General features: G+C 44.1%; 2 protein-coding genes across 2 annotated transcripts in view; both read right to left on the bottom strand.

Annotated features, from left to right (window-relative positions):
• Positions 1–44,060: 44,060 nt before the first annotated feature.
• On the bottom strand, positions 44,061–277,194 carry LOC143818269 (uncharacterized). The gene is made up of 8 exons (XM_077299626.1): positions 277,032–277,194; positions 274,238–274,399; positions 270,803–270,966; positions 258,276–258,451; positions 184,406–184,463; positions 72,404–72,556; positions 65,449–65,649; positions 44,061–44,675 (listed from the first exon to the last, which is right to left on the bottom strand). The coding sequence occupies exons 1-8, from the start codon at positions 277,183–277,185 to the stop codon at positions 44,637–44,639; spliced, it is 1,107 nt and encodes a 368-aa protein (XP_077155741.1). The 5' UTR covers positions 277,186–277,194; the 3' UTR covers positions 44,061–44,636.
• Positions 277,195–337,251: 60,057 nt separating this feature from the next.
• The window catches only part of LOC143817701 (uncharacterized), a 385,700-nt gene continuing 213,684 nt past the window's right edge, over positions 337,252–509,267 (bottom strand). The window contains exons 13-24 of the mRNA XM_077299189.1: positions 501,677–501,820; positions 472,204–472,365; positions 450,881–450,996; positions 441,356–441,387; positions 425,085–425,182; positions 424,807–424,978; positions 389,043–389,150; positions 362,562–362,723; positions 343,395–343,482; positions 342,897–343,038; positions 342,172–342,373; positions 337,252–337,508 (exon numbers count right to left, since the gene is read on the bottom strand). Coding sequence (XP_077155304.1) covers positions 337,252–337,508; positions 342,172–342,373; positions 342,897–343,038; positions 343,395–343,482; positions 362,562–362,723; positions 389,043–389,150; positions 424,807–424,978; positions 425,085–425,182; positions 441,356–441,387; positions 450,881–450,996; positions 472,204–472,365; positions 501,677–501,820 — 1,683 coding nt within the window. The remainder of the gene's footprint in view (positions 337,509–342,171; positions 342,374–342,896; positions 343,039–343,394; positions 343,483–362,561; positions 362,724–389,042; positions 389,151–424,806; positions 424,979–425,084; positions 425,183–441,355; positions 441,388–450,880; positions 450,997–472,203; positions 472,366–501,676; positions 501,821–509,267) is intronic.

Below are 509,267 nucleotides of genomic sequence, written 5' to 3'. Positions count from 1 at the left end.
GTGCCTCCTTTTCCACAAGCAAATTGAATACCTCAGACATGTTGTATCTGCTGAGGGAGTAAGACCTGCGCATGATGAGATAGCTGCAGTACAGGATTGGCCCACCCCGAAAACAGGAAGGACGTGTGGGCCTTTCTGGGCTTACGGGGTACTATCGATGGTTTCTGAGAGACTTCACTAGCACCGTCAATCCACTGATGGAGTTATTGAAAGGAGTGCCATCTGGGGTGAAGAATTGGATCATCCCGTGGAGGTATAGCCAGGAAGAAGCCATTCAAGCTCTGAAGATGGCCCTACCTGAAGCACCCATACTGGCCTATGCAGACTTCTCTCAACCTTTCATCCTTTACACCGATGGAAGTCTCCAGGGATTAGGGGCTGTATTGTCCCAGGTACAGGACGGAAAGGAATGAGTGACTTCCTACGCAAGATGATCTCTCCATGGCTCAGAGCGAAACCCAGATAACTATAGTTCCTTTAAGCTGGAGTTACTGGCATTAGTGTGGGCAATGACGGAGACGTTTGCCGAGTACCTGTTGGGATCCGAAGTCTAGGTACGCACTGACAACAATCCTCTTGCCCACCTAGAAAATGCAAAACTGGGGGCCTTGGAGCAAAGATGAGTGGCCTGCATGGCAAAATATCGATACAAAATTGCATACAGAAAAGAAAAGGAGCTGAGAATGTGCACGCCGACACCCTGTCCAGAGTGACTCACGATCGACCTGGCCGGACCGAGATGAAGAGTTGGAGGAGGAAGAGATTCCTGGGTTCCAGAATCTTGCCAGGACGTTGGCTACGACACTGGAACAGGTCGAAGAGGAGTCGGGAAAACACTGGTTGGAACGACCTTGAGCTGACTGGGTGCAGCTTCAGCAGGAAGACAGGGAACTCGCTCAGTTGAGACAATGGGTGGTCCTAAAATAACTCCCTGGCCAGAGTGAGTGAGATGCCCTGTCCTCGGGGATGCTGCAGATTCTCCGAGAATGGGAGAGGTTTCAACTGGAAGATGGTTAGCTGTATCGGAAGGTGCAGTTGGTCCGAGAATTGGGTGTCACCTGGCAAGTGGTGCTCCCTAAAAAAAGTGATCGATGAGGTGGCCATGGAAGCTCATGTAGGAGGGGCTCACTTCAGTCTGGAGAAGATGTTTCAGTGGTCGCAGAAGCTGGTCTATCATCTCCGGTTGAAGACTGCAGTGGAAGAGGCCTGTCGACAATGTCGAAGCTGTGAATTGGCTAAACCTCCAAAACAGAGAGCTCCTACACAGACCATTGTGACCTCCACTCCCTTGGAACTGCTAATGATCGACTACTTGACCATGGATCCTGCTCATCTCAGATATGAACATTGTCTTGTGATGACCGATCATTTTACTAAGTTCACTGTCGTGACTCCAACCCTGGATCACACGGCTGAGTCAGCTGCACAGGCCATCTGTCGAGATTTCATCTGGGTGTATGGATGTCTGAAAAGGATCCATTCTGATCAAAGCGCCTGCTTTCAGGGTAGAGTGATGAAGGAGCTTCACCGCCTGTATCGGATGGAAAAGTCCAGGACGACACCTTACCATTCACAGGGGAATGGAGCCTGTGAACATTTCAACTGGATATTAATTCAGATGTTGAGAACGTTGGAGGAAGACAGAGAAGTCCGTTGGCCCGAGAATGTAGCTGAGTTGGTCTGGGTGTACACCAACCGAGTGCACAGTTCAACCAGATACATGCCATACACCCTGCTGTTTGGCCAAAAAGGACGAGAGATTACCAAGCTGGAGTTGGACCCAGAGGAGGACTACCCACAGATGGGGGTGTACACCTGGGTCTGTGAACATCGACATCGCTTGCAGACTCTGCATCGACTAGTACAGGCCAGGTTTCGGGAACTTGAGCACCATGAGACGACGCCTCTGCAAGGGACAGCTCTCAAGGCTGGGGACCGAGTATTGGTCTGAGACAAATGACCTCGAGGCAAGTTAGAGCATCGATGAAAACATACTTACGGGGTGAAACGCCGAATTGGAACTGATGGACCCATCTATGAAGTTCAGCCTGAGGGAGAAGAAGGGGGCCCTACCCGAGTAGTGCACCGAAGCATGCTACGTTCGTGCCTGTCACAAGATCCCAAAACAGAAGGAAGAGTGCCAAGTGTTCCCGAAGTGTCCCTGTCCTCAACTGCCCAACCTGACTTGACTACCCAATCTGACTTACGCCACACAGAACGAACGACAGCTGGAATACCTCCCAACCGTTATGAACAAGACCAATTTATTTGGCAGCAGACCATTTGAGAGATGTGAGAGAGTGTCAACACTTGCTGCAAGAACTCTTGCCCGTGGAATGACGAGCTAAAGGAGAGGGGGAGCATAAGGAGGAAGACTGGGTCGCGGGTACTTGTACCGGGCCGGATCTGGAACAGTTGAGGCTGTCTCCCTTGTTGCCTGGGGGAAGGAATGAGGAGCCAGAATGACCTCATGACCCGGGTAGGAGGGGCAGCTTAAAACGAAAAGTGTGCGCAGCTGCGGTCAGTTTGGCGCGAATCAGCAGCATCGTGCAGCCAGGTGAGCAGCGTGCTCCGTCTTCTGAGCACCAGCGCTGCGACGGGCTGCGTTGTTTGGTACCCACTGCCTCCAGCAGAGGCAGAGAAGTGCCGTGCGCTCAGTAGCTGCCAGAGACAGAAGTGCCATGTGCTCAGTGACTGTGAGTACCGCGCACGTGCAGAGGAGAGAAGGCTGAGTACCAGACAGACATTTGCGACCTAACCTGATACTTGCTTCCCGCCTGTTTACGTTTGACTCAGAGTGCCGCGGCCTTGATTGTTTTGGCCGCATGTGCTTATGGACTAGGGGCTCAGCGGAAGGTACCGGAGACCGACCGCTGCCGCCAGAAGACGGACCATCGCTTAAAGGACTCCATCTGAGGACATCGCCCGGCTGCTGATGGTTCTACAACTTCCCTGCGGGATCATCTGCTGCAGAGGACCATACAGGATACGTTAAGCTAGATTCATTGGACTGCTATTGTTTTACAGCTACTACCCCTATTATCCCTCCTTTAGCCATTAACCTCCCTGCGAGGAGTGAATACCTTGTTCTATTAAATTATTACATCTCGTTGACCCTTGCTCTGCCTCCTGTTTGTCACTGCATCCTGCAACCTGCTTACACATTCTTCAGGGGTAAAGTGCTAGTGCTTGTGCAAAGTGGTATAAATAAGAGATATCCCATGTACAAGTAATCTCCCAAAAAGGTGGCATTAAATTAAGGCCCACATCAAGGAATTCTCCTCTATAGAATAGCACATCAGCGGTGTGCGTGTCATGGTGGAACGCACCACCGGCACAATGGAAAGCGCAGAATGGTTTGAGGGTGCCATGTCACATTGACAGGGCCCCTGAGGTACCAGAATAGCAGGAACCCCATAAGTGACCTCATTACAACTACACCTCTCAATGAATTTATCTAAGGACACAGAGATCATATTGAAACCACGAGTGTGTCACAGAATTTTTTACCATTGAAGCAGTGAAGAAAAAATTATTTAATTTTTACCTCAAAAATTTAGTTTTAGCCTCAGATTTTACATTTTCACACAGGGAAATGGGTAAAACTGTCAACAAAATTTGTCACACGATTTCTGCTGAATGTAGTAATACTCCATATGTGGCTGTACTGTACAGCTTAGCCACACAGCGAGAATCGGGAGGCAAGGAGCACTATTTGACTCTTGGAAAACAAATTATTGTAGAATAGTTTGTGGAGTCCATATATACAGAGCCCCTAAGTACCAGAAGAGCAGAATCCATGCCTCAAACGACCCCATTATGGAAATTACACCCCTCTGGGAATTTATCTACATATAGGTGCTTCTCACAAAATTAGAATATCATCAGTTAATTTATTTCAGTTCTTCAATACAAAAAGTGAAACTCATATATTATATAGAGTCATTACAAATCATTACATTCCAAGCTGCTTGAGGTCTAGTGTGAAGTTTCCACAATGAGTGATGGTTTGGGGAGCCATGTCATCTGCTGGTGTAGGTCCATTGTGTTTTATCAAGACCAAAGTCAGTGCAGCCGTCTACCAGGAAATATTAGAGCACTTCAAGCTTTCCTCTGTCCTCTTTTTGGAGATGGAAATTTCATTCTGCAGCAGAACTCGACACCTGTCCACACTGACAAAAGTACCAATACCTGGTTTAAAAACAACAGTATCACTGTGCTTGATTGGCCAGCAAACTTGTCTGACCTTAACCCCATAGAGAATCTATGGGGGTATTGCCAAGAGGTAGATGAGAGACACCAGACCCCACAATGCAGACGAGCTGAAGGCTGCTGTCAAAGCAACCTGGGCTTCCATAACACCTCAGCAGTGCCACAGGCTGATCGCCTCCATGCTACGCTGCATTGATGCAGTAATTGATGCAAAAAGAGCCCCGACCAAGTATTGAGTGAATTTACTGAACATACATTTCAGTAGGCCAACATTTCAGATTTTTAAAAAAATGTCAAGCTGTGTTATAAAGCATTCTAATTTAGTGAGATAATGACTTTTGGGTTTTCATTGGCTGTAAGCCAAAATCAGCAACATAAACAGAAATAAACACTTGAAATAGATCACCCTGTTTGTAATGACTCTATATAATACACGAGTTTCACTTTTTGTATTGAAGAACTGAAATAAATTAACTTTTTGATGATATTCTAATTTAGTGAGAAGCACCTGTATGTAGTGATGATTTTAACTCCATGGGTGTTTTCCAGAAACAAGCAGTAGTGGATTTTGCTGAGTTAAAATTGAAAATCTCTCATTGTAGTGGCCATACATTGATGTGCCCATGCATTGCATTGATGTATCTGAAGTCATGGACGTGTAAATTAGGTAGGCTCTCATCCTTACAGAAATAACAAACATGTGGGCGCTAAATGTGGTTTAGGCGCACTGTGAGGCTCAGTAAGGAGGGATGAATTAGCATTTGGGAGCTCAGAATTAGCTGGATTACTTTTGAGGAGTGAGGAGTAGTGATGAGCGAGTATACTCATTGCTCGGGTTTTCCCGAGCACGCTCAGGTGATCTCCGAGTATTTGTTAGTGTTTGGAGATAAAGTTTTCATCACCTCAGCTGAATGATTTACAACTATTAGCCAGGCTGAGTACATGTGGTGGTTGCCTGGTTGCTAGGGAATCCTCACATGTAATCAAGCTGTCTAGTAGCTGTAAATCATTCAGCTGCAGTGATGAAAACTTAATCTTTGAGCACTTACAAATACTCGGAGACCACCCGAGCGTGCTCGGGGAAAACCCAAGCAACGAGTACACTCGCTCATCACTAGTGAGGAGCCATAGGGCTTTTCCAGAACTTTTGTACTACAAGTAACATGGAAGCCCCTTATATTTCCATTGACAGGTGACAGACCTGAGTGGGGACTTGCTTTTTTGAAGACTGAACCACGCTTTATTGGGAACATTTTACATAACGTTTGGGATCACATTTATCTGGCGCTCTACGCTGAGCACTTACATCAGGGCTTCCATCTAAATCTCAGAACGACATGATTCAGTTGAAACTCCGGAGGGATCCATTCACTATAATGAGGCAGCAGTGTTACTCTGGACTCTATCTGGCCTCTGTTCAGCAGTTTCCTTCTTTTCAGAAGTGCACAAAACTATGGCCAAGTGCACTTTTATGCACGCTTAAAAATACGGATACCTCTGAATCATAGGACAGACAGAGTTCAAAGTGTCTCCATCTGCCTCATTATAGGGATTCTTCTGCCGGGGATGCCATCAAAATCATATATTTCAGAGATTTACACAGAAACCCTGGTGTAAGCGCTCAGCGTAGAGCACAGGATAATTGTGAGTCGAGCCTTACTGCGATCTTTGGGAGGCAGAATGAACAGCAGATCAGGAATTCTAGTTATTTTTTTTGCCGTTCCTCATGTAGTATAAGTTATTAGACAAATTTATTATTTGGGTTGGTGCGATTACAGTGATATCAGACTTGTATAGTTTTTTTTTATCTTTGGCTGATATCACACACTAAAAAACTCTTTTTATTGCAAAAAAAAGTGTTTGCATTGTCATATTTTGAGAGCTATAATTTTTTTACATTTCTGCCAACAGAGTTATGTGAGGACTTGTTTTTTGAGAGACCAGTTGCTGTTTTTATCGGTACTATTTTCGTGAACGTAACTTTTTTTTATCAATTTGTATTTTGATTTTTGGGAGGCAGAATGAACAAAACCCAGCAATTCAGGAAATGTTCTTTTGTTTTTTTTCTTATGCCATTCCCCGTGTGGTAAAATTGATAAGGCAGCTTTATTCTTCGGGTCAGTACAATTATAGCAATACCATACTTATATGTCATTTTTTTAAGTTTTGCTGGTTTCACACATTAAAAATTTTTATAGAAAAAAATAATTGTTTTTGCATTGCTATTTTCTGAGCGCTATAACTTTTCTATTTCTCCGCTCATGGAGCTGTATGGTGGCTTATTTTTTGTTAGACAAGATGGCATTTTCAGCTACACCATTTTTATTTCCATTCGACTTTTTGATTTGTTGTTACATTTTTTACAGTGTTCAATGGAGGGGGTAAGGGCTTGTTTCCATTTGCGAGAAACACGTCCATGTCTCGCATGTGGAAACCAAGCTCTGGTGCCGGCACTTGGGAGCGGAGCATGCGGCTCCATGTGTTCCTATGCGGCCGCACGCTCCGCTCCCAAGTGCCGGCACCAGAGCTTGGTTTCCACATGCGAGACATGGACGTGTTTCTCGCAAATGGAAACAAGCCCTAAGGCTATGTGCACACGTTGCGGATTTTGCTGCAGATCAGCAGCGGATTGGCCGCTGCGGATTCGCAGCAGTTTCCATGCGTTGTACAGTACCATGTAAATGTATGGAAAACGAAATCCGCAGTGCCCATGGTGCGGAAAATACCGCACGGAAACGCTGCACTGTATTTTCCGCAGCATGTCAATTCTTTGTGCGGATTCCGCAGCGGTTTACAACTGCTCCTCAATAGGAATCCGCAGGTGGAATCCGCACAAAAACTGCAGAAAATCCAGGAAAAATCTGCACACGAATCCGCAACGTGTGCACGTAGCCTAAATCTGTGTGACAGTTTTGGGGCGTTCTGTATGCAGCGATACCAAATATGTGATTTTTTTGTGTTTTTTTTTTTTACATAAATATACATATTTATTGGTATATTTTTTTTTTTCATTTTTGTGCTCATTTTTGTGATTTCAAAAAATATATTTTTGCTATTTCTTTTTTATTTACTTTGTTACTTAAACCCTCTATAGGCATTTAACTTTTATTAGTTTGCTCGCTGGTATAATGCATTGCAATGCACCAGGATTACAATGAATTATATCTGTCAGTGCTGCACTGACAGAAGCCTGTTAGACCATGCTCAGGGCATGGTCTAACAGGCTTGCCATAGCTGGCTGACCTAGAGGGAGCCTCTCCTAGCGTTCTAAATGCTGTGAACAATATTGATTGAGGCATTTAGGGCGTTAAATGGTGCGAGCACCTGGCCACGAGAGCTGGAGCTCAACTATAACTTAAACCGAGCTCCCAGCAGCAATCGCGCCGGCATAGCTCCTGTGCCCCGCACAATTGCCATGACGTACCTATACATCAAAGGTCGGGAACCCCTTCCCGACCATGACTTATAGGTAAGTCAAAGGTCCTGAAGGGGTTAAACACGTACAGCACACGGATGTCATCTGAGTCCTGTATGTGTTTTTCTTAGACTCATAGACTTGTATTGGCCCTTGTCATCAGTGCTGGTGGAAAAATAGACACATCTCTCTGTGTTTTGCACAGATACATTTCCCATGTAAAAACACTGACGTGCATAGAATCATAGGATATAATGGGTACACGTGAGATTTGTGAGAAAACTGGATATCACACATACTGGAGACACGGACGGATGTGTGTAGGAGGCCTAAAAGGGAGATAACATGCCTGCTTGGAAGGGTAATGAGGGGGTCAATGACTTTTACTACACAAAGGCCATTTATACTCACAGTCCACCCTTGATTTTAATGATACATTTGAGCAGTACAAATAAACTTAGTTTAAAAGTTCCCCAGACAGCAAGACATGCACTACTACCTTAACCAAGGAGAACAGCCCGGGGTGAACTTTTGAAAGAGAGTGTCACTTCTCAGTGCCGCATATGCAAATGCAAGTGAGGGGGGAGTGTTGGCAGTCGCACAGAAGAAATCTGAAGTTTATACAAACAGTAGGAATTGTAATCAAGGCCTGTTACATTTTTACACTAGGAGTCCCTAATTGCATCTTAAGAGGTACCTGAACTAATCAGAGTGCTTATGTCGTTATTACTATGTAAATTGGGTCTCAACATGTAAAATGTTTCTAGGTTTGGTATAATTTGACCTCAGAACTAAATCAACCATTTTAAGGCTTGGGAGGGGCAAAGGGGAAGGAAAGACAGAACAAGTGTCTGATTAGATACTCATCTGCCTTTACCCAGATATCTTCAAAAAGAGAAAGGTTGCAAAAACATGTGTTTGTTGTGTAGTTCTCACAAAGGAAGGAGGATGGGAGGTGTGATAATGCAGACAGACCTCTCATACAAGGTGCCATTATTGTCATTGCTTTGTAGGAAGGGCCAGGGGGTGCTAGAGTGATAGTCATGGCCGACAGTAATCCTTGTATGGCTCCCTGGCCCCTTCCCCATAAAAGTTCACATTTCTCTACTGCGTTGCCTCTGTGCTGGCTTTCTGCACCATCTGGACTTGCCCGGTACGGGGATGGTTTCCTCACAGACGGCTCCGGAATAAAAGACACATACTCTCAGGGTTAACTTCAAAGACAACTTATTTACTCAACACAGCTTGATCAATTACAGGCACTTCTGGTAACGCACACAACACATTCTTCTCTGTCTCTGCTCTGTCCTTTCCTTCTCTATATTCAGCCCCGGGTTGGACCGCTTCTTTCGGTCCCGCATAATCTATTCCATCCGGAATTCTTGCCTCACATGGGGAAGTCCTATACTGTTTCGCCCCGGTTCTAAGTACTGCCGCCCAGGCAAAGATCTGTCTCATGTGTAGTGACCGTGCTGACCTGTCTTCTTGCTCTATAGGGACAGACTTCCTTCAGCTGCATCCTCACTACTTCCGTTCTTTTTTCCTCCTAGATGAATTCTTTCCTTGCAGCTCTTCTATGCTCCCCCCTTGTTAAACATTGCAGGGCACAGCAACTTCTGGCCAGGCAGCCCTGTGAGCTGCACGGGCACTCAGGCCCTGACTCCAACTAACTAAAAGCAGGAAGTTACACTACACTTATGCACTGTGCCCCTCCTACTCTAATTAAATGTTACAGTGCCCCCCCTCTAATGGCTAACTATGGACACTACACCCCTATCATTATACTAGGCCCGGGGACAAACTTTCCCTAACACTAAATGTGCAAAACATAAGCATATAAACAATCACATATTCAGAGAAATACACATGCAGTGTGTAGCAGTACTCTTGTACACGGTGACAATACACTTTATGTGTAGCATTGCCACCGTGTACATACACATCAATAACAGGAGACAATATACACATTTGCATCTGTGATGCCCCAGGGTCCTCGTTGTCACAGTGGCATTGCTTTCCTGACAGGGAGAGTGATGTCACGCTTGGAAGCGATGGAAGATTCCTTTTAACAGGTAATTAGCACATACAACACCATTCTGACTTCAGGCGAGAAGGGGGAGCTCTACACCCAAAATCAGGGGACCTGCTCTCTTTTTGGTCGGGAGGAGTTAGTTGCTAGGCAGTTGCTAGGCAGTTGGGAAGATTTAGACAGTTGGTGCCAGACAGCAGACTGGAGCAGTCTGAGGCAGAATGACGGGTGAGTGGCTGTACAGCCTGAGATGCTGTAGCTCCTAGATAGCGAGATGCAGAAGGAAGAACAGCCTTTAGCTAACGTGCCGGAGAGCGAAGCACAGGAGTGTGACAACAGGGGAGAATAGCTGGGACTGGGCTACATCCCTGATTGAGCGCAGACACCGGTAGCCGGAAGACTGAGGCTTTAGTGGGACTCTAAGGCACATAGCAGAAACCGGCAGGACAGCTGGATTATACATCACCTGTTCACCCTAACACCCAGGAGACACAGTGACACATAGAGCCCGGGTCATGATAGAGACCCTATAAAAAGGCTCGAGTCACCTGTCATACGGTTTTGTGTTCCACTTACACAAAGGACAGAGATAACTGAGAGGACCTTGCTACAAAGCCATAGGCAGCAAGGGACTATAACAACACAGCGCTAGAAGGAAGGCTTTTAACTCCACCTGATAAAGCTGGACTCTGAACTCACTTCCAAGTCGGCTGGACCCTGCCTGTACCTGTGATCTGGTGCCCTGGACTGTGGCTACCTGCTACCATCAGTAAACCAGGTAAAAAGACTGCACAACTGTGCCTTCGTTCTTTACTGCACTACTCACCATCCTCCATCTATTCACCGGGAGCCCTGGGGACCTACTTCACATGTGGGAAGTTATACCATCTTGCTGCCATGACATCACTCCAGAGGACCCCTTTAAGCAGCGTTGGGCATCCCTGACCAAATACCACAGGTGGCGTCACAAACTTTCTTTATTTCAAAAACCCCTTTAAAGACCTTCCCTTTAACATGGGTGCCCAGGGCCACGGACCGGGCTGCTGCCGCCGTTACACGTACCTTTAAGTAACGGACTCGGTACTGAGTACCCCACTGCCCTGTCAGGCGTTTCACATCCTCTACAGCTTTACAGACTTGTATTGGAGTTTATGTTGTATTGATGGCCTATCCTTAGATGAGGCCATCAATTTCTGATCAGTGGAGGTGTGACACCCAGCATCCCCGCTGTTCAGCTGTTACTGGTGCCGGAAGTTCTCGATTGCTGCTTTGATACAGTACTTCCGTCGTTTCAATAGTGGTCGCGGCTAGGTACTACAGATTCAACCCCCATGCCCATGGGCATGGAGAGGAGTGAATATTCATTCTCTTCAGAAGCGGCACAGGCTTTAGCCGCAGCAGCCGGATGGCTCCTGCCTCCTGTCACCCCCTGCTTCACCACTGCTGCTCCGCTTGCGCCGGGCGTGCCCCCCTGCCCTCAAGCAGCTTGGATTGTGTGCTTCTCCACTCTTCCTACAGACTCTGGAACCTTGATTTCCAAGGTCTAGTGTGAAGTTTCCACAATTAGTGATGGTGTAGGTCCACTGTGTTTTATCAAGACCAAAGTCAGTGTAGCCGTTTACCAGGAAATTTTAGAGCACTTCATGCTTCCCTCTGCCAACAAGCTTTTTGGAGATGGAAATTTCATTCTCCAGCAGGACTTGGCACCTGTCCACACTGACAAAAGTACCAATACCTGGTTTACAAACATCAGTATCACTGTGCTTGATTGGCCAGCAAACTCACCTGACCTTTTAACCTCATATAGAATCTATGGGGTATTGTCAAGAGGAAGATGAGACACCAGACCCAACAATGCAGATGAACTGATAGCTGCTATCAAAGCAACCCGGGCTTCCATAACACTTCAGCAGTACAACAGGCTGATAACCTCCATGCCACGCTGCATTGATGCAAATTTTTTTATTTTGACAAGGGTAACAGGAAGAAATGAACCCCAAAATGTGTTGTGTAATTTCTCCTGAGCATGCTGATAATCAATATGAGGGAGAAAACCACTGTTCACGGTAGAGGTCGGAAGGGAAGGAGGGCAATTTGACTTTTTGAAACAATTTTCTGGAACAATTGGTGGATGCCATGTTGCATTTGGAAAGCCTCTGATGTGCCTAAACAGTGAAAATCCCGCACAAGTGACACCATCTTGGAAACTAGACCTCTCAGGGAACTGATCTAGATGTGTGGTGAGCACATTGAACCCCCAAGTGCTTCACAGAAGTTTATAATGTTGTGCCTTAAAAAAAAATCTAATTTTCCCCACAAATACGTTTTTAGCCCAAAAATATTGCATTTTCATAATGGTAACAGGAGAAATTGCACCATACAATTTATTGTGCAATTCCTCCTGAGTACGCTGGTATCCAATATGCGGCAGAAAAGTACTGATTGGGCGCATGGCAGGGCTTAAAAGGGAAGGAGCATCATTTGACTTTTTGAATGTAAAATTTCCTGGAATCATTAGCGGACATCATATCCCATTTGGAGAGCCCCTGATGTGCCTAAACAGAGGAAACCCCCCAAAAGTGACTCCATTTTGGAAACTAGACCCCGCAAGGAATGTATTTAGATGCATGGTAAGCACTTTGAACCCCCAGGTGCTTCACAGAAGTTTATAACATTTAGCTGTGAAAATAATAAAATCACATTTTCCTCACAAAAATGTTGTTTTAGCCCCAAGTTTTTAATTTTTCTAAGGGCTAATAGAACATTTTTTAAAAAACAAACAAACTGAGGTCCATTTTTCCTGAGTGCATCAATGCCCTACATGTAATCAGGAAATATTTTTCAGGCACAGTGCAAAGCTCAGAAGGCGAGGAGTGAACGATTTTACGGTTATGGTTTGGAGGTGCCAGGACCCACTGGGAGAGCCCATGAGGTGCCAGAACAGCAGAACCCCATATAAGTGACCCCATTTTACAAACTACACCTCTCAATTAATTCATCTTTGGGAGCAGTGATCATATTGACACCATGGGTGTGTTACAGAATTTTATACCATTGAGCAGTGAAGAAAAAATAACTACATTTTTTCATAGTTTCAAATTTAGTTTTACCCCAGATTTTTTACATTTTCACACAAGATGTGGGTAAAAATGGCACCTAAATTTGTCCCACAATTTCTACTGAACGTGGCAATACCCCATATGTGGCTGTACAGTACTACTTAGCCATGCAGACTCGAGAGGGAAGGAACGCTATTTGCCTACTGGAGTTCAGGTTTTCCTAGAAGAGTTTGTGAACTCCTTATACAGAGCCCCGAATTGCTGGAAGAGCAGAATCCCCCTTCAAGTGACCCCATTTTGGAAATGATACCCCTTTGGGAATTTATGTACAGGTGTAGTGCTGATTTTGACTCCATGGGTATTTTCCAGAAACAAGCAGCAATGAATGTTGCCAAGTGAAAATTGCAAACTGCCGTAGCGCCCAGTACGCTGCAGTCATCAGTACGTTATGCCCAGCCCGTGCTTCTGGAGATGTGCACCCATAAGCTAGGTGGGCTGTCATAGCTTCAGAAATGCCAAACATTTGGATGCTATATGTGGTTTAGGTATACTGGCATTTGGATTTGGGAGTACAGAATTTGCTGAATTTCTTTTGGAGGGTTATGGAGCCATTTCATTTTTCCAGGGCCTTTGTACTACCAGCAACATGAAAGCCCCCTATATTTCCATTAACAGATGACAGACCTGTGTTAGGGCTTGCTTTTTATATGGATTGAGTTGGAAGCTTTTATTAGGAACATTTTACATAACGTTTGGTTTCATATTTATCTAGGGCTCTAGGCTGAGCACTTACTTTGGGGTTTCCATCTAAATCTCTGAGTGATGTGATTCAGATGATACCCCTGAGGGATCCATTCACTACAACGAAGCAGTGCAGCGCCCCAGAGTCCTGGTCGTTGCAGTAGCATGGTTCAGCCACTAAGGGGGGCCATGCTGCGTTCGATGGCACGGAAGGAGTTCTCTGAGCAGGTATCACAGTCACCAATACATTTCACAGCTGGGCCTCCGGGGGGAGCTAAGGGTGCTATTCATTAGGCCACTCCCCACCATAGTGGGTAAACTGGGGGTCAGGCAGGAAGTTAGAGAGAACGCTGACGGGATTGAACGGAGCAACACCTGGTGGCAGAGGGTGTTGTGAAGGGAGAGACTGTAGGGTCTCTGCCAGGGGTGGGATCCTGGCAGAGGCTTGGCATGGAAAGAACGTAAAGGGACCGTGCCTGCTCAGCATAGCGGCGGTGCCCAAGGAAGGACTAAGAAGCGAGATAGATTGTGCTGAGTGAGAAACGAAATCAAGCGAAAGGAGATACCAGTGAGGGTTGTGCTGAAAGAGGCAGCACCTTACTGAGGCGCACTACCGGTGGCCGGAACGCCGAGGAGGTAAAGAGTTTCAAGCCATACCTCAGACCTACGGCAGGGCAGTTAGCTTGAGGCGGACTGTCTCACGCATCACCCAGGAAGGCAAAGGGGGGTACCAACAGGAGAGGGGCGCGGATAGAGTCCCGGAAGATCTCCGAGCCTCCCCGTCATACGGGTGCGTTCCTACCATAGTATCTGGAGGGACGAGGAAGATCATTGCGAATTAAGTTGTTGTGAGGGAACACGAGAAACAGACACAACAGTTGTGGGGTACTTTCCGTAAGCACAGCAGGGAAGGACTGCAACACATAGCGCTAGAAGGAAGGCACCGATTTCCACCTGCAAGGAGAGCTCTGGAAGTGCCATTGGACCGGCCGGACTTGCGCAGCCTGGTGAGCCGTATTCCGGACTGAGGACCCAGAGAGCTTCAGTAAAGAGGTAAAGAGACTGCAACCTGGTGTCCTCGTTATTTACCGCGACCTGCACCCCACAACTGCACCGCTACAACATCACTTATTGCATCGGACGTCCCCCACTGACAGACAGGGCCACGGACCGGGTCTAGCCACCGTGACAACCCCAGGACTGAGACCTAGAGGCCCGGCTCCGGGTACCCCTCGGCCCTGCGGCGGTGTGGGGGCGCTCCAACTTGGCGTCACGAACAGGATCTACTTAAGCCTGAAGAATCAGGTCATGTGTGCCTAGAGACTGTGATTTATTGTGTGTGGACTGAACTTTATCGCAAGACTGTGTGCTGTGCCAGTTGCCGCCAAAATCCGCCGCCATTGCAGCGCTGAGGAGAGCGCAGGAAGAGAAGAAGGGCGTGGAGTGGGCGTAGACGAGCTGGAGCGCGCGAAGAATAATGGCCGCCCAGTCTAAGTATTTTTGTGTCTTGAGGACGTGCCCGTCAACCGCCGAGGTCCGCCTCTTGATTCTGGCCGGAGGGTGGAGACCATGGGGACGGGGCCGCCCGCGAAAGAGACCGCGGGAAAACGACCTAGAAGAAGGAAAAAAAATGGCGGCATCCAGAGCACCAGGCGGAACTGATCCGGCGCGGCCTGAAGATATACAGCCTGAGGTAACCTCAGGGGCGCCCACACTGCGGGGTTCGACTTCAACGAGGCCACCGATGGGACGACCCCCCCCGCCGATGTCCGCGGAGTGTGCGGCTGCAGCCGAGACCCGGCAGCTGGCACGCCGCCTGAAGCATGACGCCCGTGTGCTGGCGCGGATGGGGCAACCCACAGAAATCCACCTGTCCCCAGTGTCCCCTGCTTCTGCTCACCTGGCCGCGTCCGAGGATGCACCACCGACGCCGGGCTTAAAAATAATTCCGGATGCGGAACATTACCGGCGTCTGACGGCAGCCTGGCGGAGCCGGTCCCAGCCCGCCGAGCCGATGGACCTGATAAGCCCCCCCGAGATCCCACCGTCACACTGGGGTGTGGTGGTGGCCTTTAACTCCCAGCATGGACAGGGGATAATCCAAGAGATCGGGGAGCCACTACAAGTTCGCGTGGAAAGGACAGAGGTGGAGCCGAGCAGCGGGAGATTCGACTGTAACTTGGAGCCAGGTGATGCTGTCACCTACACACGGTGGAGGAGGGCCGCGGGTGAAACAGGGTGGATAGCCCGCGGCGTGCAGCGGTGTGTTGCTTTCCAGGCTGCTGCAGGGGTACCGGAAGACGATACCCCGGCGAAGAAAACTGCAGAGCCCGGTCCCGCGGAACCACCAGAGGATCGACATCATCGTGCCCCGGGGGAACGCATACAGTTGCCGACAGCCAGGATCTCCCAGCGAGGGATTCTGGCCCTGCTAGGACCGGAGCGACGCCCTGGCTCATCAGAACGATCTGTGGGATTGGTGAGGCCAGAAAGAAGACCCCCTGCTGCATCCCGACGGTAAAAGTGATGTTACTAATGAAAAATGTAAATAGTTAACTGTTCATTCCTTTAACTGTTCCTGTTTGCTGCTAAACCCGTCTAGGGTTAAAGGTGACCCCTTTGTTGACCCGGGGTCACTGTTGTTTTCCTGAAGTTTATACAGTTTTAAAAAAGAGAACTGCAGAAATCATGAACTGCGCATGATTCAAACTTTCCCTTGTAAATAGTTTGCACTTTCTTAAAGGTGCTCCCTACTGGTTTTAGTCAAAAGACACTTTGCGAAGAAACCGTTCCTACTGGTCCTAGTTAAAGACACTTTGTGAAGATACCGGACCGGAACTTTGCATGAGACTGGTAGGCTGAGAAGACGAGCTACCTCAGAGAGACCTGGTCCCCTCTTAAAGGGGATGTGAAGAATTGTACTTGAAAGCGATACTGTTACAGAACAGTAATGTGGTAATGATGCCTTAAAAAGAAAATGTAACTGTTTTACATGCCGAGTTATATGTGTTGAATTTGTTAAAATGTGAAATTTGAATAATGTTTTGAAGACAGGAAAGATGCAGAGAGCCCGTAGGGGTAGAAGTAGAGGTCTGCATAGTTGAAAGTAAGAGAAGTAATAATGAGGGTGAGGATAGAAGGTAAACCCTGCGTCCCCATTGAAAAGTTACTTTATTGCTAAGGACAGAGAGTGAACCCGTAGGGGTTAGAGAGTGAGTCCTTAAAGGGGCCGAGTAGAGCTGGCTCAGAGTTCTTCAACCGAAAGGAATGTTATGTCTATACTGTGTATAGTAGCGAAAGGCAGTAGGCCCTGGCTGAACAGGGCGGTCCTGTAGAAGAAAGGAGAGGCAGTAGGTCTGGTGCCGTAGGGACAGGCGGTCCTGCAGGTTCACAAGAAGGAGAATGTAAAGTTGAAATGCCTTATAATGTGATTATAGGAAGGCCTTTGATAGACTAAGAGTGTGAGTTTCTTAAAGGCAATGTTAAGTTATTATTTAAAAAATTGCACTAAATAGAATACCCGGTTGGGTAACAGAAGTTATTTATACTCTGTAAATTATAAGGTTAATTATGTTTGTAACGTTACAAGTGTCCTCACCTCCCATAAAGGGAAGCCTACTTAAGTATACTTATTGTTATTTGCACTCAACAAAATTGTATGTCTTTTTGCTAACCTGTATTGTTGTTTTTCTTCCCAGTCCCGGAGTACTGTGTTTAACCAGGGGGGAGTGCAGCGCCCCAGAGTCCTGGTCGTTGCAGTAGCATGGTTCAGCCACTAAGGGGGGCCATGCTGCGTTCGATGGCACGGAAGGAGTTCTCTGAGCAGGTATCACAGTCACCAATACATTTCACAGCTGGGCCTCCGGGGGGAGCTAAGGGTGCTATTCATTAGGCCACTCCCCACCATAGTGGGTAAACTGGGGGTCAGGCAGGAAGTTAGAGAGAACGCTGACGGGATTGAACGGAGCAACACCTGGTGGCAGAGGGTGTTGTGAAGGGAGAGACTGTAGGGTCTCTGCCAGGGGTGGGATCCTGGCAGAGGCTTGGCATGGAAAGAACGTAAAGGGACCGTGCCTGCTCAGCATAGCGGCGGTGCCCAAGGAAGGACTAAGAAGCGAGATAGATTGTGCTGAGTGAGAAACGAAATCAAGCGAAAGGAGATACCAGTGAGGGTTGTGCTGAAAGAGGCAGCACCTTACTGAGGCGCACTACCGGTGGCCGGAACGCCGAGGAGGTAAAGAGTTTCAAGCCATACCTCAGACCTACGGCAGGGCAGTTAGCTTGAGGCGGACTGTCTCACGCATCACCCAGGAAGGCAAAGGGGGGTACCAACAGGAGAGGGGCGCGGATAGAGTCCCGGAAGATCTCCGAGCCTCCCCGTCATACGGGTGCGTTCCTACCATAGTATCTGGAGGGACGAGGAAGATCATTGCGAATTAAGTTGTTGTGAGGGAACACGAGAAACAGACACAACAGTTGTGGGGTACTTTCCGTAAGCACAGCAGGGAAGGACTGCAACACATAGCGCTAGAAGGAAGGCACCGATTTCCACCTGCAAGGAGAGCTCTGGAAGTGCCATTGGACCGGCCGGACTTGCGCAGCCTGGTGAGCCGTATTCCGGACTGAGGACCCAGAGAGCTTCAGTAAAGAGGTAAAGAGACTGCAACCTGGTGTCCTCGTTATTTACCGCGACCTGCACCCCACAACTGCACCGCTACAACATCACTTATTGCACCGGACGTCCCCCACTGACAGACAGGGCCACGGACCGGGTCTAGCCACCGTGACAACCCCAGGACTGAGACCTAGAGGCCCGGCTCCGGGTACCCCTCGGCCCTGCGGCGGTGTGGGGGCGCTCCAGCAGCATAGTTACTCTGGACTCCGTTTGGCCTCTGTTCAGCGGTGTCCTTCTTTTCAGAAGTGCACAAAACTGTGGCCGACAGCACTTTTATGCAATCCTAAAAAGACGGACACCACTGGATCACAGATCAGACGACCATCACAGTGCCTCCATCTGCCTCATTATAGGGAATCTTCCACCAGAGGTTGAATCATGTATTTCAGAGATTGACATGGAAACTCCGGTGTAAGTGCTCAACATAGAGCGCAGGTTAAATGTGCGCCGAGCCTTACTGCAATCTTTGGGAGGCAGATGAATAAAGGTACCGTCACATTAAGCGACGCTGCAGCGATCTAGACAACGATGCCGATCGCTGCAGCGTCGCTGTTTCGTCGTTGTGTGGTCGCTGGAGAGCTGTCACACAGTCACACAGACAGCTCTCCAGCGACCAATGATGCCGGTCCCCTGGTAACCAGGGTAAACATCGGGTTACTAAGCGCAGGGCCGCGCTTAGTAACCCGATGTTTACCCTGGTTACCAGTGCTAATGTAAAAAAAAAACAAACACTACATACTTACATTCCGGTGTCTGTCCCCCGGCGCTGTGCTTTCCTGCACTGACTGTGAGCGCCGTCCGGAAAGCAGAGCGGTGACGTCACCGCTGTAATCTGCTTTACGGCTGGCCGGCGCTGACAGTGCAGGGAAGCGGACGCCGGGGGACAGACACCGGAATGTAAGTATGTAGTGTTTTTTTTTTTTTACATTTACACTGGTAACCAGGGTAAACATCGGGTTACTGAGCGCGGCCCTGCGCTTAGTAACCCGATGTTTACCCTGGTTACCAGTGAAGACATCGCTGAATCGGCATCACACACGCCGATTCAGCGATGTCTACAGGAGATCCAGTGACGAAATAAAGTTCTGGACTTTCTGCTCAGACCAACGATGGCACAGCAGGATCCTGATCGCTGCTGCGTGTCAAACTCAACGATATCGCTAGCCAGGACGCTGCAACGTCACAGATCGCTAGCGATATCGTTCAGTGTGAAGGTACCTTAACAGTAGGTGAAGAATTGGTTTTATTTATTTTTTACGCCGTTCATCGTGCGGTATAAGTCGGATTAGGCGACTTTATTCTTCGGGTCGGTGAGATTACAGCGATACCAGATTTATATTGAGTTTTTATGTTTAGCTGCTGTCACACACTAAAAGACACTTTTTATTGCAAAAAATAGTTTTTGCATCACCATATTTTGAGAGCTATAAATTTTCCAGATTTTGTGCCACATAGTCATGCGAGGGCTTGTTTTTTTGCGGGACAAGTTTTGACTTTTTTATTGGTACCATTTTTTGGCACATGACATTTTACAATCGCTTTCTATTTTGATTTTTGGGAGGCAGAATGAACAAAAACCAGCAATTCAGGATTTTTTTTTTGGGGGGGGGTTTAAACCATTCTGTGTGTGGTAAAATTGATAAGGCAGTTTTATTCTTTGGGTCAGTACGATTACAGCGATACCTCATTTATACCTTTCTTATGTTTTGGCGCTTTTACACAATAAAAAAATTTATAGAAAAAATAATTATTTTTGCATTGCTTTATTCTGAGAGCTATATTTTTTTTTATTGTTCCACTGATTTTTTTTGCGGAATAAGATGACGTTTTCAGTGTTACCATGTTTATTTATATCTCTTATATATGTCTTTTTATCACGTTTTATTCCACTGTTTGTTTCGGTTGTCTGATGATAAAGTATGGTTTTTGTCTTGTTTTTTATTTAATTTTTTTGGTGTTCATTAAAAGGGTTAATTAGCGAGACAGTTTTATAGGACGGGTAGTTGCAGACGCAGAGATACCAAATATGTTTACTTTTATTGTTTTTTTCTTTTTTCATACAAATATTTATTTATGGATACAATATCTTTTGATTTTCCTTATTAATATATATTTTTAAAATATTTTTACAATTATTTAAAAAAAAATAAACTTTTTTTTTAACTTTCTTACTTTGTCCCACTATTGGACTATCATTTTTTGTAGGCTGATCGCTTTTAGAGCATGGGAATGCAGCAGCATCCCCATGCTATAGAAACTGTCAGCTCTGCACTGACAGGGAAAGTTGCTGATAATGCACTGCACATGGTCAGCAAGTTTCCTAGCTCTGGTGACCCTGGTGTCCTCATGATGACATCACCATGGCAATGATTGGGACCCCTCGTCACGTCTTGGGGTCTCCGATCCAAAGACAGAAGGGCTGTCAGCCCTCTTCTGGCTCTCTGAATGCTGCATTCGTGTTCGATCGCAGCATTCTGGCGGCTAACGTGCTGGGTGCAGTGTGTACTGAGTATCAGCTGTCAGAATCAGCTGACACCCGGAGGCTATTGCCCGCACACCACCTGTATATGCGGGTGATTGTACTAATGTAATAATCCATCTCTGGTCAAAATAGGCCCGTGTCATATGGACGGATTATTTTGTCCGATGTCAGAAAGGAGTTAAACTTCAGTACTTGACAGTGTGTGGGGGGAATAGGAAGCCCACAGCAAGAACATCATGCAAGGCTTTACCACAGAAGAAGGAGATGGAAGGAGGAAACACAAGGGCATCACTCCAGCTCACTGCCTGGTGAGTTATGGAGGGAGTTACAGGACCTCGACACAGAGCTAATTGTGCCTTCCCAGCAGATGTAGAGCAGGATCACTGGATTACTACTGACTCACCAGCAGGATAGTTACCAATGTATATAGCAGCCCAGCGATCCTGCTCTACATCCTATCCCTAGCTGAGCAGATTTAGTATTCGTTATGGAGCTCAGATCGGCAGACTACTGCTCAAGGCAGAATAGAGAAGCTTGGGAATTCCCTTGGAGGCATCTTCAGCTGAAGTTGGCTCATATGAATGAGAAGCTCCTGCCAAGAAAGGGAGTTTTTCTTCCACTCGGTATATGCCTTGTTTATCTTTTTTTGGGGTCAAATTTTTGATGTTTTTACTTATGCTTTTAAATGAAATACTACAAAATTTAGTGATAGGTTCTCTTTAAACTTGGCACAACAGTAACCTTACTTATAAAAGAAAATTTGTCTGGGAGGCTGCCAATAGGGCTACAGCAATATTAAAGGAGAATTTCTGGTAAGTATTGTTTGTGTGCTACATGTGACAGCAATCTCCCATATTCTTCATACGTCTGGCCTGTGGGTTTGGGTGGCAAGATGGAAGCCTTTTCTTATAAAGAAAAACATTGAAGCACAGCTATGTTTTGCCAAAACCTACATCAAGACCAAGTCTGGCAAAAGCATGTGGGAAAACATATTATGGTCTGATGAGATCAAGTTTCAACTTTTAGGCCATAATTCCAAATGATATGTTTGGCGCAAAGCTAACACTGCACATCCCATAAAAGAACACCATAACCACAGTGAAGCATAGTAGAGGCAGTATTAAAATTTGCACTGTTTATTGGCAGCTATCACTGGTGCTTTAGTCAAGATGGAAAGAATAATGAACAGTTCGAAATATCAGTCAATTTTGCAACAAAACCACAGAGGCTCTATTAAAAAGCTGAAGATGAAGAGAAATGTCACGTTTCCGCACAACAACAACCCTTGGAATACCTTCAAATCAACAAAAGAATAACTTTGCTAGAAGATCAAAGTTTTGGAATGGCCCAGCCAAAGCTCACTCATGAATCCAGTTGAAAATCTGTGGGTTTAATCTGAAGAGGGCTGTACACAAAAGAAGCCCTCACGATATGACAGATTTGGAGCACTACTGCAAGGATTAGTGGGCAAGGATTGCCTTATCTGGATGTGCCATACTTCTACCCAAAAAAACTGAATGCTATCATAAACACAATAGTTGCTTCAACAAATTATTAGGGTGTGCATATTTACGTAACCAGGTTATTTTACTTTTTTCTTTTTCTTTTTCCATCCAAAATTATATCAGTTTATATTACATTGATTTGTATAGATTAAAGGTGACATTAAATGTGGAGAAAGTTCTACAATTATTCTTTTTGGTATGATAAAAAAGTCATAGTTACTCACCGATAACGGTGTTTCTCGGAGCCCATGACAGCACTACGGAGAGAGGGGATCCGCCCTTCGGGGACAGGAAACCTACAGATACATAAGGGCGGTACCTCTCCCTCGCATCAGTTGGTTTACAGAGCATCGGAGGACCTCCAGGTTAGTTTACAACAGAGAAAATACCATATTATAACATTTCTTAACAAAAAAAGGAACCCCGTGCCTAAATTGTAATATATACATTATATAAATCATATGTAATTAAAGGTGCTCACCGCACTCGTGATGGGAGGGAAATAAGCGAGTGCTGTCATGGGCTCCGAGAAACACCGTTATCGGTGAGTAACTATGACTTTCTCGGTCTCCCATGACAGCACTACGGAGAGAATTGCAGAGACTAAGCTTAGGGAGGGACCACCGCCTCAAGAACCCTTCGACCGAAGGTTAGGTCAGACGTAGAGGCTAGATTTAGTCTATAGTGTCTAAAAAAGGTTGACGGTGATGACCAGGTGGCCGCCTTACAGATCTGTTCTATTGAAACCTCTGACCTCTCAGCCCATGAGGTAGCAAATGCTCTTGTGGAGTGCGCTCTTATACTGTCCGGGATCGCATTTCCCGTAGATGAATATGCCAATGCTATTGCCTCTTTTATCCACCTTGCCAACGTGCCTTTAGATGCCCGGAATCCTTTTCTGGGACCCTGGAAACAAACAAACAGAGAGCCTTCCTTCCTATACTCCCTGGTGGAATCTAGGTATTGGACTAGGCATCTTCTGACATCTAAATTATGGAAGTTCTGTTCTTTCCTATTTCTAGGGTTCGGGCAGAAGGACGGAAGGGATATCTCCTGTGACCTATGGAATTTAGACGCCACTTTTGGCAGATAGGCCGGGTCAGGTCTAAGAGTAACTCTATCATCCAATATTTTTGTAAAAGGTGGGTTAGAGGATAGGGCTTGAATATCGCTTATTCTGCGCGCCGATGTTAAGGCTACTAGAAGAATGGTTTTTAGTGACAGTGTTTTTATGGAAATCGTGTCTATAGGTTCGAATGGTGGACCAGATAATGCAGAAAGGACTAAATTTAGGTCCCATGAGGGCATCTTTTGGGTAACTACAGGTTTTGATCTTGTTACCGCTTTAACGAATCTTATTATCCATGGGTTGGCTGCTATATTCTGGTTATAGAGAGCACCCAGGGCTGCTATCTGCACCTTAAGAGTACTAACCGCTAATCCTTGTTCCAGTCCTTTTTGTAGGAACTCAAGTATCTTATTAATTGAAGGACCGTCCTGGATTTTGACTTTGGATACAGACAAGAATTTTTTCCATGTTTTGCCATATATTTTGGTAGTAATAGGTTTTCTACATTTTAATAATGTTGCAACCAAGTTGTCTGAAAAGCCTCTTTTTATTAACAGTTCCCGTTCAAAAGCCAGGCTGTCAAATGCAAGTTCGTCTCCTGTGGGTGGAGGATCGGTCCTTGCTGTAATAGGTCTGGCAGATTCGGTAGAACCCATGGGTCTGAGACCGATAGCATCCTTAGCCAGGAAAACCATGTCCTTTTTGGCCAGAATGGGGCAATAAGGATCATCTTTGTTTTGTCCTCTCTGACCTTGCGGATGACCGCCGGAATTAGAATGGTTGGTGGAAAAGCGTAAGTTAGTTTGTGTGTCCATGGAATGAGAAAAGCATCCAGAGCCTGGGGATTCCCTTCTGGGCTTAGAGAACAAAATTTGTTTACTTTTTTGTTTTTGTGATTGGCGAACAGGTCTATTGTTGGGGTTCCCCACATTTCCGTGATCTGGTTGTAGACAGACTGATTCAGGGACCATTCGCCTTGTCTCAACTGAGTTCGACTCAGGTAATCCGCTTTCTCGTTTTTTGAACCTAGAATATGTAGTGCGGAAAGGGAAAGTAAATTCGTTTCTGCAAGGCGGAGAATTTTGGCGGAGGAATTCATCAGTGACCAAGACCTTGTTCCCCCCTGGTGATTTATGTAAGCTACTGTCACTATATTGTCCGAGAAAATTCGGACATGATGTCCTCGTATGTAGGGAAGAAACGACAGGAGAGCCTGATACACCGCCCAGAGTTCTTTTTGATTTGAGGATGCTGATAGTTCCTGAATTGACCAGTTGCCCTGAGTCACTCTGTTTCCCATGTGGGCCCCCCACCCCCTGGGACTCGCATCGGTTGTTATTACCCAAGATATTTTGGGTACCCAAGGAATCCCTTTTGAAATATTCTGGCTCTTTCCCCACCAGAGGAGGGAATGAATAACGGAGGAATTTAGAGTGACCCTGCTTTCCAAATTGTTTTTTAAAATTTCCTGCCATTCTAGTATGTGCCACTGAAGCTCCCTTGTGTGGAATTGTGCAAAGGGTATCGCCGGCAGGCATGAGGATAGAGACCCCAGTAGAGACATTGCCCTCCTTAGAGTCATGGAGGGGTTTTGCAGTGTTTGTGCTATCATGGCCAAAATTTTGTCTTTTTTGGGGCCCGGGAGCCGGCATTCTTGAACCCGGGAGTCTAACGTCAACCCTAGGAACTCCTGTACCTGAGAGGGTTCCAACTTTGATTTTTTTATATTTATGAGCCAACCTAATTCCGTCAGAGTAGTCATTACCCGGTCTCTCTGATGTCTGCAATTTTGAGCCGAGTCGCTGGCAATAAGAAAGTCGTCCAAGTAAGGGACTATGATAATGTTCTGTTCCCTTATGTGGGCCATCATCTCCGCTACTATTTTTGTAAATATCCGCGGAGCTATAGAAATCCCGAACGGGAGGGCCCTGTACTGGAAGTTTCTTATTTTCCCTTTTATGGATACCGCCATCCTGAGAAACTTTTGAGAATTCTCGTGGATGGGCACATGGTAATATGCGTCGGTTAGATCTATCACAACCATGTAGCAATTTGGAAAGAGAATTTTTATTGTAGATTTTATTGTCTCCATTTTGAATTTGTGATTCCTTACATAATTGTTTAGGTTTCTTAAGTTTATAATTGTCCGAAAGGACCCGTCGGGTTTTGGTACTAGAAACAGAGGGGAGAAAAACCCCTCCCCCATTTCTTGAGGAAGAATCTCCTGAATTACAGCTTTCTTCAGTAGGGAGATAATTTCTTTCTCTAGTGCCGCTTGCTCTACCGACGAAGACCTCATTTTTGTTATTACATAATTTCGAGGGGGGAGGGAAAGGAAATCTATTTTTAGGCCAAATTGTATGAGTCTTAGAATCCAGGTGTTGTTGGATATTTTCTTCCAAGCAGGAAGAAATGCGGTGAGTCTTCCCCCCACCGCAGGGACAATGTCACTTGGTGGGTTTTTTGTCGCGGGAGGTGTTGCCAAAGAGGTAGCCTCTATCTCGCCTTCTACCTTCTTCCCATTTATTTTGGTCTCTAGGAGGTCTTCGACGAAAAAATTTTCTATTCCGAAAGGACTGTTTAAATGGGGCTGGTCCCAGATTTGGAAACCCCTTCTTTTTGTCTCCCGCTTTCTGGAGGATGTCATCCAAGGTTTCCCCGAATAAGAAGTTTCCCTCGCATGGAATAGAACACAGCTTTAATTTGGTTTGGAGATCCCCTGGCCAGCTTTTAAGCCATAGAGTCCTTCTGGCCGCATTGGAGAGAGCAGCGGCCTTGGATGTTAGACGTACTGAGTCCGCTGAGGAGTCTGCTAGAAAAGCTGCTGCTGCTCTAATTGCAGGAATTGAGTCTAACAATTTACTTCTGGGTGATCCGTCCTTGATCTGGCTTTCCAGCTGGTCAACCCACACCATCAAAGACCTGGAGGTGCAGGTCGCTGCGACTGCAGGTCTCAGGCTACCTCCAGCCGATTCCCAAGCCCCTTTGAGAAAGGTATCTGCTTTTTTGTCTAAGGGGTCTTTGAGGGTACCCATATCCTCAAATGGGAGCGCAAATTTTTTTGAAGCTTTAGCTACTGCTACGTCCAATTTGGGTGCCTTGTCCCAAGAAGTGGACGCCTCATCATCGAAGGGATACTTTCTTTTCAGCGAGGGTACTGAAGAATTTCTCCTGTCCGGTTTCTCCCATTCTTTTTTGATTAGTGTCTGGACATTGGAGTTTAATGGAAAAGCTCTCCGCTTTTTTTGTGTCAGACCTCCGAACATAATGTCTTGAGCTGTTTTATCGGGTCTGGGATCCTCGACCCCCATGGTGGCCCTGACGGCTTTAACCAAAGCGTCCACTTCCTCTAATGGGAAGCAGTGACGGCCCGAATCTTCGTCAGAGGAAGATAGGGAGGATTTGGAATCATCAGAGTCCGCATCCTCAGATGAGGATCGGACAGAGTGAGCATATACCGTCTCCTTCACCTTTTCCTTCCCTTTTTTGGAGGATAATAGGGCATTCTGAACTTCCGATCTAATTATGGTTTTAAGTTCGGAAGTGAAGTCAGGGGTTTCTTCACATAACAAACGCTGGATACAAGATTTACAAAGCTTTTTTCCCCAGGTTGCCGGCAAAGCTTTGTTACATGTGGGGCAAACTCTATTTTTCTTTTTCTCCAGGCTCTTCTTACCCTAGTAAGGGAGAAGAGGGAGCCCTATTATAGGAAATGTGTACTTTCACGGAGATCACTCACCATTCAGATGTGGAGGCAGGTACCGGTTCTGGAGGAGGGCCGGGATCTGGAAGTGAAGCCTCTTGAGGAGGAGAGTTAGTCCTTGCAGCAGATCTGCTGCGCTGTGTGGATCGACTGCTTGATCCACTTCTGGAGCTCTTTGGGTCATTTTTCTTATGATGCTGCTGCCTTGGCTGCAGCTGCTGTGAATCGCTGTCCTCCATAGTGAAAGGGAGATAGTGCGACAATCATGTGTGCACCATCTCCCTTTTTAAATCCGGCGCCAGCTCCGGCGTTTTCCGTCACTTCCGGTTCTGCACACATCCCTGGGAGAGGAGAACTTGCCGCGCATGCGCGCGGGGATGACCCGGAAGTTGATGCCGCATTTCCGGAGCGGCGGCCATCTTACTACACCCGGCCCGTGCGGCAGCCGGCACAGGAGCTCCGGGTGACCAGCGCCCCTTCGTCCGTCGGAGTCTGGCGGCGGCCTCTCCCCCGCTCACCCTGAAAACCCCATCGGTCTCAGCGGTGGCGGCTTCGGGTGCCGGACCAGCCGCGGCAGGAGCCTCCTCGCTGCCAGAACTCGACTGTCCGGTCCCGGTCCGTGGATACGACGTCTTCCTTGCAGGTACCGCCGAAAGGAGGTTCCCCGTTCAGGGACAGGAAACCAACTGATGCGAGGGAGAGGTACCGCCCTTATGTATCTGTAGGTTTCCTGTCCCCGAAGGGCGGATCCCCTCTCTCCGTAGTGCTGTCATGGGAGACCGAGAAAAAATAATTTTAATAGGGGTGTGTAGATTTCTTGCATTCACTTGCATCTTGGCACCGTCCTGGTTGAAAACTGTATATACCCCAGATATGGATTACGGCATGGGACACAAATATGGACAGGTATGGGTATATTGTTGGTTTATAATTTTACTTTAATTACAGGAGATCGAGGGCGTCGCATGGATTAGCAGTAACAATAAAATGGTCAAACTGTGTTGTGTTTTATTACAACTATTGGATTAGTAATGGATAGGTGTCTTATTGATACCTCTTCATTACTAAGCCGGGCTTGATGCCGCCTTTCAATACATAGGTGACATTAACCCCACAACTATTACCCCACTTGCCACCGCTACAGGGCAAATGGGAAGAGGGAGGCTAAGTGCCGGAATTGGCGCATGTTAGAGATGCGCCTTTTCTGGGGCAGATGAGTGCTGATGTTTTTAGCTGGGTGGGACAACATTCATAGCCCCTTCCTAGGCTATTAATATCAGCCCGCAGCTGTCTGCATAGCCTTTGCTGGTTATTAATTATGGGGGAACACCACATCATTTTTTTGGGAGGTCCCCTATTTTAATAGCCAGTAAAGGCTAAGTATACAGCTGCGAGCTGATATTAATAGCCTGGGAAGCTCCATGGGTATTACCCCCTTCCCTGGCTATAAACACTGGCTTTCCCTCTGCTGGTTTTGAAAATTGCTCGGGAGCCCACACCATTGTTTTCCAATAACTAATCGTTACATGTCCGTTAATTTGCCCACACACTGTACTAATTGTAGAATGTAAGTCCGCAAGGACAGGGTTCTCTCGCCTCTGTACCAGTCTGTCACTGTAAACCTGTTTACTGTAAACGATATCTATAACCTTGTATGTAACCCCTTTCTCATGTACAGCACCATGGAATTAATGGTGCTATATAAATAAAAATAATAATAGTAATAATAATAATAATTTGTCACTGACATCTATCTATATAGCTACCTAATCTATATGTATTTACTGTATGCAATCCATCTCTTCTATACTGTCGGCTCCTGCAGTGATTTTACAGAAGGCGGCAGATGAATTACCGGCTTTTCTTCTATCTACCTTTCTGTGCAATATAAATACATGTGTGTCACTGACATGTGTATATATATATATATATATATATATATATATACACACACACACACACTGTATATATATATATTCTATGTGTAGTATAAAACTATTCTAACTATTCTATTCTAACCTGTCACTCTGTGATTATACTGTACGCGGTAGATCATTTGCCGGCTTTTAATCTATCCTTCTATCTAATATATATATGTGTTTTGAACAATATTTCATTTTAAAACGATGTGTAAATGACAGAGAGCTGTATGTAAAAGCCCATGTTAAAATCGCATTGCACACGGATTGCATATGGATGTCATACGGATGTTGCTGTGATGTATTGTACATAGTCTGTTTAGAGTCTTGTGCTTGGGTGCGAGGAAGACACAGTAGACACAGGTTTAGTTATGACTTGCTTGTATTACTGCATACAAGTATGCCACAGGAAAAAAGGCTTTACACAATTGCAGGTACACAGGCAGGAGACATGGCAGATGACACGGCAGGTCAGAATAAACGTTAAGTTCAACATGAAGCAGAAACTGGTTCAGAGTCTCTCTCTGTGTTACTTCCCTTGCAAATGTAGATTAGCATGCAGCAGAGTTCCAGTGTCCACAAATACCAAGTCCAGGACTTCCAGGAGCAGGTCACAGGCTGACTGCAGACATGATTCAGAAGCACTGATTGAACAGCTGAGGCTGCTTAAAAAGGCAAGAGACAGAGAACAGGGCGGAAACATAGAAGCTAGAAACTCCATACTGACTCAGGGCAAAGTAGCTACAACAGGACAAAGCAAAATGGCGACGGAAAAGTTAGGTTTCAATAACAGAAAACAACAGCAAATATAGCAAAAATACTGAGAACCTTACAGTTGCGTTTAAAAATCGCATTGTACTCGCCTGACACTCATATAGCACTCGTCCGTTTTTTCGAACCGGAAATCGAACCGTTTTTTTTCTCGCATATGGGTATGAGCCCTAGCAGCCCAAGTCTATTCTCACAATCAGAGGCACTAGTGAAGACCAGGTAATCTATTCTCACAATCAGAGGTGCTAGTGAGGATCAGGTAATCACTTATACCCCTCCAGGGTAAGCCCAGGCGTCACTTTTTGTCACAAGTTGTTCCTTTGCAGCCATCTTTTCGATGTAAGTGCTATGCATATAGGTCCCAAAACTTGCAAAAGGAAGGTTGTGACTTCAGTAATTAATACAATGACACAAATATTATTACTATTATATTATTTATTAATAAGTGGCATACTATTCATTTGTACAAAACATTTGTTAAGATTAGCTATAAAGTTGGAAGCTTCATCTTAATAAATAAAAAGAACATGCTACAAGTACAAGCATTTTACCACAGTGTATAAGTACATCAACTCATACTCTATTCTCGATACTTAAGTTATGTCATGAATATGTGAATAAGGCTACTTTCACACTAGCGTCGGGAACAACCCGTCGCTGTGCGTCGGGCCGAGGTTCCCGACGCTAGCGTGGTCTCCGCCGCACAACGGGGGCAGCGGATGCATTTTTCCCACGCATCCGCTGCCCCATTGTGAGGTGCGGGGAAGTGCGGGGAGGTGGGGGCGGAGTTCCGGCAGCGCATGCGCGGTCGGAAAAAGCGGACCGTCGGGAGCAAAAAACGTTACATGTAACGTTTTTTTTTCCGACGGTCCGCTACCACACGCCCAAGCGTCGCAAAACGGACGCGACGTTTTGCAATGCGTCGCAAATGCGTCGCTAATGTTAGTCTATGACGAAAAAACGTATCCAGCAAGAACTTTTGCTGGATGCGTATTTTCGGCAAAACGACGCATTTGCGACGTATTGCAGTTAACGCTAGTGTGAAAGTAGCCTAAGTAAAAAAAAAAATATAGACATTTTCACAGACAATTTTTTGTTACATAAATACAGGTATTTTTGGAAAAAAAGTAATTGGGCTTTTGTTAAAACTGTTGCACTGTTTGCCTTTTATAGCCTCTATGTTAGGCTGGAGTCACACTAGCGTATGGCATCCAATACGAGAGCATCGGATGCGATATGCTAAAGACGTCGCCGAGTGTCATGCTACTGTGCTCAGACTCTCTCGCACAGAGAGGATTGTAGCACAGCTCCGAAGAAGGTGGAGAAATTAATTTCTCTATCTCCTCCGCTTCTGGCGTCAGCGTGTATTGCTGATATCCGAGTGCTATGCGTTGTGTCACTCGCACTCATAGACTTATAGGTGCGAGTGAGCCGAGTCGAGCCGAGTCTTGGTGCCAATCGCAGCATGCTGCGATTGTTCTCGCATGCCGATTCGGCATGAGAAAATAATCGCAGATCTGAGCTGCCCCATAGTGTAACACTGGGCCGAGTGCTATGCCATGTTTTATCGCATAGCACTCGGCCATATTGCACGCTAGCATGACTCCGGCCTTATATTACCTATTGCTGGCTGCAGAATGCATTAACCGAGAGTCCATCAATGAAGTTCAATCCTACAGGAGATTTTAGGGCTCTTAGGTCCTAATACATCAATCAATTTTACTAGAGTTTTACACAAGTCGTAACTGCACAGAAAAATTTGCAACTTTTGCTGGTTTTTTTTATACAAGTTTAAGCCAGCACTGGCAACTTTTTGAAAAGTTGACAGATTTTAGCCAGAAAGGCTTTGGCAGACAATTTCACCTACATTTCAACCAAAAAGTGGTGTAAATTATGAGAGAAATGTACTCCAGTCAGGTAGTACATTCCTTCTGGTGGTGCATAGTAGCTGGCAGATGCGCCAAATTAATTATTAGGTGCACGTGTGTAAATGAATTTAGCGCATCTTACTGCAGAGCTCTTTTCATGACACCAGTCTTGGTGAATGGGGCCCTTCCTTCTTCTGAACTCCTCTCATCTGATTTACAACTACAAAGTACAATTCAACTTTCATGTGGTCATAAATTCACAGAGTGTAGCTCAGTAGGAAGATAAGATGGATGTGATGGATTCCCAGATAGCTTAGTGCAACACAGAGGATAAAAAATGCAAATGTGGCAAAATCATGAATGAAGCCCTAATGCAAAACTTATTTTTGGTCAAAAACACAAATTTTAGTAAACATTGCAATTGTCCCCAGAAATGTCCATATCTTTTAAACAAGACAAGATCTAGAGAGAGTAGAGTTTGTGCACAGTTGCACTAGCTGTTGTGGTGGGTGACTGATAGAGTAGTTTCAAGTACAGAAGAAAAAACAGCTCTGGAGCATAAACTGCTGCTCTAAATGTAAAAGTACTATGCATTAATATATTTCGTCTCATGTAAACCAATTACTTATAGATTTATTGGTATATTTAGGATCAACTACCCCATAAATCCGGGATCTATGTCTCACTTCTTGTCTTCTATCTTTGCATGCAGCTTGCATATGTCATTGTGTATTGTGTATGCTGATTACTCTGCCAAATAGATCGCTAACCTTCTATAATTGCTGTGTTCAATAGTCTGAAACTGCTAGTTCTCCTTGTACTAAAGCTGTCTGTAGACGTCATGGGATAAGTTGTGAGAATATAAACTTCAATGGGAAGAGAAGGCTTTAAAAGTGAACTTCACAATTGGCCTGGACACTATGTAAGCAACTGGGACAAGTTTTATATTATTTTACTGCTGTGCATGTAGTAGTCCTTTATCCTTCTGTTAACTCGCCTCAACCTTTGGCTTGTAATTGGTACAGTCCAGCTTTACAGGACATCTCTAGCAGAGCAGCCATCAGTCTGATCACTTTTGTGTAGAAATGCTTGTAGTTCTCCAAATTGTCTCTTCAGAGAGGAAGAGAACTGTTGTGGATTCTGTTTGTGGGCTCCCTCTGGTGGTTACTGCTGGTACTGGGTGACTTTGGTGGGTTGCGGCCTTTGGTTTCCACCTGTCCATCAGTGGCTGGGTGTTTCCTATTTTACCTGGCCTTTCTGTCATTCCCTTGCCGGCTATCAATGTATTCAGATGTGCTCTGTTTGGTTCCTGCCTACCTGCTCCCAGATCTTTCAGGATAAGCTAAGTGCTGATTTTCAGTTGTTTGGTTTTTTTGTCCAGCTTGCTTATTATGTCTCTATGCTAGCTGGTAGCTCTAGTGGACTGAGGTTCTCCCCATGTGCCATGAGTTGGCACATGGGTTCTTGTAATCTCAGGATGGTTTTTTGATTAGGGTTTTTTGCTGACCGCTCAGTCCCCTTTTGTATCGTTCTGCTTTCTAGTTTACAGCGGGCCTCAATTTGCTAAAACTATATATATCATCTCTATGTGTGTGCCTTCCTCTCATTTCACCGTCAATACATGTGGGGGGCAACTATATCTTTTGGGGTTCATTCCTCTGGAGGCAAGTGAGGTCTTTATTTTCTCTGCAGTGCTAGTTAGCTCTTAGGCTGGTGCGTGGCGTCTAGAACCAACGTAGGCACGCTCCCTGGCTATCTCTAGTTGCGTTTGTCAGGCGTAGGGCAGCGGTCAGCCCAGGTTCCATCACCCTAGAGCTCGTCCGTAATATATTTGTACTTTGCTTGTCCTGTGCTATCCCTAGCCATTGGGATTCATGACAGTAAAGCCGGCCCACAAAGTGTTAATTGTTTGGGCTGAAGCAGGAGAAAGAGAAGTGTTTAACCCCTTCCCGACATTTGACGTACTATCCCGTCGAGGTGGGGTGGGCCCGTATGACCGCCGACGGGATAGTACGTCATCACGGATCAGCGGCGCTCACGGGGGGAGCGCGGCCGATCGCGGCCGGGTGTCAGCTGCATATCGCAGCTGACATCCGGCACTATGTGCCAGGAGCGGTCACGGACCGCCCCCGGCACATTAACCCCCGGCACACCGCGATCAAACATGATCGCAGTGTACCGGCGGTATAGGGAAGCATCGCGCAGGGAGGGGGCTCCCTGCGGGCTTCCCTGAGACCCCCGGAGCAACGCGATGTGATCGCGTTGCTCTGAGGGTCTCCTACCTCCCTCCTCGCCGCAGGTCCCGGATCCAAGATGGCCGCGGCATCCGGGTCCTGCAGGGAAGGAGGTGGCTTACCGAGTGTCTGCTCAGAGCAGACACTGGTAAGCCTGCACCGATGTAAGTGAGATCGGTGATCTGATAAAGTGCAGTGCACACTATCAGATCATCGATCTGTGATGTCCCCCCCTGGGACAAAGTAAAAAAGTAAAAAAAAATTTTTTCCACATGTGTAAAAAAAAAAAAAAAAAATTCCTAAATAAATAATAAAAAAAAAATATATATTATTCCCATAAATACATTTCTTTATCTAAATAAAAAAAACAAAACAATAAAAGTACACATATTTAGTATTGCCGCGTCCGTAACGACCCAACCTATAAAACTGCCCCACTAGTTAACCCCTTCAGTAAACACCGTAAGAAAAAAAAAAAAAAAACGAGGCAAAAAACAACGCTTTATTACCATACCGCCGAACAAAAAGTGGAATAACACGCGATCAAAAAGACTGATATAAATATCCATGGTACCGCTGAAAACGTCATCTTGTCCCGCAAAAAACAAGCCGCCATACAGCATCATCAGCAAAAAAATAAAAAAGTTATAGTCCTGAGAATAAAGCGATACCAAAATAATTATTTTTTCTATATTTTAGTTTTTATCGTATAAAAGCGCCAAAACATAAAAAAATGATATAAATGAGATATCGCTGTAATCGTACTGACCCGAAGAATAAAACTGCTTTATCAATTTTACCAAACGCGGAACGATATAAACGCCTCCCCCAAAAGAAATTCATGAATAGCTGGTTTTTGGTCATTCTGCCTCACAAAAATCGGAATAAAAAGCGATCAAAAACGGTCACGTGTCCGAAAATGTTACCAATAAAAACATCAACTCGTCCCGCAAAAAACAAGACCTCACATGACTCTGTGGAGCAAAATGTGGAAAAATTATAGGTCTCAAAATGTGGAGACGCAAAAACTTTTTTGCTATAAAAAGCGTCGCTGGTTTCACACTTGCGTTTTTGTCTGCAGCGTTTTTTGCACAAAAAAACGCATGCGTTTTTTCCCTATATTTAACATTGAAAACGCATGCGGTTTTTTTGTACGCGTTTGGTCGCGTTTTCAAACGCATGCATTTTTTTTCTGCATGCGTTCATTTTCAGAAATACAACCTGCAGTATTTTCTTGCGTTTTTAAGCACATGCGTTTGTTTGCGTTAAAAACGCATGCATTTTTTCGAAAAAAAAACAGAAAACACACTGAAAAGCCACCCACCACCATCAAGGTGATAAAGAGATCCAAACCCTAACCCTAACTCTACCCCTAACCTCACCCCTAACCGTTTAATGAACATTTTCTGACAGTCATAGTGCCACGTATTTCAGTGCCACGTATTTCAGTGCCACGTATTTCAGTGCCACGTATTTCAGTGCCACGTGTTTCAGTGCCACGTATTTCAGTGCCACGTATCACATATTTCAGTGCCACGTATCACGTATTTCAGTGCCACGTATCACGTATTTCAGTGCCACATATTTTAGTACCACGTATTTCAGTTGCACGTATTTCAGTGCCACGTATTTCAGTGCCACGTATTTCAGTGCCACGTATTTCAGTGCCACGTATTTCAGTGCCACGTATTTCAGTGCCACGTATCACGTATTTCAGTGCCACGTATTTCAGTGCCACGTATTTCAGTGCCACGTATTTCAGTGCCACGTATTTCAGTGCCACGTATCACATATTTCAGTGCCACGTATTTCAGTGCCACGTATTTCAGTGCCACGTATCACGTATTTCAGTGCCACGTATTTCAGTGCCACGTATTTCAGTGCCACGTATTTCAGTGCCACGTATCACATATTTCAGTGCCACGTATTTCAGTGCCACGTATTTCAGTGCCACGTATTTCAGTGCCACGTATCACGTATTTCAGTGCCACGTGTTTCAGTGCCACGTATTTAAGTGCCACGTATCACGTATTTCAGTGCCACGTATTTCAGTGCCACGTATTTCAGTGCCACGTATTTCAGTGCCACGTATTTCAGTGCCACGTATTTCAGTCACGTTTAGGGTTAGGGTTAGGGGTAGGGTTAGGGTTAGGGCTAGGGTTGGAGGTAAAGTTAGGGTTGGGGCTAAAGTTAGGGTTGGGGCTAAAGTTAGGGTTAGGGTTTGGATTACATTTACGTTTGGATTAGGGTTGGGATTAGAATTATGGGTGTGTTAGGGCTAGGGGTGTGGTTAGGGTTACCGTTGGGATTAGGGTTAGGGGTGTGTTTGGGTTAGGGTTTCAGGTAGAATTGGGGAGTTTCCACTGTCCAGGCACATCAGGGGCTCTCCAAGCGCGACATGGCGTCCAATCTCAATTCCAGCCAATTCTGCGTTGAAAAAGTAAAACAGTGCTCCTTCCCTTCCGAGCTCTCCCGTGCGCCCAAAAAGGGGTTTACCCCAACATATGTGTTATCAGCGTACTCGGGACAAATTGAACAACAACTTCTGGGGTCCAAGTTCTCTTGTTATCCTTAGGAAAATAAAAATTTGGGGGGCTAAAAATCATTTTTGTGGGAAAAAAAAGATGTTTTATTTTCACGGCTCTGCGTTATAAACTGTAGTGAAACACTTGGGGGTTCAAAGTTCTCACAACACATCTAGATAAGTTCCTTGGGAGGTCTAGTTTCCAATATGGGGTCACTTGTGGGGGGTTTGTACTGTTTGGGTACATCAGGGGCTCTGCAAATGCAACGTGACGCCTGCAGACCAATCCATTTAAGGCTGCATTCCAAATGGCGCTCCTTCCCTTCCGAGCTCTGTCATGCACCCAAACAGAGGTTCCCCCCCACATATGGGGTATCAGCGTACTCAGGACAAATTGGACAACAACTTTTGGGGTCTAATTTATCCTGTTACCCTTGTGAAAATACAAAACTGGGGGCTAAAAAATCATTTTTGTGAAAAAAAAAAAGAATTTTTATTTTCACGGCTTTGCGCTATAAACTTTAGTGAAACACTTGGGGGTTCAAAGTTCTCAAAACACATCTAGATAACTTCCTTGGGAGGTCTAGTTTCCAATATGGGGTCACTTGTGGGGGGTTTGTACTGTTTGGGTACATTAGGGGCTCTGCAAATGCAACGTGGCGGCTGCTGACCAATCCATTTAAGTCTGCATTCCAAATGGCGCTCCTTCCCTTCCGAGCTCTGTCATGCGCCCAAACAGTGGTTCCCCCCCACATATGGGGTATCAGCGTACTCAGGACAAATTGGAAAACAAATTTTGGGGTCCAATTTATTCTGTTACCCTTGTAAAAATACAAAGCTGGGTGCTAAAAAATCATTTTTGAGAAAAAAAATAAAAATTATTTTCACGGCTCTGCGTTATAATCTGTAGTGAAACACTTGGGGGTTCAAAGCTCTCAAAACACATCTAGATAAGTTCCTTAGGGGGTCTACTTTCCAAAATAGTGTCACTTGTAGGGAGTTTCAATGTTTAGGCACATCAGGGGCTCTCCAAACGCAACATGGCGTCCCATCTCAATTCCAGTCAATTTTGCATTGAAAAGTCAAATGGCGCTCCTTCCCTTCCAAGCTCTGCCATGCGCCCAAACAATGGTTTACACCCACATATGGGGTATCATCGTACTCAGGACAAATTGCACAACATTTTTTGGGGTCCAATTTCTTCTCTTACCCTTGGGAAAATAAAAAATTGGGGGCAAAAAGATCATTTTTGTGAAAAAATATGATTTTTTATTTTTACGGCTCTGCATTATAAACTTCTGTGAAGCACTTGGTGGGTCAAAGTGCTCACCACACATCTAGATAAGTTCCTTAGGGGGTCTACTTTCCAAAATGGTGTCACTTGTAGGGAGTTTCAATGTTTAGGCACATCAGGGGCTCTCCAAACGCAACATGGCGTCCCATCTCAATTCCAGTCAATTTTGCATTGAAAAGTCAAATGGCGCTCCTTCCCTTCCAAGCTCTGCCATGCGCCCAAACAATGGTTTACACCCACATATGGGGTATCATCGTACTCAGGACAAATTGCACAACATTTTTTGGGGTCCAATTTCTTCTCTTACCCTTGGGAAAATAAAAAATTGGGGGCAAAAAGATCATTTTTGTGAAAAAATATGATTTTTTATTTTTACGGCTCTGCATTATAAACTTCTGTGAAGCACTTGGTGGGTCAAAGTGCTCACCACACATCTAGATAAGTTCCTTAGGGGGTCTACTTTCCAAAATGGTGTCACTTGTAAGGAGTTTCAATGTTTAGGCACATCAGGGGCTCTCCAAACGCAACATGGCGTCCCATCTCAATTCCAGTCAATTTTGCATTGAAACGTCAAATGGCGCTCCTTCCCTTCCAAGCTCTGCCATGCGCCCAAACAATGGTTTACACCCACATATGGGGTATCAGCGTACTCAGGACAAATTGCACAACATTTTTTGGGGTCCAATTTCTTCTCTTACCCTTGGGAAAATAAAAAATTGGGGGCGAAAAGATCATTTTTGTGAAAAAATATGATTTTTTATTTTTACGGCTCTGCATTATAAACTTCTGTGAAGCACTTGGTGGGTCAAAGTGCTCACCACACATCAAGATAAGTTCCTTAGGGGGTCTACTTTCCAAAATGGTGTCACTTGTAGGGGGTTTCAGTGTTTAGGCACATCAGGGGCTCTCCAAACGCAACATGGCGTCCCATCTCAATTCCAGTCAATTTTGCATTGAAAAGTCAAATGGCGCTCCTTTCCTTCCGAGCTCTGCCATACGCCCAAACAGTGGTTTACCCTCACATATGGGGTATCAGCGTACTCAGGACAAATTGTACAACAACTTTGGGGGTCCATTTTCTCCTGTTACCCTTGGTAAAATAAAACAAATTGGAGCTGAAATAAATTGTGTGTGAAAAAAAGTTAAATGCTCATTTTTATTTAAACATTCAAAAAATTCCTGTGAAACACCTGAAGGGTTAATAAACTTCTTGAATGTGGTTTTGAGCACCTTGAGGGGTGCAGTTTTTAGAATGGTGTCACACTTGAGTATTTTCTATCATATAGACCCCTCAAAATGACTTCAAATGAGATGTGGTCCCTAAAAAAAAATGGTGTTGTAAAAATGAGAAATTGCTGGTCAACTTTTAACCCTTATAACTCCGTCACAAAAAAAAATTTTGGTTCCAAAATTGTACTGATGTAAAGTAGACATGTGGGAAATGTTACTTATTAAGTATTTTGCGTGACATATGTCTGTGATTTAAGGGCATAAAAATTCAAAGTTGGAAAATTGCGAAATTTTCAAAATTTTCGCCAAATATTCGTTTTTTTCACAAATAAATGCAAGTTATATCGAATAAATTTTACCACTAACATGAAGTACAATATGTCACGAGAAAACAATGTCAGAATCGCCAAGATCCGTCAAAGCGTTCCAGAGTTATAGCCTCATAAAGGGACAGTGGTCAGAATTGTAAAAATTGGCCCGGTCATTAACGTGCAAACCACCCTTGGGGGTGAAGGGGTTAAGGGAAATTTTTTTTTTTTTTTTCCCTTCAGAGTTTTGCTGCCTAGCCCTTAATTGCTGTCTAGCTGCTTCTTACCTCCTCTTAACCCTTGAATGGCTCTGATCTTAGCTGTTTAACATGGATGTCCAGAGTTTGGCTTCCAGCCTGAGTAATCTCGCGGCAAAAGTTCAAAACATACAGGATTTTGTTGTTCACACTCCCATGTCTGAACCTAGAATTCCTATTCCAGAGTTCTTTTCTGGAGATAGATCTACCTTCCTGAATTTCAGGAACAATTGTAAATTGTTTCTTTCTTTAAAATCTCGCTCCTCTGGAGACCCTGCTCAACAGGTCAAGATTGTAGTGTCTTTCCTGCGGGGCGACCCTCAGAATTGGGCATTTGCATTGGCACCAGGGGATCCTGCATTGCTCAGTGTGGATGCGTTTTTTCTGGCATTGGGATTGCTCTATGAGGAACCTAACCTGGAGATTCAGGCTGAAAAGGCTTTATTAGCCCTCTCTCAGGGGCATGATGAAGCGGAAATATATTGTCAGAAGTTTCGGAAATGGTCGGTGCTTACTCAGTGGAATGAGTGCGCCCTGGCTGCAAACTTCAGAAATAGTCTTTCTGAGGCCATTAAGGATATTATGGTGGGGTTCCCTACGCCTACAGGTCTGAATGAGTCTATGGCTTTGGCCATTCAGATTGATCGGCGTTTACGGGAGCGCAAACCCGTGCACCAGTTGGCGGTGTCTTCTGAACAGGCACCTGAGGGTTGATAAATCTTTTGCCATTGGTACTCTGCAGCCTAAGTTCATTTTGTCTGTGACTCTGATTTTTTCACTGTCTTCCATTTCCGTCGATGCCTATGTGCATTCGGGCTCTGCCCTGAGTCTTATGGATTGGTCATTTGCTAAACGCTGCGGTTTTAGTCTGGAACCTCTGGAAGTTCCTATTCCTCTGAAGGGAATTGACTCTACACCATTGGCTATGAATAAACCGCAGTATTGGACACAAGTGACCATGCGCATGACTCCCGTTCATCAGGAGGTGATTCGCTTCCTTGTACTTTATAATTTACATGATGTACTAGTGCTTGGTCTGCCATGGTTACAAACTCATAATCCTCTCCTGGACTGGAAAACAATATCTGTGTTAAGCTGGGGATGTCAGGGGGTTCATGATGATGCACCTCCGATTTCAATCGCTTCATCTACTCCTTCTGAGATCCCTGCGTTTTTGTCTGACTATAGGGATGTTTTTGAGGAGCCTAAGCTCAATTCGCTCCCTCCGCATAGAGATTGTGACTGTGCTATAGAATTGATTCCTGGCAGTAAGTTCCCTAAGGGTCGTTTATTTAATCTGTCACTGCCAGAGCATACTGCTATGCGGAATTATATTAAGGAGTCCTTGGAAAAGGGACATATTCGTCCATCTTCGTCCCCTCTGGGAGCAGGTTTTTTTTTTGTGGCAAAAAAAGATGGTTCCCTGAGGCCTTGTATAGATTATCGCCTTCTGAATAAGATTACAGTCAAGTATCAGTATCCATTGCCATTATTGACTGATTTGTTTGCTCGCATTAAGGGGGCTAGGTGGTTCACTAAGATAGATCTTCGCGGTGCGTATAATCTGGTGCGGATAAAACAGGGTGATGAGTGGAAAACCGCATTTAATACGCCTGAGGGCCATTTTGAGTATTTGGTAATGCCTTTTGGACTCTCCAATGCTCCGTCAGTCTTTCAGTCCTTTATGCACAATATTTTCCGTGAATATCTGGATAAGTTTATGATTGTGTATTTGGATGATATTTTGGTGTTTTCTGATGACTGGGAGTCTCATGTTCTACAGGTCAGGAAGGTGTTTCAGGTTCTGCGGGCCAATTCTCTGTTTGTGAAGGGCTCAAAGTGTCTCTTCGGAGTCCAGAAGATTTCTTTTTTGGGGTACATTTTTTCTCCTTCTACTATTGAGATGGATCCCGTCAAGGTTCAGGCGATTTGTGACTGGACACAACCTACATCTGTTAAGAGCCTTCAGAAGTTCTTGGGGTTTGCTAATTTTTATCGTCGGTTCATTGCTAATTTTTCCAGTATTGTTAAACCTTTGACTGATTTGACTAAAAAGGGTGCTGATGTTGCTGATTGGTCTCCTGCGGCCGTGGAGGCCTTTCAGGAACTTAAGCGCCGGTTTTCTTCTGCTCCTGTGTTGTGTCAACCAGATGTTTCACTTCCTTTTCAGGTTGAGGTTGATGCTTCCGAGATTGGAGCGGGGGCGGTTTTGTCACAGAGAAGTTCTAATGGCTCGGTGATGAAGCCATGTGCATTCTTCTCTAGAAAATTCTCGCCCGCCGAGCGCAATTATGATGTGGGTAATCGGGAGCTTTTGGCCATGAAGTGGGCATTTGAGGAGTGGCGTCATTGGCTTGAGGGTGCTAAACATCGTGTGGTGGTCTTGACTGATCACAAGAATCTCATTTACCTTGAGTCTGCCAGGCGTTTGAATCCTAGACAGGCTCGTTGGTCGTTGTTTTTTTCTCGTTTCAATTTCGTGGTTTCATACCTGCCAGGTTCAAAGAATGTGAAGGCAGATGCTCTTTCCAGGAGTTTTGTGCCTGACTCTCCTGGAGACTCTGGGCCTACTGGTATCCTTAGGGATGGGGTAATATTGTCCGCCGTATCCCCAGACTTGCGACGTGCATTGCAGGAGTTTCAGGTGGATAAACCGGATCGTTGTCCACCAGAAAGACTGTTTGTTCCGGATGATTGGACCAGTAGAGTCATCTCCGAGGTCCATTCTTCTGTGTTGGCTGGTCATCCTGGAATATTTGGTACTAGAGATTTGGTGGCCAGGTCTTTTTGGTGGCCTTCCTTGTCTAGGGATGTGCGTACCTTTGTGCAGTCTTGTGAAGTGTGTGCTCGAGCTAAGCCTTGCTGTTCTCGGGCCAGTGGGTTGTTGTTATCCTTGCCCATCCCGAAGAGGCCTTGGACGCACATTTCCATGGATTTTATTTCTGATCTCCCGGTTTCACAGAAAATGTCCGTTATCTGGGTTGTGTGTGACCGCTTTTCTAAGATGGTTCATTTGGTGCCCTTGCCTAAGTTGCCTTCCTCCTCTGAGTTGGTCCCTTTATTTTTTCAGAACGTGGTTCGTTTGCATGGGATTCCGGAGAATATCGTTTCTGACAGGGGATCCCAGTTTGTGTCTAGATTTTGGCGGACGTTTTGTGCCAAGATGGGCATTGATTTGTCTTTCTCGTCTGCATTCCATCCTCAGACGAATGGCCAGACAGAGCGAACTAATCAGACCTTGGAAACTTATTTGAGGTGTTTTGTTTCTGCTGATCAAGATGACTGGGTTGCTTTTTTGCCACTGGCCGAATTTGCTCTTAATAATCGGGCTAGTTCTGCCACGTTGGTCTCTCCTTTTTTTTGTAATTCGGGGTTTCATCCTCGTTTTTCCTCTGGTCAGGTGGAGCCTTCAGATTGTCCTGGAGTGGACGTGGTGGTGGACAGGCTACATCAGATTTGGAATCAGGTGGTGGACAATTTGAAGTTATCTCAGGAGAAGACTCAGCAGTTTGCTAATCGCCGTCGCCGCGTGGGTCCCCGACTTCTTGTTGGGGATTTGGTGTGGTTGTCTTCTCGTTTTGTCCCTATGAAGGTCTCTTCTCCTAAGTTCAAGCCTCGGTTCATCGGTCCTTATAGGATCTCGGAGATTCTTAACCCTGTATCTTTTCGTTTGGATCTCCCAGCATCGTTTGCTATTCATAATGTGTTCCATCGGTCGTTGTTGCGGAGGTATGAGGTGCCCGTTGTTCCTTCGGTTGAGCCTCCTGCTCCGGTGCTGGTGGAGGGAGAATTGGAGTATGTTGTTGAGAAGATCTTGGATTCTCGTGTTTCCAGACGCAAACTCCAGTATTTGGTTAAGTGGAAGGGTTATGGTCAGGAGGATAATTCCTGGGTGGTCGCCTCCGATGTTCATGCGACTGATTTGGTCCGCGCCTTCCATAGAGCTCACCCTGATCGCCCTGGGGGTTCTCGTGAGGGTTCGGTGACCCCTCCTCAAGGGGGGGGGTACTGTTGTGGATTCTGTTTGTGGGCTCCCTCTGGTGGTTACTGCTGGTACTGGGTGACTTTGGTGGGTTGCGGCCTTTGGTTTCCACCTGTCCATCAGTGGCTGGGTGTTTCCTATTTTACCTGGCCTTTCTGTCATTCCCTTGCCGGCTATCAATGTATTCAGATGTGCTCTGTTTGGTTCCTGCCTACCTGCTCCCAGATCTTTCAGGATAAGCTAAGTGCTGATTTTCAGTTGTTTGGTTTTTTTGTCCAGCTTGCTTATTATGTCTCTATGCTAGCTGGTAGCTCTAGTGGACTGAGGTTCTCCCCATGTGCCATGAGTTGGCACATGGGTTCTTGTAATCTCAGGATGGTTTTTTGATTAGGGTTTTTTGCTGACCGCTCAGTCCCCTTTTGTATCGTTCTGCTTTCTAGTTTACAGCGGGCCTCAATTTGCTAAAACTATATATATCATCTCTATGTGTGTGCCTTCCTCTCATTTCACCGTCAATACATGTGGGGGGCAACTATATCTTTTGGGGTTCATTCCTCTGGAGGCAAGTGAGGTCTTTATTTTCTCTGCAGTGCTAGTTAGCTCTTAGGCTGGTGCGTGGCGTCTAGAACCAACGTAGGCACGCTCCCTGGCTATCTCTAGTTGCGTTTGTCAGGCGTAGGGCAGCGGTCAGCCCAGGTTCCATCACCCTAGAGCTCGTCCGTAATATATTTGTACTTTGCTTGTCCTGTGCTATCCCTAGCCATTGGGATTCATGACAGAGAACTAGAACTCGAGTGCCACCTATAGGACGTAGCAATCCTGAAAGTCAATGTCAACTCTCCAACAAGCCTTGTCATGTGACTTAGGATAAAAGACAAAATCAAAATCTCAAGTAGTTCTCCACTAATGAATACAACCAACCCTCAATTAAATTTCAACAATCATCTGGCACAAGTGCAGAGATAACGTTCCCTACAGGTTCCATCATGGAGAAGATTATTATTATTAGTATAGCGCTTTACATGTGAAATGGGGTATACATAATAAAAACGAGTACAGTAATCTCAAATAATACCAGTCACAACAGGTACAGGAGGAGAGAGGACCCTGCCCGCGAGGGCTCACAATCTACAAGGGATGGGTGAAGATGGATACCACTACTTCAGGATGGACACAACCATTACTATTACTTCTAACATCAGCAACGTGATTATCACCAGTTCTACCGTGATCACTCTAATCATACAAAGTAATAAAGATGAGGAAGACTGCTTTCTTTTATATATTAGGATGCGCTATGTACAGTACAGGCTTTACTCTTTACATTCTGTTCCAGGTACGGTTGTAGAAACAGATGGCTTATAAAGGACCATATCCAGCATTCAGCAGGGCCAGCTCCTGAAAAGAAAAAATGTGTAAAAATAAAAATAAATGAAAATAAATGACAAAACATAAAGTTTAGTAACAGAAATGAGATACAATTTAAAATGAAAATGCAAATGAAAGAAAAACAAATACTCCAAAAATGTGAAAAATTATTTTATGTATATCATCCAAAGAAAGAAAGGGATAGCACTTATTGGTAAAATGAAGGCATTATTTCAGACTGGGGAAGTGCAGAAAGCCCAAAGACTACTGACATTAACTTCAAACTAGTCTGCATTTCTTCCGGCCTAAATGGTGCTGTTTGGGCTAGAAGAAGAACACACCAGCGCAAAATAACTGTAGCCTTTGTGCACTATCGTTTGAAGAAAATAAAGCTTTAATTTTACCGGTGAGAGCTATCCTTTGCTTTCTACTTTGAACTAGGTATGTACAGGTGCTTCTCACAAAATTAGAATAACATGAAAAAGTTCATTTATTTCAGTTCTTCAATACAAAAAGTGAAATACATATAGAGTCATTACAAACAGAGTGATCTATTTCAAGTGTTTATCTCTGTTTATTTTGTTTGTTTTGGGTTTTAATTGGCTGTAAGCCATAATCATCAACATTAACAGTTGAAATACTGTATATACTCGAGTATAAGCCGAGATTTTCAGCCCAAATTTTTGGGCTGAAAGTGCCCCTCTTGGCTTATACTCGAATCACGGTCTGTGGCAGGGTCGGCGGGTGAGGGGGAGAGGGCGCTAAGGCATACTTACCTAGTCCCGGCGATCCTGTCGCTCCCCCTGCCCGTCACACTGTCTCCGGGTGCCGCAGCTCTTCCCCTGTACAGCGGTCACGTGGGACCGCTCATTAAACTTATGAATATGTACTCCACTCCCACAGGGGTGGAGCCCCATATTCATTTCTCTAATCAGCGGTGCCGTTGACCGCTGATAGAGGAAGAGGCTGCGGCACCCGGAGACCAGCTGTGTGGGGGAAGGAGCGGGACGCCGGGAGCAGGTAAGTATCGCATATTTACCTGTCCTCGTTCCACACGCCGGGCGCCGCTCTGTCTTCCCGGCGTCTCTCCGCTCTGACTGTTCAGGTCAGAGGGCGCGATGACGCATATAGTGTGCGCGGCGCCCTCTGCCTGATCAGTCAGTGCGGAGAGACGCCGGGACGGGACGCTGAGGAGCTGCAAGCAAGAGAGGTGAGTATGTTTTTGTTTTTTTTATTGCAGCAGCAGCACCAGCGTTATATATGGCACAGATTTATGTGGAGCATCTATGGGACCAAACTGAACGCTGCAGAGCATTCCATATGGGGCAGCTTTATAATGAGCATCTATGGGGCCAAACTGAACGGTGCAGAGCATATAGGGAACAGATTTATAATGAGCATCTATGGGGCCAAACTGAACGGTGCAGAGCATATAGGGCACAGCTTTATAATGAGCATCTATGGGGCCAAACTGAACGGTGCAGAGCATATAGGGCACAGATTTATAATGAGCATCTATGGGGCCAAACTGAACGGTGCAGAGCATATAGGGCACAGCTTTATAATGAGCATCCATGGGGCCAAACTGAACGGTGCACAGCATATAGGGCACAGCTATATAAGGAGCATCTATGGGGCCAAACTGAACGCTGCAGAGCATTCCATATGGGGCAGCTTTATAATGAGCATCTATGGGGCTATACTGAACGGTGCAGAGCATATAGGGCACAGCTATATAAGGAGCATCTATGGGGCCAAACTGAACGGTGCATAGCACATAGGGCACAGCTATATAAGGAGCATCTATGGGGCCAAACTGAACGGTGCAGAGCATATAGGGCACAGCTATATAAGGAGCATCTATGGGGCCAAACTGAATGGTGCAGAGCATATAGGGCACAGCTTTATAATGAGCATCTATGGGGCCAAACTGAACGGTGCAGAGCATATATGGCACAGCTTTATAAGGAGCATCTATGGGGCCATAATGAACGGTGCAGAGCATATATGGCACAGCTTTATAAGGAGCATCTATGGGGCCATAATGAACGGTGCAGAGCATATATGGCACAGCTTTATGTGGAGCATCTATAGGGCCATAATGAACGGTGCAGAGCATATATGGCACGGCTTTATATGGAGCATCTATGGGGCCATAATGAACGGTGCAGAGCATTATATATGGCACAGCTTTATATGGAGCATCTATAGGGCCATAATCAACGGTGCAGAGCATATATGGCACAGCTTTATATGGAGCATCTATAGGGCCATAATGAACGGTGCAGAGCATATATGGCACAGCTTTATATGGAGCATCTATGGGGCCATAATGAACAGTGCAGAGCATATAAGGCACTGCTTTATAAGGAGCATCTATGGGGCCATAATGAACGGTGCAGAGCATATATGGCACAGCTTTATGTGGAGCATCTATGGGGCCATAATGAACGGTGCAGAGCATATATGGCACAGCTTTATATGGAGCATCTATAGGGCCATAATGAACGGTGCAGAGCATTGTATATGTGGCACTGCTTTATATGGAGCATCTATGGGGCCATAATAAACGGTGCAGAGCATTCTATATGGCACAGCTATATATGGATAATATATGGGGCAATAATCAATGGTATGGAGCATTATATATGGCACAGCTTTATATGGAGCATCTATGGGGCAATAATGAATGGTATGGAGCATCTATTTTTATTTTTGAAATTCACCGGTAGCTGCTGCATTTTCCACCCTAGGCTTATACTCGAGTCAATAAGTTTTCCCAATTTTTTGTGGCAAAATTAGGGGGGTCGGCTTATACTCGGGTCGGCTTATACTCGAGTATATACGGTAGATCACTCTGTTTGTAGTGACTATATAATATATGAGTTTCACTTTTTGTATTGAAGAACTGAAATAAATTATATTTTTGATGATATTCTAATTTTGTGAGAAGCACCTGTACATTTCTATTCCAGGGATTTTAGCACTTCCAATTTAAAACGATTGTTTGGCTCCCATTTGAGACTAGCTGGCCTTTGCACATCCAGTTTTTAAATGTACTTGTTGTGCTCTGTTTCTATGATATGCATTATTTTTTATATGTGAAACATCTGTCTTTTTTTTCTTGTTCCAGATTGAAGATATGTTAGGATATTGTAGTGCAGCAGTAGCACCCTATGCAGTGATGAGGCAGTCACTCAGCAAAGATCAAAACAAACGTCTCTTTAACCAACTCACGGCATTAATGTCCTACTCACGGCATTAATGTCCAACTCACAGCACTAATGTCCAACTCACAGCACCACTACACAGTACACGATATCCTCCGGATCGCAGCCGATAAACACTCCAGTGCACCTCTGAGACCAGTTGCCGTGGGGACTGCACCACTGTGTATGTTGTGGGTGCCAGGCCTCTCAGCTGCCTTGGCTGTTTGGCTCCGCTTGCATGTGTTGCTTCACACAGGTGGAGCTCTGCAGAGCCTTTTGCTCTGTATTCCTCCACCAGACTGAAACTGACTCTGAACCTGACACACCCAAACCCTTTACTGCAGGATATTTAACTAGAATCTGTGGCCTTGGGCCACATGGAAATCCGGGCCGGAATTAAACGGACTGCACCACTACCACCCTGTAGTTCGTTTCAAAACACAAAAGCCCAGAGCAGGTTTCCTTAAATCTGCCCTGCATGTCCAAGACCAATACTCTTATTTTGCATTGCAATCACAGCTACGCCTGTGACTGCAATGCACTCTCATGGCCTCAATACACCTAGGTGCGCATCCTGGGGGGAACACACAGGGACCCCTACATGTAACACCGGTCACTGCCTCACAATATGTTCACATGTAGCTTTTTGTATGCGTTTTTTTTCCTGCACAAAAATTTCAGACAATGGTCAAAAAACCTCGACAGAAATTCCATGTATTTTAAATTAATTTTTGGTACATTTTTACTGCTAACTCATTTTGATCCCCTTGCAGAAACACCAGTAAAAAAGTTGAAAGAATTGACATGCTGCATTTTCTAACAACACACTATACGACACAAGGTAAAAAAATGTGAAATGAAAAGTCTCTTCAGATTTACAAAATAAACTAGTGCATGTTGATATTTTTTTCACACAGAGATAAGGTCAGTTAAAAAAAAATCGCTCACCTACACTACCCCATTGACCTCAATGTAAAAAACAAACAAAATATGATGGAAAGAACTAATCATTGTGTCAGTTTTTTCATCCTTCCATGTCACATTTATATTGAGATTAATGGGACATATAGAAAAAAAATAATGTCAATTGATGTCTTGCATTTCTTCCACTAGTTCCAACCATTATATCAATTTACATTGACTTCAATGTTAAAAATATCAATTGAAGAAAGGATTGCACCAGACAGGAAAATGTTACATTCTTACATGTCACAATCGATTCATTAGGACACATTTTGGAATAAAACAGAATTTCATTAAACTCAATAAGATTTCTTTGATACCCACTGCCGCTAATTCTCTAAATGACAAAATATCTGCAATTTGTATCACATGATGTTAATTATTATTACTAATGGCCTTCAGCTTGATCTCGAGCCATGGCAACTTGATGAATGAACACTCTGTAGGAAGATAGATCTTGTGCAAGTCTACATAGGTCCACCAGGGTCTTCACAGTTATTATGTTAAACCGTCATCTAAGGATAAATTTTGCTAGGACTGAAAAGCTGTATTTGGACATGACAACCTCTTCACTATAGGATTATGCTTGTGGCTAAAAGCTGCCAGTGCTATCCCAGTAGCAAAGTGAAAGGCATGAAGACGTGTGCCTGGTCTTGACTACCAACACTTATTCTGCACAGTCACAATATGGGTAGGTTCACACAAGTGTATAAAACAATTACGGTATTCAGAGTTTCATCCAGAATAGTGGGGCGATTTTTTCTCACTTGTCATCTGTTGTTTAACATCATCAGCTATAAATCATTCATTTGCAATGTATCCGTAAAAATTGGATCCTGTACTGTGGCTACTTATGGCATCTGATTTTTTGGGGCACACCCATAGACTTGAATGTGCAAGTCGCTTCCGATTTACAGAATAAACTAGTTCATGCTGCGATTTTTTTCACACACAGATTTGGTCAGTTAGGCCGGAGTCACACTAGAGCGTAATACGGACGAGTGCTATGCGATAAAAAATCGCATAGCACTCGGACCAGTATTCTTGTATGGGGCAGCTCACATCACCATTTTTTTCCTTGGCCGTTTTCAGTGTGTGAGTGAAATCGCAGCATACTGCGATTGTCACCAACACTCGGCCGAGTCTCTGCTCACTCGCCTAAGCCTATGGGTGCGAGTGAGACAACGCACATCACTCAGATATCATCAGAGTGATGTGCGTTATATGCTGACCCTGGCAATGGAGGAGATGGAGAAATTCATTTCTCCGCCTCCTCCGCAGCTGTGCTCCGATCTGCTCTCTGCGAGAGGCTCGGAGCACAGACGCATGACACTTGGCTCCTGCTGACAGCAGAGCAGAAGCCGAGTGTCATTAGCATATCGCATCAGATGCTCTCGCATCGGATGCAATACGCTAGTGTGACCCCGGCCTTAAAAAAAAATTAGTTCATCTGCACTGCCGCATTGAATATCATTGGTCCGAGTGCTGTCTGTGTACCCTATGGGTACATTAAAAGTAGTACACTGTGTTGCTGCATGTAATGAGACATCAGCACACTCTAAGAACACGTGCACACTAGAGTTGAGCGACTTTTACTTTTTTAGGATCGAGTCGGGTTTCGCGAAACCCGACTTTCTCAAAAGTCGGGTCGGGTGAAATCGGCCGATTATTGCGAAAATCCGGGGAGCCGACTGAAACACGAAACCCAATGCAAGTCAATCGGGAAGCAAAGTCGGCAGTGAGTGGAGGACAGGAAAACACCTATAGTGCCCATTTTAATGCCAAAAACATCAATTATTGTTACTTAAGCTTGTCAATCTTAATTTACCTTATAATAATAGTTATTCATTGAAAACAGGGGGTCATTTGGCTAAAGTTGTGGGGGGGGGGTAGGGCTGGCTCAAGATTTTCGTGGGCCCAGGAAACGCGGAATACGTCACGGCGGGGGAGCAGGGAGAGGTAAGTATTTCAACTTTGCAAGTGCTGTGATCCTGAGCAAGCAGGGGGGGCCCACTCGTTTGCATTGGCACTGGCACAGGGCCCCTCAAAGTACGGCGGTGTGTTTGATGGCGGGGGCGCCTGCCACCGGCAGAGACACTTTTGCGTACTATGAGGGGCCCTGTGCCAGTGACGTCGCCAACGAGTATGCCCCCCACCTGATGAAGGAACCTGCACTTTCATCTGCACCTTCCTCTTTGTCCCCGTGTAAGGTGGTATAGTGTGCGGGAAGGGGAACCTGACTTTCAGCAGGGTCAGATTTTGGCTGTGTAGAGTGCAAGGTGAATGTAGTGGTCTGGGTCAATGTACCAGCAGACTCATCTAGCAGTGGCTGGGCAATGGGCAGGATGAGGAGGAAACACAGATATAGGCCCAAACAATAAAGTAGGCTACATGCAGTTCAAAATTGGTAACAGGACTAAACAGGCGGCATTGCTTTGTTCAGTGGAGGAAAACTGTAATGAGTGGCAGACACAGTTAGTAGGCCCAAGTAATAAAGTGGGCCAAATGCAGTTCAAAATTGGTAACAGGAGTAAACAGATGGCACTGCTTTGTTCAGTGGAGTAGAACATCAAGGAGCGGCAGACACCGTTAGTAGGCCCAACCAAACAAGTAGGCCAAATGCATTTTCATATTTTACATAGGCCGAAAGCCTGAAAATTGAAGCTCAGCTTTGTTCAGTGGAGGAGAACACCAAGGAGCAGCAGACACCGTTAGTAGGCCCAACCAAACAAGTAGGCCAAATGCAGTTTAATATCTGATATAGGCCGAAAGCCTGAAAATTGAAGCTCAGCTTTGTTCAGTGGAGGAGAACACCAAGGAGCGGCAGACATCGTTAGTAGAGCCCAACCAAACAAGTAGGCCAAATGCAGTTTCATATTTTCTGCAGGCCGAAAGCCTGAAAATTGAAGCTCAGCTTTGTTCAGTGGAGGAGAAAAGCAAGGAGCGGCAGACACCGTTAGTAGGGCCCAACCAAACAAGTATGCCAAATGCAGTTTCATATTTTCTGCAGGCCGAAAGCCTGAAAATTGAAGCTCAGCTTTGTTCAGTGGAGGAGAAAAGCAAGGAGCGGCAGACACCGTTAGTAGGCCCAACCAATCAAGTAGGCCAAATGCAGTTTCATAGTTCATATAGGGTGAAAGCCTGAAAATTGAAGCTCAGCTTTGTTCAGTGGAGGAGAAAAGCAAGGAGCGGCAGACACCGTTAGTAGGCCCAAACAAACATGTAGGCCAAATGCAGTTTCATATTTTCTGCAGGCCAAAAGCCTGAAAATTGAAGCTCATCTTTGTTCAGTGGAGGAGAACAACAAGCAGCGGCAGACACCGTTAGTAGGCCCAAACAAACAAGTAGGCCAAATGCAGTTTAATATCTGATATAGGCCGAAAGCCTGAAAATTGAAGCTCAGCTTTGTTCAGTGAAGGACAGCTGTATTGAGTGGCGCAGACAGACACAGGTAGTAGGCCTAAAATAAAAAAGTAGGCTCTATGCAGTTTAAAATAGTTTACAGGAGTACACAGGCAGCATTGGTTTCTTCAGCGGAGGACGATTGTAAGGAGTGGCGCAGACAGACTTTGTAGGCCTCAAATAAAAAAGTAGGCTCTATGCAGTTTAAAATAGGTTACAGGGGTACAAAGGCAGCATTGGTTTGTTCAGCGGAGGACGATTGTAAGGAGTGGCGCAGACAGACTTAGTAGGCCTAAAATAAAAAAGTAGGCTCTATGCAGTTTAAAATAGGTTACAGGGGTACACAGGCAGCATTGGTTTGTTCAGCAAAGGACGATTGTAAGGAGTGGCGCAGACAGACTTAGTAGGCCTAAAATAAAACAGTAGGCTCAATGCAGTTTAAAATACGTTACAGGGGTACACAGGCAGCATTGGTTTGTTCAGCGGAGGACGATTGTAAGGAGTGGCGCAGACAGACTTAGTAGGCCTAAAATAAAAAAGTAGGCTCTATGCAGTTCAAAACTGGTAACAGGAGTAAACTGGCGGCATAGGTTTGTTCAGTGGAGGACAACTGTAAGGAGTGGATGACACAGTTAGTAGGCCAAAACAATAAAGTGAGGTAAATTTCTGCCAAACAAATTTTCATAAATAAACAGGTGGCATAGCTACGTACAGAGGTGGGCTCCTCTGCTGAGTAGCAGACAGTGGTAGTAGTTGCAAAGTATTAACTGGTCTAAATGGAGGCCAGGGCCCCTGTATATTTTAACTATCATTTCAACAAATTTGTATTGGCAGTGCCATTGAAGGATTTAACAGCACAGACTACACAGTGGTGGAGCCGGGAGAGGTAAGTTTTGCAAGTGGTAGAGCGCTGTTCGAGCTGGGGGGGACACTCTCTCGTGGGCGGCGGTACTGGCCCAGGGCCCCTCATATTACGACGGTGTGTCTGACGTTGGTTGTGCACCACCACCGTCAGAGACACTTCATTGTACTATGAGGGACCCTGTGCCAGTGCCGTCGTCCAAGAGTGGGCACACCCACCTGTCCAGGCAAACGGCACTCGCACGGGTGCTTGCACTAAGTGGTGACCACGGCCCTGTGGGGGGAGTCAGCCCATTTATGGAGGTAAAAAAATGGCCTATGGTGGACATTCAGCAGCTGCAAATGGAGGAAGTGGAGCAGTCAGTAAGAGGAGTCCAAAAGCAAGACATATTTCAGGCAAACTACGTGTCAGCAGGGGAAGGTGGGGCAAAATAATTTGAAATCCATGATTGGTTCATTTTAATGAAGGTCAGATCATCAACATTTTGGCTAGCCAGACGAGTCCTTTTTTCGGTCAGTATTGAACCAGCAGCACTGAAGACTCTTTCTGATAGCACACTAGCAGCTGGGCAAGCGAGCTCCTGTAATGCATATTCTGCCAATTCAGGCCAGGTGTCTATTTTAGATGCCCAGTAATCAAAGGGGAATGACGTGTGAGGGAGAACATCGATAAGGGAGGAAAAATAGTTCGTAACCATATTGGACAAATGTTGTCTCCTGTCACTTTGAATTGATGCAGCAGTACCTGTCGTGTCTGCGGTCATTGCGAAATCACTCCACAACCTGGTCATAAAACCCCTCTGTCCAACGCCACTTCTGATTTGTGCACCTCTAACACCTCTGCCATGTTGCCCCCTGCAGCTCGTGTGAGAACCATCACTGCTGCTGTGTGCTGGGAATGCCTGAACCAAACGGTCTACAAGAGTTGCTTGTTTGGTAGCCAATATTTGCTCAAGGTTCTCATGTGGCATGATATTTTGCAATTTCCCTTTATAGCGTGGATCCAGGAGGCAGGCCAACCAGTAATCGTCATCGGTCATCATTTTGATAATGCGGGGGTCCCTTTTTAGGATACGCAAGGCATAATCAGCCATGTGGGCCAATGTTCCAGGTGTCAATTCACTGCTTGTGCTGGGTTCAGGAGCACTTTCTGGCAAATCAACATCACTTGTCTCCTGCAAAAACCCTGTACCTGACCTTGCAACGCCACCAGTTTCTATTGCCCCCTGAGAAGCTTCCTCCTCCCATAAATATTCATCCCCATCATCCTCCTCTTCCTCCTCTTCGTCCGCCACCTCGTCCAGGAGAGTTCCCTGAGCAGAAAATGACTGACTGTCATCAAGGCTTCCCTCATCCTCGGCTGCAGACGCCTGCTCCTTAATGTGCGTCAAACTTTGCATCAGCAGACGCATTAGTGGGATGCTCATGCTTATGATGGCGTCGTCTGCACTTACCAGCCGTGTGCATTCCTCAAAACACTGAAGGACTTGACAGAGGTCTTGTAGCTTCGACCACTGCACACCTGACAACTCCATGTCTGCCATCCAACTTCCTGCCCGTGTATGTGTATCCTCCCACAATTACATTACAGCACGCCTCTGTTTGCACAGCCTCTGAAGCATGTGCAGTGTGGAGTTCCACCTTGTTGCAATGTGGATTATTAGGCGGTGCTGGAGAAGCTTCAACGATCGCTGATGGTTCTGCATACTGCTGGAGTGTACGGGCAACCGGCGGATGTGCGAGAAAAGTCTTCGCACCTTCAGGAGCAGGGCTGGTAACCCCGGATAACTTTTCAGGAAGCACTGCACCACCAGGTTCAAGGTGTGAGCCAGGCAAGGTATGTGTTTCAGTTCTGAAAGGGCTATGGCAGCCATAAAATTCCTTCCGTTATCACTGACTACCTTGCCTGCCTCAAGATGTACACTGCCCAGCCAGGACTGAGTTTCTTGCTGCAAGAACTCGGCCAGAACTTCCGCGGTGTGTCTGTTGTCGCCCAAACACTTCATTTCCAACACAGCCTGCTGACGTTTACCACTAGCTGTTCGATAATGGGACACCTCGTGTGCAACACTGGCAGCTGCGGATGGAGTGGTCGTGCGACTGCACTCTGTGGACGAGCTTTCGCTTCTGCTGGAGGAGGAGGGGTGGCGAACGCCTACAGCCAACTGTTTCCTAGACCATGGGCTAAGCAGAACTGTCCCACTATGGCTGTCCCCTGTGGACCCTGCATCCACCAGATTAACCCAGTGTGCCGTGATGGACACGTAACGTCCCTGGCCATGCCTACTGGTCCATGCATCTGTTGTGAGGTGCACCTTTCTACTGACTGATTGCCTGGGTGCATGGACAATGCAGTCTTTGACATGCTGGTGGAGGGCTGGGATGGCTTTTCTCACAAAGAAGTGTCGACTGGGTAGGTCATAGCGTGGTACTGCGTATGCCATCAGGGCTTTGAAAGCTTCGCTTTCAACCAACCGGTAGGGCATCATCTCTAACGGGATTAGTCTAGCAATGTGGGCGTTCAAACCCTGTGTACGCGGATGTGAGGATGAGTACTTCCTTTTCCTAACAAGAGTCTCTTGTAGGGTGAGCTAAACTGGAGAGCTGCATATAGTGGAACTAGCGGGGGTGGTTGTGGACATGGCAGATTGAGAGAGGGTTGGTGATGGTATTCTTGATGTTGGCCCACATACAGTGTTTCCTACCAAGAACCTGGTGATTCCCTGACTGCTTTGGCCTTGCGACGATACCTCCGCATTTGCTGCAGGTGGTGTCCTAAACGGTGGGTTTACAGTGAGGGAAGCAATGTAGCGTTGCTGACTACCTTCATTCTGAGCAGGTGCACCAACGTTACGGGACGTTTGGTAGTTAGTCCAGGCTTGCAAGTGCATGCTGGTTAAATGTCTACGCATGCACGTTGTATTTAAATTTTTGACATTCTGCCGTCTGCTGAAGGTCATTGAGCATTTCTTACAGATAACTTTGCACTGATCATTCGGATCTTGGTTAAAAAATTGCCACACTGCACTCTTCCTACTATTGAATACCTTTTCAGGCATTGCACGCTGTGCTACTTTCACCGGATGGCCACGCTGTCCTAAAAATGTTTTTGTTTTTGACACACGTTTTTGGCCTGATATGGGCCTGCCAGATGAAAGCTGTTGCGATGTTGATGCCTGCTGCGGCTCATCCTCCTCCGCTTCTGAGCTACTGCCAGCGGCACCCTGTTCCTCCAATGGCTGCCAATCTGGGTCAACAACTGGGTCATCTATCACCTCCTCTTCAATGTCCTGTGCACCTTCTTCTGTGTCACCGTGTAAGGTGCTATAGCGTTCGGGACGGGGCACCATAGTCTCATCAGGGTCAGGTTCTGGCTCAGTACACTGCAAGGGCAATGTTGTGATCTGAGTCAATGGAACAGCATAATAATCTAGCTGTGGCTGTGCATCTGTGGACTCCATGTCTGATTCATCTTGTAAAGGGCTGTGAACTATTTCCCTTTCTAACCCTGGCACGGTATGTGTAAAGAGCTCCATGGAGTAAACTGTAGTGTCGCCTGCAGCATCCTTCACTTTTGCTTTGGGTGAAGGACACAAGGAATCGACTTGTTCCTGACCGTGAGCATCCACTGATGACTCGCTGCTTTTAATTTTGGAACTTTCGGAAGAGGAGGCGAAAGAGCTAGAGGCTGAGTCAGCAAGGAAAGCCAAAACTTTTTCCTGCTGCTCCGGCTTTAAAAGCTGTTTTCCTACTCCCAGAAAAGGGAGCCTTCGAGGCCTTGTGTAGCCAGATGATGAAGCTGGCTCAACAACTCGAGCCTTAGGTGCTATTTTGCTTTTCCCACTACCACCAGATGCTCCACCACCACCACCACCACCACCATCATTAACAGCTGGCAATGACCGCCCACGGCCTCTTCCACCAGACTTCCTCATTCTTGGGAAAATGTAACCAAACTAACAACCGTTATATGGTACTGTAAACAAGGTAGAAGGTGTATGTAAACTTGTTGAGAATTTAAATTTCCCTTTTTATGTGTGGGAGACTACTGCAAAAATCAGGCCCACTGTATTACACTACACAGTGTACGTGGCAGAAAGGGGCTGGCAGATATAAGACAAACAGAACTGACGCAGATGCACTTAGCGGCAATTTAAATCTCCTTTTTTATGTGTGGGAGACTACTGCAAAAATCAGGCCCACTGTATTACACTACACAGTGTACGTGCCAGAAAGGGGCTGGAAGATATATATATATAAAAAAAGGGACTGTACTACAATAACAATCTCCCTACAATGATCTCAAGAAAAATATGGCAGCCAGCAATAAAAAGGACTGCTGCACATAAGTGTGGACAAATAAACAATAGAACTGTGCAGAAAGGAGCAACAGGATTTTTGCTTTTAAAAAAGCAGTTGGTTTGCACAGCGGCGTACAAACAGCAATGCAGCTATCAGGGAGCCTTATAAGCTACAGAGCTGATGCACAAAAATCTAGCCTCCACTGTCCCTGCAAAGAAAAGGTGGTGTTGGACAGTGGAAATCGCTACAGCACAAGCGGTTTGGGGGTTAATCTTCCCTCCCTAAGTATATCCCTGCTTCTGATGAAGCTGCAGCAACCTCTCCCTATGCTCAGATCGGCAGAAGTAAGATGGCGGTCGGCGTGCACGCCCCTTTATAGCCCCTGTGACGCCGCAGAAAGCAAGCCAATCACTGTCATGCCCTTCTCTAAGATGGTGGGGACCGAGACCTATGTCATCACGCTGCCCACACTCTGCGTCCTCCTTCATTGGCTGAGAAATGGCGCTGAAAGCATCATACGAAACGCGACTTTGGCGCGAAGATCGCCGACAGCATGGCGGATCCCACACTGGGATCGGGTCGGGTTTCACGAAACTCAACTTTGCCAAAAGTCGGCGATTTTTGAAATTGTCCGATCCGTTTCGCTCAACCCTAGTGCACACATTGAGCAGTAGGTGAGTTTTTTACATCAGTATTTTTAAGTCAAAACCAGAAGTGGGTGATAAATACAGAAGTGGTGACGTGTTTCTATTAGGCCAGCGTCACACTAGAGAGGAATACGGACGAATGAGAGGCGCAAAATCAACAGATTGCACACGGGCCAATGTTTCTCTATGAGGCAGCTTCCATCAGCCATATATTTCTCGGCCGTATTTTACGGGCTGAGAAAATCGCAGCATGCTGCGTTTGTCAGCGTATTCCTCCAAAAATACCCCAATGAAAGTCTATGGGGGCAAGAAAAATACGGACCATGCGTGTGACTTGCGAGAAATACACACCGGTGTTCTATAGGAAAGCCGGTAATTCAGTGCGGTGTACAGTATAATCACACTGACAGGTTAGAATAGAATAGATAAAATTAATGTCTACGCATAGTATAGGTAGATATACACTCACTGGCCACTTTATTAGGTACACCTGTCCAACTTCTTGTTAACACTTAATTTCTAATCAGCCAATCACATGGCGGCAACTCAGTGCATTTAGGCATGTAGACATGGTCAAGACAATCTCCTGCAGTTCAAACCGAGCATCAGTATGGGGAAGAAAGGTGATTTGAGTGCCTTTGAACGTGGCATGGTTGTTGGTGCCAGAAGGGCTGGTCTGAGTATTTCAGAAACTGCTGATCTACTGGGATTTTCACGCACAACCATCTCTAGGGTTTACAGAGAATGGTCCGAAAAAGAAAAAAAATCCAGTGAGCGGCAGTTCTGTGGGCGGAAATGCCTTGCTGATGCCAGAGGTCAGAGGAGAATGGGCCGACTGGTTCGAGCTGATAGAAAGGCAACAGTGACTCAAATCGCCACCCGTTACAACCAAGGTAGGCCTAAGAGCATCTCTGAACGCACAGTGCGTCGAACTTTGAGGCAGATGGGCTACAGCAGCAGAAGACCACACCGGGTACCACTCCTTTCAGCTAAGAACAGGAAACTGAGGCTACAATTTGTACAAGCTCATCGAAATTGGACAGTAGAAGATTGGAAAAACGTTGCTTGGTCTGATGAGTCTCGATTTCTGCTGCGACATTCGGATGGTAGGGTCAGAATTTGGCGTAAACAACATGAAAGCATGGATCCATCCTGCCTTGTATGGAGCATCTTTGGGATGTGCAGCCGACAAATCTGCGGCAACTGTGTGATGCCATCATGTCAATATGGACCAAAATCTCTGAGGAATGCTTCCAGCACCTTGTTGAATCTATGCCACGAAGAATTGAGGCAGTTCTGAAGGCAAAAGGGGGTCCAACCCGTTACTAGCATGGTGTACCTAATAAAGTGGCCGGTGAGTGTATATATGTCATTGACACACACATATATATATATTTATATTTAATACAGAACTAGATAGCATAAAAGCCGGTAATTCAATTGCCTGCTTTTGCCATCTCTATATCAAACCCGACAGTATACCATTTCACATCCATTCGATTTTTATATATCCCTCACTAATATTGTTAGTAGTGCGTGTGTGCAAAATTTGGGAGCTCTAGGTGTTAAAATAAAGGGTTAAATCTCGGGAAAAACTGGCGTGTGCTCCCGTGCAATTTTCTCCCTCCAAGTGGGAAAGCCAGTGACTGAGGGCAGATATTAATAGCCTAGAGAGGGACCATGGTTATTGCCACCCCCTGGCTAAAAACATCTGCCCCAGCCACCCCAGAAAAGGCACATCTGTAAAATGCGCCTATTCTGGCACTTAGCCACTCTCTTCCCACTCCCGAGTAGCGGTGGGATATGGGGTAATAATGGGTTAATGTCACCTTGCTAATGTAAGGTGACATTAAGCCTGGGTAATAATGGAGAGATATAAATAAGACACCTATCCACCTATCCAGTAATAAAGGGCTAAAAATACACACACACATTATAAATAAAGTATTTTAATGAAATAAATAAACACCTGGGGTTTTAATATCTTTATTGTATGCTCAATCCAACTGACGAGACTCGTTCTTCTGAAAAAAAAAGGAAAATAAAAAGCCAACAATATCCCATACCTGTCCGCCGTACAGTCATGTCCCACAATGTAAATCCATCTGAAGGGGTTAAATACATTTACAACCAGAAGCCTGCTAATGCAGCCATCCCTGGCTGTAAAAACTGGGGAATGAATGGAATGCAGCTTTGTTGACTTGCTGTGCCGTCATAGATGCTGCGCCCCCTGGTGGCATAAACTCATATGAACTGTAGCGTGAGAAAATATTCAGAAAAATTTCCACGCTACAGTTCATATGCCCTCAGTCACTGGCTTTCTCACTCGGGCGGAGAAAATTGCGCGGGAGCCCAAGCCAGTTTTTTCCGTGATTTAACTCTTTATTTTAACACCTAGAGCTCCCAAATTTTGCACACACACACTATTAACATTATTAGTGGGGGATATAAAAAAATCTAACCGATATGAAATGCTTTACTGTATGTAAACCATGTCTCATATCCTGTCGGGTTTGGTAAGGAGTTAGCAAAAGCCAGCAATTTAATTACCGGCTTTTATGCTATCTAGCTCTGTATTATATATATATATATAGATAGATAGATAGATAGATAGATAGATAGATAGATAGATAGATAGATATGTGTCTCACTGACATATATATATATATATATATATATATATATATATATATATATATATATATACATACATACAGTACAGACCAAAAGTTTGGCCACACCTCATTTAAAGATTTTTCTGTATTTTTATGACTATGAAAATTGTACATTCACACTGAAGGCATCAAAACTATGAATTAACACATGTGGAATTATATACTTAACAAAAAAGTGTGAAACAACTGAAATTATGTCTTATATTCTAGGTTCTTCAAAGTAGCCACCTTTTGCTTTGATGACTGCTTTGCACACTCTTGGCATTCTCTTGATGAGCTTCAAGAGGTAGTCACCGGGAATGGTTTTCAATTCACAGGCGTGCTCTGTCAGGTTTAATAAGTGGGATTTATTGCCTTATAAATGAGGTTGGGACCATCAGTTGTGTTGTGTAGAAGTCTGGTGGATACACAGCTGATAGTCCTACTGCATAGACTGTTAGAATTTGTATTATGGCAAGAAAAAAGCAGCTAAGTAAAGAAAAACGAGTGGCCATCATTACATTAAGAAATGAAGGTCAATCAGTCCGAAACATTGGGAAAACTTTGAAAGTGTCCTCAAGTGCAGTTGCAAAAACCATCAAGTGCTACAAAGAAACTGATGACACACGTATAATTTTTGGAGAAAAAAATTGCATCCTCGCATTGAATACCGATCACTGTTCAGGAACTTTTCTGCGTATCTCAGCCGTAAAAAATGGACTGTATTTTTATACGTTAGGTCTGACCCCAGCCTCATACCTTTCCTCTTAGGCTGGTGTCACACTTGCAACTGCAATGCGAGAAACTCGCGCAAGTCTCTCGCCTCAATACCCGGCACTGCCGCCAGCAGTTTGGACCGGGGCATTCAGCTGCATAGAAATATATGCAGCTGCACACTCCGGTCCCGAGTGCCGGTGGCAGTGCCGGGTATTGAGGCAAGAGACTCACGCAAGTTTCTCGCATTGTAGTTGCAAGTGTGACACCAGCCTTACTGTTCCTCTCCTGGTTTTAGCTTACAAGTACTCAGGTAAAAGTGTGTTTGCCCGTTGCCTAAGGGTTTATTCACACGTCATTATTTTTCATCAGTGTTTATATCCCAAAGTCAGGAGTGGAATTTAGAAAGGAAAACTATTATTGAAAGATTGATACCTGTCACATCTGTTTTCATTATTTCCATTGTTCTGCTCTGTCATAGGAACAGAACAGCTAAAAAGATGGCATTATTGGATCTGTCTCATGACGGAAACCAACTGTGACTGATGCACCTCAAACTATAAAGGGTTCCTAGGCGTTTCTGATAAGATTTCCATTTTTTTTTACTTTTTACATTTTTAGTGAAATCTGTGATGAAGGTCCCCAAGGTACCCTCCAATACAGAGATGAACATAGTCATACACATACTGCTTCAACTCCTAAAGGAAGATATGTTGGGACATATTAGACATTTATTGGTCAAGGAATTGCTAAAAGTGTGGTTCAAAATAGATTTAAAATGAAGCGTTACACCAGAGCACATACAGTCATGGCCGAATGTGATGGCACCCTTGAAATTGTTCCAGAAAATGAAGTATTTCTCACAGAAAATTACACGTTTTGTTATACACGTTTATTTCCTTTCTATGTATTAGAACAACACACACATAAAAACAAAGAAAAAAGGCAAATTGGACATACTTTCACACAAAAATGGTCCAGACAAAATTGTTGGCACCCTCAACTTAATATTTGGGTGTACATCCTTAGGAAGCAATTTATCGCCGTTATTTATTCCAATTACCATTAACTAGCTTCTTACACCTCTCAACTGGAATTTTGGACCATCTTCTTTTGTAAACTGCACTAGGTCTCTCATATTTGAAGGGTTCCTTCTTTCAACAGCAATTTTAAGATCTCTCCACAGGTGTTCAATGGGATTTCGATCCGGACTCATTGGTGGCCATTTCTGAACTCTCCAGTGCTTTGTTTCCATCCATTTCTGGGTGCTTCTTGTATGTTTAGGGTCATTGTCCTTGTGGAAGACCAATGACCTAGGACGCAAATCCAGCTTTCTGACACTGGGCACTACATTGCACCCCAAAATCCTTTGGTAATCTTCAGATTTCATGATGCCTTGCACACAGTCAAGGCACCCAGTGCCAGAGGCAGCAAAACAACCCCCAAAACATCTTTTAATCTCCACCATATTTGTGTTCTTTTCTTTGTAGGCCTCATTCTGTTTTTGGTAAACAGTAGAATTATGTGCTTCACCAAAAAGCTCTATCTTGGTCTCATCTGTCCATCAGACACTTTCCAAGAATGATTTTAACTTACTCAGGGTATGTGCACACGTCCGGATTTCTTGCAGAAATTTCCTGAAGAAAACCGGAAATTTTCTGCAAGAAATCCGCCTTTTTTTTTTTTGCGTTTTTTTTCCGTTTTTTTCGCGTTTTTTTTAGCATTTTGCAAGCGTAATTAGCTTGCAGAATGCTAAAGTTTTCCAAGCGATCTGTAGCATCGCTTGGAAAACTGACTGACAGGTTGGTTACACTTGTCAAACATACTGTTTGACATGTGTGACCAACTTTTTACTATAGATGCTGCTTATGCAGCATCTATAGTAAAAGATAGAATGTTTAAAAATAATTAAAAAAATAAAAAAATGGTTATACTCACCCTCTGCAGCCTCCGTTCCTATAGATGCCGGTGTGGTTCAGGGCCTTCGGTGACGTCACGGCTTGTGATTGGTCGCGAGCGGTCACATGAGCGGTCACGCGACCAATCACAAGACAGTGACGTCACCGCAGGTCCTGAACCACACCATCTATAGGAACAGAAGCGGCAGCATGCAGCGGTGAGAGGCGGGAACACTCCGGGGACATCGAAGGTGAGTATATGACTATTTTTTATTTGAATTCTTTTTTTTTTACCAATTATATGGTGCCCAGTCCGTGGAGGAGAGTCTCCTCTCCTCCACCCTGGGTACCAACCGCACATAATCTGCTTACTTCCCGCATGGTGTGCACAGCCCCGTGCGGGAAGTAAGCAGATCAATGCACTCCTAGGTGTGCGGAATCCCCGCAATTCCGAATTTTTAATGAACATGTTGCTTTTTTTCCGCGATGCGATTTTTTTGCGGAAAAAATCGCAACATTTGCACAAAAAATGCGGAATACACTGTAAATAATAGGAGGCATAGGTTAGCGTTTTTTTCGCGTTTTTATCACGTTTTTATAGCAAAAAAACGTGAAAAAAACGTGAAAAATCCTGAACGTGTGCACATGGCCTCAGGTACATTTTGGCAAACTGCTATCTATCTTTTTATTTCTTTATGTCAGTAGTGGGGACCTCCTAGGTCTCCTGCCTTAGCGTTTCATTTAATTAAAATGTTGACGGAGAGTTCATGCTGGCACTGATGCACCCTGAGCCTGCAGGACAGCTTGCAATTCTTTGGAACTTAATTGGGTGTCTGCTTCTCAACCATCCAGACTGTCCTGCGTTGCAATCTTTCATCAATTTTTCTCTGCCGTCCACATCGACTAGCTACAGTGCAATGGGTTGTAAAGTTCTTAAATATGTTGCACACAGTGGACAACGGAATATCAAGATCTCTGGAGATGGACTTGTAATCTTGAGATTGTTGTTGTTTTTCAACAATTTTGATTCTCAAGTTCTCAGACAGTTCTCTTGCCCTCTTGTTCTTCATGCTTAGTGTGGCACACACACAATGCAACGATGGATTCAACATCTCCCTTTTTATCTGGTTTTAGGTGTAATTTTCATATTGTCCATACCTGTTACTTGCCATAGTTGAGTTTCAACAAGCATCACATGCTTGAAACAAAGGTGTTACCCCAAATTTTGGAAAGATGCCAACAATTTTGTCGGGGCCATTTTTGGAGTTTGTGTGCAATTATGTCCAATTTTTTTGTGTTGTTACAAAGGAAATATACGTGTATAACAAAACATGTGTAATTGGAATAATTTTCTGGGAGAATTACTTCATTTTCTGGAAAAATTTCAAGGGTGCCAACACTTTCAGAAATAAATGTACATTGTATCACTTGGATTGGTGTTCGATTACAGGTAGTTTTCGACTTACGACGTTGATCCGTTCTTACGCGGTGTAGTAAACCGAATTTCGACGTAAGTCGGACCATATGTTCATACAGTACTGTACCATAATAACAGTACAGTACTAAGTCCTAATGACCTGCCAATTTCTGTTGGCGTTTCCCCCTTATCAGATCGCCTTATGATATCCACTTTCACCTCCATGGTGATGGCCTTCCTTTTCTTTGATGCATTGGTATCAGATGAGTCTAGCTTACGTTTGGGAGCCATAATGAAGGGTGTTCTGGCGTGCAGGAGACTCGTTTTCCTCGTGTAACCGGGTACAGTGTACAGTACTGGACTCTATTCTTCCGCCGCTGCACGTAGTTGCACGTAGTTCGACTTACGACGCAAAACCGCGTAAGTCGGAATGAGGCGTCGTATAAAGCGTCGTAACCACGAAACGATGTAACTCGAGACCGTCATAACCCGAGGACTAACTGTACATGCTTTTTGTCTAGGCTTTGCAAGTACAATGATATTTAGTGGTGTCAGAACTTGTAAATCAGTTTTGTTGGTTCATTGGTGTCTTCTAACAATCATAGTATTCCTGTAAAAGTGGCTTATTTATTCCAAAATGTTATTCCTCTATCTATAGGAATTACACCTCTTCCTGCACACGAAGCATGATGAAAACACATTGAGAATATTTTATACCTATAATATCCATACTTACAATAAGGTCATAAAACTTTTCTCCCATTGCCTCTTCATAAAAGCGTTGGTGCTGCTGATATTCGTGGCTATTTCTTTGTAATTTTCTTTCATTCTTAGACAAGCTTTCTATGATTAGCATAGACATCTCTTTGCCTTTCTTACTCATCTGAGTGGCCAAGAATTTCTTGACATTGCTCACCGTGAGCAAATCATTGATAATCTGTCAAAAAAAGCAATAACCATAAGAAAATATCTTTATAAATCCCAATACATTAACACAGATAACAGTTGTTCTCACTGGAAGAGCTCACAGATTTGCATGTATGTGTATTCATGGCAACTCCATCGAGACTTCTTTCTGTAATGAAATGCATCTTGTATCTGTGCCTATAGGATATACATATATCACATATGCACACACGCATATATATATATATATATTGTAGTGCAGCGGGGTTGGTGCAGTGTGACAGATAGGCAGGGACCACAAGAAAGTTCACAGCAAAACTGTCACGATGTGATCGAAGCGGTGTGGCACGACCTCACAATTGGTCGGTCACCAGATGGCACAACACACCAAGGACACCAGGGAAACTTTAACAACGGTAGGTCCTGTTGGTAGGGAACGGGGAATGAACACCTCCTGCACTCACCTCAGGATGTGCCCTGCTCTTACTAACATCCCTATATGGGTTCTTTCAACCCGTCGCCGACCAGGATACCTAAACCCTCACGTGCCCTGCTCCTATCCCTAGGTAGGGAATTGGCAAGTGAGTACACTGGTCCCACCACTGCACTAAGACAACCCAATGTAAGGTAAGACAGACACTGAAAGGGACAGGGTATTAAAAATACCACACTTAGCTTTCTGCTGTAAAGCACCGCACAGCAGGATAACGAAACCAGATAAACCGAACACAGCTGTAGAACCACTGCTCCCAGAAAGCTCCTTCTCCCAGCAAGGTCGCTGCAGAATGAACTAACACCAACAGTCAGCTGATGCATTAGGTGACCTCTTGAAGGATGGTGGGAGTAGTCACCACGCACATCAGCTGTCCCAGCAGCAATGCAATTACACCAGCTGGCCACCGAGGAAAAACTGCATTAACCCCCGATAGCCTGAAAGGAAAAAAGTTTTAATCCAACAGGCCAGATCTGCCACAGATCCAAAAATGGATCGTGATAAAAACGTGTTTAAGTCCAAACAACTCACACAATGTACAGCCCACAGTAACATCCAGATCACAGCCGGGCACCTCAACAGTCCGTATACGAGTCCTGTTGCCGAGGGCAACTGCACCGCCATATCACGGTGCGGGGTGCCAGGCATTCGCTCTGCTTGGCTCTGTGTTACCTCACACAGGCTGAGTTTTGCAGAGCCACTTGCTCTGCAACTTGCAAACTGCAAACTGACACACCTAACCTTTGCTGCAGGGATTTAAAATGGAATCTGTGGCCATGGTTCAATTGTAAGACCCGGCCTGGAGGAAGCGGATCACCCCACTACTATCCTGCAGTCCGCTACAAAAATAAAAGCCCATAACAGGTTTTACTGAACATTGCCTTAACCAAATAGCTTGACCAGGTCCACACAACTCACACAATGTACAGCCCACAGTAACATCCAGGTCACAGCCAGGCACCTCAACAGTCCGTATACAAGTCCCATTGCCGAGGGCAACTGCACCACCATATCACGGTGCAGGGTGCCAGGCATTCGCTCTGCTTGGCTCTGTGTTACCTCACACAGGCTGAGTTTTGCAGAGCCACTTGCTCTGCAACTTGCAAACTGCAAACTGACACACCTAACCTTTGCTGCAGGGTTTTTAAAATGGAATCTGTGGCCATGGGTCAATTGTAAGACCTGGCCTGGAGGAAGAGGATCACCCCACTACCATCCTGCAGTCCGCTACAAAAATAAAAGCCCATAACAGGTTTTACTGAACATTGCCTTAACCAAATAGCTTGACCAGGTCCACACTTAGTTTTATTTTGCCTTGAGACTCACAGGCATCCTGCAGAAAACAAGGCACTCCAATGGGTCTAATAGGACTCCGTCCGCATCCTGGGGGACACATATCGACCCTCGCATATGATCCCTCTCACTGCCTCACTATATATATATATATATATATACTGCTCAAAAAAATAAAGGGAACACTAAATTCCGACATCCTAGATATCACTGAATGAAATACTCCAGTTGTAAATCTTTACATAGTGGAATGTGTTGAGAACAATAAAACCTAAAAATGATCAATGTAAATCACAACTAATATCCCACGGAGGTCTGGATGATGCTCAAAATCAAAGTGGAAAATAAAGTTACAGGCTGATCCAACTTCAGTGGAAATGCCTCAAGACAAGGAAATGATGCTCAGTAGTGTGTGTGGCCTCCACGTGCCTGTATGATCTCCCTACAACGCCTGTGCATGCTCCTGATGAGGTGGCGGATGGTCTCCTGAGGAATCTCCTCCCAGACCTGGACTAAAGCATCGGCCAACTCCTGGACAGTCTGTGGTGCAACGTGACATTGGTGGATGGTGCGAGACATGATGTCTCAGATGTGTTCAATGAGATTCAGGTCTGGGGAACGGGCGGGACAGTCCATAGCTACAATACATCACTGCTGACACACTCCAGCCACATGAGGTCTGGCATTGTCCTGCATTAGGAGGAACCTAGGGCCAACCGCACCAGCATATGGTCTTACAAGGTTGTCTGAGGATCTCATCTCGGTACCTAATGGCAGTCAGGCTACCTCTGCAAGCACATGGAGGCCTGTGCGGCCCTCCAAAGAAATGCCACCTCACACCATTACTTGGTGAGAGAGGTAAAGAAGAACCCCAAGATCACTGTGGCTGAGCTCCAGAGATGCAGTAGGGAGATGGGAGAAAGTTCCACAAAGTCAACTATCACTGCAGCCCTCCACCAGTCAGGCTTTTATGGTAGAGTGGCAGGACGGAAGCCTCTCCTCAGTACAAGACATATGAAAGCCCGCATAGAGTTTGCTAAAAAAAACACACAAAAGGACTCCCAGACTATGAGAAATAAAATTCTCTGGTCTGATGAGACGAAGATATACCTTTTTGGTGAAAATTCTAAGTGGTATGTGTTGAGAAAACCAGGCACTGCTCATAACCTGCCCAATACAATCCCAACAGTGAAACATGGTGGTGGCAGCATCATGCTATGGGGGTGTTTTTCAGCTGCAGGGACAGGATGACTGGTTGTCATTGAAGGAAATATGAATGCGGCCAAGTACAGAGATATCCTGGATGAAAACTTCTTCCACAGTGCTCTGGACCTCAGACTTGGCCGAAGGTTCACCTTCCAACAAGACAATGACCCTAAGCACACAGCTAAAATAACAAAGGAGTGGCTTCAGAACAACTCTGTGACCATTCTTGACTGGCCCAGCCAGAGCCCTGACCTAAACCCAATTGAGCATATCTGGAGAGACCTGAAAATGGCTGTCCACCAACGTTCACCATCCAACTTGACGGAACTAGAGAGGATCCTCAAGGAAGAATGGCAGAGGATCCCCAAATCCAGGTGCGAAAAACTTGTTGCATCATTCCCAAGAAGACTCAATACTGAGCAAAGGTTCTGAATACTTATGACCATGTGATATTTCAGTTTTTCTTTTTTAATAAATTAGCAAAAATTTCTACATTTCTGTTTTTTTTCAGTCAAGATGGGGTGGAGAGTGAACATTAATGAGAAAAAAATGAACTTTTTTGAATTTACAAATGGCTGCAATGAAACAAAGAGTGAAAATTTTAAAAGGATCTGAATACTTTCCGAACCCACTATATATATAGCATGTTATCTCTACTGCATAAAACAGCTGCTATAGCCTTGTAGCCTGAAACAAATACACATGTAGCTTTCTATTCATAAGAATGATTGGTTGTCTTAGGCCGAAGTCACATGAGTGATGATTCTCTCTTCTGAGACTATAGGTCAATTATGGTAATGACACTGCTCAAACTAATATTAGAGAATTGTATCACAGGTGTGGAGTACATATCTCAACATCTTCTCCATAGTCTCTGTCTGTGGATGTACTCGGATGACATCCAATTGGAGTTAGATGTTTTACATGCAATCATGCATACACTGACGGATTCGATCTGTAGACAAAAATGCAGCTCTGCACTGCCCCATAGTATAACACTGACCCGAGCGTTATCCGATAAAACATCAGCTAGCACTCGTCCGAATAATACAATCGTGTGAGCGAGCCCTATAGGAAAAGCACTTAAGCTGCCAAGCAAGAGGAAATGTGAACAATGAAAGTAAAAAGGTTTAAAAAATGACAAGAATTTCCCATTTGCCATATATCTGCAAATGGAATCCTTGTGTACACAGAGATAAACCTGACAACTCATTCATTGAAGCAGCTGAATGAATGTGCTCGAGAACGATGAAACTCAAGTTGACCATATTATGCCAGTCCGTGACAGTTCAGTGACTGGCATTATAAAAGACCAGGGACATTGCAATTTTCAATGTTCTGGTTGGTCCTTATTTAATAAGGGAGATTCACAAGTGGAGAACTCCCTTCACGATATTGATATACCGCACTAAGGGCAGGTGCAGAAGGCTGTATATTCTCTCATCTGTGAGAATCGGGCCGGTAATGCAAATGACACTCTGATCAAAGTTTTACCAGAGTGTCAGTGTAGTGTGATATGATTCTCTCGGATGATGGGAAGATGGATATTTTTTTTCTCCATCATCATTCTCTGAGTGCGCAGAAATTGGACTGCACTCAGATGTCATCTGCCTATGAACGTACAAAAAAGAAAAAAGACAAGGCGCCCCCAATGTGTCACACTGTTTAAAAAACACACATACAATCCTTTGTAGGGAATGTGCTCACCTATTGAAGTTGTGAACCTGGGTCACAACTCCCAAGAAGGCATAATCGTAGCAGCAGGTCTCCACAAGAATCCAAAAGGATGCTGGAGGTAATAGTCTTAGGCGAACTGAAGACCGCGCACACGAGGTAGATTTAGGGTGGTTTATTGAAGCCTACGCGTTTCAAGAGCTATCTTGCTCTCTTATATGCCCTGAAGAAGAGAGCAAGATAGCTCTTGAAACGCGTAGGCTTCAATAAACCACCCTAAATCTACCTCGTGTGCGCGGTCTTCAGTTCGCCTAAGACTATGAACGTACAGGCAGGTAGTTGATCTCTGCTGGCTTTGCGTGGTCACGGACTGCTCCTCCTAGCGATTCTACAGCTTCATGTGACATCACATCAACATAGGAACTGCAGAGAGCTGGCTGTCAATCAGCATGACATCGGCAGTCATGCTCCGAAGATTTAGAGCAGCTCTATTGATGTGAAGCAGCAGAATATCCGGCAAAAGCTGTCCATTATCATTTTTAGCGGGCGCTGGGCAGAACAGGCAGGTAGTTAGCAACTACCTGCCTGTAAGTTCATAGCCCAATAAAAAAAAATTAGTCTCGGATAACCCCCTTTAAAATACGCAATTGTCATAGCAATCAAGTGACTGCTGAAAGCACTCATGACTGCCATCTATGTCCTCCTGTGAAGCCCAGCCTATGGTTAGGCTTTAAATAAAAACATCCTTTAGACTGGTAAAGTGCTGGAGGGGAGATATGTTTCACTGCACTTAATGGTGTCAGTGATATAAAATTCAGAGATTTTCCTCCAGCACACTAAGTGAGATGAGGGGTTAACAGCCAATTTGTATAATGGGCTGAGTGTTATGTGGACACCCATAGAGCAGGTGGGAGGATGTCCACCTTATCTCCACCCCAGGCTGTAGTCTGGGGCTTAAGTAGCTGGCCTTTAGAGGCAGTAGTTGTTCAGTGTCTGGAGAGCAACACTCTAGAAAAGTATATGTATATGTTTTGCTTATACCTGAATCGTGGGTCTTGCTAACCCTGAGTGGGCTCATTCCCGCTATACAAGGACTGTGCTTAGTGCTATGATTTTGTTTTGTTTTGCTGTTTTGCCCAGAGGGCTGTGTTTACTTTGTGCTTCACCTTGGTTTATGCCGCATCGAATAAACCTAGGACATTCCTAAAGCAACAGAATTCCCGTGTCTAGCTCCAAGTACAGCCGAGTGAGTCAATCTATCACACTATGTACTGCAATACATTTGTATTTTGACATATAGAATAAGCATTCAAAAGATTGCAGGTTCAAGTCCTCTAGTGGTACAGAAAAATAAAGGAAAAAAAAGTTGTTTTTTTTAATTACCATATTTGGTATTGTCATGACAATAAATGTCCGATTTATCAAAATATAAAATTAATTACCCCAAATAGAAGACTCCATAAAGAAGAAAAAAATAATTGGAATGTCAAAATTTAGTTTTTTGTTCACCATACTGCCCAAAAAAAATGCAATAAGAAGTGATAAAAACACTGTTGGTAAACTAGAATATTGTCAAGTATGATAGCACTATAATTGTACTGACCTCAAGAATTACATTGTAATGTCATTTTACTCATTGTCATAAAAACAAAGCAAAAAAAAACAATTACAGAATTGCGGGCTTTTCTTTCACTATTTTACTGCACTTATATGATAAAATGAATGGTGCCATTCACAAACTATGTACAGAAAAAAACAAGCCCTGATATGGCCATGTTGTTGGAAAAATAAAAAAGCTATGACTCTTGGAAGAAATGGGGCAAAAATTAAAGCTCAAAACTGAAAACTGTCTTCCGCGGAAAGGGGGAAGGGAGAAAAAGGGGAATTTTCTGTTCACCATGTATTAAATTATTCATATAAAACAACATTGCTCATTTGTGCATTTCATATAAGTGTAAGCTGATTATGGGGGAAATGATAATTAGTGACTACATAGCAGTGCTTGTCTATGTATAATCGTCAAGATCTATCATTAGAATGTGATGGTTAGGAAAATGTTATTTACAGAGACATTAACTGTAAAATATATATCATATGACTCATTATTCAGAGCACTTACCGGTAGAGATGGGTGCTCATCACCAACATAGTGGCCATCCCAAATTTCCACTGTTATACTACCATAACTTTTGCTGATTGATATTATATTTTTCTTTAAGCCTTCTTCAATAGCTGATTTCACAGAAGTCACAGACACAGCCTGAAGAAATGCCTGCAAGTAAGAAAACAAAGTTATTTGTGGAAAACTATGAGATTGTGTAGATGATAAAAATCTGGCTATAATTTGCTGTTAGAACTATTTCAATGTCTTTAAGTTACATCTTTTCTAGCAGAATCAGAAATAATTACATTTTCTGGTACGGCAAACATCTCACGACATCTCCAGTTTATTAATTTGACTTACACTTTTGAGTGAGGAGAAGGTGACTTAAAAAAATTAACATTCTTCAAATGAATATGCATTAACAACCCTTAACTCCTGGCCTAATTAGTTTATATAACCCACAAACTCATAACCAACATGAGTGTGCTTGGGAGTGGGCTCTATCATGGTGTAGAGACCCTATGATGAGGGAGACAACATGGCTAACCATATTTAAATGTTCAATTCACATTATCTCTGTAGATGGCCTACAGCATACCTGGTTACCTATCTTTTTGTTTTTGAGGCTTCCCAGAATGGGTTACATATTTAATACATAGTGAATATGCCCTAAATGAACCATATTTTAGCCGAGAATCAATGGTATTATACAATTCTTTTTGTTATAGAATGCCATGATCCTTGGGTGGCCCTTCTCCATTAAAAGGTTTCGAGATTATACAAGGTGAGTCAGGGGCTGAATAAGGTGATATTTTTAGCTGCTACGTCATAAAACTAGTGACAGGTTCCCTTTAAATTACCTATTGTTTTGTTAGAAGGGTCCACTAGAAGGGTTAAGAGTTTAACAGAAAATGTACATTTTTTCAACAAACTTTACAATTTTTATTTTCTTTGGACCCTTTCAGAATTGAAGTGACTGAGGGGCCTATATGTCAGAAAATTCACAAAAGTGATACCATTTTAAAATGTATTCAGAACTTCTGTCAGAAAATTTAAAACATCAGGTGCTTTACAGGAGTGGACGCAAAGTGGCCTCTGTTAGAGGCTTGCGAGCCCGCAATCAACAGTTTGGTACAGTCTACAAAAAAAGAGCACTGGTGAGCTTGGAAAATCAAAAAGGCCTGGACGTCCACAAAAGGCAACAGTGGTGGATGATCGCCGAATGATTTCCAAAGTTATGAAAAACACCTTCACAAGATTCACCCAAGTGAAGAACATTCTCCTGGAAGTAGGCTTTTCAGTATCTAAGTCTACCATAAAGAGAAGACTTCATGAGAGCAAATACAAAGAGTTTACTACAAGTTGCAAACGAATAATCAGCCATAAAAATAGAAAGGCCAGACTAGACTTTGCCAAAAACATCTAAAGAAGCCAGCACAGTTCTAGAAAAGTATTCTTTGGGCAGATGAAATTAAGATCAATCTGTACCAGAATGATGGGAAAAAGAAATTATGGAGAAGGTTTGGAAAGGCTCAATGACACAAAGCACACCACATCCTCTGTAACACATGGTGGAGACAGTGTGATGGTATGGGTATGCATGGCTTCTAATGTCTTTGGGTCACTATTGTTTATTGATTATCTGACTGAAGCCAGAGGCCGGATGAATTCTGAAGTGTACAGAGCTATACTATCTGCTCAGATTCAACCAAATGCACCAAGGTTGATTAGATGACGCTTCACAGTCAGGTGGACAATGACCCAAAACATACTGCAAAAGCAACCCAGGAGTTTTTTTTAAGGCAAAGAAGTTGAATATTCTGCAATGGCCAAATCAATCATCAGATCTCAACCCATCGAGCATGTCAGATAAGACAAAATGTAAAGAGTAACCGTCGTTTTAATTTTTATTTCATAAATCAATAGTACACATGAAAATAAGCAAATCTCTAATATAGCTTATCAGAGAAATCTAATTCTTTCTCAGCCAAAATTGATCAGTCATTACCAAAATTCACAATTCTGAGGTAAAATCTGTATTCAGTAAAGACAAACTTTTCTATAACAGAGGTAGGATCTTATCAATAGCAACTGCCATCTCCTATCTAGATAGGAGGAGGAGGAGGAAGAGGGAGGAGTTCTGCCTCTGGCTCCTCTCTCTTTCCATCTACATGGAAGTGTAGCCATAGCAACCCGTCATCTCTCTCAGTTATGGGAAAGTCTGTCTGAATACAGATTTTACCTCAGTATTGAGATTTTTGATTATGACTGATCAACTTTGACAGGTAAAAGCAAATTTTCCTGATGAGATATATTACAAAAAATAAAATGACAGTTATGTTTGTAACCCCTTAACCCCCGAGACATTTTCCGTTTTTCGTTTTTTGCTCCCCTTCTTCCCCGAGCCATAACTTTTTTATTTTTGCCGATTTCTGAGACCTGTAGCGTCTCCATTTCTCGTCATCTGGGGCTGGGTGAAGGCTTATTTTTTTGTGTGCCGAGCTGACGTTTTTATTGATATAATTTTGGTGTAGGTACAATGTTTTGATCCCCCTTTATTACATGTTATTGCAATGTAGCGGCGACCAAAAAAATTAATTCTGTAATTCTGGTGTTTCGAATTTTATTCACACTACGCCGTTTAGCAATCAGGTTAGTTTTTTTATACTGATAGATCGGGCGATTCGGAACACGAAGATACCAAATATGTGTATATTTGATTTTTTTATTGTTTTATTTTGAATGGGGTGAAAGGGGGGTTATTTGAACTTTAATTTTTTTTATATTTTTAAAAACTTTTTTTTACTTTTTGCATGCTTCAATAGTCTCCATGGGAGACTAGAAGCTGCAGTACTTTTATCATTGCTCATAGTAATCTAGCAATGACAACCACAGAGGTCTTCTGCAGACCTGTGGTTTTCATGCCAACCCATCAGTTACCCGCGATCATGTGACAGGGTCGGAGACAGTGACACGCTTCCTGCAAGCATGAGTTAAATGCCGCTGTCAGAGGTTAACAGCCACGGGTGGATCGCGATTTCACCCGCGGCTGTTAAAGGCACAATCAGTTGTATAGATCAGCTGTCATGTGCCCAGAAAGGTGCGGGCTCAGCGGCGGAGCCCGCACAAAACAGGGGTAATCCAATATGTGCGTATTATTACGGCACATGTTAGAATGGGGTTGACTCCTTCATGACATTTGGAGAACCCAAGAGTTGGGAAGGGGTTTCTAACCTTTGACGTATGGGTACATCATGGCGATCGTGTGGGCACAGGAGCTGTGCCCTTGCTTCACCCGTTTTTCACTGCCAGGAGCAGTAGCCGCACTGGCCCAGGCATTTTAACCCCTAAATGCTGCAATCAATATTGGTTGCAGCATTTAGAAGGCTGGGAGAGAGAGGGAGCTCCCTCTCCCGTCTGATCGGCACCCCACGCGACGTCATCATGAGGCACTGATCGTTACCATGGCAACCCGAGGTCATCATGATGACATCTGGGTCACCCAGTTAAGGCAAGCATGTTCGACCATACCAGCAGCATAGTCTAAGAAGCTTCTGTCAGTGCAATATTGACAAGTATAATGCATAGCAGTGCTGGCGCATTGCAATGCATTATATCAGCGATCAGAATAAAAAAAAATGTTAAAATCCCATAGAGAGACTAAGTAAAAAATTTAAAGAAACGATAAAAAAAATTAAAAATGTTTTTGAAAAATTATAAAATAAAGAACAAAAAAAATGAAAGAAAAAAAACAATAAACACACATATTTATGTAAACAAAATAAACAAAAAAAGTACACATATTTGGTATCTCTGCGTCCACAATGACCCATCCTATAAAACATTAACATTAGTTAAGCCCTTCAGTGAACACTGCAAAAAAATTAAATATAAAATGTGGCAAAAACTTATGCTTTCTCATCATACAAACAAAATTGGAGTAAAATGCAATCAAATAGTCGAATGGAAATAGAAATGGTATAGCTGAAAACGTTATCTTATCCCACAAAAGCAACAAAAAGTCACCATACACCTCCATCAGTGGAGAAATAAAAAAAGTTATAGCTCTAAGAATAAAGTGATGAAAAAACAATTCTTTTTTTTATATAATACGAGTTGTTATTGTGGAAAAGTGGCAAAACATAACAAAACAAAAATTATATAAATTTAGGTATTTCTGCAATCGTACTGACCGGAAGAATAAAGCTTCCTTATCACTTTTACCACACGGTGAACAGAATAAAAAAAAAACATAAACCAATTCCAGAATTGCTGGATTTTGCTCATTCTGCCTCCCAAAAATTGTAATAGAAAGCAATCTAAAAATGTTATCTACCCAAAAATAGTACCAATAAACGTAAATTCGTCCCGCAAAAAATAAGCCCTCACATGACTATCGGCATATACATAGAAAAATTATAGCTCTCAAAAAATGGCGACAAAAAACTTGTTTTTACAGTAAAAAGTGTTTTCAAGTGAGTGACAGCAGCCAAAAATAAAAAAGTCTATATAAATCTGGTATCGCAGTAATTGCACCGACCCGAAGAACAAAGTTGCCTAATCACTTATGCAGCACCAGAAATGGCATAAAAAAATAAATTTTGGACCTGCTGTTGGTTTGTTAATTTTGTCTCCCCAAGATCGCAGTAAAGCTCGGCTAACATTTATCCTGCGCTGAGTGCTTACACTGGGGATGTTGTTGCAGCAAGGATAGTGACGCTTCCCACAGGTGAAGCGGGGTCCCCAAGGCTCCCAAGGTGTATGGCAATGATGGTGTTTGCCAGTCAATGAGTAAAGGATACAGTGTTGCAGTCTTTACCTGGTTTACTGAAGTTGTCACAGGCCTCAGTCCAGGGTACCGGCAACAGGTACATAAGGAGTCCAGGCAGCCCGGAAACAAGTGAAATCCCCTTGGCAAGTCAGGTTGGGAGCCTTCCACTTTGCGCTCGCTATAAGTTCCTTGCTGCCTGAAGTGTCCTAACAAGGTCCTGGTTCTTTCCCCTGTCCTGGGACAGGTACCTGTATGGTAGGCAGCTTGAGCCATTCCCTCTGGGGTCTCTGCACGGTGACTCCAGGCTCCAGAATGCTGCTGCACCACAGGCTTAATTTGGGCAATGTACGTGTAGTTCTGTGCCCTCCGATTCTGCTATGGGGCTTGCAGCTCCCCACAATCTTGGGCTCCTGGTACCCGGTCTCTGCGCTCTGGCTCACAGGAGGCCCACTCGCAGCCTCCCTTAGCCCTGAATCTCTCCAATGCTCCTTTCCCTTCACTGTCTGCTCCAGACTAAACTAGCTCCTCCTCCAGACCAGGATCTTTATTCAGGGAAGCTGCTCCCCTTCCTGGCCTGGATTCAGAAGGTGTTGTGTGTGTGAATTACCTGCCAAAGTGTTCCCTCTTGTTTCCAGGCATATCTCTACCCTCCCCGAGAGGAAAGCAGCACTATTGTGGTACCCGAACTCCTGGGGTGCCACATATATATCTCTGAAATACATGATTTAGACAGAACCGCCGGTGGAAGATTCCCTATAATGAGGCAGATGTAGACATTGTAGACATTGTGCTTACTGTCTGGCTTATGATCCAGCGGTATCTGTCTTTTAAAGCATGCATAAAAGCGCAGATGAAAAAGTCTGAAAAGAAGGACATCGCTGAACAGAGGCCAGACGGAGTCCAGAATAACTCTGCTGCCTCATTATAGGGAATGGATCCCTCGTGTTTCATCTGAATCACATAATTTGGAGATTTAGAAGGAAACCAATATAAGTGCTCAGTGTAGAGCGCCGGATAAATGTGATCCAAAATGTAAAATGTACCAAATAAAACCTGCAACTCAATCCACAAAAAAAGCAAGTCGCCAATCCGTCATCTGTTAATGGAAATATAGGGGGCTTCCAAGTTACTGGTAGCATAAAGGCTCTGGAAAAGCGCTATGGCTCCTTTCCCCCCAAAAGACATCCAGCGAATTCTGCACCCCCTCCCTTCTGAGCACTAGTATGCCTAAACCACATTTTGCATTCACTTGTTTGGCATTTCAGTAGCGATGAGAGCCCGTCTAATTTATGGGTTCCATATCTCCAGCAGGACGATGTCACAAATGTGTCACATCCCGCTGAGATCTTTGGGGTATCTGGGATCAGATGGTTACAGCGATTGGCAGATCAAAGGTCCTCTTTGGAATCCGCTCAGCATTTAACTTGAGTGGTGCAGATTAATTTTCACTTGTGTGGAAAGGATTAAGAGTTCCTTTGTGATCGTGTTGGAATTGATATGGCTCTAATCTCAGCTGCTGCATCTTGTTGCCACTCCCTTCCATTATTTAAACTCACTATAGCTCTCTCCTATGCTGACCTCCCTGGAGAATTTTTTCCAGTTTAACTGTGGAGTTTCAGTTGCTGTTTAAATTTTCCTTGTTTGTCTCCCTCTCTGTGTTTCCTTACTGTAAGGCTATGTGCCCACGATGCGTTTTTTAAGCGTTTTTGCCGTGATTTTCCGCTGCGGAAACGCTTAAAAAATGCTTACAAACAGCATCCCATTAATTTCTAATGCATTCCGCAATTGATGTGCCCATGCTGTGTTTTTTTCCACAGCGGAAACGCATCACGGTAAAAAACGCGGCATGTTCATTATTTTTGCAGAATCAAGGCAATTCCGCACCCATAGACATGTATTAAAAAAAGCTTGTAAAACGCATGTAAAACATGGTAAAAAAGTTTTAAAAACACGTCTAAAATGCGTCTAAATCCGAATGCGTTTTTCCTGCCAAGGTTATGCAGAATTGAAGCAGGAAATTCTGCTTCTATTCTGTAACGTGGGCACATAGCCTAATAGTGAGACTAGTCTCTTGCTGTTCTACTCATTAGTTAGGGCTAGCTCAGGGCCAGCCAGCACTTTGGCATGTGTCTGCGCATGGGGAAGGACCCATTTAGTGAGGATAGGGAGCACAGGGTACAGTCTAAGGTGAGTGTTTAGGGGTGTCCCTTCTCTCCTTTCCCTATTGCCAGGGCACCCTTTACCTTCTTTCCCTCGTTTGCGCTGTATGCAGGGCATTTCCTTGCTCCGGCGTGACATTATAACCACCTCCATTTTCTTTTTTCAGGATTCTAACATGGATACTGTCTCAGCTCTTGCAGTATCTGTCTCTGGCAGTGACAGATCTGCAGTCATTGGCTTTTCAGCAGCAACAGCAGACCTCAAGTCTGGTGATCTCAGCAGCCAGCCAGACTCAACTTGAGCCCATGGTGGCCCTCCAGGACAGGTTTTCCTGGGGGCGGGATAAATATGTGATGTTTAGAGAAGTTTGCAAACTCTACTCCAGGCTTCGTCCACGTTCCTCTGGTAGTGAGAAACAGCAGGTGGGGATTGATGTCTCTCTCGATCAAAGGGATCCTCAATCTTGGGATTTTTCCCTTCCAACCGACTCTCAGTCACTCCGGTCAGGTTTCCCTTACCGAGTCCTCACTACGTAAGCTTCAGCGAGGGGGTCGGCCAGCGGAGGAGTTTTGCTCAGAATTCCGCAGATGGGCCACTTTGATTTTTCCCTGTTTGTCCCAGTGTTTCCTTACTGTAGTAGTAAGAATAGTGTCCTGCTGCCCTACTCACTAGTTAAGGGTAGCTCAGGGCCAGCCAGGGCTTACGCATGTGATCACGCACGGAGAGGGGTGGTGGGTAGAGAAGGACCCATCTAGGGATAATAGTGAGACCTTCTTTCCCTCGTTTACGCAGCACACAAGGTATTTCCTTGCTTCAGAATGACACACGAGCTAGGCATAATGTAGGGGCACTACAATATATGGGCACTACAACATATTGAGCACTACAATGTATGGGTATTACAATGGCAGATTTGAAATTTTCACTTTTCAATATCCACTACTGCTTGTTTTTGGAAAACTCACATGGAGTCAAAATAGTCACTATACCTGTAGATAAATTCCCAGAGTGGTGTAATTTTCAAGATGGGGTCATTTCAGGAGGGGTTCTGCTCTTCTGGCATTTAGTGGCTCTGTATATGTTATCCGCAAATAATTCTAATAATTTGTTCTGCAAGAGTCAAATAACACTCTTTCCCTCCCAAGTCTCACTGTATGGCTAAACAGTACTGTACAGCCACATATGGGGTATTGCCACATTCAGCAGAAATTTTGTGACAAATTTTGTTGACAGTTTTACTCATTTCCACAAGTGAAAATGTAAAATCTGGGGCTAAAACAAAATTTTGGTGCTAAAAATGTAGTCATTTTTTCTTCAGTGCCCAATGGTATAATATTCTGTGACACACCTGTGGTGTCAATATAATCACTGCACCCCTAGATGACTTCTTTGAGAAGTGTAGTTTGCACCCACAAACAACAACAGCACTACAATATGGTGCTCCTTCCACTTCCTTTCTACTGTGCCTAAAAAGTAGTTACCTATTACATATAGGGTATTGGCATACAACAAACTGTGAAGTCAATTTTTACCAATATGCCTTTTTATAAAAATTAAAAACTTGTTGCCAAAACAACATTTTGGTGGAAAAATGTATCTATTCTTTCTTCACCACCTGTGAGGCTCATGTGGTGTTAACATGCTCACTGCACTCCTATATGAATTCATTGGGGGTATAGTTTATAAAATGGGAGTCACTTATGGGGGTTCTGCTGTTCTGGCACCTCAGGGTTTCTGCCAATGTGACATGGCATCCTCAAATCATTCCAGCAAAATTTGAACCCCGATATGGTGCTTCTTCCCTTATGAGCTTTGTCTGCAAAAAAAATCAGATGTCTATTTTTACAAGTGTCCTGGATGAAAATCTCCCATACAAGACTATGGGTCCATGAAAATCAAGGACAGCACATGGATGCCATCAGTGTGCAGTCCATGTGCTGTCCGTAATTAAAATTAAGGACAGGAGAAGCTTTGTAATTTATTTATAAATATGTGATAAACCTTGATGATACTCTGATTTTAAAAACTGACATACTGATTAAACGCTGATGAAATTTGGTTGTGAAACAATGATGACACATTTACCATTTTTTTCACATGTTAAAAAAATCACTGACGTCTGAATAAGGCCTAAGAGGGTTGAAGATCCTTCACACAGCAATCCTACATTCAAATGTCAGTTTTTCACATACAAGTTCTATCCGTGTTTCTCAAGGTAGACCTCTTACCTATGATAGTTTATGGGATTGTTTCTGATTTTTTTTCCCCGCAGACTGAATAGTCTGCAAGGAGACGTATCTGATATCAATCCAAGTATCGGATCAAACTCGCCAGTGCTAGTCATTGGGTCTGTGAAAAAAATTGGAGAGCACTTGGATGCCATCCAAGTGCTGTACATTTTTCATAGATGGTTTGATAGTCGAAAGTATAGAAACTTTTTTCTCTTTCCGATCTCAGAAAAACGTAAACAAAGATCTGATGAAACTGATCAAAACACCGATTTTGAAAACGAGAAAATCACTGACATCTGAATGAGTCCTAACAGTGTATAAGTTTTATTATATTGGTCATATGTAGCTCATTTTGGCTATCACTTGAATCATATCCATTTTTTCATAGAAAATGATAAGTATTAAAATAACCCATTTCACTATTGTCAGAAATGCTGGAAGGGATTGTCTAATATAGGGCAGATTTTTCATTGACCATGTTAAGTGTCATTAATGTGCACAGTTAACAAAAATCCATTTTTATCTTTAGAATTTCTTTAGAGCAGCGGTTTCTACGCTGTGCAGTGATGAGGCAGTGACCCAGGAAAGTTCCAACACAAAAGTCTCTTTAATGCTCAACTCACAAAAATACACAGCACATGACATTCTCCAGATCGCAGCCAGGAAACATCCTCCAGATTGCAGCAAATAAACACGCCAGTCCACCTCCGAGACTTGTTACCGTGGGTGAATGCACCACCGTGTATGCTGTGGGTGCCAGGCCTTTCAGCTCCCTTGGCTGTTTGGCTCCGCTTGCCTGTGTTGCCTCACACAAGTGGAGCTCTGCAGAGCCTTCTGCTCTGCACTCTTGCAAAAACAAAACAGACACACTGAAACCCTTTACTGCATGGTTTTTAACTGGAATCTGTGGCCATGGGCCACATGGAAAACCCGGCTCGGGGGAGGAAATGGACTGCCCCACTACCATCCTGTATTCCGTTACAAAAATAAAAGCCCAGCAGGTTTTCTTAAATCTTCCCTGGACAAATAGCTTGCCCAAGACCTATACTCTCTTTTATTCACTCGCATGGCCTCAATACGCCTCCGTGCGCATCCTGGGGGGAACACACAGCGACCCTTACATGTGACACCGGTCACTGCCTCACACTGGCCTAAGGAATTACTCTCGTCTTAACCCCTTAGTGACGGAGCCAGTTTTTTTAAATCTGACCAGTGTCTCTTTATGTGGTAATAACTCTGGAACGCTTCAACAAATCCCAGTGATTCTGTTTTTTTTCGTGGCACATTATAATTTATGATAATGGTAAATTTAGGTCGTTATGTTTTGTGTTTATTTACAAAAAAATCTGAATTTTGATAAAAATTCATAAAAAAATGTGAAATTTTTAAAATTTTAATGATTATCCAATTAATACAAATAGTCATACCACACAAAAACATTAATAAATAACATTTCCCTCATGTCTGCTTTACATCACCACCATTTGTAAAATTTCTTTTATTTTGTTAGCATTTTAGGAGGCTTAAAAATGTAGCAGCAATTTTTCATTTTTTCAACGAAATTAACAAAATTTATTTTTTAGGGACCTATCCATGTTTGAAGTGACTTTGGGGGTCCTATATATTGAGAAACCCCCAAAAGTTATGCCATTATAAAAACAGCAACCCCTCACAAATTGAAAACTGCAGTCAGGTAGTTTATTTACCTTTCGGGTAATTTTCAGGAATAAATGGAAAGTGACATCACAAGAATGAAAAAGTGTATTTTTACCACCTAAATGTCAGTAACTTCTGAACAGGCCACTATAGCCCGCAGACTCTTAGGGTACTGTCACACAGTGGCACTTTGGTCGCTACGACGGTACGATCTGTGACGTTCCAGCGATATCCATACGATATCGCAGTGTCTGACACGCAGCAGCTTTCAGGGACCCTGCTGAGAATCGTACGTCGTAGCAGATCGTTTGGAACTTTCTTTTGTCGCTGGATCTCCCGCTGTCATTGCTGGATCGTTGTGTGTGACAGCGATCCAGCGATGCGTTCGCTTGTAACCAGGGTAAATATCGGGTTACTAAGCGCAGGGCCGCGCTTAGTAACCCGATGTTTACCGTGGTTACCAGCGTAAAAGTAAAAAAAAACAAACAGTACATACTCACATTCCGGTGTCTGTCCCCCGGCGTTCTGCTTCTCTGCACTGTGAGCGCCGGCCAGCCGGAAAGCGAGCACAGCGGTGACATCACCGCTGTGCTTTCCGGCTGGCGCAGACACAGTGGAGAGAAGCAGAACGCCGGGGGACAGACACCGGAATGTAAGTATGTACTGTTTGGTTTTTTTTACTTTTACGCTGGTAACCACGGTAAACATCGGGTTACTAAGCGCGGCCCTGCGCTTAGTAACCCGATGTTTACCCTGGTTACCCGGGGCCTTCGGCATCGTTGGTTACTGGAGAGCTGACTGTGTGACAGCTCCCCAGCGACCACACAACCACTTACCAACGATCACGGCCAGGTCGTATCGCTGGTCGTGATCGTTGGTAAATCGTATAGTGTGACAGTACCCTTAGGCCATTATTTGGCCATGAACTGCCATGGCAAACATCAGGACCACACAATCATGATCTGAGGGCACTAATTGGGATAAAGAGGAAGCCCCCACACTCTGTTAACCATTTATGTGATGTAGTCACTATTGACAGCAGCATCTAAGGGGTTAAATGGATATGGATGGTGCAAACACTGATCGTGGCTGATGCAGCAAATTGTCAGCTATAGTGTACAGCCAACAGCTGCTGGATTGTCACCGGTATGGGGATGCCAGACTCTTACATCTCAGTTCAGTAAAAAAGAAGTATTGGCGGTCATTAAGGGATTTTAAGAGAGTTCCAATTTTTGAAGCTCAGCATCCCTTCTGATTGGCATAGTTGTGAAGTCAGTTCTGTTGTGTGTAATTTGACATTTAGAAACAGTTCACAAGTTCAGAGGATCATTCAAAATTTCTAAACTTAGACCAGATATTTTGTTAACCATCTCCGTCTATTTTACTAAAATCGTATGTGAAAATGTTCAGTATTTAAAAAAAAAAAAAAAAATGTATATCTGAAGACCTAATTAGCTGTTGTGTTCACACTCTACTCAGTTTCCAGAACTTTGAAATGAGAGTATCAAAATAAGGTGAAAGCAATACCTGAATTTATTAGATGTGCGTGTCCAGACGTAGACTATTTATGCAGTGTCATCCACAAATACAATTAACTGAGCAAAAAAGGCTAAAAATGAGAAGAAATGGATAATGACAGTTGCATGTTTAGGCTGGAGCTACGTGGTGATTTTGACAGCAACACAGTGAATGTGGCCAAAGATCGCTGTATGCCATTGTTGCATCTCAGTATCATGCAAGTAAATGAGGTCACATTGTGACCCACAAGGTACTGCGACAACTTACAACTTAAGTGATTTCATTGTTGCAGTCAATTCAACCCCAATCAACTGCATTGCACTGCAACGCAGCAGTGATCCAGATACAGTAATCTTTGGCTGTGTGACTTGGGTCGCAGCCAAAGTCCCCATGTTGTTCAGGCCTACAAATAGCAAACTTGCCCATTTCGGTCAACTAATGTCAGGGTTTCAAACACCCAATCCCTTTGTTCTCTTGGGACATAAGTTGAATTGTCTGGCACCTGCTAACGCTCCTCTTCAAACACCAAACACATGCTTGGTCAACTGAATGGACCATGAGGAAAAATGGGTGGAAAAAAAAGCATATGGGCAAAATTAGTGTATCCCTACCGCCATTCTGAGAATACTGTTTCTGGCCAGGAAATAGTTAACATTTCACTGGTTAGACCGTAATCCCCAAACATTGGAGGAATTGAAAGCTAAAATAATAATACTGTATGTCTGGAGAGAGGTACTTACATTAAAAGGAACTCAATAACAAAGTTTATAAATATATGGGAGTGGTGGCTGGTCACCCCTGGGATGGCATCTGTGGATCTACTCAGAATAACTATACTAGACCAGTTGTCTATTTCGGGTTTTTAAATATTGTATGTTGAAGACATAAAGATATCAATTATTTTCTGTTCGTAAACATGTTGTTAGTGAACATACAACCAATACTAGTTTTGGTATAATCTCTGTATTTAATAACGTGTCACCAGTCTTTAAGAAAATCTTCATTTGGACAAAATTAATAACTTTTTGTGGCATGGAATACCTTGGAAGGTATTGGACTATATAAAACTTTAAGGCTAGGGCCCCACTATACGTATGGAAAATTGGACCGAGGCTCCATCCCGAGAGTCGCACAAGTGTTCTCCATATGGTCATCCATGTGTAATGCGTTTGCAATGCGATGATGCAATTTTCTCACACCTATGCAATCCTTATGACATGCATATGGCTTTATGCAGCGCCCCAGAGTCCTGGTTGTTGCAGTACTGATGCTCCGCCGCTAAGGGGAGTGATGGTGCGTCTGATGGCACTGAAGGAGTTCACCTGACCAGGTATCACAGACACCAATACACTTCATAGTCTGGCCTCCAGGGGGAGCTAAGGGTGCTATGTATTAGGCCACTCCTCACAATCTGGTAAAACTGGGGGTTAGATAGAAAGTTAGAGAGAAGCTGACTGGGTTGGAACCAGGCAACATCCTGTGGCAGAGGGTGTTGCAGGGGAAGATTCAGGGGGGTCCCTGTCAGGGGTGGGATCCTGACAGAGGCCTAGCGAACAGGAAAGAACGTTAAGGAACCGCGCCTGCACTACATCGCGGCGGTATCTCAAGAAAGGACAAGAAGCAAGGTTTATTGTGGAGAGTGAAAAACGAGATCAAAGCAAAAAGGAGATAACACCAGTAGGAGTCGTGCTGTAAGATCGAGGCAACATCCTACTGAGGCACGTAGCCGCTGGCCGAAACGCCGAGGAAGTATTGGGCTCCAAGCATTACTTCAAACCAACGGCAGGACAGTTAATTATAGGTTGGCTGTCTCACCTAAATCACCTAAGCAGACATAGGGGGCAACTGTGGGAGAGGGGCGTCACTAGGGTCCCGGAAGAACTCCAGGCCTACCCATCATACGGGTGCGTCCTTTCCATATCATCTGGGGGACAGAGAAGAACATCAGAACAGACATAAGTTGTGGGAAAGAACATCAGAAAGAGACACAACAGTTGTGAGGACTATCCCGTGGTGCTCAGCAGGGAAGTACTACAACACACAGGCGCTAGAAGGTAGGCACAGATTTCCACCTGCAAAGGGAACTCTGGAGGTGCCATCGGACCGGCCGGTCTCAGACAGCCCTGTTAACCGTACTCTGGATTGAGGACCTTGAAGCCTTCAGTAAAGAGGTAAAGAGACTGCAACCCTGTGTCCTCGTTATTCATCACGACCTGCATCACGCACCATCACTTACACCTTTCATTGGACGCCCCTTAGCAGGGTCACGGACCGGGTCAAGCCACCGTGACAACCCCAGAACTGAGCCAGAGAGGCCCGGTACCGAGTACCCCGTGGCCCTGCGTCTGGGGGCGCTCCAAACTTGGCGTCACGAACAGGATCTACTTAAGCCTGAGGAATCAGGTCATGTGTGCCTTGGAATTGTGATTTATTGTGCTTGGACTGTGGCTTATTGCAAAGACTGTGGATTGCCACTTGCCGCCAAGAGTTCATGCCAAAACCGCCACCATTGCAGCGCCACAGGGAGCGCAGAAGAAGAAGAAGGGCGTGCCATGGGAGGAGACTATCCAAGCGGCGTCAAAAGTAGCGACCGCCCCCTCCGACTACTGCTGCAAGGTTACGACCTACCAAGAAGCAGAGGAGAACCGCCCCTGATTTGCAACGGCGGGAACAAGAGGAAGAAGAAGCTACGCCCTCAGAAAATGGAGGAGCAACGTGCATGTGCCCCCAAAGATCCCGGAGCAGGGATGGAGACCAGCGAGTCCCAGAGCGACGGCAAAGTGATCCCGGCCTGTCCTCGACTACCGGAGACCCACCGCAGCTGGAGGACCCGGACCTCTTGGAGCCACCGGCGGCGGAGCCGAGCCAGCCTGTTATGATCTGGTGACCTTGGAGCCGCATTAAACTTTCTCTGGAGTCGGTGGAACCTGTACTGACCGCAAATCCTGAACTAACACCGCAACTAGAAGTAGCCGTGGGGTGTGCCTAACATACCCTAGACACCTCGACACAGCTGGAGGACTAAATACCCCTATAGATGGAAATAGGAATGCTACCTTGCCTCAGAGCAGACCCCCAAAGGATAGGCAGCACCCCACGAATAATGACTGTGAGTAGGAGAAGAATAGACACACGCAGGTAGAAAACAGGATTTAGCAAAAGAGGCCACTCTAGCTAAATAGGAAAGGATAGGACAGATTACTAGGCGGTCAGTATTAAAACCCTTCCAAAAATATCCACAGCAGATAATACAAAAAGTTCCACAATCTAACTAAAGACATGGAATGTATATCTGCCACTCCAGAGAATTCAACAAGACTGAGAAAATACTGACACAATCTAAGCTGGACAAGAAAACACAAAGAATAGCACTGAATTGTGAAGCACATAGCATGTGTGCCACAGGAAAAAAACAAAACACACTTATCTTTGCTGATTTGGCAGAAAGGCAGGAGGAACCAAGCAGAGGTCCAACACCTCCCAACAACAATTGACAACTGGCAAGGACTAATGAATCCTGCACGCCTAAATACCCCAGTCAGAACTGCAATCAGCAGATACACCTGACCAGGACTGCAACACAGGGGCAACTGCATTACCACCTACTACCACCGGAGGGAGCCCAAAAGCAGAATTCACAACAGTACCCCCCCTTGAGGAGGGGTCACCGAACCCTCACCAGAGCCCCCAGGCCAATCAGGACGAGCCAGATGAAAAGCATGAACCAAATCAGCAGCATGGACATCAGAAGCAAAAACCCAAGAATTATCCTCCTGGCCATAACCCTTCCATTTGACAAGGTACTGAAGCCTCCGCCTCGAAAAACGAGAATCCAAAATCTTCTCAACCACATACTCCAACTCCCCATCAACCAAAACAGGGGCCGGAGGATCAACAGAGGGAACAACGGGCACCACATATTTCCGCAATAAAGATCTATGGAAGACATTATGGATAGCAAAAGAGGCCGGAAGCGCCAATCGAAAAGACACCGAATTAATAATCTCAGAAATCCTATAAGGACCAATAAACCGAGGCTTAAACTTAGGGGAAGAGACCTTCATAGGAACATGACGGGAAGACAACCAAACCAAATCCCCAACCCGAAGCCGGGAACCAACACACCGACGACGGTTAGCAAAACGTCGAGCCTCCTCCTGAGACAGCACCAAATTGTCCACCACATGAGCCCAAATCTGCTGCAACCTGTCAACCACAGAATCCACACCAGGACAGTCAGAAGGCTCAACCTGCCCAGAAGAAAAAGGAGGATGAAAACCAAAATTACAAAAAAAAGGCGAAACCAATGTAGCCGAACTAGTCTGATTATTAAGGGCAAACTCGGCCAATGGCAAAAAGGCCACCCAATCATCCTGATTGGCAGACACAAAGCATCTCAAATAAGTCTCCAAAGTCTGATTAGTTTGCTCGGTCTGGCCATTTGTCTGAGGATGAAATGCAGAAGAAAAAGACAAATCAATGCCCAGCCTAGCACAAAAGGCCCGCCAAAACCTAGAAACAAACTGGGAACCTCTGTCGGACACAATATTCTCCGGAATACCATGCAAACGAACCACATGCTGAAAAAACAAGGGAACCAACTCTGAAGAGGAAGGCAATTTAGGCAAAGGCACCAAATGAACCATCTTAGAAAACTGGTCACAAACAACCCAGATAACCGACATCCTCTGGGAAACCGGAAGATCAGAAATAAAATCCATAGAAATATGCGTCCAGGGCCTCTCAGGGACCGGCAATGGCAAAAGTAACCCACTAGCACGGGAACAACAAGGCTTGGCCAGCGCACAAGTCCCACAGGACTGCACAAAAGAACGCACATCACGTGACAACGAAGGCCACCAGAAGGACCTACCAACCAAATCTCTGGTACCAAAAATACCAAGATGACCAGCCAACACAGAACAGTGAACCTCAGAAATCACTCTACTAGTCCATCTGTCAGGAACAAACAATTACCCCACAGGACAGCGGTCAGGTCTATCTGCCTGAAATTCCTGAAGAACCCGCCGTAAATCAGGGGAAATGGCAAAAAGGACCACCCCTTCTTTCAGAATGCTGACCGGTTCAAGGACCTCAGGAGAATCAGGCAAAAAACTCCTAGAAAGGGCATCAGCCTTAATATTCTTAGAACCCGGAAGATACGAAACCACGAAATCAAAACGGGAAAAAAACAAGGACCATCGAGCCTGTCTAGGACTCAGCCGTTTGGCAGACTCGAGGTAAATCAAATTCTTATGATCGGTCAGGACCACAATACGGTGCTTAGCTCCCTCAAGCCAATGTCACCACTCCTCAAACGCCCACTTCATAGCCAGCAACTCCCGATTGCCGACATCATAATTGCGTTCAGCAGGCGAAAACTTGCGGGAGAAGAAGGCACACGGTTTCATCAAAGAACCAACAGAATCCCTCTGAGACAAAACGGCCCCTGCCCCAATCTCAGAAGCATCAATCTCAACCTGAAACGGAAGAGAAACATCTGGATGGTGCAACACCGGAGCAGAAGTAAATCGGCGTTTAAGCTCCTGAAAGGCAGAGACAGCCGCAGAGGACCAATTCGCCACATCAGCGCCTTTTTTCATCAAATCAGTGAAGGGTTTAACCATGCTGGAGAAGTTAGCAATGAAACGGCGATAAAAATTTGCAAAACCCAAAAATTTCTGAAGGCTCTTCACGGATGTGGGTTGAATCCAATCATGAATGGCCTGAACTTTACCGGATCCATCTCCATAGATGAGGGAGAAAAAATAAAGCCCAAAAAAGAAACCTTCTGCACCCCAAAGCGACACTTAGACCCCTTCACAAACAAGGCATTGTCACGAAGGATCTGAAATACCATCCTGACCTGTTCCACATGAGACTTCCAATCATCGGAAAAAATCAAAATATCGTCCAAATATACAATCAAGAATTTACCAATATAAGTCTGGAAGATATCATGCATGAAGGATTGAAAAACAGATGGAGCGTTAGTGAGCCCGAATGGCATCACAAGGTATTCAAAATGGCCTTCGGGCGTATTAAATGCAGTTTTCCATTCATCACCCTGCTTAATACGAACAAGATTATATGCCCCCCGAAGGTCAATCTTCGTAAACCAACTAGCCCCCTTAATCCTAGCAAACAAATCGGAAAGCAAAGGTAAAGGGTATTGAAACTTGACCGTGATCTTATTCAAGAGGCGATAATCAATACAAGGTCTCAAGGAGCCATCCTTCTTAGCAACAAAAAAAAACCCTGCTCCCAACAGTGAAGAAGATGGCCGAATATGCCCTTTCTCCAAAGACTCCTTAACATAACTCCGCATGGCGGTATGTTCAGGCACAGACAGGTTGAAAAGTCGGCCCTTAGGAAACTTACTGCCTGGAATCAAGTCAATCGCACAATCACAGTCCCTATGCGGTGGAAGGGAACTGGACTTGGGCTCATCGAATACATCCTGAAAATCAGACAAAAACTCTGGAATTTCAGAAGAGGAAGAAGAGGAGATTGACATCAAAGGAACATCATTATGAACCCCCTGACAACTCCAACTAGTCACAGACATAGATTTCCAATCCAACACAGGATTATGTACCTGCAACCACGGAAAACCCAGCACGATAACATCATGCAAATTATGCAACACCAGAAATCGACAATCTTCCTGATGGGCTGGCGCCATGTGCATGGTCACCTGTGTGCAAAACTGGGGCTTATTTTTAGCCAAAGGTGTAGCATCAATCCCCCTTAAAGGAATAGGGGTCTGCAAAGGCTGCAAGGGAAAACCACAACGCCTGGCAAACTCAAAATCCATTAAGTTCAAGGCGGCGCCTGAATCCACAAACGCCATGACAGAAAATGATGACAATGAGCAGATCAAGGACACCGATAACAGAAATTTAGGTTGTACAGTACTGATAGTAAATGAACTAGCGATCCTTTTTGTCCGCTTAGGGCAGACTGAAATGACATGAGAAGCGTCGCCACAATAGTAACACAACCTATTCTGACGTCTGAATCCTTGTCGTTCCTTTCTAGACAAAATCCTATCACACTGCATTGGCTCAGGACTTTGCTCTAAGGACGACGCCACAGCACGCACAGTTTGACGCTCCCGCAAACGCCGATCAATCTGAATGGCCAGAGACATAGAATCACTCAGACCGGAAGGCGTGGGAAACCCCACCATAACATCTTTAACGGATTCAGAAAGACCCTTTCTGAAAATTGCCGCCAAAGCATCATCATTCCATTTAGTCAACACAGACCATTTTCTAAATTTCTGACAATACAATTCTGCCGCCTCTTGACCCTGAGACAGGGCCAACAAGGTTTTCTCCGCTTGATCCACAGAATTCGGTTCATCATATAATAATCCTAAAGCCTGAAAAAAGGAATCTACATTAAGCAAGGCCGGATTCCCAGATTCCAGGGAAAATGCCCAATCCTGTGGATCGCCACGCAGCAGGGAGATGACAATTTTAACCTGCTGAATGGAATCACCGGAGGATCGCGGTCTCAGAGCAAAAAACAGTTTACAATTGTTTTTAAAACCCAAAAATTTGGACCTATCACCAAAAAAGAAATCAGGAGTAGGAATCTTCAGCTCTAAAGCAGGAGTCTGAACAATATAATCAGAAATATCCTGTACCCTAGCAGCAAGCTGGTCTACATGAGAAGCTAAATCCTGAACATCCATGCTGGCACAAGACTCTTCAGCCACCCATAAATAAAGAGGGAAGAGAAGACAAAACAGACTGCAGAAAAAAAAATGGCTCAACACCTTTCTTCCCTTCTTCTGAGATGCATTTAACTCATTATTGGCCAGTTGTACTGTTATGATCTGGTGACCTTGGAGCCGCATGAAACTTTCTCTGGAGTCGGTGGAACCTGTACTGACCGCAAATCCTGAGCTAACACCGCAACTAGAAGTAGCCGTGGGGTGTGCCTAACATATCCTAGACACCTCGACACAGCCGGAGGACTAAATACCCCTATAGATGGAAATAGGAATGCTACTTTGCCTCAGAGCAGACCCCCAAAGGATAGGCAGCCCCCCACGAATAATGACTGTGAGTAGGAGAAGAATAGACACACGCAGGTAGAAAACAGGATTTAGCAAAAGAGGCCACTCTAGCTAAATAGGAAAGGATAGGACAGATTACTAGGCGGTCAGTATTAAAACCCTTCCAAAAATATCCACAGCAGATAATACAAAAAGTTCCACAATCTAACTAAAGACATGGAATGTATATCTGCCACTCCAGAGAATCCAACAAGACTGAGAAAATACTGACACAATCTAAGCTGGACAAGAAAACACAAAGAATAGCACTGAATTGTGAAGCACATAGCATGTGTGCCACAGGAAAAAAAAAACAGACACTTATCTTTGCTGATTTGGCAGAAAGGCAGGAGGAACCAAGCAGAGGTCCAACACCTCCCAACAACAATTGACAACTGGCAAGGACTAATGAATCCTGCACGCCTAAATACCCCAGTCAGAACTGCAATCAGCAGATACACCTGACCAGGACTGCAACTCAGGGGCAACTGCATTACCACCTACAACCACCGGAGGGAGCCCAAAAGCAGAATTCACAACACCAGCCTATCCTGAATGTGGAACCAGCCGATGCGAAGCAATGGAGGTTGGAGCTGTGTCAGGAGACCGCCCTGGAAGAACCGCGGTCCGGGCTGCAGCCGATTCCAGTGTCCTTGTCAACGGAACGGATCGACATCGGTGGAATCACATCAGACGCAGGTATGGAAAGCGTCCCTGCTCCCCCGACCGATCCTGCTCCCGCGACCGCTCCCCAGCCCGACAATAACTGAGTTTTCACTGCCGAGCTAGTAATACTGACCCCAGGCACCATGGGGAAGCTGGTGCCCCCGTTACCAACAACGATGGGGAAACCGCTAGATGTGAGCTCAGAGGGGGTGACCTTCCAGTGGGATACCCCATGGATCGAGCCGGATGGGGCCAGGCAGGAAGGCCTCAGCATTGCTGTGCTCACCTGGGAAAAGTATAAGCAATGCTTAATTCGACAATGGCAAAACCAAACAGAGACAGAACCAAGTGACCCACCGAGAGTACAGAGACCAAAGACTGAACACAACCAGAGAAACTCGGTCAAGCAGGGGACTGTACTAGCCTTCCACCCGAAGCGGGGTTGGGGCTCTATACAAGAACCGGGACTGCCGACTGAAATCTTCTTTACCAGCTACAATGTGAAAACCCCGTCCCGCAACCGATATGACAATCAGCTACCATGTAAAGGGGACCAGGTGACCTACACTCGCCACCGGAGTGCGCAGGGGTGGTGCGCCCGAGACGTCCAACGATGCGTGCCGGCCGTAGCGCCACCTGCTGTCCCGACTACGACTAACCCAGATTTGACCAATGCCACTACTGTCGCCACGGTGTGCATCATCGCTGCTACTGAACTTGCAACCACAGCTGACATCCGAATCCAGACGCCGGGTGATTTGACCACGTCTGGGAGATCAACCAATCATACTGATTCTGCATCCGCTGAGGACAGAGGGCCGCAGCCTTCCCGGCCGGCGAGTGTCCGTCACCAATTGATGCAGTGTAACCTTCTGTGAGGATAAACCTCAGAACCACGAGAATATAAATAGTTAATTGTTCGTCTTTTTGTGTTTTCCTGCTGCTATAACCCGACCAGGGTTATCTCTTAAAGGGATCCCTTAGTTTACCCGGGATCCCTATTTTGCCTTTTTGTTTTGGTTATCACTGTTTTAAAGACTACCGAATCATGGACGGTGAATGGTTCACAAACTGCTCTGTAAATAGTTTGCACCCTCTTAAGGGTGCCCTCTACTGGTTTTACAAGAAAGAGAACTCTTTGCGAAGAAACTGTTCCTGGAAATAGCATCGGAGTTCCTGCCTTGCTCGGACTTGCCACAGTCATTAAACACTCGCCAGCCCAGCATGAGATGGAAATAAAGTTCATTTTTTTGTTATACTACTTCAATGAACACCAACGTGTGTCGTTTTTACATGACTTATCGGCCATTGTCAGCATATGTTCACAATACATTTTTTGTACTGATTTTGCACACATAATGCAAAACCTGCACTAAAGATACTTAAAATGTCAGGTTATTGATTTTTATAAATGGAAAACCAGGTTTCTGTTCACACAGCCATGTTTTATTCTGATGAGGTTCCCAGTCGGATTCTGCCCATAAGCCTTGTTAGTAGTATGTGGGTTTAAAGGGACTAATCCTCCTGCAAATCTGCAGCTGAAAGCCAAGGTTCAGTCTCAAATTTCTGTTATGAATTTTGGAGCAAGTACACATCCGCTTTTTTTCCAACACGTGAACATCTTTAATGGTTTAGTTCTGTGAAATTTGCTGACAACCCAATTTCACAGGAATCTGTAATGTTGTAAATGACTTGCCTCCAAATATTCCATCCAATTGAAACTTATAGCAAGTACAAAACAACTCATATTTTCTCTGATGGATCAATTACATATCTGAACTTTCCATGTTGTGCATGCCAATCATATTTCAGTGGATACACCTAGAGAACACAACAGATCGTGAATGCCAAAAATGCCAGAGCATAATTCACCCATGTAACATGACATATATCCAGTCAACTTGTTGGAATCGACAGGTAAATAAATGATAAGAGTCCAGTTTGATACTCTCAATACAAGCATCAAATAACAAGATTAACATCCAAAATCAGATGCAATACTGCAAAGTGCATAGCAAGAGGAATGTCTTTTAGGCCTCCTTCACATGTCAGTGTCTGTGTTACATGTGGTGACAGTTTTCACACGTACCAGAGACATTTACACACATAGACCCATGCACACATGTCAGTGTGTTTACACGGACCATGAGTCTGTGGGCAAAATGTGCTGACATGTCCGTTTTTTATCAGCAGAACGGGCCACACATTGTCGCTGGGACTCCCTGAGCTCTGCGCAACCAGGCGACAATGATGGAAGTTGTTTTCAGCACCTATTGTGTACATCATTTGTAAAATAAATAATTTTTTAAAAAATGGCCTGGGCACCCGCATAATTTTCAAAACCAGCAGAGGGATAGCTCATGGATGGGGGCTGATGTTACTAATCTGGGAAAAGGGACTATATCCCCAAAGTTTCCCAGTCTATTAATACCAGCTCACAGCTATTTGCTTAGCCTTTACTGGTCAGTTTACTGGGGACCACAAAAAAAAAAATGACATGCGGTTCCCCTATAAATTCTAACTAGCAAAGACTAAACAGAAAGCTGTAGGCTGATATTAATAGCATAGCATATTGCCCCCCTTTCTCAGCTGTCCCAGAAATGGCGCATCCATAAGATGTGCAAAACCTGGCTCATAGCCTCGTTCTTCCCACTTTCCCTGGTGCGGTGGCAAGTGGAGTAATAGGGTTGGGGTTGAAGTCAGCATTGTATTGTTAGCTGACATCAAGCCCAGGGGTTCGTAATGGAGAGTCGTCTATAGGACGCCCCCATTACTAATCTTATAGTCATATTGTAAAAAATACACAGCAAGCATAAGGTTATGTGCACACATTGCAGATTTGCCTGTGGAATTTTCTGCGCGGATTCTTCCTCTCTTGGCAAAAAATGCAGGTGAAAATGCGTGCGTTTTTTTATGCATTTTTTCTGTGGATTTGATAAGGATTTTTATGCGGATTTGTATGTGTTTTTGTAAGCTAAATAAAGATATATTATTAAACAACAAAAAAAGAATTGTGATGTCATTTCTGTGTCCAACCTCTTCTTTTACATACTCCATTGAAGAATAATGTTCATACACAGATAGATAGATAGATAGATAGATAGATAGATAGATAGATAGATAGATAGATAGATAGATCGATCTATAGATGGATAGATAGATAGATAGATAGATAGATAGATAGATGGATAGATAGATAAATATATCTATAGATAGATAATAGATAACATATAGGTAGACAGATAGATAGATAGATAGATAGATAGATAGATAGATAGATAGATACAGTACAGACCAAAAGTTTGGACACACCTTCTCATTTAAAGATTTTCTGTATTTTCATGACTATGAAAATTGTAAATTCACACTGAAGGCATCAAAACTAAGAATTAACACATGTGGAATTATATACTAAACAAAAAAGAGTGAAACAACTGAAATTATGTCTTATATTCTAGGTTCTTCAAAGTAGCCACCTTTTGCTTTGATGACTGCTTTGCACACTCTTGGCATTCTCTTGATGAGCTTCAAGAGGTAGTCACCGGAAATGGTTTTCACTTCACAGGTGTGCCCTGTCAGGTTTAATAAGTGGGATTTCTTGCCTAATAAATGGGGTTAGGACCATCAGTTGTGTTGAGCAGAAGTCTGGTGGATACACAGCTGATAGTCCTACTGAATAGACTGTTAGAATTTGTATTATGGCAAGAAAAAAGCAGATAAGTAAAGAAAAACGAGTGACCATCATTACTTTAAGAAATGAAGGTCACTCAGTCCGAAAAATTGGGAAAACTTTGAAAGTGTCCCCAAGTGCAGTTGAAAAAACCATCAAGCGCTACAAAGAAACTGGCTCACATGAGGACTGCCCCAGGAAAGGAAGACAAAGAATCACCTCTGCTTCTGAGGATACATTTATCCAAGTCACCAGCCTCAGAAATCGCAGGTTAACAGCAGCTCAGATTAGAGACCAGGTCAATGCCACACAGAGTTCTAGCAGCAGACACAACTCTACAACAACTGCTAAGAGGAGACTTTGCGCAGCAGGCCTTCATGGTAAAATAGCTGCTAGGAAACCACTGCTAAGGACAGGCAACAAGCAGAAGAGACTTGTTTGGGCTAAAGAACACAAGGAATGAACATTAGACCAGTGAAAATCTGTGCTTTGGTCTGATGAGTCCAAATTTGAGATCTTTGGTTCCAACCACCGTGTCTTTGTGTGACGCAGAAAAGGTGAACGGATGGACTCTACATGCCTGGTTCCCTCCATGAGGCACGGAGGAGGAGGTGTGATGGTGTGGGGGTGCTTTGCTGTTGACACTGTTGGGGATTTATTCAAAATTGAAGGCATACTGAACCAGCATGGCTAACCACAGCATCTTGCAGCGGCATGCTATTCCATCCGGTTTGCGTTTAGTTGGACCATCATTTATTTTTCAACAGGATAATGAACCCAAACACACCTCCAGGTTGTGTAAGGGCTATTTGACCAAGAAGGAGAGTGATGGGGGTGCTACGCCAGATGACTGGGCCTCCACAGTCACCAGACCTGAACCCAATCGAGATGGTTTGGGGTGAGCTGGACCACAGAGATAAGGCAAAAGGGCCAACAAGTGCTAAGCATCTCTGAGAACTCCTTCAAGATTGTTGGAAGACCATTTCCAGTGACTACCTCTTGAAGCTGATCAAGAGAATGCCAAGAGTGTGCAAAGCAGTCATCAAAGCAAAAGGTGGCTACTTTGAAGAACCTAGAATATAAGACAGAATTTCAGTTGTTTCAAACTTTTTTGTTTAGTATATAATTCTACATGTGTTAATTCATCGTTTTGATGCCTTCAGTGTGAATTTATAATTTTCATAGTCATGAAAATACAGAAAGATCTTCAAATGAGAAGGTGTGTCCAAACTTTTGGTCTGTACTGTATATAATACCAAACCCAATGTTTAGTAATAAACATAATAAAATGGTACATAAAGAGTTAAATAAAGACACACCCACACACACACACACAAAATCTGCATTAGGCCCAGGGTCACACTTGCGAGAAACTCACATGAGTCTCGCACTTCAATACCTGGCACTGCCGCCGGCACTCGGACCGGAGCGTTCAGCTGCATAGAAATACATGCAGCCGCACAATCCGGTCCTGAATGCTGGCGGCAGTGTCGAGTATTGAGGTGCGAGACTCGTGCGTGATTCTCGCAAGTGTGACCCCGGCCTTAAACACAATATCTGTTTAAATTTATTTTTTTTTTAAATGGTGTGGGCTCCCGTGCAATTTTACAAACCAGAGAGGAAAAGCCAGCAACTGGGGCCCGATGTTTATAGCCTGGGAAGGGGGTAATACCCATGGAGCTTCCCAGGCTATTAATATCAGCTCACAGCTGTATACTTAGCTTTTACTGGCTATTAAAATAGGGGAGCCCCCCAAAAATGATAAGGGGTACCCCTATAATTAATAGCCAGAAAAGGCTATGCAGACAGCTGCGGGCTGATATTAATAGCCTAGGAAGGGGCCATGGATATTGTTCCCCGGCTACAAATACCAGCTCTCAGCCGCCCCAGAAATGGCGCATCTCTAAGATGCGCCAATTCCAGCAATGAGCCTCTCTCTTCCCACTTGACCGGTGGCAAGTGGGGTAATAGTTGTGGGGTTGATGTCACCTTTGTATTGTAAGGTGACATCAAGCCCGTCTTAGTAATGAAGAGGTGTCAATTAGACACCTATCCATTAGTAATCCTATAGTTGTTACATGGTAAATAAAGACACAACCAGAATAAAGTATTTTAATTAAATAAAACACCACACAGTTTCCCATATTTATTATCCTGTGTATCATCAGAGTTTGTGCTCTCACTTTACGGCACTACAGTTGGGTGAGAATTTTCTCACACAGTGGTGCCGCAAGTGACAATATGAACTCCGATGACCTCTAGACAGATTGCTCCTGTCACTGTATCACCGGAGCCCCTATAGAACGGTCACATCTCCTGATGTGATAGCTCTACACGGGAGATCATCATGGGACACTCGTTATTAAATGGATTTCATCGGAACAGGGAGTATAGTGTTGGTTTATTTTTTATTTTTTTGCAGGCGATCGAGAGCGTCGGGGATTAGCTGTGTGGTGAGCATGTGTACTGTATGGGTTTTTTTTAACAATTGAACACCATCATCTGATGGGACTACTACTGTCCCATCATCGGCTAATGCTGTCACTGTTCTATGTGACAGCAGACATAGACGGATGGGACTAGTAGTCCCGTTGGACAATACCTGCCTACACACAGACACCTGCACACACACACAGCCACGCACACACCCACAGACCCCACACACACACACACAGACACCCGCACAGACATCCACACACACACACAGCCGCAAACACACCCGCAGACACACACAGATACACAGACACCTGCACACAGACACGCACATCTTCTCCGCTCACACAGTCTCCCCCACACACATAGTCTCCGCCCACACACTCTTCTTCCTTCCTTTCTGCAGCGTTTTTCGCACACACATCCGCAGCAAATCCGTAAACCTTTTTACACCTGCGGTTTTGCCGCGGATTTGACTGACTCAATGGAAGGGGTGTAGAAATGCTGCAGATCCGCAAAAAGGATTGACATGCCGCAGAAAATAAAACGCTGCAAATCCGCGCAGATTTTTCCACAGCATGTGCACACTAATTGTAGATTTCCCATTGATTAACATTGGTTGTGCACTGCACTGCAGATTTGATGCAATTCCGTGCGTCTAAAAATGCTGCAGATCCACATCAAAATCCGCAACTTGTGCACATAGCCTAAAGTCCTTTCATTGAAAGAAAGACACAGTCCTTTTATTTGAAATAAATACCTCCCACTCGATTTTTCTCATTCATTACTGTAATAATTAAAATAATTAAAAAAAAATCCTCACCTGTCCGATGACAATTCCTTTGTCCCACAAAGAAGTCCAGCTCTGCTACATCTTGATTACATGGCTGAGCAGTGGCATGATGCGACTGCTCAGCCATGAATCCAGGACACACTGAGCTGAGCGTGGTGAGCAGCATCAGTGACAAGTAGTAACATCACAGAGGTCACCGCTGGTCACTGCCAGCTGTTCTCATGCTCATTTCAGTGTGAGTTGGCCAATGTACTGGGGTAACTTTCATTACGATACTACTAGCACCATGAGAATTTTCCCTGGCCCCTTCCCAGGCTATTAATATCAGCCCACAGCTGTCTGTTTGGCAGAAAAAATGGCAGCGGAGCTGCAGCGATAGCGATCCATCCTGCTTCCTGCCCGCGCTTCCTGTCTCACACAGCAGTCAGCGCCGTGGCCTCTGTGCCAGTGAGAGGAAGCTGCCAGCGACGGTGTGGGAGAGCATGCGGAGAGGTGAGAGGTGCTGTCTGTTGTGTGTGTATTTGTGTGTATGTGTGTGTGTGTGTGTGTAGAGATGAGTGGTGGGGTGTGTGTGTGTGTGCGTAGCGCTGCAGGGGAATGTGCAGAGAGGTGAATGGTGCTGTGTATGTGTAGGTGGAGGTGAGGGCACTGATGGGGGTGATGGTGGAGAAAGCAATGATGAGGGTGATGGGGAGAAGGCAATGATCTGGGTGACAGAGAGGGCAATGATGAGGTGGTGGGGGAGAAAGCAATAATGGTGGTCGAAAGGGCAATAATGGGGTGGTGGGGAGGAGGAAATGATGGAGGTGGTGGAATGGGCAATGATGGGGTGGTGGGGGAAAAGGTAATGATGGTGGTGGTGGAAAGGGCAATGATGGGGATGGTGGGGGGAGGAGGAACTGATGGAGGTGGTGGAATGGGCAATGATGGGGTGGAGGGGGACAAGGTAGTGATGGTGGCAGTGGAAAGGACAATGATGGGGGTGGTGGGGAAGGAGACAATGATGGAGGTGGTGGGGAAGAAGGCCATGATGGGGGTGGTGGAGGAGATGCCGATGATTGAGGTGGTGGAAAAGGCAATGATGGGGGTGGTGGGGGAGAAAGCAATGATGGAGGTGGTGGAAAAGGCAATGATGGGGTGGTGGGAAAAAAGGCAATGATGGTGGTAGTGGAAAGGACAATGATGGTGGAAAGGGCAATTATGGGGGCGATAGGGGAGGAGGATATGATGGAGGTAGTGGAATGGGCAATGATGAGGGTGGTGGGGAAGAAGGTAATGATGGAGGTGGTGGAATGGGCAATGATCGAATGGTGGGGAGAAAGCAATGATAGAGGTGGTGGAAAGGGCAATGATGGGGGTGCTGCAGAAGAAGGCAATGATGGGGATGGGGAGAAGACAATAATGGGATGCGGGGGGAGGAGGACAATGAGGGATGTGGGGGATTGGGAAGTGAGGAAGGGGGATTTATAATGGATTTAGGAACAAGGAAAGGTGGAGGAAAATGTTATTATTGCTTATTATGTTTAACAGTCCCTTAGTATATAGTGTACTCACTTATTATACATAGCACAGCCCCTTAGTATATAGTGTATTCACTTATTATGTATAGCACAGTCCCTTAGTATATAGTGAACTCGCTTATTATGTATAGCACAGTCCCTTAGTATATAGTGAACTCGCTTATTATGTATAGCGCCATCCCTCAGTATATAGTGTAGTCATTTTATATGTATAGCACAGTCCCTTAGTATATAGTGTACTCACTTATGTATAGTACAGTCCCTTAGTATATAGTGTACTCAGTTATTATGTCTAACACAGTCCCTTAGTATATAGTGTATTCACGTATTATGTATAGCAGTCCCTTAGTATATAGTGTACTCGCTTATTATGTATAACGCCATCCCTCAGTATATAGTGTAGTCACTTTTTATGTATCGCATAGCCCCTTAGTATATAGTGTTCTCACTTATGTATAGCACAGTCCTTTAGTATATAGTGTACTCACTTATGTATAACACCATTCTTAGTTACATAGTTTCCTCTTTTATCACGTATAACACCGCCGCCCCTTATTACATACCATCCTCTCTAGTTATATATGGTGCTGTCCCTTATTATATAGCTTCCTCTGCTGTTATGTACAGTGCTGTCTCTTATATAGTGTATTCTTATTATTTTTGTTATTCACATCACCCTCTTTTATTACATAGTCCGCTCTCTTGTTAAATATAAAATGACTGCTGATGGAGGAGCCGGTGACCAGACTACCAGTCCATCATCTCCTCCATTAGAAAAGAAGCTTTCCCATGCTCCATCAGTCATCATTGCATTAAATATCTAACAAGAGAGGATGGTATGTAATAAAAAACAGGGCTCTATATAATCCAATATGTAAGGGACGGTGCTGTATAACGGACAGCAATATACATAATAATGGAGACTATGTAATATACAGTATATACATGTATGTATGTGTGGATATACATATATATATATATACTGTATATATTATATATATATATATAATCTATATATATAATTGTCTAAGGGTTTTTCTGTCTGTCTGTCTCTCTGTCTGTCTGTCCTGGAAATCCCGCGTCTCTGATTCTGAATCAGCGACGGGCACAGCATGGCGACGATGATGTCATGAAGGTTGCCTCGACCAATCAGCGACGGGCACAGTCTGCCGCGAATTCGCCTCGACCAATCAGCGACGGGCACAGTATCGACGTAGATGTTTGTCTAAGGGTTTTTCTGTCTGTCTGTCTGTCCTGGAAATCCCACGTCTCTGATTGTTCAAGGCCACCAGGCCTCGACCAATCAGCGACGGGCACAGCATTGCGACGATGATGTCATAAAGGTTGCCTCGACCAATCAGCAACGGGCACAGTCTGCCGCGAATTCGCCTCGACCAATCAGCGACGGGCACAGTATCGATGTAGATGTCATAATGGTTGCCATGGCGACGATGATGTCATAAAGGTTGCCTCGACCAATCAGCGACGGGCACAGTCTGCCGCGAATTCGCCTCGACCAATCAGCGACGGGCACAGTATCGACGTAGATGTTTGTCTAAGGGTTTTTCTGTCTGTCTGTCTGTCCTGGAAATCCCACGTCTCTGATTGGTCAAGGCCACCAGGCCTCGACCAATCAGCGACGGGCACGGCATGGCGACGATGATGTCATAAAGGTTGCCTCGACCAATCAGCAACGGGCACAGTCTGCCGCGAATTCGCCTCGACCAATCAGCGACGGGCACAGTATCGACGTAGATGTCATAATGGTTGCCATGGCGACGATGATGTCATAAAGGTTGCCTCGACCAATCAGCGACGGGCACAGTCTGCCGCGAATTCTGGAATCATCATTGTCCATATACTACGGGGACATGCATATTCTAGACTACCCGATGCGTTAGAATTGGGCCACAGTCTAGTATATATATATATATATATATATATATATATATATATATATATATATATACCAAATAGAAAAAAAGAAGGCAGCACTCCAAATCCTTTTCAAGTGAAAAAGTGCGACGTTTCTTGAGAAAGGCTCAGTGAGCCTTCTTTTTTTCTATTTGGTATGTATTTTGGGTAGATGAAGTGGACCATTCTACCTAGGAGGCCAGGCACCCGCCGGTGAGCATTGTGCTGTTCCGTTTTTTTCTTTTATATATATATATATATATATATATATATATATATATATATATATATATACTGTATATATACATAAGTAGCTTTGTCGCCATAAAAGGAGGGGGTTCAGATACATTTCTTGCATAGGGGCTCCAAGCTGTCAGTGTCTGCCTCTGGTTGTGGATGGCTTTGTATATCATGGTTAGGGTTTTGAACTGGAGTCTCTGGATAATGGGAAGCCAGTGCAGGGATTGACAGAGGGGAGAGGCCGGGGAATAGCAGGGGGACAGGTGGAATAGTTGGGCACCAGAGTTTAGAATAGATTGGAGGGTTGCAAGAGTGTTAGAGGGGAGGCCACAGAGCAGGTTTTTGCAGATTCTTGGTTGTGGAATGTACGGATCCAGGAAAGATTTTTGAGTTGAAGTCATCAGGAAGTGGAAAAGGCTTGGATATGTGGTTTGAAGGAGAAATCAGGGTCAATTATTACCCCGAGGCAGTGAGCTTGTGGGACTGGGGAGAGTGATCAGCCATTTATTTTAGTGTATAACAGCTATCCTCATTCATTGGATATGAGTAAACTTCACTTTAGGCCCTATACAGCCGTCCATATTGCATGTATCTGCTGTGTTTTTCATGGACAGAACAAATACCCATTATAGTCTATGGAGCTGTACACATGTCTGTGCTTTTCAAGGACTCTCTGTCTGTGCAAAAATCAGAGATGTCCTTTTTATTACTAGTAGAACGAATGAAAAGTACCAATACAAGTCTATGAGCCTGTGAAAATCACAGACAGAACATGAATGGCATGGATATGACCAATGTTTCCTCTATGTTGTAAGCTCTAGTTAACACAGACTACTAATAAGGATCAACCAACCCAATAAAGGTATGGTCATATGATATATACCAGTGATGGCGAACCTATGGCACGCGTGCCACAGGGGGTACGCAGAGCCCTCTGTGGGAATGCATGCCAGGCCTGCCACCACACACACTCCACTCCCTTTCGATGTTCAAATGTATTTGCGTCTTTTAGATGCTAATACATTTAAACCAGGGGTGGGGAACCTCCGGCCTGTATGTGGCCCACAGTGAGGTTTCATGCGGCCCGCTGGCAGGTCTCCAGAGTCCACAATGCTTGGGCGGCAACCGTATCATGCCAGCTGCCAGCCCTTTAAACCCAAATGCACAGTACGCAGCGCTCATTGCAGAACGCTGCCTGCACATGAATGATGACATAATCGGGGTGGGCGGGGTTAGTGCCCAATGCGCTTCTGTCCTCCAGTCCCGGAAGAGGAGCTGATTCCAGAGAGTCCAGAGTGATCTCTGTGCCGGCAGACCTGTGCCTGTGTGCTGGTGGTTTCTGTGCCCGCAGCTCTGTGTCTTTCTGATCGTGATCTGTGCCCCTCAGCTATGTGCCCCCAGTGATCTCTCTGCCCCACCAGCTATGTGCCCCAATATGATATCTGTGCCCCCCAACTATATGCCCCCCGTGATCTCTGTGCCCCCTAGTTATGTGCCCCCTGTGATCTCTGTGCTCCCCTGTGATCTCTGTGCCCCCTGTGATCTCTGTGCCCCCCCAGCTATATGCCCCCTGTGATCTCTGTGCCCCCCAGCTATGTGCATCCATGTGAGCCCTGTGCCCCCCCTGTGATCTCTGGTACCTGGAGCCTGATGACTGCTGCTCGATGTCCTGCCAGAGTCCCTGTTGTCCTGCTAGTGTCCCTGTTGTCCTGCCGGTGTCTCTGATGCCCTGCCTGGGTCCTGATGTTTTCTTCCTGGAGCTGTGTCTGTTGTCCGGTGTCCAGATGTCCTGTCTTCATTCTAGATGTCTAGCCTGTGTCTAGATATCCAGTCTGTGGTCCAGCCTGAGTTTCTGAGTTGGTTTCACTTGTGTTCCTGGACGAGCTCCTCCTCCGTGTTCCTGGGGAGTTTCCAGCTTTGTTTCCCGGTGACGGCTCTACCTGTGTGTCCTGGATCTGACCAGCCGATGTCCTGAGTTGCTATATTGATGTTCCTGAACTTGTGCTGTCTGTGTTTTGCCTGTGTTCTGATGTTCGGCCTGTTCCCTGGGGTCCATCCTGTGACGATGTCTGTCCGAGGTCAGTGTCTGATGTTCTCCTGCTGTGCCTGAGGCCTGAGAGGTTCTCGTGATATGCCCATGCCAGATTACCACTGGACTGCATCAACCCGTGATGACCTCTTGCCATCGTCTGACGTCTACTGTCCTGAGATGTTCACCCTCGCTTGAGGTGCGGTATTGGGAGCCTGGCATTATAATGCCTTGCTTCTGTATGTGACATTGTTTAGTAAACTTTATGTTTCTACATGCCTGAAGTTGTGCGGTGTCAACTAATCCTGCATGTTACCACCTTACCTACATGCTCAGATGCCATAGACACCTGTCGCTGCCCTTCCCTAGTCCGGATAGGCCCGGGTCCCCCCGTGGTCCAGTGGGTCCACATTCTATTACCACCTGGAACGTATGCCACACGTCGTCGTGGCTTGGCGACACGGGAGCGTAAGCTAAGCCGCGTCCATCGTGACATGATGTTAAATTGCCGTATTGGCACTTTCTGATAAATAAGTGGGTTTTTAGTTGCCGTTTTGGCACTCGGTCTCTAAAAGGTTCGCCATCACTGCTATATACTCTACCTTCCTGCTAGAGGCAAATTAGACATCGTGGTGGGCAGAGTTTCATCAACATGTGCAGTCTCGATGTGTACTCTCACGCTACGACAGTCAGATGTGCATTGTAACTCAGGCCCGTCATGTCCACAAATTGCGAACATAACTGGCTCTATGTGCAGCTACGTGTGCCCATCTCCAAAATGGACAAGTGCATAAGCTGACTATAATATGCTTGAACTAGTCTGGTCAATAACACAGACCAGGCTAACCCATATTGCAATTTTTCACAAAACCTTATGAAAAATAGCCCATATGAATGTTTGTACAGAACACGGACTGAAAATACGCTTGTCTGAACATAAAGTAAAGGCCTCATTCTGATGTCATACGTGTTCTAGCCATGTTTTCATGCATTGTATATAGACCCATTATAATCTATGGGACTGTTTACATTTTCCTGTCTTTTTGCAGACCAAGTGTCACAAATCAAATTCACCAATGCAAGTCTATAGGTCTGTGATAAAATCGGACAGCATGCTAGCTGATGGCATCCTAATGCTGTCCATTTTTCACTAACTATTTTTAGTACAAGATTGAGATATCTGCATTGGTTATTTTCTATATTTTATGAGGCACTGTAAAAGGGGAATCCTTGAGATACACGGTAACTGAGAAAGATTTAGTCGCCAAAATTTTTAAATTAATTCTGAGATAAAAAAAAAAAAACAGAAAGCAAATATGATATAAAATCATTTGATTATTATTGTGTTTTAATCAAGCTTTCATGTAGAAAAATATTTTCTTTATATTATATACACAGACAAACTAATTCAGCTACTTGACTCAGACAGGTGCAAGAAGTTTTCAATATTCACTTTAGCAACAAAAAGTAGCCAAGGATTAAAAAAGAATGAGGAAAGACAAGGCCGGCAACTGGCTAGATTTCATATAACAGCATATGGGCCCTCCTGATGCCAGAGGCTGGATGAGTATCAAACTGAAGGATATGAAAGAACATGGTCTCTCTTGCCAGCAATAGCAGTGCTCAAAGCCAAGATTGAATCATGCAAATATGTTAACTGTATTGCTTTGTAATTGTCTTTGAGATAAGGGGAAATCTTAAGTGGGTTACAACAGCAACGATAAATTGAAAAAGATAAACATATGATGGACACAAGTCCTAAATTATATCACTCACTTATTTCTATTGATCTTAGCATAATCATTAAGCAATATTCAGACAACCGTTGTTCACGTATGTTTTATACCCATGTTTTTCACACATAGAATTGATGCCCATTATAATCTATGGAGCTGTTAACAAGTCTGTGACACTAACCACAGCTTCTGTCACCGCTGTCCCCTGATGACGTCCTGTTCCGTGAGAGGGGGTGATGGAGAAGAGACTGCAGCTCCTGGTACTACGACAGTCCATTCTTCCAACACCACCTTTTTCCCTGAAACGAACTGTTATCGTAGTCGGCGCTGATGTCAGGAGCAGAACTTACAATGCTTCTGGCACTTACAATGCTTCTGGCACTTCCCCTGCTTCTTCCACCGCTCGCCGATGACAATTCGCTTCACTAGGTGACAGAATCTGTGGAGCAGCACTGAGGTCACTCAAATGGCTTCTGTCACTCCCACTGCTTCTATTAACGCTCACCGATGACAATTCGCTTCACTAGGTGACAGAATCTGTGGGGCAGCACTGCTGTCACTCACACTGCTTCTATCACTTCCCCTGCTTCTATTAATGCTCACCGATGACAATTTGCTTCTCTAGATGATAGAATCTGTGGGGCAGCACTGCTGTCACTCAAATGGCTTCTGTCACTTCCACTGCTTCTATTACCACTCACCGATGACAATTCGCTTCACTAGGTGACAGAATCTGCGGGGCAGCACTGCTGTCACGCCCACTACTTCTGTCACTTCCCCTGATGACACTTCACTTCAGTTAGCTCAGGGCAGGTCAACGCAGTTGGCTCAAGTCAAAGGCCCACATTTGCATTTAAGTAAAGCAAAAACATAGCTTCCATTAGGTGTAGATATGCTTTAAATGGACTGTCACCACAGAATAAATGATCAAACCAAGTACAAGCTCTCGGTGCGCCCTTCCAGTAGCACCTTCCCTCCTACTTATTTTTCATCTATCTCTGCTCTTCTCTGGCTCCATAAAGCTAGAACTGTAAATCTAAGAAGAAGGGAGGTGGAGATATAGGCAAAACAAGTAGGTAGGAAATGTCTAGCCATACCAAGGGTGCAACGAGAACATGTACTTGGTTTAAACTTCATGACATATGATGCACAGTTATGTCATATCTTGTGTCACTGACTTTGATGAGGACTCGTACGCCAAGCCCACATTTTTTTCAGTCGATGCACTGCTATGTATAGTACAAGCAGTCGGATGGTTGCAGCCCTAAGGGGACTATTAAATACCATTAAATATTATTATTATTCATTTTTATAGCCCCATTTATTCCATGGCGCTTTAAATGTTAAAAGGGGCAAATATAGACAAGCACAATAAACATGAGCAATACAATGCACACACAAGTACAGAAGGAGAGAGGACCCTGCCCACGAGGGTGAAGCGATGGCCGGGGGACCACCACGGTGCAGGAAGACTACTGTACACAAGATGAGGTGCAAACAACAAAGGGTAGATTTATTGGAAGGCAAGGAATGAAGTGGATGAGGAAGATGCAAACAGGGGTATAGAATGGCAAAAGACAATTTACAAGAGTAATAAACTTTATCTTTGCCGTAAAATAGCACGGTGCTCCAGCTATTACAGACTTAAAATATGTCTAACAAGCAAATTTAAACAATAAACGAGTGATGATGCTACTCTACGTATAACCTCCCTGGCCTTTACTAAGCAGACCACACGGCTCCCATGTACTGACTATTGAAGCCTACACTAGGCCCTAACAGGTGCACCAAACAGGAACAAACTCACAGTGATGTTGGAGAATCAGGTCCAGTCCCAGGGGGGCCCCCAGCAGTCTAATACGGTGGTGCGCACGGCTTTCTGTCAGCTCTGTGAAACGTGGTCTTCTCCTTGCTTCTGGATCCTAGGGATGCTCCTGGAAACTGTAAATCCCTTTCTCTGTATCTTCGTGGCTCTCTTGCAGCTATATCAGGACACAGTTCTTCTCTCTTTCAGCTATTGGCACAAAAAGTCCTCTCTGCAGCAACCTCAGCTCACACACGCTGCTCCAGCTCCACACCTGCACTCTGCACAGACTAGCTCATTACAACGATTATTGCAGGGGAGAAGCAGAACTGTTGCGAATTCTGCTCTTGGGCTCCCTCCGGTGGTTGTTGGTGGTAGTGCAGTTGTCTCTGGGTTGTAATCCAGGGCAGGTGTTTCTGCTGATTGCAGCTCTACTAGGTATTTAGGTGTGCAGGATCCATTAGTCCTTGCCAGTTGTCCATTGTTCTTGGAGGGATTGCATCTCTGTCTGGCTCCTGATGCTCTGCTGTCAATTCAGCTAAGATAAGTGTCTGGTTTTGTCTCTGCAGCACACATGCAGTGTGCTTTACATTTCAGTGCAATTCATTGTGTTTTTGTCCAGCTTAGACTTTGTTTGGATTTTTCAGTCATGCTGGATTCTCTGGAGATGCAGATATACATTCTATGTCTTTAGTTAGATGTAGAATATTTTTATTATCTGCTGTGGATATTTTTAGGGTTTTAATACTGACCGCTTAGAATTCTGTCCTATCCTTTTCTATATAGCTAGAAGTGCCTCTTTTGCTAAATCCTGTTTTCTGCCTGCGTGTGTCTTTCCTCTTATACTCACAGTCAATATTTGTGGGGGGCTGCCTATGCTTTGGGGTTCTGCTCTGAAGCAAGATACAAATTCCCATTTCCATCTATAGGGGTATTTAGCCCTCCGGCTGTGTCGAGGTGTCTAGGACGTGTTAGGTACACCCCACGGCTACTTCTAGTTGTGGTGTCAGTTTAGGGTTTGCGGTCAGTACAGGTACCACCTACTCCAGAGAAAGTCTCATGCGGCTCCAAGGTCACCGGATCATAACAGTACAACTGGCCAACAATGAGTTAAATGCATCTCAGAACGAAGGGAAGAAAGGTGTTGAGCCTTTTTTTTCTGTAGCCTGTTTTGTCTTTCCTTCCCTCTTTTCCTCTGAGTGACTGAGGAGTCTTGTGCTAGCATGGATGTTCAGGGATTAGCTTCTCGTGTAGACCAGCTTGCTGCTAGGTTACAGGGTATTTCTGATTATATTGTTCAGACTCCGGTTTTAGACCTAGGATTCCTACTCCTGATTTGTTTTTTGTGGACAGGTCCAAATTTTTGAGTTTTAAAAACAACTGTAAACTGTTTTTTGCTTTGAAACCTCGTTCCTCTGGTGATCCTGTCAAGGTGAAAAAATATATATCTTTATACCCTTTTTGTACTGTTATATTCTTATACTGTGAAACAATAAGTTTTCCCTTTTTGCCAACTAATGCTAATGAAACTGTATTTAAAATGGCTGCCAGTATTCACCTTTGCTCTACTTTCGTTTCTGAGGAGTCAAGTATCATTTCTTCTGAAATCGAAACTTGAGGAATGTGAAGAAAGGAGGATTCACCAGGAGACATCAGGACAAATCAGAAAGACTGAATACTAGACATATACTGCTTAAACCCCGCCTATTGCATTCCTTTTCCTAAAATGATATAGTACTGTGTATCCGGAAATAAAGTTAGTTGCTGTGATCGTTGCCGACAATTGTGGACGCACGAGCATCAACTAAGATTGAACCAGCTTTTGTCTGACTCATTCTTACCCGGTACCAGATGCTCTGCGCATACTTTAATTTGGAATGACTGGTAGATGAGGGTTATTGTCGTGACGACCCCGACAATTTGTCGCTTCCAACGCGGGGCGTGGCCAGCGATCCGAGACCCCCTGGACCCATGCCTGGACGTCCGTGGATGACACCCGTAGTGGCTGACCTCGAGGACTGATCACCCTCCAAACACGGTAAGTGGAGATCATATACTTTGTATATGTCACACTTGCTAGTGTCTCAGCCGTTATTGGTTTGTCTGTGGTCTCCTTGGGTCCGAGAGGTGACCGGTCGAGTGGTGAGACCGAGCGCGATCCCGTGCCACGCTCTGAACCAGCAACTGAGAGACGTTGCATCCTGCACGTCCTCGTGTACACCATACCTCCTCCACCGGTCATTGTACTCCATTCAACCACCCTACCCGTGACTATTGTCTAGTAGTGAAGTGGAGTGAAAGATTGAGCAAGTTGTAGATTGCGGGGCGGCTTAGAGAAAGGATTAGGAGACGCAGCCTCTGTGATATTGTACCAACTAGGTAATTTAAGACGTCCCGAGAGGGGACCACCTGTATTTTTGTGGAGGGCTCTCACTAGGAGACCGCCTCCCAACGGTTTGGAATATCGTGACAGGATAGTCTGTTAATCACTGTTGTTCAGGTTAGGGACAGGAAATATTGAGCGCGAGGCTCTTTTCCTAGTACGTTGAACGCGAAGTTCCGTGGTATAGGACACAGTGTTGATATCGCTGTCAGTGGTCTGCTGCAGCAGGACACAGTACTCTGTATAGTCATGCTGCGTCTCTTAAAGCAAAAGAAGTCTGTGCCCCACAAGTTAAATGAGGATGCTGTGGAAGTCAAGACAATAGTAGAGTCACGGGAGGGAAAGAAGGCAGTCAAGAATGTTGAAAGGTTGTATAAGTATGTAGGACTGCCCTAGTCAGGGAGATTGCAGCCGTCTACATGGCACAATCTCATAGGGAACAAAGGGGCATGTTGAAGGATAAAGGATTGTTAGAACAAGCACAAGCTCATCTGCGAGTTGTGCGAGGCTTAAAGAACGAAGCATGGAAAGAGGTTGATGGAGAGGGAGGATCAGAGGAAGGTTTTGTAGAAATTAAGTCTAAGAACTGCTGTATTTCGTTTCTGTGTTAAAGTTTTCTAAAATATCCGATGGGAGGGGTCACACAGCTGCGCTATTGCTTTCCTCCTTTCTCTGTGTAGAGGAATGCTGTGATTTTTTCTTATCTCTGTGTCCCTGAAAAGGAGGGGGCAGCATGTGCCTGCTCTCTCTCTCTGTATTTTCTTGGTGTAGTACGCGCTGGTAGATCTGTGTTTTGTTTAAAGCGACAATATTGTTTTGAAGTACAAAGAAATATTGTAAATTGAAAGTGAAATCTAGTGCCTAGTTTTAGAAGGAAATTTGTAAGTGATTGTTTGGTTATCAGTGTGATTGAAAGATTGGTAAAAGATTCACCTGCTTCAAGTTGAGTGGTTGATATATAGCAAATTGAGGATCAACAGAGGACGTGAATTCTGATTGATTTGTCACGTTGGAAAGGGAAAGTTGTCTATTACTATGACAAAAAAACTGGATGTTTTGTGGTACCAGAAGGAATTGAGAAGGTGATTGAGGGTAATGTGTTAGAAAGATAAATAATTAAAAATAATAATCTGAAACAGGGGGGCTCCCTGTTGGATAATATGGTCCCTCCCCAGGTAATTAAGCCTCTACTCCCGACTGTAAGCCCTATGTCCCTTAAAGCCAAGGCACCAATATATCCTGGACTGCCGAGAAGTTCTATGGGTGTCTTATGATAGTATTTAGAGATCTGAGATTCTTATTGTAACAAAAAGCCCATTCTGTATCAGCAGGGAAATTGAAGGTTAAATCAGCAGCTCGCTCTCTAGCCCCCACCGCAGTACAAGGACGAAGCTTCATTCCTTATCAGTGGCCCATGTAACAGACTCCAGTTTCTGCCCTCCTCCCACCGTACACAAATTCAGTTCTCCAATACGCTTTTTAACCCTATGTATGGGAATCTCACTCCCTCCCAAGCCCCGTCATGTCAATTCTCAGACCAAGAGTTTGTTTTAATCGGTGTAGATGGCAGACTCCCCAGCTCGAAAAGGCCCCTAAACCTCCTCTTCCCGTGAAACCCTCACACCTACAAGGCCAGACTCTCCAAGAACCTGAAGTTTGGTTCCCCAGTCATTCATGCTACAACATCACACCTCAGGGTTCCCAAGTTCTTTTCTCAGTGGGGTATGGGGACATAATTACCCACCAGGTGGGAGCCATAGTGAACCCAGCCAACTCTACCCTGTCACATAGAGGTGGTTTGGCCCAACAGATAGCTAAAAAGGGAGGCCCAGTCATAGCCCAAGAGTGTCAGGCCTACCTTGCCGCTTATGGCCCCTTGCAACCAGGAGAAGCTATGGCCTCCCCACATGATGTACATAGTATCCTTAACCAAGTACAACCTAGCCACCTGTCCATGGCCAGACAGCTGCGACTTCAGTGTGCTATTCTCATGCCTACTGTGACTTTGAAAAGGTGCACTGTCCTAAACCCCGCTACATTTCTCCTAGTTCCTATGGATCCAAAGGGGGGAGGAGTAGGTGACATGAAAAAGGACACTCTTTTTCTTTCTAGAATGGATCCAGAGGAACAAGATCAGATTTCCAAACCACATGATTGTCTAGAATTGATGTCTCAGGAAACGGCTGGTCTCCCTATTGTCTCTAGTGTGCCGATATCTAATGCTGATTTTGAGCTTTTTGTAGATGGATCCCGTCACCAAGATGACCAAGGATGCTTCTGTACCAGATATGCTGTGGTCTCAGAACATGAGGAAATCAAGGCAGAGTCAATGCCAGCTCATATGTGTGCACAAGAAGCAGAGCTCAAGGCGCTCATAGAAGCATGCAAACTAGCAGAAGGTAAGACTGTAAATATCTACACTGATTCCAGGTATGCTTTTGGCATTGCACACGATTATGGGCCTATCTGGAGAGCCAGGGCTTTCCTGACAGCAAATGGCCACCCGATTAAACATGCTGAGGCAGTCCAGCAACTTATGAATGCACTACAGCTTTCCACCCAAGCAGGCATCATAAAGGTAAAGGCACATACCAAAGGCACTGATGGACAGGCAAAGGGTAACGCACTGGCAGACCAGGCTGCCAAGAAAGCAGCAAGCACTCCTGTAGCCTCTAAAGTACATCACCTAGACACCCCACCATCTCCACTTGTGTCGAAAGACATCTTAGCCCGGTTACAAGAACAGGCAAGTAAGGAGGAGAAAAAATAGGTGGCAAGAGATAGGGGCTTGCTCTGATACCGTCACTGGACTATGGGGGAGGGGTGAAAAGGTCTGCCTACCACAGGTACTGTACCCAATGATGGCACAGGTTCCGCACGGGAATGTGCACCACTCGAAGACGGCCATGTGTGACACCCTACAGAAACAATGGATTGCCCCCGGGGTTTTCCACCTGCGCAGAAAGGCATGTACAGAGCTGCATGATATGTGCCACACATAATCATGGTAGGACAGTGAAAACTCCATCCAAACACACTCCCCGTCCCCTTTACCCATTCCAGAGACTGCAGATTGATCATATTCAGTTGCCTAGGGTAGGGACGTATGAGTATGTTTTGGTCTGCATTGATTTATTTTCAGGTTGGCCAGAAGCCTACCCAGTTGCCAAAAGCTACGGCTAAGATAACGGCGAATAAACTGATGGCTGAGATCATATGCAGGTATGGAATTCCTGAAGTCATTGAAAGCGATCGGGGTTCCCATTTTACTGGAGAGATCATGTCAGAGATAATGGCAGCACTGGGGGTAAGTCAAGCATTGCATACTCCATACCATCCACAGAGCAGTGGAAAAGTGGAGAGACTAAATGGAACTCTTAAGCCTAAAATCCAGAAGGAAATGGCAGAGACTGGTAAACCATGGACAGAATGCCTTCCTCTAGCTTTGCTTTCAGTAAGATATACCCCAAACAGGAAGACAGGACTGTCACCGTATGAGATTCTGTTTGGCAGGAGCCCCAATCTTGGATGTTTCTTTCCACAACAGTTGCAACTCAAGTACCAGGACTTGACTAGCTATGTGCAGGCCTTACATGGACACCTTGCCAAAGTGCAATTAACTGTCTTCAGTTCTCTTCCAGACCCAGACAAGGATCCTGGACACCATCCCTTTGAGCCACGAGACTGGGTAGTGATAAAGCGGCACGTCCGGAACAGCACCTGGATCCACGCCTCACACTGTAAAAGAGACCGAACCAGCGTTTAGTCACAGTAGTGACTGAAGGGAAATATTGCTGTTGTTTTTGGTCCTGGGACTGAGGGCCATCCTCTTCCCTACCCATTCGGCCCTTATTGTAAATAAGAATCCTGGTCCCACTATTCTCTGGGTAAACTTAACAGCCCCGGTAAATATCTGGCGATTTGATTTCTGTGATGTAGTCAAGTGCCTTGAGACTCAACGGGTGGTAGAGGGAATCATCCAGTTTTATATATGTGTTACCAGAAATGACAACAATAATTGTTACTATTGGTCAGATGCTGCCTGGAATACGGGGGATGATTGGGGATATAAACCTAGCGAAGCCATGTTCCCTAAGGATGGGACAGGTAGGAGTCTTCGTGGGAGAATGCATCTAACAGCCCTTCTGCAACCACTTAGAGGCTGTAGATGGGGTAGAAACTGTCACCCCCTCCTCCTAAATCTTGAGAACCCCCAATCTGCTGACCTGCAGACGTTTGTACTGGGAAGACATTATCATTATGTATTTAATGGTGGATACAATGGGAATTTAGGCCACATACAGCTCCAGGATATTAGCTTCAGACCAACCAAGGCCCCTGTTACCAGTACAGCTAAAATAGGCCCAGGTGAGCGTTTGCAAAATGTAGTTAATGAAGTAATCCCCATTCCAGGTCTCAGTTGGCAAGAGGTTTTCTCCATAGAAACACAAACAGCCCCAAGGAAAAACCTATGGTTAGAATGGGTGAGATACAATGTAAGAATCCAGAATATCTCTGTAGGATGTATTGCTTGTGCTGCTGCGAATACGCATCTGTACACACATGCATTGCTTTTTCCTGATGACAACACCACTGCCTGTGTCATGAATCTGTTGAAAGGTCTGAAGCCCACTGATTGCCCAGATTACGTCCCACTAATTCATGAGAAACCCAAACTAAAGGTCCCAGGAGAAGTAACCGTATTAGCTGACAATTACACCTGCTATAATTCCCACGACACCACAGGTACACCAGTAGGGATTTTCGAGACAGGTTTCTGCAAGGAGAACAGTTCTTTAGATACTGACTTGCTAATTAAATATACACAATGTATGTACGACATTTATTGGTTATGTGGAGATGGTAAGCTCCGTCCTAGGTTGCCTAATGCCTGGACAGGCCAATGTACCCTTGTTAAACTAGCCATGCAGTTCAAGATTTTATCTTGGGATCCAAAGACACCTGATGAACCTACCAGAAAGAGGAGAAGTCTCGATCAGCTCCATATGAGTTATGAAGAAGATCCACTAATATATATTGATGCCATTGGAGAGCCAAGGGGGGGTGCCTGACCAGTTTAAAGCCCTGAACCAGATTAATGCCGGCTTTGCTTCTCTAATCCCACAGGTGCAGATTAATAAAAATGTTGATTGGATCAATTACATATATTACAGTGAACAAAGATTTGTCAATTTTAGCCAGGATGCCTTTCAGGGTATAGTTGAGGAATTGGGCCCTAACACTAGAATGACTCTCCAAAACCGACTAGCCCTTGATATGATTTTAGCTGAGAAAGGAGGAGTTTGTGGGATGGTAGGAGAAGAATGTTGTACCTATATCCCTCAGAACTCTGGAGTAAATGGAAAAACCATGGTAGCCCTTAAAAAGATAACTGGGTTAGCAGCAGAATTGAAAACTAATGCTGGAGTAGACACATCTTTCTTTTCCGGCTGGTTGGGTGGGCTCAAGGGATGCCTTCAACAGGCCTGTCTGGTACTGATTGCCCTCCTTATAATTGGATCGATAATTCTCTGTTGTGTTATTCCCTTGTATAAAAAGGTTATTGCCAAAGCAATTCCGACTGGCACCTTCCTCAATCAAGAAGTAGACCCACTAGAGTACGATGGTACTGATCCAGGGGAGATCCCTAAGTACGTCCCCCTCAAGAAATTAGACAAAACCCCCTATTCTCAGATGACGCTAAGAGACTTAGTTTAGGGACAGTGGGAGAACTCCATGTGAGGTTAGTGAAGGGTTCAGCTGCCTGGAGGCCTCTCGCAAGGGGAGAGCTTCTGAGGTGTCTGAATGAAGAAATCCACCTCCCCTTTCCCCATCACATGGACAGTCTCGAAGGATCTTTCTTTAAGGGAAAAACTTAGTGTTTAGGGGGGATTGTCAAGGTGAATATATATATATATATATCTTTATACCCTTTTTGTACTGTTATATTCTTATACTGTGAAACAATAAGTTTTCCCTTTTTGCCAACTAATGCTAATGAAACTGTATTTAAAATGGCTGCCATTATTCACCTTTGCTCTACTTTCGTTTCTGAGGAGTCAAGTATCATTTCTTCTGAAATCGAAACTTGAGGAATGTGAAGAAAGGAGGATTCACCAGGAGACATCAGGACAAATCAGAAAGACTGAATACTAGACATATACTGCTTAAACCCCGCCTATTGCATTCCTTTTCCTAAAATGATATAGTACTGTGTATCCGGAAAAAAAGTTAGTTGCTGTGATCGTTGCCGACACTTGTGGACGCACGAGCATCAACTAAGATTGAACCAGCTTTTGTCTGACTCATTCTTACCCGGTACCAGATGCTCTGCACATACTTTAATTTGGAATGACTGGTGAATGAGGGTTATTGTCGTGACGACCCCGACAATCCCATTCAGCAGGTTAAAATTGTCATCTCCCTGCTGCATGGCGATCCTCAGGATTGGGCATTTTCCCTGGAATCGGGGAATCTGGCCTTGCTTAATGTTGATGCCTTTTTTCAGGCTCTAGGATTATTATATGATGAACCAAATTCTGTGGATCAAGCAGAGAAGACCTTGTTGGCCCTGTCTCAGGGTCAAGAAGCGGCAGAATTGTATTGTCAGAAATTTAGAAAATGGTCTGTGCTGACTAAATGGAATGAGGATGCTTTGGCGGCAATTTTCAGAAAGGGTCTTTCTGAATCTGTTAAAGATGTTATGGTGGGGTTTCCCACGCCTGTTGGTCTGAGTGATTCTATGTCTCTGGCCATTCAGATTGATCGGCGCTTGCGGGAGCGCAGAACTGTGCGCGCTGTGGCGTTGTCCTCAGAGCAGATGCCTGAGCCTATGCAGTGTGATAGGATTCTGTCTAGAACGGAACAACAAGGATTCAGACGTCAGAATAGGTTGTGTTTTTATTGTGGCGATGCTTCTCATGTCATTTCAGTCTGCCCTAAGCGTACAAAGAGAATCGCTAGTTCAGTTACCATCAGTACTGTACAACCTAAATTTCTGTTATCTGTGACCTTGATCTGCTCATTGTCGTCATTTTCTGTCATGGCGTTTGTGGATTCAGGCGCCGCTTTGAACTTAATGGACTTTGAATTTGCCAGGCGTTGTGGTTTCCCCTTGCAGTCTTTGCAGAACCCTATTCCTTTAAGGGGCATTGATGCTACACCTTTGGCTAAAAATAAACCCCAGTTTTGGACACAGGTGACCATGTGCATGGCGCCAGCCCATGAGGAAGATTGTCGTTTTCTGGTGTTACATAATTTGCATGATGCTATTGTGCTGGGTTTTCCATGGTTGCAGGTACATAATCCGGTGTTGGATTGGAAGTCTATGTCTGTGACTAGTTGGGGTTGTCAGGGGGTTCATAATGACGTTCCTTTGATGTCAATCTCCTCTTCCTCCTCTTCTGAAATTCCAGAGTTTCTGTCTGATTTTCAGGATGTATTCGATGAGCCCAAGTCCAGTTCCCTTCCACCGCATAGGGACTGTGATTGTGCTATTGACTTGATTCCAGGCTGTAAGTTTCCTAAGGGCCGATTTTTCAACCTGTCTGTGCCTGAACATACCGCTATGCGGAGCTATGTTAAGGAGTCTTTGGAGAAAGGGCATATTCAGCCATCTTCTTCGCCGTTGGGAGCGGGATTTTTTTTTGTTGCTAAGAAGGATGGCTCCTTGAGACCCTGTATTGATTATCGCCTCTTGAATAAGATCACGGTCAAGTTTCAATACCCTTTGCCTTTGCTTTCCGATTTGTTTGCTAGGATTAAGGGGGCTAGTTGGTTTACTAAGATTGACCTTCGGGGGGCATATAATCTTGTTCGTATTAAGCAGGGTGATGAATGGAAAACTGTGTTTAATACGCCCGAAGGCCATTTTGAATACCTTGTGATGCCATTCGGGATCTCTAACGCTCCATCTGTTTTTCAGTCCTTCATGCATGATATCTTCCGGAATTATCTTGATAAATTCATGATTGTATATTTGGATGACATTTTAATTTTTTCCGATGATTGGGAGTCTCATGTGAAACAGGTCAGGATGGTATTTCAGATCCTTCGTGATAATGCTTTGTTTGTGAAGAGGTCTAAGTGTCTCTTTGGAGTGCAGAAGGTTTCTTTTTTGGGCTTCATTTTTTCTCCCTCATCTATAGAGATGGATCCGGTTAAGGTTCAGGCCATTCATGATTGGATTCAGCCCACGTCCATGAAGAGTCTTCAGAAATTTTTGGGCTTTGCTAATTTTTATCGCCGTTTCATTGCTAACTTCTCCAGTGTGGTTAAACCCCTGACCGATTTGACGAAAAAGGGCGCTGATGTGACGAATTGGTCCTCTGCGGCTGTCTCTGCCTTTCAGGAGCTTAAACGCCGATTTACTTCTGCCCCGGTGTTGCGTCAGCCGGATGTTTCTCTTCCGTTTCAGGTTGAGGTTGACACTTCTGAGATTGGGGCAGGGGCCGTTTTGTCTCAGAGGAATTCTGATGGTTCCTTGATGAAACCATGTGCCTTCTTTTCCCGTAAGTTTTCGAATGCTGAACGCAATTATGATGTCGGCAATCGGGAGTTGTTGGCTATGAAGTGGGCGTTTGAGGAATGGCGACATTGGCTTGAGGGAGCCAAGCACCACATTGTGGTCTTGACCGATCATAAAAATCTGATTTACCTCGAGTCTGCCAAACGGCTGAATCCTAGACAGGCTCGATGGTCCCTGTTTTTCTCCCGTTTTGATTTCATGGTCTCGTATCTTCCGGGTTCTAAGAATATTAAGGCTGATGCCCTCTCTAGGAGTTTTTTGCCGGATTCTCCTGAGGTCCTTGAACCGGTCGGCATTCTGAAGGAAGGGGTGGTCCTTTCTGCCATTTCCCCTGATTTGACGGGTTCTTCAGGAATTTCAGGCTGATAAACCTGACCGCTGTCCAGTGGGGAAACTGTTTGTACCTGATAGATGGACTAGTAGAGTGATTTCTGAGGTTCATTGTTCTGTGTTGGCTGGCCATCCTGGTATTTTTAGTACCAGAGATTTGGTTGGTAGGTCCTTTTGGTGGCCTTCTTTGTCGCGTTATGTGCGTTCTTTTGTGCAGTCCTCTGGGACTTGTGCGCGGGCCAAGCCTTGTTGTTCCCGTGCTAGTGGGTTGCTTTTGCCTTTGCCGGTCCCTGAGAGGCCCTGGACGCATATTTCTATGGATTTTATTTCAGATCTTCCGGTTTCCCAGAGGATGTCGGTTATCTGGGTTGTTTGTGACCGGTTCTCTAAGATGGTTCATTTGGTGCCTTTGCCTAAATTGCCTTCCTCTTCTGATTTGGTTCCGTTGTTTTTTCAGCATGTGGTTCGTTTGCATGGTATTCCGGAGAATATTGTGTCCGACAGAGGTTCCCAGTTTGTTTCTAGGTTTTGGCGGGCCTTTTGTGCTAGGCTGGGCATTGATTTGTCTTTTTCGTCCGCATTTCATCCTCAGACAAATGGCCAGACCGAGCGAACTAATCAGACTTTGGAAACTTATTTGAGATGCTTTGTGTCTGCTGATCAGGATGATTGGGTGGCTTTCTTGCCATTGGCCGAGCTTGCCCTTAATAAGCGGGCTAGTTCGGCTACCTTGGTTTCGCCCTTCTTTTGTAATTTTGGTTTTCATCCTCGTTTTTCTTCGGGGCAGGTTGAGCCTTCTAATTGTCCTGGTGTGGATTCTGTGGTTGACAGGTTGCAGCATTTGGGCTCATGTGGTGGACAATTTGGTGTTGTCTCAGGAGGAGGCTCAGCGTTTTGCTAACCGTCGTCGGTGTGTTGGTTCCCGGCTTGGGGTTGGGGATTTGGTCTGGTTGTCTTTCCGTCTTGTTCCTATGAAGGTTTCTTCCCCTAAGTTTAAGCCTCGGTTTATTGGTCCTTATAGGATTTCTGAGAGTATCAATCCGGTGTCTTTTCGTTTGGCCCTTCCGGCCTCTTTTGCCATCCATAATGTTTTCCATAGATCTTTATTGCGGAAATATGTGGTGCCCGTTGTTCCCTCTGTTGATCCTCCTGCCCCTGTGTTGGTTGATGGGGAGTTGGAGTATGTGGTTGAGAAAATTTTGGATTCTCGTTTTTCGAGGCGGAAGCTTCAGTACCTTGTCAAATGGAAGGGTTATGGCCAGGAGGATAATTCTTGGGTTTTTGCCTCTGATGTCCATGCTGCTGATTTGGTCCGTGCCTTTCATCTGGCTCGTCCTGATCGGCCTGGGGGCTCTGGTGAGGGTTCGGTGACCCCTCTTCAAGGGGGGGGGGTACTGTTGTGAATTGTGCTCTTGGGCTCCCTCCGGTGGTTGGTGGTAGTGCAGTTGTCTCTGGGTTGTAATCCAGGGCAGGTGTTTCTGCTGATTGCAGCTCTACTAGGTATTTAGGTGTGCATGATCCATTAGTCCTTGCCAGTTGTCCATTGTTCTTGGAGGGATTGCATCTCTGTCTGGCTCCTCATGCCCTGCTGTCAATTCAGCTAAGATAAGTGTCTGTTTTTTGTCTCTGCAGCACACATGCAGTGTGCTTTACATTTCAGTGCAATTCATTGTGTTTTTGTCCAGCTTAGACTTTGTTTGGATTTTTCAGTCATGCTGGATTCTCTGGAGATGCAGATATACATTCTATATCTTTAGTTAGATGTAGAATATTTTTATTATCTGCTGTGGATATTTTTAGGGTTTTAGTACTGACCGCTTAGAATTCTGTCCTATCCTTTTCTATTTAGCTAGAAGTGCCTCTTTTGCTAAATCCTGTTTTCTGCCTGTGTGTGTCTTTCCTCTTATACTCACAGTCAATATTTGTGGGGGGCTGCCTATCCTTTGGGGTTCTGCTCTGAGGCAAGATAGAAATTCCCATTTCCATCTATAGGGGTATTTAGCCCTCCGGCTGTGTCGAGGTGTCTAGGACGTGTTAGGTACACCCCACGGCTACTTCTAGTTGTGGTGTCAGTTTAGGGTTTGCGGTCAGTACAGGTACCACCTACTCCAGAGAAAGTCTCATGCGGCTCCAAGGTCACCGGATCATAACACAGAACATTCCATCACGCCAGACAAGGGGGTGCAGCCTCTTAAAGTGACAGCGTGTTCCTTACTGTCCATAACAGCACCACCCTCTTACATGCCTCCCTTCTTAATGATGGTCGTCCTCGGCCATCACAGCATCAGGGTCAAAGTGTAATGGAGGAACGTGCAATGCGGAAACAGCACCTATAGAGGAGGCAACAAAGGTGTAAAAACAGACAGTGCACACTGTTCTAGATATCAGATTGGTGGAACCCCTGCATTAGACCTCTGGGATCTCCGAAGCTCTTGGCTGTCAGGCAAGGCATGACTATCTTCCAGAGGAACACTTGTTGCAGGAGACATTGTGAGCTCTTGTCTGGTCTCGTCATCGCATGGCGGTACTGGTACATCCATGGGATTACCGTCTCCGTGCGGCTGAGAACCCCCTACTGTGTCAGGGACGGTCCACCACTCATCACCAATTTCACCATCAGGCATGACAGATTCAGGAAGTGGAGTAGCGCCTTCAGGCGACAATGGTGTAGAACAGACCTCAGTCTGGCAAAGCCGCGGCATATTTCTGCGAAGTACTCTAGGGGCGGATGCCCCAGTCTCAATCTGTACCTTGTAGACAGGGCCATTAGCATACACTCGCTCGATAACATTGTATGGCTGTACTTCCCATCTCTCACTTAGTTTTCCCTTGGATCGTTTCTCTCTGACTAATACTCGGTCTCCAGGTTGGAGCGGTAACTCTTGAGTCAGTTTGCGGCCCGTATGTTCTTTTTCTTGCAGCTGCTGACCTGCCAACTGCCGTATCGTTTGCAATCGTTGCTGATGCTCTTTCACCCATGAGGTGACAGTTCGCTCCATCAGCTCCTCTGGCTGTTCCAAATTCAGCTCAATGATCTCTCATCCAGCTCTTCCAAACAACAGTAGATAGGGGGTATAACCCGTGGTGGAGTGGACCCGATTGTTGTAGGTCCAGACCAATTCCGGCAGATAGTCTGGCCAACATGCCTTCTTATCCTCCTCCAACGTTCTCAGCATTTGAAGTAAGGTTCGGTTGAAGTGTTCACAAGCTCCGTTACCTTGAGGGTAGTAAGGGGTGGTCCGGGACCGCTCGATGCCATACATACGATACAATTCTTCCATCACCTTGCCTTGGAAACATGCGCCTTGGTCGGAGTGGATGCGCTTTGGGCACCCATACACCCGGATGAAGTCTTGACAGATGGCTCACGCCACCGATTCCGCAGTCTGATCTCTAGTCAGAGTGACTACTGCGAACTTAGAGAAATGATCGGTCATCACCAAACAGTATTGCAGCCCCCGGGCCGAGTGTCCCACGAGGAGATAGTCGATCATCAAGACTTCTAGCGGTTCCTTAGTTTGTATGGTCTGGATGGGTGCCATCTGTTTGGTACTCTTAATGAGGTCACATACTCGACATTGCCGGCAAACTTCTTACACCACAAACTCCAACCGGGGGCAATACACATACCGCTGTAGCCATTGGTAGGTCCAAATTCGTGGGCTTCTTTAGCTACTTCCTGAGCCATTCTTCCTGGGATGACAACTTGCCATCTTACTTCCATATCTTTTGGCTGTTGCCTCTTACGATATAGCACTGACTCTCGCGCCTCCAGTCTATCCCACTGATGTAACACACTCCTCATTTCAGAGTCCAGATCATCTCTCTCTTGTTTGCCAGGCTTCCGCTTTTGAGTTACCCACTATTTCATCTGTGTCAGCCCTTCGTCTTCATCCTGAATGTGTCCCCATTTCTCATTGGTTCTCCCCAGGGACCGGGGTAATGCGCAGGCCTCCCTTCTTGACTGGGCTGCAACCATTGGGGGCTTAAACTTGCAAAAGTCTGGGGTTTCCTCCTCTTCGAGTTGCTCATCAAGATCCCCCACTGGAGTCTCCACAGTCACTCTTGACAGCCCATCAGCATTTGCGTTTTCGATAGCAGAGCGATAACGGATGGTAAAGTTGAACTTGGCTAGGCGAGCCACCCACCGTTGTTCTAAGGCCCCCAATTTAGCATTCTCAAGGTGGGCCAGGGGATTATTGTCTGTTTGAACTTGAATCTTGGAACCTGTCAGGAAGCCTGCAAACTTTTCTGTCATGGCCCACACTAGGGCCAGGAGCTCTAACCGGAAGGAGCTGTAATTGTGAGGGTTTCTTTCGCTGTCTCGCAGGGACCTGCTGGCATACCTGATGGCATACCTGATGACTCTCTCATGTCCATCCTGCATCTGAGAAAGTACTGCACCGAGTCCATGAAGGCTACCATCTGTGTACAACAGGAACGGTTGATCGAAGTCTGCATAGGCCAAAATCGGGGCTGAAGTAAGGGCATTCTTTATAGCCTGGAAGGCCTTGTCTTGTCCCTGTACCCAGGGGATGCTCTGGGTCTTCGGCACTCCAGCAGTCCCCCTCAGAAACTCATTGAGAGGACCCGCCACCTTCGCAAAGTCTTTAACAAACCGGTGGTAGTACCCAGCGAGTCCCAGGAAGGCAGGGAGTTCTCTCACTGTTCGAGGGACTGGCCACTTCTGGATAGCAGCCACTTTTCTGGCGAGGGTAGAACTCTATCTTGTGACACTATGTGGCCCAAGTACTCGATCTCTCTCTTGAAGAGGTGGCACTTCTTTGGCTTCACCTTCAGGTTATGAGCACGCAGTCTTCCGAGTACCTGTCCAAGCCGGGCAAGGTGTTCTTCGAATGAGGCTGAAAACACAATGATGTCATCCAGATAGATCAGGGTAGCCTCAAAATTTAAGTCTCCCAAACACTTTTCCATCAGCCGTTGAAATGTGCCTGGAGCATTGGAGAGCCCGAAGGGCATCCGGTTAAACTCGAACAGCCCCATAGGGAGGATGAAGGCGGTACTTGGCTTTCCCCAACGCTGTCAAGGATTCCTCGATGCGGGGCAACGGATACGAGTCTCGAACAGTGCAGGCATTGAGTTTCCTGTAATCTACACAGAACCAGATGGTCCCATCCTTTTTCTTGACGAGCACCACCGAGGCTGCCCAAGGGCTCTGACTACTCTGCACCACTCCTGAATCCAGCATCTGCCTCAGTAATGTTTTCACCTCTTGATACATCTTGGGCGGGATCTGCCGGTATCGTTCTCGAATTGGACGAGCTTCCCCAGTCGGTATCTCATGTGTGATGGCTTCAGTACAGCCGAAATCTTCGGCCTGATTTTCCCATAGCATAGTTTCTATTGCTTGCACACGCTCAGGGCCCAGAGCCTTTACATCCACTTCCATTTGATCAAGGATGACCCGTCCACTCCACTCCGGGGATGGCATCTCTTCGTCCCCCGCAGCAACTGCTAGGGTCCACCCCACGCCTTCTTTCGGTGATAAAGACATCTCCCTCTGACTCACCACTTCACCCTTATGTAGGTACACCAGGGCCAGATCTGTCCCTCGTGGCAAGGTGACCTCCCCGAGGCCCACATTCAAAGCTCTTATGGGGACATGTCCTCGCTGGACCACAGCTATCGTACGAGCTATCATGACTTCTTGGTCCACTCCTCCGCCTACCACAGGCTGAACAACCACTTTTAACCCGTCAAGGTTGCGGTGAGTCCCCACTGGAAGGTATACTATAGTTTCTCGCTCGGGAGGTAGGATTACAGGTTCTTTACTAGGAGCCCTGATGACCCCTACCATCTGATAAGATGGCACACTCTTCTGCGTCCCACAGACGCGGATCAGTCGTTGAAGGGCTTCTTGGGTAGGCTTATGTGTAGTAGCCTTCTTCCAATATCCAGGTCCCCGTTTGGTAAACATAATCTGATTGAGTTCACGTAGGATGTTCATTCCCAGTACTACAGGCACATCTTCCTTGATAGGCTCAGGGACTAGCAGGATCCCTTTTCTCCCAACTTCTTGCCCACAGATTCGAATATTCATCCACACGACCCCTGTGACTGGGATCGGTTGTTGGTTGGCAGCAAACAACCGGATCAATGTCTCTTTTTCTGGCTTGGCCAGGTCCTGGAAATGCTGCTTGAAATACGCTTCTGGCATCGTTGTCACTTGTGACCCGGTATCTATCAGGCAATTCACTAGAACTCCTTCAAATTCAGCATGTAGGATGGGGCTCCCAGCAATCAAGTGTTCGTTATGATATGGAGCGGCCTCTCTCCTTGCCTCCCCCGCAGAGTGCCGCACTACTGCGGGGGTTGGTAGTTTAACGGCGGCTTCCGCTGGCCTTGAGTATAGTTCCGACAGTCTCTGGCAAGGTGCCCCCGTCCTCCACATTCCCAGCATTGGATGCCTCCTCCTCGCCGGGGGGTACCTCGAGCCTGTCCTCGTGCCTCCGATGCCTGATGGGAGGGGGCTTGCTCCCACTGATCCCTTATCGGTCGGGCTGAAGTATGGTTGCATGATTACGGTGGGTCAGACTGTTGTAGTTCCCCCACTCTTCGCTCCATCTGGGTCAGTTTCTCTAGCACGTTGACAAGGGACCGCTGCAAGTCTTGCACCACCTGGACCAGCACCTCCTGATGGTTTGGGTCCACTCTGGTATTGGCGCCATGGACACGCATCATCCCAGACGCATAGCTCTCTTCTTTACTTCGGGCCACTGTTTCCGCCAGGATTTGACGAAACGTAAGAGCCGGATCTGCCCGGACCCGTTCTGACAGTGCTCGCCTCAAGGATGTGCTGTGCAGTCCCAGAATGAATTGCTGCCGGAGTATCCAGTCTTTAGAGCCCATGCCGCCAAATCCATCCGCCTCCTTTCTCTGCACCTCTGCGAACACTTCTTGCAGTGCTGTTGCATACTGAGAAATTCCTTCTTCTTCCCGCTGCAGCCTAGAGAAAAATTTGGCGCGAAGGTGTCCGGCGCTAGCAGTCTCGCCGTAGATCTCTTCCAGGAACTTCACTAGCTCCTTCAGGGTACTGCGGGTGAGTTCTGGTTGTAGGAAGATGTTTCTATGGGCTCTTCCCTCTAGGGCAGTTAACGCAATGTCCACTTCAAGGTCTGGGCTGATGTTATAAATCTTCAGGGTGCTTTGCAGCCGGGACACCCAGTTGGACAGTGGCATATTCTTGCCGTCAAACTTTGGTAGCACACTAAATATGGTGCCCATAGGGAGTGTCCTTGCAGGGGTTCCACCAATGCCCACAGCATTTCCATTAACATTAGCATTCCGGCCATTGTTATCTGCTGCCTCCATCTTGGTGACAGTACCCTGCTCGCAGCGCCACTTGAAGCGATGGCCGGGGGACCACCATGGTGCAGGAAGACTACTGTACAGAAGATGAGGTGCAAACAACAAAGGGTAGATTTATTGGAAGGCAAGGAATGAAGTGGATGAGGAAGATGCAAACAGGGGTATAGAATGGCAAAAGACAATTTACAAGAGTAATAAACTTTATATTTTCCGTAAAATAGCAGGGTGCTCCAGCTACTACAGACTTAAAATATGTCTAACAAGCAAATTTAAACAATAAACGAGTGATGATGCTACTCTACGTATAACCTCCCTGGCCTTTACTAAGCAGGCCACACGGCTCCCGTGTACTGACTATTGAAGCCTACACTAGGCCCTAACAGGTGCACCAAACAGGAACAAACTCACGGTGATGTTGGAGAATCAGGTCCAGTCCCAGGGGGGCCCCCAGCAGTCTAATACGGTGGTGCCACGGCTTTCTGTCAGCTCTGTGAAACGTGGTCTTCTCCTTGCTTCTGGATCCTAGGGATGCTCCTGGAAACTGTAAATCCCTTTCTCTGTATCTTCGTGGCTCTCTTGCAGCTATATTAGGACACAGTTCTTCTCTCTTTCAGCTATCAGCACAAAAAGTCCTCTCTGCAGCAGCCTCCGCTCACACACGCTGCTCCAGCTCAATACCTGCACTCTGCACAGACTAGTTAATTACAACGATTATTGCAGGGGAGAAGCAGAACATTCCATCACGCCAGACAAGGGGGTGCAGCCTCTTAAAGTGACAGCATGTTCCTTACTGTCCATAACAGCACCACCTTCTTACAAGGGTTCACAGTATACAGGAGATGAGTGAGGTTACACTAGGAGAGGAAAGAGCTGTTTGTGCGGCGGCTCAGCAGACTAAGGATCACTGCAGATTGTAGGCTTGTCGGATGAGGTAGGTCTTCAGGTTCTTTCTGAAGGTTTCCGTGGTAGGCGAGAGTCTGATGTGTTGGGGTAGAGAGTTCCAGAGAATGGGGGAAGCACGGGAAAAGTCTTGTATGCGGTTATGGGAAGGAGAGATAAGAGGAGAGTAGAGAAGGACATCTTGTGAGGATCAGAGGTTGCATGCTGGTAATTCCTGGGAGACCATGACGCAGATGTATGGAGGAGACAGGTTGTGGATTGCTTTGTATGTCATAGTAAGGATTTTGAACTGGAGCCTCTGGACAATAGGAAGCCAGTTAAGGGCTTAGCAGAGAGGAGAGGCTGGGGAATAATGGGGAGACAGGTGGATTAGTCGGGCAGCAGAGTGTAGGATGGATTGGAGTGGTGCCAGAGTGCTGGAGGGGAGGCCAGACAGTAGGAGGTTGCAATAGTCAAGGCGGGAGATGAGGGCGTGCACAAGCGTTTTTGTGGTTTCAAGGAATGCACGGATCCGGGAAATATTTTTGAGTTTGAGTCGGCAGGAGGAGGCAAGGGCTTGGATATGAGGCTTGAAAGAGTGGGCAGAGTCACCCCGAGGCACCGAGCATGCGGGACTGGGGAAAGTGAGCAGCCATTGACGAATAGGTTTGGTGGAGGGGTAGAGTGAGAAGGGGGAAAGATGATGAATTCTGTTTTGTCCATGTTCAGTTTTAGAAAGTGAGCAGAAAAGAAAGCTGAAATAGCAGACATACATTGTGGGATTTTGGTGAGTAAGGAGGGGAGGTCGGGTCCAGATAGGTAGATTCTATGAGCTGTCCCAGGCCAAAGGTATAGATGGAGAAGAGCAGGGGCCCTAGGACTGAGCCTTGAGGAACACCGACAGACAGGGGGCGAGGTGAGGAGGTGGTGTGGGAGAGCGAGACACTGAATGTTAAATTTAGTAGAGCAGTAAGAACAATCCAAACCTAACACCTACTATCAAGATACTACAAATGACAAAAAAGCATTCCCATCCTAATATTAGCCCTAACAAGAAGAAACCTCTTTTTGGGATAATAAATAATAATAATCTTTATTTATATAGCGCCAACATATTCTGCATCGCTTTACAGTTTAACAGTTTCGAACACAACAGTCATAAGTAAGATGAACTTCAGATGACTGATGTAAACTGCGGCTTTACAGATAAGAATATGCAGATGTTAGTAGCACAGACCGAGGGTGCGAGTACAAGTCCAGCAATGCAGAATCCAGAGTTCAGAGCCCGGGCTGGCTCCTAGTAGAGGTCAGACCGTAGCGGAGGTGGGTGCAGAGCAGGTGTAGAGAAACAGAGTCTTTCCGGTGGTACATAGATCCAGAAGAAAGCGGGGAATAGAAGAAACAAGCAGGTTGCGAGTCCTTGAGCTTGGCAGCAAGTGAGGTACAAGATAAAAAAGCAAGGTATAGTGTGCAGAGTTCCTTTATATATGCAGCAGACAGGAAACAAGGAGTATCAGACAGGAAACAAGATGGCCCCCATGAAGCCAGCCACTCCATTTTGGGCAAGAACAGACAAAAACAGGTACGCAGTCCCAGTCCTTACACCTTAATGCCTAGTGACTGGAGCCTAGAGGGTAGGAGATGGTGGTCAACAGTGTTTAAAACTGCAGAAAGCTCAAGAAGAATGAGCAGAGAGTGGTCACCGTTACATTTTGCTATCAGGAGGTCACTGGTCAATAAATAGCTCCACTTGGATACTGCTCCTGTTAGGGCAGGAGCAACTGCAGAGGGCACGACAGGACAGAGTGAGGGATGCTTCTACCCGTATGGACATGACCTGGAGAACAGTCTGCACTTCAATTGGGTGAGATTGATGATGTTTCTTCCTTTTTCATTCACTTTATTCCACTGTGACACTTCACTCATTTAGTCCTAGTATCACTAGTTAGATACGTTAGTTAGCATTCTTACTAAAGGATGGGAATGCTTTTTTGTGGCTTGTAGTATCTTGATAATAGGTGTTAGGTTTGGATTTGGGCTTTTGCTGCTCTGCTGAATTTTGCATTTTGTTGTGGTCGGCGCAGCGTCAAAACGGCGCATGCTGAGGATCCGCATACATTCGCATGGCCTGCGTACCCAATGTTAAAGATAGGTACGCAGGGCAACGCAGGACGCAAGGAGCGTAGGCGGGGTTTCAGGTAGGAAGAAGGAAGTACGCTGCCATCCGCAGCTCTCCTGTACGCTAGTGTGAAACCAGCCTAAGAAGTACTGTACATCCACATATGGGGTATATCTACATTCAGCAGAAATTGTGGGTCCAATTTTGGTGCCATTTTTACAGTTTTCCCAGTATGCAAATGTAAAATTTGGGGCTATCATACAATTTTGGTGGATTTTTTCTTCACTGCCCAATGGTATAAAATTCTGTGTCACACCTGTGGTGTTAATATAATCACTGCACCCCTATATGAATCAATTGAGAGGTTTAGTTTGTAAAATAGCATTACTTATGAGGGGTTCTACTGTTCTGCCACCTCAGGGGCTTTGCCAATGTGTCATGGCACCCTCAAACCAGTGCAGCAAAATCTGCACTGTAATATGCGCTACTTCCCTTCTGAGCTTTGCACTGTGCCTCAAAGGTAGTTTTCAACCATATATGGGGTATTGGTGAACTCAGGAGACATTGCAAAACACATTTTGGGGTCTATTTTCTCCTGTTATCCTTGTGAAAATACAAAATTTGAAGCTAAAATAGATTTTTGCATGAAAAATGTGATTATTTTTATTTTCTCGGCTTAACGTTATAAACTTCTGTGAAGCATCTGTGGGTTCAAGGTGCTCAATTCCCATCTAGATAAGTTCCCTAAGGGGTCTATTTTCCAAAATGGTGTCACTTTTTTGGGGTTTCCACTGTTTAGGCACATCAGGGGCTTTCCAAACATGACACTGCATCCGTTAATTATGCCAGCAAATTTTACATCCAAAAAGTGAAATGGTGCTCCTTCCCTTCCGAGCCCTGCCATGTGCCCAAACAGTAGATTTCCCCCACATATGAGGTATCAGCATGCTCAGGAGAAATTGCACAACAAATTGTATGGTCCATTTTCTCCTGTTATCCTTGCGAAAGTAAAAAAAATTAGGTTTAAAGGAAAATTTTTGTGAAAGAAAAGTAAATGTTTATTTTTTCCTTCCACATTCCAAAAATTCCTGTGAAGGGTTAATAAACTTCTTGAATGTGGTTTTGAATACCTTGAGAGGTGCAGTTTTTAGAATGATGCCACTTTTGGGTGTTTTCTGTCATATAGGCCCCACAAAGTCACTTCAAATGTGAGGTGGTTCCTAAAAAAATGGTTTTGCAAACTTTGCTGAAAAAATGAAAAATCGCCAGTCAACTTTTAATCCTCAAAATAAAAAAAATTATTCTTCAAAAATTGTGCTGCTGATGTAAAGAAGACATGTGAGAAATGTTATTTATTAACTATTTTGTGCGATATGACTCTGGGATAGTGATGAGTGAGTATACTCGTTCGGAGATTTAGTTTTCATCGCCGCAGCTAAATGATTTACATGTGGGGATTCCCTTGCAACCAGGCAACCCCCACATGTACTTATGCTGGCTAACAGCTGTAAATCATGCAGCTGCGTCAACAAAAACTAAATCTCCGAGCACTTATAAATACTCGGAGACCCCCGAGCGTGCTCGGGAAATCTTGAGCAACGAGTATACTCGCTCATCACTACTCTGGGAGTTTAATTTCTCTCAGCTCTGTAGGCATCATAGTGGGGTGAAAGTACAAGTCAACAGAGCTGAAAGTAATGAAATGCCCAGTTGAAAGATAAAAAAATGTAACACATTAGGTGCCAGTTATTTCGGCGCCCTATATCTTCACAACGGGTGGAGAAAATAAAAATGGACTAACTGTTTTTCTCTAAATTTTTGCTACTATGTGCAGTAATGTGCACCTAATAAGGTCAAACATTGTGAAAGGTCTTGTTTAAATGGGGTTTACAGAAAAACGTGCTGGATAAAAAAAAAACATTTCCGTTCAGATTCATAGAATGGATTTTGAGTTGCAAAAATTACTGCATCAAATCTTCCAAGTATGAACTTACCCAAACATGTATCTTTACCAATCTGAAGTTTCTATTGCAAGCTCTCATTTTGGGTGCTTTCACATTGCGTTTTGGCACATGTTCAGTGGCCCCGTTGGGGCTTATGTCTGTACCTCCCGCAAAACGGGATTCGCACATATGCTCCAAAGCGGTCATAGACTATAATGGTGCTGACAGAGCGAATGTGTGCTCTGACGTGTATCATTTTCGGGCGTATACGCCTACTGGAGGCGAACACTCAGATGCAGTCTAGTACATTTTTTATACACCGGTGTGAGCGAACCCTAATGAGCTCTTCATCCAAACCAAAAGGTGCCTATTTCTCCCAACCCTCCCATACACATGCATGCTACGCTTGACTAAGTGTGTGTGTGCTCACAATGGGGAGAGAGGAATCTGTCACTGACATCTCTGACTTTGGCTCATCTTCTGTATGAACAAAAGGATCAAGTGTGTTGAAATCTAATCTGCCTGACTTGGGTTTCCCTGTGACATTTGCCGTCAAGAAAAAGTTGGGACCATCCAGCACATTAGATAGTTTGCTGGTCCCATCAAAATCAGAATGTTTGGACACTATTCACGAAATATGTAAAAAATTATGCTTGCAAGTGCTGTAGTCCCTATCGTGTTATGCAACATAAAGTAGAAAGCTTGGTGGCATATACTGATATCTGCAACCAGTACATGGGTTGGAAAAATACCAAAGGGTAGAACCCATGGCTCTTAGGACACAAGTATGCAAAATAAAGCAATGATTTTTTCATTAATTGTGGCAGATTTTGAAAGTGACAAGGGGATCAGCAGGACAGATATGTCTCCCAGCTGGAGGTATTCATAACAATCTCTCTCTCCAGAGTAAAGAGTAAAATAAACCTTATAATTATAATGCGGATAACAATTAATCAGTGAGGAATCTACACTTCATATTCTTTGGTTGATAACGCCTACTCGATCAGCAGCAGACTGTTTAGTATTTCATGTCTGTGGATGGTGTTTGTGTAATTCTTGTTTTGACTGCATCTCCTTATGCCATTAAGGCTGGAAAGATAAGGATTAAAGACATGTAATTCTTATAAATTGTGTGCATCCCCATTATTGTTTTGCTTGGATGTAAAATTGTCAGGCAAGGGCATACCATCCAAAGCGGCAGACCATACGGCCACTGTGGTGCCAGCAACGGCCCTTCACTGGGTCATCACTATTTCAATAGAATCCTTATCCTGACACTCAGCGCACTGCGGGCGCGATGTCACTACATTGCTCTTTCTGTGTGGAGCCTCAGTCCTCACACCACACAAACCCAAGCAGCGCCGCCATGGGATGGAAGATAGGTAACTAGTGTTTTTTTTTAATGTCAGTACTTATTAGGGCATCATTCTAAGTGAGGGGTTGTTGGGGCCATCGCACGGAGTAATAATCTGTAGCTGGTAGCATAATGTGGGCAGAGGTGTACACAAAAAAAGTATTTAGCGGAGTAGGCAGGTTTACAGAAGGGCGTACCTACCAACTTTTAAAGACAAGAAGAAGGGTGTGTATTGCAGCATTAGCACAGTAATTAGGTCCCTTCTGAAGCCCTTAGTGTTTTTACCCAGTGATACCGCTTTTATTGCTCCCATAAAGTATGATGCCTCCCAAAATGCATTATCACAAAGAATGATATTCCTATACTGAATTCCCCCACAGACAATTTGCTCCAACACTAACCAAGCTAACGGTTTCTCTTGCGTGTCTAGACTGGAAACGTCAGGGCTGTCACCATTGTTTCAAGGGGAAGAGATTTCTGACCGGCGGTCTAAGCGGGAAGATGGGACACTAGGTGGGGAACAAGCTTGTGAGCAGTGAGACGGTTGACTCCCTCTCGACGGACCCACGCCAGCTAGCTGTGCCTATATTCCCGGCTAGCAAGACTGCCGACACATTCTACCTTCAGCCCAGATAGACATCCGCACTGGGTAGTGACCAGGATAGAATGCATACCTTGGCTCCGCTCACCACTGCAGAGGCATCACTTAGTCCCATCCTTGCGGTGCCTGCTAAGGACCTGCCCGTGCCAGTGGCTGTGTCAGCTGGACTGTGTGCTTCTACTGCGGCCTTGTCTACTTGAACTTTCTGCTTCTTCCACTGTGCCACCTACCATCACCTCTACCCCACCATGTCCACGGATCAGGAGATCACGTGCCAAAGAACCTGGAGGATTCGTCATCGCAAGGAGACAGTGCATCGCCCATCTGCGGGACCGGATCAGAGACATCTTGTGCCGCCTGCGGCGCCGCCAAGGGATCTTCCAGCCACCTTCCTCCACCACACAGAGACTGAGAAGTTAACCTGTCATTATCTTCTGTATTTGTCTTTCCCCCATTCATAAATTCAGAACCGTTACCCCCCTGCTTATACCATCACTGTTATATATAAAGAACCTGTTAACTCTTGCTCTGCCTCCTGTGTGTTACTGCATCAACGCACTTGCTAGCATCCTACAGCAGTATGAATACCCCCTCCACAGCTCTCAAACATTATGACAACCAACCAAAGCATCGCACAAAGTGATGGCCCGTCCACAGTATCAGACACCCCCAATCCCCCACTCAGAGCTTACTACACAGTATGAGGCTCCCACAGTTTCCCCACACACAGTATCGTATACCCACAAGCCTTTCTACAAATTAGAAGGTCCCCACAGTCCCCCTCACATAGAATGAGACCCCTAAAGTCATCTTACCATAGAGTATGAGGCTGCCACAATGACCCATGCACACAGTATGAGGCCACACAGTCCACCAACCACACTGTATGAGAGCCTTACAGCATTCCAAACATTATGAAATCCCCACAAGTATTGATTGACAAAATAATTAAAAAAAATACTCAATAGCTCCATGTCCTGATGCCCTGTTCCAGTCCGTATACTGTGTTGACTAAGGTTCCACGCAAATGGATCTAGTGACCTTATTGCGCCTGCTGGGCTAAGACTCAGATGGAACAGCTGAATGGTAGAGCAGAAAGCTTGGATTTCTGTTCCACCATTGAATTGAACTTTATCTGCATTCAGAAGATTCAGATACCACTTAAATTGAGACGTAAGGAGAGCTTTCCCCCTTCCCTAACTTACAGGCTATGCATCTTGAGAATGAAGATTGTTGTGAATTCCGTTCTCGGGCTCCCTCCTGTGGTCATGAGTGGTATTGTGTGAGTTCTGTTCTTGGGCTCCCTCTGGTGGCCTTTAGTGCTTACTGCGGGTCTGTAGCTGGAATCCAGCTGCCTCGTTTTCTGCTAGTCTGGCCTCTATTTAACTCCACCTGGACCTTCACTTTTTGCCTGCTGTCGTTGTATTCAGTACTGGTTCTGATCTCTCTGGATTTTCCTTGTGACCTGTCTCCTCCTGAGAAGCTAAGTCTTGCTAGTTCATGTTTGCTCATTATTTCCTTGAAAATGTTTCTCTGTATATGATGAGTTCTGTCCAGCTTGCTTATATGTAATATTCTCGCTTGCTGGAAGTTCTGGGGTGCAGAGTTGCGCCCCTCACATCGTGAGTCGGTGTGGGGGTTCTTGTAATCTCTGCGTGGATTATTTTTGATAGCATTTTATACTGACCGCACAGATCCCTTGCTGTCTTCTGACTATTTAGTGTTAGCGGGCCTCATTTGCTAAAAACCTGTTTTCATTTCTACGTTTGTGTTTTCCCCTTAACTCACCGTTATTATTTGTGGGGGGGCTGTCTAAAACTTTGGGGTATTCCTCTGAGGCAAGTGAGGCTTTGCTTTCTCTCTAGGGATAGCTAGTTTCTCAGGCTGTGACGAGGCGTCTAGGATTTTAGGTAACGCTCCACGGCTGCCTATAGTATGTATTGATAGAATCAGGGTTGCGGTCAGTATAGCTCCCACATCCCCAGAGCTTGTCCTAAGGATTTCTGTTACTTAGCAGGTCAGTTTGCGATCCTTGCCACCAGGATCATAACAGAAGATACAGGTGAAACTGACATGTTGAGACGTAGAAAGAGGGGCCCTACCCAACTCACAGACCCTATTGACACCGTGCGGTTTGCACTGTTAGCGGTTACTTAGCAGGTCAGTTTGCGATCCTTGCCACCAGGATCATAACAGTACAGCAGGCCATAAAGAGTTAATGCATCGCAAAAGAGGGATAAGAGAGATCCTGAGTTCATTTTTTTTTTCTCTGCAGTGTGTCTAGCCTCTCTCCTCCCCTTCATCTCTGGGTGGTTCAGAATTCAGCTGCAGACATGGACATTCAGAGTCTGTCCTCTAGTCTGGATCATCTCACTGCAAGGGTACAAGGTATCCAGGATTATGTAGTTCACAGTCCTATGTCAGAGCCTAAAATACCAATTCCTGAATTATTCTCTGGAGATAGATCTAGGTTTTTGAATTTCAAAAATAATTGCAAATTATTCCTTTCTCTGAGACCTCGTTCCTCTGGTGACCCTGTTCAGCAAGTTAAAATTATTATTTCTTTGTTACGTGGTGACCCTCAAGATTGGGCATTCTCTCTGCTGCCAGGAGATCCTGCATTACTAAATGTGGATGCGTTTTTTCTGGCGCTTGGATTGCTTTATGAGGAACCTAATCTAATAGAGCAGGCAGAAAAGGTCTTGCTGGCTCTCTCTCAGGGTCTGGATGAAGCAGAGGTTTACTGTCAGAAGTTTAGGAAATGGTCTGTGCTCACTCAGTGGAATGAGTGTGCCCTGGCAGCAATTTTCAGAAAAGGTCTTTCTGAAGCCGTTAAGGATGTTATGGTGGGGTTCCCCACGCCTGCGGGTCTGAATGAGTCTATGTCGTTGGCCATTCAGATTGATCGGCATTTGCGGGAGCGCAAACCTGTGCACCATCTGGCGGTATTTTCTGAGCGGAAGCCTGAGTCTATGCAATGTGACAGGATTCTGACCAGAATTGAACGGCAGAATCACAGACGTCAGAATGGGTTGTGCTTTTACTGTGGTGATTCTACTCATGTTATCTCTGATTGTTCTAAGCGCACAAATAGGTTCACTAAATCTGTCACCATTGGTACTGTACAGCCCAAATTAATTTTGTCTGTTACTTTGATTTGCTCCCTGTCATCCTACTCAGTTATGGCTTTTGTGGATTCAGGTGCTGCCCTGAACTTGATGGATTTGTCATTTGCCAGGCGCTGTGGTTTTATCTTGGAGCCTTTGCAATTTCCTATTCCACTAAAGGGAATTGATGCTACGCCATTGGCCAAGAATAAGCCTCAGTACTGGACTCAAGTGACTATGTGCATGACTCCTGCACATCAGGAGGTGATTCGTTTTCTTGTGTTACATAATTTGCATGACGTTGTCGTGTTGGGTCTGCCATGGATGCAGGCTCATAATCCAGTCCTGGATTGGAAAGCAATGTCTGTGTCAAGTTGGGGTTGCCAGGGGATCCATGGCGATGCTCCTTTGGTGTCAATTGCTGCTTCTACTCCTTTTGAAGTCCCTGAATTTCTGTCGGACTACCAGGATGTATTTAATGAGCCCAAATCCAGTGTCCTACCCCCTCATAGGGATTGTGATTGTGCTATAAATTTCATTCCTGGTAGTAAGTTCCCTAAGGGACGAATTTTCAATTTATCTGTACCAGAACATACCGCTATGCGGAGTTATATAAAGGAGTCTCTGGAGAAGGGGCATATTCGCCCATCCTCGTCCCCTTTGGGTGCGGGGTTCTTTTTTGTGGCCAAGAAGGATGGTTCTCTGAGACCTTGTATAGATTATCGCCTTCTAAATAACATCACGGTCAAATTTCAGTATCCTTTGCCATTGCTGTCTGATCTGTTTGCTCGGATTAAGGGGGCTAGTTGGTTCACCAAGATAGATCTTCGAGGAGCGTATAATCTTGTGCGTATAAAACAGGGCGATGAATGGAAAACGGCATTTAATACGCCCGAAGGCCATTTTGAGTACTTGGTGATGCCTTTTGGGCTCTCTAATGCACCTTCCGTGTTTCAGTCCTTCATGCACGACATCTTCCGAGAGTATCTGGATAGATTTATGATTGTGTACCTGGATGATATTTTGGTATTTTCTGACGATTGGGAATCCCATGTGAAGCAGGTCAGGATGGTATTTCAGGTCCTGCGTGCCAATGCCTTATTTGTGAAGGGCTCTAAATGTCTCTTCGGAGTCCAGAAGGTTTCCTTTTTGGGCTTTATTTTTTCTCCTTCCACTATTCAAATGGATCCAGTTAAGGTCCAGGCTATTTATGACTGGACTCAACCTACATCAGTGAAGAGTCTTCAGAAGTTCGTGGGCTTTGCTAATTTTTACCGTCGCTTCATCACTAATTTCTCTAGTGTGGTTAAGCCTTTGACGGATTTGACCAAGAAGGGTTCTGATGTGACCAATTGGTCTCCTGCGGCCGTGGAGGCCTTTCAGGAGCTGAAACGTCGGTTTTCTTCGTCTCCTGTCTTGCGTCAGCCGGATGTCTCTCTCCCTTTCCAGGTCGAGGTTGATGCCTCTGAGATAGGAGCAGGGGCTGTCTTGTCGCAGAAAAACTCTGATGGCTCTGTGATGAGGCCATGTGCTTTCTTTTCAAGAAAGTTTTCGCCTGCTGAGCGGAATTATGATGTTGGTAATCGGGAGTTGTTGGCAATGAAATGGGCATTTGAGGAGTGGCGACATTGGCTTGATGGAGCCAAACATCGTGTGGTGGTCTTGACGGATCACAAGAATTTGACTTATCTCGAGTCTGCCAAATGGTTAAATCCTAGACAGGCTCGATGGTCGCTGTTTTTCTCCCGTTTCAATTTCGTGGTTTCATACCTTCCGGGTTCAAAGAACGTAAAGGCTGATGCCCTTTCTAGGAGTTTTGTGCCTGACTCTCCGGGAGTTTCTGAACCGGCTGGTATCCTCAGAGAGGGGGTGATTCTGTCTGCCATCTCCCCTGATTTGCGGCAGGTGCTGCAGGAATTTCAGGCCAATAAACCTGACCATTGTCCACCGGAGAGACTGTTTGTCCCGGATAGATGGACCAGTAGAGTTATTTCCGAGGTTCATTCTTCGGTGTTGGCAGGTCACCCTGGAATTTTTGGTACCAGGGATTTGGTGGCTAGGTCCTTTTGGTGGCCGTCCTTGTCGCGGGATGTGCGTTCCTTTGTGCAGTCCTGTGGGATTTGTGCTCGGGCCAAGCCTTGCTGTTCTCGTGCCAGTGGTTTGCTTTTGCCTTTGCCTGTCCCAAAGAGGCCTTGGACGCATATTTCCATGGATTTTATTTCAGATCTTCCAGTCTCTCAGAGGATGTCTGTCATCTGGGTGGTTTGTGATCGTTTTTCTAAAATGGTCCATTTGGTGCCCTTGCCTAAGCTGCCTTCCTCCTCCGATTTGGTGCCGCTGTTTTTTCAGAATGTGGTTCGTTTGCATGGGATTCCGGAGAACATTGTGTCTGACAGAGGATTCCAGTTTGTGTCCAGATTTTGGCAGTCCTTTTGTGCTAAGATGTGCATTGATTTGTCGTTTTCGTCGGCCTTCCATCCTCAGACGAATGGCCAAACTGAACGAACTAATCAGACCTTGGAGACTTATCTGAGATGTTTTGTTTCGGCTGATCAGGATGATTGGGTGTCCTTTTTGCCATTGGCTGAGTTCGCCCTCAATAATCGGGCTAGTTCTGCTAATTTGGTTTCACCTTTTTTTTGCAATTCTGGTTTTCATCCTCATTTTTCCTCAGGTCAGGTTGAGCCTTCGGACTGTCCTGGGGTGGATTCTGTGGTGGATAGGTTGCAACAGATTTGGAACCACGTAGTGGACAATTTGACGTTGTCACAAGAGAAGGCTCAGCACTTTGCTAACCGCCGTCGCTGTGTGGGTCCCCGACTTCGTGTGGGGGATTTGGTATGGCTGTCTTCTCGTTTCGTTCCTATGAAGGTTTCCTCTCCTAAGTTCAAGCCTCGTTTCATCGGTCCTTATAAGATTTTAGAAATCCTTAACCCTGTGTCATTTCGTTTGGACCTCTCAGCATCGTTTGCCATTCATAATGTGTTCCATAGGTCATTATTGCCGAGGTATGTGGTGCCTGTGGTTCCTTCTGTTGATCCTCCTGCTCCGGTGTTGGTTGAGGGAGAATTGGAGTATGTGGTGGAGAAGATCTTGGATTCTCGTATTTCGAGATGGAGGCTTCAGTACTTGGTTAAGTGGAAGGGCTATGGTCAGGAGGATAATTCCTGGGTTGTCGCCTCTGATGTCCATGCGGCTGATTTGGTTCGTGCCTTTCATCTGGCTCGTCCGGATCGGCCTGGGGGCTCTGGTGAGGGTTCGGTGACCCCTCCTCAAGGGGGGGGTACTGTTGTGAATTCCGTTCTCGGGCTCCCTCCTGTGGTCATGAGTGGTATTGTGTGAGTTCTGTTCTTGGGCTCCCTCTGGTGGCCTTTAGTGCTTACTGCGGGTCTGTAGCTGGAATCCAGCTGCCTCGTTTTCTGCTAGTCTGGCCTCTATTTAACTCCACCTGGACCTTCACTTTTTGCCTGCTGTCGTTGTATTCAGTACTGGTTCTGATCTCTCTGGATTTTCCTTGTGACCTGTCTCCTCCTGAGAAGTTAAGTCTTGCTAGTTCATGTTTGCTCATTATTTCCTTGAAAATGTTTCTCTGTATATGATGAGTTCTGTCCAGCTTGCTTATATGTAATATTCTCGCTTGCTGGAAGTTCTGGGGTGCAGAGTTGCGCCCCTCACATCGTGAGTCGGTGTGGGGGTTCTTGTAATCTCTGCGTGGATTATTTTTGATAGCATTTTATACTGACCGCACAGATCCCTTGCTGTCTTCTGACTATTTAGTGTTAGCGGGCCTCATTTGCTAAAAACCTGTTTTCATTTCTACGTTTGTGTTTTCCCTTTAACTCACCGTTATTATTTGTGGGGGGCTGTCTAAAACTTTGGGGTATTTCTCTGAGGCAAGTGAGGCTTTGCTTTCTCTCTAGGGATAGCTAGTTTCTCAGGCTGTGACGAGGCGTCTAGGATTTTAGGTAACGCTCCACGGCTGCCTATAGTATGTATTGATAGAATCAGGGTTGCGGTCAGTATAGCTCCCACATCCCCAGAGCTTGTCCTAAGGATTTCTGTTACTTAGCAGGTCAGTTTGCGATCCTTGCCACCAGGATCATAACAGAAGATACAGGTGAAACTGACATGTTGAGACGTAGAAAGAGGGGCCCTACCCAACTCACAGACCCTATTGACACCGTGCGGTTTGCACTGTTAGCGGTACGCTATATGTGAACTTGTCTGCTTTTGCCTTTGTCTCTATTGCTCTTCCATCCTCTTCCTCTCCTCTCCACAACAGCAATTGCCATATCCCATATCACTAATGTGAAAGTCTATTATCATTGAAGACATATTTTACCAGTGACCCGGGAGTGAATTATTAGCCCAAAAGGAGAAAGATGCCAATTTTTTAAATAAGTTATAATGAAAAAGTAATATCTTCACGTGTACTATTGATTTATGAAAAAAATAATACAGTTTATGATACGAAAACTCTGTCTAATTTCCTGAGGTTAAAAAAGGGACACCCCCCCTTTAAAGGGGTTCTTCAGGAATAGAAAAAACTAAACCACAAAAGTAAATTGCTAAATGTCTTTAAATAGCACATCACATTCATATTGTCTACGAAAGTGATCCCTATAGAATTAAAATAGCTGCCGTTGTTTTACACTGCCAGAATCCTATTCTGAAATGTGAATTGACAGGTGAGCGTGTGCAGTAGGAAGCTTCGCTGCTGTGACCTGAAGGTAATCTATACCACATACTGTAAAATGGTCTCCAGGTCACAGCAGAGCAGAGAAGATTCCAACTGTACATGCTCCCTGGCACCTGCCCTATTTCCATTCTTGGCAGTTTTTTATTTCACTGTTTCAAAATGTTAGCGATTTTAATGATTATATTGATTATAGTCTTGAGAAATCAAGTGTGATTTTCTAATTGAAGGTATTTAGGAATTTCAACCATATTTTCTTAGTTTATTTTTACTATTCCCAGAGAACCCCTTACATTATAATGTCCTGATAATGTATTTAAGAATGTTTTATTCTAAATTAGGCAGCCCCTTAGACCTCTAGTTTGTCCTATGATAGGTGTGGGTATATGGATCAGGTGCAGAAACTTTGGGTGCTATCTGCAATATATAGCTGGCACCTGTCTCTAACAGCAGTGATCAGAGCTAGCTAGCTCTGATCACTCCTGTTTAACCATTTAGATGCCAATATCAATTACTTGCAACAATATATAAAAACAATATATAAAAAGCAAATCTGGGGAGATGATAGGTTACAATGGCTGCCATCTTAGTCCTCATATGACAACCTCGGGTTGGACTTGGACTGTAGTAGGTCACTGTTCAATTTCCATGTATAAACTAAAAACTAAAGTAAGAATAAAAGTTTAATAATATTGAAATTAATTAAACATATTTGATATTGTCATGTCCGTAAAAGTTTGAAATATCAAAAATATAAAACTATTTAAACAACGCCAGAATAGACGTTTTTCAGAAGCGGCATTCCTCCCAAAATGCAATAAAAATCAATCAATATGTCGTATGCAGCCCACAATGGTATCATTAAATACTACAGCTCAGTGTGCAGAAAACTAGCCCTCATACAGCTGAATCTGCAGAAAAATAAAAAAAATCAAAGTTACCGGTCTCAGAAGATGGCATCTCAATTAAAAAATTATTTTCCAAAGTTAAAAAAATTTTAACCACTAAAATAAAAAAAGACCTTATAAGCTTAGTAATCATGCTGACATGGAAAACCATTTGTCACGTCTTTTTTTACATCACACTAAAAGTTGTACAAGCAAAACCAACAAAAAATAGCATAATTACATTTTTCTTTCACCAAATCAACCCTATCAGTTTTCAAAAATTTAAAAAAAAGTGATCATCATGTAAATATTGGTGAAAGGTCCTCTTTCTGACAGACTAACCAAAAGGTTTGTAACTTTTTATTTGTCTTTTTCACAGCTCCTTTTAGCTGATGTATGGCCATAGATAACATTAAAGTTGAATTTGCAGGGAAACACAGCACCTGTGAAAGCCAAATGGTGCAAAATTGCAAAAAAACAATTGCAAAAGTTATAGTTAGCCCAAAATACATGTATTTCAGTAAAAAAAAAAAAACATGTCTCCAAAGGTAACCAGCCTATTTAAGTTTTTATGTTGGTGGAGTTTTTACACATTTCCATATTGTTATCTATATTTTAAGAAATATCAAATAGGCTGCAGCTTAGGCTCCTTTCACACTAGCGTCGTGCACTGCACGTCGCTATGCGTCGTTTTGTAGAAAAAACCCATCCTGCAAAAGTGCTTGCAGGATGCGTTTTTTCTCCATAGACTTGCATTAGCGACGCATTGCCACACATCGCAACCGTCGTGCGACGGTTGCGTCGTGTTGCGTTGGTCCATCGCCACTAAAAAACGTTGCATGTAACGTTTTTTGGTGCATCGAGACCATCTTTTCCAACCGCGCATGCGCAGCCGGAACGCCGCCCCCGCTTACCCGGCACCTCACAATGGGGCAGCGGATGCGTTGAAAAACAGCATCCGCTGCCCCCGTTGTGCGGCGCATTCACTGCTAGCGTCGGCACGTCGCAACGACGCAATTCGTCTTGCGTCGTACGACGCTAGTGTGAAAGTAGCCTTACTGTTCTGTATAGCTCACTTCTCAGGATCATCCCTGGCAGAATTAGAATAACCTGTAACACCCCTACAAAAAATGTAGAGGCAGGAAGAACTATTGGCAATAGGTGATAGGCACAGCTTATCTCCTCCCCCTTCAGGGTGTAGAGCATTACTAGAAAACTCCCCTATTGTCAAAGTCATCTCCTAACAACAATTTAAGAGTACATGATTTTGCTGTTAAGTTATTCTCTACTTGCTATTAGTATTAACAGTAGCTTAAAAACTAATTAAAAAACAGAATAAAATTAGAATAGAAGACTATGAATCAATATCTGGTTCAAATCAGTAAAAATATAGGTTTCACATTTATTTTAATAATGGCATATGCATTGTTGTTGAAAGCAAACCTTCATCCTGTATATTCTTTTCTGTTTTGCTCAACAAATTCTTAAAGTCCTGCAGCTCTGGCAACCAGGAGAATCAGGCTTTTTTTCTAGCTCAATCTAGTGATGTGATTGTCTCCTAAAAACAACCCTGACACTCACTTGTTGCTATGTATCTGGTTATATATATATATATATATATATATATATATATATATATATATATATATATATATATATATATATATATATATATATATTTTCCTTTATCCCAGAATTAGACATATACCACTGTGTTCTTACATCCCAGTATTGCTGTATGTTCACTTTGAAATGGCATTTTTTATATGCTATATTTATAGAAAATGGATTTTTTTTGTATGTCACTAGAAAAGAAAAGACTGTTCTGTAAGTAAAAGTGACAGTAAATGCAAATAATTAGCTTAATAAATTCGGCAAAGTAGGACACTTCTATTTACATTATATCCAGACAGACGTATGAATTTTCTCCTGCTGACTATGCATCCCGGTTTCACTCAGCAAGAATGATATTTATGTTTGCCCTCCTAGAGGGCAATAATAAAGACAAGTGATGCCCGTGCAAAAGTTGTCACATACAGTTAATAGCAGTGTTAGAATAGCATTATAATGACACATATTAACTTCCCGTTATAATAAAAGGATTTGAAAATAAATATAACCGCATTGCTTCCACTAGTGGTAATTACCAAGTCAAAATCATTAAATGAGATTCCCATCTTCCATGTTTATGTGGCATTTTGAGCGTCTATTGCTCTCCGTGGTTGAGAAATAGACAAGATAATTAATTTCTGCATCAGTTTCATTGCAAATTATACTAAAACACAAACTGTAAAGCAACCTGTTGTAATGTATATATATTTCACACTGTGCTGGTCTAACAGCCTTATAGTAAGAACTCATCCTAAGGATAAGTGAGAGGAAAAAAAGAGAATATGTTGCTTCATAAACAATTTATATCTATCTGACATGACACAGTAATCCTATTAAATGTGAATGGGAGCTTCTAGATATGAAAAGGGTAATGAGATTACAGGATTACTTTTTTATCAGTTAAACTGCTGAACTGTTTGGGATATTACGTTTCTTACATTAAGAATACTGTAAACACTTGTTTGTCAAAATTATTCTAATGACACCCTAATAAATGTAATTTTTTATAACTTTTCTTAATTACATTGCCCAAATACAAGTACAATCCCAAAAAAATCCAAAGAGAGCATGGAGTACAGAAACATTACAAGAGCAGAAACACTCTAGAGGGGGTACACATGGGAAAAAAAGTGTATTCAATGATATCTCTATGAGCAGACATCATTAGCTCTTTAAATCATTTCAAGGTAAAGACAGCCCCAAGGAGTCAGTGTTCAGCAGTCGATAGTCAGACTGTTTTTATGGAGGCGATGTCAAGTTACATCAATAACAGCATCTCTCGAGTGAAGATAAAGCATAGAAATGTAGTCAATGCTGAAAACAACCCAGCTAACCATTGTTTCCATGACTTGACACATTAAGGGTATGTGTCCACGTTCAGGATTGCATCAGGATTTGGTCAGGATTTTCCATCAGTATTTGTAAGCCAAAACCAGGAGTGGAACAATTAGAGGAAAAGTATAATAGAAACACATGCACCAGTTCTGCATTTATCACCCACTCCTGGTTTTGGCTTACAAATACTGACGTAAAATCCTGACCAAATCCTGATGCAATCCTGAACGTGGACACATACCTAAGGGTATTGCAGAGCAAAGTACTGCAGTGCGCAGGCGCCGGAAAGGTCAGAGAGGCCCGGCGCCTGCGCACTGCAGTACTTTGCTCTGCCCTCAACAGGGCAGACAAAGTACGCCTGCGCCGGAGCCGCAGCGTAAAGACCCGAAGAGGACGTCATGGAATGAAGATGGGAGGCGCCGGAGCGGACCGGAGACACCCATTTGACCAGACCGCACCGGGACCGCCCCTGGGTGAGCATAATCTAACGTCTTTTTCTCCTCTTTCAGGTAACATCGGGGGCTTATCTACAGCATTACAGAATGCTGTAGATAAGCCCCTTATGCCGGCGAGCTTACCTCACCAGCCATTTTGGGGGGTGACAGGTTCCCTTTAATACAATTTTGGGGTAGATAGAATGTTTTGATCATTACTGCATTTTATTGCAGTGTTGGGGAGGCCAATAAAATGTAATTCTGCCATTTTGAGTTTTTTCTTGTAAGGCCGGGATCACACATACGCGAGATACGGCCAAGTCTCGCAGGTGAAAACCCAGCTCTGGCGCCGGCACTCCGGAGCGGAACGTGCAGCTCCATGTATTGTTGTGCGGCTGCTCCGCTCCGGAGTGCCAGTGCCAGAGCTGGGTTTTCACCTGCGAAACTCGGCCGTATCTCGCGTATGTGTGATCCCTGCCTTACACTGTTTACCAATCTGATTATTTTAGATTTTGATACATCTGATATTTCTGAACACAGCTATACCAAATATGTGCATTTTTTTCAGTGGGGCAAAAGACGGGTGATTTGAACTTGCTTTTTTTTTTGTTTTTTTTTTATATTTGTAAAAACTTTTTTGTAAAAAAAAAACAGATGGGCAGCCAGAATGACGTGATGCAAGCCGGCGCATATTATATCCCGCTGTTAGAGGCTGACAGCGGGATTTAACTGGTTAACAGTCATGGTGGAGCACCATGGCTGCTAAAGGCACACGACAGCTTATTAAATCAGCTGTAATATATGGGGAAAAATGTGGGAAAATCTTAGGAGCCCGCAGACAAGGCTGAAGCACGACATATGACGTAAATATATGTCATATGTCGTAACGGGTTAACATATAGTCATGGCCAAAAGTATTCACACCCCTGCAATTCTGTCAGATAATACTCAGTTTCTTCCTGAAAATGATTGCAAACACAAATTCTTTGTTGTTATTATCTTCATTTAATTTGTCTTAAATGAAAAAGACACAAAAGAGAATGAAGCAAAAAGCAAAACATTGATCATTTCACACAAAACTCCAAAAATGGGCCAGACAAAAGTATTGGCACCCTCAGCCTAATACTTGGTTGCACAACCTTTAGCCAAAATAACTGCGACCAACCGCTTCCGGTAACCATCAATGAGTTTCTTACAATGCTCTCCTGGAATTTTAGACCATTCTTCTTTGGCAAACTGCTCCAGGTCCCTGATATTTGAAGGGTGCCTTCTCCAAACTGCCATTTTTAGATCTCTCCACAGGTGTTCTATGGGATTCAGGCCTGGATTCATTGCTGGCCACCTTAGAAGTCTCCAGTGCTTTCTCTCAAACTATTTTCTAGTGCTTTTTGAAGTGTGTTTTGGGTCATTGTCCTGCTGGAAGACCCATGACCTCTGAGAGAGACCCAGCTTTCTCACACTGGGCCCTATATTATGCTGCAAAATTTGTTGGTAGTCTTCAGACTTCATAATGCCATGCACACGGTCAAGCAGTCCAGTGCCAGAGGCAGCAAAGCAACCCCAAAACATCAGGGAACCGCCGCCATGTTTGACTGTAGGGACCGTGTTCTTTTCTTTGAATGCTTCTTTTTTCTCCTGTAAACTCTATGTTGATGCCTTTTCCCAAAAAGCTCTACTATTGTCTCATCTGACCAGAAAACATTCTTCCAAAACGTTTTAGGCTTTTTCAGGTAAGTTTTGGCAAACTCCAGCCGGGCTTTTTTATGTCTCGGTGTAAGAAGTGGGGTCTTCCTGGGTCTCCTACCATACAGTCCCTTTTCATTCAGACGCCGACGGATAGTAAGGGTTGACACTGTTGTACCCTCGGACTGCAGGGCAGCTTGAACTTGTTTGGATGTTAGTCGCGGTTCCTTATCCAACATCCGCACAATCTTGCGTTGAAATCTCTTGTCAATTTTTCTTTTCCGTCCACATCTAGGGAGGCTAGCCACAGTGCTATGGGCTTTAAACTTCTTGATGACACTGCGCACGGTAGACACAGGAACATTCAGGTCTTTGGAGATGGACTTGTAGCCTTGAGATTGCTCATGCTTCCTCACAATTTGGTTTCTCAAGTCCTCAGACAGTTCTTTGGTCTTCTTTCTTTTCTCCATGCTCAATGTGGTACACACAAGGACACAGGACAGAGGTTGAGTCAACTTTAATCCATGTTAACTGGCTGCAAGTGTGATTTAGGTATTGCCAACACCTGTTGGGTGCCACAGGTAAGTTACAGGTGCTGTTAATTACACAAATTAGAGAAGCATCACATGATTTTTCGAACAGTGCCAATACTTTTGTCCACCCCCTTTTTTATGTTTGGTGTGGAATTATATCCAATTTGGCTTTAGAACAATTCTTTTTGTGTTTTTTTCATTTAAGACAAATTAAATGAAGATAATAATACCAAAGAATTTGTGTTTGCAATCATTTTCAGGAAGAAACTGAGTATTATCTGACAGAATTGCAGGGGTGTGAATACTTTTGGCCATGACTGTATGTGAAAATTTGAAATTACTAAACATATCCGTTAAAAACAAGCCATATGTACAAAGCAATTTCTAAAAGCTGTGAGTTCCATCTTTGATACCTACACATGTGGAGAACTGGGGCAACAGGGGCTCTGGAGTCAGGGAACATGATTTGGGGTCTTAGAGGTAGGACATGTATATCTGGTAAATTTTTAATATAAAAATATTGTGGACAACCCTTTTAACCTTTGTGTAAATGGGAATAAAACTCTGGGAGTTCCTGACATATTTGCACAGATGACATAAGGGTGGTCACATTGGTAACATCCTTTAAAAGTAAGTCACATATTATGGAAAGAATCATGGGTGAACAAGGTTGGTGAAAGACAATTACCCATCATGGGAGATTTCCTGACAACAGGAGATATTTATACTGAGGACACGATACAAAGTATCATCTTGGTATATCAGTAATTATGTCCCATGTTGAACACTGAACGGCAGGGGTGGGGATCCTTTTTTCTGCCAAGGGCCATTTGGAGATTTTTACCATCATCATTCTGTGGCCATACAAAATCATCAACTTAAAAACAGTCCTGCTATATTTGGTCAATCATTTAATTAACTAGGCCCTAATGTGACAGCCAGAGCTGCTTCTTTTTGGTGAGATGTGTTATGTTAGGAAGCATTGATGATGTTACTACTCGTAACTACTTTTCCTGATTTGTGACGGTCTGGAGCGCAGTCGACTCTGCGATGATAAGTTTTGTAAAGAATTCGCAGCAGTAAGTTGTTCCGAACACATATACAGTATATATATTACATTGCAGGTCTTCTGGCAGTGTGAAATTCAACACTGCTCACATTACATTTATGGAACTCAAGCAGTGGGAGGTCTGTTGCATACACATCACAGAGGAGACACGCAGACTGCTGTATACTGATGTATACATCACATAGGAGACACAGAGACTGCTGTACATACATCACATAGCAGATACTAGAACTGGTGTATACATCACATAAGATTCACTGGGACTGATGTACATACATCAAACAAGATAAACTGACATTTTTGTGTACACATCACATAGGAAACATGTGTGTCACTGCTGCCTTCATCATAAGAAATGGGACAGGAGCACAGAGCGCACTAACTCCACTCACAAAGAACGTCCTGACGCTGGCACTGTGCGACAGCCTTCAGTTGTGAACACTGTGTGCAAGTCCTTTTTTTGCAGTCTGAGGAAGAATTAAAGGGTCAATTACTGACAAAACGGGATCTGCTGACCAAGCTCCATGGTCACCAGGAAATTGCAAGTGCGCTGGAAGAAATTATATTGTGGGTCTTTTATTGCCCATTGGCTAGGGGTTCCCCATTCCTTCTGTAAGATATGGAAAACATCATTCTCTTGGTCTGTTTAGCACAAGAGGTAGAAAGGATGATTATCTGCATGTCACATTATATAGATGTTCCACACATCAGTGCAGATTTCACAACTGTCCACAAGAAAAACTGTCATCACGGAGTCTTTGCTGTTTGAAGAAAGTAACTTAGCTCTGAATAGTTGCTATAGTCAACAGAAATAGTATTTCTTTATGTTGGGTTACGTGATGCTTGTGCTGGGAGATGTCATGTCATAGAATGTTGGGGGTGAAGAAGTCACAGATGGCAATGTGATGTCACCCTTGAGGTATATAAGAAGGTTCCACCAACTTGGAGTTAGTATCTCATTGGCCATTCCTTGCTGCTGAGATACCCTCTGGAGACAATGAGGATTACCTTACTTTTTATGTACCTCGTTCTACACTGTGAATTACCATTGTGCTACCTTTTGGGGTACCACTTCTGGCCTCATCAAGACCATACGGTAAAATAGCTGATAAAAATGTGTGGCGTAATGTGAGCTTTCCAACTTTTAACTTGTCATAGTAATGTCCCCAGGTAGTGGAAAGCGATGGCAATGAAAATCGTCCAGATAGTGTGTATCCGATGTGATGCGTGTCTCATTCCTGACCATCCACAACAAAACGCTGATTCTATACTGGATTTCGTTAATAACAACCCCACAGGCTCTTTCCTAACCAGATAAATCATCCTATCAAAAGATGAATATACTCCTGGAGATACAATCATTCACTGAGGCCCTGAGGGTAAGAAACATGATGAATCTTCCTTCTATGGGACAAATCCCAATGGTATTACTATAAAATGTAGAAAAGAGGGCACTTGTCATGTGAACTTAAGGACACTTATTTCATAACTTTATAAATAAAAACAAAGGAAAAACGAAGATTGAATACAAATGCAGTAAATAAATAAATAGCATAGAGCATGAAAATAATGTACGATATTTTGTTAACATGTTTTTTGATTAAAAAGATGTTTAAGCCATCCCGCCTCGTCACGGCAACCGTAATTGAGAAGATCCTAACTCTAATATTAAAAACATTACTGTTTGTTAAGTAATGTGCATGTAGATAAGGGCTGAGAAGGACTGCGACCAACTAGTGGATGCACGGTCGAGGGAGACCACATGAATAATGCCGAGCTCAATACAAAGGCAAGCCACACCTTTATTTGTACGTGATGAAATCAGACTTTACAAACTTTAAAAACAGCTAAAGTAACATTGTCAGAAGCTGATTTAAGGTTAGAAAATAACTGCAGAGATAATGAAGGTTTCAACAGAATGACAAAGTTGTCCTTCACGGTGGAGCAGCCTTGTGGCGTTATGATGAACAATTCAGTCCATGAGTGGTCAGGCTTCAAAAGCCACTGATGTCTGGATACAACTTATTTTGGTTCAGAAACCACTCAGATGATGTGGGACCCGAAAACTTGTTTTTACAATAAAAAGCATCTTTTAGTGTGTGACAGCAGCCAAACAGAAAAAAAAACTATATAAATCTGGCATCACTGTAATCACACCGACCCAAAGAATAAAGTCGTCTAATCACTTATACTGCACAAGGAATGGCGTTAAAAATAAATAAAACCAATTCTTCACCTGCTGTTGATTTGTTCACTATGCCTTGGCTCACATTTATCCTGCACTTTACACTGAGCGCTTGCACCGTGGTTTCTGTGTAAATCTCTGCAATATGTGTTTCAGACGGAACACTTGGTGGAAGATTCCCTATAATGTGTGGTGCTGGCATCTCTGCGTGTGGTCACAATTTCCCTGCAGTGATGCCAGCGTACTCACCACTACAGCCCTCGTTCTGCTCCGTCTCCTCCTTCCGGGTCTGCAGCTGCCTTGATTGACCAGGAGGAGGAGCTTAAATACATCATCGAGCCCTCCAAAATAATCCCAGTGCCTCCGCTGGACTTGTCTCGTCTTCCCTCCAGTAAGACTTACGTGGCTGAACCTGATAGGAAGCGGGTTCTTCTCTGGGGCCATTCACCTAAGGTAGCGGGCCATAACGGACAGAAGAAGATAGCTCTCATTATCTCTCAACACTATTAGTGTCTGGCCCTGTGCAAAGATATTGTGAATTTTGTCTCTGCCTGTCCTTCGTGTACCCAAAATAAGACTCCCAAACAGATTCCGACCAGTCAGTTGATTTCCTTGCCTGTGCCCTCTGCCCCCTGCCAGCATTTTTCCATGGATTTTATCACGGATCTGCTAGGAGTACTGTCATCTGGGTGGCTGTGGATCGTTTCTCCAAGATGGCCCACTTCACCCCACTATCCGGTCTTCCATCTGCATTAGTACTGGCAAAATAATTTATTCTTCATATTTTTCACCTCCATGGCCTACCACTTCATAGTCTTCAATAGAGTTGTTCAGTTTACCTTTCATTTCTGGAGGGTCACCTGTAAGCAACTGGACGTTAGTTTGGATTTCTCATCATTCTACCATCCTCAATCCACTGGTCAAGTGGAAGGAGTCAATCTGATCCTAACTAAATTCCTCTGGCACTTTGTCAATGCTCACCACAGTGACTGGGCTGAGCTCTTGCCTTGGGCCGAATTCTCTTACAATAACCATGTGAGCGAGTCTTCTGCCAAATCTCCATTTTTTGTGGTCTACGATCAACACCCCAAAGTCCCATTTCCTGTGGCTATCGCCTCTGATATTCCTCCTGCCGATTCCCTAGTCAGGAACTTTTCAGAGATCTGGGAGGACAACAAGGTGTCTTTATTAATAACCTCCGAGTGGATGAAAAGACACACAGATTCACCTCTGTTTCATCCGGAAGATAAGGTCTGCCTTTCATCTAAGTATGTCCGTCTCAAGATACCATCCTATAAACTGGGTCCTTGCTTCATTGGTCCCTTCGAGGTGTTGAAACAAATTAATCCAGTAGCCTACAAACTCAAACTCCCAGCCTCTTTGAGAATCCCCAATTCCTTCCATGTGTCTCTTCTCAAACCTGTTGTCCCAAGTTCTTTCTTCAAGGTTCTGGTTCCACTCTTGCTCCTGTCAGCACTGAGGACTCTAGAATACAGGGACAAAGAGATATACTGCTTTACACAATGTATATTTATTAGTGATGCGCGAACGGATATCACTCGAGTATTTGGGTGCTCGGATCATTGGCTGGTGCTCGGTTTGAATGCTTGAATCCCCGCCCCATATGTTTGGCGATTGTTACACAGCCAATAAACATGCAGGGATTACATGCCATTCACTGCAATGCAGTAGCCATCTTGGTAATAGCATTAACTGTAATTGATCAGAGGTTATAAAAGGACTGGCGCACTGACACCATTGCACAGCTCAGGCAGAAAGGGGAAATACATACAAATACATATCGCTTCCTATCCCACTTTGCAGGGAGGCAAGAGACCCTACTTCTGTAGCCACACTAGTGCGAAGAGGTGGTCAGTTGGATAGCAGATAATGCTTCCAGTATGCTTGCCAGCACCACCTAGTCTTCCACACGGTCCAGTCTCAACACCCAAAAGTCTGGATCACTTAATCATCACCCTGATCCTCCTTCTTCCCACCATGTTGAATTCCAGGAGACCAGTGATCCCACACTAAGACACTCTGGGGAGCTTTTTACATTATCATTTCTTGAATGAGGCCTCTCACCCTGCATGTCCCAAGAGGGACAGGAGGACATGCTGTTTAGTGATGCACAAAACTTAGAGCACCCATGGTAACAAGAAGATGATGGTGGGGAATGGCAAAAGTTGTCTAAGTAGGTAGATGATGATGATGAGACACAATTGCCAATAAGTCAGGTTGTTGCTAAGTCACTAAGTCAGGAGGACCAGTGTGCGGCGGTGAAAGACGAAGTGATGGATGACGAAGTCACTGACCCAACCTGGGAAGCTGACATTCAGAGCACAGAGCAAGTCCTGCAACATTGAGGGGGAGGGATCAGCAGCACCGAAACAGGCAGGAAAAGGCAGTGGGGTAACCAGATGGAAAAGGAGGGCAACTGTTCAGCAGAGCATTGATACTCGTAAATTTCTCCGTCAAAGAGTTAGGTGTTCTCCCAATCTGTAACTTTTTTAAATAAAGTTCTGGAGATGAAAAAATGGTCATTTGCAATCTGTGCCATGCCAACATCAGCAGGGGCCTGACCACTAAGAGTCTAGTCACAACCGGCATGAAAGTTCCCAGCCACTCACCCAAAGGCCCTAAAGCTAAACAGGCACATTTCCAGGCTGCTTGCTGTGGAAATGTTGCCATTTAGACTTGTAGACAAGGAGGATTTCCACTGACTCATGGAGACAGCCGTCCCTTGGTAATCAGTCCCCAGAAGGTACTATTTCTACCAGTGTGGCGACCCCGCATTGTACCAGGACGTGTCCAGGAACATCACCCATGCCATTACCAATGCACTTACTGGGACTGTCCACTTAACAACCGACATGTGGACAAGCTGACAAGTGCTTGTGGCAGGGAACACTACATTGATCTGACAGCACTCCGAGTGAACATTGTGAAGACTGGGGCCAAGTTCCACCCTGATACAGAACATGTGCTGCCGATGCCAAGGATTACAGGTCCTACTTCTACCAGGGTTTCCTACACCAGTTCCTGCATCATCTCCTGCTACTCCTCCTCCTTATCCTCCATCTCCAATGTGTTATCTCAGCGTGCATCGTCCACATCAGCAGGAAGCTGGAAGCTTTTCAGCACTGCCTCAGCGATGTGGCAACAGTCTCTGCTGAATCTAATTTGTCTAGGAGACAAATCACACACTGCATCACAGTTATTGAAAGGAATAACAGACCAGACAGAACTGTGGCTCTCGCAGCGCAACCTACAACCAAGCATGGTTTTTTATGATAATGGCCGTAACTTAATGGGGGCTGTGAAGCTTGGCAATCTCACACACATTCCATGCGTGACCCACATGCTCAACTTGGTAGTTCATCAGATTTGCCAGAGCTTTTGGTCAAGGTCCACCTAGTCAGCGCCCATTTCCACAAGTTGGCTACAGATGCCGACTGGTGTGTAAAGTCATCACATGCTTGAAGTCCACACTCACATGCTAGCAAGGCTTTGTGAGCAACAGAGTCCAGTTGTGGAATACCAGCTCCAACCCACCCATCAGTGTTTTTAACACATAACAACTGAATGGATTCTGACATTTGTGCGGTGCTCCAAGACTTTGAGGACTCCACAAAGATGGTGAGCGGTGCTGACACCATAATCAGCACAACAATCCTGCTTTTTTGCCTACACAAACCATTGCTGCTGGCAAATAAACATGAAGCTTTGCATGCGGAGAAGGTGGACATGGAGGAAGGCATGAGACAGGGAGATACTACTCCAGCCCAGCCTCATCTCATCTGCTCAGTGCAGATTGGATAACAATGAGGAGGTGGAGGCTGAGGAAGAAGAGAAGGAACAGGAGCTGGTTGCTAGCACAACAGTGGCTAGTACCCACACATTTTTTGTCCGGTCTTGCCAACTTGGATGGGCTGAGGAGGTGAATGATGAGGAAAAGAGGGAGGAGGAGGAGGTAGAGATGGAGAGTTGTCATCGTAGTGGAGACAGGGACCTTGACACATTTGGCCAACCTTCTTTACTGCTGCCTTTCCCGTGTCTCTCGTGTTACATTCATCTTGGCAAAAAAAAGAAAAGTACTGGTTGGTAATCCTGCTAGACCCACGCTACAAGGAGAACCTTGCATCTCTACTTCCCGAGGCGGAGAGTCCTACTAAAATGGTGCTATTCCGAAAGGCCATTGTGGAAAATATGTTGAAAAAATTCCCATCAGACAACTCTAGTGGCAGGAGACAAGCTCCGTTGTCCAACCAAGGAAGAGAGGCACACTGTAAAATTCCTGGGCCAATTTTGTCCCAGCCTCCCAGCGTCTAGGCCATGATGACCAATTGTTTTTGACAAGGAGGTAAAAGTTTTTAAAGATAGTTCAACAATACCTGGCCGAATAAAAAAGCGTATTCCCTAATTCCTCTGCAACCTTCAACTATTGGGTCTCAAAGCTAGACACCTGGAATGAGCTGTCCCTCTATGCCTTGGAGGTGTTGTGCTGCCCTGCCATCTTAACAGAGTGGGTTTTTAGTGCTGCAATAACAGATAGACAATTTCCATTTACACAGTAATTCATACTTCAGCCTAAGAGAGGTATTCACACTAGACACGTAGGGTCCAAGCAGCGTGAGACCACCTTGTCATTGGTTGATGGGCATGCATGAACTGGCCAAATTATGTGCTAAGCATCTCAATTTTTTCTTACTATCCAGAGCAGTATTGATATTCATATTTCATATATTCCATGTCTACATGCTGTAGCATGACAGAGTGCAACAGTCTTGTATATTGTATATGGAGATTGCTGCTCCTAGTTTGCAACTGTTCACATTAGCTTGGAAGTGCCAGTCAGTCTTTTGTTATTTGATTCTTGGTGGAGAGCAGAAAAGTGTTTGTTTAATTTATGTACCTGTGAGTGGAAATATGCCGCCCCAGCCCCCACAGAGCTAGGAAAGAGATGTATTGCAGTACCCCACCAATGAGGAGCAACAGCCCCGGCAAAGAAAGTGAAAGGAAATTGGGACAAAAGCCCTGTCGTAGCGGGACTTCTGAACGGTTCTGAACGGGTGGCCATGAAGGAGTATATTGCGGAGAGCCTCCGTAAGGGGCATAGCCATCCGTCTGTTTCTCCTGTGGCAGCTGGGTTTTTTCTGTTAAAAATAAAGATGGTGGCTTGCACCCTTGCCTCGACTTTCAGGAACTCAATATAAATCGCGGTGAGAAACACATACCCACTCCCTCTTATTCTCGATCTATGTAACCAATAGTCTGGGGCAAAATGGTTTTCAAAATTGGATTTAAGGGGGGCCAATAATTTGATCAGGGTTCAAGAGGGAGACGAGTGGAAGATGGCATTTCTCACATCCGAGGGTCTCTATGAGAATTTAGTTATGCCTTTTGGCTTGACGAATGCTCCAGCCGTCTTTCAAAATTTTATACACTTCGTGTTTTCAGACCTCATCGGTCGCTTTGTAGTTATAGATCTAGATGATATCTTGATTTATTCCTCAGACAAACAAGCCCATCTGGGGTATTTGTGTACTCTTCTCCAGAGACTTAGGGAGAATCAACTTTTTGCTAAGTTGGAAAAATGTTCATTTTTGTACAGGAATTGTCATTTTTGGGGTTTATTGTATCTAAGGAGGGTTTTCGCATGGACCCCAAAAGGGTCCAGGCGATCATCGATTGGGTTCAGCATCGAGACTTGAAGGGGTTGCAGCGTTTCCTGGGGTTCGCAAATTATTACTGGAAATTTATCAAGGGATTTTATCAGGTGGTTAAACCTCTTACTGATCTTACACTTAAGGATGCAGATGTTAAAAATTGGTCTACGTCTGCTGTGGAATCTTTTTTGACCTTAAAAAATGCTTTATGTCCGCACTGGTGCTAGTACAACCAGATCTGTCCAGACCTTTTATCGTGGACGTTTCTGAAATGGGGGAGGGGGCAGTTTTGTCACAGGGACCCGCCACTCTTACCAATCTTAAACCATGCGCCTTCTTTTCCAAGAAATTGTCTCCAGCTGAGAGAAATTATGATGTGGGCAATCGAGAGCTTCTTGCGGTTAAGTTGGCTTTTGAGGAATGGAGGCATTTTTTGGAGGGTGCGGCTCATCCCATCTCTGTGATTACTGATCATAAAAATTTAGCCTACATCGAGTCTGCCAAAAGATTGACTCCTAGGCAGGCTTGGTGGTCACTTTTTTTTCCCGGGTTTCAGTTTTCCATTACATTTCGCGCTGGTTCAAAAAACATTAAAGCCGATGCTTTCTCCTGTAGTTTTGACCCTGTGTCCTGTTGTGAATTTGGATTCTGGGCTCCCCCGGTGGCCGCTTGTGGAATTGGACTTGTCATCCTCTTTCCTGTTTCACCTGGTTCCATCAGTAGTGGGTGTCGCTATTTAAGCTCATTTCTCTGGTGGTTTCTTGCCGGTCATCAATGTTATCTGATGCCTCTCAGTGCTTGTTCCTGCTTCTAGACAACTACTAGATAAGTTGGACTTTTGTCCATGTTTCCTTTTGCCTATTTGTTCCAGTTCACAGCTGAAGTTTTGTTACTGTGTCTGGAAAGCTCTCGTTGATCAGGGATTGCTACTCTGGCGTTATGAGTTAATGCCAGAGTTTAAGGTAATCTCTGGATGGTGTTTTGTTAGTGTTTTTCTGCTGACCATGAAAGAATACTATCTGTCTTCTGCTATCTAGTAAGCGGACCTCAAATTTGCTACGACTATTTTCCTGCTGCGTTTGTTGTTTCATCTGAACTCACCGTCATTATATGTGGGGGGCTACTGTCTTCTTTGGAATATTTCTCTAGAGGTGAGCCAGGTCTTATATTTCCCTCTGCTAGCTATTTAGGTCTTAGGCCAGAGCTGGGCATCTAGCGATAAATAGGAAATGCTACCTGGCTATTTCTAGTTGCGCGGCAGGCTTAGTTCATGGTCAGTATAGTTCCATCTTCCGAGAGCTTGTCCCTCTATAGGCTTGCTATGATCTCTGCCTGCAGAGATCATGACAGTTTGACCGGCCAGTAAAGTGTTAAAGACCCAGGTTGAGAAAGGAGAGTTATAAGAAGTCTGCTGGAATTTTTTTTTTTTTTTTTTTTTTTTTTTTTCCTCCAGTTTGCCTTGCTGCAGTCTTTTTTCTCTCTCTCCTCCTAATCTCTGTATGACTCTGTGTGCACCTGACAATAATGGATCTTCAGAGTGTAACTGCGGGTTTGAATAATCTCATCACGAAAGTACAAAATTTACAAGATTTTGTGGTACATGCTCCGGTATCTGAGCCGAGAATTCCTTTGCCGGAGTTCTTCACAGGGAATAGAGCTAGCTTCCAGAATTTCCGAAATAATTGTAAGCTTTATTTGTCCCTGAAGTCTCGTTCAGCTGGAGACCCTGCTCAGCAGGTTAGGATTGTGATTTCCTTGCTCAGGGGTGACCCTCAAGATTGGGCCTTCTCATTGCCAGCAGGGGATCCTGCGTTGCGCGATGTGGATGCGTTTTTTCTGGCCTTGGGCTTGCTTTATGAGGAACCTCATTTGGAACTTCAGGCAGAAAAAACTTTGATGGCACTATCTCAGGGGCAAGACGAAGCTGAAGTTTACTGCCAAAAATTCCGTAAATGGTCTGTGCTTACTCAGTGGAATGAGTGCGCCTTGGCGGCAACTTTCAGAGAAGGTCTCTCTGATGCCGTTAAGGATGTTATGGTGGGGTTCCCTGTGCCTGCAGGTCTGAATGAGTCCATGACAATGGCTATTCAGATTGATAGGCGTCTGCGGGAGCGCAAACCGGTGCACCATCTGGCGGTGTCTATGGAAAAGACGCCAGAAAGTATGCAGTGTGATAGAATTCTGTCCAGGAGCGAGCGACAGAATTTTAGACGGAAGAATGGATTGTGCTTCTATTGTGGGGATTCTACTCATGTTATATCAGCATGCTCTAGGCGTACAAAGAAGCTTGATAAGTCTGTTTCCATTGGCACCATTCAGTCTAAGTTTATTTTGTCTGTAACCCTGATTTGCTCTTTGTCATCCATTGCCACGGACGCCTATGTTGACTCTGGCGCCGCTCTGAGTCTTATGGATTGGTCCTTTGCCAATCGTTGTGGTTTTGATTTAGAGCCTTTGGAGACTCTTATTCCTCTGAAGGGGATTGACTCCACCCCATTGGCTAATAATAAACCACAATACTGGACACAAGTAACCATGCGTATCAATCCGGATCACCAGGAGATTATTCGTTTCCTGGTGCTGTATAATTTACATGACGATTTGGTACTGGGATTGCCATGGTTGCAGTCTCACAATCCAGTCTTGGACTGGAGAGCAATGTCTGTGTTGAGCTGGGGATGTAAGGGTATTCATGGGGACTTACCTTTGGTTTCTATTTCGTCGTCCATTCCCTCTGAAGTCCCTGAGTTCCTCTCTGATTATCAAGACGTCTTTGACGAACCCAAGCTTGGGTCGTTACCTCCGCACCGTGAGTGCGATTGTGCCATAGATTTGATACCGGGTTGCAAATATCCAAAGGGTCGTTTGTTTAATCTGTCTGTGCCGGAACATGCTGCTATGCGGGAATATATAAAGGAGTCTTTGGAAAAGGGACATATTCGTCCATCTTCTTCTCCCTTGGGAGCTGGGTTTTTCTTTGTCTCAAAAAAGGACGGCTCTTTGAGACCATGTATTGATTATCGGCTTCTGAATAAGATCACTGTTAAGTATCAATACCCATTGCCATTGCTTACTGATTTGTTTGCTCGTATAGAGGGTGCTAAGTGGTTCTCTAAAATTGATCTTCGTGGGGCGTATAATTTGGTGCGGATCAGGCAGGGGGATGAGTGGAAGACCGCATTTAATACGCCCGAGGGCCACTTTGAGTATTTGGTCATGCCTTTTGGTCTTTCTAATGCCCCTTCAGTTTTCCAGTCTTTTATGCATGATATTTTCCGCGATTTTCTGGATAAATTTATGATAATATATCTGGATGATATTCTGATTTTTTCTGATGACTGGGACTCTCATGTCCAGCAGGTCAGGAGAGTTTTTCAGGTTCTGCGGTCTAATTCTTTATGTGTGAAGGGGTCTAAGTGCGTTTTTGGGGTCCAGAAAATTTCCTTTTTGGGGTATATTTTTTCTCCCTCTTCCATTGAGATGGATCCCGTCAAGGTGCAAGCTATTTGTGACTGGACTCAGCCCTCCTCTCTTAAGGGTCTTCAGAGATTTTTGGGCTTTGCCAACTTTTACCGTCGATTTATTGCTGGTTTTTCGGATGTCGTTAAACCACTGACTGATTTGACCAGACAAGGCGCTGATGTTGCTAATTGGTCCCCTCATGCTGTAGAGGCCTTTCAGGAGCTTAAGCACCGTTTTGCCTCTGCCCCTGTGTTGCGTCAGCCTGATGTGAATCTGCCTTTTCAGGTTGAGGTTGACGCTTCGGAGATCGGAGCTGGGGCAGTGTTGTCGCAGAAAGGTTCCGACTGCTCCGTCATTAGGCCTTGTGCCTTCTTTTCTCGCAAATTTTCGCCCGCAGAGCGGAATTATGATGTTGGGAATCGGGAGCTTTTGGCCATGAAGTGGGCGTTTGAGGAGTGGCGCCATTGGCTAGAGGGGGCTAAGCATCAGGTGGTGGTATTGACTGACCACAAAAATTTGATTTATCTTGAGACTGCCAGGCGCCTGAATCCTAGACAGGCGCGCTGGTCTTTATTTTTTTCTCGCTTTAATTTTGTGGTGTCATACCTACCGGGTTCTAAGAATGTTAAGGCAGATGCCCTTTCTAGGAGTTTTGACCCGGACTCTCCTGGTAATTCTGAACCCACAGGTATCCTTAGGGAGGGAGTAATTTTGTCGGCCGTTTCTCCTGATCTGCGGCGGTCCTTGCAAGAGTTTCAGGCGGATAGACCGGATCGTTGTCCGCCTGATAGACTGTTTGTTCCGGATGATTGGACCAGTAGAGTCATCTCTGAGGTACATTCTTCTGCATTGGCAGGTCATCCCGGAATTTTTGGTACCAGGGATTTGGTGGCAAGATCCTTCTGGTGGCCTTCCCTGTCACGAGATGTGCGAGTCTTTGTGCAGTCATGTGACATTTGTGCTCGGGCCAAGTCTTGTAGTTCTCGGGCTAGCGGACTGCTGTTGCCCTTGCCTATTCCTAAGAGGCCTTGGACACACATCTCGATGGATTTTATTTCAGATCTGCCTGTTTCCCAGAAGATGTCTGTCATCTGGGTGGTCTGTGACCGTTTCTCTAAAATGGTCCATTTGGTTCCTCTGCCCAAGTTGCCTTCTTCTTCTGAGTTGGTTCCTCTGTTTTTTCAGAATGTTGTCCGATTGCACGGTATTCCTGAGAATATTGTTTCTGACAGAGGTACCCAATTTGTGTCTAGATTTTGGCGGGCATTCTGTGCTAGGATGGGCATAGATTTGTCTTTTTCATCTGCTTTTCACCCTCAGACTAATGGCCAGACCGAGCGGACTAATCAGACCCTGGAGACATATCTGAGGTGTTTTGTCTCTGCTGACCAGGACGATTGGGTTGCTTTTTTGCCATTGGCAGAGTTCGCCCTCAATAATCGGGCCAGCTCTTCCACCTTGGTGTCCCCGTTTTTCTGTAATTCGGGGTTTCACCCTCGATTTTCCTCCGGTCAGGTGGAATCCTCGGATTGTCCTGGAGTGGATGCGGTGGTGGAGAGATTGCATCACATCTGGGGGCAGGTTATGGACAATTTGAAGTTGTCCCAGGAGAAGACTCAGCGTTTTGCCAACCGTCATCGTCGTGTTGGTTCTCGGCTTTGTGTTGGAGATTTGGTGTGGTTGTCTTCTCGTTTTGTCCCTATGAGGGTCTCTTCTCCTAAGTTTAAACCTCGGTTCATCGGCCCTTATAGAATATTGGAGATTCTTAATCCTGTTTCTTTCCGTTTGGACCTCCCTGCGTCCTTTTCCATTCATAACGTTTTTCATCGGTCGTTATTGCGCAGGTATGAGGTACCTGTTGTACCTTCAGTTGAGCCTCCTGCTCCGGTGTTGGTTGAGGGTGAGTTGGAGTACGTTGTGGAGAAAATTTTGGACTCTCGTGTTTCCAGACGGAGACTCCAGTATCTGGTCAACTGGAAGGGTTACGGCCAGGAGGATAATTCTTGGGTCAATGCATCTGATGTTCATGCTTCTGATCTTGTTCGTGCCTTCCATAGGGCTCATCCTGGTCGCCCTGGTGGATCTGGTGAGGGTTCGGTGCCCCCTCCTTGAGGGGGGGGTACTGTTGTGAATTTGGATTCTGGGCTCCCCCGGTGGCCGCTTGTGGAATTGGACTTGTCATCCTCTTTCCTGTTTCACCTGGTTCCATCAGTAGTGGGTGTCGCTATTTAAGCTCATTTCTCTGGTGGTTTCTTGCCGGTCATCAATGTTATCTGATGCCTCTCAGTGCTTGTTCCTGCTTCTAGACAACTACTAGATAAGTTGGACTTTTGTCCATGTTTCCTTTTGCCTATTTGTTCCAGTTCACAGCTGAAGTTTTGTTACTGTGTCTGGAAAGCTCTCGTTGATCAGGGATTGCTACTCTGGCGTTATGAGTTAATGCCAGAGTTTAAGGTAATCTCTGGATGGTGTTTTGTTAGTGTTTTTCTGCTGACCATGAAAGAATACTATCTGTCTTCTGCTATCTAGTAAGCGGACCTCAAATTTGCTACGACTATTTTCCTGCTGCGTTTGTTGTTTCATCTGAACTCACCGTCATTATATGTGGGGGGCTACTGTCTTCTTTGGAATATTTCTCTAGAGGTGAGCCAGGTCTTATATTTCCCTCTGCTAGCTATTTAGGTCTTAGGCCAGAGCTGGGCATCTAGCGATAAATAGGAAATGCTACCTGGCTATTTCTAGTTGCGCGGCAGGCTTAGTTCATGGTCAGTATAGTTCCATCTTCCGAGAGCTTGTCCCTCTATAGGCTTGCTATGATCTCTGCCTGCAGAGATCATGACAGTGTCCCCTCCCAAGCCTCCATCTTCCATTCTTCAACCTGGGGTTGTAGTGGCTCATATCTCATCTGAATTGGAGAGAGATCATGGAGGCCCAGTATCTTGCTCCTAGGTCTAAACAGGTTGGTAAGTTGTTTGTCCCTGTACAATTTCGTCTAAGGCTCCTTCAGGAGTTCCATGAGTCTGTTTTGAGTGGGCATCCTGGGATCTCAGCCACTTGTGGGGCCGTGGCTAGGGTTTTTTGGTGGCCCTCACTGATTGCTGATGTCAGAAAGTTTGTGTCTGCGTGTGGAGTTCTCATAGCTGGCCGGCCTGGGAATTGGTGCCTTTGCCAGTTCCTGATAGACCATGGACTCACCTGTTCATGGATTTTATCACCAATCTCCCTCCTTCCAGGGGCAATACCGTGGTATGGGTGGTAGTGGACAGGTTCTCTAAGCAAGCCCATTTTGTACCTTTGTCTGCATTACCTTCTGCAGAGACATTGTCCAGGTTGTTTGTGCAACATGTGGTGCATTTTCAGAGTTCGCTTTTAATAATCTCGTAAGCTAGGCCACTGGCATGTTGCCCTTTCTTGCCAATTATGGGTTTAATCCACATTTTGGGGAGATCTCTCATTTGGACTCTGGTTGTTCTAGGGCTGAGGGGACTGTGCAGTGTCTAAAGGAGTTGTGGACTGAGGTTCGACAAAACATTACCAAGGCTCAGAAAAAGTAAAAAAATTTTGCAGATAAGAAGCAAGTATTTGGTCCTACTTTCCAGGTAGGGCAGAAGGTGTGGTTGTCCACTCGAAACATTAAACTTAAGGTTCCCTCTACTAAGTTGGGTCCTAAGTTTATTGGCCCATATGAAATTGTTGAGATGGTTAATCCAGTTGCTTTTAGGTTGTCTCTTCCAGACTCCTTCAAGATTTCCAATGTGTTCCACAAATCTCTTTTGAAGCCTTTGGGAACTGTTGAGGAGGGGGTCTTTGTCTGCTGCTCCCCCGGTACTGGTTGATGGCCAGATGGAGTACGAGGTGAGACGCATTGTGGATTCTCGGAGAAAACGTGGTACTTTACAGTATCTTGTACACTGGAAGGGATATGGTTTGGAGGATCAATTTTGGGTGCCGGCTTGTTCTGTACATACTGATCGGTTGGTTCAAGCCTTTTCTTGTCAGACATCCTGGGAAGCCTGGGGGTCCGGTGCCCCCCACCCCCCGGTTGAGAGGGGGGTACTGTCATGGCTCTGGGCGGGAATTCTTTATCCCGTCCTGGGCTCTATGGAGTTAACCTTGCTGGCCTCCCTCTGGCTTGGGGAGGGCTGTTGGGTTTTTGTCAGTGATAGTTCTGTCCTCAGCTGAGCAGCTGACCTTGCTACAATTATATATACCATTCATTCACGTGTCCTTGCGCTGTATATGATCCGGCTTGTCCTTCATTTTGTGCCTGAGCTCTGATTCTGTACCTCTGCTATTCTCTGGTTCTGATCTCTGGCTTGCCCTCTAACCACCCTGCTTGTTGGTGCCCTTGGTTACTGCGTGCCTGCCTGGTTTACTGACTTTGGCTTGCATTTGACCATCCTTCAGTCTGTGCCCTTGGATACTGCGTTACCCTCTTGCTATTGTACCCGGCTTGTCTGACCTCTCTTTAGCCCTCTCTCCCGGCTCCATCGGCTCTCGCTCGCATTTTTACCTTCCCTTGCATGGAGGTTAGCTCCTCTTCCAGCCGCTCCCCCGGTGGTCACGTGTGTCAGGTTTTGTTTAGTGCAGCGTGTTCTCAGCAGCAGTCGCACGCTTCTGTTTGTTACTGCCATCTCCCCACTCATTTTCATTAGTATCCATTCCCTGGGCACTATCTATGTGTCAGTCACAACAGCGCTTATGTGTGCCATCACAGTCCTGCTGAATCTGGGACACTTGAGAGCTATGATGTAACTGTAATTTCAAGTGAACTTGCAGCAGAATGTCTGTTTCTGCTTCAAACTACTCCCCATCTAAAAACACCAAATGTCATCTACTATCTCAGTAATGGAAAAATCTGTATTCACTGAAGACAAATTTTACCTGTGAATTGAGAGTAACTGAGAAAGATCAATCCTGGAGGTGAAATATCTTTTTATCAGAGAAATTTGGTTCTATTAAAAAGTTGCTTATTTTCATGTATACTATTGAATTATGGAATAAAAATTAAAAAACGGTGTCAAGGATAACAGTGGGGGAAGGCAGGCTAATCCCCCCACTGCCCCACCAATATGTCAAGGTACGCAACTTCTCTGCCTCCAATCGTCAGAACAATTAAAGGGAACCTGTCATCAGGTTTGGCCAATATGAAGTATGGCCACTCCCTTTCAGGGCTGATATACAGCATTCTATAATGCTGTATATAAGACCCCGATCCGACCTTCAAGAGAATAAAAATAACTTTCATTATACTCACCTGTGGGGCGGTCCGGTCCGATGGGTGTCGCTCTTCTTGGTCTGCTCCTGTGCAGGCGTACTTATCTGCCCTGTTGAGGGCAGAGCAAATTACTGCAGTGCGCAGGTGCCGGAAAAGGTCAGAGAGGCCCAATGCCTGTGCGCTGTAGGACTTTGATCTGCCCTCAACAGGGCAGATAACTTCGCCTGCACAGGAGTGCGATTCCGGGGAGCCTGTGTGGATGATGCAGAGATGTGTCATCCACATGAAGCAAAACAATGGGGAGACAAAGAGCGCAATAGGGTCTTATCCACGTTACATAGAGGAGAATATATACAAAATTTGCTCACCTGGTTAGGATGAGATTAGAGCATATAGATAGCGGCTGCTGCAGATCCACAGGTCTTCACCGACCAGAGAAAATAATGTCTTCAAAGGGAGATTTGTAGTTACAATTCTGCGCTGCCGCAAAGATGAATTTCAGGAGAGTATAGTTGATTCACAGTGGTTTTATTCAACGCGTTTCAGGGGTCTCATGCCCCCTTCATCAGGAAATACCACACAGAATATACAGGCATCACAGGTATAAACAGTTTTGCTAGGTTACAAAAAAAAAAGGGCGCCAACAGGTCAGATGACTCAGTGTCAAAGTTCAATGATAACACACAATTAACAATTCAAACGATTAGAGAGGTATGTATAATGAAAAAAATGCAATGACTTCTTTTATATTTCTAGACAATAGATTCAAATTTGCAGCATTTAGGATTTGCAGTATTTAGGAGGAGGAGGGAAAAAAAAAAAAAAGATCTCTACTTAAATGGACAAGAACCTGTAAGAAAATGAATTTCTCCAGTTCAGAAGCGAATGCCTTACAGATGAACTACCGTGTGGAATCAACAAGCTGCATTTTCTTATTGAAAATCCATTGGAATCTTTACATTGAATGTGGAATAAAATCATGTTTTATTATTTTACATTAAAAAATATAAATATATATATGAAGATTAATTTCTGGTGGTTTGGGGTGATCTAAAATTACGAAAATTATAATTAGTGAGTTTAAAATTGCGTCACGTACATAAGAGTAACAATTTAAGCAGCGAACCAGCGCTCAAGGTGAGCGCAGAAACAAAGTGAAAGGAACACTTCACCTGTCCAAGGACCAATGATAGATATCATATGTATGAATGAATACACAGCACTCAGTGATCACAAAAGAACAGCCGAGTGAGGCCATGTGCACACGTTCAGGTTTTTTCGCATTTTTTCGCGATAAAAACGCTATAAAAACTCATTAAAAATGCATGCATTATGCATTCTATCATTTAGAATGCATTCTGCATGTTTTGTGCACATGGATGCGTTTTTTTCCGCGAAAAAATGCATCGCGGTAAAAAAATGAGCATGTTCATTAATTTTGCGTTTTTTCTGCATTTCTATGCATCTGGGAAAAAACGCACAAAAAACGCATCAAAAACGTGTCAAAAAACGCGAAAAAAACGCATGCGGATTTCTGGCAGAAATTTCTGTTTTTTTGTCAGGAAAATTTCTGCAAGAAATCCTGACGTGTGCACATACCTTAAAGGAAGAGTGAGTTAAGGTACCGTTACACTAAACGACTTACCAACGATCACGACCAGCGATACGACCTGGCCGTGATCGTTGGTAAGTCGTTGTGTGGTCGCTGGGGAGCTGTCACACAGACAGCTCTCTCCAGCGACCAACGATCAGGGGAACGACTTCGGCATCGTTGAAACTGTCTTCAACAATGCCGAAGTCCCCCTGTAGCACCCGGGTAACCAGGGTAAACATCAGGTTACTAAGTGCAGGGCCGCGCTTAGTAACCCGATATTTACCCTGGTTACCATTGTAAAAGTAAAAAAAAAACAAAACACTACATACTCACATTCTGATGTCTGTCACGTCCCCCGCCGGCGTCCACAGGGTTAAAACTGCTTTCGGCAAGAGCGCTGCTAATGCACGCGCTGCTGCCGAGAGCTTCCCTGCACTGAATGTGTCAGCGCCGGCAGTAACAGCTGTGCTCTGCTTTACGGCCAGCGCTGACACAGTCAGTGCAGGGAAGCTCTCGCCGGAGCGCGTGCATAAGCAGCGCTCCTGCCGAAAGCAGTTTTAACCCTATGGACGCCGGGGGATGTGACAGACATCAGAATGTGAGTATGTACTGTTTTTTTTTTAACTTTTACAATGGTAACCAGGGTAAATATCGGGTTACTAAGCCCTGCTCTTAGTAACCCGATATTTACCCTGGTTACAAGTGAACACATCGCTGGATCGGCGTCACACACGCCGATCCAGAGATGACAGCGGGTGATCAGCGACCAAAAAATGGTCCTGATCATTCCCCAACGACCAACGATCTCCCAGCAGGGGCCTGATCATTGGTCGCTGTCACACATAACCAGATCGTTAGCGGGATCGTTGCTACGTCACCAAAAGCGTGACGTTGCAACGATATCGTTAACGATATCGTTATGTGTGACTCAGCCTTTACTCCTGTTGGGAGGGGTCATTACACCCTGTGAAGTTGCCACAATCAGCACTATCTCCCAGGATTTGATCCCAAGAGTAAATAAACCATTGTTCAGGACACAGTTGTAATGGAGGCAATTTGTGTGGATTAAAGGTACCGTTACACTAAGCGACGCTCCAGCGATATAGACAACGATCCGACCTAAACTAGATCGCTGGAGCATCGCTGTTAGGTCACTGTAGAGACGTCAAACACAGCAGCTCCAGAACGATGCAGGAGCGATCCAGTGACGTAACGGCGACTCATTTATCGTTCACGCTCCATGTAAAAACATTGCTGAAATCGTTGCTTTTGCTGTCAAACATGACGATACACGCCGATCTAGCGACCAAATAAAGTTCTGGACTTCTAGCTCCGACCAGCGATATAACAGCGGGATCCAGATCGCTGCTGCGTGTCAACTCAACGAGATCGCTATCCAGGACGCTGCAACGTCACGGATCGTTGTCGTTCTCGTTGGAAAGTTGTTTAGTGTGAAGGTACCTTAAAAGAGTGAAAGCGCTCCTCTCCCAGGCAGGCGCAGACTATGCAGACATGATGAATTTGATCAATACAGGGCAGTGGAAGAAGAATTTTCTTGTAAAAAATATAAACATATACCGTATTTTTCGGACTATAAGACGCACTTTTTTTCCTCCAAATTTGGGAGGAAAGTGTGGGTGCGTCTTATAGTACGGATGTAGCATGTGGGGAGGGGGGCAGCAGCGAGTGGGATCGCACTGTTATCCCACTTCAGGATGTCCCCGCTGCCCGGAATCAGCTGCTGGGGAAACCACATGGCCCCGCTGATTAAGTGCAGTGAATATTTATTAGCGGCTCCCCGCCCACCGATCAGCTGAACGGTGAGCCGGGAGCAGCAAATGAATGCTGCACTTAAGCAGCGACACACAGTTTCCCCAGCACTGATTCCGGGGAGAATCTGTGTGTCCGGGGGAGGAGGCAGCAGCAGGGGCCAGGAGATCGCTGCATACCTGCCTGTGCTGGACGCTGAGCTGTCTGGTGCACAGGGAGGACCTGTGTGATGTCACAAGTGGGCGGGCTGGAGCATCACATGGCAGCTCAGAGCCCTCCTTCTTCTGACATCATCACAGGTCCTTCAGACTCCCACCTAGAATCTGCAGCTTCCTCTTATGTCCTGCGCTGTGGAAAGGCAACAACAACAGGGAGGGCTCTGTGTGTGCAGCCATGGGATGCTCCAGCTTTTACCTCACAACAGTGTGGCTGGCTGCCACAACTAAGAGGTCAGTCTTTACAAAACACAATAAAGCACTCTGCCACTCCTTTGGTGAACTATAACTCCCAGCATGTCATAGGATCTGCAGGACATGCTGGGAGTTATAGTTCTCCCATGGGATTTTAAAGCAGCATTCCAGTGTTATTTTGCAGTGCTGGAGTGGTGCTTTCACTATAAGCCCTGTGCCCCCATTCTTAGGGCTCATTTCCACACGCGAGGCACATGTCCGTATCTCGCATGTGGAAACCAAGCTGTGGAGCCGGCACTCCAGAGCGGAGCGTGCGGCCGCATAGGAACACATGGAGCTGCACAGCTCCGCTCCAAAGTGCCGGCGCCAGAGCTTGGTTTCCACATGCGAGATACGGACGTGTGCCTCGCATGTGGAAATGAGCCCTTATACTCACCCTCCAGCGTCTTCATATCGTACTTCACAGACACCACACTGGTCCCGCAGCTTCCAACATAATAACATACTATTATATATAATAACACCACATATAATAGTATGTTATTTATGTTATTAAATATTTTACCACATTTTTTTTGCTTCAAATATTTTTTTCCCTATTTTCCACCTCTAAAACCTGGGTGCGCCTTATAGTCCGGTGCGTCTTACAGTCCGAAAAATACGGTAAAAAAGGAATTACATGGATTAAAGGCAGAAATTAAAACTAAACATATCAATGAATGACTCCAAGCTAATCCTAAATGTAAATGTATATTTAAATCTTAAATGGCTCAAAGCACAAAGGATTAAAAAATCAATCATAACTATACAAATAAAAATATAAATATAGAGATTGTCATGAATCCCAATGGCTAGGGATAGCAAGGGACAAGCAAAGTAATACAAAATATCGGACGAGCTCTAGGGTGATGGAACCTGGGCTGACCGCTGCCCTACGCCTGACAAACGCAACTAGAGATAGCCAGGGAGCGTGCCTACGTTGGTTCTAGACGCCACGCACCAGCCTAAGAGCTAACTAGTACTGCAGAGAAAATAAAGACCTCACTTGCCTCCAGAGGAATGAACCCCAAAAGGTATAGTTGCCCCCCACATGTATTGACAGTGAAATGAGAGGAAGGCACACACATAGAGATGATATATATAGGTTCAGCAAATTGAGGCCCGCTGTAAACTAGAAAGCAGAACGATACAAAAGGGGTCTGAGCGGTCAGCAAAAAACCCTAATCAAAAAACCATCCTGAGATTACAAGAACCCATGTGCCAACTCATGGCACATGGGGAGAACCTCAGTCCACTAGAGCTACCAGCTAGCATAGAGACATAATAAGCAAGCTGGACAAAAAAAACAACAACTGAAAATCAGCACTTAGCTTATCCTGAAAGATCTGGGAGCAGGTAGGCAGGAACCAAACAGAGCACATCTGAATACATTGATAGCCGGCAAGGGAATGACAGAAAGGCCAGGTAAAATAGGAAACACCCAGCCTCTGATGGACAGGTGGAAACCAAAGGCCGCAACCCACCAAAGTCACCCAGTACCAGCAATAACCACCAGAGGGAGCCCACAAACAGAATCCACAACAGTACCCCCCCCTTGAGGAGGGGTCACCGAACCCTCACGAGAACCCCCAGGGCGATCAGGGTGAGCTCTATGGAAGGCGCGGACCAAATCAGTCGCATGAACATCGGAGGCGACCACCCAGGAATTATCCTCCTGACCATAACCCTTCCACTTAACCAAATACTGGAGTTTGCGTCTGGAAACACGAGAATCCAAGATCTTCTCAACAACATACTCCAATTCTCCCTCCACCAGCACCGGAGCAGGAGGCTCAACCGAAGGAACAACGGGCACCTCATACCTCCGCAACAACGACCGATGGAACACATTATGAATAGCAAACGATGCTGGGAGATCCAAACGAAAAGATACAGGGTTAAGAATCTCCGAGATCCTATAAGGACCGATGAACCGAGGCTTGAACTTAGGAGAAGAGACCTTCATAGGGACAAAACGAGAAGACAACCACACCAAATCCCCAACAAGAAGTCGGGGACCCACGCGGCGACGGCGATTAGCAAACTGCTGAGTCTTCTCCTGAGATAACTTCAAATTGTCCACCACCTGGTTCCAAATCTGATGCAGCCTGTCCACCACCACGTCCACTCCAGGACAATCCGAAGACTCCACCTGACCAGAGGAAAAACGAGGATGAAACCCCGAATTACAAAAAAAAGGAGAGACCAACGTGGCAGAACTAGCCCGATTATTAAGAGCAAATTCGGCCAGTGGCAAAAAAGCAACCCAGTCATCTTGATCAGCAGAAACAAAACACCTAAAATAAGTTTCCAAGGTCTGATTAGTTCGCTCCGTCTGGCCATTCGTCTGAGGATGGAATGCAGACGAGAAAGACAAATCAATGCCCATCTTGGCACAAAACGTCCGCCAAAATCTAGACACAAACTGGGATCCCCTGTCAGAAACGATATTCTCCGGAATCCCATGCAAACGAACCACGTTCTGAAAAAATAAAGGGACCAACTCAGAGGAGGAAGGCAACTTAGGCAAGGGCACCAAATGAACCATCTTAGAAAAGCGGTCACACACAACCCAGATAACGGACATTTTCTGTGAAACCGGGAGATCAGAAATAAAATCCATGGAAATGTGCATCCAAGGCCTCTTCGGGATGGGCAAGGATAACAACAACCCACTGGCCCGAGAACAGCAAGGCTTAGCTCGAGCACACACTTCACAAGACTGCACAAAGGTACGCACATCCCTAGACAAGGAAGGCCACCAAAAAGACCTGGCCACCAAGTCTCTAGTACCAAATATTCCAGGATGACCAGCCAACACAGAAGAATGGACCTCGGAGATGACTCTACTGGTCCAATCATCCGGAACAAACAGTCTTTCTGGTGGACAACGATCCGGTTTATCCACCTGAAACTCCTGCAATGCACGTCGCAAATCTGGGGATACGGCGGACAATATTACCCCATCCCTAAGGATACCAGTAGGCCCAGAGTCTCCAGGAGAGTCAGGCACAAAACTCCTGGAAAGAGCATCTGCCTTCACATTCTTTGAACCTGGCAGGTATGAAACCACGAAATTGAAACGAGAAAAAAACAACGACCAACGAGCCTGTCTAGGATTCAAACGCCTGGCAGACTCAAGGTAAATGAGATTCTTGTGATCAGTCAAGACCACCACACGATGTTTAGCACCCTCAAGCCAATGACGCCACTCCTCAAATGCCCACTTCATGGCCAAAAGCTCCCGATTACCCACATCATAATTGCGCTCGGCGGGCGAGAATTTTCTAGAGAAGAATGCACATGGCTTCATCACCGAGCCATTAGAACTTCTCTGTGACAAAACCGCCCCCGCTCCAATCTCGGAAGCAACCTCAACCTGAAAAGGAAGTGAAACATCTGGTTGACACAACACAGGAGCAGAAGAAAACCGGCGCTTAAGTTCCTGAAAGGCCTCCACGGCCGCAGGAGACCAATCAGCAACATCAGCACCCTTTTTAGTCAAATCAGTCAAAGGTTTAACAATACTGGAAAAATTAGCAATGAACCGACGATAAAAATTAGCAAACCCCAAGAACTTCTGAAGGCTCTTAACAGATGTAGGTTGTGTCCAGTCACAAATCGCCTGAACCTTGACAGGATCCATCTCAATAGTAGAAGGAGAAAAAATGTACCCCAAAAAAGAAATCTTCTGGACTCCGAAGAGACACTTTGAGCCCTTCACAAACAGAGAATTGGCCCGCAGAACCTGAAACACCTTCCTGACCTGTAGAACATGAGACTCCCAGTCATCAGAAAACACCAAAATATCATCTAAATACACAATCATAAACTTATCCAGATATTCACGGAAAATATTGTGCATAAAGGACTGAAAGACTGACGGAGCATTGGAGAGTCCAAAAGGCATTACCAAATACTCAAAATGGCCCTCAGGCGTATTAAATGCGGTTTTCCACTCATCACCCTGTTTTATCCGCACCAGATTATACGCACCGCGAAGATCTATCTTAGTGAACCACCTAGCCCCCTTAATGCGAGCAAACAAATCAGTCAATAATGGCAATGGATACTGATACTTGACTGTAATCTTATTCAGAAGGCGATAATCTATACAAGGCCTCAGGGAACCATCTTTTTTTGCCACGAAAAAAAAACCTGCTCCCAGAGGGGACGAAGATGGACGAATATGTCCCTTTTCCAAAGACTCCTTAATATAATTCCGCATAGCAGTATGCTCTGGCAGTGACAGATTAAATAAACGACCCTTAGGGAACTTACTGCCAGGAATCAATTCTATAGCACAGTCACAATCTCTATGCGGAGGGAGCGAATTGAGCTCAGGCTCCTCAAAAACATCCCTATAGTCAGACAAAAACGCAGGGATCTCAGAAGGAGTAGATGAAGCGATTGAAATCGGAGGTGCATAATCATGAACCCCCTGACATCCCCAGCTTAACACAGACATTGTTTTCCAGTCCAGGACAGGATTATGAGTTTGTAACCATGGCAGACCAAGCACTAGTACATCATGTAAATTATACAGTACAAGGAAGCGAATCACCTCCTGATGAACGGGAGTCATGCGCAGGGTCACTTGTGTCCAATACTGCGGTTTATTCATAGCCAATGGTGTAGAGTCAATTCCCTTCAGAGGAATAGGAACTTCCAGAGGTTCCAGACTAAAACCGCAGCGTTTAGCAAATGACCAATCCATAAGACTCAGGGCAGCGCCCGAATCCACATAGGCATCGACGGAAATGGAAGACAGTGAAAAAATCAGAGTCACAGACAAAATGAACTTAGGCTGCAGAGTACCAATGGCAAAAGATTTATCAACCCTTTTTGTGCGTTTAGAGCATGCTGATATAACATGAGCTGAATCACCACAATAAAAACACAATCCATTTTTCCGCCTATAATTTTGCCGTTCACTTCTGGACTGAATTCTATCACATTGCATAGTCTCAGGTGCCTGTTCAAAAGACACCGCCAACTGGTGCACGGGTTTGAGCTCCCGTAAACGCCGATCAATCTGAATGGCCATAGCCATAGACTCATTCAGACCTGTAGGCGTAGGGAACCCCACCATAATATCCTTAATGGCCTCGGAAAGACCATTTCTGAAGTTTGCAGCCAGGGCGCACTCATTCCACTGAGTAAGCACCGACCATTTCCGAAATTTTTGACAATATATTTCCGCTTCATCATACCCCTGAGAGAGGGCTAATAAAGCCTTTTCAGCCTGAATCTCCAGGTTGGGTTCCTCATAGAGCAATCCCAATGCCAGAAAAAACGCATCCACATTGAGCAATGCAGGATCCCCTGGTGCCAATGCAAATGCCCAATTCTGAGGGTCGCCTCGCAGGAAAGATATTACAATCTTGACCTGTTGAGCAGGGTCTCCAGAGGAGCGAGATTTTAAAGAAAGAAACAATTTACAATTGTTCCTGAAATTCAGGAAGGTAGATCTATCTCCAGAAAAGAACTCTGGAATAGGAATTCTAGGTTCAGACATGGGAGTGTGAACAACAAAATCCTGTATGTTTTGAACTTTTGCCGCGAGATTACTCAGGCTGGAAGCCAAACTCTGGACATCCATGTTAAACAGCTAATATCAGAGCCATTCAAGGGTTAAGAGGAGGTAAGAAGCAGCTAGACAGCAATTAAGGGCTAGGCAGCAAAACTCTGAAGGAAAAAAAAAAAAAAAAAATTTCCCTTAAACACTTCTTTTTCTCCTGCTTCAGCCCAAACAATTAACACTTTGTGGGCCGGCTATACTGTCATGAATCCCAATGGCTAGGGATAGCAAGGGACAAGCAAAGTAATACAAAATATCGGACGAGCTCTAGGGTGATGGAACCTGGGCTGACCGCTGCCCTACGCCTGACAAACGCAACTAGAGATAGCCAGGGAGCGTGCCTACGTTGGTTCTAGACGCCACGCACCAGCCTAAGAGCTAACTAGTACTGCAGAGAAAATAAAGACCTCACTTGCCTCCAGAGGAATGAACCCCAAAAGGTATAGTTGCCCCCCACATGTATTGACGGTGAAATGAGAGGAAGGCACACACATAGAGATGATATATATAGGTTCAGCAAATTGAGGCCCGCTGTAAACTAGAAAGCAGAATGATACAAAAGGGGTCTGAGCGGTCAGCAAAAAACCCTAATCAAAAAACCATCCTGAGATTACAAGAACCCATGTGCCAACTCATGGCACATGGGGAGAACCTCAGTCCACTAGAGCTACCAGCTAGCATAGAGACATAATAAGCAAGCTGGACAAAAAAACCAACAACTTAAAATCAGCACTTAGCTTATCCTGAAAGATCTGGGAGCAGGTAGGCAGGAACCAAACAGAGCACATCTGAATACATTGATAGCCGGCAAGGGAATGACAGAAAGGCCAGGTAAAATAGGAAACACCCAGCCTCTGATGGACAGGTGGAAACCAAAGGCCGCAACCCACCAAAGTCACCCAGTACCAGCAATAACCACCAGAGGGAGCCCACAAACAGAATCCACAACAAGAGATATCAAATTCATTAAAAAAAGGGGGGAGAGCTGCACATTCAGATAAAGCCTTGGTAGTTCCACTAAACATATATATATACATATACATATATATATACCACATACACATATATATATATACAAATAATACTATACAAAAAAAAATAAATAAAAAAATAAAAAATAAAAAAATTGCACTATTCAGATGAAAACCTCAGTTATTTCATTTAAGCCTTGTGGTTTTAGGCTACCTAATTTGTAGATCCAATATACTTCTTTCCTATTTAATTTCATAGATCTATTAGGTACATGCTTAGGTATATGATCGATAGGACTGATTTTTAATAGTTTAAGGTCCTTATTATGCACCAGGGCATAATGTCTGGACAGACCATTAGTGAGTAAGCCTTTTTTTATATTGTGAGGATGGGAATTCAGTCTGAAGTCAGACTATGCAGACATGATGAATTTAATCAATACAGGGCAGTGGAAGAAGAATTTTCTTGTAAAAAATATAAACATATAAAAAAGGAATTACATGGATTAAAGGCAGAAATTAAAACTAAACATATCAATGAATGACTCCAAGCTAATCCTAAATGTAAATGTATATTTAAATCTTAAATGGCTCAAAGCACAAAGGATTAAAAAATCAATCATAACTATACAAATAAAAATATAAATATAGAGATATCAAATTCACTAAAAAAGGGGGGAGAGCTGCACATTCAGATAAAGCCTTGGTAGTTCCATTAAACATATATATATATATATATATATATATATATATATATATATACATATACATACATATGTACGCACATACACATATATATATATATATATATACACATACATATACATATATATATACAAATAATACTATACAAAAAAAATAAATAAATAAAAAAATAAAAAATAAAAAAATTGCACTATTCAGATGAAAACCTCAGTGATTTCATTTAAGCCTTGTGGTTTTAGGCTACCTAATTTGTAGATCCAATATACTTCTTTCCTATTTAATTTCATAGATCTATTAGGTACATGCTTAGGTACATGATCGATAGGACTGATTTTTAATAGTTTAAGGTCCTTATTATGCACCAGGGCATAATGTCTGGACAGACCATGAGTGAGTAAGCCTTTTTTTATATTGTGAGGATGGGAATTCAGTCTGAGATGTAGGGGCTGTGTAGTTCTCCCCACATACTGTTTACCGCAGGGACATTCAATAACATATATTACAAAGTCAGAATTGCAATTCAGAAAAAAAGGAATCATAAATTTTTCTTTAGTGGAGCAGGAGATTATACAATCAGATTTATGATTTATGCTGGAACAGCATAAGCAATTTTTTGTGCCACATTTAAAAATTCCTTTGGTGGAATTACTGGTGAGAAACCCATTGGCCCCTGTATGGGATCTCAGGCGGCTAGGGGCTATTAAGTCCTTAATTGTGGGGGCTCTTCGAAATGTGATCCCCGGGTTTCTTGAAAGAATTCTATTTAAAATAGGATAATTTAGCAGTATGTGCCAATTCTTGTGGAAAATTTTACGTATTTCCTTGTGTTCGGTGGAGAATTGTGTTATGAAGTTCACTGCATAATTATTATTAGCTACTCTTTTTTCTTTCTGCTCTAATAATGTTCCCTGATTTAATTTAATAGAGTTTTTTAAGGCGTTTTTAATTAAATGTGAAGGATAATTCTGGGCACAAAATCTTTTCTTTAAAACATTAGACTGTTCTTTGAAGTCTGTGTCTAATGAACAGTTCTTTCTGATACGGTTAAATTGGTTGCTGGGGATATTATTTAACCATTTGTTGTAGTGTCCACTGCTGTAATGGATGTAACCATTGGTATCTACTTTTTAAAAAAATGTTTTGCTACAAATCTTTTCTTCTTTAACAAAAAGGGTGACATCTAAAAAATTGATTGAAAAATTATTATGGACTACTGTAAAAGAAAGATTCCAACTATTAAAATTTTCTGTCTGGATAAAAGTTTCAATATTATTAGTGGAGTTATCCCAAATAAAAAATAAATCATCAATAAATCTCTTATATAAAATAATATTTTTACACCAATTCTCATTAAGAATAAAAATGTATTAAAAAATCCCCATAAAAAGGTTAGCAAACGTAGGCGCTACCTTCGAGCCCATTGCGGTCCCCTTGATTTGCTGATAAAATAATTTGTCAAAAGTAAAATAATTATTTTTCAGTATAAAATCAATTCCTTTTATAATAAAATCCTTTTGTGCCGAAGAAAGCCTATTATCAGATTTTAAAAATTGATAAAAACAATTTGTGCCAACATCATGTGCAATATTAGAGAAAAGTGCAGTTACGTCCATAGTAATAAATACATAATGCGGTTTCCAAGTGACCTCTTGCAGTAAATACAATAGATGGGTTGAGTCTTTTTTTTTTTTTGTAACCTAGCAAAACTATTTATACCTGTGATGCCTGTATATTCTGTGTGGTATTTCCTGATGAAGGGGGCATGAGACCCCTGAAACGTTAATGTTGAATAAATCCACATGAAGCAAGCAGGAGAACGGGGATCGTAAGAAGATGGGAGGTGCTGGGCCAAGGTGATAATAATAAAAGTTATTTTTCTTCTCTTTTAGGTCGGATTGGAGGATTATATACAGCATTATAGAATGCTGTATATAAGCCCTGAAATTGGGTGGCTGTAACTCATATCGGTCAAACCTGGTGACAGGTTCACTTTAAGCAATTGACTGATGAATGACGAAAGAGACCGTGACTGCTTCCACTACTAGGCTAGATACTAAGGAACTTCCTATATATACCCCAGAACGGTCATTACTAGGGTTGAGCGAAACGGGTCGTTCATTTTCATAAGTCGCCGACTTTTGGCAAAGTCGGCGTCTCATGAAACCCGACCCGATCCCTGTGCGGGGTCGGCCATGCGGTACGCGATCTTGGCGCCAAAGTCGCGTTTCGTATGACGCATTTAGCGCCATTTTTAAAGCCAATGAATGAGCGTAGGCAGAGTGATGACATAGGTCTTAGGGGAGTGAACGCCTATCGTCATGTTATCGCTTGTGCGCAGTAGGGATTTGGAATGTGCAAAACGAAGTTTTCTGTGCTGGGACAGAGGGGGAGAGAGAGAGAGAGAGAGAGAAAAAAAAAAAATCCTTCATTGGGTTTCGTGTTTCGGCCGAAACCCGACTTTTCACGGTGGTCGGCCGATTTCACTCGACTCGACTTTTAAGACAGTCGGGTTTCACAAAACCCGACTCGACCCTAAAAAACTAAAGGTCGCTCAACCCTAGTCATTACCAATTATAAAATAAAAGGAACCACTAGATGTCAGCACCAAATATTTTTACAAGCCAATTGGACACACGTTTCAGGTAGTGTATGGATTCAGGGGTGCGATTTATAGAGCAAGAGGAACAGAGCTATCACATTTTATATATTGAATCCAGAAAAGTAGTCAGTGTTTATAAAAAAAAATGCAAATAAGATACAAAATGGGAACAATATATATATATAGCATTACATTAAAATACAAAATATGTCTTCCAGAATGAACAATGACAAACACCCAAACTCTCATTTGTATTAAATTAAGTATACGCCCACATACCTCCTGTTGTTAAGCTCATATGGGGGCTGGTTGTGGGATGTGCTCGGTCTGTTAGAATTTTATGAGATCTCTAACTTTCAGGATATCTTCGTCCCTGGGGTCCTCAGGTGGAAGATATTGTCTTCATGTTTCTGATCATGATTTTACCTATCTAAACTGATGAAACAAGGCATGGATGGCACCATCCATTGGAACAATATTCAGTTGGAGGGGGTTTTCCAGCCTTATGGTGATGTGAGTAAATGCGTTATGTTCGTCCCTTCACTACGACACTGAAAATATATCTCCCATAAATATCGCATCAATGGAAACCACAATATTTATTACTGACCACTGGCTCCAAAGCATCTCAGAACTGTGTGCTTTGATCAGAAAAAGCTCTATCCCTAGGAAGTGTACTTTCCCGCCTCGTAAATGAATCTCAGTCTTAGTTTCTTTTTCCCAGAGCAAATCTCCTGTGGTCATTACCTGTTCGCTGCAAGAGGCCCCTACTTCAATGGAAGTTGAAGTGTCAATCTCATTTCTTCAGTTATAATTAGTTTCTCTTTTCCCCAGCTACAATTAATCTCAAATGTGCAATATGGAGTCCTACTTCAATGGAGGTTGAATTGTTAGTTATTTCTTACTTCCAATCCCATTTGTTCAGTGTGAGAGAGAAATGTCCCCTTTCCATTGATGTCTTATGGATTTTAATTTTTCTCTATAACAGAGTTACCCTTTAAAATATAGGAGCCAATAATTCCACTGTCCACTTATTGGACGTTTTTTTCCCAAGTGTATTAATATGCCTCTAGTGCACTTCCAGTCTGATCTGCATATGTCTACTACATTACAATTTTTATGACCTGAACAGACGATGCTGAATGATTTTAGGTGCCCTGATGTGAATACACTTAAAAGCAGCTACAAAAATATAAAACTGGCACAAAAATGGGCACCAAAGGGCGTTAGTGAAAGGGTTAGATAACTTTGAGCCACTGATCTCACAATACAAACATACAGATAGTGATGCCTCACATCTAATTCAGGTCACTCCAGCCTGGCTTAAATGGGTTCTGGGCAATAGAACTGGCATCATAGTGGCCAAAAAGTTGATTTTAACAATTTGAGTAATTGGTGGTTTTAAGGGGTTCAATGACTTTGGGCCACTGATGTCACACCACCATTACATAGATAGTGATGTCCCACAGCAGAGTGAAGTCACTTCAGCCACATTGGTACTGGGCATCAGAACTGACATTAAACTGGGCAGTTGATTTTTACGATTTGAATAAGTAACTGTTATTTGTAAGGGCTTAAATTACTTTGGGCCACCAATCTCACACCACCATTACACAGATAGTGATGCCCAAGCATCAAACTCATTTTACTCTAGCCTTGCCCAAATACGTTTTGGGTATCAGGACTGGCATGAAAGTGAGCAAATAGCAATTGTTCCTGAAAAACACCAGTTACTTTTTCAAATCTGGGAAAAATTGATGCTCAGAAACAATTTAGTCTAGTTGGAGTGACATACATTGGATGCAGGGTATCACTGATTGTGTGATGGTCATGTGAGAAAAGTGACCCAAAGTCTTTAACACCTTAAATAGACCAGTTACCGTATAAGCCGAGATTTTTAGCACTTTTTTTGTGCTGAAAATTCCCCCCTCGGCTTATACATGAGTCATTATCCATAAAGCCGGCGAGGATGGGGGGGAGCGGCGGAGCAGCAGCAGGAGCTGGCTAACAGAAGACATTATACTCACCCGCCTTGCGCCACTGCTGCATCTCCGTCCTGGCGCCAGCAGCTCTTCCTGTGCTGAGCGGTCACGTGGTACCGCTCATTAAGGTAATGAATATGAACGCATCTTCACTCCCATAGGCGTGGAGCACATATTCATTACCTTAATGAGCAGTACCACTTGACCACTCAGAACAGGAGAGCTGCTGGGATAACAGAGATGCAGTGACGGCACGAGGAGAGTGAGTAGGACTGAGGGGTTAGCCATGCATACAACGATGGGACGGGGGAGTGAGCCATGCGGGACCGGGGGAGCCATGCATACAACAGGGGGAGCCACGCATACCAGGACAGGATGGGGGGAGCCACACATAGCAGGACAGGATGGGGGACCCACACATACCAGGACAGAATGGGGAAGCCACACATACCAGGACAGGACGGGGAGCCACACATAGCAGAACAGAATGAGGGAGCCACACATGCCAGGACAGGACAGGAAAGCCAGACATACCAGGACAAAACGGGGGAGCCACATACCAGGACAGGATGGGGGCCACATAACAGGACAGTGACGGGGGGGAGCCACGCACAGCAGGACAGGGATGAGGGGACAATACATACCTGGCTTATACTCGAGTCAATAAGCTTACCCAGTTTTCTGTGGCAAAATTAGATGCCTTGGCTTATACTTGGGTCGGCTTATACTCGAGTATAGATGGTACTTATTCAAATCTGGGAAAACTTGCTCTTTGCTCGCTTTAATTCCAGTTCTCAAACCTAGAACCTATTTGGGCCAAACTGGAGTGACCTGAATTTGATACGGTGCATAACAATCTATGTATTGGTTGTGTGATATCAGTGGCCCTGTAATGACGCTGCCTGGTGACGTAGAGATGCCGCCTAAGGGAGCGCAAGCGGGAGCGCAGGGAGAGGGAGGAATGAGGCACGCAATGCACACAGGACCTGAACTAGGCAGGTCATGTGATCACTGCAGGGACGATGGGGGTGGAGCTACTGCACGAGAATGGAGGGTCTACAAAAAACGCAGGACACAGAGTACTAAGACAGAGACGTAGTCAAAGGACAAGCTGAGGGTCAGGAGCAAGACGGGAGCGAGGTACCAAAGAGCAAAACAGCGGTTTAGTCAGAGACAAGCCAAGGGGTCAGAAAGCCAGGACAGACAGAGAAGTACCAAGGAGAAAACAGGGGCAGTAGTCAGGAGGCAAACTGGGTCATACACAGCAAGACACACATGCACAGAGGCACAACGATTACAGATAAATAACCTGGGTCAGCTATCTCAGACCGAGTAGACGGAAGTATAACCGACTCGGAACCCAGGAACTACCAGCATTAAATAGCGGCCCCAGAACCAAAGAGAGACGGACTAATTTAACTCAGACCTGTCCAGGAAGAAGCCATAACCAGCCCCTCCAGAGTCATGACAGGCCGAAAGTTAACCCTTTAAAAAAACAGTTATTCAAATCGTTAGAATTGACTTTCTGTCCACCTTGATGCCAGTTCTTATGCCCAGAACCTATTAGGGCCAGGCTGGAATGACCTGAATTAGAAGTGGGACATCACTATCCGTGTGTCTGCATTGTGAGGTCAGTGGCCCAAAGTAATTTAACCCTTTCAATAACACCCTTTGATGGTGGAAGGAGGGGAACGATGTGGAGGCGCCATCAGACGCTACATAGGCTAATGTAGACATTAAAATAACAACATTTTAATAAGTAACAATCAAATAATAATTTAACTGGAAACATGAAAGACTTACAGCATTGGGAAAACCTTGAAACAGGGGAGCACTGTGGATGCCACTGCTTACATAGTGCCTAGAAGAGAATGACTTAATCAATATAATTCATCAAATATCTAATATTATAGAAAATGTATGGGTAGAGGTCAACATGCAACACTGACAAAGCAAATAGGAGTTTTTCATTGTTAAGCTGGACATACAGATACGGTAATTGCACACATGATTTTTATAGCTAAAGCAATTAATACTGCCAATCTTCCTATTAAAAAGCATATTAATCGTTATGGATCTAGGAGGCATGAGCACCTGCCAGACAAATCTGACACTACTTATCTCTTGGGAAAATAATAGGGAACAGGCAAGAAAATCAGACCTGTCTTGTTCAGTCTCCTTTAAAGAGCAGATGCTCATTAATTATAAGGAGATCAGACAATATAGTATGGCTCTCACTTTCATCTACTTTGCATAAAATATTTGCAAACTGCTTAAATCGTAATCTTTAAATATATTGCCATAACTGGAATCACTTCCATCAGCTGGGTGAGCAATCTGAATTGGCTCCAGTCTTGCACGGAAAATCCAAATTCCCAGTGGTGAGCCGAGACTTTATACAGTAGATTAATGGCTTTCTGAAGACTAAATACCAACACAAATTGCTATAAACTGTGGGAATTTTAATATGACACTTTTCCTTGTACTTATCTGTTTTATTTTCTGTTATTTAGATACCAGCAGCACATTCCAAAGGGTTATACGTAGATGTTAGCTACATCTGCAAATTTAAGTTGCTCTTAAACTAGCAACCCATGTGATCATTCTGTAAAATAACCCGCTCACTAGACTAGTCAATAATTTAGTATTTTACTACTCTATGTTCAGTTTTTATGGTACAGTTATGTGATGTTCATGTTTCATCTGGTGAACTGTACAAAACAGCTGTCTGACTCTCTAGTACAGGTGTTTATTACCTGGCTGACTGTATGGAGACAGATTTTAGGCAGGCTCTATTTCTTTTACAGCTCAGTGGGAGTGGGGTGTGTTTGTGATAATAACACCAGTTTTCTGTTGTAAATGTATATTAACAGCCAATTTGCTCTAACACATGCGTGGATGTTTTGTTGCATTGCATTTTGAGTCATTGGACTCTAGGCCAAGCTAATAGTTGCAAACATAAGAAAGAAATTAAGTGTGCCTATATTACACTTAATTGAAGACCGTGGAGTCGGTAAAAACTGGGATTAGTCAGAAAGTTATACACTGTGTGCTTCATTTATAAAAGTTTCCCACTTTTCTCTTACACAAAATGTTGATTAACTTCATCAGATACAATTTTGCATAGATCAAAAGGTTTGTAATTTTTCTTTATTATCATGTTTCACCACATTGATGAATATACCCCTCAATTACATAAAATCCCAGGTTGGAATGTAATAGTAAATGTAATAGTAAATATATCTTATTCACCTATAATGGCTTCAGTCCCTTCCCAAGCTCCCTTCTACTATGGCCGTCTCTCTTTACAGTAGCCTAGTAACCCAGCAAACTACTTTGACATCACCCTAGGCCTTTTATAGGGACTCTGACAGTACAGAATGACTGTTCAGCCAAGGATATGTGCATGATGGTGCATCATGGAGGGGCCAATGATTTAAATACAACATCCAACCTACTTGGATTACATCTATCTCTGCTCTTCTTTAGCTCTATGTAGCCAGAGCTGTCAATCAAGGAAGATGGGGGGGTGGAGATAGAGGGAAAACAAGCAGGTGGGAAGGTGCATTAATATATGTGGCCACGCCATGATGCACCGAGCACCTGTACTTGGTTTCAACAGTCATTCCGTGCTGACTGAGTCCCTTCATGGCCAGCTCAGGCACATGCCATGTGCTTGGTTATTAATTAGCATTGTCCACAGTTTGCTACTCCTGATTTCCACGAGCTTATTTTCAAGCTCAGTCCAGCTTACTGTTTGTTGTCTACACCATCCTCCCAGCAAGCAAGTGACCAACCTCTTGCAACTCTTCTCAGTGCTGTTTTCACCTGGCAAATAAGGTAATATATCTCTTCAAGCAAAGTTCCAGTTTGCCTATACCAGTTTACCAGTCTTCCTGGTTTGGTGGTGAAGGAGAAAGTTCAGTGTTTGGAGTTGGTGGTTGGAGAGTTTTTCTGGAGATTGCGGCATGGAGTTGGTTTGCGTGTTTTTCTTTATCCTCTCACATTTGGTTTCCCCTTCCTATACCTCCTCTGTTTCCCACTCTGTTTTGTGAGTGTATTTGTATGATTGTAGTTTTATTTCTTGTCTGTCTACCTTTGTCTGCCTGCTTAGTTTAATCCTATACACTTCAGCCTCACACCTTCCTTGGTGGGAGAGGGAACAGATAAGGTTTAAGATAGGAGCATAGCAAGGTACATTACCCCAGCATCTCCACCTTCTGGGATAATCTGGAGGACAGGATAAGACTACTGCAACCCCTTGTTTGAGGCATCGGGTAGATGCCCATCGTTCTTAAGGTACCTTCACACTAAAGGTACCTTCACACGAAGCGACGCTGCAGCGATAGCGACAACGATGTCGATCGCTGCAGCGTCGCTGTTTGGTCGCTGGAGAGCTGTCACACAGACCGCTCTCCAGCGATCAACGATGCCGAGGTCCCCTGGTAACCAGGGTAAACATCGGGTAACTAAGCGCAGGGCCGCGCTTAGTAACCCGATGTTTACCCTGGTTACCAGCGTAAAATCTAAAAAAAACAAACAGCACATACTTACATTCACGTCCCCCTGCGTCCACTTCCTGACTGACTGAGCGCCGTACAGTGAGAGCAGAGCGGTGACGTCACCGCTGTGCTGCTTTCACTTTCACTTTGCGGTGCTGAGTCAGAGGAGGAAGCAGACTGCAGGGGACGCAATGTGAGTATGTGCTGTTTGTTTTTTTTACATTTTACGCTAGTAACCAGGGTAAACATCGGGTTACTAAGCGCGGCCCCGCGCTTAGTTACCCGATGTTTACCCTGGTTACCAGTGTAAAACATCGCTGGTATCGTTGCTTTTGGTGTCAAACACAACGATACACAGCGATCGGACGACCAAATAAAGTTCTGGACTTTATTCAGCGACCAGCGACATCACAGCAGGATCCTGATCGCTGCTGCGTGTCAAACTAAACGATATCGCTAGCGAGGACGCTGCAACGTCACGGATCGCTAGCGATATCGTTATAATGTCGTTTCGTGTGAAGGTACCTTAAGCGACTTAACAACGATAACGATAGCGATCCGTGACGTTGCAGCGTCCTGGATAGCGATATCGTTGTGTTTGACACATAGCAGCGATCTGGATCCTGCTGTGATATCGCTGGTCATTGCTGAAAGTCCAGAACTTTATTTGGTCATCAGATCGGCATGTATCGTTGTGTTTGACAGCAAAAGCAACGATGCCAGCAATGTTTTACAATGGTAACCAGGGTAAATATCGGGTTACTAAGCGCAGGGCCGCGCTTAGTAACCCAATATTTACCCTGGTTACCATTGTAAAAGTAAAAAAAAACAAAACAAGTACATACTCACATTCCGGTGTCACGTCCCTCACCGTCTGCTTCCCGCACTGACTGTGAGTGCCGGCCGTAAAGTAAAAGCAGAGCACAGCGGTGATGTCACCGCTGTGCTCTGCTTTTACTTTACGGCCGGCACTCACAGTCAGTGCGGGAAGCAGACGGTGAGGGACGTGACACCGGAATGTGAGTATGTACTGGTTTTTTTTTCTTTACATTTACGATGGTAACCAGGGTAAACATCGGGTTACTAAGCGCGGCCCTGCGCTTAGTAACCCGATGTTTACCCTGGTTACCCGGGGACTTCGGCAGCGTTGGTCGCTGGAGAGCTGTCTGTGTGACAGCTCTCCAGCAACCACACAGCGACGCTGCAGCGATCGGCATCATTGTCGATATCGCTGCAGCGTCGCTTAATGTGAAGGTACCTTTAGGCACTATGTGACATTATCATTGGCTGTATCTTTTTTGATCCATTATGGATCCGGTGGCTGCTCTGGCAAGGCAACCACAACAACTCAGCCTGGAGGTGGCAGAATTGCCCTCAGTGGCTTTGCAGCGCCCATAAACTTCGGGCTTATGGCCCGTGGCTCCCAGGCAACCCCTGGTGGAGCCCAAGATCGCTCTGCCAGATAGGTTCTCTGGGGGTTGGGATAAATTCATGGCTTTCAGAGAGGCCTGTAAACTTTATTTTAGGCTGCATCATCACTCCTCGGGTACTGAGGAGCAATGGGTGGGGATCGTAATCTCTTTTTTCCGGGGTGACCCTTAAGCCTGTGCATTTTCTCTTCTGTCTGACTCCTAGTCACTTCAGACGGTCAAGGAATATTTTCAGGCTCCAGGTCTTATCTATGACGACCTTGACCATGTCTCTCTGACTGAGTGTAAACTAAGTCAGCTACAGTAGGGAGACTGGCCAGTGGAGGAGTATTGCTCCGGGTTCTGTAGGTGAACTACAGATAATAGGTGTAATGACCTCGCACTCCATAGTCAGTTCTATCAAAGGCTTGCTGAGAGGGTAAAGGATGCCTTTGCTCTGTATGAGACCCCGATATTCCTGGAGGTGGCCATGTCTCTGGCTATCCATGTGGACCGCTGTCTACATCAAACATAAAGAGACACTTAAATTTTTTGGAGGGTCAAGGGTCAATGGAACCATGCAGTCAATGGAACCCATGCAGTTGGTGGGGACGACTCGTTTTATTGATCCTTTTGCAGTTTGGTGCAAAGAGGGAGTGTGTTTTTTCTGTTGTAAGAAGGGTCATTTTGTACTTGTCCATCCATACTTAACTGCAAACAGACGCCGAAAATCAAAGGAGCCCGGGTTGCAGGGAGGTTAGCAAGCCAAGTGCACATATTTCTTCTGTTGGTAGTTTACAATTCTTTTTACCGGCCAAGATCCATTTTGATGAAAGTAAGGTGGTTATTTCAGCCTTTTTGGACAGTGGGGCGAGGTTTAATCTGATTGATGCCTGGTTTGTCTGGGACCAGGGTATCAATTCACATAAATTGTATAGTCCTATACGCAAAATCGTTATAGATTTTGCACCCTTGAACAAGGGGTATTTTACTCAGGTCATTGGAGAGATACATTTGCAGATAGGGGCCATGCACTCAAAATCAATCGATTGTAATGTGCTAGAAGGCTTGAACTCCTCTGTGGTTCCGTGACGACTTTGGCTTACATTGCACAATCTCATTGTGTTCTGGGAGACATGGAAGGTAGTAAAGTGGAGCGGGTATTGTCAAAGACATTGCTTGGGCACCCATTTAGACAGGGATGTTACATGGTCACTGCCGGAATACTGGTGTGATTTTGAGGATGTGTTCTCGGAACAGGGGTGTTAAAAACGTTCTACGGGCAGAACGGTGGCGCAGTGGTTAGCACAGCACCCTTGCAGCGCTGGAGTCCTGGGTTCAAACCCCACCAAGGACAACATCTGCAAAGAGTTTGTATGTTCTCTCTGTGTTTGCGTGGGTTTCCTCCGGTTACTCCAGTTTCCTCCCACATTCCAAAGACATACTGATAGGGAATTTAGATTATGAGCCCCAACGGGGACAGTGATGATAATGTGTGCACACTGTAAAGCGCTGTGGAATATGTTAGCGCTATATAAAAATAAAGATTATTATTATTATTATTACTCATTGTCCTTTATGATTGTGCCATTAATTTAATTGCTGGGGTCAAATTGCATAAGAGCAGGTTGTATAATGTTTCAGGTCCAGAGAGGCAGGTCATGAAGGGCTATATCTCAGTAAGTCTGGCTAAGGGTCATATCAGAGCTTCCTCATCTCCCATTGAAGTGGGGTTTTTGTTTGTAAATTAAAAAGACGGGGGTTATGCCCTGCCTAGATTTCAGTCAACTAAATCTGATCCTTTCCCTTTCATTCGGAAACTCTTTAGTGAAATCATCAGGGCAAAGTGGTTTTCTAAACTGGATTTCACGGGGCATATAATCTCATCCGTATAAGGGAGGGTGATGAGTGTAAGACTGCTTTTATTACACCAGAGGGACACTAGAAAACCTTGTTATTCCATTTGGGTTGACTAATATCTTGCAGTCTTTCAGCACTTTGCAAATTAAATGTTTTCATCTTGCGGGTAGAATTGTGGTAATCTATCTGGATCACATATTGATTTATTCACCAGATCTCGAGTCACATCAAGTATATATAAGGCAGGTCTTACAAATACTCAGGGACAATAAATTATATGTCAAACCAGAGAAATTTATGTTTTCGATTCAGGAGATCCCTTTTCTGGGTTATTACTTATTGTGCACCGGTTTCAGGTGCTTCACCAGAACTAATGGAATGTTAAAGAAAAAAATGAACATTTAACTTTTTTTTTTTTAAATTTTACTTTAGATCCAATTGTTTTATTTACACAAGGGTAACAGGAAAAAATAGACCACAAAATTTGTTGTGCAATGTCTCCTAAGTACGTTATCACGCACAGAGTAGGAAGACTAAGTGCAACATGAGAGGAAGGATGCCCAAACGCTAGGGAAAGGGGGAGTGGAGACCCCTATGCAGATCTAATAGTACCCTGCCTCCCCTACCATCTCTATATTGGTTCCACACCAATCGCCGAGCAGGAGCCTAAGCCCTGAATATTCGTAGAGCTAGGCCCTGAATAGGGAAGGGGGGATGAGCAATGGTCAGTCCCCACTGTACACTAAAGAGAAGAAGGAAGACAAACAAGGGGGAAGCAACTTAGCTTGAGAAGACTCAAGAGATGTAAAACCAAACTGTTGTGAATTCCATTCTTGGGCTCCATTCTGTGGTTGTGAATGGTATTTTTGGGAGTTCTGCTCTCGGGCTCCCTCTGGTGGTTTCTAGTGGAACCTAGCAGCTGCTTTCACTAATCGGTTCCCTGGCCTTGTTATTTAACTGGGCTCTAGTCTGTAGTGGATGCCAGCTGTCAATGTTTTCCTGTTGGATTCAGTTTTCTCCTGGAAGTTCTCTGTTGGCCAGTCCATTTCAGCTTAAGATAAGTTCCGCTAAAGTTATGTCTCTTTTGTCCAGCTGGTCATTATGAAATATTCAGGCTAGTTGGAAACTCTGGGGTGCAGATTTGCTCCTCCACACCGTGAGTCGGTGTGGAGGCTATTTTTGTAAACTCTGCGTGGTTTTTTGTAGTTTTTTATACTAACCGCACAGTATCCTTTTCTATCTCTGTCTTTTTAGATAGTATTGGCCTCCTTTGCTAAAATCTATTTTCATTTCTGAGTTTGTCATTTCCCTCTCCACTCACCGTCAATATTTGTGGGGGGCTATCTTTCCTTTTGGGGGTTTCTCTGAGGCGAGATAGTTTTCCGTTTCCATCTTCAGGGGTAGTTAGTTCTTAGGCTGTGACGAGACGTCTAGGCAGTCAGGAACGCTCCACGGCTATTTCTAGTGTTGGTGCCAGGAGTAGGGATTGCGGTCAGTAAAGCTTCCACCTCCTCAGAGCTTGTCCATGTTTTGTTTTACCCACCAGGTCATCTCAGTGCCGCTCCGTAACCACCAGGTCATAACAGTACAGCTGGCCCACAATGTGTTAAATGTATCTCAAAAGAGGGAAAAGAATGTTCTGAGTCATTGTTTTTTTTTCTTTTTCGCTTGTTTGGTCTTTTTTTTCCCCTTGATCTTTGGATGGTTCAGGAGTTAGGTGCTGAGATGGAGGTTCAGAGTCTGTCTTCGCGTGTTAATCATCTCGCTGCAAGGGTACAAAGTATCCAAGATTATGTTATTCAAACTCCTGTTTCTGAGCCTAGAATTCCAATTCCTGATTTGTTTTCTGGGGATAGATCTAAATTTTTGAACTGTAAAAATAATTGCAGATTGTTTTTTGCTCTGAGACCCCGTTCCTCTGGTGACCCCATTCAGCAGGTGAAGATCGTTATTTCTCTGCTACGGGGAGACCCGCAGGACTGGGCATTTGCTCTTGAGCCAGGGAATCCTGCATTGCTTAATGTAGATGCATTTTTTCAAGCACTTGGACTGCTTTATGACGAACCTAATTCTGTGGAGCAGGCAGAAAAAATCTTGCTGGCTCTATGTCAGGGTCAGGAAGCAGTAGAAATATATTGTCAGAAATTCAGAAAGTGGTCTGTGCTTACAAAATGGAATGAGGATTGTTGTGAATTTGGTTTCTGGGCTCCCCCGGTGGTTTCTGGTGGTACTGCACTTATGTGCTTCATCTCCTCTGTTCACCTGTTTCCATCAGGATGTGGGAGTTGTCTATTTAGCCTTGCTCCTCAGTCATTTCTATGCCGGCCAACAATGTTACCAGAAGCCTTTCTGTTGCATGTTCCTGCTCCTAGACTACTATCAGCTAAGTTGGACTTTGAGTCCTAAGTTTGTTTTGCATTTTTGTTCCAGTTCTCTGTGTTTGAATTTTTCTGAGGCTGGAAGCTCTTGTGAGCTGAAATTGCCACTCTGGTGTCATGAGTTGATATTAGAGTCTTAAAGTAATTTCAGGATGGTGTTTTGAAAGGGTTTTTCAGCTGACTGTGTAGTTCCCTTTTCTGTCTTCCTACTATCTAGTAAGCGGACCTCAATTTGCTAAACCTATCTTCATACTTCGTATGTCAATTTCCTCACATTCAGCTCGAGTTCCCATCTTCCAAGAGCTAGTCCTTTGTATGCTTTACTACGGTCTCTTGCCATTGAGAACCATGACAGTTTGGCCGGCCAAGGGTTAAAATAATTGGCAGACGAAAGGAGAGAAAAGAAGTCTGCAGAGAATTTTTTTTTTTTTTTTTTTTTTTTCCTGAGTTTGCTCATTAGTTGATTTCTAGCATCTCTGCTTTCTGCAGCCTTCGTCTCTCTCTCCTTCTAATCCTTGAATGGTTCTGATTTCACCTGATTAATATGGATCCTCAAAGTTTAGCTACAGGTTTGGATAATCTCGCTGGGAAGGTTCAAAGTTTACAGGATTTTGTTATTCATGCTCCTATATCTGAACCTAGAATTCCTTTACCTGAATTTTTCTCCGGGGATAGATCTCGCTTCCAGAATTTCAAACATAATTGTAAATTATTTTTGTCTCTGAGATCTCGCTCCGCTGGAGATCCTGCACAGCAGGTCAGGATTGTAATTTCCTTGCTCCGGGGCGACCCTCAGGACTGGGCATTTGCTTTGACACCAGGGGATCCTGCGTTGCTCAATGTGGATGCGTTTTTCCTGGCTTTGGGGCTGCTTTATGAGGAACCTCATTTAGAGATTCAGGCTGAAAAAGCCTTAATGGCCCTGTCTCAAGGGCAAGATGAGGCTGAAATATACTGCCAAAAATTTCGTAAGTGGTCTGTGCTTACTCAGTGGAATGAGTGCGCCCTGGCGGCGAATTTCAGAGAGGGTCTCTCTGATGCCATTAAGGATGTTATGGTGGGGTTCCCTGTGCCTACAGGTCTGAATGAGTCCATGACAATGGCTATTCAGATTGATCGGCGTTTGCGGGAGCGCAAACCTGTGCACCATTTGGCGGTGTCTACTGAGAAGGCGCCAGAGATTATGCAATGTGATAGAATTCTGTCCAGAAGCGAACGACAGAATTTTAGGCGAAAAAATGGGTTATGCTTCTATTGTGGTGATTCAACTCATGTTATATCAGCATGCTCTAAACGTACTAAGAAGGTTGATAAGTCTGTTTCAATTGGCACTTTACAGTCTAAGTTTATTCTATCTGTGACCCTGATTTGCTCTTTATCGTCTATTACCGCGGACGCCTATGTCGACTCTGGCGCCGCTTTGAGTCTTATGGATTGGTCCTTTGCCAAACGCTGTGGGTTTGATTTAGAGCCTCTGGAAGTTTCTATACCTCTGAAGGGTATTGACTCCACGCCATTGGCTAGTAATAAACCACAATACTGGACACAAGTAACTATGCGTATTAATCCGGATCACCAGGAGATTATTCGCTTCCTTGTGTTGTATAATCTACATGATGTGTTGGTGCTTGGATTGCCATGGCTGCAATCTCATAACCCAGTCCTCGACTGGAAAGCAATGTCTGTGTTAAGCTGGGGATGTCAGGGGACTCATGGGGACGTACCTTTGGTTTCCATTTCGTCATCTATTCCCTCTGAGATTCCGGAATTTTTATCTGATCATCGTGACGTTTTTGAGGAGCCTAAAATTGGTTCACTACCTCCGCACAGAGAGTGCGATTGTACTATAGATCTGATTCCGGGCAGTAAGTTTCCAAAGGGTCGTTTATTTAATCTATCTGTGCCTGAACATGCTGCTATGCGGGAATATATTAAGGAGTCCTTGGAAAAGGGACATATTCGTCCTTCGTCATCTCCCTTAGGAGCCGGTTTTTTCTTTGTATCTAAAAAAGATGGCTCTTTGAGGCCGTGTATTGATTATCGGCTTTTGAATAAAATCACGGTTAAATATCAGTATCCTTTGCCACTGCTTACTGATTTGTTTGCTCGAATAAAGGGGGCCAAGTGGTTCTCTAAGATTGATCTTCGTGGGGCGTATAATTTAGTGCGAATTAAGCAGGGGGATGAGTGGAAAACCGCATTTAATACGCCTGAGGGCCATTTTGAGTATTTAGTAATGCCTTTTGGTCTTTCAAATGCCCCTTCAGTCTTTCAGTCCTTTATGCATGACATTTTCCGTGAATATTTGGATAAATTTTTGATTGTGTATCTGGATGATATTTTGATTTTTTCGGATGACTGGGACTCTCATGTCCAACAGGTCAGGAGGGTTTTTCAGGTTTTGCGCTCTAATTCCTTGTGTGTAAAGGGTTCTAAGTGCGTTTTTGGGGTTCAAAAGATTTCGTTTTTGGGGTACATTTTTTCCCCCTCTTCCATTGAGATGGACCCTGTCAAGGTTCAGGCTATTTGTGATTGGACGCAACCCTCTTCTCTTAAGAGCCTTCAGAAGTTTTTGGGCTTTGCTAATTTTTATCGTCGATTTATAACTGGTTTTTCTGATGTCGCTAAACCGTTGACTGATTTGACTAAGAAGGGTGCTGATGTTGCTGAATGGTCCCCTGCGGCTGTGGAGGCCTTTCGGGAGCTTAAGCGCCGCTTTTCTTCCGCCCCTGTATTGCGTCAGCCTGATGTTACTCTTCCTTTTCAGGTTGAGGTCGACGCTTCAGAAATCGGAGCTGGGGCGGTTTTGTGGCAGAAAAGTTCCGACTGCTCCGTGATGAGGCCTTGTGCGTTCTTTTCTCGTAAGTTTTCGCCCGCTGAGCGAAATTATGATATTGGTAATCGGGAGCTCTTGGCTATGAAGTGGGCTTTTGAGGAGTGGCGTCATTGGCTTGAGGGGGCTAGACATCAGGTGGTGGTATTGACCGACCACAAGAATTTGATTTATCTTGAGTCCGCCAGGCGCCTGAATCCTAGACAGGCGCGCTGGTCGTTATTTTTCTCTCGGTTTAATTTTGTGGTTTCTTACCTACCGGGTTCTAAAAATGTGAAGGCGGATGCCCTTTCTAGGAGTTTTGAGCCTGATTCCCCTGGTAATTCTGAACCTACAGGTATCCTTAAGGATGGAGTGATATTATCTGCTGTTTCCCCAGATTTGCGACGGGTCTTGCAGGAGTTTCAGGCGGATAGACCTGATCGTTGCCCGCCTGGTAGATTGTTTGTTCCTGATGATTGGACCAGTAGAGTCATCTCGGAGGTCCATTCTTCTGCGTTAGCAGGTCATCCTGGAATCTTTGGTACCAGGGATTTGGTGGCTAGGTCCTTCTGGTGGCCTTCCCTGTCGCGAGATGTGCGAGGTTTTGTGCAGTCTTGTGATGTTTGTGCTCGGGCCAAGCCTTGTTGTTCTCGGGCTAGTGGATTGTTGTTATCCTTGCCTATTCCGAAGAGGCCTTGGACTCACATCTCCATGGATTTTATTTCTGATCTCCCTGTTTCTCAGAAGATGTCTGTCATCTGGGTGGTGTGTGACCGTTTTTCTAAGATGGTCCATTTGGTTCCCTTGCCTAAATTGCCGTCCTCATCCGAGCTGGTTCCTCTGTTTTTTCAAAATGTGGTGCGCTTGCATGGTATTCCGGAGAATATTGTTTCTGACAGGGGAACCCAATTCGTGTCTAGATTTTGGCGAGCGTTCTGTGCTAGGATGGGCATTGATTTGTCTTTTTCATCTGCTTTCCACCCTCAGACTAATGGCCAGACCGAGCGAACTAATCAGACCTTGGAGACTTATTTGAGGTGTTTTGTGTCTGCGGATCAGGATGATTGGGTTGCCTTTTTGCCCTTGGCGGAGTTTGCCCTCAATAATCGGGCTAGTTCTGCCACCTTGGTTTCTCCTTTCTTCTGTAATTCGGGGTTTCATCCTCGTTTCTCTTCCGGTCAGGTGGAGTCTTCGGATTGTCCTGGAGTGGATGCTGTGGTGGAGAGGTTGCATCAGATTTGGGGGCATGTGGTGGACAATTTGAAGTTGTCCCAGGAGAAGACTCAGCATTTTGCCAACCGCCGTCGTCGTGTTGGTCCTCGTCTTTGTGTTGGGGACTTGGTGTGGTTATCTTCTCGTTTTGTCCCTATGAAGGTTTCTTCTCCTAAGTTTAAGCCTCGGTTCATCGGCCCGTACAAGATATTGGAGATTCTTAACCCTGTGTCTTTTCGTTTGGACCTCCCTGCATCTTTTTCTATTCATAATGTCTTCCATCGGTCATTGTTGCGCAGGTATGAGATACCGGTTGTGCCTTCCGTTGAGCCTCCTGCTCCGGTGTTGGTTGAGGGTGAGTTGGAGTACGTTGTCGAGAAGATCTTGGACTCCCGTGTTTCCAGACGGAGACTTCAGTATCTGGTCAAGTGGAAGGGCTACGGTCAGGAGGATAACTCTTGGGTGACAGCCTCTGATGTTCATGCCTCCGATTTGGTCCGTGCCTTTCATAGGGCTCATCCTGATCGCCCTGGTGGTTCTGGTGAGGGTTCGGTGCCCCCTCCTTGAGGGGGGGGGTACTGTTGTGAATTTGGTTTCTGGGCTCCCCCGGTGGTTTCTGGTGGTACTGCACTTATGTGCTTCATCTCCTCTGTTCACCTGTTTCCATCAGGATGTGGGAGTTGTCTATTTAGCCTTGCTCCTCAGTCATTTCTATGCCGGCCAACAATGTTACCAGAAGCCTTTCTGTTGCATGTTCCTGCTCCTAGACTACTATCAGCTAAGTTGGACTTTGAGTCCTAAGTTTGTTTTGCATTTTTGTTCCAGTTCTCTGTGTTTGAATTTTTCTGAGGCTGGAAGCTCTTGTGAGCTGAAATTGCCACTCTGGTGTCATGAGTTGATATTAGAGTCTTAAAGTAATTTCAGGATGGTGTTTTGAAAGGGTTTTTCAGCTGACTGTGTAGTTCCCTTTTCTGTCTTCCTACTATCTAGTAAGCGGACCTCAATTTGCTAAACCTATCTTCATACTTCGTATGTCAATTTCCTCACAGTCAGCTCGAGTTCCCATCTTCCAAGAGCTAGTCCTTTGTATGCTTTACTACGGTCTCTTGCCATTGAGAACCATGACAGAGGATGCCCTGGCAGCTATTTTCAGAAAGGGTCTTTCTGAAGCCCTTAAAGATGTTATGGTGGGGTTCCCCACGCCTGCTGGTTTGAACGAATCAATGACTCTGGCCATTCAGATTGATCGGCACCTGCGTGAACGTAAGGTGGTGCACCATATGGCGGTGTCCTCTGGGCAGAGTTCTGAGCCTATGCAATGTGATAGGATTTTGACGAGAGCAGAACGGCAGGAGTTCAGACGTCAGAATGGGCTGTGTTTTTACTGTGGTGACGCTACTCATGCTATCTCTGATTGCCTGAAGCGTACTAAGAGGGTTGCTAGGTCGGTTACCATCAGTACTGTACAACCTAAATTTCTCTTGTCTATTACCCTGATTTGCTCATTGTTGTCCTTTTCTGTAATGGCATTTGTGGATTCTGGCGCTGCCCTGAATTTAATGGACCTAGAGTTTGCCAAGCGCTGTGGTTTTTCCTTGGAGCCTTTGCAGAGCCCTATTCCCTTGAGGGGGATTGATGCTACGCCATTGGCCAAGAATAAACCTCAGTACTGGACACAGTTAACCATGAATATGGCTCCAGCACATCAGGAAAATATTCGCTTTTTGGTGTTGCATAATTTGCATGATGTGGTTGTGCTGGGTTTTCCATGGTTACAGGTACATAACCCAGTGCTGGATTGGAAATCTATGTCCGTGACTAGTTGGGGTTGTCAGGGGATACATAGTGACATTCCTCTGATGTCAATTTCCTCGTCCCCTTCTTCTGAAGTTCCTGAGTTTTTGTCGGATTTCCAGGATATATTTGAGGAGCCCAAATCCAGTTCCCTGCCTCCTCATAGGGACTGTGATTGTGCTATTAATTTGATTCCTGGCTGTAAGTTCCCTAAGGGCCGACTTTTCAATCTGTCTGTGCCAGAGCATGCCGCTATGCGGAGTTATGTGAAGGAGTCCTTGGAGAAGGGGCATATTCGCCCGTCTTCATCACCGTTGGGAGCGGGGTTCTTTTTTGTTGCCAAGAAGGATGGCTCCTTGAGGCCCTGTATAGATTATGGCCTTCTCAATAAGATCACGGTCAAATTCCAGTACCCTTTGCCTTTGCTCTCTGATTTGTTTGCTCGGATTAAAGGGGCTAGCTGGTTTACCAAGATTGACCTTCGAGGGGCGTATAATCTTGTCCACATTAAACAGGGTGATGAATGGAAAACAGCATTTAATACGCCCGAAGGCCATTTTGAATATCTTGTGATGCCTTTCAGGCTCTCTAATGCTCCATCTGTGTTTCAGTCCTTTATGCATGATATTTTCCGGGAGTATCTGGATAAATTCATGATTGTATATTTGGATGATATTTTGGTTTTTTCCAATGATTGGGAGTCCCATGTGAAGCAGGTCAGGATGGTATTTCAGATTCTTCGTGCTAGTGCACTGTTTGTGAAGGGGTCTAAGTGCCTTTTTGGAGTTCAGAAGGTTTCTTTTCTGGGTTTCATTTTTTCTCCCTCGGCTATTGAGATGGACCCTGTTAAGGTCCAGGCTATTTATGACTGGACTCAACCCACATCTGTGAAGAGCCTTCAGAAATTTTTGGGCTAATTTTTATCGCCGCTTCATTGCTAATTTTTCTTCTGTGGTTAAACCTCTGACCGATTTGACCAAGAAAGGTGCTGATGTTGTGAATTGGTCCTCTGCGGCTGTAGAGGCCTTTCAGGAGCTTAAGCGTCATTTTGCTTCTGCCCCTGTGTTGCGTCAGCCAGATGTTTCTCTCCCTTTTCAGGTTGAGGTTGACGCTTCTGAGATTGGGGCAGGAGCTGTTTTGTCTCAGAGAAGTTCTGATGGCTCTGTAATGAAACCGTGTGCTTTCTTCTCTAGAAAGTTTTCGCCTGCTGAGCGTAATTATGATGTCGGCAATCGGGAGTTGTTGGCTATGAAGTGGGCATTTGAGGAGTGGCGACATTGGCTTGAGGGAGCTAAGCATCGTGTTCTGGTCTTGACCGATCATAAGAATCTGGTTTACCTTGAGTCTGCCAAGCGGTTGAATCCTAGACAGGCTCGATGGTCTTTGTTTTTCTCCCGCTTTAATTTTGTGGTCTCGTATCTTCCGGGATCTAAGAATGTGAAGGCTGATGCCCTGTCTAGGAGTTTTTTGCCTGATTCTCCTGGAGTCCTTGAGCCGGCTGGTGTTCTCAAGGAGGGGGTGATTCTTTCTGCTATCTCCCCTGATTTGTGGCGGGTGCTTCAGGAGTTTCAGGCTGATAGACCGCTGTCCTGTGGGGAAATTGTTTGTTCCTGATAGATGGACTAGTAAGGTGATTTCTGAGATTCATTGTTCTGTATTGGCTGGTCATCCTGGGATTTTTGGTACCAGGGATTTGGTTGCCAGGTCCTTTTGGTTGCCTTCTTTGTCACGGGATGTGCGTTCCTTCGTGCAGTCCTGTGGGATCTGTGCCCGGGCTAAGCCCTGCTGTTCTCGTGCTAGTGGGTTGCTTTTGCCTTTGCCTATCCCTGAGAGGCCCTGGACGCATGTTTCCATGGATTTTATTTCTGATCTTCCTGTTTCTCAGAAGATGTCTGTCATCTGGGTGGTTTGTGACCGGTTTTCTAAAATGGTCCACTTGGTACCTTTGCCTAAGTTGCCTTCCTCCTCTGATTTGATTCCTTTATTTTTTCAGCATGTGGTTCGTTTGCATGGCATTCCGGAGAATATTGTGTCTGACAGAGGTACCCAGTTGGTTTCTAGGTTTTGGCGGTCCTTTTATGCAAGGATGGGCATTAATTTGTCGTTTTCTTCGGCATTTCATCCTCAGACAAATGGACAAACGGAGCGAACCAATCAGACCTTGGAAACCTATTTGAGATGCTTTGTGTCTGCTGATCAGGATGATTGGGTTACCTTCTTGCCATTGGCCGAGTTTGCCCTTAATAATCGGGCTAGTTCGGCTACTTTGGTTTCGCCTTTTTTTTGTAACTTTGGTTTTCATCCTCGTTTTTCTTCAGGACAAGTTGAGCCTTCGGACTGTCCTGGGGTGGATTCTGTGGTGGACAGGTTGCAGCGGATTTGGACTCATGTGGTGTACAATTTAACGTTGTCTCAGGAAAAGGCTCAACGTTTTGCTAACCGCCGTCGGTGCGTTGGTCCCCGGCTTGGTGTTGGGGATTTGGTTTGGTTGTCTTCTCGTCATGTTCCTATGAAGGTCTCTTCCCCTAAGTTCAAGCCTCATTTTATTGGTCCTTATAGGATTTCGGAAATTATCAATCCGGTGTCTTTTCGTTTGGCCCTTCCAGCTTCTTTTTCCATTCATAATGTGTTCCATAGATCTTTGTTGCGGAGATATGTGGTGCCCGTGGTCCCCTCCGTGGACCCTCCTGCTCCGGTGTTGGTTGGAGTTGGAATATGTGGTGGAAAAGATTTTGGATTCTCGTCTTTCGAGGCGGAAACTTCAGTATCTAGTCAAGTGGAAGGGTTATGGCCAGGAGGATAATTCTTGGGTTTTTGCCTCAGATGTTCATGCTGCCGATTTGGTACGTGCTTTTCATTTGGCTCGTCCCGATCGCCCTGGGGGCTCTGGTGAGGGTTCGGTGACCCCTCCTCAAGGGGGGGGTACTGTTGTGAATTCCATTCTTGGGCTCCATTCTGTGGTTGTGAATGGTATTTTTGGGAGTTTCTGCTCTTGGGCTCCCTCTGGTGGTTTCTAGTGGAACCTAGCAGCTGCTTTCACTAATCGGTTCCCTGGCCTTGTTATTTAACTGGGCTCTAGTCTGTAGTGGATGCCAGCTGTCAATGTTTTCCTGTTGGATTCAGTTTTCTCCTGGAAGTTCTCTGTTGGCCAGTCCATTTCAGCTTAAGATAAGTTCCGCTAAAGTTATGTCTCTTTTGTCCAGCTGGTCATTATGAAATATTCAGGCTAGTTGGAAGCTCTGGGGTGCAGATTTGCTCCTCCACACCGTGAGTCGGTGTGGAGGCTATTTTTGTAAACTCTGCGTGGTTTTTTGTAGTTTTTTATACTGACCGCACAGTATCCTTTTCTATCTCTGTCTTTTTAGATAGTATTGGCCTCCTTTGCTAAAATCTATTTTCATTTCTGAGTTTGTCATTTCCCTCTCCACTCACCGTCAATATTTGTGGGGGGCTATCTTTCCTTTTGGGGGTTTCTCTGAGGTGAGATAGTTTTCCGTTTCCATCTTCAGGGGTAGTTAGTTCTTAGGCTGTGACGAGGTGTCTAGGTAGAGTCAGGAACGCTCCACGGCTATTTCTAGTGTTGGTGCTAGGAGTAGGGATTGCGGTCAGTAAAGCTTCCACCTCCTCAGAGCTTGTCCATGTTTTGTTTTACCCACCAGGTCATCTCAGTGCCGCTCCGTAACCACCACGTCATAACACCAAACATCCTCCAACAGCACCAGAGAGGAGGTAAGCTGACTGCTATAGCTACAAGCTTTCACAAAAGAAAAATGTGAATATCAGGGGAAACTCCCTGAAGCAGACTGAGAGTCTATAAACACCCAGGTCAAGGTGTGTCAATTAGAGCCAAAGGGAGGTTGCCACTGGATCCCAAAGTTCAAGTATTAAAAAGGTGTCTGCAATGCCAAATGCAGAGACCTTCTGCAGCCAGATAAAGAGCGACTGTATGTAGCATCTGACACACCCGTGACAGTACCCCCCTTCTACGAGTGGCCTCCAGACACAGGTTTCCCAGGATAAGATGTGTGGAATGAACAAACCAGCCTGGGGGCATTCATCTCTGATGCTGAAACTCACATCCTTTCCTCTGAGCCATAACCCTTCTAGTGCGCCAAATATTGTAGGGAACGATGTTGGAGGCGAGAATCTACAATCCTCGAAATCTGAAACTCTAGATTTCCATTAAACATTATTGGGTAAGGGTGAAGACTCAAGAGGCTACACATATTTCTTGAGCAGAGACCTGTGAAAGACATTAGATCTTAAGGGCCTGGGGTAGCTCAAGGCTGCTTGCTTAACCCCTTCATGACCCAGCCTATTTTGACCTTAATGACCTTGGCCGTGTTTTGCAATTCTGACCAGTGTCCCTTTATGAGGTAATAACTCAGGAATGCTTCAACGGATCCTAGCGGTTCTGAGAATGTTTTTTCGTGACATATTGGGCTTCACGTTAGTGGTAAATTTAGGTTGATAATTTTTGCGTTTCTTTGTGAAAAAAAATGGAAATTTGGCCAAAAATTAGAAAATTTTGCAATTTTCAAATTTTGAATTTTTATTCTGTTAAACGAGAGAGTTATGTGACACAAAATAGTTAATAAATAACATTACCCACATGTCTACTTTACATCAGCACAATTTTGGAAAAAAACTTTTTTTTGCTAGGAACTTATAAGGGTTAAAATTTCACAAGCGATTTCTCATTTTTACAACAAAATTTACAAAACCATTTTTTTTTAGGGACCACCTCACATTTGAAGTCAGTTTGAGGGGTCTATATGGATGAAAATACCCAAAAGTGACACCATTCTAAAAACTGCACGCCTCAAGGTGCTCAAAACCATATTCAAGAAGTTTATTAATCCTTCAGGTGCTTCACAGCAGCAGAAGAAACATGGAAGGAAAAAATGAGCATTTAACTTTTTAGTCACAAAAATGATTTTTTAGCAACAATATTTTTATTTTCCCAAGGGTAAAAAGAGAAACTGGACCCCAAAAATTATTGTACAATTTGTCCTGAGTACGCCGATACCCCATATGTGGGGGGGAACCACTGTTTGGGCGCACGATAGGGCTTGGAAGGGAAGGATCGCCATTTGACTTTTTCAATGAAAAATTGGCTCCAATCTTTAGCGGACACCATGTCGCGTTTGGAGAGCCCCTGTGTGCCTAAACATTGGAGCTCCCCCACAAGTGACCCCATTTTGGAACATAGACCCCCCAAGGAACTTACCTAGATGCATAGTGAGCACTTTGAACCCCCAGGTGCTTCACAAATTGATCCGTAAAAATGAAAAAGTACTTTTTCTTTCACAAAAAATTTCTTTTAGCCTCAATTTGTTCATTTCCACATGGGCACCAGGATAAAATGGATCCTAAAATGTGTTGGGCAATTTCTCCTGAGTACACCGATACCTCATATGTGGTCACAAACCACTGTTTGTGCACACGGCAAGGCTCGGAAGGGAAAGAGTGCCATTTGACTATTGAATGAAAAATTAGCTCCAATCGTTAGCGGACACCATATCGCGTTTGGAGAGCCGCTGTGTGCCTAAACATTGGAGCTCCCCCACATGTGACCCCATTTTGGAAACTAGACCCCCCAGGGAGCTTATCTAGATGCATAGTGAGCACTTTGAACCCCCAGGTGCTTCACAAATTGATCCGTAAAAATGAAAAAGTACTTTTTTTTTAACAAAAAATTTCCTTTAGGCTCAGTTTGTTCATTTCCACATGAGCAACAGGATAAAATGGATCCTAAAATTTATTGGGCAATTTCTCCTGAGTACACTGATACCTCACATGTGGGGGTATACCACTGTTTGGGCACACGGCAGGGCTCGGAAGGGATGGAGCGCCATTTGACTTTTGAATGAAAAATTAGCTCCAATCGTTAGCGGACACCATGTCGTGTTTGGAGAGCCCCTGTGTGCCTAAACATTGGAGCTCCCCCACATGTGACCCCATTTTGGAAACTAGACCTCCCAAGGAACTAATCTAGATGTGCGGTGACCACTTTAAACCCCCAAGTGCTTCACAGAAGTTTATAACGCAGAGCCGTGAAAATAAAAAATCATTTTTCCCTTCCTCAAAAATGATTTTTCAGTCCGCTATTTTTTATTTTCACAAGGGTAACTGGAGAAATTGGACCTCAATAGTTGTTGTCCAGTTTGTCCTGAGTATGCTGATACCCCATATGTGGGGGAACCACTGTTTGTGTACACTTCGGGGCTCGGAAGGGAAGTAGTGACATTTTGGAATGCAGACTTTGATGGAATGGTCTGCGGGCGTCACGTTGCATTTGCAGAGCCCCTGATGTGCCTAAACAGTAGAAACCCCCCACAAGTGACCCCATTTTGGAAACTAGACCCCCCCAAGAAACTTATCTAGATGTGTGGTGAGCACTTTGAACCCCCAAGTGCTTCACAGAAGTTTACAACGCAGAGGCGTGAAAATAAAAAATCATTTTTCTTTCCTCAAAAATGATGTTTTAGCAAGCAATTTTTTATTTTCGCAAGGGTAACAGGAGAAATTGGACCCCAATAGTTGTTGCCCAGTTTATCCTGCGTATGCTGGTACCCCATATGTGGGGGAAACCACTGTTTGGGCGCACGTCGGGGCTCAGAATGGAGGGAGCACCATTTGACTTTTTGAACGCAAGATTGGCTGGAATCAATGGTGGCGCCATGTTGCATTTGGAGACCCCTGATGTGCCTAAACAGTGGAAACCTCTCAATTCTAACTCCAACACTAACCCCAACACACCCCTAACCCTAATCCCAACCCTAACCCAACCCTAACCACAACCCTAACCCCAACACACCCCTAACCACAACCCTAACCCCAACACACCCCTGGAAAATCCACAGGTAAAAGGCACTGCGTTTTACCTGAGGATATACCGCGGATTTCCAGTGTTTTTAGTGCGAATTTCACCTACGGATTCCTATTGAGGAACAGGTGTAAAACGCTGCGGAATCCGCACAAAGAATTGACATGCTGAGGAAAATACAATGCAGCGTTTCCGCACAGTATTTTCCGCACCATGGGCACAGCGGATTTGGTTTTGCATAGGTTTACATGTACTGTAAACCTGATGGAAAACTGCTATGAATCCGCAGCGGCCAATCCGCACCGTGTGCACATAGCCTAATTCTAAGGGTATGTGCACATGCTGCGTAAAACGCGGCGGATCCGCAGCATTTCCGCAGCTGCGGGTCCGCAGCAGTTTCCCATGAGTTTACAGTTCAATGTTGGAAACAAAAAACGCTGTGCATATGCTGCGGAAAAAACTGCGCGGAAACGCAGCGGTTTACATTCCGCAGCATGTCACTTCTTTCTGCAGATTCCGCAGCGGTTTTACAGCTGCTCCTATAGGAAACCGCAGTTGTAAAACCGCAGTGAAATCTGCAGAAAAAACGCAGAAAAATCGCGATAAATCCGCAGCGATTTTGCACTGCGGATTTATGAAATCCGCTGCGGAAAAATCTGCAGAGGACCAGAATACGTGTGCACATAGCCTTACCCTAACCCTAACCCTAGCCCTAACCCTAAGCCTAGCCCTAACCCTAGCCCTAACCCTAACCCTACCCCTAACCCTATTTCTAACCCTAACCCTAGTGGAAAAATAAAAGTAAATATATTTTCTTCATTTTATTATTGTCCCTACCTATGGGCGTGATAAAGGGGGGGTTCATTTACAATTTTTTTTATTTTGATCACTGTGATAGGTTTTATCACAGTGATCAAAATGTACATCAAATGAATCTGCTGGCCGGCAGATTCGGCGGGCGCACTACGCATGCGCCCACCATTTTGAAAGATGGCGGCACCCATGGAACAGACGGACGGACACTGGGAGGCTCGGTAAGTATGAGGGGGGGATCGGAGCGCAGGGGGGATCGGAGCACGAGGGTTTGGGATCGGAGCATGGGGAGAGCAGACAGGAGGACGGGGGGTGGACAGGCGGATGGAGGGGAGCGGAGCACAGGACGGAGGACTGGGGAGGAGATCGGTGGTGGTGGGGGGGGGGCAGATCAGGGTTTCCATCCATGGCCGATGATATTGCAACATCGGCCATGGCTGGATTGTAATATTTCACCACTTTTCATAGGTGAAATTACTATCCCTGATGAAGGAATACGTCCTATTCCGAAACTAGTAGGAAATTGGTCCACTGTGCTATCTGTAGCAAGTCACGTGAGCAATCACATGACCGTGACGTCACGCAAGGTCCTGCAGAGGCAGAGAACCGAGAGCTGCACAACAGCGCATAGTCGCTATTAGCAGTGAGCGAGCATAGGGCTGTTTTGCCGCCGGCCGGGGCACTGCCTGGAGCCCGCTCAAGTGAAAGCAAAAGAGAAAAAAGAAAAAAAACTCCACCGAAGCCGCATTTTTCCACATTTGGACTTTTACAAAGACCGATTAAAGGGAACTGTGGACATTATCGACTGTACCGCACCAGGTAAAAATTCAATGTATTATCTTGCTCAGAATTTTCTTATGGTAATGTCGTGCTCCACGGTGGAGTTATTTTAAAACACAACACAAATATATTTTTTAATAGTTTTTAAAGTCATATAAAAGGTGCAAATACTTATTGTTTTTTGGAGGTATCTAGTGGCTACAAAACTGGAGAACCCAGCGCGGATCATTTTTATATATATACCTGAAATTACTAATTGCTCTGATTGACTGTTTCACTTTCAACAGCCAATCAGAGCGATCGTAGCCACGTGGGGGCAAAACCACCCCCCCTGGGCTGAAGTACCACTCCCCCTGCCCCTGCAGATCGGGTGAAATTGGAGTTAACCCTTTCACTCGATCTGCAGGGACGCGATCCCTCCATGACGCCACATAGGCGTCACAGGTCGGATTGGCACCGACTTTCATGACGCCTACGTGGCGTCACAGGTCGGGAAGGGGTTAATGACTTGCTTAAATGATGCAATTATTTTATAGGGGCCAATAAGTCTAGGACCCAATTTCCAGAAAGGAACCCTCAACTTGATATTCCTGGTAGACAACCAGACAAAGTCATTCACATTCAGGTTTGGACTTGGAAAGCATTTTCAGTCAGCCATACGTTTGTACCTGTCTCCCATGATCTTCAAATTACTCAGAACTTCCCGCCACACCAAAGAGAGCAATGAAGCAAAACGTTCCTCCTCAGGAACTCTCAAAACCCCTCCCCCCGCTAAAAGTACTAAAATGTGGATGGTAACCGTACACACCAAAAACTGTCACCTGCCTGTAGACTCCTGATGATTATTATTAATAGCAAATTCTGATAGCGGTAAATAGGATGCCCAATAGACCTGAGGTAAGTCTTCAAATTCTGATTAAAGTGCTCAGTCTGTCCATTTGACTCGAGATGAAAGGCAGAGGAAAAAGCTGCACCCCCAGTGAAGAACAGAATGCCCTCCAGAACTTGGAAACAAATTGGGTCCCCGTTCTGACACCACATCGGAAGGAACCCCGTGAAGCTTCACAATCTCATTTATAAACACCTAAGCAAGAGTCTTGGCATTCAGATATGCCGGTAATGCGACAAAATGAACCATCTTACCTATCTACAACCACCAAAACCACAGTCTTGCCTGCAGATATCGGTAGGTCAGTAATAAAATCCATGGACAAGTGTGTCCATGGCCTGCTAGGAATAGGTAGCGGAAGAAGAGTACCAGACAGACGGGTATGTGATACCTTAGAATGTGCACAGATGCTACAAGCATATACATTTTCAGCCACATCCCGATGCAACCACAGCCACCAAAAACGACGAGAAATGAGGTCCACATTTGCCTTACCACCTGGATGGCTAGCAAGCACAGACTTGTGATGTTCCTTAATTACCTTGCGTAGCAGATTACATGGTACAAATAACCTTCCTGAAGGGCAGGAGGCCAGGTTGTCCCCTTGGGCCTCCAACACCTCACCCTCCAGCTCAGAGTACAATGCTGAAATGACTACCCCCTTTTGCAAAATCGGGGTAGGGTTCACAGGGTTCATGGTCACCACCACCAGGAAAGCTCTGGAACAAAGCATCAGCCTTGACATTTTTGACCCCTGAACAGAAAGTGACAACAAAATTGAACCTAGTAAAAAACAGGCTTGGCTAGGGTTAGGACTTTAGCAGATTGAAGATATGAGAGGTTCTTATGGTCAGTAATAACAGTCATGGGATGGACAACCCCCTCCAACCAATGTCGCCATTCTTTAAATGTCAACTTAATCACCAAAAGTTCCCTATTACCTATGTCATATTTTCTCTCAGCCGAGAGACAATTTCTTATAAAAGAAAGTGCATGGATGCCATTTATCCGGGTACGGACCCTGAAAAAACACAGCCCCCACCTCTGACGCATCAACCTCCACAACAAAGGGTTGGGAATCATTGCGTTGACTGAGTATAGGGGCTGTGGCAAAATAGTTCTTTAGGGAGGAAAAAGCCTGTAGGGTGGCATCCGACCATTTGGAAAAATCAGACTCCTTCCTTGTCATGTCAGTAAGGAGTTTCACAACTACAGAATAATTTTGGATGAATTTCTGGTAAAAGCCCAGAAAACATTGTAGAGACTTCAGGATCTCGGGACGGCCCCAATCAAGGACAGCACGGACCTTCTCCGGATGGATCCGCAAACCCGAAGATGACAACAGGTACCCCAAAAACTGTACCTCCTGTACGGCGAAAACACATTTTTCTAGTTTGGCATATAGTTTGTTATCCCTTAATATTTGCAACACCTGTTTAACATGCCCACGACGTGTCTCAAAATCAAGTGAGTAAACCAAAATACCGTCCAGGTAGACCACCACAAACCTGCCCACCAAATGATGGAAAATATCATTGACCCCATTCCAACATCGGGCATAATAGTATGCTGATGTCGGATTCCCCCTGTTTGGTGCGTGGTCCGGCGCCGAGTCCACACCTTTCTGGGCACATGATAGGGGTTATATACAGCTGACATGTGACTGCAACAGCCGCAGGTGGCATCGCAATCCACTCGTGGCTGGTAATTAGTTAAATTAACTCGGGCTTACCAGAAGTGCGTCACTAAATCTGCCCATCGGTGACCCTGTCACATGATCACGGGTTACCGATGGGTCGGCACGACAACCAAAGGTCTCCAGCAGACCTCTATGTCATAGTTTTTAAAAAATCTTAAAAAATAAAAATATAAAAGTTTAAATCATCCTCCTTTCCCCTATTCAAAATAAAACAATAAACAAAATCAAACATACATATATTTGGTATCGCCGCATTCAGAATTGCCAGATCTATCAATATAAAAAAAATTAACCTGCTCGTTAAACGGCGTAACGAGAAAAAAAGTCAACATGCCAGAATTACGTTTTTTTGGCCCCTGCAACATTGCATTAAAATGCAATAATGGGCAATCAAAAGATTGTTTCAGCACCAAAATGGTATCATTAAAATGGTCAGTTTGGCAAGCAAAAAATTAAGCCGTCACCCAACCCCAGATCACAAAAAATGGAGACGCTATGGGTATCGGAAAATAGCACAAATTTTTTTTTTTTTTCAAATTTTTGAATTTTTTTCACCACCAAAAAAGAGCTTATACATGTTTGGTGTCTATGACCTGGAGAATCATATTGGCAGGTCAATTTTAGCATTTTGTGAACATGGTGAAAAAAAAAATAAAAAATATGGGATTGCACTTTTTTTTGCAATTTCACCACACTTGGAATTTTTTTCACACTTTTTAGTAAATGCTATGTTAAAACCAATTATGTTTATCAAAAGTATAACTTGTCCCACAAATAACAATCCCTCACATGGCTATTTTGACCAAAAAATTAAAAAGTTATGGCTCTGGAAAGAAGGGGAGCAAAAAAAGAAAATGTCAAAAACAAAAATACCTCTGGTTGTTAAGGGGTTAATGAAATGTTTGAAAACTGCAGGTGCATTGGTCAGACCAAAAACGCATGCGAGACATTAGAAAAAAATTAGAGAAAATTACCCTCAGGGGTATTGAACGCCTCTTCCATTCATTACCTTCTCTTATTCTAACCAGTTTGTAGGTTCTAACTTGGAGAACACCTTAGCTCCCACAACCTGGTTGAACAGATCCGGAATCAGAAGAAGATTGAATGGATCTTGGATGGTAATTTGATTTAATTCCCGGAAACCTAAACATGACATTGACCGGCATCTTATTTCTTCACAAAGAAGAAATCTGCAGCCATGGTGAAGATGAGGGTCGGATATGTCCCTTCTTCAGACTTTCCGCAATGAAATCCTTCAACAGTTCTCATGGCAGCAATCTCCCCACTCAACGATCTCCCTGGCTTGCCAATCCACCAACGGATTATGTTTCACTAACCAGGGAAGGCCCAATACAATTGGGGTGGGAAGACCATCCAGGACGTAACAAGGAATTCTCACAATAAACCGACCCCACCCTCAGTCTTACATTATGTACAATCTGATTCCGAGCTTTCTGTGCAAGTGGCGCTGAGTTGATGGTGAAGATGGAAATGGGCTTAACTAAGGTACAGCAAGCCTGCCCATGAGTTCTAGCAAACTCAGCATCAATCATGCTGACTCCAGCTCCACTGTCAACAACCACAGAAATCTCGGTTTTGCTATCCAGCACCACCTCTGCTGTCAGAACAAAGTGGGAACTGCAGATTGATGATAAATGCACCCCTTGCTTATTCAACTCCAGAACACTAAGGGTTAAATGAGTCTCCTTTTGCCTATTCATCAAAGGACATGCCCAAAAAAAACTCCACACTTTTTGCGACTCTCCAGAAAAATGTATGATGCAGAGGCACCCCCTAACTGCATGGGTTCCTCCACCTTCCCCAGAACTGGTTCACCGCTAGACTGCTCCCCTGGCAAAGGGGCAATACCCCGAAAAAGAGGCTCCAAAGAAGGTGGTCTTACCCACCTATCCCACCTATCCCGAAGGCGTCTATCAACACGTATAGCCAATGACATAGCAGCCTCCAAGGACTCAGGGGTTTCATATACTGCCAAAGCATCCTTCATCCTTTCAGTAAGGCCCTGAAGAAATTGGCTTCTGAGAGAAGTGTCATTTCATTTAATGTCAGTTGCCCATCTGCGGAATTCGGAGCTATACGTTTCCACTGACCGATTCCCCTGCTGAAGGCAACACAAACAGGACTCAGCCAAGGAGACTTGGTCAGGGTCATCATAGATAAGGGCTAGAGCCTCAAAATATCCCTTCACAGACTGGAGACTAACCGAATCCTGGGGCAAAGAGAAAGCCCATGACTAAGGATCTCCTTGCAGCACAGAGATCACAATACCAACTCGTTGCTCCTCATTTCCGGAGCAGTGAGACCGAAGTTTAAAATACAGTTTGCAAGCTTCCATGAACACAAAAAAACTAGTCTCTACCTCCGGAATACCTGTCCAGGAGGGCAATCTTGGGTTCCAGCTGGACCGGCCTACCTGCAGAGACCCCAACATCAGCATCCTGCAGTCGCTATTGCTGCTGCCGAGCTTCATAGCAGAGGTCATTCACCTCCAGAGACAGACAGCGTAGCTGTTCTGCCAGCTCTGCAACCGTATCCATAACCAAGGGAGAAAAGGGAAAAAAAAACACACCCAAGGGAAAAAAAAAACACACATAAAACCATTTCTCTGTTTTGCTATTTCTTAAATATGCATGTCCGGTGATAACGTCACGCACAGTGTGGGAAGACTAAGTGCAACATGAGGGGAAGGAAGCCCAAATGCTAGGGAACGGGGGAGTGGAGAACCCTAGGCAAATCTAATAGCACCCTGCCACCCCTATATTGGTTCCACACCAATTGCCGAGCTGGAACCTAAGCCCTGTATATCCCTAGAGCTATTCCCTGAATAGGGAAGGGGGGATGAGCATTGGCCAGTCCCTACTGTACACTAAAAAGAAGAAGGGAGACAAACAAGGGGAAGCAACTTAGTTTGAGCAGACTCAGAGAGGTAACATCAAACTTCCTCCAACAGCACCAGAGAGGAAGTAAGCTGACTGCTATAGCTCCCAGCCTTCACAAGTGAAAAATGTGAATATCACCGGCAACTCCCTGAAGCAGACTGAGAGTCCATAAACACCTAGCTCCAGGTGTGTCAATTAGAGCTGAAGGGAGGCTGCAACTGGGTCCAAAACTCAGAAGGATTAAAAAGGTGTCTGCAATGTTAAATGCAGAGACCTTCTGCAGCCAGATACAGAGCAACAGTCAATAGCATTTGACACACTGATGATATACGCTGTTACACCATATGTAGGGTAAACCACTGTTTGGACACAGGACTCAAAAGATAAGGAGCACCGTTGGATTTTTTTAAATGCAAAATTGGCTGGAATAGAGAGCAGACACCATGCCGTATTTGGAGAACTCCTAATGTGCCTAAACAGTGGAAATCCTCCACAAGCAACCCCATTTTGGAAACTAGACCCCTCAAGGAACTTATCTAGATGTGTGGTGAGAACCCTGAACTCCCAGGAATTTCACAGAAATTTATAACGTAGAATCGTGAAAATAAAAAATCAAATTTTTTCCCACAAAAAATATGTTTTAGCCTCAATTCTTTTTATTTTCACAGGGGTAAAAGGAGAAAATGGATGCCAACATTTGTTGTGCAATTTCTCAGGAGTACGTGGGTACCTCAGATATGGGAGAAAACCACTGTTTGGGCGCATGTCAGGGCTTGCAAGGGAAGGAATGGTGTTTTGGAATGCAGTCTTTGATGGAATCTTCTGCGGGCGTCATGTCACATTTGCAGAGCCCCTGATGTGCCTAACAGTAGAAAAACCCCACAAGTGACTCTATATTGGAATTTATCCAGTGTTTTCCTGATATGTGAATTTTTCTAATGTGGTGGCATATACGGAATTTGCACTATACGTCAAGTTCTCATATGTGAGCTGTGTAGTGTACGTCAGGTTGGCATACGTGAGTTATGTAAGTCAGAAATTAATTTAGTAGTCCATGGATGTATGGTACAGTTTGAAACATTCTTTTATACACAGGCCAGGATGGGAGTAAGGCAAAAAGGGGCTAAAGGGGGGGAAAATGGGAAAGAGGGCAATTGGAGTGGATTAAGAAAGATTAGCAATGATGAGTGATGGATAAGGAAATGTTATTTTTTTCAGCAGCAGCAAGGATACTGATGGCAATTGCTTTGTGGCACCACAAGGCCAAGCACGAAGCAAAGACGGACACAGTGACTGCCCTGTACAAATCTTCAGCTAGAATGAGGAAGTACAGGGTGTTCATCGTGAGGTCACATCGCGTCTATGCACTCTGATTGGTATGATCGATGTAATCGATTGTACCAATCAGAGCTGGTCCTGGTGACAACAGTGGTCGCTAGGCTCCAGCCTATGATCAGTGCTCTTACAGCACTTACAGCTCAAATCATAGGATGAACATCAGTGTTTCATGCAATCTGATTGTCTGAAACAGTGAAAAATGCTGCAATTAGCTATTCAGAATTAAACAGCCAATCACAGCAATCATAGTTGTGACATCCCTCGGGATGACGATTCCATCTGCTCTGCTGACAGAGTCAGCAGGCACATGGAAGCGTTCACCACGACAGAGATACCACAATTTAACAATGACGTACCCAGTACGTCTGAGGTCGGTAAGTACTAGCCAACTAAGACGTACTGGCTACGTCTAAGGTCTTAAAGATGTTGTCAGATGCTTTATCTTGTTGTTTTCCAGGGGTAGGAGATAATTGCAAGCTGGATCCTATATTACAGAAAGGGGTAGTCATTGCTACTGTATGTTCTGATCTGGAGAAGGAGGTCACAGAGATTCAGGGGAATGCCCCTGCTGTATGTCCTTCAGGTAAACAGTTTGTTCATGTGAACCTCAACCTTAAAATTTAGAGTGAATATAATGATTTGGTCTTGGTTGGACATCCTGGTAGCAAAGCCACCACAGGCCTCCTTACTTGTTTTTGGTGGTCTGGGATACACAAGGATGTTTGGGAGTATGTAGGTAGCTGCTGTAAAGCTGTAGTAGCATCGTACGCAGTGAAGAAGCAGTGACCCACAAATTCAAACACAAAAGTCTCTTTTAATGTGTTTCTTCACAGCATTAAAGTCCAATTCACATAAATGCATACAACTTCAGTGGATATTATCAGTGACCAGTTTACACCGGTACAAAGCAATACATATCACATGGCTTTAGATTTGCGGTCCCTAAACAGGCCAGACTTCCCTTGTCCAGTTTCCCTGGGCAACCGCACGCCATCTCACAGTCTCTATACGTCTCCATACACACAGCCTCATATGTTGCAGACTCTACACACGCCAGCCCTCTTCTGACTAGTTCCCTTGGGTGTCCTGCATCGCTGTATCACAGTCTCTTTACTCACACAGTCGTACACAGTTCAGGATATCCTCCGGATAGCAGCCAGGCACCATATCCACCTGTTTGCAATCGTTGCACATGCTAGTCCTCTTTCGGGCACAGGACATCCACCTCCGGGCACAGGACTGTCCACATCCAAGACCAGTACCATGGATGACTTGCATCTCTGTGTACGCTGCAGGTGCCAGGCTATTCAGCTGCCCTGGGTGCTGGCCTGTGCATCCATGCACTCTGCAGACCAGCACACACCAGATTGACACTGACGTGCACCTCGCACACCTGGCCTCACCTGGCCAGACACCTGACACACCCATACCCCTTACTGCAGGGTTTTTAAACACACGCAAACCTGTGGCCTTCAGCCACCTGGAAAACCTGGACCGGAAATCCGTGACTCTCATGCACACCTAAGGACTTCATCCATCTGCATGCACATTCCAGGGAGAACAAACAGCGCCCCCTAGCTGTATCAGAAGCCACAGCCTCACACTGCCTTCAGTACTTGCGCATTCTAAGACCTCACGTACTCGTCTTCAACCCTTGGTGATTCCCTGTAGACCATGGACTCATTTATTGTATCTATAAATTTCATCACTGATCTACCCATATCAGCAGGTAACAATGTAATATTGCTGGTGACAGACAGTTAAGCAAGATGACTCATTTCATAGCACTACCTGCTTTACCAAATGCCAAGACTTTGGTGCAAATTTTTAATCGTGAAATTATATGGGATTCCATCTGATACTGTTTCTGAGCGGAGGGTTCAATTTATTCAAAAATTTTGTGCTTGCTTGGGGATTCATCTTTCATTCTCATCCACTTTTCATCCTCAGTCTAATGGAAAAACTGAAAGAGTGAAAGAGAATCTTGAGACATATCTTAGGTGCTTTGTGTCCAAGAATCAGGAGGATTGGGTTTCTTATTTACCTCCAGCTGAGTTTGCTGTGTATAACAATTGTCATTAATCTACTAGCAAGTTCCCGTTCTTGCTTTTCATCCTCAATTCAGCTCCTTCAATAGGAATCATTCTTCAGGAGTACCTGAGGAGGAACGGTTTACATCAGTGTAAATAATTAATAATTATGATTATTAATAATTTGAAGAAGATGGGATCCAAATATAAGAGTATGGCTGATCGGAGATGCTTGGTGAGTCTGGACCTGTGTGTTGGTGATTTAGTGTGGTTGACCTTGAAATACATTAAGTTGAAGGTTCCTTCTTGGAAACTGGGACCCAGCTTTATTAGCCCCTATAAGATAGTTGTGGTCATTAATCCAGTAGCGTCTCGCCTTGTTTTATAAGATTTATAATGTGTTTCACAGATCACTTCTCAAAAAATATATTGCGCCCTCTGAACTATCTCCACCACTACCTTCCCCAGTCATTGTTGATGGGAATCTGGAATTCTAGATAGCGAAGATTATCGATTCTCGCTTTGTATGCCGGTCTGTTCAATATTTAGTAAATTGGAAGGGTTACGGTCCTGAAGAGAGAATGTGGGTACCAGAATCTACCGTTCATGCGATCAGGTTGGTCTGGTCGTTTCACATGGCACATCCAGATAAATCAGGTTCGGAGGTCCCAGAGGTCGCTCTTAGGAAGGGGGATACTGTGACGGGGATACCAAGACAGAGAGGGGCCAGAAGATCGCAGCATCGGGTCGCACCAAATCCTGCACTGATTAGAACTGCTTCACCATCCTATTAAACAATGAAGTTTTTTTCCATGCTCTGTCATTGCAAGGGTTAATCAATTCAGTTGCGCTCCTGGAGCTCTCCTGTTGTGAATTTGCTTTTTGCTCCCTCTAGTGGTTACTAGTTTTTTGACTCTGGTTTTTCTGTCATTCCTTTTATCCGCACCTGGGTCGTTAGTTAGGGGTGTTGCTATATAAGCTCCCTAGACCTTCAGTTCAATGCCTGGCAACGTAGTTATCAGAGCTAGTCTGCTGTGCTCTTGTCTACTGATCCTGGTTCCAGTTATATCAGCTAAGTCTGCCTTTTGCTTTTTGCTATTTGTTTTGGTTTTGTATTTTTGTCCAGCTTGTTCCAAATCTATATCCTGACCTTTGCTGGAAGCTCTAGGGGGCTGGTGTTCTCCCCCCGGACCGTTAGACGGTTCGGGGGTTCTTGAATTTCCAGTGTGGATTTTGATAGGGTTTTTGTTGACCATATAAGTTACCTTTCTTTATTCTGCTATCAGTAAGCGGGCCTCTCTGTGCTAAACCTGGTTCATTTCTGTGTTTGTCATTTCCTCTTACCTCACCGTCATTATTTGTGGGGGGCTTCTATCCAGCTTTGGGGTTCCCTTCTCTGGAGGCAAGAAAGGTCTTTGTTTTCCTCTACTAGGGGTAGCTAGATTCTCCGGCTGGCGCGTGTCATCTAGAATCAACGTAGGAATGATCCCCGGCTACTTCTAGTGTTGGCGTTAGGAGTAGATATATGGTCAACCCAGTTACCACTGCCCTATGAGCTGGATTTTTGTATTCTGCAGACTTCCACGTTCCTCTGAGACCCTCGCCATTGGGGTCATAACAGTTTGCCAGGCCAGTATTAAATGTTTAATGCGTTGCAGAAGAGGGATTATAAGAAAGAAGATTCTGAGTTTTTTTTTTTTTTTCTTTCTTCTTCCCCTTTACCTCAGAGTGGCTATGCTTGCTGCAGACATGAATGTCCAGACCTTGATTACAAGTGTGGACCAGCTGGCTACTCGTGTGCAGGGCATACAAGACTATGTTATCAGAAATCCTAGGTCAGAACCTAAAATACCGATTCCTGAACTGTTTTCCGGAGACAGGTTTAAGTTTAGGAATTTTGTGAATAATTGTAAATTGTTTTTGTCCCTGAGACCCTGTTCATCTGGAGACTCTGCTCAGCAAGTAAAAATAGTTATTTCGTTCTTACGGGGCGACCCTCAGGATTGGGCTTTTTCGCTGGCGCCAGGAGATCCGGCATTGGCTGATATTGATGCGTTTTTTCTGGCGCTCGGTTTACTTTATGAGGAACCCAATCTTGAGATTCAGGCAGAAAAGGCCTTGCTGGCTATGTCTCAGGGGCAGGACGAGGCTGAAGTGTATTGCCAAAAATTTCGGAAATGGTCCGTGCTGACACATTGGAACGAGTGTGCACTGGCCGCTAATTTTAGAAATGGCCTATCTGAAGCCATTAAGAATGTTATGGTGGGTTTTCCCATTCCCACAGGTCTCAATGATACTATGGCACTGGCTATTCAAATTGACCGGCGGTTGCGGGAGCGCAAAACCGCAAATTCCCTCATGGTGTTGTCTGAACAGACACCTAATTCGGTGCAATGTGATAGAAAAACCGCAAATTCCCTCATGGTGTTGTCTGAACAGACACCTGATTTAATGCAATGTGATAGAATCCTGACTAGAAATGAGCGGAAAATTCATAGACGCCGGAATGGCTTGTGCTACTACTGTGGTGATTCTACACATGTTATCTCAGCATGCTCTAAACGTATAGCTAAGGTTGTTAGTCCTGTCACCGTTGGTAATTTGCAACCTAAATTTATTCTGTCTGTAACTTTGATTTGCTCACTGTCGTCTTATCCTGTCATGGCGTTTGTAGATTCAGGTGCTGCCCTGAGTCTTATGGATCTGTCATTTGCTAAGCACTGTGGTTTTACTCTTGAACCATTAGAAAATCCTATTCCTCTTAGGGGTATTGATGCTACGCCATTGGCAGCAAATAAACCGCAGTATTGGACACAGGTTATCATGTGCATGACTCCTGAACACCGCGAGGTGATACGTTTCCTGGTTTTACATAAAATGCATGATTTGGTTGTTTTAGGGCTGCCATGGTTACAGACCCATAATCCAGTCCTGGACTGGAAGGCTATGTCAGTCTCAAGTTGGGGCTGTCGTGGTATTCATGGGGATTCCCTGCCTGTGTCTATTGCTTCTTCTACGCCTTCGGAAGTTCCGGAGTATTTGTCTGATTATCAGGATGTCTTCAGTGAGTCTGAGTCCAGTGCACTGCCTCCTCATAGGGACTGTGACTGTGCTATAGATTTGATCCCAGGCAGTAAGTTTCCTAAGGGAAGACTGTTTAATCTGTCGGTACCTGAACATACCGCTATGCGTTCATATATCAGGGAGTCTCTGGAGAAAGGACATATTCGTCCGTCTTCTTCCCCCCTTGGTGCGGGATTCTTTTTTGTGGCAAAAAAGGACGGATCTTTGAGACCTTGTATTGATTATCAGCTTTTAAATAAGATCACTGTCAAATTTCAGTATCCTTTACCGCTGTTGTCTGACTTGTTTGCCCGGATTAAAGGTGCCAAGTGGTTCACCAAGATAGACCTTCGTGGTGCGTACAACCTTGTGCGCATTAAGCAAGGTGATGAATGGAAAACCGCATTCAATACGCCCGAAGGTCATTTTGAGTACTTGGTGATGCCTTTTGGGCTCTCCAATGCGCCTTCAGTTTTTCAGTCCTTTATGCATGACATTTTCCGGAAGTATCTGGATAAATTTTTGATTGTTTATCTGGATGATATTTTGGTTTTTTCTGATGATTGGGATTCGCATGTGGAGCAGGTCAGGTTGGTCTTTAAAATTTTGCGTGAAAATTCTTTGTTTGTCAAGGGCTCAAAGTGTCTCTTTGGTGTACAGAAGGTTCCCTTTTTGGGGTTCATTTTTTCCCCTTCTGCTGTGGAGATGGACCCAGTCAAGGTCCGAGCTATTCTTGATTGGACTCAGCCCTCGTCGGTTAAGAGTCTTCAGAAGTTCTTGGGTTTCGCTAACTTCTACCGTCGTTTTATCGCTAATTTTTCTAGCATTGTGAAACCGTTGACGGATATGACCAAGAAGGGCTCCGATGTAGCTAACTGGGCTCCTGCTGCCGTGGAGGCTTTCCAGGAGTTGAAGCGCCGGTTTACTTCGGCGCCTGTTTTGTGCCAGCCCGATGTCTCACTTCCCTTTCAGGTTGAGGTGGATGCTTCAGAGATTGGAGCAGGGGCCGTTTTGTCGCAGAGAGGCCCTGGTTGCTCTGTTATGAAACCTTGTGCCTTTTTCTCCAAGAAGTTTTCGCCTGCCGAGCGAAATTATGATGTGGGCAATCGGGAGTTGTTGGCCATGAAATGGGCATTTGAGGAGTGGCGTCATTGGCTCGAGGGTGCTAAGCATCGTGTGGTGGTCTTGACTGATCACAAAAATCTGATGTATCTCGAGTCTGCTAAACGCCTTAATCCGAGACAGGCCCGCTGGTCATTGTTTTTCTCCCGCTTTGATTTTGTTGTCTCGTATTTACCAGGTTCAAAGAATGTGAAGGCCGATGCTCTTTCTAGGAGCTTTGTGCCTGATGCTCCTGGAGTCGCTGATCCTGTTGGTATTCTTAAAGATGGAGTTATCTTGTCAGCTATTTCTCCGGATCTGCGACGTGTGTTGCAGAGATTTCAGGCTGATAGGCCTGAGTCTTGTCCACCTGACAGACTGTTTGTCCCGGATAAATGGACCAGCAGAGTCATTTCCGAGGTTCATTCCTCGGTGTTGGCAGGTCACCCGGGAATTTTTGGCACCAGAGATCTGGTGGCCAGGTCCTTTTGGTGGCCTTCCTTGTCAAGGGATGTGCGGTCATGTGTGCAGTCCTGTGGGACTTGTGCTCGAGCTAAGCCTTGCTGTTCTCGTGCCAGCGGTTTGCTCTTGCCCTTGCCTGTCCCGAAGAGACCTTGGACACATATCTCCATGGATTTCATTTCTGATCTTCCGCTATCTCAGGGCATGTCCGTTATCTGGGTGATATGTGATCGCTTCTCCAAGATGGTCCATTTGGTTCCTTTGCCTAAGCTGCCTTCCTCTTCCGATCTGGTTCCTGTGTTTTTCCAGAACGTGGTTCGTTTGCACGGCATCCCTGAGAATATTGTGTCAGACAGAGGATCCCAGTTCGTTTCTAGGTTCTGGCGATCCTTTTGTAGTAGGATGGGCATTGATTTGTCGTTTTCGTCTGCTTTCCATCCTCAGACTAATGGACAGACGGAGCGAACCAATCAGACTTTGGAGGCTTATTTGAGGTGTTTTGTCTCTGCTGATCAGGACAATTGGGTGACATTCTTGCCGTTGGCTGAGTTTGCCCTTAATAATCGGGCTAGTTCCGCCACCTTGGTTTCGCCTTTTTTCTGCAACTCTGGTTTCCATCCTCGCTTTTCTTCGGGTCATGTGGAGCCTTCTGACTGTCCTGGGGTGGATTCTGTGGTAGATAGGTTGCAGCGGATCTGGAATCATGTGGTGGACAACTTGAAGTTGTCACAGGAGAGGGCTCAGCGCTTTGCCAACCGCCGCCGCGGTGTGGGTCCCCGACTACGCGTTGGGGATTTGGTATGGCTTTCTTCCCGCTTTGTTCCTATGAAGGTCTCCTCTCCCAAATTTAAACCTCGTTTTATTGGGCCTTACAAGATATTGGAAATCCTTAATCCTGTATCTTTTCGTCTGGATCTTGTTGTGTCGTTTGCTATTCACAATGTATTTCATAGGTCCTTGTTGCGGCGGTACATTGTGCCTGTAGTTCCTTCTGCTGAGCCTCCTGCTCCGGTGTTGGTTGAGGGCGAGTTGGAGTACGTGGTGGAGAAGATCTTGGATTCTCGCCTCTCCAGGCGGAGGCTTCAGTACCTGGTCAAGTGGAAGGGCTATGGTCAGGAGGATAATTCCTGGGTGGTCGCCTCTGATGTTCATGCGGCCGATTTAGTTCGTGCCTTTCATGCCGCTCATCCTGATCGCCCTGGTGGTCGTGGTGAGGGTTCGGTGACCCCTCACTAAGGGGGGGGTACTGTTGTGAATTTGCTTTTTGCTCCCTCTAGTGGTTACTAGTTTTTTGACTCTGGTTTTTCTGTCATTCCTTTTATCCGCACCTGGGTCATTAGTTAGGGGTGTTGCTATATAAGCTCCCTAGACCTTCAGTTCAATGCCTGGCAACGTAGTTATCAGAGCTAGTCTGCTGTGCTCTTGTCTACTGATCCTGGTTCCAGTTATATCAGCTAAGTCTGCCTTTTGCTTTTTGATATTTGTTTTGGTTTTGTATTTTTGTCCAGCTTGTTCCAAATCTATATCCTGACCTTTGCTGGAAGCTCTAGGGGGCTGGTGTTCTCCCCCCGGACCGTTAGACGGTTCGGGGGTTCTTGAATTTCCAGTGTGGATTTTGATAGGGTTTTTGTTGACCATATAAGTTACCTTTCTTTATTCTGCTATCAGTAAGCGGGCCTCTCTGTGCTAAACCTGGTTCATTTCTGTGTTTGTCATTTCCTCTTACCTCACCGTCATTATTTGTGGGGGGCTTCTATCCAGCTTTGGGGTTCCCTTCTCTGGAGGCAAGAAAGGTCTTTGTTTTCCTCTACTAGGGGTAGCTAGATTCTCCGGCTGGCGCGTGTCATCTAGAATCAACGTAGGAATGATCCCCGGCTACTTCTAGTGTTGGCGTTAGGAGTAGATATATGGTCAACCCAGTTACCACTGCCCTATGAGCTGGATTTTTGTATTCTGCAGACTTCCACGTTCCTCTGAGACCCTCGCCATTGGGGTCATAACACTCTCCATCCTGAATTTCCTCAGCTGTTCTGTGTTGGCCACTCTCCTCTGGTATATATGCTTGCTACTGGCACCTGGGAGTTGCCAGTAATAGTTATACTTCCTGGTTTGGGGTCGGTTGAGAAATTCAGTGTTTGGAGCAGGCGGCCTTAAAGTTGTTCAGGAGATTTCTGCTTGGAGCTGGTCAGCATGCTTATCCTCTTCCTCTCCTATTTGGTTTCTCCTACCCATCCCTTCCCTGTGTTGCCCTCTTTTGTTTTGCGAGTATATTCGTATGATTGTAGTTTTCTTTCTTCCCTGTCTGTCAACCCTTGTCTGTCTGGTAGTGGATTAGTGTAATCCTATACACTTCAGCCTTACACCTCCCTAGGTGGGGGAGGGAACAGATAAGGTTTAAGATAGGAGCACAGCAAGGTACATGACGTACATGACCCTGGCGTCTCCACCTTCCTGGGTAATCCGGAGTACAGGGATAGACTAGGGAGCCCACTAGTTCAAGGGATCAGGTAGGCACCCACCTTCCCTAGCCACTACTTGACAATACCCTTAGGAAGAATGGTGGTTGGAGCATTTGGAGGAGAAACTAAATAAAGACTGCGAGATAATGCATCAGCCTTTACATTCTTGGACCCTGAATGTCATAGAGAAATTAAACCTAGAGAAAAACAAGGACCAGCTGGAATGTCTGGGGTTTAATCATTTAGCTGATTCAATGTAAGGTAGATCAGACCTATAGCATCAAAAAAGGCATCCACAGAAGACAGTTTTGGGGCCTGTGGGGACAAGGAAAATGCCCATGTCTGATGGCCCCCTTGCAGTAGGGACTCCCACTTGCTGGAACTCATCCCCTGATGACCGGGAATGCAGGGTAAAAAATAATCTACAGCTCTTCCAGAACACCCTAAACTGTTTTTCCTCTCCTGAAAACTTGTCCGGAAATGCCATTACAAGTTTGGGAGAGACAAACTGTACATCAGAGGGTACTGACGTCACAGCCACTGCTGGTAGTGGAGGGTTAGAGCAAATTTTCATAATACTAATTATCTGACCCTGGTACTGTTATGACTTAAGACTCTGGCATTCCTTAGAAAGTGCGTCAAATTCGCCAACTGGTCACAGAGCATGTGAACAAGCTCCATACTGGCAAAAAATAAAAATCTACAGGCCAGCCATAATGTTTTGCTTAGTCACTTCTCATGGACAAACCATGAGTTGGGATAATCAAGAAGTCCAAGGTCAAAAGTCAGGAGGGTATGTCATAAACAGAGTGAAGAGACAAAGGCGTAGTCATGTAATGGTCCGAGGTCAAATTAGCGGGAGGATAGCGGATCAGAGCAAAACTATAAGACAAATGGATGGTCAGAACAAGGTCCAAGGTCAGGAAGCTACACAAACCACACAGAGGTGAAGCTACGGCTGGAAGCTATCTGGGACTGCCAGCTCAGTTAAACAACTGAGCAATTAATGGAACAAGAAGCATCTAGAGACAGCTCAGCACTTCCCAGTTTCAGATTAGACGGCAGAGCTGTCAGTAAAAACACAGACAGCTCAGCATGCCCCTGTACCAGACTGGACAACTGTACTGTCAATCCCAGTACAGACAGCTCAGTCCGCTCCTGCACCAGACTGGATAACTGAGATGTCAATCACTGCACACACAGCTCAGCATGCCCCTGCACCAAGCTGGATGATGGAGCCATCAATCATTGTGTCCTAAGACACACTGAGGGATTGACTTGTTATACTCCTGTTCTTTTCTGGATTCTTCAGATACCAGAGACCAGACAACTTTGGATTTGTAATTAAACTTTTTAGCAAGATAGTATTCTAAACACTGTTGTACAAAGTTGCAGCTGTCATTCTTATATAGTAGGTTATTTGAGTTTATACTGTTGGTAAAACTCATTTTTTTGTCATTTCACAAGATATGTCAAGTAAGCTGTTTAAAAGACAATTACTATTTAGAAAAATTGCACCAAATCCTTTTAAGTGGCACTTTTGGCTTTTTTTTTATGATAGCTAGAATGAAATATGTTTGCATTATTTTTTCAGTAGAATATTTTAGAAACCGTGCCTACAGGGATGGGGATGAATGTTTACATCCAACTCATCCACCTATTTTTAGTCCATGTATTTAGGTTACAGGCCAGACAGCGCTTTTTGGAAATAAGGTATTCAAATAGCTACAGTATCTTACCAAAACATTTACCAAACATTTAAGGATATTTAGTAAAGATGGTGTGAATTGATTGACGACCTAGTCCACTAGTCACAAAGCAATCTGTGGCCACTGCATAGGCGTTATTACAACCACCACTTACCTGATGGCAGCTGCAACTTTCTTTTGATCAGTTGGCTTTGTGATGCTTCACATCACAATGATGACATTGCACCAGGCTAGCTAATCAAAAGAAGAGCCAAGGATGCTGTTAGATAAGATGTGGTTCTCACATCTCCCATCCACCAACCAGAAAATACTGTTGTGGCTGATGGAGCGAGACGAGCAAATCATCTTACATCAACGCAAATATTTAGCCAAACCTGAGTCTTCACCATGAGTATTTTTTTGTTGAAGACTTTGATTTTGGCTAAGTATCCTTAGTCATGTTGCAAGGCTTGATAAAGGGTTACAGGAAAGATATATATCTTTGTACCATGTTAGCCAGTAGATATAAAAATATTTAGAATTGAGAGTCCTCATTGGTTGATACCTTTTAATGGTTAACTGGAAAGATGGTAACAAATTCCAAGTTTTCGAGACTACTCTTCATCAGGCATAGACTACCATATTTTTTGGACCATATGACGCACCTTTTTCCCCAAAATTTTTGGGGGAAAATGGGGGTGTTTCTTATGGTCGCAATATACTTACAAATCCTGCAGCTGTGGCGGTGTGGTGGGGCTCTGTGGTGTGGTGGTGGTAGGCTGTGCTCCAGGGCAGTGGCAGCGGCTCTTTGTGTTCCGTGGGGGGCTTTGCCGGCATTTCGTCAAAGACTGGAGGACCCCGCACGTCCGTTGCTGCCATGTTGTGATGGCCTCCGGGAACATGGCCACCGGGCCGGGCTTTGTGGTGTGGTGGTGGCGGGCTGTGCTCTGGGGCAGTGGCAGCGGCTCTCTGTGCTCCGTGGTGGGCTCCGCCAGCATTTAGTCAAAGCCCAGAGGCCCACGCACGTCCGTTGCTGCCATGTTGTGATGGCCTCCGGGAACATGGCCACCGGGCCGGGCTTTGTGGTGTGGTGGTGGTGGGCTGTGCTCTGGGGCAGTGGCAGCGGCTCTCTGTGCTCCGTGGTGGGCTCCGCCAGCATTTAGTCAAAGCCCGGAGGCCCACGCACATCCGTTGCTGCCATGTTGTGGCGGTGGCTTCTGGGTACATGGCCTCTGGGAAGATGGCCGCCAGGCTGGGGGCGGCGCATGCTCAGAATCAGATCTCGTCCTGAGATCTCGGGAGACGAGATCTCGAGACAAGATCTCGTTGCCGAGATTTGAATCTGAGCATGCACTCGGCATGATGCGGTGGCAACATGGCAGCAAACAAATGTGCGGGGGCCTCCGGGCTTTGACGAAATGCCGGCGGAGCCCCCCACAGAGAGACGCTGCTACTGCCCCGGAGCACAGCCACTGCCCCGGAGCACAGCCCCCTGCCCCAGCACAGAGCCCCTGCCCCAGCACAGAGCCACTGCCACCGCACCAGCTTGGGATGGGATTTCCCAGAGGCCACCGCACCAGCTGAATTCGGACTGTAAGACAGACCCCTGTCATGATTCCCCAATGGCATGGGAACATCAGAAACACAAAAATTACAGACTAGCTCTCGGGTGATGGAAACTCAAGCTGACTGTGAACTAAATCTACCACACAACTAACAGTAGCCAGGGAGCATTCCTACGGCTGCCTAAATGCCACGCGCCAGCCGGAGAACTAACTACGCCTGGAAGAGGAAGGAACAGACCTGGCTTACCTCTAGTGAAATTCCCCAAAGATGATAGTAGCCCCCACATATATTAACGGTGAGTTCAGAGGAAAAGACATACACAGTATGAAGGTAGATTTAGCAAAGCGAGGTCCACTTACTAGATAGAGGAAGGATACAAAAGAGGACTTCACGGTCAGCTGAAAAACCCTTTCAAAAACCCATCCTGAAATTACTTTAAAACTCCTGTGTCAACTCATCACACAGGAGTGGCAATTTCAGTCCACAAGAGCTTCCAGTAACAGGAAATGACAAAACTGTAAACTGGGCAAAAATACAAAACAATAAGGACAAGAGTCCACTTAGCTGATCAGCAGACTAGTAGCAGGAACATGCAACTGAAAGACTCAGGTTACAATGATGACCGGCAAGGAAGTGACTGGAGAGCAAGGCTAAATAGGGAACTCCCAAAACTGATGGAAGCAGGTGAGCGAGGCAGAAAAGAACACACAAGTCTCCAGTACCACCAGCCACCACTAGGGGAGCCCAAAAAGCGATCACAACAGTACCCCCCCCTTAAGGAGGGGGCACCGAACCCTCACAAGAACCGCCAGGGCGACCTGGATGAGCCCTATGAAAGGCACGAACCAAATCCGAGGCATGAACATCAGAGGCAGTTACCCAAGAATTATCTTCCTGACCATAGCCCTTCCATTTAACCAGATACTGGAGTCTCCGCCTGGAAATACGGGAGTCCAAGATTTTCTCTATAACGTACTCCAATTCACCCTCAACCAGCACAGGAGCAGGAGGCTCAGCAGAAGGAACCACCGGCACCTCGTATCTCCGCAACAACGACCGATGGAACACATTATGGATAGCGAAAGATGCCGGGAGGTCCAAACGAAAGGAAACAGGGTTAATAATCTCCAAAATCCTATAGGGACCGATAAACCGAGGCTTAAATTTAGGAGAAGAAACCCTCATTGGGACAAAACGGGAAGACAACCACACCAAGTCCCCAACACGAAGGCGAGGACCAACCCAACGCTGGCGGTTAGCAAACCGCTGAGTCCTCTCCTGGGACAAATTCAAATTGTCCACCACTTGTTCCCAAATCCGATACAACCGATCCACCACAACATCCACTCCAGGACAATCCGAAGACTCCACCTGACCAGAAGAAAAACGGGGATGAAACCCCGAATTGCAAAAGAAAGGGGAAACCAAAGTGGCCGAACTAGCCCGATTATTAAGAGCAAACTCCGCCAACGGCAAAAAGGCAACCCAATCATCCTGATCCGCAGACACAAAACACCTCAAATACGTCTCCGAAGTCTGATTAGTTCGCTCCGTCTGGCCATTAGTCTGAGGATGGAAGGCAGACGAAAAAGACAAATCAATGCCCAACCTGGCACAAAATGCCCGCCAAAATCTAGAAACGAACTGGGTACCCCTATCAGAAACGATATTTTCAGGAATACCATGCAAGCGAACCACATTTTGAAAAAACAAAGGAACCAACTCAGACGAGGAAGGCAACTTCGGCAATGGCACCAAATGAACCATCTTAGAAAAACGGTCACACACCACCCAGATAACAGACATCCTCTGAGAGACAGGAAGATCAGAAATAAAGTCCATCGAGATGTGCGTCCAAGGCCTCTTCGGAATAGGCAAGGGCAACAACAACCCGCTAGCCCTAGAACAACAAGGCTTGGCCCGAGCACACACATCACAAGACTGCACAAAAACACGCACATCTCGAGACAGAGATGGCCACCAGAAGGATCTAGCCACCAAATCCCTGGTACCAAAAATTCCAGGATGACCCGCCAGCGTAGAAGAATGAACCTCCGAGATGACTCTACTGGTCCAATCATCAGGAACAAACAGTCTACCAGGTGGACAGCGATCAGGTCTATCCGCCTGAAACTCTTGCAAAGCACGTCGCAGATCTGGGGAAATAGTGGATAATATCACCCCATCCTTAAGGATACCTGTAGGTTCCGAATCACAGGGGAATCAGGCTCAAAACTCCTAGAAAGGGCATCCGCCTTCACATTCTTAGAACCTGGTAGATATGAGACCACAAAATTAAACCGAGAGAAAAACAACGACCAGCACGCCTGTCTAGGATTCAGGCGCCTGGCAGACTCAAGATAAATCAGATTCTTGTGATCAGTCAAAACCACCACCTGATGTCTAGCACCCTCAAGCCAATGACGCCACTCCTCAAATGCCCACTTCATGGCCAAAAGCTCCCGATTACCGACATCATAATTTCTTTCGGCGGCAGAAGATTTTCGAGAAAAGAACGCACAAGGTCTCATCACTGAGCAATCGGAACTTTTCTGCGACAAAACCGCCCCCGCTCCGATCTCGGAAGCATCGACCTCAACCTGAAAGGGGAGAGAGACATCGGGCTGGCGCAACACAGGGGCAGACGAAAAGCGGCGCTTAAGTTCCCGAAAGGCCTCCACAGCGGCAGAGGACCAATTGGCCACATCAGCACCCTTCTTAGTCAAATCCGTAAGAGGCTTAGCAACACCAGAAAAACCAGTTATAAATCGACGATAAAAATTAGCAAAGCCCAAGAACTTCTGAAGACCCTTTAGAGAAGTAGGCTGCGTCCAGTCACAAATAGCCCGAACCTTGACAGGGTCCATCTCAACAGAAGAAGGGGAAAAAATGTACCCCAAAAAGGAAATCTTTTGAACCCCAAAAACACACTTAGAACCCTTTACACACAGAGAATTCTCCCGCAAGACCTGAAAAACCCTCCTGACCTGCTGAACATGAGACTCCCAGTCCTCAGAAAAAATCAAAATATCGTCCAAATACACAATCATAAATTTATCCAGATATTCACGGAAAATATCATGCATAAAGGACTGAAAAACTGAAGGTGCATTAGAAAGGCCGAAAGGCATTACCAAATACTCAAAGTGGCCCTCAGGCGTATTAAATGCGGTTTTCCACTCATCCCCTTGCTTAATTCGCACCAAATTATACGCCCCACGGAGATCAATCTTGGAGAACCACTTAGCCCCCCTTATGCGAGCAAACAAATCAGTAAGCAGCGGCAACGGATACTGATATTTGACAGTAATTTTATTCAGGAGTCGATAATCAATACAAGGCCTCAGCGAGCCATCCTTTTTAGAGACAAAGAAAAACCCAGCTCCTAAAGGTGATGAAGAAGGACGAATATGTCCCTTTTCCAGGGACTCCTTAACATACTCTCGCATGGCAGCATGCTCAGGTACAGATAGGTTAAACAAACGACCCTTTGGAAATTTACTGCCTGGAATCAGATCTATGGCGCAATCACACTCTCTGTGGGGAGGGAGAGAACCAATTTTAGGCTCTTCAAAAATATCCCCAAAATCCGACAAAAATGCCGGAATCTCAGAGGGAATAGATGACGAGATAGAACCCAAAGGTATGTCCCCATGAGCCCCCCGACATCCCCAGCTTAACACAGACATAGTTTTCCAGTCCAGTACTGGGTTATGAGATTGTAACCATGGTAATCCAAGCACTAACACATCATGTAAATTATGCAACACGAGGAAGCGAATCATCTCCTGATGGTCTGGAGTCATACGCATAGTCACTTGCGTCCAGAACTGTGGTCTATTACAAGCCAGAGGTGTAGAATCAATACCCTTCAGAGGTATAGGAACTTCCAGAGGCTCAAAATCAAACCCACAGCGCCTGGCGAAGGACCAATCCATGAGACTCAGAGCGGCGCCAGAGTCCACATAGGCATCCACGGTAATAACTGATAATGAACAAATCAGAGTTACAGACAGAAGAAATTTAGACTGTAAAGTGCCAATAGAAACAGACTTGTCAACCTTCCTAGTACGTTTAGAGCATGCTGATATAACATGCGCGGAATCACCACAGTAGAAGCACAAGCCATTTTTGCGCCTATAATTCTGCCGCTCGCTTCTTGACAGAATTCTGTCACATTGCATTTTCTCTGGCGTCCCTTCAGAAGATACCGCCAAATGGTGCACGGGTTTGCGCTCCCGCAAACGCCGATCAATCTGAATCGCCATTGTCATGGACTCATTCAGACCTGTGGGCGTAGGAAACCCCACCATGACATCCTTAACGGCATCAGAAAGGCCCTCTCTGAAAATTGCCGCTAGGGCACACTCATTCCACTGAGTAAGCACAGACCATTTACGAAATTTTTGGCAGTATATCTCGGCTTCATCTTGCCCTTGAGACAGGGCTATTAAAGCTTTTTCAGCTTGAATCTCCAAATTAGGTTCCTCATACAGCAACCCTAAAGCCAGAAAAAACGCATCCACATTGAGCAACACAGGATCCCCTGGTGTCAATGAAAATGCCCAATTTTGAGGGTCACCTCGCAGCAAAGAAATCACAATCTTAACCTGCTGAACAGGATCTCCAGAGGAGTGAGGTCTGAGAGAAAGGAATAATTTACAATTACATTTGAAATTCAGAAACCGAGATCTATCTCCGGAAAATACCTCTGGTGTAGGAATCTTAGGTTCAGAAATAGGAGTACGTATAACATAATCTTGTAAATTCTGAACCTTCGTAGCAAGATTATTTAAACCTGCAGCCAAAATCTGAGAGTCCATCCTTAAACCGGAGAGATCAGAGCCATTCAAGGATTAGAAGGAGAGAAAGGCAAGGCTGTAAATAGAGCAGAAATACAACTGAGCCAACTAAGTAGCAAACATGAGAGGAAAAAAAAAAAAAAAATCTACAGACTTCTTTTACTCTCCTTTCTTCTGCCAATTACTTTAACAGTGGCCGGTCATACTGTCATGATTCCCCAATGGCATGGGAACATCAGAAACACAAAAATTACAGACTAGCTCTCGGGTGATGGAAACTCAAGCTGACCGTGAACTAAATCTACCACACAACTAACAGTAGCCAGGGAGCATTCCTACGGCTGCCTAAATGCCACGCGCCAGCCGGAGAACTAACTACGCCTGGAAGAGGAAGGAACAGACCTGGCTTACCTCTAGTGAAATTCCCCAAAGATGATAGTAGCCCCCACATATATTAACGGTGAGTTCAGAGGAAAAGACATACACAGTATGAAGGTAGATTTAGCAAAGCGAGGTCCACTTACTAGATAGAGGAAGGATACAAAAGAGGACTTCACGGTCAGCTGAAAAACCCTTTCAAAAACCCATCCTGAAATTACTTTAAAACTCCTGTGTCAACTCATCACACAGGAGTGGCAATTTCAGTCCACAAGAGCTTCCAGTAACAGGAAATGACAAAACTGTAAACTGGGCAAAAATACAAAACAATAAGGACAAGAGTCCACTTAGCTGATCAGCAGACTAGTAGCAGGAACATGCAACTGAAAGACTCAGGTTACAATGATGACCGGCAAGGAAGTGACTGGAGAGCAAGGCTAAATAGGGAACTCCCAAAACTGATGGAAGCAGGTGAGCGAGGCAGAAAAGAACACACAAGTCTCCAGTACCACCAGCCACCACTAGGGGAGCCCAAAAAGCGATCACAACAGACCCCCATTTGACACATTTTTTTTCCTATTTTCCTTCTGAAAATTTGGGGTACGTCTTATAGTCGGAAAAATACGGTAATATAAAATCTGAAGAAACACATATTTATGCACAACACAGCACAGAATTAATGCAACAATGCAATAGGTCCTCTACAAGAAGGAACCATCCTGGCCACCATGGATGTGGAATCTTTGTACTCTAATATGCCACACCAGGCCAGGATGGATTAAATGCCTGAAAAGTCTTCATGGAAACCTCATGGACTGATGCTGATTCTGTGGTGAAACTTACAAAAATTCATCCTCACCCACAATGACTTTGAATTTGACAACAAGATATATCTACAGGAGACCGGCACAGCAATGGGAAGTAAAATGGCTCCATAGTATGCAAATGTTTTCATGGCCAAGCTTGAAAGCGAATTTTGGCCCCATGTCCCATCAGGCCTCTGGCCTACTACCGTTACAGTGATGATATTTTAATCATCTTTATTTAGATAAAGGGTTAGACATTTATTTAGAGGCTAGTTAACCCCAACAGAGTCTGCTTTCTTCCTACTTGAGGAGAGCTAATTTGCATAATATCTGACAAAAACATTTTATAGGTATTGTGTAAAATTGTATCAGTCAAAAATTAGTCCATAGAAAAGGATTAATATATAGATTTTTCAATATAAGTTGAACTCTTATTGGTTTCTTTGGTAACAATGAGTTTTTTTCCCCTAGAAATGTTTCATATATAAAGCTCATAATGTAAAACATTTTTCATTAAAGGACAATGAGGTAGCCGAAATAGAAAGATCTAAATAATTATGCAATCCTATTTAAAGACTTGTGGATTATAATATGCCTTCTTTTTGCCTTCCCATATATTATATGCCTCAATGCACATGCCAGTGGTTTCCCCATTGTCCCAGCTTGAACTGCCAGACATGGGTGATTGAGAACACAAAGCCCTCAAGTGCATGAAGGGAGCAGATAATGCCCAGCATGACCTTTTATGCCGTCACAACCTCATACCTTCCCCCACCACTATTTTAATTAGTGTTCAACAGTGAAAAGATGAGTTTTACAAGTGTTCTTTCTAGCCTTTCATTCATTTCTGGAAAATTTCTGCTATCTGTTAACAAAAAAGTTGCGCAGACAGAACTTTTTTCCCCCCCAAATAAAACTGATTTCAACTGGATCCGTTTTTTTTTAACATTGAAGTCTATGGGAAACTGATCAGTTAATTAGCCACCCAATTATCTTTTATTTGAAAATGATCCAGTTTTTTGCTTACTGGATCATTTTCAATGGAACAAAGCTGATGGCTACTTAACTGATCTGTTTTCTATAGATTTCAGTATAAAAAAAAACAGATCCAGTTGAAATCAGTTTTATTTAACAGGACAAAAAAGTTGTGTCTGCACAACTTTTTCGTTAACGGATTGTTGCTGGATCCGTTCTAATTGATGATTAATGGACATGAGAACATAGCCTTAAACTTGATTTCATTTCCCATTAATTGGATTGCTTTCAGCTTTTTTTTTAATCGAAATTACACCAAATTCCAAATACGGTAATTCAGCAAATGTTGAGTTGGACATGGCTTGGACATTGCTATGTGCTGCTATACCCATAACAACTAATGAGGAAAAAATGTTTTATTAGGATCATTCAGAAATGCAAAATTATTTAACTTTTTTGTTATGACTAAATAAAGAGTACAGTATTTCCACAACAATAGTTAACTTTTAAAAACTGCTCACTATGAATTTAACCTCTTAACGACAGGCTTTTTTTTCTCTCGCTTTTTGCACTTTCATTTTCCTTTCTCTCTTTTTCCAAGAGCCATAACTTTTTTATCTTGCAATCTAGGGCTTGTTTGTTGCAGGATTATTATTATTACCAGATGGTGGCCCGATTCTAACGCATCAGGTATTCTATAATATGTACCTATATAGCAGCCACATAGTATATAGCACAGGCCACGTAGTATATAGGAGCCACATAGTATATAGCAGCCACGCAGTATATAACACTGCCCACGTAGTATATAACACAGCCCACGCAGTATATAACACAGCTCACGCAGTATATAACACTGCCCACATAGTATATAACACAGCCCACGTAGTATATAACACTGCCCACAGAGTATATAGCAGCCACACAGTATATAACACAGCCCACGTAATATATAGCACAGCCCACACAGTACAGTATATAACACAGCCCACGCAGTATATAACAGCCCACGTAGTATGTAGCAGTGTGGGCACCATATCCCTGTTAAAAAAAATAATTAAAATAAAAAATAGTTATATACACACCCTCCGGCGTCCAGCAAAGCTGTCCTGATGCGCGTGCGGCTGCCGCCAGCTTCAGTTCCCAGAGATGCATTGCGAAATTATCCAGATGACTTAGCGGTCTCGCTAAGACCATTCAGCAATGCGGGATTTCCGTGACAGACAGACAGACAAACAGACAGAAGTGCCCCTTAGACAATTATATATATAGATTATTATTATTATTATACACTTTTATAGCACCATTTATTCCATGGTGCTTTACATGTGAAAGTGACAAATATAGACAAGTACAATAACCATGAGCAAAACAAGGCACAGACAAGTACAGAAGGAGAGAGGATAAGTTGTAGCTTTGTATGACAGAATTTATTTTACTATATAATGTATTAAAAACGGGAAAAAAAAATGCCAAGTGTTGAGAAATGTTGAAAAATGCAAAACGCATTTCCACCATAGGTTTTTAGATTTTGCTTTTACAGTGTTCATTATACCGAAAAAAGGAGCTGATAACTGATCCCTTGTTAGGATGATTATACAGACACCATACTTGTAAAGTTGTATATTTTATATTTTAGTGGTTAAAAAGATTCTGAACTTTGTTAAAAAAAAATTGGTTTGTCTTGTATTGATGGATTTTTATGATTGCTTTTTGTTTTTTTTACGGGACAAGCTGACATTTTTATTGATATAATTTTGGGATAAATAAGAGATATATTATTTTTTTAAAGCATGTTTTTTTTAGGAGGGGGTCCAATGGCAACAACTCTGGCTTTTTTTTGTCATTTTGGTCTGTACCTAGCTGGATAGATATTTAAATATTACATTAGCTCTAGCAATTATGCTCAAGGAAATACCAAAAATATGAATTCATTTTATATATTTTTTCATTTCACTATGTATGGTTGGGGAAAAGGAGGGTGATTTAAATTTTCTTTTATATTTTTTTACATTATTAATTTGTTAAACCTGCAATCACTTGATCACCTATGAAATACACTGAAATACTGTTTAAATGAACAAAGTCCTATGAAGCCTAGCCATAAGAGTTCTAACATGGCTACCCAAATGCATCCCGCAATCTTGTCACTGCGCGGCAGATGGTCATTAGAACTGACAGCTACCAAGTTGAAGCCTTTAAAATGCCACTCATGCTTCACTTTGGCATTTAAGAGGCTTAACGGTTGCGATCAGAGCTTTCTCTTATTTCATCAGTAACTCTCAGGTGTCGACAAGCACTTGTCAGCTCTTAAGCCTGCTTCATACATCCACTGTACATATGCGGCACATGTTGTTAAAGGGTTAAACTTTATCGCAGGAAGTATTGAATGTGCTGTGTGTACTATACTCACCAGTTTCCAGATTATCCATAAAGCTAAATGATGAGTAACTATCTAAGAAAGTTTTACTTCCATGAAGAGCTTTCTTTAACTACATTTCTAGATTACAGGTGTGGTATTCTAACCTTTGTGACAGGGTCACTGGTGTTGTACATGGGAGGTATGTGTCACAAAGGTTGCTTTCCTGTGTGATGTGAAAGCCATAAGTGTTTTCGCCAGCATGATATGTGCTGAGAGCAATCCAGTTGCTATATGGGCATGGCTTTCATGGTGGGTAGGTCAGAGATGGGTGGGACGTCTACCCACTATATCTCCACCTCCAGGGTGTGGCTGGAGGGGAGTTAAATGTCCAGCCAAGTGTTTTTTGTTGGTCTATGTGTGTGGAGGAAAGCAAGCCTCCGGATTGCTAGCTCCAGCGAGAGCTGCCGTGTGTGTTATCCCAGAGGACCTGGACAGGATGGCGTATGAACTGTTTATTTTTATTTGAGCCGGACAGGCTGTTTTTCTGTTACAATTTATTTTTTTTAATTTATGAGACAATAAACCTCCAAGAGACTTTAACCACCCATGTGCCTGAGTCTACCTCGAGGAGCAGCTAAGCTTGTCAACCCGTCACACCTTGTAATTTCATGGCATATAAATAATATATGCCATCACTTTATGATCAGTGGTGTCTGACCTCTCTGATTCCCACCAATCCTAAAAATTAAGTGGCAGCAACGTGGGTTCTGTGGCTCCGTCTCTATTTTCTATTTTTTTGCCATGTAGCCCAGATAAGCAGAAGCAGCAGAATGCTTGTGTCCCTCCTGCAATGGAGCAAGCACAGGGCTATGCTCCATTTCAGGGTGGCACTGTGTGTATAATCAAAACAGCTATTCAGCTGGGAGAAGTAGGTCCCTTAGGACAGAAGCATAGCAGCATCCAATGCATTTTTGTCTGTTGCCTCACTTGCACAAGCACCATGCTGCATGTGAGCCCAGTGCAACATTGTGCATGCTAGTTGTTGGCATTATTATGGATTATTATGCGTTATTATTTGTCAAGACCGTGCTGTGAGGTCGAAACGTTGCACCACTTGGTGCTGGATTAAAGTCCACAATTTTTCCTTGAACTGGAGAGCTGCCTGATTTTTTTCCATTTATATTTTGCATTGGACAACCGCATTATTCAGGAAGTATTGCACCCCAAATCTGCTCAAGTTTATGCTGCTATCTCTCTTTTCTATTTATCTATCTCATATCTATCTTTTAAACTAATATGTTTAGATTTCATTTTTGATTAGATAAAAGGTTAAAAGGGGTTGTCCAGAATATATATTTTTTATTCGTAGGGTTATAGATAATGAATATAAAATGTAAAACAATACTAAGCATCCGCAGCTCCAACGCTGCCTTTCCGCCAGTGCTCCGGTCCCTATGCATTGGGCTCAGTGGCCTACACATATAGGTGGAGTAAGCCACTGAGCCATGTGATTGGCTGCAGATGTCACCCTCGCTATAGTTGTGACACCGCCACAGCAGCCGATCAACAAAAACCGAGGCAGCATTGGTGCAGGGAAGGTAATAATAGATGAGTTTATTATTTTCATAATATGCAAACTTTTGAATAATTAAAAAAAACTATTCCGCACAACCCCTTTTAATAATTTTACAAAATAAATATGCATTCTGTTATTTTTTGAATATTACTGACCAGATGACGTATTCAAAAGTCCTAATTAAATAGTCATTTTATTAGTTCTAAATTTTAGAAAGACATTCTTATTTATAAGCCAGTATACATTATTATGTGCAATATACTAGTGTTCTAGATAGATGCAGATTCATATCGTATGACATTTGAAAAAACACACAGAATGACAAATGGATCTGTCATAAATCATGGGGTGTTTTAAGGTCTTTTTCTTCAGAGTACAATTTAGGAACAATTTTTGCCTATGAATATTTACTAGCTGAGCTGATGTACTGCGTGTATTTTAACAGCTTTGTGAAATAACTACAGTCTGCATTAGGAAAATTGTTTAAAATCAGTAGAGAGGAATGTGGAATGTGTCAGAGAAAAGCGTGCAAATGTAACTGTAATCTATGCAAACTCCTGGGAAACTAATTTCGAGCACATTTAATATCAAAACATTGTCTTCCTGCAAATTGCTCACCATTATTGAAGTAATATATTTTGAGGTGCATAGAGGATCTATTTTAGAATAAATGCATTATTCAGTAATCACAAGCAGAGCTGGAACTCCAAATTGACCATTAACCTTCATTGACCCAGGATCACGCTAGGTTTTCACGCCTGCCTTGTGAGCTAAGAACATCACTTTTGACCAAGTATTGTATATATTTTTATAGTACTCATTGGTAATATAAAAAATCTTAGGCGATCAATCAGCTGTAAGAAACAATAATATAAATTATCGATTGATAATTCACATAAAAAATGTACTAAAACAATTGTATTCCTCATCTTTCAAACAGTATGGATTTTCTAAGGCATAAAAATAGATGCGATAAATGATAAAAATGACTCTGATTATCTCCAGCAAACCAATTATTTATATCTATTTATTATGCTATAATATGCAAATATTGAATATATGAAATTGGAACTGCATTACTGCTATAGAAAATATGTTAAAAATGAAGGTGCTTAGTGCACAAATTGGCCATTTCGTAAGAGCCAGTGACAAGGCCTACCCGTTTGTTGGGACCCTAAACCTTATATGCCTCTCCCAGGCTGAAAGCCTACAATTGTAAGGGCAGGCAGGATCACCCCTCGGCTGATGGGAGGAGTCAGTGCTCAATCAGAGGGGGTGTTCTACAAATATCAAAAAACTGTTGGACTCTCACGAATTGGCCAGTGTGTGCGCCAAGTACCTTCATTTTTGTAACATATTTTCTATAGCAGCAATGCAGTTCCAATTTCATATATTCAATGTTTGCATATTATAGCATTTCAGAGTGCAGTTGTATGTTCCTGGTTATACTGAATAGTCGTTACAGCTTGCTCATGTTCACACTTGTCTTATTCTGTTTGGAGGTGCCGGTTAATTTTTTTTATATTTGTAGTACATCTATTTATTAGATCTAAGCCTTAAGACATGAACTATTTAGGTAAAAGTTATGGGTCCATAGTACCTGTTTTTAAGCAATGTTACATATTCTTTTTTCCTACTGTAAGCTCCATTTCTGTGGTGCCACCACTTAACACTCTCTTCAAAGCAGTGGACCTGTAACTAGGCTGGGAAGTCTTCCACAACTTTACACTATACTATACTCCAATTAGTTGGCAGCTCTGTTTCACATGCCCACTACTCTGTTATGTCGGTCATCACTTAACTAGAGAGAAGTGACCGGCTCTCACTTTCTGCAGTCCATCCTAGGTTCTCAGCTGCAGGAGACATACTTTCCGTAAAAATGGCAGTAAATGGTAAATTAAGAAGAAGTGAGACCCAGCACTTTTGAAAGTTTTTGAGGGCTAAAATAACATCACTTTTAGAGTTTGCTCACACTAACGTATAAAAAAAAATTGGTCCCATTCTCATCCAGAAGAGTGGGACAATTTTTTTCTCACTTGTTATCCATGTGCAATCTGTTTTTTTTTCTCAGCCGCTGTTAATCTTTTACTGGGCCATTTACAGTTTCCTATGCTATATAATTATTATTATCATGGATTCCAAGGTGCTGTACATGAGAAGGAGTTACAATCAAAATACAGATATCACTTACAGTAAATGAACTAAGAATGACAGACTGGTACACAGGAGACAGGACCCTGCTCTTGCTGGCTTACATTCTAAAGGAGGATGGGAAAGGAGACAGTAGGTTGGGGGTTGCAGTTGCTCCAGTGGTGTTGACGTGGCAGCACGGACATTGCAGGCTGTAAGCTTTCCTGAAGAAATGGGTTTTAAGGTTCTGTCTGAAGGATCCAAATGCGATAGATAATTGGACATGTTGAGGCACAGAATTCCAAAGGATGGGGGATATTCGAGAGAAGTCTTGGAGGCGAGAGGGTGAAGAATGAATGAGTGTGGAGGAGAGAAAGGAGGTCTTAGGAGGACCGGAGATTATGTGAGGGAAGATATCGGGAGATTAGTTCGGAGATGTATGGAGGAGACAGGTTATGGATAGCTTTGTAGGTCAGTGTAAGTAGTTTGAACTAGATACACTGGGGAATTCGGAGACAATGAAGGGAAAGGGGAAGAAGGGGAGAAGCGGAGGAGTCGTGAGGAAAGAGATGGATTAGTCGGGCAGCAGAGTTAAGGACAGACTGGAGAGATGCAAGAGTGTTAGCAGGTAGGTCACAGAGGAGAATGTTTCAGTAGTCGAGGCGGTAGATGATGAGGGCATGCACAAGCATTTTAGTAGAATGAGGGTTGAGGAAAGGACGGATTCTGCAAATATTTTTGAGCTTGGATGTGCGGTTTTAAGTACAGGCAGAGTAAAGGGTTACTCCGACACAGTGGATTTCCGGTACAGGGAATGCGTGATGTCATTTATTGAGGTAGATAGATCAGGTAGAGAAGATACGTGAGATGGAGGAAAGATAATTAGTTCAGATTTGTCCACCTTGAGCTTGTGGAAGCGGGAGGAGAAGTAAGATATGGAAGATAGACACTCCAGGATTCTGGACAGCAGAGAGATGACGTGTGGGCTAGAGAGGTAGATCTGAGTGTCATCAGCATTATAGGTGGTAGCCATGGGACTCTATGTGCTGTCTCAGGCCAATGGCATAGATGGAGAAGAGTAGGGGTCCTAGGACAGAACATTGAGGGACACCAACAGAGAGAAGGCAGGATGAGGATGTAGTGTGGGAGTGAGAGACGCTAAATGTGCAGTTGGAAAGGTATGAAGAGATGCAGAATAGGGCAAGGTCTTTCATGTCTTTCTGTAGTAGGAAGCAGTGGTGAACTGTGTCAAAGGCAGAGGAGAGGTCTAGAAGGGAACTGTCTATGACATTTGGCTGCAAGCAAGTCATTTTTGATCAGGGCAGTTTTTTTGCAGTAATTTTAATCAATGCAGTTTCATTGGGGCAAAATCTAGATTGTAGGTAGTCGAAGAGCAAATTAGACGAGTGGTGAGAGGAAAGTTCAGCATGAATATGCTGCTCAAGGAGTTTGGAAATTAATGGGAGCAGCGATATCGGGCGACAGCTGGACATAGGGGTCGGGTCAAGGGATGGGTTTTTAAGAGTAGGAGTGATTGTGACATGTTTGAAAGCAGAAGGGAAGGTACTAGAAGTTAGTGACAGAATGAAGAGATGGGTTAGAGATGGGATAAGTGTGATAGTGAGGTTGGGGAGGAAGTGAGATGGGATGGGGTCAAGTTCACAAGTGGTGATATGTGATTTGGAGAGGAGATGAATAAGCTCTCCTTCAGTTACGTTGGGGGAAGGGCATTGGTCTGGTATATAAAGGGGTTGTGGTGGTCGAACAATAAAAACTTGCCTTGTTTTTTCAATCTTACTTATGAAGTATGTGGCAAAGTCCTCAAAAGAGATCAGGGAGGTCAGAGGGGGAAGTGGAGGGCAGAGGAGGGAGTTGAAAGTGTTGAATAACTGTTGTTTGGGGTTGTAGGATAAGGAAGATGCAAGGATTGTGAAGTAGGCCTGTTTAGCAGAGGTGAGGGCTGATTTGAATACGAGTGTTACTTGTTTGAATGTGGTGAAGTCGTCTTTCGAATATATTTTGTTCCAACGCTGCGCCGCAACCCTGGACACTTGCCAAAGCTTTTTAGTGAGGTAATTATGCCAGAGTGGCATTGTAGAAAGCATTGACACTATCTCTATGAGGAGTGAGGATATGGATGCCAGTGGTAGAATAGAGTCAAAGAGTGTGTGTGAGTGTCTAGATGTGCGAGATTTCTGCAGGGGTTGTGCTAGTTGTTAGACATGGGTGACAGGTGTGGAGGACAGAGATGACAAAGTGAATAGATGGTGGTCAGATAGGGGGAGAGGGGAGGTTTTGAGGTTAGATAGGGAGCAGAGATGGGTGAAGATAAGGTCTAATGTATGTCTGTCTGTGTAAGTGGCTGAGGATGACCACTGAGTAAAGGTACCGTCACATTAAGCGACGCTGCAGCGATATAGACAATGATGCCGATCGCTGCAGCATCGCTGTTTCGTCGTTGTGTGGTCGCTGGAGAGCTGTCACACAGACAGCTTTCCAGCGACCAACGATGCCGAAGTCCCCGGGTAACCAGGGTAAACATCGGGTTACTAAGCGTAGGGCCGCGCTTAGTAACCCGATGTTTACCCTGGTTACCAGTGTAAATGTAAAAAAAAAAAACCACTACATACTTACATTCCAGTGTCTGTCGCGTTCCCCGGCGTCCGCTTCCCTGCACTGTGTAAGCGCCGGCCGTAAAGCAGAGCGGTGACGTCACCGCTGTGCTCTGCTTTACGGCCGGCCAGCGCTGACACAGTGCAGGGAAGCGGACGCCGGGGGACGCCACAGACACCGGAATGTAAGTATGTAGTGTTTGGTTTTTTTTACATTTACAATGGTAACCAGGGTAAATATCGGGTTACTAAGCGCGGCCCTGCGCTTAGTAACCCGATGTTTACCCTGGTTACCAGTGAAGACATCGCTGAATCAGCATCACACACGCCGACTCAGCGATGTCAGCGGGTGATCCAGCGACGAAATAAGGTGCTGGCCTTCTAGCTCCGACCAACGATGTCACAGCAGGATCCAGATCGCTGCTGCGTGTCAAACACAACGATATCGCTATCCAGGACGCTGCAACGTCACGGATCGCTATCGTTATCGTTGTTAAGTTGTTCAGTGTGAAGGTACCTTAAGTCCTAAAGATGAAGTAAGTGACAGGAGTTTGGAGGCTGCTGACTGGCGGGTGTCAGAGGAGATGTTGATTTCACCCCTGATGATGGTGGGAATGTCAGCAGAGTGAAAGTGAAGAAGCTATGTGGACACTTGGTCAATAAAGACAGTGGCTTGGCATGGAGGTCAGTATATGATGGAGACTTGGAGGTTGGATGGAGAGTAGATATGGACAGAGGATAAAGGAGGGTAGAGGTGAGATTGGGTTGAAGGTTCAGTTGGTTGTATGGAGAAGCCCCACTCCTCCACCATGTCTGTTGCAAGGGCGAGGAATGTGGGTGAAGTGGAAGCCACCATTGCCCAGCACAACAGGGGAGGCCGAGTTAGAGGGTGTAAGCCACATTTTGGTGAGGCCCTGGAACATAAATTAGGAGAGGTAAAGAGGTTATGGATCACATGGAACTTATTGCAGACTGAGTGGGCATTCTAGAGTGCTCCAGAGAGGTGGAGCAGAGGGGGTGGGCATCACGGGCATGGGTTTTACGTAGGAAAGATTGCGGTAGTTCATATTAGGCTGGAAGCGATAGGGAGGGGGAATTAATGGGAAGGATCAGCTGTGGGGGTCCAGGATTGGGAGATATGTCGCCAGCAGTGAGGAGAAGCAGAGAGGGAGAGCAGGTGGGAGAAGGAGAGTGGCTGGCTTGTTTTACATTTTAGTAGGATAGATCTGAGGTTGAGGAGCAGGTTGGTAGATGAACTCAGCCGGGGAGGTAAGAGGGAAAGAGAGATGATTATTTGTTCAGAGGGTGCTGGGGTTTGGGAACGGCAAAGGAAAGTGAGTATTAGTGCAGCAGAAACTGTAAAGCTAAGTACATTTAAGTAATGGTTACTTGTACCTTCTGGTCACTTTTGGTCCATTTCTGTCATATTTATGCTATACACTTAAGGGGAACCTGTCCCCCCCCCTAGACGTGAGGCATCTGTATTAGGGGAAAAAGACCTGCCCCCCTGGCGATTTCGAGGTATGAGGGACAAACTTCAAAAACGATTATTGCAGCAGTGCCAGGGACCCGGACTAAAAGAGCCACCTTGTCAGAATACAGCATTAGTGCAGCACAAGGTGGCTCTTTTAGTTACAAACGCCTGGGGAGGGTGACAGGTTCCCTTAAGGAGCCACACTTGATGGAGCCATACGGAATTGCTATGTATCATACTCCATATCAGACACCATACTGATGGTCTGTAATGCATTCAACATACTCCATATCAGACACCATACTGATGGTCTGTAATGCATGCAATTTTTTTTCTTGCACTGTACCGATTTCAGAATGAAATTGCGATACATTCATTTTTCTCATTCATAACTGAGAAAAAATGTGCAGATCTGCAGTGCCTCATTGAATAACATTAGTCAGAATGCAATGCAATTTTTTTTTTTATCAGATTGCACTACACTACACTATGTTCCAAATTATTACGCAAATGACGTTTTTCTCAGATTTTCCTAAATGGTCTGTGTAAATGACAGTCAGTCTAATAAAAGTCATCACCCGTTAGAGTATACATCAAATTTTATTGAAGAAACCTCCCAATTATAACAGTATAATCTCCAAAATGAATAAAAACTCAAGATGCACTGTTCCAAATTATTAGGCACAGTAGAATTTCTAAACACTTGATATGTTTTAAAGAAATTAAAATGCTCATTTGTTGAACTTGCAGCATTAGGAGGTCACATTCACTGAACAAAAAAGCTATTTAACTCCAAAACATCCTAACAGGCCAAGTTACATGTTAACATAGGAACTCTTCTTTGATATCACCTTCACAATTCTTGCATCCATTGTACTTGTGAGTTTTTGGAGAGTTTCTGCTTGTATTTCTTTGCATGAAGTCAGAATAGCCTCCCAGAGCTGCTGTTTTGATGTGAACTGCCTCCCACCCTCATAGATCTTTTGCTTGATGATACTCCAAAGGTTCTCTATAGGGTTGAGGTCAGGGGAAGATGGTAGGCACACCATGAGTTTATCTCCTTTTATGCCCATAGCAGCCAATGACTCAGAGGTATTCTTCGCCGCATGAGATGGGGCATTGTCATGCATGAAGATGATTTAGCTCCTGAAGGCACGTTTCTGCTTTTTATACCATGGAAGAAAGTTGTCAGTCAGAAACTATATACTTTGCAGAGGTCATTTTCACACTTTCAGGAACCTTAAAGGGCCCTATCAGCTGTTTCCCCATGATTCTGGACCAAAACATGACTCCTCCACCTCCTTGCTGATGTCGCAGCCTTGTTAGGACATGGTGGCTATCCACCAACCATCCACTACTCCATCCATCTGGACCATCCAGGGTTGCTCATCACTCATCAGTAAACAAGACTGTTTGAAAATTAGTCTTCATGTATGTCTGGGCCCACTGCAAACGTTTCTGCTTGTGAACATTGTTTAGGGGTGGCCGAATAGTAGGTTTATGCACCACAGCAAGCCTTTGAAAGATCCTACACCTTGGGTTTTGTTGGACTCCAGAGGCACCAGCAGCTTCAAATAACGGTTTGCTGCTTTGTAATGGTATTTTGGCAGCTGCTCTCTTAATCCAATGAATTTGTCTGGCAGAAACCTCTGCACTCTGTTTCAGTCACAAATCTCTTCATAGTATGATGATCACTCTTAAGTTTTCGTGAAATAGCTAATGTTTTCATGCCTTGTCCAAGGCCTTGCAATATTTAACACTTTTCAGCAGCAGAAAGATCCTTTTTATTTTCCATATTGTTTGAAACCTGTGGCCTGCTTAATAATGTGGAACATCATTTTTAAGTAGTTTTCCTTTAATTTGAATCACCTGGAAAAATAATTATCACATGTGTTTAAGATTGATTTCAGTGATCCATTGAGCCCTGAGACACAATACCATCCACAAGTTTATTTGAAAAGCAAAACAATTAAATCTTTATGACACTTAAATCCAATTTGAATAATAATTTGGAACACAGTGTAGTCCGATTCATACGCTAATGTGAGCGAAATCTAAATGAACCAAATTGCTGACTGCCTATTTAACATAACAATCCCACAAATATCAAGTTGGGTAAAAGTACAGTGAACATCCAACATTATTTAAAAAGTTTTGTAAGGCCGGCGTCACACTCAGCGTAGGGAAATACTGTCCGTATTTTCCAGGCGTAATACACAGAAATGATCCCAAAGCAGTATTCCGTATGTCATCCCTAGGCAGGGTGTGTCTGCGTATTTTACGCATGTTAACCTCCGTATGTAATCCTTATGGCATCCGTACTGCGTTTTTTTCTTGCAACCTTGCAAAATGGACATATAATTAATCAATGGGCTCAAATATTCGTGAAAACATATATACAGTCTATATATATATATATATATATATATATATATATATATATATATATGTATATATATATATGTCATTGGGATACTTATATATATATATATATATATATATATATATATATATATATATTTATATTTATTTATTTATATTTCATACAGCGCTAGATAGCAGCAAAGCCGGTAATTCAATTGCATTTGCCGGCTTTTGCTATCTCCTTATCAAACCCGACAGGATATGAGACATGGTTTACATACAGTAAACCATTTCATATCCATTTTTTTTTACATATTCCTCACTAATAATGTTAGTAAAGTCTGTGTGCAAAATTTGGGGGCTCTAGCTGTTAAAATAAAAGGTTAAAACACGGAAAAAACTGGCGTGGGCCCGCGCAATTTTCTCCGCCAGAGTGGGAAAGCCGGTGACTGAGGGCAGATATTAATAGCCTAGAGAGGGACCATGGTTATTGCCCCCCCCCGTCCCCGGCTAAAAACATCTGCCACCAGCCACCCCAGAAACGACACATCTGTAAGATGTGCCTATTCTGGCACTTAGGCTCTCTCTTCCCACTCCTGTGTAGCGGTGGCATATGGGGTAATTAAGGGTTAATGTCACCTTGCTATTGTCAGATGACATTAAGCCAGGTTAATAATGGAGAGGTGTCAATAAGACACCTATCCATTATTAATCCAATAATATTAAAGGGTTAATAATACACACACACATTAAGAGTAAAGTACTTTATTGAAATAAAAACACAGCGCTCAGTCACGTCCCACGCTGTACATCCATCTGAAGGGGTTAAATAATTTTACAGCCAGGAGCCTGCTAATGCAGCTGTGCTCCTGACTGTAAAAACTGGGGAATGAATTGAAAGCAGGGGAACGTAGCATCGCAGACTTGCGGTGCTGCGCCCCCTGCTGGTATAAACGCATATGAACTCTAGCGTAGGAATTTTTCTGACTATTTTCTCACACTAGAGTTCATATGAGTTTATGCTAGTAGGGGGCACAGCACCGCAAGTCTCTGACGCTACGTTCCCCTGCTTTCAATTCTCTGTGCGCAGCATATCATCTGCATGCGCAAACACATGCTAAAACGCATTCAAAGGCATGGCTATGCTGCATTTTTATCCACATCAGCTTACGCATGATTCCAAAAAATGTTGCGTGTGCATGCGTTTGTATGCGTTTTTGCAGGCATTTGCTTTTTTCAGCGCATGCGTATGAATTTTCAAATAATTTTGTTATGCTGCAAATGCTGTTCCAGGAGAATTGCCTTGACAACAGCCACACCCAATGGGAGTGTCTCATGGGGAATCTGTATATATAGACCCTACACAGATGAAATCCTCATATTTTGCTGCAAGATGGATCTTGACATGGAGAGCTTCTATCGTAATCTGGATTTGGAATTGAAATTGGCTTTTGACTTTGCTGTGGATTGTGAAGAAGAAAGAAGAAGAGCAAGATGGAGAAGACGTCGTCGTCACTACTGGCAACACCCATCGTTGAAGTCCAAGAGAGCCGTGGAGCCTACCAGTCGTTGTACACCAAGTTGTGTGAAAACACGGAGTTTTTCGAATACACGAGGATGTCGGAACAGATCTTTGATGAATTGCTGCAATGTGTCCAAGGATCCATCACCAGGCAGGACACACAACTACGTCGAGCAATTCCTGCTGAGGAATGTCTGTTGGTGACCCTGATGTACGTAATTTTGAAAAATAAACACGTCGTTTGTATTATTATTATAACAGCCATGTACTGATTTTTTTTTCCATTTTCTGTTCAGCAGATTCCTGGCTACCGGAGAGACCTTAAGATCTCTACATTTTCAATTCCAGATTGGAGTGTCCACCCTTTCTGGGATTGTTGGAGACACCTGCTGTGCTTTATGTGACTTTCTGCAAGCAAATTCCTCCCCCAACCCACAACTGAATTCTGGTTGAAAAATGCAGCAAAATTCAATTAAATTTGTAATTTTCCAAACTGTGTGGGGGCTGTGGATGGCAAACACATTCGGATTGTGAAACCTGTTGGAAGTGGATCCGAGTATTTCAATTACAAAAAATACTTTGTAATTTGTTGCCGTTGATGTTGGCTCATTTAGATGAGGAAATGACTCACAGACTTTCAAAAAATCTGACATGGGCTAACGTTTGTATGTTAATAATTTTAATATTGCACCGCCACAACCTCTTCCGAACACTGATGGACCTCCAATGCCGTTTGTTGTGGTTGGGGATGAGACGTTTCACATGTGTGCCAACCTCATAAAACTGTACTTGAGTCGGGACTTGAATCACACCAAAAGGATTTTCAACTACCGACTGACAAGGGCACGAAGAACTGTGGAGGGTGCCTTGGTTTGCTGGCATCAATCTAAAAACTGAGACAATTGATGATGTGGTCAAAGCGTGTGTTGTGATGCACAACTACATCCTGGCAAAAGAGCGACAACAATTAGAACTTGACGCACTTTGCAGGATTACTGTGATCACCCTTTGAGGACTACAGTGGAAGTTGCCCAGATGATGGATAACTTTGCTGCTTACTTTGTTTCGGATACTGGACATCTTGCATGGCCGCCACATGATCCTGCCCCATCTTTCTCCATCCTGCCTCATGATCCTGCACCATGTGTCTCCATCCTGCCCCATTATTCTGCACTATCTGTCTCCATCCTGACTCATCTGTCTCCATCCTGACCAATGATCCTGCCCCATCTGTCTCCATTCTGCCCAATCTGTTTTCATCCTGCCCCATGTTCCTGCCTCATCTGTCTCCATCCTGCCCCAAGTTCCTGCCTCATCTGTCTCCATCCTGCTCCATGATCCTGCACCATGTGTCTCCATCCTGCCCCAAGATCCTGCACCATCTGTCTCCATCCTGCCCTATGATCTTGTCTCATCTGTCTCCATCCTGCCCCAAGTTCCTGCCTCATCTGTCTCCATCCTGCTCCATGATCCTGCACCATGTGTCTCCATCCTGCCCCAAGATCCTGCACCATCTGTCTCCATCCTGCCCTATGATCTTGTCTCATCTGTCTCCATCCTGCCCCATCTGTCTCCATTCTGCCCCATCTGTCTCCATCCTGCCCCATGATCCTACCCCATCTGTCTCCATCCTGCCCCATGTTCCTGCCCCATCTGTCTCCATCCTGCCCCAAGATCCTGCACCATCTGTCTCCATCCTGCCCTATGATCCTGTCTCATCTGTCTCCATCCTGCCCCATGATCCTACCCCATCTGTCTCCATCCTGCCCCATGTTCCTGCCCCATCTGTCTCCATCCTGCCCTATGATCCTGCATCATGTGTCTCCATCCTGCCACATGATCTTGCCCCATCTGTCTCCATTCTGCCCCATGATCCTGCACCATGTGTCTTCATCCTTCCCCATTATCCTGCCTCATCTGTCTCCATCCGGTCCCATGATCCCGCACCATGTGTCTCTATTCTGCCCCATGATCCCGCACCATGTCTTCATTCTGCCCCATTATCCTGCCCCATCTGTCTCCATCCTGCCCCATGATCCTGCTCCATCTGTCTCCATCCTGCCCCATGTTCCTGCCCCATCTGTCTCCATCCTGCCCTATGATCCTGCACCATGTGTCTCCATCCTGCCACATGATCTTGCCCCATCTGTCTCCATCCGGCCCCATGATCCCGCATCATGTGTCTTCATCCTGCCCCATGATCCTGCACCATGTGTCTTCATCCTGCCCCATCTGTCTTCATCCTGCCCCATTATCCTGCCCCTTCTGTCTCCATCCTGCCCCATCTGTCTCCATCCTGCCCCATCTGTCTCCATCCTGCCCCATCTGTCTCCATCCTGCCCCATCTGTCTCCATTCTGCCCAATCTGTCTTCATCCTGCCCCATGTTCCTGCCTCATATGTCTCCATCCTGCCCCATCTGTCTCCATCCGGTCCCATCTGTCTCCATCCTTCACCATGATCCTGCACCATGTCACATAGTGCAGAATCATGGGGCAGGATGGAGACACATGGTCCAAATATCTCCATCCTGCCGCCCAAACATATTGTGGCTTCCCACTTTCAATAATAATAATAAAAAAAATTCTTCTTTCCCTGCCGAGGTCCAACGGCGACGTCCCCTCCATCCATTTCAAGCGCATACTCACCAGCGAATGACAATGACGCTGATGTCAGCTGCCAGCCTCCAATTGCCTGGCAGATTTTAACTATTGCCGTGCGGGCCCGCATGGTAATAGATTTTAACTGAACTTATGTCTCGGATACCCTCTGCTCACCAGGCCCCATACGCCAGTGTGGGCAGTAATGTCATGATGGAGGCCCTGCTAAAACGAGAAAGGTTTATTCTTATTTAATCTCAGATATTGAGAAAAACATGCATATGCGTCTTTCTATATAGTGTATGTAAACTTCTGTTTTCAACAGTTCATCATGATGCTCTCAGATTACATAGTACAATCCCGCTAACAGTTTATCTTTAAGAGATTTGTTATACCCTGATATTCCCTGACTACTAAAATAATGGTTTTGAACATTTTTTTAAACTAAAGAGTCACTATTTTATTGAAGAGTTAAAATAAAACAAACAAAAACTAATATCAGTGTCTCATCAATTATACCATTCTTTTAATATGTTACATCACATTCTTAAAAGTAATTAATAATGCTTCATTCATCTCCACTCTCTGTATTAAGTCAGGGCTATTTAAAATGCAAAAAGACATTCCATTCCGTGAAGTATAAAATATTGGGGAGTATAGGGCCATGTGCAATTATATTAGACTAAGACACCTCAGATTTTAGATGTAAGAAAAATAAGACTCTAAACCTGCCTTGTTATTATACATATTTAGCGCTCTTTTCCAAGCTATACAAAGACAATATAGAGCTGTTAGAGTACTCGAATGGGAATATGGCTAAAAACAAAAAGCCAACACCGGACTTTCTAGCAAATTGACATTATGCAGGTTTCTATAGGATGAAGTCTCCGTTTACTCCTTTACTGCTGCTGCACAGTAATGTCAGGAAGCCACATAGGTTTTCACACTGAAGGATTATATTTCACATGCAGAGGCTGCAGGAAAGAAGACCATCTGTATGTGAAATTTGATTCTTCATTGTCTTATGCTGTAATGACAGGAGGCTGTTTTGCTAATGTTAACTTCCGACATCAATATACAGGTGGAGTACAGCTTCCCCTTATCACCCTCTGGCCACAAAGCCCTACCAATTAGGAGAGCATCCAGAAGATAACGACACAGACCCTCTCAGATCACCCCCCAGCAGAGAACGGCACTGTGGACCTTATGAATGCCACCCCAGTCTCATGGCCATAAAAATAGCGTAAACTTGGAACAGTAAAGGTAGACATATCCTGGAAATATTTATCAAGAATAGAATTTACTCCCGCATTTGGGTATCCAAACGCAAACAGTTTTCATATTGTATTCATCAAGATATACAGCTCTGGCAAGAATTAAGAGACCACTGTAAAATTTTCAGTTTGTCTGATTTTTCTCTTTCTAAGTATATTTTTTAGTAAAATGTAAGTTCTTCTTTTATTCTATAAACTACTGACAATTAGTGTTGAGCATTCCGATACCGCAAGTATCGGGTATCGGCCGATACTTGCGGTATCGGAATTCTGATACCGAGATCCGATACTTTTGTGGTATCGGGAATCGGTATCGGGATTAATATCAATGTGTAAAAGAAAGAATTAAAATAAAAAATAGGGATATACTTACCTCTCCGGCGGCCCCTGGACTTTACCGCCGTAACCGGGAGCCGTTGTACCTAAGAATGCGCGCTTGAAGGGCCTTAGATGATGTCACGGCGCTCTGATTGGTCCGTAGCGGTCGCGTGACCGCTACGCGACCAATCACAACGCCGTGACGTCACCTAAGGTATTTCAAGCGCTTGAGAGCTGCGCGCCGCAGCAAGGGAGCTGAGAGCAGAGCGGCGGGGAACTCACCGGGTAGCAAACAGGACCTGAACCACGTGACAGGGTAGGAGGTGGTCGAGGGCAGCGCCAGATGCCCGGGTGCAGAGGAGACGATATACACTGGAGAGTAGTTAAACGTGCCAAGATCAAAACCAGGAGATAACAAAGTAACAAAGGGGTGAGACGAAGGGATAGTCAGAAAGGGAGCCAAAGGTCGGAAAACCAGCAGAGTAAAGCATGGAGAGCAAAACAAGCAAATGCAACTGAGCACACACTCAAGGGGTCAGACACACAGACTAAACGAAAGTATAGCTGACAGGGAATCCTAATCTGAGGTGTGTATAAATACCCCTCCCAGATCCAAAGAGAGGCCAGCAATATTAACCCTGAGAGGGCAGGACATGAACCATGTCCTATACCATGACAGATAGTCACAAGTCATCAATCAAAGAAGAACTGCTTACATTTTTGTGCCAGAAGCAGTGTGAAAGATTGGTGAAAAGCCTGCCAAGATGCATGAAAGCTGTGACTAAAAATCATAGTTATTCCACAAAATATTGATTTCTGAACTTTTCCTGAGTTAAAACATTAGTTTTGTTGTTTATGAACTTGATTTCTTTGCATTATTTGAGGTCTAAAAGTACTGTGTTTTTTTTTTTTAATTTTGACCATTTCTCCTTTTCAGAAAAAAAATAAAAAATTTATTGCTTGGAAATTCGGAGACATGTTGTCAGTAGTTTATAGAATAAAAGAACAATTTATATTTTACTTAAAAATATACAGTACAGATCAAACGTTTGGACACACCTTCTCATTTAAAGATTTTTCTGTATTTTCATGACTATGAAAATTGTACATTCACACTGAAGGCATCAAAACTATGAATTAACACATGTGGAATTATGTACTTAACAAAAAAGTGTGAAACAACTGAAATTATGTCTTATATTCTAGGTTCTTCAAAGTAGCCACCTTTTGCTTTGATGACTGCTTTGCACACTCTTGGCATTCTCTTGATGAGCTTCAAGAGGTAGTCACCAGGAATGGTTTTCACTTCACAGGTGTGCCCTGTCAGGTTAAATAAGTGGGATTTCTTGCCTTATAAATGGGGTTGGGACCATCAGTTGTGTTGTGCAGAAGTCTGGTGGATACACAGCTGAAAGTTCTACTGAATAGACTGTTAGAATTTGCATTATGGCAAGAAAAAAGCAGCTAAGTAAAGAAAAACGAATGACCATCATTACTTTAAGAAATGAAGGTCAGTCAGTCCGAAAAATTGGGAAAACTTTGAAAGTGTCCCCAAGTGCAGTGGCAAAAAACATCAAGCGCTACAAAGAAACTGGCTCACATGAGGACCACCCCAGGAAAGGAAGACCAAGAGTCACCTCTGCTTCTGAGAATAAGTTTATCCGAGTCACCAGCCTCAGAAATCGTAGGTTAACAGCAGATCAGATTAGAGATCAGGTCAATGCCACACAGAGTTCTAGCAGCAGATACATCTCTACAACAACTGTTAAGAGGAGACTTTGTGCAGCAGGTCTTCATGGTAAAATAGCTGCTAGGAAACCACTTCTAAGGACAGGCAACAAGCAGAAGAGACTTGTTTGGGCTAAAGAACACAAGGAATGGACATTAGACCAGTGGAAATCTATGCTTTGGTCTGATGAGTCCAAATTTGAGATATTTGGTTCCAACCACCGTGTCTTTGTGCGACGCAGAAAAGGTGAACGGATGGACTCTACATGTCTGGTTCCCACCGTGAAGCATGGAGGAGGAGGTGTGATGGTGTGGGGGTGCTTTGCTGGTGACACTGTTGGGGATTTATTCAAAATTGAAGGCATACTGAACCAGCATGGCTAACCACAGCATCTTGCAGCGGCATGCTATTCCATCCGGTTTGCGTTTAGTTGGACCATCATTTATTTTTCAACAGGACAATGACCCAACACACCTCCAGGCTGTGTAAGGGCTATTTGACCAGGAAGGAGAGTGATGGAGTGCTACGCCAGATGACCTGGCCTCCACAGTCACCAGACCTGAACCCAATCGAGATGGTTTGGGGTGAGCTGGACCGCATAGTGAAGGCAAAAGCGCCAACAAGTGCTAAGCATCTCTGGGAACTCCTTCAAGATTGTTAGAAGACCATTTCCGGTGACAACCTCTTGAAGCTCATTAAGAGAATACCAAGAGTGTGCAAAGCAGTCATCAAAGCAAAACATGGCTACTTTGAAGAACCTAGAATATAAGACATAATTTCAGTTGTTTCACACTTTTTTGTTAAGTATATAATTCCACATGTGTTAATTCATAGTTTTGATGCCTTCAGTGTGAATGTACAATTTTCATAGTTACGAAAATACAGAAAAATCTTTAAATGAGAAGGTGTGTCCAAACTTTTGATCTGTACTGTACCTATAGAGAAAAATCAGACAAATTGAACATTTTGCCGTGGTCTCTTAATTTTTGCCAGAGCTGTATATGTATATAGATATCAGTAATAGAAACTGATGGTTTGAGCATAAAATAGAGAAAAGTTTGACATTTTTTAAATATTTTATAATTATTCACTGAATACGACCCAAATCAATAATGAACAGATCCTTACAAAATATGTATAACCACAACAATATGGAGAAAAAATGGATCATGCAAATAAAAACATGGCACATTCTGATTGAAGAATTGTTAAAAACTGTGATCTATTTTATTATGTTTTTTAACAATTCTTCAATAAAAATGTGCCATGTTTTTATTTGAATGATCCATTTTTTTCTCCATATTGTTGTGGTTATACCTTTTTAGACTATTTCATGATGCTGTATATCACTAAAGTGTATTCAAAAGTGATAAATATAATGTTTTTGGAACATACTGTAATACATCTTGTGAAAACAAGGCATATAGAGCTTATTACTCAGAATAGTTGGTATAGAATTGTTGCCAATAGAATTTCTTTAATGCAAATTGGAACATTACACATTGGTATAAAGACCATGGATTATACTACACACCACAGTTTTTTGGTTAAAATAATAAAAAAAAATAGGATAGTAAATGCCCAAAATGTTCTCAACCGTCTGTACACCTGATGTGTTTTATGGAAAATTCCGCAATACTTCTTGGATATGGAAAATTCCAAAAATCTATAAATATTGATCATAGATCTGGGACATTATAAGGGCCTGTGCACACGTTGCAGATTTGTCACTTTTTTTTCTGCACAAATTTGCCACAAAAATTGAAGGGTTTCTTGATGCCAGCAATGTGAATGAGATGAAGTCTCAGGCACACAATGCAAATTTGTGACTAGCAGATTTGGTGCAGGAAATAAGCTGCAGCATGTCAATTCTTTCAGCGTTTTTGCTGAAGATTTCACTAATACTAATGAATGAAGAAGAATCTGCAACAAAAACATAAAAAAATACATAAAAAGCACAGTAAAATATGCCTATTTTACACAGCGTTTTCCTGCCAAAAGATGGATAAATGGTGCAGAATTTCCGCACCAAATACTTAACGTTTGCACATACATTAAATGTAGCATATGAGGTCAAGAGAGAAGGTCAGACATATGTATGCTGGCACCCCTGGTTGTGATAGAGATATATATACATTTATATAGGAATGGAGTGATGAATATAGCGATCATATAATTTATATCATTATTGTTTATGATTTTTTTCCCTTTATTTCCAAATAGACGTGGGTGAGTTAGAAGGAATTTTGTATTTGTCCTTTTAGAACTGCAATTTTTATGGTATGGATTTATTTTTAACATAAATATAAATGTTTAAACTGAAACAAAATGCTTTTAAAGATATTTCACTGTTTTAACTTTTCTGTATAATTTGTAAAAGTTTAAATACATTTGCAAGAGGTGAGTTCTCATAATGCCCTGGTGGAATTAAGAAATTAATTTTAAACATGGATGTACAAGAAAATATTTGTAAACATTTGCATTAACTTTATATTTTACACTGATTAAGTTTTATGTATATTTGTGTCTATCTATATTACCCTGGAATGTTACATTTAAAATTAACATACATTTTTCTTTAGATTTACTTGCTACTGCTATTACTAATAGTCCAATATCTTGTTATAGAGATAGGTATAGACTGACCCACAGGATATAATAAATGACCTATAATGATGTAGACGGCGACTGGTCTAAGATTCTACATTCTGTAAACATTTGCATATTTCAATAATCAGCGCAAATGTTTGTTCACAATACATAGATGATATGAAAAGAACAGGGAAGCTACAGTATACAAGATGTTCAGATCATATACATATGGCTGTGTTGAAATCTGTTCTTTTGGTTTTGAAGGGTACAAGAAAAAAAAGAAAAAAAGAATGCAGCGCTCGCTCCCTGTGATCTTGACTACTTGATGACATTGCCGCAGATACTGTGTATTTCTGTCAACAACATCATTAGCTGAGCCCCTCAATTTCAGAGTAAATAAAGGCATCTGGGTCTGCAGCTCAGCACTGTTAGCATATTTAAACCTCATACATAGATGAATTTGCAGTGGACCGCATTTGCATATTAATGAAGATCTAATTGCTCTTTGCAGTCAGTTTTCTAGCAAATGGCTCTACTACTGTTTGCACAAAAAAAAATGTTGTTGTCTGAACAGATTAGAAACCGTGTAACGTGTCTCGTTATATGGAAAGTGGTGATGCAGGAAATCATTTGTATCTCTTTTACAAAAGAGCCTTAGGGGTTAATATGCTTCGGGACACCTTGATTATATACGGGCAAAATAGGTGCACATAGAATACAGATTCAGATTCTAATTAAGAACACTTGTTATAGTAGAATTGTTAAAATGTATAATATAGCATTACAAAAGATAAATAGACATAAAGATTATGGTTCAGAATGGAGTTAACCTTTTAACAGACAAGTAGTAGTTTCGAAGAACATAACCTAAATTGCTGCAATTTGAATGGATGAGCAAAACTTCCGAGTTACATCCACCCCGGAGCTGAAATGTCTGTGTCACTTTATGTTACTAATGATTTTTAACAGTCGGAGAGCTTTAATGGTAATAAAGACTCCCATTTACTTTGAAGTTTGGGGTTTTCTGAATGTGGATTCCTCTAAGTAAGCCTGGCTTTTTGCCACTGATGAAAATGCAATTTAACAGAAATACAATTTAGACAGTAGAAATAAAATGTGACTGAAGTTGATACAGTAATATATATAATCCCAAAAAATGGGGACTGTTGAGAAAATGTCTGAACGAATGTAATAACCAATTCTGCCACTTTGTGTCACATGAACACGCCTCCGCTAGCAGTATAAAAACTATATAATATATAGTTATAAACTAGTTTGCTGCTACATTGTGCAGGAATGTTTAGCTCATAACCCAAACGTTTTGTAAAACGTCCTCTTTAACAGCCGTACGGCAAATATTAGTACTCGAGTAGAGATAACAAGTTGATATACTAGTATTGTCCATTTAGTTTGAAGGGAATCTGTCTCCAGGTTTTTGCTATGGAACCTGAGAGCAGAATGGACAGAAACCCTGATTCCAGTGATGTGTCACTTACTGGGCTGATTGCTGCAGTTTTGATAAAATCAGTTTTCTCGCTTACAGATCTAGCAGTTCTCTGAATGCTGAGTTCTGAATAACCAAGCTCACATCACTGATTGGCAGCTTTCTGTTTTCTTTGGCAAGAAGTAACTGACACATCCCTGGAATCAGCCAGCGTCTCTGCCCTTACATTGTATAGCTCATAGATTAAATAGCAAAAATATGCGGATAGATGAACTTTAAATCCACATAGATCGGCAATGTATGTCAACTCACAAGTAAGAACATATTTAAAATATTAATTTCTATAATTTAAACTTTGTAAACAATATATATTTCCACAAGTTTAGGCCCCGGGCAAACACTAGTTGTTTGTCTTGAATTTTCTCACTAATTTTCAACAAACCCTGAGATCAAGAGAACGCAAAACTGTCAAAAGATTTCACAATATAAAATGCATTCATTAATAAATAGATCTCTTAGACTTGTACTTATTTTATAGGAGTTGTCCACTACAAGGCCAACCCCACCTCATTCCTAAAGTAAAAACACCTATGCTCACCTCCGGACTTGGCGCCGTTCATGCCGTGTCGGCACGCGCGTTCCTGGGGCTCACGTGAGGTTGTTATGTTACCTGACCCTGCGCCCGATCAGCCCTGACTTCTCTGTCCCTGCCTTTGGATGTAGTGAACATCAACAGGAAACCAGGGCTGCGGCTGCACTCTGACTTCCTCTTGATGGTGTATTTGTCCAAAGCCGGGGACAGTGACGCCAGCACTGATGTAAGAACCTCACATAAGCACCGGGAACGCAAGTGCCGACACCGCATGAATGGCGACGAAACCGGAGGCGAGCATAGGTGTTTTTAATTTAACGGGGCCAAACATGAGGAATGAGAAGAGGCTGTCCAAGTAATGGACAACCACTTCAATATGTTATATTTTTAGTTATCAACTTACAGATAATATAAAAAATAGGAATAAAATCATTTTTTTTTTCAATTTCAGTAAAAAGATTTCTTTCCATACATCCAGAGGCCTTAATTTTCTCCTGGAGAAATATTGTTACACATGATATTAAGTGAATAAAGTACCTGTCAAATAGAGGGAAAACAGTCCATCCTAAAGAATTCTGAAGTTCAATCTCTTGTTCATTATTGGATATCACATGACCACGCTGATTATTACTTGAATGAGGCACGTATCCAGCAGCCATACCCAATACTTGAACTAGAAGCACACTGTTATCATCCAAATAAGGATGAAGCACCTACAGAGTAGAAATGTAAAGATTAATGAAAAATAATAAACACAGAAAAAGTAAAAAGTAATCCTCAAACATTGCAAAGTCCTTGAGGATAAATTGCAAAACAACTTCTAGAACTGGGCTTTTGACATACAAGGCAACATTGTAAATAATACTATATAGACATATTAGTTCCCTCTTAAAGGGAACCTGTCATGTCCCTAAATACTATTGACCTGCTCATATGGGGTTAATCTGCAGGTTACTAAAGTTCTAAAGCTGCATAGTCGCCACAGAGAAAGCGCAGCTACCTGGAGGAAATTACCTTTATTCCACTTGACAGCCTCCAGCTTTCAGTCATAGAGGGGTGGCCGGCGTGATTTCAGTCACTGCTCAGTAGTTAGTGAGCAGTGGCAGTAACCAGTAACCACACCCCAGCACTGAGAGACAGGGGGTTCTACAATTGTATGTGCAGAGACAGCAGTCAGTCAAGATGCCAGCATATGCTTATAGCCCCGTTTCTCACTGTATACTGAGCTGTGACTGAAGCTGGATGCTGCCGGGTGGAATACAGATGCGGTAATTTCCTTTCGGTAGCCAAGCTTTCAATATGGGGGCTTCACAGTTTTGGAACGGCTCAATATTCCAACACAATCTGGTTTTCTCTAGAGGTGGAACTAAAACTGGCATACGTACATCTTAAGGAATCTTAATATATTGCAATCATGTTATATAGCACTGTACTTCCAATTGCTCATTTAGCCTTTCTACCCAGCTAATTCTTCTCTTTTCCATTAGGTTCATGGCAACACATGATTTGAAACAGAACTAGCTTAATTTTTATAAATTATGTAGAAACATGAAGTCACTTTTCCCTGTATGACTCATGAGTCACTGCAAAAGTCTCTAGCAGGGTTGTGGGGGAAATGATAAAAACAAGGACAAGAGACTTTCTGTTTGTACATAGAGCAGAGAAAAACAGAAGAATTAGCTGGGTAGAAAGACAAAATGAGCAATTGTAAGTATACAGTGTTATATAATATGATGATTGAAATATAATAAGAGGATAAAAACTTTTGCTTCTTTAACCCCTTAATCCCATATGATGTACTATACCGTCAAGGTGACCTGGGACTTAATTCCCAGTGACGGGATAGTACGTCATATGCGATCCGATCGCGGCCGGGTGTCAGTTGACTATCGCAGCTGACATCCGGCACTATGTGCCAGGAGTGGTCACGGACAAACATGATCGCAGTGTTCCGGCGGTACAGGGAAGCATCGCGCAGGGAGTGGGCTCCCTGCGTGCTTCCCTGAGACGATCGGTACAAGGCGATGTGCTCACCTTGTATCGAGCGTCTCCTCCCTGCAAGCCCCGGATCCAAAATAGCCGCGGGGCTACTTTCAGGTCCTGCAGGGAGGTGGCTTACCAAGTGCCTGCTCAGAGCAGGCACTGGTAAGCCAGGAGCAGGGCACGCCAGATCGCTGATCTGACACAGTGCTCTGCAAAGTACACTGTACAAGTACAGTGATGTCCCCCCTGGGAAAAAGTAAAAAAAAAAATTTTAATTGAGTAAAAAAAAAAAAAAAAATCCTAAATAAAGAGAAAAAAATATATATTGCTCCCATAAATACATTTCTTTATCTAAATAAAAAAACAAACAATAAAAGTACACATATTTAGTATCGCCGCGTCCGTAACGACCCGACCTATAAAACTGGCCCACTAGTTAACCCCTTCAGTGAACACCGTGAAAAAAAAAAAAACAAGGCAAAAAACAACGCTTTATTATCATACCGCCGAACAAAAAGTGGAATAACACGCGATCAAAAAGACGAATATAAATAACCATGGTACCGCTGAAAACGTCATCTTGTCCCGCACAAAACGAGCCACCATACAGCATCATCAGCAAAAAAATAAAAAAGTTATAGTCCTCAGAATAAAGCGATGCAAAAATAATTTTTTCTATAAAATAGTTTTTATCGTATAAAAGCGCCAAAACATAAAAAAATTATGTAAATGAGGTATCGCCATAATCGTACTGACCTGAAGAATAAAACTGCTTTATCCATTTTACCAAACTGGGAATGGTATAAACGCCCCCCCCCCCCAAAAGAAATTCATGAATAGCTGGTTATTGGTCATTCTGCCTCACAAAAATCAGAATAAAAAGCGATCAAAAAATGTCACATGCCCAAAAAAGGTACCAATAAAAACGTCAACTCGTCCCGCAAAAAACAAGACCTCGCATGACTCTGTGGACCAAAATATGGAAAAATTATAGGTCTCAAAATGTGGTAATGCAAAAAATATTTTTTGCAATAAAAAGCGTCTTTTAGTGTGTGACAGCTGCCAATCATAAAAATCCGCTAAAAAAACCGCTATAAAGGTAAATCAAACCCCCCTTCATCACCCCCTTAGTTAGGGAAACATAAAAAAATTAAAAAAATGTATTTATTTCCATTTTCCCATTAGGGCTAGGGTTAGGGCTAGGGTTAGGGCTAGGGTTAGGGTTGGGGCTAGGGTTAGGGCTAGGGTTAGGGTTAGGGCTAGGGTTGAGGGTTAGGGCTAGGGTTAGGGCTAGGGTTAGGGTTGGGGCCAGGGTTGGGGCTAGGGTTAGGGCTACAGTTAGGGTTAGGGCTACAGTTAGGGTTGGGGCTAAAGTTAGGGTTAGGGCTGGGGCTAAAGTTAGGGTTAGGGCTGGGGCTAAAGTTAAGGTTAGGGCTACAGTTAGGGTTGTGTAATAATTATAGGGGATAACTCAGGAGACTCTTTGCGTGGAACAAGACAACTACAGGACACAGTTTTATAAGTGGTAAAGTCTATATTATCACACGGTGATTCAAACAGGTGCAGAGAGAAACTCAAGTCCACAACACTTGGTGCAAATATCAAATGCAGCTCGTCAGTCGATAGGAAACTTCAGAGGAAAATGCAATCACGCAGAAAGTCTATGAAGCACAGTTATTCTTGAGGATACTTGACACGAATAAGTCCTTGTCTTAGTCCAAACACAGATAGATATGCTTATAAGGCAGTTCAAATCATATCTTAGCTCAACCAGGGAGGCCTGGTTAAGAGTCTCGGGTTTTTGCAGAGCAGCAAAGCTTACATGTCCAGCAAATGCAGATGGAAGTAAACACGAGCAGCAGATGAAGGAGGATTACTGGAACTGGTGTATGCAGCAGTAACTCAGAGCAGAGTAGCAGGATCACCACACAGGTTCACAGGAGCAGGTATATTGCCAGGGAGTAATCAGAGGTCAGGCGCTGGATGCAAGGCAGAATACTCTAGCACAGACTGAAGGCTGGGGTGGAGTTTTATAGCAGGAAGACACAGTGCACATGAGACCAAAGACGCCATCTTGGAAAAGGGCAGTAATAATGCACAAAAGGTAAAAAATGTTCAGAGTCCTGACATTACTCCCTCCTTAGAAGTGGCCTCAGGACGATCCTGGACCTGGTTTCTCAGGGAATCTCTGATGAAAACAAGAAATCTTCTGTTGGGCATTTATGTTTTCCACAGGTTCCCAAGAGTCTTCCTCAGGGGGATATCCCTGCCATCTTATTAGATATTGGAGCCCATTCCTGCGAATCCTGGAATCAATAATTCCCTCCACCACAAATTGTTCTTGCCCATCAATCACCATAGGCTGCGGAGGTGGCACAACACATCCCTGGAAGGTATTAGGAGATACAGGCTTTAGTAAAGATACATGAAAAACTGGGTGTACCTTCATAGTCCTAGGCAGCTTCAGCCGGCAGGCCACAGAGCTCACAATACCGTTGATCTTGAAAGGGCCAATGAATTTCTGTCCAAGTTTCTGTGAAGGAACGTTTAACTTCAGATTCTTAGTTGCTAACCCCACGGAATCTCCTACCTTGAACATGGGTGCAGGTTTACGGAATCTATCAGCCAATCTCTTATAACGTTCTTGAGCTGTGGTCAGGGATTCCTTCAGAACCTCCAGATTTTGTCTCATCGCAGTCAGCCTTTCCTCCACTGCCGGAACCGGAGAATTAATTGGAGACCAAGGTAAAATAAACGGATGATAACCCAGATTGGCAAAGAAAGGTGTAAATTTAGTGGAGGCGCTCTGAGAATTATTATATGAAAATTCGGCTAATGGCAGCAACTCCAACCAATCATCCTGGAGATGGCTGACATAGCATCTTAGATATTGTTCCAGCGTCTGGTTGGTACGCTCAGTCTGACGATGTGCCTGGGGATGGTAAGTGGAAGAGAGACAGACATTAATATTGAGTGCAGAGCAAAACCCCTTCCAGAATCTTGAAGTGAACTGCACTCCACAGTCAGAGATGATCTCATCCGGAACCCCATGCAACCGAAAGACATTCTGTATAACCAAGTTCACTGTATCTTTAGCTGAGGGGAGGCCGGTGCATGGAACAAAATGAGCAGCTTTAGTCAGGCGATCAACTACCACCATGATTGTATTCATGTCCCCCGATGTAGGCAGCTCGACAATAAAGTCCATTGATATAGACCCCCAAGGGCGGGACGGAACAGGTAATGGTTGTAGAAGACCCGTAGGTGCCACATGAGGAGTCTTGTAACGGGCACATACCTCGCAAGAGAGAACATAGTCCTTCATATCCTTCAGGCAAGTTGGCCACCAGAAGAATCGGCTCAGGAACTCTTGTGTCTTCTGTACCCCCCTGTGACCAGCCAACTTGGAGTCATGTACCAACTTGAGGATCTGCAGACGGACAACCTCAGGGATGTAGATACGTCGATCTCTGAACCACATGCCACCCTTAAAGACAAGATCAATATCCACAGGTGGGTTGGCCAGAAATACATCACCGTCATAGGCCTCCCTGCACTCCTTCCACAAGTCCTGATCGTGGATAACTCAGATGAAATTGGCATCAGATAGAATGGTCTTGGACGGGGCTCCAGGTACGGAATCTGCAGCATGGATTCGGGATAAAGCATCAGCCTTCCCATTACGAGAACCTGGACAGTACGAGATAACAAAGTTAAATTGATTTAAAAATAAGTTCCAATGAGCCTGACGAGGAGAAAGACATCTAGCGGATCTAAGGAACTCTAAATTGTGATGGTCAGTTAGCACTATGATCTGTTGTGCAGCTCCTTGCAGATGATGCCTCCATTCTTTGAAAGCCGCAATAATAGCCAGTGTCGGGGTCGTAACGACAATATACCCTCATTCACCAGTCATTCCAAATTAAACTATAAGCATGTGGTACCAGGTAAGAATGAGTCAGACAGGTAGCTGGTTCAATCTCAGTGCATGCTCATGTGACTATATGTGTCAGCCACGGTCATAGCAACTGAACTTTATTTTCCAAATACACGGTACTAAAAAGGAATGCAATAGGCGGGGTTTAAGCAGTATACGTCTAGTGTTCAATCCCTTTCTGATTCGTCGGACGTCTTCTGGTGGATTCCTCCTCTTCTTTACATTTCCAAGTTTCGATTTCAGAAGAAGTGAAACTTAACCTTTCAGATTCTAAACTGAAGTGAAGAATGAACACTGGCAGCCATCTTTAATACAGTTACATTTGCATTAGCAAGGGAAAACTTATTGTTTCACAGTATAAGATATATAAAAGTACAAAAGGTATATAAGAAAATATATTTTCACCTTGACACCAGCAATTCCTTGTCTCCCACGTCGTAATTCTCCTCTGCTGAGGTTAGTCTATGGGAAAAGAAAGCACAAGGATGTAGCAGACCCTTCTCTCCAGTTCTTTGGGAGAGAATAGCCCCCAAAGCATTATCAGAAGCGTCCACCTCCACAATGAATGAAAGTGTTGGATCTGGGTGTATCAACAGCGGTGCTGATGTGAAACAGATCTTAAGCCGATCGAAAGCTTCTTGAGCCTGTGATGACCACTTAAAGGGCTTTTCCTTCTTTGTCAAGGAAGTAATGGGACGGACAATATCAGAAAAATTTCGAATGAAGCGTCTGTAGAAATTTGCAAAACCAATAAAACATTGGACCTCCTTAACGTTCTTGGGTACCGGCCAGTCAAGGATAGCCTGAATCTTACCAGATTCCATGTTCAGCCCCTGGGGAGAGATGATATAACCTAAGAACTGTATCTCAGAATGATGGAACTCGCATTTCTCTGGCTTGATATACAGATGGTTCTCTTTCAGACGTCTTAAAACAGCTTTGACATGTTCTTCATGTTCCTGTAGAGAGTCAGAAAAGATTAGAATATCGTCCAAATAGATCACCACAAACTTGTCCAATAAATCTCTGAAAAAGTCATTAGCAAGGTGTTGAAACGTTGCAGGGGCATTACAAAGCCCGAAGGGCATCACGAGATATTCAAAGTGTCCATACCGGCATCGGAATGCTGTCTTACACTCATCCCCTGGACGAATACGCACCAAATTATAAGCCCCACAAAGATCCAGTTTAGAGAACACCTTAGCATAGCGGACTCTTTCCAGTAATTCGGGAATCAGAGGCAAAGGGTAACGGTTTCGTACGATTACCTTATTGAGTTCCCGATAGTCAACACAGGGTCTCAGGGTCCCATCCTTCTTTTTTACAAAAAATATAGGTGCCCCTGCTGGTGAGGAAGAAGAACGTATGAAGCCTTTGGCCAGATTTTCATCAATATACTCCTTTAAGGCTTGAAGCTCAGGTGCCGCCAAAGGGTATATGTTACCAAAAGGAATAGCTGCCCCAGGAAGCAGCTCAATGGGACAGTGTGGAGGAAGCTGATCTGCATTCTTCTTGTCACAGATGTCAGAGAACTCTTTATATGCTGGAGGTAAAGAAAATACCTGTACATGTGATTTCGTAGCCGTGGACTCAGGGACAGCTTCTGTTAACGCTGAGTTGCTCCTTGTTGGAAAGATAATCTCCTTGGTCTCCCAGTTGATAATTGGGTTCTGAGAACGCAACCAAGGAATGCCTAAAATCACAGGAAAATGAGGAGAAGAAATTAGCAAGAAAGAAAGTTGCTCCTGATGATTAGGCTCCAACAAAATTTCAAGGGGTACGGTCTCCTGATCCACAGGCCCAGAGATTAGAGGTGACCCGTCCACTGTTTCCATGGTAATTCGAGAGGCTCTTTTCTGAATTTCAATACCATATTCCTTGGCAAATGCGATATCCATGAAATTGCCACCTGCACCAGAGTCAATCATAGCTGCACTGGAAATCCACTGTCCTGAACACTGGATCTTAATAGGGAGAGAACAGTGAGAGTTCTCCTTCAGCTCCTTGGGGGGTGAAGTAATAGAAAGTGAATGGAATAAAGCGTTTAAAGGCAGGCTACATTCAGAGATGTCAGATTCATCATCACAGTTGTCATACTCCCCTACTGCTGCTAGCACCTTGTTAGGCCATCTAGGACACTTAGGACAATTGATCAAGAAGTGGTCAGACTGGCCGCAGTAGAAACATAGACTTTCACGAAGGCGATGCTCCCGGCGCTCATTGATCTCGCGCCCCTGAACGGAATAAATTTGCATGGGCACCTGCTCCACCTCCCGAGAGGTTTTACCTGCAGGCTCTTTGGAAGGAAGGGAAAAGTTAGAAATACGGTTATATGCAGAAAATTTCTCCTGCCTATGCTCAGTAAGGCGAATGTCTATGCGCACACAATGCTGTATAAAAGTCTCTAGCTCTTGTGGTGACTCAGAGTGAGCTAGTTCATCTTTTATAATACTAGACAGACCCCTTTTAAAAATAGGCAATTGTGCATAACTGTCCCAATTGGTATCTACCGCTAATCTCCTGAATTCAGTGGCATACTCAATAACAGAACGTTTAGCCTGGCGTAAAGACAACAAAGCAGATTCAGCAGTTGCACGGCGATTAGGGTCATCAAACATTAATGCCATAGCGGCCAAGAAATCATCCAAGTTATTTAACCGTGGGTCACGAGACTCAATCAATCGCCCAGGCGAGCGCTCATGAGGTTAGTAGCATTATTATACACAATACTTTGGATCTATCAGTAGGAAAACGGTCAGCATGCACATCAAAATATAGCATACATTAATTCACAAAGCCACAAAATTTGTCACGATCACCATTAAATCTGAATGGGGGCAACTTAGGTGGGCTAGCTGGTGGCGGTTGTCCAGAGGGTAAAGTCGCTTGTGCAGCTATTTGCGTGCCTATGTCCTGAAAAGCCCGTCTATACTGGGACTCTATGCCAGCAAGTTTGTTTTCCTGGACTGCCATGCGGTTGATTAAGTCCTGCAAAGTTTGTCCAAACACTTGTTGATTGTGTTCAAAGCTTCCAAACTTCTTTTGCAGACCTTACACATCTTTCTGCAGTGATCTAATTATGGAAAACACCTGCTCTAATAATTATAGGGGATAACTCAGGAGCATCTTTGCGTGGAACAAGACAACTACAGGACACAGTTTTATAAGTGGTAAAGTCTATATTATCACATGGTGATTCAAACAGGTGCAGAGAGAAACTCAAGTCCACAACACTTGGTGTAAATATTAAACGCAGCTTAGCAGTCTATAGGAAACTTCAGAGGAAAATGCAATCACGCAGAAAGTCTATGAAGCACAGTTATTCTTGAGGATACTTGACACGAATAAATCCTTGTCTTAGTCCAAACACAGATAGATATGCTTATAAGGCAGTTCAAATCATATCTTCGCTCAACCAGGGAGGCCTGGTTAATAGTCTCAGGTTTTTGCAGAGCAGCAAAGCTTACATGTCCAGCAAATGCAGATGGAAGTAAACACGAGCAGCAGATGAAGGAGGATTACTGGAACTGGTGTATGCAGCAGGAACTCAGAGCAGAGTAGCAGGATCACCACACAGGTTCACAGGAGCAGGTATATAGCCAGGGAGTAATCAGAGGTCAGGAGCTGGATGCAAGGCAGAATACTCTAGCACAGACTGAAGGCTGTGGTGAAGTTTTATAGCAGGAAGACACAGAGCACATGATACCAAAGACACCATCTTGGAAAAGGGCAGTAATGCACAAAAGGTAAAAAATGTTCAGAGTCCTGACACAAATATTGGTGTTGTAAAAATGAAAAAGTTCTGGTCAATTTTAACCCTTATAACTCCTTAACAAAAAAAAAATTTTGGTTCCAAAATTGTGCTGATGTAAAGTAGACATGTGGGAAATGTTACTTATTAATTATTTTGTGTGACATATCTCTATGATTTAAGGGCATAAAAATTCAAAGGTGGAAAATTGCAAAATTTTCAAAATTTTCGCCAAATTTCCATTTTTTTCACAAATAAACGCACGTTATATCGAAGAAATTTTACCACTATCATGAAGTACAATATGTCACGAGAAAACAGTGTCAGAATCACCAAGATCAGTTGAAGCTTTCCAGAGTTATAACCTCATAAAGGGACAGTGGTCAGAATTGTAAAAATTGGCCCGGTCATTAACGTGCAAACCACCCTTGGGGCTTAAGGGGTTAAATGAACTGATGATTGTCGGCTGATAGATGCTAAAAAGTTTGCACTTTTTAACACTTACCTATAAAATGGAGCAAATCCTTAACCCATTATTCTAGGGCAAAACCTTTTTTTATGTGTATACCATTATAATAAAAAACTGAGTTTTTTTAGTGTAACACTGAATAACACTTGTTATCAGTTTAGCTTCTATATCATTGTTCCTAACATCCCATAATCAATTACAGACTGTTGGAAACAGGAATAATTGTATTTTAAAATATATATTTAAAAAGGTTTGACACATCAGTATAACAGCAGACCAGGGCGGGACTGGCCATCTGGCAATTCTGGGAAATGCCAGAAGGGCCTGTCTGGTCATTGGCTGCCTTGTCTGCTATGTTGTTAACAGAATCGGTGTTCTCAAGACACCCATACTGTTAAGAGTTGTGATGGAGCACAAAGTCGCTGACTCCATCACTTACCCCAGCAGGCCGCAGGTATCATTAGAAATATTGGTCTTGTAGAAAATCTTTCTTTCCTCCATCCATGGTAATATTAGTAATATATCCCATCTGGTTCATGGGGACAGGGACAGCATAGGCCTGTGTGATTTCAAATGCCAGGACTGAATTTCAGTCCCAGTCCGTACCTGCAGCAGACCATTTGCCCAAAAAGTATATGAACATCATAGAGGGGGTCATTATGCCCTGGACCCTCTCCTAAGTAAGTGACACTTGAGATATCAATATATATGAGAGTATAGTGGCAGATGTATATAGAAAGAAGGATTGGGCATGATCAACAGTTTGATTCTTTCTCCTCATGGGAAATAAGTTCCTTCCTATCTGGACTACATACCGTATATGTTCAGTTGAGTGTGCATGTGTATGGAGGAGTCGAGTAGAATAGCTGTCAATGTATGGCCCAGACTCTGCAAGATCTATGGGCAGCTGATAGCAACGTCCCAACCAAAGCAGCTTCTTACTGATAATTTTCTGGGGGCAGCTGCCACATATTGGAGAACAATGTTACAGCTGAAATCTGCTGAGGTACGTGGCCACAGATTTCTACTTCCAGAGAAATGTATTACATGCTTACAATATCAATTACAGGGGAAAATATTTAATACGTGGCTTTGCAGTGATGCTATTTAAGCTTTCTTCTCTTATTTTTAGAGCACTGGGAAACCTCCCGCTATGATATCCACTTGCCCATTAAGGACAAGGACTAGTGTGAGCGATGGCAGCCTTTGTAAAATTTAGAAACTATATAAGAAACAAGAAGAAAAAATGACAATGATGACATAACATTTCTTTCGTTTGCTGAGTACAAGGCGAGGATGGCAATTTGGGGTGCACTCAAATCCTTCTCTAATGTGTCTACCAGATCATCACAAGAAATGCATGTAAGCACAAATAAGAAATATACATTCTTGCAAGTTTATATTTTTCAATGGGTAAATGTTTGTAAAATACATTGATTAACTTATTCCAAATGTTTTTTATAGGTCAGAGCTACCATACAATTCTACAGTAATCTTCCGCTGTTCCAGGCTGGCCTAATGTCTGTACAGAGTTTGCCCTGCCAAACTGCATTTTGGAAGGAGCAGTCTTTACACCCAGCGCTGTATATCGATATCATGGAAAAAAAATCTGACTGTTTACACTGCAGGTCATAACCTCAGCAAAATGTGTTTGACAACACGCTAACTCACTGTAGAATTGTGAGCGCAGCTCTTGGCTATAACACAGACCTCCGAACCCAGGATCACACACTGTAGGGTCACATTACATCTTCATAACATCATGATTTACCACAGGCGCTGTTTATTGCCATTTTTCCTTAAATATTTCTGTATGGACTTTGTTTTTCTACGGAATTATAGCAATAATGTTATTTGCATTCATTTCCCTCCTCAAACCTAATAGCTATTTTACATAGAGCTTTTGCTACACTTCTAGCACCAAGCATAACATTAATTTTTCACAGCGTACTATGAGAGAAGGAAACAAGTAATTACTTTGCTCTAAATTTAGAATTCCCTGGTAAAGAACAAATCTGAAAGTATTTTGCACTGATAGAGACCTCACAATTGGTAATAAAAGGAGTATAATGTTATATACACGCCTGCTTGATAGCTGAAAAGATCCCTGGACATGAGATTTATGTCCGTGGTCCACACTGGCACAAATGGAGACATGGACGAAGGGTGGGGGGATTATAACCTGTCAGATCCAATGTCTTGTTAGTCAAATGTCTAGCGCAACTCAAAAACTAGAAAATGAATTAATAGAACAATGTTTTTAGGGTGCTGATAGGGTTACTGCACAGATCCTACACACTTACCATCCTACTTTACATTCTGGTATACATTTTGCCTATTTTAGCTAATTATTTTATATCTGTTATGACTGATTACTGTTTTTTTAAGAGGTAAACATTGTCAACTCTTATTTCTTTATGCTTAATGGAGTCTTAGAAGACTTATATATTGATCTGTTCTTAGGATAAGTCATTAATATCAGGTAAATGGGAATCCGACATACTGCACCCCCTTCGACCACCTGTAGTAGGTCCCACTGTGACTGGATGTATACAGGGTACTGACCCAGGATTGCATAGCTACTGTGTAGGGGCCATTTTTGGATACTGCATCTTAGCACCCATTCACTATAATAGGAGTTGCAGCTGCACTGGGACATACACATAGCTGATTGGTAGTGCTGCTGGGTGTTAGACCTCACTAATCTGATATTGACATTTCCTAAAGATGAGCCACCAATATATAATTCCTTATAACCCCTTTACTTCTTATGACAACTATGCCATTGTGCTTTTACAGTAATAATTATCCTCAATCTTTGGCATAAAATATGGTAGTTTTTACAAATAAATATTAACTTAAGTAAACAAACATTAAAAAACTGATACAACTTCAGAAAGTACTTGTCTAAGTACATCACATACCAGTGACGGATCTAGCCATCTTGGAGACCTCTGTAGACTTGTGAAGTCATGCTGCCGAGTCAACAGCTTCTCCTCTCCTCCCCAGCGTTGCGGTAACTCTGGGAGTTGTATGCTCTGTGCTCCCTTTAACACTCTACCAAACATATTGACATACAGACCATCTGCTGTTTATACAGGGACACAAACAGATATACCGTCAGTGGCAATAATCAATGAATATGCGCTTAAAGGAGAACCAGTAATCTGACCGCACTATAACTGCTAATGCTACAACAATTTAACCCTTTTACTGTCAATGCACAATGCTCTAGATCCAATTTAAGCAAGCAGAGCTCATTTGGGGTCAATGAACAGCTTGAAAAGTTTTATCTGCTAAATCTGGTTGTTACCAAAAAGAGGGGAGAAGAGATGATAGAGCAGTAAGTGACTTAAAAGTTTGTTCCACTACTTTTATATTACTAATCTATTCTCAGTATAAATCAATATCAGATCAGTGGGGGTCCGAAATATGGCACTCCCACCAATCAGCTGTTCTCAGGGGCAGTGGAAAGGTGTTGGCAGCTGTGGAGCTGAACTGCACAGTTCTGACCCTGTGTAGTGGCCACGGCCGGGTACAGCACAGTCACTGCTATTTATTTGAATAAAGGCGGATGTGCAGTACCCGGCCACTGCCACTACGGGGGACAGAGCTGTGTTGCTCGGGTCCACAACTGCTAACATCACATGCCAGCACTGAGAACTGCTGATCGGAGGTGGTGATTGGTGTCAGAACCCCATTGAACGGATATTGATGACTGATCATTGGATAGGTCATCAAAATAAAAGTAGTGGAGCAAACCTTTAGGGAATAAACATTATAACATGTTACCGTCATCTATGTTACTTGAAACTTTTCTTTGTGTCATAATACTTCTTATCAATGAAAAGAGGATTTGTGGCAATTTTTCTAATGTGTTTCAATTAAATGTGTCATTTGCTGACTCCTAAATCAAATGATTCCTAGCACCCCAAAGATCTTACGCACTGTTGTAGCATCTCTGATCTTTGGGATGCTGTTGGTTATTTGGCTTGGTGGGAATCCAAACCGAGGAAGCCCAGATGCAAACGAAAAGTGCATGGGATTTCTCATCCTATCATAAAAGGAGTTCGTTGGATCAAACCATACACGTTAAGCTCAGACAAGCCAGCACTATCAATCACCAGTCAGAGAGGCTGAGATATGCAAAATCTGCGGACAGAACAGTGGACAGAGACTCTTGGCCACACCAAGGGTGCACTGAGGACACTCATTAGCATTTGTGATTAAACTGCAGAACTCAAAGGTGCAATTTTTATTGAGGCTATATCCTCTACCAGGCTATGTGCTTAGTTTATACTGTCCGCTTGGGTTCACAGACTACTTTTATCTGTTGCTGTGTAATTGTTGGCAAGTATGATTTCAATATTTGAATTATGGAGATTTTTGGTCTTTAGTTTTTGGTGAATATTCAAGATAAGTTACATAAAGTTCTTCAATGTCTGCTTTGGCACCACAGATGAATGTACTGTCACAAAAGTATTAGCCAATTGCAGCATGATAAATGATGTATCTACTATAAAGAAGGGTGAGGGGCAGATCTATAGTGGGAGTAGGGGTTGCAGTCACACCTGTGTACTGCAGTCTAGTGGAGCCTAAATGGTCTCTTATGCCCATATGAGAAGACCAATACTACTAAAGACCAATTAGGGTTGGGGGCCCTGCTGGATATTTTTCATAGAGGCCTACGAGCTTCTAGGCATGCTACTGCTATGGCTATGATAACAGCAGGAAATGCCTCAAGAACAGATGACTTAGTGCTGCTACCAGAATAGTGTCTTTGCAGCACTGTCCAAACTACTTGCCAAACAAGTCAGTGATTCAATGAATGCTACTCATGTGATCTAATATGAAGTAGGATAAAGATGCAATGAGGGAAAGAGAACATGGAGGAATCCTATAAGGAATTATATTGCTACTATAATACATTTTTAATCCCCAGTAAATCCTTGTAATGTTCTCGTTTAAGTAGATGAATTACTACCATTGCTAGAACTATGCTGCACCTAGGTTCTTCCTTATCAAACACAAATCTCCTCAAGTCATGCTTCAAGGGGTTGTCCAGGGTCAGAAAACGGTCTTTTTTTACATAACAAACAGCACCACTTTTGTCCATTCCATTAATATGAACGGGACTCGGTTACAATAACAAAAAAAAAAAGGATCTCTAATGTAGAGGATCAGAACAGAGTCCTCAGACTGTGCTGAACAGTAATGTGCTATCGCAAGATCCAAACAAAATAAGGGGATTTGTCATTGATAAATTTGATAAATATAAATTTTTATTTTATTGCACACATTAAATAACCGACAATGACATAAAGGCATAAAGATGAAGTGTATTTGGCAGCTAAAGAAACTGGTGCTCACAAAAAATAATGAGTAACAGGTAGTGATGAGCGAGTGTACTCGTTGCTCGGGTGATCTCCAAGTATTTGGCCGGAGTCACACTACAGCGAGATACGGCCGAGTCTCGCAGGTTAAAAACAAGCTCTGGCACTGGCACTCCGGAGTGGAGCGTGCAGCTCCATGTATTGCTATGTGGCCGCACGCTCCCCTCCGGAGTGCCCGTGCCAGAGCTTGTTTTTAACCTGCGAGACTCGGCCGTATCTCGCTGTGTGTGATCCCGGCCTTTGTTAGTGTTCGGAGATTAAGTTTTCATCGCTGCAGCTGAATGATTTACAGCTACTAGCCTGCTTGATTACATGTGGGGATTCCCTAGCAACCAGGCAACCCCCACATGTACTCAGCCTGGCTAGTAGCTGTAAATCATTCAGCTGAGGCGATGAAAACTTAATCTCCGAACACCAACGAATACTCGGAGGTCACCCGAGCATGTTCTGGAAAATCCGAGCAACAATTATACTTGCTCATCACTAGTAACAGGTAATACACTGGAAAGAGGAACACGTGTCTCACAAGGCACATCTGCATGGAATAAATGACTAATTAAAAAAGTTCTTTGCAAAAGGCCGATAGGTATGAGAATAACTTATCAAATTATATAAACTGTGAGAAGATCGACCTGTAGATAATTTAAACAGGACAATAGAGATTAAATCATTAATTCTGCCTGGATATGGGCTTAGAATTTAAGCAATTGCGAACAAGGGAGCCTCAGGTGGATAGTGTCCCAGTAAGGATAAGGTATTACCTTGAGACATTGTGGATATCACATGCAGAGGTGCTGTGAGGCACACAGGAGCCCCTAGACAAAGGTTGTGCTGATTTTGCTTTGCTCCTTTTAAAGACATTTTTTGCTAATCCTGCAACATTTTTAGAACAGATATTGCATTTCAAATAGAAAGAAAACACAAAACAGAACAACTTATTAATAAGTTAATAATGTTGTAACTTACCTTGTAGCCCAAATGCTTGTTTGATTCTGACATGCAGACCAGTTTGCTGGCAATATCGTACTGCATTGTGAGTGTTGCAATGTGGTAAGGATGGCTGTACCAAGGAAGACTTGTGACCACCTAACCTTGCTTCGTACCAGTCCTTCAACTGAGGTTCAGACACTGATAATAAATATATCACAAATGTCTAAAGATTGATTTTTTTTGTGTGCATATTAAAGAAACAGGTGGGTATTATTAGCTAGTTTTCACTAGGGGCGTGTACTTCTTCCCCCTGTATGATGCTGACCAATCATAAGCAGGCTGCAACACTCAGAGGAAAGAAGAACACGTCCCCACCATAGCTTAAAGCAGGTTTCCATCTAAGATATAAAAAAAAGATTATCTAAGATACACGAATACATTAAATAGAATGTGTCATTAGATTTATGCTGCCGAACCACAGGCAGAGCCAGGCAGCACAATTGCATATAGGTATGTTTGCCTCTGAGATGCTAGAGTACAGAGGGAGAGACAAGACTAGTCCGATGAGGTACCCAGCTTGTTTCCCCTGCCTTGCTCCAGTTGATTGACAGGTCCCTCCCTATTTAAAAATGTGGATAAGACTGGTCAATCAACTGGAGAGGGAAAGGGAGAAACCATCTGGAGACATCATTGGAGTAATCAGATCTATCCCTATAGCCCCCAATTTACTTTTCAAAGGTTTCTTTGAAATCCTTTGGAAAAAACATATCTGACTGCAATCACGCAGTTAGGCTCCAATTTATGCTCCCCTTGATTAAGTCAGTATTAAGCCGGCGTCACACTACGCGTATGAAAATACGGTCCGTTTTTTACGGCCGTAATACGCAGAAATGTTCCCAAAATAGTGATCCATATGTCATCCGTAGGTAGGGTGTGGCAGCGTATTTTGCGCATGTCATCCTCCGTATGTAATTCGTATGGCATCTGTACTGCGATATTTTCTCGCAGGCTTGCAAAACCGACATACAATGGATCCATGGGCTCAAATATTCATTAAAACATATATACAGTATGTATATATATATATATATATGTCAGTGAGACACATATATATATATATATATATATATATATATATATATATATATATATACTGTATTTATATTTAATTCAGCGCTAGATAGCAGAAAAGCCGGTAATTCAATTGCCGGCTTTTCCTATCTCCTTCACAAACCCGACAGGATATGAGACATGGTTTACATACAGTAAACCATCTCATATCCCTTCTTTTATTACATATTCCTCTTTACTTATGTAAGAAGTGTCTTGGTGTCAAATTTGGGGGCTCTAGCTTTAATTTAATAGCTAGAGACCCCAAATTTTACACAGAGACACTTTTTACATTAGTAAAGAGGAATATGTAATAAAAGAAGGGATATGAGATGGTATACTGTATGTAAACCATGTCTCATATCCTGTCGGGTTTGTGAAGGAGAGAGGAAAAGCCGGCAATTGAATTACCGGCTTTTCTGCTATCTAGCGCTGAATTAAATATAAATATATATATATATATATATGTGTGTCTCACTGACATATATATATATATATATATATATATATATATACCTATTCTATATGTACACATTTATTCTACCTATTCTATTCTATTCTGTCAGTGTGATTTTACTGTACACCGCACTGAATTGCCGGCTTTTCTATAGAACACCGCTGCATATTTCTCGCAAGTCACACGTATGGTCCGTGTGTAATCCGTATTTTTCTCGCCCCCATAGACTTTCATTGGCGGATTTTTTGCGCAATACGCTGACAAATGCAGCATGCTGCGATTTTCTACGGCCGTACAAGACCGTATAATACAGATGTGTAAAATACGGCAGATAGGAGCTGGGCCATAGAGAATCATGGTACTGTATGCAATCCGTATTTTCTGCGCCTCTCATACGTCCGTAAAACACGCCAGTGTGACGCCGGCCTTAATCTAATGACAGGTTCCCTTCAACAAAAAATATGATTCCTATGACAGGATTCCTTTAACAAAATAAATTAGAATGAAAATATTAGAATTCTAAAATATTAGATTTTAAATGTTAGAATACTGGTGTAGTAAGAGAAATAAAACGCTGAGGAGAAAAAAATAGCGCAAAATAGGGTAATATCCGATAGTAATTACTAAAAATGGTATCAATATATGCTATCCTGATCCCAGGTTTTATGGCTGCTGCAGAGCCACGGGTGATTTCTCCAGAGAAATATGTAACAAATGAAAAGTTTGTGGTCTGTATCTACGCTGCCAGGTTATGATGAAACATCAAATGCCAGAGATAATGTAATTATGTAAAAGTTTTTTGTTTAAATTTTTCTATGCGTTTCGAAGTGTAGCCCACGTCTTCTTCAGGAAAAAAAAAGTGGGCTACGCTTCGAAACAAAACAAAAAAACAAAAACTTTTTTTACGTCATCTCCAGCATTTGATGTTTCTTTATCACCTGGCAGCGTGCATATAGACACAAACTTTCCATTTTTTACAGAATATAAACTACAGCACTCCACACATAAATGTATCCCCTTAGACTCCAATCCTCCAGTAAGACGCTACAGACGCATGGTTAACGTTGCATTGCATTGTTTCTAGGGCAGTTGATGAAGGTTGGCACAAATACAGTACTTGATTATTCTTTCGTAGGCCTATTATGTTCCTCATTATGTTATTTGTTTAAATGTAAAAGAAGATGAAATAGCTGCATAAAGCCAGGAAAAAATAACCGATACAAACATATTTGCCAACTGTACCCCAGTCTGTAGTCTATATACCTTGGCTTTGCTCTTTCTTCATTATATCTTCTGCCATATCTTTTACACTCTTGGGAAATAAGACATCCTCCTGGAATGTGGATATTATCTTTAGCTCTGACCTTGTAGGTTTGGCATCATCAGTGAAGTAGTAGCCTGATGCATAGCTGGCCATGGGCTCCGAGTGCTGCAGGAAGACAGAGCATAGAGTGAGAAGGAGAAGTATTTGGCACTGTACACGCTAACATATGTTACGCTGGTTCAGCAACGCTAAATCAACATAATGATGTCTGTAATGGTTTGCATTCATGCTTGGACTGCCTACACTGTTATTGAAACAATTTTTAGAAAGATTTCAGTAGCAGCAGTTTTTAATAAAATGCTATGGGAGCAATATAAAAGGACAGCAAAAATAGCATTTGATTGCAGAGTTCTATGACTGACTATATACTGCGCCTCAGCCTCAAGCATTTGTTTCTCCAAATATAACAGAAGCATCTTCCTAATGTCAGCGCTGCTAAGAAACCAGATACAATGTGGCTCCATATTGCTTTATGTTTACAATCAAGTACTTGAAAGGGGACCTGTTATCAGGTCAAAAGGGGCCGGTTTTAGCCTTTATTTTTTTCCCGTTGCTCGCCTAAGTATTCTGTTTTTTTTTTTGTATGTATGTTTGCTTTTTTTTTCTTTAAAAACACCATACACTTCCCTTTTTTCTGTGCTTATGTTTCTGGTATTTAAAAAGGAGGCATTGCTCACAGGGTAATAATGAAGAGCAACCTAAAATAGAATTCTGTGAGCCAAGCCCCCTTGTTAAAAACAATAAAAATGAGTACAAAATAAAAAGATCCATATCTCTACAACCACGTAGCTGAATAATAAATAAATAAACAGAAAACTCAGGGGAGCAGTAAGAATAAAATGAGAGGAAAAAACTGGCTAAGTCTCCAATGTGAACAAGGTGTATCAAATTGATATGACATTAATGTTAATCGTGTGGAAATGACCTGTAAAGGAAAAATCTAGGAGAATATGAAAAAATGTGTTTTGTCTGATTTTTATATAAGTTGTTTCTTGATTTAAGTACATGAAGAAAAGAATATGCGGCACTCACCCCAAAGTAGCAGTGAAGATCGTGGACTTTATTGGAAAAGAAAGTGGAATGTATCCATCAGGACATCAAAAATGCAGGCATACAGGAGGGTGCAGTATTGGAGTACGGACGACGGCCGTTTCGCACACAAATGTGCTTCAACGGGTCCTTCTGGACCTTCTTTCCAATAAAGTCCACGATCTTCACTGCTACGTTGGGGTGAGTGCCGCATATTCTTTTCTTCATGTACTTGGATATTCACTTCACAATTTCATGCAGAGCACCAAACAAACCCTCAAGCATTCGCGACGCCTGATTACCAGCTGTCCACTTTCAGTCCGGTCTATTGGAAGTTGTACTGCTCTAAGTGCCGTTCTGCTTTTCACTTATATTAGTGGTGTTTCTTGATTTGCATTACTCACTTAGGGTATGTCACACAATAAGTATTAGGTGCAGACATTTCTGCACCATTTCCGTCTCTGCATAAACCAGGCGCGTTTTGACGCTTTCTTACTACATTTCTCATGTGTTTTTTTACATGCGTTTTTGGTGCAGATTTTTCCTCACTCATTAGTATGATTGAAATCTACAGTAAAAACGCTGAAAGACTTGACATAAGGAAAACTGAAATTTATAAGTTGAAAAAAGCAACGTGTGCATGAGACTGCAGGATTCTCATTCAGTTTGCTGCTATCAGGAAACCCTTCAGGTATTGTGACAAATCTGAAACGTGTGCACAGGCTCTTGTCCTTGGTGGGATTTAAACCCAGGACCCCAGCGCTGCAAGAATATAGTGGAATCCCTTATATTATGAAGGCTTTGTGCTCCGTGTTGTTTGAAATCACTCCATGTTTTTACACTGTAACACTAAAGGTACCTTCACACGAAGCGACGCTGCAGCGATAGCGACAACGATGCCGATCGCTGCAGCGTCGCTGTTTGGTCGCTGGAGAGCTGTCACACAGACCGCTCTCCAGCGACCAACGATGCCGAGGTCCCCGGGTAACCAGGGTAAACATCGGGTTGCTAAGCGTAGGGCCGCGCTTAGTAACCCGATGTTTACCCTGGTTACCAGCGTAAAAGTAAAAAAACAAACAGTACATACTCACCTGCGCGTCCCCCGGCGTCCGCTTCCTGTACTGTGTGAGCGCCGGCCCCTAACAGCAGAGCGGTGACGTCACCGCTGTGCTTTTACTTTCACTTTAGGGCCGGCGCTCAGTCAGAGCAGGAAGCGGACGGCAGGGGACGCGCAGGTGAGTATGTACTGTTTGTTTTTTTACTTTTACGCTGGTAACCAGGGTAAACATTGGGTTACTAAGCGCGGCCCTGCACTTAGTAACCCGATATTTACCCTGGTTACCAGCGTAAAACATCGCTGGTATCGTTGCTTTTGGTGTCAAACCTGACGATACACGCCGGTCTGACGACCAAATAAAGTTCTGAACTTTATTCAACGACCAGCGATATCACAGCAGGATCCAGATCGCTGCTGCGTGTCAAACACAACGATATCGCTATCCAGGACGCTGCAACGTCACGGATCGTTGTCGTTCTTGTTGTAAAGTCGTTTCGTGTGAAGGTACCTTAAGTAGCTGTTTAATGTTTACAGGCCAGGAATGGCGTCAATGCTAATTAGCTAAATGCTAATTATCAGTCCCTAAATAGTTAAAGCTTGGCAAGTGCATATAACTAAATTCTTCCTACAGAAGGGAAATGTAAAGGGGTTTGCCCATTCTCCAATTTACACCCAATATTGGTGCAAATGTTTAACCAATCCTCCTCAAAAAATGTTTTCCCTCCCTGGCATCCAGAGTCATTGCTGTGCCCATTTTTTGTTACTGACTCCTTATTTTTTTCAGTCCTGCAGCAAGGAGTGTCCGTGTTTTCAGATGAAGGCAGAATCTATTGCATTACTTTACTTGCTGCTGAGTTGTAACACCACCACTTTCCTTTTATTCTCTTTGATATATTGCAATCATCATATTATATAGCACTGTGTACATACATTTGCTAATTTTGACTTTCTACCCAGTACATTCTTTTCTTTTCTCTGTTCTATGTAGAAACTGGATGTCTCTTTTCTCTGCAAAAATCATTCCTCTCTTCAATGCCTGACTCAGCTTCTCCTTCCTCCCCCTGCCAGGGACATTGGACGTGATTCATGACTCATGCAGGGAAAATTGACCTCCTGTTTCTACATAGAGCTTAGAAGGATTCAGCTAATCAGTTTTTAATTAAGTGATGTAATGAACCTAATGGAAAAGAGAAAAAATAGCTGTGAAGAAGGGCACAATGAGCAATTCTAAGCGCAAACTGCTATATAATATGATGATTGTAATATATTAGGAGGATAAAAACTCTGACATGAGTGTTTCGTTAAGTAGGTACGTGTATTCAACAAGAGTTGCATCATGCATACACACATGTATGATAGCACTGCTCTATACCACTTCTCTCACGCAGCAAGTGTCCTGATAAAATACCCAATCCTGGGGTGTGTGGTCAAACCCCAACTGATCGAACATTTATCACCTATTTACATATTAGATTCTAGGCTCTCTTCCTGTACAGTACTAAGCTGAATTTGATAAAGTTTTCTAAGACAGTCCTATTAGTGTGAATATGTGGTTATTTAAAAGTATTTGTTGTTTGGTTTTTTTCCCCCCCCGCATAAATCATTGCTACATGTGGATAAAAGTGGGAAAAATAAACTTTGTAATATATGTTATCAGAAAAATCTACTTCTTTCTCCTCCTGAACTGACTGGTAGTTGTCAAAATTTTCAATCCATGGGTAAAATCTGTGTTCAGTAAATACAGGTTTTCCCATCACTGAGACAGGAGATGACAGTTGGTGTTCATAAAGTTCTATGGAGAAGTGTAACTGGTTTTGGTAGAAATTGCAGCAGAATGTCTGTGTGCCTTCCTCCTCCTTTAAGACTTTAAAAGCACCAATTGTCGTCTCCTATCTCAGTAAATCAAAATAAGAAAACCAATGTCGTTTTTAACCATGTTTAGCAATTATTAAAAATATTATCTATGACTCCATTAATAAATGAAATCTATTGAACCTAGTAAATTACTTAGATTACAATCAAATTCCATTCACTTCCTAGAATCCATTCTTTCCAGGGACTTCAGTATTATAATATATTATCCATGGCAATCTCTCAGCTACATTTGCTTTTTTATTGTGATCTATCCTTTGTGTAGATCTTGGCGATAATACTGTTGGCCCGAAGCAGATTTTGTTCTCAGATACAGTACGCACATTTGCTTCCTAGTTACAGTTTGCATTTGTGACACAATACAACATGCATGAGCACTTTTCAGATGAATATAGAGATTTGCTCCAGTGCTCTGACCTAAATATGCCAATGACTATCATTTGCAAAATGAAGACAGTTTAGAATCCACATGTATTTCAGATCAGGGCAGCTGCTGTTTGAGAAGGATGTTGGTTTAGATTATCTAGTAACCAGATAAGCAGGATTTTCTGTACTGTGTGTGTCACAAAACATATATATATATATATATATATATATATATATATATATATATATATATATAAATATATATATATATATAATAGAATACATATCTATATTATACCAATTGGATATGTAAATAGAATGCTTATGATGAGCTGAATTTCTTATTCCTTTTATACTGTGCTTTGAACTGACAATTGATAAATACTTAAGTTAATTAAAAAGGGGATAATAATTTGTATATTTCCGATTTATTTAAAGTATATATATATTGTTTGGACATCTAATATTGATGATCTATCCTTCGATGATACTCCACTCCCTGTGCCCCTTGCTTCTTGCTGGAAGGCTGAGAAATTAAGTGACTGCAGGATCACTACTCAGACAGCATGTTTAAGTCCATAAACACGGAGACATCAAGTTGTGATTAGAAGGATTTTTGTCAAGTCGATTTCTAAAATTGAGTGCAACATAATTCAATGCAGAATTTTGCAGTCACTATTAATTAGAAGCACCTTTGGAAAAAATACATTTTTGTTTACTTGGATGCTGCAATAATCTTTTATCTTTTTGACACATTGTGTCAACTAAGTTGAGTGGTAACAATCAGTCCACAGCAATTTTGAACTAAAGCAACTTCTCAATTGGCTTGAGTTTGATCACTGATCGTGTTTTGTTTGGCAGTTATGCTGCCATGACTAGGTAGCTTTGACTTTATGTTTTGGTATGTATTTTGCAGCTATTGCGGGCGTATGTCAGCTGTTCAAAACAGCCGACATGTCCCGTGAAAGCTGTGGGCTCACCGCGGGAGCCCACATTAGAGGGAGGAAATCCCAACCCTAACCACAACCCTAACCCCAACACAGCCCTAACCCCAACACACCCCTAACCCTAATCCCAACTATAACCCTAACCACACCCCTAACTCTGACACACCCCTAACCCTAATCCCAACCCTAACCCCAGCCGTAAACGTAATTCAAACCCTAGCCCTAACTCTAGCCCCAACCCTAACCCTAACTTTAGCCCTAACCCTAACCTTAGCCCCAACCTTAACACTAACCCTAATGGGAAAATGGAAATAAATACATTTTTTTATTTTATTATTTTTCCCTAACTAAGGGGGTGATAAAGGGGGGTTTGATTTACTATTTATAGCGGGTTTTTATATCGGGGTTTTATGTTTGGCAGCTGTCACATGCTAAAAGACGCTTTTTATTGCAAAAAATAGTTTTTGCATCACCACATTTTGAGAGCTATAATTTTTTCATATTTTGGCTTACAGAATTATGTGAGGTCTTGTTTTTTGTGGGACGAGTTGACATTTTTATTGGTACCATTTTCGGCACATGACATTTTTTGATCGCTTTTTATTACGATTTTCGTGAGGCAGAATGAACAAAAACCAGCAATTCATGAACTTCTTTTGGGTGGGGCGTTTATACCGTTCCGCGTGTAGTGAAATTGATAAAGCAGTTTTATTCTTCGGGTCAGTACGATTACAGCAATACCTCATTTATATCATTTTTTTAATGTTTTGGCGCTTTTATACAATAAACACTATTTTATATAAAAAATAATTGTTTTTGCATCGTTTTATTCTGGGAGCCATAACTTTTTTATTTTTCTGCTGATGGTGCTGTATGGTGGCTCATTTTTTGAGGGACAACATGACATTTTCAGCGGTACTGTGCTTATTTATATCTGTATTTTTGATCGCGTGTTTTCCACTTTTTGTTTGGCGGTATGATGATAAAGCATTGTTTTTTGCTTCGTTTTTTCCTTTTTTTTATGGTGTTCACTGAAGGGGTTAACTAGTGGAACAGTTTTATAGGTCGGGTCGTTACGGATGTGGCGATACTAAATATGTGTACTTTTATTGTTTTTTTTAATTTACATAAAGAAATGTATGTATTGGAACAATATTTTTTTTTTCTTTATTTAGGAATTTTAAAAAATATATTTTTAAATGTTATTTTTTTTTTTTTTACTTTGTCCCAGGGTGGGACATCACTATATATTGTCAGATCACTGATCTGACACTGCACAGCACTGTGTCAGATCAGCGATCTGACAGGCAGTGCAGGAGGCTTGCCGGCGCCTGCTCTCAGCAGGTGCTGACAAGCCAGCTCCCTGCAGGACCTGGAAGGACCCCCGCGGCCATCCTGGATCCGGGGCCTGCAGGGAGGAGACGGAGGAGACGCTCGGAACAACGTGATCACATCGCATTGTTCTGAGGGTCTCAGGGAAGCACTCAGCAAGACCCCTCTCTGCGAGATGCTTCCCTATGCCGCCGGAACGCTGTGATCTTGTTTGATTGCAGTGTTCTAGGGGTTAATGTGCCAGGACCGGTCCGTGACCGCTCCTGGCACATAGCACCGGATGTCAGCTGTGATAATCAGCTGACACCCAGCCGCGATCGGCCGCGCTCCCCCCGTAAGTTCGGCTGATCGCATGTGACGTACTATCCCGTCAAGAGAGATAGGCCCAGGTCACCTCGATCGGATAGTACGTCTAAGGTCAGAGAGGGGTTAAAAAAAAGTAGCATCTGTTATGATCCTTAGTGGTTGAGGATCACAAATTACTCCAGCAAGGTGACTAAACATAGGACAAGCTCTAGGGAGGTGGAAAACTGGACTGACCGCAAAACTGAACCTATCCAACCACACTAGAGGCAGCCGGTGAACGTGTCTAAAATCCTAGACGTCTCGAGCCAGCCTGAGGAACTAACTACCCCTAGAGAGAAAGAAAGATCTCTCTTGCCTCCAGAGAAATAATTCCCAAAAGATATAGAAGCCCCCAACAGATAATAACGGTGAGGTAAGAGGAAGGCACATACACAGGGGTGAAAGCAGATTCAGCAAAAGAGGCCCACTAATTCTAGAGAGCAGAAAATAGAAAAGGGGTCTATGTGGTCAGTAAAAAACCCTTACAAAATATCCACACTGAGATTTCAAGAACCCCCACACCAACTAACGGTGTGAGGGGAGAAACTCAGTCCCCTAGAGCAACCAGCAAGTAAGAAATCACATTTTAACAAGCTGGACAAAAAAACATGATGAACGCTGATAATCAGAAACTGAACAAACAAAAACTTAGCTTGTCTTGGAGAGACTGGGAGCAAGGTAGTCACCAGGAATCTGAAGAGCACTGAATACATTGATAGCAGGCAAGGAACTGAGTATCCAGGTGAGCTAAATAGGAAACCAACCAAGGATAACAAACCAGGTGATGAAGCCAACCTGCAGAAAGACAACACTACACAGTACCGCTTGTGACCACTAGAGGGAGCCCAAAAATAGAGTTCACACCAAGCATCTATTGGCAAGCGATGCTCTGATCAGTTTATCAGCATCGCTTGAAAATAGATGCTACTGTACATGTGCGGCCACCATTTTGTTTGAGCAGAAAAAAAAAAATTGGCTCCAGCAAAATGGATCTGCACATGCCCACTAGCATCTATTGGCAAGGAATAGATGCTACTGCACAGGCGCCATTTTGCTGTAGTTAATTCTTTTGTAAAGACCATAATATTAATTTCACGGTCGCAGTATTTAAAATAGGAGGCAGGTTACTGTTAAACTCAGTAGTTTACTTAGCCCACTTTTTCCCAACCTTCATACAGCCCCTGCCACCTGGCCATACATTTGCTTTTGGCGGTGGGCACCAAAACTAACACCCGATCTCCTGCGTTAAAGGAGTGGACCGTGGCCTTTTTGTTATATACGCGGCTCTGCACTGCCTGAGCATCTACCAAATGCTCCTTTACTATAGGTATGACCGCTGCAATTCGGTCCTGCATGTTGGCCACGTGCTCAATGACACTCTTATGGGGTGTAGGTTCCTGCTCCCACGTCTCTTTGGCTACGTCCAGCAGACCCCTAGGATGCCTGCCATACAGTAGCTCAAAGGGTGTAAATCCCGTGGAAGCCTGCAGTACCTCCCGAATGGCAAATATCAGGTAGGACAACAACATGTCCCAATCCCTTCATCCTTGGAAACTACTTTCTCCAACATGGGTTTGAGGGTTTTGTTGAAGCGCTCGACTAACCCGTTGGTCTGGGGGTAATACACCGAAATCAATCATGCTGCAAAAGATATAGGGAAAAGTAGTGTATTAGATACACTGACCCCGAGGGGTCTCAACGAGTCGCTATCATTTGCTTCGTTTTTATGACCTGTCATTCCACCAGACCTTTAATATACCTCTATATCCTTGAATTATTTGAGATCTGGTCCTCCTATGCCCCCAAAATATGGTGTTTGTCAGATTTTATTTATTTGTTTTTATTAATTTTAAATTATTGTTTCTATTTCTACTTTTCCCTATATCTTTTGCAGCAGGATTGATTTGGCACCTTTCATGGCTGTTGGACATCGTCCTTTGTAGCTTCTTTATAAGTGGCTGATCGCGCTTATAATTCTTATATGTTTGGACGGGCAAACTCTGGAAAGTGCTGCGTCAATTTACCCTTCGGATATATGGGAAGAACACCATTGGAGTTTGAGAAATTTACAATCACTGTCATAACCATAAGCATTTGACTGTAATGTACTGATGTATAACGGTTATTATGTCTTATATTGGTGGTGAAGGGGTTGTGATATCCTTAAAATTGTACAAACTTTAGGTACACTTCCCCTTTAATTATCTGATTGCAGCACTCTCGGTATTAGAATAGTTGCCCATTTTCACATTGGTGATGAAGTGGTAGAGCGCATGCGTACCGCTGCTCCAGTGTCCTGGCGGACATCAACGCGTCTTTATTGTCTTGCTCGCAGGAGCGGGGACTTTTTTGCCTTTCTCCCCGCTCCTGCGCAGTAACACATGACGCAGAGATGAGCCTTCCAGGATCTGTGAGACGCGCTGCGCATGCGCCGCCTCCGATCATGCTGATTGGCCACCTACACACCATGTGACTCCCCATGTGACCTTAAAAGGTCCTTGCTGCTACCACTTTGCATTCCCCTTGAAAAAGCGGTGGATATAACACGCGAAACGCGCGTTGGGGTAACCTAACACCGGCCCAGGATCCTTTACCGTTGCTCCTGCCCGTGGTAAGTGCTCTCTTTATGCTGGGGGACCTTACACTATTGGATTTAGTAATCTACTTACCCCATTGCTGATATGAGGGGCTCTTGCCATTAACTATATCATTGCACAAAGCACTTTTTTTACCACTACTAATGATCGGGCGTTTGCAATAAGTGTTTCCAGGGCTTTTCTGTCCTCTTTTCCTGTGTATGTGGCATTTTTTGTGATTAACTTTCAATGATGACTCCCTTATTGTTGGATTTTCAATAAAATTTATACCTTTTTATATAAAAAAAAAGTATCTAATGACTCCTTGCTTCTCCGGTTATACATATGTGAATTTTGGAGTGGGTGTTTATTTGATGGGCTATTTTGAGCCCTGATGTGGACATTGAGATGTCGCTGAGGTTTTTTTGTTTGACCCCCAATATGTGTTGGTGGCCCCGGGCAGATTTTACTATTGGCCCCACTAGATCCATCGCAATCTGCTCAAAAGGTACCTCTATGATGGGCAGAAGTACCAATGGACTCTGGTAGGTCGCGGTGGGTGAGGTCAATTGGCACTCCGGAAACGTGTCACAGTACCTCTGGACCTCCACGTAGACCCCAGGCCAAAAAAAAATTCTGCAGTATGCGTTCCTGCATCTTTTTGGCCCCTAAGTGTCCTCCCAGCATGTGGGTGTGAGCCATTTTGGGCACCGTGCGATGATAGGATTGAAGCACTATAAGTTGTTCTACCACTTCATCCCAGATTTTGTCAACCCTATACAATAGGTCTTAGTTGACAGCCATATGGGGGAGAACCGTTTCTGCACCCGGTTGCTGAGCCACTCCATTAACCTCTATCACCCTTTCCTGTGCCCGAGCAAGGGTGGGATCCTAGGTCTGAGCTGTTCCAAACCTACATGGGGACACAGTGTTGTGATGGCCTGGTGGTTAGGAGCACTAGGAATGACCTGATGAGCAAACTAGTAATACAAGACAAGCTCTGGGAAGTGGGAGCTCTGCTGACTGCAACCCCTAAACCTATCACAACAACTAGAAATAGCCGTGGAGCGTACCTGACTCTGCCTAGACGCCTCTTCACAGCCTAAGAGCTAACTACCCCTAAAGATAGAAAATAAGGCCTAACTTGCCTCAGAGAAATTCCCCAAAGAAATAGGCAGCCCCCACACGTATTGACTGTGAGTTAAGATGGAAGTCACAAACACAGGAATGAAATAGGTTTCAGCAAAGAAGGCCAGACTTAACTAAACAGACTTGAGGATAGAAAAGGTATCTTTGCGGTCAGCATAAAAAACTACCAAAAAACCACGCAGAGTGTGCAAAAGAGACCCCACACCGACTCACGGCGTGGAGGTGCCACTCTGCATCCCAGAGCTTCCAGCTAGACAGGCAGAATCATGATAGCAAGCTGGACAAAAAACAGTGGTAAACAAATAAGCTAGCAGGGACTTAGCTTTTGCTGGAGTAGACAGGTCATCTGAAAGATCCAAGAGCAAACTGAACCAGTACTAGGACATTGACAGCTGGCATCAAGTAACGATCTAAGTGGAGTTAAATAGAGCAGCCAGCCTAGGACTAAACGAGGTCAGCTGAGGACAGAACCTCAGAACCAGCAGCTCCACTCACAGCCACCAGAGGGAGTCCATGGACAGAACTCGCCGAAGTACCATTCATAACCACCGGAGGGAGTTCGAGAACAGAATTCACAACAACACAGTAAGCTCAGGGACTGGTGGGGTCTCCTCGACCTCTCCTGCCAATACCTCTAGGGGAAACCTATTGGGGTTACACTCTATCCCTATGTTGGCGACCCCTACAGCAGGTATCCCTGTCTTGGGATCTTCGGGTTCCGCACCTGGAATAGCATTTACCTTGGGAGGGTTAAACCTGGTCTCCCACAGGGACCAGAACAGAGGTAAGTCTCTTTCCAATACAGTCCCATATGGAAGTCTTTACCACTCCCACCACATGTCTTATCTCTCCACGTGGGGTGGAAAACGTAACCTCCACTGTTGTCTACTCTCGGAGTGCCCTATATATGCATACCCCCACCTTCCATCCTTTGAGGATGTCCCCAGCAAAAAGGGACCCATGTACCAGAGTCACTAAGCTCTCCGAGTCTAAGAGAGCATCCATCTGGTACCCGTTAACGAGTACCTTGCACAGTTGGGGTTCGGTACTGACAGTGCCTGTAGTGGTGGTGCAGACTGGCTGGGCGTACATGGACACATGTGTAAAAGTAGAAAAAACAGGTACCTGCACCACTGGTCCGGTTTTATGTGAGCCTCCTGGCTGAATGCGCTCCAGCTGGTCCGCTGACGTCGGGTGCTGTGGCCGTGAATAGAAATCCACTGACGACTGTATATGAAAAAGATGTGGCCGCACTCACCGGTCTATGAAACAGGTTACTTTATTGTGCAAGGATTCTTCACGGCTCGGGGGTGTTACATTAGAAGAGGTGCAGGCAGAACACCTGCACCTCTTCTAATGTAACACCCCCGAGCCGTGAAGAATCCTTGCACAATAAAGTAACCTGTTTGATAGACCGGTGAGTGTGGCCGCATCTTTTTCATATACAGTCGTACATGGACACATGGCAAGTATACACGCAGTCCATGGATTCAGCTGTCAGGGGGCATCTGGCAGCCACATGTCTGGGGCTCTGGCACCACCAACATTTGACGGCTGCGGTGTGACTGGTCCTTGGGGCTGATATAGGGGACACGGGTCTGCTGTCACTCTCTCTTCAGGATACCCCCTCAGTAGGGGCTCGGTCCTGACTTACCCCAGTAGAGGGTCATGGACATTTCCCAGGCTCCTAAGTTGGTGGGGCCCGACATGACAGCCATAGTGGAGCAGTGTCGCATATAAAGTCCTGTGAGGCCGTGTACTGCTCAATCAGTTCCACCACCTGGTCCAGTGTGCCAGGGTCCCCTTGCCCACTCAACGCTGTATGGCTGCTGGCAGAGATCTCACCAGCCAGTCGACCACCACCCTCTGATCCAGAGTCAAAGTCTCAGGTTGGAGCCACCTTTTCACAAGCTGCAGCAAGTCATAAACCTGAGACCGGGATGACCTGGGCCTCCACAAAAGTCCAAGAAAATACCCATTGGGTGCGTTACCTGTTATGATCTGGTGGCCTAGGAGCAGCATGAGATGTACCCTGGAGAAGGTGGTACCTGTACTGACCGCAGACCCTGAACTTAACACCGCAACTAGAAGTAGCCGTGGAATGTACCTATCACTCCCTAGACATCTCGACACAGCCGGAGGACTAATTACCCCTAGAGATAGAAAAGGGAAAACTATCTTGCCTCAGAGAAAATCCCCAAAGGATAGACAGCCCCCCACAAATATTGACTGTGAGAGGAGAGGGAAAAAACATACACAGACTGAAATCAGAATTTAGCAAAGGAGGCCACTTCTAGCTAAATAGAAAGGATAGGACAGAGTACTATGCGGTCAGTATTAAAACACTAGAAAATATCCACCACAGAAAATACCAAATCTCCACATCTAACTAAAGATATTGAGGGTATATCTGCATCTCCAGAGATACCAGCTTGGCTAAACAAATCCTTATACAGACCAAGCTGGACAAGACAAAAACATGGAAAAGAACTGAACAATAAGGCCCACAGCATGTGGACTGCAAAAATCAGGGCCAGAACTTATCTTTGTTGAAATGAACAGCAAAGCAGGAGAGACCAGGCAGGGATGTGAATCCTCCAGGAACAATGGACAACTGGCACTGACTAAAGGGTCAAGCAAGACTAAATAGCCCAGTCAGATTTGCAAAAAGTGGACACACCTGATGAATGCTTCGATCCAGAGACAGCAGCGCTACCACTTATAACCACCGGAGGGAGCCCAAGAGCAGAATTCACAACAGTACCCCCCCTTGAGGAGGGGTCACCGAACCCTCACCAGAGGCCCCAGGCCGATCCGGACGAGCCAATTGAAAGGCACGAACCAAATCCTCAGCATGAACATCGGAGGCAACAACCCAAGAATTATCCTCCTGGCCATAACCCTTCCATTTGATAAGATACTGAAGCTTCCGCCTCGAAAAACGAGAATCCAAAATCTTCTCAACCACATACTCCAACTCCCCATCAATCAACACCGGGGCAGGAGGATCAACAGAGGGAACAACGGGCACCACATAGTTCCGCAACAAAGATCTATGAAAAACATTATGGATGGAAAAAGAGGCTGGAAGGGCCAAACGAAAAGACACTGGATTGATAATCTGAGAAATCCTATAAGGGCCAATAAACCGAGGCTTGAACTTAGGGGAAGAAACCTTCATAGGAACATGACGGGAAGACAACCAGACCAAATCCCCAACCCGAAGCCGGGAACCAACACACCGACGACGGTTAGCAAAACGCTGAGCCCCCTCCTGAGACAACACCAAATTGTCAACAACATGAGCCCAAATTTGCTGCAACCTGTCAACCACAGAGTCCACCCCAGGACAATCAGAAGGCTCAACCTGCCCTGAAGAAAAACGAGGATGAAAACCAGAGTTACAAAAGAAGGGTGAAACCAAGGTAGCAGAACTAGCCCGATTATTAAGGGCAAACTCGGCCAATGGCAAGAAAGCCACCCAATCATCCTGATCAGCAGACACAAAGCATCTCAAATAAGTTTCCAAAGTCTGATTAGTTTGCTCGGTTTGGCCATTTGTCTGAGGATGAAATGCGGAAGAAAAAGACAAATCAATGCCCAGCCTAGCACAAAAGGCCCGCCAAAACCTAGAAACAAACTGGGAACCTCTATCGGACACAATATTCTCCGGAATGCCATGCAAACGAACCACATGCTGAAAAAACAACGGAACCAAATCAGAAGAGGAAGGCAATTTAGGCAAAGGTACCAAATGATCCATCTTAGAAAACCGGTCACAAACCACCCAGATAACCGACATCCTCTGGGAGACCGGAAGATCCGAAATAAAATCCATAGAAATATGCGTCCAAGGCCTCTCAGGGACCGGCAAAGGCAAAAGCAACCCACTAGCGCGGGAACAGCAAGGCCTGGCCCGCGCACAAGTCCCACAGGACTGCACAAAAGAATGCACATCCCGTGACAAAGAAGGCCACTAAAAGGACCTACCAACCAAATCTCTGGTACCAAAAATCACAGGATGACCAGCCAACACAGAACAATGAACCTCAGAAATCACTTTACTAGTCCATCTGTCAGGAACAAACAGTTTCCCCACTGGACAGCGGTCAGGTTTATCAGCCTGAAACTCCTGAAGAACCCGTCGTAAATCAGGGGAGATGGCAGAAAGAATCACCCCTTCCTTCAGAATGCCGACCGGCTCAAGGACCCCAGGAGAATCAGGCAAAAAGCTCCTAGAAAGGGCATCAGCCTTAACATTCTTAGAACCCGGAAGATACGAGACCACAAAATCAAAATGGGAGAAAAACAGGGACCATCGGGCCTGTCTAGGATTCAGCCGTTTGGCAGACTCGAGGTAAATCAGATTCTTATGATCGGTCAAGACCACAATACGGTGCTTGGCCCCCTCAAGCCAATGTCGCCACTCCTCAAATGCCCACTTCATAGCCAACAACTCACGATTGCCGACATCATAATTGCGTTCCGCAGGCGAAAACTTTCGAGAAAAGAAGGCACACGGTTTCATCAGGGAACCATCAGAATTCTTCTCAGACAAAACGGCCCCTGCCCCAATCTCAGAAGCGTCAACCTCAACCTGAAAAGGAAGAGAAACATCCGGCTGACGCAACACAGGGGCAGAAGTAAATCGGCGTTTAAGCTCCTGAAAGGCAGAAACAGCCGCAGAAGACCAATTCGTCACATCAGCGCCTTTCTTCGTCAAATCGATCAGGGGTTTAACCACACTGGAGAAGTTGGCAATGAAACGGCGATAAAAATTAGCAAAGCCCAAAAATTTCTGAAGGCTCTTCACGGATGTGGGCTGGATCCAATCATGAATGGCCTGAACCTTAACCGGATCCATTTCTATAGATGAGGGAGAAAAATGAAGCCCAAAAAAGAAACCTTCTGTACTCCAAAGAGGCACTTAGACCCCTTCACAAACAAGGCATTATCACGAAGGATCTGAAATACCATCCTGACTTGTTTCACATGAGACTCCCAATCATCTGAAAAAATAAAAATATCATCCAAATATACAATCATGAATTTATCAAGATAATTCCGAAATATATCATGCATGAAGGACTGAAACACAGATGGAGCATTAGAGAGTCCGAATGGCATCACAAGGTATTCAAAATGGCCTTCGGGCGTATTAAACGCAGTTTTCCATTCGTCACCCTGCTTAATACTAACAAGATTATATGCCCCTCGAAGGTCAATCTTAGTAAACCAACTAGCCCCCTTAATCCTAGCAAACAGAGCAGAAAGCAAAGGCAAAGGGTATTGGAATTTGACCGTGATCTTATTCAAGAGGCGATAATCAATACAGGGTCACAAGGAGCCATCCTTCTTGGCAACAAAAAAAAAACCTGCTCCCAATGGTGAAGAAGATGGCCGAATATGCCCCTTCTCCAAAGACTCCTTAACATAGCTCCGCATGGCGGTATGTTCTGGCACAGACAGGTTGAAAAGTCGGCTCTTAGGGAACTTACAGCCTGGAATCAAGTCAATAGCACAATCACAGTCCCTATGTGGTGGAAGGGAACTGGACTTGGGCTCATTGAATACATCCTGGAAATCTGACAAAAACTCAGGAATTTCAGAAGAGGGGGAGGAGGCAATTGACATCAAAGGAACGTCACCATGAACCCCCTGACAACCCCAACTAGTCACAGACATAGATTTCCAATCTAATACCGGATTATGCACCTGTAACCATGGGAAACCCAGCACAATAGCATCATGCAAATTATGCAACACCAGAAAACGACAATCTTCCTGATGGGCTGGCGCCATGCACATGGTCAACTGTGTCCAAAACTGAGGTTTATTTTTAGCCAACGGTGTAGCATCAATGCCCCTCAAAGGAATAGGACTCTGCAAAGGCTGCAAGTGGAAACCACAACTGTTATGACCCCAATGGCAGAGGGTCTCAGGAATAATGCTAAGTCAGTAAATACAGAAAACCAGCTCATAGGGCAGTGGTAACTGGGCTGACCATATAACTAATCCTAGCACCACAAATACCAGCAGCCGGGGAACGTTCCTACGTTGATCCTAGACGTCTCGCGCCAGCCGGAGAGCTAACTACCCCTAGAAGGGAAAAGAAAGACCTTTCTTGCCTCCAGAGGAAATACCCCAAAAAGTTGGATAGAAGCCCCCCACAAATAATAACGGTGAGGTAAGAGGAAAAGACAAACATAAGAATGAGCTAGGAATTTAGCAAAGAGAGGCCCACTAGCTAATAGCAGAATATAGAAAGATAACTTATATGGTCAGCAAAAAATCCTATCAAAAATATCCACACTGGAAATTCAAGAACCCCCGAACCGTCTAACGGCCCGGGGGGAGAACACCAGCCCCCTAGAGCTTCCAGCAAGGTCAGGAATCACATTTAGTACAAGCTGGACAAAAATGATAGCAAACAAATAACCCAAAAAACAAAGAAGCAAGACTTAGCTTAATTTAACACGAACCAGGACCAGCAAACAGGAGCAAACAGAATGGGTCTGATAACACCGATGCCAGGCACTGGACTAAGGTTCCAGGAGGTTTATATAGCAACACCCCTGAAGTAACGACCCAGCTGGGTGCAGACAGAGGGAAGGAAATCCCAGAGTCATATCACTAGTAACCACTAGAGGGAGCCAAAAAAGTCTAATTCACAATAGTACCCCCCCCTTAAGGAGGGGTCACCGAACCCTCACCAAGACCACCAGGGCGATCAGGATGAGCAGCGTGAAAGGCACGAACCAAATCGGCCGCATGCACATCAGAGGCAACCACCTAGGAATTATCCTCCTGACCATAACCCTTCCACTTGACCAAATACTGAAGCCTCCGCCTGGAGAGACGAGAATCCAAGATCTTCTCCATCACGTACTCCAACTCGCCCTCAACCAACTCCGGAGCAGGAGGCTCAGCAGAAGGAACCACAGGCACAACGTAGCGTCGTAACAAAGACCTATGGAACACGTTGTGAATGGCAAACGAAACCGGAAGATCCAAGCGAAAGGACACAGGATTAAGGATTTCCAATATCTTGTAAGGACCGATGAAGCGAGGCTTAAATTTAGGAGAGGAGACCTTCATAGGAACAAATCGAGAAGACAGCCACACCAAATCCCCAACACGAAGTCGGGGACCCACACCGTGGCGGCGGTTGGCAAAACGCTGAGCCTTCTCCTGTGACAACTTCAAGTTGTCCACCACATGATTCCAGATCTGCTGCAACCTATCCACCACAGAATCTACTCCAGGACAGTCAGAAGGCTCCACATGTCCCGAGGAAAAACGAGGATGGAAACCAGAGTTGCAGAAAAATGGCGAAACCAAAGTAGCGGAACTAGCCCGATTATTTAGGGCAAACTCAGCCAACGGCAAGAAGGTCACCCAATCATCCTGATCTGCCGAAACAAAACACCTCAAGTAAGCTTCCAGAGTCTGATTAGTTCGCTCAGTTTGTCCATTAGTCTGAGGATGAAAGGCAGACGAGAACGATAAATCAATGCCCATCCTAGCACAAAAGGATCGCCAGAACCTGGAAACAAACTGGGATCCTCTGTCAGACACAATATTCTCAGGAATGCCATGTAAACAAACCACATTCTGAAGGAACACAGGAACCAGATCGGAAGAGGAAGGCAGCTTAGGCAAAGGCACCAAATGGACCATTTTTGAAAAGCGATCACATACCACCCAGATGACAGACATACCCCGAGACACCGGGAGATCAGAAATGAAATCCATGGAAATATGTGTCCAAGGCCTCTTCGGGACAGGCAAGGGCAAGAGCAACCCGCTGGCACGGGAACAGCAAGGCTTAGCTCGAGCACAAGTCCCACAGGACTGCACAAATGACCGTACATCCCGTGACAAGGAAGGCCACCAAAATGACCTAGCCACCAGATCTCTGGTGCCAAAAATTCCCGGATGACCGAGGAATGAACCTCAGAAATGACTCTGCTGGTCCACTTATCAGGAACAAACAGTCTGTCAGGTGGACAAGAGTCAGGTCTACCAGCTTGAAATCTCTGCAACACACGTCGCAAATCAGGAGAAATGGCTGACAAAATAACTCCTTCTTTAAGAATACCAACAGGTTCTGTGACTCCAGGAGAGTCAGGCACAAAGCTCCTTGAAAGAGCATCAGCTTTCACATTCTTTGAACCTGGTAAATACGAGACCACAAAGTCAAAACGGGAGAAAAACAATGACCAGCGGGCCTGTCTAGGATTCAAGCGTTTAGCAGACTCGAGATACATCAAATTTTTGTGATCAGTCAAGACCACCACACGATGCTTAGCACCCTCGAGCCAATGACACCACTCCTCAAATGCCCACTTCATGGCCAGTAATTCCCGATTGCCCACATCATAATTCCGCTCAGCAGGCGAAAACTTCCTAGAGAAGAAAGCACATGGTCTCATTACCAAGCAACCAGGGCCTCTCTGCGACAAAACGGCCCCTGCCCCAATCTCAGAAGCATCCACCTCGACCTGAAAGGGAAGTGAGACATCAGGCTGGCACAAAACAGGCGCCGAAGTAAACCGGCGCTTCAACTCCTGGAACGCCTCCATGGCTGCAGGAGCCCAGTTAGCAACATCAGAACCTTTCTTGGTCATATCCGTCAAAGGTTTAACAACGCTAGAAAAATTAGCGATAAAACGACGGTAGAAGTTAGCAAAACCCAAGAACTTCTGAAGACTCTTAACTGACGTGGGTTGAGTCCACTCATGAATAGCTCGGACCTTGACTGGGTCCATCTCCACAGCAGAAGGGGAAAAAATAAACCCCAAAAAGGGAACTTTCTGTACTCCAAAGAGACACTTTGAGCCTTTAACAAACAAGGCATTCTCACGCAAAACCTGAAACACCATCCTGACCTGCTCCACATGTGAGTCCCAATCTTCAGAGAAAACCAGAATATCGTCCAGATAAACAATCATAAATTTATCCAGATACTTCCGGAAAATATCATGCATAAAGGACTGAAATACTGAGGGAGCATTAGAAAGCCCAAAAGGCATCACCAAGTACTCAAAATGACCTTCGGGCGTATTAAATGCAGTCTTCCATTCATCACCTTGCTTAATGCGCACAAGGTTGTATGCACCACGAAGATCTATCTTGGTGAACCACTTGGCACCCTTAATCCGGGCAAACAAGTCCGACAAGAGAGGCAAAGGATACTGAAATTTTACAGTGATTTTATTCAGTAGCCGATAGTCAATACAAGGTCTCAAAGATCCGTCCTTCTTAGCCACAAAAAAGAATCCCGCACCAAGAGGGGAAGAGGATGGATGGATATGCCCCTTCTCCAGAGACTCCTTGATATATGAACGCATTGCGGCATGCTCAGGTACTGACAGATTAAATAATCTTCCCTTGAGAAATTTACTACCTGGAATCAAATCTATGGCGCAGTCACAGTCCCTATGAGGAGGCAGAGCACTGGATCTGGACTCACTGAATACATCCTGATAATCAGACAAATACTCAGGAACTTCCGAAGGAGTAGAGGAAGCAATAGACACCGGCGGGGAATCAGCATGAATTCCCTGACAGCCCCAACTTGACACAGACATTGCCTTCCAATCCAGGACTGGATTGTGGGTCTGTAACCATGGCAGACCCAAAACGACCAAATCATGCATTTTATGCAGAACAAGAAAACGAATCACCTCCCGATGTTCAGGAGTCATGCACATGGTCACCTGCGTCCAAAACTGCGGTTTATTTTCCGCCAATGGCGTAGCATCAATACCTCTAAGAGGAATAGGATTTACTAACGGTTCAAGAACAAAACCACAGCGCTTGGCAAATGACAGATCCATAAGACTCAGGGCGGCACCTGAATCCACAAACGCCATAACAGGGTAAGAAGACAAAGAGCAAATTAAAGTCACAGACAAAATAAATTTAGGTTGCAAATTACCAATGGCGACAGGACTAACAACCCTTGTTAGGCGTTTAGAGCATGCTGATATAACATGTGTAGAATCACCACAGTAAAAACACAACCCATTCTGACGTCTATGATTTTTCCGTTCATTTCTAGTCTGAATTCTATCACATTGCATTAAATCAGGTGTTTGTTCAGACAACACCACCAGAGGATTAGAGGTTTTGCGCTCCCGCAAACGCCGGTCAATTTGAATAGCAAGCGCCATAGAATCATTCAGACTTGTAGGAATGGGGAAACCCACCATCACATTCTTAATGGCTTCAGAAAGGCCATTTCTGAAATTTGCGGCCAGAGCACACTCATTCCACTGAGTAAGCACGGACCATTTCCGAAATTTTTGGCAATACACTTCAGCTTCATCCTGACCCTGAGAAATAGCCAGCAAGGCTTTTTCTGCCTGAATTTCAAGATTGGGTTCCTCGTAAAGCAATCCGAGCGCCAGAAAAAACGCATCAATATTCGCCAATGCCGGATCTCCTGGCGCTAGCGAGAAAGCCCAATCCTGAGGGTCGCCCCGTAAAAAAGAAATAACAATTTTAACTTGCTGAGCAGAATCTCCAGATGAACGGGGTCTCAGAGAAAGAAACAATTTACAATTATTCTTGAAATTCCTAAACCTAAATCGATCTCCAGAAAACAATTCCGGAATAGGTATTTTAGGTTCAGACATAGGACTACTGGTAACAAAATCTTGTATACCCTGCACACGAGCTGCCAGCTGGTCAACACTTGTAATCAAGGTCTGCACATTCATGTCTGCAGCAAGCACACGCCACTCAAAGGTAAAGGGGAGGAAGAGAAGGAAGGAAAAAAAACCCTCAGAATTTCCTTTCTTATTATCCCACTTCTGCAATGCTTTAAACATTCAATATTGGCCTGGCATACTGTTATGACCCCAATGGCAGAGGGTCTCAGGAATAATGCTAAGTCAGTAAATACAGAAAACCAGCTCATAGGGCAGTGGTAACTGGGCTGACCATATAACTAATCCTAGCACCACAAATACCAGCAGCCGGGGAACGTTCCTACGTTGATCCTAGACGTCTCGCGCCAGCCGGAGAGCTAACTACCCCTAGAAGGGAAAAGAAAGACCTTTCTTGCCTCCAGAGGAAATACCCCAAAAAGTTGGATAGAAGCCCCCCACAAATAATAACGGTGAGGTAAGAGGAAAAGACAAACATAAGAATGAGCTAGGAATTTAGCAAAGAGAGGCCCACTAGCTAATAGCAGAATATAGAAAGATAACTTATATGGTCAGCAAAAAATCCTATCAAAAATATCCACACTGGAAATTCAAGAACCCCCGAACCGTCTAACGGCCCGGGGGGAGAACACCAGCCCCCTAGAGCTTCCAGCAAGGTCAGGAATCACATTTAGTACAAGCTGGACAAAAATGATAGCAAACAAATAACCCAAAAAACAAAGAAGCAAGACTTAGCTTAATTTAACATGAACCAGGACCAGCAAACAGGAGCAAACAGAATGGGTCTGATAACACCGATGCCAGGCACTGGACTAAGGTTCCAGGAGGTTTATATAGCAACACCCCTGAAGTAACGACCCAGCTGGGTGCAGACAGAGGGAAGGAAATCCCAGAGTCATATCACTAGTAACCACTAGAGGGAGCCAAAAAAGTCTAATTCACAACACACAACGTCTGGCAAATTCTAAGTCCATTAAGTTTAGAGCGGCGCCTGAATCCACAAATGCCATGACAGAAAATGACGATAATGAGCAGATCAGGGTCACAGATAACAGAAGTTTAGGTTGTACAGTACTGATGGTAACAGAACTAGCGATTCTCTTGGTACGCTTAGGGCAATCAGAAATAACATGAGCAGAATCGCCGCAGTAAAAACACAACCTATTCTGACGTCTGAATCCTTGTCGTTCAGCTCTAGACACAATCCTATCACACTGCATAGGCTCAGGACGCCGCTCGGAAGACAATGCCATAGTGTGCACAACTCTGCGCTCGCGCAAGCACCGATCAATCTGAATGGCCAGAGACATAGAATCACTCAGACCAGCAGGCGTGGGGAACCCCACCATAACATCTTTAACAGATTCAGAAAGACCCTTTCTGAAAATTGCCGCCAAGGCATCCTCATTCCATTTAGTCAGCACAGACCATTTTCTAAATTTCTGGCAATATGATTCTGCCACTTCTTTACCCTGACACAGGGCCAACAAGGTCTTCTCAGCATGATCCACTGAATTAGGTTCATCATACAATAACCCAAGCGCCTGGAAAAAGGTGTCTACATTAAGCAAAGCCGGATTCCCAGGTTCCAGGGCAAATGCCCAATCCTGGGGGTCACCACGCAGCAGAGATATAACAATTTTAACCTGCTGGATGGGATCACCAGAGGAACGGGGTTTCAGAGCAAAAAACAGTTTACAGTTATTTTTAAAGCTCAAAAATTTGGACCTGTCCCCAAAAAACAAATCAGGAGTTGGAATTCTAGGCTCTAAAACCAGAGTCTGAACGATATAATCGGAAATACCCTGTACTCTAGCAGCAAGTTGATCCACACGAGAAGCCAATCCCTGAACATCCATGCCAGCGCCAAACTCCTGAGCCACCCAGAGGTAAAGAGGGAAAAAACCACACAACAGACTACAGAAAAAAAAATGGCTCAGCACTTTCCTTCCCTTCTTCTGAGATGCGGTTAACTCATTGTTGGCCAGTTGTACTGTTATGATCTGGTGGCCTAGGAGCAGCATGAGACGTACCCTGGAGAAGGTGGTACCTGTACTGACCGCAGACCCTGAACTTAACACCGCAACTAGAAGTAGCCGTGGAATGTACCTATCACTCCCTAGACACCTCGACACAGCCGGAGGACTAATTACCCCTAGAGATAGAAAAGGGAAAACTATCTTGCCTCAGAGAAAATCCCCAAAGGATAGACAGCCCCCCACAAATATTAACTGTGAAAGGAGAGGGAAAAAACATACACAGACTGAAATCAGAATTTAGCAAAGGAGGCCACTTCTAGCTAAATAGAAAGGATAGGACAGAGTACTATGCGGTCAGTATTAAAACACTAGAAAATATCCACCACAGAAAATACCAAATCTCCACATATAACTAAAGATATGGAGGGTATATCTGCATCTCCAGAGATACCAGCTTGGCTAAACAAATCCTTATACAGACCAAGCTGGACAAGACAAAAACATGGAAAAGAACTGAACAATAAGGCCCACAGCATGTGGACTGCAAAAATCAGGGCCAGAACTTATCTTTGTTGAAATGAACAGCAAAGCAGGAGAGACCAGGCAGGGATGTGAATCCTCCAAGAACAATGGACAACTGGCACTGACTAAAGGGTCAAGCAAGACTAAATAGCCCAGTCAGATTTGCAAAAAGTGGACACACCTGATGAATGCTTCGATCCAGAGACAGCAGCGCTACCACTTATAACCACCGGAGGGAGCCCAAGAGCAGAATTCACAACAGTTACCCCTCAGGAACGAAGCCACCACTTCGGCACACTGGGAAATTGGTAGGTTTTCCCGCTCTGCCATGCACTCATAGACGGTGAGGAAAGCTTCCATGTCATGTTCCAGACTCAGTTTCCTCAAAGCAAAGTAGGCCTTGTCTCGGGCCTTGCAACGTTATTGGGTCGGCACTGGAGGTGCCTCACGCAAGGCTGCAATTTGCTGCAGCAACAGGTTATTGGTCTGTTGCTGTTGGTGCTGTGTGAGGACCAGCTGTCTCAGGATTTCCTCCATTTTGTCCGCAGGCTTTGGTTGCAGTGTGGCAGGTCTAATGATAGACATGCAGCTGGCATTGGGGTATGCCTCAATTCACACTGCCCGCATTCTCCAACCACCTGTACTGCAGCGGGGTTGGTTCAGTGTGACAGACAGTGACCACAGGAAAAGTTCACAGCAAACATGTATAATGTCCACACTCACACAGTGTACTAGCACACGGTGTCCTCCAGATCTCAGCCAGGAAACAAAACAGTCCATGGGAGTCCGGTTGCTGAGGGCGACTGCATCACCGTGTCCTGCTGCGGGGCACCAGGCGTTCGCTCTGCTGGCTCTGTGTTAACTCACACAGGCTGAGCTTCTGCAGAGCCATCCGCTCCGCAAGTTGCAAGCTCCAAACTGACACACCCAAACCCTTGCTGCAGGGTTTTTTTAAACTGGAATCTGTGGCCATGGGCCACTTGCAAGACCCGACCTTCCTGTAGTCCATTTAAAAAATAAAAGCACACAACGGGTTTTCCTAAACAACGCCTTGGCCAAATAGCTTTACCAGGTCAATGCTTACTTTTATTTTGCTTTGTGACTCACAGTCATCCTGCTGTGATCACAAGGCACTCCAGCGGGTCTAACAGTACTCCGACAGCATCCTGGGGGATACATATCGACCTTCGCATATATATATAATCCCCTGCACATGACTTACACATGGATTATGCCCCCTGCATATACACACTGCGGTAGATCAGCTCACTCAATAGGTCAAAGAGGTAGTCACAGGAACGCTTTCTATTTAAGTTTTCGGCTGTTTTATAAAAATGTACTGTGTATGAGAGTTTCCTACTTAGGTATAGGATTGGATGTTCCTCGCCATTTATCTCCTGGGACAACACAGCTCCCAGCCCGACCTCTGAGGTGTCTGTCTAGACCATAAACTCCTTACTAAAGTTAGGTGCGATCAAGACTGGCTGTTTACACAGGGTGAGCTTCAACTCTTGGATCGCCGTCTCAGCTTTGGAAGACCATTTGGCCATCAAGGTCTTTGTGCCGTTAAGTAGGTTGTTCAGGGGTACGGCTATCATGGCAAGCTGCTGATAGTATCCCACAATTCCCAGAAATGCCCATGACCTGTTTCTTTGAGATCAGTTGCGGACAATTTTGGATCACCTCTGCTTTGTTCAATTGTGACTTTATTTTGCTACCTCCTGACGGTATAATCTAAGTATTTGGCCTCCTCCTTCCCCATGGCGCACTTCTTTGGGTTTATGGTACACCCAGCCTTCCTCATCCAGTACCGTCTTGACCTTCTGCAGATGACTTCCCCAATCCAGGCTGAAGATCACAAAATTATCCAGCTACGCTGTGGCATACTTCTTTTGAGGGGCTAGGATTCTGGTATTCTGGTGTATTGGAAGCAACCGACATGTGTAGAGAGGGCCGTCTTCTGCTTGGAATAGGAAAATTTGCCGGTACCCTTTTGTTAAGTAAAGGGTGGTGATGTATTTAGCTGACCCTAGTCTCTCATTGAGTTCATCGCCCAGGGCATCGGATACGTATCGAACTTGGGCACCTCATTCAGCTTCCTATAATCACTACAAAGACACCATTCTCGATCTGGCTTTGGCACAAGGACAATGGCACTGTACCATCTGCTCTTTGATTTCTCAGTGATGCCCAGGCTCAACATTCTCTTCACCTCCTCACAGTGGGCTCAGGGAATTCTATAAGGCTTTAGGTTTACCCATACATGTGGTTCCATCAGGATTTTGTGCTTTACGACTTGCATACATACCGGCAAATCAGAAAACAGGTCTCGGTTCTGCTAAAGCAGTTCTTGGCACGGTTGTTTCTGAGCCGGTGATAATGTCTCTGCCACCATGACATCCTCAACCTTGGCTTCGGGACAGGCCTCCAGGCACATAGTTGCCACCAGTTCCCTGTCTTGCCACGGCTTAAGCAGGTTGATGTGGTACACCTGGTAGGGTTTTCTTCTGTCTGGCAGGTAGACCTTGTTGTTGATGTCACCCAGCTTTTTGACCACTTCATATGGCCCCTGCCACTTGGCCAGAAATTTACTTTGACAGTGGTAGTCAGCACTTAAACACAATATCCAGAGCTAAACTGTCTTAGCCTTGCCAACCGGTTGTGGACTCTTGCCTGGTCTTCTTGTGCCTGAAGGAGACTCTCACTCACAATAGGCATCACCTTCACAATCCTTTCCTGCATCTGAGCCACATTCTCTATGATGCTTTGGTGGGTTGCAACCTCTGCTTCGAATGTCTCATGTGTAACATAAAGAAATCCCCGACAGTGCTGGCCGTCTTGTCCTCATCGTCAGCAAGGACAGACAGGGGAAACTCATCCACTGATGACTGCGATGGGGATCCTTCATGGTCAAACTGGTCTAATCTGAGTAACTTGGCATCCCTGCCTTTCGCCATAAGTCCCAGAATAAGCTAATGTCCTGCCCAATTATTACTGGGTGTAGAAGGTTTTTAACTACTTTGACTTCATGGGACTCAGTATCACAGTTCATTTCTATAGCCGCTCTGGCTACAGGGTAGTCATTGGTGTCCCCGTGAATATAGCAAATGCCTATGAGCTTCACGGTGGTCAACCAATGGGGGGGCGGCCCTTACCAGTGTCACCAGGCTTCCCGACTCCAAGAGTCCAAAGTACTCAATTTATTGTCAAGGGACATGCATGTGGCCACTCACTGGGCTGATAGTCCATGCTGCAGGCCGGATAGGCATAATGCAAACACCGCCTACATATGCTGCAGTCCATTTCTCACAAGCACTTTTTTGTTTTGCACCATTGTCTGTGTCCGTGTACAGCACCCTTTATTTGGCCTTTTAATCAAGGTTTTTTTTGTCCTATACAATTTCCTGTCATGTACAGATGCAGGCTTGTTTGAGACACTATAATTAGGGCGTATCTGAGGAGCCATAGGGCAAGCCGACGGTGAGTGGGGGCGCCATTCTCGTATCTATATATAGGGTGCCAACCTCCACTGACAGGTAGAAATTATTATAGGACAATTTGATATAGGGGTATCGTAGAGTGCACGGTTATGTGTTATTCTTCTGTTTAATTGTTTGTGGCTGTTTCATGCTTTTAGAGTTATAATAATAAATATTGTATTTTATCTTTGTTATCTGGATAAGAAATTGTAGGTTATTTTCTTGGTAATAAATGTTTTTAATCATACCAGTTTGGTTCAGATACGATCTTTTGATCGTCCGTTATTGCATTTTAATGCAATGTCGCAGCGACCTAAAAAATGTAATTTTGGCATTTTTACATTTTTTCTTGCTACACCGTTTAGCGATCAGGTTAATCCTTTTTTTTATTCATAGATTGGGCGATACTGAACACGGCAATACCAAATATGTGTATATGTGATTTTATTTTTATTGTTTTATTTTGAATGTGGCGAAAGGGGGGTGCTTTGAGCTTTTATATTTTTTAAAATATTTTTCAAAACATTTTTTTTTTACTTTTGGCATGCATCAATAGTCTCCATAGGTGACTAGAAGCTGCCATAGCCCGATCGGCTCAGCTACATAGAGGCGATGTTTCACAGTGGCATTTAACTGGTTAATAGCCACGGGTGAATCGCGATTCCACCTGCAGCTATTGCGAGCACATGTCAGCTGTTCAAAACAGCTGACATGTCCCCAGAAAGATAACCACAACAAAAATTGTATGGAATACATAACCAGTCTATAGTAATCTCAAATTTATTTCCATAATGATGGATCAATATCCAATAAGTAAAGAAAATAAGGCTGGATAGGACCATTAACAGGGAACTCCCTGAGGAAGGTACTGGCCGAAACGCGCGTCGGGGTAGATGGGAGTGGTGTGTATGTGTGGCTTGACATCTTGCTGCTTGGTATGTATACTGCTGCACTTGCTTTTGAACACTATGCTACGAGCAGCCATGCTTTTTGACTAATGGTAATTCCATATTTATTTGACATGCTATTATGTTTGCATCTACAATTGTTGTATCTTAGCATGGTCATTTGACAAGTAATACTGCCACACACGCCACTACCTGTCCTTTTTGTGTGTGCTGGGTTTGGCACAGGGTATTTCCTACTTGCTGTTTTTCACATGTTTTTATTAATAAAGTATTTTGTATATTCGTATATTTTGGACTTTAAGACTGCTTTTTTCTTGGATTTATTCCCCAGAAAGATGTGGGCTGACCACTGGAGCCCACATCAAAAGGAGGGACCCTGACATCGGCGTACTATTAGGCCCGATGTCGGTAAGGGGTTAAAGAATTAGTCACAGGAACACTTTCCGTTTAAGTTTTCAACTGGTTTATAAAAATGTGTGGCATAAGCCAGTGCAAAGTTAAGTAAAAAAAAACACAGCTCTTCTGGCAAAGTGGAAAAAACAAAAAAACATATAGTAGAGTCTGTATGGCTGCAGAGACCGCCCGCTCAGGGAAAAAAAGAACACGGTTCAGTTCTTTTCAACACAAGCACTGCTTTAGAGATCTTGCCTCCAGACATACCAAACACTAAACGAGTCCAAAGGCTCTATATTTACCTTCTGGACCACACCCTGGGGGTGGAGATATGGTGAACAGCCTCTCACCCAGTCTTCATCTGTTCACAAAAACCCAAATCTTAATATGGCAGATTAACCCCTCTCAGTACATAGTCTGCTGAAGCATTTTTTCAAGGTTCCTATAACTGAAGCTAACATCCTTAGTACATATACAGTGAAGAGCAAAAGGGTAACAATGTTTTGAACTTTTAACTTTCAGGCTCAATGCCTCATTCACTTCAGCTTTGAAATTGAGACTGCCATCATTTTATAGACAATCATCTTGGATATCTCATACTTAAATTTAACTTGCAACTATTTAGCATATGATTAGTTATGCAGATTCTTGTCATGTGACTACATTCTTACTGTTTTGCTCCTAGAGATCTAAATTTACATTTTTATTATTTTGTTAGTATTTTCTAAATCCACCTTTAGCTTTTAATACTGCCTAGCTCCTTTTGGGCATGCTCTCGGTCAGATTCAAACATGTGTCGACCAAAATTTGATCTCAGGTCTTTTCTACACCTTCCCAAAGTTGGTGCATACTGGTCAACTCACTTGGGTATGTATACAGTTTTTTCTTCAACCCTCAAGTGTTTGATTGGGTTAAAGCCTGAGGACTATGGGGGCCATTCCAGCACCTCAACTTCATTGTCATTGAACCATTTCCTTGCGGTATGCTTCATGCAGTTGTCCTGTTAGATCACTATGTTGTTCTTTTCATACCCATAGTACTTGAGTGTATGAAGTAACTCATTTTGTAGGATACTCACATATAGCTCTGCATTGAGAACACCATCGATCCTGGATAAGTATCCAATGCCTTTGGCTGTGAAACAACCCCATATTATCAGGCTTCCTCCACCTTACTTGACAGTTTCTTCAATTTCTCGATCCATTAGCCCCTTTTCCCCTTGTTTAATTCAGACCTATTTGCACCTATCAGAGCTTAGTGTATTGACTTTTGTGTCATCGCTCCAAATCACCTGTTAGAAATCTTTAAATGTCCACTTTTTGTGATTGTTTGCAAACTCGAAGTGACACTTCTTATGACAATATTGAAGTTGGGATATCTTCACCTTTTTTGGACCACCATTCCAGACCTGTGTAATGTGCGTCACAAGGTACTTGCATCATTGTCTGTGATCGTATGAAGCATACGAGCCACCTCCACTGCCTTATTTGTCACATCAGAACTGATAGACCTTGGGATGAGTTGACTTGACTCAGATATTTTGCCTGGATGTCCACCTTTTGGCTTCTGAATGGATGGACGTACATCATTTCGCATTCTTCAAACTGTCATGGTACTCACATGATGCAATGTGGCAATTTTCTTGGCCAAGAAACTGTTATCGATGAGTTGAATGATGTTGTTTCTCTTTTCTTGCAAAATCTTCTTCATGGCTGCTCCTCCATTTGAACCAATGACCTTTCACTTGGGAATAACAATACACTGAGCTATTAGGGAATATGAAAACAGGTTGTATTTTGTAGTATTCAGTAAGAAAAATATTTTTCCACCACCAGGAGCAAAACAGTAACAATGCAGTGACATGACAAGAATCTGCATAACTAATCACATGCAAAATAGTTGCAAGTCAAATTTATGTATGGGATAGCCAAGATGATTGTCTATAAAATGATGGTAGTCTCACAATCAAAGCAGTAGTGGATGGTGAGATATTGAACCTGAAAGTCAAAAGTTCAAAACACTGTTATCTTTTTGTTCTTCACTGTATCTCCCCTCCAGTATTTTACCAGTGACTTTCTCATAATATATATTAGTCGCCAGCATGAATATATATATGTATGTAATGGACTGCAGACTTGTGTGTGTAATGTAATAAATATTCTTTATTAGTACACAGTTTCATCTCAGTTAGTCGCCGTTCTTACATACAGTGGGTATGGAAAGTATTCAGACCCCTTTAAATTTTTCACTCTTTGTTTCATTGCAGCCATTTGGTAAATTCAAAAAAGTTCATTTTTTTCTCATTAATGTACTGTACACACTGCACCCCATCTTTACTGAAAAAAAACTGAAATGTAGAAATGTTTGCAAATGTATTAAAAAAGAAAAACTGAACTATCACATGGCCATAAGTATTCAGACCATTTGCTCAGTATGTAGAAGCACCCTTTTGAGCTAGTACAGCCATGAGTCTTCTTGGGAATGATGCAACAAATTTTCCACACCTGGATTTGGGGATCCTCTACCATTCTTCCTTGCAGATCCTCTCCAGTTCCGTCAAGGTGGATGGTGAACATTGGTGGACAGCCATTTTCAGGTCTCACCAGAGATGCTCAATTGGGTTTAGGTCAGCTCTGTGGCTGGGCCAGTCAAGAGTTGTTCTGAAGCCACTACTTTGTTATTTTAGCTGTGTGATTAAGGTCATTGTCTTGTTGGAAGGTGAACCTCCACGAATTCCATGCTGAGATGGGATAGCCATCATCCCTACCCACTCAAAAAAGGTATCCCAAAAGGGCAGTATCTACGTTTGAGACAAAATTGTTCTAACGATACTGACTTCAAACTAAAAGCCAAAGATCTGAGGCATAGATTTCTTGCGAGGGGGTACCCTGACCGGGTGCTGAGGGAGGCATACCAATTTGCGAGGGGGAAGGTCAGAAATACCTTACTGACACCACGAGAAAGAGAGGGTGACGATTCAAGAACTATCAGAATGATCTGTGCTTTTGATAATGGAGCCCCGTCTGTTAGGGCTATACTCAAAAAATACTGGAGCATTCTGGCTATGGATGATGATCTCAGAGAGGCTGTAGGAGAACGGCCACAGATCACATACAGAAAATGTAAAACGTTAGGTGACCGACTAGTACATAGTCATTTGAGTACACCTGTTAGAGACACCTGGCTACCCAAAAGGCCAAAAGGATGCTATAGATGTAGTACCTGTGTGGCATGTGAATTTATAGAGGTGGGCAAAGAATTTTGTAACACTTACACGCAGCGTACATACACTATAAAGGAATTTATCAATTGTAAATCAAAAGGAGTTATCTACAGAGCCAGCTGTATCTGTGGTATTACGTATATCGGCAAGACTATCAGAGAACTCAGGAGACGGGTGGGAGAACACCTGGGGGATATTAGAAATCAGAGAGATACCCCCATTGCCAGACATGTTAATGTCAATCATGGTGGCAATGTTAAAGTCATGAGTTTCATGGGAATTGACAAGGTTACTCCACCAGATAGGGGAGGAGATTTTGATAGGATCCTTTTGCAGAGAGAAGCAAGATGGATCTTCTTGTTGGATACATGTCATCCCATGGACTCAATGATCAACTGGGTTTTAGCTGCTTCCTATAAGCCTGTTTCCATGCTCCAAATAGAGGTTTCCGTTCCCCTCTTCCTCTCTCATATTTTGTAGCTCCACTAGCTTTGGTTTGTTATTTTGTCCTGCCGCTGAGAATCAGCCAAATTAAACAAAACTTTATTGCTTCACTATTTTGGGTACGGGGTCAATATCCTGTACCGTTACTCTCCTCTTCACTATATTTTCGGTTTCAGTAGGGCTAATACCACTGATGTATCTTCCGAAAATGAGGAGTGTGTTTTTATGTATGGACAAAGAGACTCGATCAGTCTTATATATATAGGGTCCCCTTTTCTATCTATCTGCTGTGACTTTATCAGTTTCCACCGTCATATGTCTCCTCCCCCCTCCCCCCCCTCTCAAATCCAGTCTCTAAATGTCTCTAACTCATGATGATTCTGAATACACTGTGTATATGTGGTATGGATACTTCCATACATAGGGGTATCATCTGTGGATCTATGGGTTTGTGTGGCATGGACACTTCCAGCCACAAGCAAGTTTTTCCCCTCCCCGTCTTATGTTAGGGACAATGCTCTGTGAATGGTATCGGGGGCAGTAATGTATCCATCCCCTTTGTTTTATTACGAGGGACGCTTTGGGCATGAAACGCCACTTATGTGCGCATCACTATAGCAGCACTTTGAACTGGCTAGGCGCGTCATCAGTGAGTGCGCCGCACTAATGGTGCCGGCGCTCTGTTTGCGTTCCATTAGTGGAGCGCACCATAGTAACAACGGTGAACCGGAAGTGACGTTTTCAAGATGGCGCCGTTACTTCCGGTTTCATACTCGCGGTCTGTCTGAGGGCTGGACATCCTTCGGCGTGCGTTCCAGTGGAGGAACGCAATATGGGACCTGCCTGAGGACTTTGGTATTGGCAGGTGAGCCGGGGCCGGCAGTGATTACATCACGAATGACTCACATAGTGTGACACATGGTCACAGAGGATCGCTCATTTTTGGGAGCACTTAGCCACTGCTGGTGCAACTTTTATGGACATTTGAGCCTATATTTGGGCCTGTTGGCCACTGAAAACTCCCCTGATGAATCTCCGGGATTGGAGAGGAAACGCGTAGGGAGGCGTTTCTGAGATACTTTGAAGCTGGGGGTGTCCATAGCTAGGCTTACTTGGGCCTGTCCTTGTAAGGACAGGAGTTATTGCTGGGGCACGACAGGGGTTTAGGGAAAAGGTCCCCACATCCCCTACCTCAGTCTGCTTTCGTGGACCCTCCCTGGACCCTGCATAACTATTGTGGGGATCCTCCTGTCTGCAATTGGTGAGACCATACCAGTTTTTTATTAGAGCACAGTTTTCGTCGTGAGCACTTATTTTGTTATGTGTATTTAGTTTGTCCATTTTAATCTAACAACTAAAGGTTATGTTTTAATATTGGGTCATACTCTTCTGGCTGCCGCAAATTATCTACCCTAAGAGGTGTGTAACAGTTCAGGGTACTGAGCTGAAGGCTGAACATTTGGAAGGTGAACCTTTGGCCAAGTCTGAGGTCCAGAGCACTCTGGAAGAGGTTTTCATCCAGGATATCTCTGTACTTGGCCGCGTTCATGTTTCATTCAATGGCAACCAGTCATCCTGTCCCTGCAGCTGAAAAACACCCCCATAGCATGATGCTACCACCACCATGTTTCACTGTTTAGATTGTATTGGGCAGGGGTTGAGCAGTGCCTGCTTTTCTCTACACATACTGCTTAGAATTATCACCAAAAAGGTCTATCTTTGTCTAATCAGACCAGAGAATCTTATTTCTAAAAATGTGTGGGAGTCCTTCATGTGTTTTTTAGCAAACTCTATGCGGGCTTTCATATGTCTTGCACTGAGGAGAGGCTTCCGTCTGGCCGCTCTGCAATAAAGGCCCGACTGATGGAGGGCTGCAGTGATAGTTGACCTTGTGGAACTTTTTTCCATCTCCCTACTGCATCTCTGGCGCTCAGCCACAGTGATTTTGGAGTTCTTCTTTACCTCTCTCACCAAGGCTCTTTTCCCACGATTCCTCAGTTTGGCTGGACGGCCAGGTTTAGGAAGACTTCTGGTGGTGCCAAACTTCTTCCATTTAAGGATTATACAGGCCACTGTGCTCTTAGGAACCTTGAGTACTGCAGAAATTATTTTGTAACCTTGGCCAGATCTGTGCCTTGCCACAATTCTGTCTCTGAGCTCCTTGGCCAGTTCCCTTGACCTCATGATTCTCATTTGGTCTGACATGCACTGTGAATTCTTACATAGACAGGTGTGTGCCTTTCCAAATTAAGTCCTATCACTTTAATTAAACACAGATGGACTCCAATGAAGGAGTAGAACCATCTCAAGGAGGATCACAAGGAAATGGACAGCATGTGACTTAAATATGAGTGTCTGAGCAAATTGTTTGAATACTTATGACCATGTGATATTTCAGTTTTTCTTTTTAATAAATATGCACAAATTTCTACATTTATGGTTTTTTTCAGTCAAGATTGGGTGCAGAGTGTACATTAGTGACAAAAAATGAACTTTTTTTAATTTACCAAATGGCTGAAATGAAACAAAGAGTGAAAAATTTAAAGGGGTCTGAATACTTTCCGTACCCTCTGTATATAGCATAAGGAACAGAAAGGGTTAAGGCATTTCTAATTGGCTGTACATTAATTGTTACTAGTCAAAGATGACATTAATAAATAATATCAGACCTCTGTAGTCTCGCCTCTGTAACAGATTCAGCCCTTTTTCAAAGAGTAACATTTGTTTTAATTCTTATATCATAAATCGATAGTCCACATGAAAATAAGCAACTTTTTAATATACTGTATCTTATCAGAGAAATCTGTTCGTTCTCTTTCAGGATTGATCATTCATTTTAAAGCTTCTCAATTACAGGTATAATCTGTATTCAGAGAAGACAGATTGTTGCATTACCAAGATAGGAGATGACAGTTACAACTATGGCTACTTTCACACTAGCGTCGTACGACGCACGTCGCAATGCATCGTTATGTAGAAAAAACACATCCTCCAAGGTTGCCAGCAGGATGTGTTTTTTCTCCATTAACTTATACATAGCGACGCATTGCGACGGAGTGCCACATGTCGCAACCGTCGTGCGACGGTTGCATCGTGTTTTGGCGGAGCGTCGGCACAAAAAAAAGTTACATGCAACATTTTTTTTGTGCGTCGTGTCCACCATTTCCGACCACGCATGCGCGGCCGGAACTCCGCCCCCTCCTCCCCGGACATTACAATGGGGCAGCGGATGCGTTGAAAAACTGCATTCGCTGCTCCCGTTGTGCATAGTTAACACACTGTCCGTCGGTACGTCGGCCGACGGTTTGCGACGGCCCGTACCGACGACCTAGTGTGAAAGTAGCCTAATAAGATTCTAAGAGTAGAGGAAAGGGGTGAAAAAGGAGGAGCTGGAGATAGAGCCCCTCCTGCCGCACCCCCTCCCATCTACATAGAATCTCATCAGTAACAACTGCCATCTCCAGCTAGTGAAGTGTTTGCAAGGGTTAATTTATCTCCTCTTACTCAATCCAGCACCTAATCTCTGTTACAGGCTGCAAAGTGAGCATAAATCACATCCCCAACACAGACACGGATACCAATACGCAACTGTCATGAATCCCCAATGGCTAGGGATAGCACAGAGCAAGCAAAGTACAAATAAATAACGGACGAGCTCTAGGGTGATGGAACCTGGGCTGACCGCTGCCCTACGCCTGACAAACGCAACTAGAGATAGCCAGGGAGCGTGCCTACGTTGGTTCTAGACGCCACGCACCAGCCTAAGAGCTAACTAGTACTGCAGAGAAAATAAGACCTCACTTGCCTCCAGAGGAATGAACCCCAAAAGATATAGTTGCCCCCTCACATGTATTGACGGTGAAATGAGAGGAAGGCACACACATAGAGATGATATATATAGCTTTAGCAAATTGAGGCCCGCTGTAAACTAGAAAGCAGAAAGATACAAAAGGGGACTGAGCGGTCAGCAAAAAACCCTAATCAAAAAACCATCCTGAGATTACAAGAACCCATGTGCCAACTCATGGCACATGGGGAGAACCTCAGTCCACTAGAGCTACCAGCTAGCATAGAGACATAATAAGCAAGCTGGACAAAAAAACCAAACAACTGAAAATCAGCACTTAGCTTATCCTGAAAGATCTGGGAGCAGGTAGGCAGGAACCAAACAGAGCACATCTGAATACATTGATAGCCGGCAAGGGAATGACAGAAAGGCCAGGTAAAATAGGAAACACCCAGCCTCTGATGGACAGGTGGAAACCAAAGGCCGCAACCCACCAAAGTCACCCAGTACCAGCAGCAACCACCAGAGGGAGCCCACAAACAGAATCCACAACAGTACCCCCCCCTTGAGGAGGGGTCACCGAACCCTCACGAGAACCCCCAGGGCGATCAGGGTGAGCTCTATGGAAGGCGCGGACCAAATCAGTCGCATGAACATCGGAGGCGACCACCCAGGAATTATCCTCCTGACCATAACCCTTCCACTTAACCAAATACTGGAGTTTGCGTCTGGAAACACGAGAATCCAAGATCTTCTCAACAACATACTCCAATTCTCCCTCCACCAGCACCGGAGCAGGAGGCTCAACCGAAGGAACAACGGGCACCTCATACCTCCGCAACAACGACCGATGGAACACATTATGAATAGCAAACGATGCTGGGAGATCCAAACGAAAAGATACAGGGTTAAGAATCTCCGAGATCCTATAAGGACCGATGAACCGAGGCTTGAACTTAGGAGAAGAGACCTTCATAGGGACAAAACGAGAAGACAACCACACCAAATCCCCAACAAGAAGTCGGGGACCCACGCGGCGACGGCGATTAGCAAACTGCTGAGTCTTCTCCTGAGATAACTTCAAATTGTCCACCACCTGATTCCAAATCTGATGTAGCCTGTCCACCACCACGTCCACTCCAGGACAATCCGAAGACTCCACCTGACCAGAGGAAAAACGAGGATGAAACCCCGAATTACAAAAAAAAAGGAGAGACCAACGTGGCAGAACTAGCCCGATTATTAAGAGCAAATTTGGCCAGTGGCAAAAAAGCAACCCAGTCATCTTGATCAGCAGAAACAAAACACCTCAAATAAGTTTCCAAGGTCTGATTAGTTTGCTCCGTCTGGCCATTCGTCTGAGGATGGAATGCAGACGAAAAAGACAAATCAATGCCCATCTTGGCACAAAACGTCCGCCAAAATCTAGACACAAACTGGGATCCCCTGTCAGAAACGATATTCTCCGGAATCCCATGCAAACGAACCACGTTCTGAAAAAATAAAGGGACCAACTCAGAGGAGGAGGGCAACTTAGGCAAGGGCACCAAATGAACCATCTTAGAAAAGCGGTCACACACAACCCAGATAACGGACATTTTCTGTGAAACCGGGAGATCAGAAATAAAATCCATGGAAATGTGCGTCCAAGGCCTCTTCGGGATGGGCAAGGATAACAACAACCCACTGGCCCGAGAACAGCAAGGCTTAGCTCGAGCACACACTTCACAAGACTGCACAAAGGTACGCACATCCCTAGACAAGGAAGGCCACCAAAAAGACCTGGCCACCAAGTCTCTAGTACCAAATATTCCAGGATGACCAGCCAACACAGAAGAATGGACCTCGGAGATGACTCTACTGGTCCAATCATCCAGGACAAACAGTCTTTCTGGTGGACAACGATCCGGTTTATCCACCTGAAACTCCTGCAATGCACGTCGCAAGTCTGGGGATACGGCGGACAATATTACCCCATCCCTAAGGATACCAGTAGGCCCAGAGTCTCCAGGAGAGTCAGGCACAAAACTCCTGGAAAGAGCATCTGCCTTCACATTCTTTGAACCTGGCAGGTATGAAACCACGAAATTGAAACGAGAAAAAAACAACGACCAACGAGCCTGTCTAGGATTCAAACGCCTGGCAGACTCAAGGTAAATGAGATTCTTGTGATCAGTCAAGACCACCACACGATGTTTAGCACCCTCAAGCCAATGACGCCACTCCTCAAATGCCCACTTCATGGCCAAAAGCTCCCGATTACCCACATCATAATTGCGCTCGGCGGGCGAGAATTTTCTAGAGAAGAATGCACATGGCTTCATCACCGAGCCATTAGAACTTCTCTGTGACAAAACCGCCCCCGCTCCAATCTCGGAAGCATCAACCTCAACCTGAAAAGGAAGTGAAACATCTGGTTGACACAACACAGGAGCAGAAGAAAACCGGCGCTTAAGTTCCTGAAAGGCCTCCACAGCCGCAGGAGACCAATCAGCAACATCAGCACCCTTTTTAGTCAAATCAGTCAAAGGTTTAACAATACTGGAAAAATTAGCAATGAACCGACGATAAAAATTAGCAAACCCCAAGAACTTCTGAAGGCTCTTAACAGATGTAGGTTGTGTCCAGTCACAAATAGCCTGAACCTTGACGGGATCCATCTCAATAGTAGAAGGAGAAAAAATGTACCCCAAAAAAGAAATCTTCTGGACTCCGAAGAGACACTTTGAGCCCTTCACAAACAGAGAATTGGCCCGCAGAACCTGAAACACCTTCCTGACCTGTAGAACATGAGACTCCCAGTCATCAGAAAACACCAAAATATCATCCAAATACACAATCATAAACTTATCCAGATATTCACGGAAAATATTGTGCATAAAGGACTGAAAGACTGACAGAGCATTGGAGAGTCCAAAAGGCATTACCAAATACTCAAAATGGCCCTCAGGCGTATTAAATGCGGTTTTCCACTCATCACCCTGTTTTATCCGCACCAGATTATACGCACCGCGAAGATCTATCTTAGTGAACCACCTAGCCCCCTTAATGCGAGCAAACAAATCAGTTAATAATGGCAATGGATACTGATATTTGACTGTAATCTTATTCAGAAGGCGATAATCTATACAAGGCCTCAGGGAACCATCTTTTTTTGCCACGAAAAAAAAACCTGCTCCCAGAGGGGACGAAGATGGACGAATATGTCCCTTTTCCAAGGACTCCTTAATATAATTCCGCATAGCAGTATGCTCTGGCAGTGGCAGATTAAATAAACGACCCTTAGGGAACTTACTGCCAGGAATCAATTCTATAGCACAGTCACACTCTCTATGAGGAGGGAGCGAATTGAGCTTAGGCTCCTCAAAAACATCCCTATAGTCAGACAAAAATGCAGGGATCTCAGAAGGAGTAGATGAAGCGATTGAAATCGGAGGTGCATCACCATGAACCCCCTGACATCCCCAGCTTAACACAGACATTGTTTTCCAGTCCAGGACAGGATTATGAGTTTGTAACCATGGCAGACCAAGCACTAGTACATCATGTAAATTATACAGTACAAGGAAGCGAATCACCTCCTGATGAACGGGAGTCATGCGCATGGTCACTTGTGTCCAGTACTGCAGTTTATTCATAGCCAATGGTGTAGAGTCAATTCCCTTCAGAGGAATAGGAACTTCCAGAGGCTCCAGACTAAAACCGCAGCGTTTAGCAAATGACCAATCCATAAGACTCAGGGCAGCGCCCGAATCCACATAGGCATCGACGGAAATGGAAGACAGTGAAAAAATCAGAGTCACAGACAAAATGAACTTAGGCTGCAGAGTACCAATGGCAAAAGATTTATCAACCCTTTTTGTGCGTTTAGAGCATGCTGATATAACATGAGCTGAATCACCACAATAAAAACACAATCCATTTTTCCGCCTATAATTTTGCCGTTCACTTCTGGACTGAATTCTATCACATTGCATAGTCTCAGGTGCCTGTTCAGAAGACACCGCCAACTGGTGCACGGGTTTGCGCTCCCGTAAACGCCGATCAATCTGAATGGCCATAGCCATAGACTCATTCAGACCTGTAGGCGTAGGGAACCCCACCATAATATCCTTAATGGCCTCAGAAAGACCATTTCTGAAGTTTGCAGCCAGGGCGCACTCATTCCACTGAGTAAGCACCGACCATTTCCGAAATTTTTGACAATATATTTCCGCTTCATCATGCCCCTGAGAGAGGGCTAATAAAGCCTTTTCAGCCTGAATCTCCAGGTTAGGTTCCTCATAGAGCAATCCCAATGCCAGAAAAAACGCATCCACACTGAGCAATGCAGGATCCCCTGGTGCCAATGCAAATGCCCAATTCTGAGGGTCGCCCCGCAGGAAAGATATTACAATCTTGACCTGTTGAGCAGGGTCTCCAGAGGAGCGAGATTTTAAAGAAAGAAACAATTTACAATTGTTCCTGAAATTCAGGAAGGTAGATCTATCTCCAGAAAAGAACTCTGGAATAGGAATTCTAGGTTCAGACATGGGAGTGTGAACAACAAAATCCTGTATGTTTTGAACTTTTGCCGCGAGATTACTCAGGCTGGAAGCCAAACTCTGGACATCCATGTTAAACAGCTAAGATCAGAGCCATTCAAGGGTTAAGAGGAGGTAAGAAGCAGCTAGACAGCAATTAAGGGCTAGGCAGCAAAACTCTGAAGGGAAAAAAAAAAAAAAAATTTCCCTTAAACACTTCTATTTCTCCTGCTTCAGCCCAAAATATTAACACTTTGTAGGCCGGCTATACTGTCATGAATCCCCAATGGCTAGGGATAGCACAGGACAAGCAAAGTACAAATAAATAACGGACGAGCTCTAGGGTGATGGAACCTGGGCTGACCGCTGCCCTACGCCTGACAAACGCAACTAGAGATAGCCAGGGAGCGTGCCTACGTTGGTTCTAGACGCCACGCACCAGCCTAAGAGCTAACTAGTACTGCAGAGAAAATAAGACCTCACTTGCCTCCAGAGGAATGAACCCCAAAAGATATAGTTGCCCCCTCACATGTATTGACGGTGAAATGAGAGGAAGGCACACACATAGAGATGATATATATAGCTTTAGCAAATTGAGGCCCGCTGTAAACTAGAAAGCAGAAAGATACAAAAGGGGACTGAGCGGTCAGCAAAAAACCCTAATCAAAAAAAAACCATCCTGAGATTACAAGAACCCATGTGCCAACTCATGGCACATGGGGAGAACCTCAGTCCACTAGAGCTACCAGCTAGCATAGAGACATAATAAGCAAGCTGGACAAAAAACCAAACAACTGAAAATCAGCACTTAGCTTATCCTGAAAGATCTGGGAGCAGGTAGGCAGGAACCAAACAGAGCACATCTGAATACATTGATAGCCGGCAAGGGAATGACAGAAAGGCCAGGTAAAATAGGAAACACCCAGCCTCTGATGGACAGGTGGAAACCAAAGGCCGCAACCCACCAAAGTCACCCAGTACCAGCAGCAACCACCAGAGGGAGCCCACAAACAGAATCCACAACACGCAACATGCTGCCACCACTCTTCAAACATATGGGGTGATGAGTCCCGGAAATATGTTATTGTCAGCCAATCAAAAAAGGTGATACACTCTCTGAAAGACTATGGATTATCTAGAGCAGGGATCCCCAACCTTCTAGCTTGAGAACATGTAGCTCGTGTTACCATGATGTGTGGCTCCTGGCTGTCTGCCATCTTGGTGCTTCAGCACCAGGTTGTCAGGGAGAGACTAGGTGAGTGAGAGCTAATAACCCGGGCTCCTGCAATTTCCCTAAGACTAGGGAAATCCTGACTGACCCTCTACCTGAAGTTTACACTGATGGTGTGCATGTTCAGGCCTCGAACCTCACCCTAACTCCTGAGCTCAGCCCTAGGCTGAAAACTCCACCCACCACCCAGTGAAGAGGTAATACTTAAATACCCACAGTTAGCACAGAAAAGGATAAAGGAAAATATACACCACGCCGCAGACACTCAGGAATACACTCTAAATGTGCAGGGCAAAATAAACACAAATATAGGAAGGAGTAAATAAGACGAAGGAATATACACCACCAGCAACGAATCTCCAACCACCAGCTCTCCACTCCAGACCGAGATAACAACGCAAGACAGAAGCTATAATCGGCGACGCCCAATGATCAGGAGAACTATTTAAAGGCCATGGGAATGGCCCAGCTTCCAATCCGAGGATCAGGTAAATTAACCCCAGAACAGCTAGACAAAATCTAGCAGACGCCAATGAGTAAATAGTGGTCAAAAGCGGAATTACCGCTGTCTGTCGGACGACCTGGTCTGAACAGTGTCCGACATGACACAGGTCTAGCAAAAAGCTGGGAAGGGCAGGTCTTCAGATATTAACTTTTAGGAGTAGCCTCACACAGAAGAGCATATCTGGATGTGCATAAACTGGCCTTGCAGTTGGAGAGATAAATTAAGTGTCACGGGGATACTGTGACAGAGGGGGGCCAGAAGATCGTAGCATCTGGTTACATGAACTCCTGCACTTAATAAATCTGCTTCTCCATCCTATTAAACAGTGCAGGTTTCCTTTCTCTCATGGCAAGGGTTAATCAGTTTAGTTTATTTCCTGGAGTTCTACATCCTGAATTGTCTCAGGTGTTCTGTGTGTTGGCCACTCCGCTGTCTTTTTAATGCTCACCACTGGCACTTGGAAGTTGCCATTGATAGTTCTACTTCCAGATTTGGTGGTGAAAGAGAAAGTTCAGTGTTTGGAGTTGGCGGTTGGAGAGTTTTTCTGGAGATTGCTGCGTGGAGTTGGTTTGCTTGTTTTTACTTATCCTCTCACATTTGGTTTCTCGTTCCTATACCTCCTCTGTTTCCCACTCTGTTTTGTGAGTGTATTTGTATGATTGTAGTTTCCGTTTATTCCTGTCTGTTAACCCTGTCTGTCTGGTTAGTGTTTTCCTATACACTTTAGACCCACAGCTCACCGTTGGGGGGCACAGATAAGGGTTAAGTTAGGAGCATAGATAGGTACGAGAACCTGGTGTCTACACATTCAGGAGTAATCTGGGGACAAGGATAGACTAGGGTGCCCCTATTTCGAGGGATCGAGTAGGTGCCCATAGTTCCTTGACACTATGTGACATTAAGAACTAAACTGGACATAGGATCATACTGCCAGACAGAGGGGGTGCTTTAAGTTGGATGCATTAGTGTGGCGAGAGTGCTTGTAAGATTATTGAATGAGGATAAGGTGGCAATCCCTGGAAGTAAGTATTCTGTCTTGGTGTGATTTCTGTGAGGAAGCTCTGGATGTTATTAAACCAATAATGGGGGCTATGGATTTCACTACTGTGGGAGGAGAGGGTTCTCTAGATTTGGCTTTCAAGGTAAGAAAGGTTGGGGAATACTGCTTTAGAGCATACAAGGATCAAACTTATTAAAGATTTTAAGCTTTAATATAAAAAATACAGTGCATACAAGAAAAGATATAAAAAGGTAAAAATAAAAAGACACACAAACATGCAAAATAGTTATAGAATAAAAAGGGAAAAATAAACGAATACCTAGTTGTTCTTCTGTTTACTTGGGGGGAGGAGAAAATGAATCATGAATTACAATCAACATTGGCAGACCCCAATAAACAATTTTTTTGTGGAATCCAGCTTATATATGCTTGACAATGAGTTTGAGTTCCAGGATGGCCTGGATTGGACTATTTAAAAATTGCTGTTTGTGACTGAATAGTGGGCTAATTTAGGGGCCATGGCCTTGCATTTCAAATATACTGTGTCTCTAGCTACTCCCTCCATACAGTAGATAGGAAATATTCAGCTTGGTTATAATGACCATTTGCTAAGCCTTATGAAGCTCAGAGTGACCAGGGTGGGGTGGCAGGATTGAAGACCCCTTTGTTCTGAATTCTTGCAATACTGGTAAATCCAGTTTGTCCTTTTTGTGTAGGAGCAGTTAGCCTATGGCAGACTCAACACCATGCAAATACATTTCCCAATGCAAAAGTATGTAAATTGCATACTTGCTTATTTTCACATTTATGTATAGCACTGAGTATGCAACTTACAGCTGATGAAACTTTGTGTATTCATCCTACTGCTGTATTTTTCTTATAAAAATAGCATGCTGATATTTGTGGTATGATACATGTGTTATTATAAAGAACACCATGTCACCTATACTTATGAATGAATTACAAATAATAATATATTCAGAACGTTCATATTCCATGAAACATCTTCCTTTATTTTTCACTTTCTGTTGGTTATATGGCATTAACATATTATTCAGTGATGTAATGAGATTGTCCTCAATAATATACAAAACATATAAAACATACCCAGAACTGAACATAAGCTTGCATACTGCAGAACTGCTTTTACACATACAACTACTAATGAATAAATCTATATACAGTATATATATATATATATATATATATATATATATAAAGCTCAGTGTATGTATGTGTGTGTGTGTGTGTGTGTGTATGTATCAAGCCACACAAACTCCACATAGCCCTGCCCAATCCGAATAGCCACACTCACTTCACACGCAAAGCCCCGTCCATATAGCCCACGTTGTTAGCGCACACGGGCGGAGACACATTCACCTTAAAAGACACCCTGCAAAACTCACCGGCTGCAACATCCCAGCTGCTGCGAGCTACAATCAGTGCCACCACTTTCAGAGTATCAGTGCACGGCAGGCACAGGCCACATCTACCTATGTCATGTCTAGAATGGAGTTGCTCCTGTGAGGCATGACATCAAGGGAAAACGAGGAGCCTCATGGATTACACCGCTGTGCTCATAACAGGAAGTTGTTGTGCACGTGGGAGGGGAAGAGAGGAGTGATGGGAAAATGAAAGGAGTGAGGGGAAAATGAGAGGCGTGAGGGGAAAATGAGAGGTGTGAGGGGAAAATGAGAGGTGTGAGGGGAAAATAGTGGAGTCATCGGAAAATGACACGTGTGAGGTCAAAATGACAGGTGTGAGGGGAGAAAATGAGAAGAGTGAGGGGAAAATGAGTTGTGAGGGGAAAATGAGAGGCGTGAGAGGAAAATTAAGGGAGATGTGAAGAAAATGAGAGGCGTGATGGGAACATGAGAGAAGTGAGGTACTGCTGCAATATGAGGCTGTGTATAGAGAACAGTGAGGCGCTACAGGTGGATGCTGTGTATAAGGCCACATTCACACGTTCAGTATTTGGTCAGTATTTTACCTCAGTATTTATAAGTCAAAATCACGAGTTAGAGAAAAATACAGAAGTGGTGACGTGTTTCTAACATTCTCTTCCTCTGATTGTTTTACTCAAAGCTTTAGCTTACAAATGCTGAGGTAAAAATACTGACCAAATAACGTGTGAACGAGGTCTAAAGGAGAAAGGTATGATGCTGCAGAAGAAGTAGGCTGTGTATACGATACGCTTTATTGCAATTAGTGCAATTTCTCTCAGGATCAAGTGTTTCCAATTGTATATACAACCCCTGGCAAAAATTATGGAATCACCAACCTTGGAGGATGTTCATTCAGTTGTTTAATTTTGTAGAAAAAAAGCAGATCACAGACATGGCAAAAAAATAAAGTAATTTCAAATGGCAACTTTCTGGCTTTAAGAAACACTAAAAGAAATCAAGTACAAAAAGTGTGGTAGTCAGTAATGGTTACTTTTTTAAAACAAGCATAGGGAAAAATTATGGAGTCACTCAATTCTGAAGAAAAAATTGTGGAATCAAGAAAAATAAACAAACAAAATAAAACACTCCAAAACATCACTAGTATTTTGTTGCACCACCTCTGGCTTTTTTAACAGCTTGCAGTCTCTGAGGCATGGACTCAATGAGTACCAAACAGTACTCTTCATCAATCTGGCTCCAACTTTCTCTGTTTGCTGTTGCCAGATCAGCTTTGCAGGTTAGAGCCTTGTCATGGACCATTTTCTTCAACTTCCACCAAAGATTTTCAATTGGATTGAGATCCGGACTATTTGTAGGCCATGACATTGACCTTATGTGTCTTTTTTCAAGGAATGTTTTCACAGTTTTTGCTCTATGGCTAAATGCATTATCATCTTGAAAAATTATTTCATCATCCCCAAACACCCTTTCAATTAATGGGATAAGAAAAGTGTCCAAAATATCAAATAAACTTGTGCATTTATTGAAGTTGTAATGACAGCCATCTCCCAAGTGCCTTTACCTGACATGCAGCCCCATATCATCAATGACTGTGGAAATTTGCATGTTATCTTCAGGCATCATCTTTATAAATCTCATTGGAATGGCACGAAACAAAAGTTCTAGCATCATCACCTTGCCCAATGCAGATTCGCAATTCATCACTGAATATGACTTTCATCCAGTTATCCACAGTCAATGATTGCTTTTCCTTAGCCCATTGTAACCTTGTTTTTTCTGTTTAGGTGTTAATGATGGCTTTCCTTTAGCTTTTCTGTATGTAAATCCTATTTCCTTTAGACAGTTTCTTACAGTTCAGTCACAGACGTTGACTCCAATTTCCACCCATTCAGTCCTCATTTGTTTTGTTGTGCATTTCCTATTTTGGAGACATATTACTTTAAATTTCCAGTCTTGAAGCTTTGATGTCTTCCTTGGTCTACCAGTATATTTGCCTTTAACAACCTTCCCATGTTGTTTGTATTTGGTCCAGACTTTAGACACAGATAACTGAACAACCAACATCTTTTGCAACATTGCATGATGATTTACCATCTTTTAAGAGTTTGATAATCCTCTCCTTTGTTTCAATTGACATCTATTGTGTTGGAGCCATGATTCATGTCGGTCCACTTGGTGCAACAGCTCTCCAAGGTGTGATCACTCCTTAATAGATGCAGACTAACGAGCAGATCTAATTTGATGCAGGTGTTAGTTTTGGTTATTAAAATTTACAGGGTGATTCCATAATTTTTTCCTCAGAATTGAGTGACTCCATAATGTTTCCCCTATGCTTGGTTAAAAAAAGTAACCATTACTGACTACCACATTTTTTGTTCTTGATTTCTTTTAGTGTTTCTTAAAGCCAGAAAGTTGCCATTTGAAATGACTTTAGTTTTGTGCCATTTCTGTGATCTGCTTTTTTAATACAAAATTAAACAACTGAATGAACATCCTCCAAGGTCAGTGATTCCATTATTTTTGCCAGGGGTTGTAGAAGAGGAGTGTGAGGTGCTGCCGGAGGAGGCGACTATAAAGGAGAAAAGTTGTGCTTTATGTGCAATATAATCATTACAATTTGTTATAACTAACCACAGCTAGTTACTATGCCCGGGCAATGCCGGGCTCTTCAGCTAGTATTTAATAAAACAGAACCAGATGAGCAGGTTCATAAATTCAACATACATTCAGAACTCAAACTTGTTTTTAGACTAAACTCCACATCTGTCTGTAAATGCTCTAATCATTCACCAATATACCCTGAGGCTAAAGGTACCTTCACACTCAGCAACTTTACAACTAGAACAACAACGATCTGTGACGTTGCAGCGTCCTGGTTAGCGATCTCGTTGTGTTTGACACGCAGCAGCGATCTGGATCCCGCTGTGATATCGCTGGTCGGAGCTAGAAGTCCAGAACTTTATATGGTCGTCAGGTCGGCGTGTATCGTCGTGTTTGACAGCAAAAGCAACGATGCCAGCAATGTTTTACATGGAGCTAACGACCTGTGAGAACGATAAGTGAGTCACCGTTACGTCACAGGATCGCTCCTGCATCGTTCTGGAGCTCCTGTGTTTGACGTCTCTACAGCGACCTAAACAGCGACGCTGCAGAGATCGGCTCGTTGTCTATATCGCTGCAGCGTCGCTAAGTGTGACGGTACCTTAAGACCCTGTTACCATTAAGTCCTGACCTTTAACTGTGGACAGTCTAGCTTATCTGTTAAAAAACTCTTTGGGGAAACCCTGATGGCTGCAGCTATAACATTCCTGCTCATTGTGTTTGCACACAATGGGTGATAACTTGCCACTGCTATAAAAAAAAATCAATTTACATAATGAGTTAAGTACAATAAGTTGCATCTGTAAAAATGTATGCTGTTACACAACTAACTGTGATTTTTTAAATTAAAAATTAGTAAGTAATGTAGATAATGCGAAAGTGAAGTGAAATAAATGACTTTCTGACCACATAGAGTGTAAATACTACAGAACTCTTAATTTGCTGGATATCAGTAAATTCATTCATTAACGTTTGACAAATACTGTAAATTGTTCAGTCTCAAAATCCTCAAAATAATCACATATATACTCCTTCAATCAAAGGAATGTATCCCAATAAATTATAAAATAGCTATAGCAATAAATGAAATCTAAAACTTAACATGTAATATCAATTCTAAAATGATCAACATAAATATACAAAACAACATCAAAAGACACATAATTAAAAGGCTGAACACCTAATTATTATAGGGTGTTAGATAACCAATCGTGTGTACTGGAGGCAAACTATTAATTATTTGCGCTTCCCAGATTGCTCTATAAACTGATCGGTTTGGTAAAAATTTAGTGAAAGAACAAATCTAGTATAAAAGCTAGGAGCACCAATCTGACAGACAGTATGAAAAGCAGGGTTGACTGATAAGTTAAAATATAACTTTTAATATATTGTGTAAACAAAATGCTCAAATAAACACAAAATCACAAACAACAATTAGATTCACAAAAGTCACACTCAGCTATATGCTGAATAGATCAAGATAACTTCTGATGTCACTAAAAAGATCCAAGGGACAGAATTATCACATATATATGCAGCGCCCCAGGGTCCTGGTTGTTGCAGTAATGTCATTTTCCTCTAGGGGAGAGTGATATTACGTTTGGAGGCAAAGAAGGACAACTGCATCCAGGTATCACAAACATGCAACACATTTCACACTCCAGGCCACCAGGGGGAGCTCTGCTCCTATTTATTAGGTCACTCCTCACATTGGTAAAACTGGTTGCCTGAGGAGAAAGTGAGTGAGTTGCTGGCTGAGCTTCGCTCAGGTAGTTGGTCCCTGGCAGGGGTGGGATCCTGTCAAAGATAGAGGAAGAAGGACACGGATCTGCGCATGCCCTGAGAGCTGCAGCTTCTAGAAAGAGACACTGAAGGAGAACTGTATTGCAGAGAGGGTGAAAGAAGTCATAGCAAAGGAGTGGAAATCAGGAGGGGATCAGCCCTACACAGGCTGCCTCCTTCTGAGGCGCAGGATCCCGGTAGCCAGAACACCGAGGGAGCAATGACCCTTTATGCCTTGCTCCAGAGACCGGCAGGACAGCTAATTTCACGTTACCTATCCGCCCATACACCCAGGAGGCAAGGTGGCACCCCTTAGAGGCTGGGGCATGATAGAGTCCCTGTAAAATGCCTCAAGCCACCAGTCATACGGGTTTGCCCTATCCATCTGGGGGACACAGAGAGAGAGAGAGACACAACATCTGTGAGGACCTTATGAGAAGCTTAGCAGTAAGGGACTACAACACCACGGCGCTAGAGGAAGGCTACTGATTTCCACCTGGATACGGGGACTCTGGACTTGCCTCCAAACCGGCCGGACTCTGTCTGCCCTGTGATCTGGTGCCCAGGACTGTGGATGCTGAAGTCTTCAGTAAAGGTAAAGAGACTGCAACCTTGTGTCCTCGTTCTTCACGGCGCCTCTAACCATCCATCATCTACACACTGGGAAGCCCTGGGGATACAGTTCACCTGTGGGAAGAACGAAGAAAGAAACCCGACACAAAGTCCGAAAATAGGATATAATATAAAAATATTTATTAAAATATATATTAAAGAGTGGTACGGTGAGAAAAATACCATAAAAAAGGCACTACACCAGGGACATAAATATGGCAATAAAATGATTCACAATAAAACCACAATGGGAATTTTGTCATATACATGCATAGTTATATATATATATATGCCATACGGTCATAGGTGGTGGTAATACCAGATCAAAAATATAAAGTGCATGTGAAAAATCAATAGAGTGGCTACAAACAAATAAACAAAGAAAAAATATGGGACAAATCAATATATGCTATGACCCATAATGTGGCAGCCCATGTAATAATGGGCAATATGCGGGCAAAAAGAACTACTATATGTGCCAAAAAATCAGATAAGGAAAGAGCCACCTGGTATTTACCTGCTATATAGAATGTGGGAAGGTATACCATCTAGCTGCCATAACATCACCCCAGCGGACCCCTTAAAGCAGCGTCGGTCACCCTGACCGAATACCACAGGTGGCATCACGAACATTGCCCTTAAAGACCTTTCCCTCTTATACGGACGTCCCAGGGCCACGGACCGGGTCAGCCACCGTGACATCCCCCTGTGAACCGAGGGACCCGGTACCGAATACCCCGCTGCCCTGACGGGGCGATTCATATATCTCTCCAAAGATCCAAGGAGCAAAATACTTCATGCAGCTTCAATAGAATGCTCCAATATGAGGACTCAGGTTAAAACCCACATTTGGAAAATCATAGGTCAACAATATTGGATATTGTTTTTAGTGACATCAGAAGTTATCTTGATCTATTCAGCATATAGCTGAGTGTGATTTTTGTGAGTTTAATTGTTGTTTGTGATTTTATGTTTTTGTGTTTATTTGAGCACTTTTTTTACACAATGTATTAAAAGTTATATTTTAACTTATCAGTCGCACCCTGCTTTTCATAAAGAACAAATCTATATTATTTCCTACTATTATACCAGCATCAGCAGTCCACAAGTGCCATTATTGTAAGTAAACAGGAAAAGTCTCACCCGGTCCTTGGAGTGTAAACTGATATCTATCACAGATATAGGGCATAGTCACACCGGTACTTCTCCAACTCTATTGCGAAGAAGGAAACCATCTAATAGAAAGAAAGGGGCAGGATGCTTTCTATACCCCTGAATGAGTATTCCCCTGATGAATCCATTTAAAAGAATAAATGCGTTGTGAGATATTAGGTGGTTTCTTTTATTTATTGCTATAGATATTCTCAAAATCACAAATCCAAATACCCTAGTATTTCTCCTCCTCCTCCTCAATAACTTAGTTACAGCCAGCCATTCTGTTTGTTAATTCATAAATTTAGGTTTAAATTTATTTCTGCCTGATTTACTGTGTTTCTGACCCAGCTTTTGAAACCACTACTCTGCTGATTAAACCCTCAGAGAGGTTATTGGATTTGAGTCTGGACTGTTGGCTACCTCTGTTGACTAGTAGTGAATGCCGCTTGCCTGTGCTCGCTGTGTAAGAAGGAATTAAACGTGGCCACCGGCCAGAGCACTGCGGTCCTCGGGAATCTGCCCAGGGGATGGAGGAAGGGACATTGGCACGCAGGTCAGAGGTTCCCCACCCCTGTTATACATAGTAATAGTGCCCCACTGTAAAAACCACTACTATGTATCCCCCATATCATTAGTGCATTTATTGTTCCCCGACTTAGCAATATTGTCCCACTGTGCCTCCGTATTCTAATAAAGCCTTATCCATTTCAGGGGTGCATGATCTGACACTAGACTGAACTTTCTGCCTAACAGGTAGTATCTCAGGGTGTCAATTGTCCACTTGATGGCCAAGCATTCTTTTTCTAAGATGCCACAGTTCTTCTCACAGGAGGAGAGTTTCCAACTCAGGTATAGGACTGGATGTTCATCCCCATGTATTTCCTGGGACAACACAGCTCCCAAACCGACCTTGAAGGCGTGCGTCTGGAGCACGAACTCCTTAGTGAAGTTCGGTGTGACCATGATCGGCTGTCTGCACAGGATGAACTTCAACTCCTGAAGTGCCATCTCAACTTCAAAGGATCATTTGACCATCAATGATTTTGTGACCTTGAGAAGATCCGTCAGGTGGGCAGCTATCATGGCGAAATTCGGTATAAAATTGAAGATAATATCCCACAATTCCCAGAAACGCCCTAACCTGCTTTTTAGAGACTGGCTGAGGCCACTTTTGGATTGCCTCCACCTTGTCTATTTGTGGCTTAATCTAGCACCTTCCAATGACATAGCCCAAGTATTTTGCCTCTTCTTTCAAGAGAGCACACTCCTTTCTTTGGATTTATGGTAAACCCTGCCTTCCTCAATGCATCCAGTATCGCCTTAGCATCTGCATGTGACTTCCCCAATCCAGGCTGAAGATCACGATGTTGTCCAAGTAAGCGGCTACGTACTTCTTGTGAGGGGCTAGGATCCGGTCCATAGCCCTCTGGAAGGTAGCTGGGTTTCCTTGCAGACCGTAAGGCATACAGGGTATACTGGGGTATTACCTCTGCTTCCCAGGTCTCCTTTGCAATGTCCAGAAGACCCCAATGGTGCCGTCTGTATAAGAGATCGAATGGCAAGAACCCCGTAGACTCCTGTGGGACTTCTCTAATGGGGAACAGTAAGTATGGCAGGAGGCAACCCTAATCTCAGCCAAACTTCTCCATGACCTTCTTCAATATGGATTTCAAGGTCTTATTGCCTTCCGGCTGTATATGTCGTCACCTCGACTTGAGAGAGAGGCTGCCAGGCTTTCACAAACCGCCTCTGCAAGCAAGTCAATCTGCTGCTGGTGCTGCTGCTGCATCTGCTGTATAAGCAGCTTACAGGTCTCTTGTTGCGCCATCTGTTGCTACTGTAATTGTCACTGGTCCTGTTGCTGCTGTGCTTGTAGCAGATGTTTAAGCAGGTCCTCCATCTTGCCTGAGATATACGCTGACTTTTGCCTGTCATACGTGTTCACCGGGAAGGCTGCCCACACTTCTAACACCACCTGTGGTAGAGCAGCTCACTCTGCTTGAAACAGAGGTTGGAACAGAAAACTGTCTCTTTAAGACAGTGCTTGGTTTATTAAAAACAGCATAAACCAAGCTGGGAAAATACATACGGCCCTCTGAGCAAAATAGCAAAACAACAAAGAAAACAAATATGCTGTACATAATTTGCGGGGAGCAGCACGTTCTGCAGCACCACAGGTTCAGTCTTTCCTCCCCAGGACACAAACCACTGAAGAATCCTCTCTTCAGCCTGGCTGAACAAAGACTGCCTCTGGAGCCCACCTATTTAAGCCCCAGACCATGTGACTCCTCCTCCATGTGACTGATCACATGACTGTGACATCACCCAGGTCCTGTCAGCACATGGCGGTGCCGGCTCTGCAGGTGGAGATAAGGTGGACACCATCCCACCCACTCTATGGATGTCCACATAAAACGAGCCCATTATGCAATGGAGCTTAAACCTCACAGCACGTAAATGTGCTGGAGGAAATATACTCTGGGTTTTACATTATGGCACCATTAAGATTAGTGACACATATCTCCCCTCCAGTACTTTACCAGTGACTTTGTCACACCACCTACAAGGAATGGAGAGGTCAGTAATTTTTATTGTAGGTACACTTCAACTGTAAGAGACAGAATCTAAAATAAAAAAACAGAAAATCACATTGCATGATTTTTAAATAATTATATTACATTTTACTGCATGAAATAAGTATTTGATCACCTACCAACCAGCAAGAATTCTAGCTCTCACAGAACTGTTAGTTTTTCCTTAAGAAGCCCTCCTACTCTGCACTCATTACCTGTATTAATTGTACCTGTTTGAACTCGATACCTGTATAAAAGACACTTGTCCACACACTCAATCAATCACATTGCAATCTCTCTACCATGTCTAACCTGTCTACCATGGGTTCTTTTCTGCAAAGAGGACATGACGACTACACCGTATTGAAGGGAGGGTGGATGGGGTCATGTTTAGCGAGATTTTGGCCAACAACCTCTTTCCCTCAGTAAGAGCATATATTTTTCTTCTCTCCATCCAGTATATACGTATATCCCCCATAGTGGTATATATACAGTATATACATATTGTAAGATGGCTGCCGGACAAGTCCTTGAGGGGAGATATGTGTCATCGCAGCAATTAGCTGCGGTGATGTGAACTCGGAGTAATACTCCAGCATATATAGTGCTGAGAGGATTGTTTGGGCCACTCCGGGGTCGGATTTTACGAGCGGTCATAAGAGATGGGTGGGAATGACAACTCACATATCCCACCCCAGGGGCGTGTTTTGCTGAATAAAATGGAGGCCAATTGCCTCATTCAGTGTCTGTGGCTGGAGGTGTGGAGACCTACATGTGTGTGTTGCTGACGGAACTGACCCGAGCGTGCAGACCCGCAATACTATATGGACTATTTATTTTCTGTTTGTTACCTTGTTCCGGAAAAGGCTGTTCATTAATTTTTTTTATCCAGAGCAGTTTATGCCATTTAATAAACTTGCTTGTACATCCCAGTAATACCGCTTCTTGTGCCTGCATCAACTGCAGCCGAGGGAGTACAGATCCCTACAATATCTCTCTCTCTCTCTCTCTCTCTATATATATACATATATATATATATATATATATATATATATATATATATATATATATATATATATATATATACAGGGTGGTCCAAAAGCAGGTGGACCAAAAGTAGGTGGACAGAAAATAATAACATTTACCGTATATACTCGAGTATAAACCGAGAATTTCAGCCCATTTTTTTATGCTGAAATTGCCCCTCTCAGCTTATACTCGGGTCATACCCAGGGGTTCGCAGGGGAGGGGGAGCGGCAGCTGTGTAATAATACTCACCTGATCCTGGTGCGGTCCCTGGTTCCCCCAGTGCCGCAGATTCTTCCTGTAGTGAGTGGTCACATGGTACCGCTCATTACAGTAATGAATATTGACCCCACTCCACTCCCATAGGGGTGGAGCTGCATATTCATTACTGTAATGAGGGGTACCATGTGACCGCTCACTACAGAAAGAAGCTGCAGCGCCGAGGGAACCAGGGACCGTGCCAGGAGCAGGTGAGTATAACGCAGTGTGAGATATTCACCTGCTCCTCGTTCCACCGCTGCCACCAGCTGCCGTGTCTTCCCCGTCCTCTGCACTGACGCTCAGGTCAGAGGGCGCAGTGACGCGATTAGTGTGCGCCCTCTGCCTGATCATCAGTGCAGAGGAAGGAAGACACAGTGGCGACCGGCGGCATTGGAATGAGGAGCAGGTGAATATAGCAAGTGCCAGGGGCCTGAGAGGTGAGTATGTGATTTTTTTTTTATCGCAGCAACAGCATATGGGGCAAATGACTGTATGGAGCATCTTATGGGGCCATAAGCAATGTTTGTGGAGCATTACATGGGGCAAATGACTGTATAGAGCATCTTATGGGGCCATAAGCAACGTTTGTCGAGCATTACATGGGGCAATGACTGTATAGAGCATCTTATGGGGCCATAAGCAACGTTTGTGGAGCATTATACGGGGCAAATGACTGTATAGAGCATCTTATGGGGCCATAAGCAACGTTTGTGGAGCATTATACGGGGCAAATGACTGTATAGAGCATCTTATGGGGCCATAAGCAACGTTTGTCGAGCATTACATGGGGCAAATGACTGTATAGAGCATCTTATGGGGCCATAAGCAACGTTTGTCGAGCATTACATGGGGCAATGACTGTATAGAGCATCTTATGGGGCCATAAGCAACGTTTGTGGAGCATTATATGGGGCAAATGACTGTATAGAGCATCTTATGGGGCCATAAGCAATGTTTGTGGAGCATTACATGGGGCAAATATCTTTATAGAGCATCTTATGGGGCCATAATCAGCATTTGTGCAGCATTACATGGGGCAAATGTCTGTATGGAGCATCCTATGGGGCCATAATAACGTTTGTGGAGCTTTATATGGGACAAATATCTTTATGGAGCATCTTATGGGGCCATAATCAGCATTTGTGCAGCATTATATGGGGCAAATGTCTGTATGGAGCATCTTATGGGGCTATAATCTGCATTGTGCAGCATTATATGGGGCAAATGTCTGTATAGAGCATCTTATGGGGCCATAATCTGCATTTGTGCAGCATTATATGGGGCATATTTTAATATGGAGCATCTTATGGAGCCCACCATAAACTGTATGGAGCATTATATGGGGCGTATTTTGTATGGAGCATCTTATGGGGCCCATCATAAACTTTATGGAGCATTATATGGGGCTCCTGATTCAATATGGATATTCAAAAACAATTAACCTACTGATGTCTCAATTAATTTTACTTTTATTGGTATCTATTTGTATTTTTGACATTTACCGGTAGCTGCTGCAGTTTTCCCAGTTTTTTGTGGCAAAATTAGGGGTCTCGGCTTATACTCGAGTATATACGGTATTTTGATTTATATATAAAATTATATTTACTAACACAAGCATAACATTGACAATTAAATTTTATTCTGAACAATAATACAAAAGCCCTTAAATTTCATCAACGCAGGTCATCAAACTATTTTCCATCACAATTTGCACAGCTTTGAAGTCTGCCTCTTACGCTTCGACAAACATTTTTGCACAAGTCTCTTTGGGTATTAATTTCTTGAAATGCATCTCTTATGTAATTTTTCAAACAGCTGACATTTTTTTGGTTTTCGACTATAAACTTTGTCCTTGAGTACTCCCCAAAAGAAAAAATCCATTGGGGTCAAGTCTGGTGAACGTGCCGGCCAATCAAGTGGGCCTCTTCGGCCAATCCATTTATTAGGAAATGTTTCATCAAGATACTCGCGGACTACTCATGAATAATGTGGTGGGGCCCCATCTTGTTGGAAATAAAGGTCATTTTAATTAGGCTGTTGCTGTAACTGGAGAACAACTTGATTCATTAGAATTTCGAGATACTTAACTCCTGTGACTGTTCCATAAAAAAAAATGTTCCAAAAACACCAAAACTTGAAATACCACCCCAAACATTGACACCAGGCTCATTTAGTTGTTGCTCTAATGTTAAATGCATGTCATCATTATACCAGTAAATACAATTATGTCTGTTAATATGGCCAGATAATTTGAAAGAAGCTTCATCACTCCACATAATGTTATCTAAAATTACTGGATTTTCTTCAATTTTGTTAAGCATATTCTCACTAAATTGCAGCCGCCTGTCTGGATCATCCTCCAATAAACCATGGATTAGATGTGAACGATAAGCTTTCCACCCAATAGATTTCAGGATTCGCATGATGGAAGCTTGTGAAATTCCCAATTCTAAAGAGACTCTTCTGGTGGACTTTTTTGGACTCTGAGCAAATGTTTCAGCAACAAGTTGTTTATTATTTTCTGTACAGGCTGTTTTGGGTCGACCAGTTTTTGGAGCATTAAGGATTGAGCCAGTGGCATCGAATTTGTCATGAATGTGGTAAATGGTTTGTCTCTTTGGGGCTTGAGTACCAAATGTTTCAGCCCAATTTGCTCTAACTGTTTCAGCATTTTGAGATTTCCAATACTCTTTTAAAATCCATTTTCTTTGATCTGTATTTAAATTATCTGCCATTATGGGTTATCTGAATTATCTGAAAAGAAAACAGATTTGGGGGAGATTTATCTGTGAAAATTGGATCTGTGAAACTGACTCAGTTGCCCTTAGCAACCAATCAGATTCCACCTTTCATTTTCCAAAGAGTCTGTGAAGAATGAAAAGTGGAATCTGATGGGTTGCTAAGGGCAACTCAGTCAGTTTCACTTAACATCATGTTTGATAAATCTCCCCCTTCTAAACCGTATTACAAATACTGTCCACCTACTTTTGGACCACCCTGTATATCTCAAAGAAGATTGAGGCAGCACACCACATTACAGTTCAAAAAGTGCTCTTTAATGGCCCATATGGTGACATTTCAGTCCTGATTGTGGACCTTTCTCAAGCCACGCCTAGGACAGAAACGTCGCCATATGGGCCACTAAAGAGCACTTTTTCAACTGTAACGTGGTGTGCTTTCTCAATCTTTTTTTATTTTTATTTTTATTCACAAGGACTGGTGTGTACCTGTGAGGCTTTGCACCCTATCCTAACTGTGCTGTTCTACTATTATATATATATATATATATATATATATATATATATATATATATATATATATATATATATATATATATATATATATCCCATCCTGGTACATGCGTCCCTAACCCTGGGCCCCATCCTAGTATATATATATGTCCCCCATCCTGTTTTTCTTTCCTTTGTATGTCTTGGAGCAACACAAAAAAAGAAAAAGGCAAATTGGACATCATTCCATGCAAAACCGCAAAAATGGGCAGGGCAAAATTGTAGGCACCTTTCCAAAATTGTGGCTAAATAACTTTGTTTCAAGCATTTGATGCCTGTTCAAACTCACCTGTGGAAAGTAACACGTGTGCGCAATATGAAAATCACACCTGAAACCAGATAAAAAGGGGTGAAGTTGACTCAGTCTTTGCATTGTGTGTCTGTGTGTGCCACACTAAGCATGGAGAACAGAAAGAGAATTGTCTAAGGACTTAAGAACCAAAATTATTGAAAAATATCAACAATCTCAAAGTTACAAGTCCATCTCCAGAGATTTTGATGCCTCTTTGTCCACGGTGCACAACGTAATTAAGAATTTTACAACCTATGGCACTATAGCCTAGTCTCCCTGGAGGTGAACAGCAGAGAAAAATTGATGAAAGGCTGCAACGAAGGATAGTCCTACAAGCTAAGGGTGCATCAGTGTCAGCATGAACTATCTGTCCACATCTAAATAAAATGAAACGCTATGGTAGGAGTTCTATGAGGACCCCACTGCTGACACAAATACATAAAAAAGATGAACCGCAGTTTTCCAAACGGTATATAAGTAAGCCAAATAAGGTAGAGGTTTTAAGATGTTTTGGGGTTGTTTTGCTGTCTCTGACACAGGGTGCCTTGACTGTGTGCAAGGCCTTCACTTCCTTGCCAGTGCAAGCTTTGCTTCCTAGATCCTTGGAGACGCTGTGCTGAATTGGAGATCGGTGTTGCTACTTGAGATTGTTGCGTGCTGTTTTTCGGTGTGTGCTTTCCTCATTGTCCTATTTCAATTTGGTTGGTACATTCCTATCCCTCCCTACCATTGGTGAGTGTTTTTATGTTTGTTACTTTTTGTTATCCCTGTCTGTCTTACGTGTTGATACACTAGCATTTCTGTCCCGGGCCTCCTGGAAGAGGTGGAGGGGACAGCTTAGAGAATAACAGGTGAACAGTATGCTGGTGGCCCAAACCTCCTCAATTTAGAGGTACCTGTTTGGAGTAGTAATAGTTAGGGCCCCAGTCCTAGGGACGATACAGGCCCCTTTCCCTAATCATGAACAGTCACAGCGTGATGTGTTCACTGGCCCACATTTTTCTGGATCTTGACATGGATCCAGTTGCTAACCTTGCGAGACAGCTGAGGGGCTGTCTTTTGTGCTGTCGACCTACAGTCTAAGATCTCCTCACAACAGACAGCGGAACCAGAACCTAAAGTGGCGCTCCTGGATAGGTTTTCTGGGGTCGGGATAAATCTGTTGAATTCCGGGAAGCCTGTAAGATCTATTTCAGGTTTCCTACGCAGTCAACTGGGAGTGAGGTACAGAGGGTGGGGATTTTTGTTTCCCTTCTTCAAGGAGACCCTTGAGCATTGCCTTCTCACTCCCATCCGACTCATTGTCACTCCAGTCGGTGGATGGGTTTTTCATGGCTCTTGGTCTTGTTTATGATGACCCGAACAGGATCTAACTTGTGGAGTCTACCAACCAGCAGAGGAGTTTTGTTCAGAATTCTGTGGATGGGCCACTGACACCCAATGGAACGATCCTGCCTTTAAGTAAGTTTTGTAAGAACCTGTCTGAACGGTGAAAGGATGCATTGGCATAGTACAAAACTCCAGTGTTATTACAGGTCACCATCTCTTTTGCCATAAGTATCGATAGACGCCTCAGGGATAGACCTGTAGTGACCCCACCCTCTGTGGTACTTCCTAAAGCTAAAGTTCTCACTTCATGCTTTGAAGAACCTATGCAGTTAGAGGGCTTCCTCCCCTTTATGGGTCCCTTGCTGTTAGCCTCAAAATGTGGGTGTGCTTCTACTATGGCAAAAAGGATCATTTCATTGGGGTTTGACTGTCTATACCTAAGCAACAGAAACATCTCTTTCTTGGATGGACATGACAATTAATTTGCATCTAAATTACTGTAGATGCAATTGCTTGCTCAATTTCCCTTTTTAAACAGACATAATAGATAAATATATTTAAACTTGCCTGAGTATAAGGCAAAAGTCGAACCAAGAGAGAACAGCATGGAAAAGCAGGATAATTAAGTAAGTCAGGAGGTGCAAGAGTTTGTAGTTTTTTGCTTGCTACACCTGTTCTGAGCTTTAGTTGAAATCCTCCAACATTAAGTTTTCCATCTTTATTGAACACACGAAGCATGCAATTTCCTAGAGAACAAAATTGAAGTTAGAGTAGTTGTTTACGTCCAGACTATAGTTTTGTAGTAATATAATGGCCTTGTGCAAAGTCAAAGAAAGGGAGGTAAACTGTTAAAATATAATACCACAAGTAACATACCACAAGTAAATAAACCATTACAGTTTTCTTTTTATAAATTTACACCAGGTTTGGGGTAAATCATTCTCTCCTGATTTTTACTTAAAAATGCAACCAAAACTGAATTCTATGAACTTGGTCTAAAGTTATTTGAAATTGTAAAGTCATTAGACATTAGAATTGAAATAAGCATTTTCCTGAACTTGAAAACACATTTTATCAATACTTTATCTAGGATGCAGCAGGTCACAGATAAATAATTCCTTTAAAATCCCCATTATATTGGTATATTTGAATCCAAACTTACTTTAAGGGGTTGTGTGGGACTTTAGGATATTTTTGCAATAGGGCTAAGAACTTACTGGCAGGTAGTTGCTAACTAACTGTCTGTTCAACCCTACAACATCTCTCTTGGCTCAGGCGGCGATGCTCTGGCTTCATTTGACCTGACATCAACAGTACCTCTTTCTCTTCTGGTAAGCTCTGTTGATGGAGTGTCACTTCCGACGTCATGATGATTGATAGCCGGCTCCCGGTAGTTAAGCAGGAGAAAGCAGGCTGTCAGTCAGCATGACATCGGCAGTAACAACCCGTCAACAGAGCAAAGCAGAAGAAAAGGAGTTGCTCTGTCGCAAGGTAGAATAGTCTAGGCAGATAGCTAACAACTACCTGCTGGTAACTTCTTAGTCCCATAGCAAAAAAAACCAAGCCCTCCTTAATAGTTTGAATAGGGTTAAAGGGTCGTTCTAATTTTCAGTCTTCAGGAGCACACCGCTCCTCTGCCTCCTGTTTGCCAGAGGAAGTGCACTCTTAAAGATTGAGGCTAAGTTCCCAGCTTGAATATTTGGTGTGGCTTTTTTGCAGCATATTTTTGCTCACAAAAAGATGCTGTTTAGCACCGCAGAAATTGACATGTAGTGCATTTTTAAAAAAGCAGTATGTCAATTTTGCTTATGATACATGTACCGTATTTTTCGCTTTGTAAGACGCTCCGGATTATAAGACGCACCCCAAATTTTGAGGAGAAAAATAGGAAAAAACTTTTTTTAATAAATTGAGGGGGCTTCTTATAATCCATGCGTCTTATTGCTTACCAGGGGTTGTGGCTGCGGTGGATCAGGGTCCCAGGGTCGTTGCTGGAGGCAGGAGTGGAGCATTGCTGCAGGCTGGGATGATGGGGTCTGCAGGGGGGCTTCGGTGCTGCATGGGGGCTGCTGTGCTGCAGGCTGGGATGAGGGGTGCTGCAGGGGGCTCTGGTGCTGCAGGGGGCTCTGGTGCTGCAGGGGGCTCTGGTGCTGCAGGGGGCTCTGGTACTACAGGGGGCTGTGGTGCTGCAGGGCTGTCTCCAGGGCTGTCTCCGGTGCTGCGGGGGGCTCTGGCAACATTTTGTGAAAGACCAGAGCCCCCAGCAGTTCGTCCATGCGTTCCTGTATGACTGACTCCGGGAAAATGGCCGCCGGAATCTCGAGAGATGAGATCTCAGTGCTGAAATCTCATCTCCCGAGATTCCGGCGGCCATTTTCCAGGAGTTAGTCATACTAGAACGCATGGACGAACTGCCGGGGGGCTCTGGTCTTTCACAAAATGTCGCCAGAGCCCCCCGCAGCACCGGAGCCTCCAGCATCACCCGGGGCAGCAGCGGACAACCCCGGCAGTGGCGGCGGGTGACAGCGGCGGCGGGCGACAGCGGCGGCGGGCGGTAGCAGCGGCGGACACCCCCTCATCCCAGCCTGTAATGGTAAGCGGTATATCCGCTTTGTTAGACGCACCCACATTTCCCCCCCAAATTTGGGGGAAATAAAGTGCGTCTTACAAAGCGTAAAATACGGTATATATTTTGTTTGCAGATTTTCGTAATCTTGAATGAGATGCAGAAATCCTTAGATAAAAACACATGCATTTTTCTTGCTCTTCTTTAGTAGGAACGCAATAAAAACACACAAAGTCCACACATGGCTTTGTCAATAAGAAAACAAAATAAAAATAAGTAGGTTAAATTAGCTAATTGGTGCAGAAACACTGCAGAAAATATGCAGCATCAAAAATTGTGGGAACTTAGCTTGACAGGTCAAACCAATGGCACCGCTGGTCTGAACTGCGCATTCTCCAATGATGCTGGCAGAGGCAGCTTTGCCTCAGCAGTATCAGAGGAGCACAGGGACACAGAATCCAGTGATCTGGCTATCTTCAGAGTAGCTCTTGGAGGCTGCTTAGCAAATAGCTTATACATGCGCACTCTTTACCTTGGAAACCGGTCACTCTCATAAATTACAGAGGTAGCCAGTAATCTAGGCAACGAGCAGTAAACTATTAAATTAAAAATCCCTCCCTTCTTGAAAACCGAGAGCATTTTTAATAAGAGGTAAACTACAAAGTTGCTTGTCTTTACAAGTACTTTGTAATTTTAACCATTTAAGACAACCCCTTAATACAGAAAATAAAAATGTATTCAAATATCAATTAATTAGAGTTATGGCAATCAATATAATGTAAGAACATATTCATTTTAGCTACAAAAAATAATTGCATACAAAAAGCATTATAAAATAACTTGATGATTAATCACAAATAAATAAATATATGTATACGCAGAGCAGATAGACACATGCATGCAAAGAGCTCATACAATCAGACACATGTATACACATAGCACATACACAGACATACGGTATGTGTATACACAGAGCACCTTCAAACACATGCATACACAGAGAACATGCATATTATTATTATTATTATTATTACTATTTATTATTATGGCGCCATTTATTACATGGCGCTTTGCATATGGACAGACACATGCATACACAGAGCACAAACATACAAGTATGCATAGAGCATATACGCATTGACAGACAACTGTATACACAGAGCACATACATAAAGACATATGTATGCACAGAGCACATACATACAGACACATGTATACAGTGGACACAGAAAGTATTCAGACCCCTTTAAGTTTTTCACTCTGTTTCATTGCAGCTATTTGGTAAATTCAAAAAAAGTTCATTTTTTCTCATTAATGTACACTCAGCACCCCATCTTGACTGACAAAACATACATGTAAAAATTATTGCAAATTAAAAAAGAAAAACTGAAATATCACATGGTCAAGTATTCAGACCCTTTGCTCAGTGTTGAGTAGAAACACCCTTTTGAGCTAGTACAGCCATGAGTCTTCTTGGGAATGATGCAACAAATTTTTCACAACTAGATTTTGGGATCCTCTGCCATTCTTCCTTGCAGATCCTCTCCAGTTCCATCTGGTTGGATGGTGAATGTTGGTGGACAGCCATTTTCAGGTCTCTCCAGAAATGCTCAATTGGGTTTAGGTCAGGGCTCTGGCTGGGCCAGTCAAGAATGGTCACAGAGCTGTTCTGAAGCCACTCTTTTGTTATTTTAGCGGTGTGCTTAGTGTCATTGTCTTGTTAGAAGGTGAACCTTCTGCTAAGTCTGAGATCCAGAGCACTCTGGAAGAGGCTTTGATCCAGGATATCTCTGTACTTGGCCGCATTCAAGTTTCCTTCGATGGCAACCAGTCATCTTGTCCCTGCAGCTGAAAAACACCCCCATAGCAGGAGGCTGCCACCACGTTTCACTGTTGGGATTGTATTGGGCTGGTGTTGAGCAGTGCCTGGTTTTCTCCACAGATATCGCTTAGAATTATCACCAAAAAGGTCTATCTTTGTCTCATCAGACCAGAGAATCATATTTCTCATAGTCTGGGAGTCCTTCATGTGTTTTTTAGCAAACTCAATGTGAACTTTCATATGTCTTGCACTGAGGAGAGGCTTCCGTTGGGCAACTCTGCCATAAAGGCCCTGGTCAAAGGCTGCAGTGATAGTTGACTTTGTGGAACTTTCTCCCTACTGCATCTCTGGAGCTCAGCCACAGTGATCTTTGGGTTCTTCTTTACCTCTCACCAAGGCTCTTCTTCCACGATTGCTCAGTTTGGTTGGACGGCTAGGTCTAGGAAGACTTCGGGTAGTCCCAAACTTCTTCAATTTAAGGATTATGGAGGCCACTGTGCTCTTAAGAACCTTGAGTTCTGTAGAAATTATTTTGTAACCTTGGCCAGATCTGTGCCTTGCCACAATTCTGTCTCTGAGCTCCTTGGCCAGTTCCTTTCACCTCATGATTCTCATTTGGTCTGAAATGCACTGTGAGCTGTGAGGTCTTATATAGACAGGTGTGTGCCTTTCCAAATCAAGTCCTATCAGTTTAATTAAACACAGCTGGACTCCAATGAAGGAGTAGAACCATCTCAAGGAGGATCACAAGGAAATGGACAGCATGTGATTTAAATATGAGTGTCTGTGCAAAGAGTCTGAATTCTTATGACCATGTGATATTTCAGTTTTTCTTTTTTAATAAATTTGCAGAAATTTCCAAATTTCAGTTTTTTTTTTCAGTCAAGATGGGGTGCAGAGTGTACATTAATGAGAAAAAATGAAAGGGGTCTGAATACTTTCCGTACCCACTGTAAAACCTGAGCTGCTGAGTCCTTAAAATATAACTGGATACGAATTAGTAAAATATGGTTAGAATTACCGATAACAACCAAATTTCCAGAATCTGGGTCGACTGTAGTTACTTGAAAGAGAACATGGGTATTCACATTTAATTTTCCATCCTCAGTGTTTAGCTCTTTGCAGAAATTAAACACAGGATTACGGGCTGAACTGTAGATACTTGGGAAAGTCACAATTTCAGAAAAAGATTTTTCTCCAGGATTTTTAATTTTTGCAGAAACCTAAACACAAATAAGAATACAGTACTTAAAATCGGACTTTGACTTTTTTTTATCATTTTTTGTGTAAGTTGTAATTTGAAACTGTTCCAAAATAAAATCTGAATTATTTAACAGTATTTACAGTATAGAATTCCAAAAATATTAGTACATTAATATAATTTCATTAAATAAATATAAGTATGATATAATAAAAAATATTCATGCTTTAAATAAAGAAAAAAACAAGCACAAGTTTGAAACTGTTATATAAAATGTATTTAGGAATTTAAAAGATGGATTTAATGCACCTTAAATACACCTATAATGCCATTAACCACAGGGGTTCTTGGGACTAGAGACACCAGCTCTCCAGACTTATATTTTCAGCTATCACTTTTGAATTTCTAAATGTAGATGTGGCTATTATTGTCTTTGGAGGTAATTAACCGTTTATATCAGCGTTAATTTAATACTATTCTGTTTAATTAACGACCACATTTACTGTACACATCAATTTTGAGAAGTTACAGAAAACAAACATTACCTTTACTATGGTGGCACAATCAGGTATATAGTGCAATGCATCAATGAATAAATTAAAAGGCTCCTGAATTGTTGTGGGATGTGGCAGCACATTTGATTCATCATGTTTTACCCAGGGAGATACAGGAGATGGATCTTCTCTCCTAAACACATAGTTAACACAGTCATGGCGCAGTCACCCGCAAATATAATCAGAATGAGATCGGACTGCAATGCATGGACTGGCTGGCGGCTCTCTTGACCCGAATGTGAAAGCAAATATCTCTATGCAGCTGTCACTTGGGTAGGAAGAGCTGCGGCTAGTCCGAGCATTGCTGTTTAACTTATATGGCGGTCCAACTGCACCCTTAGTATAATTAAAACTTGCAATATTACTGTAGTGAACAAAAGACATTGAGCATATAGAAATTTAAAAGCCATGGCTTGAGTCTAACCACGAATACCAATCAGATTAGTGATTACTATTTTTTTTACCTCAATTAACTATTAGCTATCTTACCTGTTTTCAACCTCCATATGATTTATGCTACTTTTATAATCCTTTGTTGGATCATACACTGTAAATTCAAGGCTTGAAGTTTTTGAACCTAGGACAAACAGTATACCATTACATTTAGTCAGACAAAAGTTTGATTTAAAGGGAATCTGTCACCCCAAAAATCGTATATGAGCTAAGGCCACCGCCATCAGGGGCTTATCCCAATGTAACCTGAAAGGTAAGAAAAACAGGTTATATTATACTCACCCCGCTGCGGTCCAGTCAGATGGAAGTCGCGGTCCGGTGCCTCCTATCTACATACGATGACGTCCTCATCTTGTCTTCCTGCTGCGGCTCCGGCGCAGGTGTACTTTGTCTGCCCTGTTGCGAGCAGAGCAAAGCACTGCAGTGCGCAGGCACCGGGGCTCTCTGACCTTTCCCGGCGCCTGCGCACTGCAGTACTTTGCTCTGCCCTCAACAGGACGTCATCGTATGAGGATAGGAGGTGCCGGAGCCGGACCGCGAAGCCCATCGGACCGAACCGCAGCGGGACCGCCCCTGGGTGAGTATAATCTAACCTGTTTTTCTTACCTTTCAGGTTACATCGGGGGCTTATCTACAGCATTACAGAATGCTGTAGATAAGCCCCTGATGCCGGTGGCCTTAGCTCATATACGATTTTTGGGGTGACAGATTCCCTTTAATTTACATTTGAAAAAAAAACCCCAAGCAATGAAAGCAATTTTTGTTAAAAAAAAGTTGAAGGAATGCCCAAAGACTTACTGGAGATTATGTGAACTGTCTGGATTGTGACAGATTTGGCATTGAGCTAAACGACTGAGCAAAGTCTAAATGATTATGAGTACACTAAGAACCCAAGCAAGGAGGTATGGACTATACCACAATGAATTCCAAGGTTGATACCCCTTGGAGTAGATTTAAATAACAACACTTGAAGTGTGCATTGATTGAGGACACTGTTTTGTGGTAACAAGAATAGCAAGCAGGGATTATAGCTAAATGGACAGAAGCCATGGCAGGTGGGTCTTGTCCATAGTGGAAGACAGGCCCATATCACAGTTGGTGGAGTTCCAGCACTACAGTTGACAGGCAAAAAGTGTGAAAAGATGGCAGATGGGTAGATGAGGTCAAAATAAAAGCTTAGTCAATGCTCAGAGACTAGGCCGTATGTAAAGGATAATTAAAAAGATTGGCATAGCTAAGCATTGGCTGAAGAAGAAGGTGCTTTTCTACAAACTGGTATGTGCAACAGCCACAATGGTTCCAGCAGGAGAGTAGCAACAGCTAGTGGGATATCCAGAACTGGAAAGTGGTGAGGAGCGTAACATTGGCCAAAAAAAGACCAGTCATGGACAGTAGAGGCACTCCATGCAAAGGTAGAAATTGGAAAGTCACATTGTAGGCTGTCATAACAATTAGGAGCCTCAATAGATAACTGTTGGCCCAACAATGGTTCATCATTCAGCTGGTAGCTATCTCTCTCAACTCCTCCATCCACAAAGGCGCATGTTCTGTTGAGCACTCGTATTATCTTCAAGAGAGCTGCTGACAGACTCAAATGGCATTGGCTTATTTCACCATGAACAAATACAGACATGCTGCATCCTTATTTCCCCTGACATCATCTTTTGATGGAGAGTCAGAATGTTGCCATACACATTAGACTGTTGTCCAAACCAGTCGATATCGAAGGGTTTGGACAATGTTAGTATAATGTTTATGGGTCGATTGGACTCTAGCATCAGGTTCTCAGCTGTTATTGTCAAGAGAAACTGCTTATGATCAGACAGCTTAAAAGATGTTGTTTTTTTGTGAGAAAATCACCTAGCTTGTCTGCCCAAAACTCTCTGTTTTCTACCTCCTGGACTACAGTATTTGAAGGTGAGATATTATTTCTTCAGTGGGTGAATAGATCTACACGGCACTATATTACAGTACAAGGGAAGCAGGGTAGAGCATATGCAGGTCCTGGAACAGGCAATTCATTCATCTTGCATCATGCATAACGAATAGTGATGAGCGAGCATGCTCGGTAATGCTCGGTGCTCGCCCGAGCATTGCAGTGCTCACGATGCTCGGCGAGCATTTCCGGGATTGTTCGGTGGGAGTTTGGGTCCCCGCCCTGCATGTTTGGCGCTCTTTAGAGTGCCAATCAACATGCAGGGATTGTCTGCCATGCACTGTAATGCAGCAGCCATATTGGTTGTGGCATTACAGTGATTGGCTGGTCGCAGAGGGTCATCGGGTCTATATCAGACCTGGTGCCGCCCTGCTCGTCACACTCAGCTCTGGAATTACCTATGTAGGGAGAGGTGCTGCTGAGCTAGGCACAGAATAGGTGGGGTATTAGTTAGTGTGGTTATACCATTGTTGATTCCACAAATCCAGCTAAACCAATAGTCCTTCTAAAGACTAATTACGGGGTATATACAGTAGATATCAGTGATAGGTAGGCAGGCAGTGTATGTGGCATATTTTATTGCATACAGCAAGAGTGTCCATTCCATTACTGTTTACTGCTGCTGCCTATTACAGATATTGACTGTATATACATAGCCCCAGAAATCAGTGGACAGAAATAATTGGTTTTTGCATCTTAATCCTAATTATTTTATTTAAAAGCAATACACAGCACATGTTTTTTTTTTCTCCATGTGCTTGTTGGCACTGCAGAAAACAGCCAGATCCTTTCCATAGTACAGCACTAAAATACAGCTATTTTAAACAGGAGTTTGGCTGTCACAGCAGTCACATTTGAGTGCACATAAAATTCTGCCATTTTTGTGGTACTGTAAAAAAAATTTGGAGTGTCTTATACAACTTCTTGACACCAGTTTGCTTAAAAAAAAAATTACCTACAGGGCAGATATTTTGCACTGTGTTTTGTCCTCCACATGGATCGCATATCATTGCGCTCAAAATAGTGCCATTTCAGCCCTCTGCTTAATTTTTTTTTGCTGTGTCTTAGCCTACTTATTGACACAATTTTGCTGTAAAAAAAACAGGACAGATAATTTAGTCTGGTATCTCTGTCACACGCCTCACCTATCTGTGGGCTAAAAATTGGGGCATTTTTTTTTGGCTCCATTTACCGTATATACTCGAGTATAAGCCGAGATTTTCAGCCCAAATTTTTGGGCGGAAAGTGCCCCTCTCGGCTTATACTCGAGTCATGATCGGCGGCAGGGTCGGCGGGTGAGGGGGAGAGAGGTCTGTCATATACTCACCTAGTCCTGGCGCTCCTGGCACTCCCCCTGTCCGTCCCACGGTCTTCGGTGCCGCAGCTCTTCCCCTGTTCAGCGGTCACGTGGGACCGCTCATTAAAGTTATGAATATGGACTCCACTCCCATAGGGGTGGAGCCGCATAGTCATTCCTCTAATCAGCAGTAACGGTGACCGCTGACAGAGGAAGAGGCTGCGGCACCCGGAGACCAGCTGTCCGGGATAAGGAGCCAGGGACGCCGGGAGCAGGTAAGTATGTCATAGTTACCTGTCCACGTTCCACCCGCCGGGCGCCGCTCCGTCTTCCCGTCCTCTTGCTCTGACTGTTCAGGTCAGAGGGCACGATGACGTACTAGTGTGCGCGCCGCCCTCTGCCTGAACAGTCAGTGCGGAGAGACGCCGAGACGAGACGCTGAGGAGCTGCAGGCAGCAAGAGAGGTGAGTATGTCATATTTTTTTTTTAATGCAGCAGCAGCATTATATATTGCACAGATTTCTATGGAGCATCTATGGGGCCATAATGAACGGTGCAGAGCATTATATATGGCACAGCTTTCTATGGAGCATCTATGGGGCCATAATGAACGGTGCAGAGCATTATATATGGCACAGCTTTATGTGGAGCATCTATGGGGCCATACTGAACGGTGCAGAGCATTATATATGGCACAGCTTTATGTGGAGCATCTATGGGGCCATACTGAATGGTGCAGAGCATTCTATATGGCACAGCTTTATGTGGAGCATCTATGGGGCCATACTGAACGGTGCAGAGCATTATATATGGCACAGCTTTATGTGGAGCATCTATGGGGCCATACTGAACGGTGCAGAGCATTATATATGGCACAGCTTTATGTGGAGCATCTATGGGGCCATACTGAACGGTGCAGAGCATTATATATGGCACAGCTTTATGTGGAGCATCTATGGGACCATAATGAATGGTGCAGAGCATTATATATGGCACAGCTTTATGTGGAGCATCTATGGGACCATAATGAACGGTGCAGAGCATTCTATATGGCACAGCTTTATGTGGAGCATCTATGGGGCCATAATGAACGGTGCAGAGCATTATATGTGGCACAGCTTTATGTGGAGCATCTATGGGGCCATACTGAACGGTGCAGAGCATTATATATGGCACAGCTTTATGTGGAGCATCTATGGGACCATAATGAACGGTGCAGAGCATTATATATGGCACAGCTTTATGTGGAGCATCTATGGGACCATAATGAACGGTGCAGAGCATTCTATATGGCACAGCTTTATGTGGAGCATCTATGGGGCCATAATGAATGGTGCAGAGCATTATATATGGCACAGCTTTATATGGAGCATCTATGGGACCATAATGAATGGTGCAGAGCATTATATGTGGCACAGCTTTATGTGGAGCATCTATGGGGCCATAATGAACGGTATGGAGCATCTATTTTTATTTTTGAAATTCACCGGTAGCTGCTGCATTTTCCACCCTAGGCTTATACTCGAGTCACTAAGTTTTACCAGTTTTTTGTGGCAAAATTAGGGGGGTCGGCTTATACTCGGGTCGGCTTATACTCGAGTATATACGGTAACTTTTTTTGCTGTGTCTTAGCCTAGTTATTCACACTCTTTTGCTGTTTAAAAAAAATACAGGCCAGATTATTTAAAGCCTGGTATCTCCGTCACACACCTCACCTATATGTGGTCTGAAAATTGGGGCATTTTTTGTGCTCTATTGAACTGTTTTTGCTGTGTCTTAGCCTAGTTATTCACACTATTTTGCTTTTTTAAAAAAAAAAAAATACAGGCCAGATCATTTAAAGTCTGGTATCTCCGTCACACGCCTCGCCTATCTGTGGGCTAAAAATTGGGGCATTTCTTGTGCTCCATTGAACTATTTTTGCTGTGTCTTACCCTAGTTATTCACACTATTCTGCGGGGTTTTTTTAAAATACAGGCCAGATAATGTAAAGCCTGATATCTCCATCACACGCCTCACCTGTCTGTGCACTAAAAACTGGGGCATTTTTTGTGCTCCATTGAACTATTTTTGCTGTGTCTTAATCTAGTTATTGACACCAGTTTGCGTAAAAAAAAGGTGTTACTTACAGGCCAGATATTTTAAACTGTGGTTTTCCCGCACACGGATCACATATAAGTTCGCTCCAAAGTTAGGCATTTGTAGTGAACGTGCAAAATATTGTAGGCCATTTAAAATGGGCAAGGCGCATGTCAAGGGACAGGGAAGTGGACGTGATAGTGATGGTGCAAGCAGAGGGCGAGGCCAAGGACGTGGGCAAGCTGAAATTGGGACACAACAAACACCCACATCTTCTCGATCGACCTTCCTGTCACAATTACTAGGGGACCGCAGCAGCACACCACTATTGAACCCAGAGGAGTGTCAAAAGGTTGTTGGTTGGAGAGCAGATAAGGCTTCCAGTCATTTTGCCACTACCACCACTACCCTGTCTTCCACATGGTCTTCCACATGGTCAAGTCTGAGTAGCCGTGAGTGTGGACCGCATATTCCTCACCCTGATCCTCCTTCCTCCCACCATGTCGAGTGCTCTGAGACAACTGATCCCACACTTGGACACTCCGAAGAGCTGTTCACATTTCCATTAAGAGATTTGGGCCTCCCTCCATGTGCACTTGAAGCGGGACAAGAGGAGATCGCATGTAGCAATGCCCAAATATTTGAGCAGCCACATTCACACGAAAGCGACAGTGGGAATGTGTCACAAGAGGTGGACAATGATGATACACAATTGCCAGAAAGTCAGGAGGAGGATCACGGAGCGGAAGTGTAAGAGGAGGTGGTGGATGATATAGTAACTGACCCAACCTGGCAGTAGGACATGCAGAGCGAGGACAGCAGCACACAGGGGAGGGAGGCGTAGCTCCCCAACAGGGAGGAGGAAGCATTGTGTTGGCCACAGACAGAAGACAGCAACTGTTCCCTGTTAAACCAACACAACGGAAGTTGCCAGTACAAGTGTTAGGTCTTCTCGAGTCTGGTTGTTTTTTAAAGACTCTGCCGATAACCCCAAACAGGCCATTTGCACCACCTGCTATGCCCACATCAGCAGGGGTAGCAAAACTACCAGCCTGACCACCACCAGCATGGTCAGGCACATGGCAGCAAAGCACCCGACTTTGTGGGCTGAACCCCAGGGTCCTGAAACAGTGTCTGCGGGGAGGTAAACATGAACATACTGTATAAACTTTTTTTTGGTACGGGCATCATAAACACCCTTTAAAAAATGATGTAGGTGTTGCATCACGGACCACGGTCACCCTGGTGATCTGGTGGTATACGATGAGGATGAGGAGGAGGACAACAGCAAATAGCCAAAATCAGGAAGCGTATACCCATGTGTTTGTGTAAAGAGGTGCATGGGAATAGACCTCCCAAAAAAGACACTGGATTTCAGTTTATGTTACGCTGCTATCATTCGGTGGTGTAGAGAAGTCTGGCCCAATCCAGTCCTTGTTCATTTTTATAAGAGTCAGACTGTCAGAATTTTCAGTTGACAGGCGGATGCGCTTATCAGTTATAATTCCACCAGCGGCACTAAAAACCCGCTCTGACAAAATGCTAGCGGCAGGGCAGGCCAGGACCTCCAAGGTGTAGTGAGCCAGTTCATGCCATGTGTCCAGCTTGGATACTCAATATTTATAAGGCACAGAGGAATCACGGAGGACGTTGGTATGTTCAGCAAGGTACTCCTTCAGCATCTTACAAAACTTTGCACTCCTTGTGGGAGTACCCCACACCTCAGGGCATGTGCGATGGGAGGGTCTGAGAAAAGTCTCCCAGAATTTTGCCAGTGTTCCCCTGCCTCTGCTGGATTGGAGTTGTGTCTCTCTCACCTGTACTCCTTGGTTGTCCAACGAACTGTGACCTCTGCCGCCAGCGTTTTCAGATGGGAATTTTTTTAATAATTCCGCAACAAGGCCCCTCTGGTATTGCCCCATTTTATTAGACCTGTCTGTCTCAGGAATAAGAGATAGAAAGTTCTCCTTGTAGCGTGGGTCTAGATGTGTCACCAACCAGTAATGACTGTCACACAAAATTTTGAGAACGCGAGGGTCACGGGAATGGCAGTATAACATAAATTCAGCCATACGTGCCAGACTGCTAACAGGCAAGACTTTAGTGTCCACACCAAGAGGATGACTGATCATGCTCTCCTCCTTCCTGTCCTCAGGCCATCGATGCTGAACAGATTGTATGACAGCTGTGCTTGTAGTACCGTCTACAGTGCATGAAACTATCTTCTGTTCTTCCACCTCCTCCTCTTCCTCCTCAATGTCACCTAATCCATGTTGGGATGAGATGAGGCTGGGCTGTGTGTAATCACCCTGTATGGTTCCTTGCTCCATCTCATCATGCTCTACCTGCAAGGCACCCTCTTTGATTGCGAGCAGAGAGCGTTTCAGAACACAGAGAAGCGGGATGGTGACGCTAATTATTGCGTCATCGCCGCTCACCATCTTGGTGGAGTCCTCAAAGTTTTGGAGGATGGTACATATGTCTGACATCCATGTTCACTCCTGAGGTCTTATGTGTGGAGACTGAACTGAATACCGATGGTCTTGTTGATGCTGGTAGTCAACAACTGCCCTCTTCTGCTCACAAATCCTTTCCAACATCTGCAGTGTAGAGTTCCAATGTGTGTGGACATCACACAACAGTCGGTGAGCTGGAGGCTGCAAACGCTGCTGAAGCACGGCCAGGGCGGCGGAAGCTGTAGCTGACTTTCTAAAATGGGCACACAAGGTGGCGTACTTTGACAAGCAGATCTGGCAGCTCTGGGTAGGTTTTGAGAAACTGCTGAACCACGAAGTTAGGCACATGGGCCAGACATGGTATGTGTGTGAGCTCGCCTCACCTCAGTGCTGCCACCAGGCTTCGGCCATTGTCACACATGACCATGCCTGGCTGTAGGTTCAGCGGTGTCAGCCACAGATCTGCCTGCTCGTTCAGAGCTGTCCACAACTCTTCAGCATTGTGCGGTTTGTCACCTAAGCATATTAGCTTCAGCACAGCTTGTTGCCGCTTGGCTGAGGAAGTGATTCCAGCTTGTGACTGATGTGGTCATTTCAGAGATGGAGGCTGAAGAGGAGGAGGAGGATGAGGAGGAGGTGCAGGAGCTGTAGACTGTGGGGGCAACCCTGATTGACATAGCGCCCGCAATCCTCAGCGTCGGAAAGATGTGTTCCATCCCAAGGTCCTACTGGGTCCTGGCTTCCACTATGTTAACCCAGTATGCCGTCAGCGAGATGCACTGTCTCTACCCACAAGCACTTGTACACGTGTCCGTGGTTAGGTGGACTTTCCCAGTAATTGCATTGTTGAGGGCACGGCTAATGTTGTGGGACACATGCTTGTGTAATGTGGGGACGGCACACCGGTAGAAATAGTGGCGGCTGGGGACCGAGTTCAAGGGATGGCCGCCGCCATCAGGTTGCGGAAGCTTCTGTCTACACGAGTCTAAAAGGCAACATTTTGAGCGCAAGCAGTCGACAAATGTGTGAATTTAGTAGTGGGGTGTTGGCTGCATATTTGCGCTTGCGTTCCAAGGACTGGGGTATGGACAACTGAACACTGCACTGGGACAAGGACATAGATGTGCTTGCTGATGGTGCTAGTTGAGTGGGTGCCATGACAGGTGCAGTGCAGGAGGCATCTTCGCATGCACCATGGACAGGGGATTGGCTTGCACGCACAACAGCGGAAGAAGCAGTGGTGCCACCCGCAGACACTGTTCCTGGACCCTGGCATTCAGCCCACAAAGTCGGGTGCTTTGCTGCCATGTGCTTGATCATGCTGGTGGTGGTCAGGCTGGTAGTTTTGCTACCCCTACTGATGCTGGCCTTGCAGGTGGTGCAAATGGCCTTTTTGGGGTTTTCGGCAGTCTATAAAAAACAACCAGACTCGGGAAGACTTAACAGTTGGACTGGCAACTTCCATTGTGTTGTGTTATGGGGAACAGTTGCCCACCTTCTGGCTGCAGCTGCTTTTTCCTGCCTGTTGGGGTGCTACGCCTCCCTCCCCCTGTGTGGTGCGGTCATCGCTCTGCATGTCCTCCTGTCAGCATGGGTCAATTACTATATTATCCACCACCTCGTCTTCTACTTCCGCACCCTGGGGTCCTCCTCCTGACTTTCTGGCAATTGTGTTTCATCATCGTCCACCTCTTGTGACACTTTCCTACCATCGCCTTCGTGTGACCGTGGCTGCTCAAATATTTGGGCATCGCTACATGCAATCTTCTCTTGCCCCGCTTCAACTGGACCAGGCGAGAGGCCCGAATCTATAAATGGAAAAGTGAACAGCTCATCGGAGTGTCCAAGTGTGGGATCTGTTGTCTCCAGGCACTCGGCATGGTGGGAGGAAGGAGAATCAGGGTGAGGAATATGCGGTCTGGTCTCACGCAAACTGTGAAAGACAAAGAGGTGGTGGCGGCAAAGTGATTGGAAGCATTATCTGCTATCCAACCAACAACCTTTTGACACTGCTCTGGGTTCAATAGTGGTGTGCTGCAGGCCCCTAGTAATTATTATTATTATTATTATACATTTTTATAGCGCCATTTATTCCATGGCGCTTTACATGTGAACGGGGCAAATATAGACAAGTACAATAAACATGAGTAAAACAAGGCACACACAAGTACAGAAGGAGAGAGGACTCTGCCTGCGAGGGCTCACAGTCTACAGGGGATGGGTGAGGATACACTAGGAGAGGGTAGAGCTGGTCATGTGGCGGTTCAGTAGACTGGGGATCACTGCAGGTTGTAGGCTTGTCGGAAGAGGTGGGTCTTCAGGTTCCTTTAATTGGAACCTGAAGTAAATTGGACAGGAAGGTCGGCCAAGATGTGATCCATGTGACGGGCAAACTTCTGTTTCAAATAGCTGGCATGTAGGTAATTATTATTTTTTCAGTGAACTGGTGTCTTATCTAAGACAGTACAACAAAATTTAACAGTAGGCCACAAATGGCAGAATTTTCAACGCACTAACACGTGATCCGTGTGACGGCCAAACCCTTGTTTCAAATAGCTGACCTGTAGTTAACTATTTTTTTTGTCAGCAAACTGGTGTCTAATCTAAGGCTAGGTTCACATTGCGCTAGGGGAGTCCGTCTAACGGACACGTTTTTAAGTAGTGAAAACGCAATGTAACGGACATTGTAACGCACCCATAGACTTGCATTGTATGACGCATCGTGACGCATGCCAAAATTGGCATGCGTTTGCCACATTACGCTTTTTTATGACGGACCTTCGAACGTGGCTTGCAGCGTTCTCGGGTCCAGTCAAGCTAACGCAAGACTAACGGAAGAGTCAATTTTGCCATTGAAGGCTATTGCAAACGCAGCCAGACGCAAATCATGCAAAATTTCCCAAAAAAACACCATACGTTTGAATTGCGATAATGAGGGTGGTCCATGTGGTCATGTGACAGGAAATATGATTTCAGCCATTTTTAGGAGGAGACACTCTGCAACACATTGTCAACACGCCTGCAGCACAGTGAGAGTGTCTTGCAAGCGATCAGAGGCAATATAAGTACAATTCTATGTATTACATTATATATCTCTGTATACATCATTTTAGGGTGTAGTGCCCGTTGGATGTGTGTGTACTAAAAATGTATTGTTTTGTTTCTACACAGATGTCGGATAGTGAGGGAAGCAGCAGCAGTGTGTCTGCGGTATTCTCCTCCCAATCGGCAGGCTTTAACTTTAAAAAGCCACAATAATGTTGTGTGTCGCTCCAGTGTATTGAGGTAATCACGTGTAATAATGTTTTTATTGCAAATAGGAGTCTTCTGAGCCTGAACCTGTTAGGCCACCCCCCAAGAAACAGGCCAAAGTTACAAAGGTACATGCCACACATTTTGTGTTTTTCACCCATAAATTTATTGATACAAGAATTTAAATTTTTTTTGTTTTGTTTAACTACACCATAGGTTGTTGAACAAGGACAACACAAGAAAAAAAAACAGCCTCGCCGCCTGTCGTCGCCTCACCTACCAGCGGTAAATATCACGCTATTAATGTTCCTTTTTGACCCCCCCCAAAAAAAAAACGTTTCCCTATTTATTTATTTTTTATTAAAAAATCTAACCTACTAATCAAACATAATACAAGAAACATATATCTAAACATATATCTAAAAACAACATCTAAAACCCTGGTTAACAAACTAAAACATTGTAAAATCATACATGAAAAGTTAAAAGTGTTTTAAAAGAGGGTAAAATGTAGGATAAAATGAATAATAAAATATTTTTTCCGATGAGATACTATTTCTATACAAACCAAACTGAACGTATACTTTGTAATATTACGGTTTGTGTTTACATAGTCCAAGCAGCCCGCCAAAAAGAAAAGAAACGTTGTTGACGAAGAGCCCTTGGACATACACAACGAGACGCTGATCACTCTAGTGGAAGCCAATCCATCCATATGGGACCAAAGTGACAGCTCCCACCACGATATAATTAAAAATAGGAAGCTGTGGGATAAAATTATATGCCATTTTGACCCACGATATATGGATAAGTCGGCATCTTCTAAGAAAAAAATTGGTAAATATTTGCGCAAGTTAACTTGCGGAATGTAAAGATTGCAAGTGGTCAAAAATTTATTTAATTATTTTTATTTTTTTTTATGTAAAGCCGATGCTGTCCATACCCGGTGGAGATCTATTAGAGATCGTTTTGTAAGGGACTTCCGCAACAGCCAAAACACCCCCAGTGGATCTGGTGGCAAACGGGTCACCCCTTATGTGCATTATGACCAATTGCAGTTTCTACAAAAAACGATGTCACAGCGCTCGTAAGTAAAAAGCGAGAGGCAGAGGAACCGGAGCCATTTCAACTGGAACCAAGCCAGCAGACGGGCGCTGAAGATGTATCGGGCATGAGCGAGCCACGATCTATGGAGAGAAGTACTGTGGCTTCTGCTGTCAGTGCCCGTTTGCAAGCACAGCGCGGACGCAAGCGAGCATCCAAAAAAGATGACGTTGATGACATAATTGTAGATGGACTCCAACGGGTAGAGGATCTGTGTTACAGTGAACACAGAGACCTCAGGCGGGAAATTACGGACTTGCAATCCCGCGAATCTGTATATGCAGCCAATGAGTGGAAGCTCCTGCTTTTGTCTTATGTGCCAGTAGTTCAAAATATCCCGGCACACAGAAATATCATGTTTAGGCGAAGGCTAAATGACCTAGTTGAGGAATTTTTGAGCCCCCAGGAACCCACTTCCTCGACATCAAGAAGCATGAACATGCCGGCCTACAACCCACAATACAGAGGCTAGGGTGAACCGAGCATGGAACAGCAGAGGCAATGTAGCAGTCCATCGTACAGTTGGGCAGACAATACGCCCGCGCAATATCACAGTCTATAAGTACTGTTTCCTTCCACCAACCTGTTGCAATTACAGCGTTAACATTTTTTGGGTTAAATTTTAGTTCACCAAAGTTTTTTGTGTATGTTTTTGTTCATCCCTATGGGATATCATATGTTAAAAATGTCTACCAACCAGGGGCGGATTATAATAGGGTCAATCTGGGCGGTAGCCCAGGGCCCAGTGGTTTGGGGGGGCCCTGAGCTACCACTCAGATTGCCCACCGCCATCAGGGCATTACTGCCCTGACTGGCGTATGGGCCCGGTGGGCAGAGGGGGCCCGCATCATTTCATCTGCTCACCGGGCCCCCCCGTACAGGTGCTGCGGCAGTAAGGCTATTGACGTGCGGGTGCGGGCCCGCACGTCAATAGTTAACAGCTGCCAGCCAATCGGAGGCTGGCAGCTCACGTACGCTGCAGGGTGCACGTCGCCGGCGTCTGACGTCATTGTCAGCCGCCGGCGAGTGCACGCTTTACCTCAGTGGAGGGAGGAAGCTTCGCCCGCCGGCCGCCGCAGGAGCACGGCTTGGTAAGTAAGAACTCCTGTTTTTTTGGGTTTTTTTTAAGAGCGGCGATCCCAGGGCAGAAATGCTGGACAAGCTGGGGGGCAATATGCATCCTGGACACACTGGGGCAGAAAGCTGGACACACTGGAGGCAATATGCTGGAGTGGAGACACTGGGGCAAATTGCTGGACACACTGGGGACAATAAGCTGGAGACCCTGGGGCAGATTGCTAGTCACACTGGGGCAGAATGCTGGACACACTGTGGGCAATATGCTGGAGACACTGGGGCAGATTGCTGGACACACTGGGGCAGAATGCTGGACACACTGTGGGCAATATGCTGGAAACACTGGGGCAGATTGCTGGACACACTGGGGGCAATATGCTGGAGACACTGGGGGCAGATTGCTGGTCACACTGGGGGCAGATTGCTGGACACACTGGGGCAGAATGCTGGACACACTGGGGGCAATGTGCTGGAGACACTGGGGGCAATATGCTGGAGACACTGGGGCAGATTGCTGGACACACTGGGGGCAATATGCTGGAGATACTGGGGCAGATTGCTGGACACACTGGGGGCAATATGCTGGAGACACTGGGGCAGATTGCTGGTCACACTGGGGGCAATATGCTGGAGACACTGGGGCAGATTGCTGGACACACTGGGGGCAATATGCTGGAGACACTGGGGCAGATTGCTGGACACACTGGGGGCAATATGCTGGAGACACTGGGGCAGATTGCTGGTCACACTGGGGCAGAATGCTGGACACACTGGGGGTAATATGCTGGACACACTGGGGGCAGGATGCTGGAGACACTGGGGGCAGGATGCTGGAGACACTGGGGGCAATATGCTGGAGACATTGGGGGCAGGATGCTGGACACACTGGGGGCAATATGTTGGAGACACTGGGGGCAGGATGCTGGACACACTGGGGCAGATTTATGGACACACTGGGGGCAGATTGCTGGACACACTGGGGGCAGGATGCTGGACACACTGGGGGCAGGATGCTGGACACACTGGGGGCAATATTAGAGACACTGGGGGCAGGATGCTGGACACATTGGGGGTAATATGTTGGAGACACTGGGGGCAGGATGCTGGAGACACTGGGGCAGATTGCTGGACACACTGGGGCAGATTGCTGGACACACTGGGGCAGATTGCTGGCCACACTGGGGCAGATTGCTGGACACACTGAGGGCAGGATGCTGGAGACACTGGGGGCAGGATGCTGGACACATTGGGGGCAGAATGCTGGAGACACTGCGGGCAGATTGCTGGACACACTGGGGGCAGTATGCTGGAGACACTGGGGCAGATTGCTGGACACACTGGGGGCAATATCCTGGACACATTGGGGGCCGAGATGCTGGACACATTGGGGGCCGAGATGCTGGACACATTGGGGGTCGAGATGCTGGACACTGGGGGCAGAGATGCTGCAGAAATGGGCAGAATGTAGATACGGGGCATGATTGGAGACACGGGGCAGAATGAAAGACATGGGGCAGGATTGGAGACAGATCGTGCAGGATCATGGGGCAGGATGGATACGATGGAGACTGATGGGGCAGGATGGATACTCATGAGGGCAGGATGGGAGAACATATGGCTGGAGCCAGGAATGAGATACACGGGGCCAGGATGGGGGATATTATTATTACCAGAGGGGCTAATTAAGGGATATTATTACTGCAGTGATGTATTTATTTTATTTTTTGAGGACACTGTTTTAAATGGGGGGGCGGTCCTGTTACTGTGTAGAGTGACACTATGTTGCCTCTTTTTCTTCATGTGGTGTAATGTAGAAGTTGGGAAAAATTAAGTAATGTGTTCTGCAAGCGGAGCTCGAGATAACTGTGTTATTTCCTGCAGAGATGAGTCCTGGCTGGATGAAGTGATGGCGGTCTGTGCTGGAAGAAAGATGAAGGACTTTACCTAGAGACGTCACTGGTGAGTCAGTGTGACCTATACACTGACACTATACACTGTATACTATATACTGAACTGAAGGGTAAATTGACTAGATCAATGGATGTTTGACAGGTTATAGTTTCACACAGCAACTATTTCTCTGGAATAATCTGGTTCAGGTATATGATGACCCCCGTCACATGACCCCGTTACATGACCGGGGGGCCCACAGTGTCTGAACAGCCCGGGGCCCTGGCTACCCTTAATCCACCCCTGCTACCAACACTGAGGTTGGATTATTTTCTATGGTTTTTAGTAAACAGTTACTATAAAATTTCATATTCTTGTATGACTTTAACTTTTTACACTAAGGATATATAAAATCAAACAAAAAAAATTGCACCACACATTTCACCAATATCAACAGGCTTCAACATTTTCACACGTGTATGTCTTGCCATGGAACAAGGCCTTCATGTGTGAAATAATTTGCAAATTGATCACGAATCCTCATAATTTCAACTGTAGACCGAACAGCAGTCGAATCTATGCTAATGAGGTTCGAATCACAGTCATCGGGGTCAACCACCTGGGGTTCATGTCTGGAAACAAAATTATGCAGACAGATGCATGCCTTCACTACACGGTCCACATTTTCAGGTTGCAGTTGCATGCAAGTTAGTAAGATACGCCATTTTAAGGTCAAAATACCAAAGGCACACTCCACATAACATCTTGCCCGGCTCAGGCGATAATTAAAAATGCGTCTTGTGTAGTTTAGACTACGGCTTGAGTACGGCTTTAATAGATTGTGTCCGAGTTGAAACGCCTCATCCCCAACTAAAACATAGGGCAAACTTGGGCCTTCGGTCCCCGGAAGAGGTCATGCTGAGGGTCTGTTGAAGTTGTTGTTGTACAAACATTTCCCCATGTTGGAGTCTCTGAAGACTCTGGAATCGTTCGTCCGTCCATATGCACCAATATCCACAGCAACAAAACGGTATCGAGCATCCGCAATAGCCATCAATACAATAGAAAAGTATTTTTTGTAGTTATAGTATAGGGATCCACTATGCGCTGGTTTCTGAATACGAATGTGCTTGCCGTCCACGGCACCAATGCAATTTGGGAAATTAGCAACATCCTCGAAACGGATGCTTCGCGAACGGACAGCAGAATGACCTAAACGCAGTCACGTGCGTTAACGTTTTCTGTACATGCGTTTAACGGATCCGTTTAACGGTATGTACTTAACGCAATGTGAACCTAGCTTAAGACACTACAACAGAATTTAACAGTAGGCCACAAATGGCAGAATTTTCAATGCACTGACATGTGATCCGTGTGACGGAAAAACCCTGGTTTAAAATAGTTGGATTTTTATGCTGTAATATAGAAAGGATGTGGCTGTATTCTGCAGTGCCAACAAGCAAATGGAGCAGAAAAATGGTGCACTCTGGATTGCTTTTTAAAAAAAATTATCAGGATTAAGATCCCCCAAAATAATTCCTGGCCCTGATACTTGGGACTATGTAAAAACATATCTGAAATAGGCGGCAGCAGGCAGTACTGAAATGGACCCTCTTGCTATATGCAATGAAGTCTGCCACATACACTGCCTACCTGCACAGCACTGATATCTACACTCACCGGCCACTTTATTAGGTACACCATGCTAGTAACGGGTTGGACCCCCTTTTGCCTTCAGAACTGCCTCAATTCTTCGTGGCATAGATTCAACAAGGTGCTGGAAGCATTCCTCAGAGATTTTGGTCCATATTGACATGATGGCATCACACAGTTGCTGCAGATTTGTCGGCTGCACATCCCAAAGATGCTCCATACAAGGCAGGATGGATCCATGCTTTCATGTTGTTTACGCCAAATTCTGACCCTACCATCCGAATGTCGCAGCAGAAATCGAGACTCATCAGACCAAGCAACGTTTTTCCAATCTTCTACTGTCCAATTTCGATGAGCTTGTACAAATTGTAGCCTCAGTTTCCTGTTCTTAGCTGAAAGGAGTGGTACCCGGTGTGGTCTTCTGCTGCTGTAGCCCATCTGCCTCAAAGTTCGACGCACTGTGCGTTCAGAGATGCTCTTAGGCCTACCTTGGTTGTAACGGGTGGCGATTTGAGTCACTGTTGCCTTTCTATCAGCTCGAACCAGTCTGCCCATTCTCCTCTGACCTCTGGCATCAACAAGGCATTTCCGCCCACAGAACTGCCGCTCACTGGATTTTTTTTCTTTTTCGGACCATTCTCTGTAAACCCTAGAGATGGTTGTGCGTGAAAATCCCAGTAGATCAGCAGTTTCTGAAATACTCAGACCAGCCCTTCTGGCACCAACAACCATGCCACGTTCAAAGGCACTCAAATCACCTTTCTTCCCCATACTGATGCTCGGTTTGAACTGCAGGAGATTGTCTTGACCATGTCTACATGCCTAAATGCACTGAGTTGCCGCCATGTGATTGGCTGATTAGAAATTAAGTGTTAACAAGAAGTTGGACAGGTGTACCTAATAAAGTGGCCGGTGAGTGTATATACCCACATACACTGCCTGCCTAGCACTGATATCTATATACCCACATATCAGTGCTAGGCAGGCAGTGTATCTATATACACCTTGATGTAACTAAGTAAAAAAGCAAAAGTGCATTTAAATAACACAGAGTTTTTAGTAATACTGTTTTTTGATCAATAAATAGCACAAAAACCATCCCACCTCGTCAAGGTAACTCTGATCGGGACAGTCCTACACTGTCTAATATTAAAACCTTATCATGTGTCAATGTTGACCTCAGTGTGAATAAAACTGTGTTATTTAAATGCACTTTTGCTTTTTTACTTAGTTATATCAGGGTTTTTGCTTACTTTTTTCTCTTGTAGGTTTTAATGTTTTGTGGCCAATGTGAACATGCATTTAACCTCTGCATGTGTACCAACTCAAGTTAAGCTCAATTTTTGTGTTTTTTTCTCTGTATTGTTGCATTCTGTGCAAGCCAGGGTGTGGCTTCCCTGTTTCTGAGCTAGAGATTATATATAAGGCTTCCACAGTCTAATGTTTCACTGGTTGGGCCCAGTCCTTTTGTCTGCCCTTATTCACACTGAGGTCAACATTGACACATGGTAAGGTTTTAATATTAGACAGTGTAGAACTGTCCAGATCAGAGTTACCTTGACGATGTGGGATGGTTTTTGTGCTATTTTGTGATCAAAAAACAGTATTAGTAAAAACTCTGTGTTATTTAAATGCACTTTTGCTTTTTTACTTAGTTACATCAGGGTTTTTGCTCACTTTTTTCTCTTGTAGGTTTTAATGTTTTGTGGCCAATGTGAACATGCGTTTAACCTCTGCATGTGTACCAACTCAAGTTAAGCTCAATTTTTGTGTTTTTTTCTCTGGTCTAATATAGACCTGATGACGCTGTGTGGTCAGCCAATCACTGTAATGCCATGACTAACATGGATGCGGCATTACAGTGTGTGGCCGACAATCCCTGCATGTGTCTAAAGAGCGCCAAACATGCAGGGCAGGGACACAAACTCCCGTCGAGCAAAGCCGGAAATACTCGCCAAGCTCTATTCTTTTATTTTTTTTTTACTACAGATTGTGATATAAAAATAAAAACATTGCCAGAAAATACATTTAACACAAAAATATGATTTAAACAATATGTCATCAGGCTAGTTACAGACACTCAACCTATTTGCCATAGTATAGTTACAACTAGAAGTATATTATAGCTGCAAGCGGTGAACTTTCATAATTTACTAAAACTTTTTCAATAAACTAATGTACTATACCCTAAGTTAACTGTTGCATAATTGAAGTCTCAATTAGTAAAGACTACTAAAAAATACAGTATATTCAATAACGTATTAGTTAAGTGACTTAAGTTTCCAAAATTGTACTAATTTTCCACTCAAATAAGGTCATATAAGTGAGAAAATTAGAAATTTTTGTTAAGGAAATTGACAGCATTCGGCTGCACTAATTACAGGTTTTATTGTAATTGACAATGTCAAATGCACTGCCGTGTCGTTGGTAATCAACATTGCTTGTTTCTTTTTAATTACCTGATCCACTGATACTTGAAGTGCACTCATTAATATTATCTGGCTCCTTCCCAAGATGAAATGATAACTGAGATGAGAACTCCCTGGGTTTCCATGCGATTAGACTGCTTCTTGCTTCCTGTTCAAAGGCATCAATTTTGGCCGATCCAAGTGTACGCATACCTTACAAAATAACACATGAGCTTTAGATACAAGACATTTCTTATAGTGGGTCTTGTAATATAACAAGAAATTATATGTGTTTTTTATTCTAAAGTCTAATTTACAGTATGAATTAACTATGTCTAGAAAATTCATCCTGTTCTTGCAAAATTTATGATAATTCCTGCATGATGTACACTTTGATTTAAGGACACTTCAACCGAAGACAGTTAAACCTGTAAAGATTCTGAGCAGTACTGAATAAGATGTCTACAATGGGAGAAAGTTCTAATTTTAGTGCACATAAATCTGTAGCATCGTGATTGCAGGAACCAGCGCCGTAATAGTTGCAGCATTTGGCTGCCCAAGGCGGTCCAGTATTAGTGCCTATTAGGATATATACTATGAGGACAAATGTATTGGGAAGCAACACATTACACCTACAGTTGCTCTTATGATATGCCATTCTAAATTCATGGTCAATAATAAGGAGCTAGTCCCTTTTTTGCAAATAAAACAGTTTCAATTCTTCTGGGAAGGCTTTCTACAACATTTTGGAGTATCTATGGACATTTTTCATTCAAAAAAGCATTTGTGATATCAGACACTGATGTTGGATAAGAAGGTCTGTCTAGCAATATCCGAAAGGTGTTCGATGGGGTTAAGGTCATGGCTTTGTGTGGGCTGTAGTGCAGCAGGGTTGGTGCAGTGGGACAGACCCAGGAAAGTTCAAAACAAAGTCTCTTTTAGTAGTCAGCATACTCACAAAACAGAAAGTAAATAGGCTTCCTCCGGATTACAGCCTGGATACAAGATAGTTCGTAACCGGGACCTGTTACCGGGGGCGACTGCACCGCCATGTATGATGAGGAGTGCCAGGCCTTTTGGCTCCGCTTGGCTTTGTGTTGCTTCACACAGGCTGAAGCTATGGCAGCGCCTTCTGCTCTGCAGGTTTGCAAACACAAGACTGACACACCCAACCCCTTTGCTGCAGGGGTTTTTACAAGGAACCTGTGGCCGTAGGCCACATGGAAAACCCAGGCTGGGGAAGGAAACAGACCGCCCCACTATCATCCTGTAGTCTGTTTCAAAAATAAAAGCCCATGGCGAGTTTTCCTAAAATCTGCCTTGGACAAATAGCTTGCCCACGACCAACACTTACTTTTATTTTGCATTGCAACACAGCTATACCTGTGATTGCAATGCACTCCCGTGGCCTCAACACATTGCTGTGCACATCCCGGGGGACACATAGCGACCCTCGCATATAACACCGGTCACTGCCTCACATAGCCCCCCTTCTGTTCAAACTTGTGGTGTTGAACATTTGACACCATACAGGGGGCATGTGACAGGGCATCCGCATTTCCCTGTGACTTCCCCGCCCGATGTTTCTTGGTAAAATTGAAATTTTGCAAGGACAGGAACCATCAGGTGACCCGAGCATTGCTCATCCAGACCAAGGGCGAATGATCTGTGTCCAAGCAAAACGGTCGACCAAGCAAATAATAGCATAGTGACTCCAAGGCCCACTTAATGGCCAGGCACTACACTATATTTTTTCTCTGCCACGGTGAGGTTCCTACTTAGGTAGGTGACCGGATGCTCTTCTCCGTTCACCTCCTGCGACAGGACCGCTCTAAGGTCCATGCTAGAGGCATATGTCTGCACAATGAAGCATTTCAGAAAGTTGGGGTAATAAGGATGGGCTGATGGCACAGTGCCACCTTCATGGATTGGTACCCTCTGCCTGGGGGTTCTACCGAACCATGACCGACTTCTTTCCCTTGAGGAGATTGGAAAGGGGTGTTGTTCACTCCCAAAAAATAGGTATAAACCTCCGGTAATACCAAATGATTCAGAGAAATTCTCTCATCTGTTTGGTGGTAACAGGTCGGGGCAGTTCTGAATGGCCTTGATTTCATTTATTTGGGGTTTGATAACCCCACGGCTGATCACGTAACCCAAGTACCGGGCTTCCTTGAGCTCTATCACACATTTCTTGGGATTCGCCGTCAAGCCTGTGCCTCTGAGTGAATCTACTACCGCTTGTACTCGGGACAAGTGGGTATGCCAGTCAGTACTAAAGATGATGATGTCATCCAAACATACTGACGCATTCTTCCGATGGTGTTCCAGCACTATGTCCATCAACCTCTGGAATGTGGCTGGGGCCCATGTAGTCCAAAGGGCAAGACTACATAGTGGTAAAGACCCTTCGGTGTTATGAAAGCGTTTTTTTCCTTAGCCGACTCCATAAGAGGCACCTGCCAATAACCCTTGGTCAGATCGAGCACTGTGAAGTACTGGGCCTGACCCAGACGCTCAATCAGCTTGTCCACCCGGGGCATTGGATAAAGGACGAACTTTGACACCTCATTCAATTTATGTAAGTCATTACAGAACCGTAATGATCCATCTGGCTTCGGGATTAGTACAAAGGGGCTAGCCCAGTCACTCCGAGATTCCTCGATTACTCCCAGCTGGAGCATTTGTCTTATCTCACTCATGATAGCTTGTCTCCGGGCTTCAGGCACCCGGTATGGTTTCATTCGTATCCTTACATGAGGCTCGGTGACAATGTTATGCTGGATGACGGAGGTACGACCGGGTAATTCCAAGAATACATCTGCATTCTTTTGGACTAATTTCCGAGCCTCTCGATGCTGCTGTTTCGAGAGAGTGTCACCTATTTTTACCTCTCTCTCGGCCTCATCCTTGGCTGGTGACAGAGGGTTCCCTGTTGGTACAACCGGGGTCGCCTCTGCTACCAAACACTCCCGGTCTTTCCATGCTTTCAACAGGTTGAAGTGATACAACTGTTCGGGTTCTCTTTTCCCAGGCTGGTAAACTCGGTAGTTTACTTCCCCCACTTTTCATCTTCGTATGGCCCTTGCCACTTGGCCATAAGCTTGCTTTCGCAGGTGGGCACCAAGACTAAAACCCGATCTCCTGCTTTAAAGGAGCAGAACGTTGCCTTTTTGTTATACACTGTCCCTGCGCTGCCTGAGCATCCACCAAATGCTCCTTTACGATAGGCATGACCACTGTGATCCGGTCCTGCATATTGGCCACGTGTTCTATCACGCTTTTATGTGGTGTAGGTTCCTGCTCCCACGTCTCTTTGGCTACGTCCAGCAGACGACTAAGATGCCTGCCATACAGAAGCTCAAAGGGTGAAAATCCCGTGGAAGTCTGTGGTACCTCACAAATGGTGAACATCAAGTGGGGCAACATGTCCAAATCCCTTCCATCCTTGGAAACCACCTTCTTGAGCATGGACTTGGGAGTTTTGTTAAAGCGTTGAACTAACCTGTCGGTCTGGCGGTACACCGACGTGCGCAACTGCTTTATCTTGAGGAGCCTGCACATGGACATGAAAGGAGTTCCCTGATCAGTGAGGATCTCCTTCGGTAGCCGAAGGCAACAGAACATGGCAAACAATTCCCAGGCGATAAGCTTAGCCGAAGTGTGTTGAAGTGGAATGGCCTCCGGGTACTGGGTGGCGTATTCTACGACTACTAATACGTGTTGGTTGCTCTGGGCGGATTTTCCTATTGGCCCTACCAGGTCCATTGCAATCTGCTCAAAAGGTACCTTTATAATGGGTAGAAGCAACAATGGACTCCGGTAGTAGCGGTGGGTGAGGTTAGTTGGCACTCTGGATACGTGCCACAGTACCTCTGGACCTCAGTGTAAACTCCAGGCCAGAAGAAATGCTGCAGTAAGCGTTTCTGCATCTTCTTGGCCCCAAGTGCCCTCCCAGCATGTGGGTGTGAGTCATTTTGAGCACCGCCCAACTGTAGCATTGGGGCACTACCAGTTGCTCCACCACCTCATCCTGGACTTTATCTACCCTGTTTAAAAACTCATGGTTGATCGCCATATGTAGGAACATAATCTCTGTACCCGGTTGCTGTACCCCATTTGCCTCGATTACTCTTTCCAATGCCTGAGTCAGAGTGGGATCCTGGAGCTGAGCTGTCCCGAACTTACTAGGGGACACTTCCAGCTCAGGAATCGGTGGGGTCTCCTCGAACTCTCCTGCCAATACCTCTACGAAAAACCTATCGGGGTGACACTCTGTCCCTAGGTTGGAGACCCCTACGGCTGGTATCCCTGACTCGGGATCTTCGGGTTCCACACCCGGAATACAGTTTACCCTGGGAGGGTTAACCCTGGTCTCCCACTTGCTCCAGGGACTTGCCCCAGGGACCAGAACAGGGGCAAGTCTCTTCCCAACACAGTCCCATATGGAAGATTCATCACCACTCCCACCACATTTTATTTCCCCACATGGTGTGGAAAATGTAACCTCCACAGTCGGGTACTCCCAGAATTCCTCATGGATACACACCACCCCCACTTTCTGTCCATTGGGGTTGTCCCCGGAAACAAGGGTCCCAGCAACCAGAGTCACTAAGCTCCCTGAGTCCAAGAAAGCGTCCGTCTGGTACCCGTTAATGAGTACCTTGCACAGTTGGGGTTCGGTACCAGCAGTACCTGTAGTTGTGGTGCAGACGGGCTGGGCTGTTGTGAACTCCGTTTTCAGGATCCCTCTTGTGGTCACAGATGGTATTGTGTGACTTTGGTTTTTTGGCTCCCCCTGGTGGTTTTGGTTTATTATCCTGCGGGTCTGGCTGGATCAGCTGCCTCGTTATTCACCAGGGAGGTTCCTATTTAGCTCTGCTTCACTTCCACCTGTTGCCGGCTGTCAATGTATTCAGTGCTATTCTGATTACTCCTGATTATCTCGTTTTCTGCCTCTTCAGGATAAGCTAAGTTCTGTTTGAATATTTTTTGCTCATCTGCCTGCAATATGATTTCTGTGTAAGATGAGTCTAGTCCAGCTTGCTAATATGTGATTTCTTGTTGCTGGTAAGCTCTGGGGTACGGAGTTGGTTGGTGCGGGGGCTCGAGCAATCTCTGCGTGGATATTTTGAATAGGGTTTTTTATTGACCGCACAGTTTCCTTCCTATTTTCTGCTATCTAGTATTAGCGGGCCTCATTTGCTAAATCTGATTTCATCTCTGTGTTTGTGCTTTCCCCTTGACTCACCGTTAATATTTGTGGGGGGCTATTCTATATCTTTGGGGTCATTCCACTGAGGCAAGAGAGGACTTTCTTTCCCTCCAGGAATAGTCAGTTTCTCAGGCTGTGAAGAGACGTCTAGGATTTTCAGGTAACGTTCCACGGCTACTTATAGTTGTTTGCGGATAGGATCAGGTTGCGGTCAATCTAGTTACCACCTCCCCAGAGCTAGTCGTCTGTTCAGTTACTTAGCTAGTTCGTCCTGCGATCCTTGCCACTAGGATCATAACAGTACAGCCGGCCAGTAAAGTGTTAATTGCATGGCAGAAGCAGGAGAAAAGAAGCTTGGAGAAATTTTTTTTTTTTTTTTTGCTGCCGTGTGTCTAGCTGCTGTGTGTCTAGCTTCTCTCCTCCTCTTAATCTTGGTGTGGCTCTGAGTTCAGCTGCTGATATGGATATCCAGAGTTTAGCCTCCAGTGTAGATCATCTTGCTGCAAGGGTACAAAGTATTCAGGATTTTGTTGTGCACAGTCCTATGTCAGAGCCTAGAATACCTATTCCGGAGTTGTTTTCTGGAGATAGATCTAGGTTCCTGAATTTTAAGAACAATTGCAAATTGTTTCTTTCTTTGAAACCTTGTTCCTCTGGGGATTCTGTTCAGCAAGTTAAGATTATTATTTCTTTCTTGCGTGGCGATCCTCAAGATTGGGCTTTCGCATTGGCTCCAGGGGATCCTGCATTGCTCAGTGTGGATGCGTTTTTTCTGGCCCTTGGATTGCTCTATGAGGAACCTAATCTTGAGAACCAGGCTGAAAAAGCGTTGTTGGCCCTCTCTCAGGGGCAAGATGATGCAGAGGTGTACTGCCAGAAATTTCGGAAATGGTCGGTGCTTACTCAATGGAATGAGTGTGCCCTGGCTGCAAATTTCGGTCTTTCTGAAGCCATTAAGAATGTCATGGTGGGGTTCCCTACGCCTGCAGGTCTGAATGAGTCAATGACTCTGGCCATTCAGATTGATCGGCGTTTGCGGGAGCGCAAACCTGCGCATCATTTGGCGGTGTCTGCTGAACAGACACCTGAGTCTATGCAATGTGATAGAATTCTGACCAGAAGTGAACGGCAAAATTATAGACGGCAAAATGGGTTGTGCTTTTACTGTGGTGACTCAGCTCATGTTATCTCAGCATGCTCTAAGCGCACAAGAAAGATTGATAAATCTGTCACCATCGGTACTTTACAGCCTAAGTTTATTTTGTCTGTTACCCTGATTTGTTCCCTGTCATCTTACCCGGTTATGGCTTTTGTGGATTCAGGTGCTGCCCGGAGTCTGATGGATTTGTCATTTGCCAGGCGCTGTGGTTTTGTTTTGGAGCCTTTAAAATTCCCTATTCCACTAAGGGGAATTGATGCTACACCATTGGCTACGAATAAACCTCAGTACTGGACACAAGTGACCATGTGCATGACTCCTGTTCATCAGGAGGTGATTCGCTTTCTTGTATTGCATAATTTGCATGATGTTGTCGTGTTGGGCCTGCCATGGTTGCAGACTCATAATCCAGTCCTGGATTGGAAAGCAATGTCTGTGTCAAGTTGGGGTTGTCAGGGAATTCATGGCGACGCTCCTGTGGTGTCAATTGCTTCATCCACTCCTTCTGAGGTCCCTGCGTTTTTGTCGGATTACCGGGATGTATTTGATGAGCCCAAACTCAGTTCTCTACCTCCTCATAGGGATTGTGATTGTGCTATAAATTTTATTCCTGGTAGTAAGTTTCCTAAGGGACGACTTTTCAATTTGTCAGTGCCGGAGCATGCTGCTATGCGGAGTTATATAAAGGAGTCTTTGGAGAAAGGACTTATTCGCCCCTCCTCCTCCCCTCTTGGTGCGGGGTTCTTTTTTGTGGCTAAGAAGGATGGTTCCCTGAGACCTTGTATTGATTATCGCCTTCTAAACAAAATCACGGTCAAATTTCAGTATCCTTTGCCATTGCTATCTGATCTGTTTGCTCGCAATAGGGGGTCTAGTTGGTTCACCAAGATAGATCTTCGTGGTGCGTATAACCTTGTGCGTATTAAGCAGGGTGATGAATGGAAAACTGCATTTAATACGCCCGAAGGCCATTTTGAGTACTTGGTGATGCCTTTTGGACTTTCTAACGCTCCTTCTGTCTTTCAGTCCTTTATGCACGACATCTTCCGTGAATATCTGGATAAATTTATGATTGTGTATCTGGATGATATTCTGTTTTTTTCGGATGATTGGGAGTCCCATGTTAAGCAGGTCAGGATGGTGTTTCAGGTCCTGCGTGCCAATGCTTTATTTGTGAAGGGCTCAAAATGTTTTTTTGGAGTCCAGAAGGTTTCTTTTTTGGGTTTCATTTTTTCTCCTTCTGCTATTGAGATGGACCCAGTCAAGGTTCAGGCTATTCATGACTGGACTCAGCCTACATCTGTTAAGAGTCTTCAGAAGTTCTTGGGTTTTGCTAATTTTTACCGTCGCTTCATCGCTAATTTTTCTGGTGTTGTTAAGCCATTGACGGATTTGACCAAGAAGGGTTCTGATGTTACTAATTGGTCTCCTGCGGCTGTGGAGGCCTTTCGGGAGCTGAAGCGCCGGTTTTCTTCGGCTCCGGTCTTATGTCAGCCAGACGTCTCCCTTCCTTTCCAGGTCGAGGTTGATGCTTCTGAGATTGGAGCGGGGGCTGTTTTGTCGCAGAGAAGCTCTGATGGCTCTGTGATGAAGCCATATGCTTTCTTTTCAAGAAAGTTTTCGCCTGCCGAGCGGAATTATGATGTTGGTAATCGGGAGTTGTTGGCTATGAAGTGGGCATTTGAGGAGTGGCGACATTGGCTCGAGGGAGCTAAGCATCGTGTGGTGGTCTTGACTGATCACAAGAATTTGATTTATCTCGAGTCGGCCAAGCGGCTGAATCCTAGACAGGCTCGCTGGTCGTTGTTTTTCTCTCGTTTTGATTTCGTGGTCTCATACCTGCCTGGTTCGAAGAATGTGAAGGCTGATGCTCTTTCTAGGAGTTTTGTGCCTGACTCTCCTGGTGATTCAGAGCCAGCTGGTATCCTCAGAGAAGGGGTGATTTTGTCTGCCATCTCCCCAGATTTGCGACGAGTGCTGCAGGAGTTTCAGGCAGATAGACCTGACCGTTGTCCACCGGAGAGACTGTTTGTCCCGGATAGATGGACCAGCAGAGTTATTTCCGAGGTTCATTCTTCGGTGTTAGCAGGCCATCCTGGGATTTTTGGTACCAGAGATTTGGTGGCTAGGTCCTTCTGGTGGCCTTCCTTGTCGCGGGATGTGCGTTCCTTTGTGCAGTATTGTGCAATTTGTGCTGGGGCTAAGCCTTGCTGTTCTCGTGCCAGTGGCTTGTTGTTACCTTTGCCTGTCCCGAAGAGGCCTTGGACACACATTTCCATGGATTTTATTTCAGATCTCCCTGTCTCTCAGAGAATGTCTGTCATTTGGGTGGTGTGTGATCGTTTTTCTAAGATGGTCCATTTGGTGCCCTTGCCTAAGTTGCCTTCCTCCTCCGAGTTGGTTCCTCTGTTTTTTCAAAATGTGGTTCGTTTGCACGGGATCCCTGAAAATATTGTTTTCGACAGAGGATCCCAGTTTGTGTCTAGATTTTGGCGGACATTTTGTACTAAGATGGGCATTAATTTGTCTTTTTGTCGGCCTTCCATCCTCAGACGAATGGCCAAACCGAGCGCACTAATCAGACTTTGGAAACCTATTTAAGATGTTTTGTTTCTGCTGATCAGGACGACTGGGTGACTTTTTTGCCATTGGCCGAGTTTGCCCTTAATAATCGGGCTAGTTCTGCTACTTTGGTTTCGCCTTTTTTTTGTAATTCAGGGTTTCATCCTCGTTTTTCCTCGGGTCAGGTGGAGCCTTCTGACTGTCCTGGAGTGGATGTTGTGGTGGATAGGTTGCATCAGATTTGGAATCATGTGGTGGACAATTTGAAGCTGTCGCAGGAGAAGGCTCAGCGCTTTGCCAACCGCCGTCGCTGTGTGGGTCCCCGACTTCGCGTTGGGGACTTGGTGTGGTTGTCTTCTCGCTTTGTTCCTATGAAGGTTTCCTCTCCTAAGTTTAAGCCTCGGTTTATCGGTCCTTATAAGATTTTGGAAGTCCTTAACCCTGTGTCATTTCGTTTGGACCTCCCGGCATCGTTTGCTATTCATAATGTGTTCCATCGGTCGTTGTTGCGGAGGTATGTGGTGCCTGTGGTTCCTTCGGTTGAGCCTCCTGCCCCTGTGCTGGTTGAGGGAGAATTGGAATACGTGGTGGAGAAGATCTTGGATTCTCGTATTTCTAGACAGAGGCTTCAGTATTTGGTTAAGTGGAAAGGCTATGGTCAGGAGGATGATTCCTGGGTTGTCGCCTCTGATGTTCATGCGGCCGATTTGGTTCGTGCCGTCCATGTGGCTCACCCTGATCGCCCTGGGGGTTTTGATGAGGGTTCGGTGACCCCTCCTCAAGGGGGGGGTACTGTTGTGAACTCCGTTTTCAGGCTCCCTCTTGTGGTCACAGATGGTATTGTGTGACTTTGGTTTTTTGGCTCCCCCTGGTGGTTTGGTTTATTATCCTGGGGGTCTGGCTGGATCAGCTGCCTCGTTATTCACCAGGGAGGTTCCTATTTAGCTCTGCTTCACTTCCACTTGTTGCCGGCTGTCAATGTATTCAGTGCTATTCTGATTACTCCTGATTATCTTGTTTTCTGCCTCTTCAGGATAAGCCAAGTTCTGTTTGAATATTTTTTGCTCATCTGCCTGCAATATGATTTCTGTGTAAGATGAGTCTAGTCCAGCTTGCTAATATGTGATTTCTTGTTGCTGGTAAGCTCTGGGGTACGGAGTTGCTTCCCCCGCACCGTTAGTTGGTGCGGGGGCTCGAGCAATCTCTGCGTGGATATTTTGAATAGGGTTTTTTATTGACCGCACAGTTTCCTTCCTATTTTCTGCTATCTAGTATTAGCGGGCCTCATTTGCTAAATCTGATTTCATCTCTGTGTTTGTGCTTTCCCCTTGACTCACCGTTAATATTTGTGGGGGGCTATTCTATATCTTTGGGGTCATTCCACTGAGGTAAGAGAGGACTTTCTTTCCCTCCAAGAATAGTCAGTTTCTCAGGCCGTGAAGAGACGTCTAGGATTTTCAGGTAACGTTCCACGGCTACTTATAGTTGTTTGCGGATAGGATCAGGTTGCGGTCAATCTAGTTACCACCTCCCCAGAGCTAGTCGTCTGTTCAGTTACTTAGCTAGTTCGTCCTGCGATCCTTGCCACTAGGATCATAACACTGGGCGTACATAGACACTTGGCGAGTATACCCGCAGTCCATGGGTTCAGCTGTTATAGGGCAGTTGGCAGCCACATGTCCGGGCACTTGGCACCACCAACACTTAATAGCTGAGGCACAAGTGGACCTTGGGACCAATTTAGGGGACACGGGTCTGTTGTCACTCTCACTGTGGGATACCCCCTCAGTACGGGCTCGGTCCAGATTCGCCCCAGTGGAGGGTCATGGACTTTTCCCAGACTCCTGGGCTAGTGGGCCTTACGTGACAGCTGAAAGGGAGCAGTGTCCTGTATAAAGTCCTGAGTGGTTGTATACCACTCAAGCAGTCCAACCACCTTGTCCAGAGTGCCCGGGTCCCCTTGCCGCACCCAACGCTGTATGGCTGATGGCAGAGCCCTCACCAGCCTGTTGACTACCACCCTCTCAACCATCTGGAAGGTAGTTAAGGTCTTTTCACCAGTTGCAGCACGTCATGTACCTGAGACCTGGCGGGACGCGACTCCACAAAAGACCACTGGAATACCCATTGTGCACGTACATATTTGTTAACCCCCAGTCGGGCAAGGATTTCACCTCTCAGCTTCTCATAGTCCAGGGCATCGTCCCGACTGAGGTCCAGGTAGGCCTTCTGGGCATCTCCCATCAGGAAGGGGGCCACCACTTCAGCCCATTGGGTCGCCGACAAGCTCTCCCACTCTGCAGTGAGCTCAAAGATGGGGAGGAAAGCCTCCATGTAATCCACAGGACTTGTCTTCCTCAGCGGTGACCTGACTTTGTACCGTGCCTCCGAACGGACTGTTGTCGCTGGTGAGGACGTCTCATGCAGAGCCGCAATCTGTTGTAACATCAAATTGTTGGTTTGCTGCTGCTGTAGCTGCTGAAGCTCCTGCAACTACTGTTGTTATGCTTTGGAGACAGACAACTGTCTTAATATTTCCTCCATCTTGTCGGCAGGCTTGGGCTGCAGCATTGCAGGCCTGATCACCGACATGCAGCACACTTTGGGGTATGCCTCAGTTCACATTGCCTGCATTCTCCAACCATACAGTGGGGAAAAAAGTATTTTGTCAGCCACCAATTGTGCAAGTTCTCCCACTTAAAAAGATGAGAGAGGCATATAATTGACATCATAGGTAGACCACAACTATGAGAGTCAAAATGAGAAAACAAATCCAGAAAATCACCTTGTCTGATTTTGACCGACTCTCCATCTTTGCAGCCGGTGGACAATCTTTTTGTGGCTTTGGTCCTGGTGTATGGTGAACCTGATGGCATCTTCCTGGCTGAGTAAACTCCTTAAGATGAAGCAGGGGTCCCGGCCGGCTGAGGAGTACTGCACGGTGTTCCGGAGATAGGCCACTGACACTCAGTGGAACGACCCTGCCTTTAGGAGTAACTTTTGTCAGGGTCTGTCAGCTAGGCTTCAAGATTCTCTGGTTTAATATGCTACTCCAAGGTCAATGGAGGCCGCCATGGCCTTTGCTACCAGGGTGGATAGACGCCTCAGGGAGAGACCTACACCGACTCTGCCCTCTGTGGTTCTTCCTAGGGAGGAGATCACACAGGTGCTGTCTGACGAACCCTAGTAGTTGAGGTGTGTCTCTTTTCATACTAGGCTGCCTGCAGTTCACTGTCAAACAAGGGCATGTTTTTACTGGGTCTTACGGATCATTACATTAAGGTCTGTCCATTTCACGCCAAACATGTTACTCCATCTCATAAGCCACGTTGCCCTGTTCGGGTGGAGGAAGACAACCAGGATGTGCACATTTAGAGGGTCTGTTCACTATTTCTGCTGAGATGGAGTCAGATTGGTGGATTCTCGCTTTGCTGAGACCCATGGTCTAATCGGTAGGGTGCTTGCAAGATCCTGCCATTGATTTTGCTCCTTTCAGCCACAAGAGTTTGACCCAAGTCGTACATAATGTGAACTTGCACACAGGGACTCTACATAAAGAGTTCCTGTTGTGTTATGTCTTGGAGAGTCTGCCTACTCCCATAGTCTTAATGATTAATAAAACGCAGAAGCGACACCCCAGTCTTATAAAAAAAATTTGTAGTAGTAAAACATATTTAAAATATTAAAGTACCAGGAGGTCACCACATGTGCAAACAATAGTGAACCCACTAAAGACGATTTAAAAGAACCGTACTCCAACCAGAACCAGAACCAGGACCGACACAGCAGGAAATATTTAAAATATATATGTTTATTTATTCAGTGACAAAATAAAAACCTTTAAAATATACAGACATTATATTTCATAAATGTGCATATGTATATATATATATATATATATATATATATATATATATATATATATAGTAAATAATGTGCACGTATCAAGTCATCTGCTATATAATGACTTGATACGTGCACATTATTTACTATATATATATATATATATATATATATATATATATATATATATATATACATATGCACAATTATGAAATATAATGTCTGTATATTTTAAAGGTTTTTATTTTGTCACTGAATAAATAAACATATATATTTTAAATATTTCCTGCTGTGTCGGTCCTGGTTCTGGTTCTGGTTGGAGTACGGTTCTTTTCCATAGTCTTAAGCCTTCTGTGGCTTAAGAAACACAATCCGGTCATTGATTGGCGGTCCAGAGAAATAGTCAGTTATGGCAATCTTTGTGAAAACAGTTGCCTGGGTGCTACTATCTTTGCCGTCTTTGTTAAATCTACCCCTTCTTCTCCGGTGGAGGTAGCTAAGGTGCTACCGGAGAATAGGGGCAAGACTCTACACACTCCTCAGGTCAACTCTGAACCTCGGTGTCCTCCTGGGAAGATTGGTTAGGGGAAGGTGGTGGTTCCCACTGAGTATCCTAAGGGTAAGAATTGTGTGACACAAGAGGACGCCTCCTTTGTCTGTCCTTCAAAGAAATTACCATCTTGATCCAAACATATGTGTTGTAATAAATGTTCAGGTCCGGACCTTTGTGTGAATGAGTATGTGTGGGTGTCCACTAAAAACATCAGGTGGAAGTACACATCTGGGACTCTGAGTTCTAGGGTGATCTCTCTGTATAGATTGGTGGTCGTTCTCAGCCCTATAAATCTTCCAGTTGGAGTTACCGTCAGCAATATATATCCATAACTAGAGATGAGCAAATATATTCGGCTCCCTTCTTATTTGGCAAGCTATAGCGCTTACCAAATAAGCTGCATCAGGAATCCGGCTAACTGGAGCGCTCCGATAATCAGCTGTTCTGAGCCACAGCTGCATGTGTTGCAGCTGTTTGACAGGCACAACACATGCATGGAGAGCCCAACAAACAGCCGCGACACCTGCAGCTGTGGCTCGGAACAGCTGGTTATCGGAGCACTCCAGTTAACAGGGTTTCCGATGCAGCTTATTTGGTAAGCGCTATAATTTGCCGAATAAGGAAGGAGCCGAAGATATTCGCTCATCTCTATCCATAACGTGTAACACAGGTTGTCACTCAGGAGGTTTGCGTGCCTCTGGAGCCTAAGTCATTACCACCACTGTCAGTCTGCGTTTGCTATGACCTTGAGGGCCAGGTGACTACATATGCTAGTGTTTTGATGCATTCCTGCCATACATCATTTCTGGACAAGTCCGGTCTTAAGGGTCCTGAGGTCCCTCATAGAAAAGGGGGTACTGTCATGAATCATTAAGAGATTCATAGCAGCTCTGGGACTGCTGGAATTTAAATGTACTTTTTTCCTTTGACTTCATTTAGGATGGTCAGCTGATGTTGGTTGCTAACCACTCCCACCTCCCATTAAATAGTCACATGACCCATCAGCTGATCGTCCGTTAAAGAGTTACTTGCATGCAGATCAGCTAGGTGTGTGGAGTTCTCCGTTGGCTGTTGTATTGCTGCTGGGAGTCCTGTTTACCTGGTGCTGTTTACTTTGCTGCTGTGGAGCTTAGCAGCAGATTCTGAGCTAAGTAAAACTTTGCACAAGAAAGTAGAAAAATGCGGCACTCACCCAGGTTGCGAAGTGAAAATCTTTAATCTGTCTTTAATCCATGTACAGACTTTGCATAAAAGACAAGCGGAGACAACGAGGGTGCGGGGAGAGTGAGCTGGACGACGGCCGTTTCGCACAATTAGTGCTTCCACGGGTCAGAATGAACCACAGGAGGCAGAAAGATCCGTCGGCTGCGATAAGTCAAGATGGCGCCAGCGCCATAGCACAGGTAGAGCAAGCTAATGCAGCCCTGGCAAGAAGGCTGGACATGCTGGCAGAACTAGAGTGGGTTTCCCGCATGGAAAAGACTGACAGTACTCATTTTATTGACACAATGCCTCATTACGCTGTTGTCCATAATTGGTCAGGAGATGAAGTAGAAGAACAACAGATACAAGAAGCACTTACTTGTAGCGTAGGACTCCTTGGGGGGAGACTTTAACCAGCAAGCTGCAGAGGGTAAGGATTTACTTGAGCTAACAATCAAAAATGTGTTCTATGTGGTGTCTTTTTGTAAGTCCACATTAACTACACTGACCCAACAGATGGGTAGTTTAAAAGAGGACATGTTTAATATTTAGTCTGAGATGAAGGGGGATGTTGATAGAACTGGTGCTGTGGAGGAGAGAGTGAGCACTAATGAGGACGATATCCTGAATGTGAAAAGGGTCCAAACTAGGTCAGTCCAATGTATATCTGAACTCGTTACTAAGACAGACGACCTAGAAAACCACATGAGAAGAAATAGCGTAAGAATAAAAGGAAAAATAGACGGGAATTTTCCCACTGAATTAATGGAAAACTGCCTTACACCTTTATTTGTTATTGAACAAGTGCACTGGGTTCCTTCAAGACCCTTACCCTCTGGGCACCCCCCGCACCCAATGTTAATAAGGATTCTGCACTTCAGAGATCATGATACCATTTTAAGACATGTGAGAGACATACAGGACCTGTCTATAAATGGGAGCAAGTATCAATTTTTCTGGATTTTTGCGTGGAAGTTCAAAAACAGAAGATAACATTTGCAGAAGAGAAAAAGCGCTGGAGGAAACTAAACTTGTGTTATTCTATGTTATACCCGAAATGACTGAGTTGTTCCTTTAGATGAATCACATTTCTTTTCGGGAGCAGAGGAGGCTGTTATGGTTCTCAATGGCAAGAGAACATAGCCCAGCAAACATAAGAACTAGCTCTTGGAAGGATGGAAACTAAACTGACCATGAACTAAACCTGCCGCACAACTAACAGTAGCCGGGTAGCGTAGCCTGCGTTTTATCCCTAGACGCCCAGCGCCGGCCGGAGGACTAACTAATCCTGGCAGAGGAAAATATAGTCCTGGCTCACCTCTAGAGAAATTTCCCCGAAAGGCAGACAGAGGCCCCCACAAATATTGGCGGTGATTTTAGATGAAATGACAAACATAGTATGAAAATAGGTTTAGCAAAATTGAGGTCCGCTTACTAGATAGCAGGAAGACAGAAAGGGCACTTTCATGGTCAGCTGAAAACCCTATCAAAAAACACCATCCTGAAATTACTTTAAGACTCTAGTATTAACTCATAACATCAGAGTGGCAATTTCAGATCACAAGAGCTTTCCAGACACAGAAACGAAACTACAGCTGTGAACTGGAACAAAATGCAAAAACAAACAAGGACTAAAGTCCAACTTAGCTGGGAGTTGTCTAGCAGCAGGAACATGCACAGAAAGGCTTCTGATTACAATGTTGACCGGCATGGAAGTGACAGAGGAGCAAGGCTAAATAGCGACTCCCACATCCTGATGGAAACAGGTGAACAGAGAGGATGATGCACACCAGTTCAATTCCACCAGTGGCCACCGGGGGAGCCCAAAATCCAATTTCACAACAGTACCCCCCCCTCAAGGAGGGGGCACCGAACCCTCACCAGAACCACCAGGGCGATCAGGATGAGCCCTATGAAAGGCACGGACCAAATCGGAGGCATGAACATCAGAGGCAGTCACCCAAGAATTATCCTCCTGACCGTATCCCTTCCATTTGACCAGATACTGGAGTTTCCGTCTGGAAACACGGGAGTCCAAGATTTTTTCCACAACGTACTCCAACTCGCCCTCAACCAACACCGGAGCAGGAGGCTCAACGGAAGGCACAACCGGTACCTCATACCTGCGCAATAATGACCGATGAAAAACATTATGAATAGAAAAAGATGCAGGGAGGTCCAAACGGAAGGACACAGGGTTAAGAATCTCCAATATCTTGTACGGGCCGATGAACCGAGGCTTAAACTTGGGAGAAGAAACCCTCATAGGGACAAAACGAGAAGACAACCACACCAAGTCCCCAACACAAAGCCGAGGACCAACCCGACGCCGGCGGTTGGCAAAAAGCTGAGTCTTCTCCTGGGACAACTTCAAATTGTCCACTACCTGCCCCCAAATCTGATGCAACCTCTCCACCACAGCATCCACTCCAGGACAATCCGAAGATTCCACCTGACCAGAAGAAAATCGAGGATGAAACCCCGAATTACAGAAAAAGGGAGACACCAAGGTGGCAGAGCTGGCCCGATTATTGAGGGCAAACTCCGCTAAAGGCAAAAAAGCAACCCAATCATCCTGATCTGCAGACACAAAACACCTCAAATATGTCTCCAAGGTCTGATTCGTCCGCTCGGTCTGGCCATTAGTCTGAGGATGGAAAGCAGACGAGAAAGACAAATCTATGCCCATCCTAGCACAGAATGCTCGCCAAAATCTAGACACGAATTGGGTACCTCTGTCAGAAACGATATTCTCCGGAATACCATGCAAACGGACCACATTTTGAAAAAACAGAGGAACCAACTTGGAAGAAGAAGGCAACTTAGGCAGGGGAACCAAATGGACCATCTTAGAGAAACGATCACACACCACCCAGATGACAGACATCTTCTGAGAAACAGGAAGATCCGAAATAAAATCCATCGAGATGTGCGTCCAGGGCCTCTTCGGGATAGGCAAGGGCAACAACAATCCACTAGCCCGAGAACAACAAGGCTTGGCCCGAGCACAAACGTCACAAGACTGCACGAAGCCTCGCACATCTCGAGACAGGGAAGGCCACCAGAAGGACCTTGCCACCAAATCCCTGGTACCAAAGATTCCAGGATGACCTGCCAACGCAGAAGAATGAACCTCAGAAATGACTTTACTGGTCCAATCATCAGGAACAAACAGTCTACCAGGTGGGCAACGATCAGGTCTATCCGCCTGAAACTCCTGCAAGGCCCGCCGCAGGTCTGGAGAAACGGCAGACAATATCACTCCATCCTTAAGGATACCTGTAGGTTCAGAATTACCAGGGGAGTCAGGCTCAAAACTCCTAGAAAGGGCATCCGCCTTAACATTCTTAGAACCCGGCAGGTAGGACACCACAAAATTAAACCGAGAGAAAAACAACGACCAGCGCGCCTGTCTAGGATTCAGGCGTCTGGCGGACTCAAGATAAATTAGATTTTTGTGGTCAGTCAATACCACCACCTGATGTCTAGCCCCCTCAAGCCAATGACGCCACTCCTCAAAAGCCCACTTCATGGCCAAAAGCTCCCGATTCCCAAAATCATAATTCCGCTCGGCGGGCGAAAATTTACGCGAGAAAAAAGCACAAGGTCTCATCACGGAGCAATCGGAACTTCTCTGCGACAAAACCGCCCCAGCTCCGATTTCAGAAGCGTCGACCTCAACCTGAAAAGGAAGAGCAACATCAGGCTGACGCAACACAGGGGCGGAAGAAAAGCGGCGCTTAAGCTCCCGAAAGGCCTCCACAGCAGCAGGGGACCAATCAGCAACATCAGCACCCTTCTTAGTCAAATCAGTCAATGGTTTAACAACATCAGAAAAACCAGCAATAAATCGACGATAAAAGTTAGCAAAGCCCAAAAATTTCTGAAGACTCTTAAGAGAAGAGGGTTGCGTCCAATCACAAATAGCCTGAACCTTGACAGGATCCATCTCGATGGAAGAGGGGGAAAAAATATATCCCAAAAAGGAAATCTTTTGAACCCCAAAAACGCACTTAGAACCCTTCACACACAAGGAATTAGACCGCAAAACCTGAAAAACCCTCCTGACCTGCTGGACATGAGAGTCCCAGTCATCCGAAAAAATCAAAATATCATCCAGATACACAATCATAAATTTATCCAAATAATCACGGAAAATGTCATGCATAAAGGACTGAAAGACTGAAGGGGCATTTGAAAGACCAAAAGGCATCACCAAATACTCAAAGTGGCCCTCGGGCGTATTAAATGCGGTCTTCCACTCATCCCCCTGCTTAATTCGCACCAAATTATACGCCCCACGGAGATCTATCTTAGAGAACCACTTGGCCCCCTTTATGCGAGCAAACAAATCAGTCAGCAGTGGCAACGGATATTGATATTTAACCGTGATTTTATTCAAAAGCCGATAATCAATGCACGGCCTCAAAGAGCCATCTTTCTTAGCCACAAAGAAAAAACCGGCTCCTAAGGGAGATGACGAAGGACGAATATGTCCCTTTTCCAAGGACTCCTTTATATATTCTCGCATAGCAGCATGTTCAGGCACAGACAGATTAAATAAACGACCCTTAGGGTATTTACTACCCGGAATCAAATCTATGGCACAATCGCACTCCCGGTGCGGAGGTAATGAACCAAGCTTAGGTTCTTCAAAAACGTCACGATATTCAGTCAAGAATTCAGGAATCTCAGAGGGAATAGATGATGAAATGGAAACCACAGGTACGTCCCCATGCGTCCCCTTACATCCCCAGCTTAACACAGACATAGCTTTCCAGTCAAGGACTGGGTTATGAGATTGCAGCCATGGCAATCCAAGCACCAACACATCATGTAGGTTATACAGCACAAGAAAGCGAATAATCTCCTGGTGATCCGGATTAATCCGCATAGTTACTTGTGTCCAGTATTGTGGTTTATTGCTAGCCAATGGGGTGGAGTCAATCCCCTTCAGGGGTATAGGAGTTTCAAGAGGCTCCAAATCATACCCACAGCGTTTGGCAAAGGACCAATCCATAAGACTCAAAGCGGCGCCAGAGTCGACATAGGCATCCGCGGTAATAGATGATAAAGAACAAATCAGGGTCACAGATAGAATAAACTTAGACTGTAAAGTGCCAATTGAAACAGACTTATCAAGCTTCTTAGTACGCTTAGAGCATGCTGATATAACATGAGTTGAATCACCGCAATAGAAGCACAACCCATTTTTTCGTCTAAAATTCTGCCGTTCACTTCTGGACAGAATTCTATCACATTGCATATTCTCTGGCGTCTTCTCAGTAGACACCGCCAAATGGTGCACAGGTTTGCGCTCCCGCAGACGCCTATCGATCTGGATAGCCATTGTCATGGACTCATTCAGACCCGCAGGCACAGGAAACCCCACCATAACATCCTTAATGGCATCAGAGAGACCCTCTCTGAAATTCGCCGCCAGGGCGCACTCATTCCACTGAGTAAGCACAGCCCATTTACGGAATTTCTGGCAGTATATTTCAGCTTCGTCTTGCCCCTGAGATAGGGACATCAAGGCCTTTTCCGCCTGAAGTTCTAACTGAGGTTCCTCATAAAGCAACCCCAAGGCCAGAAAAAACGCATCCACATTGAGCAACGCAGGATCCCCTGGAGCCAATGCAAAAGCCCAATCCTGAGGGTCGCCCCGGAGCAAGGAAATCACAATCCTGACCTGCTGAGCAGGATCTCCAGCAGAGCGAGATTTCAGGGACAAAAACAACTTGCAATTATTTTTGAAATTTTGAAAGCAAGATCTATTCCCCGAGAAAAATTCAGGCAAAGGAATTCTAGGTTCAGATATAGGAACATGAACAACAAAATCTTGTAAATTTTGAACTTTCGTGGTGAGATTATTCAAACCTGCAGCTAAACTCTGAATATCCATTTTAAACAGGTGAACACAGAGCCATTCCAGGATTAGAAGGAGAGAGAGAGAGAAAGGCTGCAATATAGGCAGACTTGCAAGAGATTCAATTACAAGCACACTCAGAACTGAAGGAAAAAAAAAAAAAAATCTTCAGCAGACTTCTCTTATCTCTCCTTTCTCTGTCAATTAATTTAACCCTTTCGGGCCGGTCAAACTGTTATGGTTCTCAATGGCAAGAGAACATAGCCCAGCAAACATAAGAACTAGCTCTTGGAAGGATGGAAACTAAACTGACCATGAACTAAACCTGCCGCACAACTAACAGTAGCCGGGTAGCGTAGCCTGCGTTTTATCCCTAGACGCCCAGCGCCGGCCGGAGGACTAACTAATCCTGGCAGAGGAAAATATAGTCCTGGCTCACCTCTAGAGAAATTTCCCCGAAAGGCAGACAGAGGCCCCCACAAATATTGGCGGTGATTTTAGATGAAATGACAAACGTAGTATGAAAATAGGTTTAGCAAAATTGAGGTCCGCATACTAGATAGCAGGAAGACAGAAAGGGCACTTTCATGGTCAGCTGAAAACCCTATCAAAAAACACCATCCTGAAATTACTTTAAGACTCTAGTATTAACTCATAACATCAGAGTGGCAATTTCAGATCACAAGAGCTTTCCAGACACAGAAACGAAACTACAGCTGTGAACTGGAACAAAATGCAAAAACAAACAAGGACTAAAGTCCAACTTAGCTGGGAGTTGTCTAGCAGCAGGAACATGCACAGAAAGGCTTCTGATTACAATGTTGACCGGCATGGAAGTGACAGAGGAGCAAGGCTAAATAGCGACTCCCACATCCTGATGGAAACAGGTGAACAGAGAGGATGATGCACACCAGTTCAATTCCACCAGTGGCCACCGGGGGAGCCCAAAATCCAATTTCACAACAGGAGGCCATGAAATGGCTACATCAGTACAAAAGACAGCTAGGCATGGCAGCCACGTACTGTAAATTCAACAGATCCTGAAAAGAGGATTGCAGATGGATATATACAGTTGTGATCAAAAGTTTACATACCCTGGCAGACTTTTTGCTTTCTTGGCCTTTTTTCAGAGAATATGAATGATAGCACGTAAAGAATTAGAAAAAGCCTTATCAGATATGCCAGGATACAAAGCTCCTGGAGTAGGTGGAATCCCAGCAGAGGTCTATAAATGCTACAGTAATATATTGCTTTAATTTATTAAATCGTTCCATATCAGAGGGTTCCCTTCCACCTTCCATGCAAGAGGCGATAATTACTGTACTTCCCAAAAAAGGCAAAGACCCTCAATTATCTGAGTCCTATATGCCTATTTCATTATTAACAGTAGACATTAAAATCTTAGCCAAAATTTTATCAAACAGACTCTCTGAAATTATATCTATAATAATCCACCCAGAGCAGACAAGCTTACTGGCTAATAAACCTACTGCCATTATTCTCTGGCACATATTTCTAAATATGCGAATTTCAGCTAACAAAGTGTTTGACAGTGTAGAATGGAGGTTCTTATGGGCATATGGGGTATGAGCCTGTTTTTATATCCAGGGTAAAATTGTTGTTTTCTTCTCCTAGAGCTAAAACTAAAGCAAATGGTGCATTATCTCATAGCTTTAAGTTGCACAGAGGTTCAAGGCAGGAGTGCCCTGTGTCCATTAGAACTATTGGCCATCACCATAGAGCCAGTGGCAGCAGTGATAAGGAATTCTCCAAAAGTGGTGGGGTTTAGACACGGGTGGATAGAGGAAAAAAATAAAATCACACTGTATGCAGATGATGTCTTGCTTTTCCTTGGGGGCTGTGATAGCTCACTGTTTAATGCTGTGGATATCCTTAAAAACTTTTGGAGTTTACTGGGTCTTAACACCTTCACGACCTTGGGGTTTTATGTTTTTGCACTTCTGTTTTTTTCTGTCTTCTCAGAGCCATAACGTGTTTATTTTTTGTAAATAAGGCCGCGTGAGAGCTTGTTTTTTTGTGGCACAAGTTGTACTTTTGAACTGCACCATTGGTTTTTTGCCATATTGTGTACTGGAAAACGGGAAAAATATTGAGAGCGCAATGAAACTGCAAAAAAAGTGCAATTCCACAATTTTTTTTTTTTTTTTTTACCATGTTCACTAAATACTAAAACTGACCTTCCATTATGATTATCCAGGTAATTGCGAGTTCACAGATACCAAACATGTATAGGTTCTGTTTTATGTAAGTGGTGCAAAAAAAAAAAGAGGTAAAGTTGCTTTACCAATTCCAATGTTTGGGAATTATAATATCACCCTCTCTTATAGATTGTGAAAAAAATAATTTACTTTCCTAAATGGAAAAAATCAAAATGAATAATGGCGGAATGCTGCAAATTGCAGGAAGATTTAATCTTATTAAAATTGTACTGATGCCTCAGATTTTGTACATACTTCACAATGAACCTGTCTGGCAACCCCTGAATTGATTCCACAAGATAATCACACTTTTTCGAGACCTAATCTGGCATAATGGTCACTCCAGAATCAAGTTAGATTCCCTAATCCGTTGTTATATTTTTTAACCACTCAATGCCAGCAACTAAGGGGGTGGATAGAGACGTTACTAAAAGACCCAATATCAACATTATCCAAAATGTGGTAGGTGGTGGACCTTTGTTGAATAGTCTGGATGCCGGGAAATTTAATAGCCTACCGATATTCCGTACGTTGAACCTTATTAGGAAAGTTTGTTCTGAGGTTAAACAAATTAGGCAAATAAAATTCTTTACGATATATTCACCCATATGGAATAACGAAAATCTCCCAGAATTTGCGAATTTATCTGAATTTAGATATTGGAGGAACTTGCATTGGGCTTTATATGCATGTTTAAACTGGAAGTATTGAAATAAACTACTTTAAGGCAGGTGAAATTCCTCCTGTAAACACTCAAAGGTTTTGAGTTGGTCATTACTGATTAACTGATTAACATATAAAAGTCTAACAGGCTCTACATGCATGTGTCGTGACTGTCACACAGCCGCAACACATGCAGCTGCGGAGCTGAACATCTGATCAGCCGAAACGATCCATGAAGCCGGGTTCCCTCGGCAGCTTATTCGGTAAGCGCTATAGCTTGCCGAAGAAGCCCTGACCCAATCAAATTCGCTCAACTCTAGTGTTTTGGCCTACAAATACTGTTGTAAAATACTGACCATATACTGAACGTGTGAATGTTGCCTTACCCAGACAACACATTGATTTATATAGGCAATGTGCAATTCTTAATTTCTCCTGTGGTGGTTCTGAAGGAAAACTGAACCTTTACTGACAGTTTACCCATGGATTAGAGCTGAACATAGAAGAACGCTTGTAGACATTCTTTTATCAGCTCATTGTCAAGGAATCCTTTTAAGGCCACATTCACACGTTCAGCATAACTCCCAACCGCCCTGGGCAGTCACGATTTTGAGACTCTGTCCCGGCCAGGAATTTACTTTTCCCACATTGCCTCAGACCAAATGTACCGTCGCTTTAAACTGCTAGCGCAATTGCTAGCTGTGTCGGATCGCAGCAGATATTGCTCCTCGCTCTGACACTGACTGGCGCAGGAGACATGGAGAGGTGTTTATCAGTGGTGTACCGGAGCTGCAGTGATGTGAGCAGTCAGTGGTGTGGCTCGGCTGGATGACATCATTCAGCGCTGTGGGAGGGGCAGCTGCTGGCTGCTGCGAGGGAGTGCAGTGCACTGTGAGAGTTGTGTGTGTGTCTGTAGGTATGTGTGAGTGTTGTGAGTGTGAGTGTTGATGGAGAAGGCGATGGGGGTGGGGAAGAAGGCAATGATGGGGGTAGGGTAACTATGTGTGGCCATTATACTGTATGCAGATACATGTGCGGCCATTATCCAGTATCCAGCATCATGTGGGGCCATTATACTGTACGCAGCATCATTTGGGGCCATTATACTGTACCAGCATCATGTGGGGCCATTATACTGTATGCAGCATCATGTGGGGCCATTTTACAGTATGCAGCATCATGTGGGGCTATTATACTGTACGCAGCATCATGTGGGGCTATTAAACTGTATGCAGCATCATGTAGGGTCATTACACTGTACGCAGCATCATGTGGGGCCATTATACAGTATGCAGCATCATGTAGGGCCATCATACTGTACGCAGCATCATGTGGGGCCATTATACTGTACACAGCATCATGTTGGCCCATTATACTGTATGCAGCATCATGTAGGGCCATTATACAGTACGCAGCATCATGTGGGGCCATTATACTGTACACAGCATCATGTGGGGCCATTATACTGTACGCAGCATCACGTGGGGCCATTGTACTGTACGCAGCATCATGTCGGCCCATTATACTGTATGCAGCATCATGTGGGGCCATCATACAGTACGCAGCATCATATGGGGCCATTATACTGTACGAAGCATCATGTGAGGCCATTATACAGTATGCAGCATCATGTGGGCTCATTATAATGTATGGAGCATCATGTGAGGCAATTATACTGTACGCAACATCATGTGGGACCATTATACTGTACGCAGCATCATGTAGGGTCATTATACTGTATGAAGCATCATGTGAGGCCATTATACAGTATGCAGCATCATGTGGGCCCATTATACTGAATGGAGCATCATGTGAGGCCCTTATACAGTATGCAGCATCATGTGTGGCCATTATACTGTATGCATCATCATGTGGGGCCATTATATAGTATGGAGCACTGTGTGGCCATTATACAGTATGGAGCATCACGTGTGGCCATTATACAGTATGGAGCATCATGTGTGGCCATTATACAGTATGGAGCATCATGTGTGGCCATTATACAGTATTGAGCATCATGTGTGGCCATTATACAGTATGGAGCACTGTGTGGCCATATTTTTTTCTGTTTATAATTACTGTTTATGAAACAGTGTGATCAACAGTGCTAAATGGGTGTGGTTGGGGCGTGGATATGGGCCTGACTAGTTGTGAAACGTGTGTGGTCAGGAGCGTGGCCTAAAATTTTTCACAGCGCACGCCTGCAACATTCCCTCTTTGCCCTCTACAAAAGTTGGGAGGTATGCGCTCAGTATTTGGTCAGTATTTTACATAAAAATCAGGAGTCGAACAGTCAGAGGAAACACGTGCACCACTTCTGCATTTTTCACCCACTCCTGATTTTGGCTTTGACATACTGAGGTAAAATGCTGACCAAATACTGAACATGTGAACGTGGCCTAACAAGAATAGACTGCTTAAAATAGATAACTCATGGCATTCCAATAAAGAGTGATAACAGTAAGTGAACTTTTCACTCTACTAAAATTTAAAGGAGTTGTCAAGTCTTAAGTTACAAGTCTGCAGTCACTCTATGTACCTGCAGGCTTGTAAATCCTCACATTATACACATTACCGTGCTGAGTAGATGTGCGTGGCAAGTGTATTGAGTGAGTTCAGATACAGTCCAGTTGGAATGTGGCCAAAAGTATGCATATCTCGTACTTGCATTCACATGACCACCCAATCCCGGTGCCAGCACCGGAGAATCTTCACAGCGGGCAGTGCAAGCCACGTGAGGATTCACAAGTCTGCAGTCATATTAAGTGACTGCAGATTTGTAGCTTAAGATCAGACAACCCCTTTAACAAATTATACTCTACTGCTTAAAGAAAGAGCATGTAAAAATTATTGGGACAGTAAAATGTGGTAAAGTGAAAAAAACAATATTCATTAACATCTTTAGTTGAAATTTGTTTAAGTTTAGTTGTAAATTTCCAGGAAGCATGTGTACAGCAAATTGAGCACATTGATTTCTTTTAATTATTTTTTATGTCTAATAAAAGTAATCAAATTCTTTATTTCATGCCAAAATTGTCTGTTAACCAAGCCAACCACTTACACAAGACAGCCAGTGTCTAGATAGAATTAATTAGATTATTTAATCCCATCTGCCTTTTATACCTCATGGAGCAGTTCTACACGTCTTTAACAGGAGAAGACTTGTCCTGAAATTAAGGCCAAGTGAAGCTAAAACTATCAACCTTTGTTTAATCATTTATGCTTTGGTATAATGAAGGGACACACCTTGTTCTCCATCACTGTGAAATGCTTTTATTAAAAGAAAGGGCTTTTCAACAGATTTTGGAAAATTTGCAAAATCCGGCAGGTCAATAGATTCAAATTCAAAGACTTCTGAAAGACAAGGTAAAGGGTTAGGTCAAGTAACATCTACTGCCATATTATTAATTTACCATTATTATTGACGTACGCAGAATCTCTAACACTGATTAATTTAAACTATGGCTACAAATGTGTTTATCCTGCACACTATATAACGCCATGCTTAATGAGTGGGCAGACTAGACTCTATTATTATTATTATTATTATTATTTATTTATTTATATAGTACCATTAATTCCATGGTGCTGTACATGAGACGGGGTTACATCAAAATACAAATATCACTTACAGAAAATAAACTAACAATTACAGACTGATACAGAGGGGAGATGACCCTGCCCTTGCGGGCTTACATTCTACAGGATTATGGGGAAGGAGCATGACTCTACATGACAAGATGTAAAAGCTGTGATTTGTGTTCTGACTAGGGTTGATCAGATAGCTTCAGATAAGTGCCTATCCGAATAGCTATAGGGCTTCCCGAATAGCTGCATCGGTAACCTGGATACCTGGAGCACCGCAGCTGTATGTGTCGTGGCTGTTTTACAGTCACAAAACATGCATGACTAGTCCAACAAACAGACTGTCCATGCATGTGTTATGACTGTCACACAGCCGCGACACATACAACTGCGGTGCCAAACAGCTGATTATCGGGAGCGCTCCACATATCCAGGTTACCGATGCAGCTATTCGGATAAGCACTTATATCCAAAGCTATTCGATCATCCCTAGTTCTGAGCCATTTAGATGTTTCCCACCTCCTTCATCACCCTCCAGTCCTCCTTACGCTGTGTTACTAAAATACTAAGGGCCCAATTAATCAAGGTGTTTAAGCTAGTTTCCTGGTGTAAAACATCCTGAAATATTGCAAAATTTTACTGCAACTTGAAGTTGCACAAAAATGTTACAATTTTTGGTGTTTTTATGCCAGTCCCAGCCAGCTTAATCAAAGTGGGTGGAGCTTGGGCAGGGCATGTTAAGGCCACCCGGAAAACTGATCAAAATTTATGCCACATTAGTGGTGTATATTATGCCAGTAATGTACCCAAGTTCCCGAGTGGAATAGCATTTCTAAAAAAGGCTCAAAAAAGTTATAAAATGTGCTTATTTCATTTAGAGGCATGCATCTCTTTATGAATTAGGCACATATTACTCCCGCGGTGCCTTCATGAAGACTGGTATACAAAACATTAACCCCTTTACCACCAAAGGTGGTTTGCACGATAATGTCCAGAACAATTTTTTAAACTCTGACCACTGTCACTTTATGTGGTTATAACTCTGGAACGCTTCAACGGATCCCGGTGATTCTAAGATTGTTTGTTTTCATCACATATTATACTTCATGATAGTGGTAAATTTTCTTCAATATGACTTGTGTTTGATTGTGAAAAATATTGAAACTTGGCCAAAATTTTGCATTTTTCAAATTTTGAATTTTCATTCCCTAGGACAACTTAGATGTGTCACACAAAATAGTTAATAAATAACATTTCCCACATGTCTACTTTACATCAGCACAATTTTGGAACCAACATTTTTTGTTAGGAAGTTACAACGGTTAAAAGTTGAAAAGTGATTTTTTCATTTTTCCGACAAAATTTACAAAATAATTTTTTTAACCCCTTAATCCCATTAGACGTACTATCCCGTCAAGGTGACCTGGGACTTAATTCCCAGTGACAGGATAGTACGTCCAGCACGATGAGCTGCGCTCACGGACCACCCCTGGCACATTAACCCCCGGCATCCTTCGATCAAACATGGTCGCAGCGTTCCGGGGGCATAGGGAAGCATCGCGCAGGGAGGGGGCTCCCAGTGGGCTTTCCTGAGACCCTCGGTACAAGGTGATGTGCTCACCTTGTACCGAGCGTCTCCTCCCTGCAGGCCCCGGATCCAAAATGGCCGCGGGGCTGCATCCGGGTCCTGCAGGGAGGTGGCTTACCAGCGCCTACTCAGAGCAAGCGCTGGTAAGCCTGCAGCCCTGCATGTCAGATCGCTGATCTGACGCAGTGCTCTGCAAAGTGTCAGATTAGCGATCTGACCCTATAACATGATGCCCCCCTGTGGCAATGTTATATAGTAAAAAAAAAATATTCACATGTGTAAAAAAAAAAAAAAATTCCTAAATAAAGAAAAAAAAATATTGCTCCCATAAATACATTCCTTTATCTAAATAAAAAAAACAAAGCAATAAAAGTACACATATACATATTATACATTTAGTATCGCCGCATCCGTAACGTATAAAACTGTCCCACTAGTTAACCCCTTCAGTGAACACCGTAAAAAAAAATAAAAAAAGAGGCAAAAAACAACCCTTTATTATCATACCACCGAACAAAAAGTGGAATAGCACGCGATCAAAAAGACAGATATACATAACCATGGTACCGCTGAAAACGTCATCTTGTCCCGCAAAAAAACGAGCTGCCATACAGAGTCATCAGTGAAGAAATAAAAAAGTTATAGTCCTCAGAATAAAGCGATGCAAAAATAATTCTTTTTTCTATAAAATAGTTTTTATTGTATAAAAGCGCCAAAACTAAAACAAATCTAAATGAGGTATCGCTGTAACCGTACTGACCCGAAGAATAAAACTGCTTTATCCATTTTACCAAACGAGGAACGGTATAAATGCCCCCCCCCCAAATGAAAATCATGAATAGTTGGTCTTTGGTCATACTGCCTCACAAAAATCGGAATAAAAAGCGAACAAAAAATGTCACGTACCCGAAAATGTTACCAATAAAAACGTCAACTCGTCCCGCAAAAAACAAGACCTGTGGACCAAAATATGGAAAAATTATAGCTCTCAAAATGTGGTAACGCAAAAAAAATATTTTTTGCAATAAAAAGCGTATTTTAGTGTGTGACAGCTGCAAATCATAAAAATCCGCTAAAAAACACGCTATAAAAATAAATCAAACCCCCCTTCATCACCCCCTTAGTTAGGGAAAAAAAAAAAAAATGTATTTATTTCCATTTTCCCATTAGGGTTAGGGCTAGGGTTAGGGCTAGGGTTGGGGCTAGGGTTAGGGCTAGGGTTGGGGTTAGGGCTAGGGTTGGGGCTAGGGTTAGGGTTGGGGCTAGGATTGGGGCTAGGGTTAGGATTACATTTATGGTTGGGATTAGGGTTAGGGGTGTGTCAGGGTTAGGGGTGTGGTTAGGGTTATGATTGGGATTAGGGATAGGGGTGTGTTGGAGTTAGGGGTGTGGTTAGGGTTGGGGTTAGGGGTGTGGTTGGGATTAGGGGTGTGTTTGGGTTAGGGTTTCAGTTAGAATTGGGGGTTTCCCCTGTTTAGGCACATCAGGGCTCTCCAAACGCGACATGGCGAGCGATCTCAATTCCAGCCAATTCTGGGTTGAAAAAGTAAAACAGTGCTCCTTCCCTTCCGAGCTTTCCCATACGCCCAAACAGGGTTTACCCCAACATATGGGGTATCAGCATACTCAGGACAAATTGGACAACAACTTCTGGGGTCCAATTTCTCTTGTTACCCTTGGGAAAATAAAAATTTGGGGGGCTAAAAAAACAAAAATGATTTTTTATTTTCACGGCTCTGCGTTATAAACTGTAGTGAAATACTTGGGGGTTCAAAGTTTCCCAACACAACACAACAGTTCAAAGGTTCAAAACACATGTAGATTAGTTCCTTGGGGGGGGGTCTAGGTTCCAATATGGGGTCACTTGTGGGGGGTTTCTACTGTTTAGGTACATCAGGGACTCTGCAAATGCAACGTGATGCCTGCAGACCAATCCATCTAAGTCTGCATTCCAAATGGCGCTCCTTTCCTTCCGAGCTCTGCCATGCGCCCAAACGGTTTTTCTCCCCCACATATGGGGTATCAGCGTACTCAGGACAAATTGGACAACAACTTTTGGGGACCAATTTCTCCTGTTACCCTTGAGAAAATACAAAACTGGGTGTTAAAGATAATTTTTGTGGAAAAAAAATTATTTTTTATTTTCATGGCTCTGCGTTATAAACTGTAGTGAAACACTTGGGGCTTCAAAGCTGTCACAACACATCTGTATAAGATCCTTAGGGGGTCTACTTTCCAAAATGGTGTCACTTGTGGGGGGTTTCAATGTTTAGGCACATCAGGGGCTCCCCAACGCAACATGGCGTCCCATCTCAATTCCAGCCAATTTTGCATTGAAAAGTCAAACTGCACTCCTTCCCTTCCGAGCTCTGCCACATACCCAAACAGTGGTTTACCCCCACATATGGGGTATCAATGTACTCAGGACAAATTGCACAACAATGTTTGGGGTACAATTTCTCCTGGTAAACTTGGGAAAATAAAAAATTGGGGGCAAAAATTTCATTTTATTTTTTATTTTTACGGCTCTACATTATAAACTTCTGTGAAGCACTTGGTGGGTCAAAGTGCTCACCACACATCTAGATAAGTTCCTTAGGGGGTCCACTTTCCAAAATGGTGTCACTTGTGGGTGTTTCAATGTTTAGGCACATTAGTGGCACTCCAAACGCAACATGGCGTCCCATCTCAATTCCAGCCAATTTTGCATTGAAAAGTCAAATGGCGCTCCTTCACTTCCGAGCTCTGCCATGCGCCCAAACAGTGGTTTACCCACACATATGGGGTATCCGGGTACTCAGGATAAATTGTACAACAACTTTTGGGGTCCATTTTCTCCTGTTACCCTTGGTAAAATAAAACAAATTGGAGCTGAAGTTAAATTTTTGTGAAAAAAAAGTAAATGTTCATTTTTTTTAAACATTCCAAAAATTCCTGTGAAACACCTGAAGGGTTAATAAACTTCTTGAATGTGGTTTTGAGCACCGTGAGGGGTGCAATTTTTAGAATGGTGCCAGACTTGGGTATTTTCTATCATATAGACCCCTCAAAATGACTTCAAATGTGACGTGGTTCCTAAAACAAATGGTGTTGTAAAAATGAGAAATTGCTGGTCAACTTTTAACCCTCATAACTCCCTAACAAAAAAAAATGTTGTTTCCAAAATTGTGCTGGTGTAAAGTAGACATGTGAGAAATATTACTTATTAAGTATTTTGTGTGACATATATCGTATATAAGTGCGAAATTTTTTAAAATTTTCACCAAATTTCCATTTTTTTCAAAAATAAACGCAGGTAATATCAAAGAAATTTTACCACTATCATGAAGTACAATATGTCTTGAGAAAACAATATCAGAATCTATCCAAGCCCTTGCCTCCTCCTGCTGTCTCAAACTCAAAAATATTTCCCGGATCCAGGCATTCCTTGACTGCGACACCACAAAAACGCTAGTGCATGCCCTTATCATCTCCGGCCTCGACTACTGCAACCTCCTACTCTCTGGACTCCCCTCTAGCACTCTGGCACCACTCCAATCCATCCTACACTCTGCTGCCCGACTAATCTACCTGTCTCCCCGCTATTCCCCAGCCTCTCTCCTATGTCAAGCCCTTCACTGGCTTCCTATCGCCAAGAGACTCCAGTTCAAAACCCTCACAATGACATAAAAAGCCATCCACAACCTGTCTCCTCCATACATCTGTGACATGGTCTCCCGGTACCTACCTACATGCAACCTCCGATCCTCTCAAGACCTTCTTCTCTATTCCCCTCTCATCTCTTCTTCCCAAAACCGCATCCAAGACTTCTCCCGTGCTTCCCCCATACTCTGGAAATCTCTACCCCAACACATCAGACTCTCACCTACCATAGAAAGCTTCAAAAAGAACCTGAAGACTCACCTCTTCTGACAAGCCTACAGCCTGCAGTGATCCTGAACTTACTGAACTGCCACACAACCTGCCCTACCCTCTCCTAGTGTGTCATCACCCATCCCCTGCAGACTGTGAACCCTAGCGAGCAGGGTCTTCCCCCCTTATGTACCCGCGTGCCTTGTTTTTTGCTCATGTTTAATGTATTTGTCTATATTTGCCCGTATTCACATGTAAAGCGCCATGGAATAAATGGCGCTATAAAAATGTATAATAATAATAATAATCACCGGGATCCGTTGAAGCGTTCCAGAGTTATAACCTCATAAAGGGACAGTGGTCAGAATTGTAAAAATTGGCCCGGTCATTAACGTGCAAACCACCCTCGGGGGTTAAGGGGTTCACGTCCATATCACACTCGAAATCACTTTGAGAAGTCTATATGATAAAATATCCAAAAGTGACATCATTCTAAAAACTGCACCCCTCAAGGTGCCCAAAATCACATTCAAGAAGTTTATTAACTCTTCATGTGCTTCACATGAATTTACTTCAGATCCAAATTTTTTTAATTTTGAGAAGGGTAACAGGGAAAAAAAGACCACAAAATGTTGTTTAATTTCTCCTGAGCATGCCGATGCAGAGCTTGGAAGGGAAGAAGCGCCATTTGACTTTTTGAACGCAAAATTTTATGGAATAATTGGCAGTTGCCAGGTCATGTTTGGAGAGCCTCTGGTGTGTCTAAACAGTGAAAATCCCCCACAAGTGACAATATTTTGGAAACTAGATGCCTCAGGGAACTGATCTAGATGTGTGGTGAGGACATTGAACCCTCAGGTGTTTCACAGAAGTTTATAACGTTGAGCCATGAAAAAAAAAATCACATTTTACCCACAAATTTAGCCCCAAATGTTGCATTTTCATAAGAGTAACCGAAGAAATTGTACCATAGAATTTGTAGTACAATTTTTCCTGAGTACACCGATACCTAATATGAGGGAGAAATCTACTGTTTGGGCGCACGGCAGGGCTCGGAAGGAAAGGAGCGTCATTTGACTTTTTTAATGTAATATTTCCTGGAATCATCAGCGGACTTCATGTCCAGTTTGGAGAGCCCCTGTTGTGGAACCCCCTCCACAAATTACCCCATTTTGGAAACTAGACCCCTTAAGTAATTCATTTAGATGTGTGGTGGGCCCCTTGAACCCCCAGGTGCTTCACAGAAGTTTATAACGATGAGCAGTGAAAATAACAAAAAAATCACAAAATCACATTTTCTCCACAAAAATTTTTTTTTTTTGCTTTTTTATAAGGGTAATAGGAGAAATTGCACCACACAATGTGTTGTGCAATTTCTCCTGAGTACACCGATACCCCATATGTGGGGTAATACTACTTTTGAGACACAGTTGAAAACTCAGAAGGGAAGAGGCGCCATATTGGAGTCCAGATTTTGCTGGAATGGTTTGAGGGTGCTATGTCACATTGGCAGAGCCCCTGAAGTGCCAGAACAACAGAAACCCCCTATATGTTAACTCACTTTACAAACTACACTCCCCAATAAATTCATCTAGGGGTGCAGTAATCATATTGACACCACATGTGCCTCACAGAATTTGATACGATGAGTGGTGAAGAAAGAATAAATTACATGTTTACCACTAAAATGTTGTTTTAGCCCCAAGTTTTACATTTTCTTTAAAGGCTAATAGGAATTTTTTTTTACAACAAACTAAGGTGCATTTTTTCCAATACCCTATATGTAAATTGGGAAATTTTTCAGGCACAGTGCAAAGCTCAGAAGGCAAAGAGCGCCAGCTTTTACTGTTATGGTTTGCAGATGCCATTACCCACTGGGAGAGCCCATGAGGCGCTAGAACAGCAGACCCCCCCCATAAGGGACCCCATTTTAGAAACTACACCTCTCAATTAAGTCATCTAGGGGCGCAGTGATCATATTGACACCACGGGTGTGTCACAGAATTTTATACCATTGGGCAGTGAAGAAAAAAGAAGTACATTTTTACCACCAAAATGTTTTTTTAGCCTCAGATTTTACATTTTCACACAAGAAGTGGGTGAAAATGGCACCATAAGTTGTCCCACAATTTCTACTGAATGTGGCAATACCCTATATGTTGCTGTACAGTACTACTTAGCCATACGGAGAGACTCGGGAGAAATGGAGCACTATTTGCCTCCTGGAGCCCAGATTTTCCCACAACAGTTTGTGGACTCCATATACAGAGCCACTAATTGCTAGAAGGTCAGAATCCCCCCTCAAGTGACCACATTTTGGAAATTCTAAACCTTTGGGAATTTATCTACAGGTGTAGTGACGATTTTGACTCCATGGGTATCTTTCAGAAATAAGCAGTAATGAATGTTGCAGAGTGAAAATTTTAAACTGCCATTGTAGTGACAAGTATGCTGTTAGTGACCAGTACATTATGTCTAGCGTGTGCTTCTGGAGACATCAACTCGTAAGTTAGGTGGGCTCTCATTGCTTCAGAAATACCAAACATGTGGACTCTATATATGATTTAGGCACACTGTGGGGCTCAGAAGGGAGGGGGCATTTGTATTTGGGAGTGGAGAATTTGCTGAATTTCTTTTGGAGGGTGAGGAGCCATTTCGCTTTTCCAGAGCCTTTATACTACCAGTAAAGTGGAAGCCCCCTATATTTCCGTTAACAGATGACAGACCTAAGTGGGAACTTGCTTTTTTTGTGGATTGAGTTCAAGGTTTTATTGGGAACATTTTACATAACGTTTGGGATCACATTTATCCGGCGCTCTACGGCACTTACTTTGGAGTTTCGATCTAAAACTCTGAGTGACATGATTCAGATGAAACTCCAGAGGGATCATCACTATAATGAGGCAGTAGATTTACTTTGGACTTCGTCTGACCTCTGTTCAGCGGTGTCCTTTTCAGAAGTGCACAAAACTGTAGCCGACGGCACTTTTATGCTAAAAAAGGATGGACACCACCGAATCACAGGTCAGATCGCGTTCACAGTGCCTCCATCTGCCTCATTATAGGGAATATTCTGTTGAGGGTTCCATCTGAATCATGTATTTCAGAGAATTACACGGAAACCTTGGTGTAAGCACTCAGTGTAGGGCACAGGATAAATGTGTGTTGAGCCTTACTGCAATTTTAGGGAGGCAGGATGATAAAATCAACAGCAGGTGAAGAATTTGCTTTATTTATTTTTTACACCGTTTCTTGTTCAGAATAAGGGATTAGGTGACTTTACTCCTCTGGTCGGTGCTATTACAGCGAAACCAGACTTATATGATTGGCTGCTGTCACACATTTTAAAACAGCAGAAAAAAGGCAGCAACACTAAACTGCCCAGGTCTTGGAACAAATGCACTGCAGAGTGCAGCCAGCCCATAAAGCAAGATGTTAGCAACACAGGTGCAAAATACCAGATCAACAGCCACTCTCCACCTACACACTCCAGGAGGGGATGAAGGCCCACATACGGCATTGTTCACACAAGGGTACTGCATAGTGTCTGGTTCACAGCCTATTAGTCACGCCCCTACTTTTCGATTAGGCGGGCTGGCCAGCACACTCTCAATGCATCCCAGTGCGAAGACCCCTCATGCGAGACCGAAAGTGTTTGGGCTTGGCTGCACCCCGAAAAATATAGTGCAAAAAATATACAAAAATAGTGAGGTATTGGTTGATATTTTGGCCAAAATACGCAAGCTCGTACCCACGCCAAGGTTCCTCACGCTTACGAGTCCTACACTAAACTAAATAGCAAAGCCACTAAAGACTCAAGGTCTCCACACACTAAAAGACGTTTTTTATTACAAAAACTAGCATTTTTCATCACCATATTTGGAGAGCTAACATTTTTCCATATTTTGGCCCACAGAGTCATGTGAGGACTTGTTTTTTGCGGGACGAGTTGACGTTTTTATTTGTACCATTTTCAGACACATGACATTTTTTTTGTTCGCTTTATATTCTGATTTTTGTTTGGCAGAATGAAAAAAAACAGCAATTCAGGAATGACTTGTTGTGGGTGGGGTAATGTCATTTCGGGTGTGGTAAAATTGATAAGGCAGTTCTATTCTTCGGGTCAGTACAATTACAGCAATACCTCATGTTTTTTATGTTTTGGCACTTTTACACAATAAAAACTATTTTTGCATCACTTTATTTTGAGAGCTATAACTTGTTTTTTCTGCTGATGGAGCTGTAAGGCAGCTTGATTTTTGTGGAACAAGATGACGTTTTCAGCGGTACCATGCTTATTTATATCCACCTTTTTTATCACGTTTTATTCCACTTTTTGTTTAGTGGTATAGCATCGCTTGTATAGCCGATCGCTTGTATAGCATGGGAATGCCCTATGCTATGTAAACTGTCAGCTCTGCACTGACAGCTAAAGGTGCTGATCATGTACTGTTCTAGCAATTTTACTAGCTCTGGTGACACGGATGTTGTCATGACTACATCAGGTCACCATGGCAACGATCGAGACCCCACGTTATATCGCGGGGTCTCCGATCCAAAGGCAGAGGGGCTGTCATCCCTCTGCCTGCTTTCGAAATGATGCAATAGAATTCCATTGAAGCATTTAGGGGGTTAAAGTGCCGGGAGCAGTGCGGGACCACTCCTGTCATTTAGTGCCAGGCGTGAGCTGTCAGAATCAGCTGACACCCAGCGGAGATCGCGCGTGCACAGCCTGTGGATGCGCACGATCGCATGAACATAATAATTTCTCCCACGTCAATAAGTACCAGGGCGCAGGGACATATTATTACAGACCACGTTGGAAACGGGTTAATGTTATAGAATTACTTCCATAAAAGTTTTCATCCTCTTAATATATTGCAGTAATCATATTATATTGCACAGTGTATGTAAAATTGCTCATTTTGTCTTTCTACCCAGCTAATTCTTCTCTTTTCCATTAGTTCTATTTCATCACATGATTAAAAACTGACTAGCTGAATTCTTCTAAGCTCTGTGTTTTATTTTGAATGGGGCAAAAGGGGGGTTATTTCAACTTTTATATTTTTTTTATATTTTTTAGAACATTGTTTCATTTTTTCTCTACTTTTTACTTCATTCAATAGTCCTCTTACGAGACTTGAAGCTACGATCATCTGATTGCTTGTGCTGCACATAGCAGGGCTTCAGCTCTGCTATGTGTGACAAAAATCATCATCTCCTGTGACCGGCAGTCATAAAAGATCTGCAATGACAAGCATGGGGGTCTTCTGGAGATCCCGATTGTCATGCTAACCAACCGGCACCCCGCAGTCATGTGGCAGGTCAACCGATAGGCAGGGTTTGTGACACTTCCGGAGCTATTGTGTTAAAAGCTGCAGTCAGAGATTGACAGTGGCATTTAACATGTTAACAGAAGCGGGTAAATCAGTGATTCCACTGGCGGCTGTTAGGGGCACATTACAGCTGATCAAATCAGCTGACATTTAAAAAAAAAAATGCGGGCTCACCGCCTGAGCCTGCATCAAATGCTGGGGACTCGACCTATGGCGTATCTACATGCCATATTTCGTGAAGAGGTTAAATGGTAACCGTTGTTTTAATTATTTCATAAATCAATAGTTCATATGAAAATAAGCAACTTTTAATATATCTTATCAGAAAAATGTGCATCTTTCACTTCCCGGACTGATCTTTAACTCTCAGTTCTAAAATCTGTATTCAGTGTAGACAAATTTTCCCACTACTGAGATAAGAGATGACACTTGATGCTTTAAAATCTTAAAAGAGGAGGGAGGAGATAGGGGCAGACACAGACATTCTACTGCAAGTTCTCCTGAAAGCAATTGCAATTCTCCATGTAACTTTATAAGCACCAACTTTCATCTACAGTGGCATGTAAAAGTTTGGGCACCCTGGTCAAAATTACTGTTATTATGAACAGTGGCTGGTATAGTGTAATGGTTAAGTGCACAGCTTAACCATTAGACATAGGAGACTGGGGTTCAAATCCCAGCTCTGCACTGTTTGAAATAGCATAACTACTAGCACTATAGTGCCTACCTCAATAAAAATGAGAGTGTCATGAACAAAGAGAGTCATGCCAGGTCAGACGTTGCCCAGGTTAATGAGGTCAAGGAACCAGGACAATCTGATGATAAATGGGCTACTGGAACAAGCCATACATGGACAAGGCAAGAGAACCTTAATCTGATGAAATGCTGCTACAACAGTAGACCGAATGATATATGAAGCGTATGAGGAAACTCTAGATGGATACAAGACCTGCATGTCAACTGACTGAGAAACAACTAGTCACCCAACATTTAAATGTCATAAAGAGAAAGCTATTGTGGCGCCCCTAGGGGTAATTGCCACAAAAATAGTTATTGACACTAAATACAAATATTAAAATAGCAAGACTGCACTACCATCTCCGGCCAGAAGGGGGAGCTCCAGAGACTCTCCTTGATCTATTCTGGTCTGAGATAAGGACTGGCAGTTGGGCTAAGGAGCTAGTAGTGAGAGGTCATACAACTGAGGAAAAGGAGAATAGAGCAAAAAGGACATTGTGAGAACCGGGTAGCATTAATCGTTATCCAGAATAGGCGCAAAGACGGATACCGGATCCGTGGCTATATTGATTATTTATAATATAACAACCGGAGAGAAGTGAGGTGATATCAGCTTCACTAGGGTCGGATGCAGCAACAGACAGAGAGTTCAGTGGTACTCCCTGAGGGAGTAAACCGATAAAAGGACTCGGGTTGTCCGTCGAACCAGAGCACAGAAGAGACAGATTGGGTCGGCAGCCAGTTCACAAACAGCAGCAGGGCCATACAGAAACTGCGCATAATAAGAGGTGGAAATCCTGACAGGGTCAAAGTAATTCAGAGTTCTTAAACAGACTCCGGTGACAGTATTGGTTGCAAATCCCATTTTTGTTGAAGTAAACTGGTTAACCGTTTCAGCGCCTCAGTCTTTCATTTGGACAATAGCCATCGATCCAGAATCGGGGTCATCACAGCTGAGAGGACCTGCTGCTGATCAAGTAAGTGTCTGTTCCTTCATGATATCCCTTACATTGTGCATCGCCTGAGACCACAGCACCGGGTCAAGCCACTAGTGACATCCCCCTCAAGAGACGGACCTCATTGATCTGGTGCTGGGTACCTCGGTCTCCAGAAGGGGGAGCTCCAGAGATTCCCCTTGATCTATTCTGGTCTGAGAAAAAGACTGGCAGTTGGGTTGAAGAGCTGAAAGTGAGAGGTCGTATAACTGAACTCCTAACAGCCCTATGACGGATTATAGGCCCGTAATACCCATAGTAGGAAAAGAGGAATAGAGAAAAAGGACATTGTGAGAACCGGGTAGCAATAACCTCTACCCAGAATAGGCGCAGAGACGGATACCGGATCCGTGGCTATATTCATTACATATAATACAGCAACCGGAAGGAAGTGAGGTGATATCAGCTTCACTAGGGTAAGACGCAGCAACAGACACAGAGTTCAGCGGTACTCCCAGAGGGGGTAAGCCGACAAAAAGGACTCGGGTTGTCCGTCGAACCAGAGCACAGAAGAGACAGATTGGGTCAGCAGCCAGTTCACAAACAGCAGCAGGGCCATATAGAAACTGTGCATAATAAGAGGTTGAAATCCTGACAGGGTCAGAGTAATTCAGAATTCTCATACAGACTCCGGTGACAGTATTGATTGCAATTCCCTTTGTGTTGAAGTAAACTGGTTAAACGTTTCAGCGCCCCAGTCTTTCATTTGGACAATAGCCATCGATCCAGGATCGGGGTCATCACAGCTGAGAGGACCTGCTGCTGATCAAGTAAGTGTCTGTTCCTTCATGATACCCCTTACATTGTGCATCGCCTGAGGCCACAGCACCGGGTCAAGCCACTAGTGACATCCCCCTCAAGACATCCGGGACTGTGGGATGATAACATTTTGAAATAACAATTGATATGTACAGAGTCTTAAAAATAAAAAATTACAAAAACCACTCAAAGAAACAAAAAAAATTGAATTCTGTAAAAAGTCACTTTAAATAGCGTCCATTAATACAGTTCTATGCTTGAAGGTAGGAAGCAAAGTTCACAAAGCAGTCTTTCCGGAGCTTTGATTTAGTATTTCCGGGCTGATAAAAAGTTCAAGAATATGCAAGAAGTTCATACAGGTAAGTCTCTGTAGGTACTGGGCTTAAACGTTACAGAACGATAACAATGACTATAGTCTTATAGTTGGTAATCCGCATACCTGGCTGGTAATTGACCCTGGGTACTACGCTGGGATCTACGTAATAGCGGTGTCTCTTTATGTGGTGTACTACTGTCTACTGCGGATATAGTATCTGCCCTCTCTGCTAAAGATAATTCCACCACTATGGGGTTGGCAAGTCCACCGTGAATGGGATCACTCTGATCAGGAATCTGTTCTTCCTGACCTGGAACCTCTTGTAGTACGGGGTCAGCCTCTTCCTGTCTTGGGACTTCTAATATTGGATTCGGTGTTGGATAAAAGGCCACCATGGGAACCACTACTGCACCATGGTATGTTAGTAGGGTTTTGGGAAAGTCTCCTATACAGGTGTGATACATTTCCTCTTCTTTTTCCTTTACTGGTTGAACCTGTATAGGTTGAATAACTTCTGTTTCTGGCTGGACAACTTCTGGCTCTTTCAACGTTTCCGGACATAATTTAAGATTGTCTCTTGACACTAGTACAGATGTTAAACCTCCATTTTTGCTAATGAGACACATTTTAGGATTATCCATTCTTGTTGGTAAAACTGTGTAGGGTACGGCTTCCCATTGATTATCCAGTTTATTGGTTCGATGATTCCTCTTGAGTACTTGGTCACCCGGTCTTAATGGAGTTGCTAGAGCATTCTGGTTGAAAGTTCGCTCTTGTCTTTCTCTGGTTTGCTGGAGGCTTCTTTCCACACTCTCTTGCACTTGGCGATACTGCTTTTGCCGTACGACATCCCAATTGGAGTCTTGAACTTCTGCGTCTGGTTTCAGAATTCCCATTTCTAGATCGATTGGCGATTGGCCGGGTCTTGCACGCATAAGATAAGCTGGGGTGCAGTTGGTAGAGCTCACCGGGACATGATTATACAGATCCACCAAGTCAAGCAATTTCTCTGGCCATTGATTCCTTTCCGTTTCAGGTAAAGTCTTTAGTAGGTCTATCACAATATGGTTCATCTTCTCACATAAGCCGTTTGTTTGCGGATGATAGGTCGTCGTCCGGATCTTTTTACAACCATACATATTACAGAATTCTCTGAAGATCTCTGATTCAAAGGCTGTACCCTGGTCAGTGAGAACCTGTTCCGGATATCCATGGGGTCTACAAAAGTACGTTTGGAACGCTTTGGCTGCTGTTTTTGCAGTCAGATCTTTTACAGGTACTACTACAACATCAACGACAATTATACCCTGTTTCTTCAATTCTGCTTTACCAATCTTTATGGTCATCTCCCTGAATCCTAGTTTCGGTACCAACTTACCATTACTGGCCCATATATCTAGTTCAACATCAGAGGGTCCTTTAGCAATATCTACCTCAGCCCAGTACCTCTTATAAAGGATATATGGTATAGATGAAATCTGGGAACCTGTATCTAGCAAAGCGTTGAGGGGAATTCCATCCAGCACGATAGGGATGATGGGTCGTCCTCCGATGTATCTGTCGTGCCAGGGTGTTGGGCCTTGAAAATTCATTCCTGCGAAGCGGCCCGCATTCCCAGGGGATTCCCGTTTAAATCACAATTTCGTGCAAAGTGGCCTAGCTGCTGGCAACGGCGGCAAATGGGCTGTCCATCCGGTTGGTAGCGGTCACGGGGCCGTCCTCTCCATGTCGGGTATCTCCGGGACCTCATCCATGGAACATCCTCTCTACGGTTTGCCAACTCCATCTTGGGTTCTCTCATCTCCTGCATGGTTTTAGCCATTGAAGCAACAACATCAGTTAAAGAGTCAAGCTTTTGCTGAAGAGTCTCATTAGTAATGGGCCCCAGGGACTTAGCACTGGCACCGGACGTAGCTGATGTCACTGGCATTCCCCGTTGCTGAAGTGCATCTGCCATGGGTTGTGTGAGATCCTGATCCCGAGGTGCCTCTGCCAGCTGGAGACGTATAGCGCTCTCCTTTAATTGGGCAAATGTCAATTCACGGTTCTTAAAAACAAGCATGCTCACATGCCCCCGGTGAGAAGGGGTGTAGAGTCCCTCAATAAATTGATCTCTTAGCAGTTTATCGGCTCCTGTGTTAAAAATGGGTTCAGCCAGTGTAAGTGATTTAAGGGCTTCCTGCAGGTTTAAGGCAAAATCCCTCACGCCCTCATTAGCTTTTTGTTTGCAATTAAAGAATCGTACTTTAGCTTTGCTGCTGGTAGTGGTTTCAAATGTAGCTTTTAATCCAGCAAATATGCGTTCAACAGTACCTTTTAGATCAGTTGCCCATGCCGTGACTTCTCGCTTAGCATGGCCACTTAACTGCATCATCAGGAGACTAACACGCTGAGCTTCACCCACGGGGAACATATCAAAATGAGCCAGCATCTTTTCCCTGAAACCGTCAAGGGTATTAGGTTCATCTTCATACATTGGAAGCCACGGGCCACCCGGGGTATATGGCATCAACACCGGCATGATGGGCACCACTCCTTGCACTGCTGCGCTGCCAGGCTCTCTATCGACACTCTGTCTTTCAGCTGCATTAGCGTTGCCGGGTGCTGCGGCGTCTCCGTGCTGCGACATACTGTACCCCCTTAGTTAATCCAGACCCCTCCGGTCCCAGCTTCTGTCTAGATAATGTAGATTCGTTCCTCTGTGCAGCGGGATGACAATGACACGCCCCCTGCTGCCTCTAACTGCCGCACGCTCTGTGATGGTGGATTTTGAAGTTTTTCAGTTAGACTTGTAATGATGTAGCTCGATTAACAGTTTTGTGCCTAACGGTTATGAGATGATCACATCAGGGGATGGCGGCCATTTTTACCCCATTATAACCAATGGAGAAAAGTCACTTTCAATAGTTTTCAATGGGGAACGGGATTTTCTTTAACAAAGTCAATTTCCAAGATTTTTCATCCAAATTTTCACAGTTTCAGATTCCAATTACGGCACACAATACCCGGTGTACGGGCTGGCCCGATCCTGTTCGTGACGCCAGTTGTGACGCCCGGGAGACCGAGGTACCCAGCACCAGATCAATGAGGTCCGTCTCTTGAGGGGGATGTCACTAGTGGCTTGACCCGGTGCTGTGGTCTCAGGCGATGCACAATGTAAGGGATATCATGAAGGAACAGACACTTACTTGATCAGCAGCAGGTCCTCTCAGCTGTGATGACCCCGATCCTGGATCGATGGCTATTGTCCAAATGAAAGACTGAGGTGCTGAAACGGTTAACCAGTTTACTTCAACAAAAAAGGGATTTGCAACCAATACTGTCACCGGAGTCTGTTTAAGAACTCTGAATTACTTTGACCCTGTCAGGATTTCCACCTCTTATTATGTGCAGTTTCTGTATGGCCCTGCTGCTGTTTGTGAACTGGCTGCCGACCCAATCTGTCTCTTCTGTGCTCTGGTTCGACGGACAACCCGAGTCCTTTTATCGGTTTACTCCCTCAGGGAGTACCACTGAACTCTCTGTCTATTGCTGCGTCCGACCCTAGTGAAGCTGATATCACCTCACTTCTTTCCGGTTGTTATATTATATATAATCAATATAGCCACGGATCCGGTATCCGTCTTTGCGCCTATTCTGGATAACGATTAATGCTACCCGGTTCTCACAATGTCCTTTTTGCTCTATTCTCCTTTTCCTCAGTTGTATGACCTCTCACTACTAGCTCCTTAGCCCAACTGCCAGTCCTTATCTCAGACCAGAATAGATCAAGGGGAGTCTCTGGAGCTCCCCCTTCTGGCCGGAGATGGTAGTGCAGTCTTGCTATTTTAATATTTGTATTTAGTGTCAATAACTATTTTTGTGGCAAATACCCTTAGGGGCGCCACACTATTATCACGACTTGAGATGGATCCACCTGGAAGAACAACATGTGCAACCCCCCTGAAAATCCTGATCCAATCCTGCAACTAGAGAGCACTGCAGCTGATCTGAAACAGAAGATCATAGATAAACTAAATACCATCAATACCAGGGATCGACTGCTAAGGCTCAGCAAAGAAACACCACCAGACACTATGCTAGAAGAGTACTTGCATCAATACCTACCACCATAACTCAAACTAATAAACTGATCTATGCTACTGCCTCAGCAATCATGGAAATGCTTGGCTATACAACCAGAAAGAACAACAGCCCCCTTGGAACATGTCCCCCTTGGAAAAGAAGACTGGACACTAAGATCAAGGTGACACGAAGGGAAGTTTAAAGATCAAGACCTAGCTGAACAAGTACAAAGGCCGACCCCAAATGAAGCCCTAGAGACTGCTAAACAAAGGCTCACAGCATTCGCGGCAAGACTATGGAGAACACTAGAGAAGCTGAGGGCAAGAAAATAAATGCTGTGTTCTCCAAAGAACCATCTAAGGAGTACTCCCAACTACAGAGTAACAACACATAGGCAGCAATTCCACCAATAGCAGAGACTGAACAGTACTGGAGGAAGATATGGGAGAAGAAAAAAACACACAACACCAGTGCAATGCGGCTGCAAGATCTGAGAATGAAACACAGCAACCACCTAGAGCAAGATGCAGACATCCAACAGGGTCAAGAACATGAAGAGCTGGACAGCACCTGACCCAGTCATGATCCACACCTACTGGCAAAAGAAATTAACAGTTGTACATGAATGCATGGCAAAGCAGATGAACCAACTGAACCAACATGAACCAACAGGCCACGACCCAGCTTGGCTAACACAAGGATGAACAGTGCTGATCATGAAGGATCCTCTCAAAGGAACAGTTCCATCCAACTACCGCCCAATAACCTGCTTTACAACAACATGGAAAACTCCTGTCAGGCATCATAGCCACCAAGCTACAGAGCCATATGAATCCAGCTCAGAAAGGCATTGGGACCAATACCAGAAGCTCTAAGCACAGCCTGGACTGACTACAGGAAAGTCTATGACTCAATGCCACACACATGGATCTGTGAATTCTTGGCTCTCTAAACTGTCAACAGGAAATTAAGAACCTTCCTCAGAAACTCAATAAGGCTATGGAGAACAACATTGTAAGTCAATGCAAGACAACTAGCACAAGTGACCATAAATTGCAGCATATACAAAGGTAATGCACTGTCCCCATTGCTGTTCTGCATAGGCTTGAACCCCCTCAGTCAGATAATTACAGAGTTTGGCTATGGATACAAGTTCAAGAGTGGAAGTACCATCAGTCACTTCCTCTACATGGATGACATCAAGCTGTATGTGAAAAAAATGATGAGACATCAATTCACTGATCCACTCGACAAGGATCTACATTGATCAGACTGGAGAACTGCGGCTGGTTGGTAATAAAGAGAGGCAAGTTAGTCAAGACAGATGGAGTAGATTTACCAGCAGGGCACATAGCAGATGTACAGACATGCTACAAGTACCTCAGCATCCCACAGGGATATGGTAACCATGACGAGGACGCAAGGAAAGCAGCAACATCCAAATACCATCAAAGGGTACCACAGGTCCAGAAGAGCCAGATCAATGGGATGAATAAAATCCATGCTATCAATACATATGCCCTGCCAGTTATCAGATACCCTGCTGACATATTGTGCTGTCCAAAAGATGAGATGGAAGCTGCAGATGTGAAGACACGAAAACTCCTCACAATGCATGGAGGTCTACACGCTAAGTCTAGCACCCAAAGATTGTATACCAACAGAAAGGAGGGTGGTTGAGGCTTTATAAGCATCCAAGCCACCATCATGGATGAAACGGAGTATCCAGGAAAACATCAGAGAATGGCACCAAAAGATGAGATGCTGAGAGAAAGCCTAAGGCAACAAGAGATCTGGAAGGAAGAACTGGAAGTGCCATAGCAATACAAGATGCGGAAGGTGAAGGCAACAGTAATTTCCGTGGTGGTAGGAGCATTTGGAGCTGTGACCCCTAAGTTGGGAAAATGGCTACAACAGATCCAAGGAGAAACATCTGAACTTTCTGTCCAGAAAAGAGCAATGCTGGGAACAACTATGATCCTATGCAGAACTCTCAAACTCCCAGGCCTCTGGTAGAGGATCCGAGAGTGAGAAAAGACAAAAAAAGACCACCCTTACTAGGGGTGAGAAGGAAGTTTTATATATATATATATATATATATATATATATATATATATATATATATATAAATAAAGGAGCTGTGGTACAGAGTTCCATGAGGTCGGGGTAGTCAGACTTACTACAACCCGTAATAATCGGGCAGGACTTCATCCTGTTCTGGGACTTGTGGGGAAAGGCAGGGTTGCCTAGTGGCTCAGACAGGAGCCAGCGCCACCCTGAAGAATCCCTGTGACAGTCAGAGGTGGAGGAGTTCCCCTTGTGTCTCCTAGCTGGTGATAAGGACGAAACGGTTACCAGTGAGGCCGAGGTTCCTGAGCTGTGGGTTTCTGGGGAAAATTTTGGGACTGCTCAAATGCAGGATCTTACCCTAAAAGGGGCCTTTCAAAATGTGTCTGTGATTGATGGGGTTGCTCAAGAGCTGGTGGCTGACACCAGGTGCCCAGACTTTGCAGTCAATAGCGAATTGTTGTATAGAGTGACTACACTGAGGGGAGGTGAAATAGTGAAGCACCTGTTGGTTCCAGGGCCATTCCAGCGGAGGGTTCTAGACATGGCACATTCGCATGTTTTGTGGGGATATCTGGGGTGGAGAAAACGCAAGAGAGAATACTGCAGAGGTTCTATTGGCCGAGATGTTATTGGGAGATCCTGAATTATTGTAGATCCTGCCGCACCTGCCAGATAACCGCTCCCTCTGCAAAGTCCTCTAGTACTGTTACCGGTAATAGAGATCCAGTTTCAGCGAATTGCCATGGACCTAGTAGGTCCTTTAGTTAAAGGGAATCTGTCACCTAAAATTGACGGGATATGTAAATGCCTTTTTTTGGTCCGATGGGCGGCAATTCATCTTCATTTCTCCACCCCATCCGTCCCTGTTGTCCGCACTATGTCCCAGAAATATTTTGCTGTGTTCTGGGACATAGTGCGCGGGCACATGCGCAGTAATGCTTTTCGGGTTTGCCCGCAGTTGGGTAAAGCATACTGCGCGTGCGCGAGCAAAGATTGCATTGCGCATGTGCAAACTATAGAGGACAAGTACTCTAATTCTCGAACATATTGTGGACAACAGGGACGGATGGGGTGGAGAAATGAAGACGAAACGCCGCCCATCGGACTGGAAAAAAGGCATTTACATATCCCGCCAATTTGAGGTGACAGATTCCCTTTAAGTCTGTATGAGGGAACCAATGTATCCTAGTGGTCATTAACTATGCGACCCACTACCCTGAAGCAGTACCCCCAAGGAACTCTTTGGCTAAGAGTATCACCAGGGAACTTGTCCATATTTTGTCTAGGAAGGACTTGCTGAAGGAGATTCTGATAGACCAGGGAAACCCCTTCATGAGCAAGGTAATGAAAGAACTCTGTAGGGTCCTCCAGATTGCCCAGCTGTGAACCTCAGTGTACCATCCACAGACCGAAAACCTAGTAGAGCGCTTTAATAAAACCTTGAAAGCCATGCTCAAAAAGGTCATTGAGAAGGATGGTCGAGACTGGGACTACCTTCTTCCGTTTATGCTCTTCTCCATCAGGAAAGTTCCCCAGATCTCTACTGGCTTCTCATCGTTTGAACTTCTGTATAGTCGACATCCGCGAGGGCTCCTGGACTTCGCCAAGGAAACGTGGGAAGCTGAGGTCACGCCACATCGCAGCATCAAAGAGTATGTTGCCAAGTTGCAGGAGAGAATGGCAAAAGTGATGCCTATTGTGAAGGAACATCTTCTCCAGGCACAGGAGGCACAGGCAAGGGTGTATAACTGATCAGTGAAGCTGAAGCAGTTCCAGTCAGGGGACCACGTGCTAGTGCTTATCCCCCCAGTGGAGACCAAGTACCTAGCCAAGTGGCAAGGCCAATATGAGGTGGTGGAAAAACTGGGCAAAGTTAATTTCAAGGTACACCACCTGGGGCAAAGGAAACCGCACCAGGTCTATCATGTGAACTTGCTCAAACTCTGATGAGACTGAGAATCGCTGGACACCCCTTGGCGGGGAGCCAGTCCCAAAGTCACCGTGGACGATGTCACCATTGCAGAGACTGACACCGGCCCAGAGGCAACAGTGTCAGGAGCTGTTGCAGCAGAACCAGCACCTATTCTCAGAGTTGCCGGGGCATATGCAGGTGGTCGAGCATGACTTGTTGACAGAACCATAAGAGTGAACCTCAAGCCCTATAGAATTCCAGAAGTACGGTGTGAGGTGATATCCAATGAGGTGAAGAGGATGCTAGACCTCGGGGTGATAGAGGAGACGAAAACTGGATGGTCGAGTCCCATCGTCCTCGTACCAAAGCCTGAAGATGAGTGGCGGTTCTGCAATGACTAGAGCAAGTTGAATGAACTGGACAAACTCATTGAGAGACTTGGACCCAAGAGGTACATTACAACCCTGGACCTGATGAAGGGCTATTGGCATATCCCCATGTACCAGAGTGCCAAGGAGAAGACAGCCTTCTCAACGCCTGATGGGTGTTCTCAATACACTAGAATGCCCTTGGTCTGCAGGGGGCCCCGGCCACCTTCCAGAGGGTGATGGATCGGATCTTGGTTCCGCATAAGAAGTATGCCGCAGCGTACCTCAATGACATAGTGGTCTTTAGCCTTGACTGGGCTAGTCATCTGCTAAAAGTACAGATGGTTCTTGCTGCTTTAAGAAATGTGGGGTTCACGATAAATCTGGAAAAAAATGTGCCATAGGGAAGGAAGAGGCCAAGTACCTAGGCTATGTCGTTGGGAGAGGCAAAATTAAGCCGCAAATCAACAAGATCGAGGCGATTTAAGAGTGGCCGCAACTTCTTTACAAGAAGCAAGTAAGGGCGTTTCTTGGAATTGTGGGGTACTATTGGTGATTTATTCCCAATCTATATATATAATTGTCTAAGGGGTACTTCCGTCTGTCTGTCGCAGAAATCCGTGTCGCTGATTGGTCGCGGCCGGCTGGCTGAAGGTGTCAAAGCCCCCAGCTTTGGGCAGAGGGGGGAATATATGACAGGGTCACTGGCACTGTATGTGAGGGGAGATATATGTCACGGAGATTGCTTTCCTCCATGATCTAGAAACCCATAAGTTTCTTTTCAGCATACTACATGCTGAAGGAGGTAAGCGGCCATGTTGTGGGTGGATTTTTAGGTGAGTAGGTAAAGAGATGGACGGGACGCCTACTACCATATCTCCACTTCAAGGGTGTGGCTGGGGAAATAAATGTCCAGACAATTTTTTTTTCCTCGGTCTGTGTTGTGTGGAGGCAAGGAAGTCTCCATACTGAAACTCCTGTGCGAGCTGCCATATGTGTTGTCTCAGAAGTACTGGGCAGGACTGTGTATGAACTATCTAATTTCTTATGAGCCAGAAAGGCTGTTTTTCTGTTACCATTTGGGGTTTTTGGTTTATGATGCAACAAACCACCCAGAGACTTTAACCGCACGTGTGCCTGTGTCTACCTTGAGGAGCAGTTGAGTAAGGCTACGTTCACATTAGCGTTAAGCTAATGTGCGTCGGGTTTGCGTCGGCGACGCAGCGGCGACGCATGCGTCATGCGCCCCTATACTTAACATGGGGGACGCATGCGGTTTTTTTTGTTGCGTTGTGCGACACATGCGTCTTTTTTGCCGCAAGCGTCGGACCAAGAAAACGCAACAAGTTGCATTTTTCTTGCGTCCGATTTTCGGCAAAAACCGACGCATGCGTCGCAAAACGCAGCGTTTTTGCGTGCGTTTTGACGCGTTTTTGCGTGCGTTGCGTCGCCGACGCAGCGGCGCACAACGCTAGTGTGAACGTAGCCTAAGCTGATCTTCCACAATATATATAGTCATATTTTACATTTTACAAATTACAAAAAGGAAAATGGGTTAGTACCTAGTAGCATGGCCAGCGTCAGCTCCCAGCGCACACGGGCAGGTGTCGGGGCCCTAGCGAGACGGGGGGGGGGCATTTTGACAAGTGTGGCCAACTTTTTATTATTGAGGCTGCCTATGCAGCATCAATAGTAAAAAGATATTTTAAAAATAATAATAAAAAAAAAAATCGTGCTATTCTCACCTTCCGGCTGCCCCTGCAGCCTTCCCGATCTTTGCAATGCTCCTGGCAGTTCCCAGTGATGCCTTGCGAAATGACCCAGATGACATAGGATCACGCGAGACCGCTATGTCATCACAGGTTATTGTCGCAAAACATCACTGGGAACGGGAGCTGGCAGGAGCATCGCTAATCCGGGAGCTGGCGGGAGCATCGCTAATCCAGGGGCCGCCAGAAGGTGAGTATATAACTTTTTATTTTAATTCTTTTTTTTAACAGGGATATGGTGCTCACACTGCTATATACTACGTGGCTGTGTTCTATACTACGTGGCTGCTATATACTACGTGGGCTGTGCTATATAATACGTGGCTGTGCTATATAATACGTGGCTGTGCTATATACTATGTGGCTGTGCTATATACTACATGGGCTGTGCTATATACTACGTGGGCTGTGTTATATCCTACATGGCTGTGTTATATACTACGTGGGCTGTGCTATATACTACGTGGCTGTGTTATATACTATGTGGCTGTGTTATATACTGCGTGGCTGTCCTATATACTACGTGGGCTGTGCTATATACTATGTGGGCTGTGTTATATGCTACGTGGGCAGAATGCTGGACATGGGGACAGAATGTTGGACACGGGGGACAGAATGCTGGACATGGGGGGGCAGAATACTGGACACGGGGACAGAATGCTGGACACGGGGACAGAATGATGGACATGGGGCAGAATGCTGGACACGGGAGCAGAATGCTGGACATGGGGGCAGAATGGAGATACAGGGCATGATTGGAGACACAGGGGGGCAGGATGAAAGACATGGGGGCATGACTGGAGACACTGGGGGCATGACTGGCAACACTGGGGGTAGGATTGGGGACAGATGGAGGCAGGAATGGAGATCCTGTATCCCCAATCCATGATTGGAGACACGGGGCAGGATGAAAGACATGGGGGCATGATTGGAGACACTGGGGGCAGGATTGGAGACAGATGGGGCAGGGTTGGAGACAGATCATGCAGGATCATGGGGCAGGATGGATACAATGGAGACAGATGGGGAAGGATGGGGAGATCATATGGGGCTGAATGGATACTCATGAGGGCAGGATGGGAGAACATTTGGCTGAAGCCAGGAATGATACACACGTGGGCCAGGATGGGGAATATTATTACCATAGGGGCTAATTAAGGGGTATTATTACTGCAGTGATGTATTTATTTTATTTTTTGAGTATACTGTTTTAAATGGGGGGGGCGGTCCTGTTACTGTGTAGAGTGATACTGTGTCACCTATTTTTCTTCATCTGGTGTAACGTAGAAGTTGGGAAAAATTAAGTAATGTGTTCTGCAAGTGGAGCTCAAGATAACTGTGTTATTTCCTGCAGAGATGAGCCCTGGCTGGAAGAAGTGATGGCAGTCTGTGCTGGATGAAAGATGAAAAACAAAGATAAAGGACTTCACCTAGAGATGTCACTGGTGAGTCAGTGTGTTACCTATACACTGACACTATACACTGTATACCAGGGGTGTCAAACTGCATTCCTCGAGGGCCTCAAACCATGAGTGTTTTCAAGATTTCCTTAGCATTCCACAAGGTGCTGGAATCATTCTGTGCAGGTGATTAAATTATCACCTGTGCAATACAAGGAAATCCTGAAAACATGACCTGTTTCCAGCCCTCGAGGAATGCAGTTTGACACCTCTGCTGTATACTATATACAGAGGTCCTGTGTATAATGTCACCAGTGATCACTGTATTACCTATACATTATATGTAGAGCTCCTGTGTATAATGTCACTGGTAATCACTGTATTACCTGTACACAGACACTGCATACTAAGTACCAACCTCCTGTGTATAATGGCACTTATGGTGATATTAGTATTGTGTTTTTTTTATTTTTGATCAGTATTGTAGTATTCAGTCACTATGTGGTGGTAATATGTGGTCTGATCCTGGTGTTGCGGTATTTGTCCCTTGTATGTACTATTTGGTCACTTTGTGGTGGTAATATGTGGTCTGGTCATGGTGTTGTGGTATTTGTTCCTTGTATGTGATATTATTCGATCACTGTGGTGGTATCAATTTTCAAATCGAATCTTTGGTTTGCCACCGAATTGCGCTACTGGTTTATTTTTTGTTTTCTTGTTTTTATAGCTCTTAAGCTGCATTTTTCCACATGTCACTTATTGGGGTCAGTCATCAGCACTACAAATCGACAGTGAATTCAAAACAATGGGACAATGAATACTGATATGTTGCGTTGCTGCAACCCATTTTTACAAATGTTCTACATTAATACTTTCTAATGTTTACTTTAAAAAGTTTTCCATTAAAAAATTGTCATATTCAATGTATGCAGTTTTTTCTTTGCAGCAACTTCAGCTAACAATAAAATGCCTACTGGTAACTGAGGAAGAGGGAGTAGGTCACAAAAATTGACTTATATAAAGCCCCTCTGCTGTATGGTATTGTAGAATTTACAATAGCTATCACTCATGTAAGAAGTGAAATCTGGCATTGTACTATACCTATATTTCTCTGCTATATCTGTGCATCATGAATCGTGGTATGTGTTAAAGGGGGGGGGGCCACTGAGACTCTTTTGCCCGGGGCCCTCAAAAACTTGGAGCCGTCCCTGCCTAGTAGCACCCCCTTTTGAAAGTATCACAGCTTGCAGATGCTTTTTGCAGCCAGCCAAGAGTGTTTTAATTCTTCCTTGAGGGATTTTCATCCATTGTTCCTTGGAAAATTCTTCCAGTTCTGGGAGATTCCTGGGTCGTCTTGTATGCACTGCTATTTTGAGGTCTAGCCACAGATTTTCAGTGATGTTCAGATCAGGGGACTGTGAGGGCCACTGTAAAATCTTCAGCTTGCTCCTTTTGAGGTAGTCTATTATGGATTTTGATGTGTGTTTAGGATTATCCATTTGTAGGGTTAGGGGTAGGGTTAGGATATGTGCACACGTAGAATGGTTCTCTGCGGATTTTTCTGCAGCGGATTTGATAAATCCGCAGGGCCAAAACGCTGCGTTTTTCCTGCGGATTTATCGTGGATGTACCGGGGTTTTTGTGCGGATTCCCATGCGGTTTTACACCTGCGGTTTTCTATTATGGAGCAGGTGTAAAACCGCTGCGGAATCCGCAGAAAGAATTGACATGCTGCGGAATGTAAACCGCTGCGTTTCCGCGTGTTTTTTTCCGCAGCATGGGCACAGCGTTTTATGGTTCCCATAGGTTTATATTGTACTGTAAACTCATGGGAAACTGCTGCGGACCCGCAGATGCGGAAACGCTGCAGATCCGCAGCAAAATCCGCAACGTGTGCACATAGCCTTAGGGTTAGGGCTAGGGATAGGGCTTGGGTTAGGGCTAGGGTTAGGGCTAGGGTTAGGGCTAGGGTTAGGGTTGGGGCTAAAGTTAGGGTTAGGGTTGGGGCTAGGTTTAGGGCTAAAGTTAGGGTTTGGGCTAAAGTTAGGGTTAGGGCTAGGGTTGGGGCTAAAGTTAGGGTTAGAGCTGGGATTAGGGTTTGGATTAGGGTTGGCATTAGGGTTACATTTGGGATTAGGGTTAGGTTTGGGATTAGGGTTAAGGCTAGGGTTGGGATTAGGGATGGGGTGTATTGGGATTAGGGTTAGGTTTTGAGGTTAGGGTTGAGATTAGGATTAGGGGTGTGTTCGGTTTAGGGTTTTGATTATCTTTGGGATTAGGGTTAGGCGTGTTTTGGGGGTTAGGGTTGTGATTAGGATTATGGATCGGATTGGGATTAGGGTTAGGGGTGTGTTGGGGTTAGGGTTGGAGTTAGAATTGGGGGGTTTCCACTGTTTAGGTACATCAGGGGGTCTCTAAACGCCACAGCCAATTTTGCGCTCAAAAAGTCAAATGGCGCTCCCTCCCTTCTGAGCTCTGCCGTGCACCCAAACAGTGGTTTACCCCCACATATGGGGCATCAGCGTACTCGGGATAAATTGGACAACAACTTTTGGGGTCCAATTTCTCCTGTTACCCTTGTGAAAATAAAAACTTGGGGGCTAAAAATCTTTTTTGTGGAAAAAAAAATATTTTTTATTTTCACGACTCTGCATTATAAACTTCTGTGAAGCACTTGGGCATTCAAAGTTCTCACCACACATCTAGATAAGTTCCTTGGGGGGTCTAGTTTCCAAAATGGGGTCACTTGTGGGGTGTTTCTACTGTTTAGGTACATCAGGGGCTCTGCAAACGCAACATAACGCCCGCAGACCATTCTATCAAAGTCTGCTTTCTAAAACGGCGCTCCTTCCCTTCCGAGCTCTACCATGCGCCCAAACAGTGGTTTATTCCCCCCTTGTGAAAGTAAAAATTTTTGTGGAAAAAATATGATTTTTTTTATTTTCACGGCTCTACATTATAAACTTTTGCGAAGCAGTTGGGGGTTCATAGTGCTCACCACATATCTAGATAAGCTCTTTGGGGGGTCTAGTTTCCAAAATGAGGTCACTTGTGGGGGGTTTCTACTGTTTAGGTACATCAGGAGCTCTGCAAATGCAACATGACACCCGCAGACCATCTCATCAAAGTCTGCATTCCAAGCGGCGCTCCTTCCCTTCCGATCCCTGATGGGTACCCAAACAGTGCCCCCCCACATATGGGGTATCAGCGTACTCAGGACAAACTGGTCAACAGATTTTGGGGTCCGATGTCTCCTGTTACTCTTGAGAAAATAAAAAATTGCAGGCTAAAAAATCATTTTTGAGGGAAAAAAAATGATTTTTTATTTTCACGGCTCTACGTTATAAATTTCTGTGAAGCACTTGGGGGTTTAAAGTGCTCACCACACATCTAGATAAGTTCCTTAAGGGGTCTAGTTTCCAAAATGGGGTCACTTGTGGGGAGTTTCTACTGTTTAGGCACATCAGGGGCTCTCCAAACACGACATGGTGTCCGATCTCAATTCCAGCCAATTCTACATTGAAAAAGTAAAACGGCACTCCTTCTCTTCCAAGCTCTGCGGTGCGCCCAAACAGTGGTTTACTCCCACATGTGGGGTATCGACGTACTCAGGAGAAATTGCACAACCACTTTTGAGGTCTAATTTCTCCTGTTACCCTTGTCAAAATAAAAATTTTGGGGCAAAAAGATCATTTTTGTAGAAAAAATGCGATTTTTTATTTTCACGGCTCTACGTTATAAACTTCCGTGAAGCACCTGGGGGTTTAAAGTGCTCACCACACATCTAGATAAGTTCCTTAAGGGGTCTAGTTTCCAAAATGGTGTCACACAAGGGGCTCTCTAAACATGACATGGCATCCGATCTCAATTCCAGCCAATTCTGCATTGAAAAAGTCAAACGGCGCTCCTTCTCTTCCAAGCTCTGCGGTGCGCCCAAAAAGTGGTTTATCCCCACATATGGGGTATCGGCATATTCAGGAGAAATTGCACAACAAAATGTATGGTTAAATTTCAGTTTTTACACTTGTGAAAATAAAAAAATATGGTTCTGAATTAAAATGTTTGCAAAAAAAGTTAAATGTTCATTTTTTCCTTCCACATTGTTTCAGTTCCTGTGAAGCACGTAAAGGGTTAATAAACTTCTTGAATGTGGTTTTGAGCACCTTGAGGGGTGCAGTTTTTAGAATGGTGTCACACTTGGTTATTTTCTATCATATAGACCCCTCAAAATGACTTCAAATGTGATGTGGTCCCTAAAAAAAAATGGTGTTCTAAAAATGAGAAATTGCTGGTCAACTTTTAACCCTTATAACTCCCTAACAAAAAAAAATTTTGTTTCCAAAATTGTGCTGATGTAAAGTAGACATGTGGGAAATGTTATTTATTAACTATTTTGTGTGACATATCTCTCTGATTTAAGGGCATAAAAATACAAAGTTTGAAAATTGCAAATTTTTTTAAATTTTCGCCATATTTCCATTTTTTTCATAAATAATCGCAAGAAATATCGAAGAAATGTTACCACTAATATGAAGTACAATATGTCATGAAAAAACAGTCTTAGAATCAGCGGGATCCGTTGAAGCGTTCCAGAGTTATAACCTCATAAAGTGACAGTGGTCAGAATTGTAAAAATTGGCCCGGTCATTAAGTACCAAATTGGCTCTGTCACTAAGGGGTTAATTAATCAGGCCCCAAATGCGGGATTGCAGACACATCCCTACTCTTACTATCTTCAATTTACTGTTTTCCACAAGAATGGTTTTGATGAGAGTTTTCTTAAAATATAGCCTTCAGCATACCATAAAATATAATTTATTGTCAAAACTGTGCAGAACACTCTCTATTGTCCTACGAAAAGGCTTGATTTCAATCAGAAGTCGGACTCGAGCTTTTGGGTTGTTGGATCTTTGCATACCAGGATCCCACGACCTTCCATGGCCCTTCTTGCAGACAAAGTGTGAGATCTTTTTCATTATCATAAGATCTCACTTTTTGCACTAACTCACTTACCAAAGCGGTTACCAAACAGTTACATAATTAAAAAGGTTACCATTCAATCACTGCATAGTAAAAACAATTCTTGAACTGCAATTTCTTTAATTTTTCTGCCTCTGAAAAATCAGTATTAGGCTAGGTACTTATTTACCCTGTGGTGTACAGTAAGCATTTAAGTCAAGGTTTACATCTGAATTTGCAAAAAAAAATGAATTAAGACAAAAACCCCAATGGAATTATTCAGTATAACATCCATCCACTTTCCTGACTGCATCCATTTTTTTAGGGGTGCAAAAAAAGTATCACCAACCATAGTTTTCTGCATTCCTAAAAGTACAGGACACTGCTAGAACAGCGGTCAGATGGAGTCTGAAGAGACTCCATCTGCTTTGTTAAAATTAACATTGAGGAGAAGACCCCTAGAAGAAATCTATTTAGCAGAAAACTATAAATGGAGATTAAAGAACCACAAAGCGGATTTCTTCACCAATGGTATTTATTTAATCTGTATTACGGTACATCCCCATGTGCTTACTTTCCATTTTCACTGTATTTATTAGTCCCCTAAAGGGACTTGAACCTGCAAACATTTGATTGCTTGTACTATATACAGCAATGCCTCAAAATGGCATCAATAAAATGCTGTCTCACCCCGTAAAAAATAAACCCTCAAACAGTTCCATCGACAGAAAAATGGTAACAGTCACAAAAATTTTTTTTCTAAAAGTTCAGGTTTTTTTTTCACTACTAAAATAATAAAAAACTAGACATGTTTGATATCCCCTTTATTATTCCTACAAAAAACATGGCGTCACAGTCCACCAGTATATAAAAAAATCCAAGAAAGTTTATTATATCAATACAAGGCATACATTTATGTAACAAAAATCAAAGAAGTCAAAAGAACAGAGCCTCTGGTGTTTGAGACAGCTGATCATCAATAATGTGATATGGTGGGATAACAATGGGCCCCTATATAAACATATAGTATTAATTGTCGTTATATAAATGCATAAAGTGCTTGGTGCAATGATATAAAAAATCTGAGAAAAAGCAATAGAATACCACACATGAAAAATTAGTGCATACACTTTGTAAACAGGTGCCACCTCTATAATTCACAATGCTAGTGCAAAGATATAACCGGGCATACACAGCCCATAATTCGAGGCAAAGCACACATCTATCCAAGGTACTGCAATCCATTAGGGAACAATGATTAGTATGGTCTCATGTATAGAACCCCCTTACCCATACTTCCACTTGTATGATCAGCTGTACCTGCAGCCCCAACACGTGAGGAAGCCCATGCGAAACAGTTAAGGTTATGAAAAATTAAAAGTGTGATAATTTTTCTACATTTTTGTCTAATATAGATATTTTCATGAATAAATGCAAAACATAAATTTACCACTAACATAAAGTATAATGTGTCATGAAAAACACAATCTCAGAATCACTGGGATATGTAGAACCATTCAAGAATTATTATGACAAAGTGACGCATGTCAGATTTGAGAAAAAAAATGGGGACTGGTTACAAATGCCAAAACTTGCTCTGCCACTAAGCGGTTAAGGATGTGGATGTGATAATAAAATACCAATGTATGTCCACAGAATACATAACTATAAACTATATTTTCCTAAATGAAAAGGTTGAAACATCCTTTAACCTCAAACAATATAAATAAGAAAATTAATTTCCTTAAGGCTTCAAAAAATGAACACTTATGTATGCAAATTTAATCTAATGGATTCATATTTATACTGACTGTTCATGCTGATTCTGATTGCCGTAGAGCTGAAAGCTTGAAAACCATTTAATTTTAATGTCAGAGGAGTTTCATATCATCATCTGGTTGCTTACAGGTCAGGTGAGGTGTCACTATGCATTTTACACATGATGTAACACATCTTGGCTCACTGCATCATATGGAGAATTGTTAAAACTGCAAACGCATCTCCACTCATCAATATATGTTACAGGCACAATTTACACTCTGATAACCCATGCAATGCCAATGACTTCAGTGTGTTAGGTCAACTATGAAATAAACAATGTACAGTGGGGGAAATAAGTATTTGATCCCTTGCTTACTTTTTAAGTTTGCCCATTGACAAAGACATGAACAGTCTATAATTTTTTAAGGGTAGGTTAATTTTAACATTGACAGATAGAATATCAAAAATAAGATCCAGAAAATCACATTGTATGAATAATATCTATTTGATTTTGCAGTGAGAAATAAGTATTTGATCCCCTACCAACAATTAAGAGTTCTGGCTCGTACAGACCAGTTAGACGCATTTCTTCCAGCAAGACAGTGACCCAAAACACACAGCCAAGGCAACAAAGGAGTGGCTCAAAAAGAAGCACATTCAGGTCATGGAGTGGCCTAGCCAGTCTCCAGACCTTAATCCCATAGAAAATGTATGGAGGGAGTTGAAGCTCCGAGTTGCCAAGCGACAGCCTCAAAATCTTAGAGATGTTCTGCAAAGAGGAGTGGACCAAAATTCCTTCTGACATGTACGCAAACCTCATCATCAACTACAAAAAACGTCTGACTTCTGTGCGTGCCAACAAGGGTTTTGCCACCAAGTATTAAGTCTTGTTTGCCAGAGGGATCAAATACTTATTTCTCACTGCAAAATGCAAACAAATTTATATAAATTATATAATGTGATTTTCTGGATTTTATTTTTGATATTCTAGTTCTCAATGTTAAAATTAACCTACCCTTAAAATTATAGACTGTTCATGTCTTTGTCAGTGGGCAAACTTACAAAATCAGCAAGGGATCAAATACTTATTTCCCCCACTGTGTATGGGCATGCAGGTCATAGGAAGCTGAAGAAAATAATATTTTATTCTTGGACGACATTGATCTGCATGAGTTCTGCATGACGACATGAGATCTGCAGTGGGCAAACGTACAAAGTAAGTGGTACTTATTTTTACCACTGTATGTAAAATAATACCCACATGACTTGTATTACATACTTTTTATATTATTTACTCTAGGGAAACCTTTGCATATAGTACATACCATATATTAGGGTATTGTTTGCACTGCCACTTAGCAAGGTTTGTATGTTTTTTTCATTTTCAAACTTTTTATTTTCAAGGACAAAAATGTTCACAATAAAACAAAAAAAAATAAAGCAGCATGGATATGATTAATCAATTAATCAAATATTAATGAATATCCAGCATGTTAAAAAATATAAAAATCCAGTACAGAATGTATATACAGTATATATTAAACAGGACTTTATCCAAATTTTTCATTTTGAATTAGGCTCACGATGTGGCTACAGAGCAGAACAAAACATTTTTTTTCTTTAACTTCTACGTGGCAAAGATATATTCAAAGTATTTGAAACCTATTAAGTTAACTTTTGTTAAATCCAAGTGTGTTTTATTAGCTAGTTTTTATTGGCGGCATGTACTTTTTTTCTCTCTCTCTAATGCTGACCAGTCATAAGATCATGCCCCCACCATATCTTAGGCTTGTCAGTGCATGAGATGCACTGATACAGCTCTGATCTCCTGGTCTAATCTTCTGCATCTTGGTGTAGCAGAGCATAGTGTGCAGGCAGCACCTTGGAACAGCACAGCCAACTTGGAAAACAGATACCTTGGAATAGCACAGCTCAGTGAAAGCAGGCTGGGTTTGTCTTGTAGCTAGGCTGAGTGTAAGCATATAATAGCAGCATGTTTACTACTGGAATACTCAGGCAGTGTGAAACCACCTGTGCCAGCCTGAAAAGTTTTAGCATCGTGACATGGGAGGTTCACACATTACCATGGTACCACAACAAGCACACTAGGCCACTAGAAAAGGAATACAGGGGGCCCATCACTGGAGCCAGGACAGGTGACTAACACTTGTAGCTTCTATATTACAAACCATATTGTACATTTTTGTGTTTTCTTTTAAATCATTACATGGCCTAATCCATGTCATATTCTGAAGTTATTTTCCCTTAAAAACATTTTGTCTAGTAGAAAAAATGGTTTGAACCACCATATGGTTACAAAATAAGCAACTACTGTTCCATAATATAAACCTGTAAGAACGCCTTGTGCTGATGCACAGGATCCATACACACAGCTTTGCTGTTTGCATAAGGCCTTAAACTGTCACAGAATTATACTTACAGGTGCTGTCCCAGAATTGCAACTTACCATGAAAGGAGAGGTCCTGTATTCTGTATCTTTCGAACACCACATCATTCATATGCGGGATAAAGCTGAACACCACTCCTATTTCCTGACTATAAGCCAACATGGCCTGAGTCTTAAAGTAAAACCACCTGTTATGCCGATTCACTAAAGGCTTCATGATCTTCTCATGTATCCTGCCACTCGCTCAAGCCTGACAAAGGGTCTATGACCCAAAATGTTGCGATCACTAGAAAGTACGTTTATAATGCAGTGTGTCTTTATTGATAATGAGCAAGAAATCAATTATAAGGCAAACCTGCATATTTTGGAGTGCTGTTCCATCTCTTTATGTTATGAAGTTAACTTTGTGTTCTGAAGTTAACTGCTTCTATCTATGCTCTCTAGGAGTTGTATTGCCTGAATTTATATATACAATTGTCAGTCATAATATGTCTCACTCTAGTAACACTTACTTACTGTGAGATGAAAGCTGCAAGTGGTGTTTGTAATGACACATAGCTCTGCTCTACTGTAGATACTGAGATAACAGGGGAGAGCGAGACGGTGTCATTACATGTCTCACACAGAGAAAGCTTGCGATAAGCTTCACTACGAGCAGGTTCTGTTTTTTTCTTTGCAGAATACTTCCTGCTTATGATAGGGCAACGTCTTGAAGGGGGAAAAGTACACACCCAAAAGATGAATCTTTGCTAACGCGCCTTTGGTTGAATAACAAATTACAATCTAAACTTTATGGAGCTAAGAAATAAAAAGGAGATGTTTTAATCAGCTCTGCAGTCCTAATTTCCATTATGTGACCAGTTTAGCATGATAAAACTGGTGAAAGGTCCTCTTTAAATACTCATTCTTTTCTCAAATTAGGTTTAAAATTTGGTGCTTAATATGGCACTTTGAGAGCGAATATGAACTTAAATATTTGTACAAATCTGTAAAAAAAAATTAATTATACTTTTAGCTATTTTTGTACAAAAACTGATGGCAAAGTGACTCAAAAATGCAATATATTGATATTCACAACATTATTTTTTTTTTTTACAGAAAAATTCTGGTTTTTAACAGAAACAGCTTACCATTAAATTTCAGTAGGAAAAAACTCTCCGCTCTGTTTACAGCTTCATTTTTTTGTACTTGTTCCAATAGAACTGGTTTCAAAAAACTGTTTTTGGAACAAAACTTCTCATCACCAGAACACACAGACAATGTCAGCAGTAAGTCAGTGGGATCCAAATCTTTTAAAAAGTTCTAGTGAAAGAAAAGGATTGTATAGAAAAACATTAACAAGGAAACACAGAATAAGGTTTTAGATTCTGTTTATAAAATGTCTAATTCAAAGAACTTATGTACTTGCATTTAAATTATCAGAATTGTTCTTTGGCATGATCTTCAGTGCAATATTTTTTACACCAAAAGGCAAGATTTTGTTTAAATTTTCAGTAACCAATGTGCCTGTATTAAAAAAAAATGCATAATTAAAAACAGATTTTATAGTCCTAAGTGTATGTTATTTTTTTTACATAAATAACACTAATCTATCCATATTAAAAAAAATTTCTTAACATTACATTGGAATAATAGTGTAACAATATTGGCAAAACTACTTGTTGGTATTGATTAAAATAGCGTTAACTAAGTACCATATGTTATTTACATGAACCATTACTATTTACTTATTTACTTGCTGTAGGTTATATGCTCATTTTTTTTCTTGTGTTTTGCACTGCTCTGCTATTATTCACATTGATGTTGTTTGTCACATGGTAAGGTTTTAATGCCAGAGACCGTCTTGATGGGTATACCTTGTCATCCTGGGATCGCTTTCATGCCTTTTTGATCAAAACAGTGTTAACTAAGTACTCTATGTTATTTACATGTACCATTACTATGTACTTATTTACTTGTTGTAGTCTATATGCTGATTTTAGTTTTTCTTGGGTTTAGTTTTTTGTATTGTATCGAATATTACAGAGTCAAGGAGCCAGAAGCAAATTGACTAATATGGAGCCAAGCCAGAGATTTTGAGTTGTTGTACAACACTAGCAATGTCACCGTTCACCTGCAACAAAGGCGCGGTGACCAGAGGTTGAAGCTGAAACAGAGGGGACACAAACCATCAAAGGTGATTATGCAGCGCCCCAGAGTCCTGGTCGTTGCAGTACTGTGGCTCCGCCACTATGGGGAGCTATGGTGCGTCTGATGGCACTGAAGGAGTTCATCTGATCAGGTATCACAGACACCAATACATTTCACAGTCGGGCCTCCGGGGGGAGCTAAGGGTGCTATTCATTAGGCCACTCCCCACCATAGTGGGTAAACTGGGGGTCAGGCAGGAAGTTAGATCAGAAAGCTGACTGGGTTGGAACCAGGCAACACCTTGTGGCAGAGGGTGTTGTAGGGGAAGATACAGTAGGGTCTCTGTCAGGGGTGGGATCCTGACAGAGGCTTGGCAACTTGAACGAACGTAACGGGACCGTGCCTGCTCCGGGTAGCGGCGGTGCCCAAGGAAGGACTAGAAGCGAGATAGATTGTGCTGAGTGAGAAACGAGATCACGCAAAAGGAGAAATACCAGTAGGAGTCGTGCTGTAAGACCGAAGCAACATCCTACTGAAGGGCACTACCGGTGGCCGGAACGCCGAGGGAGTATCATAACATTCAGCTTCAAGCAATACTCCAAACAGCGGCAGGACAGTCAGTTTAAGGCGGGCTGTCTAACTTAAATCACCTATGCAGTCTTGGGGGGCAACTTGTGGAGAGGGGCGACTCTAGGGTCCCGGAAGAGCTCCGAGCCTACCCGTCAAACGGGTGCCGTCCCATCCAGAACAACAGGGAGGGACGGAGGATTAGCAGAACATCATCTAATCGAGTTGTGAGGGAACTTAAGAAACAGACACAACAGTTGTGGGGACTTTCCGTAAGCACAGCAGGGAAGGACCACAACACATAGCGCTAGAAGGAAGGCACAGATTTCCACCTGTGAAGAGAACTCTGGAGGTGCCATTGGACCGGCCGGACTTGCGCAGCCTGGTGAACCGTGTTCTGGACTGAGGACCCAGAGATCTTCAGTAAAGAGGTAAAGAGACTGCAACCTGGTGTCCTCGTTATTTGCTGCACTTCACCACTACAGCCTCACCACCAACATCTACACCCGTCATCATCATGCACTGTGCGCCCCTCGGCAGGGTCACGGACCGGGCCTAGCCACCGTGACAACCCCAGAGCAGAGACTCAGAGGCCCGGTACCGGGTACCCCTCGGCCCTGCGGCAGTGGGGGCGCTACAATTACCTGCTAATTCTGCACATATACAAGTGCTTCTCACTAAATTAGAATATCATCAAAAAGTTAATTTATTTCAGTTTTTCAATACAAAAAGTGAACCTCATACATTATATAGAGTCATTACAAACAGAGTAATCTATTTCGAGTGTTTATTTCTGATAATGTTGTTGATTATGGCTTACAGCCAATGAAAACCCAAAACTCATTATCTCAGTAAATTAGAATGATTAACAAAAAACACCTACAAAGGCTTCCTAAGCATATAAAAAGGTCCCTTAGTCAGTTAGCTCCACAATAATGGGGAAGACTGCTGACTTGACTGATATCCAGAAGGCAGTCATTGACACACTCCACAAGGAGGGTAAGCCACAAAAGGTCATTGCTAAAGAAGCTGGCTGTTCACAGAGTGTTGTATCCAAGCATATTAATGGAAAGTTGAGTGGAATGAAAAAGTGTGTTAGAAAAAGGTGCACAAGCAACCGGGATAACCACAGCCTGCCACCTGCATCCTGAGGAAGGGATCCTGCTCAGGTGCACTTCGCACCACCCACTGCCGCAGCATTGCCACACCTCTGCCGCCGTTTCCGCTGCCGCAACCCCCCGGTAAGGCTACTTTCACACTTGCGTCGGTACGGGGCCGTCGCCATGCGTCGGCCCGATTTACCGATGCACGTTGTGAAATAAATGCACAACGGGGGCAGCGGATGCAGTTTTTCAATGCATCCGCTGCCCCATTGTAATGTCCGGGGAGGAGGGGGGAGGCCACGCATGCGCGGTCAAAAATGGGGGACGCGACGCACAAAAAAAGTTACATGGAACGTTTTTTGTGCCGACGGTCCGCCAAAACACAACGCATCCGTCGCACGACGGATGCGACGTGTGGCAATCGGTCGCAATGCGTCGCTAATGCAAGTCTATGGAGCAAAAACGCATCCTGCGGGCAACTTTGCAGGATGCATTTTTTCTCCAAAACGACGCATTGCGAAGTACGTCACACAACGCTAGTGTGAAAGTAGCTTAAGCCTGCGTTCGAACCATAAGACACACCCCACATTTTCATCCCAAATTTTTTGGGGAAAAAGTGAGTCTTATGGTGTGAACAATACAGTAATATAGGAGATTCCCTTTTTGTATTTAAGAACTGAAATAAATTAACTTTTTGATAATATTCTAATTTAGTGAGAAGGACTTGTAGATTGTGAGTCCGGCATGTATGTCAGGACTATGCATATTTTTTGATTATCTTTTGGGCATTCATGCCCTCTTTCAAGATGGCGTCTTTTGTGTCATGTGCTTTTTGTCTTCCTGCTTTATAACCTCACCCCAGCCTCTAGTAAGTGCTACAGTATTCTGCCTGTATCCTGTTTCTGGTCCTGGTGGCTTCCTGGTTTCCTACATGCTCCTTCAAATCTTTGTGGATATCCAGTTTTCCCACCCTCACATATTCTGCTGTATACACCTGTGACCAGTGTTCCTTCTGCTTCTGGCTGCTCGTGCTGCTCTCTCTGTGCCTCTGACCCCACCTGCATTTGCTAAACTCGTAAGCTGGTTACTGCTCTGTCTCTTCCTTCTACTAAGTAGATAAAGAGCACGGGATGTTCTGCACTATCTGAGACTTCCTACCCTCACCTTCCTGGATCATCTGCTATATTATATGGACTTGCTTGTTTACATATATACAGTATATATATGTATATATATATACATACACTGCTCAAAAAAATAAAGGGAACACTTAAACAACAGAATATAACTCCAATTAAATCAAACTTCTGTGAAATCAAACTGTCCACTTAGGAAGCAACACTGTTTGACAATCAATTTCACATGCTGTTTTGTGCAAATTGAATAGACAACAGATGGAAATTATTGGCAATTATCAAGGCACACCCAATAAACGAGTGGTTCTGCAGGTGGGGACCACAGACCACATCTCAGTACCAATGCTTTCTGGCTGATGTTTTGGTCACTTTTAAATGTTCGTTGTGCTTTCACACTTGTGGTAGCATGAGACGGACTCTACAACCCACACAAGTGGCTCTGGTAGTGCAGCTCATCCAGGATGGCACATCAAGGCGAGCTGTGGCAAGAAGGTTTGCTGTGTCTGTCAGCGTAGTGTCCAGAGGCTGGAGGCGCTACCAGGAGACAGGCCAGTACACCAGGAGACGTGGTGGGGGCCGTAAGAGAGCAACAACCCAGCAGCAGGACCGCTACCTCAGCCTTTGCAAATGTGCATGTGTCTGCACAAAAGGTTAGAAACTGACTGCAAGAGGATGGTTTGAGTGTCGACGTCCACAGATGGGGGTTGTGCTCGCAGCCCAACACCGTGCAGGACGCTTGACATTTGCCACAGAACACCAGGATTGGCAAATTCACCACTGGTGCCCTGTGCTCTTCACAGATGAAAGCAGGTTCACACTGAGCACATGTGACAGACATGACAGAGTCTGGAGACGCTGTGGAGAGTGATCTGCTGCCTGCAACATCCTTCAGCATTACTGATTTGGCAGTGGGTCAGTAATAGTGTGGGGTGGCATTTCTTTAGAGGGCCACACAGCACTCCATGTGCTTGCCACAGGTAGCCTGATTGCCATTAGGTACCAAGATGACTGTTATGACCCTAATGGCAGAGGGTCTCAAAAGAACATACCAAGTCTGCAAACATAAAAAACCAGCTCATAGGGCAGTGGTAACTGGGCTAACCATATATCTAATCCTAGCACCACAAATAGCAGCAGCCGGGGAACGTGCCTACGTTGGTTCTAGACGTCTCGCGCCAGCCGGAGAACTAACTAACCCTAGAAGGGAAAAGATAGACCTTTCTTGCCTCCAGAGAAAAGACCCCAAAAGTTGGATACAAGCCCCCCACAAATAATAACGGTGAGGTAAGGAGAAAAGACAAACGTAAAAATGAACTAGATATTTAGCAAAGAGAGGCCCACTGACTAATAGCAGAATATAGTAAGATGACTTATACGGTCAGCAAAAACCCTATCAAAATTTCCACGCTGGATATTCAAGAACCCCCGAACCGTCTAACGGCCCGGGGGGAGAATACCAGCCCCCTAGAGCTTCCAGCAAAATCAGGAATCACATTTAGTACAAGCTGGACAGAAAATAAGAGCAATACAGATAACCAAAAAACAAGGAAGCAGGACTTAGCTTAATTTTGCAAGAACCAAGACCAGCAGACAGGAGCAAACAGAAAGGATCTGATTACAACGATGCCAGGCACTGGACTGAGGATCCAGGGAGTTTATATAGCAACACCCCTGGACTAACGACCCAGGTGGGTGCCAAACTGAGGAAAGACAATCCCAGAGTCATATCACTAGTGACCACAAGAGGGAGCCAAAAAAGTCTAATTCACAACAGTACCCCCCCTTTAAGGAGGGGTCACCGAACCCTCACCAGGACCACCAGGGTGATCAGGATGAGCAGCGTGAAAGGCACGAACTAAATCGGCCGCATGCACATCAGAGGCAACCACCCAGGAATTATCCTCCTGGCCATAGCCCTTCCACTTGACCAGATACTGAAGCCTCCGTCTGGAGAGACGAGAATCCAAGATATTCTCCACCACGTACTCCAACTCTCCCTCAACCAACACCGGAGCAGGAGGCTCAACAGAAGGAACCACAGGCACAACGTACCGCCGCAACAAAGACCTATGGAACACGTTGTGAATGGCAAACGACACCGGAAGATCCAAGCGAAAGGACACAGGATTAAGGATTTCCAATATCTTGTAAGGACCGATGAAGCGAGGCTTAAATTTAGGAGAGGAGACCTTCATAGGAACAAATCGAGAAGACAGCCATACCAAATCCCCAACACGAAGTCGGGGACCCACACCGCGGCGGCGGTTGGCAAAACGCTGAGCCTTCTCCTGTGACAACTTTAAGTTGTCCACCACATGATTCCAGATCTGCTGCAACCTATCCACCACGGAATCTACCCCAGGACAGTCAGAAGGCTCCACATGTCCCGAGGAAAAACGAGGATGGAAACCAGAGTTGCAAAAAAAAGGCGAAACCAAAGTAGCGGAACTAGCCCGATTATTAAGGGCAAACTCAGCAAACGGCAAGGTCACCCAATCATCCTGATCTGCAGAAACAAAACACCTCAAATAAGCCTCCAGAGTCTGATTAGTTCGCTCCGTTTGTCCATTAGTCTGAGGATGAAAGGCAGACGAAAACGACAAATCAATGCCCATCTTAGCACAAAAGGATCGCCAGAACCTGGAAACAAACTGGGATCCTCTGTCAGACACAATATTCTCAGGAATGCCGTGTAAACGAACCACATTCTGAAAGAACAAAGGAACCAGATCGGAAGAGGAAGGCAGCTTAGGCAAAGATACCAAATGGACCATCTTGGAAAAGCGATCACATACCACCCAGATGACAGACATGCCCTGAGACACCGGAAGATCTGAAATGAAATCCATGGAAATGTGTGTCCAAGGCCTCTTCGGGACAGGCAAGGGCAAGAGCAACCCGCTGGCACGAGAACAGCAAGGCTTAGCTCGAGCACAAGTCCCACAATACTGCACAAATGACCGCACATCCCGTGACAAGGAAGGCCACCAAAAGGACCTAGCCACCAGATCTCTGGTGCCAAAAATTCCCGGATGCCCTGCCAACACCGAGGAATGAACCTCGGAAATGACTCTGCTGGTCCACTTATCAGGAACAAACAGTCTGTCAGGTGGACAAGAGTCAGGTCTACCAGCCTGAAATCTCTGCAACACACGTCACAAATCCGGAGAAATGGCTGACAAGATAACTCCCTCTTTAAGAATACCAACTGGTTCTATGACTCCAGGAGAGTCAGGCACAAAGCTCCTTGAAAGAGCATCAGCCTTCACATTCTTTGAACCTGGTAAATACGAGACCACAAAGTCAAAACGGGAGAAAAACAATGACCAGCGGGCCTGTCTAGGATTCAGGCGTTTAGCAGACTCGAGATACATCAGATTTTTGTGATCAGTCAAGACCACCACACGATGCTTAGCACCCTCGAGCCAATGACGCCACTCCTCAAATGCCCACTTCATGGCCAACAACTCCCGATTGCCAACATCATAATTCCGCTCAGCAGGCGAAAACTTCCTAGAGAAAAAGGCACATGGTCTCATTACAGAGCAACCTGGGCTTCTCTGCGACAAAACGGCCCCTGCCCCAATCTCAGAAGCATCCACTTCAACCTGAAAGGGCAGTGAGACATCAGGCTGGCACAAAACAGGCGCCGAAGTAAACCGGCGCTTCAACTCTTGGAAAGCTTCCACGGCAGCAGGAGCCCAGTTAGCAACATCAGAACCTTTCTTGGTCATATCCGTCAAAGGTTTAACAAAGCTAGAAAAATTAGCGATAAAACGACGGTAGAAGTTAGCAAAACCCAAGAACTTCTGAAGACTTTTAACTGACGTGGGCTGAGTCCAATCATGAATAGCTCGGACCTTGACTGGGTCCATCTCCACCGCAGAAGGGGAAAAAATAAAACCCAAAAAGGGAACCTTCTGTACTCCAAAGAGACACTTTGAGCCCTTAACAAACAAAGCATGCTCACGCAAAACCTGAAACACCATCCTGACCTGCTCTACATGCGAGTCCCAATCATCAGAAAAAAACAGAATATCATCCAGATAAACAATCATAAATTTATCCAGATACTTCCGGAAAATATCATGCATAAAGGACTGAAACACTGAAGGAGCATTAGAGAGCCCAAAAGGCATCACCAAGTACTCAAAATGACCTTCGGGCGTATTAAATGCAGTTTTCCATTCATCTCCTTGCTTAATGCGCACAAGGTTGTACGCACCACGAAGATCTATCTTGGTGAACCACTTGGCACCTTTAATCCGGGCAAACAAGTCCGACAACAGAGGCAAAGGATACTGAAATTTAACAGTGATTTTATTCAGAAGCCGATAGTCAATACAAGGTCTCAAAGATCCGTCCTTCTTGGCCACAAAAAAGAATCCCGCACCAAGAGGGGAAGAGGATGGACGGATATGCCCCTTCTCCAGAGACTCCTTGATATACGAACGCATTGCGGTATGCTCAGGTACAGACAGATTAAATAGTCTTCCCTTAGGAAATTTACTACCTGGAATCAAATCTATGGCGCAGTCACAGTCCCTATGAGGAGGCAGAGCACTGGACCTGGACTTGCTGAATACATCCTGATAATCAGACAAATACTCAGGAACTTCCGAAGGAGTAGAGGAAGCAATAGACATCGGCGGGGAATCACCATGAATTCCCTGACAGCCCCAACTTGACACAGACATTGCCTTCCAATCCAAGACTGGATTATGGGTCTGTAACCATGGCAGACCCAAAACGACCAAATCATGCATTTTATGCAGAACAAGAAAACGAATCACCTCCCGATGTTCAGGAGTCATGCACATGGTTACCTGTGTCCAAAACTGCGGTTTATTTTCCGCCAATGGCGTAGCATCAATACCTCTAAGAGGGATAGGATTTACCAAAGGCTCAAGAACAAAACCACAGCGCTTGGCAAATGACAGATTCATAAGACTCAGGGCAGCACCTGAATCCACAAACGCCATAACAGGGTAGGAAGACAATGAGCAAATTAAAGTCACAGACAAAATAAATTTAGGTTGCAAATTACCAATGGCGACAGGGCTAACAACCCTTGTTAGGCGTTTAGAGCATGCTGATATAACATGTGTAGAATCACCACAGTAAAAACACAACCCATTCTGACGTCTATGATTTTCCCGTTCATTTCTAGTCTGAATTCTATCACATTGCATTAAATCAGGTGTTTGTTCAGACAACACCACCAGAGGATTAGCAGTTTTGCGCTCCCGCAAACGCCGGTCAATTTGAATAGCCAGCGCCATGGAATCATTCAGACTTGTAGGAATGGAGAAACCCACCATCACATTCTTAATGGCTTCAGAAAGGCCATTTCTGAAATTTGCGGCCAGAGCACACTCATTCCACTGAGTAAGCACGGACCATTTCCGAAATTTTTGGCAATAAACTTCAGCTTCATCCTGGCCCTGAGAAATAGCCAGCAAGGCTTTTTCTGCCTGAATTTCAAGATTGGGTTCCTCGTAAAGCAATCCGAGCGCCAGAAAAAACGCATCAATATTTGCCAATGCCGGATCTCCTGGCGCTAGCGAGAAGGCCCAATCCTGAGGGTCGCCCCGTAAGAAAGAGATAACAATTTTAACTTGCTGAGCTGAGTCTCCAGATGAACGGGGTCTCAGAGATAGAAACAATTTACAATTATTCCTGAAATTCCTAAACTTGAATCGGTCTCTGTTGTGAATTTGCTTTTTGGCTCCCTCTAGTGGTTACTAGTTTTTTGACTCTGGTTTTTCTGTCATTCCTTTTATCCGCACCTGGGTCGTTAGTTAGGGGTGTTGCTATATAAGCTCCCTGGACCTTCAGTTCAATGCCTGGCAACGTAGTTATCAGAGCTAATCTGCTATGCTCTTGTCTACTGATCCTGGTTCCGGTTATATCAGCTAAGTCTGCTATTTTGCTTTTTGCTATTTGTTTTGTTTTGTATTTTTGTCCAGCTTGTTCCAAATCTGTATCCTGATCTTTGCTGGAAGCTCTAGGGGGGCTGGTGTTCTCCCCCCGGACCGTTAGACGGTTCGGGGGTTCTTGAATTTCCAGTGTGGATTTTGATAGGGTTTTTGTTGACCATATAAGTTACCTTTCTTTATTCTGCTATTAGTAAGCGGGCCTCTCTGTGCTAAACCTGGTTCATTTCTGTGTTTGTCATTTCCTCTTACCTCACCGTTATTATTTGTGGGGGGCTTCTATCCTGCTTTGGGGTCCCTTCCTCTGGAGGCAAGAGAGGTCTTTATTTTCTTCTACTAGGGGTAGTTAGATTCTCCGGCTGGCGCGTGTCATCTAGAATCAACGTAGGAATGATCCCCGGCTACTTCTAGTGTTGGCGTTAGGAGTAGATATATGGTCAACCCAGTTACCACTGCCCTATGAGCTGGATTTTTGTATCTTGCAGACTTCCACGTTCCTCTGAGACCCTCGCCATTGGGGTCATAACAGGTCTCCAGAGAACAGTTCAGGAATAGGTATTTTAGGTTCAGACATTGGACTACTGGTAACAAAATCTTGTATACCCTGCACACGAGCAGCAAGCTGATCCACACTTGCAATCAAGGTCTGGACATTCATGTCTGCAGCAAGCACAAGCCACTCAGAGGTAAAGGGGAGGAACAAAGAGAGGAAAAAAAAAAAAAAAAACTCAGAATTTCCTTTCTTATTATCCCACTTCTGCAATGCATTAAACATTCAACTTGGGCCTGGCATACTGTTATGACCCTAATGGCAGAGGGTCTCAAAAGAACATACCAAGTCTGCAAACATAAAAAACCAGCTCATAGGGCAGTGGTAACTGGGCTAACCGTATATCTAATCCTAGCACCACAAATAGCAGCAGCCGGGGAACGTGCCTACGTTGGTTCTAGACGTCTCGCGCCAGCCGGAGAACTAACTAACCCTAGAAGGGAAAAGATAGACCTTTCTTGCCTCCAGAGAAAAGACCCCAAAAGTTGGATACAAGCCCCCCACAAATAATAACGGTGAGGTAAGGAGAAAAGACAAACGTAAGAATGAACTAGATATTTAGCAAAGAGAGGCCCACTGACTAATAGCAGAATATAGTAAGATGACTTATACGGTCAGCAAAAACCCTATCAAAATTTCCACGCTGGATATTCAAGAACCCCCGAACCGTCTAACGGCCCGGGGGGAGAATACCAGCCCCCTAGAGCTTCCAGCAAAATCAGGAATCACATTTAGTACAAGCTGGACAGAAAATAAGAGCAATACAGATAACCAAAAAACAAGGAAGCAGGACTTAGCTTAATTTTGCAAGAACCAAGACCAGCAGACAGGAGCAAACAGAAAGGATCTGATTACAACGATGCCAGGCACTGGACTGAGGATCCAGGGAGTTTATATAGCAACACCCCTGGACTAACGACCCAGGTGGGTGCCAAACTGAGGAAAGACAATCCCAGAGTCATATCACTAGTGACCACAAGAGGGAGCCAAAAAAGTCTAATTCACAACAGATGACATCCTCAGACCCCCTGTGAGACCATATGCTAGTGCGGTTGGCCCTGGGTTCCTCCTAATGCAGGACAATGCCAGACCTCATGTGGCTGGAGTGTGTCAGCAGTTCCTGCAAAATGAAGACATTGAAGCTATGGAATGGCCCGCCATTTCCCCAGACCTGAATCCGATTGAGCACATCTGGAACATCATGTCTTGCACCATCCACCAACGTCACTCTCAGGCATTGTCAGGAGGTCATACAGGCTTGTCGAGATCAAACACACTACTGAGCATCATTTCCTTATCTTGAGGCATTTCAACTGAAGTTGGATCAGCCTGTAACTTCATTTTCCACTTTGATTTTGGGCATCATTCCAATTCCAGACCTCCATGGGATATTAGTTGTGATTTGCATTGATAATTTTTAGGTTTTATTGTTCTCAACACATTCCACTACGTAATGAATAAATATTTAGAACTGGAATATTTCATTCAGTGATATCTAGGATGTTGGATTTTAGTGTTCCCTTTATTTTTTTCATGTATATGATGAGGTGGCGGATGGTCTCCTGAGGGATCTCCTCCAAGACCTGGACTAAAGCATCTGCCAACTCCTGGACAATCTGTGGTGGATGGTGCGAGACATGATGTCCCAGATGTGTTCAATCGGATTCAGGTCTGAGGAACGGGCGGGCCAGTCCATAGCTTCAATGCCTTCATCTTACAGGAACTGCTGACACACTCCAGCCACATGAGGTCTGGCATTGTCCTCCATTAGGAGGAACCCAGGGCCAACCGCACCAGCATATGGTCTCACAAGGGGTCTGAGGATCTCATCTCAGTACCTAATGGCAGTCAGGCTACCTCTGGCGAGCACATGGAGGGTTGTGCGGCCCTCTAAAAAAATGCCACCCCACACCATTATTGACCCACTGCCAATCCGGTCATGCTGAAGGATGTTGCAGGCAGCAGATCGCTCTCCATGGTGTCTCCAGACTCTGTCAGGTCTGTCACATGTGCTCAGTTTGAACCTGCTTTCATCAGTGAAGAGCATAGGGCGCCAGTGGCGAATTTGCCAATCCTGGTGTTCTGTGGCAAATGTCAAGTGTCCTGCACGGTGTTGGGCTGTGAGCACAACCCCCATCTGTGGACGTTGGGCAATCAGATCACCCTCAAGGACTCGGTTTCTAACCTTTTGTGCAGACACATGCACATTTGTGGCCTGCTGGAGGTCATTTTGCAGGGCTCTGACAGTGCTCCTCCTGTTCCTCCTTGCACAAAGGCTGAGGCAGAGGTCCTGCTGCTGGGTTGTTGCCCTCCTATGGCCCCCCACATCTCCTGGTGTACTGGTGTACTGGCCTGTCTCCTTGTAGTGCCTCCAGCCTCTGGACACTACGCTGACAGACACAGCAAACCTTCTTGCCACAGCTCACATTGATGTGCCATCCTGGATGAGCTGCACTACCTGAGCCACTTGTGTGGGTTGTAGAGTCCGTCTCATGCTACCACAAGTGTGAAAGCACAGCCAACACTTAAAAGTGACCAAAACATCAGCCAGAAAGCATTGGTACTGAGATGTGATCTGTGGTCCCCACCTGCAGATCCACTCCTTTATTGAGTGTGTCTTGATAATTGCCAATAATTTCCATCCATTTTCTATTCCATTTGCACAACAGCATGTGAAATTGATTGTCAAACAGTGTTGCTTCCTAAGTGGACAGTTTGATTTCACAGAAGTTTGATTTACTTGGAGTTATATTCTGTTGTTTAAGTGTTCCCTTTACTTTTTTGAGCAGCGTTTATATATCCGTGTATGGATTAGTCAAGGACTTACTTGTTTCAAGCATCCTCAAGTATAAACTGTGCTTCACAGACTGCTCCGCTGTTTGCATTTTCCTCAGAGGTTCCCAACAGATTTTGTTAAGTTTTCATTTACACTGAGTGTTTATGGACTTTGAGTTTTCCTCTGCACTTGTTTTGCAACACAGTGAGTTTATAATATAGACATTTTCACCTATAAACTGTGCTCTGTAGTATATTTGCTGCGCGCAAGAGGACTCCTGAGTCTTCTATTATAATTATTACAACGTCCATAAAATTCAGACTTTATTGTGGATTGCTCTATTCAAAATCAATACACAAAGTCATTGTATGATGGAACAGCAAGTAACTAAAACTTCTGTGCTGGTTCTTGTCCCCCTGATTCCACACCCACCACTGGGTGGCACCTCACCTTAGTTGCATGAAACGCATGACAGTACTATTTAATTCATGAGACTTTTGATGCCACTAAATCAGGGAGCTTCAGGGTTATTCCTTGTCTGGGTTTGATTACCCCTTTCAGGGAACTGCAGGGCTGCTATTTAAATCCCTGAACCTCTGACTTCCACTGCCAGTCAATAAGTTCAGGTTCAAGTCTATAGTCCTAGTCATTGCCTATGCTGTGTCTCCTTATTTATCTTGTTTTCTAAACTTGGCTTGTATTTTGACTACATACTTCCTTTCTGATTTTGTTCTTGACGTGACCACTTGATATTGGTCTTGCGTGATGACCCATCTTCCTGCCAGCTTGCTCCACCAGTCAGCAGCTGACTCTGAGGTCCCAGTCCAGGGGTCTTTGTGTAAATCTAGATCACTGTACAAATGTTAAGGGGTGAAGGCCAGAGAAACTCGTAGGATCTGGCAAATAGACTACACCCAATAGGTGGTGCCAGAGTTCAAGTCCTCTTCCCCTCTGATGAGGCTATTTGCATTACATCCAGAACATGCTATATTTTTAAGTTAAAAAAAGCAAGTCACTTTATAAAAAAAAAATACCACCTTAAGACTATGTTCACAGGTTGTGCCTATTGGGCTGCATTTTTTATGCAAATTAAAAGCTGCTTTTTTTACAGTAGCAGTGAAAGCTATCAGATTTCAGAAATCTCATGCACATGCTTGTTTTTTTTCCAACTAAATTGTAAAACAACTGTGTTTTTAAAAACTACAGCATGTAAATTATTTTTGCTTTTTTGTAGCATTTTTTCAGATATAGAAAGCAATGAGTAAGTGCAAAAACGATGTTATCAGTTTTTGCAGCATTTTTGGTAAGGAAAATGGAGGTACAAGTGTCTATTTTTGTGATTTTCCAAAGTTTTACCCCTTAACCCCGGAAGTTATTTTCATTTTTGTGTTTTTGTTTTTTGCTCCCCTTCTTCCCAGAGCCATAACTTTTTTATTTTTTGGTCAAAATGGCAATATGAGGGCTTGCTTTTGGGGAAAAGATGCACTTTGGAATGACACCATTGGTTTTAATTTCAAAGCGCAGTGAAATTGCAAAAAAAATGCAATCCCATAGTTGCTTTTTGTTTTTTTTTTCTACTATGTTCACTAAATGCTAAAACTGATCTGCCATTAATATCTCCAGGTCATTAACAGTTCATAGACACCAAACATGGTTAGGTTATTTTTTATCTAAGTGGTGAAAAAAAAAATTCCAAACTTTGCTAAAAAATTTTTTTAAAAAAAGCCATTTTCTGGTACCCGTAGAGTCTCCATTTTTCATGATCTCAGGTTGGGTGAGGGGTCATTTTTTGTGCGCTGAGCTGACATTTTTAATGATACCATTTTGATACAGATACAATCTTTTGATTGGCCGTTACTGCATTTCAATGCAATGTCGAATCAGCCAAAAAACGTAATTCAGGCGTTTTGATTTTTTTTCTCGCTACGCCATTTAGTGATCAGGTTAATCCTTTTTTTGTTAATATATCGGGTGATTCTGAATGCGGCGATATTAAATATGTGTATGTTTGATTTTAAAAAATATATGTTTTAAAACATTTTTTTTTTTACTTTTGGAGTGATTCAATAGTCTCCATGGGAGACTAAAAGCTGCCATAACCCTATCGGCTCTGCTACATAGAGGCGATGAGCAGATCATCTATATGTAGCTGAATTACTCACTTGCTATGAATCCGGCAGTCATAACCATAGAGGTCTGCAGGAGACCCCTGGTTGTCATGTCAACCCATCAGGGACCCGCGATCAGGTGAGGGAGTCACCCATGGGCGGATTTTCAGCGCGATTGCCAGAAACGCACGTTAAATGCCACTGTCAGAGTTTGACAGTGGCATTTAACAGGTTAATAGCCACGGGTGGATCACGATTCCACCTGCAGCTGTTCCGGGCACACATCAGCTGTTCAAAACAGCTGAAATGTGCCTGGAAACATGTGGGCTTACTGCCGGAGCCCATATCAAAGGGATGGAGTCTGACATTGGCATACTATTACGCCCAATGTCGGAAAGGGGTTAAAACATAATGTCTTGGTATACTCACATGAGCATGGAGTTAGTATTAGTATGGTTTAATTAAATTATTTATATCTGTTAAAGTTTACAATGCCTGTCCAACTCAATGCCCTACCAGTGTGTGAAAGTAAACAATGTCCTTCCATCTCAATGCCCTACCAATGTGTTAAGTAAACAATGTCCTACCAATTAAATGCTCTGCCAATGTGTTAAATACACAATGCGAAACTAACTCAACTTCCCCCTGCTGTTTTTACATTTGTAATTGTGTATTTTTTCATGGTTGCACTGCATACATGAATCCATTAATTTTTTGTTCAGAATAGTCACTATCTTTTCATACATAAAAAACTTTTTCCTCTTAATTTTATAAAAATGCCCTTTTTTTCCCAAAAATGTTTTATGGATTTACATATGTCTTGCATCGATGGGCTAATACCTTCATGCTTGTAAGGTAGAAGCAAAGCTGAACTTTGGGATCCTGAAAAAAGCAGCATGAACAGCAGCAAAAAAGGGAGCAAAGCTGCAGCTTTCTAACTGCCAAGAGATCAGGTTTTGGCTGCATAAAAAAACACAGCTAAAAAGTAAACACAATCTAACGCATATAGCGCTTTTCATATTGCATTACAAACTTCAATGGAACACCTAGGAAGAGAAAAAAAAAGCTGAAGCATTCAAGCATTTTATCAAAGACGCTATGTGTGAAACCAGAAAACATGCTGGGGACAACTGAGGCTAATATGTTAAGCTTAGGGAAAAAGCTGCTCTGGGAGTTTCAAACTTGGAAGGAGTGACAGCGAGTAAACACCAATTAATTTAATTTAGTAATTTCTAGCAATAAACAACACAAAGTCTAGACATCTACTGTATATATCAGAATAAAGTGTCATATATGAAGGCTTTTGTTTATAAATTATGACACTGAAAACAGGAGAACATTGTGCTTCATTATTTGCAAGAGACATTACTTACCTTGGAGCCTTGGAGACAGTTCACGGACTTGCCTGCACATAAAAAGTAGTAATTAGTTTACCTTAATAATTTATTTTTTTTCCTGTTGCAAGGCACAGCGCAATAAGCAGTATTCCTAGTGGAATTACAAATGTAATTAAGTTTCAGTTTTAGACAACAAGAATAATAAAACGGTAAAAAGGTTGAACCCAAAGATGTTAGACCAAAAAAACTTATAAGAAAAATCCAAAACAAACCCTCATCCCCCCTGGTTTTTTGTTGTGTTGTATGATATCGTTGAATGGCGGTGGGTTTACTTCACATTGTTGCTTTACATTGATCAGCCAAAAATAATAAAAAAATGAAAATTAACCTCTACAAGATAATATTTGTTTATTGCAACTGTCATACAACACCAATGTTTTCCGGTAAGGGGAAAAAGTTGTATTACAAAGGCAATAACTGCAGCATAAATTGGCAGACTTGGGAATTAATATTGTAAGGATTGGTAAATTTGTGCTGGATATTTTGTAATATCTCATCTATGATGCTGCTACTTTAATACACAGTGGCAAATCCTTTCTATATAACACATGTGTACATGTATCCCTAAGGCCAGTCTCACATGTCCAGATAATTCCGGTACCGGAGAAAACGGTACCGGAGTTATCAGTGTCCGTGTGTCCGTGTGCTCACGTGGCACATCAGTGTCGCACACGTGTGGCAGCCGTGTGCCGCCCGTGTGTCGCCTGAGGACCACACGGACCGTGCAGGAGAGACAGCGCTACAGTAAGTGCTGTCCCCAGCCTGTGGTGCTGAAGGTGGCATTCATCTCTTGTTCCCTGCAGCGCTCACAGGAGAGAAGAGATGAAAAATGTATTTTTTTTGTTAAAAATAAAGTTTGGGGCCACCTCCCACCCCCCCGCGCACCTGCCCGCTTGCAGAGAAATACTCACCCAGCTCCCGCGATGCCTCCTCTCAGCGCCGGCAGCCTGTCCTCTGTGAGCAGTCACGTGGTACCGCTCATTACAGTGATGAATATGTGGCTTCACCCCTATGGGAGGTGTAGCCGCATATTCATCACTGTAATGAGTGGTACCACGTGACCGCTCACACAGGACAAGCTGACGGCTCTGAGAGGAGGCATCGCGGGAGCTGGGTGAGTATTTCTCTGCAAGCAGGTGGGTGCGCGGGGGGGTGGGAGGCGGGAGGTGACCCAAAACTTTATTTTTAACAAAAAAACTTCTCTCCTGCAAGCGCTGCTTTCAGCCGAGCAGGGCAGAAGGGATGAATGCCGGCTTCAGCACCACACGCAGGGGACAGCGCTTAACTGTAGCGCTGTTTCTCCTGCGGCAGGACGTGCATACGGAGGAGAGTGCACACTGTTCTCCGTGTGCACGTGTGCGGGACGCTTTGCGGACCGTGCTGCTGGAGAAAAGCGGACATGTCTCCGTGTTTTGCACAGGGACACATGGTCCGTGAAAACACGCAGGCATGTGCATAGACCCATTCATTTGAATGGGTCTACGTGTGTCAGTGTCTCCGGTACGTGAGAAAACTGTCACTGCACGTACCGGAGCCACTGACGTGTGAAACAGGCCTCAAGTGATTGTCCAATACCTGGACAACCTCTTTTTAAATAAAGTAGTCTCCCCCATAAAATAAAGACACCAGCCCCACCTGACGTCACTAATAAGTTGGGGGGGGTCACGAGGCACAGTCTGTTCATGTTCACCAATGTGACAATCAGCACCCCCTGGGAATGCGTAATGTCAGCTTGGCACAATATTACAGACATCTCATGGGCACAATATTACAGACAGCCCCTGTCCACACGTGCACAGGGAGGAACGGAGAGTGAAAAAGGGTGGCCCATGCAATCACTGGCATGGAACAACACTTGCTTACAACCCTGACAGGTTGAGAGACACTTTTCACTAGCACCAGTGCAACAGAGCCTTGCCAGCTCGGTAGGACTGCCATTATGTACTCATTAGATGTAAGACCAATGTATTAACAGATTACATCGGGCAGAAACCAGAAAAGTCAGTTACCAGCTTGATGATAGGCCTTAGTACTGGAAGACAAATGGGACATGTGGGGTGCCAGCTGTTTCCTACTTTTTCCAACACGATAACCAGCATGACCTCTTAGAAGTGAATGAAGGGCTACAGCCTCCCATGAGCACTGAAGCCCTTAAGCTAGGTTCACATTAGCATTTCTGTGCTCAGCGTATCATCTGTATGTGCAAATGCATGCCAAAATGCATGCAAACGCGTTTTTATCTGCATTATCTTATGCATGATGGCAAAAAACCAATGCGCGTGCATGCGTTTGTATGCATTTTTGCATGCGTTGTTTATCCACATGCGTACGGTATTTCCCAATGGGCATGGCTTATGGGATTTCTATATATAGACACACTGCACAGATGAAACCCTCTTCTTTCGATGCTGTATCCTGCTGCAAGATGGATCTTAGCGTGGAGAGCTTCAATCTGAATCTGGATTTATCATTGAAATTGGATTTTGCTTTTGCTGTGGCTTGTGAGGAAGAAAGGAGAAGAGAAAGGGAGAAGACGTCGTCATCGCTATTGGCAACACCCCATTGTTGAAGTCCAAGAGAGCTGTGGAGCTTACCACTCATTGTACGCCGAGCATCGTGAAAACTCGCAAAAGTTTTTCAAGTACATAAGAATGTCTGAGCAGAGCTTCCAAGAACTGCTGCTTCGTATCAGAGGATCCATCACCAGGCAGGACACACAGCTACATAGAGCAATTCCTGCTGAGGAATGTTTGTTGGTGACCCTAAGGTACGTAATTTTGAAAAAGAAACACCTGTTATTAATATTATTGCTCTAAAAGCCATGTACTGATTTTTTTCCCCAATTTCTTTTCCACAGATTGCTGGCTACCGGAGAGACCTTAAGATCTCTACATTTTCAATTTTGGATTGGACTGTCCACCCTTTCTGGGATTGTTGGAGAAACCTGCCGTGCATTGTATGACATTCTGGGTGCAGAATTCCTCCCCCAACCTACAACTGTGAACAGCAAACACATTCGGATTCTGAAACCTGCTGGAAGTGGATCCGAGTACTTCAATTATAAGAAATACTTTTCCATTGTTCTCATGGCGATTGCAGATGCTAAGTGTTGATTTGTTGACGTTGGTTCATTTGGAAGAGGAAATAACTCACAGATTTTCAAAAACTCTGACATGGGCCAATGATTTTATGCTAATAATTTTAATTTTCCACCACCACAACCTCTTCCGAACACTGAAGGACTGACAATGCCGTTTGTTGTTGTTGGGGATGAGGCGTTTCAAATGTGTGCCAACCTCAGAAAACCATACTCGAGTTGGGACTTGATTCACACAAAAAGGATTTTCAACTACAGACTGACAAGGGCACGAAGAACTGTGGAGTGTGCCTTTGGTTTGCTGGCAGCTAAATGATGCATTTTGGGTACAGCTATCAATCTTAAAATTGAGACAATTGATGAGGTTGTGAAAGCGTGTGTTGCTCTGCATAATTGCATCCTGGCAAAAGAGCAACCCCACTTAGAACTTGAGGAACCTGTTAATACCACATTGCAAGATTACCAAGCTCACCCTCTGAGGACTACAGTGAAAGTTGCATAAATGAGGGATAAACTTGCTGCCTACTTTGTTTCGGATATTAGACATGTGGTATGTGGCATGGCAAGACGAAATGGTTTAAGCCGCTAAGTAAAATGTACCTGTAATGTTATGTACCTGTACTGTTTTCTGACTGTAATACTAACACCTTGACTGTAACTTTAATAATAAAAACCTTAACTGTAACACCCGTTAATACTTAACTCAACAATACACACGTTTAAATAAAGAGATAAAGAAAACACAGGGAGACAGGTATTGTGAAACAAAAGAATTTTTACTAACAAAAATAAAAACAATTTGAAAAATGTGATTTACTTTCGGGGTCTACCGAAGGGAAATACATGGTGGACCTGGGGGGGGTGTCTGGCTGTGATGGTAGGCTAGGAGTGGTTGGGGAAGTTGTTATAGGGGAAGTGGCAGACAATTGGAGGATTGGGTCAGGAACATTGGCAGAGGACACATTAGCAGTGGAAAACAAGTTGGAAGGGATTGACACATTGGATGGGAAAGAACCAAGGGAAGTTGTAGACAGACTTGAAAACAAAGACACATTCGGAGGTGTAGCTTGTGAGGAAGAAAGGAGAAGAGAAAGGGAGAAGACGTCGTCATCGCTATTGGCAACACCCCATTGTTGAAGTCCAAGAGAGCTGTGGAGCTTACCACTCATTGTACGCCGAGCATCGTGAAAACCCGCAAAAGTTTTTCAAGTACATAAGAATGTCTGAGCAGAGCTTCCAAGAACTGCTGCTACGTATCAGAGGATCCATCACCAGGCAGGACACACAGCTACATAGAGCAATTCCTGCTGAGGAATGTTTGTTGGTGACCCGAAGGTACGTAATTTTGAAAAAGAAACACCTGTTATTAATATTATTGCTCTAAAAGCCATGTACTGATTTTTTCCCCAATTTCTTTTCCACAGATTGCTGGCTACCGGAGAGACCTTAAGATCTCTACATTTTCAATTTTGGATTGGACTGTCCACCCTTTCTGGGATTGTTGGAGAAACCTGCCGTGCATTGTATGACATTCTGGGTGCAGAATTCCTCCCCCAACCTACAACTGTGAACAGCAAACACATTCGGATTCTGAAACCTGCTGGAAGTGGATCCGAGTACTTCAATTATAAGAAATACTTTTCCATTGTTCTCATGGCGATTGCAGATGCTAAGTGTTGATTTGTTGACGTTGGTTCATTTGGAAGAGGAAATAACTCACAGATTTTCAAAAACTCTGACATGGGCCAACGATTTTATGCTAATAATTTTAATTTTCCACCACCACAACCTCTTCCGAACACTGAAGGACTGACAATGCCGTTTGTTGTTGTTGGGGATGAGGCGTTTCAAATGTGTGCCAACCTCAGAAAACCATACTCGAGTTGGGACTTGATTCACACAAAAAGGATTTTCAACTACAGACTGACAAGGGCACGAAGAACTGTGGAGTGTGCCTTTGGTTTGCTGGCAGCTAAATGATGCATTTTGGGTACAGCTATCAATCTTAAAATTGAGACAATTGATGAGGTTGTGAAAGCGTGTGTTGCTCTGCATAATTGCATCCTGGCAAAAGAGCAACCCCACTTAGAACTTGAGGAACCTGTTAATACCACATTGCAAGATTACCAAGCTCACCCTCTGAGGACTACAGTGAAAGTTGCATAAATGAGGGATAAACTTGCTGCCTACTTTGTTTCGGATATTAGACATGTGGCATGGCAAGACGAAATGGTTTAAGCCGCTAAGTAAAATGTACCTGTAATGTTATGTACCTGTACTGTTTTCTGACGGTAATACTAACACCTTGACTGTAACTTTAATAATAAAAACCTTAACTGTAACACCCGTTAATACTTAACTCAACAATACACACGTTTAAATAAAGAGATAAAGAAAACACAGGGAGACAGGTATTGTGAAACAAAAGAATTTTTACTAACAAAAATAAAAACAATTTGAAAAATGTGATTTACTTTTGGGGTCTGCCGAAGGGAAATACATGGTGGACCTGTGGGGTGTCTGGCTGTGATGGTAGGCTAGGAGTGGTTGGGGAAGTTGTTATAGGGGAAGTGTCAGACAATTGGAGGATTGGGTCAGGAACATTGGCAGAGGACACATTAGGAGTGGAAAACAAGTTGGAAGGGATTGACACATTGGATGGGAAAGAACCAAGGGAAGTTGTAGACAGACTTGAAAACAAAGACACATTCGGAGGTGAGGGTGGAGGGGGTGGATAATGTCTCTTTAATTTTCGCTTTCTGGCCTTTGTTTTGCTGCTTCCTCGGCCTTTTGGTTAGTGCTGCTGCGTGGTGGGAGTGGAAGGCTGGGCTGCTGCACTCGGCTGCATGGTTGAAGAGGAAGGCTGGGCTGCTGCACTAAGCTGCGTAGTTGAAGGGGAAGGCTGGGCTGCTGCACTCGGCTGTGTGGTGGAAGTGAAAGGCTGGGCTGCTGCACTCGGCTGCATGGTGTAGCTGGGTACTGTTAGAAGAGTCCTAATGTCCAGCGGTTGTTGTGGTGGTGGTGGATAAGTCCCTTGGTGCCACTGATGCTGTGCTGGAGCTTGTTGCCCTGTAGGGAATGAAGTTTGTGCCTGCTGCTGATATCGGGACTGCTGCATAGCCTCGGTGTAAGCAGCCTGACAGGCCTTCATCACATACAGCTGGAGATCAGGACTAAGGTTTTCTGTCACGCCCCATTCTATAGCGGAAAAATAATGTTGCGCCGGTCTATTAAGGTCAGCTTCCAGGCAATCAAGGCGTTTGTGGTCTTCCTGGAAAAGTGTGTTCACCCGAGTGAACCCACTATCCAGTCTTTCTACAACCACCTTCATCCCAGCCTGGAAGACGGAGCTTAAGTGAATAAACTCAGGCATGACTGACCTCACCCAGGCCCTCTGCCGCTGGCAAGCAGACCCAAGTAAAGTAGTGGCAGAGGGCTGGGAGAGGGGAAAACCAGATGGATTGGCTTCCTGTTCTCCAGCCTGTGAAGCCTGCCTGGTTGACCCATCGCTGGTGGATGATTGGGATTGGGCCTGTTCGTTGGCTGGTCCATGAGGGGCCACTCCAACAGAGGACGATCCAGGTTGTGTGGTGCTGCTCCAGGTTCTGTGTGGAAAATATATGAAAAACATTAGTAAAAAAAAATAAAAAGTTTAAATAATAGTAAGACAACACAAAAGATACTCACGTTTGCTGAGCAACCGCAGGCTTCAGAAAAGAAAGCTGATGATGGTACTTATATTTTCTGATTTTTCGAGCAGCACCACTTCGAACACGAATCTCCTCTCTCATGTCCTTATTGAAGCGACCCTTCATCTAACGCCAACTGACTTTAATTCTCTTCACTGTGAAGGGGGAAAAAAAGGAAAAACTCTGCCGCACGTTCACTGCCGCATCAGACAACATAGCAATACTTTCTGGCACGTGGCGTGGCACGGTCCCAATCAGCCAGCAGCGATATTGCCACTTCTTCCCAGAGTCGTCGGATCAAGGCTGAGTCGGAATGATTCCGATAACGGGTGTCCCACAATGCAGCTCACTCTTGCACAGCTTGAATAAGTAAGTCATTATCTATGTCACGTTGTCCTTCCTCACATTGTGGAACCTAAAGATGAAATACAAAAAAAGAATTTGTAAGTAAATGTGAAAACAAATTCAATTACAACTCTGATAAAGGCTACTTACACCTCGTCTTTCCTCCTCAGCAACTTGAGGCTGACGACACGGTGAAGAATCATTTCCACTCGACTGCTCCTGCTCTTCCACACTGGAAGGTACCTGTAAAGAAAATAAATGATTTACCACATATATAGTATTGCCAGTCAATATATACCAATCATTAAATCAAATGTGATTACATAATCAGTGTCATGTCCACTTTCGGAAGCTTCAGTGGAGGACATGTTGGAATAGCAGGCAGCAGTCAAGTGAAACACTAGAGAAAAGAACAGATAAGAAAAATTTAACTTGTTAAGAGCCAAACACAATGTAGCCCCGCCAAAAAAGAACAATGGACACCAATACTTACATTACAGGCAGTAGTCCAACAGCACAGCAGTCAGGCAGCACCAGGAAGGCAGCACCAGGACCGGAGCACCAGGACGGCAGCACCAGGATGGCAGCACCAGGAAGGCAGCACCAGCATGGCAGCACCAGGACGGCAGCACCAGGACGGCAGCACCAGGACCGGAGCAGCAAACAATCTACAAGGAACAGACAAAAATTAGTACAGAGTACAGACTGCAAAGAGAAACAGACATTTTCAAAGCTTCTATACTTACAGTACATCCAAAGTCTTGTGCTTGCATCCAGCGTCTTGAGAGTAATGAAATTGCTGTGTCCTCACCCCCTTTTATACCCCTTTGTTTTAGGAGTGGCTGAAACCAGTTCCTGGACATGTTAAGTCTGAAGTACGCATGCACATCGAACGCATGCATACGCATGTCCTTGCGTACCAATGCGTTCCCATAGACAGTAATGCGTTTTTTTACGCACTCATCGGCAATAATCCGTAGGAGCATGATTGCAAAATATTTGTCGCTTCAAAAACTGCAACATGTTGCGTTCGCCGGACACTGCTGCACACCGCAAAACGACACATGTGTACGCATCCGCATGCAAACGCATGTCCCTACGTACACCATGTTAAAGATATGTACACATGACGCATGAGGATTAATGTGGATCATACGCTGCACACAGAAAGGCTAATGTGAACCCGGCCTTAGTCGGTCACTCGTTTTCTCGTCCCTGGAATGGTCCTAGTTTCCCTCTCCTTGGCTCTAGTAGCTGAGAATACAAAACCTATGATGGACCATAACTTCTCAATGGAAGGTCATACGGCGGCGATTAGTGCACCATCAGATCCGGTCAGGCCCCTGTTATGCTTGGAGACTAAACACTACTTCACTACCTGGCTCCTACTAGCCATTCTATATATCTTCCCACCCTGGGTTGCAAGAATGGGTCGAGACCCGGGCAGGCATTCGGCCCATTCCCAAGATGTTGAAGATGTAATCAATATACGGCTAGGAAGTACGATAACTCCATAACTTCTTATGAAATTACGGCTCCCAATTTTCTGGGGGGATTTGTTTGAAGCAGTTAAGCAGCTTGGGCTCATATCCGGGTTCATCCTGCCAGAAAGGTCTTGGTTCCAGCTAGGCTGCTGAGGGTGTTAGTTTTTCCACTTTGTAGCTTTTGAAGCTGTACTGCTTGCTGAGCCAGGTGTTCTGTCTCAGCTTCACACTTTGAAAAAGGTCTACAGTCTCATATCGGATATGATACAGTCGATTGGTATGAAATTATGTTCTCATATTCTTAACACACCTTATGCACACCTCTGGTGATGGCACCATTCCATAGATGTTGGTGTCTAATCTCCGGAGCTAGCATGTCATTGTTAAGCCATGGGAGCTCTGCAGCAAGCCCCAGGAGACCGATCACTGGATCGGCACAGGAGGTGAATATAGGCTGTTTTTATTTTATGAAGAGGAGTCCATTATTTAAAAAGAAGTTGTCCAGGTACACGACAACCTCTTTAAAGTTTTAAGTTGAGCTATGTTGCAAAAAGGTCCAATAAATTTTATCACAGTTCTTGTAAGTTGTCACTATTAAAATAAGAGTAGAAAATTAGATCTACAGTACAAGGGAGGTGTGCCAGAGGTAAACTTTTCCTGTCCAAAAAGAACATTAGGGAATGACTAATATTTGCCAAATTAACACTTAGGCAAACACCATTGAAATAACATCTTTACCTTCATACAGTCTGTATCAATATTAAGCTTTCATACATCCACATATTTTAAATGTATAAAAAGCAGTAAAAAAACATTTGTGAAATATATACTTTAGGTGAAAAATTAATGATTATGTAATTTTGGATGTATTCATGTTATACAGTACCTTTGTCTTAATCGGTTCATGCCAGGAATGTCAACAAGTAATCCTCCTTGTTGAATGTGGATCCATGCTTTCTGTATGTCAGCTGTTAGCAAATGATATCCACCACTTAAAAATATCTGCATAAGAAAATAAAAAATCCTACATTGACATTTATTACATTGACAACTAGATTTGTTTTGAGTCAAAGGTTAATTTTTCATCTAGCAAACTCAATTATTTTATTTAATTATTACAACAGCAGCTATTAATCATTTACAGCCTCGGATTCACTGGACTACTTCGGATTTCCTGGACTATGTCGGACATGTATTTTTGTGTGTGTGTTTTTTACTTTTGATTACTTGGTTTACTCTCCATTACTAACACCAGGGCTTGATGCCAGCTGTGATTTTTGATAAATCAAAGCTGACATCAACCCCAAGCTCCATTACCCCAATTGCCAATGAACCAGCCCACTTCCCGGGTGGCTGCGGGCTGGTATTTTTAGGCTGGGACAAACCATGGACCTTGCCAGACAGATAATATCAGCTCGCAGCTGTCTGCTTCACCTTTGCTGGTTTCATAAAATGGGTGTTCGGTGGTGCGGGGGCCCTGCCGACATTTTGTGAAAGCCCAGGACCCCCGCACTTCCAACAGCAGCTATTAATCATTTACAAGACCATTTACAATTTCCTATGTTTACGAATTGCAATGTATCTGTAAAACAATGGATGCTATATTATGGTTCTATATGGCATCCATTTTTTTTGTGCACCGATAAACTTGAATGGGTGAGTCCCATCTAACAAATGGAGAAACTGGTGCATCCTGCAATTTTTGTCACATACAGATTCAGTTGCTCATCTGCAATGTCACACTGAACAACATTGGTCAGTATGGTGTCCATTTCCTTTGGAGTTCGCTCACATGTGAGTATTAAAAATCGTTCTGATGCCCATCCTGACAAGTTGGATGAGTGTCCTGCATATTTCATTCCACATGTCATGCAAGTGCTATGCAACTTTTAAAGACAGTATCAAGGAACATCGAGGGAAGCGCTGGACTATATCAGACCTGCATGGGACCCTTATTTTCTAATAAATTGGTGAATGAGGGACAGTGTCTTGTTTTTATGTCTCTCGTGTTATGTTTTTCAGGTTTCCATTTGTGAACTACGCCGGATTCACTGGACTACTTCGGATTTCCTGGACTATGTCGGACGTGTATTTTTGTGTGTGTGTTTTTTACTTTTAATTACTGGGTTAGTAATGGGGGTGTCTGATAGACAATGTAGTGTATTATTTAACTTCCTGAACTTGGCTCATGCAATTTCTTGGGTCTTTTGAGATGTGTGTGTAAAAATTGGACAGCATACGCATGGTCCGTGTGCCGTCCGTTTTATTTCTCGCATCCATAGTTACATTGGCGAGTCTCGTCTGATATATGCGGCCATACGCAGCAAGCTGCAATTTTATTCCTCAGCCCAATTACAGCTGAGAATCAACTTCCAGACCAGCACTGACTCATTTAATAACATTGGTCAGATTCACACTGCACTCATCCGATTTATACGCTAATGTGAGAGAACCCTAAAGAAAGCACTCCGATCGAAAACACGTCTGTGTGAACCTACTCTTATCATTGTAAACCTTTTCATTTGTAGTAGCAAGTACTAAATAAGTACAAGATTAATTGTATAAATAAAATCATTAGACAAATTGAGCCAATTAGTATTAAAATACTTTGCTTTTATAGTGTGACCCAATCCACAGTACACAGATTTTAAAGGAAATGCATTACTTACAATAATATCTAAAGGATTGTCCACTTTTGGCTACAATTTTCTTCTCTTATTTAAATACATGTATTTTTGGCTAAAATTAATTTCTCTAATTTGGATTCAACAAACATTTTGCATTGGTTGCCTTTGTTAACTGAGAATCTGTCAGTGATCTCATTCCAACAGTCCAATAGAAGATTTTCTAACTCTGATATATCTATTTTAAGCTCGTCTTAGCTGATTTATGACCAAATACCAGGGGCGTAACTACCGCGGTCGCAGCGGTCGCCATTGCGACTGGGCCCCGCAGGTCAGGGGCCCAGGGCCGGCCCCTGACCTGCGGGGCCGGACTGGCCATCGGACACTTCTGGCAAATGCCAGAAGAGCTGGTGCCAGTAGTGGGCCGCCCGCGGTACTGTTCCCCCCCGCCCCCCACCAGTGCCGCCGCCGCATTTAACTATACCGGCGTCTATGACACTGGTATAGTTCAATGCAATGATGTCGGAGAGAGCGTCTCCTGACGCTCCCTCTCCCATCATTCCCCGCTCTGCCTCTGACAGTACACTGCGGGTGCGCGATGACGTCATATCATCGCGCACCTGCTGTGTCCTGCGCAGACTGCAGCCACCGAGACAGGAGCAGGGACGAGCAGCGCGGGCAAAAGGAAAGGTGAGGAGAGTGTTTTTTTTTCTTTTTAACCGGACTGTGGGGCCATTATCGGGGGTGGTGGGATGAGATGTGGGCTGTGCTCTATATACCCCTGTGCGGGCTGTGCTGTATATACCCCTGTGCCGGCTGTGCTGTATACATCCCTGTGCGGGCTGTGCTCTATATACCCCAGTGCGGGCTGTGCTGTATATATCCCTGTGCGGGCTGTGCTCTATATACCCCTGTGTGGGCTGTGCTCTATATACCCGTGTGGGCTGTGCTCTATATACCCCTGTGCGGGCTGTGCTGTATATACCACTGTGCGGGCTGTGCTCTATATACCCCTGTGCGGGCTGTGCTCTATATACCCCTGTGCGGGCTGTGCTCTATATACCCCTGTGCGGGCTGTGCTGTATATATCCCTGTGCGGGCTGTGCTGTATATATCCCTGTGCGGGCTGTGCTGTATATATCCCTGTGCGGGCTGTGCTCTATATACCCCTGTGCGGGCTGTGCTCTATATACCACTGTGCGGGCTGTGCTGGATATACCACTGTGCGGACTGTGCTGGATATACCACTGTGCGGGCTGTGCTCTATATACCACTGTGCGGGCTGTGCTCTATATACCACTGTGCGGGCTGTGCTGGATATACCACTGTGCGGGCTGTGCTGGATATACCACTGTGCGGGCTGTGCTGGATATACCACTGTGCGGGCTGTCCTGGATATACCACTGTGCGGGCTGTGCTCTATATACCACTGTGCGGGCTGTGCTGGATATACCACTGTGCGGACTGTGCTCTATATACCACTGTGTGGGCTGTGCTCTATATACCACTGTGCGGGCTGTGCTGGATATACCACTGTGCGGGCTGTGCTGGATATACCACTGTGCGGGCTGTCCTGGATATACCACTGTGCGGGCTGTGCTCTATATACCACTGTGCGGGCTGTGCTGGATATACCACTGTGCGGGCTGTGCTGGATATACCACTGTGCGGGCTGTGCTGGCACCCAACACCATGTTGCAGTGCAGGAGATTCTTGCAACAGTCCGAGGCGTATCTAGGGGAATGTGGGGGGGGGGGGCCTTTGGAAGTTCGCACCGGGGCCCATAGCTTTGTAGTTACGCCACTGCCAAATACCACATTAAAGTTGAATGTGCTGGATACAAAAGACAGTAAAGTAAAAACCATGTAAAATATTGAATGACAGCCATTTGCAAAAAATAATTTCCAGCCCTAAATTAATCCATGTAAGTAAAATAAAGAAATGCCCAATAGGCTGACAACTAGATAAATCCCCAGAGTGATACATACTCTTTTGTATTTTCACAACATCTGCCTTTATTTGCGCAAAACAAAGCAAAACAAAAAAACAATATATAGGTGTATGTGTGTGTGTGTATGTGTGTGTATGTATTTCTATATGTATATATATATATATATATATATATATATATAGATAGATAGATATATATATATATATATATATATATATATATATATTCTTACAGATAGTAATACTAACAGTTACAAAAAGAATGTCAATAATTAAATCATGTTTTTATGTTTAATGTATTTTTTAAAACAATTTTCCAATGACACATTCTCTTTACTTAGTAAATCATTTCTAGATCTCAGGTGCACTGGGGGGCAGCAGTGGTGGGGGGAGGAAATCATCATGAGTGATATTTTTGAAGTCCCTTTGCTCCTGGTTGTGTTGCCCCTTATTTAAACCCCATTTATCAGTGATGCAAGATGTTTGATACATTTTTAGCATTTTTGCACCCTGAGATTATGATTGTGTAGTCCTGATGTTTGTCTTAGGCAATTCACGGCGGAATAGCGGTCTTGGAGTCTGACAGCTATAGTGATCAGAAGTTAGCAACATTTAGGTGTAAAAAATTTTTTTTTCTTTCTTGTCATGCCACTTTGCATTAATTTCTGAAAAGCACCTGAAAGGTTATTAAACTACTTGACATCAGTTTTGAATATGCTGGAGGGTGCGTTTTTTAAAATGGTATCACTTTTGGAGGTTTTCCAATATATAGGACCCCAAAAGTAGCTTCAAAACTGAATAAGTCCCTAAAAAATTAATTTGGTAAATTTCCTTGAAAAAATGAAAAATGACTGGTATAATTTTAAACCTTCTAAAACGCTAACAAAATAAAACAACATTTTACAGATGGTGCTGATGTAAAGCAGACATGAGGGAAATGTTATTCATTAACTATTTTGTACAGTATGACTATCTGAATTAGGCCGGGGTCACACTTGCGTGTGTAATGCGAGAAACTCGCACGAGTCTCTCGCATCAATTCCCGACACTGCCGCCGGTGGTTCGGACCTGAGCATTCAGCTGCATTGAAATACATGCAGCCGCACACTCCAGTCCTGAGTGCCAACGGCAGTGCCAGGAATTGATGCGAGAGACTCGTGCGAGTTTCTCGCATTACACACGCAAGTGTGACCCCGGGCTTAAAAAGATAATCATTCAAAGTAAGAAAATTGTTAATTTTTGTAACATTTCTGATATTTATATAAATAAATGCAAAACATATCAACCTAAATTTACCATTATCATAAAGTATAATGTGTCATGAAAAAAACATTCTCAAAATCACTGGGATATGTTGAAGCATTGCAGAGTTATTACTTCTATGACAAAGTCACTGGTAAAGTATTGGAGAGGAGACATGTGTCACTACGCCTAATGGCGTCAGTGATATAAAGCCAGAGTATTTTCCTCCAGCACATTAAAGTGTTGTGAGGCTTATACTAAAGTTGCATAAATGGGCTGGTTTTATGTGGACATTCATAGAGTGGGTGGGAGAATGTCAACCTTATCTCCACCTGCAGAGATGGCATCACCGTGTCCTGACAGGACCTGTGTGATGTAACAATCATGTAATCAGTCACATGATGGAGGAGTCAAATGATCTGGGGCTTAAGTACTTGGCTTCCAAAGGCAGCAGTGTTCAGTGTGCCTGGAGAGGGACACTCCAGGAAAGTGGGAAAGTGTTCATGTATGTATTGTATGCTAAAACCTGAACCGTGTGTGTTCTGCTAGCCGTTAGCCGGAGGAACCCCACTCTCAGAAGGACTGCGTTTTCTGATATTACTTTGTTTTGTTTTCCTGTTTTTGCCCAGAGGGCTGTATTTGATTTACTACACCTTCGTTTATACTGCCTATAATAAAACAAAGGACGTTCTTAAAGCCACAGTGTACCATTTCTACTTCTGTGTGCAGCCAAGTGAGCCGATCAACCACACTACATAAAGTGACACATCAGATTTTTTAAAAATTGGCCTTGTCACTAAGGGGTTAAAACACTCCTTACTCCAAACTCCCTACTGAGAACCAAAGTCAACTTCAGCTCTGTGATGTCATGCACATTACTCTATGGAGCTATTAATTTCAATTACTTAACTAAATAAACCAAAATGGATAGAAAAGTTTTAAATGGAAATAAATAACTAACCTCAGAATATACAGTATTTTATTTTTATAGATATATTATTTACATAGTTGATAAATACAGAATCAAAAAGCATTGTAAATATAAAAAACACAGTCCATTAATTAAATGGTCTTTAAAAGAAAACAAATCAGTCATGATACTGAGTAATATATTCAGTTGGAGAACCCTTGTTCCTTCATGGCTCTCCCGCTCTGAGACTGATTATGAGGAGGGATTTCTGCTAGCAACACATTCCATCAGATGTGATTTACGGACTGACTAAAACAAGAATGATTATTTTGCCTGCAGTGTTGATCCAAGGGAAGGCAAAAAAAATCCTATTAGGAGGTTGCCACCTGCCTCATAACAAGAGGTAAAGTCATTCCTGATGCCAAATAATGCAATCAGAATAAATCTCTAGATCAATTACCCATCCTTAATAATTTGGTACATCCAGTTTTGTATATCGCTCTGATAAGATGGAATTTATAAAAAGTGGGCAGGTTTGATTGCTGAATACCTTAGGATGAAGCCATTATAATGGTAATGCTCATTGTTTTGACAAATGTACATCTAACTTATACAGCTTTATGCCTCAGTATTTATCTACTCCTTTCATAATATGTACATAATATGTCACTGGGGTGTAATTGTTCAATACTGGATGTTTGTAGCAATTCTATCAGGATATTCAGATTATAATAGGGTAATCTGGGCTATTGCACAGGGCCTGAGGCTCCGGGGAAGCCCATGGACAGACTGCCCTCATTAAAATGTCTTGTGAGCAGCACACATCTCTGGGCGCAAATCTCTGGGCAGGGAACTATCCTGGAAACCACTACTGGCAATACAGAACGGCAGTGGAGCCTAAGGAGATCGATTGACTCCTATTTGACGTGATAGGGAAAATACATCATCGGGCTAGCATATACATGCTGGCATAAGAAGAAGTGAAGCCCCGGTGACCAGAGCAGAGTGCCACGGGAAAAAGACCGAGGTGAATCGGTGTTGTTTTTTTGTTTTTTTTACATGAATGGGATGTGTGCCTGTATATATATGGGCTACATGAGGGGCTTATCCTGCATATAGAGTGCTATGCGGGGGATCATCCTGTATATAAGGGCTATGTGAGAGGTATGTAGGGACTCATACTATATATATAGAGCTATGTGGGGGCTCATTCTGCATATAGGGACTTATGTTGTGGTTCATCCTGCATATAAAGAGCTTTGTGGGAGCTCATTCTACATATAGGGGCTATGCGAGGGCTCATACTGCATATAGGGAGCTATGTGGGAGCTCATACAGTACATAAATGTATATAAAGACTATGTGAAACCTCATACTGTACATAGGGAACTATGTAGAGACTATACTGTATGTAGGGGCTATGAGGGGGCTCATCCTGCAAACAGGGAGCTATGTAGGGGCTCATTCTGCATATAGGGATTATGTGAGACCTTATACTGTATATAGAGATATGATGGGGCTCATACAGTATATAGGGGCTATGTTCGACTCATCCTGCATATAGGGAACTATGTTCTAGCTCATCCTGAATAAAAGCGCTATGTGAGAACCTCATATTCTATACAGGAGGCTATGTGAGGGCTCATCCTGTGTACAGGGTATATTACGTATACCGCTGTACATGAGGGGAAAACTTTGTGCGGAAGGCTACATGCAACGCTATCTCTGTTGTTTCCCATCTACAGATGTGCATCAGAGTTCAAATCAAAGGGGGAGACATGTACGGCGCATGTCGCAAAAGGGTTAAAGGAGTTTTTCATGCTAAACTAAATTTCTGTAGTGCCTTTATTTCCTGACAGCGTGCACCATGCAACTTTTCCTGATCAAATAAGAACAATATAAATACAACACAGCTAACATAACACGTGGTTTCTCAATTTTCAAATCAAAATGCCACTTTTAATGACTACCATAGTCTCTGTTATTATTCAGCACCCTCTTACTACTTAGCATACTTTGACTGATATGTCCTTCTGTAAACATGATGTACAGCCAGACACCAGCTTCTGGCAGCATTCCTGAGGAATCTTAGTGAATTCCTCATAGAAAATCACCACCATTACACTAATATTCCTCGCTTGTGAAGAGAGTGGTTCAAAAGTTAACAGAAGAGATTATTGCATGGCAGAGCCCCTGATTTTTCACTTGTTAATCACAGATTGAACGCTGCTGACTCGCATTATCAATTCCTTGGACATCGTTTTGTATCCCTTTCCTGTTTTATACAGTTCAACTACCTTTTCCCGTAGATCCGTTGACAAATCTTTTTCTTTCCCCATGACTCACAAACTAGAAATGTCAGTGGCTGGATGAAAGCCGCAAGAGTCTGTCTGGATCCCAGAAACCCACTCAGCTTTTATGCACACACAGTGATTACAAGCAAACAGGTCACAGGAGAGGATGTTAGCCTTAGTAGCCATTCAAACCCATTTGTCTCAACTTCTGTGCACGTTATCAGGCCAAAATCACAAGGGTATGTGAACTTTTTATCAGGGTCATTTGGATGTTTTGGGTTGTCATTATGATTTAAAAAGACAAAACACAGTAGTTTGACAATAAAAGGATTCATCCAACCACTACCGATGAGTGGAGAATAAGTTTTGGTGTTATCATTCATATTCTCTGAAAAAAGGACAAGAAAGCAGAAATTCTGCAGGGGTATGTAAACTTTGAGCACAACTGTATATATATATATATATATATATATATATATATATATATATATATATATATATATAAAACACAATACTCACCTTACTCAACTTTCCTCTTCGTTCTCACGCTGATTCCGGCTCTACTCCAGTATCAGCAGCTGCACTGTTGTCTGCCTGACACACAGCGGGTACACGATCAAGTGATGTCATCGCGCACCTGCTGTGTCAGAGACAGAGGGGAATGTCATGGTTCCCAATGGCAAGGGAACGTCAGAGAACATAAATAACAGAACAGCTCTTGGGTGATGGAATCTCGAACTGACCGTGAGCTAAACCTACCACACAACTAACAGTGGCCGGGTGGCGTACCTACGTTTTATCCCTAGACGCCTAGCGCCAGCCGGAGGACTAACTAACCCTAATAGAGGAAAAGACAGACCTGGCTTACCTCTAGGGAAATTCCCCCAAAAAGGAGACAGAAGCCCCCCACATATATTAACGGTGAGTTCAGAGGAAAAGACATACGCAGTATGAAGGTAGGTTCAGCAAAGCGAGGTCCGCTTACTAGATAGCAAGAAGATACAATAGGGAACTTCACGGTCAGCTGAAAACCCTATTAAAATACCATCCCGAAATTACTTTAAGACTCATGTGTCAACTCATGACACCGGAGTGGCAATTTCGGCCCACAAGAGCTTCCAGCTACAGAAAAATAACATAACTGTGAACTGGAACAAAAATGCAAAACAAACTTAGGACTAAGAGTCCAACTTAGCTGATAGTAGTCTAGAAGCAGGAACATGCAACAGAAAGGCTCTGGTTACATTGATGGCCGGCACTAGAATAACTGAGCAGCAAGGCTAAATAGGATACACCCATATCCTGATGGAAACAGGTGAACAGAGAAAGTGAAGCACACAAGTCCAGTACCACCAGTGACCACCGGGGGAGCCCAAAAACCAAATTCACAACAGGGGAATGATGGGAGAGGGAGCGTCATCTGACGCTCTCTTCTCCATTATTGCTTTCACCTGTAATGGCATCTATGATGCCGATACAGTTGAATGAGGCGTGCACTGGCCCCCCTGACTAATGGGCCACAAAGTGACCTTGTGTCCTGGGGGCCCCTGGTCTGCCGACCCTGTGAGCGGGCAGTGTTAGCCGCAGCCTCCGGGTCTTCGTGGAGCGCCAACAATATTATATCTTACAGTGATAAGGATCTTTAGAAGGACGTACATCTGGGGATTTATTCTGATGGAATATAGGCTGAACTGGATGGACAAATGTCTTTTTTAGGCCTTGCTAACTATGTTACTATGTTACCCTGACTTGCTGGACCTACTTGATAAGGTACGCCGTGTTAGCGCATATTTTCGAAAGTCATCTCAGGCTTTCACTAGTCTAGCTTCACTGCAGCAGTGCTTTAATTTGCTCCATCACTGACTGATTTGTGACCTGCCCACACACTGGAATTCGACCTTTCATAGGTTGGTAAGGCTTACTGAGCTGAGAAAAAACAGCAAAACAAGGCAGAGATGCTTACCTGCCTAGGCCTCCAAACAAATGCACTATCAGGATGCAGTGGACCCATGTGGTTATGATGGAAAAAACACAGGAGCAGCATAACCGATGAGGCAGCCACTCACGACCTACCAAACTAATGGAGGGGGTGGCTGCTTGGCACATTGCTGCACATAAAAGACTTGTATGTGGCGCTGTTCACACAATGGGAATGCACAGCATCCAGGCAAGCCTAGTAGTGACACCCTTCTATTAGATCAGGCGGGCCTGCCCAGCGCTATCCAAATGCACCCCATGTGAACAGACACCACAGTTTACAAGACAAACTAGTGTTCATCCATCCTGGTCTCTTTAAGGGTATGTGCACACGTCAGGATTTCTTGAAGAAATTTCCTGAAGAAAACCGGAAATTTTCTGCAAGAAATATCATGGTTTTTTTTGCGTTTTTTTCCCGTTTTTTTTCGCTTTTTTTTTTAGCATTTTGCAAGCAAAATTAGCTTGCAGAATGCTAAAGTTTTCCAAGCGATCTGTAGCATCGCTTGGAAAACTGACTGACAGGTTGGTCACACTTGTCAAACATAGTGTTTGACAAGTGTGACCAACTTTTTACTATAGATGCTGCCTATGCAGCATCAATAGTAAAAGATAGAATGTTTAAAAATAATAAAAAAAATAACAAAAATGGTTATACTCACCTGCAGACAGCCGATCTCCTCAGCGGCGTCTGTTCCTATAGATGGTGTGTGTGTGCAGGACCTTCGATGACGTCGCGGTCACGTGAGCGGTCACAAGAGAGGTCACGCAACCAATCACAAGACCGCGACGTCATCGCAGGTCCTTCACACACACCATCTATAGGAACGGAAGCGGCAGCATGCACCGCTGAGAGGCGGGAAGACTCCGGGGCCATCAGAGGGTGAGTATATGACTATTTTTTATTTTAATTCTTTTTTTTTTACCAATTATATGGTGCCCAGTCCGTGGAGGAGAGTCTCTCCTCCACCCTGGGTACCAACCGCACATGATCTGCTTACTTCCCGCATGGTGGGTACAGCCACATGCGGAAAGTAAGCAAATCAATGCATTCCTAGTTGTGCGGAATCCCCGCAATTCCGCAAATTTAATGAACATGTTGCTTTTTTTTTCCGCGATGCGATTTTTTTCGCGGAAAAAAATGCAACATTTGCACAAGAAATGCGGAATACACTGTAAATAATAGGAGGCATATGTAAGCGTTTTTTTCGCGTTTTTTCGCTATAAAAACGCGAAAAATGCTGAACGTGTGCACATGGCCTAAATGCTGGGCTGATATTTTGTAGAAGGTGGTGCCCAAATAAATATGGAATTTTGGCTGGAGGGCTGTGGCGGACACTGATAGCTTGGGGCCCCTGTGCAAGAAATGTGTCTGGGCCCCCTCCTTTTATGGTGACAAAGCTATATACAGTGGCTTCGGAAAGTATTCAGACCCCTTTAAATTGTTCACTCTTTGTTTCATTACAGCCATTTGGTAAATTTAAAAAAGTTCATTTTTTTCTCATTAACCCCAAGAGTAGTTTGCACGTTAATAACCGGGCCAATTTTTACAATTTTGAGCACTGTCCCTTTATGAGGTTATAACTCTGGAACTCTTCAACGGATCCCAGTGATTTTGACAATGTTTTCTCGTGACATATTGTACTTCATGTTAGTGGTAAAATTTCTTTGCTATTACCTGCGTTTATTTGTGAAAAAAACAGAAATTTGGTGATAATTTTGAAAATTTCGCAATTTTCCAAATTTGAATTTTTATGCCCTTAAACCACAGAGTTATGTCACACAAAATTCTTAATAAGTAACATTTCCCACATGTCTACTTTACATCAGCACAATTTTGGAAACACAATTTTTTTTGTTAGGGAGTTATAAGGGTTAAAAGTTGACCAGCAATTTCTGATTTTTACAACACCATATTTTTAGGGACCACATCACATTTGAAGTCACTTTGAGGGGTCTATATGATAGAAAATACCCAAGTGTGACACCATTCTAAATACTGCACCCCCAAGGTGCTCAAAACCACATTCAAGAAGTTTATTAACCCTTCAAGTGTTTCACAGGAATTTTCGGAATGTTTAAAAAAAAAAAAAAGGAACATTTAACTTTTTTTCACAAAAAATTTACTTTAGCTCCAATTTGTTTTATTTTACCAAGAGTATCAGGAGAAATTGGACCTCAAAGGTTGTTGTACAATTTGTTCTTAGTATTCTGATACTCCATATGTGGGAGTAAACCACTGTTTGGGCGCATGGCAGAGCCCAGAAGTGAAGGAGCGCCATTTGACTTTTCAATGCAAAATGGACTGGAATTGAGATAGGACGCCATGTCGCGTTTGGAGAGCCCCTGATGTGCCTAAACATTGAAACCCCCCACAAGTGCACCATTTTGGAAAGTAGACCCCCTAAGGAACTTATCTAGATGTGTGGTGAGCACTTTGACCCACTAAGTGCTTCACAGAAGTTGATAATATAGAGCTGTAATAATAAAAAATCATATTTTTTCACAAAAATGATCTTTTTGCCCCCAATTTTTTATTTTTCCAAGGGTAACAGAAGAAATTGGACCACAAAATTTGTTGTGCAATTTGTCCTGAGTACGCTGATACCCCATATGTGGGGGTAAACCACTTTTTGGGTGCATGGCAGAGCTCGGAAGGGAAGGAGGGCCATTTGACTTTCCAATGCAAAATTGACTGGAATTGAGATGGGACACCATGTCGTTTTTGGAGAGCCCCTGATGTGCCTAAACATTGAAACCCCCCACAAGTGACACCATTTCGGAAAGTAGACCCCCGAAGGAACTTATCTAGATGTGTGGTGAGCACTTTGAACGCCCAAGGGTGTGACTACAGTTTATAACGCAAAGCTGTGAAAATAAAAATTCTTTTTTTTTCCACAAAAATTATTTTTTAGCCCCCAGATTTGTCTTTTCCAAAGGGTAACAGGAGAAATTGGACCCCAAAAGTTGTTGTACAATTTGTCCTGAGTACGCTGATACCCCATATGTGGGAGAAAACTACTGTTTGGGCGCATGGCAGAGCTCGGAAGGGAAGGAGCGCCATTTGGAATACAGACTTACTGTAGATGGAATGGTCTGCAGGCGTCACATTGCGTTTGCAGAGCCCCTGATGTACCTAAACAGTAGAAACCCCCCACAAGTGACCCCATATTGGAAACTAGACCCCCCCATTTACTTTTGTAGCGGATTTTTTTGCAGATTTTTATGATTGGCAGTCATCACACACTAAAAGACGCTCCACATTTTGAGAGCTATAATTTTTCCATATTTTGGTCCAAAGAGTCATGTGAGGTCTTGTTTTTTGTGAGACGAGTTGACGTTTTTATTGGTACCATTTTCGGGCACGTGACATTTTTTGATCGCTTTTTATTCCGATTTTTGTAAGGTAGAATGAACAAAAACCAGCTATTCATGAATTTCTTTTTTTTTTTGGGGGGGGGGCGCTTATACCGTTCCGCATTTGGTAAAATTGATAAAGCAGTTTTATTCTTCGGGTCAGAACAATTACAGCGATACCACATTTATCATTTTTTTTATATTTTGGCACTTTTATACGATAAAAACTATTTTATATAAAAAATAATTATTTTTGCATCGCTTTATTCTGAGGACTATAACTTTTTTATTTTTTCATTAATGAGGCTGTATGGCAGCTCTTTTTTTGCGGGACAAGATGACATTTTCAGTGGTACCATGGTTATTTTTATCCGTCTTTTTGATCACGTGTTATTCCACTTTTTGTTTGGCGGTATGATAATAAAGCGTTGTTTTTTGCCTCTTTTTTTTTTTTACGGTCTTCACTGAAGGGGTTAACTAGTGGGACAGTTTTATAGGTCAGGTCGTTACGGATGCGGCGATACTAAATATGTGTACTTTTATTGTTTTTTTTATTTAGATAAAGAAATGTATTTATTGGAACAATATTTTTTATTTTCTTTATTTAGGAATTTTTTATTTTTTTTTTTACACATGTAAACGTTTGTTTTTTTACTTTTTTACATTTTCCCAGAGGGGACAGCACTATACTATATATATGATCAGATCGCGGATCTGACACTTTACAGTGCACTGTGTCAGATCAGTGATCTGACAGGCACAGCAGGGAGGCTTCCCGGAGCCTGCTTTGAGGAGGTAGGAGACCCTCGGAGCAACGCGATCACATCGGGTTGCTCCGAGGGTCTCAGGGAAGCACACAGGGAGCCCCCTCCCTGCGCAATGCTTCATCTTTGATCACAGCGTTCCGGGGGTTAATGTGCCAGGAGCGGTCCGTGACCGCTCCTGGCACATAGTGCCGGATGTCAGCTGCGACAGTCAGCTGACACCCAGCCACGATCGGCCGCCCTCCCCCCGTGAGCGCGGCTGATTGCTCTGGACGTACTATTCTGTCCATGGGAAGTAGGGCCCACCCCACATGGATGGAATAGTACGTCCAATGGTAGAAAGGGGTTAATATACACTCTGCTCCCCATCTTGACTGAAAAAAACAGATTTATTAAAAAAGAAAAACTGAAATATCACATGTTCATAAGTATTCAGACCCTTTGCTCAGACACTCATATTTAAGTAACATGCTGTCCATTTCCTTGTGATCCTCCTTAGATGGTTCTACCCCTTCATTGAAGTCCAGCTGTGTTTAATTAAACTGATAGGACTTAATTTGGAAAGGCACACACCTGTCTATATAAGACCTCACAGCTCACAGTACATGTCAGAACAAATGAGAATCATGAGGTCAAAGGAACTGGCCAAGAAGTTCAGAGACAGAATTGTGGCAAGGCACAGATGTGGCCAAGGTTACAAAAGAATTTCTGCAGTACTGAAGGTTCCTAAGAGCACAGTGGCCTCCATAACCCTTAAATGGAAGAAGTTTGGGACCACCAGAAGTCTTCCTAGACCTGGCCATCCAGCCAAACTGAGCAATCGTGGGAGAAAAGCCTTGGTGAGAGAGGTAAAGAAGAACCCCAAGATCACTGTGGTTGAGCTCCACAGATGCAGTTAGGAGGGGTGTTTTTCAGCTGCAGGGACAGGACGACTCATTGCCATTGAGGAAAACATGAATGTGGCCAAGTACAGAGATATCCTGGATGAAAACCTCTTCCACATTGCTCTGGACCTCAGACTTCGCCGAAGTTTCACCTTCCAACAAGATAATGACCCTAAGCACACAGCTAAAATAACAAAGGAGTGGCTTCAGAACAACTCTGTGACTATACTTGACTGGCCCAGCCAGAAGCCTGACCTAAACCCAATTGAACATCTCTGTAGAGACCTGAAAATGGCTGTCCACCAACTTAAACCATCCAACCTTACGGAATTGGTGAGGATTTGCAAGGAAGAATGGCAGAGGATCCCCAAATCCAGGTGTGAAAAACTTGTTGCATCATTCGCAAGAAGACTCATGGCTGTACTAGCTCAAAAGGATGCTTCTACTCAATACTGAGCAAAGAGTCAGAATGCTTATAACCATAATTCAGTTTTTCTTTTTTAATAAATTTGCAAACATTTCTACATTTCAATTTTTTTCAGTCAAGATGGGGTGCAGCGTGTACATTAATGAGAATAAAAATGACCTTTTTTTAACTTACCAAATGGCTGCAATGAAACAAAGAGTGAAAAATGTAAATGGGTCTGAACAGGGCCGCCATCAGGGCATTACAGCCATGACTGGTGTATGGGGCCCGGTGGGCAAAGGGGGCCCGCATCGGGCCCCATCTCATCTGCTCACCGGGCCCCCCCTACAGGCGATGCGGCACGCTATTGACGGCGGGCCCGTGCCCACACGTCAATAGTTAACAGCCGCCAGCCAGTCGGAGGCTGGCAGCTGACTTGAGCCGCAGTGCGCATGTCGCCGGCGTCTGACGTCATTGTCAGCCACCATCGAGTGCGTGCTTCACCTGCGTGGAGGGAGTGAGCTTCGCCCGCCGCAGGAGCGCGGCCACGTAAGAACTCGTGGTTTTTTGGGAGCAGCGATCCAGGGGGCCCCGGGGCAGAATGCTGGACACAGTGGGGCAGAGATGCTGGACACACTGGGGCAGAGATGGTGGACACGCTGGGGCAGAGATGCTGGACACGCTGGGGCAGAAATGCTGGAGAAACTGGGGGCAGAAATGCTGGAGACGCTGGGGGCAGAATGGAGATACGGGCATGAATGTAGACACGGGGCAGAATGAAAGACATGGGTGCATGATTGGAGACACTGGGGGCAGAATTGGAGACAGATCATGCAGGATCATGAGGCAGGATGGATACGATGGAGACCGATTGGGCAGGATGGGGAGATCATATGGGGCAGGATGGGGAGATCATATGGGGCAGAATGGACACCCATGAGGGCAGGATGGGAGAACATATGGCTGGAGCCAAGAATGAGACACACAGGGGCCAGAATGGGGGATATTATTATTACCATAGGGGCTAATTAAGGGATATTATTACTGCAGTGACGTATTTATTTTATTTTTTGAGTATACTGTTTTAAATGGGGGTGCGGTCCTGTTACTGTGTAGAGTGATACTATGTTGACTTTTTTTTATTCATGTGGTGTAATGTAGAAGTTGGGAAAAATTAAGTAATGTGTTCTGCAAGCGGAGCTCGAGATAACTGTGTTATTTCCTGCAGAGACAAGTCCTGGCTGGAAGAAGTGACGGCGGTCTCTGCTGGATGAAAGTTGAAAAATGAAGGACTTCACCTAGAGACATCACTGGTGAGTCAGTGTGTTACCTATACACTGACACTATACACTATATACAGAGCTCCTGTGTATAATGTCACCAGTGATCACTATTACCTATACATTATACAGAGCTCCTGTGTATAATATCACCAGTGATCACTGTATTACCTGTACACAGACACTGCATACTAAGTACAGATCTCCTGTGTATAATGGCACTTATGGTGATGGTATTGTGTTTTTTTTTATTACTGATCAGTATTGTAGTATTCGGTCACTTTGTGTTGGTAATATGTGGTCTGGTCATGGTGCGGCGGTATTTGTCCCTTGTATGTACTATTTGGTCACTATGTGGTAATAATATGGTGTCTGGTCATGGTGTTGTGGTATTTGTTCCTTTATGTGATGTTATTCGATCACTGTGGTGGTAATATGTGGCCTTGACATGGTATAGCGGTATTTGTTCCTTGTATGTGATATTATTGGTCATTTTAAAAATTGAAAAATAAATAAAAATATACCTAAATTGTATTGCATATTTTAACAAATATTTAATAGGTTACAGCAGAGTAGGGCCCAGCCAAAAAAGTCTACCGGGTTATGGTGGCGGCTTAAAAAAATCTTTTGGCCAAAACAAAAGCTGCCGGCTATATGTGGGATCTGGTGATGGGAACTGTTAATGTGTGATAGGTGAGAAGTGGAGTTTTTCCACGAGAGAGCGGTGGGACTGTGGACAGTTCGAGGGGTGGAGCGTGGAGGCGGGGCTGAGGTGGAGCCTGGGCGGAGTCTCAAGGGGGCCAAAAAAAAATTGCCAGTATGGGGCCCCGAAATTTCTAGTGGCAGCCCTGGGTCTGAATACTTTCCGTACACACTGTATGTATATATATATATATATATATATATATATATATATATATATATATATATCGGTATATATACACACTGTTCAAAAAAATAAATGGAACACTTAAACAACAGAATATAACTCTAAGTAAATCAAACTTCTGTTAAATCAAACTGTCAACTTAGGAAGCAACACTGTTTGACAATCAATTTCACATGCTGTTGTGCAAATGGAATAGACAACAGATGTAAATTATTAGCAATTATCAAGAAACACTCAATAAAGGAGTGGTTCTGCGGGTGAAGACCACAGACTGAATCTCAGTACCAATGCTTTCTGGCTGATGTTTTGGTCACTTTTGAATGTTGTTTGTGCTTTCTCACTGGTGGTAGCATGAGACAGACTCTACAACCCACACAAGTGGCTCAGGTAGTGCAGCTCATCCAGGATGGCACATCAATGCGAGCTGTGGCAAGAAGGTTTGCTGTGTCTGTCAGCGTAGTGTCCAGAGGCTGGAGGCGCTACCAGGAGATAGGCCAGTACACCAGGAGACATGGAGGGGGCCGTAGAAGGGCAATAACCCAGCAGCAGGGCCGCTACCTCAGTTTTTGTGCAAGGAGCAACAGGAGGAGCACTGCCAGAGCGAGCCCTGCAAATGTGCACGCGTCTGCACAAATGGTGAGAAACCAACTCCATGTGGATGGTCTGAGTGCCCGACGTCAACAGATGGGGGTTGTGCTTACAGCCCAACACCGTGCAGGACGCTTGTCATTTGCCACAGAACACCAGGATTAGCAAATTTGCCACTGGCGCCCTGTGCTCTTCACAGATGAAAGCAGGTTCACACTGAGCTCGTGACAGACGTGACAGAGTCTGGAGACGCTGTGGAGAGCGAACTGCTGCCTGCAACATTCTTCAGCATGACCGGTTTGGCAGTGGGTCAGTAACGGTGTGGGGTGACATTTCTTTGGAGGGCCGCACAGCCCTCCATGTAGTCGCCAGAGGTGGCCTGACTGCCATTAGGTACCGAGATGAGATCCTCAAACCTCTTGTGAGACCATATGCTGGTGCGGTTGGCCCTGGGTTCCTCCTAATGCAGGACAATGCCAGACCTCATGTGGCTGGAGTGTGTCAGCAGTTCCTGCAAGATGAAAGCATTGAAGCTATGGACTGGCCCAGCTGTTCCCCAGACCTGAATCCGATTGAACACATCTGGGACATCATGTCTCGCACCATCCACCAATGTTACGTTGCATAACAGACTGTCCAGGAGTTGGGGGATGCTTTAGTCCAGGTCTGGGAGATCCCTCAGGAGACCTTCCGCCGCCTCATCAGGAGCATGCCCAGGCATTGTAGGGAGGCCAGACAGGTACGTGGACGCCACACACACTACTGAGCATCATTTCCTTGTCTTGAGACATTTCCACTAAAGTTGGATCAGCCTGTAACTTTATTTCCCACTTTGATTTGGAGCATCATCCCAACTCCAGACCTCCGTGGGATATTAGTTGTGATTTACGTTGATCATTTTTAGGTTTTATTGTTCTCAACACATTCCACTGTGTAATGAATAATGATTTACAACTGGAATATTTCATTCAGTGATATCTAGGATGAGGGATTTTAGTGTTCCCTTTATTTATTTTAAGCATTATATATATATATATATATATATATATATATATATATAGCCACACACACGTGTATAAAATATATTACATAGTACAGTACCGTCCCTTACATATTGGATTATATGGAGCACAGTTTTTTATTACTTACCGTCCTGTCTTGTTAGCCGTATAATGCAATGATGGCTGATGGAGCATGGCAAAGGTGCTTTTCTAATGGAGGAGCAGGTGGACTGGTCGTCTGGTTACCGGCCCCTCCATCAGCAGTCATTTTATAACTAAAAAGAGAGGGGACTATGTGATAAAAGAGGGCGCTGTGAATAAGGGACTGTGTTAGACATATTAAGCGATAATAATGTCTTCCTCCACTTCTCCCTGTTCCTAAGTCTGTTAGAAGTCCCCCTTCCTCCCATCCCAATCTCCCATACCCCTCATTGTCCTCCTCCCCCCACATGCCATTATTGTCCTCTCCCCCACCCCATCATTGCCCTTTTCACCACCTCCATCATTGCCTTCTCCACCACCACCTCATATCATTGCCCATTCCACCACCTCCATCATTTCCTCCTCCCCCCACCACCCCATCGTTGCCCTTTCCACCACCTCCATCATTGCTTTCTTCCTTACCACTCCATCATTGCCCTCTCCATCACCCCCATCATTGCCCTTTCCACCACCTCCATCACAGCCTTTTCCTTCACCACCCCATTATTGCCTCCTTCCCCACCACTACCATCATTGTCTTTTCCACTACCACTATCAATGCCTTCTCCCCCACCTCCATCATTGCCTTCTACCCCACCACCCCCATCATTTCCCGTTCCACCACTTCCATAATTTCCTCCTCCCCTACCATCCCCATCATTGCCCTTTCCACCACCACCATCTTTGCCGTTCCATCACCACAATCCTTTCCCATTCCACCATCTCCATCATTTCCTCCCCCCATCATTGCCCATTCCACCAGCTCCAGCATTTCCTCCTCCCCGCCATCCCCATCATTGCCCTCTCCATTACCTCATCATTGCCTTCTCCCCATCAGCCCCATCAATGCCCTCTCTTCCCCCTACACACACACACAGACACACAAAGCACCATTCACCACTCTGCACATTCCCCCACAGCACTACGCATGCACGGTCTCACACACACACAACACACATCATCCAGCAGCGCTGCTGTCTGTGTGAGAGGAAGTGCGGGCAGGAAGCAGGACAGATCGCTGCAGCTCCACTGCTATTTTCTCTTGTAGGAAGCGGAGTTGCAGGGATCTCTCCCTGAGGGCAATCTGTCCAGGGGCCCCCCGGAGCTTCGAGGCCAGATAAACAGGCCAGATTGTCCTCATTATTAGCTACCCTGCAGGGGCCCCCCTCCACCTCCGGACCCTGATGCAGCCGCACAGGCTGCACATGCGGTATGTCCGCCCATGCGGGAGGGCAAAACAAATGTAGGTATATACCTGAAAAATTGAAACATGTTCCCATGATGTTTTATATGCAGAGCTTTTTTTTTACTTAGGAACTGATGATTTGAACTTGAATTTGATTTTAAAATTGCTATTAAAGGGAACCTGACAGCTGATACATGCTGCTCAATCCTAGGTATCTGACACTGGCTGTATGATTTCAGCCATACAAGCTACAGTCACTGTGATGCATTATGGTAGAATATGATGGAAAGAACTAGCCTAGACCCGAGAGTCAAATTTTAGGTTTTGATTCAGGTCCATAAGTACGCCGCTATATAAATGAACACAATTTGTGACGTGAACTTATTCACACAGCAGACTTTATGGAAAAGCTAAGCATTTAGTGATTAATGTATGGGGCTTGTCTACTAAGTCAGCTGTTTAAATGAAAATGTGTTAACAATCATTTGATTTTCATATAGAGATAGTCCCGTTGATCTTAGCTCAAGGGCTGAATTTTCCAATACAGCATATTGAAGTTTCCTTTAGTTGAGTCTTCGGAAACCTAACAATCCCTTTAATCCCAGAGGACCCATTTAAAGACCTGCACTATAGGCATGAAACTAGTGATAAGACATTACCTGTCTGATAGCAGGAAAATCATTGGCAGCCATGATAGATTCTTTCATTAACATAAGCAATACAAGGCAGAAGCTTTCCATTACATGTCGATTCCAATCTTGCATAAACAGTTGATCCCATATTAGCAAAACTGCAGGCAGATCTAGTGAATTCACAAATCCCTATTGGAAACAAGCAAAACATGAATAGTTATTTATCCAAATCATACTGCAAACCCTTACAAAGTTATATGTATCTATATATATCTATCTATAATATGCATAAAGTTGAAACCAGAAGTTTATTGTACATACTGTACACTATATAAAAAGACACATACCCATGATTTTCACAATATTTGACATGAAATCAGAATAAACCTTTTCCGTTTTAGGTCAGTTAGGATTTCCATTATTCTTAATATTTGACAAATGCCAGAATAATGAGAGAGATAATATGTTAAGGCATTTTTTGTTACTTACTGCAAAGTCAAAAGTTTACATACACTATGATTACTATGCTTTTAAACAATTCTGGACTGCTCATATGATGATGTTATGTGTTTGAAAGCTTCTGATAGTAAATATAGAAAAACTGACTGAACAGCCATCTAGTCTGAACTGGTGCATAACCAAAAAGTCTTACATAGCAAATAGATAATGGCTGCACTCAAGTTTATTGTGCTAAAGCAAGGAAATGTGCAATACATGAAATGTGAACAGCATAATGGCTTGTGAAATTTATGAAAAAACACATGAGATTTTTAGCACAAAATTTGGCCCAATATTGTGAGCCCATTCACCAAACGTCAAGGTAATCTCAGATCGAATGGGTAACTAACCTGTCTGCCTAGTGTGAACACTTACCTATGGCTAATAAAATGGTAAAGCCTGTATTTATAGAGGAGGTTAGAACCAACTGTGTTTGGATGTAGTTAAAATCACAGCATGGTGAAGGGCGGGGCGTTCAAGTCAGAAAAAGCAATACATAGTAAATATAGAAAAACTGACTGAACAGCCATCTAGTCTGAACTGGTGCATAACCAAAAAGTCTTACATAGCAAATAGATAATGGCTGCACTCAAGTTTATTGTGCTAAAGCAAGGAAATGTGCAATACATGAAATGTGAACAGCATAATGGCTTGTGAAATTTATGAAAAAACACATGAGATTTTTAGCACAAAATTTGGCCAAATATTGTGAGCCCATTCACCAAACGTCAAGGTAATCTCAGATCGAATGGGTAACTAACCTGTCTGCCTAGTGTGAACACTTACCTATGGCTAATAAAATGGTAAAGCCTGTATTTATAGAGGAGGTTAGAACCAACTGTGTTTGGATGTAGTTAAAATCACAGCATGGTGAAGGGCGGGGCGTTCAAGTCAGAAAAAGCAATACATAGTAAATATAGAAAAACTGACTGAACAGCCATCTAGTCTGAACTGGTGCATAACCAAAAAGTCTTACATAGCAAATAGATAATGGCTGCACTCAAGTTTATTGTGCTAAAGCAAGGAAATGTGCAATACATGAAATGTGAACAGCATAATGGCTTGTGAAATTTATGAAAAAATTTTTAGCACAAAAAATCTCATGTGTTTTTTCATAAATTTCACAAGCCATTATGCTGTTCACATTTCATGTATTGCACATTTCCTTGCTTTAGCACAATAAACTTGAGTGCAGCCATTATCTATTTGCTATGTAAGACTTTTTGGTTATGCACCAGTTCAGACTAGATGGCTGTTCAGTCAGTTTTTCTATATTTACTATGTATTGCTTTTTCTGACTTGAACGCCCCGCCCTTCACCATGCTGTGATTTTAACTACATCCAAACACAGTTGGTTCTAACCTCCTCTATAAATACAGGCTTTACCATTTTATTAGCCATAGGTAAGTGTTCACACTAGGCAGACAGGTTAGTTACCCATTCGATCTGAGATTACCTTGACGTTTGGTGAATGGGCTCACAATATTTGGCCAAATTTTGTGCTAAAAATCTCATGTGTTTTTTCATAAATTTCACAAGCCATTATGCTGTTCACATTTCATGTATTGCACATTTCCTTGCTTTAGCACAATAAACTTGAGTGCAGCCATTATCTATTTGCTATGTAAGACTTTTTGGTTATGCACCAGTTCAGACTAGATGGCTGTTCAGTCAGTTTTTCTATATTTACTATGTATTGCTTTTTCTGACTTGAACGCCCCGCCCTTCACCATGCTGTGATTTTAACTACATCCAAACACAGTTGGTTCTAACCTCCTCTATAAATACAGGCTTTACCATTTTATTAGCCATAGGTAAGTGTTCACACTAGGCAGACAGGTTAGTTACCCATTCGATCTGAGATTACCTTGACGTTTGGTGAATGGGCTCACAATATTGGGCCAAATTTTGTGCTAAAAATCTCATGTGTTTTTTCATAAATTTCACAAGCCATTATGCTGTTCACATTTCATGTATTGCACATTTCCTTGCTTTAGCACAATAAACTTGAGTGCAGCCATTATCTATTTGCTATGTAAGACTTTTTGGTTATGCACCAGTTCAGACTAGATGGCTGTTCAGTCAGTTTTTCTATATTTACTATGTATTGCTTTTTCTGACTTGAACGCCCCGCCCTTCACCATGCTGTGATTTTAACTACATCCAAACACAGTTGGTTCTAACCTCCTCTATAAATACAGGCTTTACCATTTTATTAGCCATAGGTAAGTGTTCACACTAGGCAGACAGGTTAGTTACCCATTCGATCTGAGATTACCTTGACGTTTGGTGAATGGGCTCACAATATTTGGCCAAATTTTGTGCTAAAAATCTCATGTGTTTTTTCATAAATTTCACAAGCCATTATGCTGTTCACATTTCATGTATTGCACATTTCCTTGCTTTAGCACAATAAACTTGAGTGCAGCCATTATCTATTTGCTATGTAAGACTTTTTGGTTATGCACCAGTTCAGACTAGATGGCTGTTCAGTCAGTTTTTCTATATTTACTATGTATTGCTTTTTCTGACTTGAACGCCCCGCCCTTCACCATGCTGTGATTTTAACTACATCCAAACACAGTTGGTTCTAACCTCCTCTATAAATACAGGCTTTACCATTTTATTAGCCATAGGTAAGTGTTCACACTAGGCAGACAGGTTAGTTACCCATTCGATCTGAGATTACCTTGACGTTTGGTGAATGGGCTCACAATATTGGGCCAAATTTTGTGCTAAAAATCTCATGTGTTTTTTCATAAATTTCACAAGCCATTATGCTGTTCACATTTCATGTATTGCACATTTCCTTGCTTTAGCACAATAAACTTGAGTGCAGCCATTATCTATTTGCTATGTAAGACTTTTTGGTTATGCACCAGTTCAGACTAGATGGCTGTTCAGTCAGTTTTTCTATATTTACTATGTATTGCTTTTTCTGACTTGAACGCCCCGCCCTTCACCATGCTGTGATTTTAACTACATCCAAACACAGTTGGTTCTAACCTCCTCTATAAATACAGGCTTTACCATTTTATTAGCCATAGGTAAGTGTTCACACTAGGCAGACAGGTTAGTTACCCATTCGATCTGAGATTACCTTGACGTTTGGTGAATGGGCTCACAATATTTGGCCAAATTTTGTGCTAAAAATCTCATGTGTTTTTTCATAAATTTCACAAGCCATTATGCTGTTCACATTTCATGTATTGCACATTTCCTTGCTTTAGCACAATAAACTTGAGTGCAGCCATTATCTATTTGCTATGTAAGACTTTTTGGTTATGCACCAGTTCAGACTAGATGGCTGTTCAGTCAGTTTTTCTATATTTACTATGTATTGCTTTTTCTGACTTGAACGCCCCGCCCTTCACCATGCTGTGATTTTAACTACATCCAAACACAGTTGGTTCTAACCTCCTCTATAAATACAGGCTTTACCATTTTATTAGCCATAGGTAAGTGTTCACACTAGGCAGACAGGTTAGTTACCCATTCGATCTGAGATTACCTTGACGTTTGGTGAATGGGCTCACAATATTTGGCCAAATTTTGTGCTAAAAATCTCATGTGTTTTTTCATAAATTTCACAAGCCATTATGCTGTTCACATTTCATGTATTGCACATTTCCTTGCTTTAGCACAATAAACTTGAGTGCAGCCATTATCTATTTGCTATGTAAGACTTTTTGGTTATGCACCAGTTCAGACTAGATGGCTGTTCAGTCAGTTTTTCTATATTTACTATGTATTGCTTTTTCTGACTTGAACGCCCCGCCCTTCACCATGCTGTGATTTTAACTACATCCAAACACAGTTGGTTCTAACCTCCTCTATAAATACAGGCTTTACCATTTTATTAGCCATAGGTAAGTGTTCACACTAGGCAGACAGGTTAGTTACCCATTCGATCTGAGATTACCTTGACGTTTGGTGAATGGGCTCACAATATTTGGCCAAATTTTGTGCTAAAAATCTCATGTGTTTTTTCATAAATTTCACAAGCCATTATGCTGTTCACATTTCATGTATTGCACATTTCCTTGCTTTAGCACAATAAACTTGAGTGCAGCCATTATCTATTTGCTATGTAAGACTTTTTGGTTATGCACCAGTTCAGACTAGATGGCTGTTCAGTCAGTTTTTCTATATTTACTATGTATTGCTTTTTCTGACTTGAACGCCCCGCCCTTCACCATGCTGTGATTTTAACTACATCCAAACACAGTTGGTTCTAACCTCCTCTATAAATACAGGCTTTACCATTTTATTAGCCATAGGTAAGTGTTCACACTAGGCAGACAGGTTAGTTACCCATTCGATCTGAGATTACCTTGACGTTTGGTGAATGGGCTCACAATATTGGGCCAAATTTTGTGCTAAAAATCTCATGTGTTTTTTCATAAATTTCACAAGCCATTATGCTGTTCACATTTCATGTATTGCACATTTCCTTGCTTTAGCACAATAAACTTGAGTGCAGCCATTATCTATTTGCTATGTAAGACTTTTTGGTTATGCACCAGTTCAGACTAGATGGCTGTTCAGTCAGTTTTTCTATATTTACTATGTATTGCTTTTTCTGACTTGAACGCCCCGCCCTTCACCATGCTGTGATTTTAACTACATCCAAACACAGTTGGTTCTAACCTCCTCTATAAATACAGGCTTTACCATTTTATTAGCCATAGGTAAGTGTTCACACTAGGCAGACAGGTTAGTTACCCATTCGATCTGAGATTACCTTGACGTTTGGTGAATGGGCTCACAATATTTGGCCAAATTTTGTGCTAAAAATCTCATGTGTTTTTTCATAAATTTCACAAGCCATTATGCTGTTCACATTTCATGTATTGCACATTTCCTTGCTTTAGCACAATAAACTTGAGTGCAGCCATTATCTATTTGCTATGTAAGACTTTTTGGTTATGCACCAGTTCAGACTAGATGGCTGTTCAGTCAGTTTTTCTATATTTACAGCCATCATACTGCTCAGGAAGGAGACAGGTTCTGTGTCCCAGAGATGAACGTGCTGTTATGACTCCGCCTGCTCCGCCGCATATGCCTCATACTCACCTTGTTGCGGCATCCCGGCGCATCTCTGCTCGGTCTTCTCTCCCTGCGCGCTCTGCTCCCGCTCCTCCTCGGGTGCGCGCGCGCTCCGGATTCCTCGGCGCGCGCGCACACGTCTCTCATTGAGACCGGGCTGTGTCTTCTGCGCCGCCCTCTGCACCCTGACCCGGAAGGTATGCCTGTGCTCTCCATATCAGGCCGCCTCTTCCTATCGGCGGTGCCTGATTGTCATTTGCCTCTTACAAGTGATTCTCGCTCCTCGGTGTTTCCTTCCTGTCTGGTTGCTCACCGCTCACTACCGTGTCTAACCTGGGTTTTCTCCTTATCTTCTCGCAGTGTCCTGTGTTCCTGAGTTTCCTGCCTGCATCCCTCCTGTGTTTTCCTTCCAGTCTGCGTTCCTGTTTCCCTGCCTACCAACTGGCTTGCTCTCCAGCGTTCTCCTATCCGTGTTCCAGTCTCCAGCCTGTCTTCCGTGTTCCCTCCTCCGGTCTTTGCTCTCGCGGTTAGTCCTCGTGTTCGCCTTCTCCTCTTATCCATACCTCCCTGCTTCCGTCTGCCCGTCAGTCCCTTCTACCAGCTGCCGTGACGATAGTCTCCCTCGGGCCTGCCCCTAACGCTCCCTGTATAGGGGGTGGTACACTTGGTCAGCTCGCCCGTGGGGGGTTCGTTGTCACGGTCCAGTGGGTCCACCCCTTAGATTCCATGTCCAGTCCTCACAGTACAATCAGGCCATGGACCCCGCTGGTACTCCTTTCTCTGCGCAGAAAGAGCTTGGGGTTCTTCGAGAGAATCAGAATAGGATCATGGCCTTTTTAAAAACCATGGAATCCCGCTTATCGGCGTTACAGCCCTCCGATCCCGGGAGCGCGTCCCAGATGGCGAGTCTCCAGCAGGAGCTCGTTCAGCAACGCGACACCCAGGGTCACATTCTCAATTATATTGCTTCTTTGGATAATCGTCTACTTACCATGCAGTCGACACCTGCTCCCACTCCGCAGCCATCTCCTCGCCTGGCCAAACCTCCACATTATAGTGGAGATCCCAAGTTGTGCCGGGGTTTTTTAAACCAGTGCCAATTACACTTTGAGCTTCTGCCACAACTCTACCCCACTGATCGGGCTAAAGTGGCTTTTGTCGTGTCTCACCTGGAGGGAGAGGCTTTGGCCTGGGTTAATCCACTTTGGGAGCGGGATGATCCTCTGGTTTCCCAACTCGCAAACTGTTTGGAGACTTTCCGTAAGGTGTTCGATGAACCTGGACGCCTGGCCTCCACTACCGAGTCCCTTTTTAATCTCCGCCAAGGTTCTCTTTCTGTCGGCCAGTACGCCATTCAGTTTCGTACTTTGTCTTCTGAGTTGGGATGGAACAATGAGGCCTTGGTGGGAGCTTTTTGGCGAGGTTTGTCGTCTCGAATCAAGGACGAGTTGGCAGGCCGAGATACACCAACAACCTTGGAGGATCTCATATCCTTGGCTACCCGCATCGACCTCCGTTTCCAGGAACGGCTCTGCGAAACAACTAGAGAAAGAAGGTCTTCTCGCCCACCTCCGATTTCTTCCAGTTCTTCTCGATTGCCTTCTTCGCCTCCGGTTTCGTCTCCTGAACCCATGCAGGTGGATCGTCTTCACCCAGCCGAACTACGCCGCAAAGAGAGAATTGCCCAGGGTCTCTGTTTCTACTGCGGCAGTTCGTCTCATCTTCTGCGTTCCTGTCCTGTGAGACCGGGAAACGCCTCCGCCTAGGCCAGGTAAGAGAGGTCTCCCTAGGTATTTCTGAACCCTCTCTACCTTTAACTCTTTCCGTTTTAATTTGTCTTGGTACTACTCGTTCTTCTGAGGTGGCTTATGTTGATTCTGGTGCTGCAGGGAACTTTATTCAGTTAGAGGCAGTCAAGAGACTCCACATTCCTGTCAAGTCTTTGGAGACTCCCCGGCACTTAGCTTCGGTCGATGGTAGTCCCTTGCTGGAGACCGTTACCCTCATCACTGATGAAGTGGAGTTACAGGTCGGAGCTCTGCATCGGGAGAAGATTGCCTTCTACGTGTTGCCTTCGTTGTCCCATACATTCCTATTGGGTCTTCCATGGTTAAGGACTCATGAACCAGTCCTGGATTGGCGATCGGGTGATGTTCTTCGCTGGGGTCACGCCTGTCAGACCAGGTGTCTTCTTTCTGTGCAACCTGTAAGGTCTCTTCGGTCTAATCTGGGCCCCACAGGTTTACCTTCTGCCTACTGGTCCTTCTCAGACGTCTTCGACAAAAGAGAGGCTGAGATCTTGCCTCCTCATCGCCCGTTTGATTGCCCGATCGACCTGGTACCTGGTACAACTCCACCCAAGGGACGAATTTACCCACTGAATCCTCTTGAGTCTCAAGCTATGTCTGAGTATGTCCAGGAGAATCTAGCCAGAGGTTTTATCCGGAAGTCATCTTCACCCGCAGGCGCGGGTTTCTTTTTTGTCAAGAAGAAGGACGGGTCTCTCCGTCCCTGCATCGATTACCGGGGTCTTAACAATATCACCGTTAAAAACAAATACCCACTTCCTCTTATTCCGGAACTCTTTGATCGACTTCGAGGAGCACGCATTTTTACGAAATTAGATCTTCGAGGGGCCTACAATTTAGTCCGTATTCGTTCGGGCGACGAATGGAAGACCGCCTTTAACACCCGAGACGGTCACTACGAGTATTTAGTCATGCCCTTTGTTTTGTGCAATGCTCCTGCTGTGTTCCAGGAATTCGTGAATGAAATTTTCCTGGATCTTCTGTACACCTGTGTGGTGGTTTACTTGGACGAAATTCTTATTTTTTCTTCGGATCTGGTCGCCCACAGAAAACATGTTCGTCTGGTTCTACTACGCTTGAGAGAGAATCACCTTTATGCCAAGCTGGAGAAATGTGCCTTTGAACAGCCGTCTCTTCCCTTCTTAGGTTACATTATCTCTGTCTCAGGTCTTCGCATGGATCCGGAGAAGGTGTCTGCCGTACTCAACTGGCCACGACCTAATGGTGTCAAAGCCATCCAGCGATTCCTTGGTTTCGCAAATTATTATCGTCAATTCATCCCTCATTTCTCCTCCTTGTCCGGTCCTATCACCGCTTTGATTCGAAAGGGGTCCAATCCTCACATCTGGTCGTCTGAGGCCTTAGAAGCTTTCTCGCCTCTGAAACAAGCCTTTGCCTCTGCTCCAGTACTACATCGTCCTGAGGTGAACAAACCTTTTGTTCTGGAGGTTGATGCATCTGCCGCTGGTGCCGGAGCCGTACTTTCTCAAAGGTCATCTTCCGGAAAGCTGGTTCCCTGCGGTTTTTTCTCCAAGACATTCTCTTCTTCTGAACGGAACTATTCCATCGGCGACAGGGAGCTCTTAGCCATCAAGTTGGCTTTTGAGGAGTGGAGATACCTTTTGGAGGGAGCTGTTCATCCATTTAAAGTCTTCACGGATCACAAGAACCTGGCCTACATTCGTTCTGCTCAGAGACTTAATCCTCGGCAAGCCAGGTGGTCTTTGTTTTTTGCCCGTTTTGATTTTGAGTTGCATTTTTGTCCTGGTAACAAGAATTTCAAGGCCGACGCTTTGTCCAGGTCCTTTTTGTCTTCTGATTCCGAGGAGGAGCCCTCGCATATCCTGGATCCATCTAAGGTCATCATGGTGGCACCTGTTAACTTTTCTTCTTTACCTCCTGGTAAGACTTTTGTTCCTGCTTGCAACAGAAAACGGGTTCTTCGGTGGGGACATGCTTCCAAACTGGTGGGTCATGTTGGCTTCAAGAAGACACTCTCCTTTGTGTCCCGCTTTTATTGGTGGCCAACACTTCTGCAGTATATCCGAAGCTTCATTGTCTCCTGGCCTTCGTGTGCCAAGAATAAGACTCCAAGGCATTTACCTTCTGGTTTGCTTCATCTGCTTCCTGTTCCTTCCGCTCCTTGGCAACACATTGCAATGGATTTTATCACCGATCTGCCTTGTTCTTCCGGTTGCACCGTCATCCTCATCGTCGTAGACAGGTTCTCCAAGATGGCTCACTTCATATCTCTCCCTGGATTACCCTCCACGCCTGAGTTGGCAAGAGTTTTTATTCATCATATTTTTCGCATTCACGGTCTTCCTCAGCATATTGTTTCCGACAGAGGGGTACAGTTCACCTCTCGTTTTTGGAGGTCTCTCTGCAAGTTCATGGACATCTCGCTTGATTTTTCTTCTGCCTACCATCCACAAACCAATGGTCAAGTGGAACGTACGAATCAAACTCTGGTGTCTTATCTTCGTCACTTTTCTAACTCTCATCAGAATGACTGGATGGATTTGCTTCCTTGGGCTGAATTTACTTACAACAATCATACCAGCGAATCTACTTCCAAATCTCCTTTTTTCATCGTCTACGGGCAACATCCTGGTGTTCCACTTCCGGTTCCTCCAGCTTCAGGTGTCCCAGCGGCCGATCTTTTGTCCGGGGAGTTCTCTAGGATTTGGCAGGAGACAAGGACGGCCCTTGAACTGGCCTGCGCCAGAATGAAAAAACATGCGGACAAGAGACGCTTGGATTCTCTCCTTTTTCAGCCCGGTGATAAAGTGTGGTTATCTTCCAAGTTTGTCCGTTTAAAGATTCCCTCTCACAAACTGGGTCCCCGCTATATTGGGCCCTTCGAGGTCTTGTCTCGTATCAACAATGTCTCTTATAAGTTAAAGCTTCCTGCTTCTCTTCGCATCCCCAATTCTTTTCATGTTTCCCTCCTGAAGCCTGTGGTCCTCAATCAGTTCCATTCCACATTCTATCGTTCTCCTCAGCCTAGCTTTTGTAATGATGTCTTTGAAGTTAAAGACATTCTTGCTATGAAAAGGATTAGAGGGAAGGCCTTTTTTCTGGTTGATTGGAAGGGTTTTGGACCCGAGGAAAGATCTTGGGAACCTCGGGAGAACATTCAGGCTCCTCAAATTCTGGCAAAGTTCCTCTCGACTCTTAGGAGAGAGGGGCATAAGGGGGGGGGGGGTACTGTTATGACTCCGCCTGCTCCGCCGCATATGCCTCATACTCACCTTGTTGCGGCATCCCGGCGCATCTCTGCTCGGTCTTCTCTCCCTGCGCGCTCTGCTCCCGCTCCTCCTCGGGTGCGCGCGCGCTCCGGATTCCTCGGCGTGCGCGCACACGTCTCTCATTGAGACCGGGCTGTGTCTTCTGCGCCGCCCTCTGCACCCTGACCCGGAAGGTATGCCTGTGCTCTCCATATCAGGCCGCCTCTTCCTATCGGCGGTGCCTGATTGTCATTTGCCTCTTACAAGTGATTCTGGCTCCTCGGTGTTTCCTTCCTGTCTGGTTGCTCACCGCTCACTACCGTGTCTAACCTGGGTTTTCTCCTTATCTTCTCGCAGTGTCCTGTGTTCCTGAGTTTCCTGCCTGCATCCCTCCTGTGTTTTCCTTCCAGTCTGCGTTCCTGTTTCCCTGCCTACCAACTGGCTTGCTCTCCAGCGTTCTCCTATCCGTGTTCCAGTCTCCAGCCTGTCTTCCGTGTTCCCTCCTCCGGTCTTTGCTCTCGCGGTTAGTCCTCGTGTTCGCCTTCTCCTCTTATCCATACCTCCCTGCTTCCGTCTGCCCGTCAGTCCCTTCTACCAGCTGCCGTGACGATAGTCTCCCTCGGGCCTGCCCCTAACGCTCCCTGTATAGGGGGTGGTACACTTGGTCAGCTCGGCCGTGGGGGGTTTGTTGTCACGGTCCAGTGGGTCCACCCCTTAGATTCCACGTCCAGTCCTCACACGTGCTTTGGTCCAAATGTGCAACCCAAGGACAAAAGCAAAAGACCTTGTAAAGATGATGACAGAAGCTTGAAAGATTGTATCAATATCCACAGTGAAACGAGTACTGTATCAACATGGGCTGAAAGGCCACTCTGCCAGGAAGAAGCCATTACTCCAAAAGAAACATAAACAAGCCAGATTAACCCCTTAACGGCACTGTGGAAAAAGTGAATAGCGCCCCCCAGAGTCGGATTTTCTCTGGGGTCTCGGTTGCCGAGGGTAGCCGAGACCCCAGAGAACATGATTCGGGGGGGTTTTACTGACCCCCGAGTTGCGATCGCCGGTAATTAACCGTTTACCGGCGGTCGCAACAAAAAAAGAAAAAACGCGATTTGCCATTTAATTTCTCTGTCCTCCGATGTGATCGCACATCGGAGGACTGAGAAATGGGGTCCCCGATAGCCCCCCAATACTCACCTATCTCCCCCGGTGCTCTTCGTGGCTCCCGATGGGCGCCGCCATCTTTTTCCGGGGAAAAAATGGCGGGCGCATGCGCAGTGCGCCCGGCACTCGGAAGATCTTTGGGGTCTCGGCTGCCGGGGGTAGCCGAGACCCCAAAGAACATGATCGGGGTCGGTTTTTACCGACCCCTGTTTTGCGATCGCCGGTAATTAACTGTTTACCGGCGACCGCAAAAAAAAAAAAGCGATGTCATTCTCTGTCCTCTGATGTGATCGCACATCAGAGGACAGAGAAATAGGGGGCTTCTTCTGCTGGCCGCCGGCTTCTTGCTCCGGTAAGAAAATGGCGGGCGCATGCGCAGTGCGCCCGCCATGATCTGCCGGCAGAGGAAGATTCTTCCACTTGTTTTATTTTGGTCACTGCGAGATCCTATCACAGTGATCAAAATAAAAAAAATAGTAAATAACCCCCCCCCTTTATCACCCCCTTAGTAAGGAAAAAATAATAAAATTAAAAAAAGTATGAATTTCTATTTTCCAATTAGGGGTAGGGTTAGGGGTAGGGTTAGGATATGTGCACACATAGAATGGTTCTCTGCGGATTTTTCCGCAGCGGATTTAATAAATCCGCAGGGCCAAAACGCTGCGTTTTTCCTGCGGATTTATCGCGGATGTACCGCGGTTTTTGTGCGGATTCCCCTGCGGTTTTACACCTGCGGTTTTCTATTATGGAGCAGGTGTAAAACCGCTGCGGAATCCGCAGAAAGAATTGACATGCTGAGGAATGTAAACCGCTGCGTTTCCGCGTGTTTTTTTCCGCAGCATGGACACAGCGTTTTATGTTTCCCATAGGTTTACATTGTACTGTAAACTCATGGGAAACTGCTGCGGACCCGCAGCTGCGGAAACGCAGCAAAATCCGCAACGTGTGCACATAGCCTTAGGGATAGGGCTAGGGCTAGGGCTTGGGTTAGGGTTACAGCTAGGATTAGGGTTGGAGCTAGGGTTAGGGTTGGGGCTAAAGTTAGGGTTAGGGTTGGGGCTAGGTTTAGGGCTAAAGTTAGGGTTTGGGCTAAAGTTAGGGTTAGGGTTGGGGCTAAAGTTAGGGTTAGATTTGGGATTAGGGTTTGGATTAGGGTTGGCATTAGGGTTACATTTGGGATTAGGGTTAGGTTTGGGATTAGGGTTAAGGCTAGGGTTGGGATTAGGGATAGGGGTGTATTGGGATTAGGGTTGTTTTGAGGTTAGGGTTGAAATTAGGATTAGCGGTGTGTTCGGTTTAGGGTTTTGATTAGGGTTATGGTTAGCTTTGGGATTAGGGTTAGGGGTGTTTTGGGGGTTAGGGTTGTGATTAGGTTTGTGGATTGGGTTGGGATTAGGGTTAGGGGTGTGTTGGGGTTAGGGTTGGAGTTAGAATTGGGGGTTTCCACTGTTTAGGTACATCAGGGGGTCTCTAAACGCCACAGCCAATTTTGTGCTCAAAAAGTCAAATGGTGCTCCCTCCCTTCTGTGCTCTGCCGTGCGCCCAAACAGTGGTTTACCCCCACATATGGGGCATCAGCGTACTCGGGATAAATTGGACAACAACTTTTGGGGTCCAATTTCTCCTGTTACCCTTGTGAAAATAAAAACTTGGGGGCTAAAAAATCTTTTTTGTGGAAAAAAAATATTTTTTATTTTCACGACTGCATTATAAACTTCTGTGAAGCACTTGGGCATTCAAAGTTCTCACCACACATCTAGATAAGTTCCATGGGGGGTCTAGTTTCCAAAATGGGGTCACTTGTTGGGGGTTTCTACTGTTTAGGTACATCAGGGGCTCTGCAAACGTAACATAACGCCCGCAGACCATTCTATCAAAGTCTGCATTCCAAAACGGCGCTCCTTCCCTTCCGAGCTCAGCCATGCGCCCAAACAGTGGTCCCCCCCCCACATATGGGGTATCAGTGTACTCAGGACAAATTGCAAATTGGACAACAACTTTTGGGGTCCAATTTCTCTTGTTACCCTTGTGAAAATAAAAATTTGGGGGCTAAAAAAATCTTTTTTGTGGAAAAAATATGATTTTTTTTATTTTCATAGCTCTACATTATAAACTTTTGTGAAGCAGTTGGGGGTTCATAGTGCTCACCACATATCTAGATAAGCTCTTTGGGGGGTCTAGTTTCCAAAATGGGGTCACTTGTGGGGGGTTTCTACTGTTTAGGTACATCAGGAGCTCTGCAAATGCAACATGACACCCGCAGACCATCCCATCAAAGTCTGCATTCCTTCGGCGCTCCTTCCCTTCCGAGCCCTGATGGGTACCCAAACAGTGCCCCCCCCCCCACATATGGGGTATCAGCGTACTCAGGACAAACTGGTCAACAGATTTTGGGGTCCAATGTCTCGTTAAAAATTGCAGGCTAAAAAATCATTTTTGAGGGAAAAAAAAGGATTTTTTATTTTCACGGCTCTATGTTATAAATTTCTGTGAAGCACTTGGGGGTTTAAAGTGCTCACCACACATCTAGATAAGTTCCTTAAGGGGTCTAGTTTCCAAAATGGGGTCACTTGTGGGGGGTTTCTACTGTTTAGGCACATCAGGGGCTCTCCAAACGCGACATGGTGTCCGATCTCAATTCCAGCCAATTCTACATTGAAAAAGTAAAACGGCACTCCTTCTCTTCCAAGCTCTGCGGTGCGCCCAAACAGTGGTTTATCAGCATATTCAGGAGAAATTGCACAACAAAATGTATGGTTAAATTTCTGTTTTTACACTTGTGAAAATAAAAAAATATGGTTCTGAATTAAAATGTTTGCAAAAAAAGTTAAATGTTCATTTTTTCCTTCCACATTGTTTCAGTTCCTGTGAAGCACGTAAAGGGTTAATAAACTTCTTGAATGTGGTTTTGAGCACCTTGAGGGGTGCAGTTTTTAGAATGGTGTCACACTTGGTTATTTTCTATCATATAGACACCTCAAAATGACTGCAAATGTGATGTGGTCCCTAAAAAAAAAAATGGTGTTGTAAAAATGAGAAATTGCTGGTCAATTTTTAACCCTTATATCTCCCTAACAAAAAAAAAATTGTTTCCAAAATTGTGCTGATGTAAAGTAGACATGTGGGAAATGTTACTTATTAACTATTTTGTGTGACATATCTCTCTGATTTAAGGGCATAAAAATACAAAGTTTGAAAATTGCAAAATTTTAAAAATTTTCGCCATATTTCCATTTTTTGCATAAATAATCGCAAGTAATATCGAAGAAATGTTACCACTAATATGAAGTACAATATGTCATGAAAAAACAATCTCAGAATCAGCGGGATCCGTTAAAGCGTTCCAGAGTTATAACCTCATAAAGTGACAGTGGTCAGAATTGTAAAAATTGGCCCGGTCATTAAGTACCAAATTGGCTCTGTCACTAAGGGGTTAATGTTTGCAAATGCACACAGGAACAAAGACCTTATTTTTTGGAGATATGTCCTGTGGTCTGATGAAACTAAATTTGAACTTTTTGGATATAATGACCATCGTTACATTTGGAGGAAAAATGGAGAATCTTGGAAGCCTAAGAACACTATCCTAACTGTGAAACACGGGGGCGGCAGCATCATGTTGTGGGGTTGTTTTGCTGCAGGAAGGGACCGCTGCACTTCACAAAATCGATGACATCATGAGAAAAGAAGATAATGTGGCAAAATTGAAGCAACATCTCAAGTCGTCAGCCAGGTAGTTAAAGCTTGAGTGGATATGGGTCTTCCAAATAGACAATGACCTGAAGCATACTGGGAAAATGGTAAAAAAGTGGCTTAAGGATAACAAAGTCAAAGTTTTGGACTGGCCACCACAAAGCCTTGATCTCAATTCTATTGAAAATGTATGGGCAAAGCTGAAAAGGTAGGTGCGAGCAAGGCGACCTACAAACCTGCATCAGTTACACCATTTTTGTTAGTAGGAATGTTCCCAAATTCTGACCAACTATTGTGAGAAGCTTGTGGAAGAATATCCCAAACGTTTGACCCAAGACATTCAGTTTAAGGGCAATGGTACCAAACATTAATGAAATGTATGCAAACTTTTGACTTTGCAGTAAGTAATAAACATGTCTTAAAACATTCTCTTCCTCTCATCATTCTGTCATTTGGCAAATATTAATAACTAGCTGTTTCCAGCCAGCTAACGCTCGGCACGCTCATTCCTATCTAATTAACGCTGCTGGTGATTATGCAATTAAATGTACGTTTACCTTGGCTGAAGTGGTTGAATTACATAGAAAGGAAGTGCTGCGTGTGGTAATGTGGGGGGGAGGAGCCTCGTGTGGTAATGTGTGGGGACGGAGCCTCGTGTGGTAATGTGGGGGGAGGAGCTTCGTGTGGTAATGTGTGGAGACGGAGCCTCATGTGGTAATGTGGGGGAACGCAGCCTCGTGTGGTAATGTGTGGGGACGGAGCATCGTGTGGTAATGTGTGGGGATGGAGCCTCGTGTGGTAATGTGTGGGGACGGAGCCTCGTGTGGTAAAGTGGGGGGCGGAGCCTCGTGTGGTAATGTGGGGGGACACAGCCTCATGTGGTAATGTGGGGGGACACAGCCTCATGTGGTAATGTGTGGGGAAGGAGCCTCGTGTGGTAATGTGGGGGAAGGGGCCTCGTGTGGTAATGTGTGGGGATGGAGCCTTGTGTGGTAATGTGTGGGGACGGAGCCTCGTGTAATAATGTGGGGGGCGGAGCCTCATGTGGTAATGTGGGGGGATGCAGCCTCGTGTGGTAATGTGTGGGGACGGTGTTATGATCCGGTGACCTTGGAGCCGCATGAGACTTTCTCAGGAGTAGGTGGAACCTGTACTGACCGCAAACCCTAAACTGTCACCGCAACTAGAAGTAGCCGTGGGGTGTACCTAACACATCCTAGACACCTCGACACAGCCGGAGGACTAAATACCCCTATAGATGGAAATGGGAATTCTATCTTGCCTCAGAGCAGAACCCCAAAGGATAGGCAGCCCCCCCCAAATATTGACTGTGAGTATTAGAGGAAAGGCACACGCAGGCAGAAATCAGGATTTAGCAAAAGAGGCCAAGCTAGCTAAATAGGAAAGGATAGGACAGAATACTAAGCTGTTATGATCTGGTGGCCTAAGAGCAGCATGAGGCGTACTCTGGAGAACGTGGTACCTGTACTGACCGCAGACCCTGAACTTAACACCGCAACTAGAAGTAGCCGTGGAATGTACCTAGCGCTCCCTAGACATCTCGACACAGCCGGAGGATTAATTACCCCTAGAGATAGAAAAGGGAAAACTATCTTGCCTCAGAGAAAATCCCCAAAGGATAGACAGCCCCCACAAATATTGACTGTGAGAGGAGAGGGAAAAAACATACACAGACTGAAATGAGAATTTAGCAAAGGAGGCCACTTCTAGCTAAATAGAAAGGATAGGACAGAGTACTATGCGGTCAGTATTAAAACACTAGAAAATATCCACCACAGAAAATACAAAATCTCCACAGCTAACTAAAGATATGGAGGGTATATCTGCATCTCCAGAGATACCAGCTTGGCTAAACAAATCCTTATACAGACCAAGCTGGACAAGACAAAAACATGGAAAAGAATTGAACAATAAGGCCACAGCATATGGACAGCAAAAATCAAGGCCAGAACTTATCTTTGTTGAAATGAACTGCAAAGCAGAAGAGACCAGGCAGGGATGTGAATCCTCCAGGAACAATGGACAACTGGCACTGACTAAAGGGTGAAGCAAGACTAAATAGCCCAGTCAAAATTGCAAAAAGTGAACACACCTGATAAATGCTGCGATTCAGAGACAGCAGCGCTACCACTTACAACCACCGGAGGGAGCCCAAGAGCAGAATTCACAACATTAAGCGGTCAGTATTAAAACCCTAAAAATATCCACAGCAGATTATACAAAAATTCCACCATCTAACTAAAGACATGGAATGTATATCTGCATCTCCTGAGAATCCAACTTGACTGAAATATCCAAACACAGTCTAAGCTGGACAAGAAAAAAACATTGAATAGTACTGAATTGTAAAGCACACAGCATATGTGCTGTAGAAACAAAACCAGACACTTATCTTTGCTGATTTGGCAGCAGGGCAGGAGGAACCAGACAGAGATGCAAAACCTCCAAGAACAATGGACAACTGGCAAGGGCTAATGAATCCTGCACACCTAAATATCCCAGTCAGAGCTGCAATCAGCAGGGACACCTGCCCAGGATTGCAACCCAGGGACAACTACATTACTACCAACAACCACCGGAGGGAACCCAAGAGCAGAATTCACAACAGTACCCCCCCTTGAAGAGGGGTCACCGAACCCTCACCAGAGCCACCCGGCCGATCAGGACGAGCCAGATGAAAGGCACGGACCAAATCAGCAGCATGGACATCAGAGGCAAAAACCCAAGAATTATCCTCCTGGCCATAACCATTCCATTTAACAAGGTACTGAAGCCTCCGCCTCGAAAAGCGAGAATCCAAAATCTTCTCAACCACATACTCCAACTCCCCGTCAACCAAAACAGGGGCCGGAGGATCAACAGAGGGAACAACGGGCACCACATATTTCCGCAATAAAGATCTATGGAAGACTTTATGGATAGCAAAAGAAGCCGGAAGGGCCAATCGAAAAGATACCGGATTAATAATCTCAGAAATCCTATACGGACCAATAAAGCGAGGCTTAAACTTAGGGGAAGAAACCTTCATAGGAACATGACGGGAAGACAACCAGACCAGATCCCCAACCCAAAGCCGGGAACCAACACACCGACGACGGTTAGTAAAACGTTGAGCCTCCTCCTGAGACAATACCAAATTGTCCACCACATGAGCCCAAATCTGCTGCAACCTGTCAACCACAGAATCCACACCAGGACAGTCAGAAGGCTCAACCTGCCCCGAAGAAAAACGAGGATGAAAACCAAAATTACAAAAGAAGGGCGAAACCAAGGTAGCCGAACTAGCCCGATTATTAAGGGCAAACTCGGCCAATGGCAAGAAAGCCACCCAATCATCCTGATCAGCAGACACAGCATCTCAGATAAGTTTCTAAAGTCTGATTAGTTCGCTCGGTCTGACCATTTGTCTGAGGATGAAATGCGGAAGAAAAAGACAAATCAATGCCCAGCTTAGCACAAAAGGCCCGCCAAAACCGAGAAACAAACTGGGACCCTCTGTCGGACACAATATTCTCCGGAATACCATGCAAACAAACCACATGCTGAAAAAACAACGGAACCAAATCAGAAGAGGAAGGCAATTTAGGCAAAGGCACCAAATGGACCATCTTAGAGAACCGGTCACAAACAACCCAGACGACAGACATCTTCTGGGAAACCGGAAGATCAGAAATAAAATCCATAGAAATATGCGTCCAGGGCCTCTCAGGGACCGGCAAAGGCAAAAGCAACCCACTAGCACGGGAACAACAAGGCTTGGCCTGCGCACAAGTCCCACAGGACTGCACAAAAGAACGCACATCACGTGACAAAGAAGGCCACCAAAAGGACCTACCAACCAAATCTCTGGTACCAAAAATACCAGGATGGCCAGCCAACACAGAACAATGAACCTCAGAAATCACTCTACTAGTCCATCTATCAGGAACAAACAGTTTCCCCACTGGACAGCGGTCAGGTTTGTCAGCCTGAAATTCCTGAAGAACCCGTCGTAAATCAGGGGAAATGGCAGAAAGGACCACCCATTCTTTCAGAATGCTGACCGGTTCAAGGACCTCAGGAGAATCAGGCAAAAAACTCCTAGAGAGGGCATCAGCCTTAATATTCTTAGAACCCGGAAGATACGAGACCACGAAATCAAAACGGGAAAAAAACAAGGACCATCGAGCCTGTCTAGGATTCAGCCGCCTGGCAGACTCGAGGTAAATCAGATTTTTATGATCGGTCAAGACCACAATACGGTGCTTAGCTCCCTCGAGCCAATGTCGCCACTCCTCAAACGCCCACTTCATAGCCAACAACTCCCGATTACCGACATCATAATTGCATTCAGCGGGCGAAAACTTACGGGAAAAGAAGGCACACGGTTTCATGAAGGAACCAACAGGATCCCTCTGAGACAAAACGGCCCCTGCCCCAATCTCAGAAGCGTCAACCTCAACCTGAAACGGAAGAGAAACATCTGGTTGACGCAACACCGGGGCAGAAGTAAATCGGCGTTTAGGCTCCTGAAAGGCAGAGACAGCCGCAGAGGACCAATTCGTCACATCAGCGCCTTTCTTCGTCAAATCGGTCAAGGGTTTAACCACACTGGAGAAGTTAGCAATGAAACGGCGATAAAAATTAGCAAAGCCCAAAAATTTCTGAAGACTCTTCACAGATGTGGGTTGAATCCAATCATGAATGGTCTGAACCTTAACCGAATCCATCTCTATAGATGAGGGAGAAAAATAAAGCCCAAAAAAGAAACCTTCTGCACTCCAAAGAGACACTTAGACCCCTTCACAAACAAAGCATTATCACGAAGGATCTGAAATACCATCCTGACCTGTTTCACATGAGACTCCCAATCATCGGAAAAAATTAAAATGTCATCCAAATATACAATCATGAATTTATCAAGATAAGTCCGGAAGATATCGCGCATGAAGGACTGAAAAACAGATGGAGCATTAGAGAGCCCGAATGGCATCACAAGGTATTCAAAATGGCCTTCGGGCGTATTAAACGCAGTTTTCCATTCATCACCCTGCTTAATACGAACAAGATTATATGTCCCCTGAAGGTCAATCTTAGTAAACCAACTAGCCCCCTTAATCCTAGCAAACAAATCGGAAAGCAGAGGTAAAGGGTATTGAAACTTGACCGTGATCTTATTCAAGAGGCGATAATCAATACAGGGTCTCAAGGAGCCATCCTTCTTAGCAACAAAAAAAAATCCTGCTCCCAACGGTGAAGAAGATGGCCGAATGTGTCCTTTCTCCAAAGACTCCTTAACATAACTCCGCATGGCGGTATGTTCAGGCACAGATAGATTGAAAAGTCGGCCCTTCGGAAACTTACAGCCTGGAATCAAGTCAATCGCACAATCACAGTCCCTATGCGGTGGAAGGGAACTGGACTTGGGCTCATCGAATACATCCTGAAAATCAGACAAAAACTCTGGAATTTCAGAAGTGGAAGAAGAGGAGATTGACATCAAAGGAACATCATTATGAACCCCCTGACAACCCCAACTAGTCACAGACATAGATTTCCAATCCAACACAGGATTATGTACCTGCAACCATGGGAAACCCAGCACGATAACATCATGCAAATTATGCAACACCAGAAATCGACACTCTTCCTGATGGGCTGGCGCCATGTGCATGGTCACCTGTGTCCAAAACTGGGGCTTATTTTTAGCCAAAGGTGTAGCATCAATCCCCCTTAAAGGAATAGGGTTCTGCAAAGGCTGCAAGGGAAAACCACAACGCCTGGAAAACTCAAAATCCATTCAGTTCAAGGCGGCGCCTGAATCCACAAATGCCATGACAGAAAATGATGACAATGAGCAGATCAAGGACACCGATAACAGAAATTTAGGTTGTACAGTACTGATAGTAAATGAACTAATGATCCTTTTTGTCCCCTTAGGGCAGACTGAAATGACATGAGAAGCGTCGCCACAATGACTTTGCTCTAAGAACGACGCCACAGCGCGCACAGTTTGACGCTCCCGCAAGCGCCGATCAATCTGAATGGCCAGAGACATAGAATCACTCAGACCGGAAGGCGTGGGAAACCCCACCATAACATCTTTACCGGATTCAAAAAGACCCTTTCTGAAAATTGCCGCCAAAGCATCATCATTCCATTTAGTCAACACAGACCATTTTCTAAATTTCTGACAATACAATTCTGCCGCCTCTTGACCCTGAGACAGGGCCAACAAGGTTTTCTCCGCTTGATCCACAGAATTCGGTTCATCATATAATAATCCTAAAGCCTGAAAAAAGGAATCTACATTAAACAAGGCCGGATTCCCAGATTCCAGGGAAAATGCCCAATCCTGTGGATCGCCACGCAGCAGGGAGATGACAATTTTAACCTGCTGAATGGAATCACCGGAGAATCACGGTCTCAGAGCAAAAAACAGTTTACAATTGTTTTTAAAACCCAAAAATTTGGACCTATCACCAAAAAACAAATCAGGAGTAGGAATCTTCGGCTCTAAAGCAGGAGTCTGAACAATATAATCAGAAATACCCTGTACCCTAGCAGCAAGCTGGTCTACACGAGAAGCTAATTCCTGAACATCCAAGCTGGCACAAGACTCCTCAGCCACCCATAAATAAAGAGGGAAGAAAAGACAAAACAGACTACAGAAAAAAAAATGGCTCAACACCTTTCTTCCCTTCTTCTGAGATGCATTTAACTCATTATGGGCCAGTTGTACTGTTATGATCTGGTGACCTTGGAGCCGCATGAAACTTTCTCTGGAGTCGGTGGAACCTGTACTGACCGCAAATCCTGAACTAACACCGCAACTAGAAGTAGCCGTGGGGTGTGCCTAACATACCCTAGACACCTCGACACAGCCAGAGGACTAAATACCCCTATAGATGGAAATAGGAATGCTACCTTGCCTCAGAGCAGACCCCCAAAGGATAGGCAGCCCCCCACGAATAATGACTGTGAGTAGGAGAAGAATAGACACACGCAGGTAGAAAACAGGATTTAGCAAAAGAGGCCACTCTAGCTAAATAGGAAAGGATAGGACAGATTACTAGGCGGTCAGTATTAAAACCCTTCCAAAAATATCCACAGCAGATAATACAAAAAGTTCCACAATCTAACTAAAGACATGGAATGTATATCTGCCACTCCAGAGAATCCAACAAGACTGAGAAAATACTGACACAATCTAAGCTGGACAAGAAAACACAAAGAATAGCACTGAATTGTGAAGCACATAGCATGTGTGCCACAGGAAAAAACAGACACTTATCTTTGCTGATTTGGCAGAAAGGCAGGAGGAACCAAGCAGAGGTCCAACACCTCCCAACAACAATTGACAACTGGCAAGGACTAATGAATCCTGCACCCCAGTCAGAACTGCAATCAGCAGATACACCTGACCAGGACTGCAACTCAGGGGCAACTGCATTACCACCTACAACCACCGGAGGGAGCCCAAAAGCAGAATTCACAACACGCTGCATGACCAGCTCTATCCTCACCTACTGTATTCTCACCCATCCCTTGTAGATTGTGAGCCTTCGCGGGCAGGGTCCTCACTCCTCCTGTACCAGTTATGACTTGTATTGTTTAAGATTATTGTACTTGTTTTTATTATGTATACCCCTCCTCACATGTAAAGCGCCATGGAATAAATGGCGCTATAACAATAAATAATGATAATAAATAATAATCATCCCCAAACATCCTTTCAATTAATGGGATAAGAAAAGTGTCCAAAATATTAACATAAACGTGTGCATTTATTGAAGTTATAATGACAGCCATCTCCCCAGTGCCTTTACCTGACATGCAGCCCCATATCATCAATGACTATGGAAATTTGCATGTTCTCTTCAAGCAGTCATCTTTATAAATCTCATTGGAACGGCACTAAACAAAAGTTCCAGCATCATCACCTTGCCCAATGCAGATTTGCGATTCATCACTGAATATGACTTTCATCCACAGTCGACAATTACTTTTCCTTAGCTTATTGTAACCTTGTTGTTTTCTGTTTAGGTGTTAATGATGGCTTTCGTTTAGCTTTTCTGTATGTAAATCCCATTTCCTTTAGGCGGTTTCTTACAGTTCGGTCACAGATGTTGACTCCAGATTCCACCCATTCGTTCCTCATTTGTTTTGTTGTGCATTTCCTGTTTTGGAGACATATTGCTTTACGATTCCGGTCTTGATGCTTTGATGTCTTCCTTGGTCTACCAGTATGTTTGCCTTTAACAACCTTCCCATGTTGTTTGTATTTGGTCCAGACTTTAGACACAGCTGAATGTGAACAACCAACATCTTTTGCAACATTGCATGATGATTTACCCTCTTTTAAGAGTTTGATAGTCCTCTCCTTTGTTTCAATTGACATCTCTCGTGTTGGAGCCATGATCCATGTCAGTCCACTTGGTGCAACAGCTCTTCAAGGTGTGATCACTCCTTTTTAGATGCAGACTAACGATCAGATCTAATTTGATACAGGTGTTATTTTTGGGTATGAAAATTTACAGGATGATTCCATATTTTTTTCTCAGAATTGAGCGATTCCATAATGTTTCCCCTATGCTTGGTTGAAAAAAAGTTACCATTACTGACTACCACATTTTTTGTTCTTGATTTCTTTTAGTGTCTCTTAAAGCCAGAAAGTTGCATTTGAAATGACTTTAGTTTTGTGCCATGTAGCACGGTGGCTCAGCGGTTAGCACTGCAGCCTTGCAGCGCTGGAGTCCTGGGTTCAATTCCCACCCAGGACAACATCTGCAAAGAGTTTGTATGTTCTCTCCGTGTTTGCGTGGGTTTCCTCCGGGCACTCTGGTTTCCTCCCACATTCCAAGGACATACTGATAGGGAATTTAGATTGTGAGCCCCATTGGGGACAGCGATGATAATGTCTGTAAAGCGCTGTGGAATATGTTAGCGCTATATAAAAAATAAAGATTATTATGTCTGTGATCTGCTTTTTTTCTACAAAATTAAACAACTGAATGAACATCCTCCAAGGCTGGCGATTCCATAATTTTTGCCAGGGGTTGTATATCTTGAGAAAGGCTCAAAAGAAACAGCTTAAACAAAGCTGGTTTGGGTGAATAAAGTATCTGCTTCACACTTTTTCAACATATACATATATATTCACACTTACATACAGCTTAGGGAAAATAAGTATTTGATACACTGCTGATTTTGCAAGTTTTCCCAACTGCAAAGAATGGAGAGGTCTTTAATCTAGGTACACTTCAACTGTGAGAGACAGAATCTAAAAATACAAAAGTAAGAAAACAGAAGTTCACATTGTATAATTTTTACATAATTAAATTGCATTTTATTGCATGAAACCAACGACCAACCTACCAACAAGCAATAATTCTGACTCTCATAGACATTTTAGTTGTTTTTTTTAAGAAGCCCTCCTACTCTGCACTCAGTACCTGTATTAATTGCACTCTGCACTCATTACCTGTATTAATTGAACTCACTACCTGATAAAAGACACCTGTCAACACCAGGGCTGGCTCCAGGTTTTTGTGGACCCAGAGAAAAAAGGGTCTCAGTGGACCCCTTTAACCCCTTAGCGACCAGAGGTATTTTTGGTTTTGCATTTTAATTTTTTGCTCCCCTTTTTCCCAGAGCCATAACCTTTTTATTTTTTGGTCAAAATGGCCATGTGAGGGCTTGTTTTTTGCAGGATGAGTTGTACTTTGGAATTACACCATTGGATTTACCATGTTGCATACCTGAAAACAGGAAAAAAAATTGAAGTGCAGTGAAATTGCAAAAAAAGTGCAATCCCACAGTGTTTTTTTGTTTTGCTTTTTTTACTGTGTTCACTAAATGCCAAAAGTGACCTGCCATTATGATTCTCCATGTCATTACGAATTCGTAGACACCAAACATGTCTAGGTTTTTTTTTATCTAGGTGGTGAAAAAAAATCCAAATAAAAAAAAAAATTAAAAAAATTAATTGCGCCATTTTCCGACACTCGTAGCGTAGCGTCTCCATTTTTCGTGATCTTGGGTTGGGTGAGGGCTTATTTATTTGGCACAGATACGATCGCCCCTTATTGCGTTTTAATGCAATGTCGCGGCAACCATAAAAAATGTAATTCTGTTGTTTTGACTTTTTTCTCGCTTAGCGTTCAGGTTAATTTTTTTTTCTTGATAGATTGGGCGATTCTGAACATGGCGATACCAAATATGTGTATGTTTGATTTTTTTTATTGTTTTATTTTGAATGGGTGAAAGGGGGATAATTTGAACTTTAATTTTTTTTTTTTTTATATATTTTTTAAAACATTTTTTTTTTTACTTTTGGCATGCTTCAATAGTCTCCATGGGCTGCCATAACCCGATCGGCTCTGCTACATACAGGCTCTGCTTAGATCGCCTGTATGTAGCAGAATTACTCACTTGCTATGAGCACCGACCACCGGGCGGCGCTCATAGAAATCCAGAGGTGCCAACCATAGAGGTCTGCTGGAGATTTCTGGTTATCATGCCAACCCATCGGCGACCCACGGTCGTGTGACACAGGCGCCCATGGGCGGAATTTCCGTCATGATTGCTGGAAGCGAGTGTTAAATGCCGCTGTCAGAGTTTAACATCAGCATTTAACTGGTTAACAGCCGCGGGTGGATCGCGATTCCACCCGCGGCTGATTCGGGCACATGTCAGTTGTTCAAAACAGCTGACATGTGCCGTGAATCATCTCAGGATGATTCTGAGAAAGGTCAGGAATCAGCCCAGAACTACACGGGAGGACCTGGTCAATGACCTGAAGAGAGCTGGGACCTCAGTCTCAACCATTACTGTTAGTAACACACTACGACATCATGGAATAAAATCCTGCAGGGTATGCAAGTCCCCCTGCTCACGCCGGCACATGTCCAGGCCCGTTTGAAGTTCACCAATGACAATTTGGATGATCCAGAGGAGGCATGGGAGAAGGCCATGTAGCCAGAGGAGACAAAAATAGAACTTTTTGGTATCAACTTCACTCGCCGTGTTTGGAGGAAAAAGAATGATGAGTACAACTCCAAGAACACTGTCCCAACCGTGAAGCAGAGTGAGAGAAACGTCATACTTTGGGAGTGATTTTCTGCAAAGGGGACAGGACGACTGCACCATACTGAAGGAAAGATGGATATGGTCATGTATCACAAAAGTTTGGCCAAAAACCTCCTTCCCTCAGAAAAAGTATTAAAAATGGGTTGCGGCTGGGTCTTCCAGCATGACAGTGATCTGAAATACACATTCAAGGCAGCTAAGGGTACCGTCACACAGTGCAATTTTGATCGCTACGACGGCACGATCCGTGACGTCGCAGCGATCGTATGATTATCGCTCCAGCATCGTAGACTGCGGTCACACGTTGCAATCACGGCGCTGGAGCGATGCCGAAGTCCCCGGGTAACCAGGGTAAACATCAGGTTACTAAGCGCAGGGCCGCGCTTAGTAACCCGATGTTTACCGTGGTTACCAGCGTAAAAGTAAAAAAAAACAAACCGTACATGCTCACCATCTGATGTCCGTCCGGTCCCTTGCCGTCCGCTTCCTGCTCTGACAGATCCGGCCGTACAGTGAGAGCAGAGTGCAGCGGTGACGTCACCGCTGTGATCTGCTCTCACTTTCCGGCTGGCAGACAGTCAGAGCGGGAAGCGGACGGCAAGGGACCGGACGGACATCAGATGGTGAGCATGTACGGTTTTTTTTTTTTTACTTTTACGCTGGTAACCACGGTAAACATCGGGTTACTAAGCGCGGCCCTGCGCTTAGTTACCCGATGTTTACCCTGGTTACCAGCGAACGCATCGCTGGATCGCTGTCACACACAACGATCCAGCGATGTCAGCGGGTGATCAAGCGACGAAAGAAAGTTCCAAACGATCTGCTACGACGTACGATTCTCAGCAGGATCCCTGATCGCTGCTGCGTGTCAGACACTGCGATATCGTAACGATATCGCTAGAACGTCACGAATCGTACCGTCGTAGCGATCAAAATTGCACTGTGTGACGGTACCCTAAGGTATGGCTCCGTAAGAAGCAGTTCAAGGTCCTGGAGTGGCCTAGCCAGTCTCCAGACCTGTACCCCATATAAAATCTTTGGAGGGAGCTGAAACTCAATGTTGCCCGAAACCTGAAAAGATCTGGAGAAGATCTGAATGGAGGAGTGGGCCAAAATCCCTGCTGCAGTGTTTAAACTTGGTCAAGAACTACAGGAAATGTCTGACCTCTGTAATTGCAAACAAAGTTTTCTGTATCAAATATTAAGTTCTATTTTTCTATTGTATTAAATACTTATTTAATGCAATAAAATGCTAATTAATTATGTAAAAATCATACAATGTGATTTTCTGGATTTTAAAGATTCTGTCTCACACAGTTGAAGGTAACCTGCGATAAAAATTACAGACCTCTCCATTCTTTGTAAGTGGAAAAACTTGCAAAATCAGCAGTTTATCACTTATTTTCCACACTGTATGTATATATATATATATATATATACACATATACATATATATATATATTATAAACATTATATATTTATATAGTGTGTGTGAGTGTGTGTGTGTAAGAGAGTGTGTGTGTGCAACAATCAGGGATACCTAATGTCCTCTTTGGTAGCACTGTCTCCCATAGTCACTTACTTGCCAGCTATCTTTAGTGTGCCAGTTTAAAACAAGGGTTGGATATAAAGAAACCACTGGAGACTAGACGGAGGTGGACATGACTTGGGGATGGGTGGACCGAGAACTCCTGCAGCTTTTGTTTGTATTGCGGTGTAGATTTTAAACAAGAGTGTTGTTGCTTTACGAGGAAGGAGTTTAGATGTTTGTGCCTGGTGTATTACTGTGAGGAGGGTGGGGCTTATATAGGGGAGGCAACTCTGGCTCTCCCTCTTTCTCTCACAGGATGGACAGGAGGAAACATTACCTGCCCTCCCACCCTGTTCATAATCTCTGTCCTAAAACTTTTTAATTATTGCTTGTATAATGATAGATGCTTTATTGTATTTTTGAATTTGTCATTGTATATCTTGTACCAGGTTCAATTATATATTGGCTATAAAGAGTTATTATTTGTGGTAACCTTCTAAGCCCAAGGGAAGGGCAATCCTTAAGCCATGGTTCCCTGGAGGTTTCCTCCACAGGGGGTTTTTCCTCTCCTGAGCGCTTTAGGATAACTCTTTGTGAGTCGGAGGTTTGCCAAGTTTAGTCCCATTAATGCTTTTGCAGGGACTTCTAGTTTTTAAGTTTACAAAAATGATTTAATTATTAAGAAAAAAAAAAGAAAAGTGGCAAATGAGACTTGGAATTCATAACCCGTCACGGCTTTGCGGTTTAGGAGTCAGGTGGAAGTTGCAGACAAGTTAAGGTGGACTCATTTTAACTAATAGAGGATGTAAAACCTCATGGTGGTGAGCAAGCTCGGCTTTGGTGGCCAGCCTCAAGGATGTTGTAATGGTAACATCAATCAGGGGCGGGCACATTGGTTAAGCATAGTTTACTGGCTCTGCTTGAATGGCAAGCCAGTACGTGCCGCCCCTTTATGGCTGTCTGTCCTGGTGCTGTATGTCAGACAGCTGGGGATATCGCAGTACTTGTGAATCCCAATGTACTAGCACTCCACCTGACTCCTACTGTGATCATTTAATCCTGTGATTTGAATAAAAGCTGTGGCCATTTTGACAACCAAAATAATGTGTTTTGTGTATTTATTTTAGTATCTAGGTTTACAGTAGTTATGGTGGTTTTAAGATGGAGTGGGGTTCATCCCATATCCAAAAGTCAAGCAGAAGAAAGGCTAGGAGAAGACACTGAGTCTCCCCACAATAACTGAATAGTACACAAACTTGTATAATCATAATGAAAACATAAAAGCATAAGACATAACATAACAGATACATTTATTATCAGATTACATACATTATGAAGAATGTTCATATCCTAATTACAGGTTAGGCACTTAACACATGACCCCACTGTTGTTATTTTACGTACAAGATTTTATAAATGCCCATCGTTGTTCTTACCTCACCCATCCACTTTCTAAGGAAGATGACTGGACTTGCCAAGTGATCTTCATGGAAGTTAGACAGGTTTTCAGGCTTGTAGCTACTTGTATAAAGTTTCAGAGATTCTTCTCTTTCTCTAGCTATCAATTCTACTAAGAAATCCTAAAGATGGAAAGAGAAAATTGCCACTTGCAAATTACTCCTGTTTTGAACACATCATTCATATAGTAGGCATTGCAAAGATGATAACATTTGAATAAAATTAATAACTGTTGTTATCATCCAAATATATTATGTTCTGCAAAATTAAATATGTTAAGAGGGAAATTTATTTAATTAGACTTGTGCATAGTTCATTCTGTGCAGTGATGATGCACATTATGCTTCTGCAGTACATTATATATAAACTAGTTAAATATGTAAAGACACATGGACCAATTCATCACTGCATTTTTGCAGGTCTCTCAATTAGTGACTTTTTGATTTATGACAAATTCATCAAACGATTTGCACCTTTTATTAAAGTTGTCCTGCTTAATTTTGTTGTCTTGTGTAATTTTAACTGTCACCTGCATCTCAAATGCAATACAGAAATAGGTGCACACTAGGGATGAAGTTTGGGTTCTGGTACATGACCTGAACTTTATTCCAAAGTTCGATTCGGATACCAGAACTGTACCCAAACTTGAACCAGAACCCAAACCCCATTGAAAACAATAAGGACCAAAACTTTTGAGCTGGAAAATCTCTCTCACTCTCTCTCTCTCTGTAATGGACTTCCCCCAGAACTCTGAACATTGCAACGGACTCCCAGGAGAAGTCTATGTTTGGCGTTTAGCACCCATCGGACACTACCTGTCCGGGACAAACTTTTATGTTTGGGTACTCTCATTTCTAGTGCAGCCCATATTTGTTACCTCAATGAGCGGTACCACGTCACCGCTGAGTACAGGAAGAGCTGACGGTGCCGGGACAATGGAGATGCAGCAACAGCGCAAGGAGGGTGAGTAGGACGGGGAGGAGGTGTGAGCCATATGGGATCGGGGTAGCCGAGCCATGCGGGACCAGGTGAGCCGAGCCATGTGGGACCGGGGCCGCCGAGCCATGCGGGACCGGGGGAGCCATGCGGGACTGGGGAGCCATGCATACAACAGGGGGAGCCACATATAGCAAGACAGGATGGAGAAGCCACACATAGCAGTACCAGATGGGGGAAGGCACACATAGCAGGACAAGACGGGGGAGCCACACATAGAAGGACAGGACGGGGGGAGCCACGCATAGCAGGACAGGGATAAGGGGACAATGCATACCCGGCTTATACTCAAGTCAATAAGCTTACCCAGTTTTTCGTGGCAAAATTAGGTGCCTCGGCTTATACTCGGGTCGGCTTATCTTATACTCGAGTATATAAGGTAAATAATAAAACATATATACAATGCTTCAAATATGCATGTGAATAAATAAAACTAGATATGGATCCATAGAGTTAGTCTAGGTAATTTAGCAATATTGATGTCCCAAACAATAACGGAATGGAGAGTAAATTAAATATCTAATCTAAATCAATAAATTTTTCTGAGGGGCCACATGAGAGACCGTGACTGTTGTCAAGGGTCGAACCAATAGACTGAAATTAAGTCTGCTCAATATTAATATCAATATATTATAATAATATCATTGATAATGATATTATTATAAATTGTATCACTTAATATTGAGCAGAATTAAGTATGCTGACATCGTCCTATAAAGGGTGGGACATTTATATCGATACACCTAAATAAAATTGGAATGGTTGGTGATATCAACTTCCTGTTTGTGGCACATTAGTATATGGGAGGGGGAAAACTTTTCAAGATGGGTGGTGACCATGGCGGACATTTTGAAGTCGGCCATTACAGATCCAACTTTATTTTTTTCAATGGGAAGAGTGTTGTGAATTTGGTTTTTGGGCTCCCCCGGTGGTCACTGGTGGTACTGGACTTGTGTGCTTCACTTTCTCTGTTCACCTGTTTCCATCAGGATATGGGAGTATCCTATTTAGCCTTGCTGCTCAGTTATTCTAGTGCCGGCCATCAATGTAACCAGAGCCTTTCTGTTGCATGTTCCTGCTTCTAGACTACTATCAGCTAAGTTGGACTCTTAGTCCTAAGTTTGTTTTGCATTTTTGTTCCAGTTCACAGTTATGTTATGTTTCTGTAGCTGGAAGCTCTTGTGGGCCGAAATTGCCACTCCGGTGTCATGAGTTGACACATGAGTCTTAAAGTAATTTCGGGATGGTATTTTAATAGGGTTTTCAGCTGACCGTGAAGTTCCCTATTGTATCTTCTTGCTATCTAGTAAGCGGACCTCGCTTTGCTGAACCTACCTTCATACTACGTATGTCTTTTCCTCTGAACTCACCGTCAATATATGTGGGGGGCTTCTGTCTCCTTTTTGGGGGAATTTCCCTAGAGGTAAGCCAGGTCTGTCTTTTCCTCTATTAGGGTTAGTTAGTCCTCCGGCTGGCGCTGGGCGTCTAGGGATAAAACGTAGGTACGTCACCCGGCCACTGTTAGTTGTGTTATAGGTTTAGCTCATGGTCAGCTCGAGATTCCATCACCCAAGAGCTGTTCTGTTATTTATGTTCTCTGACTTTCCCTTGCCATTGGGAATCATGACAGTATGGCCGGACAAGGGTTAAAACCGTTGGCAGAAGAAAGGAGAGAAAAAGAAGTCTGCAGATTTTTTTTTTTTTTCCTCTGAGCTTGCTTTTTAGTTGACTCAGTTGCATTTCTGCTCTAATTGCAGCCTTTGTCTCTCTCTCTCCTTCTAATCCTTGAATGGCTCTGATCTCACCTGATTAAAATGGATCCTCAGAGTGTGGCTACAGGTTTGAATAATCTTGCTATGAAGGTTCAAAATTTACAGGATTTTGTTATTCATGCTCCTATATCTGAACCTAGAATTCCTATACCAGAATTTTTCTCCGGGGATAGATCTCGTTTCCTGAATTTCAAAAATAATTGTAAATTATTTCTTTCCCTGAGATCTCGCTCCGCTGGAGATCCCGCACAGCAGGTTAAGATAGTAATTTCCTTGCTGCGGGGTGACACTCAAAACTGGGCATTTGCATTGGCACCCGGGGATCCTGCGTTGCTCAATGTGGATGCGTTTTTTCTGGCTTTGGGGTTGCTTTATGAGGAACCTAACTTAGAGATTCAGGCTGAAAAAGCCTTGATGGCCCTATCTCAAGGGCAAGATGAAGCTGAAATATACTGCCAAAAATTTCGTAAATGGTCTGTGCTTACTCAGTGGAATGAGTGCGCCCTGGCGGCGAATTTCAGAGAGGGTCTCTCTGATGCCATTAAAGATGTTATGGTGGGGTTCCCTGCACCTACAGGTCTGAATGAGTCCATGACAATGGCTATTCAGATTGATCGGCGTTTGCGGGAGCGCAAACCTGTGCACCATTTGGCGGTGTCTTCTGAGAAGGCTCCAGAAAATATGCAATGTGATAGAATTCTGTCCAGAAGCGAACGGCAGAATTTTAGGCGAAAAAATGGGTTGTGCTTCTATTGTGGTGATTCAACTCATGATATATCAGCATGCTCTAAACGTACAAAAAAGGTTGATAAGTCTATTTCATTTGGCACTTTACAGTCTAAGTTTATTCTGTCTGTGACCTTGATTTGTTCATTATCGTCAATTACCGCGGATGCCTATGTCGACTCTGGCGCCGCTTTGAGTCTAATGGATTGGTCCTTTGCCAGGCGTTGTGGGTTTGATCTAGAGCCTCTGGAAGTTCCTATACCTCTGAAGGGTATTGACTCTACACCATTGGCTAGTAATAAACCACAATACTGGACACAAGTGACTATGCGTATGAATCCAGACCATCAGGAGATGATTCGCTTCCTTGTGTTGTACAATCTACATGACGTTTTGGTGCTCGGATTACCATGGTTACAATCTCATAACCCAGTCCTTGACTGGAAAGCAATGTCTGTGTTAAGCTGGGGATGTCAGGGGGCTCATGGGGACGTACCTTTGGTTTCCATTTCGTCATCTATTCCCTCTGAGATTCCGGAATTTTTATCTGATTATCGTGATGTTTTTGAGGAGCCTAAGCTTGGTTCACTACCTCCTCACAGAGATTGCGATTGTGCCATAGATCTGATTCCGGACAGTAAATTTCCAAAGGGTCGTTTATTTAATCTATCTGTACCTGAACATGCTGCTATGCGAGAATATATTAAGGAGTCCCTGGAAAAGGGACATATTCGTCCTTCTTCATCTCCCTTAGGAGCCGGTTTTTTCTTTGTATCTAAAAAAGATGGCTCTTTGAGGCCGTGTATTGATTATCGACTCTTGAATAAAATTACAGTCAAATATCAGTATCCTCTGCCACTGCTTACTGATTTGTTTGCTCGAATAAAAGGGGCTAAGTGGTTCTCTAAGATTGATCTCCGTGGGGCGTATAATTTGGTGCGAATTAAGCAGGGGGATGAGTGGAAAACCGCATTTAATACGCCCGAGGGCCATTTTGAGTATTTAGTAATGCCTTTTGGTCTTTCAAATGCCCCTTCAGTCTTTCAGTCCTTTATGCATGACATTTTCCGTGAATATTTGGATAAATTTATGATCGTGTATCTGGATGATATTTTGATTTTTTCGGATGACTGGGATTCTCATGTCCAACAGGTCAGGAGGGTTTTTCAGGTGTTGCAGGCTAATTCCTTGTGTGTGAAGGGTTCTAAGTGTATTTTTGGGGTTCAAAAGATTTCTTTTTTGGGGTACATTTTTTCCCCCTCTTCCATTGAGATGGATCCTGTCAAGGTTCGGGCTATTTGTGATTGGACGCAACCTTCTTCTCTTAAGAGCCTTCAGAAATTTTTGGGCTTTGCTAATTTTTATCGTCGATTTATAACTGGTTTTTCTGATGTTGCTAAACCTTTGACTGATTTGACCAAAAAGGGTGCTGATGTTGCTGATTGGTCCCCTGCTGCTGTGGAGGCCTTTCGGGAGCTTAAGCGCCGCTTTTCTTCCGCCCCTGTGTTGCGTCAGCCTGATGTTACTCTTCCTTTTCAGGTTGAGGTCGATGCTTCCGAGATCGGAGCTGGGGTGGTCTTGTCGCAGAAAAGTTCCGACTGCTCCGTGATGAGACCTTGTGCGTTCTTTTCTCGAAAATTTTCGCCCGCCGAGCGAAATTATGATATTGGTAATCGGGAGCTTTTGGCTATGAAGTGGGCTTTTGAGGAGTGGCGTCATTGGCTTGAGGGGGCCAGACATCAGGTGGTGGTATTGACCGATCAAAAGAATTTGATTTATCTTGAGTCTGCCAGGCGCTTGAATCCTAGACAGGCGCGCTGGTCGTTGTTTTTCTCTCGGTTTAATTTTGTGGTCTCATACTTACCGGGTTCTAAAAATGTGAAGGCGGATGCCCTTTCTAGGAGTTTTGAGCCTGATTCCCCTGGTGATTCTGAACCTACAGGTATCCTTAAGGATGGGGTGATATTATCTGCTGTTTCCCCAGACCTGCGACGGGCTTTGCAGGAGTTTCAGGCGGATAGACCTGATCGTTGCCCGCCTGGTAGACTGTTTGTTCCTGATGATTGGACCAGTAGAGTCATCTCGGAGGTTCATTCTTCTGTGTTGGCAGGTCATCCCGGGATCTTTGGTACCAGGGATTTGGTGGCTAGGTCCTTCTGGTGGCCTTCCCTGTCTCGAGATGTACGAGTTTTTGTGCAGTCTTGTGATGTTTGTGCTCGGGCCAAACCTTGTTGTTCTCGGGCTAGCGGATTGTTGTTATCTTTGCCTATTCCGAAGAGGCCTTGGACTCATATCTCTATGGATTTTATTTCTGATCTCCCTGTTTCTCAGAAAATGTCTGTCATCTGGGTGGTGTGTGACCGTTTTTCAAAGATGGTTCATTTGGTGCCCTTGCCTAAGTTGCCTTCCTCATCCGAGTTGGTTCCTCTGTTTTTTCAAAATGTGGTTTGCTTGCATGGTATTCCGGAGAATATCGTTTCTGACAGGGGGACACAGTTCGTGTCTAGATTTTGGCGGGCGTTCTGTGCTAGGATGGGCATTGATTTGTCTTTTTCGTCTGCGTTCCATCCTCAGACTAATGGCCAGACTGAGCGAACTAATCAGACCTTGGAGACTTATTTGAGGTGTTTTGTGTCTGCAGATCAGGATGACTGGGTTGCCTTTTTGCCGTTGGCGGAGTTTGCCCTCAATAATCGGGCTAGTTCTGCCACTTTGGTTTCTCCTTTTTTTTGCAATTCGGGGTTTCATCCTCGTTTTTCTTCCGGTCAGGTGGAGTCTTCGGATTGTCCTGGAGTGGATACTGTGGTGGATAGGTTGCATCGGATTTGGGGACAGGTGGTGGACAATTTGGAGTTGTCCCAGGAAAAGACTCGGCATTTTGCTAACCGCCGTCGTCGTGTTGGTCCTCGTCTTCGTGTTGGGGACTTGGTGTGGTTGTCTTCTCGTTTTGTCCCTATGAGGGTTTCTTCTCCTAAGTTTAAGCCTCGGTTCATCGGCCCGTATAAGATTTTGGAGATTCTTAACCCCGTGTCCTTTCGATTGGACCTCCCAGCATCTTTTTCTATCCATAATGTCTTCCATCGGTCATTATTGCGCAGGTATGAGGTACCGGTTGTGCCTTCCGTTGAGCCTCCCGCTCCGGTGTTGGTTGAGGGTGAATTGGAGTACGTTGTGGAGAAGATCTTGGACTCCCGTGTTTCCAGACGGAAACTTCAGTATCTGGTCAAGTGGAAGGGCTACGGTCAGGAGGATAATTCTTGGGTCACAGCCTCTGATGTTCATGCCTCTGATTTGGTCCGTGCCTTTCATAGGGCTCATCCTGATCGCCCTGGTGGTTCTTGTGAGGGTTCGGTGCCCCCTCCTTGAGGGGGGGGTACTGTTGTGAATTTGGTTTTTGGGCTCCTCCGGTGGTCTCTGGTGGTACTGGACTTGTGTGCTTCACTTTCTCTGTTCACCTGTTTCCATCAGGATATGGGAGTATCCTATTTAGCCTTGCTGCTCAGTTATTCTAGTGCCGGCCATCAATGTAACCAGAGCCTTTCTGTTGCATGTTCCTGCTTCTAGACTACTATCAGCTAAGTTGGACTCTTAGTCCTAAGTTTGTTTTGCATTTTTGTTCCAGTTCACAGTTATGTTATGTTTCTGTAGCTGGAAGCTCTTGTGGGCCAAAATTGCCACTCCGGTGTCATGAGTTGACACATGAGTCTTAAAGTAATTTCGGGATGGTATTTTAATAGGGTTTTCAGCTGACCGTGAAGTTCCCTATTGTATCTTCTTGCTATCTAGTAAGCGGACCTCGCTTTGCTGAACCTACCTTCATACTACGTATGTCTTTTCCTCTGAACTCACCGTCAATATATGTGGGGGGCTTCTGTCTCCTTTTTGGGGGAATTTCCCTAGAGGTAAGCCAGGTCTGTCTTTTCCTCTATTAGGGTTAGTTAGTCCTCCGGCTGGCGCTGGGCGTCTAGGGATAAAACGTAGGTACGTCACCCGGCCACTGTTAGTTGTGTTATAGGTTTAGCTCATGGTCAGCTCGAGATTCCATCACCCAAGAGCTGTTCTGTTATTTATGTTC

The sequence above is a fragment of the Ranitomeya variabilis genome, chromosome 3 (genome assembly GCF_051348905.1).
Source record: "Ranitomeya variabilis isolate aRanVar5 chromosome 3, aRanVar5.hap1, whole genome shotgun sequence".
In the NCBI taxonomy this organism is placed as follows: Eukaryota; Metazoa; Chordata; class Amphibia; order Anura; family Dendrobatidae; genus Ranitomeya; species Ranitomeya variabilis.
This window is presented reverse-complemented; position numbering and strand designations above follow the sequence as displayed.

Excerpts from the sequence above, each read along its gene's own strand:
- LOC143818269 (XM_077299626.1), bottom strand. The coding sequence starts at position 277,185 with ATGGCCAGCTATGCATCAGGCTACTACTTCACTGATGATGCCAAACCT. Across the intron at positions 270,967-274,237 it reads ACAAGCATTTGGGCTACAAG|CAGATGGTCTGTATGTCAAT; the intron begins GTAAGTTACAAC and ends CTGTATAAACAG. Across the intron at positions 65,650-72,403 it reads ATGAGCACCCATCTCTACCG|ATTATCAATGATTTGCTCAC; the intron begins GTAAGTGCTCTG and ends TTTTTTTGACAG.